This window comes from Vicugna pacos, chromosome 7 (genome assembly GCF_048564905.1).
Source record: "Vicugna pacos chromosome 7, VicPac4, whole genome shotgun sequence".
Lineage (NCBI taxonomy): Eukaryota > Metazoa > Chordata > Mammalia > Artiodactyla > Camelidae > Vicugna > Vicugna pacos.
In genome coordinates this window covers 11236973-11798528 of record NC_132993.1, presented here as the reverse complement: position 1 = coordinate 11798528, position 561556 = coordinate 11236973, and the positions used below count along the sequence as shown (strand labels likewise).

General features: G+C 43.0%; 12 protein-coding genes, 8 long non-coding RNA genes and 1 pseudogene across 41 annotated transcripts; 11 read left to right on the top strand and 10 right to left on the bottom strand.

The window, feature by feature from the left end:
• Positions 1-93433: 93433 nt before the first annotated feature.
• On the bottom strand, positions 93434-94405 carry LOC102529325 (14-3-3 protein beta/alpha-like). The gene has a single exon (XM_072965394.1). The coding sequence runs from the start codon at positions 94270-94272 to the stop codon at positions 93532-93534; it is 741 nt and encodes a 246-aa protein (XP_072821495.1). The 5' UTR covers positions 94273-94405; the 3' UTR covers positions 93434-93531.
• Positions 94406-196178: 101773 nt separating this feature from the next.
• TMEM178B (transmembrane protein 178B) lies at positions 196179-225725 on the top strand. Its single transcript, XM_072964328.1, has 5 exons — positions 196179-196270; positions 196713-196850; positions 224020-224145; positions 224777-224867; positions 225391-225725. Exons 2-4 carry the CDS (start codon positions 196724-196726, stop codon positions 224779-224781), a joined length of 258 nt encoding a protein of 85 aa, XP_072820429.1. The 5' UTR covers positions 196179-196270; positions 196713-196723; the 3' UTR covers positions 224782-224867; positions 225391-225725.
• Positions 208092-214020, bottom strand: LOC140697300 (uncharacterized). Its single transcript, XR_012074204.1, has 5 exons — positions 213654-214020; positions 212627-212750; positions 212470-212526; positions 210650-210834; positions 208092-208650 (listed from the first exon to the last, which is right to left on the bottom strand). It is a non-coding gene; the product is annotated as an uncharacterized lncRNA (long non-coding RNA).
• Positions 225726-232411: 6686 nt separating the features above from the next.
• Positions 232412-234767, bottom strand: LOC140697527 (uncharacterized). Its single transcript, XR_012074662.1, has 4 exons — positions 234686-234767; positions 234492-234561; positions 233502-233610; positions 232412-232719 (listed from the first exon to the last, which is right to left on the bottom strand). It is a non-coding gene; the product is annotated as an uncharacterized lncRNA (long non-coding RNA).
• Positions 234768-236197: 1430 nt separating this feature from the next.
• On the top strand, positions 236198-258389 carry LOC140697294 (uncharacterized). Of its 2 annotated transcripts, XR_012074186.1 has the most exons (7): positions 236198-236259; positions 237800-237858; positions 238670-238748; positions 242120-242202; positions 247230-247388; positions 258042-258176; positions 258267-258389. It is a non-coding gene; the product is annotated as an uncharacterized lncRNA (long non-coding RNA). The 2 variants fall into 2 exon arrangements; XR_012074187.1 differs by lacking the exon at positions 237800-237858 and having other exon boundaries at positions 236198-236242.
• On the bottom strand, positions 249060-267374 carry LOC140697293 (uncharacterized). 5 transcript variants are annotated; one of them, XR_012074185.1, is made up of 5 exons: positions 267127-267374; positions 261773-261877; positions 253639-253848; positions 253203-253314; positions 249060-249205 (listed from the first exon to the last, which is right to left on the bottom strand). It is a non-coding gene; the product is annotated as an uncharacterized lncRNA (long non-coding RNA). The 5 variants fall into 5 exon arrangements; XR_012074183.1 differs by having other exon boundaries at positions 253203-253848; XR_012074184.1 differs by lacking the exon at positions 249060-249205 and having other exon boundaries at positions 253063-253314.
• Positions 260545-356155, top strand: AGK (acylglycerol kinase). 6 transcript variants are annotated; one of them, XM_072964320.1, is made up of 19 exons: positions 260545-260654; positions 281812-281932; positions 282969-283048; positions 283305-283542; positions 288421-288538; positions 307341-307380; positions 310192-310271; positions 315679-315754; positions 321104-321196; positions 323005-323037; positions 324317-324411; positions 328486-328555; positions 339010-339089; positions 341799-341856; positions 346102-346249; positions 346912-347009; positions 351867-351937; positions 353862-353946; positions 354991-356155. In XM_072964320.1, the coding sequence occupies exons 5-19, from the start codon at positions 288438-288440 to the stop codon at positions 355126-355128; spliced, it is 1266 nt and encodes a 421-aa protein (XP_072820421.1). In that variant the 5' UTR covers positions 260545-260654; positions 281812-281932; positions 282969-283048; positions 283305-283542; positions 288421-288437; the 3' UTR covers positions 355129-356155. The 6 variants fall into 6 exon arrangements, with proteins under 6 accessions (XP_072820421.1, XP_072820425.1, XP_072820424.1 ...); XM_072964324.1 differs by lacking the exons at positions 281812-281932; positions 282969-283048; positions 283305-283542 and having other exon boundaries at positions 260636-260654; XM_072964323.1 differs by lacking the exons at positions 260545-260654; positions 281812-281932; positions 282969-283048; positions 283305-283542 and adding an exon at positions 283563-283580.
• On the bottom strand, positions 308882-310202 carry LOC140697296 (uncharacterized). Its single transcript, XR_012074189.1, has 2 exons — positions 309944-310202; positions 308882-309489 (listed from the first exon to the last, which is right to left on the bottom strand). It is a non-coding gene; the product is annotated as an uncharacterized lncRNA (long non-coding RNA).
• On the bottom strand, positions 352681-355401 carry LOC140697295 (uncharacterized). The gene is made up of 3 exons (XR_012074188.1): positions 355264-355401; positions 354046-354218; positions 352681-352887 (listed from the first exon to the last, which is right to left on the bottom strand). It is a non-coding gene; the product is annotated as an uncharacterized lncRNA (long non-coding RNA).
• A 4752-nt stretch (positions 356156-360907) lies between the features above and the next one.
• DENND11 (DENN domain containing 11) lies at positions 360908-397275 on the bottom strand. The gene is made up of 9 exons (XM_072964319.1): positions 396899-397275; positions 383798-383897; positions 382683-382841; positions 372972-373125; positions 367546-367684; positions 366388-366519; positions 366057-366207; positions 365431-365499; positions 360908-363783 (listed from the first exon to the last, which is right to left on the bottom strand). The coding sequence occupies exons 1-9, from the start codon at positions 397167-397169 to the stop codon at positions 363588-363590; spliced, it is 1371 nt and encodes a 456-aa protein (XP_072820420.1). The 5' UTR covers positions 397170-397275; the 3' UTR covers positions 360908-363587.
• An 11256-nt stretch (positions 397276-408531) lies between these two features.
• On the top strand, positions 408532-430247 carry WEE2 (WEE2 oocyte meiosis inhibiting kinase). Of its 4 annotated transcripts, none has more exons than XM_072965393.1 (12): positions 408532-408870; positions 413490-413686; positions 415468-415519; positions 417348-417520; positions 418688-418809; positions 423838-423984; positions 424621-424728; positions 424857-424942; positions 425690-425860; positions 427515-427657; positions 429141-429787; positions 430093-430247. In XM_072965393.1, exons 1-11 carry the CDS (start codon positions 408532-408534, stop codon positions 429295-429297), a joined length of 1695 nt encoding a protein of 564 aa, XP_072821494.1. In that variant the 3' UTR covers positions 429298-429787; positions 430093-430247. The 4 variants fall into 4 exon arrangements, with proteins under 4 accessions (XP_072821494.1, XP_072821491.1, XP_072821492.1 ...); XM_072965390.1 differs by lacking the exon at positions 408532-408870 and adding an exon at positions 412692-412760; XM_072965392.1 differs by lacking the exon at positions 408532-408870 and adding an exon at positions 412715-412789.
• Positions 424065-434539, bottom strand: LOC140697526 (uncharacterized). The gene is made up of 3 exons (XR_012074661.1): positions 434459-434539; positions 427507-427649; positions 424065-424160 (listed from the first exon to the last, which is right to left on the bottom strand). It is a non-coding gene; the product is annotated as an uncharacterized lncRNA (long non-coding RNA).
• A 176-nt stretch (positions 434540-434715) lies between these two features.
• SSBP1 (single stranded DNA binding protein 1) lies at positions 434716-450646 on the top strand. Of its 9 annotated transcripts, none has more exons than XM_072964315.1 (8): positions 434766-434959; positions 435425-435491; positions 437535-437595; positions 438241-438381; positions 438587-438680; positions 440185-440273; positions 443744-443817; positions 450513-450646. In XM_072964315.1, exons 2-7 carry the CDS (start codon positions 435468-435470, stop codon positions 443785-443787), a joined length of 453 nt encoding a protein of 150 aa, XP_072820416.1. In that variant the 5' UTR covers positions 434766-434959; positions 435425-435467; the 3' UTR covers positions 443788-443817; positions 450513-450646. The 9 variants fall into 9 exon arrangements, with proteins under 9 accessions (XP_072820419.1, XP_072820417.1, XP_072820416.1 ...); XM_072964314.1 differs by having other exon boundaries at positions 450458-450646; XM_031674560.2 differs by having other exon boundaries at positions 450351-450646.
• Positions 450647-459190: 8544 nt separating this feature from the next.
• On the top strand, positions 459191-460265 carry TAS2R3 (taste 2 receptor member 3). The gene has a single exon (XM_031674556.2). It carries the CDS (start codon positions 459191-459193, stop codon positions 460139-460141), a length of 951 nt encoding a protein of 316 aa, XP_031530416.1. The 3' UTR covers positions 460142-460265.
• Positions 460266-468978: 8713 nt separating this feature from the next.
• Positions 468979-469866, top strand: TAS2R4 (taste 2 receptor member 4). Its single transcript, XM_072965389.1, has one exon. The coding sequence runs from the start codon at positions 468979-468981 to the stop codon at positions 469864-469866; it is 888 nt and encodes a 295-aa protein (XP_072821490.1).
• Positions 469867-477892: 8026 nt separating this feature from the next.
• On the top strand, positions 477893-478786 carry TAS2R5 (taste 2 receptor member 5). Its single transcript, XM_015244205.3, is given in 1 exon segment — positions 477893-478786. A coding segment is annotated over 1 exon segment (894 nt).
• Positions 478787-489547: 10761 nt separating this feature from the next.
• PRSS37 (serine protease 37) lies at positions 489548-494662 on the bottom strand. The gene is made up of 6 exons (XM_072965387.1): positions 494629-494662; positions 494170-494284; positions 492611-492752; positions 491079-491332; positions 490360-490496; positions 489548-489797 (listed from the first exon to the last, which is right to left on the bottom strand). Exons 2-6 carry the CDS (start codon positions 494201-494203, stop codon positions 489657-489659), a joined length of 708 nt encoding a protein of 235 aa, XP_072821488.1. The 5' UTR covers positions 494204-494284; positions 494629-494662; the 3' UTR covers positions 489548-489656.
• Positions 494663-500424: 5762 nt separating this feature from the next.
• LOC102541144 (serine protease 58-like) lies at positions 500425-508657 on the top strand (annotated as a pseudogene).
• Positions 508658-533672: 25015 nt separating this feature from the next.
• On the top strand, positions 533673-534614 carry OR9A4 (olfactory receptor family 9 subfamily A member 4). The gene is given in 4 exon segments (XM_072965386.1): positions 533673-534247; positions 534249-534531; positions 534533-534555; positions 534557-534614. Coding segments are annotated over 4 exon segments (939 nt in total).
• A 137-nt stretch (positions 534615-534751) lies between these two features.
• LOC140697301 (uncharacterized) lies at positions 534752-556644 on the top strand. The gene is made up of 3 exons (XR_012074205.1): positions 534752-534837; positions 536452-536501; positions 556540-556644. It is a non-coding gene; the product is annotated as an uncharacterized lncRNA (long non-coding RNA).
• On the bottom strand, positions 540712-551103 carry CLEC5A (C-type lectin domain containing 5A). Its single transcript, XM_072964330.1, has 7 exons — positions 550978-551103; positions 550383-550481; positions 549577-549623; positions 549459-549471; positions 547123-547259; positions 543792-543898; positions 540712-542653 (listed from the first exon to the last, which is right to left on the bottom strand). Exons 2-7 carry the CDS (start codon positions 550459-550461, stop codon positions 542539-542541), a joined length of 498 nt encoding a protein of 165 aa, XP_072820431.1. The 5' UTR covers positions 550462-550481; positions 550978-551103; the 3' UTR covers positions 540712-542538.
• Positions 556645-561556: the final 4912 nt, after the last annotated feature.

The following is a 561556-nucleotide window of genomic DNA, read 5'->3' as shown; positions in this document are numbered from 1 at the left end:
CACTACTCCTCAGCCACCATCCCCCGGAACCTCACTTTCAACATCACCAAGACCATCCGCCAGGATGAGTGGCACGCCCTGCGTAAGTACACCTGGGTTTCTTTCTTTGGCTGTGACCCTTCGAGGGCATGGAGGCTGGATGCCTACCAACAACTCGGTCCGGGCAGACATATGGACTTCCCTTGAGGCCTGTGGACAGTCTCAGAACATGATGGCAGTTCCTTAAAGTGTCCATGTCTAGGGGTCAGAATTGCTTCTGTTGTTTTTGATTGCTTTGTAGATTTTGAGGCATTTGCTTCTACAATCAGAGCAAAACACGACTGTCAGTTAGACTGTCATGAGTGATCTTACTTTGTCACCCTGATAGGCATTTAAGATTTCACCTACCTGACTGAACCAACTCCCCGCCTCAGCTCCAGCATGTCTCCAAGTTGCTTGGGGTATTATCGTGGCAACGTACTAATCCCTCGGGTCACGTTGTCCTTTGTGATGGTTGCAGCTGTATCGCATTGGGAATTTGCATCTGGGTGGGATCTCTAAGGGGTAGGGTCTGGTCCTCAACTTATGAGTTTCTGTTTCCCCTAGAAAAATAGACTTTGGGATCCAGGTTCTCATGTGATTTCTCAACAAAGATCAGAATATCTGCCTCCATTGGTTTAGGGAAATTTTTAGTCAGGGATCCTCAGAGACTTACATTATGATGAGACTGTGACTTAATGAGCAAACAGAGTTGGTTGGCTATTTTTACCTTTCTGCTCCACGGGGATCCACCTCCTGGTCTGTATCAGGAAAGCTCTCCTTTGTTGCTGGCACAGTTCTTCAGGTGAACACAGTCTCACTGTCAGTAAGCTGCGTGCTGCTTCTGGTGCACTTGTCATTTCTTCCCTATTCCAGCTTTTTCTGCATAATATCACAAGGTTAAGTTTCAGTTCACATTTATATGTGAAGAAGGCTCTCTTGTTTGTTCCTTGATAACAAGGATCCTGTACTTGGTCAACTTTGAATATGGTCAAAAACATCTTTTTGTTGCCTAGTTATCTTTTGCATGCATGGGGCCCACTAGGTACGTTCTACTTTTGGTTTGGTTTTAATCAAACAACTAGAGCTGGAGGTGGGGGCGGGGTGAGAGGCAAGTAAAATTAAACAGAGCAACCGTCCATTGGTTTCAGAAATAAGATTGTAAATAGGTGTCTGGATGAGTTACTAAATGCCACTGGCCCAAACTGATATAGAGCAGGTGTGAGCAGAGGGGAAGGCTTTAACGAAATTGTTCCCCCTACGAGCTTTATCACTGCTGGAGACACGAGCCAGAGCATGGGGACAGAGAGCTGATGCCCATTATTCATCCTCGTGGGCTGGACGTTGAGCTAAGCATGCCACACACTTATTTAATTTTAATGTGAGATTTGCTTTAGGGACACTAGTAGTCAGGGTTATTAATTTCCTTTTTGGAGGGAGACAAGATAGGAGTCAAATATATAAATCCCTGACAATAAGGGTTTATTTTCCACATTGCATTGGTCCAGCATGGTTACTCGATAGACACCTGCAATGGGTGTTTAAGGTATGTGACAAGCCTGGTTGAATAACCACTTAAATGTAACTTAAGCTGTAGGGGTCATGACAGAATCCAAGAAGGAAGAATTTGTTGGCATTGTGGCTTCAGTTCTCATTCACTCAGTTCAACCAGCGTTACCAAGTTTTTCTGTGTACCAGGCACTTGGTGGCTGCTGAGGCCAGAGGGAGCTCTTTCAAAGAGCTCATATCTGGAGGTGGAGGAGGGTGGAGGGGAGTGGTGAGATACATTCACAAAGCAAATAATTACAAGGCAATGTGCTAATTACAATATAGTATAATTGCCTCAAGCAATTAAGATGGTTTAGGAAAAATTTTCAGCAAGAAGGAGAATTATTGTAGTGTAAATTGCACAGATGTGCTTCAAGGGAAACCTGGTAGAACTCTTTAGTGTGTACGCACCGTAGATCATCTGGAATTCAGACAGATCCCCCATTGCGGCATCACTGAAAATAGGTTACATGATGTTAGCAAAGATAGACAGGAGGCTAATGCTCAGCTTTGTGGATCTTTGAGCCCAGGGTCTTCTGGGTTCTTGTTCTGAAACTGTAGGGCCCTTAGGTTCTGCAAAATCTTATGCGATGGTGAATGGGAGTGTGAATAGGTCTATTTTTAATTGATAAAAACCATCTGAGCGGCTGATACACACAAAAGTTTTGGGCACCCTGTGTTGGGTGAAGTCGGGGCTCCCCTTTGGTGAGTGATTCATCTACCTATTTCACACAGTGGCCTAATAGCCTATGAAGCAGGCAGGGAACGTTGGCCATTTCTGATATCAATGATAGCTATCTTTAGCCAGAGGGCAGGTGAGCACATGTCACATCTGAAGCTGGTGCTAAGTGTAATTGGTAACGCTGGCACGATGGGGAAGCGCTGTAAATGTCAATTTTAATTTTCAAAGGTCAGGTATTGATGACATTAGGTGGGAAGTGGGCACATAAACCCCCTTTAAAATAAAGTAGAATCTGTCAAAGATTAGCAAACACCTATGATCAAGCTTTGTGGGGGAAAAAACCAGACTCTGATTTCTTTACTTATTTGAGAGTCCTCTACTCTTCAGTACTGTCAGTGGGATCAAATAAATTCGTTTAATACTAGGTTGGTTATCGCTTTATAATTTCACTATAATACCTTACATGTTGAAATTTTTCTCAGTCAGTAATTTTTGCAGAAGCAAGAAATTTGATTTTTTTCCCCCCTGAAATAACTGCTGGCAAATATTCTGGACTTTGGTTAAACTTAGGTTATACATACATTTTTCATGAGGAGTTTGCATGTGGTCATCACCCACCATTGTGGAAAACATCTTTTTTCCAAACGGAAAAACACCATTTGGTTTAAAACTACGCTGTGGATTTTGAACAGTTAATCCCACTGATGGGAGGCTTAACTGTCTGGCTGAGAGCTCATTCACCTTATGGTCACCTGAGTAGCAGGTGAAAGTGTAAAATTATCTGTGAGTCACTAGGTTAACAAATCCAAGTGTAAAGAGATAATAACCATCACTCTGGGAAGTAAAGTCCAGAGAATCAAACGTGTACATAGTATGTGTGTGTGTTTGGGGTGGTCTCTGTGCATGAAGTTTGAATGCTGAGTTGTCTGGGTGATTTGGAGAAAGGTTGTCAGTCTGTCTTGGATGGTGATTGCCGATGAGGTGTCTCATATACATTTCTCTTTCCCACCCTGGCAAGGGCTCCCCCTGAGAAGGCAGAACTCCTTCAGGAGTCGGGATGGTGCCCTCAATCCACCCATGCCTGGCTGTCTGCCTGGGGCAGCCCACCTTGCCTTCCGACCCGTCTGCTGCCTCCCACTAGGCCCCAGTGACCCCGAGTGGTGTTGGTCCAGCCTCCCTGGACCCTGGGGATGTACTGCAGTCCTGACCTGGGTCCTCCTGCTGCCTGCAGGGCTGGAGCAGGACAGGCAGGTGTCACGGGGCCAGCGAGGATGGATGGCAGCTACAGGAGATGAGCTTGGCTGGTGCCCCCTTCCAGTGTGTTGTCTGCTTTACTGCTGGAAATAGGACAGAGTCAGATCATCAGTGGTCAGGGGACGCAGGCTGGCAAGGTGGTGGCATCTTCAATGGTGCCACTTCCTCCTCTCATTAGAACACAGCCCCACAGGCTTTTCATGCTCTGAGGTCCAGGCCGGGTTGCTGTGCTCGTTGGGAGAATTCTGTGTCCTCGTGTGAGCTCCAGGAGCCCCGGGGCCATCCCCAATAGCTGTGCCTTTGTTCTCCCTGCCACTGGTGTCCCTTTGGAATGTCCCTAGAGCACAGCCTGGGGCTTGGACACTGTCGGTGGCCAGGCAAGGGGAGGTTGGGGGAGGAGAGCCTGGGTGGCCCATGATAGGGTTGGGCGGCGGGGCTGAGGCAGCAGGGTCTGGGAGAAGGACATTGCTGAGACGTGGATGCTTCCACGAGGAGGAGCTGGCACCGACTGGACCTGTGCTGAGGCTACACTGGTGACCCCGGGAGGCTGGTGGGGGCCACTGCGGAGGGTCTGCCTGGGGGCTGCAGGGCAGGTGACCCCAGAAGGAATGCGAAGGGTGGCCCTTTCCCACCCCTGATCTCCCGCCCTGCCTGTCGGGGACTCTGGACAGCTGCTGCTGAGATGCCCTCAGGGTTTGAGCCCTGAGACTCCGGAGTCCTGTGAGCTGAGGTTTTCTCATTCTGCCTGGCATTTTCAAGATGGAGGTTTCTGCTCACGGTTGATGGCCCCTGGCATGGGGATCAGGGGCTGGGACTCCACTTTCCAGCAGTTAGATCCTCTCCGTTACCTCTCAGGAGGCCAAGAGCCAAGAAAGCTAGGGTTTTTTTGTTTTTGTTTTTGTTTTGTTTTGTTTTAAAGCTCCCTTCTGTCAAGACAAAAGGTTGTCTGATTAGCTTGGAAGGTCCCAGGGCACGTTTCCAGCTGGCCAGTGAGGGAGAGATGGGTGACCCTCCCCATCCCAACATCCCTGCTCCCCTCCCCATCGTCCTGAGGCCTCAGCCCCCCAACCGCAATGACACACAAACACACACTCACACGGTAGCCCTGCAAAGTGAAATCAGAATCAATACGTACGCAGTTAAAGAGGGAGGGAGAGGGCATTTGAGGAGGGAGGGAAGGGAGACAGACAGACAGAGGTGGAGACTTTGTGGAGGAGCAAGGACGTCACAGTGGATGTGTTGCTAAGAGCGAGAAGAAATAAAAATTCAGAACTGCCTAGTCTAATGGAGACACCTGGATGACACACTGAGATCCCTGACCCTGAAGCTCCTGACTGCTCACTGTGGGGGCCTGTAGGTGAGTTCAGTCTTGGGGGACCAGCCCCCACCCAGGCTGTGTACAGTGAGAAGTCCAGCCTGTCTGCTGCTCTGGTGGGGATCTTGGTGCCGAACTCTGATCTTAACTCTGCTTGGCCAAGCCCTAGACTCTCCCACATTTCTTCCACATCCTCTCCTCTTTCCAGAATTAGTACATCCTGCCCCTGAACCCTGGTCTCCCTGGTGTTCTCTAAGACTCCCTGCAGTCACTCTCGGGTGCTGCCCACCTCTTGAACCCCAAGCTGCTCTTGCCCCTCCCCGCTGGTGTTGGTCTTCTGGCCTTGGGCTTGTGTTGGCTCCTTGCCCAATGGTGCTTGTCTTTTCCAGTCCTGATGGACTGTCCTGGCAGTTCTGGACCAGCCCGCTTATCTACCCTCTAGACTTTACTCCTGTTCAGACCTCTGGCCTCACAGCCCAGGAGCTGCTGAGGTTTCTGGTCCCTCACTCCCCAGCCATCCCTGCTTATGACAAGACGAGTGTGGTAGACCAAAGAACTTGGGGTAAAAATAACAGTAATTATAACAACAGTAACTCCCTCTTTGTTCATATCAGCTGTGATGCTCCTTGGAGGGTGGCTCAGGGTTTCCTCCTAGGAGCACAGTCGACAGTGTTCTGACTTCTTTGCTGATGGGGCAACCAAGCCAGGGAGGAGGAGGCTGCCTAGAGGTCCCATTTTGGCCCAGGAAGATTCTGAGTCTTAGAATCCAGGTCTGAACTCCAGTGAACTCCCTCCAGCTATTTTTTTTTCTTTCTGTTTTTGGCTGATGTTATGTAAAACAGCCTAATGAGGTAAACATCCCAGGCATTAGAAGCTTAGGTCCCCTGCAGGGTCAGCTATTTTCCTTCCCCCGCATCTGCCTCGGAGCCCAGCCAGTGTGAGGTTCTCACTGTGTGCAGTCTGTTGTGAGCTGCCACTTACTTGCAAGACTGGCCTCTATGGGGGTCATCGCCAGCAAGAAACCATCCCCAGAACTGTAGAAGCCTGGGAGCACAGAAACTCAACCAACAGAGCATCCCCATATGTTGCTTGTGTTCTAAAGTTTTTGCTTTTTGCAACCCATTCCATGACTCTCTGCCCTCACCCAGGGAACATTGTAAACCTTTTGGGACAGACACAGCCTGCAGCCCAGACACTGTCCCCGTGCCTGTCCTCCGAGAGCTCCTGTGGTATTTCTGCAGCAGGCCAGGCAGAGAACACACACCCCTTGATGTAGTATCATACCTACACCTGCCCTTGCAGCACGAGCTCATGCCAAGACTCCTTTCCTTCCCAGCTTTCCCTGCTTGTCAAAGCTTCCCTCTCCTCTGTCCCATGCCCTCAGGTTTCTGCTAAACAGCAGGTTTACTGCTTTGATTAACTTGTTTGAGCTGAGATGTTAAGAGCGAGAAGAAATAAAATTCAGTTTACCTGTCCTGATAGCATTGTCATTTTTCAGAAGGAATGATAGTGAGGTGATTAAAGGTAGTGTGGAGATAATTTAAAGTCATAATACATATGCAGCTGTTGGTCCCACCTACTTAGATGGTGGCCTGGTGAGGGGGCCAGTGATGGAAATGGAATGGACAAGAGGAAGGGTTTATTTTTGAGGTGGCCTCCAGAGTAGGGAAACGAGGGGGCCTGGAGTAAGGGGTGGGGTGGAGTAGAGTACAACCTGTTTTGTTAAAGATATCCACGTACTGAAACAAATCTGAGAACCACTGTGCTGGTGTAATTGCGGTCTTCAGCCACAATTCCTCTGAATATGCAGGTTCAATTTTGTGCTGGGAATTAGTTGGAAGTCTGGCCTAGAGGCATTCCCTCAGCTTCTACAGATTGGAAGTTGTTTTCTTCCAGCTGAGCATTCTGATCCGGACACCATAAAGGAGACCTGGGTGCAATCCCACTGGTATCCTTCATCCATTTGTTCATTTATTCATTCAATATTCATGGAGTGTTCCGTGGGAACTCCGTATTAGGTGCTGGAAGAGATATTAAAAGGTATCCTGCTTTCCAAATTGGATGATATATTTCCAGGTGCCAACTAGGCAAGAGATCAAACTGCTTGTTGCTTAATGTTTATTGACTACCCGCAGAGTGCAGGCTAATGCAGCTGACACGCACACATCATGGGTCCTGACCTCCACACACTTAAATCGGCAAGAACCCATTGTGGGGGAGATAAAAGCAAAACCTAAGGCAAAACTACCATATCCCAGAGGCATGGCCTGTTTTTTTTTAGAGCAAGGGAAAAATGGACATGGTGTAGAATCTGTCTCTTCTTGGCCCTCTAGCAGAAACTGTCCCAGCTTTACGTGCTGAAAAGGAAGCTCAATATGGCAGGTGATTCGTCTTTCCAGCAGTTAAGACGTAGCAGAGCTCACTGCCCAGGCGAGCTGCAGCGGTGAGGAGGAAGAACATGACGAGGAGCTGAGTGTTCCAGTGAACAGGGACAGCTCAGCAATGGAGAATCTGGGTTGGATGAGACACGGATGTCTCAACAATAGACACTTGCTATCAAGGCAGTGAGCCAGCACGTATGCATACAGTAAGTGCTACTGTGGGGTTTCAGGACTACATGATCCAGCAGGGAGGAGGCTTGGCCAGAGGAAGGCAGGCCCCACTTCTATAAGTAATCTGGAGCGTTAGGGAATTACAGTGAGACATAGAGAACAGTGGCTATGAAAGGAGCCCAGTTTTAAGGTCGGGGTACTACACCTGAACAAGATGGGAGATGCCATGTGAACAAGATGGGAGACCATTTTAGTCAGAGCACCAGTCTCAGATGGTGATCAGGATTGGTCTTGGGCTTGGGGATAAGGCTGCTTCCGAAGATAATAGAACGATGGGGAGGGAAGGAGAGAGGCATCTATGAACCAGACTCGCTTAACAGAAAACATGATCAAGGCCTACGTTGTGTGGTAAAGGTCCTATCAGAGTCTAGACCAGAAGCATCCATTGGACCAGGAGCATCAGGATCATCTGGGAGCTTGTTAGAAACACAAATTCTTGGGCCTCAGCCCAAACCTACTGAATCCTAATCTCTATGAGGGGGGCAGGAATCTGTGTGACTCTTAACACATTAAAGTTCGAGAACTCTTGGTGTGGAGGGCATTGGTGGGGGCTGTAGTGAGGGCTCAGGGAGGAGAGAGCATGGTTGGGCTTTGGATGAGAACTGGGGGAGGGGATATTGCATTTAGCACAGCCTTTCACACAGATGCAGGACTTTTATTTGTGTGCTGTGCATGAACTGTTTCTATTTGGTTATAGCTCTGGTAATTTGTTTTTTTCTCCATGTTTCTTTTTGTTAATTGAATAATGAAAGAGGTGAGGTGTATTCACTTTTTTTTTTTTGCATTATGTGCGTTATCTGGGAGCATCCTCCTGTGATCTAGCCTGAAATCTCTATCTTGCATCTGCACTGGTCTCCATTCAGAAACAGACTTCAGGGGACATTGGGTTGAGTTCCAGCTCTGTCACTCTCTAGGTATATGATCCTGGGCAAACTGTGTAAGTGTTTTAAACCCAGTACCCTCATTTGTAAAAAGGAGGTAATCATACTTGTCTTGAGAGTTATTATAAAGTTTAAATTAAATACATTGATTTATGTGAAATCAGTCAGTAACTCTGTAAAAGGCTGGTACCGAACAGCGTTAGATGCTGCTGTTATTATCGGATCACAGAGTGGAACATGGGGGAAAGTCTCTGAAACGATATTTTGTGGACTCAGGGGCTTTTCTGTTCAACTCTCTGCAGCCGCTGCAGGTGAGTGTACCACGCATGTAGCTGTGTGTGTCGGTGGGCCTGCTGGGAGTTTGCTTCTGCAGAGGTGTGCGTGATGAGAGCTGGCATCAGGTGTTTCCGGTGTGAGAGTAGAAAGTGTCTGAGAGTATTATGCTGAGTGGCAACAGTGTGGCGTATTGTGAAAGGAATTTCAGAGCAGAAAATCATCAGTGTTGGGGATGTTCAGTGGCAGCAGATGCAGCCCTCTGATTTATCTGTTGTGTCCAATAAGAATGCGGTTTAGACAGTAACAAGAGTCTCTAACAGAAGATTTACATACTAAGTGTCTTGAAAGTAACATTTTTAGAGCTTTGAAGATAAATGCGCTGTGAGTACATTTGTATTGGAATTGTCAAGGGGAGTATGGAAGTAACTCTCCCCTAATGGTTGTAGCCCAGCCCTGCCTTCCAAGAAGGATGCAGTTTCCAGTAGGTACTCTGATCAGATCCTCTCCTATTCCTGAAGTGAAAATACACACCCCCAAAGATGATGTTGTGAGAGTGTTGGAGGTATAGGGAAAAGAGGGTCCAAGAAGAGGATAGGAGATGCTGTTAGGGTCAAGGGGGAGCCATGGGGTGTTGATATTCCTGTTCTGAGGGAAAATGAACTCCCTTTTCAACTCAGTGCCCACTATGGGCCATGGGGGTGGGGGTGGTGCTGGCTGTGGTTGTGGTTTCTGTGTTACGAACCGAGAAGGACAAAGAATTGCAGGGATATCAAATTGGCCTTGGAGGTAGTTTGCAACCTACCAGTCAGGAGAGACGGGACTATAGCTCTGCCTGGTCTGAGTCCCTTTGGGAGGTGGACCTAGAATCCAGGCCATTGTAAATGCAAAATTCACACTCTTTCCTCACTCCCAGGATCCCCACCTACATCTTAGGACACAAGCTTACTTTCTCTTCTTCCCTCTCTGCCTGTTTTCCCAAATAGGCTACTCCCCCCTCCCCATTGTCCCAAAGGACAGCCCTAATTTATCCTCCACCACTCCTCCCCCACCAGCAGCTACTTGCCCTCCATCCCATTGTCTAAAGTAATGAAGATTCCTCTGCCCCTGAGCAACCAGGCTAGCCACCCCCTCCATCCAAGAGCTCTAGTGTTCAAAACAAATGAAAGAAGGCTATTTATTTTCCACTTCTTTGTTTTCCTTTTTCATTTAATTACTAGTATCACAACAGGATTTTTTTTTCTATTGCTTTTCATTGCAAATGTATAGTATTTCATCTACATTTTGAGTTAAACAGGCTTTTGTGGACTAGCCTAGAAACCCAATCATCATTTATAACAGATATGACTTCTCTGGAAATGGGGTCTGAATTCTTAATAACTGACTTACAAATGAGCTTTTAGAATGGAGCTCATTTCAAAGCAGGAGACAGTGTCTTCTACTTTCTAAGCAATTTGCCTCTGAATGGTCTTGCTGTCTCCCCTCTTTCTATATCTCTTGCTAGGCTGGATCCCCCAAACTAGACACCCTCAACAGGATGAGAGCTCAGACTACCCTGTCCCTTATTCGTAGCCCATAACCAGCAGTTGATGCAAAGTTAATTCATGCCCCATGATGTGCACTGTGTAGGCTTAGCTGAAATCCAAAAACCCAACCACGAGACATCAAGCATCCTTGGTGTGGGTATCATTCAGTCTCAGGCCCCACCTCTCAGTTCACATCGGTAAAATGAGGCTAATTCCGTAACATTTCCCTGAGGGTCTTTGCTTGGGCACTTGGCACCAAATTAGAAATGAGCAGTCAGAGGTGTGTGTATGTGTATGTGTGTGGGGTACCTTCTGAGGCTTAGAGGCTGCTGAACAGGGGAACCGGGGTGTGGAGGTGATGCCAAATGGGACCAATACAGCATTTGTATTCCTCATGCCACCGCATCCCACCACCTCATTCCTGGATCTTCTAGATGCTGCACAGTTGCCAAGGAAACCAGGAAAAGGAACTGTTACAAAAACTGCCTCCTCTCCAAACTCCTGGGCACGCCCTCTTCCGGGTGAGGATAGAAGAGAAGGAAGAGTGAGTTCCTTCAGGCTGGGGTGGAGGGGCAACGCCGACACCCAGCCAGCACCCCCCACCCGAGTCTGATTTTGTCCGTGTGCTGCATCAACATTACATTCTGCTGCCCTCCCCACCATCCACATTGCTATCAGCTCCTGCTCCAAAGGGATCTTTTCATTTCCTGGAGGTAAAGAGCACTTCTCCACATCAAAAAGAGGAGGGACCTCTGGTTTATGGTTAAGGTTTAAAATCCAGCTGCTGTTTAGCTTGGCAGAGCTAACAGAAATGTGCACTAAAAACAGTTACTAACTCGGCTCCATTTCCTCGTTAAACTGAAGGAGAAGAGCTGGGATCCTCAGTGTTTACAGGTCAGAGCTTTGCAGCTCTGGTTAACAAGGAACTGTCCTTGGTCATTTTTGGAATGACCGGGCAGGACTTTCATGCCCAGTTGAGGGCCTGCGGTGTGCACAGCATTTGAACTGGGCTGAGAAAGAGGGGCCTTCAGGGGGTCTGCAGCCACAGGAGAACAGAGAGTAGTGACATCAGCTTGACACAGCGGGGGACGCAGGCAAATAGGATGTTATTAGCTGCATCCACGGCAGGAAAAAGCCATCTCAGCCCAGGAGAATGGGGCAGGAAAAGTGGCATCGAAATGGGCCTAAAATACTTCACTTGTTAAATTTATTGAGCTCCTACCATTTACCAGGAACTGTTTGAGGAAAGAGACAGCAATTCCTGCCCTCATGGAGCTTGCCTTCTTGTGGGATAATAACTACCACTTATTGAAAGCTTAACGTGGGCCATTGGCTGTGCTACATCCCTGACATGCATTATTTCACTTAAACCTCAATTATCTTACAAGGAGCATATTTATTATGTCTGACTGATGAGGAAATCGAAGCTTTCAGAAGTTAAATAACTCGAGGTAGAGCCACGGGTTAGGAGCGTTATGACTTTATGATATCTAAGGAGATTCATCCGTCAGCTGCGTATGGGACAGATGGTGATGGGTAGAGTCTGGACTCTGAGGAGCCTTCTGTGACATTCCAGGCCGGAGATCACAGTGGTCTGGACTAGAGTGTCAGCGGTGGATTATGTGAGACTCAACACAGTGAGGAAGTGGGGCCACCTGCTAAGTGGGTGTGCTTGCATAAGCACTTTACGGGGGAGGGCTGAGATTCTGAGGTGTGTGGACAAGGTCTGAATGAGCTGGTCTCCAGCTCATTCCCTTCAGGGACGTGGCAACGGCCAGGAGCACCGGTGACTGTCTTTATCTTAGAGCAGCTTTGTTAGTGCTGACTATGGGCGTGGGATATGGAAAGTCAGCTTTTCTTGAAGTCAGCTTTTCTTTCATTAACTATATATTGTTAAGCTTATATTTCTCTTTCTGCACATAGAAATAAAGTATATTCATTACATCTAAAGCTAATTCAACTTTGGCATCTGATAAATGCATGAATTGTGTATCTCTTTGATCCTCAAGTCTCAAAGCTAACAACAATTTTCTTTCTGTTATTAAATAAGATCTCTTTAATCATGCTCATTAATCTATAAAAATTAGTTTTCACATATATGTGTATATAATATTTGAATAAATTTAAATATACCAAGCTCTTCAAAACTATTCTTGAGAATAGAATTGTCAAAGGCAACACAATTTGCAAGTTCACCAATTACTCATGAATTCAGATTTGAGAAGTTAGATTTTCTTCAGTCTTCTGATTTTTAAACTAGCTTCTTACCTAGGAATCATGAAGGGGGGTGGAAATCAATAAGGAGCTATTACTTACTCTCAGAAGAGGGGTTCTTCTGCACTACCCGATTGGAGCTGTGAATAAATAATTCAACGTGATCCCAGGATCTTTTTTCCTTTCCTGAGGTTGAGCTTATTAAAATTGCATGGCCAAAGGATACTAGTGAGGGAATGACTGCCACCTTCCATCTCAGCTGTCAGAACCTCCAACACAGTCTCATAACAACCTCAGCCCTCTCTCTGGGGACAGTGAGCTGCCATCAGCTGGGGATGACCCACAGGTGAATGAAGAAGGTGAGGGAGGAAGAGCCAAGTGTCTCCCCCATGCAGTAGTTTCTGTCCATTCCCTGGGCAGCCATGTTGGTGGTGTGTGGAAATGGGATGCTGTCTCCATGCTCCCTATTGATCAACTTAGTCATCATCGTCGGCCTCCTCATTAAGTATTTAGAGTCCACTGTGCTCTAGGTAAGTGCTGAGCAGCCGGCACCCTTTTAGAGGCCTTTCAAGACTATCTAATTCATCTCCTTCAGTGAGATGGAATCTCTAGAGAAAGCATCTAAACTAAAGAGTCAATTGATTACAGTCAGTGCTGTTTTTTTTGGAGGGGGGGATTTGATTACATTACTAAAGATTTTTTGAAGTAATTTTTGAAAATACTGTGGTTCATTTGAAGCATTTTTTCCCCCAGGGGTCAATATATAACATTCCTAGGACCAGCTAGAATTCAACTTGGAGGCTGAAAATGCTGGGAACTAAATGAGACTTTTAAAATACTGTAGACGCAGATCAGATTTGTTTCAGAGTTGTCAGGGAGATTGAAACCTAACGTTAAATCTGATTAATCTTGAAAGGAGGGAGGAAATCTGAAACAGACATTGTCACCAAGTGCTATTCTGGCAGCAAGCATTTGCCCACCTTCTGAATCAATCTTTCCCCCTAACCATCCACCTCAATCCCAATTCCCTTTTTTTCCTCATTAGATTAATGTTTTCCTCTCCTCCTTCTCTCTTTTTTCTGTCAGCTTATTTCATTTCTCCTGGTTAACAAAATAAAACATGATTATTATAGAAAAAATTGACAGGAAAGTGTAAAAGGGCAGAAAAACATCATCTAGAATTCTACCACCAATAGATAAATTACTGTTGTGGCTTATATCCTTTTGCATTTTTTCCCATGGTGTAAATCATACTTTATGTATAATTTTTATCCCAAGCTTTATTTATAATTATGTCATAAGCATTTCCCCATGACATCAAAACTCTCCATAAACACAATTTTAATGGCATCATAATATTCTATCATGTGGATATTCATAATTTACTTAATCTTCCCTCTAAAGTTAAATGTTTGTGTTGTGCTAGTTTTGGACTGTTATGATAATGTTGTAATGATAACCCTTGTGCATAAGTCTTTAACCATGTATTTGATAATTTGTGAGGGTAAATTCCTAAAACAGGGATTATTGGCTCAAAAGATACATATACTTTTTTTTCCAGGTTCTTGATTTACAATGCCAAATTTCTTCCCAGAAAAGCTGAACTAGTTTCATCTTACCTAGTTTCACCTCCATTGACAATTCTTTTCTTCACTCAAGTATATGCTAATTTGAAAGACGAAAAGGAGTTACTCATTTCTGAGATTGCCATTACTATGATTACGAGGCAGCTTGAAGTAGAAGAAATGATTATTAGCCATTTGTGTTTCTCCTTTCTCAGGTTTTCTCTTTATTTGCTTTGTCTTTACTTTCCGTTTACTTTACTTTCCCATCTCAAATGATGTTCAGTCTGTGTGTCACTTGACCAAGGACGACTCCTCTTGTCCCCTACTCCCACCCCCCTTTAATCCTTTGCTGCCTCTTAGATTTCCTTCTGAGAGCTACTAGGCTGACAACCCCTGGATTTGAGTTACCAAGCCCTAACAGGGGTTCAGAAAATGAAGCCCAGTAGCTACTTAAACGAGTTCAGGAACATTTTGGACCTGATGGCTCTTGGAGTTGGTTAATACTTTGGGAAACTCCAAGAGGAATGAGACATTGTCTTGCTTACATCTGTGTGTCTGGCTCCTGGAACAGAGCTGGTACCTACAGAAGGCAAGGTCCTCGATGCCTACTTGTTGAGTGAATGGGCAAAGCCTTGTCAAGTTTCCAGTTTCGCTGCAGTGATTTGGCTTTCCTGATCTACAGCTCTGTCCCTGATCTCAAGAAAAGAACAAAGGGGCTGCCAAGAGGTTTGAAATTAATTTACATTTTGCAACTTTTACAAAAATGTAATTAGATTCCTTCTCTAGAGGTACTCCATGAATGTGATCAATGATTGCCATTGCTCAGTATGTAGCTTTAAAAAATTGCTGATGCTTCATAAAAATAAACACTTGCCTTGTAGAATAATTCTGCACCCAGTACTAGCCATTTCTTTGTTTCCTTCTTGTATGAGACATGGTACCCCTGCAGCATTCCCATTTAGAGAGAGAAGCTAGGCTTGCTCCCTGGAGGTTGGAAGGGCCCCCTCAGTCATACGTGCCAGGAGGAAGGCCGATGATACTGGCTCGCATCATCAGGCAGATCTCCCACGCTGGCTAAGCAGCGCTTCAGATAATTGAGCACAAGATCTAGTCAGCATTGCTTTTGCCATACAACTTAACTCTTTTTAATTAAAGTAGAAGTGTAAGTATGAATTAGGCACCAATTAACCTGAGTAAACTTAGGGGAGCAACTTCCCTCCTTCATCCTCCTATAACTTTGATTCTTCCTTCTCTTGTCAGAAAGCTTTCCCTAGCTGTGGTGTTTGTGGGTCTCCACCATCCTGCCTTTAGCATCAGGCAATCACGTGCCCATCAGGGACCCTGAGCCTCCCCTCCAAGGCCCCTGGGGATACACCAGTCAGACCCGAAACCCAGGAAGCAAGAGACTGGTCATGGAGACATCACCACCCCATTGAGAAAAGCTTGAGAAGGTCATCTGAGTACAGCTGGTGAGCTGCCCTCTCTAAGAACCAGGGGGAAATAGAGGATGTCAGTTCCTTGAGTCGTAAGGTTCTTCTGAGACTTGGAGCAGATGGAGGGAGAGTGTATTGGGTTGCATGTGGTAATCCTGGAGGAGTCTGTCAATCCTGAGATTAGGTCTTATGTTCCATCCTCCTCTCTCCAAGGGGGTTTGGGTGTCCCTCCTGTGTATCTCTCTCAGCACACTTTTTACTTTCTATGATGATCATTTACTGTAGTGCTTGTCTACCCTAGAGCAAGGAACATGTCTTATTCACCTTTTAATCCCAGGGTCTAGTATGATGTCTGGCACATAGTAGGCATGAAAACATCTTTAATCAAGAGATGTTAAAGAGTGTGAGAGCGGAGTTGTTAGGAGCAGGGCTAGCCTAGTTCATGATGATGCTGACTTAGAATTGTTGAAAGTAGAATTTATATTGCTCTCAGCCGAGTGAGCTCTGTTCTGAGCAAGAATTTTCTCCATTTTTCATATTTACTCTGGAAACCTTTCTCCAAGTGACAGTCCCCCATGCCCCTTTCTCCAAAATGGCAGAAGAGGTTCCTATACGTCTCAGCACAGACAGACGCTGCGAGCTAGACTAGGGGTGTTATAACTTGCACATCCCACTGGGGTATGTGTTCTGCCAGGAAAGAGCTTTAGCCGCTGGTTACACAGTTGCTTCCAGGGAGCTCAGTGTTTGGAAAGTCCAGAGCCCTCTGACTTGTATCTTTGCTTGTCAGCAGGGTATTGAGAATTCCATGCATCCCTGGGAGTTCTCCCTCAAATACTGCTTTTTCCTTTTGAAAAACTGGCAGCACCTTGTTCAACTTCTTTGACTTCATTGTGCCTCTGTCTCTATCTCATGAAATAGTTTCCAGGGCAAAATTTCCAATTTGTGGTCCCAGGACCACAGGCACTGGAATCACCAGAGTGGGCTTACAAAATACCAGATTCTGGTCCTGCCAGTTCAAACTACTGAATCAAAATTGTAAGCAGGGCCCAGGAATCTGCATTTTAACAAATACTGATGATTATTCCTACGTGCTAGCTAAAGTTGGATAACTCCTGCTGTAGGACATGGAGAGTTGGTCTCCCTGGGAGGGGTGGTCCTGAAAGATTTCCAGTCCAGATGGCACCAAGGGATGGTAACTTCTCCCTGTCTATAGCTTGTCTCTTGCTGATCCATAGTTATATATAGAGCCTGTGAGATGCACTGTTGAGGTTAAAGTATGAATAAGATTCTATCTCTGTCCTATATAGTGTTAAATTTAAGATGCCTATATTCATACATAAATCACTTTCATCAAAGGCTTACTGGGGCAAATCAAATACCATAAAAGATGGGGAGAAGGGGAGATCTTTTTACTGAAGTTAGGATGATCTGGTGAAAGTTTTATGGGAAGTAGGATTCAAATTGGACCTTGAAAGAGTGGCTTGGATTTCCCAGGCAGATGTGGGAAACAAAGACTTTCTAGACTGATGGAGCCGCTTGGGCAAAGTTCTGGAGACGAGGAGGATGCTGGGATGTCCGAGCAGTGGGAGGAGTTCCATGTGACTAAAATGGAGAATGCACGAGGCTTAATGATTAATGGGAGAAGAGACTGAAGTGAGGTTAAGACTGGGTACATCAAGACTCTCTTCTGTTTGCCCAGGGTAGCCTTGAAACATTTTCTAGTGGGACCAGATGAGATCATGTCCTCTAGGTACAAAATCTGGTCCAGAGATTTGCATGACCATTGTATTTCCCCACATTTGGGTAATAAAGTCCTTATTCCCTTTGTGTCATCTCATACTCCATGCCCTCAAAAGAGTTCTAGGCCATCTGCTCTCTGTTCTCCAGGGCAAAGCCAAGCTTTGGTGAGAGAGCAGAGGACAGACAGAGAAGAGAAACAGTTTGGTCAGTTCTGCATTGTCTGTGCTACTGGACAGACGTGGGAGGTGAATAATCCACAACAGTGGGTGATACCAGAGATATTTGCATTTGGCTTTGCAACGCACGATGTGGTTGCTGGCAGCAGGAGCAGCAGATTTACCCTTCTAATTAGGCAAATATTCAAATGAGCTGGCACTCCCTGAACACCTGCCACCAAATTGCAAGGCCCTGTCAAAGAAATCTTATGATCAATTTTCATTTTAATATGAATTATTTACATTAATATTAGGTCGAATATTCTGGAGCATTAGCCTTAAGAGATCCCTGTCATCTTGGCTTCTACGGCAAATGGGCTCCCAGCAGCGCATCTTTACTCGTCATTGATTTTTAATGAAGCTGGGAATAACCTCTACCCAGTTCAGAATTGTTGAATCAAAGTTTCTGATTTATTGTGGTAAGGAATGTGTTACTATATTGATAATAGTTTCCTGGTTGGTGTAGAATTCTTGCTCAAATAAGGATTTCTCTGTGTTGCAGTGTACACAGTAGGCTTGGAAAAGGTATTCATGGTTCTAATTCCCTTTTGAACTTTAATTCCAGTAAAGTACAGTCAGATGTAAATGATGGAATGTACTCTAAGCCCATATGTAGACAGAACAGAATTTATAACCATCAGTAAAAGCATTCATCTTTCACTTATTAATCTCATCACGGAATTTTATAGCTAGAAACAACATTTGAGATCATCTAATCAAACTTTATCATTTTAGTGATGAAGCGTAGAGAAAATTAAGGCTGTTGAGGATGTAGTAGTGAAAGTGGGTTTGTGGGGTACAGGCTAGCCAAGGATAAAAAGAAAAGTGAACTGATACCAAAACCAAACCCAACCCAACCCTAAAAGCACTCTGAGGATAATGCCAGGTTGATCGTCTACACGTATTTTAGTCACCATACTTTTTAGGGGTCCATGATGGAGAGGGTACTTCTACTTGTTCCTTAACAATTATTCATTGAGCCTCAAGAAATTGTCAGGCACCCTTTGAAGTCCTGAGGGTACACTCATGAACAAAGCAGGTGTGGTCCTTGCCCTTTGGATCTCACATCCCCCCCAAACACACGGTGCTTTTCTGCTGGCTTCAGGCCTGTCTTAGACCCAACACAGCCTTCCAGGTCCTGGGTGTGTGATGTTCCTTAAGCTTGTCTGCTGTTTGGTTTTCTAATGAGAGCAAACAGAAGAGCCCAAGAGGGATTTCTTCCTCTCTGTTTAATCACCAGCTAGAGTTGAACTGGATAAGAGTGAGAGAAACAGACCAGAGCTGCAGTGATGTTCTCTGATTCCAGCTTCTAAATGTTCTCTGAGAGGCTAGCCAAGCAAACGTCCTGACCCAGAGGTCCCTGTGAATGTCTTGGGGTGAGGGGGACAGGATGCAGGGAGCTTGGATCTCAGGAAGGGTTTGTGTTGAGGGAGAGGGGAAATGGAAGGTTTCCCCAGCGTCTCTGACTAAACCACTCCCAAGTTTGAGGAGTTACAGAGATTAGGTGAAGGGGAGCAGACAAAAGGGAAGAAAGGGAAAAGCGAGGGGAAGGCAGGTGTGTGAGTGTGTGTATGGCGGTGGTGATGGGGTTATCGGAGCCCCAGAGAGGAGTCACAAAAGCCCGGAGCAGTACTTCTTTCTCCCCCTGGGCACAGACGTTACTGTGGGAGAGGAGGCAGGCACTGGGGCATCGTATCCATGTCTTGCACACATGTTGGAAAAAGATAATAGAGCCAAGCCAGCTGCCTGGAGTTTGCATCTTTCCTAAGGTACAGAAGATTATTTAAAAGGAATTGTCTCTGTTCTTCCTCAAAGAACAATTGCAGTGTATCGGATGGGTGAGGAGCTAGAATAAAGTCATCCAGTGTGAGGGAAGGCTTGGGAAAGAAACTGACTGGAGATGTGATGTCTTGAGAGTGGGAATAGTTAATGAGAAAACTATTGAAACAGAAAAAGTAGGTAAATATTTATCTGATGCCCTGTTGGGGGAAAGATTTTCTAAGCTTAAGGAAAATCACAGAGGAAAAGACTGATAGGTTTGTCTACAATTCAAATTAAAAACTGTACAGGCCAAAAACTAATAAAAAATTACAAGGCAAAAAAACTGGGGAAATACTTGCAACAAACACAATAGACAAAGCATTAACTTTCTTAAAACAGTAAGAAGCCATGAAAATAGGTTCAGAGCCCAATAAATAAATGCATGAAGGATTTGACCGGGTTGCACAAGAGAAGCCCGCATTTCTAATAAACATGAAAAGTGTTCAGTTTCACCCAGTCATCTGAGATGCCAATTAATATAGAAATAGCATATCCTTTTTTTTCTGTAACAAAATTAGAGACTCTCATTCATTGTTGGTGTGTTAGAGGGAGATTAAACCGATAAAATCTTACTTGAAATACATTTGGCCGTATTTATCAAAAGCCTTAGCATGTTCATACCCTAGGACTAAGTAATTTCATTGAAGGGCTGATATCCTAAAGAAACAATCTGAAAAACACATAAAGTTCTATGTTCAAATTGTTCATTGCTAAAAACCAGTAATGATCTTAATGCTCAAAAAGGAGGGTGAGAGTTAAATTATGGCTCAGTCACGTCGTAGATGATGCTGTAACCGTTAAGTGGGATGTTTGTACTGAATTTTGTGCAGACATGAAGAAACGCTTCCATATGAATGTTAATTGGAAAAAGCAAGATGCAAAATTGTAAGTAGATTATCTTTCCAATTAGAATATTATAAGGAAATAATTACTCATCTGCAAGGAAAGGGGCTCTAAGGAGAGAAACGAAAATGTTAACAGTGGTTCTCTCCAGCTGGTGGGATTATGAGTGATTTTTTAAAAAGAGATTTTTTTTTTGGTATTTATTCCTATAAGCTTGCACGATTCATTGACATAAAACAATAACAATAGCAAGAAAACCACATCCTTTATTTGGAAAGTAAGAACAGGAGTTGGTAAATAGCTGAGCTGGGGAAGTGAAGACACACAAACCAGGGAGCTGAGTCATCAAGTCACGTAGCTGGTCCCCAGGGTCGGAGGCTGGGAGTGGGGCAGGGTGTAGATGGAGGTGAGTCCTAACCAGAAGCCCAGGAACAGATCCGAGTCTGGACTGGAAAGGCCCTACTTCTCTCCGGAGACAAAGGAGGCAGCTCAGGGCTGTCAGTGTTATAACCTCCAGGGCTTGGGAAAAGAGGCCACCAGGCAGCCCCTGGAAGACTGTCGCCCGTGCTCACCTAGTCTGACTTGGGGTGTAATAAAAGGTCATACTTGTGATATGTCTCGACAGTGTGAAACCTGCATCCTGAGATTCTCCAAACTAGAAAAAATACCTGTGCTGTAGAACTGAAGTGTCATGGACCAGGTAGGGAGGTGACATTGCAGAAAAAGAGAAAACATGCCCAGACTGGAACCTGGAAGGGCTGTCACTGGGGGGAGGGAGCACCCTCTTTATGATGGTAGCAGTAAGTCAACCCTGCCAGGTTGCAGCAGAAGATGGCTGGGCAGCCCCCGGGTTTGTGGCTTACCTGACCTGGCCGCTGTTTGTACCAGTGGAGGCCTGTGTTCCCCTACAGCTGCCTGAGACCCACAGCGCACAAGGCTGTATGGTGAGGGGTGCAGTTTGTAGTCAGGGAACACGGCAAAATTCATTTGTCCCCTTGGAATAGCTGAAGCCTACATGTCTGGACTTCTTAACAAAAGGCTCTAAGTAGGTGACATCACCAGCTATATGTGTAGCTTAGCTCTTGGGTATCAGGATGTCTTTTCTTTGCCTAAAAAAGCAGACTGACAGATGTTTCCCAGTAATTGCTACAACTGAGCGAGCCAGTGGGAGCCAGTCAGAGCTCTGTTTTCTTGTGTAACTGACCTAAATATCTTGACTTCGTTCCCGAGCCCAACTGCATGTACATGTGTGTGCACGCAATGCCCTTTTGCCATATGTTTTCTTCACATCTGGGTGTATCTTAAGTGGGTTATTTGGGAAGCAGACTCTCTTAGTTCAGGCTGCTGTGTCAAAAATATGATAGACCAGGAGGCTTAAACAACGGATATTTATTTTCTCGGTTTTGGAGGCTGGAAGTCTAAGATCAAGATGCCTATAGGTCTGGTCTGGTGAGGACGCAGACCACTTCCTGGTTTGCAGATGGCTGTCTTTTTGCGATGTCTTCACATGGTGGAGGGTAGAGAGAGGAAGCAATCTCTCTATTTAGGGTTGTTTTTTTTAAATGGCTTTTTTAAAAAGTACTAGGGACTGAACCCAGGACCTCGTGCATGCTAAGCATGCATTCTACCACTGAGCTATACCCACCTGGAAACAATCTCTCTAGTGTCTTTGCTTGTAAGCTCTAATGCCACCACGAAGGCTCCATCCTCATGACGTAATTACCTTCCACAGGCCCCATCTCCAAATACCATCACATTGAGGGTTAGGATTTCAGCATATGAATTTGGGGAGTACACAATTATTCAGTCTAGAATATAGACCTTGAGAGTGAGCTTTGCCTGCAGAGTTTATTGGAAAATGCCCTGTGAGAGAGGGTGAGAAGGAGACAGGATGAGGCAGAAAAAACCACTGGGTGGTGGCAGAGTTGCAGCAAAGGCCTCAGCTGATCACACAGGGGACTCTGGAGCTGGGATAGCCTTTGAGAGTGTCCTGAATTGAGGCAAGGAGCTGGCCTCCACATTGACCTGTCACCGGGAGCAGGCTGTTGTTTGGAAAGGGTCTAACCTTGGGGGAGGTGTCTCCCTTTGGCCAAGGGCAATTCCTAGGGAGCCTCAGCGGCAGGCCTCGGCAGGTAAAGAAGCACCTTAGTGCCTCAGGGGGACCACAGCATCCACTACAGGGGGCAGTGAGAGTCTCAGAACACCTGCATTCTGAAAACTCTTCACACTTGGGCCCATTTATGGTGGTTGCCAACAACAGAATAGCTTTCTTGACGGTGGACTTGGTGAACAGGTCTTGGTTCTGTTCCAGAATCCATCGACCTCATCACCTATATGAGTGAATGTGGGCCATTCCCCCCACCCCAGCTTTTAGAGAGTTAAATTTGGTCACTTTAGAACAGCATTGTCCAATAGAGATATCATATGAGCCATGGATTTAAAAATTTTTAATAGCCACTTTTTTTAAAAAATGAAAAAAAGAAACAGGTGAAATTAACCTTAATAATATAGTCTATTTAACATAATACAGTCAAATTTTTATTTCAACATATAATCTGTTTTTTAAAAAGTTTAAATAAGTTCTTTAAAAATTTTTGGTGCTAGGTCTTTGAAATCCAGTGTGTTTTGTAATCTCCATTTGGACCAGCTAGATTTCAAGTGCTCAGTAGCCATGTGTGGCTAGTGGCTACTCTATTAGACAGCTTTAGAATGTAATTTCTTTGTGCTATAAATTCCAGCTCCCTCCCCGATTAATAAAGTGAAGGTTTTTTTTAGGAAGCTAGTAATTCAAATTCATCACCATTAATATTCAAAAATATGTACAAAGCACAGGATTGGATCTGTTTTGTGTGTGTTGTACTAAAAAGGCTGTATCTTCCTTCTATGAAATATGTCCTGGGTAATTTGATAGGGATTGCATTAAATCTGTAGCTTGCCTTGGGCAGTGTGACCATGTATCTTCCTTCTAGAAGTCTCTAGGCTCTGTCACAGTGTTTACTGGTTCTAAATCTGCACGGTTAGTCTCCAGCACAGGGTCCCCTGGACTCCAGGGCAAGTTTCATGAGATGGTATTGTTTATGATTAACTGGAAACAATAATAACAACAACAAACTAACAACAACCCGAACCTAATAATACCAGCATCAGTCCCTTAAAGAGCCCGAAGAAACTGGGATGTTGGGCTATGAAAGTAGGAGACACTCTTCTCTCTCCTGTGGGTGAGGACACTTTCTACTTTCCTAAAGTAGAAAGTTTATGATTTTCTCTGTTGCAAATGAGGACAAGAATTACTGTGAGCAGAAATTTTACTCTTAAGAATCTTTTCGGGCAAAACTTTTTAATCGATTGGATTGCATTTTCTTCCCAAAGAGAACACTCTCCGAAGTGAATTAGATTTACGTTTCTCTGTCTTTAGCGAACACCAGGATGGACTCTCTAGCTGCAGGCATGTGGCCTTGGGAACCATCTTGATGGTATTTACATAAAGCTGATTGCTTCCTCACCTTCCACGGCTCCAAGTTTGCTTGTGTTCCTTATTCACAGCTCTGTTTTCTCCTCCTCCTGTGACTTGCTACCTGCCAGTTTCGGGAAATTTCTCTGAAAGATGAGTGCTGGCAATGCTGCACTTGGACTTTCTGCCCTGGGTCTCCTCTGGGCAGGAAGCCCACGGAAGCCCTCTCTGTGAGGTCGGAACGTTGTCACTTCCTCCCGCATCCCTTTTTGATCCAAAGAGGGTTCCTGACTCCCCTGGCTCATCTCATTCCAGGAATCCACATGGCAGATTATTTAGAATTTATCTGACGTGTCAACTCTCAAACTCCAGCAGGATTTGGGGACATGTGGTGATGCTGGTTTCCATCAGACCTCTTGTAAAATAGCTTTGCCTTACTTCCTTCAGAGCAGTGCTGTCCAACAGAACCACGATGTGGGCCACAGACCTAATTAAAAAATTTCCAGTGACCACCTTAAAAAAAGTGAAAAGAAACAGGTGGCATTCAATTTAATACTGCATTTTATTTAACCCTACAAATCCAAAATATTCTCATTTCAATATCTCATCAATGTACAAAATTATTAGTGAGATATTTCACATCCTTTATTTTAATACTAAGTCTTCAAAATCTGGTGAGAATTTTACTCTTAGAACACATCTGAATTTGGGTGGTAAATTTTCACCAGAAATACTTTGATCTGTATATAGAGTTAATAAAGTTTACAAAGGAAAATGTGGATTCACATATTCAAGCTTTTCCAAACATAAAAGTTTTTCAATAACTAAATTAAGTATCCTCCATCAGTTTTCTTGAATATTCACATCCATATTAATAAAGCTGGCTTGATTAATTAATTAATTAATTAATTAATTAATTAACAAAGGATGAATCTATTTGACTTTGAGGAAGAGTGAAAAGTAGTGCTAGCAATATGTTTAATGTGTTAATATTACTTTCGTTTTTAAATTTAAGCATAAGTTTAATTAAATTATGTCAAATTAAAAATCTCACTTTCTCAATTGAGGTAGCCACAGTTCAGATGCTCAATAGCCACATGTGGCTACTTTAGAATACTTTAAAGTACTGTTGAATTGAGAAGAACCAAATATAAACAGAACTCTATAGTAGTGACTTTTCCACAGTGTATCTCCATGTAGCTATTTTCAAGTTTTTTGGTTTTGTTTTGTTTTAAACGTGTGTGTGTGTCTTCATTAACTGCCTTTCTGACTCTTTATCTGCAGTTATAACTGCTGTTTTCCTCTGCCTTTTAATTGCTTTGGATTTTGTTTCCTGCCTTTCTGGTTTCATTTGCCACTTACCCTCCATTTAGATTTTTTGACTTCCTCTTTCTCCTCCGTTTATATCTGACTTTCTTCATGAAGTAGTCACAAAATTTGTATTTTTTAAAAATAGATTTTATTTTTTAGAGCAGCTTTAGGATCCCAGAAACACTGAGTGGGAGGTACAAAGATTTCCCGAGTACCTCATCCGCCTACACATGCGTAATCTCCCCCATTATAAACATCCCCTCTAGAGCAGTATACTTGTTAGACCCAGTGAACCTACACGGACACATCATTATCACCCGAAGCCCTAGTTGACCTTATGCTCACTCTCGGTGTTGGACATGCTATGAGTTTGGCCAAATATCTAACACCTTGTATCCGTCATTGCGCTATCATACAGCATATTTTCACTACCCTGAAGGTCCGCTGTGTTCCACCTATTTTGTTTTTTTAATTGTTCTTTTTTGTATTCAGTAATTTTGAATTCCGATTAAAAAAGGAAGACAGTTTAGATTTTTCACTCACTCCAAAATAAAATTTAAGCAAACCTAAACAACCAGACTCCTGTGACCCTTGATTGATTTCCTTTTGCTGAGGGTCACTGGCTAACAAAGGGGAAAAGAACCCCTGCTGGGAGCTCCATCTGAGGCCCGCTGGGCGTTCTGTGTTGGATTTTGCTGGGATGGCCACTTGTTTTTTGGGTCTGACCCCAACAATTAACTTCTGTTTTGAGATTTAAAAGAACACAGAAGTCTCTTGGCTCTTCTGTTCTTGCAAGGGGCGGAGGGAGGTCAGCTTTGCTTTGTGGGATTATAGTTGCCATGGGAAGCAGTAAAAAGTGTCTTAGCCAAGGATGCGAGATGTTTATGAAGCTGAGGGAAAAGTCAGCTGGGGCTGAGTGTTGTCATGGGATGAGGCCTGGAGGGAGAGAGGGCAGGGGGAACGGAGGCAGGGCCTCAGGTAACTTGGACCTGTAGATGTGTGACCTTGGGCGAGTCACTCTCCTCCTCGGACCTCAGCTTTCTTCCTCATTGTCAAATTCAGCGGCACTAGTGTGGTTCCTCCAATGTACGGGACCACGAGTCCAGACCCACTTTTCAGAGCTCTCTTGTTCCTACAGCCAGGCAGGCACCCAGTTACAGAACTGAGAAGTGGTTAAACCTAGGAGTTACATTATGAAAAGCAGTGAGGGGAAGGAAGAAAATAGGAGCTAATGTATTTACATGTTCCATTTTCACTCCCCAGATAACTCAAGTCTTTGTGAGCTGTTTTTGCATGACCCATCAAGACCCAAACGTGTAACCCACCAGTAGGTGACCACACATCCACATCCCCCAGATGCTATGACCTGGCACTCTGAGCTTTCCTCTACACCTGGCAGAAGAGGCCAGCCGGGGCCGTGGATGTCTTGGGAGCATTTCGCGTAGTTCGGTCTTACTCAGTGTGCCAAGTGTTTACTGAGTATCTACTTGTTTTTAAGCCTATGTTTTGATGCTCATATTTTGTGCTGGGCCCTGGAATAAGCATTTTATAATGACCAGCTCATTCACTTATGTGGTAGGACAGGCAGATTCTTAAAAAAAAATTCACAAACACAGTGCCTGTCATTTGGAAGCTCATAGAATACTTGGAAGTAAATAATATATCTGCACGAAACAGTTGAGAGTCCAAGGCACTGTTTTATTAAGTGTGCAAGTGATAATATTGTCAACAAGTGCTTCAGACATTTAAAGAAGGGAGAGGTTAAGTTAGGACTGAAATTGAGTCATGACAGCCGTTCTCACGGGATACGTGGAGAGAAGGAAGATGCTTTTTTGAGTAGGAATAATAAGGGTTAAGATTTTAGTTATGGTTGACTGTGAGGTATATAGGAAATACAAGAGGCACATGTGAGTAGCTGTTGAACAAACAGCTGAGTGGCTTCAGGCTTCTGAGTCTGGGTGAGGGACATAGTCAGGCTATTGGAGCATGAAGGTATAGTGACCGTGGTTTCTGTTTGGGGCAAGAAGAGTTTGCGATGACATGTCCAGTGGGAGATGCTCATGGCCACCTGAACAGGGGTGTAGCTGAAAAACCAAGCGAAGGATGCAGATTTGCAAGTAATGGAATGGAAGTGATAGTGAAGCCATAAGATGGAATTTATTTCCTAAACAAAGCGGGAGAGCAAAGGCCAGAGTTGTGCAAAGGGCATGAAGTTTGCACCTGGGGGAAGAAGGGGTCAGCAAAGAGCACAGGGAAGGGATGACCAGAGTAGGGGAGGGAAACAAGAGGCATCATGTGGAGGGGTCAAGGCATGAGAAGGGTTCCTGGTGGGGCCACCTTGCCACCTGAGACCCACGGAAAGGCCAGAGGCAGCACCCAGGAGGCTTCTGGATACCACAAAGAAAGGACTTTATGGAAAAAGGTTTGTTCATTTTATGCTTGGAGATAATTTTGCTCAGACACCTGGGTGTTAAATGATTGTTATGGAGAGCTGAGTCTTCTTTCGAGTACATTTATGCAATAGAAAAACAACAAAAAAGTCTCTGAGAGCCTATTGAGTTTATAGCATGGAGAGGAATCACTGAGATCTCAGAACTGTCTCCCTCCCCTTCTGAAAATCCTCTTCTGCAAACTCTGTTGTGTCTGCAAATAGTGCTGGGCTGTTCTCACTTGTCCCCCACTCGGAGGCAGCCACGCTGCACTCATAAGCCAGCTCCCCTGACAGAGCCCCGCGTTATCTGGGGAAGTCTATAGATTTCAGCTGAAATCGAGGCAAGAAAATCAGCATGCTATGAGTAGATCTGCTTCCAAACATTCCCTAAATCCGCGTTCTTTTCGTGGTGTACGTTGTCCAGTGAATTTCATTATGGTGCAAGACTGAAACGTTGTCACATGGAATGAGATGTAAATCCACTTCTAGGATGTAAACAAGTACCATTTGGATCTCATTCCAGAACCACCATCAGACTGGAAAAAGGTTTGGAGGTAGGGATGGAAATGTAGAGTTTGGGAAATGATGTTTTTTTTTCCCTGAATTCTGATTAAACCCGTAACTTCTGGCGCCCATCTAGCTTAGATTCGGGACAGCTTATGTGTTGTTTAAATTTGTCTCTGAAGGAGCTGATTCTGATTAGGAATCAGATTTCTATCAGGTTCTAGACATCTAAGGAAGAATGGCAGGAGCTTTTGTCCAGTTTTGTTGATAGTTCGCTCTAATGGAGCCATGCTTATTTGAGTTCAAATCAGGTCATATTATCAAGTATTTATTTATTCCCTGCATAAAACTGAATGGAAAAATACTTACAGGTTAGTGCCCCCTTTTCTCTACGTTGATACAAGTGCCAAATGTTTCATTCATGATTTCAGCCAGTATTTATTGGGTCCAGTTTACCAGGCAGGGTGTTTTTGAGACCACAGAAGCATATTTGGAGTGGTATTCATTCTCCAGGAGCTTATAACCCAGTGGAGAGACCGGAATATCTCCAATAAAAGGATTTTAAAATAATTTGGCTAAATATATAAAGTATTTTGTGGTACAGGCTGTGTGCTCAGGAGTTCAAAGGACATTAAGTAGTATTAAGTGATGCAGTAACCAGGGTCAGCTTCTGGGAGGAGGTGGAGTCATGAACTGAAAGGATCCTGATGGACGGTAGGGTTAAAACTGGAGGTACGAGTTGAGACTGGAAAACAGCCTGAGCACGCACAAAGGTAGAGAGGCTCGGTGGAGGCGGAGAATTTGTGTTGCAGAGAAACAAAGGATGAAAGTGGCTAAACTGACTGCAGTGAGGTTACAGAAGGCCCGCAGCGCCAGACTTACCATTGCTGTGCTCCGGAGGGACATGGGAGCAGTGCGGGTTCCTAGTAAGAGAGCGACATCGTGGTGAGAATGTCCTGTCACCGCTAACACTCTCCTCCATTACAAGCATTATCTTTTATAGCACTTATCACTCTCCGAATTAAACATCTGTTTATCTGTTTACTTCTTTATTGCTCTTCTGTTCCACCCGAATGTGAGCACCAAGGGTCAGGGGCCTGCCTGTCTGACCACACGTGACCCTTCCTAGCGTCGAGAACAGTGCCTGGCAGGGTCGCCGTATCTCTGTCTGTGTCTGTATCATCTCTGCCTCTACTTTTACTCTCTCTGGAGAAAGGCACACTCACAAAAGTGTGTACAATTTTATGCTTTTGTACATCACCCCAGACCCACAAAGGACCCTGTGACCAAGTTAAGATTATACATTGTGTTCAAGGAGTTTGCGTTCAGCCAGCTCAATGCTACATCCGTGACATCTCCCTCTGTCACCAAGGGAAGGGGTTTCCTTTGGGCCTCTCAGTCTTTTTGCCAGTAGGGAGAGGGAAGGAGGGTGGGTGGCATGCTTTATTCATCTCTGTACCTCCAGCAGAGGATGCAATGGAACAGTGAATGAGAGAGGACTTCCAGCAGCTTCTTCAAGAAGCAGGAGTAGTTAGTACCAAGATGTCTCCGGGATATGATTGCCAGGTAAAATATAGGAGGCCAAGTTAAAACTGAATTTTAGAAAACAGTGAATAATTTTTTTTAGTAAAACTGTGTACTTATACTAAGTATAAGTATAGAAGTATGTCCCCATTATTTCCTGAGACATACTGTACTAAAAAGTTATTCATTATTTATCTGATATTCAAATTTAACTGGATGTCTCGTTTTTTCCACTAAATCTGGTAATCCTAATCAGGATCTAGGCGCTGTCACCCCCAAAGGCACCATCACATCTACTCATACGGTCCTCTGTTCATACATATAGGACCTGTCTATTCCTTCCCTTCTGTTCAAGGCTACTTCCATAGCACCCTGGAAATTATTTCTTAAATCACACCTGTTTTGTTACGTGCACAGAGCTGGGATCCTCCTTACTGTGAATTTCTAGCTTCCTGCTGAGATTTCTGAGCTGCAGATAATAAGGGGTTGTTGGATATAGTGGTTCCTTTCAGAAGAGAGTAGAGAGCTGGTCTAGCCGAGAAGGGCAGGAGCAGGGCTGATGGTGGAATGGCAGAAGAGTGCCCAGTTCAGGGAGGATGCTAGCTGATGCTGAAGCGTTAACAGCTGGCCTTCACATGGGAAACACAGAAAACAAGCTCAGCCAAGGGTGGGGTTGTTTGGGAAAATGAAAGGAGGCTCCCACTTGGAGCCTTTCCTGCTGTGAATGGGAAGTCCATCTGCCATCCTGACAGTTGATGGTATGATTTCATCTCTTCCCTAGAGATGCTTTTCAGAATCGCAGAATTTTAAAAGCAAATTGTATGTGGTTCTATTGAACCTGAGACTCACTTCCACCTAATCTCATTGTAATAACTCAGAAGCAAACTCTCGTGGAGATTATTCATTCAACATAGGTGTTATTCTCTGTAAGGAAACAGATTTTAAATGTACAGAGCCAAAGTAGTAGAGATGAATTCATTTGAAAGAAAAAAAAACTTTCAAAAGGCAAGATTTTGGGGTGGAAATTGGCAATAATAATAACAATAAAAACAACAGCGACAACTACTACTGTTTGCGCAACTTCTACTTGAGCAACGACTGCCTGGCAGTTTATACTGAATTTATGCATTGCTGCCAAGTCTCTCAAACCCTCTGCAAGGAGGCTGTTATTAATTAACGCAGTTTGACGTCCGTGGAAATCGGGTCTCACAGAGTCGCAGGGCCAGTGAGTGGTGCACCGAGGGCTGGAGCCCAGGTGTTGCTGACTCCAAGCCCGAGCTGCCTTGGCACCACCTCACCAGCCCTGGAGCCCAGCATGTGTGGCACTGGGGACACTCATGGGAGGAAGGAACTACGTTCGAGGGATTGTGAATGTCAAGTCCACAAACTCTCAAGCAAGGGAGAAATTCTGACTTGAATAAGGGCACAGGGTGGCAGAATAATTGGAGAAGTCTCGGAATTTGGAAGGTGCTTCAGAGTTCTTCAGGGCCTGCAGAACCACTCCCAGGTCTCACAGGTAGGGTCTGGGCCACCACCATCTCAGCCTTCCGATGGAACCCAGTCTGTCATCTGTGTGATGCAGGATCTCAGTGAACCTCTTGGACCAGTGTTCCTGATTCCTATTCTGATGCCCAGGCTCAGGCCGTCAGGTTACACACAGGATGCTCAGTTACATCTGAATTTCAGATCAACAACAGACATGTTTTCAGTACAAGTATGTCCCACACAATGTTTGAGACATACCTAGACTAAAAACCGATTTGCTGTTTACCTGAAATTTGAATGTAACTGGGCATTCTGAGTTTTAATTTGCTTCTCCTGGTATCACTAGCCCAGGCTCCTGCCTCCTTTTGGGACAGGTTTCTGATCTGCTTGCTTTTCCTCTTCTGCCCGAACCCTGTCTGTAGAGCTTCAGGTCACTTTTACAGCACTCAAGCATTAATTTATTGAATCTTCATACTAACCCTATGAGTAAGTACTATTAGCATTCCATGTTGTAGGTGAGAAAATTGAAGTACAGAGAGGTTAAGTAACATGTTCGAAGTCACACAGCTAGTGAGAGGCGGAGCATTTAAACTGGGCAGTCTGGCTCCGGAATCAGTGTTCTTTTTCACTACGTTGTACCCCCTCTTACGCAACTGGAATAGAACCAGAAGGAAAGAAAGCACGGTGGAGTAGAGAGAACCGTTCAGTTCCTGGAGCTCAGAGGAAAGAGCAGGGATGGAGTGTCTGCTGTCCTCATGGGGACAGAGCAGTGCTCCGTGCCCACCTTCTCTCATCCTCCTGAGGCCCCCTGACATTTTCACAGTCCACCTCTCTGCAGCCAGCCAGAGGATCCCACCGAGCACCGGGCCACACGCGGCCCTCCCACCCCCTCCCTAAGATGCACTAAATCAGTTTCTCTTTTCCACCACCTTTAACCATCTTCACCCTGCCCATCACACCCCGGGGGTCCCAGTAAGCCTTTTTTCCACATCAGACAGGACCAAATGGGCCTCATCTCACTGCAGTCTTTCTTTCTGAAAACACTTAACTCCATTTCTTGTCTTTGCTCCCTTCCCACCTGGCAGTACGGGGGACGTTTCTCCTAACTCCAGGCTGTGGGAAAGGAAGACCCCCTTTACAGACCTTTACTTTGCATACGAGTTGTTGTTTCCCTAATGGATCAGTTAGACTCAGTTTACCAACAACACAGTTCAGCTTCAGCCATCTCCCTTAGGCGTCTCCCACTGGCCATGAAACTGCGCTGGCCCTGAGGATGCAGTGATGGGTAGGAGGTTCTGAAGAGGCTTATGGTCTAACTGATATAGGAACCCCTCAATCCCTAGTCTCTTTGCCAGAAAATTCTATGCCAGAGGCAAAAACAAACAAGCAAGCAAACAAAAACACCCCACAGGAATCATAGAGATGCATTTAAAAATGACAGATAGAGGGGCCTGGACAGGGCATGTGGACAGATGTCCAGGGAAACACATAATATGTGCATCTGGGAATGGGCCAGAGGGAGATGATCCCAAGATGCTACTGGACCGGGTTAGGGGAGCAGAAGAGGGTGAAGGAAGAGCAGGGCTCTCTCATAGCTCCTGGAGTTATGCAGCTGGAGACCTTTCAATGAACATTTATTGACAAGACCTACTTGGTGCATGATGTGGAGTTGCCAGTAACTACGTAGCTTGCAAGGTTACTGCATAAGTAAAAATTATTAACACGTTAAGCCATAATTACTAAGTAAAATAATGGCAGTAATAACTGGTTCGCAAACTTAGAAAACAAAATTAGAGCGTTTATGACCCCAGGTATAATTTACTTTGTCTACCCCGATTTGTAATTAACTGTTTGTTACAATGTGTCCCCGCCCACGGTCCTCTGTCCAAGGTACGTAGGCTCTCATTTCTTTAACTTATCAGTAGACTTGGCCCTAAAATGACAACTTTTTCTCAGGCTGCTCCCTCCTGGGCTTCTCATCTGAAAATGTCAGCGCGGCATCCTGGCACTCACAGGAGGGGCCGCGTGTTTTACTGTTCCTATGGTGCCAGGGAAGTCACTTCTTTTTGAAATTTCAGTCAACCTGATGCTTCTTTTATCATTCAGTTCTTTATTTTTCTCTTAGGAGGAAGGACTTTATTCAAGATTTCTATTTGCTTCAAGCTTAAAAAAATGAAATTCTACTATTTACTGGTGTTCTTTTTCAAACTGCTTTGAGATAATAGGAAAAAGATTTTGTCAAGTTCTAGAACTGACATTACTAGAGGTAGCTGACGAGACGGAGGAGAGGGCTCAGATGTGAGCCTGTGGGCCTGTAGGATCCTCTCCCTGCTCAGTGGACCCGGGGGCAGGCACCAGCCCAAGACGGGAAGGATGCCGAGTGGTGGGGACTCTCATAGCAGGAAAGGCTAGTCTGTAATGCTGAGGCCTGGACTTCCAGTGCCCCCAGGTGGGTGTTGGAGCCCTCTCTCCCACATGCACAGCTGCAGAGGTACTGGACCCCAAGATGCCTCATCTTCCAATATCGCCCACGTTTGCTGTTCTCAGAAGGCAGCCACATGAAATTGTCAACCTTCAATAATCCAAAGGGAAACTAGTCAAAATGTGAGAGTGGCTCTGGTAGGAAAGTTGAGAATCAAGAGATGAGAATTTCTGGGGCCCATATTTCTGTTCCTGTGGATTTGAACTCTGGATTTTGGAGTTAGTAAACAGACTGTTTCACAGATTGAAGGGTCCAACTTTAAAACTCTGGGATAGACATAGTAGCTAATGTGTTTCCTACTAATGCTACACATCTCCCAGATGTGTTTAGCCTCTGCATCCGTGTAACTCATGGGTTAGAGTCACAGGATGTAAAAACTACAAGAGACATAGAGATGGTCTAGTTCAGTTCCCTTCCTGGAAGTCTGACTGTGCTGAAGGGTATTCAAAGTCACAAAGCCGGTGGAGACACAGCCTGAACTGAGTCTTCTGACCCTCAGTCTAGGTTCTTCAGTAGTTTTGCTCCTTTGGCCCCCATTTCATTCTCCATGCCCTCGGAGGCTGACCTCGAGGGACTGCATTACCTGGGCCCCTTGACTCTCTGCTTTCATCTCGGTTTGGTCAAGGGGAGGCATGGCCAGAACGCCAGGAGGCCAGAGGACGGAGGTGGCGGTCTCCAGGAGCAGCACACCATGCCCTCTGGATCCTTCAGCGCCACAGAGCTGTGCTCCTTTAAGGCCCAGTTCCCGCCCAGGAGCCCCCTTCACTGCTCTGGCTCTTCCCAGCCTCATAGTTCCTGCCCCTTGTCCCTCTGGTGGAGGGGCAATGATAGCTTCCCCCCGGTGGCCAATCCCTGGGTGCTTCACTGACGCTTAAGTTCTGCACCAAACTGTGCTAGGTTCCTTCCTCAGACTCTTCAGTTGAGCCCTTTTGAGTATGCTGGCCGTACCCTGTGGGGGTCCTGATGGTTCCAGGAGCTTCCCTCCTCCCTAGGCTCTTGGGTCTTAAATCAGCAGCCCCAGCAGCTCGAGGATTCTGCTCTTTTTCTTTTTTTAAAATGTATTTTGAAAATTGAAGCACCGTCAGTTATGATGTGTCAATTTCTGGTGTACAGCACAATGTCCCAGTCATGCATATACATACATATATTCGTTTTCATATTCTTTTTCATTAAAAGTTATTACAAGATATTGAACATAGTTCCCTGTGCTATACAGCAGGAACTTTTTTAAAATCTATTTTTGTATATAGTAGCTAACATTTGCAAATCTCAAACTCCTGAATTTATCCCTTCCCACCCCCTTTCTCTGGTAACCATAAGATTGTTTACTATGTCTGCAAGTCTGTTCCTTTTTTTTTTTTAGGTTCCACATATCAGTGATATCATATGTTATTTTTCTTTCTCTTTCTGACTCACTTCACTTAGAATGACAATCTCTAGGTCCATCTGTGTTGCTGCAAATGACATTATTTCATTCTTTTTTTATGCCTGAGTAGTATTCCATTGTATAAATATACCACAGCTTCTCTATCCAGTCATCTGTCTGTGGATGCTTTAGACTGCTTCCACGTCTTGGCTATTGTATATAGTGCTGCTATGAACATTGGGGTGCCTGTATTTTTTTGAATTAGAGTTTCCTCCAGATTTATAGCCAGAAGTGGGATTGCCGGATCATATGGTAAGTCTATTTTTAGTTTTTTTGAGGAATCTCCATACTGCTTTCCATAATGGCTGCTCCAAACTACATTCCCACCAACAGTGTAGGAGGGTTCCCTTTTCTCCACAGCCTCTCCAGCGTTTATCGTTTGTGGATCTTTGATTGTTGGCCACTCTGACTGGTGTGAGGTGATACCTCATTACATTTTCATCCCCTGGGGCAGGTATATCTGGGGTTTACACAATATCTGTGCTCTGGAAACTGCATTAAGTTTCACATGTATTGGTTGAGCTCCTATTTTTCTATACCACTGTCATTTCAGATATACATTTTCCCTTTATTTTTGAATAATCTACAATGAGTAGTGGCTCCTAAGCCTGGGACTTACAATCCTACCACTAACGGAACAGAGGGGCCTCCTCCAAGAAAATAAAGCCTACATTTGTATCTCAGGGCAAAGGCTTATTTTGCACATGATTTCAGGAGCATAACGTCAGCTTCTGCCTGTGTTTTTCTCAGTTTTCCCTGCTCTTGTCAGGGTCTCTGCCAATGAGATCAGGGCCCCAGAGGCAGGGCTGGGACACTGTAGCCAATTCTTCTTCATTCTGAGAGAAGAGGGTGAAGGAAGGTGATGTGAGGAGCTGCTTAATGCAAGGCCAGAGTCCAGGCTTGAAGAAACTGGGATACTTTGCTTGTTGCTGCTTTTGATAAGACCTTGGGATTGTTGGAGAGTTTGGTCACAGGAAAAAGCAGAAGAGTAGCGACCAGAAACAGCGGCTTCCAAACCTTTGCTTTCCTAAACAAACAGCTCCCCCTCCTCAAACAGCAACATTGGCTCACCACCCAATCTTACTGTTCATGCAGTGGAGGGAAACTCAGGTCCCAGCAGCTGGACGGTTGGAATGAAAGTGTTGCCTCATCCAAAAGTGTCCATTTCACTGGAAGATTTGGAGTGAAGTGTTATGTAGATGATAAGTAATTTTAAAAACTTATTTTCAAATTAATAAACACATATAATAAAAAGTAGAATATGAAACTCAGAAAAACTACTTCATAGTTTTTTACCTAAAACTATGAGATACAGAGAAATTCTTCCTTTACTCTGGCCACTTTGGGGCACTCCTAGAGGTAGGACTTCATTCTCTGGAGTATTTTCATTGAAAAGTTACAGAAATTCTATAGAGATTAGGCTTAAAACAGTTAATAAAAGATAATATAGGCTTTATGATAAGAAAGCTTTAAGAGGTATTAAATTTAAAAGAAGATTATTCATCATAATATAAGTGATAATCCAAGTTCAGCCTTAGTCACTGAAAAGAATTGAGACTTCTCAATGCAGATATATTCCTGTACTTAAAAAGAAACCCAAGCTTAATGAACACCTTCCTTGTAGTCAAAAACTGAGAGTTCACAGAAATAGACTCATGGACGTAGAAAACTGTGGTTGCCAGAGGGGAATGGGGTGGAGGGGTAGATTAGGAATTTTGGATTAACAGATACAGATTACTATATATAAAATAAATGGCAAGGACCTACTGTACAGCACAGGAAACAATATTCAGTTTCTTGTAATTAGCAATAATGGAAAAGAAACTGAAAAAATGTATATGTATGTATGTATGTATATATATAACTGAATCGTTTTGCTGTACACCTGAAACTAACATTGGAAATCGATTACATTTCAATAAAAAAAGAATAAAAAAGAATTAAAGCTTACAAAACTGGTGGAGTTCAAAAACTGACTTCTGCATAATTGTTTTGTTTGGTGCACAGAGTTTTTTTGTTTTTTTTTTAATGGATGTACTGGAAATTGAACCCAGGACCTTGAGCATGGTCAGCGTGCCCTCTGCTCCTGAGCTATTACCCTGCCCGCCAGGAGGCACAGAGTTTCTAAAATTCAATTTGATTGCCTCATTTGTGAGGGGAAGGGGCGGATGTGCTCTCTTCTGTCAGCCACAGCCCCACTATTCTCTATTGCCTTAAATTGGGCAACCTCATTTGTTCCTGTTTGTTGATTGTCTCCTAAAGGCTCCCCTTGAATTGATCACATTCTAAGCGAAGGCCAGGGTAAAGTGGGGACAGAAGTTAGAATCTTTCTCTGCAAGAAAAGAGGGCATTGCGCTATGAGGAGAACTTTTGGGTGGCTGGGAATGGGATAGACTAGGCACAGAAATTTTAGATGTAGAGGATGGTCCCAAGTACAGAAATTGTTCATCATATTTGATCCCATGACTAGCAAACCAGCAAGACTAAAACCCAGCAAGTAGTTGAGAACAGTGAGTGATCGTGATCTTCATCATAACTCCTAGAGTCTGGGCTCTTGCCCTGCTCCAGGTCCTCTGTCAGGTGTTTCCATCCTTCTCATGATCCTGGGAAACAGGACAAGGACCAGGTGGTGGGAAGGTGGAGTCCAGTGCTGGAATTCCCAAAGAGGGAGTGTGTGCTAGGTTTGTCACATACTTTCAATGTATACACCTTGATGGGTTTGGAAATAAGTATACACCTGTGAAACCATTACCACGATATAAACTGTAAACCTATCCATCACCTCCAACAGTTTCCTCCCACTTTCTTATTTATTATCTCGTGATAAGAACACTGGACATAAGATCTACCCGCTTACCAAGTTTTTAAGTATACAATACATTATTGCAAACTACAGGGACTATGCTGTCCAGTACATCTCTAGGACTTATTCACTTGTACAACTGAAACTTTACGCTCTTGAATACCTCCCTCCTTCTCCTCCCCCAGCCCCTGGAAGCCCACATTCCATCTCTGTTGCTACCATCTCTCAGACTTGGACCTATCTCTTCCATCATCTGGTGATAGGAGAAGTTACCATTTAGCACAGCTCTTAGACCTAGAAGAATCTTGCTGGGCTATTATTTCGAGCCCTGGATTCCAAGAAATTAAAATCCACTGTCCAAAAGGCAGCTCAGTCCAGGAAAAAAAAACCCGTAGACATGTAGAATGATAGGGTAAATAGGACCTTAGAGGTCATTCAGTTTCTTCTCCTAAACTACAGAGGAGCTGTCTGCTGTACTGAGGGGTCCTCCAAGGAGGGAAGATAGCAATGCCAACATGACAACCTGTGGGCAAGCCAGGGCTGCTGGCACCATGCCAGAGACCCTGGGCCATCTTTTAAAAAGTGGCCTCACCTGGTGAAGCCATTTGAGTTGCAGATTTCTCTTTGGACTCAGCAAATGTCCACTTGTTCAAGCTCTGCTTTTGAGTGGAGTCTATAGAAAATCAGGTTTGGTGCTCTCTCTCTCCCTCTGCTGGCTCTCGAGGCTGATTCCCTGAAACTGACATAGATATTTGGGCAATGAAATGACTTCAAATAAAATGGAGGCATGTATGTGGGTTGCTTTAGAAACAAGGCAGAAAGCTACATTTTTTTTTTCTCAAACAGGCAAAACTAATCCAATGGAAACTTGAAAAAAAATATATTTGCAACCCTCCCATCCCCCATCACCTCCCGGTTTCTCTTGGCTACACACAATGGCCAAGCAAAAATGGAAAACTTGAAAAAAAAAAACAGTTGACAGCATTTCTATGATTCAGCTGGCAATTTGCTACGGTATCCAGGGAGACAGCTTCTCACATACATTAGCATAATGTGAAATGGCAGCTAGAACCAGAATTTACTGTCTAAGCAACTCAGCCTGAATAGCCGTTGACAACAATGCAATTTAAAGGAAATCCAAATATTAGGCTTAAGTGACTGATACAGCTCTGAAACCTCTTCATTTTAAACATACAGGGTCCGGTTTGTTCCCTCATTTTTACTCCCCACGCTTGGGGCAGATGGCTGGGACTCAAGGTTAAGAAAGAAAGAGATTGTGGCTAGTTGAGATCCAATATAGCATTCAGCCAGCCTCAGCTCACTCCAGTCCTGTTATCACTGAAGTACATTTTCTTTCCCTCCTGATTTTTGTGAGATTTTCTCATTTCCATTGGTATCCAAATGCTGACATTTTTCTTCCCTGTATCTTTCCCATTGAGCCTTGACATCGGAATGTATCTCCTTGCTCTCCAGTTATCTGGACACCAGACCAGTGCAGATAGCAGTACAGCCTTGAAAAGTGTTTTGTTTCTCAGCAGGTGGGCCCTGTGAGCCTGGGGAAGACAAATCCTAAGGGGTGTGATTGCTGAGGGTTCAGAGGTTGTCGTGGCTGGCCCTCTTACTGGCCTCTGGCGTCCTTGAGCATTCCTCTGGCTCCTCTTTTCTCTTCCTTTGTCTATAAAATTTCCTCCCTTGAGTTGAGGATCAAGCCTAGTGAAATGGAGACTGTGACATTTTTCAGACGGATGAGACACATGGACACAGGTGGCAGTTTCCCAGGTCCCATCTTCCAGATGACGCCCCTTCTAATCTACCTCCAATCTACCACCTCTGTGACTACTTACGCCAGCCTTAGTCCCCAAAACCCCAGAGGCAGGACCTCACCCATGTTGTTGTGTTCAGGTCAGAGGACAGAGAGAGGGCTGAGGGATCCATCTGTGCACTTACACTCAGAGAGTGTGTGTCGTCAAGACCGCACAAGGAAGCGCACGTGGACGCAGAGTACCGATTTTAGGCCTTGAAGCTCTCCTTCTGAGGACAGGGAGTGACACAAGGATGTGGTTTTTCAGTTCCTAGAGATGTCCCTAGTGCACAGGGAACCTGGCTGCCCCTCTGCAGGGATGTTTCCAACGGCCTCTGTAGTGTTAGAGAAACTGCAATATTTTGAGGAAGTATAATCCCAGGGCAGCACTGGGTGAGGGGAAAGGCAAAAGAAAGCAAATGGAAAGAGGTGCTTCACTGAGCTAAAAAGAACTTCACAAGAAAATACAGCTGATTGCTCAGTCCCCGAGGACAGCTTCCAGACAAACCACGCCAGACCATCACTCCTTGGGACCTGGTGCCTGCATTCGCTTACTTGGAGTCTGCAAACCACCCTGCTTCATAGCACTGGGTCCTGAGGCTCGGGACACCCAACAGTGGGGCTTCGGGAGGAGGCTCGGGGCTAGTAAGGCCGCCACACATGCCGTGGTCCAGGGCCCGACCGGCAGTACCTGCTGTCCAGCTTGAGGGATAACCAGGGAGGTCCACCCAGCCTCAGTGTCCATCCTGTAGGCATCCTGTAGGCATGGTTGACTGATCACACGGTTGATTTCAATCTCCAGCCCCTCCCGAGGCTGAGCGATACCACGTGACCCAAAGCCCCAACTCTGTCTCAATGTCATACTACCCGGCATGACTGTAGGCCCCAGGCAGACAGACACTTCTATCAGGTGTTACATCCAAGGGCTTAGAGATTTACCTCCCAGAAGCCCACAGCGAAGGCCAAACCTGTCTTTGGGTGAGGTTGATTCTTTCCTACACAACCTGTCTTTAATGCTGAACCAGCTGCGGAAATCTGCTCAGTTAAGGCCGGGTGTTCTGAGTCTTTATGAGGCAATTGGCCAGAGTGAAGATGGAGGTGAAAGAACCACCAATGAGGGAGTGGATGAGGGGGAAAAACTGTATTTGGAAAGGCAGAGGGGCTGCTGTGAAGACCTGAATCGCAATTTTATGTTTGAGTGGGAGACGTGAAACCCAATGGATTTGTGAAATACTGTTTTAGGTTGTGATTTATTCTTTGATTTTGTCCACTAGGGGTGTGTTAAGCCAAGGATAAATATATCTTAACCTTCAGGGGTGAGAGCTGGTTTTCCCAAAAAGGCAAGATGAATTGGGGTCCATGGTTAGAAATTATTTGCTGTGGAGTCAACAGAGGCATTGTTTTCTCTGCACATCCATTCAGGCAGTAGAGATATCTTGGGGCATAGGATGAAATGGGCTATGTTTTGTAAATATGTCAATAGTAATGACTATTATAATTATACACAATAATGACTACCATTTATAGAGTGCTTCTAAAGTGCCAAGCACTGTTAAATTATTTACCAACATTATCATATTTAATTATTTGAACATCACGATGGGGTGGGTATTATCTGAGTTTTATAAATGTGAAAATTGAACCTTTGCGTGGTACTTTAAGCTAAGCTAATTAGCTCAAAGGCTCACAGGTGACAGAGTTAAGATTCAAACCCAGGTCTTCCTGACATCAGGATCTATACTTAACCTGCTACCAGTCCTTATGATGGACATGGTTAACATGGCCTGTGGGGTAGAGAGAAGCCTCTGGTTTACTGGTTTGGTATTGAATGTATTTATTTCCAAAGTGGCTTGAAAAGACTAAGTGTCTGCTAAGACCGAGGCTGGGTTCACCAGGACCTCAGGTTTCTACACAAAAGGCTTTGGAAGGGCCAAGGTGATGGGGTGGTGTTGGGGAACAACCGGGTTTCATGGCTTCACGACAGTGGTGCGGACTTAACCTCAGACTCAGCTCCCAGGATGGGGCGGCATGTTCAGGCCTGTTCATTTACACCAGGGAGGCAGTGTAGGGATATGGCTAGGGTGGGATTTACAGATTAAGAATACAAAATGGAGGTGGGAATAGAAAGTGTTGGAATTCTCCAAGTTCAGGGCAGGGAAGGGTGATTCATTTATTGTTTTATTGCCAACATCCAGCACAGTGCATGGCACCCTAAGGAAGTTGAATGAATGTCTGTTGAATAAATGAATGAGCAGATATGTGAGGTAGTTAGATGGGGCACCTCTCTTCTTGGGATTGGGTTGGATGAAGGAGGAAGAAACGGGGTCAGCTTTTCTGCCGCTTTGGGTGTTTTTAAAAGGTTCCCAAATACTTTCTTTGTTTTTAATTTAAAAAAAATTAAAATTTTTTTGTACACGGAGGTACGGGGGATTGAACCCTGGACCTCATGCATGCTAAGCATGTGCCCTACTACTGAGCCATTACCCTCCCCCTCCAGATACTTGCAAAATAAGGCTTGACATTGCTGTGGCTCTTTCTGGTTTTAAGGTACTTTTATGTATATTATTTTATTTGATCCTCACAACTTCCTTGGAGTTAGGTTTTATTGTGTTCATTTTATATAAAGGAGGGGCACACTTGAGGTTTGCACAGGTTAAATGACTTGCTGAAGGCTACATAACTCATAAAAGACCAAGAAATTGTGACCCCAAATTCAGTGCTCTTCCTAGGACTCCAGAGATGGTGGTAGGTGCAGGTTATAATGGTGTTCCTTTCAAAGTGCATTATTGTAACAGATCTGGTTTCTCCAGCTAATGATTCTTTGCTAGTTGGACTAGAGCTCACATCCATGTACTGGGCCTAGATATGGCCTGGCTGAGGGGTTAGGGTCCCCATGAGCTTGCCCTGTGGAAGCCTGAGGTTCCCCCTCTTTGAATTCCTCCTGCTCCATGATCCAGCCCATCTTGGAGCACGATCAGGGCTTCCGAAGGCAGAGACCTTAATCAAAGAGGCTGCTTGGGGGATAAATGAGATAATGTCTCCTAAAGACTCTCAAGTTTCTTGAGAAAAATATTGAAACTTGGAACGCCAAATGGTGCTACAGCTTTGGGCAGCCCCCTTCTTTTTTTCTCTGAAACAACTTCTTATTGAAGTATAGTTGATTTACAATGGTGTGTTAGTTTCAGGTGTATAAAAAGCAATTCAATTATATACTTTTTTCAGATTTTTTTCCATTATAGGTTATTATAAGATATTGAATTTAGTTCACAGTGCCACACAGTAGGTCCTTATTGTTGATCTAGTTTATTTATAGTAGTGTGCATCCGTTAATCCCAAAATCCTGATTTATCCCTCCCCCTACTTTCCCCTTTGGTACCCATAAATTTGTTTTCTATGTCTGTGAGTCTGTTTCTGTTTTATAAATAAGTTCATTTGTGTCATTTTTTAAAGATTACACATATAAGTGATATCGTATGATATTTGTCTTTCTCTGTCTGACTTACTTCATTTAGTATGATAATCTCTTGGCCGACCCATATTGCTGCAAATGGCAGCATTTCACCGTTTTTTTTTTATGACTGAGTAATGTTCCTGTGTGTGTATGTATATGTGTGTGTGTGTGTGTGTGTGTGTGTACACCACATCTTCTTAAACCAATCATCTATTGATGGGCATTTAGGTTGTTTCCATGTCTTGGCTGTTGTAAATAGTGCTGCTATGGACATTGGGGTGCACGTATCTTTTTGAACTAGCGTTTTTGTCTTTTCTGGATGTGTATATATCAATTTTCTATATATGTATCTCCATAAGTGGGATTGCTAGATTAGATGGTAACTCTGTTTTCAGTTTTTTTTAAGGAACTTCCATGCTGTTCTCCATAGTACAGCAGCTCCTCTTCTGATAAGACTTCTGATAAGGGTAACAGCCTATGGGGGAGGGTCATTTCATTGATCTTTCTTCTGAGACAGCCTAGAACTATGATCAGTAACTGTTATCCTCATTGGCAGAGGGCATAGCTGAGAGTGAATACCTCAATCTAATGACCCTGGGACACTGAGTAGAGAGAGAGAAGCCCAGTTTCTGCCATCTATCAGTCTCTGTTAATAACTCAGAATTCTAGTCGCAGCTGCTTTCTCAGCAAATGCTGTACACGTGGAGCTATTAGTTCTCGAAAACCCTGTATCAACAGTGTTCCTGGTAGATCCGGCTCTCCACCCTCCCTATCCCAGGAGGAGCAGCTGAGTGGATATTCCTGCTGGCTTTCGGCTTAGGCAAGGCTGAGCGAATCTCCTAGGGGACTGGGGGGCCGCCTCTGGAGGTTCGGAGGAACTCTCCCACACCTCCTGTTACGTTCACCCACAAGCCATGGCAACTTCTAGTTTCAGGGACCCTGGATGAATTGTGTGGCACTAAGACATCAAAAGGTGATTATTGTTTACAGGACATTCTTCAGAAATATTGCAGTTCTGTCCACGGTTCCTCAAGATGTTGTTAATTACTTGGGAAAATTTGTCTACAAACTGAATAGGAGAGGCGACTCAGACCCAAGGTTTGGGTCATGTTCAATGGTTTTCCTGCCCTTGGAGCTTCCTGAAAGTGTGGCTAGTCCTGACTCTTCTCTTTCCTAAAACTGCCCGTGTAGCCTGCCTCTTATTGCACTGAAACCAGGCGATGCTCCCAGAGGCTGCGTCCATGGCCAGGGTAAGAGCAGTGGGACCCGAGGTGTGCTGCCTGTCCTTTCCTGCTACCTGAGGAGGCTGGGCCGGAATGTGACGTCAGAAAGACTCCTCCCCTGACAGCTGATCTCGAGCTAAAGAGTGGTTGACTCGGGGAAAGTAGCCAAGGAGGGAAACTCTACAACCTTAGTCATTTGCCCTGATTTCTGGACCCTCTACTTCTATGCTTCCAGGTTTTTCCTGTCTCTCCTAAGGAGAGGTTCGGTAATTTGTTAAATTCCTTCATACTAAATGGTAGGGTCTTAGTGAGTTACTCTCATCTAAAGTACAGGTTTTACTTTTTAACTGAAAAGAGAGGATCTCACATAACTCAAAACAAGGATGGTGGGTTTTGAGACTTCAGTGATGGAGATGTTGGAGAGTTACCCTCATCACCACCTCCCCTTGGCCTCCTCTTTCTCCATCTTAGGTTGGTCCTGGCTTCACGCTGACATCCTCCAGGGCACAGGTGTAGATGTGGGCCTCCCTGGTTAATATACTGACATCAAGCATCAGGCTGAAAACCAAGTGATGTCTGCAGAGACTCCAGAGGCATTCCAGAGCCCAGAGGCAGGTCTTCTGTGCTGCAGGTTGGCTGGCATTCCAGGGCCCAGAGGCAGGTCTTCTGTGCTGCAGGTTGGCTGGCTTCAGCCACGCCGAGTCGCACTGCTCTCTGGGCTTTGCTGGCTTTCCTGCTCCAGCATCTGGGATATCCTCATCCTTTATTCATGCTGTGTTCTTGTCTGGGTCATGCTTTTCTTTAAGGGCCTCTTCGGGGCTGTGCTGGCCTGATGTCTACTCCTCAACCTGTAACTGGGGGAGGGAGAGTAAAGGAGGAGCTGGGCTGACTATCATTTCACCCACAAAATCTAGCTGGTGGCTGTGCTTAGTAAATGCTCAACAAATATCCTCAAATTTCACTGTGGAAGTCAACATTGGAGCTAATAAGGGAGTACGAGGCTTATTATGCCCAGCCTGGGGTGCGGTATCCTGTGCCACTGTGGTTATGTAGAGCTACCGAATTATACTGGGGCCCATATTTCTCACTGGTCATCAGTAAGACATGCAGTGACTGTCTTGACATTCGCGGTAGGATGGATTCCCCCAGATATATATTTATGTCTTTTGATTAAAGAGCTGTGGGCCCTGAAGTAATTGTAAGTCTTTAGAATTTAGTAGCAGAAGTAAAGACCCTTGGGGAAACAACTGGTTCAACTTCTGATTTTTGTATGGTCAGTCCACAGCTCTGGGGAGTACCTGCTTCAATCTGAGATACTCTAATGGGCAGACAAGCTCTGGGGAGTACCTGGTTCAAGCTAGATGGTCAGGTGGGCAGTCTACAGCTCTGGGAAGAGGAGACCCCAGGACGATAAGAAACTGACATTCAGGAATTTTCTTTGAGTACATTCTCTTTTGATCCTAAAATTTTATGCAACTTGGCAACTTAAATATTCAACGACATTTTAACATCATTTCTGTTTGTCAGATATGTTCACCGGAAGTCATTTCACTACTTTCAATGATTTTGTTGTTGTTGCTGTTTTTACCGTTCTTCCTGAAAGCATCATTTCTAATTAATATAAGAGGTTTTTCAAAAAACACTATGATTCCAGTTGAAGCTTAATCAAAATGATGCAAAGAAAGATAAATTTTCTTCATAAGCCTCCTAAAACCCCAAGCCATCGCTCTTGCTGGCCTTTGCTGCTAAGTCTTATCTTGTCCTTAGTACCATGTCATTCTACCTCTAGTATCTGAGAAGAAAATGCCCTCACACTTGGCCACTCAGCTAGCCAGGCAGCCCAGATTTTCACTGAAAGAATTAGCCTCATCAGTCCCTCCCATGCCTTCCAGAACTTCCTGGTTCTATTACTATACACTCTGCTGGACCAGCATCATTGTAGGTCTTGGCAGTAGCCCATAGGCAGCCACTTTGGAGATTGGCTTGTTCCTGAGTGCTGTAAGTCAGGGGTCAAAAAGACTCCCCCTCGGGACTTTGAAGGGATGATTGACTGCGTCCTCAGTTGGTCTGTTGCCCCAGTAACAGGAATCTCTACCCTTGCAAAGGTGGTCCTGGATGAGGCAAATCCCACCCCTCTGTCGACTGCTGTACCCAGGTTCCAGGAAGTGTCGGTCCTGTATCCCTGGGTCTCCTGGGAAGCTGGGCTTGGGGAGGAGGTATGCTTCAGAATCTCTCCTTGCTCCCCAGCCTTCTAGCAATTACTGTCGTTTGTCACTGCCTTCAGGAACTCTTGTTTCCTGTGGTTTCCTGAGCCGGAGGATCACAGGGCACCATTCTCAGCTATTTCCCTGCGTGAGTTTCCTTCTGACATTCCTTTTATGAGGTTTTTTTAAGAGTGTAAGTGGTTTGGGAGTGGGGCAAAGGTGAATGGACTCCGCTTGTAGAAGCCAACACTAGGGGGCCCCAGTGCAGGGGAAGAGTCTGATGCATTGACTGTGACCCTTTTCCTGAGTCATTCCTTTGGGTTCATTTTCATGATAGACACCATGGAGCTCCACCACTCAGTTCCTGTCTCTGGCTGTAAGTTACTGTTGCACACAAGGACTCTCCATCATTGATCTTGGCTCCAGCATAGAGCTCAAACCCAGGGGTACCTGTGTTCTTTTATGACCTTGAAAGTTTAACAACAGTTAACGTGTACTGAGGGTGTCTCTCTGTTCTGTGTGCTTCTGCTAAGTGCTTCATTTGCATGATCTCCTCGACTCTTCGTGGCAATCCTGGCAGCTAGGTTTCTCTAGGATCCCCCTTTCACAATGCAAAATGGAGGCTCAAGAGAGGCCAAGCAACTTGCCCAAGATCACACAGCTCATTTCAGGATTTAACTTGCTCTCCCACTGGGTAGGACTGCCCTGTTCTACTTCCCCTTCCTGTCCTTGTACATGTTGTCCCCTTGCTCAGACCTCCTTCTTGCCATGCTTTAGTGCCCAGCTCAACACCTGGCCCCTCTGTGGACGCTCCCGACAGAGTGAGCTCTTCTCTGGCCTCCTGTAACTCGTGTAGCTCAAACTACTTATCATTCACCGACCTTGTGCTATAGTTCATCTTTATGTCTCTGATCTCTAATTGGGTGGCACCTTTTCACAAGACAATTCCTAGAGCATTTCACTTCTCCTGCAGTGATCGCCGTACATTCCCACATAGTGCACGTTCAGCAAATCCTGGTTGTTGGTTATATTTGACTTTGGGCCCTTGCCTGTGAAGGCAAGAATGCGTTTTGCTGAACTGATGTTGTGCAGCACAATTTGAGGATTTTACTGACATAATTCACTACCCCCATCTTGTATAAGTAATTTACTTTGAAAACAAAGAAGCAATAATATATAACTATTTCTATGAAATGATTTATTGCCAACAAGAAAAATAGTTTAAACCTGCTCAAGTCAAATCTATAAATAACATTCAGTATCAACTCTGCCGTCTCACGGGAAAAAACACAATTCCCATTTTGGAACCTAATTTTGGGTCACTCCACCAGATGTCCTGAGGGCCCCCTGTGCTGGGGATTACATCATCGGGCACAACCTCTTTTCTGCCCCAAAAGTCTGGGGTTCCAAGAGCTCCCCTCCACCCACCCACTAGAGGCTCCCCTTGCTACCTCACCCTGAGCAGTATGTGTACCTACCTTTACAAGATGTGACTTGTGGACATGGTAACAGCAGCTTGTATTTAAAAAAAAAATCCCACAAAACTACAGAAATAATCTTCTCATACCTTCATGGTCCCTGGGATATAATGAGAGAGTGAGAAATTGAGACATTTTTGTAGAGATATTAGGGTACAAATAAATGAAGAGACTGATCTAAGAAGTGATTAAAAAACCAGAACATAACACATCATTCTCCATACTGGTAATTATTAGCCGTCTAAACAGACACTATTGCAACAGACTGACCATTAATTACAACTGGAGAGAGACTGCCTTTGTTTTCATGCTCTCTTTTGCACCAGTTATACGCATTATGCAGATCTGCCGGAAGTTTCTGTGTCCAGTACCGTCCCAGGAACTGGGAAGGCTCCCCAGAAGTCCCTGTCCAAGTGATAAGCCTCTCCTAAAAGAAGACAAAGTCAAAGTGGTATCTGAATAAGTAAAGACACATGTGGCTGAAATCTTTACTCACACGTGCAGTGGGCATCCTGATGACTCTGTTGTAACAGAATGTTGACCGGTTGACTAGTTTGCCGTGAGACACTCCACTTGTCTTCAGGAGCTTCAGATGAAAGGGGACAGACTGATATTCAGCCTCTCCAATTAAATAGCTGGGGACAGTCGGTCCTGGAAACCCTGCGAGGTAAGGACTGGAATGCCATCTTCACCTTCCAGAGGAGGTGCTTGTGGGTGGGTTCCATTGAAAGATTGTTGGTACTTGAAAGTGGGATAAAGGAGTTGTCAACCTCCCTGTTTAGCTTGATTTTCCTTGCCTGTAACGTGAGTTGCTCCATCAAGGCCCCTTCCACATATAAGAATCTATAATTTCTAGAGGGGAGGGTATAGCTTAAGTGGTAGAGTGTGTGCTAGCATGAATGAAGATCTGGGTTCAATCCTCAGTACTTCCATTAAAAAAACAGTAACAATTAAAATAAATAAACCTAGTCCCCCCCCTTTTTAATTTAAAAAAGTTAAAGACTTTATGATTTCTTTAATTGCATTAGAAGATTCTTGGGGAAACTGTGATACGTAAAGAGTGCACAGCAAGCACTTCTTACATACAAACTTACAAGAGTTCATTATCGTGCCATCAGTGGCAGAGTGTGTCTCAAGGCCTTTGCCTGGCATGTGTGGAAACAGCATTACTGCCAAGAACAATTCTTTGTGAAATTCTGGAGGCATCTCCCTGGACAATAGGTGTGTTTATGGAAAGTTGCACGTTAGCCACATATGGGCACATCAACTCATATTTTAAATCCACTAAAAGGGGCTTTTATAAAAATCTGTGACAAACCGTTGTGTAGTGAGAATCCCATTTTTAAAGTAAATGATGATTCTTCCTCTGGTTTGTGATCTGAATGATCACAGATTTGCTCCAGATATTTTCCCCACATGAGGGACTGCACTAGAAATAAGGGAGCATGGGGGAAAGGCAGTGGGTCAGGGCTGATGGGCGCAGTGAGGTTTGAGAAGGCAGTGATGGGGCCTGGGGAGAGCGCTTGTCGTTTGTAGAGAACAGAGTATGTCTGGACATAAGCAGACTGCTTTGGGGGCATTTGGTGGGTCCTGTGGAGACAGGTAAGAGTCAGAGCTGGAAACACGTGGGGAAGAAGGGGACCGTTGGAAGAAGTCTTCTGTGCTACCCTTGGGACTTAAATGGGATTCATCAGGAGTTGAGAGTCCTGGGGGATACTAGGATACAAGCGGGGCTTAATGAACCAACACGTATTTATCAAATACCTGCTGAGGGTCGCCATGCGGAACAGTTACACTTACCTCTTATATAAAAGTAAGATGCTATCTCAAGGACCTTAACCTCTAGTTGGAGAGATAAGATATATGAAGAGTCAGATTAGAATCAAAGATGCTGACTCACAGAAATAAATACCACTGGGCTCAATGTAAAAGATCTGCTCTTGGATTTAAATACCAATGAAGAAATTCAGAATTAGGACTGTCTAAGAATTTTCATTGACGCCAGCCTCAGCAGTATGAGTCAGCAGTACGAAATGGCTGCCAGAAAGCAGATAGAGTCTCAAGCTTCGTGAATAAAGGCTTTGTGCCGGGGCAGGGGGGCCCAGGGGCCTTGACACTCTGCACAGCAAAGCCCAGCTGGCGCCTGGCACACAGCTCTGGGCATGACATTTTAAGAGGCACATGAGAATATTGCATTGTCTCTTGGGGGACATGGCCAGGAACATGAAGGGGCAAGAAATCATGTCGAATGAAGAACAGTTCATCCTTTCATTTCTGGAGCGTCTGCGATGTAACTGGCCCCATGGAATACGCTAGGGATGCAGATGAACGCTTGTCATCCTTGAAAACGCTCAGTGGGGTCTAGCTAGTTGGGAGAAGAAAGGATCTAGTGGTGAAACTTAAACGCAACTGGGTAGAAGGAAAGTTCCAAAGGGAAAGATGAGGGCCAAAGAGTGGACATTAGAGGACTGGGCCCCAAATTAGGAGAAATCTGGGTAACAACAGGAGCCAGTGAGCGCTTTCACTTCATCTGTACAATAACCTCGTGATGAGAATTAAGTGAAATTACGTGAGACTTGAGTGATTTGTAACCAGAAAACATCTTAAGGTTGAGATACTGTTGTTTGTGTCAAGAGGGCTGATGGCTCATTGCAGGAAGGTCCTTGCCTTGGGTTAGTTGGGCCAGAGAACAACCAAGGTGAGTGACCCAGAAATGCTTTTCTGCAGACTGGGGCTGGTCTGTGAGGCAGTTTTCCCTGGTCCAAAGCAAAATGGAAAATCGAAAGCAGAAGGAGTCAGAGGAAGAGGAGGCCACAGCAGCCCATCGTAAACTTCATTTACTTATTTGGGGATTATGTCTTTCAGGTGGTTTTCATTTTTCTTTACTAGAAGGATGACTTTTCTTTTTTTCTTTTTTCTTTTTTAAATTTAAGTACGGTCAGTTACAATGTGTCAATTTCTAGTGTACTGCATAATGTCCCAGTCATGCACATACATACATCTATTCATTGCCATATTCTTTTTCATTAAAGGTTATTACAAGACATTGAATATAGTTCCCTGTGCTGTACAGAAGAAATTTGTTTTTTTAAAATCTATTTTTGTATATAGTGGCTAACATTTGCAAATCTCAAACTCCCAAATTTATCCCTTCCCATCCCCTTTCCCCCAGTAACCATAAGATTGTTTACTATGTCTGCGAGTCTATTTCTGTTTTGTAGATGAGTTCATTAGTATCTTTTTTTTTAGATTCCACATATGAGTGATATACGATATTTTTCTCTCTTTCTGGCTTACTTAGAATGGCAATCTCTAGATCCATATTGCTGCAAATGGCATTATTTTATTCTTTTTTATGGCTGAGTAGTATTCCATTGTATAAATATACCACAACTTCTTTATCCAGTCATCTGTCGATGGACATTTAGGTTGTTTCCATGTCTTGGCTATTATTGCATTTAGTGCAGGAGAATGACTTTTCTTTTGTGATAGAATGATACTGATTGATTGTACTATGTTTTTAAAAAATTGTTACCTAGCAAAATAATAAATTGGCACTCTTTCTGGGGAGGTTTTACGGGTCTGGGAAATTTTTAAAACTGGGAAACACTGTCCGATTCTCTCTGACTCGACGGCTGTCACTAATGTCATGAGTTGTAGTAGTAAGTGCTAAATTCACGGTCTGCGCAGCAAATGCTGTGGAAATTGATAGAAAAAAGAGATAACTGCTTTTATCCTAGGCAACAGAGGATGTGCTCTTAAAATGGCAGTAGCTAATTTAGGAGCTAGACTCAGAGGTATGCACTCCCAGCGGGAGGGTGACCTCAGGCAGGGGACTGGCCAGAAAGGAGTACAGTGGCTTAAGGTAGGTTCCACCCATAAATCCTGAGTCTCACTGATGTGACCCAATTTACTGAACATAATGGGGGTGCCCTTGGGGAAGCCGGCAGTGAGCAAATAGTTGAGTGTTTCTCAGATCACCCTCTCTATAGCCGTTGGAAGATTCCCATTGTAAACCTCGACAGTTTTGTAAGTTCTCGTCCAATACAGTTGTCAGATCCTGGCAGGCAAAACCTTCAAACGGAGTTCATTTCCTGCTTGATGACCTTGTGTCATATGCCTGGCTCTTTGGGTTGTTGAAAAGAGTCACAGAAACCCAACTTGAGTGAACTTGGTCACATGTACATTTCTGATGGCTTGGGAGGTGGGGGAGGGGAGGGAGCGAGGGCCAGGCCTTGCCCACCCATCTTCCTGGGCTCATCCCCAAAGAGAGGGACTCCATATGGCCTGGCCTGAGTCAGAAGTCCATCCTTCCACCTGGAACCCTTGAGTGTAACCCCAATGAAGGGGTGCCAGCTGTCCTGAGATCTGTGCTGTACATTTGAGTGGGGGTGAGGAGATAGGAACGTCCCCCATTGCAGGGTCAGTGCTGTTTCCAGAACCAGGGAAGGGGCTGGTCTGGCCAACCATCAGTTGTCCACGAGCCCATGTTTGGGGAAGCTCTCTGTATGGGAAGCATGCATACTGTGGACTGTGGACTCTCTGCTGGCTTAGGCTAGTAATTAAAGCCTGATTTTTTTTTCTTTTCTTTTCCATTAACGAGTTGAGAGGAAACAATCCTGGCTGTTGCAGACACAAGCAGCTCAGAGGCAGGGCTGTGTCTCTGAGTACCACTCACAAAACTCTATTTCCTAGGGCAGTTTTCTTTAGCTTGGAGTTGCTTTCCAGAAAACATGCATTTAAATTCTGCTCAATTTTCTTCCCTAGTCAAGATTCTGATTGCCCATTCTGGGGTGGGGCCTGAAATTGGCCTTTGTGCTCAGAACCTGGGTCTCAGGTGGCCGTCGCAGATGATCTACTGACTGCACTCAGAGGACGCGTCTCTGGGTGTTTTTCTGCTTCCCGGCCCAGCATCCTGGTCTTCCCTTCAGACTGTTAATATTTTGAAAACAAATGGTTAACTGTACAAATGCACTATTTCAGGGACTGTCGAAATGAATGCTTTTTGCAAAGTGAAGCATAATCCTTTGATGGTGGAGCCCACTGTTTTGTTCCTTCTCTGCCCTCTCCCGGGGAAGGGATATTGTGGTTTGTCAAGGCTCTGTGAAGGGCTTTTTTTTTTCCTTTTTTCTTTGGATTCAAGGCCTGTGTTACTGCGGGAGCCTGTGATAACTCCAGCTATTAGTATTACTTTAAGTCTCAGTTTTAAAATAGCTGCAGGGCTGCACCTGGAATAAAAATGAATTAAAAAGAAAATCACTGAGTGGAATTTAAATAGCGCCTCAGGGAGAGGCTTGTTCTTCTGATGCCATCAGTTAGACCCACAAGATATTTTTTTTTTTCTTCTTGAAAGCTTCCCAGAACGCCACTCACGTGAGCAGGCACAGGGATTTTGTCATCTTTTTTTCTTCTGGGTTTAAAAATATCACATTAAAGGAATAGTTATCTGTCTTCTCTAGTCATTTATCAGGTTAACTGCTGACATGTAGCATCTGCCTGTGAGAGACCAGGGAATGCAGTCCAGGAAGACATGGCTCCTGCCTCAAGGAGCTTTCTGGAGAAGGGAAGCCCGAAGTGCAAATGAACCCTGGGAATGTGGACTCCCCGGGTTCCGGTGTGCTTTGTGTCCCAAGGGAGGAGGAACACAGGACCCTTTCCCCTGGGGAGCCACCTTGGAGCTGAATCTTCTGCAAGGAGGCGGAGTTTGCGGTGGGGGGAGGGAACGGGCATTTCCAACAGAAGGAACAGCGTCTGTGCAGAGGGAAGGGCATGGCCCTGTGGAGATGTATGGAGAGATGCGAGAGGTCTGGCAGATCAAGAGGGGACTTGTGTGCTCCAGGGAATTGAACAGAGGTGATTTTGTAGGTGAAAAAAAATTAAGCACGAGAGTGATGTGATAGGATTTGCTTTCTTGAATGAGCATTTCTTAACTGGAGTAGAGATTGTGTTGAAGGGTGGGTGTGGGGTTGATGCTGGAGATCAGGAAACTTATTTGGGAGCCATAGCAGTGGTCTGAGTGAGCAATGAGAAAGGTTTGAGGTTGGCCAGGGCACTGGGGATGAAGAACTGATAGAAAGAAGAGATGTGGGGAAGATACAACAGAGCAAGAGGTCCTCTAGACTAAGAAGGAGTGAAACCAGGTGCCAGACTCTAGAGATGGAAATGGTGGTAAGGCTTGAAGAGTGCCCGTGGGCTTGGCAATTGTGGGGCCTCTATAACCCTGGCCTTGAAAACAGCAGCTTAAAAGCTTCAGTTGGGGGAGAGAAGAATGGAGGGAGAGAAACAGATCCCAGTGGGTTCAAGAGAGGGTGGAGAGGAAGAAGCAAAGACAGTATTTAACCATGAAGAATAAATCGTAAAATTAAGTCACCTGCCTGTGATCCCTGGGGGTTTCCTTTTTAAATCTCCTTTGCTCATTATTTTCGTTCCAAATTCCTGAGGATGAAAGGCAACCCTGAAGATGCGATGCCTGGTAAATCTGGAATAGGGGTGAATAACTGGGAAATTCGTTAGTTATTGCTCTATTTAGAATTCTGTTACAGAGTCCAAATGGTAGTTTACAATACCAATTTAAGCCTTCTTGGAGAAGTGGTATTGACATAGCATGACTCCCTGGAGAGGAGTGCTAGCGAAATTCAAACATACTTGTGAATGTAAATTCAAGCCCATACAGGACTGTAATCAAGGCACAGCCTATTAAATAAATGAACACTTGAAGATGCAGGAATGGCAGACGGCAGATAATCCAAAAACGTTCTCCTTGTTCATTCTTCCTTCCCAACCGCGTGGGGATGAGAAAGGAGGGGAGGGAATAATCATGAAGAACTCCAAAAATAGGTTAAATTATTAAATACTCAAATGGTGCCAGACCCTGTGCTAAGTATAGTTCATGAACTATCTCCTTCAGACTATCTCATTGAATATTTCCTACCACTGATGAGGGAGGGACTCATTATCTCCATTTTGGCACCAAGGCACTGGGAGGCCAAGTAGTCACGGCTGGTGAAGTGGGTGTCGTGAACCCTATCGTGGGCTGACTGATCGTGTAAGAAGAGACAGTCAGGCTTGGATTCAGCTCCTCACCATTATAGTGCGCTGGCTCCCAGCTTCTTTATCAGCAAAAGGTGGAGGCTGATTCATTTACTGCCAAAATGATCTTTTCCTAGAAAATCCAAACAACTTCTTCCACCTGTGGTTGCTTTTGCCCCTGGCCCCAGGAGTCCAACACGTGCTGGTAGCTAAAGGTGGGGGTGACCAGTGGGAATGGATGTAATCACACCGCCCTCACTGGGGAAGCAGAGGTGAATTTCAGAGCAGAAATACCTGCTTCCTGGTTGCCTGGCCCTGTGAGGTGCACCAGAGGGCGATGGGCATCCCAGCTACAGTCTCCCTCTCCTTAAAGATTTTCCATCCTGTCTCCTGCCACCAAGGGTACCATTTCCCCTGGATGGACTCTGAGCTGCTATTTTGTTATTGAGTTATAGTCATTTTACAATGTCGTGTCAAATTCCAGTGTAGAGCACAGTTTTTCAGTGAGCTGCTATTAATATTACATGTGTCTGGGAATCTTTTTCTTATTCACTCTTTAATTTTTATCTTTCATTTTTAACATGCCTTATTGCCAAGACAGTGTCTGAAGCATTCACTGAAATCCTCCATATCCTTCCTGAAGTAACCCAGACATGAACTCTTTGCCATTCTGCTTCTCAGAATGCAGGCTTTCTTACAAATGTCACTGGGGTGAAGGATTGTTTGGCGATTGGTTAATGCATGTTTACTTGTTTTTCAAAAAGATTTTGTCTGAGACCAGATGATCTTGGTCTTGGGAAATTTCCAGTGCCGGATCCTCTTTCTAAGTATGAAAGGACTTTATCTGGAATGCCCAAGAATGGTCCCAAGTGTTGAGCTAGAGGGACCTATGAAAAGATGGTAGTTGTTGATCTGCTGAAGACAGGATAACAACTCAGCAGAAGTGTGCTTTGGGGCAGGGTCCCACTTCCTTAGCTGAACTGTGTAAGAGCGACTGGCACACAGCTGCTGCTGCTGCTGCTTGTTGAGGCTTGCTGTGCTAGGCACTGTGCGAAGTGCTTATGCAGCGATGGTCCCATTTCATCCTCACAACAGGGGAACAGCACCAAGGCTTAAGGTCCTATGGCCTGTAAAGCTCAGCTACTGGTCATCACCGTGACATGGGATTTGAGAGTTGCACTTTCCTCCAGAGGTTAGAGATGTTTAATTCCCTCTTAACGCTCTTACCTAGGTATTTCCACGACTTGATCGAAACCCTCCTTCAGTTTACATTTTTAGCCTTTACTGCCTCTCCATGTCACCCATCTTGTTATTATTGTTAGTCATTTCTTTCTCACTGCCCGAAATTTGTCTGCTTTAAGATTCAAGGGATGATGCTTTGGTCTGGCATTCTGGAATTTGGTTTGAGTGCATTTTTCTCCTCTCCAAGACTGTTTGAAAACTCGGACAGTTGTCTCCTCCTAACATTTTTATTTGTCTTGCAGACTCCTAATTTATTCAATTCATCCCTCTGAGGGAGACTTTTCTGTTTTTGATGATTTTAGCTGCCCTTCTCTAGACCTTTTCTGATTCCATTATATCTTTACCAAGAATTGAAAGTGAAAGTGGTATTTATCATAGAATGCCATGATCTTATTCCAAGGTGTCTTAGGACATAACAATATAAGGCATAATATGGGGCAAGATTATGAATAACTTTGCTAAGTGTGGTAGAGGAATGACCACCAAATACCACTGTCTGTTCAAATCCAGGATGAAAGGTGGACCAGATGGACTGCTGGCCCTGAGGGTTTGGACTGGTCAGTATTATCTCAAGGATGTCCAAGGTGATTGGAAACAGCGTAAACAGAGGGGCCACGTGACTACACATGGGGATTCAGTTGGGAGCCATGTGGGTTAGGAATAGTTCAGAAAGCAGAGTCCTAAGATCAATCCAGGACAATAGATGACAACAGAGGTAAGGGTGATGGGCTTATATTTGGGGGGTCTGACTGTGAGATGAATGGTCGAGCTTTCCGGACTGGGCAAGTACCTGTTAAACCTTTCTTTGAGGTGGTACGATGACTTAGATGAGTCAGCTGAAGATCACCATTGATTCAGTTCAGGTGGCCTTGGCAGTGACACAAAGCTTCCCAGGCCCTTTCTCAGCTTGAGTCATTGGTTGTCCACACGGGCCTGCCCAAACTCGGGGAGAATCATGCTTGCTTCTGGTCCGATGAAGAAGCAGAGCCCTGGACAGACCAGCATAGAGGATGTGGGACCCTGAGCTGCCACTCAGAAGAAGAATGTGGAAAGTTCCCCAAAGTTTTTTTTGTTTTAAATAATATTCAGCTTGTCTTGGAGTTAATCTGTACTAAATGTTGCTTGAAATAATCAGGCCAACATTTGGGGGCTGAGAATACTTTCATGGTACTGGGACTTTTGTTTTAACAAAGTTTAATTTGAATTACAAATAATCATGGAACATAGAGTTAAAGGAATTCTTGGAGGTGTTACAAGTTAGATTATATTACACGTAACTGCAAGAAAGCCCTTGACGTCTTTGTTTTTTGCAATTACGTCCTGTCCCCTTTACAAGAACTCTTAGGCTCTCTTTGGGGTCTAGTCTCAGGAATAATTGTGCTTTTCTTTATTTTTTCCCTCCATTTAATTTCCACAATAATTCTTTGAGGTACATAAAATTATTCTAGTTTTATAGCTGAACAAACAAAAACTCAAATTGTTCAACAGATTTGGCCAAGCAAACAAAGCTGTAAGTAGACAAAGTGAGATTTAACTTAAGTCTGTCAAACTCCAGAACTCTTCAAAGTTAGTTTCTAATACAAAATGCTGACGTCCTTAATGAAGAAATGCAAGCCATGGAAGGTGTGTCTTTTATAACCTGTAATAACTGACCTCTTAGCATTTCTCTTACTTACTACCACTGTGATTATCTCAAGAGAGTCATAATTCTCTTAACTTAGATTATTAAGATATTTTTTCATGCCCTGCACAGTTGTCTCTCCTGCACAGCCTCCCTCCCCTCCATGAGTGTGAATAAGTGCTAAAATGTTATTTATTGTGCTTCTTTTCTTTATTTCTTTCAGTCTTTCTATCTTTCTGCCCTCCTCTGCCCATCCCGCTTTCCTTTCCCTATTTTTCCTGCTTCTTTGTTAAATTTCCTAGGTGGTGTGAAATGAATTATCCATTAGCTTTCTCTGTTACTGACCCCCGCTAGAGCGCGGAGAGCCAAATTAGTGTCTGTCTTTAGCAAGTGAATAGAATTCGCTTTAACAAATGGGTAGAAGTCTCTGCCCCACATTTTAGTATTAGTCTTAAGTAGGGCTCCATTTTTAGGTCTCTCCTCTCCTTTGTTTTTTCTGTTTTCTTTCTCATATATCTGTAACTTTTAGTATCTTGGTAGATTTTTGATGTCCTTTTAATCAACCTTCAGTCCTTTGTGGAATGAGACAGGGCGTAAGTAAATGAGTATGAGTCTAGTCACCTCTCTTCCTCAAAAGATGGACATGAAGTTCCCTTGCCTGATTTCTGAATCTTGGTGGCTTCAGGAATCAACGCATTTTCTTTTAAATACTCACAAGCCACCAGTTGCATAATTCGTTCCGTTTTGGGAATCAGTTTGGGGCTCCTGAGGGAGTGCCTTCCTTCTCCCCCGCCCCATCTTGACAACGTGTGCTCCTTGCCAGTCAACTGGAGTCTCTTTGAAAACTTCCCCAGATACAGACCCATGAGTCGCATCTTCAGTTCTGGGCCTGAAGAGTTGAACTCATTTAAGGAGACTGACTGCTCTCTTGTTATCTTCTCACTCACTCTGGCTTCCCTCATTGCTCTATGATGTTTGCTTTACCTTCCTCACTTCCAGGATCATTTCCTTAAGGAAACACAAACAGAATAGGAATCTGGCCTTCTTTTTGCCATCTGTGAGCACTAAGTTATCTTCCCTGAGCAGTGGATTCATCTTTCCCTGGTTGTTTTCCCCCAAACACAGCTCAAAAGCTCTCTTAAAAATTATCTAGCACCTTTGGAGCCCTGAGCCCTGCTAACATACCCCAGGCCCCTGACGTAGAACGCGTGCATCCCATGGTTGGGGCCCTTCCTTCCCACATTTGTCCCTGCCTCTTCAGGGCTCGGCGGACAGACATCTCACTCTTTATCTTCCCTTGGATGGTTGGTGATTATTCAGCTGAAATTTTACCTTTCATAATCTTTCTTGTGTGAAGGGTTGACTTGGTTAGACTATCTCACCATGGAATTCTCCCTTTTTCCTAACCACTAACATTTCCATCTCACTTTTTCTGAAGTCCAGGCGCCTCCTGGGGACCAGACCCTGCCCTGTCTTTTAGTCCTTGTCTATTGCAGCTGTAGTTTTGCCCATTGGCTCCTTACCTTCTGCCTACAAAGATAAGCAGAGCTTCCTTGTCCAGAAAACAAGAGGGGAAAAATACTTAAAATGAAAGTGAAGAGAAAAAGACAAGAAGAAAGAAACCATCTTTGATTTTCCTATCTCCTCCAGTGACTGTCTTAGTTCTCTCCTTCCTTTTAAGTTTGTGCCCACATCCCTTGACAGTCCTGCCTTCCCATCATTTGCTCTCCATCCACTCCTTAGTCCTTTGCAGACTGACATCTGGCCTCCTGGTGTCTTTGAAGCTACGAGCTCCAGTGAGGTTCTTCCGAGGAACTGCCCCTACCCAGGAGTGACCAGCAGGCGTCACATAAACGTCCTGTCCCTTGCTGCACGCTGGCCGACGTGATTTCTTGGCTCATTCCTCCTTCCTTCCTTCCTCCCCCACCTTGTGTCCTGTCCCCACCACCTCTTCTGACCTGGCTCCTGACCTCGCTGTCCTCCGACCTGTCTATCCTCACCTCCCCCAGCTGACCGGCAGGCTCTTGTCCCTCCAGGCTAACAGTCTGCCTATCTTTCTGGTTTTGTTTTTGTCTCTTTCCCAATTAGGCTCAGTGCATCTACAGCCAATCCTGAAAAAGTCTTCTGAGTGGGCCTGACCCCCAGGATCTTCCCTCCCATGACTGTCCCCTCCTTGCTTAAAAATCTTCAACTCCTTATTTTAAGGACTAAGTCTGGAGTCTTTAGTCATCACCTCTGGTTGCAGCTCCCATGCCTTTCCCAGGCATGGAGGAGAGGGCAGTGGGGCTGAGAGCGCAGGTGTCTGTGTGCCAGTCCTGGCTCTCCCTCTCCCATCGTCCTAGAAGCTCAGGACCTTATGCAGGTTACTTGGAGTCCACAGTATCCAGCTACAGGTTTGTGGAGGTGCCTATGTAACAGCGATCAGCTCAGCACCTGGCACATAGTGAAATGTCAGCCACTGCCATCATCATGGACTTCGGGTGCAGTTCTGGAAGCCAGCAATCTGGTTTGAGTTAAAAGAATGCATCGGGGTGCCAGGCTTTCATGGACCCCAACACAAGGAGGGCAGCCTGCCCCAGGAGGGATCAGGACAGGGCTGAACAAGGCAGAGGGCTCATCCTCGCCGTTTTTCAATCCTTGTCGGTTTCACTCTCCTTCTTTGGACTCTACTGTCCCACCTTTTTTTTTTTTTTTTCCCTCTCTTAGGAACAGATGGTCTCCCCAGAGCTCCTGAGTTTCTGCACCTATAAAGCAGCCAACCAGCAGAGAATCCAAATTACAAATTCCTGGGAGAAAGCATATGTTTGGTTCAGCTTTTGTCACGTGTTCAGCCCAGCCCAAACAGCTGTGGTGCGAAGGTGTGCATGGTAACTGAGAACAGGGATGTTGCAGGGGCCTCTGAGGGCGGAGGCAGTTCTCTGGGAAGATGGGTGTGGCTTACTGAACCCCTAAAAGGCACACGCTACTTTCTGTCTTCAGTCTCGTTTCTCTCTATGTCGCTAAAGGAACTTTCCACTGGACCACACTCAATACCAAAGACGTGTATATTCACATTCTAATTCCTAATCCACGCCCAGGCGTGGAAGGTGTGTTTCTCCCTCAAACACCCACTCTTGTATCCTTTATCTAGGCCATCACCTTCCATATAAGTCAGCTCAAGTCGGATTTCTGTAGTGGACTTTTTCTGACCTCCTCATCCTCCCCACCAGATACTCTTCCTTCCTCGAACCTGGCCCTAGTGCTCCTCCCTTGTCACTGATAGAATGCCCTGTATATTATTTATCGTCTGAAAAACTGGAAGCTCTCAGAAGGCAGGAGCCAAACTTGATTTCTGTTCAGAGGTGCTGACTGTGAGTGAGGACCATGTCCACCTGTGCCGAGCATCCCCTTCCCAAGCTGTTCCAAGTCCTGAGATAAAGTGGTCATCTAGGAGATTCCTGCCACTTACACGTTGCCAGCTGGTTCCTCCCTGATGGTCAGAACTGTGTCAAGAATAGCAGTTTCCCTAACTGCTTTCTCTTCCTTTGTAGAGATTAAATTGTCAGCATGACGAGGCAGGACTCTGTTTGATGTTCTGCATGTAATAGAGTTGGACTACCCGAGATACCAGGATTCTGGAGATCACTGCTGTAGCTCGATTCTGAGAAAGTTTTTGTCATCTCTATTGGGAAAAGTGTTATTTGTGGCCCGCATCCAGATAAGTGGTCTCTACTTGATTACCTCAACCAAAATGTCTTCTGGTCATTTCTCCTATTTTAGGAGACCCTCTGGGAAATCCTTTTATGATCTTGAGGCCTTCTGACATCACTATGTGACAGATTTTCCTTTCTTATGTGAAGCAGCTGGAATTAACAGACGGTGCCTGTTGTCTGTCATTCTTAACTAGTTTAAACCAAGATGTGGGCCCCCTTTACTAGTGGAGAATCTGGGCAGTGCCCCAAGGAGTGAGACCCACAGTGGTTGCCTATAAAACTCTCTTTGCTGGGTAATCACACTGGCTTCTGTCTTTGTTTCTATCAGAAATTGTACCAATCAGTGTCTAGAATGAGGTAAGAAACCTGACATCAAGGGCTCACAGTTCAGGTCCCAAGGGAACATCTTACTCTCTGTAAGAGTAAGGTCCCCCAGTCACCAAGCTAGCAGCAAGCGCCCAGTGCCCCGAATTGTGGAGGTAATGAAGAGTCTCACCTTCAGTTAGTGGGAAATTTAGGGGCAGTACCACTGTTGGGCCAAGCTTCCTCTTTGGGGTGTTGAAATTTTCACCTAATTACAGGGAGAAAAAAATCTGCATTGTCCAACCCGCAGTGGAACAGCTGCCATCTTGACATCCTTTTGTCTTCACCTACATGTCCTCCCTTGGAATCTACACCCTGGTTTGTGTATCTCATAGACACTTTTTTTTCCAAATATCAAAACGCTGTCTGCACTTTTTCCTTTTATGATTGACTCTCTGTCATTTCATCTCAGATACACATTTTAGAAAGGCAACACGTCTCTGCTTGTTCTGTCATTTTACAAACAGCCACCCTGTGCCTCTCGATAGGGAGCCTCGAAGAGCCGCACTGTACCTTTCCCCCCTGGGGCTCTAATGAGCTTCCTTCCATCTATGCAAGAACTTACCTCAGTGTTCTGCAGAGCAGAGGACACTGCTCTTATTTGGACGATTCAGACCATTCCTGCCTGTGGAACATAGTTGCAAGGTTATTGGATTTCTCCTCCTTCCCTTGATCTACTGTGTCATATTCTCTGACATTATTTCCTCTTATCTTTGGTTTTATTCTAATTTCTCAGAAATATCTTTTCACTGTCATCTTGCCATCTTGTCTAGGAGGCCTTTATCTTGCCTAATGAGCCAGACTGTAGAGAATCATTCCTCAAGCGCCTTTCATCTTGGGGAGCAGACGAAGGAGCTCGCCCCTGCAAGCTCGTGTCCTTGGGCAGCAGAACAAGAGCACAGCCTGCACATTCCCCAGAGGTCACCCACTGGGGGCCCGTGGTCTTGCATCACTGATGGACCGATATCCTTCCAGGCTTCTTCCCTGTATTTTTCCTTTAAATATTCCCCTGCCTCCTCAAGTTTGCTATCAGATCTTCATCTTATTGACTTCTCTGGCCACTGTGCTGGGGGAAAGTTGAGCCTGAAAAACTAAGATTGCCAGGGTCCTGGCAAAAGGGTCCCATGAAACCAAAATATTACAGGGATCTGCATGTCTACCTCAGTCCCAGAAATTGTTTTATTTTTGAAGGCAAGTCTAGGGAGAGTGCAGATCACTCTTACCTGGTGAATAGGACTTATATGGCATTTGGGGGTGAATCAAGTGAATCAAGCTTGAAATGGCCTCAGACAGCCCAGACTGAAGCCATCCCCTCAGCCAACCTGACTTTGGTCATGGCCCATCTTGTTGGACCACTGGGACCACGGGAGGAGGACTGACCTGGGCTGCTCTGCTTTCTCCAGGCTGCCCTGTGAGCATCTTCCAGGTGTTTACTGGTTTCTGGCACCTTCTCCTCCCCACCCCGGGGGCCTGAAGCTCACTAGGACCTTATGGTCTTTGGCAACACTTTCATTTAGAACAATTTCCTTTGCTGTTGAGACTGCCAGCTGTACTGTACTGCCGTGGATTTTTGGTTTGTTTTCCTGGCAAAAAAATTAACCTTTGGGGATGGAAGTACTAAGGAGCTTTGATACTACAACTGCATCTGCCACCCCATCATTATGAGGGTGACGTGTGATGGCGGGAAAGGGGGATTGCACGCAGTGGAAATGGAAAGGAAGGAAAGAGGACGAGATTGTGGGCAGAGGCAGGTGGGTCGGCTCTACTGGATGCAGTCTTGCTAAACATTCACCAAGAACTGCGTGCTGTTGTTTTGCATAATAGTCAATGCAGGTTCTCTTTGTGTCTCTTTAATTTGCTATTGGGGGAGCAAAGGAGGGAGTTTTATTGGTTAACATCGGAAAGGTCTCATGTATAACGCTTGTCAAGGTTACCTACTTGTGGCTAGCACCATGCCTGGCATGCGGAGAGTGAAGAGAAGATCTTTATGAATCCCAGTCATAGAGAGATCTCATGTTTTCCATCACAAATGTCAGAAATCCAAACGGCTTTGGATTGAGGTTGGTGAGGCTGTCATGTAGTTCTTCCTTTCTTGATCTTTGATTTGGAAGGGAGCAAAGGTGAGCACCTCTAGTTCTTCTGTTTGACATTTCCACCCTCTGAACTTCCGAGGTCAACAGAAGGAGGCTGTGTATGGTGATGGGAAGGACAGAGAATTTGGATTAGGAACCCTGGGTGTGAGTCCTGAATTTGCCTCTTGGTAGTTGAGAGATCTTGGGCAAGTTTGTTTCTCTCTATCAACTGGGTAATGGTTCTTGCCCACCCCCAGGGTGCTATAAAGATCAAAGAATGCTATAGAGAGGGATGATCAGGAAACTGCAAAAGTGATTTACAAAATTAATCGCAATGATTAAATAATAAAGGTGTAGTTTCAGGTCCTTAGTCCCCCTCCCAGCCCTGCTGACCTCTACTACTTGAACCCAGGAAAGGGAACGTGGTCTTTCTGAAGACTTATTCCAAGGCACAGGATCTCAGCCCCAAAGTAAGAAGCAGCAGGAGATGTTCCTTCTCTGACGGCCTCTAGTGCGTGCAGGCCTGGCTGGCACACGGCCAGGTCCTCGTGTATAAACACGTTTAACGGAAGGAAAGAAAGAGGCAGTTGAGAAATGAACAAACCAGACTGCACAGAAACAAACAGGTGGATACAGAGAACAGAGTAGTGGTTATGAGAGGGGACGGGGTGGGCTAAATGAGTAAAGGGGTCCAACTGTATGGTGATGGATGGAAAGTCAATTTTTGGTGGTGAGCAGGCTGTAGTGTATAGAGAAATAGAAATATAATGTTGACACATATAATGTTATAAACTGATGTTACCTCAATAAAAAATAAAGGTAAAAAAAAGAAGGAAAGAAAAGGAAACGAAAGAGACCAACTCAGGCTCAGTAAGGGCATTCTCTTCTCTCCTGTTTCCAAATACCGTTGCCCAATGAAATACTTTGTAAGTGGCGAGAGCCAGCTGAGTGGGGCATTGCTTCCCTGCAGACCCTGCGCCCTCGGCTCCCAGCCTGAGCCGGCAGAGACCAGCTTGGCTTCCCAGGGGGCAGAGGCTTCCAAACCCCTTTCCCACTGGAGATCAGACTCCTTCGGAGGATGTGGAGAAGAGAACCGAAGAAGAGAGATCCTGAACTTGATTCATTGTATCCTCATTCCCTCCTGTAGGGAATTACAGAGAACGTCTTGAGAAGCCCCCGCCCTCCCCACTTTTGACTTGCTCTAAATCCTGGTGAGTGTGCCCTCACCAGGCTCACGCCGGTCACCTCTGAACAGACATCACTCCGACATGGGCCTTTTTCCATCTAATCCAATTTGATGGCACTTTGCTTGCACATATAATTTTGCAGTTTTAAGACCTCTAGAGAGAGGGACTGTTTGGGGCCTGCTGTCCTTGACACGTGACATGGTGAGGAGTCCCACTGGGGCCTGGGGGAGCTGCCTGCCTGGGAGCCTGCTTCGGAGGTGATGGGTGTCTGCGCCTGCAGACTTGCTTTGCTCTTTATGTGAATGAAAAGGCATCCAGATTCCAGAAATCTAAGAAGAGGGAATGAGGGAGAATGGGGGTTGGGGGAGGTCTTGGGTCTTTGTGGAGTGACTCTTGGGTAGCCCCCCAGCACAGTTAGGGGGATTAGAGTCAAGTATTCAGTTTGGGAAGGTGCAGAGCGGTGGGAAAAGAGGACCTGTAGAGCTGCACGGTGAGCAAACTGGGTGTGTAGCCCGGAGCCTCGATCCCACACGTGCCACCCACTGTCTCACGTCTCCTGGCTTGTCTGGGCAGTAGCGGTGGCTGCGCTTGCTGTGATGCCCCCGAAGAGGACGTCTGGTCTCTTTTTTCATGACTACATTTAGCTCAGGGTCTGGCAGGTCCCAGAAGCTCAAGGATTATGATGAGGCACTAAGAAGAGGCAGAAAAAGGAGGTACCTGGTGAGCTGTGGCTGGGGAGTGGGGAGTGTTTTCTTAGCAAACAGACTTGGCCTTGCCTTTGGTTTCTGCAGGGGGCCAATTCCTCTGCTCACTCGCTTTATCTCGTGTCAAGAGAGGCAATTCACAGAGCACGCGGCCAAGAGCAGGGAATGAAATCAGAGTGGGTATTTTGGCTGCCAAACCAGAGGCAGGCGGAGGAGAAGAGAGGGAATACTAGCTCAGAAGAGCGGCTAACCTTTGTCCCACATTTCCAGAAGCCTGAAGATGGGCCAGCCGCAGCCCTGTCACCATTAACCTCCTGATGCTAATGGTGGCTGGTTTGCATTCCCGTTAACCTTTCCTGGCTGGGCGTCTGCAACTGACAGCAGTGTGCACACGTCTCCTCTAGTTGAGGTTTCCAAAGACACAGGAGAAAAAAAAAAAAAAGAAAGGCAGCAAAACCCTGAACGTTTGTCCTGGAGCCGAAGGGGAGGGCGTGCTTTTAGCTCGCCTTTAAGGGTAAGGAGCTTGGGAAAGAGGATTAATCCTTTTATGCACCGATGTAACATTTATTGGCGTGCCAAGCACAGCCCTACGCTGAAGATGCAGAGATGGAAAAAAAAAAAGGTTCCTGCTGTCAGGAAGCCTGGCCCAGAGTGGGGATGATAAGGGAGCCAGCTCCCTGATGGCACCCAGATCCGTTTCAGTAGAATCTTCAGGACCTGGGCTTCTGGCAGACTTCTTTTTTTAAACTTCTTATTTTGAGATCATTTCAGAGTCACAGAAAGAGCCTGACGCCCTCCACTCAGTTTTCCCCGTTGGTAACATCTCTCACTGCTGTAGTACAATCTGGCAGACTTTGAAGTATGTGTAAGTGTGTTTTCTCTGGGCTGCCTCCCACCTCCTCTTTCCTTTTCTTCTTTTAAGTAGATCTTCCTTATCTCACCCCCACAGCCTTGTCATGCTACAGGGTCTCTCCAGTGATGAAGCAAAGTCATTTAATTAGTCAACGAGTTCCTATTATGTCGGTGACTGGCATGCTTGGAGCACTGTTCTGGGGAGCGGGAGCTGTCAACGGGACCTGACCGCTTCTCTACATTTGCTTGTACATTACAGTGCATCACTAGGGGAGTTGAGAATTACTGGCTTAAAAAAATAGTAACTGATACTGTTATGATGATCTTTGCCTTGGGCTTCATATGTATTGCTGTATCTTAGCCTCAAAACAAGTGTGTGAAGTAGGTCCCTAACAGATGGAAAGCTTAAGGGACACAACTGCTAAGTAAAAGAGGCAAAATTCTCCACCTCTGAAACTCCCGCTCTCAACTCGCATTTAACAAAGGAATGAGCTGATACCAGTGGAATTTCAGGAGTCCAGGGAACATGGAGCAACGTCAGAGGACAGGGAACCTCTCGTGCTCCTCAGAGCACATGGCACAGTCCTCTCCCTTTCTTTGAAACCAAAGGCTGGGACTGGCTATCTTTTTGAACCTTGGCTTGAGTAAGAATTCTAAAAGGGCAGTAAGGCAGTAAGGCGAGATCTACGGTCATAATATGTGCAGACTAAAATTGGGTAGAATTTTCCAGGAGTTGATTTTTAAGCTTCTTGAATTAATATCAATCTGTCTCCAGTAGTTCTTATCTCACTAATTTGGAATTTAGGTCATCGGACTAGGGATTGGGATGAAATGAGCTTTTCTCATCCTATTGGAGGGAAAGGCTCTGAAACCAGTAAATACGGTGAAAAGAGAACCAGTTCCTTAGAAGCACTTGAGCAGCACCCACTGGCAGATGTGTAATCCACACAGCAATTTCAAGAGTCTTATGCAGTTAGTTAGTGTCCCGTGAAGGTCAGTGAGAGTGGCTGGATGATCCGGTGGCTTGGTGGCAGGACTACAGTTAAGAAAGATATCGAGAGAGAACTCATTGTCTGGGTCAGGACACTGACCCCTATGCCAGCCTCTTCCCAGTCCACCTGGCTTGCATGCATCCATTACAGGAATATGTGGGCTCTTGTCTGCAGGAGACAGGAGTAAGAACCTGTTTCTGGGAGTGGTGGGTGAGAGAGGTATCATTGGAAAAGACCTATTTGGGGGAAGAAGGGGAACTAGGGGAGGGGCTAGGATGGTGTTTCAGAGAAGGGGGCTTACTGATGGCTTTTTTCTCTTAGAGAGCAAGCCGGTTTCTTTCCAGTCTGACATCTGGGCATTTACATTTCCTGTTCTATTGATGTTTTCCCAGAATGTCACTGCACCCCACGCAGTTCAGGAAGCAGAGCAGAAGTGCCACCTTCCAGAAGCCCAAGCTTCTTTCTGGGATCTTTGGGGTCCTTCCTTCCTAGCTTCCTGGATTCCTTCTCCTCTGTGCTCTCTAACTCCCTACTTGAAGAAGGATTGGAAGACTCCACCTGGTCTCCCTTCGATTCTCTGCTGAAGGCAGGGGGAGGTATCCTCTCTCCTGTCCCTTTTCTTGGCCACATACTTGGAGATTGGAAATCTGGACTTTTGGTGACAGCTCTGTGTGGTCTTTTGTTTGTTTTTAAATTTAGTGTCAACACTGGACAGATTTCACATGAAAATCACAGACCATAATTCCTCCTGGAGCAATTAGGAGGACCCAGGTGGTGACTGTTCCCCTTTAGGATGCACTTTCTCTTGTTGATCAGGGTCCTACAACCTGTACTTCTGTTGCTGCCATTGTCCACCTCACCTGGCAGCATCAGAGGCTGCCACCTCTGTCATAAACCAGTGGAACAGCAAATGGTCTCATTTACTTCTGTTCAGCTACTCTTGGGGCATATCCTCAGGGGACTCATGTGTCCTTGATGGAGCAGTGGTGGTCCACAGTAAGAAAGCCTGTTGCATTTGGCAGAGCTCAGCATGGGACAGAGAGATGAGAAACAGTGAGGGAGGAAGGGCCACCCACCTGGTCCACTGAAAACAGTCCAGGAGCCTTCATGCCTTACCCCACCTTGTCTCTGATGGGCTGTTAGAAGAGACTGAGGACTTCGTCTCCTTCTCTCCAGGAGCTTGGACACATTCTCCTTCTTTTTCTGTCTGTTAGTTTCTTGGATCCCTCACCATTTGGGGCTCATTCCAATGCCAGATGCTAGGTGACAACCTGCAAATTATGGGGAAAAGCTCTTATCCCTAACATTCACCAGGTGGTTGACCTGTGCAGGATGGCAGAGCTCAGTGCTCTGTCCTTGTTGGCGTTCCCCACTCCCTCACCCCTTCCATCCCTCACCAGACCCCACTGCCATCCTTCTTTCTTCTTTTCTCTTCCTCTGTCCATCTCTATTTACCTTTCTCCTTTATTTTTTCCCAACCCACAATTGTTTTACATTTCTACGTTTCTAGAAAATTCCTCAGCTGTTCCTATCACTTCTCTTGACTAAGCCCCCTTCCCTGTCTCTCTTCAGCTCCATTCTACTCTCCCAGGTTGTGCCAGGTGCATCCCAAATGCAGAAGACCCTTCACTGTGCTCATGAAATGCCTGGCTCCACATTCCTCCTTCTTTCGCGGCACTGACTCTAAAATCTGGGCTCATTTGAGCAAATGCTCAACAACCCAGGAAGTGAGCTTATACCTGAAAGATCTGGCAGTATTTGGAGGAAATTGGGATTTAATTAGTGTTTCCTTTTATGCCGCTGTCAATATGCCTCTGTTACATTTATGGGGTTGTGTGGGTATCCTTTGGTGGCTAATTACATGAAATTTCTCCTCTTTGTTAAACTCTAATAAACATGCACAATATATAAAGTTGAAACTGGCTCTGTTGCCAGAAGTAAGAGTCTTAATTTGAATAGGGATGTATTTTTCTTCTCTTCAAGGAGATGGTAGTTTCATGTATTCGTGTTTCACTGATGGGTGGGTGATAGTTGTGATTTTTTTTTCTCTTATAAGAGATGATAATGATTCATCGAGACCAGCAACACTTTCTCTTCTTTTTGTTTAGGTCCAGAAAGGTTGCAATGAAAAAAAAAACAATAGCAAATGGGAACTTATATTTAGATTGTTCCTGTTGTGCTTAGTTTTGCAGCCGCCAGCTCAGTGTGGTTATTGTACCAAGGGCAATGTTTCGTAGGTGTGTGGAAAGGTTGGGAACAACTCCACTCCTTGCCGAGTGGGAAGTGTTGGCCCCTTCTCCCCAGGGGCCTGTGGCACCTCTGTGTGTCCCCAGATGTCCCCCAAACCCAGCTGCCACTGAGTCGGCTGGAAGCACCAGCCTAGAAAGTGAATTCGAGGGTGTGCCGGAGGGGCCTGAGCCAAACAAAAACATCTCCGTTGGTACTGAAACGACTCTGGAACTCTCCAGTGTCACTTTTTCAGATGCAGAAACTGAGGCCAGGTGTGGTTAGAGGTCATGGCAGGCATGTTTCCTGGCGACTGAGGGGAGAGGAAAACGGGGAGTTGTTCAAAGTCCAGAGTTGCAGCTGGGGAAGATGAAGAGGTCCTGAAGATGGATGGTGGTAATGGTTGCACAACACAAATGTACGTCATGCTGAACTGTATACTTAAAAATGGTTAAATGTTACATGTATTTTACCGCCGTGAAGACAAAGTTTCATAACTGCGAGCCATTCATGTAAAAACACAAAAATGCAGGTGAATAGATATTTTAAATGTGCTATATACATACCATGGAATAGCCTTCAAAAAAGAAGGAAATTCTGACACACGCAACATCGACGAACCTCAACAACATTATGGCAAGTGAAATAAGCCAGTCCCGAAAGGACAAGCACCGTATGACTCCACTTAGGGGAGGTGCCTCAAGTAGTCAAACTCATAGAGACAGAAAGGAGACTAGCGGGAGCCGGTGCAGGGGGAGGGGAGAACGGGGAGTTAGTGTTTCATGGGTTTCATGTTTCAGTTGGGAAGATGAAAAAAGTTCTGGAGACGGGTAGGCGTGATGGTTACCCAACAACATGAATTGTTGTGTGTACATCATGCCACTGAACTGTACAATTAAAAGTGATCAAGGTGGGGAGGATATAGCTCAAGTGGCTTAGCATGCATCGGTCCTGGGTTCAATCCCCAGACTCCCTCTAAACATAAATAAATAAATCTAATTACCTCCCCTCCAAAAAATTAAATAAAAATTTTAAAAATGATTTAAATAGTAAAGTTTTTATATATTTCAATACACACACACACACACAGATGCATGCATGCGTGTCCTGGAAAGCTGCAAGGCACCAACGAAGCTCCTCACCTGTGGTCCCAGCCCAGCGCTCCTTCCATCAGTGCTAACTTCGTCTCTGGGAATACTGTATAAATAAGAACCAGGGAAGATTCTGTCCTGACAGATGCCCACTATTACCAGGTGGCAGAGAGCAAAAGGCAGCCTGATAGAGACTTGACCTCTGGGCATGGAAGACGCAAACACAAATGCCAGCTTGGAAAGGGGATGAATGATTTAAACAGTCTGAGGGAAAGAAAATGCTATTAGTGCTAGCTTGGCTTACTGAGAAGGGTTCATTAATTCACATATAGGAGTTCCATGGGAAGAAATGTTGCCCTAATTATGTCTTGGGTAATTTGGCCATTTAAATGGCTAACCAATTTGCAACTAGGTTCTTCCTCGAGGTATCACATCTTTATTTAGTGCCGCTCCCTAAGGAGCCAGGCTGCTCCTCGGATGTGGGCAGCGTGGTGGAGATGTAAGCTTGTCTTTGCCGGTTGTTACCCCTCCTCCCCTTCAGTCATGTGACCTTGTAGCTCTCCTGTGCAATTGGAAATGTGTCGAGCTAGAATTATCACCTATGTTAGCAGGATTCTTGTAGCCTCCAGAAGGTACAAGGCCAACTACCATTTTTGCAGCATCTTCCATGAGTAGCTGTGATGGGTAAGGACCAGACAACTGTACTTCAATTAAGGGGAGATTCAGAACCCATCCAAGTCCAATTCTTGTGCGATGCCTGCTGGGGGAGTTTGGTCCATAGCAACAGCCAGTGCTCTGCCGTCCGGGCAGGACGCATCCTCCAGAGACGGCCTCCCCATACCTGATGAGCTGTGTATCTGGACCTTGCTGGGAGCATCACCCTCAACTGTGACTGACAGTTAAGCTCTAGGGGGCGTTTGCTGATAGTTTCCCAAGGGATGCAAGACATGTCACCAGTCTTTGGTGAACAGAGAGCTTCTTGATCAATGCTTTTAGTTTTTGCTACCACCAACTCCTAACACCTCATGGGGGCAAAGATACTGAAAGCTTGAGGGTGAGAAAATGTGATGTTCTTACACATAGTAGGTGCTGCATATATTTGGTCTATTGAAATTAATAGGGTTGAGTTCACATTCTAGATTCCTGGGCTGCCTCCTCCCTTCTAGTTAAATGGGTAGATGAGCCCAACCGTATCTGGAAGAATGAAGATGCTAAGGGTGAGCGAGAGGTAAAATCCTCTTTCACTTTCTCATCAGTTTTCAGTAATTACCTGTGCTCCTTGGGAAAGATCAGTGGAGGGGCCTTTATGGAGGGATACCCTTTGCTTGAGGGGAAGGAGAGGATGGATACATCTTTGTGACTGTCTTCATAATACACATGGTATCTGAAGTTACAGGTTCGTGCTGTGAGTAGCAGGAAGGAAATTCCATATCTAGACGAGGTGCTCCAATATGTTAATGACTATGTCTTTCTTAATTAGCTTAGAAAAATCAAACATTATTAGTATAATTCATTCTTGCAAGTTTATTAGTATGGCCAGCTCTAACTAGGAAGAGGTTAGTGCCAGAAGTACATGGGGTGTGTGTCCATGACCTTGAGAGGTTTTTTTTTTGTTTCTGGTCTCTCTCATTTCCTTAATTCAGCCTGTTCCAGTCACCTCACCTTCCTCCATAACTCTCTTCTTACACTCTTCTCTCTTTGTTCCATCCCTCTGTTTAAAAAAGAAAATAACAGTGACTCCAGGTCCCAGTCTTTCCAAAGTAAATCATATTCATGCCTGTGTCATCCTTTTTAGCTTCCAAGCCATAGATCAGCTTCTGCCTCTTCCAGGAAGCCTTTCTTGACTTCTTCAATCCACACTGATGCCACCTGCTCTTTTTTAAGCCTCTGCAGAACACCTGGCCCGCACCACACAGTTCAGCACTCAGTTATATTCCGGCGAGTTAGTGCTCGTTGTTTACTGGGTCTTGTCTCCCAGGTGAATTGTGGCCTTCTTGAGGGTGGTGGCCCCATTTTATTTTGTTTCTTTGACCCAGCAGCTCTTCACATCATTTTGAACATACGAAACACATATCTATGTTCTTTTTGATATTGATTGATTGGTTAAATAGCGGGAAATTGGGGATGCTGGTACCATTTTATATCTACTTTGTTCTAAAAATAATGTTTGGACTGTAGCCTGCTAAACCTAACTATTGAAAGCATATTTTTCTCCATTTAAGAGGGCAACTTTTTTAAAGGTAGGATGGATTCATCTAGCAAGTATTAACTCTTACTTTTGTAATGTACAATTCCTATAAGGATATGTTTTTAGCAGTTTGTCAAAGATGCTAATCCATGTCTAGGACCCAGGTACCCCAGGTAGTAGAGGAGGGCTCCCTCAAAGGGGATTCTGACCCTGGCACACTCACTCACTCATGGGGCCTCTTAAATCCCTTCCTCCTGTGGTTCCCCATCTTTCAGCCCCTGCCCCCAGCCCAACAGGAGGCTCGCATCAGGCAGACTGTCAGAACACTCTGGTGCTAGAATCCAGCATTTCAGAGGCAGTGCTGGGTTGCAGGGCCCCTGAACAAAGGAACACGATCGTGGGGCACTCACTCGTGTTCTTTCTTGACCCTCTTCATAAGGATGCAGATTAGCCTTCCTGGAAAATGGGTTAAATAGGAACTATGAAAACACGTGCTCTCAATCTCTTCTTTGTTATCCAGGAAGCCACCCCATTTTCAGTACATGGTGGCTGGGAAAACTATTCCGGGCACTGGGCTAAGGGTGTTCTATACATTGCTTACTTAACCCACATGTTGAATGTAACCCTAGCAGGGTCTTGATGTTTGTGCATATTGATGAGAATATAGGACCTGCATATCATGAATGATCAATGAGTATTTGCTGAGTGGATGAATGCAAGTGAGGAGGTTGTGATTATCTTTGCTGTTAATAACTCTGTAGGACAGATGTTTTGTATAGAGCACTTTTTACTTGTATTTTACTGAGTCTTTGTGACATTCTGTGATAGAGATCCAGTTTGTATCCTCATTTGAGGATGAAGAAACAGGGGACAGAAGGGTAAATAAATGGCCCCAAATCACACAGCAGGTTAATGACAAGGGCAGAACAAAGACTCAAAATCAAATCCTCTGCTTTGCTGTACACCTGAGACTAACACCATACTATGTATCAATTGTACTTCAATAAAAAACCTCCGATTCTCTGATTTTGAAATCCATGCTCTTTCTACCTGCCTGTTAAGAAACAGAACTCCATCTTGAAGAAATAATTCTAACCTTTCAGACTTTTAGTCCAGATGATCAGGTGAGACAAATCTAGTTTGTAACAGGTGGGGCTAAGAGAGAGAGGGAGAAAATTGCAAATGTATTTTTAAACCATTTTTTAAACAAGCAGAGCCCTTTTTCCAACATGTTTTTATGTGGGACCTCAAGATAAAAAGCAGATAAATGTGAAGTTGCTCTGGCTAAAGGTGGGGCCCCACCGTCTCCTTATCACCCTAAAGCAGTTGGCAGAGAACACTATGAAATCCATGCACCCAACTTCCTTATTTTAAAGATGTCAAAACTGAGTCCCAAAGAGGCTGTGCAACCTGCCCAGAGCTGGGTAATGAGCTGGGGGCACGGAGGAGTGAGGACCACGTTCCCTGAATGCATAACCTCCGTTGTAATCGGCCACCCTGTCATATATCCATCCTGTGTTGTAACATTACAGATCAACCCAAAGTGCGAAAGTAGAACAAACATGGTGTAAAGACATCCTGATTATCAAGCACTCTGGGGGAGGACTAAGGAAACAGATCGAGTTCATTTTATAGAGGAAAGACATTCAGAATATCAGCTTAAAAGAGGAGAGGCTTTATTTTTGCCGACAGGAAGAGTAAAGCACTTCAACTCACATTTTATTTTTTATGATTATAACAATAATGTTTTCATTATAAAATAACTTGGAAAATTCAGAAAAAATTAAAGAAGAAAATGAAAATTACCTGCAACAAAGAGATCCCCAACTAAGAGCTACCCAAAGCTTTGCATGGTATATTTTCTCCCATTATTTTTCCTGTATATAATGCATCTATACGTAAGTGGATCAGGTTGTTTTTACATCCTGTTTACTTCCTGCGTTTTGCTCTTTGACGTTATAGCATGTGCGTTTTCCATTCTCACCAGTAGATTATTGGAAATATGATTTGAAACATCCCTTTCATTACACATGTAATATATATTCATTGTAGATACTGGGTAAATGTAGATAAGCATTAAGAAGAAAATAAAAATCACTGATAATCCCAGTAGCAGAAATGACTTGCTAGCAGTTTGGTGAATATTTTCTGGTCTTTATATTACATTTACTCATATATAGACATTCTTAATATACTCATGGCTACACTACACATACTTAATATTTTCCAATGTGGTGAATCAGGGATAGATACCAATTTTATCTTCTTTCATTCTTTTATGATAAACTAAAAATATTTACTGATTATTTTTATGTGAATTGCCTGTCCATATCTTGTCCTTTTTCATAGAATTATTGTTGATTTGTAAATGTTCTTTATAGATTAAAGATATTTATCTTTTTTCTTTTTGCATCTATGTGAAAATATTGAGTATATAGCTTAAAAGTCTATAATTTAATTGTTCAGTCTTCTAAAGTGTATGAAGTCACAAGTTTTTGCTACTATAAATAATGCTACTCTTAATATATTTGCATATAGATCATATTTGTGTCATTTCTTTGGGACTGATTCAGAGAAATGGGATTATCGGGGCACTACCCACAGAAGTGAGCACGTACCTATTTCTCTAAATTCTTAGTGTAACTGAGTATTATCTTTAAGGAGCTGTTTGATTTAATAAGCAAAAGAAGACTTTTATTTTAGTTTTAAATTATTTGACTATTAGAAAGGGCTTTTTCATATTTTATTATCTATTTGTGTCTTAGCTGTTATTTGTCCATTTGAGCCGTTACTGGTTTATTAATAGATTTATTATGTTTTAAACATGTAAATTAAGGATATTAACATTATGGTGTTTGCTACAAATTGTTTCTCACTTTGTCCCATGAGTTTTTATTTTTATCATTGATTTGATTTGCTCTTTTAGATTATGTGGTCAAATCTGCTCAATTATTTCTTTGTGATTTTCTACCATTTGTTTTATGCTTACAGAAGTACTTCCTTTTGGTTATTTTTCTGGTTTGATTTTGTTCATTTAGCTTTAAAATCCATAGGTAGGATACCTTCACGTGTCATCCGTCTGAGGTGGGAGAGTTATGAAAAGACTCTAAGGGAGAATGAGGACCAGGTTTGATGAGTTATCAGAAGGCATCTTGAACTGGCAGAGATTCTGAATGAAGGGGAGGTGGGGTTAACGCACATGGAGCTGAGATTTCAGAGGGAGAAGAAAGGCTATGACACCGGGTGTTCAGGGTCAAGTTTAGTCCTCAAAAGATGTACAGATTCTTACAGTTGAAATGCAATCTAAAACCGAGGTTAAGAGAAAGACAGACACAACCACAAAGAGAGGACACGCTCCGTTTTTTTTTTAAATGGTCAATTCATTTTTTAATTTTAAAGTGGAAGTACTGGGGATTGAACCTAGGACCTCATGCATGCTGAACATGCACTCTACCACTGAGCTATTTCCCTCCCCTACAACATACTTATTCTTGATGGTGGAGATTTGATGGCTTTGAGTAGGGATTAGTAAGTTGAAAAACTAACATTGTTCTAGCTAAGATCACCAAGGACTTCACAGTTGTCAAATCTCTTCCTTTCTTGCTTACCATTTCTGAAGCTTTCGACATTGTGTGAGTTTCCTCTTTCTCGAAGCACCAGATCCCTCTGGTTCTGTGGCACCATCCTCTCCTGATTTTTTTCTCCCCCTCAGTTGGGGGCTTCTCTCTCTTCTTCCATCCCTGTCTCAAGGTTGAGCCCTGCATCCTTGATAAACTCTCCCAGGTGACCCTACTTATCCCCACCCCTTCAGTTACCATCCACATGCCAATGACCCTGCCCCTCAATTTGTATCTCCAACCTGGACCTTTCTTCTGAATTGGGGTGAATATATTTACTTATTGGTTGGATTTTTATTGTAAATTCAGCCTGGTCCAAACTTAAAGCATCTTCCCTTCTCTGCCTCCTCCCCTTCCCCAAACCTAACTTGCTCTTCCTCCAGGATTCCCCATCTTAGTGAGTAGGTTTCTCTTACCAAGGTGCTTATAAGCCCTGCTTTCTGAAGAAAAGGTTAGAAGAAATGGACTTACATCTGTGTGAGAAACTTGGAGGAAACCTGAAGATACTCCTGTGGCTGAGAATGAGTAAGTACTGAGAAGTGTCCCAAGGAAAGCTGAAGTAGGAGAGAAAACATTCTGTTCTTTGCATTGGGAAATAAAGCCCTAGATATTTTAAAAGCTCTCAGAGGTTGTATGGGAGACAAGAGTTTCTGAGCATTCCTCCAGAATGAGAATTTTTGAAGTAAATCTCCCCAGTCTTCAGCTTGCCGATTCCATCTCCAAAGGTCGCACATTCCAAAACAGTTGCTAAATTTGCTTCTACAATTTGCATTCATAAAAAGATGCACCTGCAGATCATGGAGGATAACAACTAAGCAGTAGAATTTAAATCCTCTCCTGGTGGTCCAGGTTTTGTGGCAAATGCAGTTCCTAAGGCAGGTGGAAGCCTTTTAAAGGAAAACATTTCAAAGATCTCAGCTGAGCAGAATTAGCTCTTTATTGGCTTTTTGTTTTTATTAAAAGACACAACAGATTGATCAGAAGGGGGTCATTTCTTCTTAGACAAGCATTTTAAAGCTCCAAGCAATGGATGTCCAAATCTTTGAGGGAGAAGACAAAGTCAAGTATTAATTTTTATCCATATGGAGGCTTTGGAAAGAGGGAGGAAGGTATTGCTCAGTGGTAGTGTGTGCTTAGCAAGTACAAGGTCCTGGTTCAATCCCCAGTACCTCCATTTAAAATAAATAAACCTAATTACCTCCACCCACACCCCCCCAAAAAAACCCAAATTTTTCTCTGAAGGCTTTGCAGTCATTTTTTAAAACAAGAAAATCAGAAGAAGTAAAGCAGCATGGTACCACTCGAACATTTGATTGAGTGGGAAAGAAGGTTTTCAGTTGCTAATGCATTTAAGAGAAGACTTTGCCATGACTTCTTTTCCTGTCCTCACCATGCTTTTTTTTGGAAACCACCAAGCTCATCAAAAAGAGAAATTTTCTTTTCACTGCTCTCCAGGTTGGTGAGGTCACTCATGCTCCCGGCTCATCTGGAAAGTCAGGCTCATCTTGTCCATGTGCCTCCTGCCTTATCCCGTGTGATCCGTCTCGGTCTGCTCGATAGAACTGAATCCTTCCCAGGACACTGTCACTCACAACTGCATCATCAACCTTCCTGAAGATGCCCCCATGCCTCGGCTCATTTGTGGATAAGAACCACAGCCATTTTCTTTCAAGGAGACTTTTTGGATCTTTAGTAGGACTAATAGAGTAATTCATCTACAATTGCAAAAGAACGTTCTATGCCCCCAGATGGTTTGGGCTCCAAATGCTGTCTGACCTTTGCTGAAATGCCTTCATTCTGGGGATTTCAGCTGCCCTCCATAGATAAAAATGTTGCTACTAAGCTCACTTGGCATTTGACAGTCTGAAAGCAGAATATAACTGGCTTTCAGTGGACAAATGCAGGCATTCTGGACATATTTTTGTGCTTTTCTCTTGAAAAGTCTGCAGTTGCACTTTCTGTATTATTGATATGTGGCTTTGGAGGGAGGGTCTAATTTCCGAAAGACGGAGAGGCACGCTTTGCTTAGGAACCCCCTGATGAGACAAGGAAATCAGTGAGTGCAGAAATCACTGATTTAAATCCAGTTCCTGATAGGGAGCAGATAGGAACTGGTTAGAGTTTCCACTGAATGACACTAGCGGGATCTGAGAGCAATGAGGTGAAAACAAACCAAGCAAAAAGTTTGGGATGCCTGTGGTGCAGTCGTTTCAGCTCCGCCTCAGTTCGGTATCACCACCACCTGCTATGTCTTTCATTTGGTTGCAACAGCCGTAGCTTCTCCACCTGGCAACCCAGGAGATCCCTTCTCTCATTCCTTCTTGGAAATGTTTAACCCCTGCCAGCTGGAATCAGCATCACAGGGAAGAAAGAGCGACCTGGTGGCTTCTGCTCTCAGAATGACAGGTTTCGGGGCTGCACCTTGCGCATCGTTGGTGTCAGGGGATAGTTTTTTTCCTGCAGGATCCTTGGCAGAGAGGAGGCAGGCTTTTCGCTCTCAGGATGTCTCTCCTCTCATGATGAGAGGAAAGGGTTCCTCCTGACGGGGCAGGGATGGGACTCTTGGGGAGCTGTGCTGCTGTCTGCACACATTACTATCTTGCATTCACTGCTGTGTTTGTGATTGTCAGCAACCATGTAGTTACTCATATCAGCCGTCTTCTTCCACCACATACCCATGTCCATTCTCTGTGTGTCCCAGCTCCTTGTGATCTAGCTTCTGGCCTCTCCAGTCTACTGGGATGGTACTGTCTGAGGAGCCAGTTGGCTCAGGTCCTGGGTCCTTTTCTTGGGCATCTTCCTCCTCAACGTTGCTTGATGCTGCCCCGGCGGCCACACCACAATCTGATCTTGCTTTCCCTTCTACTGCTGTAACTGCTCCTTCTTTGTCTCCATCAATGGCTCTCATATCTCCACACGTTTCTTCGATGTTTACTCTGTTCTTCAGTGCTCACCATCCTTTCTCTGAGGTCTCAGTCGCCCTAATGGCCAAGTTGCCTGCTCTATTCAGATACTCCCTGTATGCCCTCATCTCCAAGCCATTTCATGGCATTATTATCTCAGCAGAATATGGACCAGGTGCTTACTGGCCATTTCTACCCATGTATCACATTACTTCAGATTCAGTCTGCTTAAAACCCATCCAATCATACTCCACCCACATTTGAGTCTTCTTCCTAATATTCCTCAACTGTGAAAACCAAGGCCCATTCTTTTGCTGTTGTCTTTAATTTTTTTTAAATTGAAGTATACTTGATTTACAATGTCATGTTAGTTTTAGGTGTATAGCAAAGTACAAAGTGATTCAGTTATATATGTGTGTGTGTATATATATGTATATTCCTTTTCAGTTTCTTTTCCATTATAGGTCTTTACAAGATATTGAATATAGTTCCGTGTGCTATATAGTAGGTCCTTATTATCTGTTTTATATATAGCAGTGTGTCCATGTTAACCCCAAACTTCTAATTTATCTCTCCACTCACTTTCCCCTTTTGTAACCATTATTTGTTTTCTATGTCTGTGATTTTATTTCTGTTTTGTAAATAAATTAATTTGTATCATATATTTTTTAGATTCCACATATAAGTAATGTCATATGATATTTGTCTTTCTCTGTCTGGCTTACTTCACTTAATATGATAATCTGTGAGTCCATCCACATTGCTGCAAATGGCATTATTAAATTATTTTTTATACCAAGACCCATTTAAAAATATTTATTATTATATTATTTAACTATTTTAATTTGGTGGGGTAGGAAGAGGTAATTAGGTTTATTTTAGAGGAGGTACTGGGGATTGAACCCAGGACCTTGTGCATGCTAAGTATTCACCCTACCACTTGAGCTATACCCTCCCCTGCAAGGCTCATTCTTGATACTTGGTTTTGTTTAGGGGCATGTATCCAATCACTTGCCAAGGCCTGATAGTTTTTTCTGAATGTCCTTCCAGTCAGTTCCTTCCATGTCCTTTGCTACTTATGTTACTTATGCTACTACTGAAGTTTTGTTGTTGCCTGGGAGCTGATCTCCTTGTCACTGGTCTGTGCCTAGTCGATTCTCTACCCCTCTGCCAGATGAATCTCCTGAAAACACTGCTTTCCTGCATCCCATCCTCTCTGCAAACACTTCACCATTATGAGCATTCTGAAGTCTGCAATCTATAGGCTGTCACCGAGGAACTCCCAATTCCGGCCAGTGTGAATCCACACCTCCAGCCAGTGGGGTACCCAGAACATGCCAAGGGCATCCCTGCCCCACACGCATACTTGTGCTGGCTTCTGCACTTAGAATGCCTTCTCACTCTCCTTTCCTGGTTTGCAGATCTTACCCCTTCTTCAAGGTCTGGATTAGGATTGCTATTCTCATGAGACTTCCTGTAAATATTTGAGCCTTAAGGACCCCAATCTCCAACATCTAAACAATGATGCTCAGCCCTTATCTTACATTTAATCACCAACTGCTTTGGGTATCTTTTTGCATTGCTTTCTTTTACGGATATTTAATTTTTATTTTTGGATTGATTTTTTTCTTTTCATTTGCATGTTTTATGGCACTAACACAATTATAAGCTTCTTGAAGGCATGAGCTATATATTTTTTCCATGTGCCCCTGTGTTATCTGATACCAAGCTTGGCAGGTAGGAGTTACTTGGCACTTGAGAGCAGAATGAGATTTAAGGTTATCTGGGACTTTTACTTTATTTTAATCAAGGAAATCTATTTTTAAATAACTATTTTTTTCCTCTAGAAGATCATTTATTGACCTGTTCATCCCTCCCACCTTTCCATCAAAATGTAAAAATAAAATTTTACTCATTGAAAAAAAGTGTTCTGTTTATTGTTTGTGAGCTTGATTATGTATGATTGACAGCTGAGACGTACTAATACGCTCCTGGTTTTTAACGACATGTTGTTGGTTCATCTTCCCTGATGAGTCTGTGTGAGCGATGCTCAGGGTGGAATCTTGCTGAAGGTCACATGTTTGAACCCCAGAGACAGGAGGAAATAGCAACACTGCACGCAGAGGCTGCCAAACCTAATTCAGGCACCACTTGGCCTTGATGGCTTTTGTGTTAAAGGATATTAAAGAAAAGAGAGATTGGCTGGCTGGTGCGGCTGAACCTGTGGTGTTCAGCTTGGCAAATCCAGAAACTCGATTCAGTGGTTCATCTCATTCTCTGCGAGGGGAACTGATGTTAACCAGACCTGAAAACACTGGTTGTAAAATCAGCATTCTAATATGTTAATTTGTAATTGAGCATTTTGGGGATTGATGTGTTTATATCCATTTTCTAGGGTGACTTGGAAGGTCTGAAGGCATCTAGGCAACCTAGTTCTAAATCAGAGTTAATTGATGATTATGGGGAATCAGAGCAGTGGTTTTGCAGGAGTCTTGAACTCCAGGAAGGCTTGGAGAACTGCCTCTGGACAGTTCTGTGTGTGTGTGTGTGTGCCTATACTTACACATACACACACAAACATTCCCCCCATCACGCATCTTGCCATTTACAAGTTTTTATTGAGCATCTACTAAGTGCTTGATTCAATGGGCTGAAGACACAGGCACTCTTCCTACTTTTCTGGAGTTCATAGGCAGAGATCCTTCAGTCCGTATTGAGTAAGTGACATCAAAGTCATTCATCAGCTCTTTTTTCCCCCCTAACTCCCTGCAGATGATCATTCCCTTTGGGTCTTAAAAATCATTTCTGAAGTTGATGTATTTATGAAACTGGTTAATATAATCAATTTCATGTAACTTTATTCTTGAAAGTGACATTTTCTAACCTTCCCTCTAGATCTGAATGACACTTTTCTTGGGGTGGGTAGACCCATGCATATCCAAATACCCCAGGAACAGGAATGAGGAGCTCTGGGTGGGCGTTTGCCACTATCCCTCAATCCTGCCTTTGGTGCCGAATAAACTTGTTCATCTTAGGTGCATCTGAAAAGTTTTGTTGGAAGTTGGTTTTCTGAAGCTCTTGTGAGGCAGTCTGTGGCCAAGGTGGGCAGTAGCAGTTTTGGTTTTTCCCCTTGGCTGCTTTGGGAAATGCTATCGTATTTAAAAGCAGCATCGAGGAGCACAGCTGTTACTGGAGCTGCCTACAGGGAGGGGATTTTTTCCTTCCCTCCTGAGGAGGAGTGGGAGGTTGTCCTCTGAGTAGGAAACAAGAGATGATGGGGTTTCATGCTGGAGTAGAGAAAAGCCCTACGTGGATATAATCATACCTTTTCTGCTTTGCCCACTTGGCTACAGGTGTGTTAGTGAGAATGGGAGACCCTTTCTATCTAACGAGGAGGCAAAAAGCGCAGACGAAGGCTGTGTCTTTAACTAGTGTGAACAGCTAAAGCAGGTGGTATGGGCACCAGAATGGAGGAAAAACTGCTGGTACCTATGAGACACAGGGGAACTCTGAATGCCAAGATGACCTTTCATCCTGGAGCAGAAATTCTCAGGATGTCTGTCCAGGAGTGATCAGATGCCAAGATAAAGAGTCTCTGTGTGATTTGGGATGATGTGTTTTAATCAGGCTTTTGGCACAAAACTGACTGGGAACTCCAGAGCCATAACTCAGTCCCAGAAGTTATTTCATTCCAAGATATGATTCAGAGTGAGTTAAAAGGGGCATTTTACCAGAGTCTAGGGATAAGACTAAAGTTGTCTGTGTGAGCCAACAGTTAAGGATTAGTGGTAAACTATGTGGACAAAGAATGTCATCTGCCATATCAGTAAACAAAGGATGTTTCAGCCATCAAGCCATCAGCTACTGAAGCCACCCCCGCCCCCAACAGTGTGCCCTAAAGGGATTCAGGATGGAGAAAAATAGGATACAAGCCCTAAATCTAAGGAATGATTTCAGTGATCCCAGACTCTTGCATCTTCCCATACTTGGAGAGGCTGAATTCATTCATTTGAGATGTCTGGTTTTCTTTAATTAACAGTAATCTTTTGATATTCCAACTACCTGGAGGTTTTTTGTTTGTTTTTTGCAAAAACTCCTGTATATCCTGACTCCTTCCTTACCTTTTAGGAATAACCCCTCAGAACTATTTGAGAGACTGTTTTCTGGGCTTAAGTCTTCAGTATGTCCACTGGATAAAACATAATTCTTGACTTTTAGGTTGTGCTTTTTTTTTTTTGGTTGACAGTATTAAATTTCACTTGTATATTGAGCAACTTAAAAAACAGTAACTGTGAGGGTTGAATGGGGTTGTCAAAAGCTGCAGAATGTAACTATTGCTAACATCCACAAGTGCAAAATGTCAGCATTTATCTACTGTCCATATTTTCAAAAAAATTATTAGATTTTGGCTTTTAAAAAGAGGTTAGGGATTTGGGAGGGAGGATAGACTTATTTTAAATTTAGTTAGAACATCTCTTACTGAATATGCTTTCTCAGACTTTCTGGTTAGGACTGCAGTATGATCACAACCTGGAGTGGTATGGGGTGCCCATCCATCTTTCTGTCAATCCATCTGTCCATTCATCCATCCAGTGACAATTCATTGAGCCTACAATATGGCATTCCCTATGTGAATAATATACAAATGTTCTGAATATTGAGTATATAAACATAAAATATGATGATGGTTGACCATCCTTTCTTATAGTCCATTTTGAGGATGGGAATGGGGCTAAAACATCAGTAATTGGATATTTCAACATTTAAAAGCTTTGATATCCATATATTCAAGTTGGCTTGAATTAATTTTGTAAAGGGAAAAATATGTGGCTTGATTCAGAAAACCATTCAAGTTTTTCTTTGGCCTTCATTTCTTTGAATAAATGCTTTGTCTGATTTTTAAACATTTTCACTCGGAGTAGGGCAGACATCATGTGTCACTCAAGGGGAAATAGAAATGTATTGGGGACTAAAATGTGTCTCTTCTCTTCAAACCTGCTCCAAGTTGCCCGGTTGTTTTACAACTAAACCGGAGCCCACCCTTCAAAAGCTTGTACAAGACATCTGGAACTTTGCTTCTATAAGTCTGCTGATTCACAGCTCATCTTGATCTTACAATATCTGTTACCTTATAGAGAACAACACACCAGCTCTGCCACATGTGCTAAGAATAATACTGTCAAATATTGTTAAACTGCTAGAAATCAACTTTTGGAAGTGGGCTAAATGAGTGTGTATTTCCCATGCTGTCTTAATTCAGTTAAAGAGATCTTTTTTTAAACCATATGTGCCATAAATGCTTACCTTGGATCCAAGCTTGAATATGAGATACTGTGCCAAAAAATAAATGAACAATTTTTACCAAGTTTTAAGCAATTTCAAAAAAAAAAAGGTGACTGAGATGGTTGGAGAGAATTGTCAAATACTGCAAAATGTGATTCTTACTGATCTCCAGAAAATAAAATGCAAAGCCAAAGGCTTAGAAATAGCATAAAATTGGGGAGTGAGGGGTAAAGCTCAAGTGTTAGAGCACCTGCTTAATATACACAAGATCCTGGGTTCAATCCCCAGTATCTCCTCCAAATGGAAATAAATGAATAAACCTACAAACAAACAAACAGAGTAGTAAAAAAAAAAAAAAGAAAGAAACAGCATAAAATCAAGAGATCTGGCAATCCTAGTAGACCACTGCATTTAGAACAAGAACATAGGAGAGTCACTCTAGAAATAATTTGGCTTTTGTGCACCTGTCCCCTAAATGTAGTGGTTCCCATTAGGTTTTCTTTAGGAAGAGTCCCATTGACAGACTGACAGCCTTTCCTCTGAAGCTTCTAAGTCTTTTGTAACAATGAGTTTGGGCCCACAGACAGAAGACTCAGGTGTTCCCTCTAGTCCTCAAAAGGCTTATGAGCGTCACAATTGTAGTATTTTTGACCACTTGATTAGCCTTTCGTACTTTGGTAGTTTGAACTTATTTGCTTGGTCTTGTCAAGAAAAGGGGGGAATTAGGCAGTTTTGATGGTGAAGAGATCTAATGGAGAGGCCATCTTCTGAAGAATGGGATGAAAGAATTATCTTTCTGATTGTGTCAATGTGTTTGTCTTCTCACTGTAAGGATTAAGAGCAATGGGCTTTAAAGCCCATTTAATGACTACTTGGGTTAGAATCTATGCATTTCCACTTAACTAGCTGCGTGACCTTAAGCAAATTTCTTAGTATCCCCGTGCCTCAGTTTTTTCTCAGTTGCCCAGTGGGGAATCTAACAAAACTGACTCTTACAAGATTGGTGTGAGGCCAAAAGGTACTAAGGGGCTCAGCGCACAGTGAGCATTCAGCACATGTTGGCTCTTACATTGGCTAAGGAATCTCTGTCAGACATACAGATTTGAGCTGGAAGGGTTGTGATGACTTCTGTGACTGGAAGAGGAGAAACATAGACTTTTGAACCTTGTGAGAGGTCAAAGGGTTGTGCCTCTCTTCAGTCCTCAGTGGCCAGCTCATCCCACCCTGGTTCCCCAGACTCCTGTCTCCTGGAGACCACACACCTGGAGCCTCAGGTCACTCTCAGTCCTGAGTGAATTCTGGAATCCTTTACTTACTTCTTCAGCTGTGTATGCATTCGCCTGCCCATTTAGCATGTTGCGGCCATAACATTTGTTAAATATTCTGACTTTTACTTATATTTAAATCCACAAATCTATGACAGAGATTTTCTCAGTGTCATCTCCATTTCCACGGAAAGGAAACCAAAGCATAGAGAGGTTAAGTAACTTGTTCAAGGTCACACAGCCAGTAAGTAGAAGAGATTTGGACCTGGGAAATCTGAGTCCAACTCCTGCTCTTAATCTCCAAGCTGCAGCCGTCTGTCTGTGAGTCAGCCAAAGAACTGGCTTTTTTTGGGGGGGTGGGGGGAGGCTTCCAGAGTTGGAGATGCTTTTTCTATTTGCTTCCCACTTTAGCTCACTTGGATTCCCTCAGAGTCCTTAATTGAGAATAAACCACATCACGGTCATTGGTGATATCTCGTCCCAGGCACAGGCTTCTTAAGAAAAAGAAGTCCTCTATAGACTCCTCTATATAGAGAAAGGAACTTCTGGCCATTAAGAGCACATGGAAAGCCTGTGCCATTGTCTGCATGAAGCTCAGCATTTAGAGGCGTCGAAGACCAAGTCTGCAGCCCTGAGTATCTCCAGACCACCTGGCCATCAGCATGGTGATGACTGTTCTCCACCATCCTATACAATTGGTCAGCCACTTCCATTATGCCAGTGGCCTGCCTCAAAGCCATTTGCCCCATAGTCTTGGGCATCTCTGTCCTCATGTTGAAGATGCCACCTGTATGAACAGTGACACCTCATTGACCCCCATGGCAAGTGACGTTTGTTGGATGTACAACCATGCTGTGCTGGTCACTGAGGCCCAGAGGACCAAGATGAAGCTTTACAAGGAAGCCATGCCAGGGAGAGGGACACAGAAAGGAGGCAGTGGTCATTACTTGGGGCCCATAGCCACACCCTCAGCCTTCCTTTCCTTCCCAGTGTGCCGCAAGCCCTTGAAAGTGGCTTTAAGGGCTCAGTGCTGGTTCCATTCCTTGTGATTTTGCTCTAGGCTTGACTAGAGCACAGAAGACAGGAGCTCGCTCACACTTGCTACTTGCCACTGGGCAGAACAGTCTTCCGGCCAGAGCACAGGTTCTCAGCCCTGACTGCCATTGGGATCACCTGAAGAGCTTTTAAAGAGGACTGATGCCTGGGCCCCATCTGGAGCTTCTGATTTACTTGTCTGGGTCCTTTTAAAAGCCGCTCCCCAGGGGCGTCTCACATGCAGGCAGGAATGGAGAAGCCTGGGGCCCGGATCTCAGCCCTCACTCTAGGATCCCAGGGGCTTGGATTTAAGCCAAGGCAGAAGCCATTTCCCACTGATGGGAGGCGGCCGGGGCTCATCACTGGTATGGCCAGCATCCATTTGTGGAGTTCCTGAATTGTGCAAGTGCTCTCTGCTTTGTGCTGGGAAACAGAGAGGCTGAAATCAAATTAGAAATGTCCAGACTGGCTGGGAATCTGAAATGATCTGAGGCCCAGGCCCAGCCTGTCTCATCCATCTTATGTCTCCTCCCTACCTGCCCAACAAGACATGTGATTATTCATGTTGTTCTTAATGATAATGACAAACAACAATGCCAAGGACCATCTCCTCAGTGTCAATTAGAAGTACTCGAAGACTGCCTTTGTGGGAGTCAGGGGTCAGAAAGCTTCCTGGAGGAAGGGGGTTTTATGCAGGTCTAGAAGGAAGGGGCATTCAAGGCATGGCTGTGAGGAGCATAGAAGCACGGAGGTGGGATGTGTATGGGGAGTCGGCAAACTGAGTTACCCACATCTGCCTGCAACGAGGCCGGCAGGTGAGGGTGGGTGGCCAGGTAAGAGACTTCTGTTGTGAGGACCCTGCTTTCTCACAAAATATTAGTGAGCTAGACTTATTTTATCATCTCCTTTTATGTGCTTTTGTTGTAAAGGAGGGACATAGATCTTCCTTTGGAACTCTGAAGAGCATGCTGGCAAATAGCTCCTGGAGGATTGGATTGAAATGGTTTGCAGGCTGCTCTTTATGGGATGTTAAGTCTAGCCAGGCTCTTCGCAGGTAGCTAACCCTCAGTATATGTTAAAAGAGAAGACTCTCTTTAAAAAATTCTTTAAAAGCTGCTCATTGTAGAAAATCCAATGCATAAAGAACAAAGAAATCCAAAAATCTCCTTCAATTCTTCTACCATGATGGATTGAACTCTTTCTCCTTTTTCTGTCTTTCTTATCCCTCTCTCTATCATCAGCCTATCAACAAAATAGATACACAAATGGAGTTTTTTAATAATCATAGGTGACACATGCACATAATACATAATATTTTACACCATGATAATACCATACCTACTGTTTTACAGTCTTCCTGTTTGACTTAATATGTTGTGGCAATCCTTTCACATTAATGAGTAAGTTCCACATCATTATTTTAAGGGCTGCATGGTGTATCTTTCCATGGTTGCATCGTGATCTAATCGATTTCATGTTCATAGGCCTTAAAGCCATTTCTAATTTTTTTTCCAATTCCATTTGGTTTTTAACTTGTAATTAACAGTTGGAGTGCCCATGACTGTTTTTTTTGGAGTCCCTATATTCAACAAATATTATATTGAGTGCCATATACTATACTCGGCACTAGAGCAGTGATTCATCTATAAACAGAAGGGACAAAATCCTTGCCTTTATGGAGTGTACATTCTATTGTGAGACATGGGTGATGAACAAGATAAATAAATAAAATGATGAGATATGCTGGGTAAAGTGCTAAGCAGAAAAAAAAATAGTGTGAAAAGAGATATGAAACATCATGGTAGGAACTTGAATTGAGATTTTGAGAAGTGTTGTCAGGAAAGGCCTCACAGTGAGATGGGGACTATTTGGAATAGAGACATGAGGGAGCCAGCCATGGTAATATCAGGGGAAGAGCATTCCAGACAGGAGGACCAGCAAGTGCAAAGGCCGTGAGGCTTCGAGGTGCAGGGATGTTCAAGAAACTCCCTGGAGGCCATGAACTGGTAATGGAGTGAATGAGGGAGAGCTTAGTGGGAGATATGTGACATCATTTGGGGCTCTTGGTTTCTAGAAGGGAAGTCGTTGGAGAGTTGATCAGAGGAGTGATGGGATACGAGGTATATTTTAATAGGCTGTAGCCTGAAGGCAGGGCAAAATCAAAGGCAGAGAGACAAAAGTGAGAGTATTTAAATGCTCCGGGTTGCGGATGGTGGTGGCTTGGATTAACGTGGTGCAGGGAGTGGTGAGAAGTGCTGGGACTTTGGATGTACTTTGACCCAACCGAATTGGCTGGCAGATCTGATGTGGAGAGTGAGAGCAAGAGAGGAGTGAAGGAGATGATTTTAGGGTTTTCACCCTGAGGAACTGAAGAATGGCATGGCCAGTAACTGAGGATGATGGGGATAAATGCTCCTGTTGGTGAGGGAGAGGGTGGGGGGGTATCGGAGCTGAGTCTTAGACTTAGTGTCATTCTAGATGCAGTCTGCCTTGAACAAGTTCTTTTTACAGCGGTGCCTTATTTAAGTAAGGCACAGGTCGGCTCCCTCACGATTTTGAGAAATGCAGCTGTTAGATTTTTAAGGGACTTCCTCATCACAGTATTGAAAAAGGGGATAACGTCCCTTTAAAGAATCATCCACCACTTTTTGGTGTGTGGATTTGGAAGCGCACATCTTGTTTTAGCCATAAATCTTTTACCATAGATTATATTTTGGGTCATTATTTCTGTGTATTTTTAAAAAACTCCATCCATTTGCATAAAAACAGTGCCTTTTGTTTCTGAATCGATGATTAGCTCTTAGCCGTATCCGGGTTTGAAGTCGTAATCCTCTCTGTGTGACAGCGTAGTGGTTGCTCTTGGAAATGATTAGGATGTCATAATTGGTTTAGGATTCCAGATGGGGGATAAGTGAGAGGGGCAGGTGATCATTTTCTCAGAAACAAAAAATTCCTGCCTCCTCCCCATCCTCTCAGTGATAAGAGAGGGAGGCCGTGGAAAATGCACGATCTATAAATAGCACTGCTTCTAAGGAGGCTGCTTTCCTAAAGGTCTCATTAGGCATCAGCAATTAATGGCCCTAATTTAACTGTGCTATATTGTGAAGATGCCAGAAAGAAACCTGAACTTGTATCCTATGGCATAGATGCAGGTAAAATGCCTGAGAGCACTCTAAGTGGGTTTCTATAAATCTCAAGTCATTTTCCCAGATTATGAAAGCATTCTGAGGAAGACACCTTTCCTTGTGTCTCTGTGTTAACTCTCCATTGTTGACAATAGCTAACACGATGCTGTGCTTTGTCTGCCTTCCCAGGCACTGTCTACCTGCTGTGAGTGCATCCCCGGGAGGGACCCCCAGAGATCAAAGAACTGTGTTTGCTGCTTGACCTCAGGCAGACCAGTGGGGGTACCTCAATCTGAGTTGGTTCTTGTAGGGATCAGGCTTATGGTCTGACCTCATTAAGATCATACTAGAGCCTTCTAAACTGACAGGGCCCAAAGAAGGTGAAAAAAGTCTGAACTTCTTGGGAAGGCCACAGAAAATCTTTTTCTATATGCTAGATCCATGTTCCCAGGATTAGAAAAAGACAGAAGAACCCCCTTCCCCATTTTCCTCGAGTGAATTATGATTAAACCCAGCAGCTTTTCCACCTGGGATAGTCTGGATTCGGATAGACGGCTTTGGTTAGTTACAGAAGGCTGCTCTGGGAAAAATGTCTGCTCCTCTAGGGAGCTCGGTCATCGATGGTCAGAAATATAAAGCCCTGTGGTGGGTTCAGTCCTGGGGATGGCTGAGGGCTTCTCCATCTTTTTAGGTCAAAGATGCCTTTGATAAGACAGCGAAAACAGCAGACCACTGCACAAACTCTCACATACACCCAGCATTACTAATGGAGTAAAGTCATATAATTCCTAACATCTGTTTGTGAACACTCCTATTTTTGTAATAATCAGTCATTTTTTTATTTGACAAATATTTATTGAGCACCTATCATGCACTCAGCACTGTTCTAGGCACTAAGAATATAGCTGTGAGCAAAGGAATCGCATATTTATCTTTATCTATTAACAGTGGTTAGAAATCTCCTGGGTAGAAACTCAGGTAATCTCCTTTTCCTCTCATTTTCCTAAACCAAACATGCATTACTTGTTCTAGAGAAACATAATAAAAGAGATAAAAGTCATGGTTCATTTCTTGAGAATAATAAACAATGACAAATGTTCCTTTGGAAGCAGCAGTGATTTTAAATAATCTGTATTTCATCAGTCATGATATGACAGACGTATCCTGATAAATAAAGGTCCAGGTATAGGCCAGACACATTATTTATTGTCAGTCTACAGCTTCTGCTTGTGATGCCTATGGGTAGATGCTGTGCAGTAACTTAAGATCTCTTGGGAGTCAAATATCCCTAGGTTAGGAATGGTTCCTGCAGACCAGGGCTTGACAAAATTGGCTGCAGACCAAATCTCATGTTGTAGATAAAGTTTTATTTTTTTATTTTTTATTTCTATATATATAGTTAAATTGGAAGTACAATCAGTTACAATGTGTTAATTTCTGGTGTACAGCACAGTGTCCCATTCATGAATATACATACATGTATTCGTTTTCATATTATTTTTCATTAAAGGTTATTACAAGATATTGAATATAGTTCTCTGTGCTATATAGAAGAAACTTGCTTTTTAAAATCTATTTTTATATATAGTGGCTAACATTTGCAAATCTCAAACTCCCAAATTTATCCCTTCCCACCCTTTCCCCAGTAACCATAAGAGTGTTTACTATGTCTGCGAGTCTGTTTCTGTTTTGTAGATGAGTTCATTAGTGTCTTTTTTTTTTCTGTTTTTAGAGCCCACATATGAGTGATATCATATGGTATTTTTCTTTCACTGTCTGACTTACTTCACTTAGAATGATGATCTCTAGGTCCATCCATGTTCCTGCAAATGGCATAAGTAAAGTTTTATTGGAACACACCCATGCCCATCATTTGCATATTGTCTATGGCCGTTTTTCACACTATAAGGGCAGTGTTGACTAGTTATGACAGACACCATTTGTTTGACCCACAAAACCTAAAACCTTTACTTTCTAGCCCTTTACTAGAAAGTTCTCAGGTCGTTCCCTAGACTAGCGCTGTCCTGTAGCACTTTATGCAGTGACAGAAAGGGCCTGTATCAGAGCTGTTCAGTACACTGCCACTAGCCACGTGGGTCTGTTGAGCCCTTGGAATGTGGCTCGTGTGACTGAGGAAATGACATTCTACTTCAATGGAATTAAATTTACATTTGAATTTAAGTAGCCACAAGTACCTACGGACTACTGAATTGAACACTGCCACTCTAGACCAAACAGTGAGGTTCATGGTTTACATGAGGGTTAACTCCTGGTGTTATATATCCTGTGGGTTTTGGAAGATGTATAATGTACGGATTCAAATCCTTTTTGTGGAGGTGAGGAGGGGAAGTAGCACAAGGTATGTAACCCAAACATTCGCCTTTAATTTCTATATAAAATTCACAAGGACCTGAAGGATCCTAAATTAGCTTTGAGGATGGGAGCCAGGAAGGGAGGTTGAGGATGATGGAGAAGGTGTTGAAAGGAGAGAGAAGAGGGTAAAGAAAAAGATGTATTTCCTTTACTATTTTGATGCTTCCTCTTTCCCTACTGGAAGCTGAAGGTGGGCAGGTAGGCAGATGTGAATGTGAGCTTCGTACACTCGGGCACCCTCCCTCCATCATGGGCATCCATGATCAGGAAGGATAGGATCCCAGTTTCCTGCTCATTTCAGATGATTCCGAGAGACAATTGGACCTGATAGAGAGCAGTGCTGGCTATGCAAACAGGCAGCCTAATTTTCCCCGGGAGACACACGTTCCCAGAGATGTTACCTGTTGTAGCTGCAGCTCACGGAGCTCTTGTTTCCAAACTGATTGCATGTGCAGTGCAACTGACCCTACAAAATGCTGAAAGGCTGTGAACTTTGTTCTTTGAACTTGGCCTCTTCCAATTAGTCTGTGTAGCCCAAGGTTAAGATTTGCTGTTTGCAAATCTTATAATGTGACTTCAGGATGATATCCCCATCTTAGGCAACATGCTTTGATATTTTGGTCTTTCAAAGAAAGCTATATTTATTTTATATGAAGTCTCAGATATTGGTGATGATCTTATACCCCAAACCTCCAACTCCCCCGCCCCACCCTGATGTCTAATCATTACTGCACAAACTGGAAGGGCATTTTAAGAATCTCAGTGTCTTTCAGGGAATGATCTTAAATTACATTTTATCACCACCACAGATCCTGGTGGTTTATTACTTGGTTTTTAATGCATTTTGCAGTTGAAATGAGGAATAGAGAAAATAAGAACAGCATAGGATATGGAAGATGTGGTCTGTAAAATGGGGAGAAGTTAACCTGCAGTAAACATCATGGAGTTTTTATGAGGCTTATATATCCTAAATTATGACATAATCAGGGCATCATCTAAAAATGTAAAGTAATTTCAGGGGTATCTTCTATTAAAGTTCTAGTTGAAAACTATTTCTTTTTTTTTTTTTACAATTCTTTTTTTTTTTTTTATCGCACTAAGGGATATATATGGAGGGTACAGAGTGACACTGAATAGATCACGAAGCACAACAGACATTAGTTCTCTCCCTCCCCAGCATCTCCTTCGTCTCCCTGGTTTTCCGACGTCCACAGAGTGAGATTGTCCCTAAGCAACTGCATGATCAAGGTGCTGTCTTTGTAAGACTCTTCATTCAGTGTATCCAATTCCGCAATTGCTTCATCAAATGCCGTTTTTGCCAGGCTGCAAGCCTTTTCAGGAGAGTTTAGAATCTCATAGTAAAAGACGGAGAAATTAAGTGCCAGGCCCAGTCGAATTGGGTGTGTAGGCTGCATTTCTTTCTTACTAATTTCAAAGGCTTCCTGATAAGCCTGCTGAGAGTTCGACACAGTGGTTTGTTTATTGTCTCCAGATACCACCTCAGAAAGATATCTAAAATAATCTCCTTTCATTTTCAAGTAGAACACCTTACTTTCTGGTTGTGTAGCACTGGGAATAAGGTATTTGTCCAACAGCTCCAGAACATCATTGCAGATGTCCTGCAGCTCAGCCTCGATCTTCTCCCGGTCCTCTTTGCCCATCTGCTGCTGCTTCTCGTTCCTCTCCGTCTTCTGCTCAGTGCTGGAGATGACACGCCAGGAAGAAGGGCGGGCGCCGACCACGTTCTTGCAGGCGACGGAGAGCAGGTTCCTCTCTTCGTTGGAGAGCTCGGGCCCCTGCTCCGTGACCGCCTTCATGGCCGCAGCCATGTCATCATAGCGCTCAGCCTGCTCGGCGAGTTTGGCTTTCTGTACCAGTTCACTTTTATCCATGGTCATTCCCGTGGGAGGACTGAAGGGGGCAAAGACGCTGTGAGCGGGGCTCCGAGCGCGGTGACCGCTTCCTTCCCAAGCCCACTCCTCTGGCAGCGGCGGCGGCGGCGGCTGCAGTGGCGGCGGCTCCACTTCCGCTCCCGAAAACTATTTCTAGGCCAGCACCACACCCATATAAAGTAGAGTGTGTGTAATTCAGCATGGTCACTAAATTTTTTTTTTAATTTTTAAAATATATATATATATATATATTTTATTGAAGTATAGTTGATCTACAATGTGTTAATTTCAGGGGGGTGCAGCAAAGTGCAAAGTGATTCAGTTTGTTTGTTTGTTTATATTCTTTTTCAGATTATTTCCATTATAGGTTATTACGAGCTATTGAAGACAGTTCCCTGTGCTATGGAGTCGGTCCTTGTTGTTTATCTGTTTTATATACAGTAGTGTGTATCTGCTATCCCGAACTCCTAATTTATCCCTCCTCCCTTCCTTTCCCCTTTGGTAATCATAAGTTTGTTTTCTAGGTCTATGAGTCTGTTACTGTTTTGTAAGTAAGTTCATTTGTATCTTTTTTTTAAGATTCCACACAGAAGTGATATCGTATGGTATTTATCTTTCTCTGTCTGACTTAACTTCACACTGAGTGAGTGCTAAGAACCCCTTAGGGAGACGCTGAGTCAAGCCGTCTCTGTCTGGCTTCCTCGTGCTTTCTGGGCCCCAGATCCTGAGTTCTCCGTAGCACTGGGAGTGTTTATGCAGCTTGGGAAGTGGAAAACTGAGCCTTCAAGCAGGACCAGATAACTGTGTATCTTACCTTCGGACCTCATGTCATTCGTCAGTGTGTTGTATGACCTTCAGTTGCTCACTCATTTCTGTTTCACAAGAGGAGAAGGAAGGAGTGAGGTCACTCCTGAAGGAGAAGGTAGGTCTTTTCCTTTCTGGTCATTACTTTTCTTCTGGAGGTGTAGGCACTGTTACTGTAGTGGTGGAGAGAAACATCTGTTTGGGATTCTGTCCAAACTTCACACAAGTGATATCTTGTATCTGATACCTTTTTAGATGGGAGGAATCTGAAAAGTGACTGTGAGATATAGCATCTGCTGATAGGAAGAGAAACAAATGGCATTCTTCCCACCTCCCTCCCCCCGGTGAAGGCTGGAAGCTGAGAGAGGGAGTTCCAAGTCCATAAAAGCCACCATGATGTGGTGGGAAGAGCTCTGGCCTGGGAGATGAGGCACCTGGGACAGCGAGCGTGTGACTGGCCGCTCAGGGTCTCCGGGTCTAGACCAGTCATAAAAGGAGAGGTGATCCTGCGTCCTGCGAGTCCTAACATCCTGGCTTCTAACTGGTTCTGTCTTTACCCTTCCCTGTATCCCATTGCAACACCTGGCGTACAGTTTTTGTTCTGCTCCAGAGAAGACGTTGAAGCTGTTGTGAATCTTCTGTAATGTGGGCCAAGGAGACTGCCCGTTGTCATTTGCCGTCCCTAAATTGAAAGATCCAGGCTGAAGATGCCTTTCATTTTGTTTTCCTCTAACAAATCCTAGGCTCATTGACCTTCAGAGGTCTCTGAAGACCAGCTAGTATAAGATCAGCTCTATTTCCAAGTCTTTCTTTCTACAGATGAGGCTCAGAGACTTTTTGTACCTCTCTCAAGGGGGACTTAAGAGATTAGTTGTTAGAATCAGGTCTCATGACTCTCAGATCATTTTTATAAGCTGTGCTTCCTCCCTGGTTGGCCCTCTTTAGATATTATGTCCCCCCAAATCTATGCTGTCTTTAGGTTTTATTGCCTTTGTGCCCTTAGAGTCAACCCCCAAGTCTTGGAATGTGAAGGCTGGGCACTTGAGGCATTAACACTGGGTACCCTAAATTACATATGCAGCATCTTCTCACTGTCCTCCGACCAGTTCAACCTGAGATGTCTAGCAAGAGCTTGTATGGAGTTTTGTTAAAACCTGTCATGGTAAAATGAATGAAGCACACCCCTCCAACTGTCCCTGCACCCCGACCAGGAGCTCAGATGTGGAACAGTGTCTTTGTGGGCAGAATCTCAGGCACCCACCCATGTGAGGCAGGAGGAGGAAGTCTGGGGCTCTGGCAGGCCTGGCCGCCATGGTCACCACCCTCGTTGCCAATTTCCTCCCGTGAGTGAGTAGCAGATTCTACAAGCCGGCAGACAGCCTGTTGAAACGCTGTATCAAATCATCATCCTTTTGTCCTGATGCTTATCTGATCAGCAGAACTGCCTTTTATTCAGGAGATAAAGCTTTTCTGTCATTGCAGCATATTCAGGTAAAGTCATTTGTTCTTAGTGTTTTTGTTCAAAGGAGTTGAAAAACAAGTTGTACCAGACTGCTAGTACATCGACTATTCTGCAGAACATTCTCTAACAGCCATTGCAGATGTGTTGGGGGAAGGGAATCATCCCGTGGCCCAGAAACACTTACCAAGGATCCCTTTATACCAGTTGCACCATCTGTTCTTCCCTACTAATTCAACAAGTATCAAGTGACCTGCTGTCATCAGGGAGCTGATAAAGGGACAGCAAATAAAATAGGAGATGCGATGCCCAGCTCAGACAGTGTTAGAAACAATCTGGTTTCAGGGAACTCAAATTCACACAAAGAAAGCAACTTTTCAGAAAGTATTCTAATGTCAGGTTTACTAATACAGTGTACATAGAATCAGTGGCAGCGAACATGCTTATTGAGGCCCACAGCTGAGAGATCCACAAGGACCATGACTGCACAGCAAAGAGTAGATGGACTGAGCTCATTGAAAAGGTCATGGCAAGCCTGAGGAACTTAGAATTTATCCTGGGGTCAGTAGGACCCCATCAAAGGGCTTTTTATTGGAGTGTGCCACGATTAGATTCTTCATTTAGAAAAATCCACCCTCTGGGTGGAGAATGATATAAGGGCAAGTGGATATTGACACAGAGGGAAATAAAGGTGTAGATAAAAAGCTATTGATGGATTTGAGGGAAAGTCTCCAATGGGAAGCCATTGGAGGGTTTTGAGAAGAAGAATGACATGATCTGACTTATGCTTTAATAGAATCACTCTGGGTCCTGGGTTGACTATATTGGATATGGAAAGAGGATGGTAGCAAAGGGACCAGCTATTGCAATAACCTAGACAAGGCATCATAGACTTTGACAGGAAAGTAGCAGTGGAGGTTTTGACAGGCAGTTTAATTTGTCTTGTAATCTGTCTTAATTCTGAAGGTTGAACCAGCAGGATTTCCTGATAGAATGGAGGTTAGATGTGAGAGAAAGAAAAGCCAAGGATAACTCCAAGACTTTTTGACCTGAGCCACTGAAAGGTTGAATTGCCATCAACTGAGATGGGAAAGACAGAAGAAGAAGTTAGATTTATGGGGGAAGTGTTGGATGTGTTAATACATCCAAGTAGAGATATCAAGTAGGCAAGTGGATTGTAAGTCTTGAGTTCAATGTGAGGTAGAGACTGGAGACATAAATTTGGGAGTGTCTGGCATATAGATGGTATTTAGAGCCGTAGACTAGATGATATCACCAAGGCAGTAAATGTAAGTAGAAAAGAGAAGGTTGAAATGACTCCTGGGGCCCTCCAAAGTTGAGAGGTCAAGTAGATGAGGAAGAAACAGCAAAGTAGATGGAAAAGCTGTGACCAGTGAGTTAGTAGGAACCTTGGAAGCCTGTGAATAAAGCCTTGAAGGGGAGGAAATGACGAACATGACAGATGCTGTTGACAGGTCAAACAAAAAGAGGAGTGATGAGTTTCCATTGGATTTAAGCAGCATGAGGTGCAATGGAGTGCTTGATAAAAACAGTTTTGGGGAAATGGAGGGAGAAAAATATCTAATTGGACTGGTTTCAGGAGAGAATGAAATTAGAGTGACTAAAGATACTTCTTTTGAAGAATTTTGCTATAAAGGGAGGGAGAGAAAGGGGGAGGATGAGTTGGAAGTAGAAGTGAGATCAAGGAAGTCACTGGTACCTTTCATGGAGACAGTTCAGGGGGTGATGCTATGGGGGAAGAGGACATTGAGTGTCTGTTTGCTCATCCTTAAAAAACAGTGAGTGCTTTGGGCCAGTTGAGGCATGGCCTCAAGGGCCAGTGACAGACCTCAGGATTCTCTCGGTGATGTCCTTGTTTGTGCCCGTTCCTATTTCACGACTCTAATCCATTTGTTGTCTTAATCAGGACCTCCTATTGCTCCTTTTGGAACATTGCACCATGAGACTGTGTCCTCTGAATGGGCTTTTCCCTAGGTTCTCAGGACTGGTACCCACACCCCTTGAGAGAGGGGATGACCTCCTGGCTGTGACTCTACATCTGATCTTCACATCTGTCATTCCAAGTCAGTCTAACCGGACTCATGGTTCTGAATAATCTTGTGTTGCTGCCCAAGATCCAAGACGCTCTTCAAAATCTTTATGCATAGTTTTGTTTCTTAATACATAATTCAGGTACCCATTATTCAGATTCACATTCCAAATATTTTTAATCTTCCATTCTTCTGATTGTCTAAAAACTACATTATGTTGTGAAAAAATTAGAACATACCCATAGCCAAAAAGAACAAAAACCCCATAGGCCCACCACTCTGATCTAGAAGCTGTTACCATCACGTGGTTCACACACAGACCGATACATGCACATATGAACACACATTCCATTGGCGCGTTCTGTTCACTCAGACCAGTGATCAACGTGACCCCCATGACCCACAGGAATGGTTACCCCTTCCATCCCTGTGCCTTTATTCTCTTCCTTCTCTTTGCACAAGTTCTCTGCCTCTTTCACCCCTCACTCCTCTCGGGGACACATCAGTGATTTGGAGATTCACATGCCTGTCACAGGATTGTCCACGAAGTTTTCAAGCATGTCTCAAACATTCTTTTCAAATTACAAGCAACAGTGTGTACATGTTGGGGAGGAGGGTGATGCTTGACTTTGCCCAGAGAAATCCAAGCATGAGATGCAGATCAGTCTGTCTCCTGCCTGCAGTTCTGTCGTTCCCCATAGGGGAAACTGTCTGTTTTCCTATCTGTCTCACCTGGAATGTGCAAAATGTGTCAGGTTTCTCTTGTGCTTCCTCGTCTTGTAGTGGTTGTTGTGGATTAAATTCCATGCTAACCAGCCTAAGTGCTTCATTCATCATTTTGAGAATGGATATGCTTTGGTGCTTTGCTGCTCACCTCCTCCCGGTTTTAGTAGGTTGCAGGGGTCTCCTTGGTGAGAACCAAAGAGAACGTGGCTGAAGAACTGTCTCCATCTGTTTTGAATCCACCATTTTAATGAAATTGCAGGAGTCTTGTTTTCCTCCTGGGATCAAACCATTTTATTGAGGGGCTTTGGGGAAAGGTCAAAGGGCTGTGAGGACAATGAGATTTGATGTTCTCAGCCCAGCTGGGATCTCCCTGGCTTAACAGTTGCTCAAAAGCCCATGTCTTTACTATCATATCCACTCTACCTCACCCCTCAGCTGCTCCTAGAGGGTGAGCACTCCCTAGGGGTGGCCCAGAATTAACACCTACTTTTTCCAGGTCCCAGTGGCACTCAGCTCTAAAGCTCTTTGATGTTGGAAACACCATTGAACATAAACATTGGTGTGGCTCAATCACATGTTAGTGGGTGGGCCTGAGCCAGGCTGGGACCCTTATGACTCACGTGGGAATTGACGTGTCCATTTCTACCCTCTCTGCCTTCCCAGCCAACCCCTTGCCGCTGCCAGGTACAACTACTTTGGGTCAGTTATTCCCTTTCTGGTCTCAGCAATGTCTTATTTGGCTTTTCTGCCTGTGAACCACATGTACCCACACAATCATTAGCAAGTGTGGGAATTGTTGTTAGGAACTGCATATTTACTGTACGCCCACAAAGTTTTAGGTGCTGTGCAGAATACGATTACCAGGGGATTGCTTTTGTCTACGATGCCAAAGGAAGTTATTTAGCATTTGAGAGAAATGCTCACATGACAGATGGGGCTCCTGACCACATTGGGTTGGAGCCGGATAGAGGCTGGGCCATGGCCTTGTCAGCTGAGCTGGGTCGGGGGTGGACATCCTCCCAGGGCCTGAAAAAGAGGTGAGGTGGAGGAGGACCCATGCCCAGGGGGAAAAGGCCAACAGAGGTGAGGAAGCCAGTCTCCAAAACTGTCCAGCATTTGTTCATCTTAACTCCACGCAGCCCTAGGCCAGAAACTAGGACAGATTTCCTGAGCTTTTCTGGCAATGTGTGGGCCTTCCTGAGGACTGGTTTAATGTTCAACATAGGATTTCACTCAGACTGATGTGTGTTGGAGTCCCAGCTCAGCAACTTATTTGTAAGTGACATAACATCTCTGAGCCTCTATTTCCTCATCTGAAAAATGGGCATAATAATTCCTCCATGCAGGCTTCTTATTGTGCAGCTTAGAAATAAAGTATATCAAGAGGCTGGTGCCATGTTTGGCCTACAAAGGTGTTTCACATGTGCTAGCTCGTATCATCATTGTGCTTGTTGCTGTGGTCAGTTCTAGATTGTATGCTTTGTCTCACGTCCTCAGAACCTGAAGAAGGTGAATACCTGGGAGCCGTTACCCCAGGCAGAGTTCAAAAGAAGATGCACAACCTAATTTCTTGGAAATGGGGAAAAGATTTGTTGTATTTGAGCATGCAAAAATCTGTTGATGCAAGTAGAGAAGAAAGCCATGGAAAAAAGGGAGAAGCATTTTGAAATATTCACCAGGAAAAAAAATCACTAGTTACACCTGTGGCTGCCCTTCCTTCCCGCTGCCCCACGTGGTGGTCACCACCACACAGACCCTGCTCTTTACAGATCAATGGTGAGAAGCCCTGGGAAATGCATGCAGTTGGCATTCCAGCCACGTGTATGCCGTGTCCTATAGAAGGAGAGCACTTGATGCAGGTAATTAAAAGTGTCAGCTCCTTATCCAGGAGAGGGTTCTATTAAATTATGTAAATATTTTTGCAAGTTGGAACTCTGAAGAAGACTTATTGATCTGTGGCGAGCTGCCAGGCAGCTGGTAAAGATTTGGAAAATTGTTCTCAATCCAAGGCAGGTCCTAGGAGGGGTAGGAAGGCAAACAGTCTGGAGGCTCTTTTGTTTCACCTTTATCTTTGCCTCCCGTGAGGAGCCTCAGTCTCTCCCAGGGCTGCTGAATCAATAGCAGAGAGTGACATGAACTGCTTGGTTAGTGCAGCCTCGGTGATTCTGACACGAGCCATACCGGCAGGGCTGTGCAGGGGGCAGCCTGGATAAGGGAGGGGAAATTGATGTCGGGAGTGAGAGTCTGATCCAGCTGGAAGGGACAGGCGGCACTCTTGGGAGGTGGGTGGAGGGGATGATGCTTCCTCGACTCTCAGCTCAGTCCTGTCCCCTAAGAGCTGCTGAGTGGGCACCCTGCCAGGGTCCATATCTACCTTTCCTCCTCTCTCCTGCCTCAGCCCCCGGCTCTGCCCTGATGGTGCCGGGAGTGGTGTGGCTGACTGATACATGTAGTCAGTTGGATCTTGAGCACAGAGATGTAGAGATGAGGAGGGGAGGACTGGTGTGACCAGGAGACCTTCCCTTATGGTTTTGGTTCTGTACAACTGAAGAGGCACCCTGAGGAGGAGTCAAGGGTGACAGCTGAGAGGGCTGCCTGAATGCTGGGCACTCCTCGAACTCCTGCTAGCTAAATTAGAACTACTTGTTTCCTATTTATGGTCTCTCTCATCTGCTGTCTTCTTCATGGCAGTATTCCCTGTTCTTAGAACACTTCCTAGCCCATAGTAGGTGCTCAGTAAATATTTATTGAATCGATGAGTGGTTCCTTCCTTCCTTGTCAATTTAGTTCTCCCAGGAAGATCCCCAGGGCTGAAGCAGAGGATGGGGTAGAGGAAGGGCTGTTCTAGTGCTTGGGGCTTTCGGAAAATCCTATTGACCCTGTGTGCCGAGGAACGCAGTGGGGACCGCTCCAGGACCTGGAGTCCAGGTGCCTTCTGTCATATGGAAACCACTGGCAGCTGGGCTGTAGGGCAGAAGGAGCAACTAGAAACAAAGGGACAGATGGTCAAGGAAGGGTGAAAGGTCAGAAGCAGATAACATACACGATGCCTGCAACTGATCCTTCCTCTGTCTCCCGCCCCAGCCTCCCGCCCCGTGTGCCCAGCACCTCCCCACTTCCCTCTCCTCTCAAGTCCTCTCACCGATGGTCCTGGCGTGTTGCGGGGGCTGGCATGGGCTGTTGCAGATTCTTGGGCTCCCTTAACTCTCTTTCTTCCCGCTGCCTGGCACTTTGCAGATTTATGGCTCATTTGGACCTTTAGTGGTTATGGAAGAATGGGAGAAAGGAACCCATTTGCTGTTAGTAACTTCTGTTGGGTGAGAGAAGCCCATGGGCATAGTCATAATACCGTGTGTGGTTTGGGATTGCTATTTTTTTTTTCTATCTAAAATGCCCATTACCTCACCTCTCCCTGGTTAGTATAACATGGTAGGGACTGTCTGCATTACAGTTGTGTTTGGAGCAGACACATGGTCATTCAGGTGAGCAATCTGACTAAGATATCAGAGAGAGGGCTGAAAAGATGGTGTCTGGGTGCATGTGTGTCTGAGGTGATTCTGAGGCCATGTTCTTAAATTTGAGGAAACTTGCTAGTTTTCCTTCCAGTGTCTCTGCGAAAAGAGAGCCCCCGCTCTGTGCTTGAAGTTTCATTCTCTGCAGGGAGCCGTTACTTTGCTGTTTAAAGAAGGCTTTATGCTTTGCAGCTTTAGATCATTTCACATGATGAAACACCATCTCACTACTGACAATTGTAATTTAAAATGTTTGACGGTCTTTTCAACTGAAAAAGAGTAATCATCACTTGTCACAGGCAGACTTAGAGAGTCACGGTTACCAGGCCAACTGGGAGAATCTCTCTGGCTTCTCCTGGAAGAATCAATTCTTCACAGGGGCCGACACTACTCATTTTCTCCTCTTCCTCATCCTCACTGTCTTTTCACCACCTCAGATGTTCTCTGCCTTCTGATCCTATCATTACCATCACTATCACTGTCACCATCACCATCATCATTACCATCACCACCATCATCACCACCACCATCATTACCACCCACGCACAACTTGCATTCTGTTCTTAGGTTCCCATGTCTGCCTCCATTTCCTCATCTGTTAAAAACTGGAAATCTGAATCCTGGGCTGCTGGTTTCACTGGAAAGAACAGGCAGTAGAAAGTGTTGGGCTTTGGAGAGACCCTGGCGAAGAGGAGGATGTTTGTTGAATGACTGAATCCTGGGTCCATTACTGTCATTGGGTGGCCTTGGGCACTTATTTAACTGTTGTGGGTCTCTATTTTCTCAAGTATCAGATGAGACTAGTAATTCCTAGATGTTTGGGCTGTTGTGAGTTTTGAAGCCAATGTGACAAAGTTCCTAACACAAGGGTTGGCTTAGTTAATCTCATTTTTATCATGAGGATATTATCTGTAGGACAGTGTATTTGAAAAATAATGTAAATTGTGTAAATGCCTGGTTTTACTACTCATCCTCTCTTGCTCAATGAACCACATATTATAAAGCTTTTACTACCATTGCTTCTGCCATCACCACCATCCCCTCTGCCCCATCCCCCTCACCACCTCCACTATCATTGTTATCACCACCACAAACACCACCACCACTAGAATCAGCAACAGGAAACTCATCGCACTTACTTACCAAGTACTGTTATAAGTGCTTTGCATGTATCTACTCAAATCTTACAAAAATTCTATGAAGTATTCAAATATCATTAGCTTCATTTCTGATATTATTACCGTCATTAGAGATGACAGATCTGTCTCAGAGATATGCAGTAATTTGCCCAAGGTCACTGAGTTAATAAAAGTGGTGATGGAGCCTCTGTTCAGTCTATGCTTTTGGCTACATCTTTCAGGTTATTTATGCATGTGCTTTTATATCTGTCTGTGTGTCCATGGATATATGTGTTTTTATCTAGGTCAGTACATACTTTGTCATTTTGACATTGTGGAGGTCATGGTGGCCTTATTAAAGACTTTGGGTTCATTGCAAACAACAGAGGTAGGAAATATTCAAGAGATACCTAGCAGATACCATTAGACGGTTTGGTATTTTTAAAAGCAAGGTTATTTTTGAAAATCTCTGATAGAAATTAATTAGAGTAAGAAAGGTATAAGAAAGGGGAAGGAAAGTAGAATTTTGATCACGATGCAGTTAAAACCTTCACTAATAACCTTATTTTGTTTAAAAGTGATTATAATCAGTGGAGAAATGCTGTAAATTAGTCAATTATATAATTGAGCTTTCTCTCAACCTTTCCATTTACTCTCTCCCAGCTTTGTTTTCTTCTCTGGAAATCAAAGAAATATATAAAAGTAGTCTTGGGGGTTTCAGGTTGGAGGGCACTCTTATTCTGGCCAGAAACATCTCAATAAGACAGTCAACAATGAAAACACCTGGCAGCCTAGAGCACCTGCCCTCTATTTGACCTTGGATGGTGACTGAAGGAAGATAGGGGTCATGTCTGTTTTCTTACATAGTTTAGGACAAAAGAAAAAGAAATCTCCTTTTTCAGTGATTCCAGGTGTCACATTGCCCGTGAGGCCTGACCTGCTGAGCCTTGTGAGTGAGTTCGTGACGTTTGATATGGTCCGGAGTTGCAGGGAGAGCGGTGACTGAACTCTCACCCTGGCCAGCTGCAAGCCTCGTGGCTGTGGTCTGCGGTGTGTGCAGAGGGTGACAGGGCTGCCTCGACTCACTCTACCTCTCATAGCTGTCGAATCCAGTCCAATCCTGGCTGGTCAGGGGTGACATCTCTACATAAAAAGTCACTTTATTTTGTATTTTAGAACTAGGTCCTCGGAAGCGTGTTTGCTTTGGGTGCACTTCTTGTCCATCACAAATAGTTGTGTACTGGGGAGTTTAATGGTAGGAAACTGGTGCTATCTATTAAACTATAAATATAGGGACTTTCATGGGAGGTGTCAGGGAGTATGTGAGTGTGTTGGGGGTGGGGCCTTGGTTGTGACTTTAACACGTAGGTGGGCGTTGTAACCCCCTGAGGGGTTAAGTTTCTTCATACCCAGGTTGTGCAAGGCTCTAGCAACGCCCTTGGGGCCATCTTCCTTCTCTGTGCCTCTCTTTGCACTGGTCCTTCCAAAGAAGTGGTCTGAAGCCCATAAAGAATCATTTCAGCAACAGACAACCTCACACACTCATGATGGATAACGTAGCAGTCCCTGGTTAAACTCAGTAGACACATCTGGAGAATAAGAACGTGTCCCAGGCCCGCAGTGGGGCACCCAGAGCCATGCAGGCGAGAGGGGTTGGAGTAGTGATAGCTCAGGAAACCAGCTAAGGGAAGTACAGATTTCAGAAGACAGGCTGTAAGAGATCGGAAAACCAAGATTGCACTTCAGCAAGAGAGCTAGTAAAAGCAGTTAAAATTAGCAAAGGAGATTTTAAAAAAATTTTATTTATATTTATTTGGGGGGAGGTGAGAGGCAATTAGGTTTATTATTGTTTGTTTATTTATTTAACAGAGGAACTGGGGAATGAACCCAGGACCTTGTGCATGCTAAGCAAGCACTCTAGCAAAGGAGTTTTTTTTGAAATAAAGAGTTTGTAAAGTTGAAGCTGCAAACACAAAATCAAGTAGAAAAGCAAGGGCATTCACATACCTCACAAAAGGAAATTTGAACACTAAAGCAAATTCTCTCCTCATCTTGCTACATCTCACCCTTGTGGCAGAAACTAGTCCTTGATGCTGTAAGTGTTGGGGCAGACACCTGATGGAGAGCACCTGCCTGAAGACGGGGAGGATGGAGGCAGAGAGACAGAAGCAGGCAGAAACTGCCTTTGAGTGGACAGACCAGTCTGCAAAACAGTTGCTGTCAGCCTGGCTTGAAATCAAAGAGCCGGACATTTAATGGCACAAGAGGATTTAGAGCAAATTGGAAAAGGTCATTTTGTCGAAGTCTTGGAGTAAGACCAGGATCAAATGAAAATGTGATGATTGTTAGGTGTTGTTTGATGAGAGTGGTACTGTGGTAGACAAAATAATTGCCCCTGAGATGTCTACATCTTAATCTCTGAAACCTGTGAGTATGTCACCTTCATGGCAAAGGGACTTGGTTGATGTGATTTAGTTCAGAATCTTGAGATGGGGGAGTATTCTGGATTACTCAGGTGGGCCCAATATAAACACGAGGATCCTTATTAAAAGGAGGCAGCAGGGCTGGAGTCAGAGAGAAGTTTAAAGATGCTGTACTGTTGGCTTTGAAGTGAGAAGAAAAGGCCATGAACCAAGGAATACAGGTGGCTTCTAGAATCTGGAAAAGGCAAGGAAACAGATTCTTCCCCTAGAGCCCCCAGAGGGAGCATGGTCCTGTCAACACCTTGATTTTGGTCTAGTGAAACCCATTTTGAACTTCTGACCTACACAACTGTAAGATACTACGTTTATTCATTTAAAGCCGCTAACTTTGTGGTAATTTATTATAGTGGCAATAGAAACGAATACAGGTACCAATTTCTTCTGGGAGATGTCTTTTGAAAGCTTGCTCTAGAATCTTCATCTCTAATTCCTGTTATTATAATTTGGGGTGTATAGCTGTATTGATAACATTTAAATCAGGATTTACGTTGTCAAAAGGAGTAAAATCATGTTTATTTCAATCTTCGTGAAAACTCATCAAAAGATGCTGTGTGCTTCTCAGAGGACCCTGATTGTAGCCATATCACCACCTGTTGGCAGTACAGTGTTTAATTCAGGAAAAACATGGAAGGAAAACACAAGACAGGTCGGGAGCATGGCAACAGGAAAACACGAAAGTTACGAAGCAAAAGCAAATATCATGCCTTGACATGAAATGGTACCTAATAGATTGGCGGGTCATTGATGGATTTTATAAATATTGCATGAGTCTGGAGCACTTTGAGAAAATAGTCTCTTTCTTGGTGCATGCAGAATAGGTTATTTTTTTCCCTGCAAGATCATTTAATACCCCTTTTTCCCCCCAATATTATACGATTATGTAGCCATATGTTCTCAAATATGTGGCTACATATGAAACTCATTGCTGCCCCCCTCCAAATCAGAAACAAAGGCAAGCTCTCAAAAATCACTTGCAGCCAAAATATTGAGTGAGATCAAAGCACAGAAACACATCTACACACCATCACAACAAATCCACATGTAAAAGTCGATGAGAAGAAAATGAATCTACTTTCTTCCTCAGCCCACAGCAGGTTTTGACCCTGTTTGGAGTTATCTGTGCACAAGCTGGAGAGAGGGGTGCCAACTGCTTGCTGGTTGTTGTTGCTATGGAAACTGGCAGAGACAAAAGGCCACAAAAATGAAGGAATGAGATGACATCTAAGGACTAAAGAACAAAACAAAATGGGGTCTTCTTTTTTCTTTTTTTTATTCTTAATTTTTATTGAAATGTAGTTGATTTACAATGTCAGTTTCAGGTGTACAGCAAAGTGATTTAGCTATACATATATATATATATATATATATATATATATATATATATATATATATATATATATCAAAATGGGGTTTTCTTTCTTTCCCTCGCCCTTTTTTGCTACATTAATGTATTAAATGCTGTGATTCAAGAGGCCAGAGGTGTGGGGAGGGAAATAAGAAGCAGGACAAAGGACAAGGTTTTGCCTTCTGTCTTGTGACTTGTTTTAACTGCATCATCCAATTAAGGTTTTTCTCTTTAATGGCCCATCATTTTCCTCTCCTACAAAAGAAAAGAACCCCCCAGACATCTGAAGGTTATATGCAAAGCTCTCATTTCTCTCTAAGGAAGGAAGTGTTACTATTTCAGCTCAGATGAGGAAAGTCTTTCTAACCAGTGGGCTACCCGCCTGCCTACTGATTGGGGTGCTTTCCTCTCTAGAGGTCAAGGAGTGGCTGATGCAGAGACTGAGAGGTGGACTGAATGACCACCAAGGTGCCTGCCGACTCTTGTGTCTAGTGATTCAGGGATTTGTCATTTCAGTCATTCGCCTTATGGGAAATGGGACTGAGTTTCAAATGTATCTCTTTTCTTATCTAGGAAAAAAAATAAGATTGCAGGGCTCCTGTCTTGAAAAGCCCCAGAGATCTCCCATTGCCTTTTCCCTAGCCCCACTCCACCTTGATCTTGGAAACTTCCTACACTTTGGGATTGTGGTGCCTTTTTGCCACTTCAGAAATTAGTCTTGACTTCTCCAGTGTCTTCTGGTAGAAATTTACGAATTGCATAAGAAAATACAACTGAAAATCAAACAATAGTTGAGTAAAAGAGGAATAGATCTTCAGATGTCATTGGTTCCAACCCTTCTACTGTTAGTTGAGTGCCATTAAGCAGGTATTTCTCAACTATCATCCAAGGACCACCTAAGTCAGGATAGGTGGAATCCTGTGTTAAACGCATATTCAGAGAATTCATATTCATGGAGTCCCTTCTCAGACCTCCTAAAGTGAGGAATCTCTTGAAATAGGCCCAAGGAATTTGCTCATTTTACACTCATTTTATCCTTAAGTTCCCCTTTCCAGCCCAGGTCTTCCTGACAATCCTCAGGGCAGCCAGAGAGTCTGGGAGGGTGCTCACGTAGCTGGTCACTTAGCTCCCTGGTTGATAAGGAGTCTCTTTTGGGTAAGTTTAAGCAGATGCTTGTTTCTCGGACAGAGAGAAGAGCGAGCTCAGTATCCGTTTAAAACAAGACTATTTTCACATACGGACGACTCAATCCGTCCTGGTTTTTTCCATTTGAGTGTCTGCAGTCGGTGAGGTGTGAAAACGCCCTGACCTCTCTATCTCACATCGTGTCCGTCTCCAGTTTCTCTCAGCGTGATTGACTCTTCTGCCCAGCCTAGTAGGTTCTGCATGCCATGGGCTGGTTATACACACCGTCTGTCCCGATGGAATGCCAGCTTCCTGTCATCATTTGCTTTGTCATTACTCACATTGAGCCACACATTCTGTACCACTGGTTCTCAAACTTTAGCTGCATCAGATTTGCCTGGAAGGCTTGTTAAAACACAGGCTGCTGGGCCTGCGCCCAGGGATTTCTGCTTCCATAGGTATGGGGTGAAGCCTGAGAATGAGCATCTCTAACAAGTGATGCTCAGTGATGCCCAGGTGATGCTGATGCTGCTGGTCCAGGGACCACACTTTCAGAACCACTACCCTATCCTTTACCCACAGCACTGGACCATGTAGGCCCTCTGAGGAGTCTGATTAACTCCTGTCCCACTAACCCCACATATTGCATCTGACAAGGCCGTGCGCAATAAATACGTGTTGTGCTGAACTGGACAAATGAAACGAGATACCTCTCTGACCTCAGACTAGTCCTTGGATTCTAACTGAGTTTCCAAAGCTAGAAGGCCTCCCGGAGGGGCCTGGTTGGCACTCCCCAAATCCGGCTGGGGCCCGTTGTTGGACTCATCTGTGCCCACAGAATCTAAGACCAGATTCATGCCAGGGCTGATGACCTTCCCACAGCTGCCCAGCTCAGAACCAGGCTTGATGTCATTCACAGCTGTGATGGGAAAACTTCCTTAAGCTTCTGTGCTCCGGCTTGTTCTTTAGAAACAACTGTGGGGCCAGCTGCCCAAGCCCCCGGACTCCTGGCATGTCCCAGAATGTCTGTGGCCTTGGCCTTTGCCTCCCAAACCTCCTTGGGAACAGAGTAACACTACGGATTCACAGTGCAGAGGACAAGATAGTTCGAATTGTAGTAAGTCTGAAAATACAGTATATTGACCCCTCACTATATGCTGGTCTAAAATTCTGTTCTCTGGTGTTCGTGTACAGTGACATTGCCTAGTAATGAACATATCAACAGCTGTGGCAGTGAGCTTGGATCAGCTCATTGAGCCTTCTATGCAGTCAAGTTCTTACGAGTCTCGTTTCACAGAACCCTGAGGCTAGAGTGGTTAAGTAACTTACCTGTGGTCACTAGAGGTGGAGGCACCAGTCCTCAGGTCTCTCCGACTTTGAAGCCTGAGCTCTGAACCCCTGGCTCTGTGGCCCTTCAGTCACCAAACTTCAGATGGTGTTTTAAAGGACCCAACTTATATTGAATTCTCTTCTGTAAAGAAGGGTTATGGTAAGTTTCCAGCATATTTTAGAAGTTTTTTGACTTAAAAAATTTTAATGTGATTTTAAAACTTTTTTAAACCATGGATTTTTAAGTCAAATAACTCTTAGAAGGAAGGCTAAAGTATAAAACCAATAAAGATGTACCTGGAAGGCCCAGCACTCCTCCCTCTCAGACCCCTAGACATTCATGGGTCAGTTTGGAAACCACTGGCGAGAGTAAAGATGGCAGAACATTGGAAATCAGAAGACCTGGCTTTTAGCTGCGACTCTGTCACCAGCTGTGAGACCTGGTACAAGTCAGCAAGCTCTCCAGGACCCAGTGGTCGTGGTTGTAAAGTCACAGAGATGGACAAGCGTCCTGCCCACCTCTGATTGTGGCCCATTAGCTGATTAATGAACTTGAATGAATGGTTATAAAAATATAATAAGGAAATAAGCTTTACTTTTTATGAGGAGATTAAAGCTAGTCATAATTAATACACTGCTTACAAAAAAGAGATTGGAAAGAAATCATGTCCTAAAGTACAAGTTTGCAAATATACTCTTATTTATATCAGTAGTGTCTTAGGATCCCCTTTCCCCACCCTTTTTCCATTTATAGATAGAAGACAGCTATATTTCAACCTAACCCAGGTCCAATTGGCACAAATTCGTTCTCAATAGTACCTGAATTAGTAACAGTTGATTATCAAAATCTCCCACATTCACAAATATATTTACAGAGAGAGTAGATAATTCTGTGATATAAATCTTTAAACCCAAATGTCAATGATGTGGGTAGTAAAGATTTTTCAGAGAGATGCTGGAGAAGTAGGATGTTGCCTTCCACCTTAATTTTGTTTTCTGTCCTCACCATTCCCGCGCTGGTTCTCTTCCCTTGACAAGTTCCACTGAAGATGACACTGTTACCGTGAGTGATGGAGTTATCTCAGTGTAAGCTGTGGTGTGTGCCTCAGGTCCTGTTATCCTTCCATAGTCAAGTATTAGGTGATTTTGTCCTGATCCTCACTAGATAATGGCTTAGTATGGATGGTTAGTGTTTCACAGAAAAGGCAGCAGGTGCTTTGACATGGTCAGGAAATTAATATTTATCTTGCAAAGAAAAGAGAAAAGCTGAAGAGATTGGTTTAATTAATTATTAAATCAAATCATAAGTGATTATTTAAAATACCCTTCCTGATTGTATTGTACTAACCACTACTTTCACCAGCAGATGAGCGTTTTTAAATTTTAAGGAAGTTCTTAGCCAAATGAGACCTGCAATTTGGTTATCCTGTCAAAGTGATAAGAAACTCACTTTGGTTTGTGGCATGTGGTCCAGCTTTTACACGTTTATTTATCTTAGTCAAAAGTACTCTTTACAAAAATAGGTGATACGGAAAACAGTAAATCATGCTGTAGAAAGTCAGGTTGAGAAATACCAAAAACAAAAAGACCTAGGACAATTTGGCATCCTTTTCAATAATTCTTGGGTGTTATCCAACCCTGGTATTATCACCATACTTCCTTCTTTCCGAATTTATGTAAAATGTCACCTGGAAGATCAGTCCTTCTCAGGACAGTACCCATCTCCAGGGCTTGAGTCCAGCTTTGTATAAGGCAGCTAGTTTACCAGCACCTTATGAGTAGGAAACACATGTCATTCTTTGTATTCCTTTCCTCACTCCGGCCACCCTAGATACAGGCTGTGAATATCTCTCTGTACACATGCACAGATAGAATTTTTTTTCTTTTAGAAAGTAAATTCCCATTACAAAGTAAATTCCTCATAAAGACAAGAGTGGTGTTTGCTGCCCCATAAGGAATCTTCTAGACTAGGTTCTACCTAGGTTTTCCATGAATTTAAATGCAGTATAGCAGAGGGTCATGCTACTCCAGATTGCTTCTAAAGTTAGGGTGTAAAGCGGAAACCCCTTTGGGCAGTGCCACATTGGAGATCAGCACACAGCTTCCCAGGGCACCCAGCAGAGCCTGCTTTCCCTTCAGCCCCAGAAGAGACTACCGCTTGCTCAGCTGAACATAAACTGGCATAATTAGTTTGTGTCGAGAAGCCACATTGTGCAAAAATACTTCTGATTAAGGACCAGCATCACACTTTGTGCAGCAAGATGCTCAGATCTGAGCGATCCCAGGTTACGGGATGTCTCCAGGGCCAGCAGCTTTCCAGCCCTAGTCCAGTTCACCTCCTCACGTTCTTTGCATGGAGTCTTGGCACAAGTACCAGCTCTCTCTCAGTCTCCACCTCTCCTTCTCTCCTCTGTCTTCTCCCTCTTTCCCCTTCCTATCCCTCTCCCCTCACCCTTTACTGACTGCCCACCCACTACTCCACCACCCTGCCAACAGTGAAATGTATGCATGATGAATGCAACCTCAAGAGAGAATACCCTGACAATCTCGCTCTGTCGCAGTTGTTACCCAGGAAAGATGATTTCACAAACAGCTTCTGTCATAAAACCTTTCAAAATGTAGTTTCCAAAGGTCCCCATCTAATTACCACAGCACTTTGGAAAACAACATTCATGCTAGTTGGAGGAGAAAAGGATTTAAAAAGATGTTGCCGCATTTAGCAACAAGCAAACATAGTCTGTTGTATCCTCATGAGATTTTTTGTTAACCAAGTCTTTTTATTTTATTTCATTTTGTTTTTCATCTTAGCCATTGTGGGTTGTTTTATCTATTTCTTATTTTTAAATTTAAATTTAAATTTTGTTTCTAAATTTTGAAATTGTTTTGTTGATATCACAAAATCAGTGAATCAAAGCTTCTCCTGTAATAAAGCCCAAACTGTGTAAAGGTTTCCTACAAACACATCTGAAGAGGTTATGCATTGTGTTTACGTGTGTATCAGATGGGCTGTGTGCACATAGTTTGTTAAAGGATGCTGGACTCTTCCGGGGATGGGCAGGGCCGTGAGGGGGCTGTGAAGGAGAGGCATCCTGACTGGGGAGTCAAGTGTTGGAAGATAGACAGCTTTCTGGAAGGAGGAGACCATCTCTGGGCCATCTTGGCAAACTGCACTTTAGGGAGGGAACAGCCTGAAATTAGTTAATCTAATTTAGACTGTGAGAAAAATGCAGCCATTTCAAGAAGAGTGTGGATAATTTCAGGCTGAAAGCAAATTTTAACTGACAAGAATATCTCCAGCCTAGTTAAGCTAATGAAACCTTAACTAGGTTACAAAGAAATCAGAATATGAGAGTTTGAAAGGAATCTGTGAAGAAAAGGAGCAATTTCAGATAATGTGTCTTACTTTGGGTGGAAGGCTGATTCTGTCTGAAAAAGAATAGCTTTAGCCTAGTTAGGATAATGAAACCTTAACTGGGTTACAAAGCTATCAGGGCATGAGTGAGTGGAACTGACACCTAGGAACTTGTCAGAGTCCTGTTAGGAGGGTGACAGGCGGAGTTCGTGACAGGGTTCAGTGGGTGGGGTACCATTGACTGACAGACCATGCTACGTTTCTGAATGACTGGCAGGCGGCGGACAAAGGAAAAAGGGCCACAAGTAATAATTTGGATATGTTTTATAATTTTTCCATCAGACTCTTCTTATTCACTTTATTTCATTGGTAATCAATGTTATTGGGTTCAGAGATGATAAACAATTTAGCTTTTATTTATAAACTGGAAGTTCTATATTTTTAAAGTACTTTTGATTTATATTTTTTCTGTGTATCTACTTTGCTCAGATTTTTGGATTGCCAAAAATACCACATATTTTTAAGAATAATTACTCGTGGGGCTTATCTCAACTTCTGTTTGGTGAACCTGCATCTGTGGATAGAACAAATACGTGATGGCTAGCCCTAAAAGCAGTCATCTCGCAGGAGAAGCTAGACAGGAAAGGGACCAAGACGCACGTTAAAAACCGAGACAGACAGGGTCACATGTAGACATTTAACATAAATATTTTGAGCTCTTACTGTGTCCTGGGCACTGTAGGAGGTATTTGGTTTATGATATTGTGCAAAATGGACAAAGATCCCTGCCCTTGTGGAACTTACCTTCCAGTGTTGCGAAACAGACAAGTGATAAACAAAACAGGTTTTGTAGGTTAATTATCTGCTGTGTCAGAAGGTGTACAATGCTGTGGAACAAAGGAAAGATATAGTAGGGTAAGGGTATAGGAGTGCTGAGTGTGTGGGGGTGGGGGTCAGGAGGTGTATTAAGCCTTGCTGGTGGCCCCAGTCAGCATTTACTGAGAACCCATCATTCTCAGAGCCCTGAGGAAGAGCTTGTTTATCAGTCCATCCATCCATCCATTCATCCAATGAAATTTATTGGGTGCCTGGCACTATACTGGGCTTGAAGAAACAGAGATAAATAAGACATGGCTCCTACTTTCAAGATGTCACAGTGAAAAAAAGAAGAGGAGAAAACCAATGATTACACAACAGTGCTTAGCCTACTAGTGTCCCTTCATTCAGGTTCTGCTTGGGTCCTCCCTCAGTGAGACCTTCTATGATCATCTCATCTAAAAGATCCTCCTCAATGCCTTTCTGTTCCCTGACCATGCTTTATTTTACTTTATGGCATGTCTCACTCCTGGCATTTGTATTTTATTCTCCCCTACTAGAATGTAAGCTCTGAAAAGAGGCATGTTTTGTTCGTTGCTGTATCCTTATTGCCCAGAATAAGACCTGATACCTAGAAGATGCTTAATAAGATTTGTTGAATGAATGAATAAAGTGCTATAAAAGAGGGATATATTAAGTATGGAGTTGCTGACCTTGTATCTCCTAATAAAGTAGTGAGTAGAAAAAGCAATATTAACATAGGATCCCCTGAAAACAGTGTAAGGGAAGATTAAAAATAATGTTATTATAGTAAGAAAATATATTTCTCACCAGTTTAAGATTTTTTTTAATTACAAAATATTTCAAACAGAAGAGTACATAAAATATCCATATACACCTTTTACATGAGTTTTTGTTTTATTTCACAGACACACACACACACACACACACAATACACATATACTTCCTTGAAGGTTTTATAATGCTTCAGTCCCAAGGCTCAAAATAGTAATGTTTAGTAACAAACAGGCCCTGGTCACTTGAAGACTGCAGAGATCTTGTTCATCCCTCAAAGGACTTCCCCTACTTCCAGCAGTAGTGAAACCATACTTGGGCACCCCTGCAACATAGGACCTGTGTACTCTCTGGCATCCTTTTGAGCAAATCTTATCACCATATGGATGACAGATGGAGTGGTGTACAGCAGGGAGTGCTATTACTGGTGTGACAACCAGGACTCTGTGTCTCTGGAGCTTTCTTAAAGCAGGGAACCAAGGAAAAGTATCTTACATGTTCTTTTTACAAAGATAGTCTATATCCACAGCTTTTGCTACAAATAATCCCTAAACTTTTGTGACTTAGAGCAACAACTATTTATTTAACTCACAAGTTTCTGGGTTGGCAGTGTGGGCTGGGCTCAGCTGGGCAGTTTTTCTGGTCTCTAGGAGCTCTCTCTGGTATCTGCAGTCAGCTGAGGTTGGCTGAGGGCCAGCTGAACTAGAATGGCTTCCACTGCATTGTCCGGTCCAGCATGGCTTCCTTCAACTGGAGTAGCTGGTTTCTGTTCCATGGGATTTCCCACCCTCCAACAGGCCAGCCTCATCTCGTTCAAGTGGTGGCTGGGCAGGGTTCTTAGAGGAAGCAGCAGTGTGAAAGTACAAGGTCACTTCTGCTGGATTCTGTTGCTCAAAGTAAGTCACATGGTCAGTCCAGATTGAAGGAGAGTGGGAAGACAAACTCCACCCCTTGATAGGAGGAGCTTCAAAGTAGCATTTCAAGGAATGGGGATACAGGGAGGAGAATAGAATTATTGTTGCCATTTTTATAGAGAATCTGCCCAGATTCTGACATCATTTCACCATTTTATTTCAGCCTTGGATATCTGCTTTACTTCTCCTTCTCATGTCATTTTTTTAATATGAAAAATTTCCTAATTTTATGACCTTTTGAACACCTCCTATCCTCAGAGCCCTGAACCAACTATTCCTGGAATTAGGAAGAAAGGACACAAATAATCAGCTTTGTCCCACCTTCAGGGTGCTACTACAGAGGCAAATAAGAAACTTGAGAATAACATGGCTTCACGAAATTTGCTGAATCCCCCAAATGTGCCAGCTTTGTCATGAGAAAAGAAAGAACCAAGGATGAATATGATACAGCCCCTGCTCTTAAGGCATTCACAGTTGTTTTCAAATCATTATGCATTGTTTCTGGTAGCTCACTCTCCCTTGTCCCCATTTAAACACAAAGTCCTATGGATTTTACTTTTACATGCCTCCTGGAATCATCCCTTCCACCACCACCTCAATTCAATCCTCTTCATCTGTTGCCATGACTACAACACAACCTTCTTGCTGGTCTCCCTGCCTCAATTCCTCCTTCTCTGCCAAGCTTGATTAAGTCTACACTGCTGCCAGAATGTCCTCGAAAATGAACATTTGGTCATGTCACTCCCCTGTGAAGATTCTTCCACGGATGCCCCACTGCCTAAAGGCTTTTGGCTAATGACCCTTCCAAGCCATGCAAAGCCCTTTCTGAGCTGGCATCTCATCACAACCACCATCTCACATTTGATTCTTGAGCAAAACGGAGCCATTGTTAGTGTCTTGAATACACCAGTCTTTCTCAAATCTTTTGCCTTAACGTACATTGTTCCTTTTGACAGGGACAACCTGTCTCTTGCCTGTCTGTCTAAGGGTTTTAAATTTCTTTGAGGGCAGGCTATTCTCAAAAAGATACCAACATTATTTAGAAGCTGTATATGAAAGTCAAAACATACGGTATTGCTGCTGTCTCTAATGACTTCAGGCTTCTCTTCCTACTTCAAGTGTAAGCCTCATTGCTCCTCTCCTGTTAGAATCATACTGCATTATTACTGCCGCTTCTCCTTATTCTTGCTTTGTTTATTATCTGAAACCTCCTTTAAGACAGCAGCCCGTTCTTTTCAACTTTTTGCAATCTAGCAATTAGCACTTAATAAATATTAATCAAATGAATAAAACTAAACCAGAATGAAGTGGGAAATACTAGGTTCATTTAAATTATATTGATGGTCAGGCAGCCAGAGTGTCATATACTGATCTCTGGACTTGGTGCCAGAAGATGTTGCTTTGCTGCTTAATAGCCTTTGACCTTGAGGCAGCCTCATTCCTTCTTTGAAGTCTCAGTTTCCTCATTAGCTAAACAAGAATAAACCCACCCTTTCTGTGTCATAGTGTTAGAAGGATCAAATGAGAGAATGAAATGTGAGCATCTAATGATTTGCAGGCAAAACTGAGAACTAGCCCTAATCCTTGGGCACACTTTAAGGAGTCTGTGGTCTTTCCCCACTGCCTTGCTCCACAGTTTACAGTCCATGACTTGGAAAGACTCTGGTGGGCAAAGCACTATATATGCTTTGAGTATTAATATATGCTATATTTTGAGTTAAATACAACCTTCTAAGCCCTGTAGTTTTGTTTTGTTTTGTTTTCTTCTTGTAGAAAAAGCTATCCTCAAAGAACCATTAAAGAATTTATGGTATCACAGAAATAGGCTATGTTCAGTGGAAATGTTTTTGGTGCTGCGGTGGTTATATTATACAAAGTAAGCCCTCTTCCACTTCCTGCCATGACTCTAGAACTTCAAATTTGGTATGACATACAGTTCTGACAAAATAAGGAAGCAACCTACTAATCTCAGTATAGTACAGAAAAATGAGAATTTCGTGTGTGTGTGTGTGTGTGTGTGTGTGAAGGGTAGGGGGAGAAGGAATATGCAGATGCATACATATGTGCTTGAGAGTTAAATTATTTTCATATAGGGGAGGTTTCTTATATTCTTTGGTATACCCTTCCTACCTATTCACCCGCTTCCCTCCATTATTAACCTCCAAAATCAAACCTTTTTAAGCCTTGATGGGCCTGTTGTAGCAACTCATCTTTATGCCCCACCCTTTCTACCTCGTTTCATTTTGGTAGTTTCTGTGATTCTCACTTATACACCCCCTCCACTTCCGTTTCTACATCCTTTATTTATTCCTGAGCCATTGCCATTTGCAAACTCCTTCTGAGACATTTTGCTGAGTTTCTCCATCTCTCGTCTCTTCAGGATTCCAGGTCTTCTTTCTTCTTCAACCTTTTTGTGAACCGATCATGAATATCCTTACAAGTTTAAGAGATACTAGCTGCTCTCTATTTAAGATGAATTTTTTACCCTTTGAGTTTTTGTTGTTGCTTTTTGTTTTACTTAGAAGAAACAAAGTTATGCATGTTAATGAAAAAAATTTACTAAAAGCAGCCAGACCAAGTAAACAGCTTCCTCAACCAGCCTCTGCTGTTGTGATGAAAAGGGTGGGAGTGACGAAGAACTGTTTATTGGGAAGGCAAAGATAGCACCAGGGTGAATACTGATCATTTTTTCAGTTTTATTGAAGGGAATCAAATGTTCTTGCTAATTATTGTCAGGGCTATGGCTGCTGTTCAGACTTGGTGACTAACTTGGGAAATAAAGGGAGTAAAAGGGATGGGCAACCTGAGGACAAAAACATAATCATGGCCAGACAGGTTATGAGCCTTAGAGAAGCATGGGGGCCCCCAAAGACTCCTGACAATCCCTTCATCAGCTATGCGCCTGACATGAACTGAGAAAGATCCAGAACAGGTGACGATTGTTGATTCTCTTAAAAAGGGAACGAATCGATAGTAAAAATTTCAGGACCTTTTAATTCTTAGTGGGGTAGACTGAATATGTGCTGGATAAAAAGGGCAAGGTAGAGCCGGGTAAGCCTAGATAGGCCTTCCACACAGGCTTAAGTTCCTTTTAGAGTAAAGGCTGTATAGGGAGGATCATGCCGATGGCTGAGCTGTCCAAGCTTCTGACCTGCCTCTGTGTTAGGTGATCTCTATACATGGATCTTATTCTCTGACATTCTGCCTAAGAAATTAACTACTTTGAACCTTGCTACCCTTGGTAATATGACTGTACCCATCTGCTCCTTCAGCTTCTTCTCTGAGTCCTAAAATCACTCTCTGCCTGTTTCCCCATAAATTTGATATTTTGTGATCCATAAAATACACCTTAAATCAACAACTGGAGCATGGGTTTTTAGTGCTCAGTACCTGAAGCTGGCGTGTGTGGTGAAATACAGATATGCAATCACTGTGGATTGTGCCATAATTTGTTTTAATCGTTACAGAGGAAAGGGAAAAAAACTGATTCATCAGAACAAAGGTGGATTCTTAAAGGAGAGAAATACTACAATATTGGTTCAGAACCCAGCTGTCTCCAACGTTATCTTCTGCATCAAATGATATCTTCAGATGAAGGTTCTATTGTCTTCCCTAATGTCAACCTTAAAGGTTAAGTGCCTCAAGCTCTCCTCTCGTAAGAGCCATTTATAACTAAAATTGACAAGTTTGTCCAAACCCTTTTTGAATCTTTTCATATTTTCATTCAGTACAATCTGCTGAAATAATGAAGTACACATCTTTATAAGACTTGTTGTAACTTTGCCTTTTTTTGTCCTAAGCTCACTGTACTCGTGTTTCTTCTGCTTCCAGCTCACCCATCTTCATGTATGTAGACGTGGAACGTAAGTTGGTGTACCTCCATTATTCATTATGTGATAAGCATTGGTCTTATTATTTCTCAGCCCTTGCTGTTATGGTAGGGATACTAAGCTTTGGGTTCCCAAACCCCCAAAGAGCCTGTGGGAAATTTCCTGTGGTTCCTGAACTTGGATGGGAAAAATTGCATCTTCATTTTCACTAATATCTAATTGAATTTTTTTTTTCCATCGCAATTTATTTCCATCGCAAATACCACCAGTAGATATCACAGATATTTTTATATCGTTATAATTGTTGCAGATATAGAGAAATATCACTAATGTTCATCACTGCTTTGATGTAGTTGTAGTTATTAGAACAACCATCAGACCTTTACTTATTGTGTTAATAAAGAATCTTGTATATTACTATATCACCAATGTGCTTTTTAAAATATCTTGAAAACTAGAGAATATCATAATTGGTTTTCTTAGTAATGTGTGGTGTATTCTAGTTCATACATTTTAAAACAATCTCCTGCAAGGTCTCAGTAGACTGCTAAGATGTCCAAGGCACAAAAAAGATGAAGAATCCCTGTTTTACAAACAAAAAAATTGTTATGCTTTATGAAATTTTATCTTGGTGCAGCAGCTCATACGTCCTGGAAACCACTTTAACTGCCCTTATCTGGAACTCCAGTTCTATTATATATTTCTTAAGGACAGAATTGGACATAGCATGCAAGAAACTGAAATGTTATGGTTTACACAAAGGAAAGATAAACCTTTCTGCCCCATTTCAAATGTGTATTTTGATGATGATCAACATTTTATCAACCTTGGTTCTTAGGACCACACTGGCCAGGTATCCTCAGGAAACCATTCTTTCTTAACTGTTATTCAGTATTTCCTTCCGCATGAGAAGTTTGGATTATTTATACGGCAGTGCATCACCTTGTTAACTTGCCTTCATTAAGATCCAGGTTTCACTTTTTTTTTTTTTTTTTTTTTTTTTGCTAATTGCACAGGTTTGTAAGAGTTACCTGTATCTTTTTTCAGTAGCTTGAGTCTTTTCTCCCCACACCAGTTTGGTGCCATCTGGGAGACACACCCATGTCCTTTCTTCTAAACATTGTTTTAAAAGATGCTAAGCAGCAGTGGTCAGGTGTTTATCTTTGAGAAATAAGTTCTTCATATTTTACTTCTCTATACGGAGATACTTTTTAAATACTCTGTTCTCTAAACAGCTCTTTATATATGAACCCCAACCTTGCCATATCTCCTCAATTCCATCACAATTCATTCAATAAATTGAAAAAACATTGAATGGAGAAGTTCTTATTAATGATGAAATTCTGTTCCTCTTTATTTAGATTCCTTCTTTTCTCAAAGAATTCTAACAAGGAGGCAGAAGTAAGTTTTCTCTTATCTGAACCTTGTTACTTTCTCATTAATAGGGAATGCTAGATTTCAGTACCATCTATTAAAAATGAATTTTTAATAAATATTAGATCTCTGGGAGATGGAGTTTAGACATATCATCAATGGATGTGGAATTGTGATTTTCAAGAGCTTTATTAGTCACTAAGAGTCATTCCCAGAGGTTCAGTCTTTCACACACACGTGCACTCTCACCTCTTTTATGTACACCTGCGCAGTTTATAGTTACCATAACTGACTCAGAGCGACCGGCTGTTTTTAATAAAATAGGTGCTACATTTGGCATTGAATGGAACGGTCACAAGAAATTCTATTTGGGAGACTGTTTTGTACAGAATCCAGGAATCTTGCACTAGTATCGTTTGTTTTCTTAAAGCCTTTTTACTCAGTGTTATATTGATGTTCTGTTTCCTTCCTGCCTTTCCAAAGTACAGCTGGTCTTAGTGAGATGCACTTACCAGTTCTGCCTCAGGGTACAGCTCACCAGCTTCATGGCCTCTTTGCAATTGGATCTGGCATAACTAACACTCTGGATGGTATTGTTGAAGTTATGTATTGAATTTCTCTTCACCATTTTCTTATAGTAACTGCCATGCTCTTATCCAGCCTCTCAAATTCACTCTATCCCAACCTGTGCTCCTAATTGAACCACTGTCATTAACTCGATTGTTAGCTTATTCTATACATAATGACTATAAACAATAGTGATGATAACCTCTTCTTTCAAGGATTACTGAGACTATTTGGCTCACAGTGGCTTGTATCTTCTCATTATAGGCTCCACCAGCCATTTCCTCAGATCCACCTTGGAGTTCTTATGACTAGGGGGTGCATTGTTAGTAAAGCAGTCTTTAGAATGGGTGGCCATTTATATGAGTAGGTTGGATATTTTGGCCAATTTCATTCTTAAATGCCTTCAGAATTCTTGGGTGCTTGCCATCTCATTCTGAAAATTAACCTATTTATTTTGTAAACTTAGCTTGTGGCATACTTTGCCTGTTATAATAGCCATATGACCATCCCTTCCCTGCTAACAGAACGCAGGTTCTGTTCACACAGGGATAAGGAGGGGAAGGTAGATTCCTCAGACAGCCTTGGAGGACGCATCATGACTGATGCGAGCCAGTCGTGGTAATCTCACTCTGCTCCGACAGATACTCCCTTGCCAGCTTCCCATGCATCTAAGGGTGTCTGTGGGACTTTTATAACTAATAAGAGGAAAAGACAAGTCTTCTGGAAAAGATTTGATTCCAAATAAAAGGCTAGATTTTCATTAGAGACAAACCTTTTTTCCTCTGCCTCCTCCTTCCTGCTTGGCATGCCAGCATGCAGGCACGATGTCTGCAGTGGCTGTAGCTGTCCTGCAAGCATGATGGAATGGTCAAAAGAAGCACAAAATGTTGGCCCAGCATCCTCACAGTTTTGAGCCCCTGCACTAACTCTGTAACAACCCATTTCCAGAACTAGTGTGATGTGGGATAATTAAACACTTCAACTTCTCCTAAGTCAGATTTTCTGTTTCTTGCAGCCAAATGCATTCATAACTAATTTGGACTTAAAATACAGTGTTTTGACTCCCTTTTACATCTGGGACTTAGTTTAGGTTCTGGATTTTAGATGTGCTTACCATTAAGAATCCCGTATTTTAGGACATTTGGGAGCAAAATATCATCTAATCCTCCTTGGGGGAAGGGAAAAAAATGACAATTTGGTGATGCTTTGGAGTTCCAAGGAGAGCATTAATCACTGTAGGTAATTTGGCAAAAAAAAAAAAAAAAAAGCTGGGGGGAGCTCAAACAAAGGAGACAGTGAGTGGAGCTTCCTAGGCAGAGAAGAGAAAAGGTTAAAAAGACATTAAGCCAGGCAGGATGTGATGCCTCTTGCAGACACTTTCCTGGGTAGTGTGCCAGAGTAAGGGGCTATTTGAAGCGGGGAATATGGTATAGGTGTCTTGACACCAGGTAGATCCAAGACATCGCCCTGCCACTGGCTGGTCGTGTGACACGGCGACCTCTCTGCTCCTCACTCCTCTACCTGGGATGTGGCAGGGATGGGCACTACAGGCTCATCCCTCTAGGTTTTAAGGGAAGGAAGCAGGGAGCAGATGAACAACCCAATCACAGTGCCAAGTCACTCGGAGAATGCACAGTCTTCCCGGGTGTCTGGGGGGGATTGGCTCCAGGACCTCCCCTGGATGACAAAATTCATGGAAGTGCAAGTCCCTTAGTCTTCCCGCTGAATCTGCAGATTCTGCATCCACGGATTCAACCAACCTGATCTACAGTTGATTGGATCTGCAGATACAGAACCCACAGATAAGGAGGGCCGGCTGTACTGGAAAACCAATTCTGTTTTTAAACTGGAAAAATCTGTAGTTTCTCTATATCCATGGCACGTTTGAGGCCAAGGAAAACAAGAACAAAGGACTTGAGTTGAGCCTGCAGGACTGTCCCAGAGGTCTCGACTTGGTAAGAAGTGCACATACTTTACATGTTTAAAAAGTTGGTTGCCAGTTTTTAAAAATCAGGACATTTTGCATACAAATTCATGTTTCTAGCCAAAAGAAGACATTTTGGCAACATTAGGCCTGCGTTTCTGCCTGCCATTCTGGTTGGAGCAGGGGAACCATTGTCCCATCGCGTCTTTTCTAGCTCAACATTGTCACCTCCTCTTTATGGTCTCCATGACCCTGAGGCTGAGTGTTAGTTTATTGTCACTCTTGCGATGCTTTTTACCCCTCATAATAGAGACTGTCCCTCTCCAGAGTGGGAAAATAAAAGAATAGATAGAGTAGGCTGTGTGTTTCTTACACCCGGCCCACTTCATCATTAAAATTAGATGCCTACCAACACCTGTAGGCCTTGGAATTTGCAAACCCAACTGTAACTGTCGAGAGACTGCAAATGGAAATTGGTCTTGATGACACTTTCGAACGAATCCTTCTTGGAGAAGGGAAGGTGAGGAGGTTGATTATTCTTACAAGGCAAAGCACCGTTAGTGCAGGGCCATGGCTGAATTAAATCAGCTTTCCAAGCCCCTTTGATGCAAGACAACTAGTCTGACAAATGCCATTGCTAATTAGGGCACCAACTTGCGGGAGGGAACCCACTATCTGGTGATCACAATTAGTGCTTTTCAATAGGCCCCACAAATTAAGACATGACGTGCAATCTTAGCCTGGGTGGCAGCAATAGGGCAGGGGGCTTTCTCACCAGGGCCATTTGCTGGGACAAAAATCACAATTCTGGTGCAAGGAAGTAAATACAGGACACTGTAGTCATGCCAAGTGGATCTTTTTTGGCTTTGGAATGTACAGACAAGTAGCCTGCAGCCCTTATGCTCCAGGATAAACCCTGGCCCCTCGGCACCTATGAAACTCCTGGTTTCCTCTTCGATTCTCTCATAAGCGTGAAAGCTTAGTGCATGTACAGTATTACAAAAGACCTGTTAATTAAGCAGACTATTAATTTGTCTGCTAAAATTGCTTCCCCGAATAGGGAGGTCTAGATTATTTTATGCTCAAAGTGTCACGTTGAAGAACACATCAGGACCCGTGGATGCAGGCAGGTGGTTCTCGGGATCGGGGAGTATTCTGTTGGGCGTATGGTGATTTGAGGTCAGCATGGTAACTTTGCTGATGTTCTGAGTGAAGGACTGGCTGAGGGTCTGGCTTCTGGACCCTGATGAGTTGGTACAGCATCTCTGAGTCCCCCGCCTCCGCTGGGCAGAGAGGCTTTGAGCAGTTTGAAAGTTACAGGAGGTGGGAAGGAAATCACCCACGCTGAATTCTTCCCTCCTCAACAAATGCCCAGCAGGCAGCTCTCGCCATCCAGACCAGGCAGCTTTCTGCCTGGCCATCTGGAGAAACCTTGGTGAAGTCAAACCCGCAGCTGACAAAAAGGGACATTTTTTGAGCAGACAGAACAAGGGCTGGGATGGTGGAAGTGAGCCTGTCCTCCAGGGACAAAGCAGGCCATGAGTCCCCATGCCAGTGGGTTCTGGAGAGAATTTAGAGACAAGATCGCCGCAGAAGTCTCCGGGGCCTAGAACAGAGTAGCTCATTAACGCTTGGAAAAGGGTGAGCAAATCTTACCGTGAGTCAGAATATTGCGACTCATGAGTGGGGCCAGCATGACACCCTCGGGGGTTGCCTTTGGGGAGTTAGTAAACAGCTAGGAAATTCCTTTAGGATCTTGGCGTTGGGAGCCCGATTGTTTAGAGCAAGATACACTGCACATCCTTCTCCCGAGTCTGTTGTGTGCATCTTTTGGCTTGTCAGTTACTCAAGACATCATAACTCAGTCCACAAAGTGTTTCCACGCATGGCCTCAGAGGACCCTCCAAATAACCCCTTGGAGTTGACAGGAGGGTTGTGAATTGTCAAGACGGGGAACTGAAGACCAGTGAAGTCATGGCCAAGGTCAGCCTAATAAGTGGGAGACCAGAACTCACACCCGACTCTGATTTCCTGGCTACTTCCTCTGCACAAGGCGGAATGCTTTCCCAAGATGAGCTTCTTTATGTGTTGCTAAGAATTTTCTCTCCTCTCCCTTCCTTATGTGCAGTGGTGGGAAAAAGAGATCTCTGTGGAAGTTAGATCTCTTTTAGTTGCTCATTTGAAATCAGGTGCTGTTCTGAATAAAGGTAAGCCTAGGACTTGGAGGGGTCAGCAGGGGTCAGCCGACCTGTGGCATTTAAAGGGTAAGGGCTCCATGAACTACCTCGACTCCCCTGGATGTCTTTTTATGTTTTCATCACCCATGAGTGAGTGAATCTGAATCATTTCAGATCTGGTTATAGCTTTATGTCTTCTGGAATTAATGGATTTATGTGCTTTCTGCCTAAAACAAACGTGACTTCTTTGGATTTGTCTTCTAATTCTTTCAAATCTTACATCACAAAGTGAGCAACTCCCGTTTCCTATCTTAAAATAATTTCCAAGGGGTAACCATCTTGGTGCAGTTAGAGTCATTTGCTTGTGCTGTTCTTCTGGGCTGGGCCCCTTGAAAAGCGGTTACCTCTTCCATGTGAGAACCGATTAAATGGTTGGACCAGGGATCGCGTCCTGAGGTGTCTACTCCACAGACCAGGCCGATAATCCAAGAGCATGAAGTGGGCTGAGTGTAAGAAAAGCAGCACCACGCGAGAGAATGTAGCAGGCAGCTGGCACGTGGCACCTGTGTGGGATGCTGGGGGTGGGGTGGGGACTGAGGATAACACACACGGTCACTTCTTAGCTTCAGCTCGATGATGCCATGTAAGGATATGTAGGCCTAATGTTGCCAGATCTGATTTTTCCAATAAAAGCTGGAAATCAAGATTTGAAGGTAATGTCTCTTGACATTTGGATGTCATACCTCATTAAAATTTTTTTTCACTTTGTGGACTAAACAAAACACATCTGTGGCCCAGGGATGGTGCCAAGGACTGACTTGTGGAGACTGGAGCCCCTCTCTCAGAATCCCCATCACTCCCCACTTCTCTGATGTGGGCATTTGGCATTTTCTCAGTAAAACCGTGGGTCAGTGCAGCTTTGAGAATCTCCCCTCTTTCCAGCCAGAATGTTGCCTTCATATCCCTGCCATAGACATTCTGGGTCCAAACTGGCCCCTATGATGTAAGTTAAAGATGAAGTAGGGGTGTGACCTTGGCAAAGATAAAGGACAGTTTCTTCATTTGTAAAATGAAGCAGTCAAGCTTGGACGCCCCCCAGGAGCTCCGATCTGATGGAAGGGTATTGGGCCTTTTGGATTAAGGCTCCTGGATTCAAAACTGGTTCCTTAATAGCTGTAGAAATCAGGGCCTATTTCCCTAACCTCTCTAAGTCTCTGTCTATAAAATGGGGATAATGACAATCCCTGGACTTGCAAGGATGTTTTTGGTTAGAGGAAATGTTTATAAAGTTCTGGGCACAGAGTGCTAAAGAAATGTCACCATGTTTCTATTTTACCCCAAAGGTTTACAGGAGTAATATGAGATTTTTACTCAGTGACAACTGAGGTCACTAACCAACAAAATGGAATTTGCTGGGGAGAAGGGTCAAGAGAGGCCGGAAGAGTTTTTGGTGCGAGGGTGACACTAGCGCTATGTGATGAGACCTCGGTGAACCGAGCGGGGGAAAAGAGGAGTGGCCCAGCCAGTGTGGTCACGGTGGAGGGGCTGCCGGTGGCAGGATAAGCATCCCTGAAGAGCACTGGGGAGTCCTGGGCGTGAAGCCGGGGGGCTGGGTTTGCAGTCACACCCCACAGCTGGGGCAGTTTCCTAGGGCTGTGGAAGAAAGTCCCCTAGACTGGTGGCTTAAAACAAGGGATTGGTTCTCTCGCAGTTCTGGAGGCTAGATGTCCCAAATCAAGGCATTGGCAGGGCTGGGCTCTTTCTCCAGCGCCTGGTGGTTAGCGGGACTCCTGGGGTTGAAGCTGCATCACCCCAATCTCTGCATCTGTTGCCATGTGGCCGTCTTCTCTTTGTGTGTTCAGATGACATTCTCCTTTCTGAGTGTGTCTGTCTCTGTGTCTTCTTTTCTTATAAAGCTACCAGTCACATTGGATTAAAGGCCCAGCCTACTCAAGGCTCGCCTCACCTTATATGTCAATTACATCTGCAAAGACCCTGTTTCATATTTCCAAATACGGTCACATTCACAGGAACCAGGGATTAGGATTTTAACATATCTTTTTAGAGGACACAGTTCAACCCACAGCAGTGAATGGGCCAATCATTTAACCCTCAGAATGTCTCTTCCCTCTGTCAAACAGAGACCCATCCGCCTCGCCTATCTCCCGGGGCTGTTTAGGAGATCAAATGCAATAATGCTGGGGGAAGCCTTTCTGTAAAGCATAAGCACTTTATAACAGTCGAGTATTTTGTTATCACCCTGGAAGGGATGTGATAAGGTCAGAGATGATGATTGTTGAGCGCGCACGTTCCTCTGGAGCTATCATAAAAATAAAAGCTTGTAGTATTTATTATTAATAACCTGTGTGCTGGATCCCTGGAGGCCTGGGAGCCCGCTGATGGAATCCTTTGACACGCTTCTCATTTTTATTTCTGATCACCCCTCCAGTTCCTGCACACACTGTGAAGGTGTGTTCACGAGTTCCAGCTCAAGAGGGAAATGGCTGTACTGTTTCCCCCTTTGCCCTGCCAACAAAAACTCCACACAAGGATCATGACAAATTTATCTCCAGGTGGTTGGCTCATCAAATCCATGCTGACTCCATGACTTGATTGCATATTACCCAGAGGGACCTATTTCCTTGTGTTTAGGACCTATTTGTTTCTGAGGATGTAACAAACTGCACATCTGATGAGCTCAGAGGTGATTTGTTTTGGAGGAGAGAAGAGGGCTCAGATTTCTTGGCATTTCAACCCCTCCGTTGTCCTGACTACACACTCCTGGGTGACCTTAGGTTTCTGTTTATCCTCTTTATGCCACTGTTTTATTTGGTTTCCACTGCTTTTCTGTTACCCTCTCTTCCTTCTTCATATTTTCCTCCCCATTTCTCTCATTTTTCCTTCTCTTTTCCTCCTTTGCTTCTACTCCCTTTCCAGAACGTAGACTCTCTCTCCTCCCACTCACTTCCTTGTCTTTATTGGACTAGGTGAGATCCTTGGCTAACCTCTGCTTTATTTCCATTCTAGAGACCCCTCAGATGGTCCAGCCCATAATATACCCTGCCACTCTCCTATGACCGTTTATAATCTGTTTTATGGACCTTAAAACTATTCAGTCTTCTTGCTCCCAGGAGGGGGTGGCTCATACTGAGTTGAATCCAAAGGGGTTTGCAGGAGAGGCTAATTCTTTGTGGACAGCTGCGTATTTACGCTCCTTTTTGGTTTTGGTTTGGTGGTTGGTTTGTGCTGCTGACTCTGGGCCTCACTCTTGGGAAGGGCCACACAGCGGTGGAGGAGGGCAGAGCAAAGGCTTTCAGCCCCTGCACAGCCCCCAGCCCCGCACCGTGGACGGGGGAGAGAGGAGGGAAGACACTTGGTCCCGTCGTGCCTTTGACAGCTTGCACTGCTCTACAGCCAGTTATTTATAAGAGGACAAGAAGGCTCTCCAGTCGGCCACCCAGCAATTACTTTTTGAGCTCCTCTTAGGGACCGGGCATCATTGTTGTGTGCGAGGAGCGTAATGTTAGGTAAAACCATCTCTTCAAACCAGAAGATCTTATTGGTCAACACAGACTGTTACAGAAATGATGTATAATGACAAGCCATGCGCAGCACTAACCTGGACTCTAATGTGACCTCATATGGTGGGAGGTGGAGGGGAGGGGAGGAAGGCTTTTCTTGAGCTGAGACCTGAAGGATGTACAGGCTTAACTGGGGGAAGTGGTGGGAGTAAGACAGAGAGTGAGGGGCAGAGATGATGGGGCTCTGGGCAGAGGAAACCATTAATGCAAAAGCCCTCAGGGCAGGTAGACCTTGGAGCACCTGAAAATCTAAAAACCAGCAGGACCAGGGAGCAGGGGAGCATGAGGGCTGAATGGCCCAAGACCAGGGGAGAGATGGGGGCAGGGGCCCTGTTAATTCTGGAAAAACAGAGGAATGTTGAAAAATATAAAAAGGAAAATCTCATCTGTGTCATACTATCTTTCACATATTTTAAACTTTTTTGAACTGGAACATGCATACAATAAAGTGCATAAGTGTACTTATTTTAAGTGTGTATCTCATTGAATTTTTACACAAATAGACTGTGCTTATAAACTTGTGATCTTGTTTTTAATGTAACTTCATATCACAAAAATTTTATGCTGTGAAAAGTATGTCGAGAATATGATGCATAAAGACTGAGTTCCGTTCTGTCATCGGGGGCATTGTAATTCCTCCATGGGTCAGTGTGTCCATGTGTCCCTGGTTGTGCGTAGCTAACTACCTTCATAACGATGCTAGAGGTAAAAAGTATATGAATATCAGTGAGCTCTTGAGACGCGTTGCAAGATCACAGAAAGATTAATTTCACTCGGGGATTTCCAGCAGAGTGGGGAGCATTCCTGAATCCCCTCTGCATGGCTGTCTCCTCCACCTGGCTCTCTCACAAGAGGAGCCCGCTGCCTGTGCTTTGTTCCCCTACAGCTGAGTCTGAACAAAGAAAAATCCTCAAGTCAGGGAACATCCCTGAGTGTTTGATATGACAGGGAAGACCCCCATTTCCTTTGAGGTGGGAAAGCCTAACCTGCAAGGCCGTGGGCCCTTCCTGGAGATGGGGCTGATCCCAGGAATAATGTCGGGGGACTCTTCTCACTCTCCTTCCTACTTTCCTGGTCCTTCTAACAGGTTTCTGAGCTAGAAAGGGGTAAACATCTTTGCAGCTTCAACTTGGCTTCTCAATTGTTGTGCCTCTGCTATTTTCTTCCCCAGCGGACCTACTCATTCCCCATAAGGTACAGATATTCAGGATTTGTTTCTTGAACCAATGAAGAAAGATTTAATTTCTTAAAGTGACACTGCCTGGAAAGTCCCCCCCCCCTTTTTTTTTTAACGCGCGCGTGCGTGTGCATGTATGTGAAGGGGAGAGAGAGCAGCTATCCCCACAGAGAATGTGCAGTTCTGTTGGCCTCTCTGGCATTGACTTTCTCTCACAGCAGCCACTCCTTGCAGGGTTTCTGGGCTTCTCCAGCTGTTTAAAATGGCTGACCTCCTGTTTACTTCCTTGTTTGGATATAGGAGCAAAATGGAAAATTCAAAGGAAGGTGTTTTGTTGCTTCCCTGGGCTCGAATGCTGAGCAGGGAAGCACTTCCACCCGTGTTACTAATGGAGCTTGCTCTCTGCAGACTGGCTCTGAGCCCAGGTTTATGGAAATTCACTTCAGACAAATACATTCTGCCACTTTCTCTCTCGGGAACCAACATGGCAGAATCCCAGTGGGTCATTCCATCTGTCCCCTGGAGCCAGGATTACTTCCTACCTCATTCCAAAACAGCTTTTTCAACATGACTTTTAAGTAAAGCATAAAATAAAAATATGCCAGCCAGTGGAGAAATAGTCTACTGGTTGAGAAGGCTCGTGGAGTCACAGCTTGGAGAAAAACAAACAACGAAAACAATATAAAAGCAAAAGCAACGAACAAATCTCTGCTTATTTTGTCCCTCTTCCTCCCAGCACAAGGCAGACCCAGACCCCAGTCATCCCAAATAGGAGTGGATTCTCTGTGGGTTTTGCACTCCCAAGCCCAAGGGATGTGCAGTAGGCGCTGCCCCAGGTAGGAATGTCCTGGGACCAGATGGAGCTATGAGGGGACCCCCCACACACATATTACTAAACCTCAAAGATGGAAGGAGCAGTAGCAGGAGTGGCAGGAGCAAGAAAAAGAAAGATCCAGTCTTAGGCTATCAAGAGTCACGGCCAAGAGACCCAAGAAAAGGGAGTGAAGATCTAGGACTTCAGCCGGCCAGCAGCTCAGAAAGTGATGGCGGTGAGTGAGGGATGCATATCTGGGGCTCTGTTTTAGCAGATGGGAGAGGCTTTGTCAAGTGGGACATGACTCATCTGGGCTTGTATTCCAAATGACCAACTCTGGAATTTTGAGAAACAGGAGCAAAATGTATAATAGCACATGACCTCTGTCCTCAAGGAGCTTTTGATCCAGTTAAGGAGACAAATACAAGTGGTCACGTAAAATAATATGTGATAAAGTCTCCCGTGGTGGGTAACAGACAGGAAGTTCTTTTTGTGCTCAGCACAAGGAGAAACTAGTTTAGGCTAAAATAGTTGAGAAGGATTTCCTGGCGAGAGAGAGAATTTATGCTAAGTCTTGGAGGGTGAATGAGATTTGGACAAGAAGCGAGAAAAAGGCATTTAAGACTCTGGCTCTGTGACATTTGCGAATGTTTAGTAAGGGTCGTTTTTGCCAGGCTGGCCCCTTAGAAGCTGGTTAATAACCTCCCAAGTATTAGGGAAAAAGAGCCCTCCTCTCTGCACAGGGTAAATGGAGGAGATGTGTGCATCTGTCTCCAGTTGGGCAAGGGCATCTGCTACTTGGCCACCAGGAGCCACTCTCGGTCACGTGGCTCAGAAACATGGTGGTTCTATGGGTAGGGATAGCCAGTGGCTTGTGCGGCCAGCTCTTGTTTTCTCCCACATAGGCAGATCTATGAGCAAAATGGAATTGTAGCGGACAGAAGTTACTACGTAAGCATGGAATAAGAATAAGCAGGGCTAGATGGAAAGGGGTTATAATGACACCAGGCTTAAACAAATGAGCCATGTCCATCTCTCAGACACCTCTAGTCTCTTTGGTGAGACCAATATACACGAGACCAGAATGTTCAAGATCTGAAGGCTGTGACCCCTGGCATCCATCTCAGCATTAGAGGTAGACTTGCCAGTGGGGCCAGAATACCCAGTGTCCCCTGGCTAAGAGGACCTCAGCCCATCTGCCCACCTATACGATCAGCTTCCCCCCTACCACCTAAAGCCAGTCCCTGTCCCCCCCAAGATCCCATCTCCTCTTGATGCCTCACAGTGCTGCTCCACCAGTCCCCCCACTTCTCTAGTCTTTTTTCTTACTCTCCACTCCATAGATCTCAGCAGCGTGCAAATATTTGTTACTTTTCTCATTAAAAAAAAAAATCTCTTCTTGAACACATTTTCACCCACCAGCTAGTTCCCTACATCGTTCCTCCGTTTTGCAGCAAAGCTTGGAAAAGTTGTCCGATTCCTCTCCTTCCTGTCTCTCTGAAACTCACTCTAATCTGGTTTTCACCACCTATGAGGTGCTCCGGAGCTTGGGTGGCCCTTCAGAGAAGACCCAGTTGAGACTGAGGGACCAGGTCATTCGTTTACCCCTTCGTTGACCTAATGATACAGGCTGCCCCCAGGGAAGTTGGGGCGAGCCCAGCTGTAAGCCTTCAGCAGCCAAGAGTCCCACCAGCTGGGGAAACACAGGCTTGGTCCTGAAAGGCAAGCTGGACGGTGTACCAGAGAGACCACTTCAGGGCTGCTTTCTGTCTTCCCCCTGAGTCCGGAGGTGGGGGCTTGAAAGTATGGAAACCCCTGCTCAGCAGTCAGAATGTGAACCTCTGGTTGTGCCACTAAGTTCCTCCTATGGGCAGACGTTTAGTTATGCATCTAACCCATGCCTATGGGACGGGCCTTCACAGACAAGGAGGAAAATGGCCGAGATGTTGAAAGGACCCTCCTCTCTTCCCACTTTACTCCTCATGGAGTGGCTCTGAGGAGGAAGTAGGGCCCACCCTGCCGCTGATGAGATGGGAAGCCCTGAGCTGGGTCACCAGGATGAGCTGCATCCCTTTCCAGTATTTTTGATGGGAAGCCCAGGGCGATAAACACCCGAGTACCTCCTTAGCTGCCTCATGGTGGTACTTAAGTGGTGCTCAATCCACACTTCTTGACTGAAAATCAGCATTCGCATGGGACACCCCCCAGCAGGCCTCTGTGGCTCTAAGGGGAGAGCCTATGGCTTCTCTTAGATACCGCCTGGGGCTCCAGGGTGCCAGACACCCGTTTGGCTAACCACTCCTCAAAGTATTACCTATATCGGCTCACACACAGGTGTATGCAGTGTAGACAGCACTCCTTAACTCTCCTCTGCATGCAGTCTTCTCGCACCTTCTTTGCTGTGTGCAACGTAGTGGAGAGAAGGCTAAGTACACAAGTGGGTGAGAGAAAGTGACTCTTTCAGGGAGGGAGTGGGCTGGGTGGATGTAGTATGAGAAAGACTCCAATAGTGCAGGTCACATGCATCTCCTGGAAGTCTCTCCCCTTTGTATAACTGCCACTTCCAAAGCAATCTTGAACGTGTCACCTCGTGTGACAATTCCTTAAGCATTCGTGGGATTTCCTTTCCCAAACCAGCAACTGGTCACTGGATTTTACTCTGGTGTTTACTTTTCCAGGCCATTTTCTCTGAGTGATGGTCTATGCATCTCTGGCATTTGAACGAAATTTGTGAAAATTTAATCTGATAGGCTAGATCATTACCAGAGACCTTCCACTCCTAAGATTCCACGAATGTCAAATGCAATGAGGCAGCACATCAGCTGCATTTACAAAATCCCAGGGTGCGTAACACCTTCTGCGTCCTACTCAGTATTCTCTTTGTATTTGTCTTAAGATATATGTCCCCGCGTCCCATGTCTGGGATTTGAGAATTTATCTTCCTATTGCCGTATGTTTCTTTTTCATAATTTAACACATCCTTGGATGCTGACAGAGGTTTCCCCTTCTGGATTTTGCATAGTTGATGGACAGGTACCACCTCACTTTATATATTGGATGATGAGTATTACTATTTGCTTTCATTTGCTCCTTTATATCATTTAAATGTTGTTCCACTCGCTCTGATTTTAATAATTAACATGAGTAAATTTTGCCTGTGACTGTATAACCTTGGTAGAGTCTGACGTAATGGAAAGGTCTTGGTGTGGCCCATATTTGAAACTGCTTGCAGCCTGAAGATACTGGCCTCATCATTTCAGGGTCATTGGATGTGTCATGTGAATTGCAAAAAGTAAACCCTTCCATGACATCCGTCTTGATTGCACCTGCATAGAGGTTGTCAAAGTTGGAGCCTTATTTTTAAATGAAAAAGATGAGGAGTTAAAAATATAGTAGAAACCTTTTATGATGCTGATTTTAGCAGACAGGACTAACGGCTGTGTTAGAAGCAAACTGTATTACATCCTATTTCTTATTACAGTAGGTAATAGTTATGTTCCAGGGGAAATAATTTGACTCCAGGAGTTCTTCCACCATTTTCTCTTAAGGAAGCCACAAGGAAATGAAGCCCCTGTTACTCTTTATAATTCTTGGTTATTGGAGGCTGTATTCTTGTAGTATATTTAGGAGGTCATGGTTATTGTAATATATTTAGAAATGTCCATGTTGATGGGTCTATAAGAACTTAATATACTGCCATATTAATTAGAAAGTCAGGGTATGGTTTCACTTAAAGGGAGAGATCATTCTTGGGGAAGAGGCCAGATTCCTAGACATAAAAGAGAGAGGCCAAGCTTCAGGCGAGCATCAAAAGGGGATATCCCTCTAGGTCTTAAGCCTGGAGGAGTTCAGATGGGACCAACCACATGAAGTAGCCAGGAGCTAGCAGCCCAGGGACAAAGGCAAGGTGACGCTGAAGTTCTTCTCTGGGCACCTTTCTTAATCTTTGTCAGCTGAAGCATCTTCTATTTGATATTTGTAATACTCTCAGCATTTATCTCCCCGTGTACTTCCTTAATGCTTAGTAAAAATCTTTTAAATGCTTCAGCCAGCATTTCTCCTGTCTTTTCTGCAGGAACTATATTTAAGGGTAACCATATAGACCCAGATGAGTAGGGAATGTTCTACTTTGTGGAAGAAAGTCAGCTAATAATAATAGAAAGAATTTAAAAGACGACTTCATGAATCCCAATGAAATTATTGATTCAGGCAGGCAAGCATTATTAATTAGTATGAAAATCACTGGATACTTAACTCTTAGGGAAAAGGATATTTGCTATACTGCCAAAATTACATTGACTACACAGATTACTTTCTGGTCTCAAGAGGAAAACATAATTGTACAAGACAAAGAAAAGATTATCATCACCCTAATCTGATAAGCAATCATAATATCACTCATGATGTAACCGCCTGATGTTTTGTTTCTTTTGATGTAACTGAGCACAACTACACAACATCACTTAAAATGTTTTCTAGGGGAAAAAAATGTTTCACATTAACCCATCAAGCTTTTCAATAGATAGTTCAGTTTCTAGCAAATACAGGAGATAGAGGAACAAGTTAAGCATCACCAGAAGGGAATAATTACACAAATCCAGAGGCCGGGACATTCTGTAGGACCACTGTCTTCACAAATCAGAGTTAATAGGGGAAACTTTCTAGGTTTAAAAATATTTAAAGGATATAACAATTAGATGCAGTCATCCTGGGCTGGGTACCAGTTTGAACAAAGAAATTGTAAAGACATTTGGGGGGAAATTTGAATATGTTTAAAAGTATTAGATGATATAAAAGCTTGATGAAGTAGAAAACAAGAAATTATTGACAAAAAAAATGGCTTCAGGACAGTATGTACTGTGAGATCACACACTAATAAATATGTATGTACCTATGTGTTTTAGAAACAGAATCAGAAAGAGAATATGCCCTAAGATAGTATCAGGTAATTTCTGGGTGGTAGAAATGTGATATTTTCAGTTTTTTACTTCTGTATATTTTGTGATTTTTTTTTTATAATGCAAAGGGGCTGTTTGTCATTTTAAGAAATCACCATAAAGAAAACATATCAAAAAGGAATTAATATTTCATTTTGTATGAAGATCTATTGATTCTTCTAGAACTTTATATTTTAAATCATCTTTTTATTTTGGAGCAGTTTTAGATTTAGAGAAAAGTTGCAAAGATAACACAGAGTTCCTGTATATCCTTCCCTCATTTCCTCTAATGCTAACAGTTTACATTATCATGGTTCATTTGTCAAAGCTAAGAAATAAACAGTAGTGCCTGACTACTAACTCAGCTCTAGACTTGATTCAGATTTCTCCACTTCTGCAAATGTCCTTTATCTGCTCCAGTAGCCATGTTGCGTTTAATTATCATCTCTCTTCTGGTCTGTGCTTGTTTCTCAGTCTTTTGTTGCTTTTCATGACCTTGACAGTTTAGAAGACTATTGCTCAGGAATTTTGTAGAATGTCCCTCATTCTGGATTTGGCTGATGTGTTAGACTGGGGCTATGGCTCTGAGAAAGAATTCCAGAGAGGTGAGATGCCTGCCCGCCTTATTACATTATGTGAGGGATGCATGATATCAACATGGCTTACTATGGGTGAAGTTAACATTCATCACTTGGTTAAGGTAGTGACTAAAAGGTCTCTCCACTATTTTTTACTTTTCTTAACAATAAATTAAAAGTACTTATTATTTCTTAAGGTTACTATTTTTCCCTTTCTGTAGTCTGTCCCTAGAAGTGAGTCACTGAGTCCAGCCCACATATTTTTTTCTTTAATTTTACTTTTTATTGAAGTGTAGTTGATTTGCAATGTTAGTTTCAGGTGTACAGCGAAGTGATTCAGTTATACATACATATATATTTTCTTTTCAGATTCTTTTCCATTATATATTATTACAAGAATTGAATATATTTCCCTCTGCTATATAGTAGGTCCTTGTTATTTATCCATTTTATATATAGTAATGTGTGCCTGTTAATCCCAAACTCCTAATTTATCCCTCCCCTGCCCTTTTTCCTTTGGTAACCATAGTTTGTTTTCTGTGTCCATGAGTCTATTTTTGGTTTGTAAATAGAATTTGTATCATTTTTCTTAAGAGTACACATATAAGTGATATCATATAATATTTGTCTTTCTCTCTGACTTACTTCACTTAATATGATAATCTCTAGATCACTCCATGTTGCTGCAAATGGCATTATTTCATTCTTTTTATGCCTGAGTAATATTCCATTGTATATATACCATGTCTTCTTAATCCAGGCATCCATCGATGCCTATATGTTTTTGATTTTAACAAAATTCTGCTCTGTTTTGACCCCCCCAAGAAAACAACAACAACAACTGAGGGCACTAGTTAATTTTAGCTGAGCTGTGGGGGAACTTATTTTTGCTCAATTTTGAAAGAGCATTATTGGATAATAACACACACTAGGGGCACAGCATGGGTGGAGCTGGTAATGAAATGTAGGGACCCTGAGGGAAAAGTGATACTCAGGGGCAGAGACAGGGTTGCTTGGTCAGCCACTGCTCCTCCACATTGTCCTTGGACCAACCTGGAGGTTTGTCTTCCCACGCTCGACTTGAAAAAAACCTGGATTTCAAGCGATCAGAGAGGTGGTCTTCCCCTACAGAAGCTACTTTTGATTTCCATGGGTCTTTCATTGATACTGGAGAACAGGTAACAGGAGAATGGAAGGGATGGTACCGAGAGTCAAAAACAATTGCCAGCCAAACTCTCTTCCCTGATGGACATCCCTTCACATTTTGGTGTGTAGAGTGAGAAGGACCCCAGGCATACAGTGTAAGAGTCTCTCCCATTTGTGTAACTGCTGCTTTCAAAGTGTTACTCACACTTTCTTTTTTATAGTTTTTCCCTTTTTTTTCCTGTCTTATTGAGAAATAATTGGCATACATCACTGTATAGATTTAAGGCATCCAACACGATGGTTTGACTTCCGTACTGTGAAACGATTCTCACAGTAGGTTCAGCCAACATTCATCATCTCATATAGATACAATATACAGGAAGGAAAGAAGAAAAAAAGAAACAAAATTTCTCCTTGTGATGAGAACTCTTAGGATTTACTCTCTTAACAACTTTTCTATGTATCAGACAGCAGTGCTAACCACAGTCATTATGTCATACATTCCATCCCTAGTACTTATTTCTTACAACTGGAACTTTGTACAGCTTCTTGATTATGACTGTCATTATATAAGAAATGAAGGTTTCTGTTCCAGCTAACAATGGAAATATTCTTGGGAGATTTTGATCAAATTGGGGGATTATTCAGGTGTATTATGATTCCACCAGAAAATTCTTTTACGTTTGGAGAATTTGGAAACGGATGTAAATTTACAGAATTTCACACTGGATATCTTTTTCTATCCACCTATTCATACTACTCTAGATGGACTAAGAAGTTACTTAGCACTCTGCCCCCCACCCGTAAAGGTAAATTTGAAAATAAATTTAGTTGCATATTAAAGCACATATTTCAATGACAAAATGTTTAGGCCTAGATGTATATTTTGGGAACTAGTAGATTAAAGTCTTCATACATTTGTACTAATCACCCCAATAGCCTAGAACTGATTGTAGTTCTGCAGTGGTTAATGGGGTGGGGCATTGAAAAATTAGTTATATCAGTATTTATTGGCTGTGCACAAAAGTCTGGACATAAGAAATATCTGAACATTTCAGATTGATAGCCATCCCTTCTAGCAGTAAAAACCCCACTGTTGTTATTTTTGTAGTTGCCATGTGGGCCTGTGTATATGTTTTGGAGGGAGAATTCTATGCCTTTCTACAAGCAAATATTCATTGATAGCATTTCTTATCCTGATCCTTAAGATAATTATTCACATAAATTGTAATCATCCCCGGCTATATTCGATCATTGCACTGTAAGTGAAGTCGTCTCAGCACATTAATCTCGCTGCATTTTAGAGGCAGGGTATCATCTCTGAAAAGAATTCATGCCTTTCTGTCTGTCTGGAAATTTCAGACTCAGATACTTACCGAGAAGTCAGACCTGCAACTGGCATTACGGAGGTTAGTATTGTGGGTGCTGAGCCCCTGGATAGATCCATCACTGTCTCCCCACCCCTTGTCCCCCATAACTCAACACAGTCCACACCTTACCTGCATGCACAGCATACTTCTTTTGTATACTTGCTTCCCATAATATTGCAGGGAGTGAGGTAAGGTGTTCTGAAGTGTTCTGGATCCCAGAAGTCAGGGCAAAGGTAGCATCAATGTGACTGTAATCTTTACATGTAATTCCATGTAATTCAGTGATGTGTGCCTCCCACCCCCACCCCACCCCATCTGAGTCTTGTAGTCAATTTAGCAACGGCTTATCCTGATTTTCGTCTTGTGGCCTTGTTCGCATTTCTTAAATTCTTCTAGATCCTTAAGCCGGGTAACAGACAATTCCCGTCGCCTGTTCTGAATAAAGCTGTAGACTCCTTCCCTGTAGTTGTAGAGGAAGTAATTTCCATTTGATTTTCCTGTGCCACACTTAGTCTGTCAGAGAGCTAAGTGTTGTGTGAAAATTCTCCTTCCCAGGAAGAAGCAACTTTCATGTTTCATATTTCTTCCTTTTCTTTCCTCCTCTCTATGAATTATTACTTGAAAATGCTATTTCTATTTTCCTTACTTATTTCCAGATATCCCTCAAGCGTTTCCTCATTAGAGACATAATGGGTCTCAGATACATTTAAGTGAATTAAGAAAATGAGGGCCTTCAGAGCCAACATTCCATACATTAAAAAAAAAAATCTAGCTTCTTTGGGGTTCGGGTTATGAGGGCGGGTTGACAGGTGTGGGGGAGGGGCTTTCATGTCTCAGGACAGTGATGATTCAGACTCCTCTCTTTTGTCCACAAACATAATGCATTTTCTTTTGTAATGGAGGGCAGCTGAATGTATTTACACTCTACTACTCTGCCTGGGCTGGAACTTCTTCCGTTTCTAATACAGAGAGTAAGCCTCAGGCTTTCATTTATTCATTCTAGATTTACATCTCCAGCCCTCTTTCCCTCGCTGAGTTCCAGAGTCAGATGCCTTCTGCTATCTAACTGATGTCGAATTGACGTCTCCACCCCACATCTAAGACTCATGTCAACCTTCACATGCCCTGACGGACCTGGACTCTCTTCCCCTTCCTCTGCCTCGCCCATCACAAGAATGGCACCACCGTCCACCCTATTGCTCAAATTACACTTGATTCCTCTCTCCCCAGTCCCACCCCTAGTCCATCTACTGGCTCTAGTCTCCAATTCATCTTGAACTAATTGACAACTCCCAATCCAGGCTACCATGACCCCTCACTTGATCTGTTCCAATAGCCTTCTCCATAGGGACATCTGGTCTACCTCCATCTACAAATTCTCTTCCTGTCATTTCTTCTCCATGTAGCAGCCAAAGTGGCCTTTTAAAACAAAAATCATATCACTTCCCTGTGCAAAAGTGTCTGACATATTCCTATTGCACTTAGATCAATACCAAATCCTTCATTAGAAACCACTGGTCACTACATGCCTTGGTTGCTGCCTGTCTTTCAACTTCCTTTGGGCCAGGTACCACTTCAGTCACTGGGATTCTGTGTAGTACCAAAGTCTGCTCTCTTGCAGTTGACAGCCTGGTGGGATTTTTAAGGGATAAGTCTCAAGACCTTTGGGTATCTACCAACTTGTGAATATCACTACATTATTAAAAATTCCCCCATAAATTACAGCCTTTGCACTGGCTGGAACACTCATAAATTATATTTTCTAATTTCCCTAGTCCCTGTAAGTGAACTTGTTTATTTCACGTGTCTGATCTGCTGCCAAATTCAGCATTCCACTTTTTATTTTATATAAAATACCACTTGCTAAGACCTATCCTCATTACCAGCATTAGCCGTTGGCTTCCTTTAATGGACAATTTTTTCACAAGAAGGGCAGTTTAAAAAAAAAATCACGTTATAAGTGTTAATGCATGTGTAACAACAAAGAGAAAGCAGCAGTAATACATTGAGTTGGGAATGCCAGGTAGTGGACTAGCCTTTCTCACTAGCTAAATGATTCAGCCCCACAAACCAACCTTACAATTCAAAGTTGTGCCTCAGCAGTGGTGAGCTCCCCTGTGCCTCTGGAGTCTCTTGGGAAATGGAGAAGTCACAGCAACATCTGCCCACAGGAATCCACAGCTGCCCCCTTGCTTACCTTAGTTACCTTTCAGGTATCCTTATCACCACTGTCTCAGCCTTTCGCTCCTACTCCCCTTGGAAACTTGGGAACTTGGAAAACATACTCCTGGTTCTGCCCCAGGCTTGTGTTATTGCTTGAGTCAGGGCGGGAGGCTGCAGTCCAGCCTACATTCCTTGGTTACCGCTGATGCCCTCACTAGGCTTGACTTCACACTGGCATTGAACCACTGCTCTTGGGATTGCTTTTATTTTTAACACGTAAAGGAAACTATTCACTGGCAGAGTTACTCATCTTTCTATATGTGCGGGTGTGTGTGTGTGTGTGTTTTGGTAATTTCCCCCAGCTTTACTCAGATATAATTGATGAATAAAATTGTAAGATATTTAAGGTGTACAACATGATGATGCATATACATTGTGAGAGGAATCCCTCCATTGAGTTAATTAACACATCTATCACCTCACATACTTACCTTTTTGTGTGTGAGAACATTTACGTTCTAATCCCTTAGCAAATTTCAATTGTATGGTATGTTGTTATCAACTGTAGTCACCATGTTATACATTAGATTTTCATAACTTATTCAGCTTGTAACTGAAAGTTTGTAACTTTTAACCATCTCTCCCCATTCCCCCTGCCCCAGCCATTGATAACTACTTCTAAGAGTTGGATTTTTTTTTTCACATTTTACATCTAAGTGATACCATGTGGTATTTTCTTTCTCTGTCTGACTTACTTCACTTAGCATAATGTCCTCCAAATTCATTCATGTTATTGCAAATAGCAGGTTTCCTTCTTTTTAAAAATATGTGTGTGTGTGTGTGTGTGTGTACCACATTTCTTTATTGATTTATCCATCATTGGCCAGGTGAATATAGATATTTCTTGGAAATAGTGATTCCATTTCCTTTGGCTATGTACCCAAAAATGGAATTGTTGGATCCCACAGTGGTTCTTTTTTCATTTCTTAAAGACCCCCCATACTGTTTTCCATAGTGGCTGCACCAATTTACATTCCCACCAACCGTGCGTAAGAGTTCCCTTTGTTCCATAGCCTCACCAGCATTTGTTATCTGTCTTTTTGATAATAGACATCAAAGGTGTCTATTTGTGAGGTGTCAGCTCATTGTGTTTTTGATTTGCATTTCTCTGATGACTAGTGTTACAGTGTACCCTTTCATGTAACTGTAGATATCTGTGTGTCTTCTTTGGAAAAATGTCTATTTAAGTCCTTTGACCATTAAAAGAAATTGGGTTATGTTTATTTTCTATTGAGTTGTATGCTTATATGTTTTGAAATATGTTCTTACCACCTTCTGTAGGTCAGGTTTACTTGAGATCTCATTGATCATCTAGTATTTTAATAATCTATGTGGTGTGGAGGTCCATCATACATAATTAGTCTACTTATTACCCCTTGTGGAGCACGCTGGTATGCTTACATTGTTCTTGCTACATTTCTTTGCTCCCAGATAAACCAAAATTTCTAAGTCTGTTATGCATCCCTGAATTCAAAATTAAACCCAAAGCATTCTTTATTCCAAGTGACTGTCCTAACTTAAATGTATATGGGTCTTCAAAAATGTTCCCCAACTCTTCACCAAAAAGAGATTCCTTTCCCTACTTTTCATATTTTTCAATATAAATCTCATGATCCTGCTCCTGGATGTTTTAAGGTCCTTAATTATGCTAGTTTTTTGGCACATGCAATATGTCCATCCCCGAAATAGGAGACTCTTGCACGACCAGTCCTTAATACTGAACCAGATCCCTTGAGCTTGGTCTGCATAATTATGGTCCCTACCATCAGATGGCCTTTTCTGGGGCATCCTCACGGGTAGTCTGAATTCATGTGAGCAAAATTTAGCATTAGCAGAGATATTCCACTCAACTCAGCCATTTGTACTTTTAATATAAAGATTTACATTTTAAAAATACAGAAATGCATTACATATAACCTTGAACTCCATTTGCAAGTAACTCTTACCTTAGAGTAAGTAGGGGAAAAAGACTCCTAAGTTCCAAAAACAGAACATTAGTACTTACTTAACTGTTAGTGAACAGTGTTTCAAATAATCCTTTCTGTTATGAGGTCAACCACACATTGTTATCCAGCCCTGCCTATCTTGCTTATTTTCAGCCATATATCAAGGCATAAATCCTACTTACATTATTAGAACTTTTTCTGTTATTCCCTGGCCACCTATGGTTCTTAATTATCCCTAACCTAGGTGAGTCTAGGAACAGCTTTTATCAGTTCCTCAGCCTCACTCCCATCTCTGCAAGAGCAACTCCCTGACAAATTAGAGGATGGATGGACACCGCCGTCTGCCAAATGCAAAAACAGAACAACAACAATAGAAAAACTCTTGCAGCTCCTAGTTTGGCCTCACCTGGGCTTTGCTGTATTACAAAGAGATCAGACTCTTCTTCTGGGGATTCTTTTTGAACTCATTATGTGACACAATGACGAGGTTTTCTTTGAGACTCCGGACTTCCCACAACATCCCTCTCCCTTTCAGCATCCATTCATCACAAGGACCAGAAACCTTGAGCGCCTTGGGCAGGTGGCCTCTCAAAGACTTGGACAGGGGTTTTGAGGGGCTGAAGTGGTTTTGAAATTTTGCTCTTATCTTCCAGGCTTTGAGTTGTCATGGATATAATTAGTTCTCTCTGTTTCATCCCTTGGCTCCCTTCCCTCCTGGGTCATGACTTGATTAAAAATATTATCTACTTATTGGTGGCATTCTAGTACAAAGAGCCATTTGAGAATTTTGCAAAAACTTCAGCACTATTCCCTGGACTCTGAAGTACGAGAGAAGTCAAAAGCATTAGAGGCCACTCTCAGGAACATTGCTCTTCCATGAATCTAATATCACGTGACTTTTGCCCTCCATGGAGCTACCTATTACTTTATTTTATGAAAGTCTTATATTTTGGAATTTAACCACTCTTGGGGGTGGGGCAGGGAGTCAAAAATAATTTCAAACTATTATAAAAACTATGGGTCTTCTTTCCAAATAATGTGATTTATGCACATACCCATGTGCACCATTGGCCGGTCCTTTGTTTGCAAGCAATGGAAATCAAGTTTGGCTAACATAAACAAAAGTGAAGGGTGCTAGGGTAGCTCATGGAATTGAGTAAGAGAGAAGCATCCTAGATAAGAGCAGGGCAGGAACCTGAGCGGTCTCAGGGTTCTTTTTCCTGCCTCAGCTCCAATAACCCCTGGTGTCTGTATCTGCCCCAAATTTCAAAATCCCAGAAAAGTGAAGTTAATTGTCCTAGCTTCAGTCAGATCAGTCAGCTGTACCAGGAGGGCAGGATGCTCACTGGGACTCACTTTGTGTAGTGTGAGGCCATTCCCAGCAATGGGGAAATCAATGTAAGCTAGGCAGCCATGTCTCCTACAATCTAAACTCTCATGCCATTTCAAGGCATTGCTTTGGAGGAAGATAAAACCAGTTTCGACAGAGTTCATAGAACCTCAGAATATTAGCATGGAAGGAACCTTAGATAATACTCACACTGTCTTACTGAGCATTTGCTAAGTGTCAGGCATTAGGCTAACCACTTTACCTGTACCATTTCCTTTTATTTCTATAGTAACTCCTTTCAACAAGTACGTGTTAACTGTTGTTCTACAGATAAGGCAACTGAGACACTCAGCTTAGAAAAAGACAGTTTGAAATCCCCTAAGCTTTCCATCAATGGTCCTCATAACTTATTACAGTCAGGGCAGGAAATTCTCCTCCTGCTTCTCAATTCCTAGAGATCCAAATTTTATGTCTAGTTAAATAGGTCAGAGGTAAGTTACAGAATGACGTTTGTCCCTGCCTAAAATGGACTTGGTGGCAGATGAGTCCCTTCCCAGGCCCATCTTTTCTTACACCATTGTCAGCTAGGACTTTGAAGAGGTTTTCACGAAGAGAAGCTATACTTAGCAGACCCCTTTTTAATAAAGGGAAATGTTAAGCCTTCACGTATTCACCCATTTCTGCCAGCCAGAGGCGTGGACTCCCTCTGCCCGCCCACCACCTCCTGCTGCGTCTCCCTGTGGCCTGACACTTGTCTCCCATCACCACACGGCTCACCCACAACTGTTCCGTTTCTGGGCCTCTCATCCACCCACTCTTGCTCTGTTATTCTGTCACACAACCCCAAACTCCTGCATATTCTCCACCCACCCCTCCGCGGTCATCCTACTGGCCCCTCCGTTCTAGAAGAAGCCCATTTTCTCGCCTCGACCCTCACCTATTGTCTGAAACCTGCCTTCTTCCACTTACCTGTTGTGATTTGCAGAAGGTGCTCAGCCACACTCCCTGTTTGCTTTTCATTGGCTGACTCCCTGGGCTTGTGTGCTTTCATGGCAATAAGGCTCTGTTCATGGAAGCATTTGGGTACATCTAGATGACTGTCTAGGACATTTCTGCTAGTGAAGCAGCTTTCCTTACTCATATAATATTATGACAGCTAAAGTGTCTGTCACGTAATGATAAAAGTTCCTGGAAGGCAGCAGGAAGCAACTCAGGTGTGTCTCTGGCTCCTCTGGACCCAGTACAATGCCAAGTTCACAAGAGGCATGCAATAAGAACTTGCCCTGAATTGTCTCCATCATATCAGTTAGGCTTCCAGTAGAGATGTTTGCCTAAGATAAACGGTAGGCATGCCTTTCCACTTTACAGAGGGTGGCACTAAGCTGACCACCTGGTTTGCTGTGAGTGCAACTGTGAACTCCCTGAAGATTGAGCCACTTTTCTTGAGGTGAAAACCCTTCTCATTACCTGAATTGACTCACGCTGAATTCTTCTAAACAACGAGGAAGGAGGTTCATTATTTCTTCCTCCTGAGGTTGTTGTGTTCCCTCCTCCTAAGCCCCTTCCTGCCAATCAGAAGGATCCTGCTGTGATAACCAAAACCTGATCCTAGGAACGGTTGAGGAGTTAGTTAAAAAGGACTCGAGTAATAACCATTTCAGGTAGGTGTTAACTTTTCCTCATGGCATCCTGGTCGGCGAGCGATAGTTTTCACATGCCCGACTCCACTGCAGTTCTGAAGCTTTGCAGCGCTGGACGTTTTATACAGTTTCAAGCTGATTTAGGTAGGAGTCAACAAGACTTCCACTCATTTCCAAGGAGCTACACAAACAAACAAACAGTGGGCAAAAATCAAACACTCTGGTTTCCTGGAAGTTCTATCAAGAATTGCAGATGTTTTCATTGGTACAGCCATTGTGGAAAACAGTATGGAGGGTCCTCAAAAACTTAAAAATAGAACTAACTACCTTGTGGTTCAGCAAATCCCACTGCTGGGCATATGTCCAAAGGAAATGATATCAGTATCTCAGAGAGATGTCTCTACGCCACGTTCACTGCAGCGTTGTTCATGATAGCCAAGATACGGAAACAACCTAAACGTCTGTTGAAAGGTGTATAGATAAAGGAAATGCTCAATGGGCTATATTGTTCAGCCTTGAAAAAGGAGATTCTGCCGTTTGTGACAACATGGATAAACCAGGAAGACTTCATGCAAAGCGAAATAAGCCAGAGACAGAAAGACAAATACTGTCTGATCTGACTTATAGGTGGAATCTAAAAATGTCAAACTCATGAAACACAGAGTAGGATGGTGGTTACCAGGACTGGGGAAAGGGGGAGATGGGGAGATGGGGGTCAAGTGATACAAATTTTTATTTGTGTGCAAGATAAATAGGTTCCGGAGACAATGTACAACCGTGTGACTACAGTGACGATATTATAGACCTGAAATTGCTAAAAGGGTAGATCTTAAATGTTCTCACCACAAACAAAAAGGGTAACTATGTGAGGTGATGGATATGTTCGTTAGCTTGATTGTGATGGATATTTCACAATGTGTATCAAATTATCAAGTTGTGCCTTAAGTATAGTTGACAATTAAAAATCATCTATCAATTATCACTCAAAAAAGTTGGAAAAAGTGTTTATATTTGAGATGGTAAGTAGAATAGCAGCCTATGCATTTACTGACACTATGTATCGGATATTTTATACACATTAAATCTTTCTTCTCCTTTCTGAAACAAACAAATGGAAAGAAAACCCCAGAATTGCAGATGTTTTGTATACACCATTTCTGCAGATGCATCTACATTATTGTCCTGGGATAGTCCAAAGGCTCACCGGTGGTACCCTTACTCCTGGCAGCAGTGAGGATTCAGTACATCTCTCTAGGCTTCAGAGTCCAGCTGAGTCCAGCATGGTGTCAGCACACCTGGATCAACAGGGTCTAGGAACTGGCCTTCTTGGGTTTCTTCCCTCTGGCAGAAACAAACTCTTGCTCTGAACTCCAGTTAGCAGGAACATGCCAGCAAGTTTATCACATTACCCTGATGCTACTACTCTTATTAGGTCCAGGAGGTATAAATAGAAAATTTGCAGTAAAAAACAGTGGCTCTTCTGGGTTCTCCTCTGTCAGTGACATGGATAATGTATAACATCAAAGGGAAAGAGTATCTGTTTCTCTGTTCCCACCTTGCCTTAATGAGTAAGTCGTATCTGCCCTCCTAATAGCCCCCTCTGGAGCCATGGAGTGGTCTCTCCAGTAAATTGGTTTTGAAACTGGGTCCTATTCACACCTGGACTTCGTTTGTATAGTCTAATGGAAAAAGGAGGGTGCTCTGTACACAACCTCAGTAAAACAAAGCAAAATGAAACAGTAGTGAGAGCTGTTCTGTATTCGCCACTTAGAGCTTGGGGTGATTGGCAAGTGTGGGAGGTCCTGATGTTCCTAGGCTCTTAAGATCTCTGATTAGCCAGTAAGAACACACCAATTATACCAGCTGTTGCTAGGCAGCACCATGCTGCCAAAGTCATCAATAGAGTCAAAATCCCATTGACTTTCAAAACTGTCCTTGGTCACCGTCAAAGACATTAACTCTTGAGAGCTGTCTGAAGGAATCCGAACGGAGAAAATTGTGTGGGGTCTACAGTTTTACAGAAAACCTTCGGTCTGAACAAGTCATTCAGAGACTTGGGGGAGAAAGGAGTTTTCCAGAGTCCTCCGTCTTTTAGCAGGGTGCCTGGTGTGAGCACCTTAATGATCTGCCCTGGATCTTTAGAAAATAGCGAGAGATTCTGCTTTTCCTTTCCAAGATACAGCTGCTTTGGGAGCTGAGCAGTAGCTGACAGGAGGTGGTTTTTGGGGACCAAGTTCATGGCTGGAAACTTCTTGTCCTAGGCCCAAGCAGTTACTACTAAGGGACATTTTAGCTTCTCACAGAGAAATACTTCAAGCACCCAAGTCTATTTCCTTTCAAGTTAAAATTCCCTTCAAACGAAGAAGAGAAAAATAATCATTTAGGCTGAAAGGAGAGAATGGGAGGGGACAAGCCAAAATTATCGCTTCTCTCTCTGCCACCTTCCTCCTTTCTTTGCTCGGTTTTGGGGCAATATCTCTCCTTGAGTGTCCGGAAGCGGTCACGTGTTGTTCTTGATCACATGCCTCTGGCTTTAAGCCACAGCAGCACACTTTGCTGTTACGAACAAGTTTAGGCGGTTTCTGTCCTCAAGTGACAAATTTTTGCTTGTTTATTTGTGTTTTTATGTATTACATCCTATTTTGCAAAAATACTTTACTGTGGTTTTGGAGGGGGGTCAACTCCCACTCAGAATCAAGTGATTTTTACTTTGAAGGGAAATTAGAGCTCTCTGACTGCCTCTCTCCATCTCCAGAGGGGCCGGCCTCATCCCCAGCTCTGGCACGGGGCCGGCAGGTATCCTAGTGGGGTTTTAAGGACACACATTAACATATTATGATTTGAATTACCTTGTTTTTGGGTTTTCAAAGCCAGAAACCCTCAAATTGCCTGGCCCACCCTGAGATGACATTTGGTTGGAAATTTTATATTCAACTTGAAATCGAGGGTAGGGATCATAATTTCCCAGCTCTGACCTTTAACTCTCAACCCCATGTTACCCGTAGCCTATCTAATGTGCATGTTTCCTTGAAAGAAAATTTACGCTCTGGGGCCTCTGCACAGACTCTCAAATGAATGAGACACAGTTACTCAGCCTTGGCCAGGATCTGAGCATTGCTCTTGTATTTATGAGCAAACAAATATTTATGGAGACTACAGACAAGATGTAGCAGGAATTAGAGGAGGACAGGATCGTGCTGGTCAGAATTTGGAAGCGTCTTAAAAAGAAGATGCCATCTTTTTTCTAAAGATGGGAGTGTGACTTCCAGAATAGATAGGATTTGACTGAGGGAAAAGGAGAGAGTTCATATGGCAAGACTAGCGAGAGGAAGGGCGCAAAGCGGCCGGATGGTGTGGGGTGTATGCAGGGCCCTGGCTGAGCCGGGAGCACTCGGCAGAGCTGGCCGGCCTTGAACGCCAAGCTGAGGCAGCTCACTGTGAGTGTGCCTAGTTTGTTTCTTATACCTCTTTATTATGAGGCTTTTTTTATTGTGGTAAAAGATACATAACATAAAGTTCACTGTTTTAACCATTTTTGTTTGTCGCATTCAGGATTCACATTGCTATAGCCATCACCCCCACCCATCTCCAGAGCTTTTTCATCTTCTCAACTGAAACTCTCCACCTATTAAACACTAACCCGTTTCCTCCGCCCCCGGGAGCTGGGTCCTACTTTCTGTTGCTGTTCTAGGTATCCCGGGTAAGTGGACTCATACAGTGTTTGTTGTTTTGTGGTTGTCTGATTTCACTTAGCACCCTGTCCTCAAGGTTCAGCTGTGGTGAAGCATGTGTCAGAATCTCCTTCCTTCTTAAGGCTGAATAACAACCTGCTGTGTGAATATACCACGTTCGTTTATCCGCTCCTCTGTCTGAGGACATTTGGCTTGCTTCTACCTTTGGGCTATTATGAATAATGCTGCTGTGGGCATGGGTGTACAAATCTCTGTTCAAGTCCCCACTGTCACTTCTTCTGGATACACACCCAGAAGTGGGATAGCTGGATCATACTGGAATTCCGTGTTTAAGTTTTTGAGGAAACTGCGTACCATTTTTATTATGAAAAATTTAAAACATGAACAAAAGTTGAAACAAAGAGGCAATAAACACTCATATACTAACCTCTCAAATTCAAAACAAAAGTCTCCAACTGCCTGGCCCAAGAATACCATTTGATTAGAGATGTTTTATACAGTTTGGGATTTTTTTAAAATTGAAATGTGGTAAGTTACAATGTGTCAATTTCTGGTGTACAGCATAATGTCCCAGTCATACATATAAATACATATATTCATTTTCACATTCTTTTTTGTTGAAGGTTATTACAAGATACTGAATTTAGTTCCCTATGCTATACAGAAGAAATTTGTTTTTTTTTATTTATTTTTATATGTAGTGGTTAGCATTTGCAAATCTCAAACTCCCAAATTTATCCCTTCCCACCCGCTTTCCCCCGGTAACCATAGATTGTTTACTATGTCTGCAAGTCTGTTTCTGTTTTGTAGATGAATTCATTAGTGTCCTCTTTTCTCTTTTCTTTTTAGATTCCACATATGAGTGATATCATATGGCATTTTTCTTTCTCTTTCTGGCTTATTTCACTTAGAATGACGATCTCTAGGTCCATCCATGTTGCTACAAATGGCATTAGTTTATTCTTTTTATATCGCTGAGTAGTATTCCATTGTGTGAGTGTACATATATATATATATATGTACACACACACATCTTCTTTATCCAGTCATCTGTGGATGTACATTTAGGTTGCTTCCATGTCTTGGGTATTATATATAGTGCTGCTATGAACACTGGGGTGCATGTATCTTTTTGAATTAAGAGTTCCCTCTGGACATATGCCCAGGAGTTTGGGATTGAGAGGCAAAGATCATAATTGCCTAGTTTTAGCCTTTAGCTTTCTATCCCATATCAGACATAAACTTCTGATTCTTATTTCCTTGAAAGGAAATTAGTATTCTTGTATTCCTGAAAGGAATAGAAACATTCATAGGTCACAATCCAAATCTAACAAATGCTAACATTTTGCCATATTTACTCCATCTTTCTCTCTTTGTCTACCTATCAGAAATGTTTTATTTTTAGTGAACTGTCCCAGTGTAAATTGCAGATTTCATGGCCCTAAACACCCCAGGGCACTTAGATATCCACACTGTCATCATCACGTTCAACAAAATGAACAATAATTTCCTAACATCACCCATGCCGAGTTCATAGTCTCATGTCCACAGCTGTCTCCCAGATGTCTTTTGTGGTTGAATTTCTTATTCCAAACCAGAATCCAGTAACCAGTGGTCATTTGTGGCAGGCTTTGGCTTTGTCCAGCAGATGGAGAGGACACACTGGAGGTCTTGAGCAGGAAGAGAAAAGATCAAAAGTGAAATCTGGTGTTGTAGACAGCAGCATTTTTTTTTTTTCTGGGCCCCTCAGGGCCATTATCTAACTCTTGGGAGTGGCTTTAAGAGATTAAAGAATGAATTCCCCAGACTTCCGGGCAAGATGGCAGAGTAGCAGGATGCTTGTAAGTCACCCTCTCCCACAAATACACCAAGACCCACATCTACAGACCCACTCAGCCAACCAGAGCACCCGCGGAACTCCAACAGATCATCACCCTCTTCAAAAGATAAAGACGCCAAAAATCTGAGAACTTGCTCCACAAAGACAAACAAGCAGCTGGGTCTTGGCTCGGAGCAGGGATGAGGCTGCCCCTCGGTCTTCCCCGAGCCCACCCGCGGAGCGCGACCAGGGCGGAGCGCCGACCGGGGCGGAGCGCCGGCGCAGAGCGCGCAGCCGCACAGAGCAGCGGAGCTACCGGCAGCGAAGGTAGAGGGAGAGCGGGCCCCCCTCCCCCCGCCTTTCGGGCAGGAACACAGTCCCTGACCGAGGTGCTGGGAGGGGGCACAACCCGCCCTCCTGCCTGGCCAGTCTGCAACATCTGACTGCGGCATCCGGAGGGGCAGTGACCCGCCCGCCCGCAGCAGAGGAGAGCCATATCTGACCCCGTGTTAGGAGGAGGCGCGATCTGCTTGCCGACAGGTGCTGGGAGCAGCACAGAAGAAGGCGCCAACGGAGGGCCTATGAAAACAAGCTGAGCTTCCAAAACAGGACGAAGACAGAAGGACATCACATTAAAAGCGCACACACTCCAGGAGAACACCGACAACCCCCCCCCTTTTTTTTTGTTTTTTTTTTTAATCTGTTTTTACCTGTTCTATTTTCAATTACTCTCTTAATTTTTACTTCTTAATTCATTTCTCTTGGGTTTTGATGTCCTGTTATTGATTAGACACAGGCTTCAAACACATATATTCATCTCCCCACCCCCCCCTTTTTTTAAAGGTTTTAAAAGGATGTCTCCACCCGATTAATACTGTGCTTCAACCCGCTCTTCAGTTATTCATTATACATTGTTTTCAAACCCTCTTTCTCCCTTCTTTTAAAAATCTTTCTCTCTCTCTCTTATTTTTTCTTTTTTTCTTTTTTCTTTTTTTTCCTAAGTTGTATTCCTAAATAGGCATTAGATAGATAAAATCCTTAAGATCCAAAATAGACAACTGATACTCCATAAACCACAGTGCCAGAGAGGTATGAGCAAGATGAAGAAGCAGAGAAACCATTCCCAATTAAAAGAACAAGAGGAATCCCCTGAAAGAAAGATCAATGAAATAGACATCGATAGCCTACTAGATCAAGATTTCAAAAAAGGAGTGATCAAATTGCTGAAGGAATTAAAAGAGATAGTGTTTAGAGATATAAAATACGTCAAAAATGAAATTGAAGCTATAAAAAAGAGCCAAGTAGAATGGGTAAACTCATTGACAGAGATGAGGAATGATCTAAAAGCTGTGCAAAGCCGACTAGTTAATGCAGAGGAACGAATTAGTGATCTAGAAGACAGGGCAACAGAAAGCACCCATTCAGAAGAACTACAAGATAAGCAAATAAAAAATAATGATAATAGCATAAGGGACCTATGGGATAATATAAAGTGCCCCAATCTTCGCATAATAGGGGTCCCAGAAGGGGAAGAAGGATCAAAGGGAATTGAAAAGGTTTTTGAAGAAATCATGACTGAAAACTTCCCAAACTTAAAGAAGGAATCAGATATCCAAGTACAGGAAGCTCAGAGGGTCCCAAACAGGAAGAACCCAAATAGACCCACACCAAGACATATCATAATCAAGATGGCTAGAGTCAAGGATAAAGAAATGATTCTAAAGGCAGCAAGAGAAAAGCAAAGAGTGAACTACAAGGGAACCCCCATAAGGCTCTCAGCTGATTTCTCTACACAAACACTACAGGCCAGAAGGGAGTGGCAAGATATATTCAAAGCCCTGAATGAAAAAAAGATGCAGCCTAGGATACTTTATCCAGCAAGGCTATCCTTTAGGATAGAAGGAGAAATAAAGAGTTTCACAGACAAAAAAAAAGCTGCAGGAGTTTAGCAACACTAAACCCATGCTAAAAGAAATATTGAAAGGGCTATTCTAAATAGAAAAGCAGCAGGATGCTACAGAAATGAGAAACGTACAACTGGAAAGGTGATAACTCATGAATTACAAATAAAGAAAACACAAAATTACAAAAGAAGACATACAAATCACTGAGAGTGGGAGAGGGAGGCAGGGAAATATAGAATTTTTTTTTCTTTCTTTTTTTAAATTTTTTTAACAGTAGGATGGGTTTGAGATCATGTTATTATCAGTTTATTAAAAACAGGTATAGGTTAATAGATTTACAAAAAAGGGTAACCACAAGTCAAAAATTTACAAGGGAGTCACAAAAATTAAATAAAATCCATGATAATACAAAGGAAAATTACCAAACCACAAAAGGAAGAAGAAAGGAACAAAGAGGATATACCAATTCAACTGCAAAGATAAGTTCAAAATGGCAATAAACACACATCTATCATTAATTACTGTAAATGTTAATGGACTAAATGCTCCAGTCAAAAGACATAGAGTGGCAGAGTGGATAATAAAGCAAGAACCTTCAATATGCTGCCTACAAGAGACCCACTTTAGGGAGAAGGACACATATAGATTGAGAGTGAAAGGATGGAAAAGGATATTCCATGCAAATGGAAAAGCCAAAAAAGCAGGTGTTGCAGTACTGATTTCAGACAAAATAGACTTTAAAACAAAGGCCATAAAGAAAGATAAAGAAGGACATTTTATAATGATTAAAGGAGTGATACAAGATGAAGATATTACACTCGTTAATATATATGCACCCAATATAGGAGCACCTAAGTACATACAAGAATTACTAACAGAGATAAAGGGGGATATTGATGGGAATACAATCATAGTTGGAGATTTTAACACTGCATTAACATCACTAGACAGATCTTCCAGACAGAAAATAAACAAGGCAACAGAGAAATTAAATACTACAATAGAAAAACTAGATTTGGTGGATATTTTCAGAGCTTTACACCCCCCAAAAATAGAATATACATTCTTTTCAAGTGCACATGGAACATTTTCCAGGATCGATCATGTACTTGGACACAAAAGAAACCTCAACAATTTTAAGAAGATAGAAATTATCTCAAGCATCTTTACTGACCACAATGCCATGAAACTGGAAATCAACAACAGAGAAACAAAGGAGAAAAAAAGAAAAGCATGGAGATTAAACAATATGTTATTGAAAAAACAATGGATCAATGAGGAAATCAAAGCTGAAATTAAAAAATACCTTGAGACAAATGATAATGAAAGCACAACCACTCAAAACCTATGGGACACAGCAAAGGCAGTGCTAAGAGGGAAGTTGATAGCGATACAGGCCTTCCTCAAAAAAGAAGAACAATCTCAAATAAACAAGTTAACCCACCACCTAAATCAATTAGAAAAAGAAGAACAAAAAGCCCCAAAAAGCAGCAGAAGGAAGGAAATAATAAAGATCAGAGAGGAATTAAATACAATAGAGATTAACAAGACCATAGAAAAAATCAACCAAACCAAAAGCTGGTTTTTTGAAAAAGTAAATAAAATCGACAAACCTCTGGCCAAACTCACAAAGAAGAAAAAAGAGAGAGCACAAATTAGCAAAATAAGAAAGGAAAATGGAGAAATTACAACAAACAAAATAGAAATACAGAATATCATACAAGAATATTATGAAAAACTATATGGAACCAAACTGGATAACCTACAGGAGATGGACAAGTTTCTGGAAACATACTGTCCACCAAAACTGAATCAAGAAGAAACTGAACACTTGAACAATCCGATCACTAGAAAGGAAATAGAAATAGCAATTAAAAACCTCCCTACAAATAAAAGTCCAGGACCGGACGGCTTCACCGGGGAATTCTACCAAACATACAAAGAAGAACTCAAACCAGTCCTTCTCAAACTCTTCCAGACGATTGAAAAGGAGGGAATACTCCCAAACTCATTCTATGAAGCCACCATCAGCCTGATACCAAAACCAGGCAAAGACACTACAAAAAAAGAGAATTATAGGCCAATATCACTGATGAACATAGACGCCAAAATCCTCACCAAAATTTTAGCAAATAGAATCCAACAACACATAAAAAAGATTATACATCATGACCAAGTGGGGTTCATCCCAGGGACACAAGGCTGGTTCAACATACGCACATCAATCAATGTAATACATCACATCAACAAGAGAAAGGACAAAAACCACATGATCATCTCAATCGATGCAGAAAAAGCATTTGATAAAATTCAACACCCATTTATGATAAAAACTCTCGCCAAAGTGGGTATAGAGGGAACATATCTCAACATAATAAAAGCTATATATGACAAACCTATAGCCAGCATAGTTCTCAACGGTGAAAAACTCAAAAGCTTCCCACTAAAATCTGGGACAAGACAAGGATGCCCACTATCACCACTCCTATTCAATATAGTCCTGGAAGTCCTAGCCACAGCAATCAGGCAAGAGAAAGAAATAAAAGGGATCCAAATTGGAAAAGAAGAGGTAAAAGTGTCATTATATGCTGACGACATGTTACTATATAATAGAAAACCCTAAAAGGTCCACAAAAAAGCTACTAGAGCTGATCGAAGAATTCAGCAAGGTAGCAGGTTACAAAATTAATGTTCAAAAATCAGTTGCCTTTCTTTACACTAACGATAAATCAACAGAAAAAGAAAGTAAAGAAACAATCCCCTTTAAAATAGCACCCAAAGTAATAAAATATCTGGGAATAAATCTAACCAAGGAGGCGAAAGAATTATACACAGAAAACTATAAACCATTGATGAAGGAAATTAAAGAAGACTTTAAAACATGGAAAGATATTCCATGCTCTTGGATTGGAAGAATCAATATTGTTAAAATGGTCACACTGCCCAAGGCAATCTACAGATTTAATGCAATCCCTATCCAATTACCCAGGACATATTACACAGAACTAGAACAAATCATAATAAAATTTATATGGAACCATCAAAGACCTAGAATTGCTAAAGCATTACTGAAGAGAAAGAAAGAGGCTAGAGGAATAACTCTCCCAGACTTCAGACAATACTATAGAGCTACAGTCATCAAGACAGGATGGTATTGGTACCAAAACAGACATATAGACCAATGGAACAGAATAGAGAGCCCAGAAATGAACCCACAAACTTTTGGTCAACTAATCTTCGACAAAGGAGGCAAGAATATACAATGGAATAAAGACAGTCTCTTCAGCAAATGGTGTTGGGAAAACTGGACAGCAGCATGTAAAACAATGAAGCTAGAACACACCCTTACACCATATACAAAAATCAACTCAAAATGGATTAAAGACTTAAACATAAGACAAGATACAATAAACCTCCTAGAGGAAAACATAGGCAAAACATTATCTGACATACATTTCAAAAATTTTCTCCTAGAAGAAATAAAAGCAAGAATAAACAAATGGGACCTAATGAAACTTACAAGCTTCTGCACAGCAAAGGAAACCAGAAATAAAACAAGAAGAAAACCTACGGAATGGGAGAAAATTTTTGCAAGTGAAACCGACAAAGGCTTGATCTCCAAAATATATAAGCAGCTCATACGACTCAATAAGAAAAAAATAAACAACCCAATCCAAAAATGGGCAGAAGACCTAAACAAGCAATTCTCCAAGGAAGACATACAAATGATCAATAAGCACATGAAAAAATGCTCAATATCACTAATTATCAGAGAAATGCAAATCCAAACTACAATGAGGTATCACCTCACACCAGTCAGAATGGCCGTCATTCAAAAATCCACAAATGACAAATGCTGGAGAGGCTGTGGAGAAAGGGGAACCCTCCTACACTGCTGGTGGGAATGCAGTTTGGTGCAGTCACTATGGAAAACAGTGTGGAGATTCCTCAAAAGACTAGGAATAGACTTACCATATGACCCAGGAATCCCACTCCTGGGCTTGTACCCAGAAGGAAATCTACTTCAGGATGACACCTGCACCCCAATGTTCATAGCAGCACTATTTACAATAGCCAAAACATGGAAACAACCTAAATGTCCATCAACAGGTGACTGGATAAAGAAGAGGTGGTATATTTATACAATGGAATACTACTCAGCCATAAAAACCGACAACATAATGCCATTTGCAGCAACATGGATGCTCCTAGAGAATGTCATTCTAAGTGAAGTAAGCCAGAAAGAGAAAAAAAAATACCATATGAGATCGCTCATTTGTGGAATCTAAAAAACAAAAACAAACAAACAAATAAAAACAAAGCATAAATACAGGACAGAAATAGACTCATGGACAGAGAATACAGACTTGTGGTTACCGGGGTGGGGGGTGGGGTAGAGGGTGGGAAGGGATAGACTGGGGTTTCAAAACTGTAGAATAGATAAACAAGATTACACTGTATAGCACAGGGAAATATACACAAAATGTTATGATAAATCACAGAGAAAAAAATGTGACAATGAGTGTGTATAAGTCCATGAGTGACTGAAAAATTGTGCTGAACACTGGAATTTGACACAACACTGTAAAATGATTATGAATTAATAAAAAATGTTAAAAAAAAGAAAAAAGAAAAAAAAAGAGTGAATTCCCTGCTCTGGAGCAAACCAGATACAGGTTCTAATGGGGCTCACATCTGGCATCTACTCTTGCCAAACTTTCAACAGATCTGAAAAAATGACTTACAGTCGGTCATTACCAAGCTACCAGAAGTTCTGCACACACCGTTTCCAAGCACTGTTACTTAAGGTAAATAACCCTCCAGTTTCAGTGCTTTGAGCCTGTGCATTTATGGTATTTACATACCGGGAATTCACAAAATGTATGATAACTCATTTTCTCCTCTTTTATAAAGAGGGCTTATTGTTGGGGAAGGATGCTGTGCTGGGTGCTCCAGAGGGTTTCTCTCCCCCAGGGTAACTCAGTCTTGATCCTTCTTTCCCTCCCTCTATCTTTAGGGAACCATGAAACCAAGAATTCCTAAATCCTTCATCTGTTACCAAGTCAGCAGGATATTTACTGAGAGACAACTCTTTACTCAGCAGTGAGGAGGAGTCAAAGCACTTGAAACTAGGAGAATGAGAACTAATAGAAGCATAATAATGACAAAATCAGTGCTTTCAGCCTGGAGTGTAGAGTGTAGCAAATGTTTGGTTCAAGGAGGAAGGAAGGAACCGGAGGAACTTCCAGGAAAAGACAGAAGTTGCAGGTCTTGAAGGGTTTAGGGGGTGTGGCTAAGAGGTCATGAGAAGAGAACAGGTTCATCCCGTCTGCCTTATGGGGTCAGAGTTCAGTCCCAGCCCCGCCTCACCTTCTTCATGCCAACCCCTCCCATCTCCTGACTGGACGGACATGCCAGCAGCTGCTGGTACTCCCAAGAGCAGGGTTCCTGAGACATATTTTTATCAGCAGCTCCTGCAAAGATGCTCTCATGGTCTCAAGAAGACTGTCATTTTCTTCCTGCTGGTTTTCCTGCACGTGGTTATCATAGACCACACCCACGCTTCTCTTATGGGCACCAGGTGTGGGTTTGGAGGAGGCGAACTAAACAAGTGACTTTCAGGTGTGCACCACTCCATTCGGGGGCATTAGCATCATGATCTGCTTTCCCCCTTGATTTAGGAGGAATTTATTAGCCTAAAATTTTTTCTTTTCCTCTTTAGACAAAGGGATGGCTTCATTCTTTGGCGCTTACCCTCTATTACTTCGATTGATGTTCTTTTTTACCTTCTAAAGACTGACACGTTGAAAAAAATGCCTCTTTTTGTCCCAATATGTCATCAGCGAGCTCTGTTACTTGACCTCTCCTTGACTCGTGGTTGCATTTCTGGGGGACTTTGTTTGAAGTTGGATTCCATGCAATTTAGCCAAGGGTTTTCTCTCTAATGACCACAGTGGCATCCTCTGTGCCTTCCAGAAAACCCCAGAAAGACTGGACAGAAAGCAGCTCCACGGTGGTTGGCCCACAGCCTGACGGTTGATGATCTTGGTACATTTTTCCCGAGCTTTCAGGATGGACATGGGTTGGGCTTTTCGGTGAGGAAATGGGTGTGATGACAAGAACTTAGGCTTTGGGCACAAGAGAGTTTGGTTTAGATGTGGTCCCCCCACATCCTAGTTACATAGGCCTCATGCACCGTAGGTACCCTCCCGTCTGCCATGCCAGGAAGCTCAGGAGTCCGGTATAGTTTGAATCCCACCTCTGCCACTTGCTGTGTGGACTTGGGCAAGATATCTGTTCTTCTGAGCCTCCATTTCCTGATCAGTAATAATACCTACTTCAAGAGTTGCTCAGGGGATTATAAATGCCTCACCCTCCACAATGTCTGATGAAAAAGCCGAATCACGGCCCCCATGTAGAATAATAATATCATAGTACCTCTGTCCCAGGGATACAGTCTATGACACAGCTGTTATTTTCTACCAATGCCAGTATTAATGTAGATCTATGGTATTTCGAGCAAATTCTGTCATTTTCCATTTTCCATCTATGCCTGGTTCATGTACCTACTCTCAGATTCTAAGACACAGAGGAAGCAAATTGCATAGTGGATGTATTTATATATACTCTCAGCCATATTGCACCCTGTGCCTCCTTCACCTCTTGACTCTGGATGCCTCCCAGCGTGCTAGCCCATTTTTAAGTTCTTATGCCATGTTTTAAATTTTGAGCTCCTCACAAATTCTGGACCCACCTGTGATACTTTTGACCTGTCATTATCTTCTCTTTGTCTACCCACAATCCCCGGCTGTCTCTCACACCCAGTGTGTCTCCCTCACTCCCCCTTCCTATCGCCTAAGCTGCCCCCACCTCTATGACCTACTTGTATCTGATAACTCTGATTCTGGTTCCTTAGTTTAGTTAGGTTTCCAGAGAAACCTGACTACAGATACACTCCAGAAGACTCTGCAGAAGGAATTCCACAGACGCATGGAACAGTTATTAAGAATTTAGCTGCACACACATACAGCGTTGCACAACTTCCCAGGCTTTGTCGTTTTGATCCTCATAACAAGCTTAGAGCTTGAGCAGGGCTGGTCTGTTATTCCTGTGTTAGGACAAGGAAGCCAAAGCCCAGAGCCAGAGTTCCCCAAAGCCTGTCTGTTTGTGTTGGTACCAGAGACAGACCAGTGACTTCTAGTTGGGTGTTTGGTTCACAGTGCTCAGCCCCCAGCTTCCTCAGTAAATGGAAAAGAGCACTGTGTATTTACTCTGCTTATTTATACATATGTGGCTTCCTCTATCAGGGGATTGGGAGAAGAGGACGCAGGTGGGGGTGCGGAATGGGTGGGAACCGGAGAGCTATAATTAATTCTTTCTCCCACACAAACCACTGAAATACCACATATAAGAAACAGCATCACCCGCAAAATGCCATGATTACGCAGCATTGCTTCACATTTGGGAGGAAACAGGGGAAGGCGTGCTAATTAACAGGTGGAGATGGAATGTTTACAACATACTATTACTGGTAATGGAATTATCGTCACCCTCCTAATTATAATGGAGATCCGGACTCCTCCCCATGAGGCATCTGGCCGTGCTTTGTGCAAGAGGATGAAGTGAGAGGCTTGGGGGCCTTGAGGGGCCTTGATACCCTCCGCCCCCATTGCCAGGAGGGGGAGCGAAGGCAGCAGCAAGGGTGGAGGAGGAGTGGCTCATTACACCAGGGAGGAAGTAACGCTGCCAGCATCCCTCACCTGTTCCTCATCCCAAGTTCTTCCTGGTCGTCTTGTGTGCCTCACTGCCCAGGAGTTTGCTACCTAAATTTCAAAGGAGACAGGGGGTCTGTTTCAAAAGATCAGAAGAGGCAAGTGGTGGAACGTTCCACACTTTTGCCTCCTTGACCCCACCTACCACCCTCCAGCCTGTTACTCAGATGCATCCCTTGATCCCTCAACTGCCCTCTCAATAGGGAAGTCCCTGGTCCTGCTGCCTTTGAAGATGCAAGATGCAACAGTCTAGAGATCCAGGATGAGATCCAGGATGAGAATGGAGACCAGGATGGCTTCTGTCTGGGCTTCTCACGTGACAGAGAAGAAAACCGCCTTAGAAAGATGAAGTGACAGAGGGGGCCATTCAGGGTTTCACCAACACTCAGGCTGATCACTGCCTTCGCCCTCCCTTCATCACACCTGTATCTGTTCAGAGGCAAGAGGCCATTCCAGATGTGGCCTTAAAGACGAGGAGAGAGATGAGGCTCAGGGTACAGGATTTTTGTTTGTTTGTTTGTTTTGTTTTTTAACACTGAGGGTTGGGATGTCTCTTCCAAGTCACTTAGCAGTCTCCTGGAAGTCCACATGAAACTAAGAGGAAGATCATAAAGAAGGTCACTGTCACAGAGTAAAAATGAGGGATGAAGTGCTGATGGAGCTAGGAAAAAAGCACTTCAGTGGTCCCTGCAATTTAGGTGCTATTGAAGTTCCTCCATCAGTTCAGTGTGGGGATAATAACACCCTAAGACATTTGTGATTGTTGTTGTTCATGGGAGAAAAAGAGTCAAGAGGACAAAGTGTCACCCGAGTTAAACTTACTTTCTTGGTCCCAGGAACATCAGTGAGTAGGGTAAAAGAGGGTGTGGGAATCCTTTCGGCACTGCCACCAGCATCACGCCAAGAAGACCGTATGTCAGTTTCCCTTCATCGAAGGTTGAGGGTTGCAAGAAAGATGAACTTCAATTGGTGTTGACCATAATGTGATCATGGCATTTCTCTCTTCAAAATCGTAGTGATTAACTGTTTCATTCAGCTTCTTTCCCTTAGAAATAGTGCAGTGAGGAAAAAAAAAAGTAAGGTTCCTCTCTCAAATAGTTGTTGGACCACCTTTAACATTGAGTCCTGAGGGCACTTGTACCATGAAGATCCTTCTGTTGGGCAGGTTATTCCAGGAATAACATCACTTCTCTGAGTCTGACCCCTCCTGCAAGCCCTAAAACAGACAGACCTGATATGGAATTGATGGTCTCCAACTTAGAATGAGCCATGTTCCACATTTTCCCTGCAATATGGCGATTTGGAACTCAGAACACATTTTCTGATAGAAACCATACTATCAACAGTAGGCAGGTTTCCAAGCCCATGAGTAAAAGCCCAGCTGTAACTGAACTGGGAGTTGGGAGCCCTGGGTTTTAGTTTAGCACTGTCACTAGCTGCCTCCGTGACCGCGGGCCAGTCATTTAGTCACTGCACCTGATTTTCTCACTTGAAAACTGATTATCTTTCTACATTGAGTAATACAGAATTTAATCACCATGACAAATCCTTGCATGAGAAGTTATAGTTCTCATTTCTAATTTGCAATCCCAGGAATGAATCTGCCCAGTCAGGGACAGGAGCAGAGGTGACCGACCCCGTGCCTTCCAGCAGCTCTTGGGCAAGTGGGACTCAGATGGGAAAGAACTGACTCTACCGGGGGCTGAGTCAGGGTCAATGGCTGGGTCAGGAGATTGGGGGTGGGGGGTGGGTAGTTGAGAGGTCACTAAGGCAAGATTGGAGGAGGTGTGCCACAGTGTATACAGGTGGACTTTCTAACACAATGGGGACTCAGTAAGGAGCCTTTGATGGGGGCTAAGGGTGGTATCAAAGACCAACTTTAGGATATTTGATACCTCTGCTTGGCTTTTATAGCCTAAAACTTTGCAGCAACTCTTGGAGTCCAGCTAGAGGGGAAAATTTAAGTTCTAGATCCACATTTTGAAAAAGAGGAGCCCTCTTCACACCTGTGGCCTCTGGAAAGTCTTTGTCATCCAGGTACATTGAGGCTGAAGGGACCCCTGGTTTTGCTACACTACTTGGGGAGCAGCTGTGACCCAGTCCCTGTGCTGGGAAGCCTGGGAACACCCCAAGGAGGTGCAGGAGCTAACATATGGGGAGCTGTCCTGCCCAGCCTCCCTCTCCTCACCCCTGCTTCTCTGCCTCCCCCCATGCCTCTTCCCTACTGCAGCAGGGTTTCTTTTCTCCCCAAGGCTTGAAGCCTCAGACACCAGTGTGGGTCTTTTCACTGGGCCATCTGCAAGAGCACGTGGGAGGCAAATTAGACTGTTAGGCAGGGAGCAGAAAATATTATTTGCTAGAATGGTTTGATGGAGAATCCCGTGCTTTCTGGAAGCAGCTGGAGGTGCTGGAGGGGGCTTCAGCGAGCTGTGTCCTAACGGCCCCTGGTGTGAGCTCCTGAGCTGGCAGGTGAGGCAGGCATCTCCCATCCATCCCGCTCTGTGTACAGATGAGGCATCTGAGACCCAGAGAGGTGAACCGAGATCACAAAACGAGGAGGCGACAGAGGCAGGAAATGGCTCCACTCCTTGTCATTGTTGAAGCCCCTTCTCCATTTCCCGAGAAGGGGCATTGAGGAAAGAGGTCCAAAAGGGCATTTTCATCAGTAGGAAAGCACACCCACTCCCCAGTCATCCCAAATTAGCGAGCATCAAGCTGTAATCAGTGTTCAGTGACTCTGCGGTCAGCACAGGTTCGGCACCTGTTTGCTTTCTTTTCTTTTTTCTTTTTTCTTTTGGGAAGGTTTGCTATCCATGCAAATTCTGACCAGATTTATCTCCCGTTCCTGACTTCCTCCCCCCCCCCCCTTTTTTTTTCTTATCTTCAGGGGCCTACCATGCAGCCCTACTCGGGCTGGGCCTCTGTCTCCAATCCAGCCCTGGCCAGTGTAAGTATTCTCCTAATCACTCCTGGATTCCGGCCGCAGCTTTCTAACTAGACCCCTAGACCTCAGTCTGTCTGTGACTTGGGCGGCACCACACTCGATTGCCAGAATAAGCATTTGGGGAACGCAATGGGAAGTACGGGATGTGATGGAATCAATCACCTTTTAACGTATTAGCTGACACGTGGTCCAAGCAGAACCATGATAAGAACTCAGGCCTTCTGACTCCTCTTTCTAGGTTATAGTAACAAATGTTTCCTATAATCCCAAATGTCCTAGGACGATAATTGTTCCTTAACTGGGTTTGCTAGACACCCCCGAGCCTCTACCCAAGAGATTAGTTTCACACCTGTTTCCAAGTACATGTCTTTGTTGTTTCTTGGAAGATGGTTTTGAGATGTCATTTGTTAGCATTCTTTGCCTGCATATTGAACCCCTTTAAAGTGAGAGTCATTTGACTTTCCGACTGCTAAATCATCAGGGGCATGTCTACATCTCAATGAATTCTTTTCTTCTGCTGGCCCCAGGGATTTTCTATTTTACTTTCCTTTTTAAAGTGGTGTCTTACTTTGGGTCTTGGGACTTTCATTGCCCCTTCTTGCCTTGCTGTATATGAAAATAAATACACAGGTATTCTCCACTTGAAAAGAAAACTCAGTGGGCAATGAAATACATATTCAGGAACTTTGAAAACAGCAAACTCTGTTTTGAGAATCTGGGAACACGAAGATGAACTTATGCGGATATCTGTTTCCAAGGATCCCACGGTCAAGTGGAAGCTACAGGCATGGACACAGATAATTATAACATGACATACCACTGGTAGGGGTTCTCTTGGTAGCAGGTCTCCCTGATACATGGGGAGTTCTAAAGTTTTGGACCGAGCTCGGTAGAGTTCACTGCTTATATTTTTTTATCTTTTGTGTATCTATTCACCAGGTGACAAGGACAGAAATATGGGCCAAATAACTCAGACTGAGTTTCAGAAGCACAGAGAGGTCTCTATATCCTCTCCCTACCTTTCCTTCAGTTCCCTCTGCCCTGAAGTCCCAGAAGCCTTCGCCCCTGGCTTGTTCTCTCAAGCGTCTGCATTTTTCTGCCTTATCCCACTGCTTCAGCTTGGGCTCTGAGACGTACATGTCGCCTTAGCTTGGATCGGTTTTGCCTTTCCTTTTCCAAGTCTGTTTCATCTTTCCTAGAACCTCCTTTCTCCTCTTCTTTCTTCCAAGCTGGGAAATACACCCACCCAGTCCCAGAATAGCGTCTTTTAGCCATACTCTTGTTTAAGGCAGCTGGCGGCTTTACATCGGAGCTAAGTTTCATGCGGTTCTGAGAAAAGATATTTAAGTTTTCTTGTAAAGCCAGGGCCTCCATAACACTCTCACAAAGGAGGTTGCAGCCGCTCTACCTGGACTGGGGCAGGGGGTGGTTAAAGAGGACTCCAGGAGCACGTAGGCTTTGAGCAGGGCTAGAGCAGGGAAGGTATTCTTCGTACAGAGGGTCACTGGTGGGAGACACAGAAGCACAGAGTAGGGAAGGACAATGACACATCCCGTCTTTGCCTCTGGCCTGTCCTCTCTGCCCCCAGATGAAATGGTGACCAGTTGTCCTAATGTCCTACTTTCCTTCTTTTACTCTCTGAAACCTTTTTTAATGGCCTGAGGACCACTTCCTACTGAAAGACTCCCTAGAAGCACTATTAGGGGCAACAAGAGTGTGAACTGGTGACCATTAACACAATCCAAGTCTCAGATGGGTAACTGATTAACTAGGGTAGCTACAGACTGGGATCCCAGCACTCCCAATTCTATCCAGTGCCAAAGAATAATTTTTAAAAAGTCAAAGGCCTGACTCCCATACAAAATAGAATGGACTTGTCTCAAAACTTTATCCAACTTATTAATTACTCGGGGAACCAGTAAGACAGTGAAGCTGATTCAAAGACCATTGAAAGGCAGGGGGTTTTACTTTCCATAGGGAAAGGCATTTAAAATTTCCTAGAATAAGAAATACGATTGTTAGGTTAGATACAAAACTGGTTCTGAACCACAGGGCAATAACCAGTAGGCACAGGGCTTATCTTTTCTCCAGGCTGGAAATCATTTGTGTCTCTACAGGACGCTATTCATTTGCATTACTCTGGGCTAGAATCATTTGCTGTGCTATCAGTTTTCAAAAAGTTCACATCTAACCTGAGAGTTGTAAATATCCTAGTCAATAGCAAATAGCAAGTCAAACCGAGGCACGCATTTCTAAAAGCTCCGGGCAGCCAGCTGGACACTCCCTGCACCTAAAAGAACCCACAGTAAATCCTTTGCAGCATTTCCAAATCCTGGACAGTTTTTTTCTAATCCCAGGAAAAATGGCTTTAGGAACAGCCTCAGAATAGTTTTGCTCTTTTTGTCCTTCATGAATAACAACAGCAGACACGTATTGAGCATCTTCAATGTGGAAGGTGTTCTGCTGCGCCAGAGTAGTTCCAAAAGCGAAGGGTGAGTCCCGCCCAGCAGGACTTCACTAAACTCCCAGGCGGCACCAGGAAGGGTTAAAAAGAGGAGCGGCACAGACCCTCGATGTTACTACGTTCTGGAGAGAGAAAAGTTCATTCTGGCGTGAAAGGGCAAGGAGGCTTCTCGAGGAAGCTCGCTGGTGCCCGTGGGTTGAGCTCACCTGGTTTCCCCTCTTCGGGCGCGTGGGAGTCTGCCCGTCTGCACGCGTGGGTGTGGGTACCTGTCTCTGCGTGTTCTGCAGAGCGCGGAGCCGGGGCTCTACAGCGATTCATTTCCTCGCTCCCTCCCCGTGCCTGTCATTAATGACGACAACGTTTCTCTTGTCCTGTTGGAACTGCATTGTGCTGGAGATCAGATGCTGTGCTGTGTCTACTCAGTGCCGCGCTGCCGCTCGCCTCCGGTGCCCAAAGACAAACCCGGACCAGGACGCGGGACAGGAGAGCCGCAAGAGCCGGGCAGAGTAAACGTGGCCTGGAGATAGGCCAACAGATGTGGAGTGAGCTAGAGGACAGACTGGAGGAGACATGTCACAGCCTCGGCTACTTTGGGGCTGTAATTAACCGAGCTCCAACCAACCTGTTAGTACAGGCACTTAGCCGAGCAACTGCAAATCTGGGGAGGGCTGTGGGTCAGAAGCAAAAGAAGTAGAACCAAGAAACAAAGATATTTACTTTCCTTTGTTTTTCATTTAACTCCCATAAGGAAGAACCTACCACCTTTGGCAGAATCCTGTCCAGTGCTGTTTCGTGAGTCATAGCAAGGCAGGCTCCAAATGGGGGCATAGATGTTCTTCTCCACGTGGCTGGTATAAATCGCATTTACCCTGGGCTTGTGGCCGTTTGAGAGTGGCCTGAATCCTCATGCAAGTGTGCCACCCCCGGTGTTATCTAGGCCACTGTTGGCCAATAGAAATAGAGTAGGAACCACATGCATAATTTTTCATTTTCTAGTTGCCACGTAAAAAAAAAATCTAAAATCAAAGAGGTGAAATTAATTTTAATAGTATAGCTTATTTAACTCAATAAATCCAAAATGTCATTTCTACATGTAATCAAAATACAAAATATTAGTAAGATAATTCACACTAATCTTTTCTTTGTACTTGATGGCACATCTCCATTTAGACTAGTCATGTTCAAGGGCTCAGTGGCCACATGTGGCTCAAGGCAACTGTTCTGGACAGCACAAACTCGGGCAGGGCAACCTCGGTGCTTATAACCTGTGACATCAGAGCTATGTTTCCGTTGGTCTTTAGAGTGAGCTTAAAAAACTAATTTTAAGCATGTGTAAGTAAAATTCTGATATGTGCTACAACATGGATGAAACTTGAAGACATTTTGCTAAGTGAAATCACCCAATACAAGAAGATAAATATTGTATGATCCCAACTTAGATGTGGTAACCTAGAGTAATCAAATTCACAGAGACAGAAAGTAGAATGGTGCTTGCCAGGGGCTCAGGGATGGGGAATTGGGAGTTACTGCTTAATGGATTCAGAATTTCTGTATGGGATGATGGAAAAGTTCTGGAAATGGATCATTGTAATGGTTGGACAATAATGTGAATGCACTTAATGCCACAGAACTGTACACTTAAAAATGGTTCTAATGGTAAATTTCATGTTTATTTTATTTACTGCAATAAATAAGAGGGGGCATGTCTGGATTGGCCTGCTGGTCCCAGGAGAGGAGGAGGGACACATGGAGCAGAGCCACACCAGAGCTCGCCCCAGGCACCTGAGAACAGCAGAACCTCCCAGCTGAGCCCAGTCCAGATTAGAGCTGATGTCCAGCTGATAACTCTTTCTTTAAGCACTTCCCCACCCCCAAAAAGAATGTGTAAATGCTTCAGGTCTCAAAAGTCTGTATGTTTGCTTTTCTAAAATATATGGCCTTATCTAAGCTCCCCTCTTTGCTTTAAGAAGCTGAACTACTTTTTTGAGTCAAGTATCTCTCTCCTTAGAGAGAGAAGGACGTTCTGACATGCATGTCCACTACTCTGAACACCGCTCTGACCACATCCAACACGCCAAGGGCAAGACTATGGGTGAAGTTCCCCTTTGCAGCCTCCCCTGCAGCACGTGGGCATGCGGTGCTTCGGGCCTTTCCAACCATACTTCTTTCCTCCCCCATCAGCACAGACTTTCCTATGTGGCCTGCCCTGGGTGGCTGCTCCCTGCTCATTCCTTACAATGGAAACTAACATGTTTCTATGACTTCCCCAGTCCCACTGGTGTACTTGAGCACAGCCAGATCTGGAGGCCTGGAGTCCTAACCCTATGAAGGGAATTTGGACACAGATACTGAAGCTCCTCTGACAGTCTGGTGTCATGGGACAATGCAAGGCCTTTGGGCACCTTGCATTGGCCCATGGGTGGCTGGACACCTGGTGTCCACACCAGGCTGGGCTCGGGCAGCGCCATTGATTACATGTCCCTGGAACAGAGGAGGTACCTCATCATCATGGAGGGCCTTCCTCAGGTCCAGAGACAAGAGCATGGTCATCTGTCCAACTTACCTTGACTTTACCTGACCTTGACTATGGGGCCCATTTCCCCAATGGTAGAATGAGAAAAACACACTCCCCATCTATCTTGCAGGCTGAGGACCAAATGAACTAAGTTGCATAAAAGTGCTTTAATGCAGGTGGTGAGGGTTAATCTTGTTATTATCCTTCCACTTCTCCCTACCCCATCCACAAACTAAAACCCTGACTCTGGAGGAGCTGGATTCCTTCACCAGGGCATGTACCCACCCCTTTGCCCAGAGGGACCAGCTCCCCGGATCTCCCGGCCCACCCTCCTGGGGCCTGAGGTCCAGCCTAAAGGAGGAGGCCTGTGCTGGGACGGTGGCATCCAGGCTCCTCCTCCCACTGCCATGGAAACCTCTGGGCCTCTTTGGAGAGGGGACTGGGCTTCCTGGTGTCGGGAAGCAGCTGTGACAGGCTCTAGGGACAGATTTCCATTTTAATGGATGTGTCAGGGCGTCAGAATGTCTATGTTGCATTCAGGCCTCATTAAAATGGAAGCCCACTGCCACAGGGTACAGAGGAGGTGTGCTGCATTATTTATTGGTGTTTTTTAAAAATCTGCTTTCCTAAAACTGGGCTGTTCAGGTTCAAATGGCAGATAAAATTGCCACCCACCTCTCTCTACCCTGTCATTTTCCAGCTCACATCTGTTCACTGCGCATTGTATGTTAAATGTTACGTTACCAGAGTGTCAGAAGCCCTGAGCCGTACCGTCTGAAATCTTACTTGTCTAGCTTCCTGGCAACTTGTAGCGGTTGTTTCTGCCCCTTCCTTTTCCCTCCAGGTCCCTGGTTCTGGTTTCCACCTCTACATTCTGGCCTCTTCTCCAGTTTGTGCCCCGCAAAGCCACTGCCCTAAGCTACTGGGAAATTTCTACAGCCCTCCATTCACTGCCTTGTTCCCTGCCTTCTGTCTTGACCCTCTACATGACCCAGCCCTAATCCTATGCCCAGATTCCACCAGAGTGGAATGTGAAAATGAGAACCTCATCCACCACTCATGAGTCCTAGCAGAACAAAACAACTGTTAATTCAACCCCGCCTCACCTGGAGGTCTGGGTCTCAGTGTATTCAGATTATTCATCATTGCACTGGTGTCTTTACACAAGCGCTGTATAGATACCCTGGGTCAAAAGGACTGTCTTTCCATAACTTTGATTAACTCCTAGGAGAACAGAGATTAGCTGAAATGTATGTAGTGTGTTAAAGTTTTTGCTTAATAAGATGCATTGTATGCTAATTAGGATGAGAGAGAAGCAGTTTGTGTGGGAAGACATGGAAATTGTTGGGTTTTATTATTTTTTTTTAATACTGGTCCTTCAAATGTCGTTTAAGATAAAAATCCTCTAATGAACTCCACATGACTCAAATTCAGAAACTGAAGTAGGATTTTGCTATAATTTGTACATTTCTAGAATTCACACCCCCAGGCTGCACAGACTAGAAATTAAATGGAATTGAGAGTCAAATTCTCTACAACGAAACATCCAAGAAAACGAAGCATTTTGAAGGGAGCCGAGGAAGGAGGGACCATGATTCTATCATGTCCAGTTCCTTGGTTCTCTAAGCCAGAGGTTGGCAAACTGTGGCTTATGGCCCAAATCCAGCCCCACCTCATTGGCCTGCATGTCAGCTACTGTGCCTTTGTGCTTCAGCGGCAGAGTTGAGTGGCAGCGACAACAAAGACCCCATAGCCTGCAAATCCTAAACTATTTACTGTCCGGCCCTTTAAGGAAAAAGTTTGCTGAGCCCTGCCCTAAGCTATTGTACGGTCTGTGGATGAACTTCTTGGTAGAGGTGATCCCTGAAATATTCAAACTGAAGGTTTTGAAAGGCTGCTTTGCTTGATGTCTGAACCAACCATATGAAACGAAAACCAAAGAAACAGTACTCTATAGTCTGGAGCAGAAAAATTATACCATCCAGGATCACATAATCAGAAGATGGCATTGACTACAATTGTTCTTTCTAGATTGTTTACCACCCGATGGTCCCTTATTTTATGCTGTTCCCCTCAGGAATGAAAATTGCACCACTAACAGCAGCAATAGCGCGTTCGTAGCAGAATCCCCAACATTTTTGAATGCTTATAGTACACTTTGGCTATCTTACCTATATTCAGACAGCCCTGGCTCGTGACTGGTAGTAACAACCCCTTTTTACAGACAAGGAAACTTCTACAGAAAGAGTAAGTGACTGCTCCATGTCACACACTTGCAGGCATTGGAACTAGGAAAAACCTAAGCTTGATGCCCAGACCAGCGTCATACCCACCACTCTTTTCTTAGTGTTCATTGAAATGGGATTTTATCTGAATTTCACAGAATCATAGAATTTCAGAGCTGAAGCACGTTGGTACTCACCCAGTCCAGCACATCTCATTTTGTCAGTAGGAATGCACCTTTATAGGAGGCTTTAAAGTTGAGGAAGCACATTCACATCAATTCTCTTACTTGCTCACACCAACCCCATGAGGTAGGCAGGTCTCCTTTTCAGAATAAGAGCAGAGGACCAGAGGGGACACAAGTCGCACAGTAAGAGCCAGGACTGGGCCTGGTCCCTGAGTTCATTATATTTCCAAAAGTCTACATGACCTGCAGATCCATTCACTTGACTTGTTCCGAAGTCACCTAGCTAGTTGTTGGCTGTGCCAGTGCTGGAACGGGATTGAAAATCCAGTGATCCCAGACCGTCCGGGCAAGACAGGGAAGCTAAGAAAGAAAGTCTGATCCCCTCCCCAGGGGAGGATGGAGCAACTCTGAGGCCACCAGAGGCTCCAGGTAGCAGGTGGCTAGTGACAGCTATGTATCCATTCAATCCACATTTATTGAATATGGTGTATCAAGCATTGAATTAGAGCAGTGGTTCCCAAACTGGGTGGCTTGTTAAAACAGAGACTCCATTCAGTAAGTCTAGGGTAGGACCTGGGAATTTGCGTTTCTAACAGGGTTCCAGGCTGGTGAGGCTGCACCTGGGGCCACACTTAGAGAACCACTGGACTTGAGGCTGGAGACACAGTGGTTGGTGGCTGAAGTTCCTGCCCTCGATGGAGCACACATGTGAGACTGGAGAGTAAAGGAATGAGTCTCGGCGGGGAAAGGGGGTTGTGAGGAAAGACACCATCACAACACAGTGTTGGAAGAGCTATAGCAGGGGTCCCTATGGGAGGTGCAGGGAGCAGAGGAAAGAAGCCAACTCAGTCTGGCTAGGCACAGGGGGCTTTGCGGAGGAGGTGGCCCAGTGCGCTCTGGAGGCATTTCACCAAGGGGTGGGTGAAAAGGCCCAGGGTGAGGAGAACAGGAGGCCAGAGAGCCCGGGATGAGCTGGGAGTCCCCTGTTCATCAGTATGAAAGGTGCAGTCCAGAGTAAGAGATGGCAGAGGATGGGGGCTGGGACTGGAGGAGATGAAGCTGGAGAGGGAAGTGAGAGCCAGGTCACAAAAGGCCTTGCCTGGTGCGTGGAGGAGCTGGGATGTCATTCTAAAGGCACTGGGAGCCACTGAAGGATTTCAGGCTGTGAAATGGCAAGATCAGATGTGCAGTGGATCAGGCCACCACGCAGTACTTCCAGGAGCGCTGACTAAGAGCCTATGAGAGATGGGGCAAAGCCACTGCAGAGAAGAGGGGAGAGAAACTCTTCTCAGACACATTAATTGGGATCCTTGATAACTCCTTTTTAGCGCTTTTTTTTGTTGTTTTTGTTTTTGTTTTTGTTTTAAAATCATAAGATAGCTATTGAATGTCTCGGGATGGAAGACAAAATGTTTGTTTTGATTCCATTTTGCTGTGTGACCTCAGACGAGTTACTTAACCTCTCTGTGCAGCTGTGTCCGCATCTGTGAAATAAGGATGATGGTGGGTTGTTGTGAGGATTATATGATAGTGTAAGTACAATGCCTCCAGGTACACAGGTATGTTGTAAGTGCCCCACGCAGGTTTGGTATTTTTATTAATTTATCTGAGTTAGTATTTTCTGCTATCCTAGGAGAGATAAGGTTGGATATTTCTGTTTCATCTCTGGTCTCTGTAATTAGCCTGTTTTCTTCAAGAAAGAGAACAAGAGTCTCTCCAGTACACAGACGTAAGTGCTTGTCCTCTTGGACTGTCTTTGTCTTTTTTTTTTTCCCCTAAAAAGTAATTTCATGGCTCGTGCACTTGACAATCCATCAGGAAAGCAGGAGAGCAGGCCTTCTCTATCAGGCAGATGATCGCCCCTGCTGGGCGCTCATTGGCAAATCACAGCTCTGTTAATTAACACAATGTGGGATTCAAGCTCGCAGCTCCTTTCAAATTTGCCGTTTCTCCCTTGGGGTTTGAGTTGTGGCCTCTCTCCTCTTCTGAGCCCTGGGGACATGGGTGGCTCAGGGCCGTCCCTTTGTCCTTGCTCTGCCGTCCTGGGCCCAGCAGTCACCTGCCTCTTCTATACTCATCTGTCTTGTGCATCTTGTTCTGCTGCTTCCTTCTTACCCCAGCATCACTCACATCATCTTCAAATTTTCCCAGTTTCTTCCCAGTGTAAAAAGGGGTTTATGTTTCTATTCGGAGCACTTTGCTTTGACTTGGCATGCCTTCCTGGGCTTCAGCACAGTGCCTGGTCTGTGTAATGAGCCTCTCTCTGCACCACAGCTGACAGCCTGGAGTAGCGCTGCTTTGCTAATGTAGATACAACCAATTCCACCAAATGAACCCCCCGAGCAGATGCGTTCACAAGTCAGGTCTCCAGCTCTGTTTGTTATCACTCTTGCTCCTTCCCTTAAGACCGTATCCTTGGGTGTTTTCTTTTCCTTTTTTTTTTTTTTTAATAAACCAGGGCTAGTTATGAATTGTAATAATCCACCCATACACTCTGGCCTGCGACCAGTCACCAGAGACCTAGACATAGCCGACTCAGGAGGGGAGGCGACTTGTAAAGTCCTCAGCAGAGCCAGGTCCAGATCTCCTGACCTCTTTTTTGATATTAGCTCTGAAAGAGCTTTGAGAAGTGAGGAGGGCTGTGCAATCTGTTGTCATGGTCGCTACACCTATCATATTAAATATGAACAACCATGGCCACTGAACTGTACCCTTAAAAATGGTTAAGATGGTAAAGTTTATCTTACGTATATTTTGCCACAGTTTTTTAAAAAAAGGCATGAAATCCCGATGCAAGCTACAATGTGGATGGAACTTGAAAACATTATGCTAAGTAAAAGAAGCCAGACACAAAGGGACAGGCATTGTGTGATTCCATATATGTGAGTTTCCTAGGGTCATCAAATTCATAGAGACAGAAAGTAGAAGGTGGTTGCCAGGGGCAGGGAGAAGGGAATAAGGGGGATTTTGTGTTTTCTGGGTGCAGAGTTTCTGTCGGGCAGATGAAAAAATTCTGGAGATGGATGGTGGTGATGGTTGCACAACAACGTGAATGTACTTAATACCACCAAATTGTACACTTAAAAACAGCTTAAATGGTAAATTTCATGTTATGGATAAACACAGTTTTAATAGGTCGGGGAGGGAACCACCATGAAAATATTTTTTTAAGTTTTTTTTTAAACTCATACATATATTTTCTTTTTGGGGGGGCGGGGAGGGAGGTAATTAGGTTTATTTATGTATTTATGTTTAGAGAAGGTACTGGGGATTGAACCCAGGACCTCGTGCATGCTAAGCATGTGTTCTACTACTTGAGGTATACCCTGCCTCCTAAACAGTTTTAAGGCACAAAATGAACATTTGTAGGAAAACAAAAATATAAAAATAACTTTTTTGAAAGCCTCTTTTATTGATTCCAAGTCACTTTCTCACTTTTGGGACATAAAAATGTATTATGGATAATTTGAGTTGTTCGCAAAATTATCGTATTTGGTGTATTCAATTGAAAGTATAACTCAGACGACTTACCCATTTATTCAGTGCATTTATGGAGTCTGTGTGGGAGGCACATTGCTCAGCACCAAATAAAACAATGGTGCAAACTCACTAATCGAATTTAATGTAAAATGGTCCACATTTTTCTTTCACATAGCTCGACAGGCTGCTGAACTTACGGGATCTAGCATCTCTTGGCTCCTGTGGGTTTTACTGCTGAGTCTCCTTTAAGTCACTGCAGAGACGCAGGCCCAGATTGTCTTTGCTGAGCGGCTTTTGTTATAAAGAGACAAGGGAATGAAATGTAGGGGAAGCCATATCCTTAGCTCCACACTTTCCCTGGGTCCCAGGGCTTCCAAGCTGGGGCTCCGTGGAAACTGTGACTCCCTGGTTTTGGATTTCAGGCTGAGCTTGAGTGACCTGTCCTTTCTACATGGCCCTCACATCCCTGTATCTCCAAAGAGGATCTGATTGAGTCCGCTTGTCATTTTTTCAGTAGGAAATGACCCCCGTTGGGCAGGGTGTCCCTCTGAGTCATCTCCAAAGCATAAGGTTGTCATGACAATTAAATGATGTAATAAATGCAAAGTTTTTAGAACAGTGCTTTATTTGGCACATAGTAAATGGCAGAAATATGCTGTCATTATTCTGAAGCAAGGCACGGTGTCAGACCCTAAGGATGAGCGTGGGGGAGGCCAAGACTAGGTATAAAATCCAACCAACGTTTGGATGCTCTGCATCAGCCTCATTCAGATTTCCAGCGAGCTGCTCTAAACATGTCCTGGGCCTTCGACTGGAGGCGAGTGCAGACACAGCCGGATCTTCTCTTCTAGTTCTGCTTCACGGGCTCAGGAGATTTGCAGCAGGGCGAGTTGGTTGACAACAACATTCGTGCTGTTGATTGACAAAAACAAAACTTTCACTTAACTTACACATTTAACTTTTGGAAAATGTTGGGGTTTATTTTATGTGAGCCATCGTCAAAAGAGCATTTGGACAGATTCAGATGACGGAAGGGAAAGAAAACACTTTGCCAGTGATGTGGAGTGTTCAGGGAACTCCGAGTTAAGCTCAGCCACTGCCCAGTTCCCCGAAGAGCTCACTTTCATGGAGCATCTAATACGTGTCATAAATGGCCCCCTCAAACCGTCATGTTCTGAAGGAGGCACTGTTATCAACCCCATTTTACAGATGGGGAAACTGAGGCTGAGAGAGACCCTCAAAGTCACGTGGCTGACAAGAGCCAGTGCTTAAACCCAGGCAGACTGACACCAGACTCTTCTGAGTCTCCCGTACAACATTTCGACTTTTCATTGAAAAGCATCACTGTAATTGGTGAATTCTTTTGCTCTTCTTTAGAGCTTCAGAAGAATGCGCAGCTTCATAATGTCACAGAGAAGCACAGATGGTAGCACTCTACTGCCGTGTCACGATGATCTTTCACATTACAAAAATTGTCAGTGGGTCAACCAAGAAGATTCTCTGAGCACTTTCTCTGTGCCAAGCATGGTGCCAACTTCAAAACAGTTTTTTGCTGCCCCCATCCTCTGTCTGACATTCAGGATTTTACAGCTGATACCCTCCTCAAGGCACATATACATTTCTTATTTCTACTTGTCTACAGAAAGCTGATTTCATTTCACAGTGTTTTTCCCGCCCCGGTCACAGCATGTGTCCATCAGTCTGTAATCATTTCAAGTCACACTGGCACTGCTTTCAGAGATTCCTGTGTATGTTCTGCTTCTTGAAAAAGGCTCACTGAGAGATTGTTTAGTGCACAAATGCAGAATAGTCTTAAGAATTGGAAAAACTTAGTAAATAAAATGATGACTTCTACTAGTAGGCATTGTCAGTGGTGGACAGAGATGCTACAGAAAAAAAAAAAAAACACTTGGTTCTTTTGCAAGACCTCGGTTCCTTGGCCTGGCATCCTTGGGTCATCCTGCCTGTAGGGAAAGTCATGGAGAGTATTCAGTGGGCAGCTGCTCTCAGTATTTGAGTCAGAGGCTGTTGATGAGGAAGCCTTTGCGACTGGGCTGTGGAAACCAAATGCCTGCACGGCGCGGGGAGCGGGGAGATGCAGGAGGGAGGACAGTTTCTGGCTAGAGATGCTGAAACAGCCGCTTGAACGTCCGCTATCCCTATACGCCTCATCTAAGCCCAAGGACCTTTGTTTGTTGCTGTATTTGTTTTTGAATCATGCTTTGAATATCTTCCTCTTCGATTTTAAATCAGCCCTTGCCTATTATTGAGAATTTGGAAACCACAGAAAAGGATAATGAAGAATGTAAAAATCAACTGTAATCTTCTTCCCACACGATTAACCTTTTGGTGTATTTTCTTTGGGTCTTTTTTCCCTTGCTTATTATTATTATTATCACTTGGGTTTAAAGCTAATCATTATTATTATATGTCCGGGGGCAGACAGAATATACCGTTTCATATCTTGCTTTTTTCAACATCATTTAATTTCTTCAAAAACATCATTTTTATGGCTGTATAATAGCCCCTGTTCTGAGTATACCATAATTTATTTAACTATTTCCTGATTATTGGAATAGTTTCGGTTGTTTTCAGTTTTCACAGTGGGGTTTCTAATGTCTACAATAGACTCCTTACATAGAAGGATATGTTTGGTCAGCTTATATAACATTCAAAAATTAATACTACACTAGAGAATATCTGCAAATGACTGTTATTTCTCAAACTAATTTACTATCTAGAAATATGGAAATTCCGATATAGAAAGCTCGTGCCTGGCTTTTATCTCCATCTATCCCTACACACCCACAAACACACTAAGCTACTATAAATTTGTATTTATATACTTAGTAATGGCATCTCCTTAACATAAACATCATTTAACTTTGACAATTAAACGATCCCTGCAGAGTGCTCAAAGTTGGGTAAATTACACGGGTGTGTTATTATTTATTTTAGTTCTTGCTGCAAATCAAGTTAAATTGATCACTTACGTGTCCTAAGAAGGCGAGCGTACCTTCTGCCTAAGTTTCAGGAGGACTTTCCGAAGGGTTCAGAGACGGGCTGAGCTGGATGCGTCAGGTCTGGACACGTAGACACGGAGCAGGTGCTTCCCTCCCGCAGGAGGAAAGGGGAGAGTCTAGGGGAGCAGCGGGCGGTCTCGGAGGCAGAGTAGCCGTCCACGTGGCCGCAGCACAGAGGGTGTGAAGGTGAGAAGAGGGAAAAGAGATTGTGCTGGTGATGAGGGTCAGATACAAAGAGTATGAGACTTGGCCTTCGGATGCACTTAACTCCGAGAGACGGTGGGAAGCAATACAAGGTTTTGAGCACGGAGGTGAGAGAGTGAGGTTTGCTTTCGAAGAATTACTCTGGCTGCAGAGCATGAAGCGGGTTGGAGCAGAGAAATCCCAGGAGGAAGGACTCTGGGGAGCCCTTCAGCAAGTAGGGAAAAAACTGGTGCTTACTGGGCTCAATTAAGGGCCAGATGCTGTGCACGCATCTTATGTAAATTCTCTCATTTTATCGCCTGTCCTTAGAAATGGGGAAGTTGAGGTTTGCTGAAGGGCCAAAGGTCACGGGGCCAGAAGGCACAGAGCCAGATATTATCCCTAATAATGAATTTCAGCCTCATCTGACTGCACCAGGGGTGAGGTAAGGAGGACCAGGCAGAGGCAGTGGGGGTGGAGAGGAAGGAGTCACACGTCCATTGTCGTGGAAACGAAATCAGGGGAATTTGGCAACTGGTCAGAAATGAAGGGGGCCAAAAGGGAGGGGGATTCAAAGTGTCACTGAGGGGTGGGGGACAGATGGTCATGAGGACAGTGATGCCGTTGGCATCAGTAGAGGAGAAGGGAGTTGAGAGTGGAGATAAGAAATTGGGTGTGAAAGGTTCAGAATTAGAAGTGCAGGGAGACCACCCTTGTCAAGATGTCCAGAAGGCCCAGGAGAGAGGTCTGCACCTCGATGTAGCGTTACTAGACATCAGAGTAGAGGACATTTAGTTCCCATTTATGTAGGTTACAAATATATTTAAATGCAGCCTAAGTACCATTTAATATAAATGCAGATAAACTTTCACTTTTCAGTAAAGAGGAATATTTGCTGAGTCATAAATTTCCAGAACCAGAGGAGGCAGGTTTCAACCTCCTCCCAGTTCCAAAGCCTTGAGTCTTCTTGCCCTGTGTTCTCTGGCGCTGAGCCTTCTAAGCAGGCAAGACAATGAGTTCTGTGTTTTTAACCTGCACAGACCATCTAGGTGACCCTGCCAGTAGAGTCAAGTTCATTCTATTCACGGACCCGTGAGTTCCAGCCCAGGGTCTCGGAATGTTCCCCGCCACCGCTGCATCCAAATCCTCCAAGCACAAAAGGCCCTGACTCTTTAGCCCTTTTCCAATGCCACAGATGGTGTCCCCAGAAGGCAGACATGAATCTTGAACTTGAGAACTGTTCTGTGCCCCTGGGCGGGAGGACCCAGGACGCGCAGAGACCTGATGAACTGGTGTGAGCTCCACTTGGCCACCATTCCTTTCGAAGTCATGAGAGGAGGAGAAAAGGATGAATATCCGTATAGAAACATCTTGCCTTAAAGATTTTATCCATCACACTTAAAAAAATCCATGATCCATTTATTATTATCTTTTTCTAACTCAGGTAAATCAAACACACTAGTTCCCTTGGAAGAAACAAACAAAAAGTTTTTACCCAGTTTTTCCTGTTTGGTTGTGGGTTTTCACCAATCTGCCAATGACCTTGGCCTCATTAACGTGCCCCTGGCTGGAACAGGTGTGGATAGACTGCCTCAGAACAAAGACAGCATCAAGGGCGGAGCAGAGGGGTGCACATGGGGCCGAAGGGGTGGACTTGCTCGTCTTTTCTAGAACCAGACTCAAAGTGCATAACAAGCATTTACTTAACAAAAGACCGAGCAGCCGAACATGGGCAAAATTCAAAAGTGACTGACTGCACGTGAAGCATGAAAAGTGTTTCCAGTCACGTGAGACACGTCAAGCATAGAAAGCAAACCGTACATAATGGGAAACATTTGCAAACAGAAAAGTGAAGCCATCAGGCATCGCTTCTCAACAAAACAAGTAGAGAAGGCTTTCCCATCAACCGGCTCTAAGTGAGCTGTGTGCTGTCAACAGTGCCTGGCACGTCGTGAGTGACGAATACATGTCAGCTCCTCTCGCCCTTGAGAGCTGATCTTCGGGGAGACACCAGGGCTCCGACTCATTCGGTTGCCTGCTGAATGGACTGGGCTCACTCATTCCTTTGTTCTGTGGGGATTTCGGGCTCCTACTATGTATTAGGTGCACAGATAATATAATACTATGAATCAGATTCACTGCGTATTAGAGATACAGGGAAGAAGTCATGCCGCCTCACTTTCCAAGTGATTGAATGAGCGCACAAAACATGGCAGACAGTATAGAGAAGACCCAAGGTTTTCTGGACCAGTGACCTTGACCGAAGGGCTGGAGCCTTACCTGTCTTTGTAGAACAACACCTGGAGGGGAGATGGAGTTCTGCAGATGAGGAACAACTAGATGAGTTAGTGAAGGTGCCCTAAGCAGGAGGCCCAGCCCACGGGGTCCAGCACGGAGCTGGAGACTTCCTACAGAATGCGTGATTCTGGGCAGAAGTACTCGAGACAGGTTTCAGAGACGACGGGGCTCTGGGCTGAGCCCTGCTGGGCTTTGAAAGAGGGAAGGTGTGCCCCCCTGCATACTCATCCACTTTCTAACCCCGCTCCCTCCTACCTACCAGGCGTTGCCCTCTGGCTTCTCTCTCAGACTTTCAAATCGCCCCTCCCACTGCGCCCGCACGTGTGGGCGTCCGCGTCCGCAGGTGTCTATTTCTAGCCCTTACTTTCCGAGTACTTTCCTGGCACTTCCTTTGTGCCAGCCTCCGAGTGAGGTGAAAATATCATCTTCATAACAATCTTTGAGGTGGGCGCTGTTGTTATCCCTGCTCACAGATGGGGAAACCGAGGCACAGAGCGGTGAAGATCCCATGGCCAGTCAGGGGTAGCTGTGGACTTCCAGCCCAGGTGGTCTGACCCCCAGGGTTTGCCCCCACCAAGCTCTGTTGCCCACGTTTGTCAGGTGGAACCAGGGACTTAACCTGTGTTCGTGTGTGGGTCTACTTTTTTGATTTGGACAGGACTCGGAGCACTTGAAAGGATGCCACCTCTGGTATCTTTGGGTTCATCCTCTCTGCTACTTCTTTCTTCTCTGCATAGAAGTACACTCAGGCTTTGCATAGCTTTGGAAAGGAAAAGTCCCCTTCACTCTATGTTCTATCCTGTCTCTCCGTTTGCCTCCTCTTCTCTAGAGCCAGGCTAAGTGAAAGCAAAGTATCCAACTGGCCTTCCCTCCCACTCATTCCTAGTAACTTCGTGAGGTTCACTTCCACTCAAGAAGTCTTTCCCCAGGTCACGAGGGACCGCCCAGCTATTAATCTAGTGAGCTCCGACTGGAGGAGACCACACCGACCTTAGGAACACTGTGCTCCTCTGGCTGGCCCGACGCCCAGCACCCAGTCGGCGCTCAGCCCCCCTTTGCTGACTGTTAGGACGTGAGCTCTTCTTCCATCTCAGCAGCGTCAGCCATCACTGCAGCCCTGTCTTCCTGCCCCTCCCATGATGTCCCTCACCTGGATTTTGCCCTGCCCTTGTGGGCCCTCCATTCTCATTCTTCTCTCCCTCTTCTCATCCCTTCAGTACTGGTGTTCACATTCTGTCCTTGGCCTTCTTTCCTTCTCATTGTTACACACGTCCCCTGGGAGGGCAGGCATCCAAGTCCTATAGCTTTAACTCCATGGTTCTCAGGTCATTATGCCAAACTTGAATCTCTTTCCCACTAGACCCGTCCGGCCAGTGCCAGAGTGGACATCTCTGGTTCGATGTCCTTTCAGCACTTAACAGACTGAACACCCTCCCTTCTCTTGAAAGACTGGCTCTTCCCATTCCTCCTTCCACCCCCACCTCCAAAAAATAAATAAAAAGAAAAGTAAATGCAAACAGAGAAGTGACACTCTCTGCTTCTTCTTTTACTCTGTATCTGGGTCCATGATATCATCATTTCCCCCTTCATCCAAGACGGAGACCTGGGAGTCATCGGCGACATGTCCCCCTCCCTTATCTTTCGCACTCAATCCGTCACCAATTCCTATCAATTCTACTGCTTTTTTCCCCTAAGTTCTAACAGAACTTAGTTGGTTATAGCAAGTACATCTTTGTTTCCAAAGCATCACCAAGACTTATCCTGTGGCTCTAAGTCAGCATGTTACACTAATAATTGTGAAGAAAAAAATGCTATACAGGATTGTATAGAATATACCATCTTCCTGTTGTTCCTCAAATATGAGAAGCAGATTCCTGCCTCAGTGCTTCTGCTTCTGTTGCTTCCTCTTCCTGGAAGGCTTTCCCCCCAGATACCCGCTCATCCGTTCTCTCACTCCCTCGGGTGTCTGCTTGAAGGTCACTTAATTAAGAGAGCGCTTATAACCTCCCTATACTAATTAGTAACTCCCCCGCTTCCACCCTATTCCATTGCATCCCCCGACCCACTTTATTTTTCTTTAGAGCATGTATCACCACCTTTCATGTTGTGACGTATGGGTATATGAGTACCATTAGCCTCTCTTCCAGGAAGGTACCCTTCATGAAGTCAGGGGCTCCGTTTCATTGTAGCACATAACTGCTGCTTGATAAACATGCAGTGAATGGATAGATGAATATAAGTTGACCCCAAAGAGGGAGTTTCTGTTTATGAATTGTTTTCAAGTGGAGGCTAGGATATAATTTTAGTTTCCTTCTACAGAGGCCCTTTTCTTGGCAAAATCTTTCTTTGAATGAGCTTTAACCGTCTGCCAAAGAAGCCAGGGTCGCAGATAGCCTCCAAAGACAAATCAGAAGAGCCACAGAGGAAGGCACAAGGGGAAAGGAGAGGTCAGCCGGGTCCACTCACTGACTGCCGATCACTAGCAAGCATCCCCTTAACAGGGGAGAGAACCAGAGTGAGGGGAAGGAAGCACTGACCCCGAGGAGGCAGCAGCCCTGCCGTCTCACACACATGACTCCCAGCCTTGTGGGAGGTGTACAGCCTCCCTTGATTTATGTTACCTACTTGATTTATGACCGTTTAGCACTTCTCAAAAATGGCTCCATGATATAGTAGTAGTGTTTTAGTAACATGTTCATTATTTTTGAATTGTGCTCCATCACTTGAGCTAAAGACAAGCTGGTATATTGCAAAAAAATGGGGCTGAAAATCGCAACTACTAAAGCAGAACCATCTGGTCTACCCCTAGACCTCCAGGCAGGAAAAGGATTATTATCCTCATTTTAGAAAGGAGAGGAACACTGAAATTACATGACTTACCTACAGTGCTAGAACTAACTGCAAGAATCAAAGGCCAGATCTCCTGTTCCCCAGAGCAGTGCTCCCCCACTACTCCATGGTCCTTACCACTCCAAAGCCTTTTTTTTTTTTTCTGCCACACTGCCTATTCCTGCCATCCCATGCACATGGGTTTTGGAAAACCTTTCTGCTTAAATGTGGACAGAGGTAAGCACACACTTCTTAGGCCCTTTCATGATCATATTTCTAAATTAGAAAACAGAATTTGCCAGGATTACAAATTTGAAGATTTGGGGAAGGGCCAGGGAGGGGGAGAAATTATCTATCTTGTATTTCCCACACTGTTTGTAATGACTGGCGTACCCTGAAGCTGCTAAGTACACATTATTAGCTGATACCAGTGCCGGCTGGGCCCATTGTGTTTGTTCCTCTGCCTTGTAGCCTCCCAGTGAACATAAATGATCACTGGCATTTGTGATGGCACTTCACAGTTTACAAAGGCTGTCACAGATCCCACTTGATCAATGACTCTAGGAGGCTGTAAAGCACAGTGATTAAAAGCCTGGGTTCTGGAGTCTCCTACTTCCAAGCTGCCTGACTTGGGGCAAGTTACTTATTATCTCATCAGTAAAAGGAGAATTAGAAGCTCATCAATTTGTGGGGAAGATTAAATGTGATCATGTAGAGAAAGTGCTTCAGGACATGCCTGGCACGTGAAAAAGGCTAGCTGTATTAGCATCATCATCATCATCATTCTTGTTTCAGATATGACTTGCGTAAGGTCACTTATGACCAATTTATTGAAAAGGCTGCATCTGCAACTTAATTTTTTTCTCTTTTTGGCCCATTCTGTCTGGTCTCCTGTTCCTAGTTGACATCTCTGAGAGATCCCATAGTTTCTTTGGGTACCCTTCAGGTATTAGTAAACTAGGAAACTTTCATTTGTAGATATCAAAACTGGAGTCAGATCTAGTATCAGACTGGCAGTCTTGGATTTAGTCTAAATTGTCTCCCTTCTCCAAAGCGTGGCTTGACTTTTGGAAAACTGCAGTGAGAGAGAAGGTCTGTTCTGCTGCTTCTTGAGCATCGTAACACCTGCTTGTCTTTAGCCCTACTCTGTCTGCTTCCTCTAGGGTTGGAGGAGCAGGGGATGGAGGGGAGAAGGACCAGTAAAGGGCCATGGGGTCTAGTCTGCCTGGTGGGTTGCTCTCTGTTAGTGCCCTGCGTGTGGCAGGGCCCACGTGCCACTCTGTCTCTCACAGGGCCCCTTTGTGATTCCTTTGGAAAAGCTTCTCAGTGAGTGACCACACGTCATTGTTTCGTGATGTGGGCAGTGCCCCTTCCAGCTGACTTCCTATTCCGTCCCCAGCCCCCATTTTTGATGCTACCCCCTCCAATGGAGACTCAGTTGGAGTCCTCACACCCTACCAGGCAAAGCTCTTGGGTAGCGTCTTTTCAAGGAACTTTTAGTCTTCATTGGCATCCACTTGGCCCATGGAGAAAGCACAGCATCCTTCCCCAACTAGACTGAGTGCAAAGCTTTGTCTTTGTTCTGCTGCTGCGGGCAGCCCTTACCAGCCTCTTATCTCATTTTTTTAGGCCACATGTCGGTACTGCATCCTGTAAACTCTAGGAGACCTGTGTGCGTTCTCCAAATGGTTCTCTCAAGGGTCGTTTTCTTGGCTTGAGGAGGTGGTGCTGATAGTGACAGTGGAGAAGCTTCCAAGGGAAGCAGGAGAAACACACAGCCCACTGCTGACTCTTACTTCTGAGGACCTTCGCACATCAATCTCTCCTTCCTCACCTCCTATTAAACTGAAGCTGGAGAAGGCTCTGCAATTTGCCAAACCCTCATAGCAAGTTCTGCATGATGTCTGACCCCTCTCCTTAGAAATCTTGTCCATTGAAATATAATGCAAACCACATTCCAATTTAAAATTTTCTCTTAGCTGCATTAACTATGTAAAAAGAAACAGAGAACATTAATTTTAGTAATAAATTTTCTCTAATCCAGTATATACAAATACTGTCACATTGACATGTAAGCAATATAAAAATTATTGAGTTACTTTATGAAAACTCATACCAAGTCTTCAACAACTGGTTTGTATTTTACACTCACACGTCTCAGTTCAGGTCCTTGATGGCAGATTCAAGTACTCAACACCTACACGTGGCCAGGGGCTGCCATATGGCCAACACAGCTCTAGTTACGGAGGGAGCAGGGGCTGGTCGTCTGTTGTTCTCAGCTCCATTTGTTGTTTTCTGTGTATTGTTCTGAGCTTCAGAACTAAGAGTTCGGTGTGACCTGTCCAATGCACTCCAGCCAGCATGTGGAGAACCGGGACTCAAATGCAGGTCTTCACACATCATCACGTTCAGTGTTTGTTTCTACAGCATCGTTTTGTTCAAACAGAAATTGCTATGCTTGTTCATAGGAACCTCATTAGTTGAAGGGACATTTGGGGTAAGAAAGTTGCTATAGAGACATTCATGTGAGTCATTTGAAGTTCTGGGGTATCTGTGAAGTCCCTAAAGCTTGGGATGTAGTCAGAGGGCACGTACTGAGGGAACCCACGCACCTGCCTGGAAGAATCACGTGCAGAGAGAATGGCAGCAGTGGGCAGTGACTTCTTCGAGCCCCATTGCCGGCAATCAACCCGTGCTGACCGGAGCTGGAGCTGCCCTCCCGCGGCAGGGGTTTCCACAGTACGAGCTGTTGGCTAAGGAAGAGCATAGCAGGTCTTCAGCATGCACTGTTAAAAAGAGAAAGGAACTAGTAAGTGGCAGTGTGTCTTTAAGAAGGGCGTACTCGTGAGAAGGACTCTGTGGCCAGGCCTGAGATCACCGTTCTCTACCAGCTAAGTTTGCCTCGTGATTTCTATTTAGAACTTTAAAAAACAATAAAGCTCACCTCTCCCAGAGAACTCAAAGTATGACCCTTCAAGTAACACACTCTCATTGTGGAAAAGAACAAACAAAACCCCAAATATCTCCATGCAGGAAGGTTCCCTGTTAGCACTTGGTGGACTTCTTTCTCGGTTTTCCTAACCAAGTGAGTGTGACATGCTTGGGTGAACATAGGTACGACTGTAGCCTGGGGGGTCGTATGAAATATGTAGGCTTGAGCATGACTTTTCATTTAATATTCTGTTATGAACTTTCCCCTTGTCAGTGACATTCTTCAAAAGAGTCATTTAAAAAGCTGGATAATATTCCATTACATTTTACTGCATGTCAAATTCTCTTCCAGGATTTGATGTGGTGTGCAATCTGGAAAGGACTGAGGCAGACTGAGGCCCTTTCCCAGGCCTGCCTCTTACTGGCTGTGTGACCTTGATCGACTGAAATGACAGTGTCTCAGCTTCTAAGTCTACACAGTGAGAAAAACAGACTCTCCCGTATAGAACCACAGGGAGGCTTGATGGGCATGTCCTGTGTAAATGCTCAGCACTGCCCGAGTGTAGTAAATGCACAATAAATATCCATTCCCATTTATCATCCTCTTCCCCAGGGCTTTCAAACTCTTTGCCATCAACCAAATTCTTTGCCTGCAGCATTTTTCTGGAAAGCGTAGCCCTGTCTAAGGTGCCCATGTGTCTTCTGTTTGCTTTGTGGGGACTATGGGAGCATATTATTGCCAAAACACCCTGATTTCTTTCCTCCACACTCAGAGCAGCTGTCAGTGACACGGGATATGGAGGAGGAGAAATGGGAGCTTCTCTGGGGTGGAACAGAGGTTGTACTGGTCTAGCTCATTACTCCCCGGAGGAAGACCCCTGGGGAGACAGAAACCGGCCCCAAGTGGGTTTACTCAGGTGTATCTGGTTGGCAGAGCTGCAGTTTCTGCCTTAGCAGTGTGGCCGCAGGGAGAGGGGAGTCATTCTTGAGGTTTTTTTTTTTTTTTTTTTTGGTTTGGGACTCTGCCTCTTGGTTCTGGGTTTTTTCCCCACTTCTTTCTTTCTTCCAGGCACTTGCTTTTGCTGCTGACCTAGCTTTCTTTCATCAGGCGAGTACAAATTTTGCAATTTGCCTTCCCTTGTTTTGACAATGGATGTGATTTTTACATGGCAGCATCGCATAATGTCCCTATTTATGGCGGCTCTCTAATCCGGAGGTAGGGTTGAGGAGCAGGAAGCTTCGAGCCCATCTTCTGACCCAGAAACCACTTCTTATTTCTACAGCATCTCCCTTCCCCTACGATCTCTTCCTGACTTGGGGGTGGGGGTAGGTGCAGCACAGAAAGGTCTGTTGGGTTCGTAATCTGTGAGATATCCTATGTGCTCATTAAACTTTACAGTAAGGAGCCCCCACGTTGCATGGCTCTGTGCAATCTGGAATCTGAACTCGTGTTGCTATTTCCTTTGTGTAGAACAATAAAAAGCTATGTGGAATTGTTAAGCCATAGTTAATGCTGCTTTTTAAAAATAAGATTGGAGGAGAGAGAAATTGGCTCCAAGTCACAATGACATTTGAGTCACTGAAGTGGGTTGAATTGGGGAAGCACATCCTCCTCACCCTGCTTTAGTCCATGGTGCACACAGTTTTAGTAATCGTTACAGGATGGAATGGTGATCTCACTTAGAAAACATTTATTGAGCACCTGCTTGTGTCAGCCAGTGCACTGGGGACAAGGAAGACAAACCGGTGTGACCACAGCCCCTGAACAAGGTCACATTTGTTGGAGGGAGGGAGACATAAATAATGGCAGTAAGACGTGGTAAGTGCTAGAGAACTGATATCAACCAAGTGCTACAGGGGCCTTAGGCACTGGACACTGGTGTCTATTAAAAGTAACTTGGCAGCCTCCCAGACACTTACTTTTTAGGGAAGTTTTAAGGAGGATGAGAAGCTCGCCAGGTGGAACGTGTGGGCAGCCATGTTGGCAGACAGCACAGCACCATCAAGGAAGGAGGGAGCAAAGTGCCAGGCCGCTCGGGAACTGCAGTTTGTCGTGGCTGGGGCACGGGGGGGCTTGGAGGGTGGAGGCGCAGGGGTGGGCGGAGGGCACTTTCTCATGGAAACCTGAGAACGATCTTATTTTCGCGTCAAAACAATTTCTTAAATATAACTACATTACGATGCTGAACCAGCTGACACTCTGGAAGAAATCTATAGGCAAACACTTTTAATCACATATGCAAAGAAGACGTCAACATAGGTTCACAGTCCAGACTTGTGAGCTACGTCTCTCTTTCAGCATTAGTAACCAGATCGCTGAAGAGTCATTGTCTTGCTTTGTCTCCCTTCCTTCTGGATCAGTACATGCTCACTGCAAGAGCCCAGGTTTCAAGCAGCCTCTAGGCCCCCGGCACCCCTGCTGTTAGCTGCCGTGGCCACCAGCTGTTTGGGTCCCCTGAGGATAGGAAGCATCAACACTTCAGGGTGGATGCATCTCAGTGTTAACAAATAGAAACACAAAGCCTTCGCCCCAAGCCTCTCCTGGTACCTGAGAGGTGTAAGAACAGATTCCAGAAGCCTGTTCCCTCTGGGTGCCAAATCCTTAATTAGGGGCTAACTGCAACACGTTGACCAGCTCTTGGATGCTCCTGTACAGCACATGCCAGAGATGTGGTGCATGGGAAAAAAGGGAGAGAACCTGTTTAATTTAAGTGACTTCCATTTCTATGTACACTTATATAGCTCTAGCTTTGTGCCAGATACTATTCTAAGCAGTTGATACATATTAACTTATTTAAGCCTCTTAATAACCCTTTGGAAGAGGTATTGTCATAACCTCCACTTATAGATGCAGAAACTGAGATCCAGAGAGGTGGACTTACTTGCTCAAGTTCACACAGCCAGTACTGGCAGAGCCAGGATTTGAACCGGGGCAGCCTGGGTCCCAGAATTCATGCTTCCATCGCCATCTGTTGAGTCTCTATATGGTTACACAGAATCAAAACCTCCGCTTCCTTCAGAGATGGTTGCTGTGCAGCAGTTGGTTCCTGGAATATTCCTTTTCCTTTGAATCAGCGTGTCCTGAGTTGATCCCACAGCCAGCACGTTCATGGCCCACTCTCTCTCTCCACTTCTTACTTTCCAGACTGACCCCTTGGGGCAAAAACACTGAGTTCTGCCCTCACCACCTGGCTCTGCCTTCCCACTCTTGTGACCTTGAACCCCAAGGGGCTGTTTAATTCATGAATGCACATCCAGCTCCCAGGGCAGCTGATAGTCTTCCACCCTTGTAGCCAAGGCAGTGTGTTCCTGTCACGCAGACGTGCCCTGTGTGGCCAGAGGGGAGGACCTCAGGTCATGCAAAGCTCTTGACCCTGGGACCGTTAAAACAGCGTCCTCCCTTTCTGGCTCCTATCTTTCCCGGCACGGCAGGGTCTCACACGCACTTACACTCACCATTTCTGCTTTTCCAATGAGGAGAAAAATTCCAATCCTCATCAGTTATTTTGTGCAAGGTCTTTAAAGAGCAAATAGAAAGATATTCAGAGCCCATGTATATTTTCCTTCTCTAAGTGGTGTTTATTTAAATGCAGATATCCTGGTTTTCCCGTGTAGAGTTGCAAGCAATACCTTTCCATTTAAATGTTAATAGGAGTGTAAACTTCAAAATCAAAATTCTTCCGGGAGGGAGAACTGCTTTTTCTGGTTCTATTGAATGGTTCTCCTTGCCTTCCCTCCCCCACCATCCCCAATCACCAACCTCCTTCTCCTGCTACTTTCTGCTGGGCTGAACTAAATTTTGTTTCTAAAATGTTTAGAATGCACCTTTCTCATTTTGGATATTAGAACATCAAACATGAAGGTCCTGGATTACAGATAAAGGACTCAGACCCAGCGTGATTCATGAGAAGATCTTCCTTTATCTCAGCCGTTGCCTGTGGAGTCCAGTTCACCATTCTGGGTTCTTTCTAACGGGATTATTGTTTGGCCAACCCTGCGTCATATTTTAACAAGGCTTCAGATAGGTGTCAGGTTTTCCCCTTTCTTTCCATTCTTTCTTCCTCCCTCAGTCCTTCTCTCCCCTCCCTCACTCCCTCTCTTTCTTCTTTCCTTTCCTTCTTTTCACAAAAAGGCAGGAAGAGATGGGGAAAGAAGTAACAGTTGACCCTTGAACAACACAGGTTTGATCCTCAGGGGTACACTTACTCGTGGGTGTTTTTCAAGAGTGCACACTGCAGTAGTACAAGATCTGCAGTTGACTGAATCCACGGATGCAGAACCACAGATTCAGAGAAACAGAGTGTAGAGAGGGCTGGCTGTAAGTTATTAGTGGATTTTCCACTGTGCTGACGGTAGGCACCCCAACCTCTGCATTGCTCAAGCATCAGCTGTATAAACTATGTTAATTTCTGGGTACAAAGTCCTGCTGTGGGCACAGTGAATGATCACAAAGAGTGAAAAAGGCAGTTTCTTACTCCCGAAGAAATAAAACACACATAGGGTGACGCAGATGGACAGGAAAGGGGCCATTTGTAGATGGGTCATTCCATAGGCAGAGTGGCCTTTGGGATTGTCTCAAATGCAAACAAAAAGCAGCAAAGATTTAAAGATAATGGAAATAATATCTAATGCCTTAAAACCAAATATGGCAAGTGTAATAACCTTTCTAAGGACCTCATGGACCGAATTTTATGTGTGAATGTGGTATCTGGCTTTATCTTCCTTTTATTTCTTTATTTTCTCTTTCCTTCATTTCCTTATTTTTATCCTGTTGTACTGTGTGTATTTTGTAAGACTCCTAAATCTTTGGAACAGGATGAGACTATTAATCCATAAATTAGAATTGATTTTATAATTTAAATTTATAATATAAATTTCAATGATTTTGACTCTGTTATTATTGGGTATTATTTTAGTCCTTCAGGTAGTTCTTTTCAATAGTGTCCTGTTCTTATTTCATGAAGGCAAACTATGTTTCTTCTTTTATCTCTTGGGGATATTAATAATACTTTTTTAAATTTATTTTTTATTTAGTATACAATTTTTAAAGATTACTTTCCATTTATGGTTATTACAAAATATTGGCTGTATTCCCTATGTTGTACAATACATTCTTAAGCCTATCTTATACCCAGTAGTTTGTACCTTTCACCCCCACCCCTCTATTGCCCCTCCCCACCTCTCCCCACCTCTCCCCACTGGTAACCGCTAGTTTGTTCTCCATATTTGTAAGTCAGCTTCTTTTTTGCTATATTCACTACCTTGTTGTATTTTTTAGATTCCACATATAGGTGAGATCATATGGTATTTGTCTTTCTCCATCTGGCTTATTTCACTTCGCATAATGCCTTCCAGGTGCATCCATGTTGTTGGAAATGGCAAAATTTTCTTCTTTTTTATGGCCGAGTAATAGTCCATTATATATATATATATATATATATATATATATATATATATATATATATATATATATAAAATATATATATATATATACCACATCTTCTTTATCCAGTCATCCATTGATGGACACTTAGGTTGCTTCCATATTTTGGCAATTGTAAATAATGTTGCTATGAACATTGGGGTGCATGTATCTTTTCTAATTAATATTTTTGGTTTTCTTCAGACATATACCCAGAAGTGGAATTGCTGGGTCATATGGTAGTTCTATTTTTAGCTTTTCGAGGAAACGCCATACTGTTTTCCATAGTGGCTGCCCCAATTACATTCCCACCGACAGTATGCAAGTGTTCCCTTTTCTCTACATCCTCACCAACATTTGTCATCTGTGTTCTTTTTGATGATGGCCATTCTGACAGGTGTGAGGTGATATCTCGTTGTGGTTTTGATATGCATTTTCCAATAATAATTATTAATTTTTTTTCTTTTCGCTGCAGTTTGTTTCTTCAAGTTTTTTCTCCCAGGGCATAGCTTTTCTCAGCTATCTGGGGATGCTCATGTTTACAAGTGGACTGCTGAAAGCTGCCTGGAAGCACTGAGTTGCGAGTGGGCTTGTCAATGGGGAGCTTCACTTTAGAGTGGCCAGAGGGGCTGCTTCTGCCCCCGCCCCCACCAAAGTGACAGTGTGTCTAGGTATTTTCTTTTGTGCTGGTCATCACCAGAAAGGCCTCTCCCTGCTTCCAGGCTAGAGGGCAAAGTTTTGGCAGTCAGCTTCTGGGAGCCGGGCAGAAGAGGGTGGGCATCTTAACGGTAAACATTCAACATTTTGTATGTGCACAGAGACTCACCCCATGTCTAACAACCCTCAGCTGTACAGGCCACCCTCACCTGTGCTTGTTGACCCCCACTCCACCCTGGGGGGTGGGGTAAAGGGGTGTCCCCTGGAGGTATGGAGCCAGTGAAGGGGTGAAGGGATTGAGGGTTTTAGTTCTATCTCAAACAACTTGTACCAAATCCTTGTTTTATCTCTCTCCCCTCTGCTTAACTTCCTGATCCAAAGGTGGTTGTTGATGCCAGCTCGTGAGCCTGTTGGGGGTTCAGTAGGATGGTTTGCAGCTTCTCCCCTGCTGGCTCTAGTCTTGGCCCTTTAGGTCTGCTGAGTTAACTTCACTGTCCATCTGCTTTGCAGCTTCCAATCTTCTGTTTCTGTCATCTCCTTTCCTAGTTTCCCGCATCCTTGTCAATTTCTGCCTTTAGAAAATATCTTGTACTCTAACACCGGCTTTATTTGGGAGGAAGAAATGCTGGATGCATTTGTTCCATCTGCCATGATGACCCAGTAGGTCTTTAATTACATTATTAATTTTATTTTCCCACACAACTCAATAACCCACCTCACTCTTTTTTAGCTCACTGGTGTGAGACTACTTGTCAATAAATTATTTAGCTTTTTAAAATCTGGCTTTCCTTCACTGTAAAATAGGAACAGTTCTTGTCCTACCTACAGGTTGTTGCTACAGCTGCCCTGAATTATACATGGGTCTGAGGACAACATAACCAACTGTACCTGCATGGCTGTAGCAAAATTAGGCCCATAGGGTGATGGTGAATATCCTCCTGGGTCAGTGAAAATACTCAGGCCTGACCTCTGGTTTCCATCCTTCTTTCCAGAGCAGTGACTTAGCAGGACCCTCAGCTGTGTTGACAAAGCCTCTGGGAGACAGAAGAGTGTACCTAATCTGTGTTGGAGGCAGAGCCCCTCCCTGATCTGGAACATGGATATTATCTGTCTCAGAACTTCTGGAAGTGGACTTACTCTCTCCATTTCCTTTTCTGCCTTTTGTTATGTTTGTCTTCTAAGTAAAACACTTTGCCTTCCTCCTCCAGCAATAATAGCCTTCTGTCTTTTAATGATTTGTGTTTCCCTTTTCCTGCCCAGCCCACTTTTCCATCCCTGGCCCAAGTACATACACCTGATGTGACGCGTTATCCATTCAGTCCCCCAGGCGGTACTTTTGCTCCCATGGGTCTGCAGAGCGCAGGGACTAGTACCGGCCTTCCAATGAGGAAGGCCAAGTGCGGCAGAAGGGACGCCATGGCTTCAGCAGGGTTGTCCTCTCCAGTGCTGCCGGAGAGGCCAAGGTTTTTCCTAGAAGCCCGCCAGGTACTAAAAAGGGAAGAATCTCCTGACCTGTTCAAGGGGATATAAACCTCCTTTAGACTGAAAATACCCTGGCCTCTGTCTTCCCATGCCCTCCACCTCCTTGCCCTTGACCACAGTGGAGAGTGAACTAAGCATCCTTAGCAAAGAGGATCCCATTTCCCGGAATCAGTCCAAATGGATTCAGGAGGGGACCTTTTTCCACCAAGGAGGCAGCTCGGAGCTGGCTCCCTGTAGTCTGCTGTGGTGACAAAGGAAGAAGGGGCTATGGGACTAAGGCTGGGGCAGTGGGGAGATGGGGGGCCAGGACAACCACCGGCTGTTGAAAGAGAAGTGGTGCCAGCCCCACTGGTAGGAATGTTCCTCCCTTATTTCACACTGGCTGCAGATGCTGGAGCAGGGAGCCCGCTCAGGAAGCCTGGCGCACATTTGAGCACTGGCACCCAAGGCTCTCAACAAAGTTTCCTCTGACCCGTTTGGTGGTCTGAGCACAGTACGGCATGGTAATCAGGCATCCTTGGCAGTTCACGGAAATGACTCTAGAGGGTATTACTGCTACTTGGCTGGGGCAGGCTTTCCCGGGTCAGCATGGGTGGGGAGGACCAAGGAGAACTCAGCAGGCACTTGCTCACGGCTCTCCGTGGATTTCTGCCTCTGTGACCAGCCCTGTCCTGCCTCCTGTCAGACCCCTCTTCATCAGGGGGAGGCCCAGATACTGTTCTGCTTTGCCCTACCCCCACCCTCAACCATCTTCCTCCTGGAGGGCAGGAAGGGGCTGCCAGCATCTGATCTTCAGTGTCAGGACAAGGAGTGTTGGCCACATCCATCTGCTGAGGGGAGAGGGCGGGAGGTCCCAAGCCAGACTGTGCCAGGGATCCTCCGTGTGCTCTGCGGATGGGGTAACTGGAGTGAGAGAGGCATCCAGGGGATGCGATGCCTTGTGAGGTGCTCCCCACAGACACCTGGGTGTTTGTTTCCTGGGGATGAGAAGAAACCATCTCAGCTTGCGTGATGGGGGGGATGGCGGTTGATGTAGTTGGCTGTCAGGTGCACCCCCCACCCCCACCACCTCACACTTTGCCCAAGAGAGGGGAGTGCCCATGGGGTCTCCAGGCTGCTCTGCAATCCCCACTGCCCCCCCGCCCAGGGAAAGGCCCAGGCAAATGGCTTCACTCCTATTTGGAGCCCCGTTGGGGTGTTACCCAGGAGGAAGTAAGGAGGCCAGATGCCAGGGAAGGAGTGTGAGGTGGGTGGGTGGGGGGTGCACCAGAGGGCATGGGGGGAGCTGGGAGGAAACCAAACCCAGCAAGACGCTGAGTGAGCCTGACTGAGACATGGCAGCAGCTCTGCCCTCTCCTGTCTGCTAACAATACCGCCTTTCTAGACCGCCCTCCTCCTCCCGGTGCCCGTGCCAGGCCTCATCTGGCAGGGTCAGCAAGGCGAGGAACAGAGAAGGGCCTGATCCGGAAGGCTGGGCTGAGCTGAGGGGGCGGGCCTGTGGGCTCAGTCTGAGAACAGGGAGTGTGGCTCCCACCCTGCAACCCCACAGGCAAGGAAGGCTGAGCCCCTGGGGGCTGGCTTGGAAGGAGAGGAACAGAAGCTGCCAGAAGCTTCCTCCTTATTCCTGACCTCCTGGGAGACCAGAAAAGCCTGGAGGGAAGGGACAGAATTCTTGGCAGGTGCAGGCAGACTGCCAAGACCCTGCCCAGTAATAAGGGTTCTTATCTCCCTGAGAGGTGAGTGATGCTGGGAAAGGACCTGGTAGTTGCACAGATCTGGGTCTGATGCCCTGTCCTACCAGCAGTAGCTGTACGGCTTTCAGCAAGTTGCTCCATTTTTCAGACAGGGGTGAAGACAGTACCTGTCTTAGAAGGCTGAGGGAGATGCTTGGGAAGGTGGTGCTGCACCCGGCATGACGGAGATACAGAAGAAATGACAACTGTTCTGATAATGATCTCTTCCTGTGCTCATGGACCAGGCTGTCTCGGCGTGTGTTTGCGCCTAAGGATGCAGTCACCATCAGGGGCTCCGTCCTCTGCAAAGGAAACTCCTTTATGCCAACCTGTCTGTAAAGGACAGGTTACCTTCCCACCCCCTCCTCCTCGCCCAGGGCTGGGGTGCACCCGACCCTGAGTTCTGGGCTCTGATGCTAACTGTTGCCCGCCTGCTCTCCCGCAGACCTGCGCAGGATGACGGCCGGCTTCATGGGCATGGCGGTGGCCATCATCCTCTTCGGCTGGATCATCGGTGTGCTGGGCTGCTGCTGGGACCGAGGCCTTATGCAGTACGTGGCAGGGCTTCTCTTCCTCATGGGAGGTAAGCCTTGGGGGCCGGCGGGATGGAGGACTGGTTACTGGGATTCCAAGAGGACTGCTGGTGGGCACGGCGATGAAGGCCCAGGCCCAGTGGGGCTCTTTCATTCAGTCATTCAGCAAACATTTTTTGACTTCCTCTTAGCCGCTCACCACTGCTCTCCTTACCCTTGGGGATCTGACCACCTGGTGTGGGAGGGACTGTGGGGATGGCATTGAGAGAGGGGTCAGATGTGGGGGCAGCGTGAACCCAGGAGGTACTTGGGGATTTCATACACATACTGTTCTTGGGGGTGGGAGGCAGGTGCTATCTGGGCAGTTTCCCCTGCAAAAGCCTTTGAATGCTGCTCCTGTTTCCAAATGAGGCTCTAAAAGTGGTAGGACCGTCTCTCACGTCTGTCTCCCTTGCCCTATGTTACTGCTGTGGCTGTAGAACCAATCCAGTCCTTATGAAGGGTTGTATATAAGGAGGATTATGTAGCTTTGAGGGATTGGGTTCCAGTCCATGGGAAGTGAAAGTTTATCCATAATCCACATGTGCCTTTTTTCTCCCAGAAGAGCTAAAATGTGCTTTTTGGTCTCCTGATTTGAGTCTCAGTCCAAAGCTGAAGCTAACCATCGGTTTGCCCAAGCCTGTCCACTCCCCAGAGGGAGGTGGATGGGTGAGGGGTCGCGTGGAGCTGGAAAGAGGGGGAATTGGGCTTGGACAGAGGGAAGTAGAAATATATATGGGAGAAAAGGAAAGTGACTCTTGCACATGGAAACCAATGTCAGATGTTAGATACCAAGTGCGCACACCCAGCTCAGGTCTGTTTTGTGTACTGTCTGACTCCGGGTCTCTGAGCAGGGGCAGGAGGTGGAGGAGTGGGTCCAGCTAGAGAAAGGAGGCGGCTATCCTTCTAGGTGTGTGGAGTACAGAGGGATCTGGGGGCCGGTGAGCTGTGGGTTAGGAGAGGAGGAAGGGAATTGCAGGCTTCAACTCGGCGCCTGACTGTTTACCCTGATTCCCCCAAAGCACAGGCATCCTGTGCCTCCCAAATTCTCTTCCATCAGAGTCAGAGCTGCCTCCCTGTGGGTCCCACACCTGCCTTAGGGCAGAGGCTGGGGAGGGAGGGGCATGGGTGGGAGTGGTGATCCCCCCCCCTCATTCTGATCTCCCACTGAGACAGGGGCCTGGGTGTCACGCTCACTGAAGCCAGGAGTCATGCTTGGCCCGTGAGTTCTTTACTTTGTTTTAGCAACACACATCCTTCCTGATGCCACCTTCCTGTCAAAATCTCCCGTGGAATCCGAAATGTGAAAAGATAAAAGTGGAGTGGCTCTGTCTGCAGTGAGCATTCTCTTGAAGCCTCTTTTGGTCATACAGAGACAGGCTGCAGTAAAACGGGGCTTTTCTAAGCTCTAGAGGGTCCTCCCAGGAATCCGAGGAAAGCTGAGCAAACAGGCCTGAGGCAGAGCAGGAATCCCAGAGCCCTGGGAGCTGACGGGGTTTCATCTCCGCCTCTTCCGAGGCGAAGTGGCTCCCTACGCGGTTCCCTCTCTGCAGGCTGGACCCTCAGCTCACATCCTGCCCAGGCGCTAAGCCTCCAGCACCTTCAGCTCCGACAGCCTCCGGAGAAAGAGAGCGTGTGACGGGCCCACCGGTGGTTCCAGGCCGGGCCACGCACCACGGTGACTGGCTGGGGTCACCGGGATGCCTTCCACTCACCTGAGACCTCGGGCGGGAACTCCCGTGGAGGGGGCGTGGGGGCAGACAGTGAGGGGCAGGAGGGGGCCTGGAGCCCTGCCCCCCAGTTACCTAGGGCTCCAGGGATGCCTGTCTGAAAGTCCCTGGGCTGGACTGAGCATCTGAGGCCCCTGCCCACAGGGTGTGTGCGTGAGGGTGTTGCTTAACTTTTGCCTGATTGGTAATCCTTAAACACCACACAGTGGAATCATCTGCAGAGGTTTAAAAAGTGCTGATGCTGGGGTCTCATCCCAGACTGATCCGGGCTGAATTTCTGGGGGCGACCCTGATGTCCAGTAAGGGGCGAGAGCTGGGGGAACAGAAGAGATTGCTTCAGTGCGGAGCTAGGAAGGGAGCAGGCTCCACGCAGGAGCTGTGCTCTCCCCATCCCTGCTCAGCACAGGGGCGGCGGAGAGGTCGGGTGTCAACCCGGAAATGGTGCCTTGCCCTGGGGAACCCTGCGCGTCCACAAGAGACATTTCAACACCAGCCCCTCCCAGAACCCATCCAGTTCCTGCCCTCCAGGTGTCAACCTTCTAGGGTTGACCTGTCTAAGAGCTTGGAGAGTCAGCTACCTGTGACAGCCACCTTGTGAACATGACAAAGCAACCAGTCTCTCAAACTGTAGACAAAAAGGCCCTATGGCCTTAGCTTTCACCCAGATTGGCATCACAGGCACCTATAACTGGGTACAGACTAGTGCCCAAGGGGTTAGATTGGGTGACCAGGGAGAACAGGTGGTTGGGACTGTGTTCTGGAGCTCGCCAGGCCTGGGGGTGGTGAGCAGGTGGAAGAGGAGGGGTTGGCAGGAGTGGAAAAGGTCAGTTTAAAGTCAGGAGTCTGAAGGTGGAATTGCAGTTGACTTTAGATGAAATGACCAGGGCCAAAATAAAAACAGAAGAGTCCTATCCACAACCTCTCCTCTGTTCCCACGTGAAGGGAGGTGGCCCACCCTGGGTGCTGCTCTCTCCCAGATTTAACTATTTCCCAGGTTAAAGAGAGGGCACCCCCATACCTCCTGAGATGACTAGCAACAAATTGTTCAATTAACGCTCAACTCAGAGGAAGCCATTCGTTAAGTGTGGCAGCTCTACTGGGCCAGGAAGCTAGGAGGTGGGGATGGGTGTAGGATCCAGTTTGGCAGGGCCTCCAGGGGAGAATCTGGCCCAGACTGGCACACCACCATTCTCGTGCCAGCAACTGCCACAAACAAGATGAAATCATCAGTGGGATTCAGAACCACAGGAACAGGATGACATGGAGCGGGGGAGACAGCGTGGCAGGGAGCATGTGACTGCTGCTTGTAATTCACCCACTGGGTGAACCTCTGAGCCACCTCATGGACACAGTCCACAAGATGAGTGTGAACATCCAATCCATGCCCTACTCCATCAGCACCCCTCTCCCACATCCTCCCCCACTCTTGGAAGGCATCTGTCATCTCTGCCATGAGCTTTTGTCTAGGCTAATGCTGGAGCCTCCTATCCAGAATCTGGTACCCAGCAATCAGTCCATCACACAGCAGTTGGTGTAATATTTTTAAAACTGAAAAGCAGATATTCATTCATCCACTAACAATGCTCCAAAAGCTTACACTTGAACTTAAAATCCAAATTCCTTACCCTTCTTTAGAAGCTGTCTTAGTGAGCTTGGGCTGCTATACAAAATACAGAGATTGGGTGGCTTATAAAGAACAGAAACTTATTTCTCACTGTTCTGGAGGCTTGGAGGTTCGAGATCAGGACATTGGCAGATTCACTGTCTGGTGAGAACCTGCTTTCTGGTTCAGAGTTGGCACCTTCTCGTGTGTTCTCATGTGGCAGGAGGGGCAAGGGACCTCTCTGGGGCCTCTTTTATAAGGTCATTAATGCCATTTGCGAGGGCACCACCATCGTGACCTAATCACCTCCCAAAGGAGGTGATTATCTTAGGGGTTGGCATTTCAGCATATGAATTTGGGGGCACATGTTCAGGCCATAGTGGAAGCCCCATGTAATCGGGCTCATTCTACCTCCCTCATCTCCTTTCCTGTTCTTTCTTCTGTACTCACATCACTCCAGCCACACCAGTCACACCAGCTGCCTCTCTCTTGGAACAGGCATAATTCCACTTCAAGGCCCTGGAGCTGCTTGCTCTCTTTGCCCGCAGTGCTTTCCCTGCCAATGCCTCATGACTGGCTCCTCTTAGATTTAGATTTCAAATGAATAGTCCCCCTCAGAGAAGGCTTCCTTGGCCACCCAGTTGAATGAAGCCACTCAGTCACGCTCTGCATTTTAATTGATTTAATTTTCTGCAGCATACCCACTACTTTATGGAATGTTTATTGTTATGTTTTGGTTTTGGTTGATTTTTTTTTTTTAGCAGCTTATAACAAACATTTGTTTTCTCACAGTTTCCATGAATCAGAATTCCAGGCAACTGGGTTCTCTGTGCTATCTGCTCAGGGTCTCACAAAACTGCAGTCAAGGTATCAGCCAGGGCTGGGGTCTCATCTGAGGCCAGGGTCCTCTTCCAGTTTCATGAAGCTGTTGGCAGAATTCGTCTCCTGCAGCTGTAGGTCTCGTGGATGCTGGTTTTGGCGAAGCCAGCAGGAGAGCCTCTGACTTCTTCCATCTCTGACCTTCAGATTCTTTATTTTTTAATAGACTTTACTTTTTTTTTTAGAACAGTTTTAGGTTTACAGAAAAATTGAGCAGATAGTACAGAGAATTCCCAAATTACCTTTTATCCCTGCACACAGTTTTCCCTATTATTAACATTTACATCAGTAGATTTATTACAATTAACAAATTTTGGTACATAATTATTAACTGATGTCTATAGTTATTTAGATTCTAGGTTTGACCTGATGTTCCTTTTCTGTTCCTGGGTCCCATCCAAGATCCCCCATTACGTTTAGTTGTCATGTCTCTTTGGGCTCCTCTTGGCTGTGACAGTTTCTTAGACTCTCCCTGCTTTTAATGACCTTGACCGTTGAGTACTTGAGGCGTACTGGTCATCTATATCGTTAAGGTGCTGCTCAGTTGGAACTTGTCTCATACTTTTCTCATGATCTGGCTGGGTTATGGGCTTGGCGGAGAAAGCTCACACAAGTAAAGGACCATTTTCATCACTCTTTTCGAGGGTATATACTATCACCATGATTTATGACTGTCAAGATTGCTCCTGATCACCTGGCTGGAGTAGTGTGTGTCAGGTTTCTGTACTGTCAAGTTACTCTTTCCACCCTCGCCGCCCCTCCCCTTTCCATACTGTCTACTTTGGAAGGAAGTCACTAGACACAGGCCATACCTTAGAAGTCAGGGGTTATGTTTCTCCCCCTTTAGGGTGGAGTAACTACCTAAGTTATTTGGAATTCTTCTGCATGGGAGATCTGTCTCTTGTTCCCTTTTTATTAATTTATTCAATTATTTATTTATGTCCATGTGGACTCATGAATATTTATTTTAGACTTTGGGTTATAATACAATACTGTATTTTATTGTCCAGTTGTTCCAGCTTTGGCCATTGGGAGCTCTTTCCATTGGACCCTGGGACCCTTTGGCACACTCCTATTAGTGTGGGATTTTGTTTTTGCCCTTTTGTGAGTATGTCCTTAGTTTTTGGCACAACCGGGTACTCTGGGCTCATCTTGTATATTTCCTGCCCCGGTCTTAGAACTGGCCATTTCTCCGAGGAGCCTGGTTCCTTGTACTGGAGAATGGTATTGGAAACCAAGATCTGGGCACTAGGTGTCTGCAGTGTTTTATTAACATTCTGTATTTGCTCATCACCTCCCACTCCCCGCCTCCCACCACCGACATAGATGTAGCTTCCTGAGCCCCAGAACCTTGTCTGGCTTGTTCTCCGAGGTACCCCCTATGTCTGAAACAGTGTCTGCAACAGTGTCTGGAGTCTCCAATGTCTGTGAAATGCATGTATCAGAAAAGGGAATTATGTGCAGCAGAGAAGGTGTTTTGTTTTTTTCCTGACAGAGCAGCAGTCCTTCAAGAAATGAGCCTATCTTATCTTCTGCTCCTGGTCTGACCTTCTCTTCTGTAGGGTTCCTGACTCTCTGTTTTTATTTGAACATTCCTGGGGTCTGTCTCAACTTCCTTTTGGAAGGAGGGTATGAAGTATACATGAATTCACAGCGAACTTTGTATCTTTAATTTGGACTCCCAGAGTCTTAGCGCTGAAAGGGGCCTTGGAGACCTTCCAGTCCCACCTTCTTGTGTTTCTGGATATGAGTAGTTATGTCAGTTGTCCTAGGTCACCCACCCTAGTGGCAAACATGAGACCAGAGCCCAGCCTGTGACACCAGCCTGGGTACTTCCAGCCCATCCTGCTGCCTCTGCTTTCATCCCCCCGTGTTGGAGATATCAGGACCCCTTGTGCCACACACACGTCTCCCGATGCTGGCACGACTCCAGTTCTGTGCTTCTAAGCAGGAGCCACTCCCAGAATCTTGCTCCACACCCTTTCTGTTCCTCCCTCCTCAAAGCACACAGGGGCATATGGAGGAGATGGTGGCCAGATGAGGACACAGGTGATAATGGGAAAAGGAAGTCATTTAAAGGTCCTTTTCCTCCCACCTGTGATCAGTGTAACCTTTTCCGCCTTTCCAGTCAGACAGGAGAGTGAAGAGAATGCCCCAGAGCGGCTCAGACTATCCAGTTTGAGTGATTGCAGTAATTTGCAAGCCAGTGATGCCAAATGGCTCCCCTCTCCACCAGGCTCATCACTGAGCAGTTCAGCTGTGCAGTGAACCCCCAGGCACCCCTCGTCTGATAGACAAAGACCTTGATAAAGCCCCAGCAATTCTGAAAATGTTTGAGTCTAAGATGAAAAATCCAAGGCTTAGATGTCTTGACTGAATGACTGTTTCTTTCGGGCAGCAAAGTGCTTTTAGGGATGCTCTGAGGTAGAGCAACATCCAGTCTTCTCCATCAGCCTCTCCCCACTGTCCTTCTGAGCTCCGCTGTCCTTACAACTCAGAAACACGGCCGGGACTGCGTCTCTGTAAGTCCAGCAAGCACTACGCCTCAAAACTCGTGATTCGTGGGTGAGAGAAAGGCAACCGTGTGAGTTAGATACTGTTCTGGGGAAGGGGTGTAAATTCAGTGAGGCAATGGCTTACCATGATGCACGCTTATGAGAAACCCTCAATAAACAGTAGTTGTTACTATTGTATATAAATGGTGGTAAAGTGGTAGTCAGTGTCATATGTGTACCCTAAGTAAAGCCCATTCTAATAGGCAGAGGAGTCTCTATAATCTCTCATGACCAAAGGAGGGCGTAACACCCATCTACGTACCCTGCTAAACGGCTTTTATAGTTTCATGTGAGAGTTCACTACATCATCACGGCTCTCCTCTTGACCTTTTGTCTTACAGCCTTTCTTTCAAAATCCTAAGCAGAGGTTCACAGACTACTTCCTACCTTGAAACATGTCTTGCCCTTTGGAAGGTGCATATTTGAATATTTATTAGCATTTTATAATTACAATCAAAACAAAGACATTTGGGGGAGGAGATGCATTGTCAGGAGGATTAGGAAATAACATGCACGCTTGCCTAACGTGGACCCAGGGGCCAGGACAGATCACTCTAGGGCCAGGCTAAGACGGAGCAGACCCTGGAAGGAGGCGGAAAGGGAGGATGGTTGCTGAAGGCATTTAGGAGAGCAGTTTGGGAAGAACCAACTCTCGTGCCTCTTGGATGTTCCTACCCACACTGGCCCATGAGCCATCCTCCATTCCCTGCCACCCAAGTGGGTCTCAAAGTCCTTGTCCAGGAAGTAGAATCATCCAACTAAAAGGGAGAGTCATGGGTTTATCGTGGAGGACTAGTCCAGGACCAAAGCAGTCTTGGGCTAGCCATGTGGCGTGGGGAAAGTTACTAACCACCTTTCAGGCATTGCTTCAATTTTTCTCACCTGTAAAACAGGGCTAATCATAGTACCGACTTGAAGCATAGTTGTGAAAATTATAATAGACTTAACTCATGTACAAAGTATAGAGTTAACACATGTAAAGTTGTTCTAACCCTGGCACTGTCCTCACTAAGTTTCTAGATGTTGTTATTTTTCACTACTGAGATACTTCTTTTTTTAAACAACCACCTTCAGGATGCTTTTCTTTAAGCAGCCCCGTACCATTGCTGCCGACACGACGCAAAGGCACACACGCCGAGGAATGATGAAGATGAAATTGCTTGAACAAATACTGTTTCTGTGGCTGTTCACCACCCTACTCAGTTATTCATTCATATAATAAATATTAATTGCTTATTATGAGCCAGACACTGTTTAAGCAGTGGGCTACAGTGGGAAGTAAGATAAAGTCCTCATGAAGCTTACATTCTAGCTGGAGAAACAGACAAGAAACAAGTATCCATGAATGCATGATCCGAGGTCAGGTGATGAGAACTATGAGGAAAAAATTAGGCTGGAGGGAAAATAGAGAGTCGTGGGGGCATCGTAGTGGATGAGGGGCCAGTGGGTGGGCACAAGTCCTCTCAGAAGTGGCGACAGTGAACAGAAGCTTGAGTTAAGGGCGGTAGTGAGCCGCGGCAAGACTTGGGACAGGTCGATCTCTGCAAAAAGAACAGCAACTTCAGAGGATGTGGGACAGGAATGAGCTTGTTAGGTCTGAAAAAGTTGAGCAAGAGGACGGTGGTGACAGGAGCAGAGTGAGATGGAGAGATCCCCAAAGCTGGGCAGATCATGGAGGGCCTTGGAGGCTGTGGTCTGGGTTTGATTGATTCTGCCTGCCCTCTCTCTCTTTTGCAGATTGCTCTGGGCTTCTCCCCTGGGTGATCATTTGATACTGTGTGACTTTCATCAGTGGTCTGGCTTCCCCCTGGGGTACCTATAGCTAGGGCTTCTTCAGCCTGCCATGGCCAGTTCCAGTGAGGCGGGGCATGGTCTCTATGCCTGGGTGGCCAGGTCAGGGTAGGGGGACAGTCATACGCCCCCTGACGGTGTTGCACTGCTGCACACCAGTAGCATCCTTCACCTCCAACCAGGACCAGCAACGTAATTTGTGGAGCCCAGTGTAAAATGAAAACTTGGGACCCCTTATTCAAACATGATTAAGAATTTCAAGGCAGCGACAGCAGAACATTAAAGCAACATACAGCTGCTCAGGTCTCGTGCCAAAATCCAGCTCTCTCTCCGGCACTGTCCCACACCCAGACTCCCAGATCCTGGAACACCACAGCCTTGACTGCAAGGGCTCCCAATGAGCTTAATAAATCAGACCTTTGCTCTATTCAGCACGCAGCTCCCCTTCTCCCTAACCCAGGCCGAGTCTGCTGTGCTTAAAAATCACCCTTCGTCTTTGTTGCCGAATCATCACACAGAACACGTGTTCCCCTTTCCTTAGATCAAAAGCTGGCTCCCCAGACACTGCCAACACAGCCCGCTGAGTTTACTGCTTACTGTGATTAGGAAGAGCAGCGCCTTGCAAAACTGGCAGGGTCCCAGGGGGGAAAGTCAGGTCAGAATTGAGTGAGAATTGGGAGCTTGGTTCAAGGCCTTTATTTCAATGCAGGTATTTGATAAAGATTGAGTGAGAATACTGATAATGTCCAGGATTGGTGGAAAGAGCAGGACTGAGAAAATCTTAGAGCCCGCGCTGTCTATTGATACTTTAAATGGGAGAGTTGGTGGCTCTTTCTGGAAGTTCTTGTAATGCAGTGAAACCACTGATGTGGGCAGGACAGACCTGGAAGTGCAAAGGCGAGCAGGGAATAGCAAAGTTAGGCCACTAGGGACAGTAAGGCGTGGCTGCGGCTCAGTGTCTAGGCTGAGCAGGGTGGGTGGTTCAGGGTCCTACGCAGGATGAGTGAGTTCGCCAGAGTCCTGGTGCGTTTCTGGCTGGCCAGCCTCCACCAGCACAGACATGCTCAGACATAAGCCAGACTCAGGCAGAGACCCTGACACCCTGAGCTCTCCTCCTGTTATGGTAACAAAACCTTGTCTTTCCTGGCTTAGCAACATCACATCCCTGCCCTGAACTGGGCAGTGGACTGTCAGGAAGAATGGGATGGGGAGGGCAGGCAGCAGAAGAGGGAGAGGGCAGTGTAGCTGGAAGACCGTCTCCATTACTGGGGTGGTGGCTGAGAAAAAACAGATGTCTCCAGCAGCCTTTTCAATGGATACAGAAAGGCCCAGAATATGATGGTGACTCCATAGCTTGATTACCATGGAAACTTAGGTAATTTCTAAAGCAACTTCAAAAGCTCCCTGTGGCTCTTCTAGGATCTTCTTACAGAGGTATGCAAGCTTCAGAGAAAGGGTTCTTGTCTGGCTAGCTCCTGCCTCTTGGAACAAGTTAGAAATCAAAGGAAAATGCTCATTCCTGAAGAAAACGGAGAGACTCCTCCTACTGGGCTTCAGAGCTGCTCCCGGGAAGCAATTAAGAGGGAGGAGCTGGTAGACGTGAGGAGGAATTTCCTCTCTCCTGTTCTGGGTGCAGAGAGGGGTTTGAGGACAGGTGAGAATTGGCATCAGAAATAACCACACCCAAGGAAGGGGTGGGGGTTCCACTGTCAAGAGGCTCCTTGTCACCCTCAGCACTTGGATGGCAGGATGCACTGTGTGTTCAGGGATTGAAGCCGGAGAACCAGACAGCAGGGAAAACAGCCCGGACCAGGCACAAGGGTCCCCGTGAGAGGCTGAGATGGCATTGCCAGCAGGCGAGTTGGAGTGTGCACATGGGAGTGAGAGCCCCAGCTCCCTCTAGAGTGGATTTGGAGAAGTGGCCCAGATCAAAGAGCAAGACAGCAGGGGAGCAGGGCCAGGCAGCCCCCACAAGGCACAGTCAAGCACACCTTTGGGCCCAGGCAGCCTTCCTGCACCTCACTGTGGGTGGTGCCCCCTGTGGGTGGAGGTGGGAGGAATTAGCAAGCCGCAGCTCTTCGCTGTCTTCGCTCTGCGGGGGGCTGATGGTGCCGGCCTTGAAGGCCTAGAGGGTGCCAGTGGGAGAATGGCTATGCAGAGACCTGAAAGCCTTACACTGGGGAGGGTTTATGAAGACAGCCCTGAGGTGTAAACAAATTCTGCTCTGGTGGACAAGCCTCTTCCTCCTGGCAGAGCTTGGGTTGTTGGGACAGGTGGGGAATGACTTGCATTTTATCTTCAGGTTTAAGATTGTTAGAGAATGAGGGCCTGGGTAAAGGTGTTCTACCTCTCTGACATTCTGGAAGCCTCCTGATTTAAAATATACTTTCCTCTTATCAGATCATGTCTCATACCGTGTGTCTTAGTTTGGGGTTTGGAAAATATACTGATCCTATCTGTAGAAGTCATTATAATATCAAGAATGCTCAGGCTGATGGCTGAGAAAGAGGAGAGCCCATCCCACTTTGGTGAGCTGTTAGAATCTGCCCAATATTTATCATTCATTAACTAAACAGCCAGTTAAGTACCTGTAAGAAGAACTAGGTATTGTGGAGGACAAAATAAAAGAAAACTCATCCTTGACTTGGAGTTGCCCACAGTCTTAGAGGAGAGTCAGCTACCCAGACCAATTAGTGTGATAAATGAGCCGATTTCCTTTTAATGCCTGACACCTTTAAAATGCAAAATATTTAAAACAAAAGAATCCTGTGTCTTCTCATTGGTGAAGATGAGGGTGTCTTCAATCCACCTGTCTACCATTCTTGGGGAAGGAAGGGGCTGGTCACCCAAAAAGGATAAAAAGGGGTCAATTATGATTCAGGTGACTATTTTTAGTTCCAAATTTTTAGAGCTCCAGAGGGAAGGGAAGGTCTCATCTGACCTTCAAACCCCCCAAGGAGGCAGACGGAAGAGGCAGAGGGGAAGGTAAGAGCTCACATTTCGGAGCATCAGTGCTGTGTCAATGGTGGATGCTATTCAAACGTTGCTTCCCTTCATGTTCCAGCAGTCCTTAAGGTCGTCCTTACCACCCTGATTTTGTAGATAATGGACTGGACCCAGAGAACAATGAAACAAGCTCAGAATAATGCAGTTATGCAAATGGTGGACCCTTAAACTAAGGTCTGCAGAGTAATGTCCCCTCTTCTCTGTTCCTGGAACCAGCAGCGGAAAAGCAAAGGGAGATACTGGCCACCTGGGGTAAAGAAGTAGACGTGAGAATGGAACCAGAAGGCAGACACAGGCTTACCCACCAGCTTCCATTTGTATCCATAGGCCAGAGGGGTCCTCTTCTGTCCCCACCAGCATGGGGCTGTTAGAGCATGGGGTTCGTTTGGGGCAGGGTAGGAGGGAGAAAGGCAGAAAGACACAATGGGGATCACGTCTGCTCCAAGAATTTCAGCTCAGATCTATTTGACTCTGAAGCCTGGGTTTTTAATGACCATCCAGTACCCTCTCCCAAGTAGTACTAATTTGTTGATGTATTTATGATCCTCAAGCAGCTCATGACCTGAAGGAGTAAGAGATGACCTCAGACACACACATGCCATCATAGTAGATCAAGGGCGTTGTTCTTGGGGTGGCAGAAAAGATGAGGCCTATTCTGTTCAAGGAATATTTCCTGCAGAAATAGGCAAATGAGCTTCTTTGGCTGAGGACCTTACTTTTTCATGTGCTCTGAGACAAACGATAAAGCTTGCAACTCATGGAACAAAAAGAAAAATCCTTACTTGTTACCCCTTCACCTCTTAAAGGCAGTTTTTTAATTTCATTTTTTGGGGGTTAAGGGGTGGAGGTAATTAGATTGATTGATTGGTTGATCGATTGATTTTGACGGGGGTACTGGGGATTGAACCCAGGACCTCAAGTATGCTAAGCACCCACTCTACCACTGAGCTCTACCCTCTCCCCGACTTTGCCTCTTGAAGTCTGGGTTCTGTTCCTGCGTGTCATGGAAGCTGCTTTCTTGGAGACCTTACTCCTGGCTGCTCCGCTTGTCACCTGTCCTTGAACCTCCTCTTTCTGAGCTCGCTTGGATTTACCTCTCTCCATCTTTCCTGACACTTTCAGCTCATTTTCCTTTTCTCTGTGCCTTTCTGTTTTCTTCGCTCTTTGCTCCACCTGTAAATGTGGTCTTCAACACTCTTCTTTTTCCCTACAAACACGTCCCCTTGTCAACACTTACGTTCACAATGATGATTATCTCTGCACGGATGAGTCTGGAGCCCTTGCCTGGAACAGTCTTCTCTGAGCTCCAGCCTCATGTTTTTAACGGTTCATAAGACATCTCCCCCTTCTAGAACCTCAAGCATGCCTTGAATTAGACTTGTCCTTTGTCTACATACATCATACATGTGCTTTATGTTTTTTGCACATGGGCTAAACGTCTGTTTGACTGTAGACACCTGGTAAATGTCAGCGACCATCCTTCCCCTTCCCCCAGTGAAGTCTCTTCTTGACTCCCTCAGCACTTGTGTCTGTCAGTCACCTCTGAGTCATTTTTCACTTTTCTGGTTTCTCCTCATACCTTTCCATCAATTATCAACTTCTGCCTGCATTTCCTTTACAGTACTCTTTGTGGCCCATTTATTCGTTTCCATTGCCCTGAGCACCACATGGGCCTCCATTACTATCGTAGTCGCTGGGGAGTCCCTGAGCCCTTGGTGGAACTCTCTGTCCCACCACCCAGTTGCCCGTCTCTGAGCCTCCATTTTCTCATCTGTAAAACTGAGGTAGTGCTGCCTACGCAGTAGGGTTCCCGTGCGGGTGAAATGAGATAATACGCAGGAAAGCATCTTGCCAAGGATATGCCTTCTATACATGCCAATTTCCCTCCTTTGCACTAAGATCATTCTTTACACCATACTGCCTTTCTAAAATACACTTATTACCACGTCATTTCTCTGATGAAAAATATTCTGTGGTTCCATGTTGCTCGTAAAGGCCAGTGTCCCCAGCCTGGAACTTCATGTTGGCCACCATCTTGTCTTCAGCTGCACATCCTGTGTTCCCCTTAGACCACCTGTCACTATCTGCCTCCAGGCCACCTTTCTCTGCCTATTGAAGCCCTCTGCTTTCCTCGTGCCTGAGCCGACAGCCAGCATCTTCCAGAAATCTGTTTGAATCAGCTTAACTAATACCATACAACTCCTCCGAACTCGGAACTCCCTTTGTACCATTTTGATGGCACTTACCTTATTATGTAAGTATCTTGGAGAACAGGTATCTCATTCATTTCCTGTCTCCTCTCTGGGTCACAGCCTCTCTCGTGGCAGGAGGCTTCCTCCTTGTTGGCTGCTCCACTTGTCAATTTGCTCCTCTTTATTTTAAACCTTAATATGGTATCTGGTAACTTGGACTTGTTGGACTTGGGTCCTTCCTGCAAAAGTAACATAAATTAAAGTCAATACTTTCCTCCTCCAACGGTCTTCCAAATATTTGAAGACATCTCCCTTGCACTTGTTAATTATCTGCTTCACAAACTAAATCAACTCGATAAACATTGATTGGGTGCCTGTGGTGTGCCAACACCCAGGACACACGTGGTCTCTGTCCTCAAGGGTCACTCAGGCAGAGTGATGGTGCCATAATGGAGGGGACTGTGGGTGTACAGACAGGGAGCCCCTCTCTGCTGGGGACTCAGCCTCCCAGAGGAGCTAAGGCTTGAGGCTGGAGGGGGAGTTCAATAACCTTGCCCTGTTCTTCTTGTTGCCCCTCAAAGGGCTTTTAATGTCCATTTATCAAACGAAACTGCTCCTAGACTCAGAGTTGGCCGCTCTTCAGAAGCAGTATGCCAAGTCTTTATTTACTCATTCTAGTTGAGGATTTCACATGTCATTAATACATTTCCGTTTTTATACCTCTCTATGGAACTAAACTCTGTTGTGAATGAAGCAAAAAAATCCCTTTCATCTTTCAAAAAATGCTTAAGCAGCTTTATGTCAAGTTAGAATATAGATTCAGTCTGATATTGACCCCTCCATTTTGGCCGTAGGCAGGAAGGAATGCCAATAGTTGTGTCCTTCCCACTGCCCTGTTAGCAAAACCTCGGAATCACTTCTTAATTCCCAGGCTACAATTTATTTTAGATAATAATTAATTAGAATACCCGCTCCAGCTCAGCTCTTAACATTTTCATACAAGTTCTTTTGAAATCACATTTCCCAGAAGCCTCTGGGTCACAGCCTTTTGGGGTCCCTGAGTTGGTTCAGCCAAGGGAAATGGGATGGCGTTCTCTTTGGATCTCAGCATTCCCGCCTGGACCCGTAAAGTAGGAAACTTCTCTCCTCTCTTTAGAAGGGTAGCAAGTCCACCTTTGAAGGCTCTGCTTCCTAATGGAGAAGAGGTGACTGACTTCTCTGATTGGTGAGGCTGGGAGATGAGGCCAAACTTGTGGGACCCAGCAGCATCTGGGGCCTCTGCCTTCACTTGCTTTCCCAGGGGCCAGCATTCCCAGGGTCAAGGCCCGAAACCCAGGCTGATTTTTCTGTCTTATTCTGGCCCGTGGGTGAATGTGTCTGCTCTGCAGACCCAAACGTTCCCTTAGGGAAACCATCCTAAAATGTCAGCTTGGGAAAAGTGTTGCTGAGCTTGTCTGTGGCCAGGGGCCAAGCCAGGGCGGCCACACTTGCCTTAGTAGTAATAGAGCTGGTGTTTTCTGTGCTGTCTACCTCCTTTCTGGGCCACTCCTCTCATCAGAATTTGAACTCAGAAAATGAAGAGGGGTGAGTAATTATCACTCCCCCCAAAGCTCCAAGTCAAAGGTGGAGCTAAAAGGGTTGCTAGGTAGCGGCCTATTCAGGAGCTAGTGGGGCTGGGGGGAGGAGCCGTGGGATGGACTGGGGTCTGCTGACCACCAGCTTGCTCCGTCCACTGGGTGTGGTTTCCGGCCTCATGGGAAACTACAGAGAGTCTTATTGAAAGAGAGTTAATGCTCTGATCTTGATTCCTTTTCTTTTTCAACCACTCCATCCCACCTCTCATAGAAAACTCAAGTCCCTCCCCAGGACATTACCCTTCTGCCCATCAGAAGTGAAGTAATGTACAGGTGGTGACAGGTTCTCCGAGTTCTCTGAAAAACAGCAGCAAGATTTTATTATGAGACCGAGGGGCACCCAGAACCTACCCAGGACTGCATTTGATAACAATAGGGCCTCTTCACCCAGTCTCACCTTCTAGTTGATAAACCTTATTTAAACAGCATTGTGTGTAGGGTCCTGTTGGGAAGAAAAGAGCTTCTTTGTGTACACGGCTTACAGTCCAGCTCCAGGGACAATACACATGCACATGAGATAGCTGTAATGAGAGAAAATGTAACAAGTGGTTAAAGTGTGGATTTGAATCCTGGCTTCCGTACCTAGCAGCTGTGTGATCTTGGGCCATTTACTTACCCTCTCTGTGTCTTACTTTCCTCATCTAAACCTCACAAGGTTGCTTTAAGATGTAAAGAGCTAATATTTGTAAAGCACTTGGAACAATGCCTATCATAATATAAATAGGACACATAAGTCTTTGATCCATATAAAACTACCTGTGTGTTCAGCGACTCAGTGGTGAGGTGACAATGTGCAAAAATCACTTGGGTACAGGTTTTTATCTCCAAGAAAGGCCAGGCCAAGCTGACAAATGTGCCAGGCATATGGAAACATAAACCAAGCCAGGTGGCAGGCTCACCTGACCTTCTGGCTACCACCCCAAGCCTCTTCCTCTACTAATTAACATGGCATTGGCTTGGATCAGATAGGGCAGAAGCCAGTGAGATTTCTTTCAGGAGCCAGTTCCTTCCAGACACTTAAACAGCTGGGTCCCAATCCTTCCACATTTAGAATCAAGGCAATTTAGAGCTGAGCCTCATATGCACACTGATATCGAATAATGACACCTCATGGTCTCATTCATGAGGCCTTCTGTGCATGTCACGAGGTGAGAAGCAGTATCTTCTCTCCAGGTGGCTCATGTTTGACAAAATAAGTGACAGCAAGTCCTAGAACAATTCAGAGAGAATGGCACCTTTTTGCCCCAATACCTAGAGTCACGGGATCATTTAATTGGAAGTATCTTAGAGATCTGGTCCTACCCCCGGCATTTTATGGTTGAGGGGATCACAGCCAAGAGTGATGAGATGATTTGCCCATTTCATGGGGAAAAAAATGGAATCAGAACCTGGGGATTTTCTGATTGTTGCTAGAGTTCTCTTACCTCTAAGCTGCATCTCCGTCAGTAGCAGCTGTCCTACCAGAAGCTGGTCCAGCCTGACTTGGTGGAGCCTCTGGGCTGGGAGAGCTTTCTGATGACCAAAACAGGAGTTCACACATGACGATGGATCTACTTGTACGGGGCTTCTTGGTGGCTCTGGGGGGCGGCATGCCTTTCTCTGCAGGATCCTCGTATGCCACTTAGAAAGATGGAATGAGTTGAGCAGTCAGAGAGCTGTGGCATCAGAGATGGTCTGCAGGAGGTTTTATGTCACTTCAAGCATTGTCCCCACCAAGAAATCCATGGCAAGACTGCCCTCTTCCCTAGAGGGTCTCCAAGTTTGCTCCATGGACCGTTGCTGTCCACCAGAAAGAGCTGGCCTGGACAGAGAAGGAGAGAAAAGAGAAGCAGTGGTGGGAAGATGGGCTGCTCTAAGTGGCCTTACACTTGGAAGCTCACTGTTCACAGCTTGGGAATGTTCCTTTCTGCACAGCTGTAGATGCCACCTTCAGTTTAGTTAAGAAGCCAGTTGGATCCCACTAATTCTCAGCTCTGAACCAAGGCCCAGATGGATAGGAAGCTGCAAGGATTTGCATTGAGAAAAATGTGATACTGCACTCTTGGTTCATTTTCTCTCTAGAACTCTCTTTCTGGCCTGATTTGGAAAGCTCATAGCCCACCACAGATTACCAACCTCAGATCTTCCCAACTTTTCATTGCTTGAAGCAGGAAATAGCCAAGGCCAGGTGGGCAAACGTGGACTGTTTCCCCTGTAGGATATTTCTTGTTAATGGGGGCAATGGAAGCAAGTATAATGGCTAGTTCTCCGATGTTTCTGCCATCAAGTAGATTGAGCTTGACAGCAAAATCAAATATTTAGTCTGTTCCTTACACTTTGGCACCTTCAGCAAATTATTTAATTTGGGATTACTATATAAATTATATAACTTATGTGGTGTATATGTATTAACACATATACCTATAGGGTTTGCATATATACATGTAATCTCACAGCAACCTCAAGAGGCACAGAAGATACAAAACCAGAGGCTTGGCTGGAGTGCCTGTGCCTGGGTTAACCATTGTGATCACAGAATGGCTTCCCCAGGAGGAAGACAGATGGTGATGTTTTAACAAAAGAAGCAAGAAGGGAAAGTGTACTGTGTAGACTAAAACCCACAAAATTAGAGCTCTCACAGTCCACTATGTAGTAGGTGTGTAATACAGGAGTATGGGGTGGCTGTAAATGCCACCTCCACGTTCCAGAGGAACCAGGGTCACAGCCTCCGCAGCACTTATAAAAGGTCCCTGACTCCTGTCACATGTGATTCCCAAGCCTTCTCAAAAGGCTGGTTCCTTTTACCAATCCTGGTTGAGCCACAGGCCTTACAAGCTCCTTCCAGGTTCCGTGGTTCAGCTTCCAACAAAGCCAGAGAGCGCAGAGTCCTGGTCTCTGCTGAGAGTAAGTGCTGGCCGGTTTGGTGCTTGTCTTGTGATGGGGCGGGGAGCGAGCGGAGCGGGTGATGGAGGTGAAAGCCACAGGCACAATTTTTCTTGTCCCCCAGAACAATTTTTCTTCACCCTCCCTTACGGCTTTCCATTTCTAATATCATACCTTACATATAGAAAGCAATTTTAACTTCTTCAAACCTTTTCATGTTTATTATTATCGTTCTTCAAAATAATCCTGCAGAGAGGGTATTATTCTGATGCTGCATTTCTGTAAAAATAAAAATGCTTTCTGAAACGCCAGGTGCCCACTGAAACACAAAGTCGGTAGGCACGTAAGTGTGTAAGTACACGTGTTCACACACACACACATACGCACACCCCTCAGCAACCACAAAATGACTTAGGAGAAAGGAGGATGTGGGCGCCAGCCCTGGTATCTCCTTCATTCCTTTCTGGGTTTCAAAGTCCGTATTTTCACTTAAAAGCTTCAGAGCCTAGAAATCCATGTCCTCCAGTGATACGGCTCGACTGCGCGGCACTGTGTATCATACAGGAAACACTGCTGTTATACCAGTTCTGGAGAAAATTACAGTCTAGCTGAACACAAACTAAAAGAGAGAACAAGAGAAGGTTCCTGTAACTAATTGTCAGGTTGCCTGTTCCCGATCATAAAAGTTCTAGGGATTTTGAAAAAAATGTGGATTATCTCGTACTGGGAATACTTCGGCTTCTTGGGAGGCTCGGGGCTTGCACTGGTCAGAAAGGATAGCTTCCGGGATCGCTCCAGGGACGCCGTGCAGGCTGGGTGGAGGAAGCCAAAGGCAGAGCCCATCCAGGAGGCTGCACAGCGGCCTCTGACCTTAGTAAATTCCCTCACAGCAGAGCACTTCAAACCCACCAATGCCCTCTTCCATTTGCTCAGCCCTTTAGCTGTTTCCCCAAGTTTGAAAAGGCTCTGTCTTGGGGCCACTGATCTTATGATCATACCTAACGTGCACCCAGAAGAGTAACTGCATTGATGGGACTGAGTGGGAGTAAGTGTAGATGCATCAGTGAGAGAGATTCAATGGAGAAAAATCCACATCGTAGATAGCCAGCAGCTAGTGTTTTGTGCAGCTGTGTTAAGATGCCTGTTTCAGCTGCAGTGTGGCCATGAAGTCTGGAAACATGTATTGTAATGTTATGTTAATAAGCCAGTTATTATGTAGTCACCAGTTACATCAGATTGCTAAGGCTGCCGAAACAAAGTGCCACATTCCAGGGGGCTCAAACAAGAGAAACTCGTTTTTTCACGTCTGCAGAGGCCAAGGTCAAGGTGTCGGTTGGGCTGTTTCCTCCGGGGCCTCTCTCCTGGGGCCGTAGATGGCCTCCCTCTTGTTACCTCTTCACGTGGTCATCCCTCTGCACACACAGCTGTCTTTCTGTATGTCCTGATCTCCGCTTCTTATAAAAACGGAATGGATTAGGGCTTACTCTGAGCCTCATTTTAACTTCATTAGCTCTTTAACAGCCCAATCTCCAAATAACAGTCACATTCGGAAACACTGAGGGGTGAGGGCTTCAACGCAGGGATTTTACGAGGACACAATTCAGTCCATGACCCCTGTGTTTCCAAATTTGGCGGCCACCCTGTAGATATGTAAAAACCAAGGGAAAAGACTCTGTGGTCTATGAGAGAAATATGGAAGCTCCTTAGAGCCGATGCCAACCTGTATGAACTGGCCAGTCCGTTTCATCACTTGAGTCAGGGACGTCGCATTACTGTGGCATAATCATGCCTGGACGTGGACTAGCCTGACTGTAGGCAGATGCAGCCTCGGGCATATAAACGCTGCTTGACTGGGGGGCGGGGGTGGCATTCATGCAATGACCCTGCCTAGAGCGCTTGCAGAGAATGATGGATGATTTTGTCCAAACTCAGAACCCCATCCCTGGCAGTGTGTCCTCCTCTGGAGCCTGTCACCACCCCTTGCCTCATCCCAGTGAACCCCTAAGGCACCTTGGATGCAAAACCCCACGTGGCCTGCCTGTTGCCTGCCGCTGATGCAATGGTGTATAATTCAGCAGTAATTTATATTCCATGCAGGTCTGAGCAAAGCTGTAAAGCGCTCTCGAGAGCTAAATGCTGCTGAGGCATTTAATCTAAGCAAAGGAAGCCTTTGTATATATCAGCTTCCTAGGCTGCGGACGCTGCTGTCGGAGGAGGAGGGACCCTTTTTCTGTTTGCTGATTTTTACAGCTTCAAAGATCAGAGAGGGGCGGAGGGCAGTGTGTCTTAGGGAGGACTGGAGCTGTTACCTGACCTCCCTGACACGCACGTCCACAAGGGCACGTCTGCAGAGACAGCTCTGCGTCAACCTGTTGGGCTGGGGTCAGGACAGAGACCCTCTGGCCACGGTAACATCAAGGCATCCTGCGAGGGTTAAGGACACACCGATGTTGTTCCTTAATCCCAAGAGCAGAAAATGTCACAGAGATGGATTTCTGGCCCTAGAAAGCTGCAGAAGTTACCCTCCTGTAGTGAGGTTTGGAAACAAGTTGGTCACAGAAGGCAGAGCTATTTGGGAAAATTTTGCCCGTGCACACAATACGTGATCGCCCTGGGTTCCCAGTAGAACCTTTGCGAGGCCGTCCGTTTCCTAGGCGATGGCTTCTTGAATTAGTAAGAGCATTTCTGCTGCCTTGCCCGGGGCCTCAGTTTCGATGCTGTTTCTCCACAGGGTCCGTGGCTGCGACGTTACTGCCGTGGCTTCCCCGACAGTCCCTAAAGGGAGTGGAGACACATGTTCTCCCCTCCCTTGCCTGTGGACACTAATACAGCAGGAGGCCCCATCTCCCCATTTCCCCATCTCGTCCACCTCCCGTACCAGCAGCCGCTGCTGAGAAGTGGGCTGAGCCGGGCATTAACACTGGGACCCTGAACACCAGCTTAAAATTACCTTGGTAATTAACCTTTCAGGTGGTACCAGGATAGAACCATTTTAGAGGTTGCTGATTAAGTGTTTCCTGGTGACATTTTCAGGGCTGCAAAAGAATGAACTGCCCCCAAACAAGGCTCTCCTGGCCTGGCATTTCCTAGCATGACAGCATATCTGGGGATTCAAGTTTCTGTGCTTCCACTAGGTGAAGGCATTGCGTTTTCTTTAACTTACAGGCAAGGTTTCATTAATGTAGCGCTTGCAGTATCACCGATCGGCCCTGGAGTGGAGAGCAGGAGGGGACCTGTAGGAAGGGTGATTGATGTGTCCCAGTTAGCCCAGGTCTTTCTAGTTTTAGGACGAAAAGTCACACATTCCAGGGACAAGACCTCCACCCCTGCCAACTCCCCGGCAAACTGGGAAAGTTGATCACCCTACTAGGGAAGCAAGACTTTGAAAGAAAAAAAAGAAACATAAGGGAGTTGGAGATTATGGGGGAAGTACTGGAAATCTGTGTGTCGCCGGGAAATACCATGAATTTGCCATGTCCCCAGGGGATTGGGACACATAGTGACATAATATGTGACATCATGTAATATTGCATAATCATGTGAATGAACTGTGTGCTAGTTCAAGTCAGAGGAGAGGGTGAAGTTGTCAACAAGAGTGCGGAATGTGGGGTGAAAGGAGGACTGGGGAGCCCCAAGTCTGAAAAGACAAAGGAGGAGACCGAGACACCTAGGGACAGGGGGACCAAGCTTGGATCGAGTGGCAGCTTGGAAACTTAGGGAGGAGATCCACAAGCAAGAGGCAGTTGTCAAACATCCAAGGAACTAAAACCAGGGAGAAAACTAGAATCTACTATTTGGCAACCAGAGAAACAGTAATTAGAGATGGCAGCCACGCAAAGGAGGCGGGTGAGGATGCTGTCTTTGGTGTTGGAACGAGGACTGGCAGTCTGCGCCTGGAGGCAATTTCCTCTCACCCCCACTCAAGTCTCAGCTGTGCCCTGAGTGGAGGGGGTGGGGCACCCCTGGGGTGCTCCACCAATCCTGGAGCATCTCACGGCCCTGTCCCCTTCCAACCGGGTGCTGACAGGTCACACAGGCAGGAGTAGCCAGGGCCAGGCCAGATGACATCATGGGTGTCATTCCTGAGAGGGCTCTAGGTGAGGATGGTCATCAAAGGAAGCAGGTGCTGCATTGGAATCAGAAGGAAGCATTTATGTTTACACAGTTGGTTCCAGCCCTTGGCTGTGCCTTCCCGCTCCCAGGTGGAGTGTGCGAATGGGGGCACTAGCGGGGTCTGGAGAAAGCGGTTCCCTCTTTGCCAGCAGGTCTCGTTAGCACCAGCTCTCAGGCTGTGGCTATGTGTGGTGGTGCTGTCTCATCTAACAGGATTTCCTGAGCTCTGAGTCCATACGCGTGAGAGTCCTGGCACAGAGAGGTAGTTAGATTTCCTTTCTCCTTCTAATCAGCTGCAGCTGACGGCCTGGGGCTGGCTGCCCTGAGAGCTGGGCTGCGTAGGAGACCGAAGCCCCTTCCAGGACCAGCAGGAATGAGAGTTGAGATTGATGAGCTCTTTCTGCCAAAGGTATAGCTATTGAACTTTGCTCTCCAAAGTATAGTTCCTGAAATGACGCACCTGATGGTCCCCTTGTGAATGGACAAGGCCAGTGTGTCTCAGAAATGTTTAGATCACTGGAATCCTTTCTTCAGATGAAATTTCACAAGGAAACAGATCAAAGTAGGGCTGTTCTGGCCAGAGAGGAGAGAGCGCTGGGAGTCTCTTCTATTCCCTCTTCCTTTCCCAGCAGCAGCTCCTGAGGCACCTCTGTGGAACATGATTTGAAAACCACTGGAGAAGGGACAACTTCAGAGAGGGTAAGGAAGGATCTCTCTGAGAGGATAGTGCTTGAATTGAGATCCCAGAAGATCGCAAGAAGAAGGCCATTTTAGATAAGGGGATGAAGAGCAAGTGCAAAGGCCCTGGGGTGACTAAAAGCTTGGCTTAATTTAGAGACCTAGGACACCGGGGCACTGAGACTGAAGGAGGGATGCTCTTCAGGCCAGGTGAGGACCCTCTTCTGTTTATTGCCTGCAGAAATCCTGCTAATTTTTCAAGACCCCACTTCCCTTGGGAAACCTTCCCTGGCCTAATATAATTGTCTCTTAACCATTTACTTCTGAGTATTATTTTTTCTTTTTCTAAAGATGACTAGGTATGGGAGGGAACTTATGCTTGTCTGCTCCAGCTCCCTGATCTTACAGATGAGGGGACCAAAGGTTCAGAGCTGATTCTAAACTCCGATCTCTTAATCCCCAGTCTGGTTCTATTTTCACTTCATCCTCGGCTTTTCGTTTATGTATATCTTCTATCCCCAGCTAGATTATGAGATATTTTTTCATCTTTTTATTTTAGATTTAATTAAAAATTCTTGAGAAGAGTGATCATATCTTATTCTCCTTTTTATCCCCCTAACACCTAGCATAATGCTTGGCACAAACATAGATGTTCAGCAAATATTTGCTGATTGGCTGCTCTGCACACCCGGGAGCCCGCTGCCACGGGAATGTCCTCCTGCGTCCGCCCCATCACAGTTAACCTGCCTCCCCCCGACCTGGCATCACTTAGATCTGACATCTGTGCTACCGCGGTCCCTACTTCCCTAGCCAGCGGTACACCTGACATTTCTCACAGCCAGCTCTGGGCACAGAGCAGAGCCTTGCTCCAAAGGGAAGGGCTTGGGTAATTCTTTTCACTTAATTGCTACACTGTGACTATGATTAGGCTTGGAGCCTGATTGGAGTTAAGCTCAAGCCCCAAGCAGTGGGAGGACGTATTAAGAAGCTGTGACTGTGCCTTATTGCATTTGCCTTCCTTGGATCCCGTCTATTCCATCAATAAGCGCTCTCCAGAAATAAAATGATCGATTCTAAAGACCTGGCCCCAGAGGCCACTGCTGCTTCTGGTGGAGAAACGAGGGCTGGCCTCATACTTGCCCAAAGTATCACTGTGCTTTGGGTGACTGGAAACAGACTGCAATCCCCAGTGCTGGAATATCTATTACTGCCCTTTAATTGAGGCCTGTTGTCCAGCAGAGGCATTTAGAATCTGTCTTAGTTCCCCAGAGAAGCCCAGCGAGTTGGTGGTGGCAGCTGGAGTGGGGGGAGTTCTGTACCCCACCCTCCCCAGTTAGTTGACAATTAGACAGAAAACTGGGTCAGGCAGGGTCCTTGCTCACTGGTGTCCCTTATCTCCCCCACTCTCTGGGACTCCGTCAACATCTTTCGAAGCACATCATTCTTTCATGGTCCGAACAGCAATGGCAACATGTGATTCATTCTGTCTGTTTACTGAGGATCTACCCCGTGCCTGCCTGCGTCCGTTTCTAGGGAACTCACATTTCCAACTTTGAATTTGTAAGTGCAGAAGCACATAAAAATGTGAATCCTTGCCCCTGATGGAAAAGAGTAAAGTCTGTGGGAACTGACAGAGCCTCTTCCTCTCTGCCTTCTTTGTCACGTGGGATTTCCTAATAGGTTGCCCAGATGACGTGCTTAAAGGGCCATCTTACGTGAGAGTCCTCGGGTCTGTTTTCCCATCAGTGGGAATACTGACAAGAGCTAATAAACCACAGAAATTTTAAGAGTTTCGAAAAGTCAGAGAACAACTGAAAGGAAGTTAAGGCCAGGAAGATACTGCAATTAACTCCATTGACACAACATAACAATAAGATGTATGTATTATCAACCACCAGTAATTAGGACCATATGGTAATTAACTAATTAGGTCTTGATTTATCAACCACATCCTTTGTGTCCTGTCCCCTTGGCTTGCAGAACACACCGTTGAAATAGTGTCTATCAAGCTCTTTCAACTACTGGCAGCTTGGGAAGATCAAAACTTCCTTAAGGTCAGCCTTCTCTCCTAGAACAAATCACTAGACTTCATCAGGACAGAGAACTGTGTGATGGAAAGAAATGTCTCCATTTTTTAAAGTATCTTATGCAGATACAGTTTATGTAAAGCCTTTGGGTGACCTCAGTCACAGCCAGAGCTTTGATTTATAAGATGATGGCTCAGTCCACAGCTCTAGCTCAGAATTCTCTACCAGGCTCCAGACCCATGGTACCAAGTGCCTTCCATCCCAAGGGCGGCTCAGATTTGAACTCAGCACACATGACACACGCACACTCTCTTCCTGTCCTAAATCTAAATTTTCGTAAGTGATATCATTGCACATCCAGGTTTCCAAACCAGAAATTGAAAGCCTACTTGAGGCACAAGCAGGCCAGCTCTGATTTGATGGAATTTGGATTCTTTGAAACTGGTGTCAAAAAGAAGCTTTCTTTCGGTCTGACACTCCCAGGACATCACTCTTCTTGGCCAGACCCACAGGCTGCCTCCTCTCCTCTGGCCCCCCTCTGCTTCTTCCCTCACCTGGATCTGTGTCTCAAGAAAGAACCTCTGCCCTTAGACAAGGTCTTACCTGGCTGATGAACAGAAATCATCTGAAGAGCTTTTAAAGAGGAAAGATTCCCATCCTCTCCCACAAGATTCTGATTCAAAAAGTCTGGGATGAGACCTAACCCACCCTGTGTATCTTCTGAGAATTCTGTCTGAACCCCAGTGCACAGCATGAGGGCCCCAGGGTGCTTTGCAACTCCTCCAAGTTTGGGAACACTCTTCTCCCAAGTAATGATGGTGTCACATGAGTTGGTACATGACAGTGGTCACTGCACACACACGTGTATGCATAAGCACGTACATGCACACACATAAACCCACACGCACGTGTACGCACACAAGCTCACCACACACACAATTTTATTGATGCGGCAGTGGTGCCCAGGTCACCCCTGCTGCATTGCTTTCAGTTGCCTCTCCCAGAACTCATTCCCTAAGCAGTCAGTCCCGCCCTGCTCTCTCCTCGCCAGCCCCCTCCTCCCTTCTCCCTGTGACCAAAGCAGGCACCTAACTGGTCGCCCTACCTCTCCACTATCTTCTGATTTAGGGTCTTTGGAAATGCAGATCACAGCCACCAAAGTGTCTGGACCCCTGTAGGCGCTAACTTCTCCCCCACCCAGCCTTCCCAAGCTGTAAGTACTTCTTCTGGTTGTTGCTTACATCTCTGCAGCGACGGAAGAAACATAAGACATGGCAAACATTGAGAAACGCTCTTGGGCTTGGAATTCTACACTGTTTGATAACATTCCATCTCTTATGACCACCTTTTCGTTGCAAGTTCCTATGAGCAATATTTTTTTTAAGGAGCATCATTAAATACGTTTGTGAAATATCTCAGAGGGCTGGGTTGGACAAGTTACTTTATGTTACTGTGAATTGTGAATCTTCATGGGTGAGACATTACATACAGAGCTCAGGGTGTTTTGACTCTGCTGCCACATTGTGAAGAGTTATCTCCTAGGCTCAGTGTTCATGGAAAGCTCTTTGGGAAATGTTGTCTTACTGGAAAAGGGAAAAAGCTTCCCAAATATGGATGACTTGTTGGTAAATGGATTAATGGAAAACCCAGTATCATAGAGGACATTGTATATAGGAAAGAAAAGAATAAATATGTTTTCCTCTTTAAAGGAGTAGCAACAGCGGGTGTTTTCTGTGTCTCCAAAGAAAGACAATGAATTTTAAATGCATTAGAAAAATGAACTGAAGGTTCTTCTGCCTGACTTCACCCTACACCAACTGTAACTTGATACATTTTTAGTATTTTCCCAAAGGAGAGACTTCCCAAGTTTGTTCAAGACTGGGCAGTTATTGGAGCACGAGGAAGCCTTGAACCCTGGATACTATTCCCATCTCCATGAATATTTCCAAATAGTGATCTTGTTAGCAGGTTACTCTTACCTGGATCTCCTCAGTTTTCCTACTCAAGAAAATGGATGATGTAATAAACCTCACTTCTCTCTTTCTCTCTGCCTCTCCTCTTCCCTCTCCTTCCCTGTTACCCCATCCCTGTTTCTTCCCTTCTCCTCCAGGAACCTTCTGCATCATTTCACTGTGCACCTGTGTGGCTGGGATCAACTTTGAGCTGTCACGCTACCCACGCTACCTGTACGGACTCCCCGATGACATCAGCCACGGCTACGGCTGGTCCATGTTCTGTGCATGGGGGGGCCTGGGCCTCACGCTAATCTCGGGATTCTTCTGTACCTTGGCCCCTTCTGTCCAACCTGTCCCGAGGACCAACTGCCCAAAATCCAGACCCGAGAATGGGACAGTGTGCTAAAAAAAACAAACTCATACACACACACACATATATATATATAAATATATATATATAATATACATATATACAACAAAACTAAATCAACATGATGCCAGTGCCAAGGTCGAGTTGAGTTGGCTCAGGCACCCGCATCTCGTCTGGACTTTGTGTCATCTCATCACCGAGATGGGGAAGGCGTGCCCATCCTGTGGCTCTTCCATCAATTCTTAACTTTTGGCTCCCTGGTTTCTGGAAGACAGAGTGAACATCCCCATTCGAGGTCGTGTCCTGATTCCCGTCACTCACAAGGATGGGGTGGTGGGCTGGGAAGGGACGGTGCCTGGGGTCCAAAGCGGCACAGGTGTCGAGAAGGAAGTACCATCCACTGGGCCAACAGGAGGGGACACCACCCCATCACCGATCATCTCACCGAGAAACCCCGCCCTTAGTTCATAGAGTGAAACCAGATCTTTGAGGCCATTCACAGAACCACTTCTCCTGCTCGTCCTGTTCTGATTTCCTTCCAGCCTGACCAGTGACACACAAGGAGTGGAAGAGAAAACACACCGAGAAGGACGTTTCCTCTTCGCTGCCAAACTTTCGGACCAAGTTTCAGAGGTGGGAAGGGGGAGAACACAACGTGCTGAGAGGCAAGACCCGCATCACTAACAGGACGCTTCAGTGGATGCTCAGAAAACCCAGTCTTACCTTCCAGCTGCCTTACACCCAGTTAAACAAGAGGCTGCCCTGCCCCAAACCCCACTTCCCAGGCAGATTGGAGCCTTGGAGTCACGCTGTGATGTGTGTGTGTGTGTGTGTGTGATGTGTGTATGTGTGCGTGTGTGTGTGTGACTACTTTGAGTGGTTTCCTTTTTTCTTTTCACCTTTTAAAATGGAAATATTACATTATGACTGTTGTCTATTATTTGTGGTGGTTCCACGGCCCAGGACGGAGGCCCCGAGACCTAGGATGCACCATAAGGGGCAGGCCTCCATGGGTGCTGGCTCTGCAGCTTCAATCCCTGGAGTGTGAGTGTGTGTGTGTGTGTGTGTGTGTGTGTGTGTGTGTGTGGTGGGTGTGTGGTGGGTGTTTTCTGAGTGGGGTTTTATCATTTGTGTTGCATTTTTCTGTTATTTTTAGTGCAGCTGAAATTCCCAGAGGGCAGAACCAAGAACAAAACCACTGGGCAGGGGACCCTGTGGTTCTTCACATCACAGCTCTGGGACACCACGGGATTTAGTCCTCTAATTTTGGAAGTTGGAGACACAGCTGGGCCCACAAGCCATGAGCGAAGAGGGACCACCGTGCAGGAGGGAGAAGGGATGTTATCTCTGTTGCTGTTGTCAAGTACGTATACTGAACAAGACCTTTCACTTCCCATCACGGAAGCTGTCCTTTGTCACTGGACATCCACCCCTCTCCTGGGGTGACCTCTGTACAGACGAATGGAAAAAGGGTCACACGCAGAGAGCGCCTCCTTGTCTCATGGGCTCCCGTTTGTATGATATCGTGTACATTCACAGAGAACTCTTGACTCTTTCCAGCCTCCTTTCCCTCTTGATATTCAAGGCCATGAATCCCAAAAGAGCCGTCTTGGCGGCTAGCACCCCAACAGAGGTGGCGCCAGTCTGGCCCAGTGTCTCGGGCTCAGTGGAGCCAATTGGCACAGCAGGTGTTGGCGAGCTCTGGAGTCAGCCAGAGGGTGGTGAAGGCTGCGGGGACAGGAGTCTGCCAGAAGGAGCAGGCAGGAGCAGTTGGCGGTCACCTCAGTGACCCTTCAGGGGCTGGGCAGTCCTGGGGAGGCAAAGAGAGACCTCCCCAAGCTGCACCGCCATGGGTCAACCGTGTAGCCGGGAATGCAGTTGCTCCATGGCTGAATCTGCTCTGGGAACTCTGCCACTCACTCAGCAGCCTTCCTTCCCGACCGTGGCCTCGGTTTCATCGACTTGCCTTCTAGCCCGTCTCCCCTCCAGTTCCTGCCTTTTCTCATCTCCCAACCATTTCCCTTCTCCCTCTCCCATCCACCAGGCTACAAGTCCCGCCTCTCTCCCCCTCTGCTCTTTTTGACTGTGTGTGTGTGTGTGTGTGTGTGTGTGTGTGTGTGTGCGCGCGTGCGCGCAGTTCACATCCGGATAGAACATCTGATGTGCGTGGATAGGTCTGAGTGTGGGTCTCTGTATGCGTGTATCTCTCTGGTGCATTTTGTGTACATTTGTGTTAATAGGTATCTGGATGCAGATGTGAGTGTACAATTCAAGACTTCCTTGCTCGCGACACAGGCCAGCTTCTGCAGAAGTGCTCCCGTGTGAGTGCCCTGTGAGTGGGTGTGCCGGGGGATGGCTGGTGAGGAAATGCTGCTAGCTTCTACTTGCCTAAGGATTATTTTTAAAGCAAAGGATTTATTCTATGAGGACGGAGATAACTTTCAGGAAAACCCAGTTTTGCAATTGTCTCGGGAATTTTTTTAAAAGTTTTTCTTTTTAAAGTTAGGTTTCCCCCTTCAGGGGAAGGACGTGAGGAAAAGTGAGGAGAAGTATCTCAGTCTCAGAGGCCCTTGTCTTCCTTCCAAGTACCCTGACTGCCCTCCGACCAGCATCGAGAGGTGAGCGTCCACGAGCATCTGTTTGGGGCAGAGAGTTTGTGACCTGATCCAGGTTTCAGCTGTTTCCCAGTTGTAGGAAAATAGGGAAAGGAATTCCAAATAGGGCAATTTGCTATCAATCATTTAAACTTTTCTTAAGTAACTTTTCTTAAATAACCAGTACGTCTCACCTCACCGACCTATTATTTATACCCTCTTTTTTCATCCTGTGCTTTCCATAAATAGATCATCCACTCTCTTCAGCTATTAATCTTTGTAGCAGACCTTTAACACAGCCTGCTGCATCCCTTTGAAATGTTCCTGAAATGTTAGTGGGACTTCTAGGAAAGAAGGAAACCACCTGGGCTCAGTTCATCAGCAGCAGAGCCGGAGCTTGGAGCTGCTTTTCTGATTGTGGGGCCAGGCAGTTACAGACACACACTCCGGGTCTGATCCTGCTCGGGGCCAGTCAAAGCCCAGCCACACGGCCGGGATGACAAGTCCTGGCTGGCAGGAGAACGGCTCTAGCATGGGGGCTTGACCCCAGATGAAGACATGCCACTCGAGGCTGTTACTGAAGCTTTCGTGCCGTGAGGGGTGAAGAAGACGAAAGAGACAGAGGAGAAGGGAGGAGGCTCAACCTGTGAGCCAGTTTGGGTCAGACTCTGCTAACCCCAGATCAGAGCAGAACCCAACCTTCTGACGAGATCTAGGGTCAGCAGCCTCACCCACCAGCCCCTACACTCCCCCCTCCGCCAGGTCAAGTTCAAATTTCCTACAGATGTGAAGGCAAGATCTAGGACCATGTACGTGTTTCCAGCTTCATGCAAGTCGACCTTGAGCACGGGGCCTATTTCAGTTTTTATTTCCTCCCTTGCCCTATGGCCCTGGGGATTCAGGGAAGGGACGTATCTGCCTGGAAAGAGGTCCTATTTGTTTCTCTCTCTGTCTTGAGGGTTTTGGCTGCTTTTTCTGGTTTTTTTTTTTTTTTTCCCTCTCCCTCTACTCACTTCCACTTTCCCTCTACATCAGCTTTGGTCAATTCAGATAGTTAAGCAATTTGTCTTTCGCGAGGCTCATACACTCCCAGCAGCCCCCTTCTTTGTCTGTTGTAGCTGTAAGTTTCATACGGAGTTCTGTGATTTCCTTGGCATCAGAGCATAAAAAAATTTAAAATATATCTGTTTCAGCTTCAGTCCTTCTATAGGCCCCAGCCTTTCAGCAACTGCACCCTTTCAATTTCAGGGATCACAAAGTCACAATAACTCAAAGACTCAGTGACTCCACCAAATCAAGACAAAGCCTTCTTCTGTCCATGTTTATATGCAGCACCCTGGGTCCTGGTGCCCTTTTGGTGACTTCTCTTGTTGGGAGTGAGTGTTTTCACCTAGTGACACTTGCCTTTCCTTCAGTAAGGGAAGAAGACACTCTGAGTCTCTGAGCCCCATGTCTTAATATTTATCCGCAGTCATGATGAGAGGTCTAAAATGAAAGAGCCGTGTGTCATTGTCCTGAGTTAGTGGGAGGATGTACTGCTTAGGTCTCCAGAGCTGCCCACCTGAGTCAGACTCAGAATAATGGAATCAAGTACATCACCCAGGGGCGTTTAGAATTGACTCTGTCTTCGCTTGGTTTATTCTGAGAGTGTTTATTAACTTATTTTCAAGTATCTGGGGGAATGGAGGAGGAAAAAGTACACTCTGGTCATCTTTGGTGTGATTTGCATGGGATGTTTGGTCGATTTGTGTAGCTAAAGTGAAGCTACTTTTCTGAAAACATCCTCTCTGCTCTAGGGACCAACCCTTCCAGTGGACACATCCGACCCTTTACAGGGACATCTGATGAGTCAGAGTGAGAGTGATTTCACCACAGGGAGAAATAGTTGGTGCATAACAGCCGGGCTGGCCTCTGGGCTATCTTCCAGCTGGTGTACAACAGAGGAAGGGGACAGATTTCTAAACAATCCACCTGACTTGATGGACACAAAAGATTCTGGTGTCCCTCAGTGCAGTCATCTTGGTGGGCTGTGTTTGCCCTCTTTCCATCTGATGCCTCAATGGTGCAAAATGTTTCTTAAACATTATTATTAGTTCTTAGACTACATTATTATTGGCTGAATTTTTTCCCCCGCAGAATAATACATGCTCATTGTAGACAACTGGAAAAATAAAATACAAAAGGAGTATTCCTTTTAGAGTAGAAGACTCTTCATAATCCCATTGCCCTGAAGCATCATAATGGTCATAGCCCCAGTACTTCCCGTGTCAGTGGTTGTCTCTGGATTGGCAGCTGGGACCAGGGATGCAGTCCACGACCACAGAACCACGCTGGTCTGCGTGGAGTTGACCTTCTGTTCCCAGCAGCAGGAGCACAGGACTCTGCTGGGCCCCCAGAGGTAGCAAACAGGCCTTGGAAGAGGCTCAATGTCAGAGCTTAGGGGCAGGATAGAACAGAGCTAAAAGATTCCTACTTTGGGATTTCTTTTTTCTTTTTTTTTCTTGTTTTTCTCTTTCTTTCTTTCTTTCTTTCTTTCTTTCTTTCTTTCTTTCTTTCTTTCTTTCTTTCTTTCTTTCCTTCTTCCTTCCTTCCTTCCTTCCTTCCTTCCTTCCTTCCTTTCTTTCTTTCTTTCTTTCTTTCTTTCTTTCTTTCTTTCTTTCTTTCTTTCTTTCTTTCTTTCTTCCTTCCTTCCTTCCTTCCTTCCTTCCTTCCTTCCTTCCTTCCTTCCTTTTGAGTGCCATCTCAATTTAATTACAGGTGTAAGAGTACTGAAGCCAGAGTAACTCACTAATTAAGCTACACTCGCATACCACAGTTACTGTAAATTTCATTTCCACTCTGCACTAAAATGATTTGTGACTCTGGGCACTGTGTATTCTCCATACTTGAACTTCCTCATTCACAAAATGAGGATAGTGATAACACTTTACCTCATGGTATATTAAGGGTGACAAAGAAATTGCAAAGCGATTTGCAAACATGAAGTGTCGTATAACTTATGCACTGGTCAGAGTGTCCTGCAGCAGCCAAGCCCCTACTGAATGGGGTTCCTCCATGCAGTGTCTGTGCCTCGCTGCAGAAAAGCTAATCTAGAGTGAGAAGTCATCTTGGCCACTGAACAGGACTGTAATCTGCAGTTGAAGCAAGTGGATTTTATGCTATCATTCAGGTTCGTCAGAGAAGTCAGCTCCTTAATTTACCCATTCTCAGGCTTGCTTCCTTCTGGCCAAAGCCAATTTTGCAAAGAGCACCCTTTATCCCCTCTTATCATTCCCAGAGGTGATGGAATGAATAAACCATATGGGGCAAATAGCATATACGAGCTAAAACACTTAACTATTAACCAAGGCACATGGTCGATGCCTTAGCTATTTATTTATTTCTTTTACTATCCTCTTAACATCATTTCTCGCTGTACGTGCCCAAGTGGTGGAAGCAAATCAGATTCTGAAACGTTTTAGTGGTCTTTTAAGTTTAAGAGGGGAATGAGTTTCGAGGAGATAGGGTCTTCTTTCTCTTGTCAGTTGGTGAAGCAGACGGCTTCATCAAAAGCATGTGTGTTCTTATAGGGAGTCCTTTGGATGATGCATTCGCTAGGAGATGTTCTGAGCATGAGCCTGTGCAGGGAAAAAGCTGAATCCTAGGTTCTAAACAAGAAAAGAATGCACTTCCCAGAGAGTCTGCCCATGTTCTGCTTTGCAGGGGGTCACCTTCGTCTTATGGTGAGACCTTCTCTAAGGGAAATCCGAGTCATTGCTCCCTAGACGGTGGGAGCCCAGCCAGAAAAGGGGAACCACCCAACCACAGGGGGGCGTTTGTTCACTCTTGAGAAACAGAAAACTGGGGGTAAGCATGGGGGTTGCACGGTAGTAACTCAAACCTGGCCTTGCTTTGATGGACACCAGCTTCAGCAATGACAACTCCTTCTCTTCACTTCCAAGGACTGAGTATTGCTCCCTGGTGAACTCCCTCTGTCCTCCCCTGGCTACATGTTTCCTCTCCTTTCCGGGTCGCCTCTAGACCCTTTCGAGCCTGAATGTATCCGTGTGTCTGTGTCGTTGTGCCGGTGATGATGCTTTTCACCTGAAGAGCTTTCCCTCACTCATCCTCATCTCCCTTTCCCGTCTCCACCCATGGTGTGACTGTTTAGCTATTCAAGACTATGTAAAAATGTACAGATAAAAGTGGAAGCTGAAAATAAGGGGGAGGGAATTGAGACTAAACGATGCATTGATGTAGCCCTCAGTTTTCTGAGGACTTATGCGAACTGCCCTAAAATCCCGGCTCTGGGTGGGATTTGAAGAGAGGGAAGCCGTTGGCGCAGGAGTTTTTTTCTGGTTGTTTCTCTGACAGTCACGAGTGTCTGCTTGGAACTCTCTGTTTAAAAAGGGTTTTGCCTTTAAAGTAAAATGTGTTTTCCAAAAAGTGAAAGCACGTCATCTAAGTGTGAAGCGTGAAGGTAATCACAAAGGTCGGCTCGGCTCGGAGACCTGCTCATGGGGTGGTCTTGGTAGTTTTGCAGCATGGCTCACTCAGAGCCTCGGGGGATCTTGTTACCTCACCATCTCTCTGCATCCTCTCAGCCAAATGGGGGGGCGGGGGGGGCAGTTCCTGGGGCTCCTGGGGCACCAAGTCTCCTTGGCCTTTCTGCTGCTATTTTTAGAGAGGCTTCGAGCCCTGGCTGGTGTGTACTTACTGCAGGAGGTGCATTTGAAGAGTTCCTCCATGCTAACTCTCGCCCCACTCTTTCACTCCTCGGAAAGTAACCTCAAGCTAACAGCCAGTTTGTGCTCAGAGTCCAAAGCCTTTTATCTACCTTTTCATTCTCAGATGCCTTTTCCACCCACTTTGATGATCTTATTTTACTATCGTTACTGACAGAGCTTTGTGGCGCTGGGATAGGAGAAAGTATCAGAGGAGATGCTGTGTGTGAATTATTCTGTAATCTGTGACTTGCTCTACAAACCTGGCTTGTGCTGTCAGAAGCAGGGAGTCTGGCTAAGGGATTCTACCAAATTGGAATGAAGAAAGCATGGGGTGGGGGTGGGGGGGTGCGAGGGTAGAGGCAGTGAGCAGCAGATGTAGGTTGGCAATGGAGGTGAGATAAAGAAACCTTTTGGAAGGGGAAATGGGAGAATCACAGGGCATCCTCAGCACCGCAGCAGAGAAGGCTCCCCCAAAGGCAGGGCACCAATAAGAGAAAGTAAGAAAGAGGAACAGGTATAGGTAATCCTATAGTGCAAAGAGCTGCCTCTCCCGAGGACTAAGACTAGTTACCCGGGGGGTGGGGCGTGGGGCATTCAGACCAAGTTTGGCCAGTGGCCTAACCCCTCCTCCTCCATGGCACCTCAGTCCACACCTTTCTCCTTTCTGCTGGTCCACAGTGATCATCTCTGGGCTCAGCTTCAGGAGGGTAATTTGAATCAGTGGTGTCCCACAGAGCTATAATGCAAGCCGCATATGCAATGTTAAATATCCTAGTAGCCCCATTTTTAAAAGTCCAAAGAAACAGGGGAGATTTGTTTTAGTATCTATGTTAACCCAACATGTCAAAAATATTATCATTTCAACATGGAATCAATATAAAAATTACTCAGATTTTTTTTTTAATGAAGTCTTCGAAATCAAATGTGAATTTTCCTCTTTTAAAACATCTCAATTTGGCCCAGCCACATTTCCAGTGCTCAGTAACCACATACAGGCACTGGCTGCCATATAGAACAGCAAAGATTTAGATTCTTCATTAGGAGATGGAATGGGACCCACCCCCGCCATGAGTCACTCAGGTCTCACAGCTGATGGAAGTTAGAGGTTGGTGTCGGCCCCAAGTAGGTAGCACAGGACTGATGTCCAAGTTGCCGTCCTGGCCTCTGGAAGTTGTGCATCACCTGCTTAGAGGAGAGAACCACTGCTTGTCAAATACACGTCAGCTTGCCCCAGAGGGTCAGTGCTGCCCCTGGGCAGGGCCCCAGTGACCTGTCAAAGTTCTGGAGGCCAAAGCAGGTCACTTTCTTCAACTATGGGGACCCCAGTTTATCCCTTAACTAGACTCCCTTTATCTTAAGAGCAGAGAGAGGGGCAGATGGTCCATCTCTTTGTCAAGAATGATGATCTCTACCACCTCTTGTCCCTAGTCCAGTCACCTGCAAATGGCATCTCACCAATATTTGGAACTGTTTTCTCAATCCCTTACTTTCCCTAAATGCTAGAAGGGGATATGCTGGAAAGAACGGTGACCACAGGCAGACTGGGTCTCCTAGGAGGTGGCAGTGACAAGCTCTGCCCCTTACACTGGGCCTCAGTCCTCGATTGCCCTCCTCTCCGCTCTGCCCAGAGACCTTCTTTAGATTTGAAGAAGCCTCTTTGGGTGGAGAGAGGTGGGGAGTGGAGACAAGGAGCAAGATCTTAGTGCAGAGAACAGAATAAAATTCAAGCAAGCAACCCCTGGGCATTCTCAGAGCATTTCAGAGAGCCAATACGACAGGGTTTGTTTCATTTAAAATAGCATGTTCTGAGCCCTGTGTCACTGAGCTGAAGATTTTTTTTTGAGCTGATTTGGTGAGTATGTTTTATATATGGTCATTAGATGGGAACTGTAGCCAACAAGATTCTCAAGCACCTGGAGAGTTTATGGTCCACCAGGTCATTGCTCAGTCAATATAAATTTATTTACCTTTAATTTGCATAGTGCTTTCTGATTGGTTAGACGAGGAGTGATGTGTATTGCAGGATTCCAACACCGCCTCTGCCCTCGGAGGTAGCAATTCCTATGGTTATTGGTGCTAAAAATAAGATTAAATATTATGTTAATTTGTTCTGATCCGATGTGAATAAATGTGTTGTTTAATCTTAACAAGAATGCTACATCTTTTCAGATCTATTGTACTGTCTGTTCCTTCTCATAATTAATTAATTACAGGAAAGGTGATCCAAACCAGATCTTGAAACTACTGTGCTATTCTGAGAGGTGAATTTCACAGGGAAGGGGGTGGGATGAAAAGGGAAATTGCCAGGTTCCTGTGACTTGGCCAGGACTGAGGAAGCAGAGAGCATTTGGGGACTTTACTGACACTGACTGCATCTTGCAATTTTCTATTTCAAATTGGCAGAAATATTGTATTTCCATCGGTTGAAGAAAAAAAAAGTGTCTGGTAAATAATTAAATGACTTGTTCATGGAAAAAAATAAAAATAAATAATCTGTCAGTTGTGGAATGTAAACTGATTAAACAATTAAATAAAGAAGATCATGTTGTGTGTTTTAAGCCATGGTGTCTGCTTGGGGAAGAGGGGTAGACACTGCAATATTTGTTGGAGAATAATATTTTTCCCACAGGTTTTGTATAGAAAAACAATGGAACAACTTTTATGTAGATAACGGACTGGAAACTCATCCTGAAGGAAATAGTAACTATTTCAAGTGTGTGTAAGCCAAGGGTACATGCTTTTTGAGTTAGGGGCGGGGGAATGGAGAGGGACTCAGAAGAGAAAAACAAGAAACTATTGTTCTTTTTCTCCTGGTGTTGGCATTCGTAACTTTTTTTTTCTTTAAAGGCTTTAAAAGATGCTGAAATTAATGGTTATATTCTAACCCCACAACCTACTTCTTAGCTATCAGGAAGGAGAGACATTTCTTTCACACTCTTCATCATCTCTGTCCCCACCTTAGAATCCCAGTTCCTTTCCACCCCTGTGCCTTTGGAAGGTTCTTGGATCACGCCCAGGGAAGGACATCTAGGGGAAAAGGGAAGGTGGTGGAAGGGTGGCATTTTTTAAAGGATACTGTCAATCAGCGTCTTTTAAGCCAAAGAAACAGTCTCTGTCTGGCATCAGTGGAAAAGTCATCTACTGGAAAGACCTGGGTAGCTGGAAGCCTGCAGGGCAGGCAGGAAGAAGTGAGCAGCCAGGCAGCCAGAAGCACACCCCAGTGCAGCCTGGACTCTGCACCACAGCTGGCCGGTCACTGTTGTTGCCCTGGAGACCGTTTGTCACTGCGCCATCACCAGGATGAATCGCCAGGTCCCCACTTCTTTCAGTCGGAGGCCCAGCATCAGAACACCAGGTGAGTGCACCGTCTGAGGGGGCCAGGGAAACAGGTTTAGAGCCCTTAGCTTCTCTCTTGGGTGGTGAGCTCTGCCTCCCACCAAGATTCATAGAGCAGACAGTTCCCCAAGCACAGGAAGAGGCAGAGATGCTGGGCAGTCGGAAAGGGGAAACATCCATTAGAGGTGGGCCACCTGCGTAAGAGGAAGGATTCCCTGAACAGGAGGCATGTTGCTGCATCTCTGTGGGGTACATCTGAATGGTATCGAGTGGGTCTGTGTATGATCTTCATGACGGTGACTGGCGTTGTGGCTGGTAGCCTCTGTTGAAAGATGTGCACTGTGTTAGGCATTGTACAAGAAGACCTGCATAGAGCTGGTCCGAAATAGGGGCACTAATATAATCGGTATCTGGTGAGTTTCATCCAACACTGCTAAACAGTTCTCTGCTTCTCAGAGGATGCTGATTAGATATCCTACAATTCCTCAGTTCTGACACTGTCTGCCTGGAGATAGTGTCAAATCCCACAGGTTAAGGCTCAGTCCCCACTTTAGACACTAATCAAAAGTCCAGGTTATCATCTGCGCTTCTGACTGACTGACTATAAATTGGAGGTTCCCACGACACCTCCTTGGGTTCAATTAATTTGCTAGAGCAGCTCATAAAACTCAGGATAACTTACTAAAACTCAGGTTGCTTACTAGATTAATGGATTATTATAAAAGGATATAAATCAGGAACAGAGAGTTGGGAGAGATGCAAGGTATGGGGAAAGAGGCACCGAGCTTCCACACCCACGCCAGGTACACCACTCCCCGAATCTCCACGTGTTCACCAACCGCAAACTTTTCCAGACCCCATCCTTTGGGGTCCTTATGGAGGCTTCATTCATAGGTATGAGTAATTAAATCACTGGCCATTGGTGATTGAACTTGATCTCCAGCCCCTCCCCCCTTCCCGGAGGCTGGGGGACAGGACTGAGAGTTCCAACCATCTAATCACCTTGTTGATTCCTTTAACAACCAGCAACCACTCCCTGCCCCCCACCCTTAGTGACTTTCCAAACCGTATTAACATAAACTCAAGTGTGGTTGAAAGAGTGTTGTGAATAGCAACTCACCCCTTCCACCTTTATGGAGCTGGAGCTGTTTCAGGATTTCAGAAACTGATGACAAAAGTCTAAATATGAGAACAAAGAAGCTCCTATTGCTCCTTTTGCTTAGGAGATTTCAGAAGTTTTAGGAGCTCAATGCCAGAAACAATGGTGAAGTCCACGTATATGTTTCTCATGGTAAATAATAACATCACGAATGGAATTTTTTTTCAAAGCCATCTTGGAAGAAACGAAAATAAACAGTAAAACATTTCAAAAGTAAGTGCAGGTCAAAGGTAAGTGCCCTACAGCATGGATGAGGGGAAGTTTAACTTGAGGAAATGGGAAACCAGAATCCTAATGGTCCCCTCTCTTCGTTGGTAGTAATGTCCTTTAGAAGAGAGAAAGAATGGAAGCATCTTAAGAGATGAGCAAGTCCTTTCAGCCCAAGTACCTTCAAGGGAAAAAGGTCCTGCTGCAGCCAGGGAGGTGGTGAGGAGGGCTGGGAGGATGCTCCCAGCAGGTCCCAGGAGTTTGTCCTGCAGTGAGGGGTGGGTGGAGTCACTAGCATCTATGTGAGGTGTAACACCCAGCTGCCCTGTAGACAGCCTGGGATGAACCACAAAGAGAGAAACAGTCTGGTTCTCCTTTTTCCAACAAAGAAGCACAACTTTGATCTCTGTGTCTGTGATGAATTATGCAGCCCACTAGGTGTGCGGGAAACGCACCTGCTTCCCCTCATCTTATCACCTGTGCCTCCAGACACAAGAATCCCCACCGTGAGAGCTGTTAAATAATTGGAGAAGGGTAGCACCGGGAACTGTGATCAAGTCCCTCCAGTACCCAGGGTGTCCATGGAGGGGTGCCTCCTCCAGGAAGCCCTCCTTTCCTGAGTGCCCATCTGCTCCGTGCTCTTCCCCCAGCCCCATGCATCATGCTTTGTCTCTCTCATGGCGTTTACCACTTCCGGAGGAAATGAGTGTTTTCCTCAGGACCTCCTCGGGGCCTGGGTTGTCTTGAGGAGAGGGCTGCTGACTTACTCATCTTCATATTCCAATGACTGGCCGTGCCTGGTGGGTAATAAGTGCTCAGTAAACACTACCGATCTGAATCCAATTAAAGTCTTTCCTCATCCAGTCACTCGAGTTGGTCCTTAATGCTGGTTTTAGATTCTTCTTTACCTAAGTGTTATGGGGGTCCTCAAGACCACCCTCAGAGTCAGTGATTTTCTAGAAGGATGGACAGAACTCGGAAAAGCTACTAAACTCACAGTTACAGTTTATTACACTGAAAGGATATGGGTTGAAATCAGCAGAGGTAGAAGGCAGGTTGGACAGAGTTCCGGAGACACTGGACACAGCTTCCTCTTGTCTTCTCCCGGTGGATTTGTGCAGACAGTGCTTAATTCTCCCACCAGTGCTGTGTGACCGCAGAAGTCTGGCCAGCCAGGGAAGCTCACAGAGCCTTAGTGTCCAGGGACTTGGCGGAGGTAGTCAGGTAGGGGTGGAGCACCCATATAGGTGCCTTAGTTACCCAGCCTCCAGAGGTCAAATAAGGTCTCCACCAGAGATCACATTGTTAGCATAAATCACCTAGCACGGCCCAAGGTAAACAGGTAAACAAAGACACTCTGATCAGGCAGATATTCCAAGGGCATAGAGTTCTCTCCCAGGAGCCAGTCAAAGGCCACATCTTTCTTTGGAACGTGCAGAGTTTGGGCAACCCAGCCCTCCCAAGCCCTTACTATGTACTAAGCTGTGTAGTAAGTGAAATTTAAAAACAAAAAACAAAAACGTAGTTTCTCTCCATGTTGACACTCCTCCCCTGGTGTTCTAGCTTTCTTCCCTTTCCCCGGGACCCTTTAAAGACAAGCCTGGCCCTGGCCTCCTTCGCAGGTAATTTGCTAAAGTTCTTTGTCCAGTGATCCCCTCTCCACCCCCGCTTCTTCTCAAACAGCTCCAAGTGCCCTTCGCGAGAGGCTGGTGTTGGGCTGCGGTTGGGGGGAAGGAGTGCAGGTGCCTGAGTCTGTCTGCAAGCAGATCTGCATTCAGCTTTCCATGTACAAGTTGTGTCCCTACATGTATGTGAGCGGGTTTCCAACACCTGCCACCCAGACTGCTTTAGAAACGAGAGTTGCCCCACACGAGAGAGCCTGGCCCAGAACCGTTACTCAGTGCCTGTCAGCCACCCTCCACCCTGTATGCACAATTTGTCCTCTTCCACTGTTAAGCAAGCTCTAAACCTTACCCTCCTAAGAAGTGTGTCTGAACTGAAACCTGCCCAGTTTTAGAGTCCCACAGGTACCCTGCTCACTCACCACACCAAAGGCTCAGTGGACACACTGGCAATTTAAATGCAAACTCACATTTATTATACTCAACCATTCTTTGGTCAGTGCAACTACCCTGTGAAGATGTACAGCTCTGTGTAACCAAATCATGGTTGGAAATACTTTTAATTCCCTTTGCAGAGCTCTTCCTTTTCTAGGAGTGAGAGAAATGCTCTAGAACCTTACTTCTCAACTGTGGTCCAGGGTCCAGCATCATCCCCATCACCGGGGATCTTGCTTGACAGGATTCTCAGAGCCACTGAATCAGAATCTGCATTTTAACATGATCTCTAGCTGACTTGTATGTACTAATCTGGAAGGTTAGCTATGTAATTTGGAAATTTGTTTCAACACTTCTGCTACTGTCTTTTATCTAGGATCAAGATCACAGGAGGATTTCAAAGAACAATGAAAAAAATCCATCCCAGTCTGAGGTTTCAAAGCCAATCGGAACAGGTATTATTTTTAACTCGCACGCCAAGAAGGATCCCTTCTGCTGGCTCCGACTCTGGTTTTTAGGGTGACCACTGGGAGAACAAGGCCAAGTAATTGGGTTTGCTTTCTCCCAATGAGCAGGTTTTAACTCTCGATAAACAGGTGCCCCGGAGCAGGGGTGCATGAGACCACAGCCACTGTGGAAGAGCAGATGTGGGTGGCCCTCGGGGGAAGAGTTTGCTCTCGCCCCTCCCTGAAAAAGTCTAGACCACGAAACAAAGTAGATCTGAAGTGAGGGGGCTGGGAAGCCCTTCACCCTAATGTCCCTTCTTTTGTGTTTTTATGTGAGCTAGATAGCAAAGCATTAGTTCATGACAGTATAACTTACTGGTTATAAGCATGAACTCTGGGGTCAGACTGCTTGAGTTCAAGTTTGGCACCACCTCGTAGTGGTATAAACCTGGGCAAGATATTTACCCTTTCCATGCCTCACTTTCCCCCTCAGTAACTGAGGATGGTAACAATAACACCTATCTTGTAGGGCTGTTGTGAGGATAAAGTGGGTTAATACTTGTCATGTCCTTAAAACAGCGCTTGGCATATACTAGCTGCTAAATACAGATTTATTATTCAATAATTCAAACTTTAAATGGCGTATGCAAAGTCCCACACCAAGGAGACATGATCCGAAGGTGTGACTCTGGGACTCAATCTTAGAGCAGAGCCTTTGTAAAGAATGGTAGTGGACAAGGACGTTCTGCAGGGCATCACTGTGAAGTTGAGGGTGGTTCTAGCTGCCTGGAGGCAACGGAAGGCTTGTCTCCAGGAGCATCTGTTGGCAGCGCCGGCCGTAGCCTGACCCTTCCCACGCCAGGGTGTGCTGCGCCACTAACTGGGCTGCAGCCCCTACAGCGGCGACGTCCGCAGTTCTACCTCCTGCTCGGTATCTGGGACTGCGACAACCCCTCTGTCGTCTCTGCGTCTCCATCTCTCTATTGCCTGCAGGCAGGATAAAGCGCCCTGCCTTGGGAGCCCCCTGCCTCGCACTGATGAGGTGGAGATGATGTGAAAAGAGCTTTCCATGTGCCTTCAGCAGCATTCTTGTCACTGAGGTTTGAAACCAGGGGGGTTCCCTTTTTGGGGGAGGGTCATCCTTAGCTTTTCCTCCCATATTGCCCTAAACTGTTCTAAATTTTGGCATTGTGCCACATAAGACTGAAGAACTCATTTCTTTTTCTTTTTAAAAAATAAACAATTTTTAGAACATGTTTAGACTTACAGAAAAATTTCAAAGATAGTATAGAGAATTCCCACGGACCTGACAGTTCCCACTTCACTAACATGTTCCACTGCGGTGGGATATTTGGTACAATTAATGAGCTGACATCGATTCCTTATTGTTAATGAAAGCCCACCCTTGATTCAGATTTCCTTAGCTTTTACCTAATGTCCTTTTTGTGGTCCAGGGTCTCATCCAGGATGCCGGGATGCCGCATCACATTCAGTTGTCGTGTCTCCTCAGGCTCCTCTTGGCTAGGACAGCATCTTAGACTTGGCTTGTTTTTGATGACCTTGACAGTTTTTTAAAAAATTGTTTTATTTATTTTCTTGGCCGGGGGAGGTAATTAAGTTTGCATATTTGGTTTTGGAGGAGGTACGGGGGATTGAACCCAGGACCTTGTGCATGCTAAGCAGGCGCTCTACCACTTGAGCTACACCCTCCTGCCGACCTTGACAGTTTTGAGGCATACTAGTCAGGTATTTTGTAGACTCTTTCTCCAGTGGGATTCATCTGATGTTTTTCTGATGATTGGACTGGGATTAGGGGTTTTTAGGAGGAAGACCCCAGAGGAAAATTGCCATTTTCTTCACATCAAGGGTACATACTATCAACGTGATTTATCACTTCTTGATGTTGACCTTGAGCACCTGGCTGAGGTCATGTGTGGCAGGTTTCTCTACTCTGAAGTTTGCTCCCTCTCCCCCTTTCCATACTGTGCTCTTTGAGAAGAAGTCACTATATGGAGCCCACGCTTGAGGAGTGGGGAAATATGCTCCCCGACCCCGAAGAGCTGATTTTTTTCCTGGCCTCTGATCTACAGGAAAAACAAAACAAAAATACTATTTATAACTAAGGCCAATTAATTTTATTGTTAGTATATATTCCACTCACCTAACTTTAAAAATTAAACAGTTGAAACTGCTTGAGTAAATACAGTAAATAAAAATTCAGTTTCACAGATCAGCTCCCAAAGAGGCAATAACCATTTTTCTCAAATTTTAGAGTGCACAGAATAATTTGGAGGGGATGATTGTTTTTTGAAGCACAGTCAATTACAGTGTGCCAATCTCTGACATACAACACAATGTCCCAGTCATGCATATACATACATACATTTGTTTTCATATTTTTTCCATTAAAGGTTATTACAAGATATTGAACATATTCCACTGTGATATACAGAAGAAACTTTTTAAAAAAATCTAGTTTTATATGTAGTGGCTAACATTTGTAAATCTCAAACTCCCAAATTTATCCCCTCCCATCCCCTTACCCCGGCAACCGTAAGATTGTTTACTAAGTCTGCAAGTCTGTTTCTGTTTTGGAGATGAGGTCACAGTGTCCTTTTTTTTTTTTAGATTCCACATATGAGTGATACCATATGGTATTTTTCTTTCTCTTTTGGCTTACTTCACTTAGAATGATGATCTCTAGGCCCATCCATGTTGCTGGAAATGGCATTATTTTATTCTTTGTTATGGCAGAGTAATATTCCATTGTATAAATATGCCACAACTTCTTTATGCAGTCCCCTGTCAATGGACATTTAGCTTGGTTCCATGTCTTGGCTATTGTATATAGTGCTACTATGAACATTAGGGTGCATGTATCTTTTTGCACTAGAGTTCTGGAGGGACTTGTTTCTGAGCACATATTTTGTATCAGGCACAGTCTTGGGTCACAGAGACAGAGAGGTGAACAAAACAGGTGGACATTTTTCCCCTCAGGGAGCTTACGTTGTAGTGCGGGCAGGAGGAGACAGATGATAAAATAAAGAGTAATCAATATGGTGATGAGTTATTTGGAGAAAAATAAATCAGGGAGTGGGAATGGAAGTGCTAGAGGGTGTGATTTTTAAATGGGGTGAGAAGATAAGGATGTGGAAACAATTTGCATTCCAGAGATACAGGTACAGTTGTCCCTGGGTCAGATTTTAGGAAACACAAGGTAGACGGAGGAAGAATGGAAGAGCAACAGAATCTGTTGTTAAGTTGAATAGTCAACGCAACTTTATTCTACCACGTTGTTTACACAACTGTGGGATTCAAAATAAGATTTTCATCATGCTTTGAGACTGATGAGCCAACATTCACATTTTATCTCTCCATAGCCTAATTTCTTAGTGAGAGTTGATCCCACCAAGTGAAATGGAGATTCCTTGGATCCCTTCAGCCCTGAGAATAAACTACTGAGGTGAGCATTCAAAGGTATTTTTGAATGGAGTTCACATACCTGGCACCATACATCCCAGACCAACAAGGGTCTTCACCCCTGTATTATAACATACGGTTTTCCATCTATGACAATGTGACTCCATTGTTGTGCCCTTTGGGGGTTCATAAATCACTTTAGTGATTTAAAAGATTTTAAGACCGCTCTAAAATTTTACACATAGTCATCAGTTGCCTTACGAGGATCTTGTTCACAAGAATTATCTCTTCTTTTAGAAGAAAAAGGAAACATTTCAAAAGATGTAAAAATATCAGAATTCAGCCAAGACCAAGAAGCTTTTTTTTTGCTCCATGTTCCCCTTGCCCCCAGTGGAATCTTTGAAGTTCGTTTTCTTAATCCCTCTAACAGTCTCTAAATTCCTTGGGTGTTTAACACCATAATTGCTGGTTTTAATAACCTGGTAAGTGTCCTAAAATTGTGGGCCTTAAAAGATAATCATCTCTGAGGTTCATAGACTAGAACAGTAATGGGTCGGGAACAAAAATAAAATCAACTTTGATCATCTGTATCTACAAGGTGAGAATCCCCAAAAGGTACTGTATAATATGCAAAGTAGTTCTTATTAAGTCCGAACCAAAATGGTCATAAAGACAAAATGGCCTTCAGAAAATACTCTAGCTATCCAAGCTTGAGAATCTGGTTTCAAGTCCCTAGAGGTCTGCCTTTTAATATAACTTTCAAACGTTGAAGGATTGAGCTTCGTCTACACTAAAATTAGGACTAAGCGAAAATAAAACCTAGCCTTAGCTATTCTGAAGGCCAAGTGTGGATTCCTCTTACTGAGAATTGCATATCCTGGCATATGCATTCTCATCTAAAATAACCCATTTCCTCTGATATTGAACACTTTTCTGAAACAAAAATACACAATTGCTTTTAACCATCTTAGAGGAAAAAAAATGTTGATATGCCATTTTATTTGCGCTAAGAACTTCAATTTAAAAAGAGGATTTTACCTTTGAGAAGTGACTTTCATTGAGGAACATGCGAAATGCAAAGCAAAACAAAACAAACAAGTGAGAAGGAAGAGGAGATAAGGATTAGGAGGGCATCGATGGTATCCCACCACCCAATGAAGATAATCACCAATGGCATGTGACATCTTTTCTTCCTAGCTGTCATTTGCTAAAATCATGGTACACGTGCTGGTTACACAGCACAAGTGACATATACCAGCTTATCCAAATCAGAAGCTCGCTCTTCCTTGCACTGAAGTTTCATCCTTCAATCCTTCATCATTTTCCTGCTTCAGCATCAAAATGTTTTGACTTGAAATGAGGCCGGACTTCAAGCACCAGCATCCAGACTTGATCTGGAAACCTGTCTTGGTTTTGAGTCCGGCACATTGCCTTCAAGTACACAACAGTGATGCTCTGCTTTTCATTTTGCCCCTTATTTTAATCCCTTAATAATTAGCACAAGGGTTCTGCCAATTGCTAAGCTGCTGTTTGGCTTCTTCTCCATAATTTAATGGATTTCCTTATAAGAACTATCAGAACTTAAAGTGTTATTTTACTTGCTGTTAGCCTTTTGAAGGATTATGTTCAGAATATTCTGTTGTGGTCTGTTATAGCCCTCATTTCTCTTCCCTTCCTCTAGTCTCTCTCCTCCTCTCCCTCTTCCTACTTCTTCTCCCCTTCTCTCTCTCCACACACACACACTGTTGAGTCAAACTAGCAAGCCTGAATATATAGCTGAAAGATAGGAAAAAGCAGTTGAGAAAAGCAGCTTGAGTGTAGGGACTGGATGTGGTCTTGCAGTTTCTGCATATTTTTGTACAAAATAAACTATAAGGTAAACAACGCCCTCTAGATTTGTGCAGTGCACAACCTAGACAACATTCACAGTGGCCCACTGGTGCAGTATCAAGGCTGAGTCCCAACGACAGTTGAGGTGTAGCATGTAGAAAGCAGGGCTGGTGCTTGCCTATTTGTGTAGGGGCCCCTAGAAACGTGGTAATGTCCACATGGGTGTCATTGTTGGGTTGCCTGGAAGCAAACTGCTGTTGCCTATTAGGGAGCATTTGCTTTAGTGAAGAGGGGCCTCCCAGGTCGTATGATTTGCAGACTCTGTCTCTGAAGAATCAGCTCAGGTCCCCTCCTGCCTTCCCAACCTCCATACTAGCTCTGGGGGCTTAGACTAGTCTCTTAATCTGACATAGAAACAGTGCTGGTTTACCAACTGTTATGAGTTGAACTGTATTCCCCTAAAAGATGTTGAAGTCCTAACCCCCAGTACCTGTGACCTTATTTGGAAACAGTGTTTGCGGGATGATCAAGATGAAGTCATTAGGATGGTCCCCTAGTCCAGTATGACTGGTGCCCTTATAAAAGGAAATGTGGACATAGAGACACCCACACAGGGAGAACAGCACATGAAGACAAAGACACAAGCCAAGGAAGGCTGCTCGCCGAGGAAGGTTATTCATCTGCAAGCCAGGGAACAACAAAGATTGCCAGCACATCACCAGGAGCTAGGGGAGAGGGCAGGAACCGACTCTCCCCCACAGCCTTCAGAGGACACCAGCCCTGCCAGCACCTTGATCTTTGACTTCTAGCTCAAGAACTGAGAGAAGATGCACTTCTGTTCTTTGAACCACCTAATTTGTAGACCTTTGTTACAGCAGCCCTAGCCAAGTCACAGTCCTACTGAGGGTCAGAGAAGCACAGTGGACATAGACTCTCACTTTCCAATGACATCCTTGTCATTTCAAGGGAGCTCTACCTTCCTTAGAGATGGTTCTTTTAACCCCCAACACATCAGCTTAAATTTATCCCTTTCTGCAGCAGCTCCCATATATTGTCTTTGCTAGGACCTGGGCATCATGCCAAGCAAGCCCTTTAATGTGTTCTTTCGTTCACGCCTCACCCTGACACTAGGTGGGCAGCATCGCCATTCACCATTTTTGCAGGTGAAAAAAATGGGCCCAGAGAGGTTAGGTGACATTCCCGAGGCTCACACTGCTGGTGAGTAGCAAACCTGAGATTCAAAACCCAGATCCAAAACTCATATTCTTAATGACTGCAGTGCCATTTAGCTTTCTTTCTTTCTGTCCTGTAGCTTGTATCTCCAAAGCCCTCTGACATCCTTAAATTCACCTTTCACTTCTCCCTTTAGATTCCTGCCATACGTACAAATCTTCTTCCTATTTTGTTACAGATTCATATTTTAATTGAGTTGAGGGAAAACACCCCCAGTGCTCATCCCGTGATCATTTTACTTGACTGGAAACAGGCTGCTTGGTTTGGAGTTTTTAATGACCAAAAACATTAGCCTTCCAATTTTTGAGCCTTTCCTGTGTACCTGCATCATTAGTGATCAGTTTACATTAATCATCTCATTCAATCTTTATAAGAACTCTCAAAAAAAACAGAACTCTCATTGTCCATATATGAGTTTGGGCAATTTGCAAGGGCTCTTGGCGGTGGGTGTCAGGACGTGACTACAAATCCTGCCTCTTCACTGCTTTATTTTATTGTGTATTGTGTGTTTCCTACTAAACGGATAAACAAAGCATGAAAGAACGTACAACCTGGGTCCTGTTTTAGGGAAGCATCATGTATTCTCTCCTGGACCCCATCTTCTCTCACCTGGATCACCCCAATAACCTACATAGGGGTCCACTTCCCTCCTCCCTGGTGCCCTCCCATCTGGTCTGTACCCGGCTGTCATACTGAACTTAAAACACACATCTGATCACACCACTGTCAGGTGGAAACCCATTCAGTGGCTTGCTGTAGAACTAAGAATATCTAATCACTTGCTATGGCCTCCAAAGCCATGTTTCAACTGATCTTCTCTATTGATTGCCATCTGCCTAACTTCCACACTAATCTGAAGCCATGCTGGTCTAATTCCAGTTCCTCCAGTAATGTCCAGGTGTCCCTGCCTCTCCAGCCTCCCAGGAGGTTCCCCTGCTGAGCACAGTCTCTGCCTCTTTCCTTCACTCCCACCCTTCCTTCAGGTCTTGGCTTACATGGCATCTCTTCAAAAAGGTCCTCCCTGACCATCGAATCCAAAGTAATCTTAGTACTGCTTTTGCTGCATCTCTTTTAAGTTTTAGTACCTGCACTCCCATGTTTGAGGCAGCACTGTTCACAATAGCCACCACGTGGACACAACCCAAGGGTCCATCGAAAGAAGAATGAATAAAGAAAAATATGCTATGAGTATACTAAGGAATACTATTCAGTCTGAAAAAAGAAGGAAATCCTGCCACATGCAATAGCATGAATGGACCTGGAGAACAATTTGTTAAATGAATAAGCCAGGCACAGGGAAAATGCTGTATGATTCCACTTACAGGAAGTATCTAGAATAATCAAACTCACAGAAGCAGGGATGGTAGCCAAGGCCTAGAGGGTGGGGGAAACGGGGGGGGGGCTGTCATTCAATGCGTATGAAGTTTCAGTTTCGCTAGAGATCTATTGTAAGACAAAGTGCCTGTAGTTAACCATATGGAAGTGTGCCCTTCAGAACAAAGCAACTTTGTTAAGAGGGTGGATCTTATGTTAAGTGTTCTTACCACACACACAAAAGGGACACAAGGAGATTCTGGGAGGTGGTGGTGACGTCTGTTATCTTAATTGGGGTGATGGTGTCACAGGTGCATGCGTATGTCCAAACCCTCAAATCGTACGTGTTAAATACATACAGCTCTTTGTAGGTCAATTCTCCAATAAAACTGTTAAAAAGAACACTAGGGGAAGCTTGGTGTATGTAAGAGCTCAACTCTTCTGCCTGAATATATTTCAAAATAAAAAATTTGAAAAATAAAAACAAACCGACAAAAAGCTAGTCCTCCCCTCTCAGCCCCGCCCTCAGACCCCTGCTTTGTGTGGTGGTTTTTGTGTCTTGTTTTTCACCGCTGCACGTTTATTCTAATTTCCAATTATTTTGTTTGTCTGCCCGCTTGTGTTTTCAGTCTCCTCTGCTAAACACTTTAAGTTCCAAGAGGACAGAGACTAGGTCTGTCTTTAATTTTGCAGCCCCAGAGCCCGACAGGATGCCAGACGCACAGTAAGGCACGCGATGGTGCATGGAGAGCGAATGAGTGAAAGAAGGGAGGCCCGGTGTGTGCGCTGGATAGGAACCAGATGGCCATAGGTCCTCAAGGCAAGTCTCCATAATAGGACCTCGGAAAGGAGGTAGGGAGCGGGCAGAAAGGAAAATGGGAATGCGAATAAACTCTCTTTGTCCCCTCTAATTTTGCTCACTTTTCATGGTTTCTGGAAACAATGAGCAAATAAACTGTCTGATATTCCAGCTTTGCTGCCCCACCGCCCTCTCCCCCTCTCCTCCCTGACCGCCTTTCTCATTCCTCTCTCTCCAGTCACCAGTGGGAGGAGGTCATTCAAATCTCAACCTCCCACCGGTGCTTAGAAAATGTTTTCTCTTTCCCTCCGTCTTGGATCCCTGTTCTCAGTTCCCCGCATTTCCCCTCATACAAAGGGTCTTGTGCTGCAGTGGGAGAAATAGAGTGGAGGGGAGGGGAATTGCCAAGTAACAGCTTTGCCTGTTATCTGGTTGCCAAGGCAATTGTGCATCTTCATTGTGTTGCTCTGATCAGTCCTGGGGAGCTGAGGACAGTGGTCCTGCACTGGCCACAGAATCCACCTGAGTCCTCCCAAGCGCATCTATGTGAGGACCCCCCAGCCCAGCTCCCCCGTATGCAACCTCTGTCTCCCTCCCTGACCTGTCGGGGAGCACCAGACTCTCACCTACACTCCTCCAACAGCGGAGTGGCTTGTCAGAGTCCTCTGTACATTTCAGGGAAGCAGGCACCACACCTTCCCGTGTGGGCATTTGTGTTCCGATGAAGGACAGAGATTGTGTCCTGCAGACATTCAAATAGCAGAAATCCCACCTCTTCAAACCCTAAGCACTGTTATCTTCAAGACACAAAAGGTGTCCATCTGCCCCTCATCCCTCCCAAGCTGTTCTTCTGCTAAGGGATCCCACTCGTTGAGAAAATAAAGACACACAGCTTTCCTGGCAGCTGCGACCCACCTGCTGGGGAAGTGGTTCTCCCTTCTGTCTTTACCAAACCACGATGTGAAATACAGGTTCTTCTTTTGTTCATTTCTCCTTCCCTCGCTTTACACCACACCGCGTGCTCCAACACCCCTCCCCCGTGCCCCAGTACCTACACAGAGCAAGGGAAAGGAATGTGCAATGGTCTTTTTAAAAAAGGCTTTCAAGAGTTTTCAGCAATATTTTCAATTTCTGGTCAATATGTGTCTTTATTTGACTCTTTCCCCTTCCTTCTCCTTATCTCCTACGTCTTATAGAGAATTGTCCTTTGGAAGAGAAATCAAATTGCTGTTAATAGGAATTTCAAAGGGGAAACTGCTAGGAGTGATTGAGGACCAGCTGGAGGCCCTCATTTTTCTAATCACAAATTTATGGTACTTTATAATTTATATATGCGTGTTTTATCTCACTGGGTGATAGAGTCCCCCATGGCATCGCTTGACTTTCAGATCCATTGACAAATCTATCTTCTGTCTCCTTTTCCCCCTGCCCTATTTCCCGACTCCTAAGACCATGAGAATATTTTTAAGGAAAATCTGTGGATTTAAAAAAAAACACTGTATTACAATATGTAATTTGTGCTCTAAAATGAAAGCAGCTCCTCTCTCTACTTCATTTTGGTAAAAGTACTTACCTGCCAAGAGGAAAAGATAAGGCTCCCCCTACCCTAACGTATCTCGTTCACAGGGACAAGAGTAGACAGGTTTTTAACTTTTAGGTATTTAGCAGACATTTATTGATCTGGTTACTATTAATAGAGAAGTTAGAACTTGAGTCTAGTTTCAATTAATGCAGTGTTTTGTTGTTGTTTGTTGTTGTTTTCCTGGTTCCTTTCCTTGAATCATCAGCATCATCTGAAAGTGCTTAGATTCACTGGTGTTTTCCAGCCGCCAAAGTTTCTGAAAGAGCCAGTGGGAGTCAGGAGAATTACCTAAAGTCACCCAAGGAGAGAGGGACAAATCTCAGACTTGAACTCAGTTCTCCTGGCCCTCAGTATTGGCTTTTCTGACATTTAAAAATCAGGCTTAAATCGTTTTGTGAGGCATTTGGGAATTTGAACACTGACTGGATTGTTCATGTCTATTCCAAAAATTATCGTTTATTATTTTAGGTGTAACAGTAATGTGAGCATATATTTTTAAAAAGCACTTCCATTTTGGAGGTAGACACTGAAACAGTTACGGATGAAACGATAAGATGTCTGGGATTTGCTTCAAAATAATACAGGAGGTGGGGAATTGGAAGGGGTCTAGAGAAACAGGATGGGTCATGAGTTGATCATTGGTGCTAGGTGGTAGGTGTATAGGGTCATTACATTCTTTCCTCTACTTTTGTATATGTCTGTAATTTCCCATAATAAAAGTTTGAAAATTAAATAATAAAAATTGAAACATGTTTTACCCACAAACCCTTCCCAGACAAATAACAGAGTGTAAGATTCTATTTGGGTGTTTACATCCACAGTTTTTTGCTGGGAAACAACCTATTAAGTCTCAGAATAGTTTGTAGACCAGACCTCAGGATAGAGAGAAGAGCTAAAGATTCAGCCACAAATAGGTCACTGTTGAGGGAAGCCAAGAATCCCCTGGAAATGCAGGGAGCGTGTCACTGAGTTGCCAAAAATAAGCCTGGATTCTGGCAGATGTCCCCTCTGAGAAAAGCACAACGGTGCTCTCATCTTCAGAGGAGTCAGCACCCAAGGACCCCCAAAACAGGACCAACAGCGCTTTGTTGGAGAGTCAGAGAATAACAAAAGAGATTGTTAATTCCTTCACCCTCATGCCTGTGGTCCTGTCTTCTCAGAAGGAATCCGTCTTGGGTGCCGTTAGTGGGTGGGTAAGCCAGTGGAGGCACTTTAGAGGACAATCTGACAGTATCAAATTGTAAAAATATTTGAAACAATTCTCTTTCTGGGAATTTTCCTGCAGCTACATTCATGTATAGGTATTTATAGAAGGCTACTCATTGTAGCATTGTTTGCTACAGTGAAAATCATAAACACATGGACATTCATTCTTAGAAAATGGCAAAAGTGAACGTGGCCGTAGAGTGGAATCTCATACAGCCACCAATGTGATCAAGGTCGATCTTGGTTGATCTTGGTGTGCCAGTACAGAAAGACGTACAAGATAATGTGTTAAGTGAAAAACATCAGACATGTGGTTTAATCCTATAGAGACCAACAATTTCTGGAAGGTGTGTGGACTTGTCCTTGGACACAGTTCAGGCTCATGCTGAGCTAGGGGAAGGAACTGACAGAGCTGAGGATAATCCATCCCAGGTCTGTCTGATCACAAAGCCAGTGCCCCCGACCATTCATGGCCTCCTGATGTGGACACACTTGATCTTCTGCAGGTCAGGTGGCATGTGCTTGAGGACTAGGCCACTTTCTGCCATGCTCCCTACTTCCTTGGTCCCTGGGCCCTGGCACCAGAAAGAGCAAGCAGAGCCCACGTTCTTATGGAGAAGCAAGGACCACCTGGCCCACAGCATCCACCACTGGGGACTTGGCTTCTCGAGTTCTCCCACTGCAGTTGGGATGCAGTGGCCTTTCATTCATTTATTTATTTTCCGAGGATTTCTTTGGGAATGAGATGGGGGAAAACCAGCACAAGAACTTTTCTACTTGCAGTCTTTGGCCTGCAAGACCTTAGTATATGATACCTACAAGAGTCTTTCTCTTTTGTGGGTCTCTCTTTTTCTTTTCTTCTTCTTCCCCTCCCCCCAGGGGAGATTAAATGAAACTTAAAATCTCTGTAGAAGGGCAAAGAAGACATGAATTGTTTTAAAGATATCACCACCTTTCTCCAAAGTACGGAAGTACTGCATATGTCTAAAAGCAGAAGAATTTTTTGTTTCTAACTTCTAGAAGTCAACATGGACTCTCTGAGGTTAACCTATCTGTTCCATCCCGCTCTGTGTGCTGTTATCTACAGCACCGCACATGCAGAGGTGGTGGCAGTGGGGCAGACTCTCGCAGCCATTCGCTGAAGACTGAGTGAGAAAAGCTTTCACATACAGGCTGAAAACAAGTCAGGAATTAGGCAGAGGCTGCAAGGCTGATGTGGTCAGCGTGTGGTTCCAGCAACGAGCCTGAGTCTGCTCACCCACTTTGCTCTTGAAGTCCCTGTCACCAGCATGTGGAAGTGGTAATTTACTTGGTAAGAGCTCTGCACAGGCAAAGACGCCATCTTTATGTTTAAATTTAGAAAGAAATTTTTTAAGTGGTTTATTTAAAAAATTTTTTTAATTAAATTTAAAAAAAGTTTTTGATGAAGTATAGTTGACTTACAATGTGTTAGTTTGTGGTGTACAGCAAAGTGATTCAGTTTTATATATATTTATTTATTCTTTTTCATTATATGTTATTGCAAGATACTGAACATAGTTCCCCGTGCTATACAGTAGGTCCTTGTTGTTTATCTATTTTATATATTGTAGTTTGTATCTGCTAATCCAAAACTCCTAATTTATCCCTCCCTACCCTTCCCTTTCCCCTTTGGTAACCATAAGTTTGTTGTCTATGTCTGTGAGTCTGTTTCTGTTTTGTAAAAAAGTTCATTTGTCTCATTTTTTCGATTCCACATATAAGTGATATCATGATATTTGCCTTTCTCTTTCTGATTTATTTCACTTATGATAATGTCTAGGTCCAAACGTGTTGCTGCAAATGGCATCATTTTATTCCTTTTAAGGCTGAGTAGTATTCCATTGTTTAAATATACCTCATCTTCTTTATCCAATCAGTTGATGGACATTTATGTTGCTTCCATGTCTTGGCTATTTAAGTAATGCTGCTATGAACATTCTGGTGCATGTACCTTTCTGAATTAGAGTTTTCTCTGGATACATGCCCAGGAGTGGGATTGCTGAATCATATAGTACCTCCACTTTTAGTTTTGTAAGGAGCCTCCATACTGTTTTTCCTAGTGGCTGCACCAAACTACATTCCCATCAACAGTGTAGGAGGGTTCCCTTTTTTCCACACTCTCTCCAGGGTTTATTGTTTGTGGACTTTTTAATGATGACCATTCTGACCGGTGTGAGGTGATACCTCATTGTAGTTTTGATTTGCATTTCTCCGATAATTAGCAATATTGAGCATCTTCTCATGTGCCTGTCGGCCATCTGTATGTCTGTAAAGAAGTCATCTTTAATCAATAAAAACTGATTATGCTAGCCCTGTAAGTCTTTGCAGAGAGAGACCTCAGGGAAGGGATCTTAACCTTGACTGGAAAGAGAGAAGGCAGAATTGGCTTCTTAAATTTTGTGCTGAGAGGCCAGCAGGTTGGAGGGAAATTTCTAGCTGAGACAATTCCCCTCCTTGTCTCTCTTTCCTCCTACCTGCTCAAGCCATCACGCAATGCGCGGAATCAGAATAATGGTTGGTTTCAGCAATCCAGATTCCTTAATTTTTACTCTAAGTAATGATTTCCTGTCACTCCGCCCCAACCTCTCCCCACTATGGCTCTCACATTTCAAAGTGTGACAAACTGGGCATCATATTCGATAGAGATCTGACTCATGTCGATTGTAGCCTAATGATTGCTTCCTGGGCTTTGCCTGTCATCCTTCTATAAATACATCCCAGTATCACTTTGGCTCTTCAGCAGTATCACTCCGTTGTTGCATGCCTCCATCTGTGGTCAGCCGTGACCTCCCGGGTCTCTTTGTCTTACACCTGCGCCCAATCAGTCCTCGCCAGCCCTGTTTTTCCATTATTGGCTTCTCTGTCTCTAAATTTACCACCTTCCTCCTTCCCACTCTTGGAAAATGTGGCATGAAATAAGCAGAAGCCAGAACTATTCGAAGTCTGCTCTCTTTCCCTCTTGTCTAGGAAGAAAAAACATCTTTGAATTGGAAAGAGCAGAAATAAAGGGTAACAGAGAAACTACAACTCATCTACCAAAGGGGCAGCAGCATCTTACCCGGACAGGAGCCCTGAGCTGAGAAGCTCTGGGTTCAGAGGCCGGCACCATTGTTTGTAGCTGTGTGACCTTGGGCAAGTCATTGAAGCTCGCCGAACTTCAGTTTCCTTACCTATAAAAGGAAGCGGTTTGACTACTTTATCTCTAAGTTTTCTTTTAAACCCCCAAACTTTAATACTCTATCATAAAATGAATCTGTTATTGGGTCACTTTTTGAAAATGTCTGACCTTTTGGAGTTCCAGAGTCAGGTGGAGAAGATAAAGCCTGGTCTAATGCTCTAAATCTTAAGATATTTGATTGATCTCATTGCTTGACACACTATGGAACGAGAACATAGATGTCGCCCACCTAATCCCAAAGCTTACTGAAGTTCTGAACAAGGATTGTAGCAGTACAATGGAAACTCCTTCTCTCATCAGGAGGCTCTCCTGTTACCTCTTGGTTTTGGCACCTTCTGCTCATGAGAGCAACCTGAGGTCTTATCAGGGAAGGAGTGAGCCTGCCCTGTGGCCTTCATCTCTAATTCTGACATCTTTTTCCTGGAAGATCTTCCACATTCTTGTGACAATCAGCTTGGCCTCTTGATACTGGAGACATCATTCATGGCCTTCATATGTTCAGCAGCAAAAGATCAGAAGCCTGAAACTAACATAATATTGTAAATCAACCATAGTTAAAATTGAAAAAAAAAAAGATCAGAAGAATACCAGCATGTATAGATTCTTCATGTTAACTAGGGCAAAGATATGAAGTGTCCTGAGTTCAGGATGAGTGACTTCTCACCAGGTGGCTGTGTTTAATGGTTGAAGATGTTCAGGTGACAAAGTCCTGATTTATTGCCTCATCTTGTGGCACTGGGCAAAAATCAGAAGGGCTAATGATCTATCTGTTTGACTGAAGACCCTTGCCACTTTAAAGTGTAGGATAGTTCCCCATGCTTATTAAAACCACCCTCCACAAGGTTTGTTTTCAAGTCTAAATAACTTTGTCCTAAGATGCATTAAAGAACTTGGACTCTGAGCTTATAGTTACAGTAGTAATTTTTGAGGAATCATGGAAGATTGGATAAGCCATCAGATGAGATGCCAGTCATGGAAAGTCAGCTCAGTATCAATGCCAGGCCACAGTTAGTCTAAGTTAGATTTACTTAAAAGGGGCAGGGGATTGTAAGACTTAGAAAAGAGTGTCATTGGCAATGGGCCCAGTATATGCATACTAAGAAGTTGTGCTATACGAGCTGTGTTTTATTTATTTTAATGAATTATTTGGTTTGCAAATTTAGATAAAGTATGTATGTACTTTAGAAAACCTTTTAAAAATGTCACCCTTAAGATCCTTGTGGATAAGATGTCTGGCAGTATTTTGGAGTGCATTTTTCTTTTTTTTTGTTTTCACTTTAAATGTGGAGTGCATTTTTCAGCATATGGTTGATTTACCCATAAATTTCATGAATGGTTGTGTGTTAGCATAGGAGGGGATGGTTACTATTGGTACTTTTCTCCCAGTCCCAATCCTGTCAATATTGTTTTCAAAGAGTGGGATAAAAACAGAAAAGATACACATGTCAAATTTACCAGTGACCTGAAGCCAGGAAGGATTGCTAATGTAGTCACCCACTGCATCAAATTCCCAGTGATTTTGATTGGACTTAACCTGGAGCCAAAACCAAAAAATATAAAGTCCTACATTTGGGGCTCCAGATCAATTGCATATCTGCATAATGTGAGAGCTGCAGTGTGGCAGAAATCCACTTGAAAACATCTTGGCATTTCAGCTGACCATAAGCATAATGTGATGTAGCTTTAAAAATAAGCCAACGCAGTCTTTATTTTCTCTTACCAGAAGTGAAATGTCCAGGTACAACGTATTTTTTTCTCCCTGTAAATTGTGCTGGTCCAAGCTGTGGTGAATTGTGTTCACTTTTGACCTTTACAATTTTAAGAATCACTGAATTAGGCTGTGTGTGTATAGGAGAGCGTCTGGGGTGAGAAAATACGATATTCATAACAGATGAACAAATGTGGAGTTTCTTTTTATTATTATTCAACCAAAATTTTTTGATCATCAATTATGGGCCAGGCACTATGATGGACTTTGGAAATGCAGAGATACACAAGACATGGTGCCCAGGTAATAACGTAGCTGGAGAATCAGGAAGGGAAACCCCACACGGCATAGAAAGGAAGTGCTATCGAGTGGAACTAGGGGAGCGCGGGTAAGGAGCGCTGATGGAGAGGATCAGGAACTGGATTGGGGAAGCTCAGAGGACGTGAACTTGGAGAACCACAGCCTTTTAAAGTTGGAGGAAACCTTTTGTCTTATGCATATAAAATGGAGGGATGGCTTCTTCTCAAAAGTCCTTTGGCTCTAAAACTCTTTGGGGTGATAGAACTCTTCTGAGCCTTGGTCCTGTACTACAGGGTACAAGGTAGCTAGTTGCAGTCTTCGAGTTAGAATTCTAGGACCATGTGGTCCTCCTGAATTTCATCCAATTGTCTTTCCTGTGGGCCAATTTCCTCCCAATTGCTAAACCTTATTTAGCATGATTTTCTCCCAATTGCTAAACCTTATCTAGCATGATTTTCTGCTAGAATTCAGCTGGCCCACCAAATTTAGTATTGCCTGACAATTTGACAGCCACATATTCACTTCCTTTGTCTAGATCACAAAGCCCACGACCAGAATAGATCCACCCTCAACCCAGAGCAGGTGGCTCACCACTAGGTATGTCCCAGGCTACTCTCCAAGGATTCGTGCCAAGGACAGGATGGATGTGGAAAGACCTCAGGCTTGTGATTGAGAGAAAGAATAAGCTTGACTGGAAATTCAATTACACTGAGAAGAGGCAGCCTTGAAATTAAATTACAACACTGCTCTCAATGAAATAAGTGTATATGCCTTTGACCCATGGTGAAAATAGAGGAAAGAGAAAGAATAAAAAGGTAACTTCCATAATCCATTATCTTGAAGTCATCTGTGTCCTACTGCTTGTGTGGCAGGAGAAGCAGTTATTGACTGGGCATCAAGGTCTGAATTTGCATATAGAAGGCTTGCTTTTATAGGGTCTATTTTTCTATGCTGAGAGGGTGACTCTCCTTGAAGGTGGGGGTGGGCTCTCATGGGTAGATCATCCCCCATGATGCTTCTATGCTGTCATCATCAGCTCCATCAGGAACCTTGGGGTACCCAGAGCCCCTACTAACAATATGAATCTCCTAGAATCCAGAGGATTCTCTCCATATTCTATGGTCTTCTCTTTATCCACATCAGCTGGTGTTTTTGCTATGGATATAAATGAAATCATCAATACTATTTGCAATGGTTAATTTTATGTGTCAACTTAGGTAGGCCAAGGGACCCAGATATTTGATCAAACATCAGTTTGGATGTTGCTGTGAACATATTTGTTTTAGACAAGATTAACATTTAAATCAGTAGATTCTGAATAAAACAAATTACCTGCTGTAAAATGGGTGAGCCGCATCTAATCAGTTGAAGGCCTTAAGAGAAATGAGAGTCAGGTCGTCAAAAAGAAGACAGAATCCTACCTTTAATCACCTTTGGTCTTGAGCTGCAATATCAACCCTTCCTGAGTCTTCAACCTGACAGCCTAACCTGCAGATTGTGGACTTGCCAGCCTCTACAATCATGTGAGTCAATTCCTTAAAATAACTCTCTCTCTCTCTCTCTCTGTCTCTCTTTCTCTCCTAGTAGGCTATATATAATTCTTATTGGTTCTAGTTCTCTGGAGAACCCTGACTAATACACTCTTGGAACTGGATAACCAGAAGTTCAAGCCTGCCTCACTTTTTCCCTTGACCCCAGAAACAACCTCAGCCCTTACTTGTCAAAGGAAAATCAGGCTCCAGACATGAACTACTTCCACTTTCCACTCTTATACCCAAGAAATTACTTGGGCTTGTGTGTGCCCCCACCTCCTACCTTTAAACTAAGACACGCTGACCCTTTTCCTATTCTGGGTTAGATCTTCCACCTGTGCTCTTGACCGGAACCTTTCTCTTCTTCCCCGACCTGGGACCTTGGTCCATCTATCAGCACGTCTCCCCAGTACTTACAGACATCCATCTCCTTCCCCAGTATCTAAAGCTGTGTTCTAATGTCTTCCAAGTTTCACAAAAGAAGGCAAAACATCTCCTTGAATCTCAACAGGCACCTTATCTCTCTCCATCCCTTCACAGCCGAGCTCCTCAATGCTGTTTTTCCACAATGTTACCTCCCATTCACTCTTCATCTGCTACATTCTGCCTTTCATCACTCACCGTGCCACTAAATCCACTCCACCCAAGACACCAGTGGTCCCTTTGTGAAGTAAATCTTTGTAATGTTAAGCCACTAAGATTTGAGGGCTTACCAGTTATAATAGCAGTGGAGTCCCTTACCCAGTTCCACCAGTCCACAGTAGTGCTACAGTGGTCATCATTTTCAAACGACGATCTTCAAACAGATAAGTGACTCTCCCAAGATCACAACTGGTAAGTGCTAGGGTCAGGATTCAGATGTAAGTCATTCAGCCCCAGAACCCATGCTGGCAACCAGCAGTTCTTTCCTATAGAGCGTTGTGAGGATTAAAGGAGATTACGCAGACACACTGCTAGCACATGACTGATGCCTGGTCAAGGGCAGCTCAAGGCAGCATTGTTACTGTTCATGATTTTGACAAGTGTCCCGTGAGCCTTCACTGACTTCCCTCCACCTCCACCTTCCACCTTCCTCCTGTCCCACCCCATGCTGACCCTGACTCACCCCCTCTGTGTGTCTCTGACAACCTGTAATGAATGCATTTGCTAGCTTTCTGCCCTTTTTTTGTGCGATTACAGGTGTCTATGCGGTTCCACGTAAAGCTGGGGCAGTGGATGCGTTTTCCGTGGGATGCGTCTGATGGTGCTGCAGGAAAGTTACGGGTCTGTCCTGGTTCAGGTGTTTCTCGCCAGCTGGAAAGAACCTCTTCATAGGTACGCGAATCACATTGGAGGAGGAATCAAAATTGGGGGAGTAGCTAAGACGCTAGAAGACAAAACTGAGACTCCAAATGTTCTTAACAGGCTGGAACAATGAGCCGAAGCCAAGAAGAAATTTAATAGAGAAAAACAAATGGCAGAACCTCAAAGGAAAAGCACCTGAAAGGTCATTGACGGAGCCTTTGATTAAATCCTTGGCTGGCTGGATTTCCTCCCTCCTGGCTTTTACTATTCTAGTCACACATGTTTCTATCTGATTCTCTCTGGATGTGTGAAGAAATTACCGTATCTATTTAAAAATCTTGTTAAATTCCAATTAAATGGACTGGGCTAGCTTAGATTTTTAAACCCCAAGCTCTTAAAGCAGATGTGTCAGAAGCAGACTTGTATCTAATCCTGAGTGTGTGATCTTGGCTTCGGAAAGTGTTTAGTGGATAAGATTCAGAGGTGTGTGTTATTGACCAGGACTGATGGGGAAACCACTGTGAATGTTCTGATGGGGAAGCCACTGTGAATCTACCGTCTGACTGGCCATTTTGTTTGTGTCACCCAAAGAGAAGGGCCACCGAAAGGGCAAATATGTATTCTTCTAGTAAACTAGGAGGCAGGTAATTAGGATCAATTGACTAGTTTTCTATACAAGAGAAATATTAGTAGGTTTGACAACTGGTGAAGTTGCTAAAGCCTAAAACCTCCAAAATGTTAAAACTTTGAATTTAAGAGATTCAAGGTAACATATATATATATTCATATGTATATTATGTATCATAGTGATTCAGTCATATATATATACATGAAACTAATACAACATTGTAAATCAACCATACTTCAGTAAAAAATAATTTTTTTTAAAAGATTCAAGGTAAACTAGTTCCATTCAAGTCTAGGGGAAAACAAAAGGTTAGGTTAAGTAATGAGTGGCAATGTGATCTCTAGTAATTAAGACAATCTGTCTTAAATCGTGATAGGCTTCAGAGTCGCTAGGAACACATTAAAATGCAGATTCTCTGGTTCTGCCCTGGGCAGGAGAAGGCCTGGGAACCTGCATCCTACCAAGATTCGAAAATGGTTCGTATGCACATGTGAGCCTCTGGATGAGAAAGAAAATATTGAGACATTCCTATTTCCTTATAGAAAGAGAGGATTCGCTTCTAAACTTCTAAAGAATGTTTATTTATAAGATAGAACCCAGCTGGGACTTGCCAACTCTAGAGCCTGCTGATCAGTACTGGTCCAGGTCAAGTGGAACATTCAGAGTAGGCCAGGGTTGCCAAGGCCAGGGCTGCTGCTAAGGGAACTTTCTCATGTAGTTGTTCCAGAAAGCAGGCTAAAGAGTCATTAACATAGCTGAACTGGAGTGAAGGGAGGGCCAGGGGACCCTAGGAGCCAGGACAGGAGGAAACAGAGCAAGAACTGAAAAGAAGAACAGATTGTAAGAAGGGAACACAGGAAGTGCTTGGTAGTCCCGGGCAGCTCAGAGAACCAACAAGGCTTAATTCTGAAGCCATGGAGAGGCAGGTGGGAGAAAGAGGAGCCAGTCATCACTTTCCCCCAAACCTAGCTGAAAGGACTCAAAATCGGGGTGATGACTGAGGTCCCTGGAGGTGGCACTAACCCAGGCGGAGACAGAGTGATGCAAGATTGCATGGTTACCACCACTGTTCGGATGTAACTGAAGGGGTGACGTGGCTTTCCTGTGTGGCTCATAGGCTCAACTTTATTTCTTTAAACCATCTATATCAGCTGTTCCTTTCTGTTACTTAAACAGCCGTAAAGTAAATCGTGCATTTTGACAGGCTTGGGTGGAGTTTGGCAGTGAGGAGTCTTGGTGGAAATAGAAGAAATTTCCCCAAGGTGCTTGAAGAAGGCTTCCTTCCTTTGGGGTGACCTTGGGAATACCCTCTTAGTGAGTGCGCTGTAGACTCAGTAACACCCACAAGAAGTCTCAGGTGTGGCCCAGAAGGAAGGAAAGCAAGAGAGAGGAAACGCAAAACAGAAAACAAAAGGAAAGAGAGAAAAACAAAAACAAAATGGAAGCAGAGCTGATGGAGTGGAAGAGCGAACCGGCCCGTGAGGGCGGCCGTAGGTTGCCCAGCTGTGGGAAATTGCCCTGAGGGGCGCTGCCGTGCCCACCTGTGCCTGGAGTTGATTTCCACCCCCCCCCCGCCCCGAACTGGCTCCCTCTCCTGCGCACGCTCTGTCCGCTAACAGCCAGCAGTAAGGAAAAATGTGGCTGAGCAGAAGACGGAGGCCAACATTCAGAGAAGAAACTCTGAAAGGGGCCAGTTTGCTCCTTTATGGCTGATTCTGTGGCTGCTGCTCCTCGGGCCGGCAGCCCCCTCGCTCTCGCCCCACCTCGCACTCCTTGGCTTCAAGCCCCAAACTTGGGATTCTCCCGAAGAGCGGTACAAAGTCCGGGAGGCAGCCTGCGCTCCTGGCGAGAAGCGGCCGAGTGCGCCCAGGTGCGGCCAGGTAAGGCTCAGGCGCGGGCCGCTCGGACGGGTGGAGCCAGCCTCGCCCCTGTTGTCCCTTGGTGGGCGAGTGTGTCTGTTCCAAACTGAGACTGAGAAGTGGGAGCTTTGAGTGTCTTCAGGAGGTCAACTTCTAGCTGCCGAGCCCAAAGGGGTTACTTGTTCTTTCCTGCAGTGGCAGCTTTCCCCCTCCCTCTCTTGCGTCTCTGCCCTCCCTCAGTTCCATCCCTCGCTGCCCCTTCACCTTCACCTCCCCCAGCTTCCTGCTTCCCGCTTCCAGGTGGGAGATGCGAGCAGGTTCTGCTCCCAGTGGGGTTGCTGGGGCTCCGAGACGCCCAATGCGCTGCGCCGCTACCATGGTAACAGCTCCGCTCGGTTCCCAGGCTGCAGCCTCCGGGTCTCTTAAAGGCGCTCTTCCCTCTTTCTGCCTGCATTTCCCTCTCTTCTGGCTCCCCACCTCTTACCTCTCTGGAGTCGGCGCCCTCTTGGTAGTTGGCACCCCCACATCCTCCACCCCTTTCTCCTGTGCTGACTTTCAGCTTTGGCTTCCCTTCCTCCCTCTCCTGTACTGGTTTTTATCTCCACTGTTTACCGTTCCCCATCCCTTACAGAGCCCTTTCCCCTCCCTTTCTCTGCCTTTTTCCTTTTGGAATTACTTTCCTCAGCTACCTCTCTAGCCTTGGGTAGCATGTGACAGCAGGAAAGCCTGGCCACTGAGGAATTAGGAAGAGCTCCTAGAAATAAGTAAATTTAGGACACACTTCATTGACATACTAAACAGAGCACATGTGACAGACTTGGTCCTTTCTGATGAGTAAGGTGGATAGTGCTCTAGATAAGTTGTTGGGGGAACTTCACGGTTGACTGCACTTTGAGTCAGCATGGTTTGGTTCTCAGCTTTGCCGATTCAGAAACCTGATCTTTTTGGTTCACTGGGATCAAGCATGCATTGCAAAGTAGAGTCACACAATTACATTCATAAGAGAATAAGAACAAAACCAAAGTACCAATGTATTCGTCACTAAGACAACAACATTTTGCGTCAGAGACAGGATAGATGCTCGCCAATCCTGTTTCTTCTTCCTGGGTATGTAAGGAGACGAGATTACCCATCCTCACCTGCTGTTAGGTGGAAGTGGGTGATAGAGCTTCCAGTGCTGGAAGTGAAGGACTCTGCCTTGGAGGAGACACACTGTGGAAGGATCTGGGATCCTGAGTCACCACCTGAAAGAGTAACACCAGGATAGATGCTTGACTCACGCAGGACTGGGATGTGGGCAGGAAATGAACTTTCCATGTGTTCAGACACCGAGCTTTAGAGATTATTTACTTTGTAAGGTAGCATCAGTATATCTTTCTCTGTGAAAAGCAACTTGTTCCCGCTGTTGCAAATACTCCCTTCCTCCTACCAGGGCACAGGAGGAACCTCGTCCTCATAAGCTTGCATGGTGATCTTTTGGAGCAAAGTCTTCAGAGACAGTTTATTTAGATCTGCGTTGCAACTTAAGCTTTTCTGCCTTTGCTTAGGAGGTGCTGGAAAGGAATTGATGGAGATAAGGTGGGGGAGGCATGAAAAAGGTCATTCTCCAAGCATAGGACATTTCCTTATCACCTGTTCATCTTTTGATTTGGGTGTAGGGAGGGAAGTAGCATGAGAACCAAAAAGACATGGAAGCCACGCAGAAGTGTGGGGGGAGGATGCAAGTGCTTAGATGTAAAGCCATCCTGCAGGGTCCTGCCAAGGCAGAGAAGACTGTGGGCTGGCCAGGAGGGAACTGGCCAGAACTGTGGATCAGGTAGGCAAGATTTAGGTTCCTAGTGCACATACCCTGCTGCCTAATCCACATCTCCACTTGGATGTCTTCCCCTGGAGGTCTTCCAAATACAGCAGGTCCCAAACTGCTCCTCCCTAACTCACCCTATCTTGGGGAAATATCTCTTCTAGTCTCCCATTTTCTCAGGCCAGAGACCACAGAGTTACTCTTAACTCCTCTCTTGCCCACCTCCTGTCCATCGGCCAATGCTGTACGCTCTTCCTTCAGGACAAATCAAGAAATCAGCTACCTCTTACCATGCGGCTGCTGCCACCCTGGGCCAAGCTGCCATCATCTCTTGCCCACATTATTGCAAAGGCTTCCTAACCGATCTCCCTGCTTCCATCCTTGCTCCCCTGCTATCCCTTCTCCCCACCGCAGTCCTAATATTTTTATTTAAAAGTGGAGATCAGATCATGTTGTTTAAACTCTCCAAATGCTCGCCATCATGCTGAAAATAAAACTGCTTGGGGCCCCACCTCCTCTCTCATTTCATCCCCTCTCCTTCCCTCCTCTCGGTCAGTGCCCTGCCCACACCCCCTGGCTTGCCCCGGAGGTCACCTACAGACAATGCCTTCTGCTCCAAAGGCCTTTTTGCATATGCCTGGAGGAGAATATGGCCTCAGGGGCAGCTTTCAGAGCCACCTTCAGCAATGAGCAGGATTTGGAGAAATACCCAGCTTCCTGATGGGTCCGTGGGCAGCTCTGAGGCACGTTCCAAATATTCTTTCAGACGTCGCCAGCAGGATCAAGCCTCCATTGCCCACAGTGGCCGCCCGCTCGTTAACGTCCCAATTGTTAGTTTTCCTTCCTTCCCTCTGTCTCTTCCCTGTTCTCTCTTGGTGCTTCCTAAGATCACCTCCAGAAGAAACCACTTGCACCCAAACCCTTGTCTCAGGGGGTATGCAGACTAAGATACCTCTCACTCCATCCCAGCCACACTGGCTTCCTGTTTCTAGAACATTTCAGACACCCCACTACCTCAGAGCCTTTGCATCTTCTGTTCCTTCTGCCTAGAATACGCTTTCCCTTGAGTCCTTCAGGTCTCTGCTCAAATATTGTTTTCTCTGACTTATGTTCAAAAGTTGACAACCTGACCCCCGTGAATCCTCTATCCCTTTTCTCTGCTTGCTTGCTTGCTTCTTTTTTTTTTTTTATTATATCAATGGCTAACAGATTCATTGCATGTTAACTTGTTTATTTATTGACCGTCTACCCCCAGCAAAAGATAAACTTCTTGAGAAGAGGGACTTAGTCTGTTCTGGTCTGTCGTGGCTGTATCCCCAGCCAGTGTCAAGAGTGGTGCCTGGCAAACGGGAGGTGTTTAGGAAATGTTTGCCGAATAAGTAGATACAGAGATAAATTACAGGGAGAAAGGAAAGGAAAGGATATTTTTAACAGTAGTCCCGACATACGACTTGGCTTTAATGCTCTTTATTGGCAATTGCTCAGAGTCACCCAGATGGGACTGTTGCCATCGTATAAGACAGATCTTGGGGCAGATTCAGTTTCCAATTTTCTATGAAAGAATTTGAGGCTTTCCCCAAACCAAATGAAGAGAGTTAATTTCACGTGTATCGCTGCTCCCTGACTTTTGTTATCTGAAGTATTTCAGATCCTAATTATAGCCATCGTTTACAAATTCTTTTAATTTAGAAAACCCCCCCCCCCCCGAAAACAGCAGACTTGTACTGCTGTGCAGCTTAACATGCCTCTGTTGGGCAGGAAACATTCAGACTCTGCATTTCCTTGGATAGGTGCGACCCTACCAAATAGGTGTAAGAAAAAAACATGGAATATAGTTCCCAAATTTGTCCTCTCCAGGTTTGAGGGGTCAGCCAGAACTCACTTCCTCATCATCTCTTGGTTTTCCTGGGACACCATCCCCATGGTGTGATCTGGGTTTCACCTCCCTTTTATGTCATCCTTCTGGTCCCCACTTAAATGTCACCTCTCAGAGGAAACTTCCCTGAACACCATCTAACGTAGGAAGCTCTGAGTGGAGATTCTCTTCCGTAGTTTGCTATTCTTTGCCTTGGTGCCTAATATCATTACCCACAGACACAGATTTATTTCTTGCCATCTCCTTAATGTTATCTCCCTTCGTAGACTGTAAGCTCCCTGAGGGCAGGACCATGTCTGTTTTGTCACGACTGCATGCACAGTACATGACGCACAACACACACTCCATTAATACCTGAAGGATGTGGGAATGGAAGAGCCCGTGCAGGAAGGGAGACGGGACCAGGGAGCCGGGTGGCCATGGGCTCAAGGTCGGCTCATCGGCCAAGCTCAGGACCCAGGCTTCCTGCCTCCTGCTCGAAGCCGTTATCACCTCGCTGACAGGCAGGGTCATCCCAGAAAGCAGAAGGGGGAAAATAAAAATGAGGCACAGGAGGGTAGAACAGAGAATCTAGGCTCTTTTAGCCGCCGCTATCCCTTATTTCTTGCTGGAGTACTGGCACCTTTAAAAGCCTTGACTGTCCTCCCCAACCTCCCCACTCAATCACAAACCATAGTGCCTAGGAAAAAAAGGGGCTGGAAATCAATGTGCTAATTCTTTCCCCGGCTCAGGAGCAACTCCTGCAGCTTCCCTGACTGGTCACAGAATGAAGCTCTCCAGGCCTCCAAGCTTGACTCCAGGGCCTGGAATATACCCACCTTCCCCACGCCCAAACCCTCCCCAGCCTGGAGAAGATGAAAGAGGAAGGCCCAGGACTGCCCAGCCTTCCCAGCTCCACTTCTCCATCTGCTGCCTCTCATCTCTCACCCCATCAACTCTCTTTCCTCTCGGCCCTCACTGTCTCTGTCCCACTCACCTCGCCCATGGCCCATAAAGTTTTCTGTTCACAATTCATCTCTTGAGCCTCCTCATTTTTAGATGTGTAGGGAAGGGAAAGGGGAAGGGTGAGCTATTATCTGCATGTAGATGATTGGGTTGAGAACAGAATCCTGTTTTGAAAATATTAAAGATGACTTGTTTTCATTTCTCCTTTAAAATCATATTACTTTCAACAATCCCCCTCCAAGTCTGAGGCACAGAGTTTACAGAGGGAGGAAGAAGGTGAGTAGAGCTAAGAAGTGACCGATTACCTTTGGGTATCAAATCTCACTACCTTGACCTCTTGGTCATGAGCTAGGTCTTGAAAGCCAGGCTTTATGGAAAGAGAAGAGGGATTTCTAAATTTGCAACACTAGTAAGTATTTTTAAAAACAGTAGTCAAAAATACCAACGGAATTTTAGGATATTATTTATAGATTAATAATCTTTGTGTGGGGCTATTTCATTCAGAGTCTCCATGATGAGTGTATTAAGACATGCCTGGGTATTGAATGTTAAGATATGATTTTCTTCAGCTGATATCACTTCCCTACTAAATCACTCATCCAGTCGGTGACTCATACAATCCATTCCAGCATGCTCTGCTACTTGTTAGGAGATTTTTATTTAATTTAAGCATTTTCATTATTGCAGATTTGTATTGTGCGTGGTTCAGTTCTGAGTCTTGGGCAATTGTTCTAATAAGGTTGCTAGTCAGAGGCTGCAGATAAAGAACAGCGATTCAGTAATTAAAAGGCAACCAAGAGTGCAATCTGTGGAGTAGCAAAAAAATCAGATCTGAAACTGCAGGAAGATGGGCTAAAAGCCAAAACTATTAATGCCCAATATGATCATTTCTGGTGATGAACTGATAGGAGTTGGGGTCCCAGTGTTACAAAGGGGATTTGCAAGATAATGAGACCCACAGTGTTAGACAGGACGATCCTGATTTTCTGCATCTTATGCTGTCTCCTCTCAGAATTCCCTTTTTAATACTTTCAAGGTTTTATTAGACCAGGTTCTAGTTCTTCATCTTCCGATTTATTCCTTCACCTTCCTTCACCTACTATCATTCCTACTTTTTGCATGGCTTTCCATCCTCAGAAAAAGTCAGAGTTTTGAGATCAAGGACCTGGTCTTTTTCTTTTTTGCACATCTTTTAAATATCTTTTAGAATTGCCTGCTCATCGTGGCTTCCATCACCCTAGTTCAAGGTATAGTTTCCTGCTTTGCCTCCTGTGGGCTCCTGGTCTCCCTGCATCTACCCTCACCCCACCTGACCCCCACCCCATCTTACAAAGTCTCTACAGAGCAGCCAGACTAATCCTGTTGTTACACAAATCCGATCCCATCATCCCTGCCCTTAAAATCGATTGCCCTTACTCCAGACTCCTCAACCAATGTGTCCTGAAAGGCCCTGCCTGCTTTGACTCTGGCCTGCCCCACCAGGCTCTTGCAGAATCTCTCTCCTTGTTCTCTGAGCTCCACCTTTCAGATCCTAAAGCCCATCGTGCTCCTGTCAACCTCAGGGCCTTTGCATACACTATTTGCTTCTGCCTGGGGAATGGCCACCAGTCAGTCCCTCAGGTCCCCACCTCAGCACCACTTCCTCAGACCAGCCCTCCAGGTAATCCCAGCCTAGGTGAGGGATGTTCCTGTTTGTTCCTAGTGACCTATATTTGTCCTTCCTTGTACTTAACACAGTTGTGAAATTTGATTCACGTAATTCATGTATCCCTTCAACTTTACTGAGTGCATAGTGTGTGTCCATATTAGTTTGCTAGGGCTGTCATAAACAAAGTTCCACAGACTGGGTGTCTTAAATCATGGACACTTACCTTCTCACAGTTCTGAAGGCTGGAAATCAGAAATTAAAATGCTGGCTGGTTTGGTTTCTCCTAAGTCCTTGCTCCTTGGCTTGCAGATGGTCGCCTTCTTGCTGCGTCCTCACAAGGCCTTTCCTCTGGGTGCGGATGTGTCTCTATGATAATCTCTTCTTCTTACAAGGAAACCAGTCATATTGGACTAGGGCCCCGTCCTTACGGCCTCGTTTAGCCTTAATTACCTCTTTAAAGACCTGTTATGGGCTGAATGTGTGTGTTCCCCCAAGATTCATATGTTGCAATCTAATTCCCACTGTGATGGTGTTTGGAGGTGGGGCCTTTGTGAGGCCATTAGGTCATAACAATAGAGCTTTCATGACGGGATTAATACCCTCGTAAGAAGAGAAGGGAGAGCTGGCAAGTTCTCTTTTTGCCATGTGAGGATACAAGGAGAGGTCATCGGTATGCAGCTCAGAAGAGAACCCAACCACAGTGGTGCCCTGATCTCAGACTCCCAGCCTCCAGAACTGCGAGAAATGAATTTCTGGTGGTATATAAACCACGCAGTCTATGGCATTTTCCTGCAGCAGCCTGAGCCCCAACAAGACCCCGTCTCCAAATTCAGTCACTTTAGGGGTTAGGGTTTCAACATCAGGCACAGGCTCCCATTGGAACCTGCAGGGCACAACCCTTCTCTGCCTCTTCCAGCTTCTGGTTTGCCAGCCATCCTTGGCTTTCCTTGGCTTGTGGATGCATCTGTCCGATGTCTGCCTCTGTCGTCACAGGGCATCCTCCGCTCGTGTGACTGTATCTTCCTGGGGGCGCTCCATTTCCTGTGCATCTTCCTCTGCTCTTCCTAGGACACTGGTCATATTAGCTGTTCCACAACCTTGGGGTACAAGAATGGTCACCTCTCTCTTGTTCTTCTAATTAACTGCTTGTGGGTCTAAATGACTACATATCTGGGCCATTTCTATTCCAGTATGACCTTATCTTAACTAATTAGATCTACAAAACCCCTATTCCCAAACAAGCTTTCATTCTGAGATTCTGGGGGTTAGGACAACACATCTTTTAGAGGACACAACGCAACCCATAACAAGGGTCCTGGGACAGATCTGAGGAACAGTAACGTCAGAGGTCAGATGTGAAGACATTAACCTCACGATACCTGTCTTTTCCACTGCGTCTGTGCTCCTATTAACATGCCTGTCTTTCCCTTCGGAAGGCGAGACCCATAAAGACAAGGGCTGCCCCTCTCTTGTTCACCACTGGCCCCCCACCACCATCAGTGGGTAACAAATGTGGAACTAAGTTATTTTTACTGTAAGTTGCTAAACCACAGTTTTCACTTCTTAAAGGGAAAATTCAAATTTCCAGAGGAATTTCACCAAAGATCTGTTAACTTTCCAGGTTGGCTTTCCCCTTTCTGGCCACACCGACACTTACTCAGCTTTCACTCACATTCCTGAGGCTGGATAGCACTTAGTGCAATAGAGACGGCCACCCCACGAGAGTCACAAACACCATGCTTCTATCTTACCCTCTTTGCCATGGTCATTTTAGGACATCCCCAGTCTACCTGAGTCTTTTTGCAAAGGCATCTTTCCAGATTACACCCAATAGTGCAATTGTTGTGAGCTGTTCCTCAACCTCGGGGTGTGAAAATGGTACCTCTCTCTTGTTCTTCTAATTAACTGCTCGTGGGTCTAAATGACTGCTTATCTGAAAGCAGGTGACTCTCTTGCGAACCTTCACCTCCCCCCCCCCCCACGTCCAGGGATACGGGAGGTTTATACAGTCTCAAGAGGAGCCAGTAGGTCTCAGTACCCAAGAGGAGAGACAAGTTCTCGCCTCTGACTTCTTCTGCGGTTGACTCTCATTACCACAAGGGGTCGCTGTTGAAGACGTGTTCTGAGCCATCTGACAGCTGATGTTGATTTGCTCAGAACTATGCCTCTTACAAGGCTCAGCCCCCATCACAAGCCGCTGCGGGTCCTTACGGAGAACAGTCAGACATCCTCAAGTTTTTTATTCTATAGAAATGTCCCCAGCCTCTTCCAGCTGGTCTCTGCTCTCATTCTTGCTCTAATGATTTATCCTAGAAGTGGAGAGGAAGCAAAGATTCCAAGACTTCGGAGGAAAGAATTGGTGGTAGAGGTGAGAGAAGGTGCATTTAAGATGCTCGTTTATGCGTGAAATCTGTGTATGAAATCATGCCTAACAGCCATGGAGTGAAGTCTTGTGTTATAATTTGTGGTGTATATCTCTACCAAATTGGGCTCACCCAGAACCTTGGGAGAAAAAAGAATAATCACCAGAGAATGTGGAGGGCTTGTTACCAACTTCCCTGTTTGCAAGTGTCTAAAATAGAGAAAAGAGCTATGGATCTGGAATAAGATTTGGCTTCCCGTCCTCTTTCTGCACTATATTAGCTACATGAACTTGAGAAGTTGCTTGATTTCTTTGACTTCATTGCCCAAATCTGTCAGCTCAGGACGATACCATTCTTTTTCATCTTATGGTGCTCTTATGAGAATCAAATGGGTTGATCTGGAAACTGTAAAGCACTGTATAAATACGAGGTATTTCCCAACAGGTTTTTTAAAAACATTAATAGATTTTATTTTCTGAGCAGTTTTAGGCTTACAGAGATTGAGCAGTAAGTACGGAGTTCCCATATACCCCCTCACCCTCCTCTGCAGTTTCCTCTATTATTAAATTCTGGCATCATTTGTTACAACTGATGAGGCAATGTTGGAACATTATTATGAACTGAAGTCCTTAGTTTATAAAAGGATTCATCCCTTGTGTTGCACGTTCTATGGGCTTTGACAAATGTTTAATGACATATATCCACTGCTACAGCATCAAATGGTTTCACTGCCTTACAAATCCCCTGTGCTCCACCTGTTCCTCCCCTGTCTCCCCACAGCTCCGGCAACCACTGATCTTTTCACTGTCTCCATAGCTGTGCCTTTCCAGATATCGTAGAGTTGGACTCATACAGCGTGTGGCTTCCAAATTGGCTTCTTTCATTTAGTCATATGTATTTAAAGTGGCTCCATGTCTTTACCTTCCTTGAAAGCTCTTTTTGGTGTTGAGTAATATTCCAGTATAAATGTATTCACAGCAGACATTTTATTTAAAATGAAAGACTGAAGACTGCATTGTGTTAAGAGTTAATTACATATCCAGAGCTCCATTAAAGAGGAAAAAAAAAAAAGACACAAAGGGCAGCTCAATATGGGCGTGCGGTGGGCAGAGAACTTGCATTTCCTGTCTTGTTGCCTTGGTGCAGATGGTGTGTGTAGGAGGAGGGAGGCATTATGGGATGGTTGTAAATATAAGGACCACAATGTTTCCCTTCTTCTCCCTCCTGGAAACACAGCTCAGCTGCCAGCAACTTGGTCCCCTAAGTATAGGGCATGATGCACAGTACCTGGACTTGGTGCTGACAGCAGACTAAGAAAAAAACGCTAATGACTTACATCTCAAACCACATTACTCCTCGCCGTAGGCAGGACACATAAGAGCATGCAATAAATGTTCGAATGAATGGCTGAGGAAACAGGCTAGGCCCCAGATTAGGGGACTAAGGGAAGCTCCAGGAAGGAGGCAGAAAATCCAGTCATTCGCGATCTTGTTATAAGACACTGGAGATACTACTGCCAAGCCCAAGATCCCCTTTGCAAATTGCTGAGCACTGCAGAGGGACTGTTTGCATCAGATTCGAGCCAAGACATTCCGGAGATCTCTGACAGTGAAGGAAGTAGCAGCCTGGTGCCAGCAATGGACCCAGAGGGAAATAGTAGCTTGTGTGCCCGGTTAGCCCAGGGCTCCTTCTACAGCCGGATCTTCAGCGCCACCTAGTGGTGAACTCTTCAGGCTGGTTGCGCTACCAAAGCAACCGCTCAAGGAGGGCCTCATGCCCTGGTTTAAAGCTGGAAGGATTAGAGCCTTCCTCCCAAGGTTCAAGATAAGAGACTAGGTGGAAATAATGAATAAATTGAGAGCTTTAGAATTAACGTCAGAGAATTTTTAAGTCACAGATCTTAATCTCAGCAATTACATACACAATTAGTAGCGGGATTTTGTATTTGCACTTACCGCTCTGTGGCTTGGGATAGTGAGCAATTTTGGACGATGAGGCCAAGATGAAAAGTTAAACTGTGCAAAGAAATGCAGAACTGAGAAGTAGAAAAGAGAATCTGATCCAGCCCCTACCTCCAGACAGAGGAAGGGTCATTTCCAGGTCACAATTAAAGCAAGCAGGGCCCCATTAAAAGCCCGATGTCAAATGCCCGGCAAAGGAAGCGAGGACCCTGGTTGGGTAACGTGTTGCTTTCCTTTTGCTGTGCTGCGTCACCTTTTCTTCGACATTTGCCACGTTTTGCTACAGTTGCATTGTATTCTCCTACCATTGGGCCAGTCTGCTTTATTCTATTCTAGTCTCACAAACGGTTCTCTTAAAGGCTTAGTCACTCTGCAACTCAAGCAGGAACTAGAATTGCTGAGAATTTTAGTAATGCAGATGGCAGTTTATCACATTTGTTACATACATTAAATATCTTAATGTAATGTCAGCTCTTATCTCCTTTGTCTGTTACAAAATTTTAAGTCTGTCTCTATATATAATACTTTTAATCTAATTAATGCAGTTCACAAGGGATTTTTAAAATCTGCGTTTTCCTTCTGTCATTCATCGATTTTAAATAACCACCTGCAATGACACAACTAAACAGAAGAGCTGGGTTTCCTGTCTCAAAGTTGAGAAGTACAGCTGCCATGAGACTTGACTCCACCAAAGTCAAAGTTGAGAAGTCTGTTTTATTCACAACTTAACATAAAACACTGTATACAATGCCATCTATTTGAAAATTTGTATGCTCAATTGTATTTCAAAGGTTCTGTTGAATTTAATATAAATACACATGTTTAGCTTAGTGATCCCCAGGCTCATGGAATTACTGTTTTGTTGTTGTCATTGCTTGGTGGTATATGTGTATAACTATGAACTTTCCGCTGACACAGTACTCTATAAAACACACCATGAGAAAGGCCAGTCTGGAAGATAATGTGCTGGAGAGTCTTACTGAAGAGACCTGGGCTTGAGAGAGTGTTTTGAACTGAATGAGGTTTCAGTCTTTCAAAATAGTCCTTGGGCATAAAACAAAAATGGAAAAAACTTCTAAAAGGAAACACAGGAGAAAATCTTAATGATCTTGAGTTAAAGAAAACTTAACAAAACAAATGGTCTTAAGCAGGACATATAGATGTGAATTATAAAAGAAAAAAAAATCAACAAATTGTACTTCACCAGAATCTGAAGCTTTTGCTTTTCAAAAGACACAGTTATGAAAAGGACTGGGAGAAATATTTGCAAAGCATACTTGAAAAAATTTTTATATCTAACCTATGTAAAGAACTCTCAAAATTCAATAAGAAGACAAATCACCCAATATTTCAAAATAAGCAAAGCGTTTGAACAGGTGCTTCACCAAAGAAGATACACTATAGACGACAAGGTCTATCAGGGTGTCGACAACTTAAAAACTGACATACCAAGTGTTGGTGAGGATGTGCAGCCACTGGAGCGCTCATCCACTGCTCGTGGAAGTGTGAAATGGTACAAGCACTTTGGAAGATAGTTTGGTAGTTTCTTAAAAAGTTAAACAGACACTTACCATACAATCCAGCCATTACTTTTCTAGATATTTACCGCAAAGAAATAAAAACATAAACATATGTCCACCCAAAGACTTGTACACAAATGTGGAATGCAGCTTTATTCATAATAACCAACAATTTGAAACAACCTAAATGTCCATCAGCAGGTGAATGGATGAGTTAAGTGCAGTAAATCCAGACAGTGGGCTGCTACTCACCATAAGGGGAACAAACTACTGATAGACCCAGCAACATAGATGAACCTTAAAGACACTGTATTGAGAGAAGGAAGCCAGAGACTGAGGCTACCGACTGTATGATTTCACTTATATGGAACTCTCAGAGACAAATACGATTTACAGTGGCAGAAAGCAAAGCAGTGATTGCCTGGGGCTGGGGTGGATTCAGGGAGCTTGTGAAAATTGACTGAGAAGGGCAAGAAAACACTTTGGTTGTGATGGAAATGCTGTATATTTTCACTGTGGCCATTACAAGAATGTCTCTATTTATCAAAATTCACAAATCTGTACTCTTAAAATGGGTGCATCTCATTATAAGTGAATTGTATGTCAAAATTGATTTAAAAATTATGGTGGGGAATGCAAGATCAGAAAGGGGTTGGTTTTGGTTTATTTCCATGTTGACGTGGATAAATTTCGAGTAGGTTTATATGCTAAGAGGGGAAGACAGTGGAGATGGAGAGAGAAAATACTGGAGGAGGAGGGTTGACTGGTGAGGCAGTTTTCTCAAAGCGAGGAAGAAGGGGGCGCCACATAAGGGCTTTGAGTGGGAGGAGGAACACTGCTCCCCACAGCCTGCAGTGGAGGATGGCGGTGTGTGGTATTACGTTTGAGCCAACAGGTGTGTAATTTTGTACGTGGAAGGGCAGAAAGTTGAGGAAGTTCATGGTTCCTGCAACCCTAAAATAGTATTTATTTTGTGCCAGGCACTATACGTATGGGTATTCTGTAGGAAAAAGAGTAACATTGTCACCGCCCTCGTAGAATTTAAAACATCATGGTAGGGGTGGGGTCAGGCATTAATGCAGTGACAAAATGGTATTTGTATTACAGATACAACTGTGAAATATACAATTACAGATTATTATGAATTCCATGAAGGCAAGGGAGCTATGGGAGAGTGTAACAGGAGGAACCTAAATTAGGGGAATGACTCCAGGAAGGTCTCTGGGCTGAAGGGACCATTCAGCTGAGAGGAGGAAGGTGATTGGGAGTGAGTTAGATGATGAGTGAATGGACCAGCCTCATTGAAGACCTTGAAGTTGAAAAGATTTTGGTACATTTTGATACAGAAAAATAATTAAAGGGAAAGTTGAAGAGATTAATATACAAATGAAACCACAAAAAGCTCCTACAAAATAAATACAGCGGAACTTCTGATCATTTGACAGATGGTTCTCCAGGAGGATGAGTAAGATTCAACTACAGACCGTTCAAGAAGGTTCTTTTTGCTCATTTTTCAAATGTCAAAACATATCGTAAACCAAGTACAAAGGCAAAGAAACCATGAAAATATTTGCAACGAATAAAGGATTAACATTCTTACTCTATAAAGAAAGTGTAACAAATCAATGAGAAAAAATTAAAATATCAGTAGAATCTGGTTACTCTAATATCATCGTTCTAAGATGATTTGATACTTTCATCGTTTAGATAAGGTTATAGAATTTTAAAAGCAAAAATAAACATAGAAAGCAAGTTGTGAAGATATAAAAATCAAGTAAAAGACAAGCAAATATTTTACGGAAGAGAAACTTTAAAAGGCTAAATAGATGAAAAGGCCTTGTTTTACTCTTTATCAAATATAAGTTAAAAACAGGTAAAATACTATCTGCCCAGCAGTTAAATAAGTAGAAATTGAGGGAAAAAAATTACTCACTGCTGCTTAGGGGAATAATATCCTATACAGATAGTGAGAATATAAATTGGTTATAAGCTTTTAATAAAACAGTTTGGGATGCAACAATGACTATAAGTATGTTCATGTATAACTGAAAAATTGTGTTTTACACTGGAAATCGACACATTGTAAACTGACTATAACTCAATAAAATAAAATTAAAAAAAAACAGTTTGGGAATATATATCTGAAACCTCAAATATATTTTCCTTGATTCCAGTGTTTAAAATTAACCCTAAGGATATAGATCATAAATGACTTCAAAGATCTTCATTTTTTTGTTGTTAAAATCTTGAAGCCCAATCTTTCGACAATGAAGGGATAAACAGTGATGTATCTAAATATTGAAATATTGTACATTAATTGAAAATAATTTTTCAAAAAATACTATGATCTGTAGACCACCTGGAACCATGTGGCCATAATTATAGTGAACAGATCTTTGACAAAAGAGCAAAGGCAATACAGTGGAGCAAAGACAGTCTCTTCAACAAATAGTACTGGAAAAACTGGAAATCCACTTAAAAAGTGAATTTAGACACAGACCTTACACTTGTCACGTAAATTAACTCAGTGGATCAGAGAACTAAATGTAAAATATGAAACTATAAAACTTCTGGAAGATAGTCTGGATGACCTGTGGGTATGGTGATACTTTTTTAGATACAACACCAGACATGACCCATGAAAGAAGAAAAAAATGATAAAATGGCCTTCATTAAAATGAAAAAACTGCTTTGCAAAAGACAACATCAAGAGAATTAGAAGACAAGCCACAAACTGGGAGAAACGCAAGAGACACATCTGGAAAGGGACTGCTATCCAAATATAAAAGAACTCTTAAAACTCAACAATAAGGAAACAAATAACCTGGTTTTTAAATGGGCCAAAACCCTTAACAGACACATCACCAAAAATGATTCACAGTTGGCAAATAAGCCTATGAAAATCTACCCCACATCACATTATCAGAGAAATGCAAATAACACTGAGATACCACGACACGCCTATTAGAATGGCCAAAATCTGGAACACCAACAACACGAAATGCTGGCAAGGATATGGAATAGCAGGAATGCATCATTCCTGCTGGTGGAAATGCAGAACGGTACATCCATTTTGGAAGGCAGTTTGGTGGTTTTTAACAACACCAAACATACACTTACCATATGACCCAGCAATCACGCTTCTTGGTATTTACCCAAAGGAGCTGAAAATTTATGTCCACACAAAAACCTACACATGGATGTGTGTAGCAGCTTTATTCATAATTGCTACAGCTTGGAAGCAACCAAATGACCTCTAGTGGGTGAGTGGATAAATAAACGGTAGTACATCCAGACAATGGAATATTATTCAGCGCTAAAAGGAAACGAACTGTCAAGCCATGAAAAGACATGGACGAAACATAAGTGCATATTACAAAGGGAAAGAAGCTGATCTGAAAAGGCTACATATTGTATAACTCCAATTATGTGACACTCTGGAAAAGGCAGAACTATGGAGACAGTAAAAAGACCAATGGTTTCTGGGGTGGGGTGGGAGAGAGATGAGGAGGCAGAGCACAGAGGATTTTTAGGGCATTGAAATTACTCAGAATTATATTTTAATAATGGATATACATCCTTCTACTTTTGTCTAAGCCCATAGAGTGTATAAAACCAAGAGTAAAACCTAAGATAACTATGGACTTCGGGTGATGGTGATGTATTCATACAGGCTCATATTTGGTTTTAAAAAAAAAAAAAAGCACCATTCTGGTGAGTGATACTGATGATGGGGAAGGTTATGCAAGTACAGGGGCAGGAGGACATACGGGAAATCCCTGTACCTTCCTCTCAATATTGTTATAAACCTAAAACTGCTCTAAAAAAATCTTTAAAAGAAAACCTACTTAAAAGTCATTAAAGATAGAATTCCCCACTTCTTGTTCCAGAATACTTGGAAATTGGGTTACTCTGGGAGACAGGGTTTTGCAAAACAATAGTGGAGCTCTTGCTGGATGCACTCAACACAGACCTCATCTTTGTCCCTTCTCACTCCTATATGAAACAGGCAACTGGAAAGTGCCAGCCAGGGCCCAGATGTCATCAGGAGAGGAGGCAGCAAAGGATGAGAAGGAGACGCATTATCAAAAGAGGTCACATTCAGGCAAAGGCAGGACCCATAGAGATCATGGGTGAGAACAGGCATTGCAGAGGGTTCTTATAAAAATCCCATGATAAAACATGGAAGAAACCTGCTGGTTTCTTGAAAGGCCTCATTTACATGTTTCCAATCTGTTCATAGTAGAGGTGGTGGATATTAAAGGTCACAACAAGGAAGAGATTTTAAGCATAAATACCACAAGGACTCCACTTCATACTTTTCTTAGAGGAAACAAAGTAGTCTCTAGAAGGACCTGTGTGCATAAAATACGTAAGCGAATGAAAATAAGCGTTAAGAGTCTGCACATAATTTTCTATGACAGAAGTTTTGCTGGAGGAGCATCTATTCCCACAGGCAGATTTCATCTGAGATGCTTTGTATAAGGCTGTTCATGGTAATTTGAGTGTTATATCATTTTTTCTGAAGACATGACTCTATATTATTGTTAATTATCTATAGCAAATGAGCACGCCCAGTCCAGGGTCCACAGGAATGGTTGGAGAATGATTTTAGGAACAATAAAAAGTTGCCCACACTATTGATGTCAGCTAGTTCCTTTCTGCTGTCTATCTTCATCTGTTTTCCCCTTAAAAGTTCGACATCCTCTTTTTTAAAACATTGTCCTCACTGTGTCTCCTACCCATTAGGAGTGTGTGGCTTGCAGTTTATCAAGTCAGTGCTCTTGGCTTCAAGGACCAGAAAACCCTGACTCTAACTGGCTTAGATGATAATGGAATTTATTTAACGTTATAGGATGTTTGAGTTTGAGCAAACTCTGGGCACCGTACAACTGTTCGCCTTGATGACGTGATCAAAGACCCGGGTTCTTTTCATCTCTTCCCTCTCATCCTCTGTGGGTTGACTTTGCCTGGGAGCTGGTTCCCTCTGTGGCTGATCAACAGTTGTAACGGTTTCAGGTATATTATGTACACATGTGATCCTATCTAAGGGAAAAAGTGGGACCATCGCTTTCCTTTTTTGAAAACAGCATTATGGAGATACACCTCATAAACCATATAATTCTTTCATTTAAAGCTTATCATCTGGTGGGTTTTAGTATATTCATAGAATTGTGTGACCATCACCACAACCAATTTTTAGAAAGTATCTTCCTCCAAAAGAAACCTCATACCCACCAGCAGTCATTTCCTATTTCTCCCCAACCATCCCCAACCCCAGCCTAAGGCAACCTCTAATCCACTTTCTATGTCTTTGCCACCTGGATGTTTCATATAGATGGAATCATACACTGTGTGATCTTTGGCAGACTGGCTCATTTCACGTAGCATAGTATTTTTAAGGCCCATCACCATAGCTGTCTTGAATGCCCCCTCTTAAAGGAGAACGAAAACTTTCCTGAAGGCTCTCAGCAGGCTCCCCACTAAGACTCTGGTCTAAGGTGAGTCACACAGTCAGTCCCTAATCCAAGCCCTAGCAATGGAAGAGGAACTGGTGCGAGTGCCATAAGCTGCTGGTAACCACCTCTCGGCAACAGGAATGGGGTCATCCAGTTGCCTGCAGAGCTGTCACAGGCAGGCAGGGGCTGTGAAAGTGAAGGGTGGATCCCTGAACAAAATTCGGTTCCCTTTAGGAAAGAAGAATGGGGGGAATGGGTGATGGATCATGAAAGAAAGTGGAAAGTATACGCCACACTTAGTACAATGTAATAATTACACGTGGAGCCAAGAATCAGTGATGAAAGAGGCTATACTTACCTTGGGTTTATTTATTCTCTTGTTCTTCCTCTCTTCCTGGCTTTTTGTTCTGCATCTGTAAGTTTCAGACTCTAAGACACCACGGAGGCTCTGTTACTGTAGGTTCCCCGCTGCCCCTGTCTCAAGCTGCTCTATATACCATCCCTGCGATGTATTCTACCACCAGGCTTAGCTAAGCTGACCGAGTGGCAAAGGCAGGGGGAAGTAACTGAGTAGTGAGAGCCACACGGCGCCATCTATCCAGGTAATCATCAGACCGAATTTAGCATGCCACCTTTGCTGTTCTAGCTTTCTGTGGTTGATGTATGTAACTGGGGAGGAGTTTCCAAGTATGAGAATACTATACATATGCATGAATATCTGTATATGTTTATGTTGTCAGTGAACAAAAAATTAAAATGTGGGGCCACCTTAAACCTTGGTTCTATCTGCCTTGGTTCAGTCTCACGTTCTCTCCCACTCTTCCACAGCCAGGAGGGTTCCGACTGGGGGCGGAATTACTCCTTTTTGAGCCATCATGGCACTTGTCTGCTGGTTTCCTTGTACCCTGCTTCTAGACAGAGATCATTTCCCTTCAACATTCTTAATGACTGATTTTGAGCCAAGAGAAAGTCCCTTTGGGATTGGTTCTGGACCAATGGGAAGTTACTGGGTTTTAGGACAATCTGTCTTATTGGGAAAACCCTACAGATACGGAGAAGTAAGACTCTCTCAGTATAAGGGGCTGTTAGATATTAGTCAGCACTTTCCTTCCATGCCCTTGGGGGAACATGATTTCATTTTATAGGTAACTGAGTTCAGATTTTCAGTGTAGCATATTTCTTTTTTTTTTAAATTGAAGTATAATTGATTTACAATGTGTTAGTTTCTGGTATACAGCATAGTGATTCAGTTATACATGCCTATGTTCTTTTTCATATTCTTTTTCATTATAGGTTGTTACAAGATATTGAATGTAGTTCCCTGTGCTGTACAGTAGGACCTTGTTGTTTATCTATTTTATATGTAGTAATTTGTATCTGTTAATCCCAAACTCCTAATTTATCCTTCTCCCCACTTCCCCTTTAGTAAACATAAGTTTGTTTTCTATGTCTGTGAGTCTATTTCTGTTTTGTAAATAAGTTTATTTGTATTTTTTTAGGTTCCATATATAAGTGATATCATATGATATTTGTCTTTCTCTAACTTACTTCATGTTGTATGATAATCTCTAGGTCCATCCATATTGCTGCAAATAACATTATTTCATTCTTTTTTATGGCTGAGTAATGTTCCATTGTATTTAATACCACATCTTCTTTATCCAGTCATCTGTCAATGGACATTTTGGTTGCTTCCATGTTTTGGCTATTGTAAATAGTGCTGCTATGAACATTGGGGTGTATGTATCTTTTCAAATTAGAGTTTCTCTGGATATATGCTCAGGAGTGGGATTAATGGATCATACAGTAACTCTATTTTTAGTTTTTTAAGGAACCCCCTTACTGTTTTCCCAATATGTAGCATATTTCAGTATGTAGCAAGTGTGGCAGTGTGTTAAGTGTGAGAGAGACACAGATCCCTGTCCTTGACAGGGCAGAATGTCCTTCTTCAAAGATCCCAGGCAAGAGCTGGAGAGCAAGGAGAATTCCACGTGGCTGCTAAGAATTAATTTTCTGCTCGTTGGGAGCCTCACTCATTTGTTAGCAATACTGAACAAAGAACATGGGAAAGGGAGAGCATAAGCCATGCCCTTGTCTCTGGCTGTGCACATCAGGGTATCTCTTTGACCTTGTCTAATCTCAGTGTGCCACTGAGCCTCAGGACTGTGCCCAAGGGGCTGCTCCAGGCCAGAGTCACCTTCTCTGGAATTAGAGATGCTCATCATGGACCGCAGAGGAAGCTTTTCAAGACTCTCCCTGACTAGGAGAGGACCAGGCTCCAGTCCTGGGCTAGCAGAAGGGCTTGCAGCTGCCTAAGCCACAGGGTCAGATCTCTGCGGGGCTGCAGGAAACCATGCAAGACTGGCTAGCAGTTGAGCCTGATTGTTTTGGGATCTGTGTACATCCTAGCAAAATAGAGTTTGGAAGACAGTAGAGTCGGTGTAGGTCTCCCAAAACCCCAACTTATCAGCTACCTACAGGGGTGCATACAGAGGTTCCTCCGTTACCTCTGATATTCCTATTTGACCTATAAAAATACATGATTAATGGCTGAAGTGAGTGGTGCAGACTGAAAACATCATGTTGTGGGGGGAGGGTATAGCTCAGTGGTAGATTGCATGCTTAGCATGCACGAGGTCCTGGGTTCAATCCCCAGTGCCTCCATTAAAAATAAATAAATAAGTAAACCTAATCCCCACCCCCCCAGGAAAAAAGACAACAAAAAGATAGAAGGAAAACATCATGTTGTTCAAGAAAGGAGTAGACGAACAAGAGTGTAGCTATCAGGAAGGCTTCAAAAAGGATGCGATTTGGACGGGCAGAGAGAAGGAATGGCGCCGCAGGTCTGCACTGGGAATGCGTGAGGGATTACACAGATGGCCCTATGCAAACAAAATGGCAGACAGAAAAATAATTTAGTTTTCATATTGATTCACTGAAAGTTTTGAAATATCAACATGTCCCAGGCTGGATTTTCCAGGAGGCATATTCTAAGACAGGGTGTATTCATTTCCTATTGTTGCTGTAACAAATCACCACAAACTTAGTAGCTTAAAGCAACACACACTTATTATCTTACAGTTCTGAAGGCTGGAAACCTAGAATAGGTCTGTAGGGTTGTGTGCTTTCTGGCTTTAGAGGAGAATTTATCTTCTTACTTTTTCCAGATTCTGGAGATTGCCTACATTTCTTGGCTTGTGTTCCCTTCCATCTTCACAGTAGAGCAGCATCTCTCTCTGATCTCCAGGCTCCTTCTTAGAAGAACCCTTGTGATTACACTGGGTCCACCTGGATAATCCAGGCTACTCTTCCTATCTCAAGGTCCTTAACTTAAACACATCTGCCAAGTATTCATAGGTTCTGGGGGCGGACATGGACATCTTTGGGTGGGTAGTCATTATTTTGTCTAGCACACAGTGTTTCATGTTCAGAATCAACACCTGCAAATAAGGAGAGGAGAAAGCAGGATCCAGCAGAGGGGGAAGCTGAGCTGTGATGCAGCCTGACAGCCGCAGCTGATTCTGAGGGGACCTCTGGGGCTAGAATAACTGGTCAGAGGTGTCTTATTTTGGGAGTAAGTGAGCAAGCTTTTGTATTTCCCCTAGATCAGTCATTGGATGTGGGCCACCTCCAGAAGGGTGTGATGCTGGTCAAGATGGCTCACTACACGGAGGCTGTCTGCTCATAGAGATCCCAGCAGCTAAGACCACAGGTCTTTCCTTGAAGGTGGGTGCAGGTGGCACATCTGCATGTCCACCACTCAGTCCTGGTCATGATGCCTGCAAAGAGCCTTTGAGAAGTTTCCGTGCTTTAGTGTCATTTGTGACCTTACCAGTGACATGTTTAAGATGTGACTTCCACTGTCTTCCCCCACAGGGTAGGGGTGGGGTGGGTGGGGCTTAACTTCTGTAAAACACTGATAGTCTTTAACTAATTGATTTATAACTGTCCCTCTAGAAAGCATATAAAGGGGCAATCATTGTCTTAACCAAAGTGGCCCAGTTTCCAGCACAGAAATATTACTGGTATGAATTACATAACTTTAAACATAAATGAGATGTTTCAATAAAGCTTTAAAATGTCAGTAAATACATGTGTCATGTAATGGGTACAGTTAATTCCTCAGAGATGAATGTACAACTCACTCCTGTTTTGATGTAGATCTTTTCCCATTTGCAGGTGACCTATCTGAGCCTTGTAACCTGTTGCTCCTGCTTATACAAACATGCAATATAAGGAGGGAACAGAAAAGGGCTCTTTCAGAGACATACCATGCCTCCACCATTGCTACACTCCCCTCTTTGGCAAATGTCATCCTGAGGCTTTATTTTTGGGAGATGTCTTATTTTCTCTAGTCTGATAATCCAGATGGAAGCCTGGGAGATGTTTCCAGAGTTCTCTGCTGGGAACACAACAGGCTGACACCAGCGTCTCCATTCACTGCCACCCTGGCCACAATGAATTAAAGCCTTCATATTAAAGAAATAAAGTGAAGGAACTAACAAACATTTCCAGATGGCCCCGTGAACGCTCCTCAGTTAGTCCTGAGTGAGGCCGGCTGTGAGGCGCATGGCCCTCCACGTGCCCTTGCTCCCCCTCCCTGGAGGGGCTGCCTCCCCCCTAGGCTGCTTTTTCTCCCTGGTGGTAGAGGCCTCGCACCCTTCTTCATAGGCGCTCTGGGCATCTGCCTTGTGATGCCTGATCTTTTCAACGGTGCACGGCTCCAACTCAAATAAAACCAGAGGTTTCCCTTTTCCCACAGCTCAGCTCCATCCCGATGCTACCCTCCGGTGAGACCCTCACTCACACCCTCGGCCCAGAGCTTTGGGAACGTCATTCGCTGTGAGTTTTAAACAGGGTAACCAACACCTCCTCCCAGCCCTGGTTCTCCTTCTCGCCTTCAGGTTCCAGATTAACTGCCCCTCACTCAGAGAGGCCTAATGAGACTGCCTAATTAAAACAGTTCTCCCCGACTTCGCTCCGTTTTTATCACCCGTTCCGTCTTCTTCGAGGCACTTAGCACTATCTAAAACTGCCCTTTTCATTTAGTTATTTCCCGATGTAGTGCCAGGTCCTAAAACAGCGTTTGCCTTGGTAGGCTTCGGTAAAATATTGTTGAGCGGCAGAGGGATGGAGGGTAAGAATGAACGGAGGAGTAACGAGCGCTCAAAAATGGAAGGCACGCCCCCGCGGCGGCCCCTGCAGACCGCACCCTCCTTGCGCGCCAGGAACCCGCCGCGGAACCCGAGAGCGGCGGCAGCGGTTTCCCGTCAACGGACCCGGGACTCTTAAGAGAGCACACAGGAAAGGCCGGGCTGCGAGCGGGACCTGCCGTGGTGAGTGCGGCGGGGCCGGAACGGGGCCTGGGGCGCCGGTGCGGGCCCGGCCGGGAGTGGAGGGCCTCGGGGCGGGGGGCGCAGCCGGGGGGACCAGGGCTCGGGGGTCGCCGTCGGGACCCGGGTGCCAGCGGAGGGTGGGAGCAGGGCCCGGCGGAGCGGCGCGGGGAGGACTCCGTGCGGATGGCGGGATGCCTGTCGTCACTGCGGGAGCCAGCTGTCCTGGTTCTGGTTCCAGAGGTGTCACTAACCTGTGTGACCCTTACTCTTCTTTTGTGGTGGTGGTGGGGAATTCAGCTTACTCATTTGCGAAATAGGGCGAATGGTTTCTGATCGATTGATGGGTTGGTCCATTCATTCCAGGTGCTTTCCTGGGTTCCGTTTGCTAGAGATGCATGAACAGAACCAAAGTCTAGTGAGAAAAGCCCCACCTTACGGTGAGGAGGGTCGAATAAAATCAGAATTTGGGAGTTCTTGGGGGGAAACACGCATTTCAGATGAGAGATGTTTCTTTGAACATATAAAATTTAATTTCTGACTGATGCTGGGGAATAAGAATTCTGCTGGGTACTTAGAAGGCATATACGTAGGTAGCTAATATATTGCATATTGTGATGACGACTTAAATACAGAAAAATTTACAAAGTGCATTAACACGCCTTAGTTGTGAACTTTACAGCCAAATAAGTTAATCAGAGCAGGTGGCGCACCTTCATTTTGCTAACGAGGAAAGTGCATTCACAACACTATCAGATGTGAGCTTTACAGCCAAATGAGTTAATCAGAACAGGTGTGTCCTCTAATGGGAAACGAGAGACAGGTTAAATGACTTAACCACACTCACTGCCAGTAAGCGACAAAACTAGGACTAGAATCTAGGCCTCAAGACCCTTGGCCCAGTGCTGTTTCCATTACACTAGGTTGTGTGTGCGTTTCCATGTTTTATAATACACGGACCCACTCATTTGTGACGAAAGGAATTCCAGTTGATCGTGGATGACCTTAAAACAGACTGTGATTGACTCTTACATTGTTCTCTCACTTCTTTCCTTGCCTTGGATGTTTTATCTGCACTCCAACTTGACCTCCTTCACACTAATGAGTCTCAAATCTACATCTTCTATCAAGACAATTTCCCCTGGCTTCAGACTGCCAAGTCCAGACGTCCACTGGTCGTTTCCACTTGGATGCCCCGCAAGGTGTCTCAGACTTTGTATCTCCTACAGCACACACAACACCTTTCTTCACAAACCTACACTCCAAATCTAATGATTGAGATCATTATTCAGTAAGTTGCCCAAGTCCAAACCTGGCTTGGTTCCTCTTCTCTCACCTTCTACAATCAATTGCTGCCAAATTCTATTTTCTAACGATCTCCCAAATCCATCCTCTATCTGTGTTGCTCCTTCCTTCATTTATGTGCCTAGAGATTATGGTAGTAACTTCCTACTGGCTCTCTATAGCTTTAAGCTCAGCTTCTTCCAACCCATTTTCCATTCTGCTACAAAGTGATCTTTTCTACAGTCCAGATGTGATCCTATCACTCACTTGCTTAAATCCATTCAAGGTTTTTCATCATATTCAATGTAACATCCAAAGTCTTTAGCGCAGATTCAAGGTCCTTCCTGATCTTTCCTGGACCTCCCCCACCATCTCCTCCCTTTTAACCACTGTTTTCCAAGTGTGGTGCTGACCTCCATTGGAAGCATGAGAGTACTCGTTAAAGATGAAAATGACAACCCAATTAGAACAACTCAGAATCTCAGGGGTAATGCCCAAGAATCTGCATTGTAAACAAATTCTCTGCGTTTTAACCAGTTTTACACTATAGTTTGAGAGTTCTTGTTCTAGATACTCTTCCATATTTACTTGGCTCTTTGTACCTGGCTACCCACCTATATTTCCCTGAACATACCTTGCTATCTCTTAGGCCTTTGTGCCCTTCAGTCTCTTCAGCTTTTCACTGGGAAACTCCTCCTCTTTTAAGACCCAGTATAAATGTCATGCCTTCTGGGACAACTTCCCCCACCATGGACCACCGTGTCATCTCCAGTCTACATTAGGTCATTCTTGTGGCTTCTCACAGAGCCATGACTTACCCCTCAACAGTCTTCCCACTGTATTGCAATCGTAAATTGTGTCATTGTATTGTAACTGTGGGTTTAACTGTTGTGAGCACTTGAGAATAGAGACTTGTACTTCTCTGCCTAGCACCCAGCTCAGAGGCTAGCATGTAGGTGTTTATTAAAGAACTGTTGAATGAACAAGTGCTTTAGTGCCAGATGGAGAGGCGTCTGATTATCACATGTGCCTTTGGGTTCCTCTGTGTGCCATCCTGGACTGTGACCCTGATTCATAGGAAGGTGGGCTCCCTGGCACTGGCTTCATTGTTGCTGGTGATAAGGATGTTTCTCGCCCTTAGAGGAATTTTAACCAATGATGATTTTAAAGAAAAAATTATGTAGTGACGCTTGTTAAAGAATGCTAAGGCCGACTGTATTCATGGGTGGGGAGAGGCATCTGGGTGGATGTAGTGACCACTATAGGTGGTCTTAAAGTCGGGGAAGGCAATTGGAACTCTGACTCCAACGAGGACAAGAGGGGTTTTGTAGTCAAGGAGCAGGGTGGGCGTCAGTGGATGGAAATTTTCGGAGAGGAAATATCAGGGGTGAGGGGGATTCTTGTTAGGCTAACTCAGAATTCTTGCTGAAGACAGACCAGAGTGATAAGATACCCAGGGTGGTCAGATACCAAGGGTGGGGGATTTTCACTAAACTAACCTAGCAGGATTCTTGCTCAAACTGGATTCTACAAGGACCAAGGAGGGAGCCCAAGGTTGGGCCTAGTCCAGCAGAGCCCAGAGGAGCCTGATGAAACTTAGGTCAGGAAGACAGTCTTTGTGGTTAAAAGGAGTAATAAAAGAACTAGAATCTTCAGTGAAAGCAACTTCTTTGTTTTTCTTGGTCTGTTTACTTCATATATACATAGTTATAAAAATTTTCTGTTGTATGTATCTGTGTAGAAAATACATTTATTTTGAAAATTTAGAAAACTACATTGCAAATCATAAATGTCACCCATTATCCATAATCAGGAGGGAACTACTTAAAATTTTTTGTTATTTCTGTTGGGTTTTTTTTTTTTTTTGATTTATATTCTTGGCTTTTTAAACCTTGCTCATTTGGCTTAACAGTATATTTTTAGTTTTTCTGCATCAGCAAAAATTCTTAGTGAAAAAAAAATTTAATGTACAGGATGGGGTAAGTTTTCCTTGACCCTCTTAAGGTTTCTAGCTGAGTCTGGAAATTAAACGCACAAAGACCAATGAACAGGAGGAAAGCATACAAGTTTATTTAATGTAAGTTTTTTGTGACACGGGAAACGTCATAAAACAAGGAAGCTCCAAGGAAACAGACCTGAGTATTTTATGCTGGGTTTGATGAAGAGTGGATGGTGGTGCAGGAGTGTGTTAGAGTAAAGAACGGGAGGTAATTGTAAGAAATGGGGAATTTAGTGAGGCCTGTGTACTAGGATTTTTCCCTTTGTCTTTGGAGATGGGCTGATCTTTCCCTCTGCGTATAGGGCAGGCCCCTCTCACAAGAGGCTTTTGATCTGTTTCAGGGAAGAAGGGCGAGGTGGGGAGGTGGACAGAGTGACCTTCCTGCGTCTGCTGTTTTCCCAAACTCCTTCAGCTTAAAACAGTCACTATGCTGAGGTGCTGTGTTTTGGGGTAGCATGTCCTGAACCGCATTACAGTCAATAGTCACTTATCGAATGGCTATTATGAGCCAGATCTTATTTTAAACACAGGGATACAGCAATGACCAGAACAAAGTCCTTTTCCTCATGGAATTTACATTCCAGTGGGATAAGTTAATAAACAAATTAGCACCTAAGGATCATCAAATGGTGAAATAAATGCTATGAAGAAAAATAAACAGAAACAGTATATATGGTCACTTTTGTTTTTGAGTAAAGTTATGCCAATTTACCTTCCTTATAGGAGTGTGTGAATGTCCATCTCATTTTATTTGGTCTTCTGTGAATGTGATCATTAAAAAATTTTGTTGATTTTATAGATGAAGGGTGATAGTTCTTTGTAATTTGCATGTCTTTGGTTACTCAGGAAGCTGAACATTTTTACAGAGCTACCTGCATCTCCTCTATTTATTTACATTGAAGTATAGTTGACTCACCATGTTGTGTTACTTTCTGGTGTTCAGCATAGTGATTCAGTTATGTATATATATATATACTTTTCCATATTCTTTTCCATTATAAGTTATTACAAAAAATTGAATGTAGTTCCCGTGCGATACAGTAGGACCTTGTTGTTTATTTTATATATAGTAGTTTGTATCTGCTAAGGCATTCCCTCTTCGTTGAGTTTTCTGTGAATATTCTCTTCTATTGAGGGCCTCATGTTTTCTTCTGTTTTGAATAATCCCTTTATATTACTAATTGGATTACTGATTTGATGATATATATTTTATATATAACTGATAAGCAGATTCTCAGACAGTGGTATCGTGACTGTAAGGAGAAAGGAAAGATAGGTAGTGTAGAATTCCCTTTCTCTTTTCCTCCTCGTCCCCCTTCCTTCTAATACGATGAAGAAAAATGATGAGAGAAGAGAAAGTGTAGTTTAGGTGGAAAGAAGTGAAGACAAAAAAGGTCGGTGGGCAAGTGGGAAGATGAAGATGATGTAACCAGGAGGGAGAGGTGGGGAGAGGCCGGAGAAGCGGTAATGAAGAAAAGGTGTGAGGAAGGAAAACATGGAGAGGAGGAAAGACGATAAGACAGAGTCATAGGGACTCTCTCCACGATTCCCTTGAATAATTATATTTTTCTTTGCTTTTTCTGCCTCTGCTAACCTAGCAAATCCCTAAGAGAAGATGACTGTGTTCTTTAAAACACTTCGAAATCACTGGAAGAAAACTACAGCTGGGCTCTGCCTGCTGACCTGGGGAGGCCACTGGCTCTATGGAAAACACTGGTAAATACCTGACAGCCCCCACCGCACCCTGCCGTCCCTTCCACAACGAAGTAGTCCAGAGGGGCCTAGGGTTAAAATCTTGTTGAGCTGTGCTTGTCTCTGTAGAACATTGTGGTGTACAAGGAAAGTAAACGTTGAAACCTCAAAGACAAAGGCTTCCTCTTGTAACCAGTTCGGGACGATTGGAATTGTACAGAGCTATTAACACTCACAGTGGACACAGATTCCAGCAGTGAGATCAGAACAGGAAGAAACTGAGATCTGCCTAGAAAGAGACAAGTGACCCCCCAAGTTAATAGTAGAGGGGTGGGAACTCCCATGTCTCCAGGGGATTTTAGTGCTTCCATTTCTCACTGTAGTCTCCTGGCCTCTAACAGTGCCCACTGCTGGACACTGAATCTGCTGCCTGCGGCGCCTGTGGCTGTCCTCACTCACTAGCCTCGGTTCATTTAAATGAGACACAGGCTTTCAGACCTTTTGTTTGGATAAGGAATTCCAGGGTATTGTGGGTTTTATTAGCTTTCAGGTCTAGGGGGAGAAGAAAGTGCCCGAGCTCCTCTTCTGGTTTAACGTGGTAATAAGATTTAAATAAACAGTTTTTGTATAAAAATTATATGAATTATTAAGAGAGCCAATCAAATTGCAGTCTTCTGGGGATTCAGGGCTGCATCTTAAATATATAGTAACATTCTCTGAAATCCAGGTGTTTTCAGTGACTGCTTTGTTAAACAGAAAACAGAACAGGCTGTATAATGGAAGTCTCCCTGTTGGGAAGGAGATTCTCACGGGTACTTCTGTGAACGCTCTCCGTTCACCACCGTCAGAGATGATGGATGGTGAGCAAGGGGTCTAGCTTATGCTGCTGAGAGGAAGATGGAACAGTCCCCTCTTTTCTGAGTATTGTCAAGACTAAGCACTTGAATTCCGTTAGCTAGCATATAAAGAGTAGATCTATGAATCTTAAAATTTTAATACATGAAAAAGAGAAGGGCAGAGGAAATGTTCTAACAAATTGTGTGTGGAGCATATAAGGTTTGTCTCTTCTTCCCCTTTCTAACTCCACTTGAGCCCTCAAGGCTCCTTATACTTCCTGCCAAGGTGGGAACTAAGATTTCCTTTGCAGGAGCACACGGTCCAGGCCACAGCTAGCTCAGTGTGGGAGAACCTCCCACCCACTGAGCATTATTGCTCTTGCTACTGCTAGGTAAAGATTTGAGGAAATAACTGTGTCCCCTGTTCAGGATATCTTTAAGGTACCATAATGATTTCTTGCCAGTATAGTCTTGAGACTTTAAAAAAGGTCCATTCAGTCTCCAGCATCTTGGAGGCCTCATTCTCAGTTGGATCTGAAACAGGTTGAAGGTGAAGTGCAGTAGGAGCCTGGAGGCATCATTTGGGTGTGTCTCTGCCCTTGACATTCAAGGTTACTGCTCAGAATGCAGCCCCCATTGTCCTGCCTGGCTTTCTTTTCTCAAACTTCTCTCCTGCATGCTCTAGTGCTATTTAGCCTCTCCCCTCTCCTTTTCTTAAAATTATGATCAAAAACACTAATAGAAAATTTACCTCCTTAACCATTTTTAAGTGTAGTGTTAAGTGCATTCATATTGTTGTGCTGCAGAGCTCTAGAACTTTTTCATCTTGCAAAACTGAAACTCTGTACCCATTGAACACAACTCCTAGTTTCCTCCTCCCTCCAGCCCCTGACAACCACCATTCGACTTTCCGTTTCTCTAAGTTTGACTACTTTAGCTACTTCATATGAGTGGACTCATGCAGGTTTTGTCTTTTGTGATTGGCTTAGCATGGTGCCTTTAAGGTTCATTGATGTTGTAGCAAATGTCAGAATTTCCTTTATTACGGCTAAATCATATTCCATTGTATGTATATATCAGATTTTCCTTATCCATTTATCTGCTGGTGGATATTTGTGTTGTGTTGACAAAAATTCAATTAACTATCAAGTTAAGAAAAAACAGAATTTCATTCGAGCCAAATCGAGGATTATAATCCAGGAAGCAGATTCTTAGAAAGCTCTAAAGCTCTTAGAACTGTTCCGCCTGTATGTGTACATAGTCATATACATTTTGAGACAAAGGATCGTATATCAAAATGACATACTGACATTTTACATAAAGTTCGCCAAGGGTACGTAGTCCAGGTGAGCACGTACAAAGTGAGCAGCAAGTCACTGTGACCCCCTACAGAGCTGGGGAAAAACACGATGCTTTTAAGAACTTACATTGCTAGCATCAGAAGAAAGACAAAAAATGATCTTTCTGGTTGAGCAGGCATCCTGTCCTCCGGTTAATATGTAATGTGGATGCACATTAGGGAAGGAGGCTCACGCAAACGCAGAGAACTTTTTGTTTAATTTGTTTAATTGTGCTGCCTGTACAATGCAGTCGGCCGGCAGAATTTTCTTTCTAAAAGAGAACTCTGATGATGTCACTCTCCTACTGACAACCTGTAAATGCCTCTCAGTGCCTAGAGGAAGAAGACCCGATCCTTAGCCTGGTTTAAGAGGCCCTTCGTGATCCTGCCCTGTCTTCCTCTCCAGCCTGGTTCTGATTCCTTTTCACCTTCCCTCCATAAGCCTTGAATTCTACCCTTATGTTCCAGAAGTATCTAGAAAAAGACCTGTTGCCTGTTGTCCCTCTGTCTCCCTTTGCTTGTGTTCTTCCCTCCCTCGGAACCCTTCTGCTCTTCTTCACCTGGGCAGCAGCTCAAAAAATGTGTCACAAAGCGATAGTAAGCAATCGTGGCATTTTTAGAGTAAGAGGAAAGAAAAACAACATGTATTTAATAATTACTCCATACCTGGTGCTAGGCTAGTCATTTCCCTGTACATATATGGTCTCATTTACTCCTCAAAATAGACCTGTGAGAGAGGTAATATGATTTCCATATATACGTAAGGAAATTGAGGCTCAGAGAAATAGTAACTTATCTACGGTCATATGGCTGCTTATTGGTGAAACTGGGATTTGGACCGAGGTTAATGATCCTCTAAATCCCATGTGCTTTCTTTGCTGCCGATGACTTTGAAGAGCAATGCTCACTTCAATATATGAGTTCTGCCGCATTTATTAAATGACACTACCCTTTAAATGCCTTTCATAAGGCTTTATTAGAACGGTCCTGTTATGTTCCCATTTCATTTTTAACTGCTCAGATGGAATAAAGCTCTTTTATTAAATAGACAGAACAAATTTATTAGCATTTAGTAGAAACTAGTGGTGAAAACTGAACACACGGCCCAGGGACAAAGGCCCTTATTTCGGAACCTCCTGGGGGCTCTTGGTCGTTCCTTCGTGTTCTCAGTGCTTCTCGTGGGCCTTTGCTCACATTCTCGTCTGACTCCCCTCCTCCCGTTCTCTCTTCTGCTCTCCTTTCCCTTTCACTCGGCCTTTCACTTTTCCTCCTTTTTTTTTTTTTAGCTTCCTTACCTATTTGCCATATATAAATGAGTACGTTTATTTTTCCTGCATTCTATGAAAATTTTCAAACATACAGCAAACTTGAAAGAATTTTACAGCAAACACCTTCCTACCTACTACTTGGATTCTAGGTTTTACTCTGTTGCTTCATCATGTATCTATCTACCTGTCCGTCCTTCTGTCAGTCTTCCTTTTTGATGCATTTCAAAGTAATTTGTCGCTATCAGTATACTGCCACCTAAATACCTGAACGTGCATGTCAGTATTGAGAGTTCAAGATTTGTTTATATTGTTTTTTCCTTTACTGTGAAATTTACATACAACAAAATATACAAATCTTAAGTGTATGTTCACTGAGTCTTGTCAGATGCATGCACCTGTGTAACCCAGACTCCTAGCAAGACAGAGCACGCTGCCATCCCTCATGTTTCCCTCATGTCCCTTCACTGTCAATCCCTGTCCCCTACACCTTGTGGCAACCATTGTTCTGATTTTTTTTCCCACCGTAGATTCATTTTTTTTTCACTTCTAAAATTTATATAAATGGAATCATATAGTATAAACTGTATTCTTTTTTGTAAGGCTCCTTTCTCTTAGCATAATGGCTTTGGGATTTGTCCATATTGTTGTATTTATCTGTAGTCCATTTCTTTTTATTGCTAAGTAGTATTCTAGAAGATACCCATACAGTAATTATTATTATTTTATACTTACAGAATTTTGGATTCCTTGTTCTTGATTTCCAAGACCAGTGAACGTAATATTTTACATTTCTCATTTTTAAAAGCAAGAAAATTGTTGTGTTACATGTATTTGACTTTTTCTTTCCTTTGAAAGGAAAATAGTGTCTCTTGGTATAGGAGTCACATGCCAGTAATAGTAATTGGCTGTATTTCAGTGTTGATTTTAAGATTTTAATAACTACTATGGTTTAGTAGAGTAAATTATAGTTTACTTTTAAGGGAAAAAGGTGGATTTTTTTGGCATCAGATTTGGAAAAAATGCATATATTGATTTATTCTATCTGCCCCATTTTTTGTTGTGGTCTTTAATTTGTCTTTTGACACAGATATTATTTATTTGCAGGCATTATTCCATTGTTACTGTGTTTATAAGTTTTCTTCTCCATTGGAAATTCCTCTCCTTTTTTCCTCTCCCTACCCCTCAGTTTCAAGGAAAAGAACTTGTGATGTCTTTCTTTGCATAATTTCCCCCACAGCAGGTTTCAGTAGTTGACAGGAGCAGCAGGGACTGCTCTCAGGACTCGGGAAGAGCAATTGAAGAGAAGGAAATGACCCTCTTTACTGAAAGTAAAGAGAATTTAAGTATTGCTCATTCCTCTTCAACTGCTCTTCCCAAGCTTTCTGGGTTCCCTGGGGGAGATTGCGTTCCACGTTGTTCAGTCCATCATGACAGCAGTTACCTGCCATGGTCCCTCTCTCATTCCGAGCCCTTTCAGTAGCAAAGAGCCTGCTAACAGAAAGTACCATAAGAAAGGAGGCAGACAGAACTACCACTTCTAACGGTGTGAACTTGGGCTCTCAAAGCCTTAGGTTCATCTGTAAAGTGGGGATAATAACAGTACCTTGTTAGATCAATGAGGGATCAAGTTCAAGGACTATAAAGCTCTCAGCATAGTGACTGGCTGATAGCAGGGTTCAATACATGCTAGTAATTGAATAAATTTGGTGTGACATATACTTAGTACTTTGGGAGCTAAAACGAATTACTGCTGGTAACTGGGCAATGAGTGGTTGGAGAGAGACAGCCAGTGGGGAAGGAAGACAAGGATCTGCCAGATGGTGTGTTGAGATCTCAGCCTTTTATTTATTTCACCTTCCACGTGGAACAGGACAGCTTGGAAAAGTATAGTTTTAAGAGTGACAGAACATAACCATCAAAGAGGCAGGGTGTGAGTTGTTAAAAGGCGCAAGCCACGCCTGAACCTTTGCCCATCTGATTGGAGCTCAGATTGTTCCCTTCATCTCTGGGGACCTGTCCTTTCTTGTCCTGACCCTGGTCCCTCTCCCTGGGGTTTGGGCTGGTGAGTCCTGCCACGGCTTCTCAGCGAACCCTTGTGGTCCAGCGGTTATCAGTGGCTCTGCTCTGGCTTAGCGCTGGCCCCTGGTTCTCAGCTTCGGCCTTGGGCTCCGTGCTTTGGGCACCAATTCTCCTGCCCGCGTTGGCCTGTGACCCAGGTCTCCCTTCTGTTTATTTCTGTGGAGCTTCTAGCCTCGCAGCCATAACCTGGTACTTTCTTGGAGGTTTTTATCCCACAAACACTATGCATCCTTCAACATGAAACTTGCAAAGCAAAAGTGACACTATAGCAGTGGTCCTGGGCAGTGTGTCCCTAGGTTTTTATTAATACTGGAGTTTTTTCCCTTTGAGCATAGGAACATTTCATCCTGATACTATATATTCGTTTTGATTACTATACTCTAAGCATTGGTGGGAGCCCAGCTTTCGAGTTCTGTGGTCAAAACAATTGCTTAGAAGTAAAAATGGTTATGAGTTGACCTGAGGGGTGTGTTCAGTGTTACACAGTTTTATTGAGAACTTAGTAGGAATAATGTTGGTCATCAGACACTTAATCAGTGCTTGCCAGGTGTCAGACACAGTTCTAAGCACTTTACAGTTATTTTATTTTCCTAACAACTGTTATGAGATGGTTATGCCTCTCATAATAGTGTGAGGTTAATAGCCAAATATAGATGAAGAAACTGAGGAACAGAAAGATTAAGTGATTTGCCCAAGGTCACACAGTAAGTGTCACAGCCACGATTCAAAACCAGGTCTTCCTCTCAACCTCTAAGAATGGCTCCCGTGTCTTAGGTAGCACGAGAGAGAGAGGACGAACTACAAACTGAGCTTGTCTCACACCTTAAGCCCCACGTGGCAAGATGGTGTTAGAATCTTGTGTTTCACACCTGGGCTTCCTTCCGAGTCCTTTGGGTCTGGGTTCGAGCCTTGCCTTTGTCCTTGCCGATGTGTGACTTTGGGCGAGTTCTTCAGGTGTGCTCAACTTGACTTTTCTTCCTGCTCACGATATCTCACTTAAATGAGAAGATCACAGTTCTGGCACGTTAAAAAGAGCAGCTGCTTTTATATGGATGAATAAGGTACTCCAAGCTCTGTCCTGTCTGAGTGGTACAAAGTAAATGTTAGGCGTGGGATTACTTACAATTTTATTGTTATGGAAATTTTAAATATATAAAAATTCAGATAGTATAATGAATCCCTATGTATCATCTCTCAGCTTCAACAAATATCAGCATTTGACTAATCACATTTCATCTCTCCTCTGCTTTTTTTTTTCACCTGGAGCATTTTAAAGCAAATCCTAGATATATCTCATGTCATTTTACTTGTAAATACTTTAGTACCTTATGTCTAATAATTAAAGAATTAAAAAAAATCATAATGCCTTTAACATGAACCTTACAAAACTAAAAATCTTTTGTGTCGTCTAATACTTAGTCTGTGTTTATATTTTGCCTATTGACCCCAAATTCTGTTTTATGGTTTTGCTCAAGTCAATATCGAAATGAGTTTCACACGTTGCATTTGATGTCTATCTCTTAAACCTCATAAACTCTAGTCCCCTCCTCCTTTTATAGTATTTGTTTTAGAAACCAGGCACGTCTACATTTGCCCTGTGGAATTTTTCATACTCTAGATTTGGTGGTTCAGTGCTGTGCAGAGCCCTCTTGGAGCCTGAGGCAAAAAGAAAAATTAGCAATACTGATTCAGTCTTTAAAACTCTGATATTGTGTTCATCATGGATCTTTTGCATTCATTTTGATTTTTTAAACATATTGTCTTAAAATATTTATCTCCAGCCCTGTGTTTTTTGGCACTCCCTTAAGTTTTGCACCGAGGCCAGTGGGGCCTGACTCTGGTCATTCTCGTCCCGGCCACGCGCTGTTTAACTTGGTCCTCTGTCTCACCTATGTCCTGTAAACTGGTGACTAGGTCTGGATTCTAGAGCTTTGTGAGTCAAAGTGTGAGCTGTGCTCCCGCAGCACAGATCACTCCTGGGAGCTTACCACAAATGCAGAATCCGAGGCCCCAACCTAGATGCACTGAGTCCGAATCTACATTTTACCCAGATACCCAGGGGATGTGTGTACATTAACCTTTGAGGAGCACTGCTCTGGGGGACATCATTTGAATCACATTTTGTTTTTTTACTGTGGATTTCTTACTGTATCACATTGGGAAGTATGTGGTGTCTGTCCTGTTTGGGGGGATGTTAAGATTGATCAGTGGGTTCAGATGTGGTGAGCCTGATCCACGCATTAGAAAGTGGAGAATGATTGCTTCTGAGAGTTCACTAGAGCAGTGCGGCTAAAAGGAGGGTGACTAGATGGATTTGAATGTAAACTTGCACTCACCAGCTCTGTGACCCTGGATAAGATCTCTGTCTGTAAACTGGGGATCGTGGTGTGCCCATCTCATTGGGTTGTCGTGCAGATTTTTAGGGCCTGGCACAAAGAAAGCTCTCCATCAGAGACAGTGCTGCCCTTCCTCCTTTCCTTCCCCATAGGAGAAAGCATCAGAACAAAGATGTCTTTTGAGTTGGGCCTGTGGAGTGGGTGGGATGGTGTTCTAGGGGATATTAGTGACTTGAGCAGAAAATGGATGTGCACAGTGTATTTTTGGTGAGTGGCGAAGAATGTGACTTCACCGCAGAGTTGCATTTTTTCAGTAGAACAGGGGGAAACCAGAGTATGGAAGGCTTTGACTTAAGCAGTTGGTAGTATGTGGTGAGCAGTGAGGTCTCGGTGAAGCTGTTCAAGGAGAGGAGGATGTTGTGAACGTGGTGGCATTTAGGAAGTTTAGTCTGGCTCCCTGCGTAAGAGACGTCGGATGAAGAAAAACGTGGAGGTTCGGAGGGTGTTTCAGTAGTTTACATAGAAGGTAGGAAAGGCTGGGATCTGAGTGGTGGTATTAGGGGTGGAAACACAAATGGGCAGGTATGAAGCTGTGGGAGTGAGTCATGCCTGAGCACGGCCGCTCTAGCAGGCAGACCTCTGTTTGGTTTGGGTTTTGCTGCTCACTGGCCGTGTCAAGTTACTTAATTGACTTAACCTCTGAACCTCAGTTTCCTAATTGTTGTAATGGTGACAGTGAAGTCGGTTGAGCAGGATAGTTGTTAAGGATTAAATGAGATGGTGCATATCAAGGGCCTGGTACTGTGTCCAGTACCTGCTAGCTGTAATTATTACTAAATGACTGGGTGTTTGGTTGAAGGAGGGGAAGGCAGGAGAAATCATTTTTCAGCTTCAAGTATAGGATAACTGGTGATGCAGAAAGAGGAAAGTGGCCAGGGAGAATTGGTTTAAGGAGGATGTATTATATTCCCTTTTAGATGTGTTGAAGCAGTTTGAGACCCTGACAGCACGTCCAGGGGGAAATGTGTTAGATACCAGGAGTAAATTATGCAGGAGCCACACTTGACCAGACCTGTGCTATTTCTTTTGGCAGAGCTTATGGCTCCCCAGTAATGTGTTCAGCTTTATTTCTCAGTGTCTCTGGGGTTTCTGACGAAGCAGATGTTTTACTTGGATATCCGTTCACATTAGCGTCTGGCTTTGCAGTCAGTGGTCCAGGGCCCGACTGGTTCAGCAGTGGCAGAACCCTTCCCCCTCATGGCCTTTCCTCATTCCAGATTTTGTTGCAATTTGAAGCAAGCAGTTTGTTTTTCTTTTTAGCCATTTCAAGGTTCCTTTCTCTCTGAGCACAAGCTGATGCTGAAGTTTGGGGTATTAATAGCTGCTATTTAAAGAAGCTCATTTATGGGCAATTAAGTAACTTGCCTGTCACCCCAGCTTTGAGAGGGAATAGGAGAACCTTTTTTTTTTAAGCACAATGAAGTTTAATTATTTTGCCTTTTCATTTATTTCTTTGTCATATTATTTAGAAAGTAGATTTTTTTTCTTTTAAAACATCTATATTATTTATTTTGCTTCCTTCCTGTATGTTTATTGGTGGGAGGTGGGGGAGGGAAGGACTGAGATTTGAGGGCATAGGTACGTTTAAGTTATATTTTGTTTTGTTGACTTTACATAAGTTTTAGGGATATTTATAGCAGTGGTTTTAGTTGCTCCAAGCACTGCAGAGAATGATCATAGCTGATGCTCAAACTAACCCCTCTCTAGGGAGTAACTGACATCTCAGATATTTCATGTCCTGGAACAGCACAAGTACTGACAATAGTAGCTGCTAATTTATGTGTTTATAGGTCAGAAGTTATCCTGGTCTGTCCTGAATCCCGGAGCCCGAAGTAAATAACCACTTTATGCATGTGATTTGTACAGAACACGTTGTTAGGCAGGAGGAAGATAGGAAAGGACGCTCTCTTCCTGTGCTTTCTTCTTGAATACCTGTCATAATTTCTGTGTGATCTCTTTTCTGTCTTTTCTTTTGCTACGGAAATAGGTGTGAGGAGCTTGTATATAATTGACATTCAATATGTGTATATATGCCAGTACCTAGTGGTTGATAGAACAGAAAGAACTAGTATTTTGGTTGCCTAGTGAAGTTAATGTTTCACTGTGTATGAGGAAAAGTATGTGGCTTAGAATGTATAGAATGTTGAAACTGGCATGTTGGGTGAAAATGAATGGGTGGAAAAAAGAGCAGAATGTGGAAGAAGTAAATGAACCATAAGAGAATGTCAGGATGCTGAGGAGAATTAGGTCGGGGTAGAAATAGTTGCAGGAGTGGCTGGTGGTAGCAGCTCAAAGAACGATGCCTTTCAGCAGCAGCCAAAGTCTGCACTTGAGCCTGACCTAGCAGCCAGCCCGCCAGCCCGCCAGCCCGCAGAGCTCAGCTCCTGTGAGTATTAGGACGGCAGAGTAGGAAATCAGTATTTTATGGAAAGCCGAGGCTAGAGTAAGAGGGTGAAAATAGAATCATTTCATGTTCTAAGAGGAGGAAGAGAGAAGATTCAGCCTTCTGCCGCTTCTATTTCTCTCGGTCAACAGAAGCGGGGAATATACTGCAGAACCCATTTCCATCTCTCTGGGTGATGAAAAGTTCTACAGAACAGACCAGAATGGTCAGTTTATTATGTGAGAGGAGCCTTCAGGGGATGCCGTTTTCATTAAGTACTTTTCTGTCCTCAATTGGAGAAGGAACAAGTTGTGTGGAGAAAATCCAAGAAATCAGAAGGAGCTTGAAATATTTACAAGTAGTGGCTTGTTCCATGTAAGTACATGTAAATATAGACAGAATGGCTGGGAACAGATAAGAGCAGAAGAAGGTGTGTTTGGATTTCTGTATTCAGAGAGTGAGAAGGAAAGAAGAAACTCAGCTGGGGCTCCGTGCAGCTGCTGGCTGTTCTTACAGATGGGGCCTTCCTGTTGAGGGCAGAGATCAGGTCTTTGACTGGCTATTAAGTGTGAATTAATGAATAAAGAAAGAGTGGGGTTAGATGTAGTTGGACTTTTTCCTAAGCCTACTGGCAGATGATAGTCACTACAGCGATAAATCGTGACTCAAGGTGACCATAGTGAAGGCGTATGCCTGCATTTGTGATGAAGCAGTGGCCAGAGCTTTCTTGCCTGCTTTTCGTGTCATTTGGGAATGTCCTTAGAGAACAGAGTGGAAGCAGAGTATTAAGAGAAAAAATGCTGTGTTGAGAATGAGAAGGCTTAAGTTCTAGTGCTCAGTCTTTGCGTCTCTTCTCTCTTAATGGTAGGCAGATCCCCAGGCTGGAATTTCTCAGACTAGATCAGTTGGTTATTTTTTAGGAGCTCAAGGGAGATGGCGCTGTTGAAGGATTCCCTGTGTAAGTGAACATACCAGGATCGTGTTTAGGGGTTTAGAGAAACGGGATTAGAACTACATGTGCTCCTTGGGGAGGGGTGTGTATCTCACTGCCCAAATGAGAAATCGCTGCTGCAGTGAACTTTGCTGCTCACGAGACATTGTGATGTTGTTGGATTGATGGGGATCCGGCTGTGTGGGGGGAGGTCAAAAAGCACTGGGCTAGTTAATTTCTAAGGCCTTGCCCAGCCTTAAAAATGTAAATTGCAGGGAATGGAACTTGGGCTTGGGCGCCTTATGAAAGGCATTTTGCTTACCAGGTTTCTGTAGGGCTTTAACACTTTGACGAAGAAATAAAGATAGTAAAAACGGGGATTGTAGATTTGGAAATTGGTGTAAATATTCAGGAAGCCGTGGTTAAATAGGGGCATACTTATTTATATCTCTGGGGTAAATCACACACCTTATGTACTAGACGGGGTAAGTCGTATTTTGGCAGAGGCCCCCCTAGGAGGACTGACTTTACTGAAGACAAGATACTGCAGTCCCTTTTGCATGAGCTTGTTCCTCAGAAAAGATGTTTTCTCTGGACTTTTCATTTCAGTGCTGACTTACTCATTCTTGCAAACTATGGACTTGACAACTCCCTCCCTTCCTCCTTCCCTCCTTTTCTGTTTTCACAAATACAGTCTTGGGAAAATGTTCTTGGCTTGCTTTTATTATTATTAAAAATGTTGACTGTTGCATTGTTAAATACACCACCAAGTAAAGAAAGCTACCCAGAAGGTACCATTTGACCTCAGCATTCCTGAACGCACGTTTGGTCTACTTCTGCTAGTCCAGAAGGGAGCCGTACACTTGTCCTTTACATTTGCTAATGGGCTTTGTTAACTTTTTTTTTAAATTTTTTTTCCCTTAACAGAGGCACTGGATATTGAACCCATAACCTTATGCATGGCCAAGCACGCACTCTACCACTGAGCTATAACCCCCACCCTCAACTTTTTTTTGTTATTTTTGCTAAACTTCCCACCATCAGCAACAGAGGTGATGGAGTTTATGCCTGTGTTGGATGGAACAGGCATTAGTGGAATTGATTACCTTTGTGACCCTCATTTTCTCTCCTCTCTGGTGCTCTAAGGGGCACTGAAATGAAGACTGTCACCACTTAATACATGGTTATCAACAGGATTTCTTCCTGACCCTTTTATTCTTTCATGACGTTCTTTATCTCTTTGTGCTGGAGAGAGATAAGAAGATACAAATTTCCTAAGTAGCAGGTAGCACATCATGGGAGACCTGGAGAGCAGGAGGAGATACCGTACTTGGTTACATGGGAAGAACAGACCAGAGGGCCCTAAAATCCTTTTAAAAATCATTACTGTTTTCATTGTTCTCTAGGGGTTTCTAACCAACACACTACCCGTTCTCTTCTATCCAAATGAACATTCTTCAGGCCCCAAAGATCAAGCATTGTTCTTTAGGGGCTGCATTGCTTCCTGCTAGGTCATGCGCCTTTCTCTAGGGCAGAGATAGCACTGTCCCGCGTGTGGCAGAAGCTCTCCTGGGCAGAGACAGTCAGCACTGTCCCGCGTGTGGCAGGGGCTCACTGCGGCAGCCGGTGCCTGCTTCGGTGGGCTGTGTAGTTTGAAGAAGCTCTCCCTCCCCTCCTGCGCACCAGTCAGTTCTCTCAGGTTCATTTTCATCTTTGCTTCCATTTCCACTCAACCCCTGCTGGCAGCCAGGGGGTACCACCACTGCAATATAATCATTCATTATTCTAGGAGGCTTAGATAAGTTGAAGTCGTTGGTAGAAACATCCAAACTTGATATCTGTTTTGTGTAAAGCAAAAAACTCCGTTTGTATGCACCAAGGGAAAAGCTGGTGGTAGAAATTGCTGTACAATTTGCCTCTAGACTATAGTGGGAAATATCTTTTTTTGGGAAATAGGATGGATCAGTGTGATTTTTCTCTCCATGTAGAGTTGTTATTGAAATAACAACTTATCTTATTTTGCAGTCCTAAAGTAATAAATAAAACATTTATGGCCCAGAATAAATTGAGAGCATCCCATTTCCTGAGGTAGCAGGCATGTTCTTATTCTTTTAAAGCCTCAGGCAGCGTGACATCAGCAAATTTTTTTCATTTTCTAATCCAGAAGCTTCTAAATTCTTTCTGTCAAACAACCCACATTTTTACATTCAGTACTTCAGGGACCCTTTTGGATATGACTGCATTTTGTAGCACCTCTTTTAAATTGTGTTGAACTTGAGTTCTCTCAGGAGACAGCATGAGGCAGTGGAAAGAGCATGGGCTTGGCATGTATATATGGTACCTATTTTTCTTTTTTTTCTGGTAACAGGGTCTTTGGTTCACATTCTGATTCTTGACCCATTAGCAGTCTGAAATTTCTTTGACACCAAATTCAGCCACTGGGACAGTTCCTGTGGTGCTTCCTGCTGTACCAAAAGTTGCTCCTCACTTAGCCTTTTTAGAAGGTAGTAGTTCGATTACCCTCTCCCCCAAATATACGCACGCGCACACACACATTCTTGGTGTCTTCCTGATCCAGTGAAGTTCCCACGGCGCTGTTGGGAGTTCTCCCTCCTCACCTGTGTTGAACCGCAGTGGGTCCTCCTGTTGCCCTGTGGTGGGAAAGACACTGAAGCAGCATCCCAGGTGATCTCTTGATTCGAGAATGCCAGGTACCCCTACGAAGAGTAACCTTCAGTTTAACCTCCAGGACAAAGTCTGCTTGTCTGAGCGCAGTGAGTCAGTCTCTCCTGTTCAAACATTTGCCACTTACTTATTTAACGGTTATTTATTGAGTATCTTTTATCTGTACGAGCCTGTGCTGTGGAAGAGAAGACGGTGAATTATCCATGACTCCAAGACGCTTAGAAAGATAGGACAAGCAGTGTTGTGTGTGGTGGGGTAAGGGCGTGCGTGGTATTGCTAGGCCTTCTATTTTTTTTTTTAAGGGTGAGAGGATAAAATGATCAAGTCCTCAGAGGGGAAAAGTAAAGTTCATGGTGTTTTTTAGGAGCAGCAAAACATGCAGCTTGTCTAGAGCAGAGGCAGCATCAAGGGTGTGATGGGAGATAAGGAAAAGGGTGCTTAACTTTTCCTCACTAATCCACCGCATTTCTCTCTGGCTTTCAAATGAGGCGCAGTCTCAGTTTCTTGAGATTCACTTGGTGTTCTCTGTCAAGTGCCCCAGAGCGCCGGGTCTCTTGTCCTGCTGCTGCTGCTTTCACAGTGAATCTTATCCCCTCTGGTCACTCCCATTGCCTTGCGTGTCTTTAGTCGAGATGACTGCCTGCTGTTCCAGATGTGTATTTTCAGCTGTCCCCTGGCTGCTTCTGCCTGGACTCTCCACTGCCATCTCAGATTGGCTGATCCAAGACGACTCAGCCTCCTCTCTCCTCAGCCTGTGTCCCCGACTGCCGTCCATCCCTGTGAACGGTACCGCCTTCCACTCCCTGCCACCAGAAGGCTCAGGCAGAAATGCTGGCACCATCTGTGAGCCGTCCCTTCCCTTAAATTCCCACAAGCCGGGCCTAACACTTACCTCCTAAATATCTGCTGAATCTGCCTTTTCTCCGTCCTCACTGCCGCCATCCTGGTTCTAGTCCTCATCACCGCTGACCTCCATTCCTGAAGAACCCTCTCTGGTCTCCCTGGATTCAGTCTTACCTTTGACCTTTGCCTTCTTGAAGCTGCAACCAGAAGAGCCCTTCTACCCTGTTAAGTCCAGCCCATTTTAAAACTCATTAACGGTTTCTTGTGTCCCTCAGGATAAAATCCAAATTCCTTAAATAGGTGGAAAGGCTCTTGGTGGCCTAGCCGGTACCCTGCCCCGCCCCGCAGGCTGCTGCAGCTGTCCTGATTGCTTTCGTTTCCTGCCTTGGTTGTCACCTCTCACTTGCAAGCTCTTCACCTGCTCTTTCCTCAGCTTACATTCTCCTCCTAATTTTTGCCTAGCTACCTTCATTTCTCCCCTAGATCTCAAATTCGGCGTCACTTCCCATAAGAAGTCTTCTCTAATTCCTTCTAGACTAACTTAAATACCCCTCTTCTGTGTCCCTTTTGTGGAGCTTGTAAAAGTCAAACCACCTTGAGGTTGCCTGTCAGATTGTCTTTCTTCCTTTCTAAACTGTAAACTTCATGAGGACGGGGGGTGTTGGGCTATTCACCAGTATATCATAGACACCGAGCACAGTGCCTGGCATATTATTTATCAGGAAACGCGTCCTTTACGATGTCACTGATATTTACCAAGAGCCGTTCTTTGTCACTGGATCCCAAACTTCTTTAGGTCAGGATCTAATCTTGTTCATGGTCCTGTACTCGGCATTTTATGTTCAACAGATTTGTTCCACCGATTACTTTTGGGAGCTTTATTGCACCTGAACTTATGCAAAACATTATGTGAATGTAAATTTTCAAAATTATAATACATGAGACTAGGAAGAAATTTGATAGATGTAATAAATGTGCTATAAAGTATACATCCGAAGGAGTGTTGCCCATTCAGTATTGTCTGAAATTAGGAAGAAAAAGCATTTACTGTGGGGTTAGGTTGGTATGAGTTTGAAACCCAGCTCTAGCACTTAATAACACTGTAATCTTGGGCAAGTCAGTTTCTTTCTCTGAGCCTCAACTTCCTCATCTGTAAAATGAGAGTATAAAGCCTGCCTTGCAAGGTTGTTACAAAGATGAAAGGTTTGTGAAAACAACTGCAGAGTATCTGGCATGAGGTAGTTGCTCTGTGAATTTTAAGTTATTTTCTTTTTTATTCCAGCAATGCTGACATGACAGAAAACATTTTTGGAATTTCTTTTTTGAAATAGTTTTCAGAGCTTGCTGTAGACCATCAGAATATGTCAGTGGCAGAAGCATTTTCTTCTTTGAGGATATCGTTGATTTTTAGGAACGGTTTGGTTCAGAGAGCATGATCCAGTTGGTTAATACCATTTTTGATATTTAAAAAAATGAGGTGTGATTATAATGAGGATTTCTTTTGTCGTTTCTAAATCGGTACTCTCTTGGCTTTCTCACAGGTGGCTGTGACAGCATACGTATTCCATTTGGCACATTAAAATCCAGGGAATTGACTATCAGAAAAATCTTCTGATTTTGAATAACATGCTGATAAATCAAGCAGTATTAGTGGGCTCAAGAGAGCTGAGATCTTTAAGGATAGACTTAATCACACGTTAACCATCAAAATTTTACCTCTAGCAAAAAAGAATTTAGGAAAAAGTGATCCAAGGTGCTACCCATATGCTTGTATGTTTGGGGCTATGCTCTTTTCTGTTTTCTTTGGGTCCACAGGCATCAGTGTGACGCAAGTGCAGGAAGGAAGGTGGTGTTTCCTAATGACCCAGAGGAGCCTGGCACCTTCAGAGGCCTGTCGGTAGTGGAAGGAGGAGCTGGCCGGGGGAAATGGGCACGGATGTAGAGACAGGCACTCAGCTTTTATGGAAGCATATATTTGTGCAGGATAATCCGCATTGTGGCTTTGTAAGATAAGAGATTGGAGGCACAGGTCATTCTGTCCACGGGAAAAACAAGTGGTTGGAGGAAGGCAGTCATGTGAGGCTGGAAGTAGTAACCTCAGGGCAGTCTGGGAGCTAAACTGAGGACTAACCCAGTCCAGGGGAACCCAGTGACAATGCTCGGTGACTCCAAGGAACTGAGTTTTATTTTATGCTCTAGTGGTTACTGAGGCCTCCGTAATTTACCTCATCACTGGATAGAAGGTCCTGGGTGTGAGGCATCCGGTCAGCTCTAAAGGGTCATTGACATGTTAATTATTTAAAAATATTTTACTGGTTTGTACCCTGAATTTACCTTATCTTGTGTGTGTGTGTGTGTGTGTATCTTGTTGATGTTGGAATAATTCTCAGAGAGCAGTTGGTGGAGAGGCGTGGGAAGAGATGAGCAAACGTGAATCTTTGTGACTCTCGGGTGGAGGAGAGGCGAGGAGCTTGTAGGATCCCTTTGGCCACACGGTAGGAGTGGGGCCGTGTCATTCAAGCAAGGGGACTGAGCCTGACAGTAAAGGCGCCTCGTGGGCTAGACGTCTCGGGTGAGGGTGCCCCTGCAGACTTCCTAATAGAACAGCACGTGCTTTCGCAGTACTGGTGTCGTTATAATTTTAATGGGACATTGTCATTGCTCTTCAGGTGGGCCGCACAGATACTTCCCCTTAGATAGTGCTTTTATTGAAGGTGACAGCTCTGTGAAATCCAGGGGTCGTCCTCCAGCCTGGCTGTGGAAGGACAATCTCTAGTCTTGGACTGCAACTTTGGCAAAAAAGCAAAACATTGTTTAATTTTTTAGTCCAAACTTCAATATCAAAATTAGATTTGAATTAGTGGAAAAATGCAAAATTCAAAGCCTTTGATGTTATGAGAAGGGTCTAGACACAAAATTTAAGTGAAATAACCCTTTTCTCCTTTTCATTCTTTTCTATAAATTGTTTATGGGTCATGTTTTCTGGGTACTTGTTTTCTTAACTGTTGCTAACCAGCTTGAAGGTTTGATCTTAGCAGCGCCAGCAGCATGCATTAGAATAGCCTCACAAGGAGAAGGTTCTGGAACCTGTAGGCAGTCAGCCATTTCAAGTGCTCTTAAGGAGTAAGTGGCACAAACACATTTTAGAAAGCTTTATGCTAAATAGACGAACATATCCTGATAGAACATTTTCACTTTTGCATCCAAAATTTTGCCTCCTGCCCAGACTTTCCATTTATGATCTAACTGAGCATCTGACTATGATATCAAAGAAAATAAGAGCTTTAGATAAAGCACTAGCAGGAGCGACTACACATCACATTTATTTCTGGCAAATGACCTGAGTAATTTCTCTTGGATAAGAAAAATGCAGGGTATGTGCATTAGTTCTCTATTGCTGCCCTGACAAATTGCCACCGACTCAGTGGTTTAACACAACACAAATTTATTATCTTACAGTTCTGTGGGTTAGTGGGACAACACAGGTCTCACTGGGCTAAAATCAAGGTGTCAGCAAGGACAGGATTCCTTCTGGAGGCCCTGGGGAGAACCCACTTGCTTGCCTTAACAGTTCGTAGAGGGTACTAACATTCCTTAACTTATGGCCTCCTTCCATCTTCAGAGCCAGCAAGGTTGAATCTTTCTGACCGTCCTTGCATGGGTCGTATTTGCTACTGAAGTTTCTCTGCTGTTAAGGACCCCTGTGATTCATTTGGTCCACCTGCATAATCCAGGGCTATCTCTCTGTCTCCAGACTTAATCACATCTGTAGAATCCCTTTTGCCGCCACGAGGTGACGTTCTCAGGTTCTGGAGATTAGGATGTGGACATCTCAGGGGGAGGGGGGTTATTCTGCCTCCCATCATATGGAAACAGTTAACCCAGGATTACATTCGGAGACATTATTTTTCCAATGTGCCCATGATTTGTGACAGATCTTTAGGAAACTTTCACTGGAGTATTTTATAGGGAAGTGTTATACATATTTTTAAAATGACGACTATTTGTTTGGCTCTTAACCTACTTAATAAAGCTAATGTTCATTCTCTTTTGTTTACTTTGCTAGTGATAACCTCCTAAGGAGAGCAGCCTGTCAAGAAGCTCAGGTAATGCCGTTTCATGTGAAACAATGAAAACCCGCCTTATCTCCACTGTGCAGAGACTCGGGCTGTTCCAGGGGACTCGCACAGCGCCCTGCATCAGTGCAGTTTGGCTATTTTTCCCCCCACTATCAGGGGATGAATCAGGCGGAGAGCCAACTCTGAATAGAAGTTGAGGAAGTTAGCCATCTGGTGAAGAGCAGTTCTAACGCCCACCCCTTTCGACTTGTTTGCTTTTGGATTAATCCTAAGAACACATGGCTGGACTGATGGGAGCTCTGGGAGCTCTGGTGGTTGTCCCTGAAGATCTGGCTAAACCCCGAATCACCCCTAATCCGGACAACCCCCAAGGATATCAGTTCAGAGCAGGTGTTACCTCTCAAAGTCAAATCTTCTTAAAACTATTGATTCATGTTTTCAAAGCCGGTCTCTTTAGTGCAGTTGATTCATACCCTGTGCGTTAATCTCAGTCCCACGATATTGCACTTAAATATTCATACATCTAGTCATATTAGTTACAGTAGAATTGTAAATCCTTTCAAGTTCAAAGCCACATTTTTGTTCTTCCCTCCCCTCCAAATGTGTACATTATACCTTGCAGATGAATTGACATGACTGAGTTGCCTTATTGTTATATGTCATTTAAGCTTATGTCAGAAATACCAGAGAAGAAACGTGAAATGAAAAATGACCAAGGCATGATGAATTAGTAAGAGAGATGGGTGGCAGACCTCATGTTTGTTTCTGAGATGTTTTTCTGGATGACAATGACAACAGTTACTATTAACAAATTCCTCTCTTCGGTGATCCTCTAACTGTTCTAAATCTGTGTTTTAAGAATTTGATTACTTTTTTGATTTGTTTTAATCCCATGTGGCTCTAAGATGTTCTGGAAATCAACTCAAATAAATGTTAATGTTAAATTTGAGGTGATCTTTACCCCAAGCTAATTTTCCATGAACAACTGGAAAATCCTCTGGAGAGGGGATTGAAGGAAAAGTGGTCAGTGTTACTCCCTTTCTTGTGCAAAGTGAATGCCTCCACCTGTTCTGAATTCCATCTCCTCTTACTGTTTCAGGGACTCTGTTCCTTGAGTTACTTCCTTTCTTGCATTCATTTACCTCTTCCCGCAGTTCTCATTCTCCACTTCCCAGTGCGCACTTAGCTCCTTCCAGCTGGAGAAAGGGAGTTACTTCATCCTTATAGCCTCCTGCCTCTAGTCACTTTTCCTGTCTGTGTCCTTCCCTTTTCAGTCTAAATTCTTGAAAGAATATGATTTTTTTTAAATCTCACATAAACTCACCTCATTGTAATCTCATAAAAACTCCTTAATCGACTGTCAACCCGAGACCTGAGTTGCAGGTGGGAGGGAATTCTGGAGGCTAAGCACCCAGGACCAGGAGGAATAAGCTGGAGCTGGAGGTCTGGAATCTGCCAAGTTAATGAAATCATTTCTGGCTGAATTCCAGAAATAACATGGCTAGGAAAAGAACAAATTACAATATATAGAGATTTGGGAGCAAGATGTTAAGGTCTAACTCAGTAAGATTGAAAGCAGAGTAGAAACAATGTACCAGAAACTTTTTACAAAGAAATGGTACATCCTTCTGGAGTCTTCAGAAATAGAAGTGTTTTTAAAGCAAGAAATAGTGGTGAGAAAGGGATCCCAGTGGACTGTCGGGAGAGGGTAGAGTTGGAGTCACTTAAGAAAAATCTTGGTATAACTTTCATTCTTCTCCTCTCTTTACTCTGTGCTTCTGTACTTGAGTGCTGCCTTCTTGGCCCAGACCTGCTCCTCATCACCAGAGTTGAAATTTTGCTTTCTTCAGTGTTTTCCTATTCTCATTCTTTTTGTTGACCATCTTCTTCAATCCAGGTGGAACAGCAGTAGCTCCCATTATTTCTCCCGACATCTAGTCCTCTGTGCATCTTCACTCTGCCTCATCCTTTATCTGCTCTTTAGAGCTGATGGAGTCAAAGTTTGGGTTCTGGAGTTAGAGAGAGATAAATTCTAGGCTTGTAATTTATTAATGCTTTGACTTTGAATGACTTCATCTTTCTGAATCTTGGCTTTCTCAGCGATCAAAATGGGACTGTTGAATACCTCCTTGATTTCTGTGAACCAAGAATAATATGTGTGGAAGCGGCAAATACTAGGTGCTTAGTAAATATTAATTACACTTCTTTTCCTGTATCATTTGATGCTGTTTAGTTATACAAGATTGCGGAGAAGAGGCAAATAGAATATTAGATTGATTTTTCACATGTATAAAAATGTGAATATTAATTGGTAACACAAAGATCCTTCATGAATAAGCTTTAGTGATAAGTTGAAGGAAAAAAGATTATATTCTGCAAACTAAAGACAAATTAAACTTCCCTTGTGACAGAATATGGCCTTACTGGTTATAATAAACCTAGCCATGGGGTTGGGGGGTATAGCTCCATGGTAGAGCACCTGCTTGGCATGCATGAGGTCCAGGGTTCAATCCCCAGTGCTTCTGTTAAGGGGGGAAAAAAAGAAAACAACAACCTGGCCAGATCTTAGGAGAAAAGAAAAGTTACTTACCTTTAATATATGAACGAAGCAGGCTTTCTACTACAATACAAATTTCAGCTTATTTTCATTAAATAATGGAGCATTTTATGTAGTTGTTTATGGTGGTGGTGCCAATATGAAATCATGAAAGAACATTGTTTCCACAGAGGTAGACACTATATGTGCTGGAAGTAAATTCTTTTGGAATGAGAGAATATATGTGATCACTAACTCAATAAAAGGACATTCACTTAAAACTTGTCTTTTTTCTGTTTTAGGTGTTTGGAAATCAACTTATTCCGCCCAATGCACAAGTGAAGAAAGCAACCGTCTTTCTCAATCCTGCGGCTTGCAAAGGGTAGTTCAGTTTGTGATTTGTTATATATTCGGCTTTTCTAAGGGGAAAAGAGTCACAGAGTATCAGGCAGCTGGTTGGATTGTTTAAAATTGGCAGAACTAGGTTCAGTCCTCTTGTTGCAATAAGATTCGATTACAGTATAGAAATAACGGTTAATGGGCTAAAACTGTAAAGCTAACTGGTGCTTAGCCGACTTGTCTAACTGAAGTTTAATAAGTATTTCAGAATTAACACTCTCAACTCAGTCTTACCTGCTTGGTGGTAGCCCCCTTGGGAACAGATTCTGCTGCCGTGATGTAAATTATGAGGTCATCTCTGTGACAGGGTGGCGGAGAGCACTGTGGCCTTGTGAAGTCAGAAACATTCCTTCCCAAAAGAGTTAACGGTGAGCTCGGTCTTGGAGGCCAGTCGAGGGAGAACACTCAGTCTTCCCGACTGAGGAAATGGCCCGTGGGGCTGGGGCCTGGAGACAGGAGCCCCTCCTAGGTCCCTCCTATGTCCCAGGACAGAATGTGAACTGGTCTGGCCGGCCTGGAGGGTCAGTGAGGGAATCGTGAGACTTGAGATGTGAAGAAAGGTTGGGACCTTGGTTGATAGTCACATGTCCATGTTCGGGCATTGTAACAAATGTACTACACTGGGGCAGGAGGGGAGGCTGTGGGGGTGTGTGTGTGTGTCTAGGGGGGAAGGGCGTATGTGAGAACTCTGTTTTCCACTCATTTTTACTGTAAGCCTAAAAATTGCTCTAAAAAGTAAAGTCTTAATTTTTAAAAAGTGCCATAAGCAAAAAAAAAATTTTTTTACATTGTTAGGAAAGGGAAATAAAAAGACTTTGATGGTTTTAAGAACTCATTTAAAATTTAAAGTTATTTTTTAAAAATAGTAAGAGTGAAAGGATGGAGGGGGAGAAAAAAGTGATACCTTTTATTCTACCTAATGATCAGGATGATTCTTTTTGTCTTTTCTGAGGATCAGAAAATTAATAAATTTGTGTTAGATTGGATTCTATAAGCTCTAAGTAAAATAATGTTAAGAAAATAAGAACAATGGAATAGTTGGGACCAGCTTCTAAGTGAATAACGTTCATATTGTCTGGAGAGAAACACAGGGGCTCTGAAATAAGTTCCTCTAGTCATTTCTAGGGAGGTAGTGAGTGTGGTTTCACAGATAAGAGGACTAGTCACACCTTATTTCTTTTTAATTCAGCAGTTTAAAATATTTTCCTACTGATTGTCTAAATTGGCTCCATCACTCTACCTAATTGAATTGTATTTGCCCACCATTGTTGGAGCCACTTCCTTCCCCCATAAACATACCAGTCATCTGCCTATTGATCATTCTTGTTTAAAGCCAACACTGGAGGGGGGAGGGAAGTAGCTCAGTGGTAGAGTGCATGCTTAGCATGTATTAGGTCCTGGGCTCAAAGCCTGTACCTCCATTGAAAAAAAAAAGTAAAAAAAAAAAAAAACCAACACTGAACAATACCAACAACCAAACAGGCTCTAATACAACACAATCCAAATACCCAAGACAACCAAACAGTCCCTGGTGGCCTGTGGCAGAAGCTAGCAGAGAATTGGGTTTAGGTCTCAGTTTGAAGCACCTGGTCTGTGCCCTCTTTTCTGCTCTGTGATACTGTGGGAGTTGCTTAACTTCTTAAATCCTCAATTTACTCATCTGTAAAATGGGAAAAGAAATAGCACATACCTTATCAAAATTACCATTTAGTCCTTGAGGATTAAATGAGATAATGCCCATAAAGTGTTGAGCATTCTTTCCATTTCATCGTTAGCACTCGATCAAGGAAGTGTAAGCTGCCGTTGCTGTCACCACTGACCTGTGGGCTAGGTTCACAGCGTGCTTTCCTGGCTCCCTACCCTGGCCCCCTCCTCCTCCCTACTTTATGCAGCTGTTCTAGGTCCTGTTCCTTTAGAGACCTAGTAAGTTAGTAACTTGCTAATTCTGATGAAATAAATGGCAGTTTGTTGACGCTATAATCAGTCATTTTGAGTTCCTACTTCTAGGAGATATTTTAGATTCTGTTTACACTTTTACATGTAAGTATATTTGCATTTTTAAAGGTAGGTTCTTGTTTAAAAGTATACTTGTGTCTACAAGCAGAAGGCAAGTCTTTCTTTCTAAAGTCATCGTCCCCTTTAACAAGGTGAATCCCTGCCTGCTTCTGGGAAGCAGCCACTCTGAAACTCTCCAGCATCTTTTTAAAAAGATTTCACTATTTGTACTGTTTCTGTCATCTTGGCTCTGTTCTGGCACATAATTTATAATTTATCATGTAGCTATTTCATTATGTAGTACTGGTTTAAAACTACATAAGAGCTTAAGGAAATAAGATAACTGTATTTAGCGTTAATAAATAATACATTAAGGAGTAATTCTTTTTTCAGTGTGCGTGAACCTGGAAATTGCTGTAAGTATAGAAAGTTTTTATTTAACTCTGGTGCTATCTCACCCTTAATTATATAATAAATAATATATTTCTTACTGGTAACACTTGTTTTTCAATATTTTATATGGAACATTAGAAGGAAAAAATGTCTTCACTTCCCTTTTAGAGATTTTTGTACCCATGGCATCACATAAAGATGTGAATAAACCTCAAGTATTCAGATTTTTTTTAAATTGAAGTATAGTTGATTTACACTATTGTGTTAGTTTCAGGTGTACAGCAAAGTGATTCAGTTATATAAATATATATATTTTTAGATCTTTTTCCGTGTTAGGTTATTACAAGATATTGAATATAGTTTCCTGTACTATACAGTAAATCCTTATTTTAAAAATCTATTTTGTGTGTATTAGTGTATATCTGTTAATCCCATACTCCTAATTTATCCCTTCCTCCTTTGGTAACCGTAAGTTTGTTTTTATGTCAGTGAGTCAGCTTCTGTTTTGCAAATAAATTCATTTGTAGTTTTTAGATTCCACATGTAGGTGATATATAATATTTTACTTTTTCTAACTTACTTCAGTTAGTATGATCATTTCTAGGTCCGTCCAGATTGTTGCAAATGGCATTGTTTCGTTCTTTTTTATGGCTGAGTAATAGTGCAGTGTGTGTGTGTGTGTGTGTGTGTGTACATATGTACCACATCTTCTTTATCCATTCATCTGTTGGTGGACATTTAGTTTTGCTTCCATGTCTTGGCTATTGTAAATAGTGCTGTTATGAACATTGGGGTGCATGTATCTTTTCAAATTAGAGTTTTCTCTGGGTATATGCCCAGGAGTGGGATTGCTGGATCATTTGGTAAGTCTATTTTTAGTTGTTTAAGGAATCTCCATACTGTTCTCCATAGTGGCTGCACCAATTTACATTCCCACCACCTTTTTCTCCACACCTTCTCCAGCACTTATTATTTGTAGACTTTTTGATGATGGTTGTTCTGACCAGTTTGAGGTGATCCCTCGTTGTAGTTTTGTAAACCTTATTTCTTTAACTCAGAGGAGCTTACAGACTTGTAAGTGATTAATATAGCCGATTGAGACTTCTCCAGAATTTTGCTTCTCAGAGATGTATCTGTTCCACTTCCAGCTGATCCTTCCTTATCAACCTAGTAATGAAAGCAACCCTGCAAGGAGAAATGTTTTTACAATGTCACTAGCTCAGCCTTTTATTGTTGGGTTAAGCCCCAGAAATGGTGAGCTGGAAAAAAAGAAATTTCCATTTATTCTTTCACATCTATTCTAAGAAGCATTCAAAGCAATCGAAGAGGGAAAGGGTATTTGTTTAATTTGCTTATTATATGCTTACATAGGCCCTTGGCTCCAAGTATTCTTTTGTGAAAATTTGCTCAAGCTTCTCAATTGCTGTTTTAATTCATAATAAGAAATGTTTTGTGTTTTGTGTGCCATTTGGTAGTTATTTCTTTTTAAAGTGTTGAACTTGGTCTATGAATATGTATGTTCCTCATTTGCTACTTTTTAATCTCTTTTTAGAATAAACTGTTCTTAAGAAAGTCAAAGCATGCGTCACTGATTAAAAAATAATCTTTCTGAAAGAGGACTGGGTCAATGTGGATGTAAAAGTTTGATGTTGACTGTTTTGAAAGTACTAGTTTTTGTTCATTTTTTTCTGATGTGATAGTTGAAAATATTTGGGTGAAAGACAAGTCAGCTGATTGGTACACTGAACATTTATTCAACTTTGAGACCACGCCATTGGGGACTTTTTGAGACTTCTGCATCCCATGATTCTCCAGCTGTGTTTTTGAATCTTGTCTGAACTGGACCAGGGTCACTACCAGAATGATGTATGATACTTTTAAAACACACAAACTCTTCTAAGAGCAGTTTAGCTATTTCTGCTATTATAAGATACCACAGTTGTCTCATTTCCTTTTCCTCAGAATATACGTGTCTACATTTGGGGTAGGTTTATTCATTCATTCATTCATTCATATGTGCATTAATTCATCAGGTACTTACTAAGTCCCTTCTGAGTATGCCAGTCTGACTCCTAGAGGCTGGGGACTCAAGGATTAATAAGGTTTGGTGTGTCTTTTTGAAATGATTCCAGTCTAGTCCTGAAGCCTGCCTTGGAAATCACTAATCATCATAGAATGCGAAAGTCCCTAAGGGAGGTGTGTACAAAGCACTGGGGCTACCCACAGAAGGGCATGGCTGGGAGTTTCGGACAAGGTGCTGATTATCTTATAGTTAGATTAGGTAATTTCGAACTTTTTCCTTTCTCAGCAGAAATTCTGCCTTATTGAAAAAGAATTTTGTTCTTTCTCTAGGGATTTCACTACAGGTTTGAAACTCGAGAAATGGAGATAACCCTAGTACTTGAAATTGTTAAAAATGACATATCTCTCCTCCAAAGCTTGTGTCCATTGAGTTAGAATGAAGCAATATTCTCTGTGGTTCAATCTGTTCTTTTGGATCATATGAAAAATGTTAGACTAAATACACTCTCAGTCCACCACTGGAGTATAAATACGTTCCAAGAGAACTGTGTTGCTCTTGAGTTACAGGTGTTTTTGTCTGCCTTGTCATGTTGTTGCCCCAGCTCTTATGCTTGTCCAGCACACAGTAGCAGTTCAATAAATGCTTGTTGAATGAATCAGACACTGTTGCCTGAGTGAAGCCATATGTGGTGTACGCTGTTCCTCTAGAGGAACTAGATTGTGAACTGTAAGCATCCCAAATGGATCAAGGTATTGTGTTAGCTGAGGGGTAAACTCCTGAAGGCCCCAGAGTGACAGAGTCCACGTTCCTATCCTTAGAAATGCATTACTCATTGTTAGACTTCCTGTACTTGAACAAATACAGGGAACCGAGTCCTATAGGCTGTTTCTTGTTTTATTCTAGAGAAGATGGTTGAGCTTTTTATTTTTCCTCTTGAGAACTCTTATTAAAATATTTGTACTTTTTCCTTTGTTTACAGCAAAGCCAGGACTCTATTTGAAAAAAATGCTGCCCCGATTTTACACTTATCTGGCATGGATGTGACTGTCGTTAAGGTGAGAACTGCTCTAGAGTGTTGGTTTTATCCAAGCTTCCACTCCTTATGACATAGCCTTTTCTCTTGACATCTTAGCAAAAGTCACTTATCTCTTAAGAAAACAAGAACAGAGAAATCCTTGTTCTGATAATTAGTCAAATAATTTTGTTTTTTTCCAAGCATTGTCAGCTTTTCATTGCTAGAATAGGATTAGATGGAGGCATGAACTTGGTTCCTTTCATCTGAAAGGACTGTGGAAATGTCGTCTCTCGGAAGATGAAAGTTGTCACAGCTGTAAGAATTCTTTTCCTGAATATAAAAAAAACCTTCAAGTTTGAGTAATTTGATTTCTTGGTAGTTCCACGGACAGGTGAACATTTTCTCTCTGGTGGGGAATTATCTCTGGTGAGGACTTTTAAGTGGTAAGGCTTTAGAGTTTTCGAGATTTGGGTAAGAAGAAAAGGGGACAAAAATAAGTGAGAGAGATTGTGAGAAGATGCCTCATGATTGCACTTTGTTGACTTTTAAGTGCTGTGTATGTGGTGTGTGTATAGCTGTGCATATTTGGTGAAAACCACTCTGTTACCGTGCTTGTAAGTCTGTGGTTTACCTATTTTTAACATTACACACTTAAATCACAGAGGTTGAAGAGTTATTAGTCCGATTTACTATGTCCTGTTGAACTCTTTTCTTCAACTTGTCTGAGATGCGATCTTCCAGTTGTCTGCCTCCAGGGGAGGGAGAAAGGGGAAGAAAACTAACGTTTATTTCAGGTCCTGTAGTGCGTGTTGCAGACTCTATGTATGAGAGATCTTAGAATGGGTGTTTAAGACTGACATTATTTATTCCTGCAAAGTCCAAACCATCTGGGCCTGGAACTAGCTGAAGGGATTTGTTTTTTTGTATATTAAATTTCTTTAATGGCTATAGAAGTATTCAAGTTCTATTTCTTCTTTAATTTTCATAAGGTAAATTTTTTAAAGGAATTTCTTCATTTCATCTAAAGTTTTCAAATTAATTGGCATCGAGTTTTTCATAATGTCCTCTTCTTTTAAATTTCTGTAACATCTGTAATATCTCATTTTCATGCTTGGTATTATTTATTGCTTTTATGTGCTGTCTTTTGTTTTTTCTCCCAGTCTATATGAGAGGTGCATCAATTTGATTAATCCTTGCCAAGAACCATTTTTTGGCTTGTGGATCCTTTTATTTATGTTTATTTCATTAATTTTTTGTCTGTCTGTCTTGTTTCTTTCATTCTACTTTCTTTGGATGTTTTTCTGCTGTTCTTTTCTGACATTTTATCTTGGATGTTTATGTCATTAATTTTCACTCTGCTGCTTCAGCTGCATCCTAGAAGTTTTGATATACAATGTTTTCATTATCACTCATTTCTAAATATTTTCTAATTTTCATCATGATTTTTGTTTAACCAATGAGTTATTTAGGCATTTTCATAATGTCCAGATCTGAAGTTTTCCCACATCTTTTTGTTAATGATTTCTGATTTAATTGTATTACGATCAAAGAATATAGTCTATATAATTCCAGTATTTTAAAGTTTATTGAGACTTATTTTATGGCCTAGTGTGTGGTTTGTTTTCAGAAATGTTTTCTGTATGCCTAAAAAGAATACGTATCAATTTTTGGGTACCATGTTTTGTACATGTCCATGAAGTCAAATCTGTTAATTGAGTGGCTCAAATCATATGTCCTTGCTGATTTTTTTTCTTCTTTTTAGACTATAGATTGTCCAGGAAGAAGTGTTAAAAATATCCCAATATAATTTTGGATTTGTCTGTTTCTCTCTGTAATTTTATCCACTTTTTAAAAATATTTTGAGACTGTATCAGTAGATTCAGTCAAATTTCAGCTCATTTCATTTTTCTCACATTTTGACCCTGTCTATTAGATTGTTGCATCTAGAGTTACTTCTGTACTCGTTATCTCTCGCTCCACAATAAACTGCCTTGACAACCGTTTTAATGTTTAGGATTCTGTTGGTCAGCAGTCTGTGTTCAGAGCCATTCCTGTGCTGGTCTCACCTGAGGTCCTCAGTGGCATGTCTTTTCATGGCTTGATAGCTCTTTTATTTCCTTTTATCACTGAATAATATTCCATTGTGTAGATGGACAACAGTTTATTTATCCATTTACTTATTGAAGGACATCTTGGTTGCTTCCAATTTTGTAGTTATGAATAAAGCTTCTGCAGACATTCACATGTAGGGTTTTGTGCGGAAGAACTTCCTCAGCTCATTTAGGTGAACACCTAGGAGTGTGGCTGCTGTATTGTATGGTAAGAGTATACTTAGCTTTGTAAGAAACTGCCAGACTGCTCTCCAAAAGTGGCTGTACCATTTTGCATTCCCACCAGCAATGAGGGAGATTTTCTGTTGTTCCACATCCTCATCAGCATTTGGCATTCTCAGTGTTTTGGGTTTTTAGCCATTCTAATAGGTATATAGTGGTTTCTCATTGTCTTAAGTTGCAGTTCCCTAATAACATATAACACTGAGCATTTTTTCTTCTGCTTATTTTCCATCCGTATATTTTCTATGGTGAGGTGTCTGTTCAGATCTTTGCTGTCTTAACTGGGTGTTTCTTGTATGTCCTCTTATTTTTTAGTCTAGAGTTTTTTAAATACAAGTTCTTTATCAGATATGTGTTTTGCAAATATTTTCTCTTTTAAAGCAGTCTTTTAATTTTCTTAACAGTATTTTGAAAGAGAAGAAGTTTTTAATTTTAAGGAAGTCCAACTTACTAATTTTTTCTTTTGTGAATCTTGCTTTGGTGATTTGTCTAAAAACTCATTACCAAACCCAGGATCACCTAGAGCCTCTCCTGCGTTATTTTCTTGAAGTTTTATAGGTTTTTACTTGACCTTTAGGTCTCTGATCCATTTTGAGGTAATTTTTGTGAAAGGTGTAAGGTTAGATTTTCTGCATCATTAGGCCATGCTTTTTTATCCTTCCTCTTTGGTGCATTTGAAATTTTCCTCTTAAGATCAGAGCCTCAAATATGTCACCTCTGTTAACATAATCTTTTAAATTACCATCTGTTAAATCTGTCAGTGTCGTTTTCAATTTTGGTTCTTTCATTCATGTACTTATATTTATTAGTTTTTCTTACAAATATTTATTGAGTGCCTACTACAAGGTAAACTCTGTTCTAGGTATTGGAGACACAGTCTGAACAAAAATTTTCCCTGTCTGTTCTCAGAGCTTCCATTTCAATTGTGAAAGGAAGAGATGCAGATAAGAAACATTTGCAAAATAAATGTACAGTTTGTTAGATGGTGATGAGTGCCAAGAAGAAAAATAAGTCAGGCTAAGGAGAACAAGAGTCATGGGGCTGTTAGTTTAGTTCAGAAGGTGAGGAAGTCCGGGTTGATAAGATGACCTTTGAGCAGAGACCTGGCGGAAATGAGTGAGTCATGCAGGTGAGCAAGGAAGAGAATCCAGGCTGAGCACATTGCGTGTTCAGAGGCTCTGCAGAGGTGTGTACTTGGGTGTTGAGGAAGAGTAAGGAGGCCAGTGTGGTTAGAGTAGAATGAGCAAGGGGAGACCGGGAGAGGATGAGGTTGGAGAAGTCACAGGGGCAAGATTGTCAGGTTTGTATCATTTACATATTCAGTAAATTACCTTTCCTCTCCATTGTTGATAAAGTGTTGTGTGGGAGAAGGCTGGATGGAAAGCCCTAAAGAAACGTTATCAGGAAGCTACCTACAATTTGATGTCACTCCACTGAGCATCTTACTTTGAGCATAAACATTCAATTGGTAGTCAGTTCACCCAATTATATTCTAGTGTATTGTTTCCACATTTCTCCACCTTGTCCCCAAGGATATATCGAAATAGCTTGCCAAGTGCCGTGCTGAAGACCTGATAGAATGTCTGTTTGGATTCCCAGATCTTCTGATCTACTAATTTGTCAAAGATGAGGATAGTCTGAAATACCTCCTTCTTAGCGAACCCTTCCTGATTACTTATCTTCTTAGCGAACCCAGTGATCACCTATTTCAGGCTGTTCACAAACCATCCTTTTAACCAGGATTGACATACGTTCTTTTTTTTCAAATGAAGTATTTGGATCGATTGAGCTCAATCACCAGGGGCCTATGATTTAATCAGCCGTGTGTGCACAATGAAACTAACATAAAACCCCAGGAAGACAGGTTTTGCAGATCTTCCAGGTTTGGGAACACAGGAAGATCTGGGGAGAGGTGATGTGCCCAGTGAGGGCATGGAAACCCCTGCCCCTTCTTCCCACATACCTTGCCCCATGTACTTCTTCAACTGGCTCTTCATCTGAATCCTTTATAATAAACTGATAAATGTATATCAAAAAGTATAGTTGTAAAGCCAGTCATTTCATTGTTTAGAATAAAAGTTGAACCACTCATCAGAAGATTAAGTGGTATTAGTCTAGGGGCTTAGGTTTTGTCTGTGTTAAGTGTGGCTGAATAGCTCAGGTGCTTTAGCCCTTCTGAATTCCATCTTTACTTTTCCCTGTTAATGTGTCTAGTATAGTGTCAGCTGGAGAGAGTATGTCCTTACTTTAGTATTAGTTACATGTGTTAAAATTCAATGCTTGGGTTTAGAGGTGGTGGCTTAAATGGTTCATTTAAGTCCACATGTGTATCTGAGATGAAGTATTTGCAGTAAATTTAGTGAGGCTTAGGTACTGTCTTGTGACTGCCTTGAGTCATGCCTATATTTATGTACAATCATAGAAAAACCGTAATCACCTTTTATTTCGTACAGTGCCAGTTAAGAACAGGTGCCTGGCTAGTAGCTTTTCATACTGCTTTACAACAGTATTATGAGGAAGCTCTTATCTGCTCCCCGCAGTACATGTAATTTCACTGATAAGGAAATTAAGATCCTGAGCGTTTAAGGCCACTCAGCTAAAAAGTAGCAGAGTTGGGATTTAGTCTGGGTCTGTTGGGTTCCCAAATCTGTGCTCTTTTCACTACATCTGCTTCTCCTTATTTGCGTATACACTTGACTTCCTGCTTTCAGATGGAAGTCATTGGGTAAATGATGTGATCGAATCTGCACTGGACCTGAAATGAGTCCCCTGACTAGCTAATTGTATAACTGAGACAAATTACTAGGTAAGTTTTGTTTTTAAAGTAAGGGGCTGACTACATGGTTTCTGAGGTCCCTTCCAGCTCTACAAATATAAATCTGTAAAAATGATACATAGCTTCTTTGGTAACTATTTAATTTTTCATGTATATGAATTATGTAGAATTTAAGGAAAGATTCAATGTAAAACTTTAAGGAAAATATCCCATATTTTTAGACCTTTGACCTTGTGGCCCTGGGATGATAAATTTACCAAAGGCTCCTTTTGTATTGCAGACAGATTATGAGGGCCAAGCCAAGAAACTCCTGGAGCTGATGGAGAACACAGATGTGATCATTGTTGCTGGAGGAGATGGGACATTGCAAGAGGTAATGGCCGCTTTCTGTTTGAAACCATTTTGAAGGTGAGGAAAGCAGAAATTAGATCTTGGAGCAGTGGCAGAAAGGGGTTATAATTTAAGGAAATTACTTCTTTGTAATCCGTTCTTTTAGGATTGTTTCTGAAACATGTATAGCACTCCATTTTTTTCACTCACTTTTATTTCACTGCTTTGTATAAATTCTTTACCCAGCACTTAGAAGGGTTTTCATTTATCAAATTTAAGTTTGATAAAACTGAAAAAAGCAAGATACAGAAGGGTGCTGGGAGTGATATGCTTTTTATATTTTGAGGACTCTTAGGAAGTAGCCCACTTTGTTTTGGAATCATAGCTTCAATCATGGGAAGGTTTCTTATAAAATAAACTTAAAGATTCCCTTTAAAAAAAATGCATCTCTTCATTCTCACATCATTTCCATCCCCTGCAATGTTATCTCCTAAAGGTGCATTTAGAGGCAGAGGTCTACATGTTCAGATATAGCATCTGCCTTTGCTCTACTATTCCATTCCCTTAATGCTTACTTTGGTCCAATAAGGACAGTAAGTATGTTGCCCTGGAAATGCTCTGCTTTTCCAGGACAATAGACTAGAACCTTTATTATTTATTGGGAACCCCTAGAGCCCAGTGCAAGTGCCTCTCCTACTCAGTCCCTCTATCCCTTGTCCCATAATTCACATCCGTGCCTCGTTTCTGGTTGTCGTCTGCCTCTCTTTGGTGGTTTCATCAGGGATCAGACAGCAGACAGGGTACTGTTCTGTGTTTGACTTAGCAACTACGTGAGCCTTAGAAAGCTGCTCCTTTTTTTAAAAAAAAAAAAAACTTTATTAAAAATAAATAAATAAATAGAGGTACTGGGGATTGAACCCAGGACCTGGTCCGTGTTAATCATGTGCCCTGCCACTGAGCTGTGCCTACCCACCTTAGTAAGCTTCTTTTCAAAAGACTGTGCTGATGATCCTGTAGTTGCTTTTATGACTTTGAAGTGTGAAGCATACGGATAGCATGCCAACAAAGAGCGAAGTGGACCTCATACAACCCCATTTAATCCTGACATTCAGAGAGACAGGAGGTGAAGGGGAAAGGCTGGCGTCAGCCTTGACTTTACAAAAGTTTTAAGAAAGATACCGAATTGTGTATCTGGTATAATCTGGTCATAAGAATATGCCCTGATTAATTGGAGGGAAATATACCAAAATATAAACAACTGCTTAGTGATGGTTATCTTGGGTGGTGGGGTTATGAGAAAATATTTTTTCTTCAGGTATTTTTCACAGTTTTTACAAGACATGTGTATTATAGTTTAAAACTAAAAAATAAATTATGTAAAAGTTCAAATTAAAAATGTCTCTTTATAGGGGGAATACAGTCTCCTTTGTCTTTATGTTCTTCAAAAAGGAACATTTATTGAGAGCTGACTTCCCTCTGAGTGCATTTTACCTCTGTGTGTGCTTCACAGTGGCACGCTGGGGCCTTTTGTATAATTGATGCGTGCATCACATTTATACCCATCTTATAGACCTTAAAACATAATTTTACTAATATAATGTGGAGGTTTTATAATTATTTTATCTTAGTCTTGATAGCACTATTGATCCTAGGTCAAGTACAAAATCTAATTTAGCTCTGATCTTATTGAATACTATGTGTTTTAAGAGCCAATACATTTTTTGACATAGTTTCTAGGAAGAAAACAGGAACAAGTTTGAGGTCCATGAAAATTGAATCCAATTCTTTTATGATAAAGGAAATACAAGTTGTTTAGTTGTTTTTTTTTTTTTTTTTTTTTACCATGTATAGGTTATTACTGGAGTTCTTCGAAGAGCAGATGAGGTGAGCTTTAAAATAAGAGTAATTGCACTTTGGTTTTTACCTTTCTATTCTTTTTAATCTCTCTTCACTTCTTTCTTTTCCCCTTTCTCACCATTGTAAGGTGGGCACAAGTTATGCTGCCTCGGATTTTAGAAAATAAAGTACTTCTGCCTCTGTCATGTGACACTTTCATTAACCCATGGTGGACTTTGGGAATCCAGAGTATCCAATGGCTTTTACCAAGAGTTGTTTAAAATATAAAATCACCTGTAGAATCTTTTCTTCAAAAGATTCCTTCATGAAAAAATTGTGGGATATTCATGTATTGGAAACCTTACGACAGTTAAAATGAGTGAACTAAGTTTACAAATACCTACATTGTTGAATCTGAACAAATATTCTATTAAAACAGGCAGGTTGCCAAAGTAAGTTACGCATTTCTACAAAGTTTTAAAGTTCAGAAAACGAAGATACTGTTAGTGGATGCCTAAACTATGTAGTGCAGGAGTAACAGTGGGCATGGAAAGGAGCCCCACCTACCTCGGGGTGATGCTCTCCGCTGGGAAGGGGGACAGGAGACTCGGATGAGATGGGACTTCCATTGTATTGCATCATTTTATTTCTTCAAACATCTGAAGCAAATTGAATCTGGGTCTTGGGTACATTAGTATTTGTGAGGTTATTCTGCCCACTTTTCTACAGTGATTTAAAGTATTTTATAAATAACGACAAGAAAGAACCTTCCCAGTCCCTTTGGAATAGTAGATTTGAGCTCAAAATAATCTTTAGGGACCTTAGAGTATCTATTGATTTGTGGCATTTAATTAAATTATCTGCTATGCCGTTCTTCTGCTCCTTGAACTTGCTTATTCTCTTAGCCTTGGTTGTACTTGAGATAGTTTATAAAGCACTTTCGCCCGTCATCAGACACTGCACAAATGCTAGACATTTTTAGCTGAATTTTATCTGCAACTTTTCCAGGTAGTGTGACAGCACAATACAGCTTTTGTAACAATCATGCAAATGCATCTAATATCTAAGACCCTCACTTTCTTTACCAAATTTCTTTCAACCAGTTGCTGTTAATGAATACCCAAATATTTTTTCCAAAATTTGAAGTTATGTTGTTTTCATGAACTGCCTTGTTCTAGAAACGACTTACTTGGTCTAGGGGTGTGGGGAGGAAAACAGGGGAGCAGGCCTGGGGTCAGTTACTTTGTCCAAGTGCACGCACCTGTGCCTCTCTGTTCAGTCTCATTTTCTGACCTAATAATAAAACTTCCCTCTGTTTTTCCCCCAGGCTACCTTCAGTAAGATTCCCATTGGATTTATCCCACTGGGCCAGACCAGTAGTTTGAGTCATACACTCTTTGCCGAAAGTGGAAACAAAGTCCAGTAGGTTGTCAATGTGGGATGGTCACATTTGTGGGTGGGCAAGCCTGGGAATGGAAAATTCACGTGTGTGATATAATTTTTTTTTGAGTTTTGGTAACCTGAGACTTCAGATCATTAAGAGAAGATCAGAGTTCAAGCTTACGGTTGATGGGGCAGTTTCCCTGTGGGTTGTGGGATCCTGGTGCTCTAATGTTAAGCCCCCAGGTCAGATATGGAGATGAACGCCGATGTCCTTTTGTCACTTAAGAAGATAGCATCGCTGATCCAAACTTTTTGTACGCTTCTATGTTGTGAGATCCTCTGGTGAAGACAGATTTGCAGGGATCATTTGTTTGCTTTAAGTCTGCATGATGACAAATAGCAAGTCCCCGGTGAAGACTGAGCCAGCAACCTTGGCTTCATTACCTTGATAATATAAGTGGCTAAAACAAGCAAATATAGTTACATCCTTTAGGGAGTGCCTAAAGTGGAATGCAGTATGGATAAAGCAGACAGAGAAAGTAGTGTAGCCCTGACATCTAAGTGAAGTCGCTGTGAGCCCAACAGTGTCCTCTGGAGTCAGGCAGATTGTTATCACTGTTCCTTTCTCTCTAAAGCATTATTTAAACAAAGATCTAGTCTTCCAAGAAGATGGGAATCTTGAATTTGAGTCCTGGCTTCGACCATGACCAAGAGTATAATCTAATGTAATGTTGGGCAAACATTTTCAGGCTCTTGTTGTCAGTTGCCTGATCTTTAACATAAGCTTTGTAACACATTGTGGGAGGTCAGTAAGTAATATTTGTTGAATGAATTAATTGTAATCTTCTCAAGATATTTCTGGTTATAACCTTGTAAAATCAATAACAATAATAATACTCGGGTGATTCTCTGTTTTAGATTTTTTTTCCTGCTTTTGGATTTTTATTTTAAATTGACATATAATTGATCATACAACATTATATTAGTTTCAGCTGTACAACACAATGAGTCGATATTTGTATCCCACCACAATATGTACAATTAACATCTGTCACTATACACAGTTACAGAATTTTTTTCCCTTGTGATGAGAACTTTTAATACACACTCCCTTAAAAACTTACAAACATGCTGTACAGTGTGATTCAGTTTAGTCGCCATGCTATACATTCCATCTTCATGACTTATTTATTTTATGACTTTTGACTTCCTTCATCCTTTTTACCTACCTCCCACACCCCACCTCAGACAACTGCCTATCTGTTCTCTGTATCATCTATGAACTTGATTTTTTTTTAAAGATTCCACATATAGGTGAGATCATATGGTATTTGTTTTTCTCTGTCTGACTTATTTCACTTAGCATAATGCCCTCAAGGTCCATTTGTGTGGTCACATATGGCAAGATTCATTCTTTTTTATTGCTGAATAATATTCCTGTGTGTGTGTGTGTGTGTGTGTGTGTACACCACAATTTCTTTATCTATTCATCTGTTGATGGACACTTAAGATTATTTCCGCATCTTGGCTATTGCAAATAATGCTTCAATGAACATGCATATATATTTCAAGTAAGTGTTTTCGTTTTCTTTGCATAAATACCCAGAAGTGGAATTGCTGGATCATATGTATGGTGGTTCTATTTTCAGTTCTTTAAAGAATCTCCATACTGTTTTCCATAGTGACTGCACCAATTTACATTCCCACCAACAGTGTATGAGGGTTCCCTTTTCTCTACATCCTCACCAACACTTGTTACTTCTTATCTTTTGGATAATAGCCATTCTAACAGGTGTGAGGTGATATTGTGGTTTTGATTTGCATTTCCTTGCTGGTTAGTGATACTGGGCATCTTTTCATGCACCTGTTGGGTATCTGTATGTCTTCTTTGGAAAAATATCTATTCAGATCATCTTCCCCTTGATTGTTATTGTTTTTAATTGAGTTGTATGTGTTCATTATATATTTTGGGTATTAACCACTTACCAAATACATGATTTGCAAATATTTTCTCCCATTCAGTAGGTTGCCTTTTCATTTAACTGATGGTTTCCTTTGCTGTACAGAAGCTTTTTTGTATAATTTAACCCAGCTTATTTTTTTATTTTTACTTTTGGTGTCAGATTCAGAAAACATTGCCAAGACATGTCCAGATGCTTACCTTCTGTGTTTTCTTTTAGGAATTTTATGGTTTCAGATCTTATTACATTCATGTCTTTAATCCATTTTGAGTTAACCTTTGTGTATGGTGTAAGGTAGGGATCTGGTGTCATTCTTTGGCATGTGACTGTTCAGTTCTGCTTTGGGATTTTGAATAGTCTGGTTTTGTGGATGTATTTTTGCTCTTGTAATATTAGGAGTCATCTTGTATCTTTTAACAATTCAGTTAAAAAAAATAAAAGCCTTGATCTATATATCAAACACTAGGCATAAATGTAGACATATATTAGGCCTTCACTAAAACATCTCCCATGTGTCAGGCCTTAATCTCATGGGGAACATTCAGCTCTTTACCAATCATCCTAAAGCCCAAGGTGGCATTTCAGTTTATTGAATTTTTTCCCTTTTAGAATTTCTGAGGGGAAATAGGCGCGACAAACAATGAATTACTCAAACATTTTTGCTTCTCTGAGACACATCCTATCTGGCTTGGGTCTTGATTACTTTAGATTGCTAGTCTTTCCCTCATGTCAGTATCGCTTATTTAAACTGCTTGCCAGCATGACCAGATAGGTCACTGGTGCAGAGGTGGGCCATGTCCCTTGGAGCACCCCTCACCTTTCCAAAAGCCAGGGTATGTGCATGTGGCCACCCTCAGGGTCTCTGATAGCCTTCAGTTTTTTAGGGAGGTGATTCTCCCTGTAGTTCAGCTAATGTTGTTGCTACTTCTATTTATAATTTAAAGATTTGTGAAACTTAATTTATAAGCATGCCCCAGGGCTCTTAGGTAATTAAGTAAGTCTGCCCTGGGTTTAGAATGTTGTAGACCTCTTAACATGGCAGATGCCTGAGGCTATTTAAAAGAACAAGGCTTTGCTTTTTGCATTGCTGTCAAATTTTGTTGTACCATAATTACTACAGAAGGAAAAAGAATTTTGAATTTGGAATGTTGCAGATAAATAATCCTAAAAAATAGCTGTTCCGTGCTGCAGTGCTGTTTTATTTAGAACTTTAAATTATTGCTCGAAAATGATAAATTTAAGATTGCATTTTAACTGTCTTGTACCAAGCAATTTTGAAAAAGAATTAATATAAAAAGACATTTTCAATTGGAACTTTTTTTTTTTAAGGACAGTTTCTCAAAAGCACCTTCTTAAACCTCTTAATGTGCTGGATAGTACTCAAAGCAAGTACAGTGCTTTAGGATTCTTTCTAATAGCTTCCTTCAAAATTAATATATTCATATCAAATTAATCTAAGCTGGTGATCATGCTTCTTGCTTTCTCTTAAATTGAGTCTCATTTTTTAAACCGCTGCCTACTTCCCAGATAGCATCTGTATTGAAGGGAAAAATGGGATTAAAAAATGTTGATAGAGAAATATAAGAAAGTAAAATAGGCTGTTTCTTAAGTTTCAGCTTGCTTACTAGGGAATCCAGCGTGTAATCCGAACATTTGACTTAATGTATATATTTTCGGGATTTATTATATTTTGCTAAGACAAGTCCAACAAGTCCTGTCCTTTACCTAGCCTTTAGGTTATTAGAGTAAAAAGGAATAATGATTTTTGGAGTGCTGGACTCTTACAGTGAATGGAAGATGTTATATTATTATTTATTTAAGTATTGTATTTTCCAGTGCTAAGAGTCAGGCACAGTGTAGAGACTCAGTCAATGTGAAGTAAATGAATGACTGGTGCCTTGTATAAACTTCTCTTTGCCAAAGCCTTCTCTTTGAATCCGCATCCGAGCCTTCCGCTACATTTGTAGCAGTCATTCTTTATACTCCCTCGTTCTGCTTTCTTGGAGTATTTTGAAGGAGTATGTCTTTTTCCTGAGCAAGCCATTAGTATTCTGGGCAGGAATGTGGTTGTGTATGTGTGTGTGTTTCTGTCTTGAGGGGAGGGGCTGCTTAATTTTCACAACGTGACCATTTCCTTCTTGTTATCTTCTAGGCGTATTACAGACGCTACACTTGCCGTTGTGAAAGGAGAGACCATTCCACTCGATGTCTTGCAGATCAAGGTAAGGCCTTTTCTTGAGTTCAAAAAAATTAGCAAAGTAAGACACACGTATTAAAGAAGAGTAAAATGTAATAGTTCAAATGGGATTATAATGAAAACAACAGTCTCTTTTATTCGCTTTCCTATCCGAAGTATAAGTCCCCAAAGAAAATAATTTTACCTGTTTATTCTAGTTATCTAATCAGTATGCTTATGAGACTACTTTTTAAAATTGTGATTTAAAAAACCCCACAAAACATAAAATTTACCATCGTAACTAGTTTTAGCTGTGTAATTCAGTAGTGTTAAGTGTATGATACTACTTTTTGATTAGTCAGTTATAGACCTTATCCCTTTGTTATGCATAAGGAGTGCTTTATATCACTTCTCAACATAATTGTATCACAATTTTTAGTTCCTCTGTTGATTACCTTTGGACCACAAGTAATTTCTCTCCTATGGTTGTTCTGAGCAGTGAAAGAGCACTTAGGACAGTGCCTGATTTCTTCTTCCCTGTTTATATGGTGGTCACCTCTTTATCCCATGCTCTGCCAAAGTCAGAGTCGAAACCTTTCTCATGTCCCATCTGTCCTTTGGCAGGCCTTGTCTTTGAAATTCAGGTTACTTAGTTGTCTTGCAATCTCAGCTCTCTGATGGGCTTAAGACAAATTATGATTTTGTAGATTATCTGGCTTTTTCTCATTTTTAGCATGGGAATAATGTTCTTTGTTGCTTCCTACATCCTAGAGAGGAGCAGACTACTCATTTTTCTATTATGTTGTCTAACATTTTCTTACTGATTTGCAGGTGAACTCATGAATTATTTTAGAAATATGTTTGTTGGCTATGCCCACTGAAGGGGATTAGAAGTAATGACACCCAAGAGCAGAGAGCATACCTGACCCAGATTTTGGCCTCTAAATACCATCCCCTAATACAACTTACTAGGATTCTGGGGAGAGATTACTTTCAGAGGCAGGGCATGGATGAGGCAAAGAACTACTTAAAAACTGATGGAGACAACACAAAAAGACGTAGGAGCCAGCCTGATGGTATCCTACCGGCCAATTCTGGGACAGTTTGAATATCAAAAAGAATAATGCTAATAGATTATAATACATTAAATAAAAATGATGAATCTATTAATCTACAGTTATATTACAGAAGAATTGTCAGCTTCTAAATGTATAAGATATGACAGGATTAGACAATTACCATTTTGTAATCACTAGTGAAATAATTCAGGCAGGGATCATCAATGGATGCTAAACCCATTGAATAAAAGGTTGTTGAGAAACAAATATCCACACAGTCTCAAATTATCCCAGGTTACTAACTAATTACAAAGGGAAAAAATATACCTTTATAGTAGAGAAATCTAGCATACACCACCTTAGTCAAGTGATTAGATGGACAATATCTGCCTCCTAATGTTATATATTGAGACGGATGCAGCATTGTCTATGTGGTTTTCTGCCCAAAACGTTAATCTTAACCTAACTGAATCTAGGTATGAGAAAACAAATCCAAGTTGGAGGACTTTCTAAAAGCAACCACTGATTTGGCTTCTTCAAAAATGTCAGTGTCATGAAATCTTAAAGAAGATAGTCTGTTCAAGATTACGGGAAACTAAAGAAATATCATAATTAAATCCAATATGAGATCCTGGATTGGAAAAATGAAAGATAAGGACACCACAAAAGCTACCAGAGATACTTTAATATAGATGATATATTATATATTATATGCCAATGTTAGATTTCTTGAGAGTGATGATGGTGTTATGGTTATGTTTGTGTATGTCATTGTTCTCAGGAGATACAATACTGAAATATTAAGAGTGAAAGTTCATGAAGTCTGCAGTTTATTTGCAGATGATTTAACAATACTAGAAACATATACACACACAGATAAAACTAATATGAAGAAATGTTGGCATGGTGAATCTGGGTGAGAGGTATAAATGGTGTTCATTGTGCATATAAAAAGGTTTTTGGTTTGACATCTTAACTAAAATTAAAATTTTGGAAGGAAGAAGACCCAGTAGCCATTCCTGATTCTTGGCCAGAATCTTCTCTCAAAAAGAGTTTAATTCCTAGGGAAAAGATAGTCTCACTTGAATAGCTATTCCTTCTTCATCTAAATTCTGTCATTCCCCCACCTGCCGCCCCAGGAAAGGCAGATTTCTAAGAAGGCTGAGCCATAAAGCCAGATAATCCTATAAACAGTGGATCCCACATACTTTACTCAGATTTGGCCTTAAAATGTACCAGCTACATTCAGGTTGTCCTCCAATGGCTATGCACATTTTGTATTTATGCAAGTTTCCTAATACCTGTGAAAGAAGGGTCCACACTGGGTCGTGATTCCAAACTTCAATCCTAAAATGTTGCTCTTAGTTGTACAGCATTTGCTACCTGCGTGCTGATGATTGGTGAGCCATGAGCTTGCAGCCCATTTCCCTTTGCTCTTTATGCAGTGGTATCTGGACCCGACCGTGAGTGACCTCATTGGTCAGGATAAGAGTGATACAACTTGCAGTTGATTCGTTAGCATATAATAAAGCTAAATCGTTCTCACAAAATGTGCTTTCAAGAAATGTCAGCGTAGGAAAGATAGTACAGATCAGCATCCGTGAAGATGGTATTTTTAAAAATTGTTACCAAAGGAGTGAATCAGGGTATTTCTTAATAACAATGATTTACTGCTTCTTATTTATGTGTGAGAAGTAATATGTTCCAGAGTAATTAAGTTTTAACTGGAAATTCTTGACTGTGCTTGTATTTAAATGTCTCTTGTCTTCTTTATCTTTTCCTTTCAAATACACTGATTTTATGAGTTGATGAAACCAGTATCAAATGTATCACAGGCTCTGTAAATTGATAGCATATCTCAGGAAGCAGAAAACTTTAAAATCAATTCCTGGAAAACATAGTACAATGGCGTCTGTGTAGTTTCTCAGGCACCCAGCTAGGCTGAATTTGTCTTCTCTTTTTTCCTTATTTCTGGAAATTGCTTTCAGAATATGATGAAAAGCGTTACACATGAAGTCCGATACCAGATTCCTCTTCTTTTAAAAAACGAACTAAACCACAATTGAACATGTCACTGAAGAGTCTCCAAAGATAAAAGAAGTAGCCCTTGGAAGCTATAATAGTGCTTTATATCTGCATTTTCCGCTGGAAGTTCCCATCTCCTTAGGACCTCTGACTCAGTGAGGAAGGCAAGATGTGTATTAGTATCTTCATTTGACAGATTTTTAAAAAGAGTTATCTGGTCATATGGCTAGTTGTGCTGGAGGCAGAAGTAGAATCTAGATTTTCCATCTCAAGGTCCATTGCTTTTTCCTTCACTTTTCCAGGTGGGATCACTCTTGGCTTAGCCCATGATCTTTAAGGAGCATTCTTCCCATGAGACACCTACAATGCCTAGAACTTGATTTTAAAGTAACTACGGTAAAGATGTATGGCATTCTTTCTAGTTCTTTCCTTTTGATCTTTCTGTTGGACTGAGACCCTGCCAACCCAGAACTACATGAGGCTAGGGCAGGTGGTGAGAAGTGAGAATCTGTCTTTTTCTCCTGTCTGTCATTCCTGGCTAATGACACGGCTTCTTCTGTTAAAGCCCCGACTCGGATCCTTCTCTTACGAGGAGGCTTAGATCTGCTGTAGAGCTCCTTCTGCCTTGTGTCTCTCTCCATCTAGAATCCCTCAGAACTCCTGGATTAGGCAGCTGTCTAGTTGACAGGAATTGGTTTCTTTTCACCTTTCCTTAATTTTTTTGGGTTTTTTTTAAATTGAAGTACAGTCAGTTACAATGTGTCAATTTCTGGTGTACAGCACAATGTCCCAGTCATGCACATACATACATATGTTTCTTTTCATATTCTTTTTTTTAAAGTACTTTTTAAAAAACATTTTTTATTGATTAATCATTTTACAATGTTGTGTCGAATTCCAGTGTAGAGCACAATTTTTCAGTTATACATGAACATATATATATTCATTGTCACTTCTTTTTTCTCTGTGAGCTACCATAAGATCTTGTATACATTTCCCGTGCTATACAGTATAATGTTGTTTATCTGTTCTACAATTTTGAAATCCCGTCTATCCCTTCCCCCCTTCTGCCCCCTTGGCAACCACCAAGTTTGTATTCTATGTCTATGAGTCTGTTTCTGTTTTGTATTTATGCTTTTTGTTTGTTTTTGATTTTTTTTTTTAGATTCCATATATGAGCAATCTCATATGGTATTTTTCTTTCTCTTTCTGGCTTACTTCACTTAGAATGACATTCTCCAGGAGCATCCATGTTGCTGCAAATGGCGTTATGTTGTCAGTTTTTATGGCTGAGTAGTATTCCATTGTATAAATATACCACATCTTCTTTACCCAATCATCCGTTGATGGACATAGATGCAGAAAAAGCATTTGATAAAATTCAACACCCATTTATGATAAAAGCTCTCACCAAAGTGGGTATAGAGGGAATATATCTCAACATAATAAAAGCTATATATGACGACCTACAGCCAGCATAGTACTCAACAGTGAAGAACTCAAAAGCTTCCCACTAAAATCTGGGACAAGACAAGGATGCCCACTATCACCACTCCTATTCAACATAGTCTTGGAAGCCCTAGTCATATTCTTTTTCATTAAAGGTTATTACAAGATATTGAACATAGTTCCCTGTGCTATACAGCTGAAACTTTTAAAAAAAATCTATTTTTATATATAGTGGCTAACATTTGTAAATCTCGAACTCCCAGATTTATCCCTTCCCACCCCCTTTCCCCAGTAACCATAAGATTGTTTACAAATTCTTTTTAGATTCCACATATGTGAGATATATGGTATTTTTCTTTCTCTTTCTGGCTTACTTCACTTAGAATGACAGTCTCCAGGTCCATCCATGTTGCTGCAAATGGCATTATTTTATTCTTTGTTATGGCAGAGTAGTATTCCATTGTATAAATATGCTACAACTTCTTTATCCAGTCATCTGTTGGTGGACATTCAGGTTGCTTCCGTGTCTTGACTATTGTATATAGTGCTGCTATGAACATTGGGGTGCATGTATCTTGTTCCTTAAGTTTTGTTCCAATCAGCTCTTTCCGTTATTTTCCTCTGCAAACCATCAGGCCACTTACCCACAGGGATTTACTCTTTCCAGGGGTATCTCTGACTTAGGGCAGACTCATCACCTTTGCGGTTAAGATCTGTCTGTGTGCCTGTTTCTGTATCTGTTTGTGTGTTCTGACCTCTCCGTCTCATAATCTGATGTGTGCCCAGACCTTCATTGGGCTAAGATGTAGTGGTGCTTTATCCGTTGCCTTATACGCTTTCCATCCAACCTTGCTTACTTCCCTGTGCTTGTGACCAGTCTCTCCGCTACTGACCCTCAGGCCTCTTCTCAATCCCAAGGGCTCTGTGCCCACCTGCTTCTCTGAAACTTCCCACTCTTCTCTTCACACTCATTTCCAGTTGTCGAGAGCCATTCCTGTCCCTTTGCTAGGATGTAGCACCCCAATTCAGTGGGACCTTAAGGTTACGAGACTTCTTAGTTCTAAAGTTCTTCCCCCAACATGAAGAAAGAGAAAACAGCCCTAGAGCACCAGTCAGGAAATCTTGAGTACTTATCCCAGCACTCTTTCCCTACACTACATGCTTTAGAACAGCCTTTCCCCAAGGAGTATTACTTTGGCAAGATGTCTTCCCAGAGAAGGGTTGCACAGTTAACAACTCGGGAAACTTGCATATTGATTTCTCCTTTTGGAAATTTACAATGTATACTGACATATTAAAGACTCCAAGAAGAACCGCAGTAAACATAACTTGTTTCAAACCAAATAAGTTTGGTATTTCCCACCTTATTTCAACACGGAATCTTCTAGCATCATCATCATCATTATCACTATTAGATATAAAACTTATTAACATCTTAAGAAACATTTGGGAAATGTTCCTGTAGATATGGCAGACCATTCACATAGTGTTGTTTCTCTCCTTTAGACTAGAACACTCTTTCTTCACTTGTTTCTTTTCTTTCTCTCCACTTCTCTCCCCAGCCTCCCAAACCTAGGTACTTTATTTTTTCTTCTTTCATTTTTAGGGAGGACTGGGGAAATCACTATGGTATATACTTACTATTACAATACAGTGTCTTTCCTCCATGGACCTGGTCTCTCTCTCTTTTTAATTAGCATGCATCTTCCCTAACCCAATGCTGTATGATTCAGCCTTGTTCACTCTTCGGTACTATATAGTGCTTAGCTCACTGTTGGGAACCTCCTAGGTAGATCTTCAAAAATTATAATGAATAAATAAAAGAATGAATCCAGGATTTATATAGCTATCAATGTAGATATAGACATACACACACATATATGCATATATATGTATATGCTGGAAAAAAAAATATAGTTAAATTACATTGAAAATTCCTCCCACCCCCCTACCCACTCCCTCTGTCAACGACCAGTCTGTTCTCTGTATTATCTGTGAGCTTGTGGGGGTTTTTTTTGTTTGTTTGTTTTTTGGTAAATTTGTTGTTCTTTTTAGATTCCATGTATTAGGGAAATGTCTTTGTCTTTCTCTGACTTACTGTCTTTCTCTGACTTATTTCACTTAGCATAATGCCCTCAAGGTCCATCTATGTTGTCACAAATGGCAAGATTTTGTTCTTTTTTATGGCTGGATAATATTCCTTGTGTGTGCGTGCATGCGTGTGTGTGTGTGTGTGTGTAGCACAATTTCTTTATCCTTTCATCTATTGACGGACTCTTAGGTTGTTTCCATATCTTTGCAGTTGTTAATAATGCTACAATGAATATGGGGGTGCATATATCTTTTGAGTTAGTGTTTTTGTTTTCTTTGGGTAAATACCTAGAAATGGAATTGCTGGATCATATGGTAGTTCTATTTTTAAGTTTTTGAGGAAGCTCCATACTGTTTTCCATAATGGCTGCAGCAATATACATTCCCACCAACAGTGCATGAGGGTTCTTTTCTCCATGTCCTTGCCAGCACTTGTTATTTCTAGTCCTTTTGATAATAGCCTTTCTAACAGGTGTGATGTTTTATCTCATTGTGGTTTTGTTTGCCTTTCTCTGATGATTGATGATGCTGGGCATCTTTTCATGTTGCTGTTGGCCTCAGTATGTCTTCTTTGGAAAAATGTCTATTCCTATCCTCTGCCTATTTTACAAGAGGATTTTTTTTTCTATTGAGTTGTATATGTCCTTTATATATATGTTGGATATTAATCCCTTATCAGGTATATGATTTACAAATATTTTCTCCCGTTTATTGGGTTGCCTTTTCATTTTGTTGATGGTTTCCTTCCTTTACTGTACAGAAACGTTTAGTATGATGTAGCCCCATTTATTTATTTTTGCTTTTGTTGTTTTGCTTTTGGTGTCAGATTGAAAAATGATGGCCAAGATTTAAGTTAGGAAGGTCACCCCCTATGTCTTCTTCTAGGAGTTTTATTGTTTCAGGTCTTACATTCAAGTCTTTGATCCATTTTGAGTTAATCTTTGTATGATGTAAAATAATGGTCCAGTTTCATTCTTTTGCATGTTTTCCTAGCACCATTTATTGGAGAGACACCTTTCTCCATTGTGTATTCTTGCTCCTCTGTCATAGATTAATTGACCATACATGTATGAATTTATTTCTGTAATCTATTCTGTTCCATAGAGTTATGTGTCTATTTTTATGCTGATACCATCTAGTTTTAATTAATATAGCTTTGCAATATATTTGAAATCAGGGAGTGTGACACCTCTGGCTTTGTTCCTCTTTCTCAGGTTGCTTTGGCTATTTGGATTTTTTTTGTGGTTCCATACAAATTTTAGAATTATTTGTTCTAGTTCTTTGAAAAATGCCATTGAAATTTTGAATGCATTGAATCTGTAATGAGTAATAAGGACATTTGAACATCATTAATTCTTCCAGTCCAGGAGTATAGACTATCTTCCCATTTATTTGTGTCATTTTCAATTTCTTTTATTAATGTCCTATAGTTTTCAATATACAGATCCTCCATGTCCTTCATTAAATTTACGCCTAGGTATTTTATTCCTTTTGATGCAATTGTAAATGGGATTGCTTTCTTTCTCTTTCTGATACTTTGTTATTAGAGTAGAGAAATGACACAGATTTTTGTGTATTGATTTTGTATCTTGCAACTTTACTGAATTTATTGGTTCTATCATGTCATCTGTAAATAGTGATAGTTTTGCTTCTTCCTTCCCACTTTGGATGCCTTTTATTTCTTTTTCTTGCCTAATTGCTCTGGCTAAGACTTCCAATACTATGTTGAATAAAAATGATGAGAGCGGGCACTCTTGTCTTTCTTGCTCATGATCTTAGAGGAAAGGCTTTCAGCTTTTACCATTGAGTGTGATGTTAGCTGTGATCTTGTCATGTATGGCCTTTATTATGTTGACGTATGTTCCACCTCTACGCATTTTGCTGAGAATTTTTATCATAAATCAGTGTTGAATTTTGTCACGTACTTTTTCTGCATCTAGTGAGATGATCATATGATTTCTCCTGTATTTTGTTAATGTGGCATTCACATTGACTAATTTGAGGATGTTGACCCATCCCTGCATCCCTGGAATAAGTCCTAGATGATTTATGGTGTATTATCCTTTAAATGTATGGTTAAATTTGGTTTGCTTATATTTCATTGGGAATTTTTTCACCTATTTTCATCAAGAATGTTGACCTTTAATTTTCTTTTCTTGTATTACCCTTGTATGATTTTGATATCAGAGTAATGCTGGCCTCATAAAATCAACTTTTGGGGGGTGGGGGTAGAATTTGAGAAGGATTTGTATTAATTCTCCTCTGAATATTTGGTAAAATTCACTAATGAAACTGTCTGGCCCTGGACTTCTGTTTGTTGAGAGGTTTTTATTACTGATTCAGTATCTTTGCTAGTAATCAGTCTGTTCAGATTTTACCTTATTCTTTAAAATTGATGGTTTGTCTTAAAACTTCTGTTGTGTGTTCCCTGACCCTCCATCTCCTTTGCTCCCCACTCATTATACAGTTGCACTTGCTCTGTGGTTTCATGATACTTGATACATAGCTCTGTTCTATGAACCTACTGCATTGTGTTGTCATTGTCTGTGCCTGTGTACCCCCCATATACCTTGAGCTCTTTGAGGGCAGGCATTTTTTATCGCTATTTCCTCATATGTAATATATATCCATTAATGATGGTTCATGAAAAACATGAATGAATGAATGAGTGAATGATCAGCTTAGTATAGTTAGGATGGCTTGAACTGTGCTGTCCTTCACGGTATCCACTTGGCACCCAGGAGACTAACACGTCATTGCTGTGCCTGCCAGTCGTGAGTTGCCTCACCGTCCCCTCTTTGCGCTACCATTTCTCCCTAGTTCCCATTTCCCTTGCTTAAGCAGGTTCAGAGAGCAGAAAAGCAAATCTCCTTCAACAGATACACAAGCAAGGAATGAGAGGCCAGTGTCCTTTACATGCAGACTGGCTCTATTTGTTTGCGATTCTGCTAGAAAACCCTCACTGTTCCAGTGTGGTGGGAACAGGAGTGAAAGTGGGATTGAAGGAAGACTGAGAGGGGATCGCTACCTCTCTTAAGACTTAAACACTTTCTCTAGGCCAGCAACTTACAGTGCAAAGGATTCTCCTCCAGTTCCTAATCTTCTGCTTAGACTGGTTGTGATGGTGGCATGGTAGAAACTGAACTGGCTGTGTGCCTCTGTAGTGATTGCTGTGGGGTTGTCTAGCATTTGGCAGCTCTCTTTAGAATGCGCGGGTACCCTTTCAGAATCCTGGTGTGCACATTTTCATATAGGAAAGTCTGTTATGGAGGATAAACTCTTAGAGGCAGTGGCTCTATTCTGTGTTTTCTATATATTGCCAAACTCACTGATTTATTAGAATCTCACTGATTATAATATGCAGTATTTGGCCATAAAGCATTGGACTAAATCCACATCACTTTTATTCCGACTTGTTATGACAGATATCTGGCTGTATTTTCAGATATTCAGGTGAAACATTCTGGAGTACATACCAAGATTCTGGTCTTCCTTGACAGCTCTTGGCCCTCCAAAGAGAATTCAGGCTTAAATTATCTTTGTCTTGGACAAACGTGAGAGAGAGAAGAAATTCCAGCTGACCCAACTAATTGGTCCAAGAATCAGCATAATGATTACAGTCTGATGTTAGATAATATGTTTTCATGCCAGCAGATTCATGAGGCCTAATACATAAAAATTTGTTTCATTTTACAGTACAGTTAATTCAAGTACTTTCACTCAGCACTCACAGAGTTAATTAAACTTTGAATCTCCCTTTTAGAATTTTGGTTTGATGAAATGAAAAGTAGGCCATGAACATCTGCTGGTTACTTATCAGCAGAGAGTTCCAAGTGAATTGTCATTATTAATTTAACTAAATGTATTTAATTTCCAGGGTGAAAAGGAACAGCCTGTGTTTGCCCTGACTGGCCTTCGATGGGGATCCTTCCGAGATGCCGGCGACACAGTTAGCAAGTAAAGGGTCATTCTCTTAATGTGTGGTGATTTTCAAACATTTTCTTAGTCTACCCCTGTCTTTGACATTTTAATATATAGTGATCTGGGAATAAATGTGATGGACCTGGAGGTGGAGTTATGTATGAATAATAGAGGTAGAGGTTTAAATCTTATGTGCAGAAAGGTTGGGGAAAGTTCCAGTTTCCTCCACACTAGCTTGGTGGTAGCTAAAGTGGAGCAGAGTGCACCCCTCTTTCTGACATATCTGAGCGTGGGTTAGGCCAAGCTGGGCCGAAGGGGGTCTGGGAGGCCTCTCCGCCTGCAGCCTGCTTAGCTGGGTACCAGGTGAAAGGCACCGCTGGGCCACAGCATCGTGGAGCTTTTACATCCCTGGTTGGAAGACTCCCCCTGAGAGATGTTCTTTCTGAAGGCCCAGCAGATCCACAGACCCCGGGCTGCCTCTTTCAGAGGAGGAAGAAAGGCAGATGCCTGGCTCTGGTGTCTGATGGAAGAAACAGGCCTGTGGAGGAGGTAATTAGAGGGCCACTGCTGGCTTTTTGTGGGAATGGGCTTAGTTTTGGAGAATTCATTGTGTAAAATAAAACGTCTGGCTTGGAAAGAGTGTGTGTCCTGTGCCCTGTGATGCAGAGAGGTTGTGCAGGCAGAGGCTTCCTGAGGCAGGACTGAAGGAGACACGGCGTGAGGTTCACTTCCTCTCTGGTGGGCATTATTTTTTTCTGCACCTTTTCTTGAAAACGGGCTTGCAATTTGAGTATAGTTTAAATAAATTGTGGTTGATTGCACACACAGCTTTTATCAAGAAACCCCTCTTTGACTTTGTAGGCATTCCTGCCACATTTTCTTTACAGAAATTTCTGTTACTGGTGTCACTCTGTTCTTCCTGCTAACGAGGTCCCTGACAGTAGCGCTGTCCAAAGAGAGAGATTTCTGTGTTATGGCTCACACTGCTTTCTTTACTATGTCACAGCTTTTCTTTATAAGTGTGCCACGATTATCTTGATTGCACAAGTCATCTTGTGTCTGCTGTGTAATCTCAAGCAGCAACACTTTACCAAGAGGGGTTATGTAGTTCCCCTGATAGTCTGGTGAGAGCAGATTGCTCTCCAAACGTGTTAAGCACCCGTTTAGGAATGGGTCAGTCTTTTTAGGAATATGATAACACATGCCCGTATTTCGACTGATTTCTAAACAGTGAATTTTAACGTTCTGGTGCTGGTTACCTAATACCTGGATGCGGACCATCCGCTGAGTCACTCCATGTGTTATGGGAGGAACAGTCTGGATGCAGGAAACCACTTCCTGGCTGGCCTTAGGAAGGCTGCGAGCCACGGTATCAGAATTTGCTGTGGACAGCGGTGAAGGGAGCTGCAGGCAGTTTAGAAATGAAACTGCCTTGGCTGGGGTGTGTTTCTGACTGGCTGTTTGGGGAAAGAAGTAAGTCATTAAGTAACCTGTCAAAACACAAAAATAAAAACATCAGATAATCTAGGCCTCATTAACAGCATCACGGTACTTCCCTGAATTGTACAGTGGTTCTGCACTGCTCACTGCAGACCCACACTCCTTGTTCTGGCTCCTTAACCCGTCACCTCCCCCCACCCCCCAATTACGTAGTCGTGTGTCTTTACTTTAAAGCTTCTGCTCTGGCTCTTACTCTCAGTGTTTCCTGGACTTTGGCTGTGCCTCCTGCCTGCAGTGACTCCCTCCCCTCTTCCGTGTATCTAAGTCCAACCCTTGTTTCTGGGTTTCAGACCCTCACTCTGTCCTTGTGTCATTCATTACAAACCAGCGTGGCTGCTCCACTGATTTTAGGCCCTTAATGATTTCTTGTCCCTTCTTGCCTCTCCTTACCAATAAATAGTGATCAATTTATACCATGTCATGTAAACATATAGTTGTTTGTTGTTTTCTATTACTTTTTTGGGTCTTATTTCCTCACATTAGAAGCCCTCAAAGGCAAGAATTTTATACTCTTTGTATTGCTTCTGTTTCCTCCATTCACACAGTAGGTGCTAAATAAATGCATATTGCTCTGAATCAAATAGAAGGCAGATAAGATGGGCTAGTAGGTGACAGAGTTATGTCTTAAGAGAGAAATCTTCTTTATGCCACTTTTCTAATTCCAGTGAGGCATCATTTTCTCTCTGTAGCTTTATGTGTTGAGCCACATGAAGCAGACCCTCTGTGTTTCCAGATTTAACATTTGCCATTTTCAAGCTGTGTAACACGAGTAATGTGAAATTATGCTGATTTACAGATTTTAATTGTCTGTTTGTGTGTGAGAGAGAACGTGGTGCACAGGATCTGGCCATTTAGCTCCTGAGTCAGAGCACCCAGCATCTGTGCTCTTGCAGCTTTATCATTCTCCACTCACTCAGAATGTGTACTCAACTGTATTCGATGGTGGAAAGTACATATCACAGTGATACCTGTGGATTCAGAGTGCATCAGGGAACCTCGGATTATATATCCCTTGTAAACTGCAAGGCTCCATCTGCTGTATAACTAATTCCGTACTGTTTGCCATGGCATTCAAATGCAGATTAAAAACTTACTCTAATACTTTTTTATGCTGACCCAGTCTCCAAGCCTCCAGAGCCGACACACTCAGTAGCGGTGTAACTCTAATGTATTATCTGAATGGTGTCTAGGACATTGATCATTCTTTTAATATTCTAATTCGATTTTTATCTTGATCTTTCTCAGGTACTGGTATCTGGGGCCTCTAAAAACCAAAGCAGCCCACTTTTTCAGCACTCTTAAGGTAAATGCAGTTTACAATGTAGAAATTTGCCTTCTGTTATTTTGTTGTTATTCTGTGATATATGTATTTGGACGTTTTAAAAATTGCTTGCTACAGATGTATATGGCATGCTCCAGTACTAAAATGAGGCATAGTTCCTTAACTTATAAATGCAGAAAGCATTCCTATTCTGATACCTCTCATCTGCCAACTTATGCTCTGCATTACCAAGCCCATATGTGATTCCATTTTAATATTTCACTCCCCTTTGCCTTTTCAGTGACTCACTCTTACCAGACAAACCTTGAACACAATGACCAATATCTCATTAATTATTTGCAAGTGTGTCTATATTAGTATCTGAAAATGAATTGAAGATTTGTATCTCGATACATCTAATCATACAGGCTCGTATATAATATAGTGGGTTTTAAGCTGTGTTTTGTGCTCCAAACTGTGTTTTTGGTGTTTTTTTGTTTTCAAACAAGCCAAATAGGGGTAGTGGTTGCTGTACGGGACAACCCAGATACAGAACAGTCCCATCATCAGAGAAAGTTCTCTCCGGCAATGCTGCTGGACTTTACAATGAAGAGTATTGGCAGAGGGAAAAGCCCAACCATGTATATAAATGCGAATGCTAACAGAAAAGTCATACCTACCTGTGTACTAGATACTGTGTTCAACTTTTATGCAAATCAAGCTAGTATATTTACAGTTTGGCTGGCCAATCTGAAAACTGACAGGTAAAGTTTGAATGTAGTAAAAAGTTAGGTTCTAATATTAATATTCAGAGTATCAAGTGTTTTTCTAATTATAAAAGTAATAGATGTCCATCGCAAAACATTTGGAAAACAGCTCCCTTTCCCTTCTGAATAAATTCCACTTGGATGAAAGAAATGTTAAAAAAAAAAAAAAAAAGGACCATTAAAGTACTAGGGGTAACCAATCTACATGATTATTAAAATGAACCTGGAATGGGGAACAAGGACTTCCTACACCTCAGGCTAATTGTGTTAGTAAAATGCATTATTGCTGTGGCTTGAAGGAATAATTTCATTGTTGGAGTATTGAGTGCATTTAAGAAGAAACAGAGTAACTGCGTATTTAAGTTGTAGAACCTGGGAGAATATAAACAATTACCGCATATCTATTGTGTGACAAACCCCACTATATATTTGGAATACAAAATCAAATAAGACAGGTTTCCTGCCCTCAAGAGGTATTCATGTGTTGGGGAGTGAGGTCCAAGTAAATCAGCAGTTCGGCAGGTGCATTGAGAGAAACACGGAATCAGATGGGAGCAGAGGGGAGAGGCATTAACTCTGACTGAAAGTCAGTAATGTTGGCCAGGGAGGGTGACACTTTTGCTAAATTTTGAAATTACATACAGGACTAGATAAAGGTCGTTCCGTGCAGAGAGACCAGGGTGTGTGGAGTCAACAGCAGCGTGACATGGTCTTTAATCATGGCCCGCGCAGCAGAATGGCAGGAGGGAGGGTTTGAGGTCAGGGCCGCTTATGTCAGGTTTTGATGTGGGATCTGGCTTTTCTCATTAAAGTGCTGGGGAGCTTTTGAGTCTGAAGCAGGGGAGTGACACGAGCAGATCTGCATTTTAGAAAAATTGTTTGGTACCAGGGTGTACAAGAGAATGGCCGTGGGTAATTAAAGGCAACAGCGTCTGCTAGCGGATTGTTTAAGTCATCCAGGTGAGAAGCGATGAGGTACAGACCAGGGGGTCACAGTGAATATTGACAACAGAGGATGGATAAAGAGGTGGAATCCTTAAAAGTTGGAAGGAGAGCATAGGATTCCCAGATTTCTCATTTGAGGGCCTGGAGTTTGGGAACTAGAGTTTTTCATTAATACTGGTAATATTAGAGTATGATCAAGTTTGTGAAGAAAGGTAAAATTTACAACTTGGCATGTATGAAGGTGAACCTACTGGTGGTACAGACAAATGGAGATAAAGTTGTGACTTAGGTCTGGAATCCAGCAGAGAGATCTAGGCTAAAGAAATAGATGTAAATGTCCTAAGTGTATGAGTTGTATTGAGCTATGGGTTTGATGAAGTTACTATTGAGAAAAGATGACCAGGAATAATAATCATTTAAAGAGCAAGAAGTGATGACTAGGACCTGCTAAGAGAGAAACTAGGAGAAAGTGCTGACATAGAAGCCAACGGAAAAGAGAATTTCAAGAAGAAAGTGAGATTTCACGAAGCAACAGCAAAGAGTGTAAATAAAGACAGGAAAGTAAGTATCCATTGAATTTGGCAACCTCTGAAGATTTGGTAACTTCTGAAGAGGTGAGGCTGGTGCCTTATTGAAGAGAGTTCAGGAGTAAGTGAGAGGTAAAGAAGTGGAGGCAGCAGAGCCACTCCATCAAGAAGCTTGACTTTGAAGGGAAGGCAATAAAAGGCAAAAGCTAGTGAGAAATATGGGGTCAGCAGAGAGGGTTTTTTTTTTTTTCCCAATTGTTGAGATATCCATGTCTTTATCCCCTCAGACAAAAGTAAAAAAGGGAGGAGGTGAGACAAAAGACACAAAGAACATGACTGAATTGGCCAATGCCATGAGTGACTGGAAGGGTCTGGGATCCAGAGTCCTGGCTTAGCCTTGGACAGGCGAAGGGCCACCTTCTTCCTTGAGACAGGAGAGAAATAAAGGAGAGGTCCAGATGGAAACAGATTTACGAAGAGCCGAGGCAGTTCTCACTGACGTCCTGATAGTCTCGCTGAAGTGTAGCAGGCACGGTGGTCTTTTGAAAACAAGGTGGGCGGCGGTGCCAGTGGTGATGGTGTAGGGGATTTTGAAGGTAGATGAAAATAGGGAGGTTTAGAAGGATTATCAAGGGGCATCGAAGACCTTAGACCAAGAATTTGTTGTGACCTGGATATGCTCGGCTGGGTGATTGCTTTTCCCTGTATCAGTATTCAGCAGGAGTATTTTATTTCCCCTCTAGTAATACTGAGCCATGATGTAGAAGTACAGGCAGGATTGATCCAGAATTGGAGCCTTTCAGGGCACGTATTATGGAAGAGTGAAAACACAAGATGGCCAAGAGCAATGAAAAAGAGTGAAGTAGAGTAACCCACTGTTCATTTGGTTGGCACTGAGAGTGGAGTGGTCAGAGACTCGGGTTCTCAATGTGTGTGGTTAGGATCTTCCAAGGCCCCCGAATCACACCCTTCTCTTCCTCCTCTGAGATGGAACCAAGTTATGAAAAGAAATGCAGGAGCAAGACAGATGGAAATCAACATACCAGCTTTATAAAAGCCAGCAGTGAAGGACACAGCTTGATACATGGACACAACCCGATTTCCTAGTACTCCAGATTGAATCCATCCAGCTTCACTGCGTGAAGAAGCAGTGGCTGTGTGAGTCTGCAGGACGACCACTTTCAGAGAGAAGACAAGGAGTTGGGTCTTTCTGGGCTTGGGGAGGAGTAAGTGATGGAGTGAGAGAAGTCAGAATTGTTCCTCTTTTTAATTCACCACATGGAAACTTGAGAACAGAGGAGTAGTTCACCTTAAGAGCCACTGGGCACAAAAGAATCAACCAGAAGAATATGGGAAGTGATAGATGGTAGGACATCAGGGCTTAAGATTTCTAAGACAGAGTAGTTCCAGGTAGCAGTAAGCAGGATGCGGCCATGGGCATGGGTGGCTGTGGCAGGTTGGAGGTGATGTCAAGGGCTGAGAGGCTAGTGTGTTACTTTAGTTATCCCTGCGGACACTGATGGGCCCCAGGGTAGCACTGGACCTGAGGTGCCAGGAAGCAGAAGGCAAATCTAGTGTGTGAGAATGATGATCTTTGAAGCAGGAATGAGAAGCCTTGGGCTGGATTTTGAGGCTGGACTAAAATCTGGCCTCTGAGTGGAATGTGATTCCAGAAGTGAAGAAGGTGCTTGATGCAACTGGATTTCATCAGTTTCATGTTTGTGTCACCATCTCTGACCAGAGATAAACGTATCATGGGGTGACTCTGCTCATTTGTAGGGAGATTTTCCTGAACAAGTAGAAGCAGTGGTTGATTGTTGGCCCCTTTTAATCTCTTCTGCTCTACGTCACTGGGCTCATGGTTTCAAGATAGGCCTTTAAGAGGAAAAGAAAGTTGGAGGCGTGCACACTCCAAATTAGACATCATTTCATCCAGTGAGAGGAGATTACTGGTTAGTTTTCTAGCAGGTGTGGGTAGAACATGATCCTTCGTAGAGGGCACTCTAGGAGTTTGCATGGTAAAAGTTTTTCTCTCCTCACATTGAAAGGAGTGGCCTCAGACGCATCAAGCCTCGATCTCATACACGGGACCTACAGAGAGACCCCCCAGTGGAGCAGAAGAGACCCCTCCACGGCCCTCCCTGTACCGGAGAATATTACGAAGGCTCGTGTCATACTGGGCACAACCGCAGGACGGTGAGTGGCGGGGGGATGAAGGCGGGAAACCCCTGGCAGTTCAGGCTCTCCTAGAGCAGGGGAGGCCCTTCGAGGGTCACTGAATTCAGCCTTCCGTGCACCACGGCGCAGGGCCCAAACCAGCACAGTGTCCCATGAATGGGAACAGCCTGCGTCATTTGTAGCAGTGTGTTCCTCTTTCTGTCACTGACCTTTATACTATTGCGGCTGCTTTTGTAGTGGTGTCTGAGGCTTAGAGATTCCGTTTTGTGCCTGGCTCTTTTTTTTTTTTTTAACATTTTTTATTGATTTATAATCATTTTACAATGTTGTGTCAAATTCCAGTGTTCACAATTTTTCAGTCATTCATGGACATATACACACTCATTGTCACATTTTTTCCTCTGTGATTTATCATAACATTTTGTGTATATTTCCCTGTGCTATACAGTGTAATCTTGTTTATCTATTCTACAATTTTGAAATCCCAGTCTATCCCTTCCCACCCTCTACCCCTCTGATAATGTGCCTGGCTCTTTATCCCATGTATGAGAATATGAAATAAAGAAAACTTAGGCGGGGAGACAGCAGAAGGGCTAGGGAGACCATCTGAGCAGCCGGCCATTGGTGGTTGTGCTGAAATGTTAATGGAAAAAACTGGTCTGAATCGAATGTGTTCACAGCCGTTTCCCGAGAGGGGAGCCCAGAGGTCTGGAAGGAAGTGCAGCTGTCCACCCTTGAACTGTCCATCACGACCCGGAACAGTCAGCTTGACCTGACAGTAAGTGGGCTTTTTTTCTTTTATTAGAAAAGTATTTGACTGGAAAGAGTGACAAAGGCTACGGACTCTTCTACTAACTTGGCGTTTTTATTTTCACCCTGTGGGGATAGAGGGGAAAGGATCAGGAACAGGAGGATGTGGTGCCTTTGACACATAACAGCAGTGAGAAGAAACAGCCGAGTGAAGTGGCCTAAAAACTGAAGGGGCTCTGATCAAGTATTCTGGGACAGTGGTTAGTAACGGTCACCACGCTTTGTGTCTTCAGAGAACTGAGGACAAAAGGCCTTTAGAAATGGGGTTAACCTACTCACTCCCACTTGTCACAAGAATAAAAAACTGTGGTACTTTTACTTGAGTTAAATATCCATTACTTTTTTGATTATATTAAATATGTAGATTTAGGTCTCCGGGAGAAAAAACTATATATATATACATCTATATTTATGCAGATGTATATGTGTACAAACATCTATATCTCTATTTACATATATATTGAGTCCAGTCTATTGACATGCGCGGTCCAATATGGTGGCCACTAGCCACATATGCCTATTTAAATTAATTAGAAATAAAATTTAAAACTCATTTCTTCTGCCGTATTTCAAGTGCTCAGTCACCATACGTGGCTGGTAGCCACCATACTGGAAAGCACAAATATAAAACATTTCCATTAGTGCAGACAGTTCTACTGGATGGTGCTGCTATAGACAATATGCTAAAAAATTTCTGAAATACAGCTGAGGTTGGCAAACTCGTCTGCCACCTGTTTCAGTATAGCCTGCAAGCTAAGGATTGATTTTACATTTTTAAATGGTTGGCAGAAAGTCAAAGGAAGAATTCTATTTTGTGATATGTGAAAAGTATATGAAATTCAAGTTTCAGTATCCGTAAGTAAGGTCTTATTGGAACAGAGCTATATTCATTCACATACATATTGTCTGTGGCCACTTTTGTGCCGCAGTGGCAGAGCCGAGTCGTGACAGACACTGAATGGCCCCAAAACCTAAAACATTTACTCTCTGATCATTCACAGTAAAGGTTTACTGACCCCTGGTCTACAGAAAACCGTAGTAGTTTATATTGAGAATGCCGATGGAGAAGTTGTCCTTAACCGTGAGCTAATTACTGTGTTCAGCGTTTATGCAAATCAAAGTAGTATGTTCACAGTTGACCTAGTCAGTCTGAAAACTGGCACATGGAATTGAAGGTAGCGACAGAGGCATGAATGTGGGAGACAGATGCCGTGAGAAGTCTGATTCCACTTTTATTATGGGATGGTTCCTGTGCAGTAAACTATACGTATTTTGGCTATGCAATTTGATAAATTTTGACAGATGTATATACCAGTGAAACCACCACCACAATCAAGATAGCTGACATTTCCATCACTCCCCAAGAGGTGCACATTTCAAATTCTCTATTTATCCCTTCCCATCCGCTTTACCCTCTGGTAACCATAAGTTTATTCTCTATGTCTGTGAGTCCATTTCTGGTTTGTAGATAAGTTCATTTGTGTCCTTTTTTTAGATATCACATATAAGCGATATCATATGGTATTTTTCTTTCTGACTTAGTTCACTTTGAATGACAATCTTCAGATCCATCCATGTTGCTGCAAATGGTATTATTTTATTCTTTTTTTGGCTGAGTAGTATTCCATTGTATATATATATATATATACCACATCTTTATCCAGTCATCTGTCGATGGACATTTGGGTTGTTTCCATGTCTTGGCTGTTGTAAATAGTGCTGCTATGAACATTGGGGCGCATGTGTCTTTTCGAATTATATTTTCCTCCAAATATATGCCCAGGAGTGGGATTGTTGGATCATATGGTAAGTCTGTTTTTAGTGTTTTGAGGAACCTCCATACTGTCCTCCATGGTGGCTACACCAATTTACATTCCCACCAACAGTGTAGGAAGGTTCCTTTTTCTCTACACCCTCTCCAGCATTTATCGTTTGTGGATGTTTTAATGGTGGCCATTCTGACTGGTGTAAGGTTATATCTCATTGTAGTTTTGATTTGCATTTCTCTAACAATTAGTAATGTTGAGCATCTTTTCATGTGCTTGTTGGCCATCTGGATGTCTTTGGAGAGATGTCTGTTTAGGTCTTCTGCCCATTTTTTGATTGGGTTGCTTTTTTTTTTTTTATGTTAAGCTGTATTAGCTGTTTGTATATTTTGGAAATTAGTCCCTTGTCAGTAGCATCATTTGCAAATATTGTCTCCCATTCTGTAGGTTGTCTTTTCATCTTGTTGATGGTATCCTTAGCTGTGCAAAAGCTTTTGTTTAATTGGATCCCATTTGTTTATTTTTGCTTTTATTTCCATTACTCTAGGAGCTGATTCAAAAAAAATATTGCTGTGATTTATGTAAAAGAGTGTACTGTGTCTGTTTTCCTCTAGGAGTTTTATAGTATCTGGTCTTACATTTAGGTCTTTAATCCATTTTGAGTTTGTTTTTGTATATAATGTTAGAGAACATTCTAATTTCAGTCTTTTATGGGTAGCTACAGTAAACTTGTAGGATAATCAGTAAAAAATGGGCAAAGGGCAAATACAGAAATTCATAGTCACATAATTAGTGAAGTATATTCATTAATATAAACATTGGGCAAAGAACAAAAATAGAAATTCACCAAAGAAATAAACATGAAAAAAATTCACTTGTACTTACTACAAGCTAGGCACAGTCCTAAAAATTTTAGTGTCAGCTCATGCAGTTCCCCATAACTAATGAGGCAGATACAACTTTTATCTGAACTTCATAGGTAAGGAAACAGAAAAGTGCTCAATATGAAAGGAACACAAATGAAAACAGTAAATACTGAACTGTCGTAGATGAAAAGCATGCTAGTGTTTAGTGTTGGTGTGGATGGGACAATGGGCAGTCAGGTGTTTCTGACAGGAAGGGAGATGAGAACGCCCTTTCTCCATGGCATTTCGGCAGACTATGTGAAGCATCTGAAGTATAAGTATACCCTTGGCCCTATTAAGCATATCTCTAGAAATTTATCCTACAGAAATAATCAAATGATACAAAATGTAGACAATCCCTTATTTCTTACATAATGGAATTCTGAAAATGTTGATGAAAGTGCGTGTATTAAGGTTAAAAAATAAATTGTTAAAAAGAGGAATTTAAAAAAGATAAGATGTCTAATTATACGGTTCCTTTATACCCAGTCTCTGATGATAGGTATTTCCAGTGTTTTTGTTCATGTTCTTTAACCTTGTTCTTTGCTCCAATGATTGAATACCAGTGAATGGATGGAGTTCAGTGAGTGTGTGATTGTAGCTGAAGATTAGCCACATTCAGACGCCGAGAGCTTTTTATCTTTGTGCCAATTATAAAAGTATATGATACTGTGCTTCTTATCACTGGGAGCAGCACATTCATTTTTCTCTTTTTCCAAACCTCTTTGTAAAAATAAAAGCAAATGCAATAAAATATTCAAAGATAATGAAGCTACCATGTAAAAGCTCAAGATGTTCATTTATCATTTTTTAAAAAGTCCATTCACAGTCTGAAAGAGGCTTGAGGGATGTGGAATGTGTGAAAATTAGGGTCTCTTGTAGAGCTATGTTGTTTTTATAATAGCAAAATGTGCAAAAAAATAATCAGGTGACTGATTAAATGCATCTTGATACATGTATTTAAAATGTTCTCTCTATATTGACATGGAAGGATGTTCATCATATATTGTTAAATGAAAAACCGGGTTGAAATGATTTGCATCAGTGATTCCATATTTATTTAAAAAAAGAAATACTCCCACCTATAACTGAGTTTTGTGAATGGTGGAGCTGCGGCTCCCGATTTTATATTCTTTCCATATAGAAAGCCAGGTGTCCAAGCACCATTTATTGAAGTGTCCACACCCCACCGCCCCCTCCCCCACTGATCTGCAGGGAACGTCTGTGAAACGTCCAGTATCTGAATGCATGGAGATGTTTGTTTCTGGTCTCTATTCCATTGCTCTGTTTTTCTATACTCGTACTGTGCTTCTCTTAATATGGTTTTATGATAAGTCCCTCTGTGTTTTTCTTCTTAAAGAGTCTCTTGGCTGTTCTTGGCTCTCTGATTTCTATAAATCTTTGAGAATGTTATTAAGTTCCACATAAAAATCTGTTATAATATTGATCAGGATTACATTGAACTGTAGACCAATTTGAGGAAAAATGACATTTCTACAATATTGACTCATATCATGAACATGGCATGTGTCTTCATTTATTTAGGTTTTTAATGTCTTTCAATGAAGTTTTACAGTTTATCTGTAACATTTTGTCTTTTGCTGGGTAGGTTCCTGGTTATCTTAATTTTTGATACTATTGTAAGTAAGTAGATCTTAAAATGTCATTTTTTAAACTATCTGATTTAGTAGATGGACAGGTAAGTGGTTTTTTATATTGATGCTGCATCAGCCATCTAACTAAATTCTAAGTTTATGGGTTTCTTTGGATTTTCTATAGATTCAATCAAATCAACTGCAAACAGTACAGTTGATTTTTTTCCTTTCAAATACTAATCTTATCTTCTAATCTTTTAACTTATCTTACCGCTTTGACTAGGACCTCGGGACAGTGTTGGAAGGAAGTAGTGATGGCAAGTGTCCTTGTTTTATTCCTGATTTAGAAAAGCTTTACTGCTTCTTTCTTGAGTTTGATGGGGTCTTTTTTTAGATACCCTTTATCAGGAGGACTGAAAATATTCAGGATTAGGTCACTGAAAGTCAAGTCCCCTCTATAATACACACCCCAGCCACAAACCTCCAGGGCAGAAGGATGACAACAGGCTGCATCAGGCAAAATTCAGAGCATTAACATTAGTCTTCCTAACCTTTCTAGAGCAAAGAAGACTTCATGAACATCTGCATGGAGCCCAACACCGTCAGCAAAGGAGACTTCATCACTATAGGGTGAGTGGGCTGGGGTGTGTAGTAAAGCACTGAGGCTTTACGCAGTCTGTACTCTGGTCAGACCTGACCAGAGTGCCCATGAAGTCCAAGACAGATCCAGCCAGGGGCCTGTCTGGTTTGGGAACCACAGCATTCTTTCATTTGGGTTGACATGTGTGGTGCACCTCTCCTACCTTGGCTTTTCCTGTTCAGTTTGGGGAGATCAGAGTGTGGGAGCAATCTTTGCCTTTTGACTAAAATGACAGAATTCAGTGTAGCATAGTATAGTGTCCAGAATTTTGGCTTCAGGGTCAGAACCGCTGGGTACAAATCTTGATTCTGCCACTTACTGGCCTCATGACTTTGATGATTTCTCGACCTTCTCTGAATCCTTTCCCCTGTATACAGTATGGAGTAATACTGTCACCTCTGTCTCAGGACTGGTTCTGAGTCTCGAGTGAGGGACTGCGTAGGAAGTCTTTCTCATTGTGAAGCACTTCACAGCATCAGCTACGATTCACGTCAGTCCACCTTGCCCTCTTCCGAGGGCATTAATGAAAAACCTGAAAAGGAATTAAGTACCTTGGACACTTTCCAGGCTTTTTCTCCCTTTTCCACTACAAAATACCTTGCCAAGTCCTGATTTGTTAAGCTCTACCTCTGCCAGAGTTTGATTGGTTAAGAATGTTCTCAACACTCCACCAGTCTCTAGAGCATCTGAGGAGGCTGCGTGTTACCATGCCAACTGGGGACCTGCGCGGCCATCTTTCTGAGCTTTGTCTCGGAGCTCCCTCTCGTGCCCAGCTGGGGATTAGCCATTTCTGCTGCGGCGGCCAGGTCTCCATGGCTACTCCACTCTGCACCCGCTCCCGCAGCACAAGGTCTCTCACCAGCTTGTGTCGTTCTTGCCTTTGGTACGGTCTTCAGCTGCTGCCTAGCTGGTTCTGCAGCCCTCGTTTTACTTGCTGTATCTGTAATAGAAGGGAAAAAGCCTTTCTTCTCCTAGAAAGCGCCCAGAAGCCACACTCTGTCTTGAGAGTCTGGCCAGTGGGACCAGCTATGTTTGAATCTCCTTCAGAATACCGGCATCCAAAAATAAGAAAAACCGATTCCACTGCTTAAATTAGATGAAGTCATTCTGTTCTGCATGGTTGCTGTCATCATCTTTCAGCAGCAGCAATAACAGGGTTTCCTTTGGTCTCCACGGGAAGTGAAATCAAGTAATGTCTGTTTCTGATTAGAACGCTATCAGGTTGCTTTAGAAAACTGATGACGTTTCAGATGTTAAAGAGTTACTGTTGTTAATGATAAAGACTGGACGAGTTTACCTGGATTAGCTTTCATCCCTTTCCCTCTGACTGTGACTAGCTCAGAAGGGCACATGTGCATGAGGTTGTACGTGTGTGTGTCTCTGTGTCTTACTCCCAAGCCGCCTAGTCAGGGTAAAGGTGGAGCATGCTAAATAGACTGTTTACATCAATCTAGAGAATCATCAGGAAACTGCTAAGATTAGTTGTTCATATAAACATCTAGTTTAAATTAGAATAAAATTTTTCTCCCAGTAATAGATTCACAAGAAGTACCAAATAGCAAAAGTTTAGTACTTTTTTCTAAAGAATTTCATTTCATTCCAATTTTTTAATTTGGGTTTCTTAAATAGCCCAGGAATTAGGTACACATGGAACTGTTTAAAAATTCAGAACAATTAAGAGAAAATCAGTCTTAACTTTATGCACAGTTTTCTACAGTAAATAAGTCTCAGTCTAGAACGTGTCCCAAGGCTAAGCAAGAATAACTGTGGGAAAAGTTACTCACAGACCCCCTGGGTCAACAGGTCGTGAGTCCATCTGTTTAATCTCATCAAAAGACAGAACTTGCTACATTCTCGCAGTCGAATCTAGGTGCCAGCACGGGTTTCCCAGCTTTGTTTTTCCTGTCCCAACAGAAGTAAGAAGGTGAGAGACCCCAGGCTGCGTGCTGACGGCACCGAGTGTCTCCGGGCCAGCCGCTGCACGCTGCTGCTTCCAGAGGTAAGCGGGGCTTAGCTGTCCCACAGCTCTGAGTCACTTCCTGGTCTGCCTGCCTTTTCCCCCTCCTTCCTTCCTATTAACAGAACCCCTTTTAGGTACCTTGTACGTGCCGAGCGCTGTGCCAGGCTCTGGGTTAGATTAAGGGAGGCCTGGAAAGGTGATAGAAGCCCCTCCGAGTCACGGATTTAGGGCTGGGCTCCTAGACTTCTGGTGCTGTCAAGCCAAGCTTCTGTCGAGTGATCGATCTGTAGGTCTCCTGAGCTTTTGTTTTTCTGAATGTAAATTAATGCAGATGGTTACTATAACAACGCATGGTGTTAACAGTGGATTCCAGTTTCACTTTAAGAAGCATCTGGAAGCAGTTTTCAGGATGGTTCTAAATTTTTCTGTACTGTGAAATGCCACGCTTAGTAGAATGACCTATGTGGGAAAAAAGTTACTACAGATTGCCTCTGGAGGTTCGTGGCTATTTTACTATGGTATTCAAAAAGGACTGCAGGTAAAACAAGGTGTCCCCACAGTGGGTGGTCCCATAGTTTCAATATAGCAAATGTTGAATTAAATGCATGAGCTATGGAAGGGTTTTACAGAATGTGTAATATTAGTATATATATAACCCTATACCTTAGGTATAAAGCCAGGCAAGTCCTAAAGCGCCACCATAAAAATAATGCGTGGCCTCCCGAAGAGAACTGGCTGTCTTTCTCGCTTTCCATTTGAGAAAGGTTAGGGCTGAGAAGGACAAACGCGTGTTATATGAATTCCTGAAAGATTCGTGATACGACCCTGACCTTCAATAAGCATTTGAAAATTATAACCTTGTTTCATAAGGCCCAAAATAAATCCCCAAAGGAGAGGGGGCCCCCTTGAAAGAAACCTTTTTGAGGGATAGTAGACTTGGGCTGTTTCCATCAGCACCACGCCCGACCCTTAAAAGTCCTCTGAGGGGAGGAGGTTTTTCAGAACGACCGGCCCTGGGGCTGCGGTGCCGGCGGATCCCAGCGGCCATGGGTGGGGCTGTTCTGAAGAGTCTCCTCCCCACAGGGAACGGGGGGCTCCTTTAGCATCGACAGCGAGGAGTACGAGGCGATGCCGGTGGACGTGAAGCTGCTCCCCAGGAAACTGCAGTTCTTCTGTGACCCGCGCAAGAGAGAAGAGATGCTCCAGGGCGCAGCCCAGTGAGCGGGCGGGAGATGGGCGCCCGGCACCTCACTCCAGGCCCCCCGGGACCAAAAGGGACCAGAGAGCCCCGTCCCCGCCGAGTGGTCAGGGGCCCTGCGGGCGTTTTCATGGCAAGTACCCCTCTGCCCTTCTCACCGAGCTTCCCAGCAGCGCATGCTTTGACTCTGGTGCGACCTCGGGCCCTCCTAGATGTGCTGGCTCCAGCGAGTTCCCCCACGCACCGGACAGAAAAGGGCTAGACCTCGTGGTCTCCCCCGGCGGCAGGCGCGCCCCCGCGCCGGGCTCTGCGGCCGTCCTCGCCGACCCGGGACGGGCCGCTGCCCGCCGCCTCGTCCTGCTTCTGGGCTTCTCCATGGTGCTGCTGCTTTGTGGGCTCCGAGTCACATCCGGCGTGTTTCAGTTCTCTCCTTCACCAAAAAACGTATGTGAGGTGTTTCCCTCTTCAGCCATGGCTGAAATACTGTCAAATACTAGTGCTCCCCCCTCCCCCCCACTGAATTGTTGGTTTGCATGAGAACCACCTGGGACGACTGACTTGGGGCCCAACCCAAATCCAGTAACTCAGTCGGGGCCGGGGAATCTGCATTTTAAAAGGCAGCCACTCTTCCTGGGTGCTGCTTCCACGAGGGCCCCCAAACCTACCTGGACACACAGCCGTGTAATGCAGCGGCCCACACGCTCTCCCGCTCGTGTGCTTCACATCCTGTGCCCCCACGCTCATAAGCTGACAGCTAACATTTTTCATGGGAAGTTAGAGTTGCCAAAGTATATACTTTCTGGTGTCATGTAAATATTGATATTTTAAAATAAAACTGTTACATCACTCTTTTAAACATATTCAGCGTAACTGAAATACACAGCAGTCTGACACTCATCATCCATTTACAAAAATAAATGAGTAAGTTGTTTAGTAGTTGAAAATGTCTTTTCCTCCTATGTATATTTCCATACCACTTTCAGCAAAGAATGCGATCATCTGTTTTTCTGCTTGAAAGTTTTTTTGTCATTCAGCCTATCTTCTTGCCAACAAAAATACAACTTTTTTAGTTTTTCAGTTGTTAACTCAGTATGGAATAAATATTATCAGCTATCAAAAGACAACTGATGAATATTATATTATAAATTTTTGATAATTAAAAGTTAACATTTTATTAGAATGCTCTTTATCCTAATGAGTTCATTTACCGAAAAACACATGTTGTTTATAGCTAACAAAAGACAACATTACATATGTAAACACAGAAATAAGCAGATGGGCTAGAAAAAATTCTGCTGTAACAATGTCACGCAGTTCTCTGAATTCCTTCCAAACTGCATATTCAGTGATTGTTTAGCTTAACTGTTGAGTAGATCCTCCTTCCGTTTGCTGAAAGCAGAGAACTAGGAACTACCTGCCTTGCTAAGGATGTGTTTGTTAGTGTAATCATTTATGGCTGGTGCCCTGAGGCAGATCAGTTTTCGGACAGAGCATATACCCACACCGACGAACCGTCCAGGGAGTGAAGACCAATGCTTGAAGGATTATAAATGTAGCAGCTATGAAAAGACTGTGACTGCAATACTGGTAAAATAACGCTTACCTGTTTACCTCTGTGTTCTTCAGAGCGGCGTTAAAAGCTATGCTTTTGCTAACAAAACAAACCCAAAACCAAACACAGGTGGGTCCAAACATGCAAGGAGCACCCACTCCATTCTGCCCTTGGAGGGGGGAGGGGATGCTGTGGGGTAAGAAAACACAGCTTCTACATGAACCAAGGGTGTCTGGCTTATCTGGTTCTATAACAGAGTATAAAGGACCAGCACAGAATCTTGGCTACCAGCATACGTTTATCGAGTGATTCTAATCTTTCCATAGAAATGATGGCACATACAATTGGGGAAGGGTATTGAATTCAGATTAATATTTCTATTCATTTTTAAATATAAAAATGTCCAAGTTCAAATTGTTTTTTTGATTCAGACTATTTCCTGACAACACGGTTGCCTTACCATCTGTCGCCTTGTTCTTTCCATTGTCCTCCATGTAAGTCCACGTAAAGGATGTTTAACGCAGCTGTGAGACCCTCTTCGGCCAGACCTGGAATGTGGAGTGAGTCCCCCACTGCTGTTTAGTACAAATCTTTAATCAGACTAATTCTGCTCAAAACCCCAGAGCATCTCTATCAAAAACAGAGCAGAAGTTTTACATTAACTTCAGTTTAGTTGAAAGCTTTCTGCTTAACCCCACACCGATCTGTACGCACGGTTATTACTGTGTGTAGCGCTTTACACGTGCAGCTCTGTTCTCACAGTCCTAGGATGTAGGTAATACGTGATACGTAATTTTGAAGGTAGGAACCTGGCTTGGAACAGAGCTAACAATGTTAGGGATTGACTCTATGCTTCCTTTAAGTAACTCCCCAGAAGGTTCAAAATAAAACCCGTGTGTGTGTGTCAGTAGATAATGCAAACTTCAATAGGAGGATGTGAAACTAAAAGGCTTTGGTCTCTGGGGGGTTCCTCCTCCAGAAGTTGTCTGATGTGACTGAGGGCGAACGGTCCTGGCTTTCCTGGATGGCAGGGTTATGCCCGGCCTGGGTTTCCATTACCTGGAAGAAGGGCTGGATAAACAGGGCCACCAGGAGCGCAGGCCCCAGCTCTGCGGCGTCCTCCGTCGTCGCTGTAAGTGACGTCGGCGTTCAGGGCTGTGGGTTCCGCCCTGCCCTGGGCTGTCGCTCCTTCCTACCACAGACCACATTTCTTGGACAAGGTGAAGGATGGGAGCACACATGTTCATGTTAAAATGTGAATTTTAATTGTAAAAACTGTTTTCTGTAAATAAAGTTGTATCAGCCTCTCTGCAGACAACTTGGTTCAGATATATACAGATATGATATACACAGACGCTGTTTGTACCACAGAACAAGGTCAGGTCAAGACACATTTACTCTCCAGGATGAACCCCCAGCTTTCTTCAGGCCTTTAAGTGATTGGCGTTGAAGAGAGAGAAAAACATATGGAGCTGCTGTGTATTTAGGGAGAAATTTATCACCTGCCTTCCTAACTTCATACTATGAGGTAAAGACTTAAACCAAAGACTGATTCTGTTTCTCTTATTGCTGTAACTCTGAACACTGGGGCATCGATCAAAATAGGGGTTTGACATCGAAGGCGACAGGGAGGCTCTATGCTGATCCTAGCTGGAAGACAGAGCAGAACTGTTTCCAAGGCTTACAACTGCTTTTTCACCTAAGGTTTATTTCTCAGACCTATAAAAAATGTAGCCAACAGGCTCGGGGGAAATAAAGGAGGTTAGTTTTGTGCTCCTCTGCTCTGCACCCCACAACCTCCTGCCCAGGCTGCTCAAAGCATAAGGCTCTCTCCTTCCCTCCCTGGACTTCCAGCTACACCGAGACTTGTTTCCTCAAGCTGCCGCCAGAATTTTTTTTAGACTTTTAGTTTTGCTTGGTTTGGCCAAAGGAAGGAGTTTTCACTCCCATGTCAACGATGTACGTTAATAACCAGCTAATTCAGTGGCCTGTGTGGGGATTCTTCACTTTGTGGGGCATCTCTGGCTGGTTCAGAGCACCACACCCCACCTCCGCACCCCCCAGCTGTCCTCAAAGCAAAGTCAGTGGACCAGTAGACTCAACAGGCATTCTACAGCAAGCAGAGGTCACTCATACCTCTCCTCCTATGGTAATTAAATACACTTTCTGACTTTACATGCCATTCTCTCTAAAAGCCCATACTGAGCCGAGCTTCTAGAAGAAACGCTCAAGACATGAAAGCAGGGCCTTACCTCTCCATCGCCATTTCTCTGTACAGCCCTAGAAAATTCTTAGTTCCTTTCTGAATGTGCAGTTTCATCCAGCTGCCCCTGTATTCTAGCTCCAAAGTGAGTTAAAGTGCAAGTTACAAAGCTACCTCTGACCGCCTCCCTCCCCCACCCCCAGTGAAGAGGCCTAATGATCAGCACGGTCACATTTGCTTCCTTTTGTATGAGAGTCTTCCTTAAGCTCGGTGACCGGCTGTGTGTCATCCTCCCTGGGACTGTCCATTTTGTCCCCTAAGGAGTGCTGTTCGATTTCACAGGACAGTCCTTATTCACTCTTCAAAACATTTAAATCATAAAACTTTCACGAGGTCTCGGTTGCTTCCAAATTACAATACTTCCCATTTATTCTAGGATGATAGTTTTGAAATCTCCTTCCATTTCAACATCTGTATACTCAATTCATCATATAGTAATATTGATATAAAAATAAACTTCCATTTCTTATAAGAAAAACATTGACTTAATTCACAGTTAGCCTTTTCCCACAACACTCAGCCCTCCAGTAGCTCCTGGGAACAGAGGTATATTAGTAATACAAATGGAATATTACAAATCCATGACCTGGGAGTAAAAGGAGCTCTTAACTCCTTCTCTTCCCCTACCTGAATCAGAAAGGGGTTTTCCTGAAATGAGAGGGGACGGACTGGCCGCTGGGGTAAGACTGCCCCCGGGTCTGCAGGATCCTCACCGCAGGGCCCAAGTGTAACAGCAGGGAAAGACCCGAGGACCAGCCTCCTCAGATTCCGAGCCCCGCAGCGAGGACCCTAAAAGGGAGATGAAAGCCTGTGTGTGACACCTTGGTCCCTGTGTTAACTTTCTTGCCTGTTAAAGAACTGTCATCACACGAAGGCAAGTTCACCATCCAGCTGAACATTGTCTAACTGTCTTCAGCAGTGCCCTCCCCCTCCTTTACCTCTGCAAGTGCGATCTGTTGGGACTGGAGAAAGCACCTCAATCCGTTCCCTGGCCTCTGCAGTTTCATTTAAAAAAAGAAAGGATAAAAGAAACCCAGTCCCTGAGGTCCCTGCCTCCTCCTGGAGGGTGGCAGTATTACCATTAAAAGGTTAATTCATCACTGCCCTTCACAAAAGGTTCCCCAAAGGCCTCAGTTTAAAGCTGAATAATCTCATCTTTTTATTGTGTTTGAAGGGCTTCCAGTGTATCAAGACCAATAGCAAGTCCATCCTCATAAGCACCAGAATCAAAAACAGGGATTCACCTATAATTTCATGTCGCTTTACCTTCTAGCTAAAATACCACACAGATGAATGAATACTCACATGCGGTTCTTAGAGCTACCTGCACCCTGTGCTGCACCTGCATTTCCCATCTTGATTTTCACCAGGGACAAAAGCAAGGTCAGTTATAGATGCAGATCCCTATGCTAAACTATTTCTAGCAGACTGTCAATGAATTCAGCTTCCCTTCCCCAGCCAAATGTTAGAAGAGATGCCGTGACGGATGACGGATCTGGGAGGCACGGGCCTTCTCATTCACAGCAAGCACAGGGCCCCAGCTGGGACAGTGACGTCGGAAAGGATCTACACCAGCCTGAGTGCTTCATGCTTAACAAAAGCCAAAGCTAACTCTAAACAACTAATTGGCCCATACTTTTTGGTCTGGTAAAAGGTAAGTCCTACTATTTCTGACTCCTGAAGCATCTTAATCCACAGGCCAACTAGACCTTGCCCTCAAGGCTGAATATCACCATTGGCCAAGCCTGCAAACTTGAGAAACCCATCTTACCAGACATAAATAAACCCCAAGCCTGGATTCGAGGCCCCGCAAGGACTCCTGCCACCTAGAATTTCTTCTAACTTGATTCAAGGTTGAGCCAGCAGTCCCCGTGTCCCAGGTTAGCAATGTGTCCAGGTTAGTACGTGGCTCACAGCATGGTGTTAAATCAGGCTTCAAGGTCCCAGAAGCCAGCTGGGGCAGGGGAGGGCGGAGGTCTGAGAGTCGAGAGGCGCAGACGACCACCCTCAGTCAATGCACCACACCCGAGGTCCCCAACCCTGCTCCAGAAGGCCAGTGGTGGTAACCCCTGCCCCTACAGAGAACAGGGAAGGCCGTTCACCACCGTCTCCCACACAAAAGCAGGTGGTTTCCCAGAAAATATCTCAACAGTGACAGAAAATCAGGCCTGTGTGGCTTCAAGCTTCTGCTGTCACCGTGCAGGGACTCCTGCCTGGCACGTCACTAACGAATTGCCCTTTCAGAGACCTGGCAGCGAGTGAGGCTGGGCTGTGCTGCTTACCCGAGAGATGAGGGAGAACGCAGCAGGGTGGGAGCCTTCAGAAGGTGACCTCGGAAGTAAGAGGCCCCGAGCTCCATCCCAGGCAAGAACCCCTCAGGGGGTGACAGGGATGCAGGTAACTACGGGCATGTCAATCAGCCAGGCAGAGGCAGTGTGGCACCAGCCTCCTGGCCCCACGAGGAAGCTGGCAAGGTCCTCTTCAAGCACTCCCGGGAGGGAGGGGGGTAGTTCTGCTCTCGGGTCAGCTGAGCTCAGGCTGCGTATGACCTCAGACGTGGCACTGCCCCAGGGGTAAGTCCTCTCAGGGGCACCCCACCCCAGCCCGCTGCACGAGCATCGCAGGGCTGGGGGAGATGCACAGAGACACCAGACGGACGGCTGCCTAGAACATCATGGAGTTGAAAGGAGCCCAGAACCCCGGGTCCACCATCCAAAGGGAAATACAGGAACCTTATTTTCATCCCATTACCTTTGCACCAGCACCTCTGAGCTTGGAGCTACAGCACCATAGAACAGACATGTTTGCGTGCAGAACGCCCCTGGAGCAGAAGTGCTTAAAAGAGTATTCCGCCAACAAATTCCCCAACTCCACAGAATGTGTCTGCCTGTGTCCTCCAAGAGAATCTGACCTCTCCTCTCACTCCCACCCCTGCTTCTGGCCCCTGACACCCCCCCCCTTTAGAAAACCTTGAACCTTTGGGTACCACTAAAAGTAACCTTTACTTGACCCAAGTTAGAAAGGACGCTCCTTTTCCAGGGGCAAGAGGAGACGGTCGCTCTTCGAGGAAAAAGGCAGTGAAGCTTCAGCTTCTAAACACAGACTTTTTTTTTCTTTTGTAAACATATATATTACTGAAATGATGGCTAAACCCACAGAGGAGAAAAATGTACTGTACAGTTTACATTTCAATGCCCAAACTTATTTATATATTTACATAAAAGATGCTACCTTGATTAATCAATGTCTGTTTGCATTTCCACATGTGAATTTCTCTAGTCTTGAACTTCCTATTAAGGAGCTAAAGTGAAAATATTTTGGAATCAAGCAATAAGCCCTATAAAGCTGTTTTTGAGATAAGAATTATGATGCATCCATTTGAGGGTTATTTCTCTCTGCTGTGTACATCAGCTTGGCTGGAACTTGGTCCCAGACACGAATCCACTGATGGCTATTCCAATAACAGAGCCAGGCAGGAAGGGTGGAGGGGAAGAAATTATTTGTCACCAGCAGCCCGGTATCCCAAGTCAAAAATCCTAAACTGGTCCAAAAAACTAAACTCTTGCTCAGAGGAGGCAGCTTCTCTGGCTAACAAACTGTCACTGCCTCCCGTAAGCTGGCATCCACTGAACGCCCCAAAGAGAACAGGCAGGGGCCGACAGGAGCTGTCCCAGGTCAGAACATTCCAGAGGAAAGCAGGGAACCCCATCACCCACACTTGGGGTTCCTGGCCACTTTCCTGGCTGAAGGCACTGTCACATCTGCTCTCTAACAAACCTGTTACATCTCTGGTCCCAATTACTGAGCTCAAGGAATGTCATCTCTGCTAAAGACAAGTGCGTCTGTGAGGGCTCAATATTGTACACAGTCTGGCTGACACCTCCCCACAGGACCCTGCCAGCCCATCCCGAGAGGAGGGGAATCAGAGAAAGAGGACTAGTACATGAATGGCCACCATGAACTTACTCTGAGAAAGGTTTCAAGGCTGCATTTTACAATTTTAGTTTTCAGCTGACTGAAGCAACCTCTCTCCCTGTCATCTGTCCTGAGAGAAGCTCATACTTGGTGTCAGAAACATCCTTTGTCCCACTTTGAAATCTACTCACGTGAACAGAGAAAACAGAGATTTACCCTAAGTAACAGGAAAAGGGATTCAATATCAAGACTAGACTCCCAGCACTGATAAAAACCTTCAAAGGCCATCTGGTGTAGCTGCTGCTTCGGGCAGACTGACATCCAAGGCCATGCTGGACAGACAGTTGTCTCATTCTCGAATTCACCCAGGGACAAAGACCACAGAGACTTTCTGAACAGTCCCTCCCAGCTGTTTCCAGAGCTCAGCCCGCTCCTGGTGACACTCGGCCTTTGCCACATCTCCTCAAGTCACTCAACAAAAAGATGAGAGAATCTACCTTGAGAACGCCTAAGACCAAACCAGGCGGCAGCTCTGAAAGTGGCAGCTCCCAACGACCTACCAAAGCAGGACACAAAGCCAGGGCGCGCTCATCTTACCTCTAGGGAGGAAGGGAAGAGAGGAGATGCAAAGATGACATTTGTTGGAAGTACAAACAATATTCCTCTGTGTCAACTTAATGAAAAAAATCAGGCCATCGGGAGCCTGGGTACACTTCCCACGTGACAGTGGCTCACAGTCCGGCTCACGCCTCCTACGGGCAGCAAGGGTTGTCAATGACCAACATAACATCAATGCCGTATGCCTCCAGCAGGTCCATAAGAAAGCTCCGATCTCCCTGGGGGTCCAGACCCATGCCCCGGGCATGCTCGGCCGTCAGCGTTTTGTCTTGACTGGCGGACACCTCCAACAGAGTCTGAAATATCCGGTTGTTCTGCTCGAGGAAAAACCTGCATTTGCAAGACAAGACATGGGGAAGGGAGAGCAGAAGAGAAAAAAAGCTCACCCAGTAACCTGCACGTGGGGACCCAAACTACACTCTTTTGTTTGATATGCCTTTAAATGGTTTCCAAAGTCTGACACATCTTTTAGAAGAAGAAAACAGGAAGTTAAGGAGTTATTAAAGTGCTACTAAGGTCAGCAAAGTACTGGCATTAGCCATGGTGTGATTAACAAAATCTCCGAGTAAGGGATGGCCTGACTGCCAAAAACATACTTTCCTCTTAAGAGGGAGGTTACCAGGGGTTTAAGCACAGCTTTAGGGAGAGGGCCCCACATGTTGTGTTCCTCTCTTTCTGCTCCATCAGAAAGGGAAGAGAAAGAATTAAAAAAAAAAAACAAAACCAAAAAAACTGACCATGCAGTTCAGAGGTCAAGACCTAATGTGAGAAGCTGAAATCCACTTTCGAAGCCCTGGACGGGCAATCAGAGCCAGAGGCAGGCTCTGAAATGGCTCTCCAGCCCCTGAGCCTTCCACACAGAAGAGCTGGAGCTCAGAGAGCTGGGGCGGGCAGGGGGTGGGCTGAAGCCAGCCATGCCTGAGCGGGGAGTAAAGAAAGGGGAGTCAGGCTGGAGGTACCCCTAGTGCCACAGCTCACCGTTATCCGTGGGTATGTGTGTTCCTTTGCTTTTTTGTTTGAGTTATGCACAGAACATGCTTTGAACGTCAGTGACCCACAGTGCTGTATGAATGTATGAGCCGTGTTCAGAAGAGGCATTAACTGCCTAGACTTTTCAGCTGTGTTGCACAGAGCACAGGGCCCAGTGCCCCCGGCCGCTCTGAGCGCTCAGGAGTACCAGGCTCAGGAGTACCAGGCCGGAGAGGAAGAAGCCAATGTGTCAAAGCTCGATCAGACTGCTGGCTCTGTGCTCAGTTCCCAGACATTTTTACATCTAAACAGCATGAATGCGTAACAAAGTACACTCTTTTAGAATCAAAGTCCTGTGTCTTTGTGGAACTGTCCACATTAAGTTTTCAATCTCAAAGCCAGAAACAGTGCTAACTGCAAGTGCTCTTTCCCTGCCCCCACCCCAGTACGTGGGGTGGGCAGGCCAGACAGGCAGCGAGGAGGAGCGCTTCTAGTCCAATTCCAGTTCTGTTCTCATCACCGAGCACTATTTCACACAGCGGCTTATGAATGGAATCAGTGCTGGGGGGTATTAAGACCATGGCTCCTGCCCACATTTTGGGGGGAGAGGAATTTTATTAGATTCAAGAGTTAAATTTTCTGATGAGCCTGCCATACTCAGCACAAGGAACCACACTATTCAAAGGAAGCAATGGGTGGGGAGTCCCTGAATCCCCAGCGACAGACAGAGATCCCGGGTGGTGGTCATGTGGCTGGAAATGTTCAAAGGAAGACAAATGCCAGGACTCCCATTTTCTCTTAATGATCCTTCCCTGATGTTTAACTCTCCTGGGTCCCCCCTAATGGTATTTCAGGGCTCAGGTGGGCTGTGTGTGGAGCCCAGCTCTAAGTGCCCTTGGCGGCAATAAAGGACATCCTTGGACTGCAGCCGGGAACAGGGGAGGGGTCCAGGCCTGGGACGCGAAGGGATCCTCAGGGAGGCCCACGACTGCCGCCGGGATGACTTACAGCACAAAGAGGTCCTCTTCACAAGGGTTATAATCTCCTTCTACTTCCTGGGAATACAGCAGCATCTGCCTGTGGGGAGGAGGTCACCATCAGAGTCTGATGGGGCTATAGCGACCCCAGCCAGAGGCTAGGTCACTGGCCAAGCAGCTGCACGGGCCACCACCTCCCCAGAAGGAGGCTGGCCCAGAGCTACACCCCTCAACCCCCACCCTCTGCTCCCTGCCCTGTCCAGAGGCAGGGATAGAAGGGGCCGGAGAGGAAGAAGCCAGGCTTGGAGTCAGGGGCAGATTCCACCCCTGTGTGATCCCAGGCAGGTGGACACCTTTCCTAATTATCCATAATATCGGGATGAAGTGATGATGCCACTGATGTTACTGCTGATACCAACATGCTTCCTCGGGCTTCACAGATTCGAGAGGCTGCCAGAAGGAGGTCGCCCCATGCAGCCGGCTGCCCTCCCGTCAGGGCAGTGTGTGCTGGGAGCCCGGCTGCGCTTCGCCCCTCCAGCTCCCAGCAGACGGGCAGAAATGCTCAGAGGACAGAGAAGGGGTGGAGGGCGGGCTTGAGGGGCACCCCGTCCCCCCACCCCGCGCTCTGGGCGCGCCGCCCAGGCCCCGGGGCTCTACCTCTGCTCGTTCAGCCGTCGGAACTTCTCCCTGTCCGCGCTGTTGATCTTCAGCAGCGGCTGCAGGTGGTCGTGGTGCGTCCGCACGTTCTGGTTGTCCACGTAGACGTCGTACAGCTCCCGCTTCTCCTCGAAGATCTTCTCCGTGGTGCCTGCGGGCCCTGGGGATCAGGAGGCGGGACCGCGGAGGGCGGCCCCGGGGGGAACCACCCCGACCCGGCCGGGGAACCCGGGGACCGGGGGGCCAGGGAGGGGGGCCCCCGGCGGAGCTGGCCCTGGCAGGCGTTCGGGGCAGAGATGCGCGCGCAGGATGGGGAGGGCCCCGTACTCACAGGCCACATAGGACAGCTCTACCTCCAGGCTCTCGATGTCGGCCACGTTCACGTAGAAGAAAGGCTTGGACTCGGGAACGGTGCCCCCGATACCGGGCAGAGAGACGTTGGCCAGGCAGCAGCAGCAGTACACTGCGGGCACAGGGCAGGTAAGGGGGGCCTGGGCCCCTGCAGCCGCCTCCCCCGAGCCTGCTGGCCACGTCCCTGAACGCTCGGCCTCCACCCGCGTGGCCTCCGCCGATACTGCTGGGGGCAGGGCTTCGTGCTGACCTGGCACCCTGAGGAGAGCGGGGGTGGAGGGGCACGCCTTTCAGGCCCCGCAGCAGAAACCAGATCTCAAGGTCACGCCACCAAGGTCAAATCCAACGGGGACACGTTTTAGCCTTCGTCCCACGAGGTCTTGCTTAGGAATTAGCTACCTGTGACCTTGCTGGCTGCCACCCTCGCATCTTCTGACCGTGTCCCTCAGCCTCCTCTGCCCTCCTCCTTTATCGGTTCACCTCCTGGGCCTGCGTCTTCAACGCTGGCACGTCCCTCCCCACTCACTCTCCCCAGGTGATGCCACCCACCCCACGGCTGTCCGCACAGTTTCTGTGCCACCCTCAGCTCTGTATCTCTGGCCTGGCTTGTCCCCCAAGGTCCTGACCCAACTACACCAGTGCCTAGTGTCCCTCTCGAGAAGGCCTTACAGCAGCACACAACTGTCATGTCAAAAGTTACGTGTCATAACCCCCCGCCACCTGCTCCTCCTCAGTGCCCCACCTGGCGGCCCCACCATGCTTGTCATGTCATCTTAGACTCTTCCTCCGTTACCTCACACACATCCGAACCTTACAACCCACTCAGACACCAAAGTTTGTCAGGTTTCACTCTTAAGTATCACTCGAATCCATCTTCTCTGCCTTAATCCAGACCCTTATCTCTCACCGGACTACTGATTTGTCACCCAATACATCTTATGTATTACCAGAGTCCACATTTAAAAATACAGATCCAACCATGTCACTCCTGGGCTTAAAACCTGTGCACTTCCGCTCCCCCCACCCCCCAGACCCCAAACGGCTCAATCTCTTCTGACCTCGGTCAACCATGGAAAGACTCAGGCAGTTTCTTTTGCAGAGAACCTGGGAAGAGCCCCTGACTTTGGCTTCTAGTTACCTCTATAGCATACGACGCCCACAGGAGGGGGAGAAAATATCAAAATGCGCTTTCGAAGTAAGGCAAATTTCCAAAGGATGAGGATCTGCTCTCCAAAGAACTTAATAAACTGAGACATGCAGCCAGCTGGGTGTGTGATCTGAGAAAATGAAAACCGGGTGGGGGGCAGGGAGGGAGGAAGAGCTTATTAGAAATATTGCAAAAAATATTCAGTACAGGTATGTGCTAATCCCCCCCCCAAAAAAAACCCCTAAGATATATAATCAGATAGATACAATAAGGGACGGTTACCTCTACATAAAATGGTATTTTTCACTTAGAAAGTCTTATGTTGAACTAGAACGCTATGGTTCAACAGCTCCCCCGATACTCTGACATTTGAGTGTAGGGATAATGAACTACCTTCCCTGGGGAAGGGGTGCAGAGGCAGCAGAGCTGGACGTAACCTGTGAAGATCTCTCAGGTGACAGGCACCCCAGTGAGAACTCCCACTCCAAACATGACTGATTACCGGAAGGAAGAAAGGGTGAGCCAACAGTCCCAGGTGAGATCCCAGAAGTCCTGGGACCCCACTCCTGTCTGCACAGGTCACACAGGCAGGAAGACCCCCTAGGCCACTGGCACAACTGCACTGAACTCCACCCACACCTCCTCTTAGGGCAGGACGCGAGGCACCCCCAACCCCTGGGGGCCGCCTCCCCGGAGCCCAGAGCCAAGGTGGATCCCGGGGGTTAGAGCACAGCTCGGAGCCGGGGAGGGCCAGAGCCAGCCCTACTCTGCCAGTCACTAACAGGGGGGCCTGGGGAGAGTCAACCAGAGTTTCTCGTTCACTTTCCTTATCTGTAAAATGGGGAGACCCCCACATCCCTCACATGGCTGGAAGGACCATTTGTGAAAATTTTATGGAGCACGTAGCACGTGGGAAGAGCCCACGTGCAGCGGCCATGACTGTCGCTGACAGGACGCAAGGCTTCAAGCCAGGCGCTTGGTGAGCGCTGGGGAAGGTGACCTCCATGATCAAGCGTCAGAAGTCCTAGGGCTCTTCACCCTCCCAGATGCAGGAGAAAGCACCAAGGCCGCCTGCTGGGTGTGACACCTGGCAGCGCTCCAGGGTACCCGCCACCCATGCCCTCTGGACCCCCTGGGGGAGCTTCCCTTCCTGGGCACCAGCACTATCCCTTCGCCCCAGGCCTGCAGGAGGGCTGCCCTCGCCGAGAGCCCTGTCTGCCCTCTGCCTACTTCCTCTGCCACCATGTCCCACGTCTCCAGGAGACGCAGCGAGCCATCTGGTCACTGCCTCCAATCACACCTCTCCCGAAATCCTCGCCTCCCCTGGTTCCCTCCCTTCTTCTGATTGTTCCACCTCAGCCTCTGGCTTCTACCCGCCAACCAGACAGAATGGAGCCAAAGCTTCTTCCTCTCAGCACACCCTCTGCTTCTCCTCGTGCCTGAAATGTGTGCTTCTACTGCACAAAGGCCTTCAGGGTTTTGTCCAAATGTGTCCTGGGCCCTAGCATCCTAGAATAAATCACCAATCCTTCTTCTGATCTTATATATTTATTCCTTTGTTCACGGAAGCAGGTGTGCATCCTTGCGAGAACTATTCCTCACGAGCTCACTCTGCACCAAGCCCCGTGCTAAGCAGTCTCGTTCCAACAGTGAACCAAAGGCCAGGTCCTGCCCTCGTACAGTTTACAGGCTAGTGGGAGATGCAGGGATGCAGGCACTCGCGCCCCAGCCTGGTGAGAGCCGTGATAGGAGGAGGGCAAGGGCTGCAGGAGCATGTGCAAAGGCCCAGAGACAGGAGAACACAAGTCGCTTCCTGGGAAATGCCAGTGGCCAGGGAGCTAGACAGGGGCCTGGGCTGCGTGGAGAGCAGCCCCACGAGGGCAAAAACTTCCTCTGTCCAAGTGCACGGCATTCCTCCTGCTTTCACTTCAATTCATTTTCCTTTTCTCAGCCTTGTTCCGCTGCAGCTTTTACAGACAACTTTCTTTTCTTGACTTGCACAGTTCCTACCTTTATGTTTTCCCTCCGACTTTTCATGTCAGGTCCTCTCTCCTCTTCTTACTCCCTGACTACTGCTGGCAGGCCCCTGGGGTTCTCACTTCCTCCCTCACCTTTCACCCATATCCCCCTGGGAGTCCATCCACTCCTGGGGCTCAGCCCCTCATCTCTGTCTCTCTCCCCCTCTCCCTCTTCCCTAGGGGAGCATTCACCAGCCGTGGCTGGGCCTCTCAGAGAGGCCGCCTCCTGCCCTCTTCCCACTGCCCGGGTTTTATTTATTTTTCCCTCTGCAACAGTCTTAGGTCTGACCTCTACTTTATAAGCTTTAAAAAAAAATTTCTTTATACGTGTTCACTATGTAAAAAATTCATTAAACAGTATATGTATAATTTTTCAACTGGTTGATACAAATGTTTTATCTCAATAGGAAGGTTACATAAAAATTTCTTTGTACCTACATGTACGTGATAGTCCACGAATGCCCAGTGGGATCCTGTCACACATACCGCATTTTCAGTGCTGCATTTTCCCCCAGTCCCTTCCTTTTTTACACATATAAGCCTTGTCCCTCCAGACCTACCTCAGCCCCAGGTGATAACATATGTACTAATAGCCTCGATCACCCCATCCACGTTCTTCCGTGTTCATGTGTATATGCGGATATATCTGCATCCATGTGTAGAGCTCTACCCAAGGCAGTGATTACTTTACAGAAGTGGGATCACAGCATACATAGTTTTCTGCACTTTGCTTTTCTCACACAAAAATACTTCCTGGTAGAGCCTTCATGTCAACTGCTTATGCTCTAATTTGTTATTCGTCATCCCTGGATAATATATGGTTCAGTCTAATTTTCCACCACTCTGAACAATGTTGAATTAAACATGCTTAAACAGATGTCATGACACTCTGGTAGTTTAAAGATACAGGACGGATCCTAAGGAGTGAGCTGGATCAAAGGGTACATGTCTTTTTCATTTTAGTAAACACTAACAAATTGTTTATTTTTTAAAGACCATTCATATTTCTATCTGTAAATCTACTAAGGTATCCTTTCCCCTGCGTCTCCTAGGGTTTCACATGTCTGTTAATGAGCTGCCCTCCATAAGGCAAAAAACAGAAGTCAGTTTTACTTTTTCTACTTTGGTCCTCCATCCTGGCCTCTTGGGGAGAGGGATCTAGGGACACCCAAGTCAAATGCTGGTCACCTTCCTGTGGGTTTGCAGGTACCAGCAGCAATTTGACTCAGAAGGAAAAAAGGGAATAGAGGAGTGAAGAGAAAGAAAAGAAGTTTTGATCCATTCAGGCCCAGAATTGTCTTAAGGAGCCTCTGATCGTTTCTTAATTACTGCCTCTCAGCTCATGCAGTGGAGATCTTAAGACTACATTTCCCAGACTCCTATGCCAGCGGGCCGCCTGCTAGGTTCTTCCGACGGGAGGTGATGACTGGAGATTAGAAGGCAGGAGGAAGCTTCTAGCTTTGATTTCTAGCTCCTGTTGGGATTTCTCCAGCAGCAGAGGACACCTCAGATTCCAGCCCCCAGCTTTTCCTGGCAGCCCCGGCTCTGGCTGAGCCCCACCCCCAAAGTAGGTCGGGCATCTCCAGGTGCATAGCCCCTCCCTAAGCAGTCTGAGCACCAGCTGGTCAGGGCCCCTCCTCCAAGCTCCTGTAGTTTTTTCCCTCTTTGTTACTCCAGCCCCAGGAGCCCATGGCAGGCAGCATCTAAGCCCCCAGTGAACCCCACCTATCGGTATTTACAGTATCCCCTCATCTTCTTGAGTAACTTGCTTTTGGCCACCAGACTGTGGCAACGTTGCACGGCTGCCACTTCCAGTTAGGTACAAAGGATTATGACTTCCATCTTGCCCACAGCCTTTCCAACTTACTGGCTTTGATGAAGCAAGTCACCATGTTGGAGAGGCCCACTGAGGGCAACAGACAGGAGCAAGGTGCTCAGTCCAACAGCCCTCCAGGAACTCTACCTTCCCAACAACTACATGAGCTCAGAAATGGACACTTTCCCAGTCAAACCTTCAGATAAGACCTCAACCCTGGCTGACACCTCAACTGCAGTCTCGTGAGAGACCATGAAGCAGAGGACCCAGCTGAGCCATGCTTGGATCCCTGACTCACAGGAACTCTGAGATAACAAATATGTACTGTTTTCAACCATTAATTTGGGGGTGATGTGTGATGTGGCGACTAATTTAGGGTAGTAGCCACTGTTGTAATTATTAGTGTTCAGGTTATCCTGTTATCTTTCTGTGCCCTCAGTTTTCTGATTCTTGTATTACCAATTCCCTGTATTGAATTAGTCTGAGATCTCAGAGTTTGTGTTTTCCTAACAAGACCCTACCTGGGACTTATTCAGGTTCAAATGCCGGTCTAGTATTTAAGATTTTCTACAACCTATTTTTCCACTCTTTTCTCTTCTGGCCAGCTGACATCAAGTTCAATCCCAGTCAAACTAGTCTGCTCACCTCCCTGAACCTGCCCTGTGCTTTCTCACACCCACACCCCAACAAGGGCAATGGGTGGGGTCGGGAGGGAGCACTGGCCTTGGCACCAGGCCTGTGTTCACATCCTGGCTCTGTCTCCTATTAGCGGTAAGGCCTTAAGTAAGTTCCTGAACCTTTGTAAACCTCAACTAGTTTATCTGTCAAAAAGGAATTTAAAAAAAAAATCTACTTTAAAGAGAGCTGCAACAGGTGTTGATAAACAGCTGGCGGAAGGCTCAGCTCACAGCCCCGACTGCCGCGCACACCTTCCCTCAGTCTAGGGTGAACATCCTTCACTTCTCCCCTCGCCAAACACTTCAGGGACCAACTCCTGTTTGAAGATGCCTTCCCAGAGTTCTCGCTTAAACTCATGACATAATTTCTCTACCAGGGAGCCCCAGGTTTCTACTGAAGTATCTTGTGACCCCCTGCGGGGGAGGCGAGGGGAGGGGGAGGAAGGAGCAGCTTCAGGCTCACTGCCACCTTCGTCCCCTCCTGACACCTAACCCTCGGCTGGGTGTTCTGTTAATGGTAAACAAACATATTCTAATACAAAGTACTTCAGATAAAATGCACAGTGGATCAATACCAAAATATCCTAACTAAGAAATGTCATAACTGCTCAGATGTCTGACTTTCAACTTTGTGAAGTGATCAGTAGAGCCAAATCCACCTGGCTCCCCCTTAGGCGTCCGCCACGGCTGGCCTATCAGCACGGCTGTGCACCATGATTACAGAAGTGTCTTTCTAGAAGGCATATTGTTCAAGACAACTTGCCTTATGTTTTAAAAGAGCCCAAGTGCTCACGTGACAATCCTGTTCTCTCAAAAGCAGAGTCTAGGCATGAGCGCAAGACATAATTTCCTCATTTGTTAAAATAATAACAACTACTGTCCCAGACCCGAGTCCAGCTGACCCACCTTCATCTCGGGGTACATGTACCGGTGGATGGAAGGCAGCCAGCAGACAGGGGGCAGGCTGCCGCCTCTCCCGGGGCCAGCGTGCAGCACCCCCTTCTTGTCCTCGTAGAAGGCGGCCAGGTGCGAGTAATGTCCCGGCGTCTCCAGCTGGTGCCTGCACGACATCCATGACACACATGCACAATGAGGATGGCTCTGCCCCCAAGGGCAATGACACGGATGGGCAAAGGCCTGATAAACTAAAAGACCCCTTTTCAGGTTGCCTAGCACGCCTCCGTCCGTGTTACACAAGCTCCTTAGGAAAAGCTCAAACGCGGAGTCTGATACTCCCTGAAGGCGCCGTGGGCACACTCCCCTTCTCACGGGAAACAGGAGGAGTTAACAGACTATAACTAATGCCCATTGTTTCTGAGCGAAGGGTGCCAATGATTGTGTGCTGCTTCCCAGAGAAAGGCTGTTGGCTGTGAGAGAGACGGGGTAACTTGGAAGGCCACACATTTCCTGCTTAATGCTGCTCTTTGTTTAGAAAGCATGCCTGCCTTCCTGCTTTGCTTTTATAAACAGGGAAGAAGAACCATACCCCTTAATGTCTCAAATAATGGAGAACAACCGTCACTGGGTATCACTAAGGACTCATCATTTCTGCATCAAGTAATAAAGTCATTAAAAAGCTCAGTCTTTTTCTCCCACCCCGACCCCGCTCGGGTGACACAGACTTGGCTGTGAGTCATCCTGTCAACTGACTCCCAAACCAAGAAAGCAGTACTGAGACCCTGGACCATTTGGACAAGGGAGCATCCTGACTTCAAGTCAAGCACGGGAGGCCTGTGGGTACCATTTGACATAATATTTAATAGGAATGTAACAGGTTGAATTTAAAATCAAGTCATTAGGGTGAGCCAGAGTCCAGTATGACTGCGGTCCTTACAAAAAGGGGGAATTTGGACACCCAGACACACACACGAGAGCACCACATGAAGAAGAAGGCAGCGATCAGAGTGCTGCACCTACAAGCCGAGGAACCCCAAAGACGGACAGAAGCTAGGAGAGAGGCAAGAAAAGAGCCTCATCTAAGAGCCCTCGGAAGAAACCAACCACGCTGACACCTTGATTTCAGACTTCCAGCCTCCAGGACTGTGCGACAATACATCTCTGTTGTTCTCAGTCCCCAGTTTTTGGTACTTTGGCACAGCAGCCCTAGGAAACTAATACAGAGAGAAATAAAAGGCCCTGGAATGATTTTAATTTTCTTAGAATCCTAAAGAAATCCTTAGAAAGTAAAGCAGAAAAAGGGCCTCTCACTGTCTGTGACACATTTCAGACCCTCTCCAAACACGAGGTTCCTTCCTGTCTAGTGTATCGTGCAGTCTGGGCAGGCACACAGTGGGGGCTCGGAAAGAGTGAGCAAAGGGGAGAAGAGAGCTTTGGGCAAATTTACACTTTAAAAAGGAAAAACAACAATATCAAGTACACTCCAAAAAATGATTACTAAAGTAAACTTCTCTCTGAGCGACAGCTCTCTAATGTGGGGCTCCTATACCTTCTGTTTTAAGCTTTGCCCAAAGAGGCAGTCGTGTGATGCAATAATAAATGACTCGGGGGGTGTGCTCTCATAATCATTTCTTTCACTCTAACAAACGTTCACATGTGCGATGGAAAGTCCACGGGGCGAAGCCGTGTTTGATTACTCTGAGAAGATGGCAGGCTTCAGCTGTCCTTCAGGGCTAGGTGCCAAGGTGATGGAAGTCTGACTACTAGAAAGTAACACAAAGACAATTAAGTTCCAAGGTGTTTTCATGACGACCTAATTTCCTTACAAAGAACAGTGGGAGTCATTTTATTATATGTTTAATACTGTATTTTCTGTGATAAACTGGGCTGTATTTTCTAGGCTCATTGTTTGTTGATTTGCTGCTCAATTGACTGTCTTACCTGTTTGACTACATTAAACTCTGTACTTGAGCCAAGATTCTAAAGAAGAGCTCACTACGAAGTTACAGTCTCTCACACGAAAAGCTAGTGTCAGGATCCTGTCCTCTGCCAGCCCGAGGTACTAGTGACTGATGCAACAGAACAAGGCGATAACAGGGAATACAGAACAGGAACACAGAGATAAATACAAACTGGCAGTTCCCGGAGAAATGTTAGACAACCATTGAATGGAAACCTCAAAATTTAAACACACTGTAGATTTTGCAGTAAACAAGATTGATGATCAAACTGTAACACCAAGATAAACCAAAAGGTACTGAAACGGGGCTGAGAGTGCTGGAAGACAAGCTGGACTTCAAAGACGATGCAGAAGGACCTTCCTGGTGATCTTATCTACGCGGATGCACAGATGAAGGAACGCAGGCCCAGTGGCTATGGCGACTGATCAGGAGATATGACACTGTGAAAACAGAGTAACTTGCACAGTATGTGCTAGTGATCGGAAGCCGCCGGCTTTGGGCCAGATCAAGGATCCCCTGAAGGACCAGAGACACCAGGGTGCCCCTTAAGCCCACAGCCCCTTCAAGGATACAACAGAAGCTATGTGACCATGCAGATGCCCACTACACCTAACCCTGCCTTGCCCTGCCACGCCGGGCACAGATGCACCCAGTGTGAGCATCAGAGACACCTCTGCACGGCAACTAGACTTCATGACCCTCGCGTACTCACTACTGGTCTGAACCAGTCTGTCTCCTGGCCGTGCAAGTACAGAAAAACACGCATTTCCATTTAGCTGGGGTGGGTACAACATGGTGCCACCTTTCTGAAGAGTCACGTGCAATTTGTATCAAACTGTCCATTGTATGTCCTCCAACCCAATGATCCCATTTCTAGGACCAAGGCCTACAGATCTGTATATGGATATGATCATTCACCCATAAGGACACTCATGTTAACAGCAGTGAAAAGAAACAACCTAAATGTTCATAGCAGCACTATTTACAATAGCCAAGACATGGAAACAGCCTAAATGTCCATCAACAGATGACTGGATAAAGAAGAGGTGGTGTATTTATACAATGGAATACCATTCAGCCATAAAAATGACAACATAACACCATTTACAGCAACATGGATGTCCCTGGAGAATATCATTCTAAGTGAAGGAAGCCAGAAAGAGAAAGAAAAATACCATATGGGATCACTCATATGTGGAATCTTAAAAAAAAAAAACCAAAAACCACATAAATACGAAACAAAAACAGACTCATAGACATAGAATACAAACTTGTGGTTGCCAAGGGGGAGGTGGGTGTGGGTGGGAAGGGATAGACAGGGAGTTCAAAGTTTGTAGATACTGACAGGCATATGTAGAATAGATAAACAAGATTATATTGCATAGCAGAGGGAAACATACACAAGATCTTATGGTAGCTCACAGAGAAAAATGTGACAATGAATATACACATGTTCATGTATAACTGAAAAATTGTGCTCTACACTGGAATTTGACACAACATTGTAAAATGACTGCAACTCAATAAAAAAAAAAAAAAAAGAAACAATCTAAAAGCCCCGTGACAGTGGAGCAGTTAAATAAACTGAGACACGTCTATATAGCGAAGTGCTGTGAAACCACCAAAATGGTGCCGAGGACTATTATGCATGATGTATCCAAAGCTCTACTGAATGACCTCAAAATTCTTTTTTTTTTTAAATTAATGTGCACATGCATATTTATACATGGGGAAGAAACCAGAAGGATATGAATGTTAACAGCAGATATGTCTGGCTTGTGGGATCATGTTCTTTTTTTTCTCCTTTGAGCTTTTGCCTGTTTTCCAGTTTTCTCCAATAAGTTTGTGTTCATTTTATACTTAGTCTTTTTAAACTTTTCAATATGGAAAATTTCAAACATACACAAAAAGTAGGAAGAAGAGAACAGTAGACCCCATGATCCATCATTTTGTTTCAACAAGGATCAATATTTTATCAAAGTGGTTACCTCTGTACTCTATTCCCTGCCCCATACCCCTCCAGTCTTTTTCCTGAAATATTTTAAAGCAAATCCCTTATAACATTTTACCTGTAAGTACTTCAGTATGCATTTCTAACTAATAAAGCCTATTTAAAAAATAACGTAACCACATACCAGTATCTCACCTAACAAAACTAGTAATGATGCCTTAATACAAACATATACCCAGTCCACACTCAGATACCAGCTGTCCCCCAAAATGTTATTTTGCATTTGGTTGTTTGAATCATGCTCTAAGCAAGGTCAAAACTGTGACTGTGTGTTGTAAAATCCCTTTTGTTCTCTAACATTCCCTCCTCCTGTCTCTCATTAATTTTTTTAAAAATATAAGGTAGTTCTCCAGTATCTTCTGATTAATAAGAAACAGTCATAGAAAAGACTCTCTAAATGGAGAGATACTGAAGCCAAAAGCTGTGGATGAAATACTAAGAAATAAGTTTAGGATATTGTAAGTGAGGGTAAATAGAAAACACATATCCAGTGTTTTCAAAAAAATCAAGTCTAGTTAATTTATACAAACGTCATTGCTGCAGTCAAGTAGTAATTAACCCAGCCTCGCCCTGGGCTGACGTCACTGGCCTCCTCCGCTCCCTCATGCTTTCTCGTGCAAGTCCTTCTCCCATGTTACCCTGAGCTCTCTTCCATCACCAAGCTGGAAAACTTTTCAGGCTGTGACTCAAAATCTAGAAGCCATAAAAAATTACTGAATTCAACAAAGAAGGACATCTGCAGACAAAAAGTAACATTAAAAGACAAATGACAAAGTAGAAAAATATCTTCCATTTCTATCACAAAGAGCCATTCTCCCTAATATACAAAGAACTCCTAGAAATTAGTAGGAAAAGGCCAACCATCAAAAAGCAATGTAGTCAAGGCCAGAAACAGTTTACAGAAGAGGAAATCTCAATGACTCAACATATAAAAAGGAGCTCATACTCACTCCTAAGGAAAATGCAAATTAAATTGATGCTCCTGCACTGCGTTTTCCTCATTAGGACACCAAAAATCCCAAAGTTTTATTTTCGTGTTGGCAGTGCTGTGAGGAAACCGCACGCTCCTCATTATTGCTGGGCCTGCGAAATGGTAAGATCTGTCTGTAAAGCAATTTGACAGTATCTATTAAAATTACACCAATTCTTTTTTGAACCACCAATTCCATTTCTAGAAATTTAATGCACACATATACTACTCATGTGTGAAGTGATGCTTGCTCACACATACTATTCAGCGCAGCATTGTAACAGCACAGGACCAGAAACAACCAAATGTCTAGGAGACGTGTGATAAACCAAGCCGTAACCTTTCATACAGAGCATGTAACACAACGGAAGGAAACAGTGAAGAAGCTCTCCAGGTACTGATATGAGACCTCGCAGCTATACTGTCGAATGAAAAAAGCAAGGTGCAAAGCAACACATATAAAATGCTACTTTTTGTATGAAAAGGGGGGAAATAAGAACATACACCTGTATCCGCATATACACATACGCAAGCTTCGGAAAGGTACACGGGAAATTTACAGTGATTGCCGGGATTACTGGATGGATGTGGGAACCGGGTGAAGACTCTCCACGTGATGCCAGTGGTTGAGACTGCCACTCCCTTCTTCCCTTAGTAACAGAACCTTCCAAATTTTAGCTGGTCACATGGTCACCCAATTAAAAGACCACACACAGTTCCCAGACTTTCTTGCTGCTAGGTGTGGCTGGTAACTAAGAATTGGCCAATGAAATGTGGGCAGAAGCGATGTGTTCCATTTCTGGGATTCCTATGTTTTTCCCCTCCCTGCATGCTAGAACATGACCTGGTAATGGTGAATCAGCCTTTACCACATGGGTGAGTACAATACTCTAAGAGAGGGTAGCACACAAAACTGGAAGACCTGGGCCCCAGAATGACCCACTGGAACAAAGCCATCTACCACGCAGGACGGCTTCTCTCCCTCTGGGACCGCCATGCTAGAAAGCCTACACTTCTAACTCATTTGTGTCACTGTACTCTGGGTCTCTCTCTCTCTCTCCTTTAAACAGCAGCTTAGCCTGGACTCGCACTAAAGCAGAAAATGATACCTAGGGATGAGTTACCACAGTATCAAAAACCACACTGTAGCATTGGCTTCCGCGCTAGTAAGAGAAGATGGTAAGAAAAATAGATGCTGCAGACAAGCAGGCTGGTAACCTTTGTTATAACTGTAGCGAAAATTCTGATAGATCTTCAATGACTTGGAAGAAAAGCCCTGTGTCATCTGGACTTGTAACTTTAGGGGAAACAGTAAGAAACGGTACTGAGAGTTCCTTGATGTTTTTTTTTTTACATTTTTTATTGATTCATAATCATTTTACAGTGTTGTGTCAAATTCCAGTGTTCAGCACAATTTTTCAGTCATTCATGGACATATACCCACTCATTGTCACATTTTTTTCTCTGTGATTTATCATAACATTTTGTGTATATTTCCCTGTGCTGTACAGTGTAATCTTGTTTATCTATTCTACAATTTTGAAATCCCAGTCTATCCCTTCCCACCCTCCACCCCGCTGGTAACCACAAGTCTGTATTCTCTGTCCATGAGTCTATTTCTGTCCTGTATTTATATTTGTTTTTGTTTGTTTTTGTTTTTTAGATTCCACATATGAGCGATCTCATATGGTATTTTTCTTTCTCTTTCTGGCTTACTTCACTTAGAATGACATTCTCTAGGAGCATCCATGTTGCTGCAAATGGCATTATGTTGTCGGTTTTTATGGCTGAGTAGTATTCCATTGTATAAATATACCACATCTTCTTTATCCAGTCACCTGTTGATGGACATTTAGGCTGTTTCCATGTTTTGGCTATTGTAAATAGTGCTGCTATGAACATTGGGGTGCAGGTGTCATCCTGAAGTAGATTTCCTTCTGGGTACAAGCCCAGGAGTGGGATTCCTGGGTCATATGGTAAGTCTATTCCTAGTCTTTTGAGGAATCTCCACACTGTTTTCCATAGTGGCTGCACCAAACTGCATTCCCACCAGCAGTGATGTTTTGAATGAGCTACTTATAAGATACGAAAGAATTGGCTAGTTCGCAAGCAGAAATGGAAGGAAACACTGCGTAAGAGTATGTGTTCTGAGTTCCACAATATAAAAATTGAGACTCCAAACATTTTGGACCCCATAGGACGGGAAAAGCCAGTTTCTCTGTACCCAAAGAGCAGGAGAGAAGAATTTCTCTCAAAGCCTTTGTGAAAGTCTCCATTTAAATATTCTTGGCCAGACATGGGAGTCAGCCCATTTAAAAAGATCAGACTTAGGGCTCCGCCTTAAGGTAGGCGTTGCCATTAAAATGAGGGAAAGAGAGAAATGAGAACAGAGACCAGTAACTAGTCTACCATCTACTGATTTAAAAAATAAGATCCAGGAGAGATTTTTGGCAGTGGATATTCTTACCCGATACTGACTGGAAACAAACAGATGAAAAGCCTAGTTAGTTTTTGAGGACTCCGTATTTGTCATATGCTTGGCCTAAAACAGCCTGTGACTTCTCAACACTTCAAGTCACTAGACCTCCAAACCTACACCAGCAGGAAACACGTTCTAAAGCTATGCATCTTTCTCCAATGCCCACTTCTCAAGTGGTTGTGGCAGGAAATGGTTAGAGAACCCCCTGGACGGCAAAGCCAGGAGCCACGGAGGAAAACGGACAAGGGGATTCCAGTGAGCAGAACCAAGGGGTGGCCAAGAGCACACTGCCCTGTGAGGACAAGCCGGGCTCTGCCATCCCTGCTCGGCGGAATTTCACTACTGTTATGGACTAATGGCTGCTTGTGTTTCTCATTCTTCTTTTTCAAATAGGCGTTTGTATTATGCCTTCCATGTGGCATTTGGGAGGTGAGGAGTGGAGGACTTGACTGTTCTTTCATAACTTTTCAGGATGAGAAGAACCATGTCCTGACTGCCTCGTATCACACAGAAACCCTGGGTTTTAGACCAGCAGCACTGACGAGATGAGACTCTGTCGTCTCTCTAGGGGTGGGGGGACTGTCCTCTGTGTGTGGGAAGAAGGGTGCACTCAGATACCGAGGTCACCAGGGGGGCAAAGGGAAGCAGAGGCTGCTCATTTTTTCCCATAATCATTCTTCTCTTCTTCCTGTTTGTAACAAGAGCCCCAAATTTTAACTGGTCACCAGGTGGCCCAACTAGAGACTACCTTTCCCAGTGTCCTTTGCTGTTAGGTGAGTCTTTGTTATTGAGAACTTGACAATGGAATGCGCGATGTGATGTAGGCAACTTCCAGGTCTTTCCCTCCTCCCTGTGGGCTGGAATGCAGACGCAGTAGCCGTGAGCAGCTTTGAACAGGTGAGAACACAAACATCTCTCTTAGGATATGGTAGATTATGAAGAGAGAAGCGTGGGCCCTGAATGACTGTAGGAACAGCAGGCTACCCACTCTGGCCATCTGCCTACTTCTAGACCACTACATGGGAAAGAATCTTCTGTCTTATTTGAACCATTGTATTTTGGGGCGTCTGTTATCACACATTTAGCCAGGACTCTATACCTGGCTACATATAACACCTCCTTATAATTTTTGGCTTTTGAACCATGAGAATGTATTGCCTACTTGGGAAATTAATTTTTCAAAAGGAGTAATGATTTTCTAAAAATGTCAAGATCCCAATAAGATTTTTTTTTAAAAAAACTCAATATTACTTCTGAGACACAAAACTAAGGAAATATTTCAAATACAGAAAAATATATATCACAGCTCCAAAATGCAGAGAAGCAGTTGAAAAAAATCAGAAAGATGCTTTATGCTCAACCATAGGGAATAATCAAGTAATCTTATGCGACAGCTCTAGCATTATAGAGCTATTAACATAATCATCAAAATGAAAAATACGGAGGGCAGTGGAGAGAAAATATATGCATAACTGGTGTCCCTGAAGAAGGAAATATGCAGAAAGAAAGGTTCCTGAAATTAAAAATAAGTCATATCTATAGATCAAAAGGGACAAACCATCCCAGAAAAAACAGTTCAGAAACATCACCGATAAAGAATCTATAGGGATCTGAACAGAAGAGACTTCTCTGAAATAAGCAATATCAGAAGACAGCAGAGCAGTGGCATCCTGAGAGGAAGAAAGATTCCAGAACCTTCTATATCCTATACTTTTAAAAAGTACACATATCAGCACCAAAAGAGGCAAATGTGCTAAAATTTTACAGGGATCAGGGATAGATTTCTCTCTTAAAATCTGAAATAAAGTTAGATTACTCATATGATGAAAAAATAATTAATAATGGTTTTGCTGCTTCTGTTAAAAATTCCCTTCCTATTTTCCCAATAATAAAACTCCTATACTTTTTAAAGTATAGGATAAAATTTGCCCAAAATAACAAATGACTGGGCTTTAAAAAGCTGAGAGTTGATTTGCCTACCCAGGGCAAGGAGGGCATTATTGTGGCTAAAGTAAGCGAAGACCACCTACATGGCAACAAATTAATTAAACAAAATGGATGACAATGTTAATATAAACTGAAAGCAAAATCTACCCCAGCTTCTACTCCAGTATGAAGAATCATTATTGCAGGATGCTGGCTGAGACATGAAAACCACAACCTGAGGTGTGAAAATGGCCTTGGATGTTCTTGGAAAGGTGTCTGTGGTTTGGGCGCAAAACCTCTACCCGCGAGGGCTCACCACGTCCGCACCAGCTGGCAGACCCCGGCTCCCCACCCAGGTATGTACGCCACGTACCGAACTTGGTTCTCCAGGAAGTGCATGTACCGGTAAAGCAAGGTGTAGGAGGGGGAGAGGATGCCCACGGACTTCATCCGCGCGCCACGCTCCAGCTCGCTTTCCACAGGCATGTTGGCGAAGCAGGCCAGGCCGAAGAAGGGCCCTTTCCGGAAATAGCTGAAATAGACCAAATATGGATTGTGGTTGAGAATCAGAGAGAGAGGAGGAGTTTGTTTTATTTTGTTTTCTTGAGATGGAGTCCCAAACAAAAGACACAACTGTGTCCAGGGCTCTACCTGAGAAAGCTAGCCTGAAAGAAACCTTTTTTAGAATCTTAGGGGACCAGTTAGCCGAAGCCACTCAACCGTCCAGATGAGACAACCAAGGCGAAAAGAAACCGAGGACCTCGCCAAGGTCATCCTGCTGGAGCCAGGACTCCACCTCTGCCAAGCCTGCTGCTTGATTGCTGGAGACCATGGATCCAGGCCTTCTCTCCTGCACAACTGACAACTGGGAGGGGGAGGGTCTTCTGTTTTATTAGCATAAACCATGTTGATTCTTTCTTCACTTCCTGAGTCTCTGACGTATTTAAAAGAGCATTTGACCAGAGCTGTCACTTCATTTCCTTCCCCTTTCTCACACTTGTGTCTGTCACTGTCTCAGCCCAGTGAGAAGATTAAAGCTACTCCAAGATCCTTATGTTCTTTCTCTTTGCTCCTCCCAAGACTCTTAATTACACAGGACTAGAAACTGGCCTTACTTAAAGCTGGAACAGTTTTAGCACATAAATGTCTTAAGTTAGCCCAAATGGAACTGAAACTCTATTCTTTCATTAAAGCTAAACCTCAAACAAGGTCCAATCATCTCTCAGAAAAGGAGAGAACCTCTGTGGCAAGAGTTCTTAATATTTTCAGGTCATGAAACCCACTGAGAACCTAGCAAAAGCTTGGAAACTTGCCTAAAAACTGATATAAAATTATACAGAAACCTGTATATACGTTTTCAGGACATTTACACCACCTCCTGAAGATGCCCTGATCAGGGCCCGTGTGCTCTGAGGAAAGTGTGGCGGGGGTGGGGTGGGGCAGGGGGAGGAAGTAGTACAGAGAAGACGTGCATTCAGAAGTACTTACATGAAATCAGACTGAATTTTATGGGACCCACTGGCCATAGATTTGAACTCAACGCCTTCAAGGTCAATATCTTGAGGTAAGCACCATTCTACCATGTTTCCTGTGGGGAGAGAGGATACACACTGAAAGAAACAGAATCATTCAAAGAAAAGGGCTTAGTGCAGGGCTGAGTACAGTGGCTTCCCAGGAAATGTACTGATGACCTCCAGGACTGCGCAGGCAGCTCGCCCAGTCCATCACCCATGTGCCGGCAGAGTTCCCGAGTCATCCCGAGGGCCAGGAGATGGGCACTGAAGGCACCTCCAATCTCTGTCTTCAGGTGAACACTGACCTTGGGTCTGCCACTCCGCATGGCCACCTCCAAATCTCTTCCCCACAGCCTCACTTGTAAGTGCATGTTTTTACCCTCTACCCCCCATTTCCTCTCACAGTCTCTCCTTAATCCAGTGAGAACTTACTTCCATCTTGCCTCTCTACGGCCACTAATGATTTTGACGAACCCCAAACTCTATTTATTTTAATTCGCATTTTCATTGATCTCTTTGTGGCATTTGATAATTCCTCAAAAACTTCTCCTCTTTTCCCTTGATTCCCATGTTAGAAGACTATCTGGGTTGTTTCCCTTCTTCTGTGATCAGTGCAGCTCTGCTTCCTTTCTTAACTCTTTCCTCTCTTTCCTCAAATCAGGCCCTTCTCCAAGGTCCAGACACCAGTTCTTTGCTTCTAGAATTCCCTGACCTCAAACAGACTAGAGTCCAGGGACTGATAAAGAGATCAACAAGGAGACTAGTGATCACAGCTCTGGGCAGTAAATTCTATGACAGACAGTAACATTGGATTTTAGAAATTTTGGAACGTAGCAATGACAGGCATCCATCAGACTGAGGGAATCAGAGAATTTCATAATAGCAGTGTTTCCCACAGGCTTGAGACAACACTATAGAATATGCTTTATTGTTTTCTTGCATGTTCAAAAATTTTCCAAATAAAAATGCTAACTTATTTGTGAGATTTCACTTTAGAATGAATTTCTCATCAACACCTAAAACCCTAATTTCCTAGGCATCAGAAACACCATCAATAATCCCAGACAACAATGCTTTCAGGTGATTGTTTGGGGCAGAGAGGTACTGCATATCCAGTCTACATGTACGCGGTCCAGTCTCCCAACAGAGCAGACATCAGAGGGGATCAGCCTATCCTGTATCCAGCAGCCTAAGGCACTTTCAAGTAGTTTATTTTCAAGAGAAGAATCATGAATCCAAACAACTAATCAATGAGCTAAAACAAAAAGCATGAAGAAAGGAATGAAGATTTTGCTAAAACAGAAAAATTAAACCAATGTTGCCTTCGTCAGAGTTAAAGACAAGAAAAAGACTGCTGCACTCTGAATGAGAGGTGGACCTGGGGCTAAAGGTCTTAGCATCCAGGTCTACTGTCTCCATAGTCCAGTGGCTTTCTGCCTGTGTTGTGCATCAGAACACTCAGGAAACTTAAAAAGGTGCTGGGACCCACCCCAAACCTATAGGGTCATGATCCGTGCCACGTGCATGCTTCTGCTAATGAGCCTGCTGTGTACGTGGTCCTCACCCTTCATGATGGCAACAGATGGTGACCTAGGAAAGGGACAGCTTGGGATGGAGCTGCAATGGCCCTTAGGTAGATGCTGTCCTCCTCTCACTCACTTAACCTGCTTCTTCCAGGATCTGCTGCCTTGTTTCTTCCCATGCAGTGGGAACCCACCTGAGGTTCAAAAGCTCTCACTCAGTTCCTTTCCTCTAAGCCAACCTGTCCAAAACTACTCAATGACTTGTTAAAACTTTAATTTACCTAAACTTTGTGCTGAAGGATAAGTTCAGAAAACAGCACAAGTCATAACTAATAGTGCACAATGAGTTTTCCCAGCGTGAACATACCTGTGTAAGCAGAACCCACATCAAGAAGCAGAACACTGTCAGCACAACAGAAGCCTCTCTTGAGTCCAGTCTGAGTTGTCAACCTTCTCTCAACGGTAACTATTATCCTGACTTCTAACACCATAAATTAGCTCTGCTGTTTTTGAAATTTCTATAAATGCAATCATAGTTTGTATTCTTTTGTGTCCGTTGTTTTAAATTTTTTTTTTTAATGGAGATACTGGGGATTGAACCCAGGACCTCATGCATACTAAGCATGCGCACTCCCCCTGAGCTATATGCCCCCCCCACCCCGTGTTTGCCTTCTTCAATATTTTTTGCCATGTGTGGTGACTTCCTAACATGTGACCTGGCTCGGCTGAACCACGTTTCTCAGAATTCCCTTTCTTGCACATTTTCAGTTGAGACAAGAGAGAAGTGAAGCAGTAGCCATGCTATGTTTATGTCGGAAGGTCAGTGCAGGGGCATCAGGGAGCTTGTGGCCATAGCTGCTTATCCGCAGGCTTGTCACACTTGGGGGAAGGTAGCCAGCTCTGCTGACGCCGGATCCTTCCCCTGGATCTTCTTTCAGCCTCCCTGACCCGCACCGCAGGTGTGTGCTTAGTTCCATAACGAAGGTCATCAGCTGCATCAGGTCAGGACACCCCATCGTGAGAAGTGGAGGCAGCGGCAGACTGACCTGGGTTCCCGTCCACCCTCGAGTTCCAGTTTGATCTCCTTTTTTCCAGCTGCACTCTATTCTTCATAACCACCTGCTCAAGAGACTTCAAGCTCCACCATCAGTCACAAAGACAACAGCCTTTCAGAGACTGTCCAACCAGCTCCCAGAGTTGCACAAGATCCAAGCCCTGCAATAAGTCCCTTTATTTCTCCCCCAGTGGTTCTGCTTCCCTGATTAAACCTTGACATTGACTGACGCCATATGCACACACTTCTGCTGACTCCATCCGTAGGAGTGGAACTGCTGTAAAAACCTTTGCATCCCTGCAAATTAAAGAAACTTCAATAATTCCCAAAGCAGGGTTTGCCAAAGCTGAGATGACTAGGGCTTCTGCAAAACCCCAAAATTTTTCAGAACGGATTTTGGCCAAACAATCTTTGTTTAGGTTCAACAAGACAGCCACGTTCCTTTACTGCAGACCTTCTCAGAGCCTTTCATGTTACTCTGCATTATGAATCTCTGTGAGATCAATACCATGCTTGATGTTTCCAAAAGTATTTGGCCAATAAACCTACTTTTAAGAAGCATCTTAAAGGCCTAATTTTATAGAAGGCTTTTTTTTTTTTAAGAAATACTAGTATATCAGGGGCTGCATGTTGACCCTGAGTGCCACTCTTCCTTTCTTATAGGAATAGAACCTCCTATTCTTAGCTTGGCACCTGACCTTCCAAATGACAACTATGTTTCTCCGTACCTTCCTGCATACAGGTAAGGATACCTGAGTAAGTTCTGGTCAGTGGGATGCGGACAGAGTGACGTGTGTAGTTTCCAAATTGTGTCTTAAAGGGAAGGAATATGCTGCCCCTTCTTCCATCCTGCTGCCTGGCATGGGGATGTGGTGGCAAGTCATCCTGAGTCATCCAGGTGAGGGCATCAGCCTGGGTATTATGGAAGGGATGATAGAGTGATGGCCAACATGAGTCTAGGGCCCTTGAGTACCCCGGGGATCTGAGCCAGCATTCCAGCCCTAGGCCAGCTAGCTCCTGACTGTTACATGAAAAAGAAATACACACCTATCTTGATCAAACCACTGTTAATTTGGGTCTCTGACAGTCACAGCCACACATATGTCTTATTAAATATGGCTGACCAGCAGAATCAAGTCCCCAGTTCCTCAGCCTGATTCTCAAAGCTTCTTATTCCTCTGTGCCTGGCCAGTCCTCATGGCATAGAAACTGAAAGGATCGGGTGCAGTGAAGGCCATCCCGAGAGTCACATTCTTCACGTTTAGATGGATGCAAGCCCCCTGCAGTTGGGAAGAAAAGTCCATCAGGGTCAGGCTGGCAAATCATAGAATGGACCGCAGGCTCTGGAACACCACTCTGGGAACAGTTCTTTATCCCACAGGAAGAACGTTTCTGCTGACACACTCCTTGAACGAAAGGAAGGGAGATAAAGCTGCCGTGGCCGTCATCCCAGCCTAATATAAGCATCATCTTAGATGTCTGTCTCCCCAGGAGACTGAGCTTCTTAATGGCAGGAACTTCGCGTGTTTATCTTCACATCCCAACATAGCCCAATGCTCAGCACAGGACAGGATGGACAGTAAAAACAAAACAAAAACCCCACTTTATTGAGGATGGGCATGTTTTTTAAAAGCCATGATATTGTGATTATGTAGAAAAATGTCCTTTTTCTTAGGAGGTTTACACTTAAGTACTTAAGAGTGAAGTCATATCAACATTTACTCTCAAATGGCTGAGGAAAAAAGTTTATACCTGTATATAGTGAGTTCTGATGCAATGCCTGCTGAATTTGTGTCACAACAATTGATATGTTAAAAACAACGTGAGCATAGGGAATCTGACTTCAGCTTATGCTATAGATTCAATGCAACAAAATCCTAACAAGCTATTTGTGGATACTGACAAGTTAATTCTAAAGTTCATATGGAAAGGCAAAAAAGCCAAAATTAGCCAACACAATACCAAAGAGAACAGATATCACCTGATTCTAAGGCTCACTATAGAGCTATAGTAAGCAAGACAGTGTGGTACTGGCAAAAGGTTAGACAAATAGATCAGTGGAACAGAATAGAGAGCCCAGAAATAGACCCACATAGATACAGTCAACTGATCTTTGCCAAAGGAGCTAACGTAATAAATACAATGCGGGAAAAGATAGTCTTTTCAACAAGTGTCAAAACAACTGGACATCCACATGCAAGAAAAAAAAATCAATCTAGATGCAGACCTTATACTTTCCACAAAAATTAACTGTATGAACAGTATACCTAAATGTAAAATACAAAATCATAAAACTTCTAGAAGATAACACAGGAGAAAAATCGAGGTGACCTTGGATTTAGCAGTGAGTTTTGAGATACAACACCAAAAGCATGATCCATGAAGGAAAAACTGGAAAGTTGTACTTCATTAAAATTAAAACCTTCTAATCTGTGAAAGACAGTTAAGAGAATAAGAAGACGAGTCACAGACTGGGCCCAAAAATTTGCAGAAACATATCTGATCAAGGCTTATATCCAAAATACACAAAGAACTCTTAAAACTCAACATTAAGAAATCAAACAACCCAATTTTTAAAATGGACAAAAGACCTAAACAGACATCTCACCAAAGAAGACATACAGATGGCAAATGTGCATGCTCCATATCACACGCCATCAAGGAAATGAAAATCAAGATGGCGAGATACCACTAGCACATCTATCAGAATGATCAAAATCCAAAACACCGAAAACACCAAATGCTGACGAGGATGAGGAGCAACAGGAAACCTCGGCCACTGCTGGTGGGAGTGCAAAATGGTACAGTCGCTTTACATTCTTACCATACAATCCTGCAGTCATGCTCCTGCATATTCATCCAATGAGTTGAAAACTTAGGTCCATGCAAAAGCCTACACATGAATGTTCACAGCAGCTTTATTTCTCATTGCCCAAAGCTGGAAGCAACCAAGATGTCCCTCAAAAGGTGAATGGATTTAAAAAACCTGGGATATCTGTATAGTGAAACACTGTTCGGCAATAAAAAGAAATGAGCTGCCAAGCCACGAGAAGACACGGACGAAACTTTGATGCACATCGCTAAGTGAAAGAAGCCAGTCTGAAAAGGCGATATCCTGTGTAACTCCAACCCTGTGACATTCTGGAAAAGGAATAACTATAGATAATAAAAAAAACATCAGGGGTAAGGATGGATGAACAGGTGGAGCACAGAGGATTTTTAGGATAATAAAACTATTCTGAATGATATTGTTATGGTAGACATACAACATTGTGTGTTTTTAAACCTGTAGAATATACAACACAAAGAGTGAACTTTAATGTAAACCATAAACTTTGGTTAATAATAATGTATAAATATTGGTTCATCTGTTATAAGAAATATACCACACTAATACAAGATGTTTATAAGAGAAGTACCTGGGGAAGAGGGGTATATAGGAACTCTGTATTTTGTGCTCAGTTTTTCTGTAAACTTGAAATTGCTTAAAAAAAAAAAAAACCCCAAAACCAAAAAACCACAACACCAATTTATTAATTGAAGAAAAAAGCTAACAGATGAGTTAATTTTCCTAGGGGTAATAATGACATTATGGTTATGTTGGAAAATGGCCTTATTTTTATTTCGATCTCAAGATTCACAATGGGATGGAGCGTCCCCCACACCAGCATCTGCCTGTTACCTCGGTTCCCCGTGTGTGTTACGAGCCATACTTGTCTCCTCCAGTGTTTGCACCTTCCATCCTATGTCACAAAGCCCTCTTCTACTGCTTCACAGTAACTCACAGGCTCCAACACCCACCTTCATAGGCAAGCCTCGGGTCTTTTTTAAGGTAGAGTGCCGTATTTTGAGTATTGATGTATTTCTTAACTATTAACTTGTGTACAACTGTCCTCCCATTTTTATTCTGTTCCGGTCTTTTTTAAATGTGCCACTGACAAAGGTTTTGAGTGTTGTGCCCCTCACCCCATTTTCCCCATAAGCCCTGTGATTTTTGCTGCATGATTTGCATGGCACAGTGGTTTTTAGGAATGCATATTTCACATTAGAGTGGAACTGACTTTAATGAGGATAAAGCAAATAGGGCAACATGTCAACAAACGGGGAGTGAAGGATACAATGATTTTCACTGTATTATTCTTTCAACTTTTCTGAGGTTTAAAAAAGTGTCAACCTACAAATTGAGGAACATAACTGAAATAAGAGAGATGTGAAAAAACATATGCTAAGCATCAAGGACTTTGCAAAAGCAAAAAAAAAAAAAATAGCTGAGTCAGAGTGTTAAATTGGGGGATGAAGAAGCTTGAGGGCCAAAGGTCATCCTTTAACAGAAACACCCACTATTCTCAAAAACTGGAAACCAGTTTATATATGAAACTTGTAGAGTTTATGGGAAAATGATTTTGCAAAAAGAGTCATCTTTGCAGTGAGCCATTTAGTGCTCAAAACACCTCACGCAGAATGAGCCTGTCCCAGGCTCAGGCTTTCCACTTAGAGCTATTCGGTTTTCCAAATATCCTCACTGCACTTGAGGAACCGGGCCAGGGAGTGGGGGCCTGGAAGGATGGAACAGAAGGGCTCATCCCAGGCAGGCAGTCAAAGGCAGGAGTCAACACTGACAAGCACCTGATTTCCCGACCTGCTCTCCTTCCACCTCCCCGCTCACCCCGGGCAGATCGCAGGTACCTACAGGCCTTGCGAGCCTCCAGCTGTGAAGACAACTTACGAGGGATGGACATGACCACACGAGGAGCAAATGCAGCGATGTGCTTGGTACACATTCAGCCAGTCACTCGGTAAATACTGGTAGGCTGTGACTTGGCAGCACAGTGCCAGATGCGGGGCTGGTGCAAAGAACTTGGACTAATGGCTTGTTGGGTTGGCGGCTCAGTCGCCCAGGGAAGCCGAGGCCATGCTGAGCCTGGCCGTGGATGCAAAGACCCTCTGAGCCTGCGGCCCTGTGTGGAGGGGCTCCCAGAGCCACTGTTTTATAAGCTCCTCCATTGGGCGAGATGTGCTCTGTCCTATCTGCATCTGGGGCTGCCTCTGTCTTCTACTTCTGTTGAAATGTGAAATGACCGTATTTGGAGTTCGTCAACCACCACATCTCTCGGGAGAACAGACATTAGCTACTACCACTGCTGCCTGTTAGAAAGCTCATCTTAGAACATTTGAAGCAAAGAAAGCAATGATCTTGAACCAAAACAGTTTCTTTCTAAATGGGAAATACGTGACTTTCCTTCCTCTTTTTCTCCCTCCTTGTTGGGTGGTTCCCAATCAAGTATTTCCTCCTGAAGTCCTTATTTCATAAGCAGTGGCTGTCTCAGCTCAAGGTCCTGTCACAGCTCCTCTGACCTCAAGAGTGGAGCTCTGTACCCGTTCTTCCCTCTCCCAACATGTGCCTTGATTTTGTACCCTTTCCATCAGCTTCTGCCCATCAGCATACACACGTGCCCTAATTCCAGGCGGGAAGTAAAAAGGAATCCTGACTCAGGAATAAAGGCAAAAATCCAGGAGTATCTGTGGTCCCCACTTCTGTATGGAGCCACCAAATCCCAGAGATGGAAGAAACCTCAAAAGCTTACATGGTTCAGACTCTAATGCCAGACAAGTCAACAGCCCATATTACTTGACTCTGAGTCTTAAATAGTTTTAAAGAGTGTTAACACCACCTAGAATGAGAGCATATCCAAAGCATAGCAAGGAAGAGTCAGTACAAAGAAACCTGAGGCAGGAAGAAGTTAATCCTGGTGATTTCGAGGCAGCCATATGCCCATCGTGGCTGAATTCCAATGCATTAATTTTGCATGGAAAAAACTTTCCATTTCATGGGCCCCCGTATCATCTTACACCAGGCAGTGTAGAAGGCAGTCCAGGCTTGCCTCTGAGCAATACCTCTCTCTGCTCTGTGCCCCTGTTTTCCTCATCATTACAGCAAAGACCTTTGAAAGGATCAGACAGTTCCTGGTCCACCGTGGGCACCCAGGAAGTGGTGGGTGTTACCAATTCACAGTCCTACCCGACTCTCCATAGACTTTCAAGAGAAAACACAGAATTCACAACAGATGGCCACAAACTGACTTCTCCCTGAAAACCACAAGCAGGTGAATCACTAACAGCCTGGGAGAGACTTTGCCAACGTGAGAATTAGTGACATTAACCACAAGTGTATTCCATTGACATCTGATAGAAACTACAGAGAAAGGACATGGCAGCGTTAATCATCCTAAGAGACGGTCTGGTCTCGGCCATCAGAACTGGCCTTCTCTTTGCCTCCTTGAGCTGGCCATTCCTAGGACTGCTCTTTGCATCTCAAAATTATGTTCCAAATTTTCCATTCTCATTCTACTTTGTCACTTTCCCACCGGTGGCTAGTGCCATGTATTATTTGCACGAGTCAGATGACCCGGGCAGCGCTCCAAGTTATGCCTCAGACGCCACACCTACCCCTATCTCACTGAGCCTCCACGTCTCCATTGTTTAAAAGAAAATGCTTGTATTCTGTTGACTATACCGAGAATATGTGGGGGTTAAAATTAGTGTATGTGAGTGATTTTAAGTACTACACTTATTTGATACAGACACAGAAGCATTCAGATGCACTGCATTACATAGGAGTTTAGGTGTAATTTAGCCACTGGCTTGAGGTTAAGGGAGGAACAGGTAATTCATCCCCAATCAGGAATAACAAAGGAAAAAGAGACATCTTATAAACTTCAGCCGGTTTTCCTCCGCTCAGCCATCCCCTCTCCCCTCCTAAGCCATCCCAACACAAACACAAACACACAAAGCACAGCAATTTCCCCTGCACACCCAGAAAATAAGTGTGCAGAAAACGCAGCTGTTGAAAGTGAATCTCCCATAAAGAGTGCAGTGAGGCAGTCACAGGTGTCACATGGCAAAGGTCCAAAGCTCTCTCTGCCTCAGGCCCACACCCCAGTCATCAGTCCCATGGTGGGATGGCTACGTTACCTTCACAGAGTGGGGTGGGGGCGTGGGCTGATTTCCAAGTGTGACAATACCTTTCCCCTAATTAGGCAAAGAAAAGGAAGAAAATTTGACTAGGAACCCAAAGAATGGAATCAAAATTAAAACCCAAAGCTCTACATAATGGGCTGAACACAACGAAAAAGCAATATTCTGGCTGCCAACCTCTCCCACCCGGCTCGCAAAGTGGGCATCTGGGCCTGGTTTCAATAGCAGCTTTGTAGCCCAGATGGCCAGCACCACCATCCCAGGGACTCCCTGCTCCGCGGTGTCAGTGCGTGAGTGAAAGGGAGAGGAGGGAGTGTGTGTGCGTGTGCGTGTGTGTGTGTGTGAGAAAGAGATAGAAAGCCTCTACCTCGCTTGAACTTGAAGCCCCTAGTCCTCACATCAACTGTAGAAGCAACAACCATGATTTTCAAACCATGAGTCCAATGAAAATAATATTCTTTATTGCATTTACCCCTTCTCTGATTCTTCCTGCAGGTGCTCAACCCAAAACTTGTGTCCTGGAGTACAGAAGAATTACTCCTGTATTCCCATACACCAGTCTGAGAACCACTGAGCACATTCCTGCCCGCGTGCATGTAACAAGGACCCGCTCCCCCCTTACATCCCCTCTCAGCACACAGACCACTCACACCTGACAGAGGAACGGCAGCTGCGGGTTCTCTCCTCCCCCCACCCCGTCTCTTGACCTCTCGCAGGCACCAATTTGGGAACATGCCAACACTTACCTACACCACGTGGGAAGATGAGTGAAATACCCAGGGCCTGGGCAGGAAGGGGCTGGGGAGGTGTGGGGAGAAGTGGGGGAGGTCCTAGGGATGGACACTGAGGACGAAGCAGGGAGAGTCACGGGCACAGACAGCAGCAGTAGAAACCCTAGACAACTCCTCCCACAGGAGAACTTCTGAGACAGGTTCTGATTTTGGTAAAGCAGCCAGTATTCACTTTACTACTTTGGGGGTCATAGGCTAAGGAGGGGCAAAAGCCTTGGGGGATCAAGATTACACAGTAACCCACAACACACCTGCCTCAGTGGCAGAGTGAGGAAGACACTGGACTAAAACCGGGAGACGTAAGTCTGGCCCCAGTGATGTCTCCCACTCACTGGACTTCCGAGGGCCACATCGCACCTCTCCAGACCATGACTTCCTCACCCCTCACACACAGGACACACCATGAGCTCTCTGAGGCCCAGGGGACGCCAGTAGCATGCATACATTCATTCATTCCCTCCTCTACTTTTAGGAGATACACCATCTAATTTTTACTTGATATAGGTACTATCAGCCTATTTTTATAGGAAGCAAAGTGCCATTTTAAACTGGGAAGATGACAAAAGAGATAAACAAGTTACAGGCAGGAACAACAGCTTTTCGAAAAACAAACCCATCAACCTAAGTTAAAAACACACACATTCTCTCTCCCTCTAACCCCAAACCCCCACTTCCCAACCTTCCCACTCCGTGCACACAGCAAGGATGAAAAGTTAGGGGGCAGAGGTTCAGGTGGTGTAGTAAACTAAAAAGTCAACCAGACTGAGTCAAGTATTTATTGACTAGTTAATATTTCCAAATTTCTTAATCATCCTTGGTCTGTTTGCTCAGGTATAAAGTGGGCATAAATGATCATCAAATTACAGCGTGCTGATGAGAGTTAAATGAAATCCCATTATAATAAAATGCCTGCACAAAGCAAGTGTTCAAGTGTCAGTTATATCCTTTCTTTCCACACTAACATTCATCAGAAAACCACGATAAACACACCTTTGTGTGCATGCATCACACGCACACACAAATACTCTATACCTACATACCCACAAAATCATGCCCACCAGCTGTGACTGACAAGGCGGGGGAGGGTCCCAGCTCTGCGGTGCTTTTCAGTTTTATCAACACCATCTGTGGTTAGTGTAGAATTTACTTTCCTTCTTTCCCTCTCCAGTCCCTACCACAGGAAGGACCACTGCTAAATCAGACCCCGCTAGTGCTCCCTCTGCATTTCTTCTAGTTACTCTGAAACACTTCCCCAAAGGAATCGCATGCTCACATCTCCTCACCTGTAGGTGATGGAGGAGGGCATAAAGAATATTATTAGTTACAAAGTAGTATCTGTTTTTGTCCAGTAACAAAGGTTACTTTGGTTAAAAAAGAACAGTAATTTTTCAAACTAGTGGTATCTGAGAGTCCCAGTCCTACGTGAGTCAACCAGTGTATGTGATTCCATTAAAAAAAGAAAAAAAAGGACTAGAATGCCAGTATGCACTTCACGTAGAAGGGACAAGGACCATTTCATGAAACTTTTGTTTCAGTTACATACGTATGCATGTGAGTGAACTGACAGTGGCGTAAAATTAATTTCATATGGTGGATCACAGTCAAAAAACTTTGAAAGCCATTGGGATGGGACCAAGGGACAGACAGGAGTCAGAAAGGCCTAGTCCCCCCCACAGCTGTCACTACTTCTTCCTGGGTCTTGCTGGTTTCATAACCCTGCCTGGAAAGCTATCTCCTGCCATCCCAAGATCCCCACCCCCCATTCCATCACACCCTGCTTCCATCAGTTCCTCAGGACTTCTCCAGTGCATCCTCGGAGGACCAGGAAGATAAAGAAGCTGGTGGTCCCCCCACCCCGAATGGAAACTCCACCTTTCAGCAACTCCAGTGGAGTTAGGACAGAAAGATGCAACTCGGTTTTCTTAACTCCTATAACCATGACTACAGCTCTCCTCCCTCCAATCCTGAGAGCAGAGCCCTTCCACGACCACTTGCCGCTTTCTGAGGGCGGTGTTTACTCATTCACTTTTGAACCCCCATTAAGTCTCTCACCACTAAAACGCACACTTCCTTACTCCGTGGTTAGGGCTAAAGACTGTGTGGGATAACCTTTTAATGCTCCACACATACCAGGAAGAGCCTACCTGAGGCCTCTCCTTTAATCGGTCTCCAGCTTAATCCCCCAGTGTCATCCCTTAACGCTCCAGGCATTAATTCCTCAAAACAATGCTGTCAGAGAAAGTGAACTTGGCCCCGCTCATAAAGTTACCCGGCAGGGAGGGGTGGAGAGCGAGGGTGGGAAGCAGAGAACCTGGGACGCTTAGGACGACCCGTTTCAGAAGGAATTCACCTGGGAGGCGTTCCTCCCCAGAAAACGGAAAAGCTTTTAACCCAGCAAGAAAAGAAAACCAAAGCCACCGTGCCTGTGGTCACCAACAGATCCTCTACCACCAGAGAAGTGGAGACGCGACTGTGGGGACTGGGGCGCGGACTGGGTATCTGCTGAGAAGCAGCCGCACGGAAAGCAGAGGGGGTCAGGGGGCGCAGGGAACAAAGCCCCTCGCCCCGCGCGCGGACCTCGCCGAGGCATCCTGCTCGTACGAAGGGGAGCCCCGCAGGCGGGGAGGGGGCGCAGGTGTGCGGGTGCGCGCGCAGCGAGCCCCTCCCCCGCCGCCCCCAAAGTCGAGTCGGGGGCGACCCTCTCCCGCCCCCGGGCCCCGAGCGGCTCTCACCAGAGCGGGGATCGAAAGTGACCACGAACACGGCCACCACCTGGTCCTCCTCCACGTCGCCCAGCTCCAGGCGCCCGGGCTGCAGCAGCACCTCGGAGGGACCCAGCGCCTCGGGCTCCCGCCTCCCCGGCGGCTCCACGGCCGCCCGGCCGCCCCCGCCGCCGCCGCCCCAGCCCCGGCCTCCGGCCTGCGGGTCCGGGGCCCGCGGTGGGGAGGCGGCGGGGCCCTCGGCCCAGCGCAGCAGCGGCGCCGCGTCTCCCCGCTCCACCATGGCGAGCCGAGGCGAGGAGGAGCCGCGGGCGGCGAGGGGCGGGCGCAGGGGCGGGCTGCGGGAACTCCCCTCGCCGGGCCTCCGCGCTCACGCCGCGCCTCCGCCGCGCCGGGCCCGCACCTGCCCCGAGCCGCCCCGCCCCGCCCCGGGCCGGCCGCCCTCCTCCTCGCGAGGCTGTCGGATCCCGCCGGAGACGGCGTCCTCCCTCCCGGCTTCGCTGGGCTGCGTGCCTGGTTTGCGATGGCACAGCTGCGCCGATGTGCTCGGGTGACACGGGCGCGCAGCCCCTTGGAGCTGTCTACCTGTGCCTTCTCACCTAGGATTCCGTGCGATGCAGCACCTTGAACTGTTATACGCCACCATTATTTTGAAAGTCCCTGGTCGTTTGGACCGTGACAGATACGTGTTACGTAACCCTGGATGTGTGGCCAGAGCTACCGCTGCGCTAGGAGCGAGGCAGAAGAGGGGAACCCCGGCCGCCGGGGTTGTTTGCTCTTGGGATGGGTGGCCTGACCGCCTGAGGCTGTGCGCTTTGGTGTGCGGCCAGGATTAGTTGTGCGTGTATCACCCAGTCGGGGTGCCCTTGAATGAGCTGGATAGTGCCTGGCCCTGGCCTTCCTGGACCCTGCCTGGGACTCCCCATCCATGACAGTGACTAAGTCTTTACAGAGAGTGGTGGACGGTCACTTACTTGCCCTTGGGGGATGGGGGGAAGGTTGAACTAAATATAGACATGATGAAAGCATCCCTTTTCTTTAGGGTAAAATGCTGCATAGATTCTTTATTGTTATATCATAGATTTTTGTCTGGAAGCAGCAGCCTTGGGCAATCTTTGATGATCTCCTTGGGAAGAGGGTTAAGTCATATTATCATCGCCTGTCTGGCACACAGACATGACCCTTCATCAACACCCCCCGGGTCACACCCAGCACATAAATCCACTGGGTCCTTCTGAGGGCAGGCAAACCCCCGGCCTTCCTGAACCTTGGAGGAACTGGTTGTCTGAACAAGTCTCTCTCCTCACCTGGTTATTCCTATTTCTTTTTCCCACCTCTTCTGATGACTTAACCACCAGATTTACCTCCAAGGGGTGAGACATTCAAAATGTTATTTCTAAATATAAAATGGGAGTTTACAGAAAACCCTTAATCTATTTTCAAAGCTATCAGCTTTAAGTCTGACTTTCCTTTCTCTTCTGGGACTTCCTTTTCCTTATCTTTTGTGTGAATCCCCCACCCCACCTAGTTTAATACCCTCAAGCTCTATACATACCAGGAAATAAACTGAAAATCTCCATCCCAATTTTCTATATAAACAGAAGACCAAAATGTCCAAACTAAACCTAGTGCCTTTTCCAATCTTCATGTAAGCATGTGTTCTAGGTCACCAACCATCCATCTTCAGACCCTAGTGCCTTGCATAATGGGGGCTCAACAAGTATTTGTCAACTAAGCGTATGAATAAAAGTGGATGCTTGTGCCTCTATACAACTGGCCCCTCCTGTCAGGCTTAGCCTAGCATCTTGCTCAGAGTGGGGACTCAGAAACTGTCAGTGATGGTGATGACACCCTGCTTAGCACGCATTCACAGTCTGAAAGAGGCTCTGTACCTGACCATCAAGTTTATCTTCTCTGGGTCTGCTGAATTTCACAAGATCATAGGAAGGGAACAAACTGAACTAAGCTGTTAGAATAGAACTGGTGGAAAGTGAGTGCGAACGGCAAGACAGAACAAGGCCAGTCACATTCAGAGATCCTAGGAATAATGCTCCATTTTTAAATGAGTTTCCTTAGAATCCCATATGCCTAAATTTTAAATAAATTTATTTTATTTTTTCAAATACTGACTATATCTACATTATGTAAAATGTTATATAAAATAGATCTACATTATATAAATATCTTGGCAATATATAAAATACAATGTACATAAAATACATTATATAAAAGCATTTTTGATCTATCATCTCACCACTGAGCTGGCCGCTGTTACAATTTTGCTTAGCTAATTTCCTCAATTCTAGGATGCAAAATTTCTCACTTGTTAGCATAGCTATGGCTACTCATACCTGCTGCCGGCCCCCCAGAAGTCCAAGTATCACAGGGGAGATTTGTGTCTGCTTTTGTCAGCCATCTGGAGGCACCACCAATCCGAGACCACTCAGTCAAATTCCGTGCTGGAGGTTCTCTGGACCACTGGTACTGTGAATTCAAAATGCAGGCTAGGGCGAACCCTGCCTTACAGGTCAAATTCTTAGGCAAGATTTTTTTTTCTTCTCTCCACCCGATGACACAATTGAGACAAGCAAGCTTTCTTGCCTGGCGCTCTCTGCGTGGGAGGTTTACTTGATGCAGTTATGTAGGGGTATCGTGTTCGACTCCCTGTCATGGGCATTTTTTATTCTTAATAGCATGTAAAAATAACGGTATACCTTAAAATAAATGACAGATTTAGATGTTTTTCTTTTCAATGTTTACATGGTGAAATCATTCTGTATATCATTTTTTTTTACTGAAGTACAATTACAATGTGTCAATCTCTTGTGTACAGCACAACGTCCCAGTCATGCATATACATACATATATTCATTTTCATATTTGTTTCTTTAAAGGTTATCACAGATATTGAACATAGCTCCCTGTGCTATACAAAAGAAACTTTTCTTAAAAGTCAATTTTTACATATAGTGGCCAACATTTGTAAATCTCAAACCCCTAGGTGTATCTCCTCCCATCCCCGCCCCCCAGTAACCATAAGATTGTTTACTAATTCTGCGAGGCTGCTTGTTTTGTAGATGAGTTCAGTGTCCTTTTTTTTTAGATTCCACATAATGTCTGTATATCAGTTTTGTATTCTTTTTCCCCCTTAATATCAGACCATGAACATTCTGCCGTTCTATTAGAAGCTTTTTATATGCATCATTTTAATGGTTACCCTTGTATGTGTGCTTGAATATTTACTTAACCATTCTCATTGCTGGACAATCAAATCCCTCCCTTTTTTTTGCTATACCTAAATTTCACTCTGAAATAATGCTGGGTACCTATTCTATGCCAAGTCCTGCTGTGAAGAAGACAGACATCCTTTGCATCAGGCCTACAGCCTAGCAGGGATGGCAGCTTATCAGGCAAGAAATGAAATCTAGGATGAGGGGTGACAGGCAGGACAGGTACCATCTGACAAGTAACCGTGCTAACTTACGACAGACTGTGGGAGGTGGCAATACTGGGTTAAGGGGTATTCATGTCTCGTTTGTGCTGCCGAATTGTTGATTCACAAGTGTACAAAGGCATCGAATTCATTTCCCTCTTGTCCCAGTAAGGCAGTGCCATTTAAGATCTTTTTTTGCCAATTTGTCAGATGACCATGGCATTTTGTTTTAAGTTAGTGTTTGGTGACTGAATCTTAATCATGGTTTCAAAATACATGTTGTGATTTGTGGTTCCTCTTCAGAGCCCTGTCTGCTCATGATCACATCCTCTGGGCTCTTCATGCTCTTGCTGCCAATTTGCATGAGTCCTCTATGCAGTAAGAATATTAATCTTTTGTCTGGCATCATTTGTGTTAATATTATTTCCAATCTACTGCAGCGTTTCAAGGCTGCCTAAGTGCTTTATGAAATATAGAAGTTCTAAATTTTATGTAGTCAGACTTACCAATTCCTTTTGTGATTTCTTATGTTGCCTTGACATTTAGAAAATTGGTCCCCACCCCAAAATTTGATCAACAATCATTTTATTTTCTTCTAGTTATTAATAGGTTGATTTTCCACATTTGATCTCTTAATCTATTCAATGTTTATATTGATATGTGATATGAGGTGAGACTAAAATTTTTTATTGTATAGTTAACCAATAATTACTAGACCACTTATTGAATAGTTCATTCACTTCCTCTGATTTATAATTTCCCTTTAAACTATAATATTAAATTACTGATATTTACTAATCTATGCATTCTTCACCGCTGACCTCCCTATTCTTACACTGGTACCACATTAATTATATATACATTTAAATATATAATACACACACACACACACACATATACACATACATACAATTTTAAGTTTTATTTCTAGGAGAGGTAGTCTTCTGTCTTTACTCTTTTTTTAATCTTCAGCTATTTCTTTGGCAATTACTTTTCCATATGAAATTTAAAATCATTTTGTCCAGTTTCAAAAAAGTATGGGATTTTTTTTTCATTTCAAACTGCATGAGAATTACAGTTGACCCCTAAACAACACAGGTTGGACCTGCATAAGTCCACTTATACATGGATTTTTTTCAGTAGTGACTACTACGGTACTTTACCATCAGTGATTGATTGAAAGCACAGATGTGAAACCATGGATACAGAGGAAGCCCAGATACAGAGGGCAGGCTCTAAGCTACATGTGGATTTTACACTGCACAGAGGGATTGTTCAAGGGTCATCTGTGCATATTTACTAGAGAAGAATCAACATCTTTACATAACTAAGCCATGTGTTCTCTCCGTCAGGAACAGTTTTCCATCCATGTAAGGAATAGGTTACCCGACCTCCATGATCAGTCTGCATAATTAGTTGACCAGGGCAGATACTAGTGGTCCAGACCGGAGTCCAGATTGTGGGACTCACTGAGGTGTAACAGAGTGAAGTTTAGAATGTGAATCGAGGAGATGAAGGAAATAATCTTCCTAGTGGTCTAAGGAATAGCTACACCCTTTTCTGTCCCATGAACTTAAGTCCCACACCCCGATACTGAGGAGCCAGGGCAACCAGAGACATCCTGCAGTATCAGATCTCTTCCAGACTCTGGGTTCTGTAACATTCATTTTCTACATTAGACCACACACTATGATGTCAACCCTGTCTGCACTGATATTTCCCTTCACTCCCAAATCGTTCTGCGCTGCAGGCACTTGTTGGTGTGATTCAAGTTGAAAGCACGGTAAGGCACAGACCACAGAGGCTGAGCTCAAGTCAAACCAGAAATGGTGGAGGGATACACAAAATGGAATATATATTCAAAATTACTAAGTTACCTAAAGTCAACACATCCCTCCGTTTTAGGCCTCTGAAATTTGCAAGAGTTGAAAATGAAGCATTTCAAACCTCATAAAAGATACTCACTCTGCAGTAGTGTCCGTCACGAGGATACACAGGATGCAGAGCGTGTGTCTTGATTCACAGCACCGATTGCTGGCCAAGCCCTATTCCAGGTAATGGAAATAGAGCATGAAGCAAGTCCCTGTCCTTATGGAATTTAGATTCTGTTGGGGGTGGTGTAGGGGAGACAATTTTAAAAAACAAGCCATTAAATATATAATATACGATGTAGTAGTAAGTGCTGTGAAGAAACAGGGTACGGGACCAGAGAACAGGGGATGGGGTGTCGGGGAAAACCTCTCCATAAATGACCTTGAGCAGACATCTGGAGGAAGCGATGGGGTGAGTGAGACACGTGGGGACAGATTTTGTCATCTGGAGGAGCAGTGAGGAGACTTGAGCAGAATGTGTGTGGTGGGATGGGGGGTCAGGGCAGCGGGAGACAGCAGGAGTCAGACAAGTTGCAGGGTGGATCCTGTGGCCCCGTGGGCCTCGGTACAGGGGCTGGCTCTGTATTCTGGGTGAAATGGGAGGCCCAGGGGAATCTGAGTGCAGGATTCTTTTAAGAGGATCCCCTTCGCTGCTGAGTGAAGAACAGAAGGCAATTGAGGCCGAGGGGAAAGCAGGGGATGCCAGTAGGAGGAGGCTGATAGAATTAAAAGAACTTCTCCTGATTGGATGCACAGTTGCAGAGAAAGACAGTAGTCGATGATTACTCACAGATTTTTTTTGGCATGTTTCCATTTACAGAGAAACGAAAAAATTATGTGAGGAGTAAGTTTGGTAGGAAAGACCAGGCGTTTGGTTTCGGATGTGTTAAGATTGAGGTGCCTACTAGGCAACCAGAGGGAGATTTGATTGGGCAGCTGCAAATGTGAAGTTCAAGAGAGAGATCTGTGTTGTAGATAGAAATTCGAAGGTCGCAGCTTACAGATAGGGTTTAAAGCTACGGGCTTGGATGCTATTCCAAGGTAGTGAGTGTACACAGAGAAAAGTTTGGGGGACAGAGCTCAGGGACCTCCAGAGTTCAGGGGTCAGGAGATGAAGATGAGTGAGCAAAGTGGTTCATGCACTTTCTACACAGGTTTTTAAACTATATATACAAATATATATATATATATATAAACAAATATTAACATATTCAATATAAATATTGAATAAATATGTACTTATTCATTTACTTGATAACATTTTAGGCATTATTTGGAACATTTTAATAAGTAGATATCTGTGGCAAAGATTAAATAATCAAACTGCATGTAGGATGTATAATGAGCCTCAATTCCCTTCCCCTCCAAACCCCCGTCCCCACTCTCTCCTGAGAGACAACCATTTTGACAGTTTCTGTCTTTCATTTCTGGTGGTTACCTTCTGTGGAAGAGCTTTAGTACCTAATGACACTTCAAAAAATCATTACACATTTGCTTGGCTTAGATTTCTGAAGGTAAAACTGCAGTGTGGAGATCCTGTAATTGGATCAGAAGTGTAAAGAGATGACTGAGAAGGTCTGACCAAGTTCCTAGGGACTTCCTGGGCCCCTACCTTACAGCAGAGAGAGGTAGTGAGCCAAGGTTGAGACACGACAGAGCCAGCTCTTAGAATGAGTCTTTTCCATCCCTATAATTTCTGTCCATTAAAGCGGTGTGTGTGTGTGTGTGTGTGTGTGTGTGTGTGTGTGTGTGTCAGAGAGACAGAGGCAGAGATCTCATCTCTGTGGCTGCAGGGCTGGCCTTGGATGAGCTCATGTAGGTGACCATCACCTGCTCTAATTTTAGAGAATCTTGGAATGGGCAAATGCCACATATATTCTCCCAGCTGTGGCTAATAGAGAATAGATCAGACTAATGAGTCTGTATCATTTTAAAATATCTGCTCCTTAGAGTACATCTGGGCAGTACATGATGGGCAGTACATCAGCCATCTCTAAGTTACTAGGATGTCAGGTTAGAACTCTGTTCCTGTTCTAAGAAGAATCCTGTCTTACGAGTGGACAAGTAGTGTATTTCAATTATAACAGCTACTTTGAATATCCTCGAGTTCTAGCATATGGGCAACTTTGGCAAGTGAAGCAATTCATTAGAATCTGATTTATTCATTACATAGTTTCATAGTAGATTTCGAGTTAATAAACTACTGTAAGGATTTCTAGTAATGGCACCAAAGTGTCGATGGGTGAAAGGGCATGTTATCAGTGATCTGCTTTAAAATTCTCCAGCACCCACCACCTTCAAGAAAGTTGCAGATAGAAGTGAAACAAGGTTGTAAAACTGCCCCACATTTTTGAGGCTTGGTTATACGTACATCAGGACTCATTACACTCTATTTTCTCTACTTTTGGCGCGTTTGAACATTTCCACAAGAAAAAGCAAAACAAGAAGAAAACTATTAATGCTAGACTCATAGAATTTAAAATGACCTCTAGGCTTTATCTTACCTGGACCACAATCTTTCCTTGGAATTCTGCTGGCAACACTACGCGTTACATACAGAATTGTTAGTGATTACTGTTAATGATTGACATAGTTATCACTAGATTCACTGGGACTGATAGGTGCTGCTTCTGTGTACTCTGTAGGCGGGGAAAGGAGATCAAGAGAAGGTCTCCTTCACAGCTCCTGGCTTTGCTGACCATCCTTGTCATGGGAAGAGAGCTGCTGGGAGTCAGGAGCACGTGAGACCGCTGCTGGGATGGGTGGACGCCCAGGGCAGCTGCACCAATCCTCAGTCTGTCACGGCTGCTGGCGGATCTGTCCAGGGAGCTGGATAATACACATTGATAATGAACGTGTTCTGCTTTTCTCTAAGTTATTGCAAACTTCCCCCTGCAGGGTTGAAAAACACATCTGGTGTGATGAGACTGAGCAAGATAAGGACCAGGAAGGAAGACAGTGGGGCTGAGGTAGGCAGGGACCTTAGAGGTATCCCTGCTGAGTCCTCTCGTTCCCTCAGGGACCCTGAGAACCCTGACTGCTGTGTTGCAGCCTCTACAGGGCCCATTCCAGTGAAAAAGGCCAACTTGTCTTCTTCACCACCCCAGAGCTCCCTCAAGTTCGTCTCTGGTCTTCAGAGTCCAGGCCCAACAGGCTGAGGCCCAGAGAGGTGCTTTCAGCCTAAGCCCACTTTAAGTCTTCACCTCCTGTCCTGGAATCTGCCAGCTTCCCAGAAAGCCTCACAGTGAAAATGTCCACTTCTTGGGGAAGGATAGCTCACGTGGTAGAGCGCATGCTTCCCATGCACGAGGTCCTGGGTTCAATCCCCAGCACCTCCTCTAAAAATAAAATAAAATAAATAAAACTAATTACCTCCTTCCCCCAAAAAAACACCAAAAAAAAAATTTTAAATGTCCATTTCTTACTTGGGAAACCAGACCCCCCAATGGTTCCAAATGGGGCAGTCCCATCAAATATACCATCGTCCAACATCAGTTTTTTTATTGTCTGGAATGACTCAGTCTTAATTCGGTCTTCAATAAATAACGTGGTCGAGCTTCACTTTGGCTTGTTCAAGTATTTTTTAATATGTCTCCCTCCTGACCAAGGGGACAATCAGGCTAGCATGTGCCTCCCTGGAGCGACAGACTCCCAAACAAATATCTCATGTTCCATGCCCTTAGCCTTACTTTTTCAGAGGAACAGTGTACCTCAAAGGTAAATCCAAGCTTCTACCTCTTGCAAATCCAATTTGAATTAGATGTTCCTGCTTCTGTTCTTCCCATCAGTGTTTCGAAGGCCTCAGAACTGAGGTTTGGTCAGAGTGGAACTCGGAGCCTGGGAGCTTTCTCATCACTCAGCTATGTCTGCAGGAGGAGAGCTTCCCCTAGGCACACAGTATGGGGAACTCAGCCCTGAGATGCAAAGCTGGCTTCCTCTCTGCATATCTTACTCCTGAGAACGTGACTTTCCCATTGTGCAGAAATCCCTGTTACAATAAGAAAAAGATTCAAACCTTAAAACAAGTCAAATACTGAATATTTAAAAAAAATTGAGATATATTAATTTTATTTTCCCAAGTCCATTTAAAAACAATTTATGGAACCAAAATGTGCTCTGCATTAAAGGGAAAATCCGTCCCCTTTTCTCCTTATTGCTACAGATTACTTGAGTTCCCCTTTGACATCTCATCTCAACTATGACGGAAGCTTTCTACCTGGGATGGACGCCCGTGGTGTTAACTAACACACACTGAAGCAAGGATGAAATCTTTTACATTTCTGTGCACCTCCAGGGATCCCCCTGGGCCATTAGAATCAGCAACTGTTCAATTCTCAGTATTTTATTTTCCAAATCGGGAGTATTCTTTTTGTACTTGTTACTATGCCTTTCTTGTTCTGAAATCTTAGCCACAATCGTCCACAGAGACAATACATGGAAGGTGAGCAGTGCAAGTTTCTGACAGAATTACTGCTGACAGCGTGAGATCTAAGCCATCACGATGGCATAGCTGCAGCCCGGGCAAACAGCACAGTCAGAAATAAAGGTAACTGAGAATCCCAGCAAGGCAGAGAGGAGAGGCAGGGCTTGATGGTAAAAACCAACCTACTCTACCTGGGCAGCAGCCAACACCCCTGTGGCCTGCCTGCAGCAGGCTCTGGATACATTCAGTGTTTCGGGTTAGTTCCACCCTGCTTGAGGGCAGAGCCGGCCTCCAGCTGGCCTGGAGAGGCGGGAATGACTAGCCACGGCCTGAGAGGGAAAAAACTGATCAACACCGAGGCTGTAGTGAAGGAATTCTATCACACAGCCTGCTGATTTGTAAATAAGAGACTCACTCCAGGATCTCAGTTAACAGGAATTCCTTTACTGGCCTCCTTTCCCTGTTGAAAACTGTTTCCCTCGGCCCCCGTGGGATGCGGAACCTCAGAGAGGTGAGCGGTGAGCTACGGCGTGCCAGGAGCAGTGCCTCACTGTTGAGTGATTTGGAAAGTCTGCGTGGAGAGAGGGAATGGGGAAGGCCAAAGGAAGGACTGGGCGGTGTACGTGCCTACGAAAAGCTGGAGCGCGAGGAGGTGTTTCGCTGCAAACATACGTTCACATCCCCCCAGTTAGTTTGCGCTTGGATTAACCTCACGAGTTCAGGCTGGAAATGGGAAAGGAGTGACAGAGGAGGAAGGAGCCGAAGGATGGGTGAGGAGAGAGAAAATGGAAGGCAGGGGACAGGCAATGGGCAACCAGACTAGCAAGAGAGGGAAACTCAGGTCGCTTGTCAGGAGCAAACTCACCCTCAGCGCCTCTCTGGCTTTAGGGCCACGTTTGTTCTGTAGATAGTTCGTCACATCCGGTGCCTCCAGAGTCGCCCCTGAGGGCACGAGGGGCTTGGGTACATCATTTTCCTTTTCCATGGATCGCCTCTCATGTGGTTTCTCCTACAAAGTGGTATTGATGGCTTTTTTTTTTTTAATTTAAAGAGTAGTTTTTAAACCTTCCCACAGGGAACTGAGAAACTGGAAAATGTATGTGAAATAGATCTAAACAGTAAGAGAAACGTATTTCACAAAATAAGGCATTTGGGGCCAAAGTAATTGCCATTTTCAAGTGATACATATCACTTCCTTGTGTTGCTGATCTTTCTACCTTTCTTCTTTTCAGCGTAAAACTGTATCCCATTCCCGAAAAGCTTTAACTGCTAATACCTGGGGGTGGGCGGAGGGTGCCTGAATTAGGAAAAGCGTGCCTGGTGAAGGTCTCAGGTGTGTCTCCATTAGGGCGATGCACTGCAGCCAAGACGTGTCCGGTGCTCTTGAAGGATCATTACGATACGCAGGTGATGCTGAATTCCAATGACCGCTGCTAGCCACTGGCTGAGGGGGTGGGAAGTGGAGGCGAGGAGAGGGCGAGGTTTCTGAGTGGTAGGTGTAAAAGGGTGAAAAAAATTTCTCTCCAATAATGAGCCTGTTCCCAGCGTGGCTAATGTGTATTTTTAAAGCCACACTAAATTAATGAGTCCAGCTGTCTCACTAGTAGTTTGTAGCACGTGGGTTCAGGGAGACTGCAGGACATCCAGAAGAGTTCTATACATAAATTGGATTTAATGGCCCAAGAGTTACTGGAGCTTTCTTTAATCGGAATGGAAATAAGAGAAAGCTGGGATCTTCCGGATATGCGCTACTTAAGTGAGAAAACCAGGGTGTGTCTCCACCTAGCTGCTAGCTGGCAGGAGAAAAGCCAGGCTGACATTGCCTGCTTACCTGCTCTTCTCCTCCTGACGTCGGCTGCTCTCCCCTGTTCCCTTCCGACAGGCCTTCTTGCCTGTGTTGTAAAACTCTCTGGCTGAGATGGGGGATAACGGTGATAACCAAGAACCAAAGCAGAAATTAAACTTTTCCTGTTGTGAAGAACAGCATGAGAACCAAGGGCAGAAGGAAGCACAGGAGAGCGAGGGGGCCCAGAGCCAAACCCCAGAGAGGCCTCAAGTTCAGGATTCAGATGCAAAGGTGACACCTCCCCGGACCCCCGGTAGTCACGTATGTGACCTCAACACACCTCGGGAAAAACACGAGAGTCCAGATCAGGGGTTGAGGACGCCAGTGTCACATTCCCGCACACGTCCTGAGACACCAGCCCCGCCAGACAAGAGCAAGCCGCCACCCTGCGAGAGTCCCTTCACTCCCAAAGTAAGTACCCTGTCGGGGAAGAGGGAGCAGGTCTCCGAGGCCTGTGTTCCTCCAGTTCAGTGACGGAGAACGAGGACGCAGGCCTTTTGTGTGGAGGAGAGATTTGTTTCATGGGATGAACATAGCTTCAATGATCTGCTTATTGGTGAAAATGAAGATGAGTTTAAGGTTACTAGAAATCAGAATTAAAGGTCTTGCCAACTGTTTCCTCAAAACCATTGGTGTGGGCCCCAGATACATTTTGGGTGGGGTAAAAGCCCCCAGTTAAAGAATATTTGTACTGGAAGACATAGTGAGACCTACAGTCCAACCTGTGTGCTCTACCTAGGAGAAAACCAAGGTCTTGGGAGAGAAACTGGCATGTCCCTCAGCCAATGGTGGAGAAAGGACTAGAAACATGATCTTTTAGGCTTAGTCTCTTGTTCTTTCCATTACGCCAACTGGTTCTATTTTTATGTTATTATTTACTAGTATTTCTGAATATAAGACTGTTCACATTCACTGTTTGAACATATTTCTCTCTTTGCTGCTGCTCTTTCCAGGAGGAAGTCCTCTCCTGTCCTTGGTCTAGTGAGGCACAATCTCTTTCCTTACATGTGAGCGAAGAGGTAATTTGTTGACTCTACTTTATAAGCCAAGGATGGCCAACAGGCAAAGGGCCCAAGTAAGCATATTCCTGTGGTCTTGCTGTGATTGCTTTCCTACTATATCATTCATGTTATGAAAGTCAGGGTTGGGGCAGGGTTACCTCTGATAGACCAGTGCTGTGATGTGTGAATCTCAGAACTGGAATCAGCTCTGCTTTCTGCTGGCTCAGCTTGAGGTACTTCAGATCATCACAATAACATCTGTGCTTCTGATTGCAGCCCAGGCACTGTCAGCAGGTCTCTTTTGGACCTGCTGAGTATGGGCACCACATCTACAGGAAATATTAAGCTTCTTGTCTGAATTACAGACAAACTACTTTTTAATATGTTCATGTGGCCATCTGTGTGTTTTTCAATGGTCCTAGTAAGCAATCAATGATTCATTTATTTTTTGAGAGCACAAAGCAGTCTCTGGGAGAGGAGATGTGCCTATGGACACTATGTGATAAGTGCTTCAAGATGGCCAGAGTTCTCAGGGTGGACTGCTTCTCAGTGGGGTGATCAGGAAAGAAATGATGGTGAAGGAAGCATCTGAAGGGCAATGAAAGTTGGTATAGTTTTAATATATGGAAATAAGGGGGCACATGGGCTCAGAGAATGTGGTTCTGAGCAAGAGTACATAGGCAAGAAAACATGGCGTGGCATGTATATTTCATCCACCCATTTCAAACCTGACAGCTTGATATGCTAGCAGAAGTTCTGCTGACAAATCATTTACTCCTGCAGAGAGCACCTACAAAATGAATAAAGATAAACAACAATAAAGTTCCAATCAGCTATGCTAGAGGAGTGGTAGAGCATGATGAGAAATAATTGGGAAATGAGTCTTAAGATATCTGAGAAGACTTTCTAAAGAAAGTAATGTTTGAGAGTCAGTCTTATAGGATGAATTGGAGTTTGCCAGGCAAAGAAGAAAGGAATGAGAACTCAAGGTCAAGGGAAAAGCACCTACCAAGTTATGGAGGGGAAGGATCATGCCACACTTATGTTATTCGGAGTGGTGGGGGTCTGTCTGTAAGAGAGTGCAGGTAGTGAGGCCAAAGTAGGGAGGCAAGAGCTCGATTGAGCTTTTGTCCTGAAAGTGTGGACAGAATCATTAAATCATTTTGATCAGAGTCATTTTTGAAAAATCATGACCTTCATGTGAGAGATGGAATGGAGTGGGAGAGGTCATGGAGGCAGGGCAGTAGTTCTCACAGATCTGCTGAGAAGAGAGAAGGGCCTGAACGAATGGTGGGCAGTGACAAGGTGAGAGATGTTTAGGAGTTGGTAACTGACTTGATGGATGGGTTCAGGGAAGAGGCAGGATCTAGCGTGCTATGAGGCTTCCTGCTTGTCTGAGTAGATGGTACCTTGAGTCAAGGTAGGTGACATTAGAGGTGGTACAGGTTTGGAGAAAGAGATGTGGTGTAGATCATTGGAGAAATGGTCCTTCAGTGAGGAAAACAACCAAAGTTGGAGATCTGTATTTGGATACAACCAGCATTTACGAAGTTGTTGAAGTACATGTATAAGCTCCTGTAGCCTGAGAGCCAGAGTGAGAAGAGAAGCGGTCCAAGGTAGGAATCCTGGAAATGCCAAAATTTGAGGGAGAGAAAGAGAACAGAGCTTGGGAGGGTAACTGGAAATAAAACTGGGAAGGTACACATTTTATGAATAATGTAGTTTGGATCAGGGTCAAAGGAGAGAGACCAGGGCCATGATAATTGATGATGTTATGCTAGAGACAAGGATGCAGAGGAAAGGAGGACTAGTTTAGTTCAGCCTCACCCAAAGGATAGGACCAGAAATGATGTGAAATGGCTCTAAGTCATCATAGGGATCTCCTAGCAGGATTATCTAGAGATAGAAGAGCTTCCTTAGAGGGCACTAAGGCACCCGTGGCTAAGTCATTGAACGCTAGTTGCTGACCACTAGGTAGGAATATTGTAGCAGGGGATTCAAGCATCACGGGACTAATTGTACCAACTGGGCCAGTCTTTCCCAGTCCCTATGATGTTGTGAGAGGTTGCCACCTTCTCCTCTCATCATCTTCGGAAGTCAAGGAGCTATTCCCCAAATTTTCTATCTTTCTGTTAATCATCTATGATAGAGCAGTGACTTAGAGAATTAGCCACCCTCTCTGGAACACATTTATATTCTCAATCTGGTCATCTTTCCAGCAACTGTCAATCTGTTTTACTTCCAGGCAGAACTTTCTTTCATAAATCTTGTTGCAAACTATGTTCTTATAGATTTCAAAAAGATTGCTTATAATTCTATCATTCTGGCAATAAAATCCGTATCAATATAATATCTGTCATTATATTGTAAGTGGAGCTCACAAAATCGATCAGTCTTCTTATTTACAGATTGGTAATTCTGATATTGTTTGTCCTGATAGGAATACTTTTCCTTCCTCTTACCTGAAAATTTACTAGGCCATCTTTGTTGTCCTTGAACTATGGCAGTTGGAACCAGGTGGGGCTGCCCCACTGTTTCATATGTGACAGATGCATTTCACTTTCCATATGATAATCAGCATCACAAAAAAACTGCTTCAGAAAATACTTTACTATAATTCTAAATACATTTACTGAATCACATTGACAACTGAGAAATATTATGTAGTATAGTTTTACTTTTTTTGAGTTCAACCCTTAATGATATACTTACATTGAGTTTAAGGTACTCAACCCTTACAATAAACTTATGGGAAAATTGTGTGTCACGGATGATTTTGTCCGATGACAGCCCCAAGGCCATTTACCCTTTGAACTCTGAGACATATGTAAAACCCTTGTCAAAATTCTCAACTGTGTCAGTGACATATTTTTCTTCACTTAAGAAAATGTTAGGTTACTATGTGCACTGTATAGCTTCATTTCTGTTTCTATCATTTAGTGAGTATAGTAAGTTCTTTGTAGCTTCACATTCTTTAATTACATTTTTATGTAGTGAATCATGTTGTAATCTAGCTTCTGCACTCAGACATCGTGGGCAGAGATGATCAAAACAGCAGAATTCTTTTAGAAAGAGCCTCACAGGACAATGACTATACAATGAGGTTACATCACGGCTTCTGTGTCTACGACTCTTGAAAATCTATAACACAGCTGTTCCTCTGGCCTCCGACACTTAGGTCATAATAGCATTCTGCTGTCTCATCGGAATTCTTTGTCTCTGATTTCTCCCCTCTGTCATTTGATTTAGTTCTGGTTAGGTTTCAGGCCTATGTTCTCTTACTGTACCCCACGTGGAGTGGTAAGTCCTGCACACTTTCCTATTTATTGGTATGTAAGTTTCAGCTACTGCAAAGCTTTGCATCTTAAGGGCTTAGAGTACTACTTTTAAGTCTTTTTACCCCACTTCGTGGAGCTCTTCTCAGCTGGTGCTACATTTTGAGTGGAATTGGAAACTTCCTCCATGTTTAGATAGTCTATGAAATCTTTCCCTTACAAAGTTTATTTCTGAAACGTCAATGAACTGCTAACTAATGGACTGTGTATTCCTTAAGAGCTGAATTCACTTCTGCCATCTTCAGCATCTAGCCCAGCACCTGCCACTTACTAGGCATCAAGCAAGTACTTGGGTAAATAACTGAGGGGAAATTAAAGTAGACATTCTGAGAACAAAAGGACCAGATCTTTTTAATTTTTCTAAGCTTAAATGTTGTCTTTAAGAAGTTTAGAGGTAGGACTAGAATTGGTGGTTTCATAGCTGGCTAGGTACTAGAATTGACCAGGGGAAGGGGGTGGAGCTTAACAAAAGTACAGATTCCTGAATTAAAATATCTAGAGGTAGACTAAAAATCTGTATTTTTCCTAGGAGGACCACTTACGACGCAGCTAGTTTGCACTGAACCTGATAACCTCGAAGGGCCCTTTCAGCAATAGCGTTCTTTGGCTCAAATATTAACTAGCTAACTAATACAGAACATTTTTTTTTTTAAGCTAACTCCATCCTGATTTGCCTTTTGTCATCCTCATTCAGGGCCAGGTGAGCCAGCCGGTGATTTCTTCAACAGGGAAGCTCCCCTCCCGAAGCTCTAAGCATTTGAGGCTCACACCTGGTCCCTTCACGGATGAGATGACCTCACTGGCTCTGGTCAACATTAATCCCTTCACCCCGGAGTCCTACAGAAAACAATTCCTTAAATCCAATGGCAAGAGGAAAGCCCGAGGCGATGTGTAAGTGTACTGTGGCTATGGTTTTTGAGAACTAGTCTTACAATGGTCAAGTGGAAGGGAGAGAGTTGAAGATCAGGAACAAGAACTCTCTTTGAAGGAAACTGACATCATGTTGATATATTCCCTCCTTCCTGAACGGCAGTGTTGACTTTAACCTGCTCTGTCACAGAGACCCCAACATCTTTTCACTTTGAAGTATATGTAAAATGCCTTCTCTATGAAGGAACAGGGCAGAGGAAGCAGCAGATCTGACTTTAATTAAGAAGTTGAACGGGCTATGGAATTGCATTCAAGGGGGCCCCTCTGGGTAATACAAGGCTAGCAGTTGGGGAAGGTGTAGTTCACACTTCAGAGAGTATATTGCTTTTTTGGGGGGGGGTATTTTGCTATTTTGAGTCTAGTTGTATGACTGGTGATGAGCGCAACAGAGTAAGGATTTGAACTTCTCTGCAGGTGATGGAAGGTTGGCTGAAGAGAAAAAGAGTATTGCTTTCAGAGGTGCTAAAAAATGTACAACCAACCACACTCGTCCACAGAGGCCACTAAATGGCAGAAATTGCCTAAATAAGGGGTGTGCCAAAAAAAAAAAAGGGCTGTGCCGATTACTCAGATGTTTCTGTACTGTATCTTCAATGCGGCTTTTTTTTTTTTTATAGAAGTGCCTCTAAAATGGGCCAGTCATGTATGCTCATATGCATTTAGTAAATACATGCTCAGCTAATAATCTAAGTGTCTGTGGAACACTTAATGTGGTTAAGTTGTTTCTTTTGGAATCAATGACTATGTATTGATCAGCCTTGTGGCTAGAGTGGGTTTTCTCAATATTACTTCCTGGATCTTATGTAAACAGGACTTCAGCACAAGGACACTGGTCTACTTTTGTTACTGAGTATTCCACTGGTTTTAGCTTTTTAGGATTCTCTGAAAACCATCAGAATTAATGGCTTCACTTCTCACTGAAGCTAGCAGGGAAAGACTGCTGATACGAATTCCTGGCCATGAAAGCGAAGACACTTTTGTAAAACCACTTCCTGATTCTGAGAGGGTATTTTTCCCTTCTCATTTGCTGTGTTGTTGTTCTTTTATAATGTATTAGAACATAGTATTGAATTTCAGCCACAAGTATCTTGCATCAATTTATTTGCATGAGTGTAGCAGCCTCCATTTGCTACTTCTTTCTCCAGAAGAAAAGTCTGGCTGGCTGATCTAGAAACTGAAATCTTGCCTTAAAGATCCAGAGTGCAACCTCTCATGCCAAAGAGGATGCCTGTCCGAGACTTCGGTTTGTTGAGATGTAATTAAAAACACCTTCTCCAGGATTAGAGCACATTCTGCTATGCATACAGTCTGCCTCTAAACCTAAGCCGGGCCAGGCTCTGGGGGATGCGGGTTTCGGGGTGGCGGTGAGAGCCCTGATGTTTTCACATATGTTCTGTACGCTCTCTTGCCTCCATGTTTCAGCATATGTTGTTCTATTTGCCTGAAACCTGTTCTTTTCCCTTAGCTGGTTCCTACCCATTCTTGGAATCTTGGCTTACATATCCTCTCTTTTGGGAAAGGCTTTTACTCTTGAAATAATTAATTGGATGCTGGCTATGGTATCCCTTGGACCTTGTTTTTATTCTGTCCTGAGTTCTTATATTGAACATCTCTGCTGATCCTTGTCCCCAAATATAAATTGAAGAGGGGAAGGAATTATTTACTTGTACAGCCCCCAAACCTGGCTAGTTCAGGCTCGATAAGTGCTAATCATACATTGATACCACTTTTCTTTTTTCAAGTGAGGAAGCTGGTCCAGAAGAAGGCAAGGTAGAACAAGGGCTGCCTGCCAAGGTGAGCACAGTTCTTTGGCTCAGCTGTCATTACATAGTCATTTCATCCTGGTCCTTCCCTCCCTCCCTCCCTTCTCCCCCCTTCCCTCCCCCACAGCCTCCAGCACACTTGTAGTAAACATGCTTGCAGATGAATTCACCTGGACTCTCATCAGGGTCTACATTCTTAGCTAGTTGGTACTTTACAGACAGTGTCTAATATGCGTATTGCTGAATCATCTCCTTGGAGTATTCTTAAATTAAAAGCTACTGCTTCTATCTTTGATCTGGGGGAAAATTCTGTACTCCTGGGGTACTTCTCAGTGAAGGGAAAATCAAGATATTTAAGGTCCAAAAATTAAAAAAAAAAACCCAAAGTGAGAAATCTGGCATAAAGCCAGTGGTTAATATGTAAAATTTTAGCTCTTAAATGTGCCAGTGTCTATTGATTTTTACAATGGTCACAATCTTTGACCGAGGATCCCTCATTTATCATCTGAACTAAGAAAATAAAGCTGTAAACAGTACCACCAGAGATGTGTGTTGCAGTCTTAACTGTACTAGGAAAAAAAAAGGGGGGGGAGTAGTCAATATCCAATAATAGAAGAACAGCCAAGTAAACTATAAAGTCAGTGGGATATTAAGTTGCCATGAAGATGTTTGGACATAGGCATGTTTTCATGACATTACAGTATTCGGTGCACACCGGGGAGGGGTGGGGGGGAGGGGGAGCAATGTGTATGGTGAGCTGGCTCACGTGGTGTCTGAGACGAGGATGCCCCACCCGAACCTTCAGGCCTCTGATCAGAAGTGTGGATTCCTCATGGGAAATAATTAGGTTTGTCTGATCCTACAGCATTATTTTTTCAAAAATAATCTCACTGTTAGAGGAGATGGAGACAGGGCTGTTAGCTGTAGCAAATCCAGATGTGAAAGAAACAGATCTTGAGACTGGAGAAGAGCAAGGCAAATTATAGATCTTGTTGATGAAGACTGATTGGAATTGGCTGTTGAAAATGAAGAGCTAGCAAGAGTTAAGACTTTTTAAACCCTTAGATGAAAAAAATTCTTGCTAATGGGGACATTAGGAACAGAAGATTTCAGAGACAAATCAGGTTGGCTTGAGACTCATATAAATCTACGGTGATTTTTGTTATTACAGCTACCATTTACTGATAATATATGTATTTGTAATGTATATAATTCTCATGTAATATCTGAAAGGACCCTGAGGCATAGTTGCTATGATCCGCATCTTACAAATGAAAAAACTGATAAAGGAGGTCAGTGATTTGCTTGAGTTATTTACTAGCAGAGCAACGAGTGATGTTGCTAGTTGGCCAGTAGGGGGAGTGGGAGCATACATTCTGATACAAGAATTTGACAGTTTTGCTCTCCGGACTTGCTTCTGGGGAAAGCAAGCTGAACATAGTATGTTTATTCAACTTGATAAAAAAAACAGTAGCAGCCAGACTGTGAGACAAGTAGATGAGAGTCAAAGCTAGATGTTCTGTCTCTCTCTTTTTTTAAACATCCTCCCCAGGAGCTCACCCACCCCTTTAGCAGAGGACAGTAGCGCTGGCTGTGAATAGATATGTCATTTCTAGGAACACATAGGAAAGAAGAGTACAGATTTGTATGGAAGGTTATAGAAAGCACAGAAAAGGTAGTCAGAAACTCGGGGTTGGGGGGTCTTGCTACCATGAATACTGAGACAGACAGAATCCAGTGGATTTGCCTCAAAAGTCTTTTTGAAAACTTAGAGAAATTTAGGAATATAATATGCCTTAATTTTATTGCTCAACATATGTTAGGAAGAATTTTTTTAACTTTTCATTCAAATATTTCAGAGATGTGTTCTTCGAGAAACCAACATGGCTTCCCGCTATGAAAAAGAATTCTTGGAGGTAGAAAAAATTGGGGTTGGGGAATTTGGCACAGTCTACAAGTGCATAAAGAGGCTGGATGGATGTGTTTATGCAATAAAACGCTCCACGAAACCTTTTGCAGGATTATCAGATGAGTGAGTATCTTTGAAATGTACTAGAAGTACCACTTGGGTCTGTCAAAATATTTTGAAAAACAGCACTGATGCCACTAAAAACACACCACTTGCTACTTTTTATGAAATCACCTCCCCTCAGTGTATGTTGGCTCACACTCATAACCCTTCTGAATTGTCCAAATCAGAGATAAGCTATTTCCTGAAATATACCATGAGCATTTGGAATCGTGTTGTGGGTTTGTTTGTTTTTTGCAGTTCTTGTGGCTTTAACTACTGGTCTTACTGCTTTTTTTAAATGAATAGATTTATGGGATGATCTTCTGGTGCCTGTTTAGTTCACCAGAAATATTGCCAAGTAGGAAGTTAACTCATTGGTAATCTCTACTTTGTATCAACAGTGAATTCAATTGCCAAGTTTCAAAGACTACAAGCTAGGAAAACGGAACAAATTTAAATTTCATTCCTAGAACTAATTGTTCAAAAGTTCTTCCTTTTCACAAGGAAAACAAATATTTTCAGATTTGGCCAATGCTTTTTATGAATTCTGGGGACATAACACTACAATGCTGAATCTGAAATTCGACTTCGGAATGCTTCATTTTTATACTGAAATTGATCAAGGACTATATTTTGCCTTTTTGGTGTTGGGTTTCCTGTTCTATGACTGTCTCTTCCCAAGACTGTTCCTGTGAGTACGTCCTATTGACCAAGTTTAGTACTGACTAACGACCATGTAGCCTTCACAGGGAAGGTAGGGGGCCCATCAGGATATACACAGTCGAGCCTATGGTAGTTCTTTTGTCAAGCCCATCAAGATTTTTAGATCGTAATCAGTGAAAATAAGAACCAAAGCTGCCGAGGTAGTTTTCACAAAGACTCTCTTTCCACATGCCATGTTCAATCCAAAAACCACGGACTGTGGTCCACGATGACCAAGGTTCTGGTCTTAGGTCTACTATCACCAGCTTGACTTTGGGCCAGTCACTGCACTTTCTAAACCCTTCATCCTTGCCACCTCATCATACTGAGGAGTTACAAAGTTAAATGAGAGAAGATAGTAAGCAAGCAATGAGCACGCGATAAACATTCTGCCATTGTTATTAATGCCTCACATCTTGTCTCTGAGAAAGCACTTGTATGTATGTTACCCTGCCTCATCTTCCTCAATGCTTTCCTGTCTCTTAGGAATTTGGCTTTGCACGAAGTGTATGCGCACGCGGTGCTTGGGCATCACCCCCACGTGGTACGTTACTACTCTGCGTGGGCAGAAGATGACCACATGATCATTCAGAATGAATACTGCAATGGTAAGTGTGTGGGCTAGTATCTACAGAGAGGGAGATGAACTTTTTAAGTCTTCAGGAAAAAAAAAATCTTTGCCTCTGTCTTGTAGTTTATGCCAAGTGTAGCAGAGTCATACCTAAAGGTCTGTACTCTTTGTTTTGCTTGGAAGCAGAGAGCTAGAGAAAATAAACTGAGTTGAAAAGGAATTTTAGGTTTATGGTATTACATATTTTCTTCAAAGGTCATGTGTAGCTGATACAGAGAAGCTCTCATTTCCTTCACACTTTGATTAATACTTAGATAACTTTTCCCCTAGTGGTTTGAATGGTAAAGATTCTTTTACCATTGACTAGGTATTCTAAAAGATGTAAGCCATAGTCCCTACCATTTTGGGGGAGGTGGTGGTAAACTTATATAGCCAACTTTTGATTAATTTTCAAGTGGATTCTTGCATTTGAGGATTGTTCATGCTTCTTGCTGCTTCTTACCTTTGAGTTTTGACTGTTCTCACCAGAGTAAGGGCATGAGGTGTGGTGCTGAGACTGAAACTTAGTGACCTCAGATATATTCTTATAGGTCCTTCAGGACTGTACATAACTAGCAAAACCTTTTTCTGGGCTACTTGAATCATAAAGAGTGGTCCGTTGGATTAACATATTTCTAATACATGATTAATGCTTCTAATCTATGATTAAGGGGTGACACAACAATCGTTATATATTGTTATCCTTAGAAATATTTTTCATCAAAATGTTCAGTGGTAAAGTAGAAAAGTGCTACCTAATTGAATAGAAACTTACCATCATTTTAGGATGCTTCCATATTTGTCCATGGTGATACTGGATAATGGCATTCCTTCTGCCCCTCACCCCAACAAAGACGCCCACCCTGAGTTTCTGCAATAGAACAGTCAGTCTTTGGGTCAGTTTAGTAGCCACCAGAGAGCCCTGAGTATGTACGTCCAGTCTGGCTTTTGAGAACCGCAATCAGTGGCAAAGCTTCCTCATTGTATGTACTATTAATTTTACAAGTAGGTAAGGTAATAACATTATGAAGTGCTAGAAACACAGAAAACATAGAAACATGTCCTACAAAGTAACGATTTGGCATCTCCCTTATTGTTTCCTTGTAGGCTGATTTTCTGATAGCCTTACCTGTGAACCTTGTGAGTTTTTTTCTTTAATAAGCTTACCCCAATCTTCTATAGTTTCTTTGGGATAAAAAAAAATGGACCCTTTCCTTCTACTTGGTGATTGAGAGGTTGAGACTTTATCTTCTCTTCTTAATTTCCTTTTATCATAATCTGAGACTCCCTTTTCTTTTTTTTTCTTCCCTCTCTCTATAAAGAAGATTGGTTTTATTTCCATGACATTCAGCTACTAACAAGGATTATATCAAATTAAAAAATTAAAAAAGCAAAACATTAATATTTACCTGTGGGCTATATAAATTTTAATTGGGGCAATGTAAAAGTTTCAAATTTTCATAAGGAATGAGACGAAGTGATCTATTACAAATCATCTAATTCTTTCCAACATTTGAATACCTTCTATAGGCTCAACACTATTAAGCTCTAGGGTGAGAAATACTGCAGAGTGAGCTTTATTCCATTGGCTCTGTTACAATGAACACACAAGGGACAATCTGATGCAAAGCCAGATGCTCCAACTACGGATTAAAAAGCATTCAGAGAGGATGTATGTGAGCAAGAGGCAGCACAGTGGTGGGAAGGGCCTGGGCTTCTAAGACAGGCACGCCTGGGTTCAAGCCCAGCTCTGTCACATACTGGTTGTAGGATCACTGGGATGTCACCTAATCTCACTGAGTAAAGAGACAGTAATATTTACTTAAGGGAGTGGTTGGAGAGTTAGGAACAATCTGTGCCAAATGCTAGCACAGTGTCAATTCTCATTACACAGTAAGAACTCGGCACTACTTGCTATTAGCGCAGCCCAAGGAAATCTCATAAAGCAGGTAAGACTTGAATGAGAACTTACGGAAGAATTACGAGAGTTTAGGGAAGAAGAGGGGGCGATCTAGTTGTTTTATATAGATGGGGGGATAGCGTGCAGGGTAAAAGCATGGTATTGGGGATGGGTCTGGCCTAGCAGGTGGTAAGCAGACTAACAGAACTGAGATGATTCAGAAGAAATAGGGTCAGCGAGGTAAAGTGTGCGAAGACGAGAGTGGGCCTTGAAAGCCAGGCAGAGGATTCTGGACTAGATGTGATAGATGATGGGGAATCATTGTCTGTTCATCACGGTGGTCCACTAATTTCACTTGATATTTTGCCAATTAAAATGTAACAGTGATTTATCAAAATCTGATTCACATACATTCAACCTTTCAAATGTGAACTGATCACGGAAAATAAAGCACGCCCTCATACTTTGTAGTTACGGATAATCCACGTTGAGACTTTGCCTGGTGGCTCTAAGAATAATAAGCCCGACGTATCTGTAAGATAACAGAGCGGCCAGTGCCTCATTCCTTCTACTCCCTGCCCTCTGCGTCCCCTCCCTCTGCTCTTTCTCACCTCTTCATCCTTATGCCCTGTTTCTCCACACCTACCCTTACCCCTCAGCCTCCAGCCTCTCAAAGCAGTCAGGCTGGAACATGTACAGTGATAGTTTTAACTCTGATTGTAAGTCAGATGACTTAGATAACTTAGATGATAACTCTTAGAGACTGGCAGTCATCTGATTTCCCTTCCTGTCCCTCCTGAGCCCTCAGCCAATCAAGAGTTCCCTCCTCCTCCACCTCCCTAGCCAAGGTTCCCTACAGTCACCTCTGGGTCAGCCTCAGAAATCTGAAGGTTTTCCAGTAGTAGGTTGAGTCTGCCACAACCGGGATTCTAACTGATTCAGGATTGGGTGATTAATCTCTCCCTAAAGGCAGGATTTCCTTGTGACATCTTTGCCACTGAGGTTTTATGGAGCAGATTCCCCTAGAATGTGGTTCTCACATTTGTTTAAATGATGGGACATCCAGAAGCCGGTATCCTCTGGAACACCATGATGCTGGTTATATTTTTCCACAAAATAAGTGCAACTTCACTAGCAGAAAAATAGGCTTCTGTTGTTGGTAGCAACATAAAATCCAGATTGTGAGAAGACAAATACATGAACAAAAGACCCTGTTGAATTGTTGGTGTTGTTTTTGTATTTTATTGTCAGAAGACCTCTACTATTTATTTGTTCTAGTATCTGTCGGTCCTCATGAGGAGACAGGAAAACATAGACATATTTTTCTTAAGTTTTTTTTCCTCCTGCTAAGTGGGGCAAGTACCTTTTCTTTAGTCTAAAGGAAGGAATCCAGCAGTGTATCTCACCAAGATGGTTTGAGGAGAGCTGCCCGGGAGCAGGCCTTCCTCCTAAAGCACCGTGCTGGCAATGACAGGAGCCGTCTGCAGGTGGTACCCTGGGTGATGGAGCGAAGGCTCCAGTGCAGCTGGGTGAGATGAGAAGGGATGGAGTTTACAGTTCATTCAGTATTGCCGGGTCTATAAACACACACTTCCTTGTTAATACGACTTAGTAACGAACAGTTAAGTATGCTCTTCCTAAGAGTGTTTGGACAGTTGGCTTTACCTCTAGCAAAATAAGGATATTCTAATACAGTTGTATAAAGGGGTCCTTTTCAGTGACTTCTACTGTTGTTACTTGGCTAACTTTAATATTACCTACAGAGTCTAAGTAATTAAAAGTGCTGTTAGCATTGGTCTAGCTTTGCTTACTAATACCTGTCGCCCTTTAGGGGATTAGAAATACCTCTGCTTATAATCTAAAGGAACATACTGAAGGGCTCCTAAGTACCTCAGGATGCTTCTTCCTTTCCATACCTTTCTCAGGCTTTCTTCTCCCTCTGTTGCCAGGATAGCCATTCAGTTGAGAAAGTACTTATTACATGCCAGACCTTGGGAAAGTAAAGATCAGCGAGCTGCAGGCCCTGGCTTAAAGGGACACCCGGGCTAGTGGGGACACGGGGGCCTTGATGCAGCCTCCTCTTTCCTTGTCACACCTCATAACCTCATCTGCAAACTTAAGTTTCAGTGTGACTTCATTTTTAACAAGCTCAAACACACTTTCTTTACTTACTCTTTTTTCTAACCAGTCATCTATAAAACATAAATTCTTTCCTAAGAAGTTTCCCAGGGGGAAAAAAAAACCCTTTAGTTTAGTCCTTTTTGTATTAAGGGGATGAATTCTCCTTTCTGAACTTATTTTAACATGGAAGATCAACATTTAAATTCTGTTTTACATAAGATACTTTAAAATCTGGATTTCCTTGAAAATCCCATCATTAGATCCGACTGTTCTGTTACATGAAGGATAGAGTTAAGGGCTTTATAACTGACAGGGAGACCCAGGACTCTATAGTTTGACAGAATAGGCTGCTAGTAAGTGCTAATTAATGAAATAACAGGTTCAAAAGCATTCCAATACCTTAGGACAGGGGCATCTAAGATCGGGCAGTCAGATGAGCCCAGGCCTTAACTTTTTATCGATAATGATGATAAGTATTTGTTGTATAAACTCTGTGGCTCAAATAGGGGTTAGGTACTGAGGTTTTCATATTTTCTTTGGGTCAGCAATCATTATGTGTTCTCATTTCATGATATATATTTTAATGGATTGAACTTGGAATCAATTACATTAAAATTACTAATGGCCTATAATTACTACCTTGACACTGACACAGAATTGTTCATCAACACCACAGTAGCTATAAGACCAGGCCTGACTGGCCTTCTGGTTAATAACTAGGTAGAACTTGAAAAATGTTAGCTGGGGCACACTCAAGGCGATAGGACCACATATAGACCTAGGAAATGATGTTTTCTCTTCCTCCTTAAAGGCCCTGTAATTCTGCTTTCCAACATGTCTCTGGTATAGACGGGGAAGATGTTATGATCTGCACTGACACTGAAGTGGCCTTGTTGGACTGAGGTCATTCATGAGGAATTCACTGTATATTTACTATGCTTTCATCTACAAGATTCATAGCTCTTCTCTCATTCTAGGGGGCTACTCCCTGTTGTTGTTTCCCAGGTGGGAGCTTACAGGCTGCGATATCTGAGAACGCAAAGTCTGGTAATCATTTCCAAGAGCCAAAACTCAAGGACATCCTTCTGCAGATCTCCCTTGGGCTTAAGTACATCCACAGCTCCGGCATGGTGCACCTGGACATCAAACCGAGTCAGTATAGCTCTCCTCTGCTCCTCTGGCCGTATTTGGTTCTTCCCCTATCGTTGTCAGAATCTGTGCCCGTGTATCTGTCAACTGTCAAAGATGCTGTTTGCTGGTAGAATCCCTTTCATCAATTCCTCTCTGCACCAATTTCAAACAGCTTTAAGCATTCCCCCTCCCTGAGCCTAGGGGACAGAGAGAGAAAAAACTTCCAGATGGTGAAGCCAAAGTATGAAAACAAGTACTTAATTTACTGCAGAGACAACGTGACAGCATACTGGCTACATCCTGACTGTTTACAACCAGTGCTGTATTCTTTCTAACTCAGCACTGATCAAAGTGAACAGAAATGAATGGTTTTGGCACTCATTAATGTGAAGCACAAGGAAATGTTGTTACTATTTTGTTTTGGCTTATTTTTGGGGGGGGTATATTTGAGGGTTAAGTTTGACTTAAATATATATTATCAATCACTGAGCTGTTGAGAAGTGTGAGAGAGTTCATGGGAGAAAAGAAACGTTGGTAGTCTTGTTACAATGCACACAGGAAAGGAGGGTGGCTGAAATATAATTTACAGAAAAGAATCTCTGGGGTGAAAAAACTTAGGAATCATTACTTAGGATAATTCTGTATTTTTTTCCCCAGGCAACATCTTCATTTGTCACAAGATGCAGAGCGACTCTCCTGTAGTCCCAGAAGAGATAGAAAATGAAGCTGACTGGTTTCTCTCGGCCAATGTGATGTATAAAATTGGTGAGTCTGTCCTGTAACCTGACTGATATACTACTATGCTCTAAATTTATGCTGATAACCCTGCTCCATTTATTCCAGTTTAAAGAAAGACATGCTTTTAAAGACCTCTGTTTCTTTTCTTTTTTCAGGTGACTTGGGGCATGTGACATCAATAAGCACACCCAAGGTGGAGGAGGGAGACAGTCGCTTCCTGGCTAACGAGATTTTGCAAGAGGTACAAATTAGGGAAACGGAGGGTATTTTATAATCCATTAACCCTTTGATTCTGAAATGAAAGTTGACAGTGCAACAAATTAGATGTATATATTTATAATTTAAATTTATACTATCCTTTTTCCTATTCAGAATGGAAATCAAAGATAGGAGAGAAATTTACCCAAAAAAGCACGAGAAAAGCTGGCTTAATCAATATTTGTATTGTTTTTTGTAAAGGTCCTTTACTGTTTCCAGTATTTCTTGGAATTCCTAAATTTATGGATTTCCTAGTCAGAAGGAAGCCTTTGTTGGTCCAACCCATCTTTATCATACTACTATCCTTTTGACAGAACCACCAGCTCTGGTCACTTGAAATGACCTTTAGTTATTGCTCACCTTCTAAGATGGTGAAGTCTGGCCAAGGAAGGATGTAACTTTCTATAGGGTGATAGTCAGGGAAAAAAGAAGCCTTTCCTTTGTGTGATCAGCCAATCTATGCATCAGGCCTCTTTAAGCCTGACAGAGCAGAATGGTGCTAAGATTCTGCCTCAGGTATCTCAGGGCACAGCAGTGCAAATCGGGTGGGTTTATGCTCTGACCCCCATCTTCTCTAGAAATAGACCCCTCACCACAGCAGACAGGACCTTGCTCATCGTGTCTGTTTAAACTCATACGCATTCAAATGAACCTCTGTTACCAGCTGTATTTTAGTCTAGACTCACTTCATTTGGCCAACTAACTGGCCTTCCTGCCTTCTGTTTTGAAGAATTATCAGCACCTTCCCAAAGCAGACATATTTGCCCTGGGATTGACCATTGCAGTGGCTGCGGGAGCAGAGTCATTACCCACCAATGGCGCCGAGTGGCATCACATCCGTGAGGGTAACCTTCCCGACATGCCTCAGGAGCTCTCCGAAGAATTTCACAATCTACTCAAGGTGGTATCTCTTATGAGATGAAGAGAAGATGGAAATAACTATTTCTTTAAGTGTAATGGCAAGAGGCGGAGAAAAGGAAATGGGGAGATTGGCAGTGCCACTGACAGAAGGGAAAAAGACTCATAAGCAGGGAGCCCAGAAAAACAGGACAGATTAAAGCTTCTCTAGGAAACTTGAGGATATCATGAAATCCTGTTGTTAGAGTTTAAAAATCCTGTTACTTTTTTTCCTTTATCCTTTCTAACAACCCTGTGAAGAAAGCAAGACTCAGAGCAGTTCCTTGACTTGTATTTCACTTTTGATAACTGATTAACTCCAAAATTAAACCCATTCTTTATGTCCTATTTCAGGGTTTTAACTATTATCAATGGTAATGGTGGTAATGCTCAAAAAATTGAATTTTGAGTATTATAGGGGAAATATAAGCTACTCTATGGATGGAGAACTGACAATACCACCAGTCATTTGCAGCTACTGGAAGAAAGGCATAATGTTAATTTAGGAATCTGTGTGTTACTTGTACTTAATAACCTAAGATGCATAGGGACAAGGAAATGAAGGTATTATGTTGAAACAAAGAGAGGTACAAAAATGCCTACACTACGGAGAAGCCTAGAATTATACCAGAGAAACAAAATGTATATGCAAGACTTACTTCATGGCTTAAGGAACAGGACTGGTTAGAATCCCTAAAACAGCCTTAGAAATATCTCCTCTCTTGGAGATTAAACTTGAGTTTCACTGTTTACCTGAAAACTTCAAATTTAGTTCCACACTTGTACTTCTTCCTCACTTCTGCTTTCCTGAAAGAAGGCAGACCCTTCATCACAGTGGTCCTTTGTTCACAGTCTAATCACCTATTTCTGTGTGTAAACTGCTCTTAGATTTAGTTGATATTTACAGACTACCTCAGTGCTGGCCCTGTGCTAGGTAATATGTATATGTTAACTCATTTAATTCTCCCCTCAGTCCAGGAGGTAGATGTTGCTATCCTAAATACCAGGAAACTTGAGTTTCAGCAAAGTTAAGTGACTTGGTCAAGGCTACATAGTAAGTAGTGGGGCTGGCTCTGAACATTGGTCCCCAAATGGAAGGGTCAGTGTCTTCTTCATTATTTGATACTGCTAATTGCTATACATAATTAGGTATTTGTTAAAAACTGCATTCCTATCATTTTAGGTTGCAGATCTCCTCTACCTGAAGATAGATGCTGTAGGAATACTGTCTTGGTGGGATATCCTTAAGTAAAGTGAAAAATGAGGAAGTTATGGTGGAAAGTGAGCTGAACTAGGAGCTGGGTACCTGGGGTGTAGGTCTGGATCCTGTCAATAACTTGGACAAGCCACTTTTTATCTTAGGGCCTCAGTTTCTTCCTGTTTAAAATGAAGGCATTAGACTAGTTAATCATTCAACTAGCTCTAAAATATGATACTGAAAGACAGGTCAAAGGTATGGATGACTGATGCTACCAGACAGGGGTGATATTCCCATCCCAGGTGGAGCTAAGTTTTCATTTATTTCTTCCCTTTGCACAAAGGAGAAGCAGAGTTTCACAAAATCCACCAGCAGAAGTGGGGTTGGAGTTGGCTTGGGTGGGGAGATGTTTTCCAACAGTGAAGCTTCTCTTTTCTCCCTTTTGGGCTTACCTCAACAGAACATGATCCACCCCGATCCGGAGGAGAGACCTTCTGCAGCGGCTCTGGCCAAAAGTCGAGTTCTCTGCCCCTCCCTGGGGAAAACGGAAGAGCTTCAGCAGCAGCTGAACTTGGAAAAGTTCAAGACAGCCTCCCTGGAAAGGTAGATGTTGGGTGTTGGAATTGAGGAAGAATCTATCTGTGTACTGCTCATAGTGAGTGACACGCCTGGTCTGGTGTGTCTTCTCTATGGATTCAAGTGGAATCCAACATTATAACATATACCTCTGCCCACAAAGAGCTAGCAGCATTGGGCCCTTTGTAACCAGGGGCTGGAGGCTTTATGACTAGACTGCTTGAGAGAGAAAATTCCAGTTAATGCAAGTGCATTCAAGGAAATAAAACTAGTTAAGAAAACTTAGCAGGATTCTTAGTGACAACAGGTATGTAAGTAACTGGTAGATGATCACCCAATAGAAGATAACCATGGTTAAGGGGGGAAGGGACCTCTTAGAAATCCATTAAACATTGGGGGCAGGCAGACAGTTTGTCTTGGCACAGGTTTAGAGAAAAAGGCCTTTTTCCAAGCCAAAGGAAACAGTCCTATTACTTACTCAAGTAAGCTTGTATTTATGTGTGCATTTATTTACTAATGGATTCCTTCATTTAACGTAATGGGAATTAATTAGACAGGGTGGATTTGGTATAAAGGTCAGGCAGTGATGTTTGAGCAGGGTTCTGAAGGCATATTAAAGTAATTACTACTTACACTGTGCACTTTTGAAAATACAAAAGGAGATGAAAAAATAGTCCTTGCCTAAAATAAGCTTAGAAGTCCAGCTTCTTCTTGGATGCACGTCCAGCTTAGGGTGTGAGCCTGAAAGGTCCCTCCAGTGATTTCTTGGCAATGAGTTGTGGAGACTCTGTGCATCTAGTCAGGTAATTTTGCCTAACAAGCAACTTAATATTTTTTGGCTCTAGTTTTGCTAATAAATAAAATACAAATACTTATATATGTTGAGACAGGAATATAAGTATTCCTTAAGGTGTGGTGTGGGCATTCTGTGAATGCCACCAGCCATCACCAGCAGTAAGCACACATCATAGAGACGGGGGAGACACCTTCTCGAAACTGTCTGGACCAGGAGTTGGCAAACTTTTCTATGAAGACCCAGATAGTAAACATTTTACCCTTCATGGATCATATGATCTTTGCTGCAATTACCTAACTCCGCTGCAGTGATGGGAAAGCAGCCATAGACAATATATAAATGACTGGGAATGGCTGAGTTCCAGTAAGACCATATTTACAAAAACAGGTGGCAGGTCAGATGTGATCCATGGGCTTTGCTTTGTGGACCCTGGTAGCTTTCACATAGAGCCTGCTGAGTTGTTCCTTTATCATTTTTTTTTTAAATTTTAAAGACAATCAGTAGGGTTCAGGAAACTGAACCTTCCCTGTGCTGTGGCACCTGTGTGCCAGCCATTTTTTAAGATAATCAGAGGAGCTAAGATTCTATTCTGTGTATAGCTCAGGCTTATTTCTATAAATAACTGAAAAAGAGAAAAATCTATGTTAGTTTGGATCATAAATACCATCTCTAATTTAGGCCAAGTAACCTATGTTTTCTCTCTCTTGCTGCCAGGGAACTGAAGGAAGCCCAGCAGGCCCAGTCCCCCAAGGAAGGCCACAGTGTCCCTGGGTCCTCTGCGACCCCCACAGTATCGAGAAGCAGCAAGCGCCTGGTGGGAGGAAAGAGTGCCAAGTCCTCAAGCTTCACCTGGGGGCAGTCTTCCCCATAAGATCTCCTTTCACAGCAACTCACCTTTTACCTTAGAATTTCCAGAATTCCTGAAGTACATACTGACCCTGTCAATCTTCCTCTTATAAATGGAGAGACTAACCAACTGGAGTACCCAAAGATCTCAAAAGCCACTCCTAGTTTTGCATTTACAGCCAAGATCCTACAGCTGTTAAGGCTTCCTAGCGGCAGTGGTCCCAGGTACAATAATTGGCAGCCATTTCTCTTCTCTCTCGTTATATTGCTGACACCACCTGTCAACAGTTGGTTCACTTCTCACATCTGTCGATGCACAACGGGAAAGCACGGGCCTCTGGACTGAAGGGAGACAAGGAAGCAGCCCCCGGAGCAGGCTGTGGACTAAGAGGATGCCTGCCTACCCACCAAAGATCCCAGGGACCCTCCCTGCGAATAGAAACAAGTTTGATTTTGCTTTGAGTTGAGGTAACAGCTTATAAGAAATGGGCCTGGATTTCACGAGTGCATCCCAGGTAACATGATTTTTATTCCTCAAAGAATTCTCAGCCACTTTGAGCAAGTAGTTTTCCTACTGTATTCCCTGAGTGGAGACAATCCCTTTCTCTGACATTGTATTTATTAAGTAAATGACTTCAGCATTATGTAGGGTGGGTAGAAATAAGACTCTAAAAAACCTGAGACTTCTGAGCTGCCTATTAACTTTTGGAACCAGAACACTGGGTAGAGAGTTTGAGGGAAATCTGATGCGGTTTGTTCTCCCTCAGTCTATTTGCCTTGATCCTCTTGCAACTGTTAATGACTGTTTTTTACTTTCCAGGGGTCACCAATTTCTCCTCGATTTTTATCAGAAGTTGGCTTTGCTTCCTGTGACTTTTTAAAAATCATGTTTTATCAAAATCATTTTCTCTGCACATATTTTTTAAAGGATTAGAATGTTTGTAAATAAAGGTTTTTATCTTGTCCAAAGCCAAATATGAGTGGCACTCTTCTTTGTAAATATGTAACTAACAATGAATGAGAAATTTATGTTGGAAACCATTTCATGAGCACAGAGGAGAGGGAATTTTCAGGCTAACAGGTCTTGGCTTTAAGGCCCACCTACACGGCTATGATATAAAATAACACTGGTCACAAAAGCATTTGAGAACTTCTAGTTGTGTCACATGCATAATGTTAGCCTCTTAATGGCTGGTAGGCTTTTTTGCTCCCTTATTTTCTTCTTTTCCCTTAATTTTTAAAAGCAAATTAAAAGTTAAAAAAATTGAATAAACCATCATATCATTCTTCTGTTTTGGAGCAGCCATTTCTTCCATGCAATTAAGTGGTGTGTAGTGCTCTGTATTGCCTATTGGCATTTTAAAAAACTTGTCTTCATTCAGGTTTTAAAATTGATTTCTCTCTCTCCCCTCCGATCACAAGCCATGTGCCTTGCAATACAGAGCAGGGTCCAGCACACTTTGTGATTGATTGATTGATTTTTGCGGGGGCTAATTAGGTATTTATTTATATGGAGGTACTGGGGATTGAACCCAGGACCTTGTGCATGCTACATACGCACTCTATCATTGAGATACACCCTCCCCTCTTGTGATCTATAAACAGGTGTATCATTAAGAGTATGCAATGCATAGACCAGAATTCGATGGTTATAGTTGTCTTCTCAGGCATTGACACCTATTAGAGTCTATGACCCTTTTTCTACCATGTTCCTTGAAGCCTACTCTGGCACCTGAATGGACCTGGTGCCAGACTATTGGTTTCTCTCCATTTCTCTCTGCTGGGCTCCATGGTAGCAGGAAGCCACCAAAAGTGCAGGTAGCTGCTTAGACACTAAATGTGAGAGGGGCTGAGTCTTCACTGGGCTCGGGATTTAACCCATTCCATTTCAGTTGCAAGTTTATCCCCTTGCCTCGGTAAGAAGCTCCATCCTCCGTCATGAAGTTCTGTTTCTGAGCTGAGATCACAAGATAACCAAGGATCTAACTATTAAATATCAAACTATGGAATATGAACATCATTGAGCTGATAACCTTAAGGATGTTAAATTTACATACTTTAGGAAATAAATACGTTGCATTTTTATAGATGTACCTTAAACATGATCGCTGACATTAAGCTGCCAATAGATAATCATGAGTTAAAGAAGTCATAAAGAAATACTACTGTGCTTTACTAAGCTCTAACATATCTACCAATTTATGGAAGCTATTTACCTAAAGCTGTAGAAAGATGAACGTTGAAAGATAAATCTCAACATTTCAGCCTGAACAATTAGGCTTTTTAAAAAATATATGAACCATAATGTCAATCCTAAATTGCATAAAAATTGTCAGGTTGATTTTTTTTTAATTTAACAGAAAATGAAGAGTAACAATGGAGTAACTAGAGTAACTACGGAGTATTGCTAATGCTGTTTCTCAATCAATGTAAAATAGATGCTAGTAATCAGCTTAGGTAACAAGTACCATAATTTTCCAACAGTTATTATGAGGCTTGAGGAAAAACTGATTTAAAAGCAAAGTGAGAACTTGATTGAAATATCTAAAAAATGTCAAAACTGTCCATTTCTTATCTGCATAAAAGCACTGCCAAACCTGTCTCTACCACTTGATGCCTATAACTGAGACTTTTTTAATTTAGAGGGGAAAAAAAGGCAAGGACAAAGATAACTTTGTGGCCATGTCTCTTTCTCAGAGAGCTTTGCAGAGGACGAAAGCCCTGAATTATTCCACTATTGCCAAAGGCAGTGGTTGCTGATTAAAGCCATGGTGCTTTCACCACTTCTCAGCATTGAAAAGGCCCTTTCTGGGTCCATGGATGAACTACAGAAAGTTTATGATAATGTTAAAGTGTGTGTGCAGGTATATACCCACGATGGAGAGGTTTCAGAATTTCTTAACCAAAATGCAAACTGTAGACTCGTGAAAGGGGTATGTTTAATACAAAAATACATTTCAGCTACTCTTCCAGGTCCTTGATTTTTTTTTTTTTTAATTCCCTAATTCAGGCCTATTTGAGTATACTTCTGGGTTCTATTTCTTTGTTCTGGCCTGTGGCCTGGGCCCTTCACAGGCCTGCTCTTGTTTTAAAGCTTATTGCTAATTGGATATTCACGACAAGGTCCCTGTTCTCTAAGAGCTGACAATCAGTGGGGAGACAGAGGCACCTTCATGGACATTTAAAGAAAGTGAAATGTGAGAACAAGGAAGGACGACTTGAATACAGAAATTTGTTAAGTATGGGGAGAGGACAGTGAGAGCAGAGCAACCTTGAAGTGTCTGTCCATGTTGGGAAGGAGGATCTATCTGACAGCAGAAGAAAATGCTTTAACTCTGTTCTTCCATGACACTGTATATTTTAAAATTTTATACATTTTATAATTATTTTTTATTTTTATTTTTTGGGTGGGGGGGTAATTAGGTTTGTTTGTTTGTTTGTTTATTTATTTAACGGAGGCACTGGGGATTGAACCCAGGACCTTGTGCATGTTAAGCACATGCTCTACCACCAAGCCATACCCTTCCCTCTAAAATTTTATATGTTTTAATATGCTTTTCTTTGTCAAAACTGCACTTGCTATGTTCTACAGACAACAGTCTAAGGAGAATGTGTATTGGTAATTCCTGTATGAGAGAGAATTCAGATTATCCCAGATTTTCCATCAAGATGTCATTTATAAAGTTATAAGAGTTTGTCCAACGTGTGTCTATGTTTAATTTGCATGGTGTTTTCTGCTTTTTTTTTTTTCTGACAATCTTCCCCACAATCTTTACCCCAAAGTATTTGTGGATGGAAAGAAAGAGGGAGAGATCTGTGACATAATGAAGAAAGAACTTTTTAGGACCAAGTGACTGGATATGGATGAATGGATGTAGGTGACCAGGGAGAAGTTTCAAAGATGATTCCAAAGGTCAGATCTGGGAGAACCTTGATACCACTAAAACAAACAAGAAGCTTAGAAGGGGGACACCTGGCTTTGAAGGAAAGGATGAATTTGGTTTTTCACTTTACTCAACAGCTCAAATGGAAGTAGGATTTTTAAATGGGAAATCATCAGAGGAAATCATGACATAGGAACATGATGGAATATGGGATGATTAATACTTGTGCAAAGCCTGAAGGCAGTATAACATGGTATGTTTCCAGGACTAAATACCTTGAAGGTGGAAGTAAAGTGGAGGTAAGTGTCTAGAAATTTACCAACTAGTAACTCACACTTTTAAGAGTGGGTTAAGGTGTGTGTTGGAAACCACATTAAGTAGTTCGTATTTTTTCCTTTTAGGGCAAGAATACGGCATTGAAAGGCTTTAAGTAGGGTCTGGATGAGGAGATTTGCTTGTTAGCATGATTTGGAGGGTACCTTCCTTTTCTAGAAGCTGGACAGTGCCAGGGCCAGGTGATGGGGAAGCCTGGGGAGGCACCTTCTGGCCTGTATTCTGCAATCTGTGGGGGCTCCATTCCCCTCCTCCAATCAGGGTCAGGATTAGGGTGAATGAGGCAAAATTTAAGAGATGCCAAGAAACCCAGTAATCAAGATTAATGATATGTTTGTTAATACAATATTTTTAAAATATTAAAATTAATTTTAAAAAATCCCCAATGAACAAATTATCAGATTCTAAATAAAGACAAGATCAGTAAGCTGATTGCCACTTCCTCAGGAAATTATTTAAGATTGCCACTTCCTCAGGAAATATTTGGAATATTTAAAAATCTCATCAATCAGTTTACTTCCATTAAAGCCAGGAAGGTAAAATTATAATCCTGTTTTTGGTATAAGAAATTTAAACTTAAAACAATGTGAGTTTTAATATATATAATTTTCAAATATTCAATATTTCTTTAATGTTCTGGGAAAATTTTTTAAATATATAAAAACATGTATATAGTGGCGCACGTTTTTCCTGGTGCCTCACAATCCAATCTGGCTCAGACACTGTATTTAATAAAAATTTTCATGTTTTATTCACGGGTTTTTTTTTTTTTTGCCTTAACACTTACTTTTAAAAATATTGCATTAAAATATTTGATTTCCAATTTTTTGATGACTCTTAAATTTTGCGCTTTCAGCTCTTTCCCTACCCCTTTTTCTGTGAATTTGTTTTGTTTTTTAATTCTTGCTTTTGGAGACCTGAACCTTTCTGTTTTTTCCCAGAGGCAGAGCTATCCTGTGTTTCGCCTACCTCGTCGCGTCCAGGGCCGGGCTGGGAACCTCTCCAAACACTAACTTCATTTCGTAAGAAACTTAAATCAGGTCAACTCACCGCTTGGCGGCGTCAACCCACTCGCTCCCTCCGGAAGGAAGCTCCCGGAACTACCGCGTTAAGGGGATGTGTTTCCCGCGGTGCCTGCCGGCGCGTTTCTACGACGCACGCCACGGACTTTCCGGTGCCTCCTTCCTCTCGCGAGCCTTGAGTCCCGGTTGCTCCCGGAAGTGATTCCTGCCTGGAGGCTGTCCGGGCCGAGCGTCAGGTCCGGAAGGTAGGGCGTGTGGACGGAAGGCGCTAGTGTTGTGTTCGGTGTGCGTACGGCCTTGCGTGGGTCGGGAGGTGGTGCTGTGTCGTGTCTGGCTTTTTTCTTCTTACTCGCGCTGAGGACTCCGCGATTCCACCCCATCTTCCAGGCGCTTTACGTTGTTGGTCGTGAGCGTCACCTTTGAGAAAGGGCGCCCGCACCTCTCGGCGGTGAGGTGGAGAAGCCCAGGGATCTCCTAGGTCCTTGCTAACGGGGATGGAGGCAGTAATTTTTGCAGCAGCACGTTGCAGATATAAGTCCTTGATAACATTCTAGTATTTACTGAGCCGTTACTATGTCTTAGGAACTGTTTTAAGAGTATTGGATGTAACAGTGAATAAATCAGGCAGAAATTTTCGCCCGAGGGGAACTTGCATTTTAATTAAATTTGAAAAGACAAAGGAGTGGAAATTGAAATAGAATCAGAATGGGTTGGAGGAAATGGAAGTTAAGGGGAATAAAAAGACAGGTGCGAGGACTTTTTTGGGAAGGGGAGGAAATCTTCATTAAATGTGCAGGGATGTTGATATGGTCGCAAGGTACATTGCATAGAAGTCATGAGTGCAGTTAAGAATTTAGGATTTAGTGAATTTGTGCTCTTGCTACAGGATTTAATTTATCTCTTTTTTCTTCAGGGAAAGACTAAAGATTAGATTGTAAGAAAAGAATATAGAAGCCATGTTTCGAAGACCTGTATTACAGGTAATCAGTTTTCCATGTTAGTGTTGCGATGTGTTATTACCAGCCATAGTGATCAAATTTCTTTAGGCTTTTGCTTGCAGAGGCAAAGAACATTTGAGCCCACCCATGTTATTTGATATGGAGGACTGGGAACAGATTTTGCTTGTATAAATAATGTTAACTAAAACAAAACGAAACTTTTCTAGTTTGTTAACGAATATGGTGGGAGTCATTACTTTTTATTCTTTAAGTTTTTAAACTTTTTAATTGAAGTATAGTCAGTTACAGTGTGTCAGTGGTCTGGTGTACAGCACAGGGAGTCAGTCCGTTCTCTTAACATGTGTCACTTGGATTTATATCAGCAAGAAAGCATTTAAAGTCTTTATTAATCTAAAGACTATGAGAGTCATTGTTCCAGCATTTTAAAAATAAGGCATGTGGTTCCTTTTCTGACCACCTACCTCCTAGGGTTGTCAACCTACCTCCCCCAACCTCCACCATTTCCCAATTCTGAGGAGAGCAGGTGAAGTCTTAACATCACCACAAATTTACTATGTCCCAAATTCCTTCTCATTTCACCCAGTTTGACTCCTTACTTAATCTCTTCAGTCACTCCAGCCAGCCTTGAGTTGGCGTAGATCCCTTTTTCCTCACCACACTTGGGCACCAAGTTCTATAGAGTCTCCTTTATAATACCTCTCTTACTCCTTATCCTGTTAAGAATAAAGAAGAATCAATTCTTCTGTAAAACCTGTTCTCGTCTCCACCACTCTGCTGTAGAATTTAGCTTGTATTCTTTGATCCCTACTTTAACCTATATGTACTTTAAAATATATATATATTTAACATGTTGAAATGTAAAACATGGTAAAGTTACTTCTGTATTAATACACAATACTACAGTGTTAAGTTATCTTTAAAACCAGATATAAAAGTTAAAACTTTAATTTAAAAAATAATCTCAGTTTCATAATTCTTTCCTTATTTTTCCTTCTCCATGAGGTCTTGATATTGTGTGCCTGCAATGAGACAAATTATTCTATGAAACTTATGAGTTCTGGCTCATCTGAGCACTCAGATCAATACATTTCTAGAATCGTGACACAAGTAGTAGTTAGCAGTTTTGATTCTTTAACATATTGTAACTCACATTATTATTTTCTTACACACCCTCTGCCCCGAAACATAATGATAGGATTCCATAGCCAAAAGTACTCCTCGAATGAGTATTCTTTTAATTGGTAGATGTCTACTTTATATTAACAGTGCTACCTCTTGACACATACTTCTCTGATGTAATGGTTAGTTCTCTGAGCCTCGTGATGTTCCCATTGATGTGTACTCACGTCTTGGTGGTAGCAGTATGTCTTTAAGGGGCAGCAGAGGGAAGTGGGAGAGGCAGCCACTTTGGTGTTAGATGGTCCTGGGTTCTAGGCATGACTTGCCATTTATTTCCTGTGCTATTTTGAGGAAGTTACTGCATCTCTCTGAACTTTATTTTTCCCATGTATGAAGTGGGGATAATTTTACATAGTTCATAGATTTATCTGAGGATTAATTAATAAGAAGTAAAGCACTTAGCTGGCATTCAGTAATGATATCTGTTATTACCGTCTAGTGACTACCTTTCTCTGACAAGCTGATTTGGACAGTCATATCTTTGTACTTTATCAAAGAACCATATTTATTTAGCATAGACTTTTTTGTTTGGTGTACGAAAAGCATGAATTTTTTTCCAGCATGTATTTGATGTTACCTTTTGGCTGCGGACACGGAAGCACCATAGTCAGGAGGACTGCCATGAAAGAAACTGGAGAGGACTGTAAACTAACTCTCTTGGGAATACTCTCTAGTCCTTCCTTTGGACCTGTGGGTTTCTGCAGGAGGCTGCCCTTAAGGGTTGGCGTGGTCCTTCGGGCATTGTGATGGGCCCGGCTCTCATCTTCTGTAGATGTATGCTATAGGAGCTGCTGACCGGATGGTGACAAGATGTGAATGGACCTTCTGTTTGCATTTGCCTTTCCCCCAAAATTAAAGCCATTTTACTCATTTGTTCCACTTCAGGTACTTCATCAATGCATAAGACACGAGTCTGAAACAGCTAGCAGTTTGATTCTTGAGAGATGTAAGTAGTAGCTGATTTCCAAGTTTAAAGCGTATTATTTATAGCAATGTGCTAATGTTCTGCGATGTGCTGCAGAAGGGGTACACTGTCAGTCATCGTGCTTTGGGCTCATATTTGCCTCTCTGATCTTGGTCTTGCCCTGTTAGGCTGCAGGAGCCTTATGTGAATCGGGCCCTTCTTCCCTCATCAGTCAGTTGTCTGTTTCCTGCCAAAGAATTTCCTTGAGTTCTGTTTGGTTATCGAGGTCTTCCAAGGTTATGTGCTATTTGGCTGAAGTAGTGAATGTTTGTGAAAGCTGCTGTTTCACAGAAATACTTGTATTTATAAAGATTTTCAGATCTCAGATTTGTTCTTTTAACCATACAGACAGCTAAAAAAATTTTTAAGGTATTTTAAAGAAGAATTTATGATAAAAGAGCTTAATATTTATTTTGTGGAGCTACTTCCTCTATGAATTTTTTCTCCTTTCTTGCCAGCCCTCTTTCCTCCCTCCCAGCCACCCTTTATTCACCCTTTCAACTTACTTCCTGACCTTCTAGAACTTGGGTTTGCTTCATGCTGAGATTGAAGTTGGAATAGCGCTTGTAGCGGTTCCTCTCCCAGATGTTTCTCTCTCTCTGACTTTATCCACACGTTGCATTTCAGCTCTGAACCGTGTGCAGTTACTTGGTCGAGTAGGTCAGGACCCAGTCATGAGACAGGTGGAAGGAAAAAACCCAGTCACGATATTTTCTCTAGCAACGAATGAGATGTGGCGGTCAGGGGAAAATGAAACATACCAAGTGGGTGAGTATGAAAGACTGGAGTTTTAATTTTATCCACAATAAATAGGTATTATTTATTATCAATAATGTAATTAGAGATAAGCTGCTTTTAGAAAGGCTCTTCTCTAATTCTGTTTTGTTCTCTTGGAAATTGTGGCACTGGTTTTACTGGACGTGTCATTTGCATTTGTCTTTTGCCTTTGTAACCATGTTTCCTGTTCTTTGAGATTTAGGTGATGTCAGTCAGAAGACAACATGGCACAGAATTTCAGTATTCCGACCAGGCCTCAGAGATGTGGCTTATCAATATGTGAAAAAGGGGTAAGTTGAGAAAGGAAGGATCTTACAGATTGGTTTAATAAACTGGTGACAGGTGTTGTCATGGAATGTGTAACTCCTTTACGTCGTACCACTAATTACTCCCTATTAACTCAAGAGGTATTTATTCAGTAACTAATACTACATGTGTAGCTCATTGCCGTATGTGACTGATTTAAAGGTTTTAACATGGTTTAGCCTTTTAAGAACTTACAGTTTAGGGCAAATAAGATGTGTACTTAAATAGAAGCCGATGAGATAAGAGTGTACTGAGCGCCATGCGAGCAGGTACAGTAGCGCTTTTAGGAGTTCCCACCCTGGCCAGGGCAGGGGTCCCGACGGCAGGCGTCTTCCCTCCTGGCACCCACATGGTGTCTTCACAGAGGATCTGGAATGTCTGCAGCCTGACACGGTGAGGCATTATGGTAATATTCATAGCAGTTATTTTATATTTGATGATTTTGTATAGGCTTAGTGGGTCCCTTTTGGAATGCTTGGATTGATCGTGTAAAAAGTGTCTATCCCAGACCCACAGGACAAGAGGGGGTGTGTTTAACAGCAGTTGTACTTACAGTTAGTATATTTAGAAATGCATTTGTTTTATAGAAATAAAACATTTTATAAAAAATAGTTCAGCACTAACTAAAATTTCTGTTTTTTTCAATAACCGCATTCTTTTTCTTCATGTGTACCTGCGCTGGGGTTTATATATATGTGTATAATATGTGCATATTATGGAAGTATGAACACATAGAGGAAATCTCAAGAACACTGTCTATATACAAATTCACCTACTGATTGTTGAATTTGTATATGTGTTCCCTTTGGCACCCATTTTACCAGTTTTCTGTACTTTCTATATTGTACATTTTTAGTGGTGTTAGACTCTGAAAATTGACACTATTGTCATTTTCTACCCTTTAAAATCAGAGTTATGGCTGTCTTCTAGTTCAGCCTTCTAGACAGTGCAGAAGGAGTCTTAGTAATTAACTCTGAGTGAAATAATAAGCTGAAAACTTGTATTTTGAATTTTAATAATCTAAGTCCTTTGCAAGTAAGTTAATGAACTTCACTGCAGAAAAGAATTGAAAAATAAGTGAAAATCAACAAATCAGAGAATCCAAAATCACAGGTGAAGGAAAACGACACGTTGGAAATCAATCATGGAGACTTAAAGGATGCCACTGGTTTGCTCTTCATTTTCATGGTGTTAAGGTTGCCTTTTTTTTTTCCTTCCTTAAGATTTTGAAAAATTTCTTTTTTTTTTACACTTCCATAAGCTCAAGGATGAAAGCATTCTCCCTTTTTCCTAAATATGCCAAGTCTGTGTGTACATTCTGCTTCAGTGCTCTTAATTCTGAACTTTGAGAAGTGGTAGCAAAAATGAGGTTATGTATGATTAGCTATTTCATCCTTAGTGTGTACTCATTACCCTCTCTGACCGGCCTCTCTCCTGTAAAGCATATTAGAATCTCAGACCAAAACTTGTAAATTTTCTTTATTTCAGGTCTCGAATTTACGTGGAAGGAAAGGTAGACTATGGTGAATATACGGATAAAAATAACGTGAGGCGACAAGCAACAACAATTATAGCTGGTGAGACTCTTGTGATAGTAGCTGTTGTTTTTCTCTTTCCTCCTTTCCTTTAGAAGCTTGGCTGTGTTAGAAGTAACTTCACCTGATGCTGTGAGTACTGCTGCTAGTGAGATGTAAGGCAGCTCACCAGGAGAATTCTGGGTGTGGTTTGTGGACTCACTGCAAGCTTCTCCGTTTACCTCTTCCTTCAGAAAATGATCTCTGGGCTCACGGTTTTAGTTCTCAAGTAACTTTATTTTGAGTTATAAATTGAACTGTTTATGCCAGTACTTCTTATTGGAGTTAGAAAACCTTTACTCTCATGCCTTTGAAGGGCATCATCTAAACAGGGAGAGAAGCACATGCCGGGCAGAGCCATACTAACGTGAGGGCATGAGACATTTGTGTAGGTGTATTCGCAACCTGTTTGGTACCTAACGTGATGATTTTGGGTCAAATTCCTATTCTCATGAAACAAAATATGAAACAACATAGGAAAGATGGACACACAAAGCTTAAAGGAGGCTAAGAAGATGTCCTCTAAAGCAGCTTTCAAACTTTTCTGAAAGTTCTATAAGAATTCTGAAACAGTATACCCCTTTGGACTTGTTTGAGTTGACATTAAAAATTGTTTTCAATATAAAATTGTTTCTCTTAAATGTATTAATGGATCTAAATACTGTGGCATTTGATATCCATTATCATTAAAAAAAAATAACTGAACAGACTCTTCAACATTTGGAAATTTACATTATTCCCTTTATGCTGCACTTGTTTTTCAATTCCATTTTTTCCTCAGAAGTTTATTTAATATAATGTACTGTGTAGTGAAGACTCTTTTGTTATTAATTCTATTATAGGTAACAAAAATAGATGTATAGACATTTTTAAGTATTTTTTAAAACTTTGTGACAGTAAGACTGTAAATGGTGTGTTTCTTCTTGATTGAGTTACTATTACCCTATTACCCAGATGTTTTTAGACATAATTGACCAAAACAACTTTAATGTATAGATATACAAACTAAAATTTTATTGAAAATGCATCTTTTAATTAGATGGATGATGCATTTTTTACCTTTTGGATAAATTGCTTAAGTAAGACAGTTTGTAAGCATTCATTCTGTTCCCTTGTTTTTTTATGGATATAAACGCTGAGAAACCTTGTTTTGATAAATAAGTCGATTTTGAATGAAAGATTTTATTATAGTAATATCTCAATATTTATGAACTTCTGAGATATACCAACATTAGATATCACTTAAAAATTAATTTTTTTATTATGGAAAGTGTCAGCTTACACAAAAGGAGAGAGAAGAGTTAAAAAAAAAAAAAAACACAGCTTCAACAGTTATGAACAGATGGCCAATACTGTTTCGTCTATGCTCTAGCCCACTTTTCCTCTACCTGGATTAGTTTGAAGTAAATCACAGACATTATATTGTATCATTCATAAATATTTCAGTAGGTGTCTCTGAAGACATGGGTTCCTTTTTAAAACATAACCGTAGTGCTAGTATCACACCTAATATTAAGAAATTATTGTTAAATTTTTTTTACCAGATGTCACGTGTTGAAATTTCCTTGATTACCTCATAAATACAAGTCCATGCATGATATTACATGGTTTATATATATCTTAAGTCTCTTTTTTTAAACAAGTGAATTTTCTCACAATTCTAGAGGCTAAAAGTCTGAGAACCAAAGTCTACTAAATGATAGATTTTTTCCTTTTACCTTTCTTACTTGTTCCTCTTGCTCTAGAGTTCATGTCTTAACTACTCTGCCATACTGATAAATTATAATTTGTTACAAATAATAATAATTTATTTTTTATGCTTTCTTTGATGAAAGTGTATTAATTTTGAAAATCAACATAGGTGTCTTCTACTCTCAGTATTAGACCTTAGACAAGGTTCCTTCCGACCAATTTGCTTTCAGAAGTCATGAGTATCTTGACTGTAAGTCACTTCTTGCCTGCTCTGTTCTTCCTTGGGTCATGTCTGCAGAGGTGTCTACCTGTTTAGAAATGTTTTTCCAGACCTATATGTGGTATAGAACTACACCAGTGATTTCAGCAGTGGAAGACCAAGCTTTCCAATAAAATAATTGACATTTTAAAATCTCTATTGATCATGTTTTAATGAAGCATTTAACACTTCTGTATTCCACTCTAAATCTAATAGGCGGGCAGACTTTGGATTGTGCAAATTGTTGTAAACCAGGCCAAATAGAAACATTTCAAATTATCTGTCTTTTTTTCCCCTTGTCACCAGTATTCATGAGCATGGATGCTTAAACAATTAACATAGGTTTATGGCTATTAGTAAAATCAAACAGGTCTTTAGTGACATTGGAATTGAAGGCAGTAGAGTTTAATTTGGCTGATCTGTTTCATAGGTCATATTTTTTCTCCTAGGGATAATGTCTGTAACTTAAAAATAACCACCAGTGGATGGCACTCTTGCCTTTATACAGTATTGTTAATTCTGATAGTATCTCCTGAAATAACCATTCTGTGCCAAAATATTCTAGTTTTAAAGGACTATAGTCATGAATAGATACTCCATCATTGTATAATAACCATTTTTTGAATAATTCTGAAGTGACATGAAACTAGATCTTTCAGTGTTATGTGGGAGGTACCATTTCTTTGCCTTTGCTTGTCCGAGACTAACTCTTTCTGAACAACATTTTAAGAGCATTCTCTCATGTTCTTGGATAAAAATGTTTTCTCTAATATTGATTAGTAAAAATTTTCCTAAGAAAGAATATATAAAACTCATTCTGTTTTGAAATTTAAAAATAAAATGTGTTCTACATGGGGGGAAGGTATAGCTCAAGCAGTAGAGTGTATGCTTAGCATGCATGAGGTCCTGGGTTCAATCCCCAGTGCTTCTTCTAATAAAAAAAATAAATAAACAAACAAACAAACAAACAAACCTAATTACCTCTCCCACCAAAAAAAATTTAAAAAATAAAAATAAACAAAAAAAACCTTTTAGTTAAAAAAATGTGTTCTATATGAGTGTTTAGACTTAAAAACAAGTAAATCTATCTTTGCCGACAGGGCGGTGTGGTGAGCCCTGCCCTTCCTCCACCCTCCGTGTGGAATGCGATGCCTTGGTCCTCTTCTGCGTGAGGATGTGCTCCCTGGTTTAGTGGCCTCACAATTTGCGACTAGCTCTTTTGTAGGAAGTTATTGCTGAGAAGACTTTAACTGTTTTGGGGAAAGATAGGAAATATCCCATCTCTTCTCCCCAAGGTCTGAATTGTTGATGAACAGTCGAAGCTCAGCTTGGAGCTTGGTTATGCCTACTGTCCTAATCTCTCAAGAGTAGCAAGAAACACAGCAAGAACGTGGCACTTTGAGAATTTGTCTAAAATCCTTGCAGTGAATAGCACTGAAATATGTCTGTGGTAGAGAGGAGTGGTGACGTGAGTTGGGGAAGGAGTTCTGAAAATAACATTTATACTTTGGCTTCTTTACAGATAACATTATATTTCTGAGTGACCAGACAAAAGAGAAGGAGTAGAACGGACGATTCTTCTTTGGCCATTGTTTGGTACAGTCTCATTTCCAAATCATGATAGTCTTTATAGTTTCTAAGGACACAAATTAAAGTATTCTTTCTATAAAAAGAGTGATAATATCTTGCCTGTCGCTCCTCCTCCCCTTTTAGTGTCATAAACCTAGTAGCGCCTGTGTGTGATGGTATTCAGTATTTGTTTATTTTTCAAGGGATGGTTTCTGTGTGCAGGTGTGCAAACTAGTGAACCTTCAGGTTCATCCATGTTGTGGCAAAGGGATGAATGTCCTCCGGGAAGACCCCTTGTTTTTGTGCACACTTCTATTGTAGTATGGACTCAGCCACTCAGTAGTTATTGAGCATCATTATATGTCAGACGTTTAGGCCACGGTCATAAATACTGATTTCCTTATCTTGCCTTAGACTGTGAGACAAGGATTGCATCTTCTTTGTATACCTGCGTCTTAACCAGTGCTTGGCACAGAATAGGCAATAAATGTCGACACATGAATGATCCTAGTGGGATATTAAGCTTTAGCCCAAATTAAAGGGCATTGCTGAACAGTGGTTAGTATCTAACCTACATAGCTTCAGGACTATTTTTGGACAATTTCACTAGCATCATATATGAACTAGAGTTCTCTAGCAGTACAGACTTACAGGGTAACTAGGGATGAAATAGCTCATCTCCAGGGGATGACTCAGGGCTCTGGCTTCACTGTTTTCTATCTTTCTAAACTCCTGTTCTCTCTACCTGTTTAGTCTCACCCAGAACTCAGGGGATCCCCTGAATAACCTCTGACTCTTGTTTCCCTAGAACCTCGGGTGTGAAACTTTCTTTTTACTTTTCTACATGGTCTCTGTTTTTTTTTAATTGAAGTATAGTCAGTTTACGATATTGTGTCAATTTCTGGCATACAGCACAAAACTTCAGTCATATAGGAACATACATATATTTGTTTTCAAATTCTTTTTTACCATAAATTACTACTAGATATTGAATATAGTTCCCTGTGCTATACAGTATAAACTTGTTGTTTATCTATTTTATGTACATTAGTCAGTATCTGTAAATCTAGAACTCCCAATCTATCCCTTCCCGCCCCCTTCTCCCCCAAGTAACCATAAGTTTGCTATGTCTGTGAGTCTGTTTCCGTTTTGTAAATAACTTCGTTTTTTTGTTGTTGTTGTTTTTTAGATTCCACATATAAGTGATATCATATGGTATTTTTCTTTCTTTTTCTGGCTTACTTCACTTAGAATGACATTCTCCAAGTCCATCCATGTTGCTGCCAATGGCATTATTTTATTCTTTTTTATGGCTGAGTAGTATTCCATTGTATAAATATGCCACAGCTTCTTTATCCAGTCATCTGTCGATGGACATTTAGGTGGTTTCTGTTTTTCTACATGGTCTCTTGATGTATATATTGTGTACACACAGTTATCTTTATTTTAAGATTCTGGACGTTACAGAGAACTAGTAATTTACTAATAAAGATTACATAAAGTAACTCAGTTTGAAGTTTGCATCAGCCCCTCACAGATCTGCATGCTAGTTTGCTGCAGCTTTTCAGCGGCTGGCTGCTGCCGGGCTGGTTGTCCAGTTCAGGTTGTATTGGTTGATGTTCTGTCTGGGCCACTCTAGCTTCAGCTTTGCCTCTGGTCCAGCCTGGTTGCACCCTGGGCTTCATGTCCTCTCCCCCTCTGCCTGAGACTGTGGTGCTAACTGCAGCTTAGATTGTGCTGGACTTGAACAGGTTCAGAATTCACATGCTATGTTGTGGACCTCTGACTTCGCCCAGGAACAGTAGAAATTTAATTGCCATTTTCTCGTATCAGCCATCTTCATTTATTTATTTTTAAATTTCAATTTTAGTTAATTTTTACAGCCATCTTTTTACCCTGGAAACTGGGATCATTAATTAGCATATTAACTATTAATATTAAATATTAATAAATATTAAATAATATTAATATTATTAAATAATATTAACATTAAAACTGTCTGGTAATATAATCCTTACTCATTTATGCTACGTTCCTAAAGCAAAATTGTAGAGTAGATAAAATTTATCTTTTGGGCAGCTTTTAATTTATTTCCTCAACAAAGCTACTTTTATACTCCTTGAAAGTTTTATGCTTTGGGAACGTGATATGATGAACAAAAAAATAGCTTACTGACAAACCCCCTGAGTCCTGGCCTCAGGGGCAGAAAAGTGTGTCCTGTAACATCCCTGTCAGCTGGAGAAGGCTTGGAATGTCCTGAGGCTGAGACAGCAGAGTGTTTGGAGTCAGGTGTTCGGTGCTGAGGCTTCAGCATCGTGTGACACTGCAGACCCCAGGTCCACCACCAGGCAGGCCGTGGGAGCGGAAGCTCTGCCCTGCCCACCCAGGCAGCCCCGTCTGCTGAGAGTTTCTCCTGTTCCCAGGCTGGTCTCAGAGTAGACGTGTGGGATCTGACAGCAGTAACAGACCGAGGGGTCTTCTAGTCCAAGTTTTGTGTCCTGCATTTCCTTCTTCATGTTGTTACTTATCAGGGAATGTACCTGCAGAAAACTGCTCTGTGGCTTTGGTTTTGGGATTCTGTGTTAAATAGAAAGATAAGTAGGATACAGCAAAATGTGGGAGAAAAGTATCAAACAGCATGTGTGGTGTTATCCCATTTTTGAAAAAGAAGTAATTGACATAAGTATATTCTTAGAAAAGTCTGGAGGGAGAAAAGTCAAAATGTTGTGATGCTCTCTGAATGGGGGAGATTATGTGTGATTTTCTTTATTTCTTTACACTTTTGTATATATATATTTTTAAAGCATTGAGCGTGTGTTTTATAATAAGAAAAAGTAAATAAAGCTGTTTACATTTTGGGGGAAAAAAACTTTCCATTATTTCCAAGCAAGGCTTGTTCTGTTCATTCACCTTCAGCTAGTACTGCTTCACGTACTAGAGGTGAGCAAGACCTTTCGTGTGTTTTCCGCGTCACCTGTGTCTTCATCTCATGCTTAGATGCTTCATTGATCTCCTTTTTCTCTGGTACACACCCAGAGCAGTTGAGTTTAAAGACCAACCCACGTGTGAAATCCACTGTTTACTGCGAGTATAGCTCTCAAAGAGTCATCCATTTCTTAAAAATCACATCACTGATTAATCCAGAGACATCCCAAAGCACCAAAGACCTGTTTCTGTGACTGTTTTGGGGACTACTTGCCATTGCCAACTGAGTTACAGCCTAACCTTTGCAGCTCATTTAGGGGGAATTAATGGTAGTTTCTCTTTGTTCCCAGAAGATACCACGCAGCTCCTGAAGGCAGGGTTGTCTTCTGTGCTTATCCAGCTCAGCCTAGCACAGGGACATTTTAGGGCTTCATAAATGCTTGTTGTTCAGTTGGATCCCACTGAAACATTGACATGAGATCGAGGGCAGGACCACTTATTTTGCTGTCAGGGATTGCATTATACGCCCTGAGACTGGTGGGAGTAACAGCAAGCAACTCACTGTAGAAAATGAGGGGGTAATGCCAAGGTTAGTGAGTTATGGGGAAACACCTTACAAGGTAACAGTCGTTCTGTTAGTGGGGGACATTGTGTGCTTACTGCCTGCCAGGCCCTGAGCTAAGGGCTTTTTATCATTGTCTCATTTAACTGTTACCCTAAAAAGAAGGTAGCAGTGTCTCCACTTCACAGGTGAGGAAAGCTAAAACTGAGAGGTTAAGAAACGTGTCAGAGTCACACAGCCTTTCAGAGGCACACCTGGGTTTGAGCTTGGGTGTGTGAAGTGTGCATTTTGCTTCCTGCTCGCTGCCTGCTTCCCGCTGCCCCATTGGCTGTACATAACCAGGACCCGCAGCGCTGACTTCTGACCAGGCCCCAGGCAAGGTGCACCTGAATCACACCAGGAGTTTAACACGTAATAGGTCTTGGTTGGGGGCAGAATTGCGAGCGAGCCAGAAATACCTGTATCTCTTTATTCCTTCTGATTCTCAGTCTCATGATCCCATAGGAAAATAAGTCACAGTTAATTTCTTTACATATTTCTCTTCCTTTTTACCAAGCAGTGTCTCTTTACTGGTTAAAATAAGTTCAGAGTGTCTGCTCCTTTCATTGTTTCCTACTACAGTGTTTTGCCTTCTACTGAGATTGAAATTGAAATGGATTATTCAAGAATTTGTCAGGCTCAGTTTTTAGAGAGAAAGGCTTTCGACAGGTGTCAACAGCATTGAAGCCCCATCTCAAAATGACTATACTCTGCCCCTGTGCTAGTCCCATAGTCTGATAGGATGGTGTGTAGCTCACTTTTTCGGCTGTCAGAATCATGCATCCACAATTTTGAAATTTTTCTTTTTGTCTCTTTGCTCTTCATTAGCTCTCTGCCACGCATTGGACCCCAGGGTCCTGTTTGTCCATATAGATGTATATCTTGACTTTTTTTAGTTTTTCTGCTACACCTGTCATTTGAAATCCAAGGTGGTCTATCATAATAGTTCCATTAATGCTGTGCAGTTAGAAAGCCTGAGTTTGAACCTCTGCTTCACTCACCAGCTGGGTGAACCCTGGTAAGTTTCTTAACTTTTCCTGCCTTGGATTTTTGTTGTTTTGTTTTCCTGTGACTAAAACAAGGATGATAATAGTCCTACTGTTATAGGCCTGCTGTGGAGAACACAATAAATAACACATGTAACGTACTTGGCGCACAGTAACTGAACCGAGCGTCAGGACATACTGGCTGCTGGTAACTGGTTTTGCAGTTATTTTGAGCAAGGTGCATCAGGCTTTCAGTCATCACGGGGTACTTAGGAGGACACACTAATTTTAGTTAATTGTACTTCACCTTTTTGCTGTTGTTTTATAAATCTCTGTGGATTGCTGAGCACCTATTTCACTTTGGATGTGTCTTTTTGGTTTGTTGTTAATCTTCTGTGGCTGTTTATAATTAACCGGGGCATCTTTTTAAACTCAGAAGTCACTTGAGCACCTGTTGTATGCCATGCACCCGCACAGCCTGGCTAGAGGGGTGAATATAGCAGGACTCCTGCACTGAGGAACTTGCAGTGTAGGATCGGGGTTGGGCGGGGAAGATAAAATCAGGAGCCTGTGTAGTCAAGCGTGATGTGGTGTGAGGAACACTGGTGATGGTAGAAACGAAGTCCTGTGGGGCACAGAAGAGGACAGTAAGGTTAGCAGAGTTAACAGGTGAACAAAGGTCCAGAAACTTAAAAGTATATGAAGCAATCAGAGATAAGATGTGGTTTGAAAAGTGGTTTGAGGCTAGAGCAGAAAGGGCACTGAAGGCTTGCAGAGGACTTGGGCAGTGGGGAGCTATGGAAGGTTTTAAACAGGGACATCTCATCAGAATTGTGCTTTAGAAAGATCAGTGAGGACAGGTGGTTAGAGGGGGGAGAGCCCAGAGTTAGTTAAGAAGCTACTGAGTAAGCCTAGAAAGGTTGGTGGGGTGGGGGGTGGGAGGTGACATAAGGGGTGTTTAGGGTTCACATTGGTTCATTCATTGTGTACCAGTTACATGCTGGAGCTTGTGCTGGGCTCTGGGCGGGAGAGGCTGAGAACACATGGCTCCTGTCCAGGGTCTGGTGGTGGCAGAACGGGGGTCGGTAAGAGGAGAGGCAGTGAGAAGCTGATGTCGAAGCCCCTGCTGGCAGCTGCGCAGGTGGTGCTACCTTATTTCTGAAGCTCAGCAACATGGCTGTGGCAGCAGATGTGAGAAGAGGGAAGATAATGAGTTTAGTTTTGAAAATAGTTGAATTGTAGACTTTTCTAGCTTCTGTTTGGGAGGGTGGAGGTTAATGAGTCTGGAGCTCAGAAGAGAAGTTGAGGCAAGAGTGACTTCTTTCTTCTGCCAAACACATTGTAAGCAGATTTTTGTGAGATAACTTCCCAGTGTTGCCAGGATTCCAGCTTCCTGTTGTGGAATACCTTACTGTGGGAAAGATTTCCAGTTGCCTACCTGTTTCACGATGTCCCTGGGATTTGTTTTAATCACAGGCGGTATGATGACTGCCTCTGAAAGAAGAGTTTATCACTTACAGTTCTTCACACGGGCAGGCACCAGGGTGGGTCAGGAGGAATGAGAGAAAAGTGGGTCAGAGCTTTTGTTGTTTTTGTGGGGAAAGAACAGATAAGACAGGACAGGAAAGCTGAACAAATACAGGATTAAGCAGTATGAATACTTTTCAGCAGCAGTGGGCAGTAGGGGTGGTTCTGAGTTGTCAGGTGCCCTGGCGCTGGGGTGATTTCAGGCAGAGGACTAGTATCCTGCAGGAGCCTGATGAAAGGAGGCTAATGAGGGGTGTGAACTCAGGATTGCTTGGTTTGCATATCAGAGGCATGCTCTTGGGCAAATCCTTCACTGCTTCTAGGAGTTAGCTAATATTTGGGGGGATGGGTGGGGGCAGTCCTTCCCAGGGTCTGCCAGGCCCCGAGATGTCAGAGCATTGTAAAACATGGTTAATAGACCACCCGCTAGCCATTATCCCTTCTACATTTATAGAACCCATGTTTTTGTGAAGGTGACAGTGTGCACAGCTAAAATACTGCATTCCTGTTCTCCTTTGCAGTTAAGAGTTGCTAGGGGAATATAGCAGAAGTCATTTGGTGGTGTTCCCAGGAAAGTTTCTTAAATGAGCTAACTCTGTTGGGAGACTCATCTTGTGTTCATCTCCAGACCCTCATCTGGCTTTTTCTTGTCTGAAATGTGGACATTATGGCTGAATCTCCAGATGAGACGATCTTCAGGGTGGAGGATGGAAGAAGCTGGGATCTGTGATGACCATGGAACCGGATACCAGTCCTGGACAGTCTACCTCTGGACCTCTTTTGGAGACACAAATAAACCTCTGCCTTGTTTAAGCCACTTACTTGTGCTTTGCAGTTAAACCTAATCCTTAACTCATTCATTCATTCTTACCTTTAACTCCATGTACATGATCAACTCATCACTCTTCCTTTTCTCTTGCATGACCTTCCACTGCAAGGAGAAGTGCAGTCTCACCTCTGCCCCCACAGTCCTTCAGGCTTTTAACTTAATGTCTCATTCTAAATTTGGGGAGGGGATTGGACCATGACATACACAAAACCATAGCAACTGACCTTAGAAAGAGTGAATATAAGCATGCTTTCTTACCAAATATATATTGTTTAATTTTGTTTGAAGTCTCTATCGAGGACCTTCATTAACAGCCTCCTGTAAAATAAAGGAGCATTCAAGTTCAGAACAGAAGTACTGCCCTTAGGCTTCCCTTGGCAGGATGGCAGACTAGATAATCCGGAGTGAGGGGATTCCCTGCAGGAAAATAACCGGATCCTAAGTATAACATAGTTTTTATTGCATTTTTGGATGTCTTAATTGGAGTTGCTATAACAAAATACTATTAGGTAATACTAGGTAACTGAAATATTTTCTCACCATTCTGGAGGCTGAAAGTGTGAAGATCAGGGTACCAGCATGGTTTCTTGTGAGGCCTGTGTCCCTGGCTTGTAAGTGGCCACCGTGTCACTGAACTCACATGATTTCTTATTTGTGAGTGCTGGCAGAAGGTGAGCTTCCTGGTGTTCCTTATGAGGAACTAGTTCTGTTGTTTCAGCACATTTAGGGAGGCAAAGAAAAACTATTAAAATTGGAAAGGAAGAAAGTTACAAATGCTGTGATCACATAGACGATACAAAATCTATGGATGAGTAATTAAGAATGTACAAAAGTCAACTGCAAACAACAGCAAAGAAAATATTTTCAAAAGATGCCATGTACAAGAGCATCAGAAGTTGAAAGGTGTCTCCAGATGTGTGGTCCCAATGGAGGACATCATAAAACTTACTGAAATACATTAAAAGAAGACTTAAATACTTTTGTACACCATGTTTATTTATTGAAAGCATCAAAGAAAGCATCAAAGTGTAAAGATGTCAACCCTCTCCAAGTTGCTGTTACAGGTCAAAACAAAAATTCCCAGAAGTGTTGTAGGGCAACTGAACAAGTTGATCCTAAAGATGTATTGTTGAGCAAAGGTCCAAGAACAGGCAACATGCTCCTGAAGACTTGCTCTGCTAGTTGGCAAGACAGTTTTGTTTTTTGTTTTTGGTTTTGGTTTTTTGTAAAGTAAAGCTATAGTGATAAATGAAGTGTACTGTGGATGCAGGAATAAACAGGGAACAGTGATATAGAATGGAGAACCCAGAAATATATGATGAAAGTGGCATTATATAGATCACTGGGTAAAGTATAGATTATTCAATAAATGATGCTAGGAAAATGTCATCCATATAGAAAACAATGAAATTGGATCTCTACCTCATACCTTATGCAGAAGTCAATTCCTGGTTACTTAAAGAGTGAAAGGCAAAACTTTAAAAAAAATTGGACGAAAATATAGGACAATTGGTTTATAATTTGAGGGGCATGGAAGTTTTTTTTTTAAAAGAAAAACTTGAACACAGAAAAGGGTGATAAATATAACTCTTAAAAATAACCTTTTTTAAACCAAAGTTACCATAAAGGAAGCAAAATGACAAGTCACAAACTGGGAGAGAAGATATTTGAAATAATGTAGTTTAAATATAATCTACAATAAGTAAAGGCCTACAAAGCATGAAGAATATGACCTAGAATATATGCAAACCCACAAGGCAATAAAAAATGACAGCTTAGAAGAAAAGTGGTCGAAGACACAAGCATTTCACAGAGAAGGAAATAGAAATAATCCATTATTATGTGAAAAAGTTGTCAACCTCGATAATCAAGGAAGTGCAAATCAGAAACTACAGTGAACTTCCATTTTAAGACCTCCATGCTAGCAAATTTCAACATATTTGATAGATCAGAGTGTGAAGGAGGATGTTGTAGACCAATGGAAACTTACTAATGGGGAAGTGTAAATTGGCACCCCGTTTTGAGAAAGCATGACATGAACCTGAAATGTTGAAATTTCACCTAGTTATTCCACCTTTAAGGTACGTTCTAAGGAACTCTTGTCCATGTGGCCCAAGAAACATCCGAAACTGTAGCAACAGTGTACCTAATAGTACCTTAACAGTGTACCTTAATAGTACAAAAACAACCCCAAGGTTCACCCACAGGGAATGGATAAATAAATGCTTACACAGTGGGTTATTACACAGCTGGATAAATGAATTGTAGTTATCCTTTAACAGGATAACTTATAAACATGTATCCATATCAGACTGCAGTGGGTATTTGTATACCATGTTATTTTTATAAAGGTTAAAGTCAAACAAATATACAGCATTTTTATGGATAGACACCTATGTGATAAAACTATTCAGAAAAGAAAGGAATGATAAATACAGAATTCAAGATGAGTTTACATAGGAAGCTGGGGGAAGGCACCAGGGATAGGGCGGAGAAGCAGCACACAGACAGGTGCCATGGTACTGCTGGTGATGTTCTGCTTCTCAAGTTGGGTAGTGGAATTATGGCTGCTTATTTTGTTTCCTTTATAATTTACATATATATTGCGTGTATTTTTATATGTATTAAATATTACATTAAATAAATTGAAGTTTCCATAAAAAAAATCCTAAGTATGGGTAATGTATACAGTAATGTATACTTACATAAATAAAGGGCAGTGACCTTATTAACATCAATGACAGTAATAGCTAACATTTGAAAAACACTCCTGCATTTTACATTTTTATAGGCATTGTCTTATTTGATAACTATAACAACTCTGAAATAGGTACTATTATTGTGCCTGTTTTACAGATGCACAAACTGAGGTTTAGGGAGATTAACTTGCCTAAGGTCACATAAGTAATGAACAGTGGCATTCAGATTGGAATCCAGGCCTGATTCCAGAACCCAGGTCCTTAAACCATTGATTAATATTGACTCTCTGGGACCTCTTCATTTTATTTATTTCCAACCTGAGAGTCAGAAAGATCAAGAAATTTGCCTAATGTCACATAATTAGCTTAAAGCATTGCTAAGACGAAGATGCAAGTATCCTAGGTTACTGTCTTCTAGGGTTGTTTGAATTTACCATAGTGTCACATCATTACTTGATAAAATGTGTTACACAGGTAAATGAGAAGTAATGTCAAAGGCAGAGAATGGGACCCAGAGGGTGCTCAATAAAACACCTGTTGGTTTGAGGTGCATCGTGTGATTTGAGAGTTTTATAGGGATCATCAGGAGCCAGAGACTATGAAACAGTGTGATACAAGAGGACAGGGATCTGAGATCTTGTCCCTGACCTACTAGTACTGCTCAAAAAACAAGCAGCTCTACAATGAAGACATAAAAGTGGCCAATAAGCACATGAAAAAATGCTCAATATTGCTAATTATCAGAGAAATGCAAATCAAAACTACAATGAGGTCATTACCTCACACCAGTCAGAATGGACATCATTCAAAAGTCCACAAACAATAAATGCTGGAGAGGGTGTGGAGAAAAGGGAACCCTCCTACACTGTGGAGGGAATGTCCTTTGGTGCACCCATTATGGAAAACAGTATGGAGATTCCTCAAAGGACTAAAAATAGATTTACTGTATGACCCAGTAGTCCCACTCCTGGCCATATATCCAGAGAGAACTTTAATTCAGAAAGATAGATGCACCTCAGTGTTCATAGCAGCACTATTTGTAACAGCCAAGACATGGAAACAATCTAAATGTCCATCAACAGATGACTGGATAAAGAACCTGTGGTATATTTATACAATGGAATACTACTCAGCCATAAAAAAGAATAAAATAATACCATTTGCAGCAACATGGATGGACTTGGAGAACGTCATTCTAAGTGAAGTAAGCCAGAAAGAGAAAGCAAAATAACATAATATCACTTATATGTGGAATCTTAAAAAAAAAAAAAGACAAATGAAGTTATTTACAAAACAGAAATGGACTCACAGACATAGAAAACAAACTTATGGTTACCAGGGGGAGAAGGGGGTGGGAAGGGATAAATTGGGAGTTCAAGGTTTGCAGATACTAATGTACATAAAATAGATAAACAAGTTTATACTGTATAGCACAGGGAACTATATTCAATTTCTTATAGTAACTTGTGGAAAAGAATATGAAAACGAATATATGTATGTTCCTGTATGACTGAAGCATTGTGCTGTACACCAGAAATTGACACAACATTGTAAACTGTCAATAAAAATATATTTTTTAAAATAGTGTCTCAAATAGTATCTCCTCTTTCAGTTCTGTGACTCTTCTAGGCAAAATTTGGCTCCTCTGTGCAAACACATTTATTTTGTCTCTCTTAGCATTGATCACATTGTTATATTTCCTTGTAGATATGTCTCTCTTGCTTACTAGTCCATGATTTTCTGCACCTAATACAGTGCCTATCACATAGTAGGTGCTCAAGAAATGTCATTGAATAAATGGCAGTACAGAAATAAGATTTAACTTCTAATTCATTTATTTTCCATTATTTTCCCTAAAATCCAACAATATTAAAAATGAATCCAAAACTTGAGCTAAAAACAGAAATCAAACTTCTAGCAAATTTATTTATTCACTATCTATCTGTTAAGGTTCTACTATGTTCCAGGACTGAGCTTAGGGCTGGAATATTCAGTGAGTAAAACACGAAAAGGAGGCATTATTAATAATTGCTTGGAGTGGCAGGCACATAACCGTTCGTGATTGTCCTGAACAAACTGGAAAATGTGAGCACTCTCGTAGGAAAATGTATACTGCAAAGAGGAGAGTTGTCTGAAAACAACCCTAGGAATTCAATCTAGGTTGCCTGGACAACACGTTATCTGGGAAAAGAGGGTTCCTTTCACTTACGTGAAGCGCTCAGGTGTTTCACATAAGCTCAGTTCCCACAGAATTGGTGGCCTTCTAACACCAGGGACTAGAACATCTGAGGTCCTCAGGTGTTGGTCAGCTGGCCTTCCCAGTCAATTCCTGTAATATAGCTAGCATCCCAAATCCAGACTTTCTGGCATTAAGCAGACTATTTATTTTCCTACTGACAAAGTTGCTTTCACACTTTCATTATGGAAAGTGAGACCACTAGAAGATGAGGTGTCTCCATTGACATGCAGATGTACACTGCTAACCTAACAGTGCCCAGGTCCCTCCGTGTAATCACAGGAGGATGAGGAGGAGCCCTGCTTTTGTTTCTGTTGTTGGTAAAAGTTTTCTCTTACTCCAGTAAAGCCTGTTTCTTTACTCAGACCGCAGGATATTGTAATATTTATCTTAAATCCTGGTGCATGCAGGAGGATCTGCAGAAGAGATTCTCAGTGATAGAATGTCAGGAGCTTGTATTTTGTTGTAGTTGCACTGGGAAGCCATTGAAATCTTTTAAGTAGTGGAGTGAGATGACCTAACTTACCTTTTAAGAAGATCATTCTTGTGTCTGTATGGAGGGTGTATTATGGGGGAAAAGATTAGAAGTGGAGAAATGAGTCAGGAGGCTATTGAGCAGTTCAGGTGAGAGATCACGGTAGCTTAGACCAGGTTGGAGGCAGTGAAAATGGAAAATCATCCATGTTAGCCACATTCAGAACGTATTTATGCATATATGGTATGAAGGTGGGCCTTCAGGATTCTGAGGAGATGCTCACTTACTTAGAATTACTGCTTGCCATTGTGCGTTCTCCAGGTGAGAACTGTAAAGGAACCTAGAAGGCTACACTCCACTTCTCATTTTATATATATATTGCTGATCTCTCTTGTGTACACCTGACTGTGCTGATTTCCTTCTGTGTTCTTCAGATCAGTGAACTTGATTGGTATAATGGATATTAGTTATGATTTGTCTTGACTTCAAGTCCATCTGAGTGTACTGCTGACGTTCATCAACACAGTCGTCATGCCCAGTAGTATCAGAAGCAGGAATGATGCAAAGACCTGGACCATGATGTCTAAATCCCTGGGGAGAAAGTGCCAGAATAAGGAAGGGGAGGGAGATGATATTAGAATGCCTTGCTGATCTGCTGACATGTGTTTTGAAGTTTATTCTCTCAGCTTACTCTCTTCAGGCTCTCCCAACTGAAAACTCTCAGCTGCTGTCAGGAGATCCCCTCCACATAGGGCTCACTCTCTCTGAGTGGTATCGTGGGTTGGTGCCCCACCGTTCCTAGTCTTTTATGATTTCCCTGTGCTCTGTCCATCATTTTGTAAATAATCCCTTTTTTAAACTCTTCTAGAATTACCTGGTTTTGTCAATTGTTTCCTGCCAAAGCCCTGACTGATATACTTATTTTGATCTTTTACTCAAAAGGATGGTTAAGAGCAAGTGCATGTTCTCTAAGCAGGCTTCCCAGATGTCTGCAGCCTGGGATGCTGCAATACCGCAGCTCTAGTACTGATCCCGCCAACAAACCATATTTAAAGCTGCAGGCTTTATAGAATTGAACTTGGAGTATATGTGGTTGTTTGATGGACTACGGTCAACATGCATTTTGGAAGCAGCCATTATTAATGGTGTGTTATAGTATGATAGCTTTAGTATTTATGTTAAGGAATGGGGGTGGTTATAACTACGGGCTCATGATTCTTACCACTGGCACCTGATGGAATAATAGCAATGATAATGATGATATACAACAAATTCTTTTGGGAAATTGAACTCTGGTCATCGGCTAATGTGGTGTACATGGAAACACACTGTCCTGGGAAAGCATCAACACATGAAAAAAAATTTCAGTTAACTCTAAATTGTTCAATTACAACTTGAAGAAAGGTACAGATTCTATTTTTGGAAGGGGTAAAAATAGGGCTAGTAAAACAGTATGATCAAACATGAAATGATATGTGAAATGCATCCTGATATGTTGTGTATTCTAAACTTTTTTTGTTACTGATAACTGATACATGGGTAGAGGAATCTTATTATTGTATTTCTTCTTATGAGGGGATGTAAAGGTGTGATAACCACAAAAATCTGAATGTGTAGAACTGAGGCCATGAGAAAAAGACTGAACAGGCATGGTGGTAGGTTGCAGGATCAGCCCTACAACTGGTGTAAAGTTCTGTTACGGGACTTACAGAGATAGCTGGGAACTGGCCTTATTCTAATTCTGAAGCACGGAGTTAAGGAAGCGTTTGGGCCAGGTTGTTAAGTTAGCCTGAACAAGCTGAGGGTGGTTAAGGAGGACTGTGTTTATGCTTGCGTTTACTCTGCAGTGCTCTGCTACATACATACGAGACTGATGAGGCTCACCTGGCCCAGGTGACTGGCTCCTTGGCGTGTAACCCTCAGTCTGTTATTGGATAATGTTGAACTCTCTGCTTTGATTCTTGATGAAATTGATTTTTTTCCTCCATCCTTCAGATCAGTGTTTTCAAACTATTTTTAACAACTCATTAGCAGGTTGTGATATCAAGTTTGTGATATGTAAGCAGCAATGAAAAAAAAAAGAATAGGATAGAAAATCAGAGTGCCATATGTGTAGAAAGGGGAAACGTGGTTTTGTGAAAACTTGGCTTTCCCAATATAGTATGTATAAATGATATACATATATTTAGCCTGTGACATATTTATATACACATACTTATGTTTTATACATATGTATATACATAATATATGTATAAAATATTACTGTTGGTTGTGGTCAAAATTTGTAAAGCACTATTTTACATTTTAAAACCTTTGGTTGATGGATGGTGTCTGTGTGTGATTTCTGTCAGCCTGATCTTTCATTGATTGACATATCGATACAGTGGTCATGCCCTCTGAAAAAGTCATGCTTTGAATAGCTTATATGCTATAGTTCACTATTGTTATCATGTAAATATTCAGGTAGTTAAGAATTTCCGATGCTGTGGCTCACTAGGAAAGAACTTGTAGCCCCTCATGTAAGGCATTCTCTAAGAGGCACACCTTTTAACTCTAGTCCGAGACCATTGGTACTGAACTTTTCCTGTTTTATGAACTTAAACCTCCTCCTAGGATGACTTTGGTAGTGCCTTATGGTGGAATTCTGGTATTTCCCCCTTTCTGTATGTGTCCCTGAGGCCTCCTTCCTGAGGAATAAGACTTCTCACTCTTCTGAGTGATTCTCTGTGACCCTTTGGTGACACGCCTTTTTGCTCTGAGTGGCTCAAAATCCTACTTACTGCCTTTGAAACTGTGTCCAAATCCTCCATCTTCTTGGTGACTCAGATCTCTTCCTTCTCTGTGTGACACTGGACACTACTCTATTTGCATTTTCGCAAAGAGCTTCTGAGCTTAGCTCATAGATGGAACGTGACAGTCCACATGATTTCTGAAGAGGACAGATTAGCCCGAAAGAGCCAGGGAGGGTTCAGTGAACTTTGCTCTATGATAGACAAAATTGGGCTGAGTCAAGAGACAGGTACAGAGAAGCAGCAGGTAGCAGTGATTCAGAGAAGTCTCACATCAGCAAGAGATTGTTCATCAACAGAAGGAGCGAAGATCAGGTCCTCCTACTTGCTGACATGCTGGGGTGCACCGACTGGGGCTTTCTGGTTCTGACTGCCAGTGAGTTCGTCCTGGGAATGCTGGGCAATGGCTTCATAGGGCTAGTCAATGGCAGCAGCTGGTTCAAGAGCAAGAGAATCTCTTTGTCCGACTTCATCATCACTAACCTGGCTCTCTCTAGGATTGTTCTGCTGGGGACTCTCTTGGTTGATGGTGTTTTAATGGTGTTCTCTTCCAAACTACATGATGAAGGGATAGTAATGCAGATGATTGATATTTTCTGGACGTTTACAAACCATCTGAGCATTTGGCTTTCCACGTGTCTCAGTGTCTTCTACTGCCTGAAAGTCGCCAGTTTCTCCCACCCTGCATTCCTCTGGCTCAAGTGGAGAGTTTCCAGGGTGGTCGTGTGGATGCTGATGAGCACCCTGCTCCTAGCGTGCAGCAGCACCGTGTCTCTGGTCCATGAATTTAAGATCTATTCTGTTCTCAGTGGAATTGATGGAACAGGAAATATGACTGAGCAGGTTTTAAAGAAGAGAAACGAATACAAACTGATCCATGTTTTGGGGACTCTGTGGAACCTCCTTCCCCTAACTGTGTCTCTAGCCTCCTACTTTCTGCTCATCCTCTCCCTGGGAAGGCATACACGGCAGATGCAGCAGAACTGTACCGGCTCCAGGGATCCAAGTACTGAGGCCCACAAGAGGGCCATCAAAATCATCCTCTCCTTCCTCTTTCTCTTCCTACTTTACTTTCTTTCCTTTTTAATTTTATCATCTAGTTATTTCCTACCAGCAACTAAAATGATTAAGATGATTGGAGAAGTGATTACAATGTTATATCCTGCTGGCCACTCATATATTCTCATTCTGGGAAACAGCAAGCTGAAGCAGACGTTTATGGAGATGCTCTGGTGTGGGCATGGTCATCTGAAGCCTGGATCCAAGGGCCCCTTTTCTCCATAGGGTGGTAGAGGGCATAGGAGGGAGCCCAGGGGTCCTTCGACCTGGTTCAAGGTTACAGGGCTCTTCCTGACCCCCCTGTTGCACCTGTTCTGTAACATCAATAGAAGAGACATTACTGCGTCACCCTGCCCCACCTGGGGACGCTTCTCGTAGCCTCTCTTTGTATGGTCATTTTGGAGAAGGTAAAATAGTCTTTGGAAGATGTCAGTATGGTAAAACCCTCCCTATGTAGACATGGAGTTGTATTTTAATAGCTATCAGCTCAACCTAACGAGCTGAGGACTAGCTTTAACTTCAGGTTTATACAGACAGCGATCAGGTGATGTAAATAAAACAGTGTAGCAAACATGAGGGAAAGAGCAAAAGCATTGCAGTCCCACAGACTTGGGTTTGAATTCTGATTGTGTCCATTTTCTAGACTTTTTGGCCTTAGGTGAGTTACTTTAATTACCCGTTTGATCCTCTCTTCCCCCATTTTAAGATGCAGACTGTGGTATTGACCTCACAGGGTCTGAGAGATTCATGAGACAATGGATGTCAACATTTCGGAACAGTGTAAGTGCTCAGTGGGTGAAGCTGTTACTGTAACTGACAGTGGATTTCTGCAGCAGCAGCAACCCCCACAAGACACCAGTTTCCACCAACCCGTTGTGTCATGACAACAGCAGTGGAGTGAAAACCAAGGCCCTTGGATACTAGGCTCCAGTCCAGTCTGGTGGTGAAGTTATTTTGCTTTAATTTCAGGCAGTAATCCTTTGCATTCCTTTATTATTTTGCTAAGGTAAATCTTCAAGTAATTTTTTATTTTTTAGATTGGACAAAAGTCTAAGAAGTTTTTTAAATTAACCAAGATACATATTTGTAAAATTTCATAGTTTTATTAAGAAATAAGCAGTTTTTATAAGTGTAACCACTTTTATTTTAATAAAATTGTGTGGACTTTGATTTCGCTCCTGTCACTGAACAGTGCTGACAAGTTAGGACATTATGGCTTGAGACCTCAAACTTGTAAACATATTTAGGGCACATGACAGTTCTGAATCTGGACTTCTGTCGCTAATGGGCTCTCAGATATAAAGTTTTGTGGCTATGAATGTGTCCTGGTTCACATCCTGACCCTGAACTGGGTGACCCTGGGGAACTTTCTTAACGTCTCTCTATTTCACTTTCCTCACTTATAAAATGGGAATAGTAACAGTATTTTTGGGATAGAGTGGTTGGAAGGAATGAGTGAGTTAACATATGAAAAATGCTTTGAGTCCCCCATGGAGTAAATAATAAATACTATTTATTTAATAATAAATGCTATTATTATTGTTGTTGTTATTGTTTTGTGAAAGGGGATACATGTTGACATAGCATGAAGGATCACCACATTACTTGGCAGTTGTTCATATGTAACCATAAATTAATTTTTGGATTGTTCTGAGATTTATATATTCATTTCCAAAATTATAGGAATAAAATGTCTTTTGGTCTGCATTGTTTACTTTCAGATTGGACCCTCTTGGAGCTGCTATGAAAATTCCTAATTCTGGCATAACTTAAAACTCCGTTTCAAAAAGGTATCTGTTGAAACATAAAAGAATGATTTAATAGTCATTCATAATTCACTAAAATAGAAGGATTCTGAAATGAGTGCTTCTGTGATTAATAAAAATCTGTGCTGCTTTTCAGCACAGAGAAGTCTACATATGGAAATCCCTACTCTCTCAATTGGCATCTGCTGTTTACCCCAAACCCTGCTCTTGAATTCATCCTCACCCACTCTTGAATACTTGTTGCTACTTTCTGTCACTTTGGTAACTTCTCTGCCTAGCTCTGACCTTCTAGTTCTTCAGCCCTTACCTGAATTCCTGATTCTGCCTTCTGCCTTAGGTGTGGGGATTTTCCTCCCTTTTAATTGAACATGACACTTTACTAGAGATCTTGGCTTGACTGATGTTTGTTTCTTGGTGCCTTTGGCTAACTTCTGAAGGATTCCTCCCTTCCATTTCTGCCATGGCTCCATCAGCTCCTACCCTGACCTAGCAGACTCAAATGTGATGCCGTGAACTTGCTGAAGTTACCACCATTGTTCATTCCACCGGAGCCTGGAGTGTGGGTGGAAATACAGGATTCCCTGAGTGGGAGTCTGTAGTGGCAGTCCAGGTGGTTGAGTGCGAAGTTTCCTTCCCAGAGAGTAAATGAAATAAAATTCATGGGCGTGGCATCCCCAGCTCCTCCCCTGTTTTCTCTTTCCTCTTTCAGAGAAATTTAGAGGTGACTCCTGAAAAATCTCCAACTTTGTTACATGACTTCAGCAATGTGTGGAGTGCCCTTAGCCAGAGTTTAGGGTAGGAGTAAGGATGTGGGTTGAGTAGTGGGTGAGGTGCTGAGGAAAGGAGTCTTACTTTTTGCTAGAGGCACACTGAAGGGAACTTTGGCTGTTTGGGAGAGACTATGGTCTTCTGAATCCACCAAGGGAAATACTTAATCTGCCAGATCCTCCCTGAGTTCTAGGCCATGGGGAAGAATTACTTAATGCCTCACCCCCATTTTTGAGAAATCCTGGAAGGGGTCTTTTTTTTTTTTTTTTTTTTTTGCTTTCAGTTAGTTAACTGGTTGCTAAATACCGTGAGACTTTTAAATCTAGTTGTTTCACGCACAGAGGAGCAGAGCATGGTTTTCCCCCACTATGACCAGCTTCCTTTGGGTCAAAGTATGGGGACGAGAATTATTCCTACATTTGGAGTCCAGTTATATGCTAGATCTTGTTCCTGTGGCCACGTGTCTCCTCCAAGCACATCAGTCCTTTGGTGTGTTGCTGGGGGCTTTAACGCAAGTCAACACATGAGTCAACATACTGTCCACTTATGACAGTAGCTCATGAGACCTTCCACGTTTCCATCAAGGGCCCCTGTGTTCTATGTCTCATGGTACTACTTCTCATTTTTGGTACTCTGGCCTCTTGGGCTGAGTTCATAGATCCTGACACTTAATGAGATTGAACTGTAGTTTGGGTCCAGGAAGATTCTAAGTGAAACAAATAAATAAACAACAACCCTCCCCACCAAAAAAAAAAAAAAACACAAAAATTACATTCCAACATTTCTCAGTTTCAGTGCTTACCATTGCTCATTATTTTGTACAGTATTTCTGCCATTTTCCAACTGTTGATGGACAGGGCTATCTAGAGGATCTTTTAAGTTGGGTTTGTGATTCTCTTGATTTGGGATAAGCAGAAAGGAAAGTCAGTGTTACTTGTTCATGTTCTGCAGGAGGTTCTGCTTTAAGAAAGCAAAAGTGACCTTATAAACAGCAACTACTGCTGCTGCTTGTACGTTACTTTCTGGTATTTCTACATTTTGTTGGACTAGAAGAATGTACAATGTAGGGGCTAAGAATGTTAGTTCTGGAATTACACATTTGGGTTCAAATCCTGACAACCGCCCCCCTCCCAGGCCCTTATTAGATGCATGATCTTTGGCAAGTTACCAAACCTCCTCGGACTTCAGTTTCCGATACTATAAAATAGGCATACTTGGCAGGATCGGTGTGAGGACCACATGTGTGCAAGGTGTTTTAGCAACTACAGCATAGTCAATGCACAGCAAATGTTCGCTGTTGATATTCTAACCTGTCAAGGGTTGAGCCTGCAGTAGGTGCCTCTTGGAGTCCTACTCTGATAACATGAAGCCCATGAAGCTTGTGTTGCTTGTGGTAATAAGAGGACATGATATAAGGGGAAGTCTACTCTCCCCAGCCCCCAGGGGGTGGTGGGGAGGAGAAGGGCAGAAAGGAAAGGGACTGCAAGCAGGGAAGGCGAGAGTCTTGGTCTTCCTCCTTTCTGAGGACTGGTTGAAAGCTCCCTGTTTGAGGTCCATGGGAGCAAAGCATAGGCAGGCAGGGCGGGCAGCAACCAAGGGACAAGGACCTCTTCCTGGAAGCCCAGGGAGACAAGGACACTGAGGGAGAGGACGTGACACTTCTCTGCCGTCGTGGGGTACAGTTCATCTCAGCCCTTCCCAGTGCCCACCTGGACCCTAATTAAAGGGGAGAAGCATGGCTGGCGGGGGATGTCGCAGATGTTTTTATTTTTCCATCTACAGAAACTGAACATTTTTCTGAAGATACTCTTTGCATTATCCCGTTGGATTAAACACTTCCCCTGACCACAGGCGGAGGCTCAGGAGAAAATCTGTCTTACTTGTAGATAAAATTAAGAACATAATTTTTTTTCTCCACACATCTGAGTTTACAGAGTGAGTAAATTTGTTGACCACACTACAATTAAATTGTCACTGTAATTTGGTGGAGCTGGCCAGATGACCAGAACACTTCCAGGTTAACCCTGGAAAATATATTTTCAGAAGTTCGTGAGTGGAGTTTCTTGAAGTATTCTGTCTAGGCTGGCTGTCTGCCTGTTGCCAAATAACGTCCTCACAGCCCCAGAGCGGGATGATTTCTGAGGTTTTCTTGGTTGCTCGGGTTTGTACCGTTGCTGCCCAGCTGGCAGATCTCTTTGCGGAAGGGGTGGGTTCTGGATAGTTGCCAGATGCTCCTGTAATGTTTCAGGAATAAATACATTTCTTACTCCATTTTGATTCTGGCTTATCTTGATTCCAGTTCGTTCATGCACACCACAGACATTTTTTTTTAACACTCATTCTGCATAAAATACTGTAGTAGATCAGTTCTTATTCTCTAAAACATCCCATCTGATGGACAATAAAGACACGGAAATGAGTATTTATTTCATCTCTACATCATTGAAACAGATGCTTCAGATATGATGAAGGAATCATCTTATCACCAGAGGGTTCCGGCACAGGTGATCTTCGTCTCTGGCTCCCTTTTGCGGCAGCCATGAAAACGCACTGCTCACTTTTCCCGCTGTGGGGAGTGAAACTTACTGAGGGCTCCTCGCCTCCTGCAGGCTGCTGTCAGCCGGTGCTGGAGCACTGGGGAGTATTAAGGTAAGCGTCTTCTGCTGGGACATGGTACTCTTCCAATAGGCAATTTTGGCCCAAGAACTCTCCATCAGCTTTTTTGGAACTGTGCTGTACTCTAGGATTCTTCCTACCCAATTCTTTTTCTTTCTCCCTCCCTTTTTATAGATATCAGACCTACAGTGCTGTCTGAATACTCTATTCACCTTCTCTTGCTCCCTGCCACCTAAAATTTCTTGCCTATCTAATTCTATTTCAGACTATGCTTCTTGTCTCACTGAAAGACAAGTGTTTTTGTTTTTTTTCTCACTTGCACTAGAATTTTGGAGATCATCCCAGATTCTTCCTTTTCCTTTAGTTTCAATATTCATTGGGTCACTAGATTCCTTTGGTTGTACTCAAATATTTTCTTTCAAATGTCCCCCAGTCTCTATTTCTACTTTTTTCAACCCACCAGAGTGACTGTAACAGAATCCTAACCAGTTTCCTGTTTCCAGTTTCATCCCCTTCCCGCAGAGCATTTCCATGTTACTTGCATCGTGTTCTTCATGCAGTGAAAATACAATCACGGTGCTCCTCTCTTAAAGTCCTGCAGTGACTCTCGATTGCTCTACATGAAGTTCAGATGCCGTAGCTTGCAGCACGAAGCCATTCGTTATTTGACCCCCTATTTTCCTGTCTGGTTTCATCTTCCTACTCCTTACTTTTTCCAAAGAACCTTCTACTTTGGTTCCCAAATATGCCAAACTCTTCTAGCTGCTACACTTTTGTGTAAGCTGCTTTCTTTGCCTAGAATTCCCTTTCTTACTCATCAGCTTTGTTACCTCCCCATAGCCTTCAAGACCTGAGTCCTCCAGGAAACTTTCTCTGACTCTCTCAGATAAAGTTAAGGACTTACTCTGTGTGTTTTCCTAAAGTGTTAGATCAAATTACTGTAATGGTTATGTCCAAAATCTGTACCTATTCTGGCATAGATACTTCATGATCTGTCTCTTATTTCTTTCCAGTTTTCTCACCACTTCTTCTCCTTGCATCGCTCCATTCTTCTGTTTCCTGAACCTACCACACTTTTTGTCACCTCTGAGTCTTCACATAGAGTTCTCCCCGCTGTTTCCAATATCCTTCTCCCTCCCACCCTAGACCTTTTTCTTGGACAACGCCTTTGCATCCTCAGGAGTTAATTTATATGTCTCCTTGACAAAGCCTTTCCTGAAGCCCCAAGGCTGGGTTAAATGCCCCTCCTGAACACTCCTACTGTACCCTTTGCTTTTCCTTATTATAGTACCCAATACAATGATCTAACTGTCTGTCTCTCCCACTATTCTGTATGCTCTTTGAAGGCAGAGTGTGCTGTGGGTGATTCTTTGTTTCCCCAGCTCCTAACATATATGTGACTGGCTGATAACAATTATAGAATAAATGAACTGATGAGGGGCGCCTAGGTTACTGGAAAGACTCAGTCTCAGAAAGACCTCCCAACTTAGCCACCGATTTTCTGTGATACCTGGCAGTCCCATACTTCTTTCGTCTTCATTTTCCTCATCTGTAAGGAAGAATAACCAGATCTCTCTCCGAGAACTATTTTAAAGACTAACTGAGATTTATGATGCCCAGTGCACTGCTGGGGACATAATACGTGCTCAGAAAAGCTGAAGAAATCCAAATTTCCTTCTTTCTTCCTCCTAGACAACATTGGTACTTTTAAAAAAACAATTCAAAGTTTGTTAATTCTCATTTATTCATGACTGATTTTATCCTTCAGAGCCTTCATCAGATAAAGTAAGTCATTCTTTTGCTTTGACTGTTTGCCCTAAAACTTGCCCTACAGATCTATCTGCCAGGCAGCAGAGTTTGGACTCATGGCTGCAGTGCATCCACCAGTGGGTCTTCTTGGGCTCCAATAAATAGTCAGACTTATAAGACTATCTCAGGCCACTCTGTGTACTCAGATGGATATAGTTAAGGATCCAGTTCACCAGCAGAGAAGTGTCAGGCCTTCTTTTGCAGAGTCCTTGCTGCCAGTTATAACAGTTCAGGTGCAAGGAGAGGAGATCCACATTTGGGTAAGGATGGAGCTGCCCTAAAATAAAAGCTTCATGTCCCAAAAGAGCCAATTTCTCTTGTAATAATTTCAGAGATACACCTTCCAGGATTAAACCAAAGGATACACACGTAAGAGTTATCTGCCACATTCGAGGGAGCAGGAGGTCTCCATAAGATACTTATGTTTAACTGAAGGTGAGATTCTCATGCAGAGGGAGAAAGGATTTTGTTGACACTTTTCCCATAATGACCCTTTCAGAAATAACTTCAGACAGAAGCAGCTTACTCACTAATCATGCTTGCCAACATGATCACATCTGAATTATAGTACCTCCTGCTACCAAGAACCCAACAATCTTGTATATCACACTCTGAATGGGATCTGTTACTGTCCAATACTGGCTTTTCCCCTCTTTGGGGGAACATTTAATTCTTATATCTTACTCCATATTGCTTATTCTATGTAACTGTGGTATTTGTAATGTTTCAAGTTAATTACTCTAATTCAGTAATCTATTTTATAGATAGTTAAGTGGAAATATGTGCTATGATATAATCTTTCTTTTAATCGTTGCCTTGCTTGTTCACTCCGTGTTGCCTGTTTGATCTGGCCATGCCTCTGTCGATGCCCATTAGTTTTGTACAGAAAACTAGGCTCTGGATCAGGGAATTCCTCCAGGTTGTCTTCCTATCATCTGTCTTAACGAGCCTCATGAATTTACTTTCCTTTTCTGGCCCTGGTCATCTTCCTGTCTTACCCCCTTCTTTTTATCTGTTCCTGTTTGGATTTGGTAGTAGGACTTTGTGTGGGTCACCTGGATGCCGTTTTGTAGCCTGTATGTGGTTGCATCCAGGCCTGCACCTTGACTTCACTCAACTGTTAGAGGAGTTACGAGGCACCACACTCTTGCACTCACTCATGGTCTTTGAAAATGTAACTTACCAGGTATACTGTGCCCTTTACCATCTAAGAAACTACAGAGAAATCAGGCAATGATATGCCTGTCTATTAGGCACACAAAACTATAACTAAAGCATTACTGTGTATCTAGTACCAGAGTACTTTGATTGCCAGTTAACTGCCTGAGAGAAAATAGCCAAGTGTGATCTAAGCATAAACTCAGATCTAAAAAGAAAAAACGTGGATGAGCTGACATTTCTTTTCCAAGCAGAAGCAGATCACAGCAAATAACTATGGCACAAATCTATGTAAATGGTTAGGAGAGAATGCAAAGTAGAGGAGTCATCGTGAAAGGATGGCATTAGTTGAAAAAGGCTTTCTCCAGGAGTTCTTGAACTTGGTCTATTAGGTAACTGTAAATCACAGTAGATGCTAAGGGATGAAAGAGTAACATTGACATGGCCAGCATGACAGATGGAGGAAATGGTTGCAACATCAACAGATTGGAGGGGAGAGAGAAGTTGGATCTGGGTGATCCATGGGTGTGTGGGTGGGGTGGGTAGGAGTGAGGCATGGGAACTCCCACCATATACTTAGGTATGAAGAAAAGCTGCATTCATGGGGAAACAGTGAAGGAAAAAATGCTGGACTGGAACTCTTATCATTGGACTTGAAGTTCTTGGAGCGTGCCGTAATTCCTCCTTCTATCTCTCCTTCTCTTGGAGAAGTAGACTCCCAGGTTCACCTCGGCTGTTTTAATTTGGCATTTCTAAGAAAAACAGGATATGCGTGAAGAAATAGTAATGCAATCCTTGGAAGATTTGCATCTCAGTAAAAGCAGCTGGCTCTTGAGCCACTAATGCTCATTTGCCACACTGGGGAAAATTAAAAAAGGAAATGTCCTTCCTGGCTTGCTACTGGTGCCTACTTAGACATTTAGTATTCCTCTTCAATGTGTAAAGATGCGTCAGGCGTTCTTTTTTTCTTCTCTTATTATCTCAGCAGTTGTGACTTCTGTTGGAGTCATTGCAAATCTGTTCATTGCAGTGACCAATTACAAGAATTGGGTCAAAAGCCACAAGATCTCCTCTTCTGATAGAATCCTGTTCAGCTTGGGCATCACCCGAGTTCTCATCCTGGGACTGAGTACTGTTTTCTCCATCTTTTCAAGTATTCGAAGGTCAGTCTCCCCATCCGCTTATTTCCTGTTGTGTTGGTTGTTTTTGGACTCTAATAGTCTTTGGTTTGTAACCTTGCTCAACGCCTTGTACTGTGTGAAGATTACTAACTACCAACACCCAATTTTTCTCCTGCTGAAACGAAATCTCTCCCCCAAAATGCCCAGGCTGCTGCTGGCCTGTGTGCTGATTTCTGCCTTTACCGCACTCCTGCATGTTGTGCTCCGAGAAGCATCACGCTCTCTGGAATTGGTGACCGGGAGAAATGGCACCGTTTGTGACATCAATGAGGAAATCTTCCTTTTGGTGAGCCCTTGGCTCTTGAGCTCATGTCTGCAGTTCTCCCTTAATGTGACTTCTGCTTCCTTGTTAATAAATTCCTTGAGGAGACACATCCAGAAGATGCAGAGAAGTGCCACTGCTCTTTGGACTCCCCAGACCGAGGCTCATGTGGGTGCTATGAAGCTGATGATCTGTTTCCTCATACTCTACGTTCCATATTCAGTTGCTTCCCTGCTCCATTATCTCCCTTCTGTAGCGAGTGATTTGAGACTCAAGTCCATTTATATTATTATTTCCACCTTTTACCCTCCAGCACATTCTGTTCTCATTATTCTCACACATCCTAAACTGAAAACAAAAGCAAAGAAGATTCTTCACTTCAATAAATAGAGGAGTTTCGATAATAGATGGTGGCTGGAGTCACCTCATCCAGAGCAGGATTTTCTTCGTTAGCAGCTTTCCCAGTGGTCTGAGGAATTCATTTTTTGTAATTGCTAATCTGACTTCCTAGGCCTTCAAGTACCTGTATTTCAGTGTATGTGTATATATATATATATATATATATATATATAGCTAATATTTTTAAATTAGGCACTTTCTCTGAGGAACTTGTTTAGGGTCATTGCTTATCATGTATTTTGCATGGGTGTTGCATTCCTGGATAATGGAAATCACCATGTTGTTCTACTGGCTTCTGAAGTATAATGAGAAGTTCTCCCAGTTCAAGCAGTGCATTAAGGTTCATATCTTTAGTTAAATTGTTGAGGTTTAGCTGAGGAACCCTGGGAAAGGGCTCAGCAATAGATAAATGGTCATTGGGAACCGCTACACTGGCTTAAAGCGTAGCAAGAGGTGCAAAGAACAAAGGAGAAAAGGAAAGTGTCAGAGAAGAGAGGAAAGAGAAACAACAAAAGAACTAGGTGTACATTGTGGCAGATGTACAGAAAAAATGTCCTCAGCTTTCTGAGTGACAGTAACTGACCTTTTACTACCGGGAAACTCTCGGGCTGAATTTTGGGATTTGTACTGGAAAGAATGGAAGGGCCAGAGTTGATGAGTGGAGGGAAGTCACTAGTATTAAAGAAGCCCAGTCCAGGATGGTTTCAAGGATCTTAAAATCCAGGGAGCTAGTCTAAGGTCAAAAGCAAGTGCCAAATAGTGAAATTAGCACAATCTGAATGCGACTTTACCCAAGATTGTGCCCTATCATATCATACGGAATTCAGTGGAAAGTCAAGAGGAGTCATTGGACTGGTGGTGGGGACATCTGACTTTTGGTGAATTTGTGTCATCTCTGCACGAATTTATGCACTGAATTTTATGGGCACTGCATCATTCTCCAGGAGATTGCTGGCTTGTTTGTTTGTTTAATTAAAACAGCAGGACTATGGCTACAGAGGAACAGAAATCTGAAGGCAGAATATTGATGTTCTGAAATGGAAATTGGGGAATGATAATTTATGTAGTTTTTTGGTACTTATAGGATATGTAATATTTACACATCTCAAAATAAATAATCTTATTAAAATAACATTCTCTTTATTAAAAAAGAAAAAACCCTGAGAAATCTCCCGATTTTACAAATTACTTGATTTTCCCCATTTCAGCCATCAGAATCTTGACTACAATATTCAGTAAAGATTACCCAAACCAATATTTTGTGCTACAAAACCTGGAGGTATTCCTCATGTCAGATTCTGAAGATTAAGAGAGTGATTAAATGTACACCGTGACATAAGAACTTTGAATGAGTAGCAGAAACCCTCATGGGTCCCCAGTATATGTTCTCTTGCCCCTCTCTTACATAGTTATAGAATTTTTAGCCACCCAGAATTTTGGCAGCTTATTACGTTTTATAGCTTTCTCATAAATAGGTGTTATCAAGTGATCAATTTCTGTGAATATAGTATGAGCAGAAGTCATGTGTATAATTTCTAGGTGGCACGTATAGAACAGGTATATGCCTTCCATTCCTTTCTCCTCTTCCTCTTCCTATGGGCTGGAATGTCAATGTAATGATTGACCATCTTGGACCATGCAGATGAGGTGACAGTTACTCATCCTAGAGTTGGCTGTTGAGTTTCTGCTGCACCAACTCTGAACTGCTTACACATTCAGCCCAGGACTGTTCATGAAAAATTAACATCTCCATTGTTTCAGACACTGGTTTTGTGTTTCTATTGCCTTCCTCAAATAACTTATGCTATACCATAAAGATGTGCAATATTGTATATCTTTATGATGAAGCAGTATGTAGTTATTTACCATCGTCTAGTCAAAGAACATTTTATATGACCTGAGAAAATAGTTATAATATACTACTAAGTGAAATAAAAATAAAAACACGTGTATGCAGTATGATGCAAATTTTTTGTAAAAAAAATATATATGCAAAGAATATTTAAAAATGGCAATTAACTTTGGGTGGAAGGTTTTGAGTAATTTTTTCTTCACATCACCTAAATTTTACTTAAACAAATGTGACTAGGTTTCCCTGATCATTGTTACCAGCTTTCTGCTGATGAGCCATTTTCAGTTGTTTCAGCTGTCAAAAAAGGAAAAAAAAAAACAGACAAACAAAAACACTGACAAAAGAAAGAAGGGATTAAGAGGAAGAAGACAGTAGTCTTTTAAAGCATGAATCGAATGTAACTTTTAAGATAGCCTCAGATGCCAGGGTCTTCCGGTAAAACTGAAGCTTACTGAAGGTGTTTAAAATAAGTTTCCTGATAATGTTCTTTTTTTATAAGTTAAAGCTGGGATGGACCCTCTAGCCTAGCCCACTGCTTCTCAGGGAGGGCTGGAGAGGTTGGGACTTTCTTTCAAATTTTGTATACCCTGCCTCCCATTCTTCCTGGGGGTGGGAGTAGAAGAGGAGAGTGGTGGTTTGACAGACCTCTAAGGACTTGGATAACTGGCCCATGGCCAGTTTTATTCCTTGAGGGAGAAAAAGGTGAAAAGAAGCTCCATGAATGTATGAAAATTTGCCTGGCATGGAAATTAACAACAAATAAGAGACAGGAGTTAAAGGAGGTCAGGGAGGGGCTGGAGGGTAAGGACAACAGCGGGAGGAGGGGCACAGACTGCAGGCCATCCTCCCCACGTGGGTGAGGTGGGTGTCAGGTCAGTCTGCTGGGGGAGCGCCAGTGGTAACTTCATGTCAGAACAGCTAGATTGTTCCCCGGATTATGGCTGTGGGGTGTGTGTATAGGTCTGGGAAAAGGTATGACTATAACTCTGAGTAAGTAGAAGGAGCGTGAGGTCCTGGGTGATGGCTCGATATGTGTGCAGCTTGCTTGCAAATGAGGTGCCTAAACACAGGTACATACTTGATTTGTTTGATGATTTTTCTTACCTATTTTAAATACAGGAAAATTATTTATCTCAATTTTGCTGCTTTCATAGTTGGGAGAATGACTATATAATGATCTGAATTCAGGTATCTCAAGAGAAGAAATAATTAAATACATTGATATTACTCAGAAAATCTCTCTAACGCCTACCTATCCCTCTGTATCTTTGACTTCTCTGTGTTTTTAAAGGCCTGTGGTAATCAGTCTCCTATCTTTGCTCGTGCTTTCCTTTAGAAATTCTGGAATTTTACAGAGCTGATCACCTTCCTTTAGAAGCAGCAGCGCAGTTCGTGTATTTCTAGACTGCGGATGACCGCAGACCTCACATGCTCTCCTACTTTATTGACAGGAGTGATTATGGAGAGAAATCCCCAAGGAAGGAAAGAACACTAACATTAATTTCTAGGCACCAGGCTAGGTAATTTCATACGTCCTTTTATCCTCACAGTAGCCCAGTGAGGTAAACAGTATTACCGTAATTTTTATAAAGAGGAACCAGGAGCTCTGAGAGGGTAATCGACTGGTCTAAGGACACAGCTACTAACTGGCTGAGTTGGGAAGCAAACCCAAATTTGTGTTTGAAGCGCATTACCTTTCTATGACTGGCCACAAGTTCCCCTATTTAAATTCCCCTTATAAGGAGCTAGTCATGATCTTTTGTTCCATTGAGAGCTGGAACCAGCATGAACCTGCGGGCGCTTTGCTTTGGATGAGCAGATATTCAGAAAGCCCTGTCTGCCCACTCTGTTGCTTGGCTCTTTTCTGAGCATGATCTTTCAGTGTTGGGGGAAAACCTCGGTCTCCTAAGTCTCCTCTGGAAAAGCACAATTCTCAAACTGCTAAAAGTGTAATTTTCATGCAAACAGCTTTATTCAACTGAGTTTTATATAACTTTTCAAAAATAAAGTTTTAATTTTTTGTCTTATTTTGTTTTATAGAAAAGTTGCAAACAGAGTACAGAGTTCCCATAATCCCCTCTCTCAGCTTTCCTGATGCTAATGCCTCACATAACCTGGTATATTTGCTACAACTAAGAAACTAGCATTTATGCATTAACTAGTAACAAAACTACAGACTGTATTCAAATTTAACCAGTTTCCCCACACATACTCTTCTATTCCTGGATCGAATCCAGGATATCACATTGCATTTAGTCGTCAGGTAGTTTTAGTCTCCTCTGATTTGTGATGTTTCTCCATCCTTCTTTGTTTTCCATGACCTTGACAGCTTGGATGATGACTGTCCAGGCATTAATCTAGCTTTGTCTGTTTTTCCCACAGGCAGGCTGGGGTTGTGGGCCCTTGGGGAAGAGTGCAAGAGATGTGAAGTACCTTTCTCACACCACGTCACGTCAGGGTGCGTGATGTCATCATGACCTGCCTTTGGTCATGCTAACCTGTTTTGCTCGGTTAAGGTGGTTATCTGCCAGGTTTCTCCACTCACTGTCTGGTTACTCTGGTTCCCTTTCCAGACATTCTTGATTAGAATAAGTCTCTAAGTCCAGCTCCCTCTCAAGGAACGGGGAATTAAGCCTTGCTTCCCAGAGGGTCTCCCAAATCTTGTCTGCTGTCCTTACTTCTCTTCCCATATTTTCATATTTATGGAAGTAGCGGAACACAGCTCCTGCTCTGTCAGTCCCTACGTCCCCTCACTGCCATTCACTTTCCCCCCCAGCCATGCTGCTGGTACTTATGCTCTTCCTCAAAGACTGTGATCCTTGCTGCATGCAGGCCATGGAGGGTGTAGTTTGGCACCTCCCTCCAGATACCTGAGTTTTGGTACCCAAGAGAAGGTACTGACCCAGTGAGCAAGAACTCCACCCCATCATGAGGTGGTGGGAAAAGAAGTTGGGGAGATGATGAATGTATGTGTACTGGTAATTGTTGTTCCTGTTACACATGCTTATCAACAATGTGCTTAATTTGCTCAATTTCTGAATTTCTCCACTCATACAGTGCATTAAGAGAAGAATTAATTTGCTCAGGTTAACAGCTGCTACAGAAGAGTTTCCTCCCTCAGTGCCTTCCAGTGGCAATGTAGGCACAGTTCTGGGAAGCACTGAAAAAGGCCGTGTGCAGGAAAACAAAATGTTTGCGTCCCTGAGATGTGTCTGCTGTAGACTAGGAGTTGGAGCTGTGCTTAGTCTTGCAACTTGGAGGGGGAGGGTGTTTTGGGGGGAAAATGTCAGACCTGAGACTTTGAAACCAGAGTCCCTTAGCTGCTGCTTCCTCACTCACATGGCTTTTATGCCCTGGCTGGTCTGTCTGCCATCACGTCCAACTCTTCCCCTTTCTGAGCCCACCACGATCTTGTCTCTGAGACGCTCACAGCTGCCTACACTTCTCTCTTCTCTCATGATGGTCCTGAGGAATCAGACTTGCTGGAGAATTCTGTGGAAGGTGGCCTGTGCTTGGAGGTCCTAGAGGCCGTGACATGGGAGAGAGATCTAGTCGTCCTTACTCTAGATAACTGCCAACAGTGAAATTAGTTTACTGTAAAATTAAGTAAAGTTAATTAAATTTTTGTTCTCAATTCTTCTCCTCATTTCTTCCTTGATTTTGAAATAAAATGAGACGGTAACAGGACAAACAGAATAGAAACCTGAGCTGTTGCTCTCTAAGCAATGCAAAGTGCATTATTTTAATAAACTCCAGAATTCAAAACTGAGTTTTCATGTTTTGCATGGAAAGTATCACGTTTTTCTAAATGACTGCAGATAATCCAGTTTTCTTCACCAGTACCCTATGTCTCCCTGATAAAATGAAGTAGAAAATAGCTATAATTTTGAAATAAAGTGTGTTTAAACAAAAAAGGTGAATTTATGCATTAATTGTTATGTAATTTTTGGGGAATTTTTCTTATTAGAATTAATTAATTATCTCAATTCTTTATGTGGTTTAGCTTTCTTAACACCACTCATAAAGTGATCTATCAGGAAACCATCCTATTTTTCTGTGGGTTTTTTTTTTCCTTTGAGGTTAAACTAGGCATCCTGGATACACATCAGTTGGCCACTGCTCTTTGCACGAAGTCCCACTGCCCAGGACCTCGAGTGCTACAAGGTGGGAGAGAAGGGCAGTTGTGTCCGCTACCAGTCACCATGGAAACCGGAAACCTTGCTCCTAGAGAGGTTCATGCCTCGTTCAAGCTTTCTGGCCTGTGGCAGCTGTGGCCTTCCCTCTGCCTCTCCACAGCTGCAGCCAGAGCTCCCAGGCACCAGGTCTCACAGCTGGGTGAGGATGACATGCAGTGTGTGCCCCTGGAAGCAGGACGTGGACAGTGCACGCTGCCTGGCACACGATGAGCGCTCTGTAAGTCGTATCTAAATGAGTAGATATCTAGTCCTGCATCCATACATTATTAGTAGGGTGACTGGGGCCCAGGGATGTTGGCCTCCCTGTAGCTTCATGGAGGGCCCGAGGCAGCGCCGCGCCCAGACTCTGGGGCTTCTGACCTCTGATACAACTCTCTTTCCACTGCACCCACGCTGCCTTCCTGAGAAGCTCGCTGGCCTTTTTCCTTTCTATTTCAATTCTTCTTCCTCCTCGTTTCCTCATTGTTGTTTCTAGCCTGGCTTGAACACTGTACTGGTTTTCTATTTTATGTGTAGCAAGACAAACTTAGCAGCTTACAACCACATTTATCTATCTTGTCACAGCTTCTGTGGGTCAAGACTTCTGGCACAGCCTAGGTGGGCCCTCTGTGCAGGGTCTCACCAGTTGCAATTAAGATGTTGGCTAAAAAAAAAAAAAAAAAAAAGATGTTGGCTGGGCAGTGTTCTTGCTGGAACTCAAGGTGCTCTTCCAAGATCACTGGTTGTTGGCAGGATTCAGTTCCTTGCAGTTGTAGGACCAAGGTCCCATTTTCTTGCTGGCTGTCAGCTGGAGGGGCAATCTTAACATTCAGAGGCCTCCCACAGTTTTTCACCACGTGACTCACAACACAGCAGCTGGATTCTTCAAGGCCAGCAGGAGGGCCAAGTCCCTCTTCCAAGACATTAACTGGTTAAGTTAGGCCAACATAGGATAATCTCCCATTTGATGAACTGAGACTCAACTGATTTGTGACCTTAATCACATCTGCAAAAATGCTTTATCTTTGCCCTATAACATAACCTAATCACAAGAGTACCATCCCCTGTTATTCACAGTCCCACCCCGCTCCAGGATTATTCAGGGTGTATACACCAAGGGGTGGGAATCTTGGGGGCCGTCTTAGAAATTCAGCCTCCCACAAATGCATGTGCCTTGGGCTGGTCCCAAGGAAGCTGGAATCTGGACAGTAAATGAAGCACTTTCCCTATATTTCTTCATAACTGAGCTAGTCTTTTTCACTTCTTTGAGCTCATCTCCTTCCTCTAAGACCTTGATGTGAGATAGATGCTAAGTCAAGAGCATGTGGGCAATTGGTCATGAAGGACAGATGACATCAAAAGTCCTGATTAACAGTAATAGCTCCTCTATCTGACCTCTTGTATTTTTTACAATTTGGCACTTAAATATAATATGTTTTGGTTTCCTGATTGTTATCTTTCCCCAAACTTCCCCCACTTCTGTCTTTAATAATGAAGTATATTTTAAATTTCTGATTTATTCAGCTTTCAAGTGTATATGTTCAAAGTTTTTTTTTTTATGAAAAGAAAGTTTCTTTTTTATTCATATGAGCTCACAGCTGGCACTGTATAGAAGCTGAGAATGTTTTGATCTGGTCTTTCTCATTAAGAGATCTTATTATATTATGTGTTGGTATCTAGATGTTAGCCCATGACCCTTGAGAGGGAGAGTTTATACCTGTGGTACTGTTTCAGATCTCTGAGTCTAGGATCAGGGCTCATTCAGAGTCCATGCATGTGGATGCAAATACAGAGGGGTTCTAACTTCTCTCTGTTCCTGGTCACAGCCTTTCAGTCTCTGCTTGAGGACAGGTTACAGAAGGGCAAGACCAAAGGCAAATTTTGTGATGTGAAAGTTTGTCGGGAGTGAGTGTGGTATCACCTTCAGGGAATCTGAAACTTAGCCACCATACACATTTACCAGCACTGAAGCAGTGAGAGACCCCCCAGGATGCTGACTGCCGTCCTAGGACTGCTGGTGCTGGTGGCAGTAGCTGAATCTCTCACTGGCCTGGTTGGAAGTGGAGTCCTTGTGGTCTGGCATTTTGGGGAATGGGTCAGAAAACTCGAGGGGTCCTCATATAACCCCATTGTCCTGGGCCCGACTGTCTGCTGATTTCTCCTGCAGTGCTTGATTGTGGTGGACTTAAGTCTGTTTCTGCTTTTCCAGGGCAGCCATTGGCTTCACTGTCTCAGTGTCTTCTGGGTCCTGATAAGCCAGGCCAGCCTGTGGTTTGCCACTTTCCTCAGTATCTTCTACTGTAGGAAGATCACAGCCTTTGAACACCCTATCTACTTGTGGCTGAAGCAGAGGGCCTGTTGTCTGAGTCGCCGGTGCCTTCTGGTGTACCGCAGTTTGTTACTTACATTCCACGGTGGCTTAGAGCTCTGCCATTCTTCCAAAGGAAACAGCAGCGTTTTATTCCCCCTTTCAGACTGGCACCATGTGTATACATTACAGTTCAGTGCAGGAAGTGTGTTGCCTTTCATGATGTTTCTTATTTCCTCTGGGATGCCGATGGCCTCTTTGTGTAGACACCACAGGAAGATGAAGGTCCACACAGCCAGCAGGAGAGTTCTTCAGGCCACGGCTCACATCACTGTGCTGAAGTCCTTGGGCTGTTTCCTCATACTTTACATAGTTTACTTCGTGGCCATCCCCTTCTCCATCACCTCCAAGTCTTTTCCTGCTAATTTCACCACTCTCTTCATCTCTGAGACACTCGTGGCTGCCTACATTTCTCTCCATTCTGTCATCTGGATCACGGGAAATCCCAGGTTGAAGCAGACTTGCCAGAGAATCCTGTGGAAGACAGTGTATGCTAGGAGATCCTGGGGCCTGTGATCTGGAGAGAAAGGAGTGGTCAGGAGACTCTTTTGAGATGCTCTTTTGATAGCTCTCCATAAGGGAGCTGACTTGTATATCTTTAAAATTTTTCCTTCTTTGACACCAAATCAAAGATGGCAATAGGAAATACAGAATAAAGATCAGTACTGTTTCTCTCTTGGTAATGCAAAGTACATTATTTTAATGTATTGTAGAAATCCAGGCTGGGGCTTTATGTTTGGTAAAAGAGGTGTTATGTTCTGTTTACATACAGCAAATAATTCATTTCTTTTAAAATTGCATATATAAGTTGGGTTTTTCCTATTGCACGAAACAGAGATTAAGAACAATTAATATAATGATTATTAATTTTTATGAAATTTGACCTGTCCATTAATATTAGTCATTTTAGATAAACTTACAGAAAGTATCAAATAATTTTCTTATTTTTCTTCTGTAGTAGGTCTAGTTATCTAATTGAAAAACAAAACAAAACATCCTTTTATTTCTGGAAGCTTCTTTGAGCCCTAGACTTGCCTTTCAGGATAAAAGTTAGTTGGCTGCCGTGATGGGTATTCAGCTCCGATGCCCAGGACCTAGGGTGGGGCAAGATGGGAGTGAGGGGCACTTGCTTCGGCTCCCCTAAAGAACACTTTTCCCTGAAAAGGCCAAGCCTCGTTTTCTTAGGTCATTCAGCCATCCTTTGTCTCTCCACAGCCTCAAGTCAGCGTTTGGGCATGTTGGGTCTTTGAGTTGCAGGCAGATTTCATAGAATGTCAAATCCATGGCAGCAGGAAATGTGTCTGGTTTTATTTTTTCCTAGGTTCCTGCTGCCTAGAATCTTACATAGCCCACAACAAACACTTAATAAATATTTTCTAAATGATTGATTAGCTGTGTTAACCAGTCACATTATTCCTTTGCTATCTTTTAAAGAAATTGAAGCCCTCCCAGGGTTTCATAGGGAGCCTGTGGCAGTGCTGGGACCAGGACTGAGTTTCCCGACTCCTGGTTCAGGGCTGTTTCCTTTAAATCACACTGCTTTCCTAAAGAGCTGGCTTTGCCTTTCCTGCCTCTGAATCTCACCCCTCTTTCTACATATTTTCTTCGCCTTCTTTTTAAGCTTGCTTGAACACATTTCCTTTGGTTCCGTTCTGAAGGATCTGTAATCCAAAGGCCAATACTTGATATACTTAAAGTGTTTTTTCATTGCTTACTAATCATGCTAACCTACTTTCATTAACATGTTCTCCCTAACACATGTCTTTTCCTTACGCAAAGCAGTTCACGTGTGGATGTTAGGCATCGTTCAAGGGAGAGCTAGCTCTGCTGATGTCACTGAGTTGTGTGAGGTCGAGCACCATCTTTGTCTTCTGGAAATGATGATATTCATCCTTTTCAAGTAGACAGATGCTTCTCTTTGGTTACATTTTTTAACAGTAGAATGAATTTTCTGTCACCCCATGTCAATTTTTATACAGATGTCTGTTGTGACCAATTGTTACAATGATGTTAATAATCTAACATCTGTATTGGGCTTTACATTATATCAGGTATTCTTATATATGGCCCATTATCTCATTTGATGTTTAATAGCAACTCTGTGAAGTTAGTAGTTCCACCCCCATTTTATAGATGATAAAACAAATGCTGGAGTGATGATTTTCTCAAGATTATAAACTAGTAAACAATGCAGATAAAACAGTCCCGAATTTTTGGACTCCAAGTATTGTGCTTTTTCCAGTAAACCTTAAGTTCTTCTTATTTATACTTCTAAGACTTCATGCTGGGATTAGCCTGTGAAATGCTCAAGTTTATGAATATTTTTAAATAGGTGAAATAAGCAACTAATCTTAAGTTTGGTTTTGATAGGATGCCTGGGAGCCAAGATCCAAAATCATGCCTGGATGAAGTTTCTGTGATTTGCTTTTCTTAGGGACAAAACACTTGCATTTCCCCCATCACCTTTTGAGGTTGAATTTCCTTCCTTTTCTGTATGTGATTTAGCTCATGATGGATATGAGGCTACTTTGTGTTTTAGCCAAGAAAACAAATCTGGAGGCAAATATGTACTCTTGAATTGAATCTTGTGTAATTAAATCTTTTATAGTTTGCATATTCAGAGCTGCAGCTGGATCCATGCTTATGTGCGTTAAGTGTGTGTGTGTGTGTGTGTGTGTGTGTGTAGGTAGGTAGGTATTACTAGCGTTCCTTTCTTTTATGGGGTATGATCTGTGATGGTACAGCCTAGAGGAGGACTAAAAAAGATTTACACAGAACAGAAAGGTAGAAAATGAACAGCAGCATTTCCCATTCCATTCCACTCCCCATTAGTAGTCCCACTGTCCGGATGTAGTCACGTTTCACTGTTTGTCTTAGTTCTTCTGGTGGTTACTTTCACAGCTCTAAATAATAAGATTTTGCTTCTCTCACTTGGTTTATCAACTTTAAACTGTAACTTCTGAATCCCATTCATCAAAGTTTAGGGAATCTCACTTAACCCCAAATCCATTCCCCTCTCCTAAATTTGCTTAATTTTTATTTACTTGTCATTCTTCCACTCACTAATTTTATAACTTTAAGTAATATTTTTTTTTTTTTCCTTTGGAGGGGAGAGGTAATTAGGTATTGAGTGAGTGAGTGAGTGAAGGTGCTGGAGATTGAACCCAGAACCTTGGGCTTGCTAGGCATGTGCTCTACCACTAGGCTGTACCCTTCCCCCCAGCCCCATAATATGTTTCTAACTTTACTTTTTTGAACCATAACTTATGACAGTATCACAGAATCTGAATTAGGTAGAAGGAAGAAATTAAGGCCTCAACTATCCTGTACTTTTTCCACATCCCAACTCAGGTATCCAACTCCATATGACTTAAGGAGAAAATAAACTTACTGGAAGGAAATTGGCTGGCTCACAGAATCAATGGAGACTGATCAATACTACAGAAATCCGGAAAGTTAACATCAGAATGAGAACCAAGAGGGTTTAAACAACTGAGAACACAACCAAGTCAACCACTCACATTTCAACTGTCAGCACTGTGTCCTTGACATTGCCACTACCTCTATGAATGTGTCCCTTTGAGTCATAGTGCCAAGGTCCAAAATCCTGGCCAAGAGCCTTTGGGTGGCTGATTCTAGGTCACACACCTGCCCTAGTTGACAGGTTCTGTGGCGAGGAAAAGTCTGATTCCCTTTAGGCTTCTGAAATACGTATTTTAAAATTAGATGGAAGAAAGTACTCAACAATGAGAGTAATCAGCAAATTGAATACAGCTAATGGTGAGTTAATAAACTGGAAGTTCAGCTCAAAGAACTCTCTCAGGAGGTATCAGGAAGCAATAAAAGGATGGAAAATGTAAAAAAAGAAAAAGAAATGGTATATGGCACATAGAAATAACAGGGTAATTATATAACTGGAGTCCCAGGAGGAGATGGAAAAATGAACAAGAAGAATAAAATGTTTGAAAAATTAACAACCAAAAATTGCACTAGATTAAAGAAAGATAAAAAACTAGATTGAAAACTCTCAAAGGGGACCAGCAAGACAGATAAGGTCAGGGGAATCCTTCAAACTTAAGCACATTACAGAGGAATTTAAGAATATCAAAGACAAAAAGGATGTTTACAAAACTTTAAGAGAGAAAGAGCAGATCAAGAATCAGAGTGGCACTTCTCGGCAGAATGCAGAATAACAAATTTTGTATTACACTTTATTCTAGTAAATATTTTCTTATTTTCAAATAGTACCAAGAAGAAAAATTTCAAAATATTTTTCTGGCTAACAACATATTTCATATTGATTATATACAGGGAGTTGGTTATAAAGATAAAGTCTTTGTGGGTTGATGAGCATTGTTAGCAAATTCTGAAATGTTTTATCAAAGACAATCTTGAAACTCTAAAGGATTTTGAAGGAATATGATATCATAATCACAACTGAATTAAGGGAGTCAGCATTGCATATAATTAGAGCTGATTCTAAGTGGGAAAAAGTATCTAGCAAAAATAATTGCCAGTGCTACAAAATTTGGTAGACTAAAGTAAAAGAAATATGAGAAATAGATTTAAAAAATTAAGCATACAGATTGAAGACAAAAGAAAAAAAAACTATCAGGGACAACTTACTCTCAATTGAAGAGGAAACCTTAGCAATATGTGAGCATTTTAAAGAACAAAGCTGAAAACTTTGCTAAGGTGCTTTCCTTTAGTGGGATCTAGTGGAATGGCTTCAAGAACTTCTGCATTCTACATTAAATACACAGTCACATATGAGCCAGCAATTCCTCTCATAGGTACATAGCCAAGAGAAATGAAAATATGTGTCCATATTAAAAGTTGCCAGTGAATGTTCATGGCAACATTGTTCACAGCAGTCGAGAAGTGGAAACAACCCAGATGTCCATCATCTGATGAACAGATACACAAAATATGGTGTGTGTGTGTGTATTCACACATACGTATGCATTTCAATGGAATAGTATTCAGCCATAAAAAGGAAAGAAGCCCTGGCAAAAGCTACAATATAGATGGACTTCAGAACATTATGTTAACTGAAAGAAGCCTGTCACAAAGGCGACATGTTATATGATTTCCTTTATGTGAAAGGCCCAGCGTAGGCAATTCTGTAGAACCAGAGAGTAGATTGGCAGTTTCCAGGTGCTAAAGGACAGAAGTATTGGGTAGTGACTGCTTATGGGTATAGGGTTTTTCTCAGGGTCATGAAAATGTTCTAAAATTAGATAGTGGTGATAATTGCTTATGTTTGTGACTATATGAAAAACCACTGAATTATACACTGATAAAGACATAGTAAAGAAATTAAAGATGTAACTATTGGAAAAGAAGAAATAAAACTGTCATTATTTTAAGAGGCTATGGTTGTCTACATAGAAAATCCCAATAATCTAAAAAACTTTAGGAAATAAGTTAATTTAGAAAGATAGCTATATGAGGTCAATACCCCCAAATTAATGTGTTTCTATGTAGTAGTATGAAACAATTAGTAAACATGGGTTTTTAGAAGACCATTTTTCACAGCCTCTGGTATTCTGTAAAATTCTGGGGACGCTTTAAATAGTACAAGCTTCTGGGTGAAAATTAGTTTTAGATTCTCTATCTTGGCTGCATATGAGAATCACTTTGGCAGGTTACAGAGTGTCCCAAATGCCCAGGTCATGCCCAAGAGCAATTACATCAGAATCTCTGAGATAGGACCAAGGCATTACATCTTTTAAAGCTTCCCAGATGATTCAGAAGTGCAAAGAAGGTTAAAAGGAGTTAAGTATTAATCTCATTGAAGTTTTCCGGATCTGAAATCAATTTAGGTAAGCATAGTATCATGTGAGATGAACTTATCTTGAATATAAGGTAAAAGATTACTTGAAACAATAGATATCAACAATTTAGACCTTCTTTCTTTCGATAAGGTTTTGTAATTCACCACTGGGTATTTCTGAGGAACTAGTGAAAGAACTGGAGGAACATCTGATGACGGCAGCCATCACTCCAAGACCCCTAGCTTTGTAACTTGGCTTTGGGTTTTCCCAGTATCCCCACAGGAGCAGAGCCAATCCAAATCCTTACTCCTGAGATTCACGTCCTAGATGTCCCTGGACGGATCCCTTATTCTCTTCCCTCCTTTTGCCCATTTGTCAGCATCACATTCTGGGTACATGCAGACTCAGGAACCACATTTGCGCACACTTTTTTATTATCACCTGCATAAACACATTCTGCATCGTCACTTCCTCCCCTCTAATAGTAGCCTTTTCACTATTCTCTGTTAATCATGTTATCTCTTGGAGAGCAGACACCACCTCCCAGCCACCTTTCAACTCCATTTTCTGCATTCCAGAGGGGAATTCTTAGAACCTGCTCAAGTTTGGGGGATCCTTGTCAAATGAATCTCAGTATGTACTCTCTTTAAAATGTTATTACCCCCGTACTCCCAATTCCACATTAGTTTATATATATATATATATTTTATATATATATATATATATATATAGCACTTATTTGACATAATACATTTTTAAACTTAACTACTTGTATGCCTCACGAGGACAGGAATCTTTCTGCTTGTTTGTTTTCTTCCTTTATCTTCAGTGTTTAGAATAGCAGGTATTGTTGAATGATTAGTTGGTTATGGGCACAAAAATGAAACCATATCATATATACTATTTTGTAAATGAAATTTTATACTTACAATTTTCATGTCATTGCATATTCTTTTACTGCACCATTTTAAATGATCACACATATTATTGTGTGTGGCAAGACTGTGGGTGCATTTTAAAAAAATAAGCAAGACTCTATAACCCCCCCAACCCCACTAGTTTTTTGCTGTCTACTCTGCTGCAACCAACATCCTTGTAAAACTTCAAAAGTAGAAGTCAGAGAATATGCATAATCCTAAGGTTTATCATAGACATTGCCAAATTTTCATAGCAAATGAAAAGGCACTTCCACCAGAGGTGGGGGGGTCCTCATTTTAAATAGGGTAGTCAGACGAGACTCACTGAGAAAATATTTAAACAAAGATTTTAGGAAGTGAGGGGAGCAGCCATGCAGGATTCTGGGGAAAGTGCAAAAGTTTTGAGGTAAGAAAGTGTCTAACGTGTTCAAGGAAGAGCAAGGAGGCCAGTGTGGCTGGAGTAGAGGGTGCAGTTGGAGATGAGGTCAAAGGGGCAAAGGGGTCTGTAGTTTTTAGAGGCCTTACAGATGAAGGCTTATGTGCAAATGTTATCTTTTATTTTCAGTGAGATGGGGAGCCATTGGAGGGTTTTCAGCAGAGGCAAGTGACAAGACTTGACTTACATTTCCATATATCGCTTTGGTAGTGTTGAATTTAATAAGGCAAAGTAGAAGCCTCAGACGAGTCAGGGTGCTACAGTCCTGCAGGTTTACCTGGAGGTAGCAGTGGAGACAGGAGGAAGTGGTAAATTGTCAAGATGTTTTGAAGGTGGAACTAGCAGAATTTACTTGTAGACTGATGTAAGAGAAGAGAGGAATCAAAAATGATTTCAAAACTTTTGGCCTGGGTAAGTTGCAGGGTCATCAGCTTGCCATCAGCTTATGTGGGCAAGACTGTGGGTGAAGCAGGTTGACCTGGGGGCTAAGACTTGGAGTTCCATTTTGGACATGTTAAGTTTGAGATAAGCTATCAAAGTAGACTGTGAGAGTACGATATATGAGACTGCACGTCAAGGGAAAGTCCAAACTGGAGATAAACATTGGGGAATTGTTTGATTGTATATGGTATTTAAAATCATAAGACTGGTATAGATCACTCAGGAAATTGATATATACGGATAAAAGAAGGCCAAGACTAAAACTTGGGAAACTCTACGTTAAGAGGTTAGAGAGATGCGGTGGAATCAATAAAGGAGACTCGAAAAGAAGTAGCCAATGAGATAGATGGAAAAAAAGGTCATCATGTCCCAGAGGCCAAGTAAGGAAAATGTTTCCAGGAAGAGGGAATGACGTGCTTTTTCAGTTGGTGCTGATATGGTCGGGTAAAGTGAGAGCTGGACTTGATGTTTGGACTTAGAAATATCCAAGTCATGGGTGACTTTAGAAAGAGTAGTTTTAGAGGGAACACTTTGCAAAAGCCAGATGTGAGTTGGATCAAGAGCCTGGGATGGAGAGAAATTGGAGAAAGTGAAAATAGACAACTTTTTCAAGGAGTTTTGCTGTAAACTGTAGGAGAGAAATAGTAGCAGTGGGTAGAGGACATGAAATCTAAATTTTTTTTAAGTGGGATATATAACAATATGGTTTTATGTTGATGAGAATGGTAAGGGGGGTGTGCAGAGAGAGAGACTGAGACAGAGGAACAGAGAACAAAAGAGAAATGATACTGGGGTGATTTTCTTGAACAGAAGAGAAAGGGATGGTAACTAGTGAATAAGTGGCTTTATACGTGAGCTATTAGAACCCGCACGAAAGTTATCAGGAAAGCCTAGGTCAAAAACAAAGTCATTTATTAATAATTTTCCAGCAAGGGAAAACCACTAAGAACAGAACATCAGTGATCTCACAGAAGGGAAGTTACAAAAGATTTTTTAAGGGTTAGCTCTTAGGATTATAAATCGGGTGATCTTTTCTGGGCAAGCTTTTGAAAATGGGCATGGAATAGGGATTGGTCACTTTTAATTGGCTTGGGAGCATAGAGTGGGAGTGGAGGAAACAGGGAACGCTTGCTCAGGGGGTAGAAAGTTTCGGTTACACTAGATGGGAAAGTTCTAGAGATCTGCTGTATGACAGAGTTCCTGTAGTTAACAATATGATATTGTACACTTTAAAATTATTGAGAGGGTAGATCTCATATTAACTGTTCGGTCACAAAAGAAAAAAAAGCAAAAACTAAAGGCCACAGGGCAACTTGGAGAGGTGTCAGGATGTCTCTGTTACCTTGACTGTGGTGATGATATCACATGCAATTGCACATGTGCAATCTCATCAAGTTGCACACGTTCAATATGTGCAGTTATTTCTATATTAATTTGTTATGGACTGAGTGTCTAAAGCCTATGCGCTTTCCTTTTTTCTCTATAATAACTTCCTGTTAGGGAACAGAGATAATGGAACTGTTTCATTTATTTATTTCTTATTGAATTGATCCTAACCCTTTTAGAGACACACCAAGAAGACTTTGCCTTTCAATTCAAGCATATCTCTTTCCTTTCTGTTAGTTACAAAATAAATTCTTAATGGCAAGTAAGTTTTATGACTAGTGCTTTGTGGTTACAAGGTAAACACCGCTGAGTTTTTTTTGTCTACAGTTTCTTTTAATAGTGTTGATGCTATAATATTATCTGATAGTCTTGCTATTCCTTCCTATTCTGGTGCTGCATAATTACCTGAAAACTTAGTGACTTAAAACAGTAATTTATTATTGTCTCTCATGTGTATGTGGGTTAACTAGGCAGAACTATATGGTGTTTGCTCAGAGCTTCTCTGGCAAGTGCAGTCAGATGTTGGCTCCCTGGGGCCCTCCCACTGGCCAGTGACACTGCCTATTGGCTGCATCAGTGGAGCACCTACAATGAGTTCCTCATGAGGCTTGGGTTTCTCCTAGTATGTTAACAGGTTCTAAGAGCAAGCATCCTCAAAGTGCAAAAAGCAAAGCTTTTTGGTGGGGGGTGGGAGGTCTCAAGGAGGTTTGGATGCTATTCTAATAAGTTTAGAATTTATTCTCAGGGCAATTGGGAACCATTGGGGGTTTTTACATCCCATTTTGAAAAGCAGTTCTTTTAGGGGATGTGGATTTAAAAGTTGTATTAGTTTTCTGTGGCTGCTGTAACAAATTACCACAAATATCTTAAATCAAAACGAATTTATTATCTTACAGTGATGTAGATTAGGAGCTCGACAGATTTCACCAGGTTAAAATCAAGGTGTCATCCATATTGCATTCATTTTGGGGGAGAATCTATTTCCTTGCTCATTTTGGTTGTTGGCAGAATTCAGCTCCTTGATATTGTAGGACTAACGTCCCCATTTCCTTGCTCATTGGTGGCTGAGGGGATCGTTTCCAGGTTCTACAGACTGCTCAAATTCCTTGCCTTGTAGCTCTTTTTTTCCCATCCTTCAAAACCTGCAGTGGGGGCGAAGTTTCTCTCTCATGCTTTGAATCTCTGCTGCCTCTTCTGGTGTCACATCTCTCTGGCCAAATATTCTGCCTTCCTCTTCTGAGGGCCCATGTGATTACATTGGTCCCACCCAGACAATATGGGAAAATTTCAAGGTCCATTAACATAATCACATCTGCAAAGCTGCATTTTCCATGTAAAGTCACATGTTCATGGGTTCTGAAGATTAAGGTGTGGACATTTTGAGGGGAGCATTATTCTGCTTAACACAGACACCATTAAAGTATAGATTGTATTTTAAACCTTGGGAGTAGAAAATATTGCCCAAGAATAGTGTGTGATTGTTTCCTGAATGTTCATCTGCTGGGAGATTACTTTACCCTTCCTTGTTCTACATGACACCGTCTCTTGGGAATCCTGAATTCTTCCAAATCTGGGACATCTGGAGAGGTGTTTTACCAAGTTCTCCACCAGAGGACTTGTACCTGCTTTCTTGACCTTGGTAATCCCATGGTCTGTGGCTAAACCAGTTTCTGCCCTTCCTTCACCTCCTCTCAGCCATCTCTACCTCTTAAGCTCTGCTGCTGCCCTGGTACTGGACTCTTCTTGGATCTAGGTGACTTCTTCACCTTGCTCTGGAGCTACCAGGGCCTCCTTTTGGACTTGATTTGTGGTGGTTGTCACTGAAGTTTCTTTTTCACTTACACCCATCCACTAGCTCCCTCCCTGCAGCATGCTGCAATCAGAGTAGCACTGAGGTGAAGCATGACCATTCTGAGAAGAGTTTATTTCAGCATCCAAGATCTTAGCCACAACTATGAGCGTTTCAAGCCCTTTGAATGACAAGAGAGGTAGCAGGAAAATAGAAGCCAACATCTACTTTGAAGCTATGGGCTCACCTGTAGTTTTGAGGCTAAGAGCATGGGACTGAGAATCTGACATTTTGGGGTTCCATTCCAGGCTCTGTCTACCAGCTATAGATAAGTAACCTCTTTTAGTTTCAGTTTTCTCATTTGTACACTGGGAATAAAAGATAACCTAAAAGGCTTGTTAAGAGCATTAAGTGAGATAACGGATGTAACCCACTACTGTGTAGGAAGCGCTCATTTCCTGTTTCGTTCTTGGTGCTTCAGATCATTTTGGGATATGGGTACAGATACAAACAAGACATAGGATACGCGTATGATACGTCCAGATGTTTGTATTTGGACATTTTATTTTGGATTTGGGGAAAATTGTGGTTTGTATCACCAATGGCAGAGTCAGGGGGATGCAGAGGGAACAGCATGGTCTCATTTGTCTTTAGCGATTTTCTCAATCCAGGGTATATACTTGTGAACATCGGTGTAGATGCCCACATCTCCTCCCATGAAGTGTCCGACCTCGATCCCCTGGAGCTTGTCTTTGCAGATGACAGTAGCAACGGCCACCTCCTACCAGGGATCGTGCAGAGAGAGACAGACAGAGACAGAGACAGACACAGAGACAGCTATGGTCAGATTTGCTCCTTACAGGAGCCCTGTAGTCAACTGGGATGAGCCCTGTCTGGAGGTAACATGCTCCTTGTCATGAGAACACTGAATCGGGATGCAGGAAGCTTGAGTCATTTATCTAGCTTTACTGTCACTAGCCTTCTGTGACCTTGAGAAGGTCAGAGAAAACCCTTTCTAGAACTTAAGTATAAAATGAGTAAAAAACTCCATTTATTTGAATTGGTGAAGGCAGTTTCATTGTATGAAAAGTCTGAATTTTTTTTTTAAGCAATACCCATTTTCACTGACAGCCATGTGAATAGGAACCAGGAGTTACTAACTGCGGTACTGCCTGATGCCCATTAACCGACACATTCGTCTGTAAGGAGAGCCCTTTGCTGGAGCCTTATCAAACCTCCAAGAATGATGAGGATGAGGCCTTTCTATTTTTTTAAATATCATGATTAAATAGCTAACTAGACATATATGAGTAAGTGAAGGCTGAATATAGAGAAAAGATTACCCCAAAAAGTCGATTGAGCACTTTCACAAATTTAACACATAAGGAGTTCCTGTGGCTTCTGCCCTGTTCCACCTCCTGGCATTCTGCATCAGACATCACGGGGGCCTCCAGGTTCTGCCTTAAATCAGGGTGTCTGCCTGAGAGAAGACAGGGATAAAAGACCTTCCGTTCACGATTGTTATTTGGCCCTCCAGTCACCACCCTCTATTTCGACTGGTGTTCTTTTTGTGTATGTGTGTCAAGAAAACAATGAGAAAAAGGGAAGAAATGAGCTTGTGCATGGTAATGAGTTAATCCTGAGAATCTTGAAATAGGCTTTATGTCTCTTTAAAAAGTAGGGTCTCAGTTTTACTCTGTGTCCTATCTTGGAGAAATTAGAGGTGTCCTAACTCAAATTCAGGTGTCCTCTACGTGTGCAATGAGCCCGTATGGGAGGGAGGAGCACAGCCTCTTTAATGTGAATTGTGCTCTGACAATCAGGAAGGCTGTGGCCTCTGTGCAGAGGCTGCCAAAAGCCCTGAAGAGGCAGTGGAGCATTAGATACTCTGGGAAAGGAGCAGCTTTGGACTTCTGGGAGGGTCTCTTTTTTGCCTCAGACCACTCATGTAGTATCTCCCTTTGGTCTCCACCCATTCTCCTCCCTTCTCCGCCGTGCAAACATGGGTGCTCCTCTTCAGGGATAACGGATGACCCCGATTTCCTGTGGGAGGTGCACTCACCGATGTTATCTTGGCTCCAGTCCAAACCTGAAATCAGACAGACGGTGCCTGGCTTGACGGCCTTTGTGGCGAGGGGAAGGAGCTGGACTTTGTGGTTGAGGTTGGCGGGCTTAGCCAGCTTAATGAGCATGAGGTCATCCTGGGGGGAACTATGACTGTAGTTCCAGTAGCGGATAATCTGGATCGGGTTCAGTATCTGCTCTGTCCCATCTCTGACTCTGGTCCTGAAATTTCCTAGCATCACTTTCAGATTTCTGCAGGGGTAAGGGGTTGGAAGAAATATCGTCGTCATCAAAGCTGATACTGAATGTTGCAGGGTGCCAGGTACGGTGCCAGGTGCTTCATCTGGATTCGGGATTACCTCATTTACCACTCACAGCAAATCTCTGAGCTGGATTCTATTTTGAATCCCCATTTTCCAGATGAAGTAATGGAGGCACATAAGGGTATTCACCCACGGTCACACAGTTAAGTGGTGGAGCCTTTAACCACTATGTGTTCATCTAATGTCTGTAATGTAGCAGAGAGGAGAAGCATGCAAGTCATAGAAATACTATTTTCCCTCCTCCCTAGCTCTAGCCTGTCCAGCTGGGCACTTCCATTCTGGTGGGGGTGAGAGAATGAGATGACTCGAGTGTTGGCTCTCTCCTGCTGGCATCATCAGAGCTACTGACAACCCTATTTCATCCTACTCTGTACTCCGGAAGGTGGTACATGTGAATGAAATCAATGGGCTTTCTTGTCCTCTGGTGTCTAAGTGGGTTTTGGCCAATAAGAAGCAAGAGAAAGTATTTGGAGGGAGAAGAGTGAGGCTGGAGTATTTGTCCTCCCATCTTCCTTCCAGCAGGGTTGCCACAGATTGCCTGCTGGCTGTTTATTGATTAAAGGTTACAGCTCCTATCAGGCAGTCTCTCCACGCAGAGCTTTCTCTCCCCTGGCCCCTCACCTGCTCTTTATTTCCCCTTCCCGCCTTGTAATCATTCTCTCCCCCCATCCCTTATACTTCTAGGGGTAGTAACTGCACCTTTCTAATACTAAACCTGGGGGGACTGAACTGTTCTTTGTGTTTTCCCTGTAACTAGACCATACCTTTGTTGTAAGTTCTTTTTATAAATTCTCGATCCAATCAAATTTGAATTTACCATCAGTTACCTGCTGGTCCTTAACTGACAAAACACATTCACATGGCCAGTAAAAAACTTGAAAAACCTATGGAAGACTGAGGAGGCATAATACGTAGAGCAGGGCTCCTCGGCAGTGGCACTATTGATGTTTTGGGCTGGATAATTCTCTGTTGTCGGGGGCTGTCCTGTGCATCGTAGGGAATTCAGCCGCATCCTTGCTCTCGCCTCTATTGGCTAGGTAGATGCCATTAGCGCAGCCCTCCCCTCACCCCTCCCTCCAGTGCGACAACCAAAAATATCCTCAGACTTTGCCAGATGTACCCTGAAGGGAAAAGTGCTTCTGTCTGAGAGCCACCAATGCAGAATGAGTACTAGCTGTTTTAGTGGGTGAAGGTGCCCAACACTCACGGTAAGTAGCAGTGAGCAGGGGCCAGCACCCAGCTGCTTTTGATGAGGACACCCACACAGGGGTTGAAGTGGGACTTGAGGTATACCAAATAGGGAGCATGGTCTTCCTTCTGCGCGGATGAGTGAGCGGACAAAAATGTCCCTGAGAAAATAATATACATAAGATGTTCTTAGAACAAATAAGACAGTCAACAACTTCCTAGCTGAAAAGAGATATGCACGATTTTAAAGAAGTAATCAGTTGGCCAGGAAATGTGAAGATGTTTGACATTTTTTTCTAATAAGCATGCAAATCAAAGTGACATACCATTTTAGCATGATTTATAATAAATATCAGAACTATGAATGTCCAATACGATAATGTTGGACATTGAAATGAAAAAGCGCATGAATAAATGGAACATCATATATATTAAAATTGTATTTATAAAGAATATTAAACAGCAAAGGAAATATTGGTAACCTTTCTTTAAGTTAAAAAATAATAAAAATGTACATTTAATCCCTTAATCTGATTGTCTAAAAAAAAGTAAATAAACAAAAATAAACCATTAAAAATAAACATATGAAACGTGGAAGTAAGTTAGGGAATAAATTCAAACAAAGCATTGGCAAGTGTTGACTGGGAGGTGAGATTATGAATGATGTTTATTTTTTCTACTTTTTAGTATTTCCAAATCTTCTAGGATGAACATGCGGTGCTTTTATAAATGAATTATCAAAAAGAAAAAAAAATTAGAGAAGAAAGGAGAGGAAGGCTGATTCTAGTCTCCGAAATAGTGTTCTTGTCTCAGCTGCCCTTGGTTCTTATGCCAGTCCTCCCAAGCCTAGGCCTGGACCTCTGTGTGGTCACACAATTAGAAACCACAAAGGGAAAAAGGTGGTGTATTAATAAGGAGAAGAGATATTGAGCGCTTGTTCTAAGTGCTTTACATGGATTTATTCAATCTTCACAACAGCTCTATAATGTAGATTAGTAATATGCCCACTTTGACTGTAGAAACTGAAGCACAGGTAGATTAGTCAACTTGTCCAAGCTCACAAGGCTAATTTGCGATGCAACCTAGGCAGTCAGGGAGTGGTGGGAAAGGCCTCGCCTGCAAATTCTGCCATCAGAAGAACTTCGTGGTCGTCAGGGAGTGCAGGAGGAAGGGCCCTTGCATTTGACCTTTCGTTCCCACCTTCTCCACTCCCTGCCTTCTGAGTCTGTAAGCTTTTGAAAAAGGGGGGAGATCAGAGGTCTTCTGTCCTTGTGACTACACTGAGACTTATCCACTGTGTGATGGGCCCACATTTTGGAATAACCAGGGTGGAACACTCACTGTTGAGCTTTCTCCAAGGCAGGTGTACACCATAACGTACCCCTTAGCTTAGCACAGGGGGCTCAGCCTGTCTTGAGAGCGTTTGACTGGGGTCTGAGCAGGGAGACCCTTGTTCTGCTCATTCTGCAGTTTTTCTTGCCTCTCTTTTTGCACCTTCTGCACATCCTGCATCTGCCTTACTCCATCCTACATTAGCCTGTTCCTTATAGAACAGAGCAGAAGGTCATGGATACATACCAGCAAGGATACTCAAACAGAAGATAAATTTCATAGCAGTCCAGATCTTTCCCTGTGAGGTGTGGAAGGTCAGAAGAGCATGGACCTCTCAGCTCAGTCTTCTCCTCGGGAACACCTGGGAGAATCGTGGATGTGGTTGGGGATGCGGACATGTGGTGAGGTTGGAAAGAAGCTCTGGGCAAAAACAGGGAGGAAGAAGAGGGCTCCCTACAGACAGATGGAGGCCCTACTGCTTCAGGGAAGGTGGAGAGGGGGGAACTGTGCCTCTATTGGGGTCTCTCAGGAAGGACAAAGAAGCCTAGTTCCTAGACTTCTGGATTCAGGTCCCTCTTTGCTGTCCCTAGAAGTCCATCTGCCTAAAAGTAGTTCAACTGCCTGTGGGAAAGGGAGCTCTAGGCTCAAGACTTATTTCCCCATGGAGTTTCTGAGGCCAGGGCTGTGGAGGACAGGATTCCCCACCTTAGTTCAGGAAGGCAGTGTCCCTTGGTTTACTCTGAACCCCTCGATGGTTACTTATACTTCCCATGAGCCCCTCCCATCTTTATTACACTGGCTTCATCTTTCCCTGTGATCACTATTTCATCATTCAGCCATCATCACCAGCTTGGTCTGGTTGTTGTGATCAGCAGCTTTGAGCTAAGAAAATGTGAAAATAAAAAGCATTCATAGAGCAGTTTTGACAGATGGGGAATGCTTTATATTCTAGATTACATTCGATCTAAGATCTACTGAATGATTGGTGACAATTTAGAAGGCAGGACCTCTAAATGCTATTTACCTCATGAAAAGATTTCTCACCTAATCATAGACTGCCACTGTCATTGGATAATTGGGAGCACACTCTAACAAGAAAAAGAGCAGCGACGCTAATAGCTCACATTCATTGAGCACTTACTGAATCCCAGGCACTGAGCTAATTCTTTACAGGCATTGTTGGTGGAGATTTTATATCAGGTTAGTCTGAGATGTAAAAGTAAACACTTTGTATAATTCCGAACATTCAAAATTTCTTAAACCTATAATCTCATTCCAGTGTCACAACCACCCTGGATAGAGGACAGGGCTGGGGCTGGTATCATCCCCCACCCCAATCTATGGGTGACAGAACTGAAACAAAGAATTTGAATGATTTTCTCAAAATCACACGTGACTGAAAAGACTAGAAGTCGAATCTATGTATGACTGGATGCCCACAACTTTTCAACCACATCCTCCAGACTTCAGCTAATTAACCAGCATCCATGGATCTTGGAAAGCTTTACAGTCCCTCACACAAATTCCCTGAAATGCAGAATGAAAAATTGGCACATACTTTCCTGAACCTCACAACAAACACAGGGGTACGTTGGAAGTTGGGCTGGTTTATGAAATACACTCGAGGTTTGAAGACAAGATGGAGTTGTGGAAGGTTTTCTGTCGTGGGACTGGGCTTAGTTAAAACAGGTAAAACTTTGAGAAAGAGATATGCTTTACTTTCAGGTTGTTTTTCCTAGATCTTTTGGAAAGATTCTGGGCCAGGAAGGGAGTTTGAGGCTGGTTTTGGCGTACGAGGACTAAGAACAGAAAAGCAGATTTTCTGGAGGAGTTGGCGCTGGGAACCACTACCTGTTGATGAGTTTCAAACTGGTGTCTCTAGCCCAGAGCTCTGGTCCCACATATACAACTGCCTCCTGTAAACCACTGTTTGCATCTTTTTTCTGCTCCTGAAATTTAACAAGTCAAAATTAAACTCCTCATTCTTCCAGCCTTTCAAATTCATTCTTCTGCCTGTTTTCCTTAGTTTAGGAGAAAACTCTACCTTCCACTTGTTTAATTTTTCTGTTTTTGCGACCACACAACCCCAAAGTCCATTCTACTTCCTGAAATCTCTTAAATTCATCCATATCTTTCCATTCTCGCTACTGTCACCCTAATCCAAGTCATACTCTTGTCTCGCTTGAACTAATGCATGTGATTTTCTACTGTTGCTCAACTTGACATTCTTCTACTCAGATTTTTTTTCTAAAATGTAGCATCTCTGAACCTCAGTTTCCTTATGTGCAACATGAAAAACATAACTTCTAAGTTTTAAGACATAATTTCTAAGTTTTAAGAACATGTGAAACATCCTAAACCTGTGTTAGAGTGAGTGGAGTTAACCAAGTGAAGTGAGGTGGATTGTTTCAGACAGAGGACCCAGCCAGTGGACTGGAGTGCAGAGGAAGGAAGTGGACTGAGTCATTTGATTTTAGAAATGACCCCGGTCTGGGTGAAGGTCAATGTTTATTCTCTCTCTGGACCCTGGTTACACCATCCCAGCAGGAGGGGAGTGCTGACTCATAATACCTCATTGTGAATAGGTAGGGTGAGGTTAACTTCCCTCCTCAACCACGCTGACATCTTTTGGGTGAAGATGGAGCTCTGTCACATGCCACTTACTGTCACCAAATAGGGGCGGAAGCTCAGCTCCCTCTGGCCCCTGCTCACACCAAAGGGGTGAAGGGAATTGAAGATTTGCATAAACTAGCACATTTCCATATTGAAGGTTTGGGATTGAAACTCAGCTCCCCACTGGGCTCTGCTTTACCAAGGGATGGAAGAAGCAGTGTGCTGACCAGCTCTGCCTTACACAGCCTTGTTCAGTCTCGTTGTTGTCAGATGGTGGTGAAGGCTCAGCAACCTGCTGGGTCCTCGGGACGCAGGGCAGGGCGTGGTGGAGGGAGGGAAGTAGAGCCCTGTTAGTCCAGCCTCGCATCTCCCCCTTTGCCCTCCTTGCCACTGGGTGAGGCTCAGCTTTCCCCTCTGCCCTACGCACACCAGCCTGGTTGGGGATTTGGAGTATTGCCTGCTTCCACTGAGACTGGGGATGGAAGGTTAGCTCCCTGCTCAGCTCTGGTGAAGCCATGGTGGGTGGGCATTTTCCCACTTTTTTTAGAGTGGGTGTTGTCCAAAAGATTTCCTTTCCGTTAGACCACCCTTTCCCCTTTCCCTTAGCTAAGGGGAGCAGGGTTTTGCTTGGAGGTTTTGTTTGTTTGCTTGCTTTTGGCCTTTGCCTGTCGGTGGTTCTGGGTTGCAGGCTGCTCCTGTGCCCTGTCCTGGATCTATGGAGACATAAAAAGTAAATGCAGGGTTATTGCTGCCATGTTTTTCCTAAAGTCCCCAGGTTTCTCGCAGTCCACTGTCTTCTTTTCAACGTTCAGAGTCTGCTTGTTCTGCCTGTTGTACAAGGGTTTTTAGTTGTAAAAGAGAGGAGCTGGGAGGAATGGGGTACTCACTCCATCTTGGATCAACTGGGAGTTGAGCTCTAATGTTTTGAGGGGTAGAAGATGAGAGACCAGTAAAGTAAAAACAATGTGATTTTACACAAGTCAGGGGAATCTATTTCTAAGAGGAGGGAGTAGTTATGTGTTCTGTGTCTGTGAGAAATTAAGATATATCAAAAAAATAAAAAAGAAATTAAGAAAGTTAAAGCTGCAGACACAATGAAGACAGATAGTTGCTTTAGTATGGAGTTAAGATTTGCCCAGCTGAAGTATGACTCAAGGACGTTAGCACAAGGGAGTTCCAAAGAATAATAAAAGCATAGTTCAAATGATGAATAAAGGAATCTAACTTGGGTAGAGAGGGAAGTAGAAACTTCTAGACAGGGTCTGACTGGAAATGGAGAGGAAAAAAAGAGTCAATATGTAAGTTTCCAATGAGCTGTTAGAATCAGTGACTTTGTAAAGCTCTGTTCCAAGTCACAGTACTTTCGGTCCCAGGGCATCAGGGCTTTGGTGGGAAGAAACCTGGACATATGTAGAGTCAATGACCAATATTTAGTTGAGGGGCTCATCCGGGTCCATAACTCAGTTGTAAGTAGGACAGGACCTGTTCTTCAGCTTTCCTTCGAAGTCCCAGTGGCTTGAAAGGACTCTGGGTATCTTGCTGCTAGAGATAAGTTGGAGCTAGTGGTAGTGCAGGCTTAAAAGCTAACAAGAGATGGTCTGGAATCAGGGATACACTGTGGGAGTTAAATAGACTTAGATTTATATCTGTTAATCCCAAATTCCTAATCTATCCATCCTCACCCCTTCCCCTCCTGGTAACCAGTTTGTTTTCTATGTCCGTGAGTCTGTTTCTGGTTTGTAAATAAAATTTGTGTCTTTTAATTTTTTAAGATTCCACATATAAGTGACTTCATATGATATTGTCTTTCTCTGTCTGACTTCACTTAACATGATAATCTCTAGATCCATGCATGTTGCTGCTAATGGCTTTATTTCATTCTTTTTGTATAATTATCCTCCTATAAAAGAACCAAATGTGTGTGTGTAGCTGTATATGTTTTATGTTTTGTTCTGTTTTTTGTTGTTGTTGAAGTATTGTTGACTTACAATATTATATTAGTTTCTGGTGTGCAATGGGGTGATTCAGTTTTTTATATATATATACACATACACACACACACATATATATACATTTTCTTTTTCATGTTCTTTTCCATTGTGGTTTATTGCAGGATGTTGAGTATGGTTCCAACCTGTGCTATACTGTGGGACCTTGTCGTTTATCTATTTTCTATGTAGTAGTTTGTCGCTGTATACGTTTTAAAGAGACATACTATATCCAAATATAGAAGGTAAACACTGAGATTTTGTGCCACCAGTATGTATTTTGCCTATATATTTTCTAAGTAGCATGAATTTAAAGATTAAAAGTCTACTTTACATAATAAAGAAAAAAAGACTTAGATTTATGTACTGGAAGACCTTAGAGTAAGAAGGAATGGCATTACGTATGCCAGTGGTTCTCAGCCTTTTCGAGTGTCAGAACCCCTTTTAGTCTTGAAATCTTTTGAATCTTTTTATGATAATTGTTATTAAAACCTTATGTAATAACAAAAAGGGTGAATTAACTCTACATGTTAAAGCAATTTGTCCTATTATCAAAACAGTGTTTAACTGGATTTCCTGTCCACTCTAGGGAAACAGATCTCACATCCATCTTAACTGCTGCCACGTTAGCACAAGCCACATCACTTCTGGCTAGGTCTGCTTTATTTAAGCCTGTTTCCACTCATGTCTAGTCAGAAGCAAGTGATGTTTAAAAAATAGAATTGGATCATATCACTCCCATACATCAAATTCTTCAAAATATTTCTATTACATTTAGCATAAAATACAAAATTCCTGACTGTGGCTTCGAAGACCTGATTGATGATTCCTGCCTCCCCTCCAGGCTCATTCTAGGCCAATGTTTTCCTTGCTCTCTATGCTTCACTCTCACTGGCTCTTTTCAGATTCCTGAGCACTCCTAGTTCTTTCCCGTTTTTGAGCCTTTGCACATGCAGTTCCTCTCCTGGAAAACTCTTTCCCCTAAACTTATGGCCGTTTTTCCTCATCTTTCATGTCTCATATTATCTGTTGCTTTCCCAGCAAGTTCTTCTTTGCTAACCAGACTAAATTAGATCCTTCATTTACTGCCATTATTTATTCTTTCTTGTAGAACACTGTTACTGTCTCATCACAATTTGTAACTATTCACTCATGTGCCTGCTTATTTGTTTATTGTCTACCTCCCTCATTTAATGAAGACAAAGTCTGCTTTTGCTTGGATACCTCTTTATATTTAACATCCAGTGTATTGCCTGGTACATATAAATATTTAGTAAATTAAAAAAGTAAATGCATGCATATATAGATTTGGAATAAAATACACATGTATGTATACATAATATTAACTTTCAGTCGTCTCATGATGCTTGCTTCACATATGGATCCATAAAACTGTTGCATTAATTTCAGAAACTTCCAGTGGACCCCTGCACACAAAGTGAGCTCTACCCTAATCTCTCATTAATTCATTTGTATAGTACATATGTACTGAGATCCTACTATGTGCTAGGCATTGTGTTCAATGCTGGGGATATTTTATAAATCATTGTTCCTTCACTATTTAATGTGTAGATGAAAAACCCATAGACCCAGAAATATAAATTGACGTAGCAAGAGAAGCCCAAACTGGAACATAGATTTTAAAAATTGATAGTTTCTTATTTTCCTGCCTCCTTTCCTAAACTGGGGAAAGCAGGATATGATCTAACTTGTTGAACCCACTAACAAAATGCCACCAAGAACACACCAGTAATTTTTTCTTTTAATGAGGTTTATTTTGCTTTATGCAGCAGGGAGAACACACTTCAGAGAACCTCAGAAGTGCCCCAGCAAGGGGGAGCTGGAAGGAGTGTCTTATGGGGTTTGAACTTGCGCTGGATAATTCTGAAGATGAAGTTAGATGTGTGGGGTCAGTTCAGAATTAGATGCAGTCAAGAAGAAGCAATTTGGTAACTGGGTACCTCAAAAGTCTTTTTTAGGAGGTAGGAGGATTAATTAGGGCTAGAGCTGTCACTGGTAAAGAAACAGCAATAGTAAAAAGAAGGGTGGTTATCAGTCACTATCTGATGTTAGTTATTTGGGGGGTCATAGAGAGGGTTTGTCTGTCTTTTTCTGAGCTTTATTTTGCACTTTCTTAACATAAAAATAAAAATGTTCTTGAAACTGCATTAGCAAGAAATAACATTTATTGAATACACACATTATATGTCAAACATTCTTCCAAGCTATTTACATACGTTAACACATTTAATCTTCACAACAACCTTAAGAGAGAAGTTCATTTATGATCTCAGTGTACAAATAAGAAAGTGAAGATATAGAGGTTTACATAATTTGTTCAAGTTCATACTAGTAGTGAGGATAGAGCTAGAATTTGAATCCAGGTCCCTATTTCCAGAGAAAAAGTACTGTACTATATTTAAATGCCCATCGGTACAAAGTATTTTCATGCCAGAATTAAAGTGTTAATTTTAAATTTATTTAATTGTCATGGTGACTGGCCTCACAGCAAGCCTGCAGTCCACTAGTAGGAAAAGGTTGCTGTAGAAAAGACTGCATTGCTGTGACTATGGATAGAACCAAGAAGCCTTAAGAGTTTGTGAGATTGGAAATGAGCTAAGCCATTCTGAAAAGCTACAGACAGGGTGAGGAGAAGCAGGGAGGTCCTGCTGAGAAGAAGTACATACATAGGATTTGGAATCAAACTAAAGTCGGAATCCTTGAACCAAGCATCATTCACTAGTTGTGTGGCTTTAACTAAGTTTCCTAATGTTCTTACTCTGTAAAATAATATAAAAATTATCCACCCACTTTTTTTTTCCTGTGAAAATTTAAAAGTTTTCTAAAGTACCTATATCACTTAGTACAGTGTTTGTACAGTATGGAACTCTACTACCACAGGGCAGGCTAGGTGATTAATGTGGTAAATACTTGTATTATCTGACACTGGTGTCTTGAAATCTCCGTAACCACCCCAGGTTCCCTTTACTCAGCGGGATTGTATCCCTTGAGTCTCCTCTTTCTGTGTTCCAGGTGTTATTTCATTTGTTAGTGAAGATACCAAAGGCTTAAGTAGTCTTTTCTACTTATTATACTTGAAATCCAGTAACCAGTCTTGTATGGGGACTCTGATTGCTCCTAAGTGGATGATAACAGCGGCACACTGCTTCTTACCATAAGTGATGGGGAGCAATCTGCTCTGTTAAGGCTTCAACGCTGGGACTCAACACTTCTCATGGAAATTGTGAAAAACCCATGCTGATCAGGAAATCCTAAGAATTTGATGGTGAAGGGGAGGGAGCTCAGCTACCCGGATAAAACCTAACTACATAGCCTTATGTTTAACATGTTCAGAAAGGAAAAAGTAATATGGTATAATATATCTCACATACATAATAAAAATAAACCTGCAAATTGTTCTTAATGGTTTTAAGATTCATCTGAACTTTTGGATTCATCCAAACTTTTATTTTTCATTGCTATATAATATTTCAACGTGAATGTCACACAATTTGGTTCATTCTTCCCTTGACAGATATTTGAGTTATTTCTAGTTTTCTACTGTTTTGAACAGTTACTTTAAACATACTTGTACCATGTACCTTAAAAATATATATCTGTGTAGCAGTTATTCACTGTAGTCTAATAAAGTATCATCCCAGTAGGGAACCCTGAACAGTTTAGATCCTCCCATGTTGTATTCTGAAATAACCACTCTGTATTTCATTGATTTTCTTTTGTTTGGTGATCTCTGAGGCAGGATTCAGAGTTTGGCAATGCAACATGAAGGAGTAGGAAAAGTATTGAAGTGTGGGTGGAAAACTTGTTAAAAATCTGAGAGTTTGAAGTTTAAGCTAAAAGACATTTGAATTTGGAATTGACTGGGAGGCCAAAGATTTAAAGAAGTGGAAGATTCTCTCAAGATATGAGGAGTAAGTTGTGTTTTGCTTGTGTGTTTTGTGTGCATGATGGAGATTTGTAAATGACGTTGAACTCTGGGTGAATTCTCAACTCCAACAATCATTGTCAACAGAAAGTCAAGCTGCAAATATTTATGTTTTAAATCTTAAATTATAAGCCTAGTTAAATCTTTCTAACAACTAGTTTTAATGTTCATGGGTACATTTTATGTAAGTTACTTTTTACAGTATATATGAAAAGATTCATGCTAAGTACAAATTATAGAATGGAGATCAGTTTGGGGAATAGGTTTTTGTGGATTTGTTGATACTTTAAAAGAAAAAGATTTGATTTCTGGGGAATTGGGACCAATTTTCTTATCTAGATTTTAAGACTAGAATGCCCAAAGCAAAAGTATGAAGGAAATTACAATCCTTTTTTAAAGTGATCCGTGAAAACATTGTTACTGGAAATTGAATAGACTTGAGTCCTTGATTCTGGAAAATAAGGATTTGATTGTCAGGCCTATATTAGGTTCTGAACCTTAATGCCATATATTTGTACTTATTAAAATTTTTTTCCATGAAAACTACATTAGTAATATGATCTTCTGGTCTAGTTGGGAGTTGATTTGAAAAATGTGATATTTGCATGGGACTGTTTGAATCTTTGTTTTTTCAGTTTCCCCTCCTGGATAGGATTGAAGCTAGAATTTTCCCTTTTGATAAAGGAATAAAAAGTAAACATGTTATTTGTAAATTAATGATTAGTGCTAGAGAGAAAGTTGAAATACTTAGAATACATTATAAGCCTAATCCTAGGTAGCCATATAAAAATATTGATTTTTAACTGTCTTCTAAACCTGTATTCACATTGGTTTTTCAAGATATTTTAAGTTATATTTTCCCTTTTCAGGGCTGCTTCTATGGCACCGCTTTTTTTTTTTTTTTTTTTTGTAAATTGAGGTGTAATTCACAAAGGGCTGCATTTTTTGATAAGGTTTTTTACAACTATGGTTCATGTTTTACTCTAGTCTTCTAAGAAGGGCCATTTTACTTTTTAGAGTCACTTCTAATGTCATGTGGTATTTAACTTTGGGGACTATTTTGCATATGAATGCTAATTCAGATTTAAGCTTAAGTCATCACTTATCTCTCCATGAATGTTGACAATGGAAGTAGTACCTTTCCTGTAGTTTCAGTTCTTGACTGAAAGGCTGGGGAAAGGAACTTCATTTTCTTTTTTTGCATATATCAGGAAAACAGCTATTGTGTGGTTACCTTGTTGACCTCAGCAGATGAACTGGACTGATAGTGTTAATTCAGATTTAAGAAATTATCTGAATCTGGGTTTGTGTAGATTTGTGATCTACATGTAATATTAACTAGATCAGATAGATTTTACATTTTCATATATGTACATAGGCCCTTCCCACTCATCAACATCCATTAGTTTATGAAACTTGTAAGCTGGCATCGAAACGTTGTAATGCTTTGTTGCACTAGTTTTATAAGCTTTTACAGTGCCATACATGTTATGTTTCAGAGACAAACCAAAGGTTAATTTCTCAAGGTTCTTACTGTTTGCTTTAGCAGCATTTAATGGGAGATCTTTTATATACATTTGTAATAGATGAAAAATAAACCAGATTGCAAATCTTTTTTTTTTTTTTAAATTTTAAAGCAAACCATGTACCAAGTTTTTGGTACAAATTGTGTAGGATAAGTTAAATTTAAATTGCATTCTTTTAACCAGTATGAGTGTGTTATAAGTATAGTTATGTTGAAATAAAGTTTTAAAAAGCAGGGAAAAAAAGATATATATGTATGTATGTCTGTGATATATATTTTGTACATATATGTGTTGATATATGCACATATTGGTTTATATCTCTAAGTATACTTCTTGGTATATAACTAGAGTATGTAATTAGGAGCTGAATTGCTGGTCATAGAGCATGCAAATGTTCACTTTTACATACCCTCCAGCAGTTTATGAGTCCTTCCAACATTGGATATTATCAAACTTCTCAATTTTTTTGCTGATTAAGTGTCAAATATCTTATTATGGTCTGAATTTTATTACCTTTACTAGTAGTGATAATTAGTATCTCCCCCCTTCCCCACCATCCTCCTCCTCTTCCTCCTTCTGACAATAATGTTTCTTTGGGAAAATATTCTTTTATGTCTTTTGAACATTTTGTGTATTAAATTTTTAAAATACTGCTTTGTAGGACTTCTATAAAGGCTCTAGATATTACTCATTTGCTAGTTACATATGTTGAAAATATCTTCTTCCATTCTGTGGTTTGATCTTCTCTTTATGGTGAATTTTGATGAATAAGAGCTCTTAACTTCAATATAATTTAATTAAAACGAGTTATCAGTCTTTATCTGTGATTACTGAGCATTGTGCCTAGTTGAAAATATCTTTTATGACCTCAAGATCAGAGAGATATTCCTTTACACTTACTTCTACAGATTTTAAAGTTTTGATTTTCATATTTAAATTTTACATAATTTGGATTATAATTTTTGTGAATGATGTGAAGTAGGGATCCAATTTCATTTTTTTTAACATTTTTTAAGCTAAAAATCCAAATATCGTTTGTCAGTGGTCCCCTTCTTCCCCAGTGATTTACAGTGCCTACTCTGTCATTTGTCAAAGTTCCATCTGTACGTGGGTCTGTTTCTGGGTTGTTGCTGCTGTTCAGTTGGTTTATTTATTATAGACCACAATGCCTTAATTATTATGCCTTTATCATAATTTGTGATTTCTGATATGGTAGCCCAGCCATCTTATTCTTCATCAGGAATGCTTAGGAATTCTCTTACATAAATTTAAAAATTAGCTTGTCAATTTCTATGAAAACCTCTGTTGGGATTATTTGGAATTGCTTTGACTTTTTATATATTGATATTTTTCTGATATTGATTGTTCCTAGCCATGGATCTGAGATAGCTCTCTATTTATTTATGTTTATCCCTTTGATGCATTTCAAGAGTGTTGTATTATCTGCATACATTTCTCACACATATCTTATTAAATTTGTTCTTAAAGTGCTTTATATTTTTCTATCATATTTTAATTGAAGTACTTGCATACAATTATATTTTCTGTTTATTAGTGATGATGGAAATGCAATTAATATTCAGAAATCGAAGGGAGCATATGTTTGGTGTAGAGGACCAAACAGACTGAGATGATCCAATGAGAAATACTGCAACAGTCAGCAAAGACAACTTGGCCAAAGACAAGTCATCTCCACCTGGAGGCCCAGCAAAATCCTTTGTTCCAAGCAGATAAAATTAAGTATGGTAGTTCTCAGGAACACACAAAAAACAAGACTAAGGAAAGTCCTTATAATCTTTTGTAAATGTGACCCAAAGCAAAGTTTGTCTGAAGGATGCTGCTCTGATGAGCTCTTCTGAACTTGTCAGTCCCTGGGGTTGGCTCAAGAATGCACTTACCAGGCCTATTCCTTTTCTAGTCCTTTAGACTTTATCTTATAAACTCCAAACAAACTGACAAGAACAGACGGAGAGACAGATGGTACTGCTGTCAGGAGGCAAAATAAACTTAGCAGTTGGGAGTGCACCAACAAAATTTATGCTCAGTACCAATTTGTACTTATTTCACTAATGTGGTTGGGGAGATCCCTGAGAGGGAGACTCAGGGGTCTCAGAGGAGTGTTCTTTCTGAACATAGGGTCTTGAGCCATGTTAGTGAGTGGATCTCAGTTGGATTTCAGTGGAACATCCAGGATTTTTGACTACTGTTCTCCTAAAGGACCCTCAGAAAACCCTGTTAATTCAGCAAAGTTTTGATTGAGATGAGTAGAGCATAGTATATTTGGATCCTCCCTAGCTTTAAAATATTTCAACTCTATAAAATGTTATTTATTTCATTTGTACAATCTCCTATTTCCTGTCTCCCCCACAACTCCCAAAAGAGCCTTCCTAACAGAACCTACTACTTTCAGAGAAGCCGTGACTATCTACTCACATGCTTCTTTCAGTTGTTTCTAGATCTTGAATTGGAGCTTCTCCCTGGAAATATGCTAAGATTGGAGACCAAGCTATTGCGTTGTTTAACTCCTGGAGACACCATTCACGCTATAATCTATGTGAATGGAAACCCATTGAATTGTATAGTGGACAACCTACATGACCACATGTGGTGGCTATGCATAAAGGGTCAAATGGACAGAGATGAGAGGAGAAGGTTTAATGGGTCACTATGGAAGGAAACTCTGTGTGTGTGTGTGTGTGTGATTAGCCTTGTGATGTGTGATAGTATCAATCTTTTTTTTCTCCTTCATTTTCCAGAGATCTCCAGGTCATCTTAAATGGTGGTAGCCAGAGTTTTCAAGACTTTACTGGGGAGATTCTGCCTTATGAAAAGATCATTGTTCACCCAAACTTCACTGTTACTTCTCCTAAAAATGATCTTATGCTGATCAAGTTGTCTGTTCCTCTTTACCTTCTTTTCCATCAGCATTTTTCAGTTGCCTACTGTCAAGGCAGAGAATGTTAGAAATTGCCCGGTTTACACCTGCTTAGAGAATAAAGAATCTTTTGGTGAGTGACTGTCAAAAAGAAGAGTTAGCTGCCTCCTTAGATATATTCACATCTTCAGGATCTCTGAGGAACTAGGGGAAGGAATTGGAATGTATTTCTAAGCACATGTGCAAAGCTAGAAAGAGAGCAACAAATTTGGAGCTTCAGAGTGCTTTGGGAATCAAATCTTAAATCAAAGTGTTGCATGTATCTATCACATGGGGCACACATTGCAGAAATCTGGGATTCAGGGACTTATGTTTGAGTTTTGGTTCTGCTATTTATTCTAGGGTTATTGACAAATTCTTTAACTTCTTTGAATCTTAATTTGCAAGTTGATGAAAATTATATTTTTCCTTTATCTATCACCTTACAGCGATATGGTTATCAGTTACAGTGATATGGTTATCAATTACAGCACGATGATAATAGCTACCATTTGTTGAGCACTAATTATGTCCCAGGCACTTAGTATCCTATACATGTCATTTAGTTGTCATCATACATCAAGTAGATAAGTTTTCTTAGGATTAATTATTTTTAAAAAATTATTTATTTTATTATTTTTTGGTGGGGGGAGGTAATTAGGTTTATTTATTTAGTTAGTTTTAGAGGAGGTACTGGGGATTGAAACCAGGACCTTGTGTATGCTAAGCATGTGCTCTACCACTATACTCTCCCGTCTAAGTTTTCTTAGGATTTATATCTTATAAATGAGGAAATGAAGACTTAGGGGGATTAACTAATTGTCCAAGGTCACAAACTTGATGATGGCAGAGCTTGGATTCAGATCTTGTTTGATGTGTGGAGTGTCTTGGTTGGTACCACTCTGTGATGCTGATCATCTTTCAAAGACGATAAGTGAGCAGGAGGATATGTTTAATCCATGCTATATTCCATCAGTTCTTCCTCTGAAGCCCATTTTCACTGAAAAGAGGCCGTGAAGGAGAAAAAGGCAAGATGCCTTATGAAAATGCAAATTGGAATGAAAGTCTCCTTTATTTCTCGTACTTAGGAAATTCAAGAAGTAACCTGTATAATTTTCAGAAAAATTATTGGGTGAAAAAAATTACTGGGTGAAAAGTTTCTTTAAGACATGTTCTGTATAGGAAGCATAGCACAAATCAGAGATAAATGACAGGTAACCTTCTTATCTCATTTGCCTATAAGCTCAACCCTCTTTGCCTTTGTGTCTCCATTACCTCTCATCCTTCATTGAGGGTCTATATTTCGCAGTCAGGCTGAAAGCACAGAGAGTTGAAGAAAGATGACTGTGTCTCACCCACCCTGTGTTAGAGATGAGAGAAATAGATTTTTTAGATTTTTATATCTTCCAGCTACTGTTTTGAAATTTCTGTCTAGGGATGATTGGGAGGTAGGGGTAGTCAGTGCAGCGGCAAGAAGCTTTCACACTATTATATCTGGGGCCCTTTTGCAGGTCAATATACTAGCGTTCATTTTTTTCAAGTGTTAAGGAATTCCCAGACGGGAGGGAAGTTCTGATCCCCTCTGCTCTGTCTGGCAGGCGGTCAGAGCTGCACCAGTCACATGTGGCAGCGAATTACATGGAGTTATATCTGGGCAACCGGATGTATTCTGAGAGATCGTGTTGTTGTCTTCACTGACATCCACAGCTACATGCCATGGATCAAGAACATTATGTCTACAAAATAAGCTGATAGAGAACTCTACTGACACCCTTACATCCCAGCCGATCCATGACAACCACACTGAGTATTTCAGTCTCAGTTTTTCCTAGGATCTAGGCTTGATTGGAGTTTCGAAAGAGATCATTAATGACTCCTGGGTGTTGGCAATCCTCTCGTTTCTCTAACTGCTTCTTTGCTAATCCCCAGCTCATGAGTGAGTGTTTATAACGATGAAAACATGAATGCTGGTCTTAAGAAGTAGAGTTCACCCAGGAAGCTTTTTGGATTCTACCAACTCAGACACTTCTGTTAAAATACTCACTGTTTTATCCTGAGAACACAGAAAACAAGTAGAAATGATGGACAGTAACTATCAGGAGTCTATTTGGGCTAGATGCAACCACATAACTGAATAGTATTTGTCTGAAATGATTTAGCAATTCTTCTAATGACCAAATGTCTCCTGGGTGAATGAGTGTGTGTGTGTGTGTGTGTGTGTGTGTGTGTGTGTATCTATGGGGGTTGTAGTTAATGTTTCCATTGGCTACTTAAAAGATCTATAGAATTCAAATTTTGCTTAGGTTGTCTGAGGCCACTAAAAGGTCAGTATAATTTTTGGATTAAGGATTTCTGTATTTTGAGGTACTGCTGTAATGCATATTACAGATATTGAAGATTTCATGAATGGTAGGGTGGGTTTTTTCCAATACACTTTCCTTCCAGTTCACTGATTTTTTATTCGCTTAAAAATCACACATACTTTCTTAAAGGGGAACAAAGTGATAGAGTTCATGAGGATTTTGCTTGGGAGTGTTCATCCGTGACCCTGAATGTACCTTCTAGGCCATGCAGGGATTCATGGGCACACACTTCCATCCACAAGCACACCCAAAAGACACTTGTTTGTCATTCCAAAAGTGTGTTCTCCACATACGAAGGTTCATTAATCCATGATAGATTAAACTGATTTTGAACCAAAACCTGTTAATTTTCATATAGAATATTGAGCATTCAAGAAATTTCAGAGTATCTGAAATGTAAAATGCCGTTTTGTTTTGTCCAGTGCTCTGAAGTACTGGGATTCATTTGCTCAAACTGCTATACAATTGATATAAATCACTGACTTTCACAAAGCTTCACAAAATCAAAACTGTCCTTCCTTTTGAGACTATTATGGGGACCAGATATAATGTGATGAATGCTCAGTGTGCTTAGGAGGGGTTCAAGAATTGGCCACAGTTAGTAATTTTAACAGTTTCCACGTGTTTCACCCTTTTGTTGACTTAATTCCTACTCCGAGTTGTTGGAGATACTCTCCATCCTTACCCCATATTCCAGATGGTGTATTGTCCTGAGCAAATAGCAGCCTGAACTTTTCATTGGCAGTATCTTCCCAACAACCTACCCATACTTTTGTCCTCACTTTTCCAGTCACACACACCTGACTGCCTTCCTCCGTCTGTGGTTGTTCTAGATTGAATCATGCCCTTTAATTCTAAGCCTTTCTGATTGATTGGGTCATCAATTCTTCAACTATTGGGCATTTTTACTTCTTCATGTCATCTGGATTTGAGTTTTCCTGGTATGAATTCCCTTCTCTCCATCTCATCTCACTCCCTGCTATAAAAAGGAAAGGATAAATCATCCCCTCATCTATCTAATTATCTATCTATCTATCTACCTATCTAAACTATGATTGGACTGTTAATGACTCTACTAATTTTTGGAGAATGTCAGTATCTTTCTAATTATCCTGTCCATTTCTCCTAAACTCAAATCCTGTAGATAATTGATTCCAAAGCCTTTCCTTTCCTATCCCACATTTTAACTTGGTTTACCAGTAACTTCACGAAGCCTGTACTCTGTCTTCTCTCACAAGCACATCCACCTCCCTCTATCCTGACATGCCCATCAATCACTGTTGCATTCCCTTTCTGGTTCCTTTTTCTCATAAGCATGGGTTGGGGCTGATATTCCATGCCCTTCTCTTTAGCTTAAGACCATTGCATTAATGGATCTCTGGTACAAAACAACAGATTGCAGTATGGTAACTGGAGAACACAACACACAATGGGAACATGAAGGCTTGCCCTGTTTGGTCAGGTGGATGGTTCCCCTCTACACCCTCGTTCCCATCTGGTCTCCAACCATCTGATCCAATCATATCTGACCTTCAGCTCAGGAGAGAGATCATTTTTGGGGGGTCTATAGCTTTATTTATAGATTACTTCAAAGATCCTTTCTAAACTTGAGTGTAAATGTTATATATTTGGCTTCTATTTACCCCTAATTTATTCTATTTTTATTTATTCATCTCAGACCTATTCCAGCTTCCTGAAGAGTTCAAAAATCTGATTGTGGGTCTTCATTTCTGATGGTTCCCTCAGTAAACTACTCTAATCTCATCGTGTTTATCGCCACATACTTCTAACATCACATCTTTTCTTCCCCAGTTCACCTCCTTCTTTGGAAATATGTAGGGGATAGATATACAGTGGACTGTGGTTTGATTCTTAGCCTAGAATTGACAAACTATGTGAATTTAGAAAATCATTGGGCTTTGGTTTTTAGTTTCATTTTATATACAAAACAAGAGTTAAACTTGATGCCGTCACTAGTGGACACTGTGACTGCCTCCCCAGCATCCATTCTACCTCTCCTCTGTTATGTCACAGTCATCCTCTAGAGGTGTGTCCTGCTTGTCCTAAGCTTACCAGTGAAGTCCCTGTTTCTGGTTCAGGGGCGGATATATGACACAATTTGTCATATTGAATGTCAACCCCTCTATTTATGTTCAGTGTTGAGATAACCCTGTAAGAGCTATGTTGAGACATTGCTGGGGGCAGTGTGGCATGTATTTGAGAATCAAAATTGCTGCTGTCATTTTGCAACTATCAGGGAAGCTACCTAGGGATGAAGGAATCAAAAAAGAGAATCTTCCAGAAATGTAGCTGAAGTCCCAATAAAAGCATGCCAGAATGTAGGTCTTCTCTCTAGATATTTTTAGTTATCATCTACTAAATTCCTTTCAATGGGTTTAAGTCAGTTTGAGTTGGGCTTTCCGTTGCTATAGTTAAAAACATCTCAAATGACATAGTTTCCAAAATCCCTTCTGTCTCTGCATCAAGCTAGACTTACTGTATGTGAGGTTCTTTCTATTTTTATTCTTATTTTCATGGGATATCTGTGAGGTCATTTTAATGGACACAAATCTGCAACTCATAAGATCTTAACTGCCTCTTTCTTTCCAAAGGCATTGCCAGCCTCCTGGATCATACTGCTGTCACCTTTCCTGGGCTCTTTCCAAGCTGGCTGGAGGCCACAGGAAGCTCTCATGTCCAGAAGCTGATCCTATCCAGGCCAGGTTGCCACACTACTTTAAAACTTGTATGAAAAGCCACACTTTCAGACCTTGCTTTGGGCTTCCTGAGTGATCGTCAAGGGCAAGCTGGTACCATCGCGAATTCTGAATAGTTATCTCCTGGGGCGTGAACCTTGACCAATGAGAAATGAGATGCGGGGTGGGGGAAACCATACAATTAATACCCTGTTCTCTCCCTGCTATGGGCTTCCCTGAGCTATGGTTTTGTCTTTCACATCTTCCTATAGGTTTGCTTCATGTCTCTCCTTGCCTCACTTCTCCTTACTCTTCACCCTTACTTTCCTGGGTTTGTAACTTTCAAATAGTGTCAGTTCTTTAATCCTTGCCTCTGCTTTTAAAAGGACCATCTTTCTGCTAATAAAGCAACAAACAGTTCAGGGTTAGTTTGTTCAAAATTAGTCAGCAGCATCTCTTGGATTTGCATCTGGGGCTCACGACAAGCCAGATTACCATAAATGTTTCTAAATGTTTACTTTTTGGTCTGTACTTTTCTTGTCACAGAACAGTAACAAATAGTTTAGAGACCAGACCCATCCATGGACTACACTTTACATCGTCCTGTTAATACTAGCACGATGAAATCTTCTGAGTCTCAAGTTACATTCTTTTTGCTGTCTTTACCCCATGCCTCCTTCCCACAACATTTGCAGCTAGTGGACTTGAGTGGTTGGGAAGATGTCAGAGGGACTTATATAATCCACTCATTTATGCATTAAGTAATTCACATAACATTGCATTCCTTATTTGGAGACAGAATTAATGCTGTAGGACCCTGGAACATCTCCCAAGAGTTTGGTATGACATTGTGTTTGATGGGAGAAAAATCAGCATTTGTTTCCTAGGCTTTTAGATGTCTGTAGGTATCTAAATCTATCTATATATAATATAGATATATAATATTATAGATATCTATAATATCCATAAATACTTTAGATTATCATTTCACTTAGGCTCTGTCCTGTCTTCCTGAATTGAGGCCCAAAGCTCTACCACTCAAAATACTTTTAAGTTTATTAGACATGAGAGGAAGTTCATTTGTAAGGGAAATAGAAGATGTTAGGGGTTGATATGAAGCTGTATAATCAGATAAATCTAGTTTCAGAAACCAGCCTCACTATTAATTAGCTATGTGTTTGGGGAAAATTATTTAAACCCTTGGAACCTCAGTTTTGTCATTCCAACAAAGAGGGATAATAATAATAATTGTTCACTGTAAGGGCTTAGGCTATGGAGTCAGGCTGCTGGTGTTTGCATCCTGACTCTATAGCCTATTTACAACTAATAAGAATCCTGGGTGTGTTACATAACTTCTATTTCATTTTCCATATCTGTTTTTTTTTTTTCTAGGTTGTTTTATAATATACTAAAACTCCTCACTCTTTATAAACTTATAAGGGAAAAAAAAATCTCCCTGGAGTCTCAGTACCAGGAATTGTTCTGTGTCTCAGAGCAACAGATCTGCTTTTGCCTTTTGGACACTGGCAATCATGTAGAGTGATCATTCTTGGCTGGTGGAAAGTTCCAAACTGAGTTTGCAGCCCACTACTGGCAGGTGGACGGGGACTGGTGTGCTGTGTACACCCCCTGCTTCTGGTTTTATCTTCATTTCCTATTGTATAGTGTCCCCACTTATCCGATGTATTTTCTTATAAGCAATTTTATATTCCTTTTGGGAAGAGGGTATAAATAAATACACAAATACGTAATAATGTTAAGCGCCTCTTACAGAATTATGCCCAACAGATGAGTTCCCTTGGTCTTTGCCTAGTGCTGAGCTTTATTGAGAATATTAGATCTCGGCAGCCTTGCCTGTGTTCAGCACTGATGGAGTGTGGTGAATGGAGCTGTAATAGAACAGCCTCTGTTGAATCCTCCTTCTCCCTTTGCTGCTCGTTTTAAGAAAGAGGTGGGCTCCAGCATGGTTTTGAGGAGGACTGGCCCATTTTGACCTGGGCCGCAATTTTGAGGACACAGTATGTGTATCCTTTGGAATTCAATGAGGGGTGTGGGCAGACCCAGTTCAGATCATACCACTACTTACTCTGAGGCTTAACATTTTATTTGCTGAATTTCAAGGGTGAGATCTGTAAATTTCTGTAACTCTGAGTCTTTGGTCTCTCTTAACACAAGTATGTCATCAGCTTTAATAATCCCATAAGGTAAAAATTCTACATGGTGGCAACTTCTGGTAATTGTGCCAAGTTTCTTTGTGAGAAATAAGGAACCTTGTGGGGGCTGTCAGAATAATATAAGAGAGCTTGTGGTATTCTTTTTTTTTTTTTGATTAAAGAATAGTTGATTTGCAATATTATATGTTTCAGGTGTACAGCATAATGATTCATAGTTTTTAAAGATTATACCTCATTTATAGCTATTATAAAATATTGGCTATATTCCCTGTTCTATACAATATATCCTTGTAGCTTATTTACTTTATATGTAGTTAAAGGTGCCTCTTAATCCTCCACCCTTATCTTCCCTCTTCCCCTTCCCTCTCCCCACTGGTAATCACTAGTTTGTTCTCCATATCTGTGAGTCTGTTTCTTTCTTGTTATATTCACCAGTTTGTTTTATTTTTTAGATTCCACATGTTAGTGATAACAGAACAGTTGTCTTTCTTTGTATGACTTATTTCACTTAGCATAATACCCTCCAGGTCCATCCATGTTGCTGTAAAGGGCAAAATTTCATTCTTTTTTTTGGCTGAGTAGTATTCCATTGTGTATGTGTCTGTGTGTATCTATCTATCTGTCTGTCTGTCTGTCTATCTATCTATCTGTCTATCTACCTACCTCACACCTTCTTTATCTGTTCATCTGTTGATGGACACTTTGGTTGCATCCATATCTTGTCTATTGATATAATGCTGCTCTGAATATTGGGGTGCAGTATCTTTTGGATTAGTGTTTTCATTTTCTTTGAATATATACCCAGGTGTGGAATTGCTGGATCACGTGGCCTTTAGTTTTAGTTTTTTGAGGAATCTACGTATTGTTTTCCACAATGGCTGGAAATTACATTTCTACCAACCATGTACAAAGTTTTCCTTATCTATTAAAACTGAGGTAATACTATTACTACCACATAAATAGTAGTGGATTATAAATTATATAATATATATCTAATTCTTTGAAGAGGGCATAGTATTTAGTAAGATCTCAATAAATATTAGCTACTTTAGTAAAAGAATTGTAGTGGTTGAATGAGATAACCTATATAAAGCATCTGATCCATAATAATATGCTGTAAATTGAAATCATTACTCTCTTTTCTTAGATCCCTAAGAAGCACATTACCTCTTTTTGAAGACCACAATATATGCATACGTATATCAAAGAGCATTTTGGAGTAGGCATAGTTTTTCTAGAAATGAGCACCTGGGGAATTCCTTATTTATTCATATGTTTATTCCTCTTTTAACAAAAACTTAATACATGCAGTGTGTTAGATACTGCAACAGACTCTGTGAAGACCTGAACTAAGAACTCTGAACTAAAAGCCACATAACTGGGATAAAGCATATCCACAAATAGCTGTGGTGCAGTGCTGAACCCTCCAAGTGCTAGAGGAGAGTCACAGAGCACGTGGGAAATTCCAAGGAGGAAGAGATCACATCTGGATGGAAGAACAGGTTACTTGAAAGGGTAATCATTTGAACTAGTCCTTAAAGTATGTGTACAATATTAATAGACATAGATGGGAAGAGAATGTTAGCAGATGGACAGATCTGAAATTAGGCGTCCCATGAAAGTGTGGGTCCTTGCTGTTGGCTGTGTAGGAATTTGAAGCAGAGCCAGAGGGACAAAGTGAATGGCTGTTTTATTGCTCAAAATAGGAAAAGAAAAGAAGGTGATCAAGCAGCAAAAAAGGAAAGAAAGGTGCTTGAGCAAGGAAGAGGCCCTCGAGTGGGGAGCCATCAGTTAAGATGGCCAGTAGAGACAGCTCCAGCTGAGGCTTGGACCATGTGGACTTTTATGGGAGGCTTCTGCCATCATGTCCTTGTTCCTGGTGTGCTGAACCCAATTGCCTTATTTTCTGTCCTTGTATGGGCTTTTCTGGTTGTCGTCATGGCAATCGTCAACTGTCATGGTGCTGGTAGGTGTGTCATTTAGCATGCTAATACGTTATAATGGGCGTATAATGAGAGTCAAGGTCCACTGGAAGTCAAATCCTCCACCATCTTGGGCTGCATTGGTTCTAACCAGTTTTATTTCTTCTTTTTGCATTTGGCTCCTGAGATTTAGATAAGGGTGACCGGTTTCTATTCAAGGGAGGGGCAAGGGTATGATCCTGCAGGCAACAGCCTTAGTAACAAAAAAGGAAAGTTGCTTTTAACCAGAATGCCGGCAATTTGGTGGACCCAGTGTTCCTCCCAAAAAACTATCTCTGAAGATTCTGCTCAGCCACAAACTAGAGGGAAGGTTAAGGAGGCTGCCTGAAGCCTATAACCTATGAAAGAGAAGTAGGGGACAGAAAGGATGAAAGGATTTATATCAGGGAGGGCTCACAGTGTCCTGCTCCCTTTCTAGAAGGCTCTTCAAGAGTTAGAATCAGCATGAACAGGAAAGTCTGAATTCAGAGAGATAGGAACAGCGTTTGGTAAGTAAGCATTTGGTAAACAGTACGTAGTCCAGGATCGGAGTGGTATGGGGTAAGTGAACACAGAAGATTAGCAGACTATAGCTGGAACGGTGGGTTGTGCAGAGTGTGGTAGATAATGATTAGAATAGTTTATTTATTTATTCTCTGCCTCATTGGCTCCTAGGAGGAGAGATTGTCCCTAAGCCCTCCTAACGACTTGCCCTACTTCCTCCCCTACTTCTCCTAATGGAAAGTGGAGGGATCTTTCCACTTGATGAGTTCAGAGACCAAATTCAGCTTATTTTTAACTTTCTATGGCTTCTCTGAGAGCCAACAACCTACAAGAAACCTGGCAACTCCATGCTGTGAGCATGCAGGGCCAGAGAAGGGGTGGGGGGTGGAGGGAAGCCTGCGTTTTTTTTTTTTTTTTCCTCCCTGACTGAGGTTCATTGATCCCGCCCAAGTCTTATATTTCAGCCAACTTTTATTAGTGATAGGCTGCTAAGTATTTACTTCTGTTTACATGTTTATCTCCATCAACCTCTCTTCCTTTTATGTGTGCTCTTTGTCAGGTCATAAGACATAATCCAAAGTATCAATCTCCTATTAATATAGAACAGAATGCACTTTAGTTAAAGCTTATCTCCAAATGCCACAGGGTACCAGGTGGAAATACCTTTACTCCACCCACTTCCTCTGTGAGCATCCATCAAACAGATTGGTCATCAGAGAAAGCAGTTTTGTTCTGTTCTGCCTCAGTCTTCCCAAAAAATCATTTTTGCCAATCTGAGAGATTAGAAATGATATTTCATTGTAATTTTAAGATCAATTTCTCATAATGAGTGAAGTTGAACATCATATGTGTAAGGGCCATTTGTGTATTTTCTCTGAGGACTGTTTATTTATATTTTTGCTTTTTCCCTTTAGGTTTTTGATCCTTTTTCTTGATTTTAAAAGCTTTCCATATATTAAGGAGACTAGCTTTTTAATCTGTGATACAATTTACCAATATTTTCTCCAAATTTGTCTTCTGTCTTCGATTTTACTTAAGGTCAGTTTGATAGGCAAAAGTTAAGCTTTAAAAAATTTTTATGTAGTCAAATTTAGCTATCATTTCTTTTATGCTTCTGGATTTTGTATCATATTAAGAAGATCTTTCCATACTCCCAAATTATAAAGGAAATTTTTCTTTTTGCTTTTTCTTGTTTTCACTTTCAAATCTTACTTTTAGTTTTCGTATCTATTTGGAGTTTACTCTGGAATAAGATGCATGGATAAAATTCACTTAGCATTTATTATATGTCAGAATGAAGCAATTTCTACAAGGATATCTTTGAGTCTTATCAGAGTTTGTAGCTTTTAAAGGATCATCCAGGGCAATTCATTATTCACAAGATATCCTCTACAAAACAGTATTTTGTACTAATGAACACTTATCTAGGAATCAGGAGACTTTGGTCAGTAAACTTGTTTTGCTGGTAAATTACATGTGACCTTGACTTAAGTCATTTTGTTGCTGGTGGATCCGACTGGTGTTCCAGGTTCTTGTCCCGTCCCAGAAAGAATTCAGAGACAAGACTTAGATGTTAAAAAAAGTAAAGTGAGGATTAATTAAAGAGTGGATAGTACACTCTCAAGAGGAGAGCGGGCAGGATCAGGTGAGCGGCTGCCCTGAGTTTCTTTGGCAAGTTAGTTACATAGGGTGTAAAAATGAATGGGCAGAATATTCATTGAGAAGGGAAGGGCTTGGGGTCGTATTTCCTGATTGTCATCCCAACTCCACCTTCCCAAAGGGAGGAGGGATTGTTGTCCTTATTTAGTCTGGATCAGAAGTGTCCTGGCATCCGTGAATGATGGGTACTTCTGACCTACAAGGCTAATTTTATTGAAATGAGGGCATAATGAGCAAAAGGTTATATTAGGACACTGAAAACTCCTGCCTTTTCTGACCTTTCTTTGTTAGTCTCCAGGCCAAAAGGTATGTCCTCTTACAGCCCAAAGATTCCTGCTTTTCTTTCTCTGCCCAGGGACCCCTGGTGCTTATGTATGTTTCCTGCATTTGGCTTGTGCCCCTCCTTTCTGCCCAATTCCTGCTATTTGCTCTATGTCCCCCTTTCTCTGTCATATCTAGCTATCTGTCTGCTCTAACAATTTGACTCATATTAGATATTAGCCACCTTAATCTTCAAAGATTTTCTTAATTTATATGTATTACTTATTGGTCAAAATTAAAATACTCCTTTAGGAGAAAGGCAGCGTTCTTACAATTTATTATGATAGTAATGAGTAACTCAATTGGACCAGAAATTAAAGTATATTGAATGTATGTAGGTTGAACAAAAGTCATACATTTTTGCACCAAACTAATAAAGGCTCTTCATCAGAAAGTTTAAAATAAATGTAAAATTAAAAAGTTTATTGCTATCTCTGTTTATAAGAATAGCAAAGCTTATTAAAGAAAAACTAAAAGATAAAGAAAAAAGAAAACAATAAAGATCACTCATAGCATAAAAAATAGTACAAGAGAAAACATTTAACAAAAACAAAAGAATGTAATCTTGGGAGAGGGAGTTTGTAAACATAACACAAATTCGAAAGAAAAGATTGAAAAATAATACGGTGTCATTCTAAAAAAAAAAAATGGCAAAGCATAATCACAATTAGAAGGGAAACAGCAAACTAAGAACGATATTGTTGCCAAAAGATTGGCCCCTGTCCCAGACGAGCCAAATAACCCAGAGACATGGTCTTGGAGCTTAGAAGAAAAGAGGCAATTTTATTGCTTTGCTGGGCAAAGGGGACTCACAGCAGGCTACTGCCTTGAAAACTGTGAACCCACCTTGGAGATAGGGTTGGGTGGTTATATAGCCAGAGCTCAAACAATAAAGCATCGATAACAATCAACAGAATCATTTTCTCATCAGAAAACTTAGAATGGCGTCATGATGCCTCCAGGCGACCAATTCTATAGAGGCCAGCAGTTAGATCTCTTTATCTCTTAAGCACTCAAGGTGTGGTCTTCTTGGTAATTCAGGCTATTTTGTAAGGTTACAGTCCTGTGACCTTCTCCTTGGAGAAGGACTCAGAGACCAAGCATGATTATTACTTTGAATTACTGGAATAAAGTAGGAACAGTTTAGATCAATAGCTTTAGTTTTAACAATGGGCCTGGAACTGTGAGTAGCAACTGGTCAGTCAGGTCAGTTGACCATTTTAAGGGCGAGCATAAGAATAAGCAATCTGTTAGCCTAAGTGTTGCCGAAAGGTCAGCCCCTGTCCCTGACAAGCCAAATAACCCAGAGACAAGGTCTTGGAGCTTAGAAGAAAAGAGGCAGCTTTATTACTTTGCCAGGCAAAGGGGGCTCACAGCAGGCCAGTGCCTTCAAAACTATAAATCCGTCTTTAGGGTTGGTGCTTAGTGATTATATAGTGAACAAATTGGAGAGTAAAAGGGGATATCAATTAACAAGAGCCTCTGGTGAAGCTTCTTCCTAAATCTTGGCAAGTCTGTCCAGCATCATGGGACCATCTGGTGGTCTGGAGGGTCAGCAGCCTGTGACCTTCTTCATCTGATCAGGCTCATTAGGTGCCACGAGGGACTTCAGAGGGTCTGGTTCCTCTCCTGAGGTTGTTACCCGGTGACTCCTTTTCTAGGGGAATGACTCAGAAGCCAAACATGATTGTAAATTTCAATTGCCAGAGTGAGGTAAAGCAAACAGGAAAGTTAATAACTCTAACTCTAATTGTAACAGTGGGCCTGGGGCTGGGGGCAGTGTCTGGTTAGTCAGATTTGCTGACCATTTTAAAAGCAAACGGCAAGTATAAGGTCAGGAATTAGTTAGCCTAAGCATGGCCATTTTATTATTTCTCCTTCATAAGTGTGGCCATTTGATTAATCCTCCTTCAATATTTCAAATACATATAGAGTAAAAGAGGATATTTATTATATAAAAATCTATTAAAAATCATAAGATAAAAGCCAACAAACTGAAACAGCAGGACCCTGTGGGGTCCTCTCTGGTACAAACGCTTTCTGTGTCCCGGGTTTCTTATTTGTAAGAAAAAGGCTTCATTCAGCCTCTCTGACCTTTCCTGAGTTCCAAAGGGCAGATTCAAACAGTTGCTAATCAAGGAAGGGAGGGAATGCAGAAACGAGGGAGGAAGAGTTAAGAAACAATAATGTAGCCTCAAGGCAGCATCCTGGTTCCTCCTCAAGGAATATACATCACAATATTTTTGAATTCTTCTGCAGGAACTAAGGCCCCCACCCAGGTGGAGGATGGCTACTTCATACTGAACACAAGATTCCTGGAACACCGCCCTCTTACCTTACCACCAACCAATCAGAAGAAAGTCACACACCTTGTGCCCTTACCCCAAGTTTTGCCTATAAAAACTTTTCTCCAAAACCTACCAGAGAGTTTGGGTTTTTCTGAGCACAATCCGCCCTTCCTCCTGGCTTGGCCCTGCGACAAACCTTCCTCTGCTCTGAATTCTGGCATATCGGCTTGTTTCGCCTCACGGTGCGTCAGTTACAGGAAATTTTATTCCATTAGAAAACTAATAGAAAAACAGCAAGTATGTGAGGAGACAGTTTTCAGAGAAATATGTACAAATGATTTTAAAATCAGTGAAAATATACCTAACCTCACTTATACTTAAAGAAAAGCAAAAATATATAATCGAGCCCTTAATACACGCCAGGGACTGAATATAACAGTGAGAAAAAAGAAAACGGAATCTTTCCTGATCTCTCCCCGTGATACGGAGTGAAAGACCAACATTAATCATTAACAGAATGGGTCAGAGGAAGCCTTCCTGAGTAAGTGACCTTTGAGTAGAGGCTGAAGAATATAAAAGTTAACTAAAAAATCTGGATGGGAAGGGAAAAACATTTAAGATAAAGGAAATAGCATGTTCAAAGGCCCAGAGTCAGGCAGAGGAAGCAAAACTTGGTCAATGAGCTGAGAGAAAATCAGGGTATCTGGAGGAGAGAGAGCAAAAGAAGTGGGAGTATGAGATGGGAAAGAAGTGGATGGGGGCCGTATTACCATATAACACTGAAGGGCTTGCTAGGGATAGGAGAGTTACCCTAACAGCAATGAAACGTGTTAGAAGAGTTTTAAGCAGGGGAGTAAGATGTTCCAATTTGGCTTTTAGAAAGGTTACTGACCACCTTATACCTACTGGGATCGCTACCCAGGAAATAAGTGTTGAGAAGGATGTAGAGAAATTGGAAGCCTTGCATACTGTAGATGGGAATGTAAAATGGTGCAACCTATGGGAAACAATATGGTGGTTCTGTTGCCGAAGATCGGCCCCGTCCCTGATGAGCCAAATAACCCAGAGACAAGGTCTTGGAGCTTAGAAGAAAAGAGGCAATTTTATTGCTTTGCTGGGCAAAGGGGGCTCACAGCAGGCTAGTGCCTTCACAACTGTGAACCCACCTTGGGGATAGGGTGGGGTGGTTATATAGCCAGAGCTCAAACAATAAAGCATCGATAACAATCAACAGAATCATTTTCTCATCAGAAAACTTAGAATGGCGTCATGATGCCTCCAGGCGACCAATTCTATAGAGGCCAGCAGTTAGATCTCTTTATCTCTTAAGCACTCAAGGTGTGGTCTTCTTGGTAATTCAGGCTATTTTGTAAGGTTACAGTTCTGTGACCTTCACCTTGGAGAAGGACTCAGAGACCAAACTTGATTATTACTTTGAATTACTGGAATAAAGTAGGAACAGTTTAGATCAATAGCTTTAGTTTTAACAATGGGCCTGGAACTGTGAGTAGCAACTGGTCAGTCAGGTCAGTTGACCGTTTTAAGGGCGAGCATAAGAATAAGCAATCTGTTAGCCTAAGTGCGGCCATTTTATTAATCCTCCTTCAGTTCCTCAAGAAATTAAAAATAGAATTACCATATAATCCAGCAATTCCACTTACGGGTATATGCTCAAAGGAATTGAGAGCAGAGTTTCAAAGATATATTTATACATCCATATTTATAGCAGCATTATTCACAATAGCCAACCAGTAGAAGCAAACCATTTGTCCATTCTGGATGAATGGACAAATGGGATATATATGTACACACGTATATATGTTATATATGAATGTTATTCAGCCTTTAAAATGAAAGAAAATTTGACACATGCTACAACATGGATGAAACTTGAGGATATTATACTAAATTAAATAAGTCCATCACCAAAAGACAAATACTGTATGAGTCCACTTATATGAGAGTAGTCAAATTCATAGAGTAAGAAAGTAGAATTGTGGTTGTCAGGGCCTGGAGGGAGGGGAATCGGGAGTTACCTCATGGGTGCGGAGTATCAGTTCTGCAAGACGAAAAGTGTTCTGGAGATTGGTTGCCCAACATTGTGAATGTGCTTAACAGTACTGAACTGTACATTTAAAAATTATTAAGATGGTACATTTAAGTATATTTTACCACATTAAAAAAAATCATGAAGTTGCTTTGTGCAGAATGAAATGGAAGGAGTTGAAAATGGACATGAGAGACCATTTGAGGAATGTCTGTTAAATTTCAGCCCCTGAATGAAAGTAGAAGACAGTGTTTACCAGCTTTAGAGATCTTACTTTTCCCTGACCCATGATCATTTTTTCCTCTCTCATCCTGGACAGTCTCCTCTCTATATTTGGGAGAGAAACAGGGGACCATGAATTCATTAAGTCAGAGAAAGAATCAGTTATAGACTTAAGAACAATAGGTTCCTTTTTCTAATGATCTGATGTGGCCTTGAATTTAGGATCTAGGATTGAATTAAAGGAATCAAGGCTCTAGGACTGATTTAAGGAAATTGGTTCTGAAAAAGGAGTTCTGAGAGAAAAGATCTTGGTCTATGATCTTTGGATTTCTTCATTTGCCAGCAACCTTCCTTTCACATTCGTGCTCCCCGCCCACCTCTCCCTCACCCCGGGTCTGTTGTCACATGATCCAGCACAGCTGCTTCAAGGCTAACAAGCAGATATTAATTAGCACAGACTTCCTGGATGGCTGTCAGCATGGTTCCATGGGATAAGGACCTCTGGGATGTGTACTTCTTTCCAAGGCAGTCTGCAATTCCTGATTTCTAGGATCTGCACAGTTAACACTGAAATGGAAACATATGCCTGTAGGCTCTGGGAATAGACTCAATATATTTCATTCCAAGAGATTATAAATTGATGCAATTTTTTGGAAGGCAATTTTATAAGAGATTGGAAAATGCAACATAATTTTAAAAATTATACATGTATTTTAAAAGGTATAGAGGCTTGTATGCAAGAATTATATTGCAGTATTGTTGGTAATGATCAAAAATTGAAAACAACTCAGTGTCCATCAGTAAGGAAATGGTTAAACAGTGATTACATATTCATAAGGAGAATATGAAGCAATTATTGAAAAGACAGTAGACCGAGATGTGCTACAATATATTACATGGCAAAAAGGCAAGTTTCAGGACAGTGTATATGATGAAATACTACTTGGAAAAAAGTATATAGTTATATATCCAGTCTATGCATAGATAATTTCTGTATGGATACATGAGAGATTAATAAAAGTATTTAGCTCTCAGATGGAACATCTCTAGAGAGATATTTGATTTTTAACTTTATTTTCCTTTATACAGTTTGAATTTTTGACATGAACTTTTGTTGGTTTTTAATATATCAATAATTATCCAAAAGCAAAGATAAGCATATTTGTCATTTTTGTAATTTTCAGTCCCTGCATTTTGACCCTTCACCCTTTACCTCTCACAGCAACCAGCTCAGGGAGGTGACCCCACAGTTTTTGAAGACCTAAAAGGGAAATGTATGACTGAAAAGCCAGTTGGAATGCATGAATGTTGTTGGACAGACTGGAAGGGGCAGTAGCATTAGCAGACCATGGGGTTGGATAGGTGGCGTATCTTCTATTCTTTCTTACTGAAGTTCCCGTATCTGTGGGCAGAGGATATCTCTGGTAGAGGACGTGCAAAGATCATCTGGGAACTATGGATCTCATGAGGGCTTCAAGATAAAGGGAAAATTTGTTGACAGAAAATTTGGTCCTCCCTCCTTCTCCACCCCACCCTCCCTTCTCTTCCTTGTTTAATACTCCTCATCTCAAGATCTTTTTCTTTTCTCGCTCACTCTCTCTCTTTTTTTTAACTGTGGTAAGTACATATAACATTTACCATTTTAATACCAATTTGCCATCTTAAGTGTAAAATTCAGTACAGTTAATTACATTAATTACTTTCACAATGTTGTGCAATCATTACCACTGTTTTCAAAACTGTTTCATCACACAACAGAAACTACACATTAAGCAATAACTCTCCATTCTTTTCTACCCCCAGCCCCTGGTAACCTCTAATCTATTTTCTGTCTCTGAATTTACCTGTTCTTGTTATTTCGTATAAATGGAATTATACAGTATTTGTCCTTTTTGTTTGACTTATTTCACTTAGCATAATATTTTCAAGTTCATCCATGTTGTAGGCTGTATCAGAACTTCATTCCTTTTTATGGCTCAATAAAATTCCACTGTGTGGATATACCACATTTTGATTATCCATTCACTTGTTGATGGACATTTAGTTTTTTTCCACCTTTTGATTATTGTGACCAATGCTGCAGTGAACATTGGCATACAAATAAGTGTTTGAGTCCCTGTTTTCAATTCTTTTCGGTATATGCCTACAAGTAGAATTTCTGGGTCATATGGCAATCCTATGTTTAACTTTTTAAGAAACTGCTAAATTGTTTTCCACAGCATTTTACATTCCCATCTTTACATTCCCATCAACAATGTATGAAGGTTCCAATTTCTCCATATCCTTGCAAACCCTTGTTATTTTCTCTTTGTTTTTAATTGTAGCCATCCTAGTAGGTGTGAAGTGATTTCTCACTGAGGTTTTGATTTATATTTCCCTAATGACTGGTGGTGTTGAGCATCTTTTCATGTTCCTATTGGCCATTTATATATATCTGCTTTGATGAGATGTCTATTCAAACTTTTGGCCCATTTTTTTGATTGATTTGCTTGTCTCTTTGTGGGTTGAGTTGTAGGAATTCTTTCTATATTCTGGTTAGTAAACTCTTAGCAAATATTTGCAAATCTTTTTGGCCTCTCATGTAAGTTGTCTTTTCACTTTCTTGATTGTATCCTCTGATGAGCAAACATTTTTTATTTTGATGAACTTTAATGTATCTTGTTTTGTTTTCTCATGCTTTTGGTGTCATATCTAAGAATTCACTGTCAAATTCAAGGTTATAAAGAATTACTCCTATGTTTTCTTCTAAGATTTTTATGGTTTAGCTCTTATATTTAGGTCATAGATCCATTTTCAGTTAATTTTTGTAAATGGCATGAGGTAAGGGTCCAACTTGATTCTTTGCCATGTGAAAACCCAGTGTCCCAGCACCACTTATTATAGAAATTATTCTTTCTACATTAATGTTTTTGGCACCCTTGTTGAAAGTCAGTTGACCATATGAGTTTATTTCTGAACTCTCAATTCTATTCTATTGGGCATGCATCTATCCTTTTGCCTGTGCCCCACTGTTTTAATTATTGCAGCTTTGTGGTAAGTTCTGAAATTGAGAGGTATGAGTCCTTCAACATTGTTCTTTTTCAGTATTGTTTTGGCTATTCAGGATCCCTTGCAATTCCATATGAATTTGATGATCAGCTTTCCCATTTCTGCAAAAAAAAGCTGTTGGAATTTTGATAGGGGTTGCTTTGCATCTGTAGGTTACTTTGGCTAGAATTGCCAACTTAATAGTATTATGTCTTTAAATTCATGAACATAGTATGTTACTTCTATTAATTTAGGTCTGTTCATGTCTATGTAAGGAATTTTCAGAATGATCTAGAAAAAGATATGACCATGAACAGCAGTGACACACAACAAACTTTACTGGTCAGTGCTTAGACAGGATTTCCATTACGGGCAAGTCCCTCATAGCATTAATTTGCTCTAGTAGCTTTCTTGTGGATTCTTTGGAATCTATATATAGGTTTTTCTCTTTATAAGATTTTGTCATCTGTATATTTTCTATGTATAGAATTATGCCATCTGTGAATATAGTTTTACTTTTTCTTTTCTAATTTGGATGTCTTTGAGCTCCTTCCTTCCTTCTTTCTCTCCTATCTTCCCTCCCTTTCTTTTACTTTTTCTTTATCTCCTAATTTTTCTCACTAGAACTTCCAGTACAATGTTGAGTAGCAGTAAAGTAGTCATGCTTGTCTTATTCCTGATATTAGTGGAGAAGCTTTCCATTTTTCACCATTGAGTATGATGTTAGCTTTGAGATTTTGTTTTACACGTGTGTGAAAACTTCTTAGCATGTTGAGGAAGTTCCCTTCTGTTCCTAGTTTTCTGTTTTTATCATGAAAGGATGTTGAATTTTATTAAATGCCTTTTCTATATTCAGATGGTGATGTGGTTCTTTTCATTTTATAATGTACTATATTAAAATCTTTGATTTTCTTATGTTGAAACACTTTTGCATTCCTGGAATAAAGACCTCATGATGCTGGTGTATAATCCTTTCAGATGCTGCTGGATTCTGTTTGCTAGTATTTTATTGAAGATTTTTGCATCTATATCATAAAGGATATTAATCTTTTACTCTTCTTTTCTTATGATAGCTTTGCATGGCTTTGGTATCAGGATAATGCTGGCCTTGTAGAATGAATTAAGAAGTTTCCTCTTATCTTTAATTTTTTGAAGGAGTTTGTGAAGGATTGGTGTTAATTCTTCTATAAATGTTTGATAAAATTCACCAGTGACACCATTTGGTTCTGGACTTTTTTGGGGAGATTTTGATTACAAGTTTAATCTCTTTACTTGTTATAGGTTTGTTCAGATTTTCTGTTTTGTAATGAATCACTCTTGGTAGATTATGTGTTTCTAGGAATTTATTTATTTCAGCCAACTTATCCAGTGTGTTGGATACAATTGTTCATAGTGTTTTCTTATAATCATTTTTATTTCTATAAAATAGATAATGATGTCTCCATTTTTTTCTGAGTTTAGTTATTTGAGTCTTTTTTTCTTAGTCAGTCTAGCTGAAGCTTGTCATTTTGTTAATTTTATCAAATAACTAACTTTTGATTTTGTTGATTTGCTCTATTGTTTTTCTATCCTCCTTTTAATTTATTTCTAGTCTAATTTTTATTTCCTTTCTTCTCTTAGTTTAGGATTTAGTTTTCTCATCTTTTTCTAATTCCTTACGGTGTAAAGTTAGGCTATTTGAGATCTTTCTACTTTTTAAAATGTAGTCATTTACAGTTATAAATTTCTCTGCTGCATCACATATGGTATGGTATATTGTGTCGGAGCCAGCCGACAATCGATCAGGTCCAGAAATCTGTGCTGCAGGACTGAGAAAAGAAAGACAAGACTAAAAGGAAGACAAGACTAAAAGCTGGGGGAGAGGGTCTCACTCTAGCCCGCAAGACGCTAGGTCAAGAGTGGACCTCGTGTTTATTTCCAGCAGTTAATTTATATGCTTTTAACCCATAGGCAACAGTATCGTAGGTAACGGATTGTTTTTATGATCTCTTAACAATGTGTACTAAAATCAGTAACTTGTGCATAGTTACATACATCATTATTGTTTATATTTCTCATCAATCAAGACTAACCGTTCCCCATGAGCTAACATTATTGATTACTGTATTGTTCCTCTAGGCTAAGATTTGTGTATTGGTAACTCAGGTAATTGTCGCTAAGATCACTAACTTATGTAACTTGTGTATTGGTAACTCAGGTGATTGTTACTAAGATCACTAACTTGTGTGACCTGTATCTCTCTTTCCAGAAGCCCCTGTTCTTAATAACTCAATGGCATCAGGATGTTTTTCCGACTCCAAATGCACCTGCTGTTTTTCTAACAAAGGGGTGGCGGGACAGAGATTGTCTTTGCTCAGTCAGCCTTAGAGCCTGGCGCCCCGCACTCTGGGAGTTTAGGCCCAGTTTCTGTGCTCGGCAGTCCCAACCTCAGAGCCTGGCGCCCCGCACTCTGGGAGTTTAGGCCCAGTTTCTGTGCTCGGCAGCCCTCAGGTCATGAGTGGCCCCCCGCAATATTGTATTTTTATTTTTATTTATCTCTCAGTATTTCCTACTTTCTTTTTTGACTCATTGGTTAAGTATGTATTGTTTAATTTCTATATATTTATAAATTTTCCAATTTTATTTCTGTTATTGATTTTTAATTTCATTCATTGTAGTCAGAAAATATACTTCATATGATTCCAATCTTTTTAACTTTGTTTAGACTTGTGGCCTAACCTATGACCTATCTTGGAGAATGTTCCATGTGCACTTGAGAAGAATTTGTATTCTGTGTTTGTTGAGTAGAATGAACTATGTCTGTTAGATCTAGTTTATCCTGTTGTTCAAGCTTCTATTTCCTAGTTAATCTTCTGTTTAGATGTTTTGTCTGTTATTTAAAGTGAACATTGAAGTCTCCAACTGTTGTGGTTCTCTCATTCTGTCAATGTTTGCGTCACATATTGTGGGACTTGTTGTTGGAGCAGATATTTTTTATAACTGTTATATTTTCTTGCTCAATTGACCTTTTTAAACATATATTTTGTTTCTTATAACAGTTTTTGGCTTAAAGTCCATTTTGTCTGATATTAGTATAGCCACCCAGCTCTCTTTTGGTTAGTATTTGTATGGAGTGTTTTCTTCATTCTATTCTCTCTCAGCTTATTTGTGTCTTTGGATCTAAAGTGAGTTTCATATAGACGGTATATAATTGGATGATTTTTTAAAACAATTCTGCCAGTCTTTGACTTTCGATTAAAGAGTTTAATCGTTTACATTTAAATTACTGATAAGGAAGGACTTACTTCTGGCATTTTGCTGTTTGTTTTCTATATGTCATTTGTTTTTCTTTCATTTCTTCATTACTCCATTTCCTTCCATTACTTCCTTCTTTATTGTTTAGGTGATTTTTTTTTTTTTATATTGAACTCTTTGATTCCCTTCTTGTTTCCTTTTGTATATATATTTTTATACATTTTAGATATTTAGATATTTTTAGATGTTTTAGACATTTTCTTTCTGGTTACCTTGGGGGTTATATTTAATATCCTAAATTATAACAATATAGTTTGAATTGATGCCAACTTAATTTCAATACAATACAAAAACTCTGTTCTATATAGCATCATTCTCCCTTCCCTTCTTTTATGTTTTTACATCTTTGCACATTATATGTCCAATAAGATAGATTGAATTTTAATTATTTTTATGCATTTATCTTTTAAATTACATAGAAAATAAACGGGAGTTAGAGAAAGACAAAAAATGCAATATAACTGGCTTTACATTAGCCTATGTAGTTGCCTTTAGTAGTGATATTTATACCTTCATAGGGCTTCAAGTTACTGTCTAGTGAGTGACCTTTTATTTCAACACAAAAGACAAAAAAATGCTTTCAGCTTTTGTTTATCTGAGGTTTTCTTCAACTCTCTTTCATTTTTGAAGGAAAGTTTTGCTGGATGCAGAATTTTTGGTTATTTTTTTCCCCTCTAACACTTTAAATATGCCACCTCACTGTCCTCTATGCTACATAATTTTTGATGAAAAATTGATTGTTAATCTCATGAGGAGTCCTTGCATGTGACAAGGTGCTTCTCTCTTACTGTTTTTAGTGTCATCTCTTTGTGTTTGTCTTTTTACTGATTATAACGTGCCTGGATCTCTCTCTGAGTTTATTCTACCTAAAGTAAAAAGTTCAGATCTTGTCAGGTCTTTTATGAACATGCATCTTGCCCTCTACTTGTGTGTGGTCTTCTAAATTCCCCAGTATACAAGGTGCTTTTAAATCCTCTATTTTCTCAAAGAAAATTTCCCCAACTTTCCCTCTGAGGCTTTAGATAGTCTATTGTGTGTCTCAACAATAATCTTCTGCTCCAGGTGGCTGCAGGTTTTTTGTAAGCAAAAACCGGTGTGAGCGATGCCCACTGCTTTTTTAGCCTGAATGAGTTTTGTGTTGGGTGAAACAGACAAGCAGCCACGTTAATCTTTCAGGTAGCCCCTGACAGATGAGAACAGACACGCATAATACTTTGTAAATAAGGTCTGTTCTCCTATCTCTAAAACCAGAGACTAGAGTCCCACACTGAGAACATAGATTGTCATTTTCAAGATTGCTGCTGAGCTGGGGAGAATGTGAACAAAGGTAAATAAAAATACCACCAAGCTTTCCTAACATTTTTAAGTTGCCTTTTTCTTGAATCAGTGTTTCTTTAGTTGCTATAAGTCTTTTTTTTTAATTAAAAAAATTTTTTTAGGAGGGGAGGTGTTTGGTTTATTTATTTATTTTGGGGGGAGGTACCAGGGATTGAACCCAGGACTTCGTGCAAGCTAAGCATGGGCTCTACTTCTTGAGATATACCCTTCCCCCAACTATAAGCCATTGAATGTGTTCCAGAGTTCTTACAGTTAGATCTTCTTGTTTTGTAATGTTTCTCTGGAGGGACAGGAGCTTGGAGCTGCATAGTCCACCATGCTGCTCAGGTCACTTGCCCATCCCTGGTCCGTGGGTTTTCGATGTGTATCTTGGAATTGTTTTTGATGCCTTCTCCTTGGTATCTTAGGCTCTATGAGGTAAATGGAATTAGAGAGAGACACAGAAAAGGACAGGAAGTTGTTTTGAACTGTTTTGTGGTAAAAACAGGACTTGGGACCTGGGAGGAAGACAGTCTGGGTGCTGAGAGACTCTTGACAAGTGAGATTTCAAGTTTGACCATTAAAAAAAAAAACAAAACTTTGAAGAGTTCTAAAATTTGATTAGCCTCAGGAGAGAAGGGCTGAAAGTTTCTCTGGCTTTCCCTTGACTGCATCCCTCGGGTTTCCCTGAACTTGGACAGATTTAGTTCCTCAGTAAGTCTCCCTGGGGACACAGGAAAGAGGAAGAAGGAGGGAGAAAGTCCCCAGGGCACTATCACTACCGGACTTTCCCTAACTGCTGGTGTGAGCGGTTCTCTCCTGCACTGAGAGTGAAGACGGCAGCAGCTTGCTCTGGCCCACGGAGCATGCTCAGCGCTAGTCAGACAGGAGGCAGCCTGGGCCGAGGCCTGGGGAGCCATAGAGCTTTCCAGGCCAGTGCCCTCCTCTGGAAGTGGGTAGCTTTCAGGAGTTCCCCTCTGTGAAGGAGAGAGTAGGAGGGGATCAGGACAGGAAGTTGTGGGCCTGGCTGATGTCTCGAACAAGGACGCCTACAGCCTGAAGGATGGGCTCATCTCCAAACTCCCCTGCACAGCAGAGAACAGATTCAGCCCTTCCCTGGCTCAATGCTGGATGTAGGCACAGCTCCTTGCTATGGTTAGGAGCCTCCTCTCTTTCTTTCTTTTCATTTGGTCCTGGCTAAACAGAAATCGTGGAAGGCAGACTACTGAGTTCTCCCAGCAGAAACTACCTTTCATAAGGGATCTTGAGAGAGGACTGCATGTTGACAGGGTGGTGTTTCAGTGAAGACAGAAGGGTGGTTTGCTTCAAAATTGGCCAAATCCAGGACTAGGTAAGCTTTGTCCATAGATTTTTTTCCCTTTATTGATTGAGTCACTGATCATTCGTTCAAAAATATTCAACAAGTATCAGAAACAGTAAACATGTAGGACAAAATTTCTGCTTTCATTATAAAATAGAGATTGAAAATAAACAAAAAGTAAGCATAATTTTCAATGATGAGAGCTGAGAAGATAAATACATCCTAGTGAGGTGAGAGAAAGCAAAGGGCGGTATGTTCTCTTCAGATGATGAAGGAGGGCTCCCGGAGCTGGGCACTTGAGCAAAGGCATGAAGGAAGTGAGGGATGGAGCCCAGATCCTACGAGTTTCAGGTCCTTGGGTCTACTTCATGTCAGTGACAGCTGAATTACTACTTTTCTATATGATTTTGGAGGAAAAACTTGATTGTAGAAGGAACATTGGCTCTGGGGAGACTTTCTGAACTTTCTGTTAAACTGAGCCTGTGACCACTTATATGTAGGGCCTGGGCTGGACCAAGAGTTCACATCTGGTGGCCTTAACTCCCTGCTGGATCTAGGGTTTTGAGCTGTCATGAAGGCAGGGGATGTTGAAATTGAACCTTTAGTCTGTTGTCTCCCAGTCCCAGCGTGAGGGTCCCAGTAGGAGGTCGATGTGGGATAGGTGGAGAGTGAGGCTGGGAACTCCTCCCGTGCCCTCCTCTACACACTCCTCCTGTGAATCTGGTGATTAGTGGTATCAGAGTCTGGGAGAGAGAGGATTCTGACTGCCTAAGCCCAGGTGCTGGTTAGTCTGCGTTTTATTAGAAGACACATTCACAGAAGAGCAAAGCAAAGCAGACTTTCACTTCCAAGAATAGAGTGGAAGAAAGTGGTAATTCAGCTAGGCAACTAGCTGACCAGAAGACTGAGGAAGACTCTGTCCTTGCCCTCAGTCTCTTACAGAAAATCCTCAAAGCGATTCCTACCTCCATGCCCACAGTGATGCCAATGATGATAGACATGAAGGAGAAGCTTTAAAACGAATATAGTGCAAAGGGACTCTATGTCATGAAAAAGTAAACACAGAACCAGCTCTGGGTAGGACTGGGCAGGAAAACTCTTCTATCCTGGAGCAGACTCAGAGGACAGAATGCATGTGGTGGAGCAGGGAGTTTCATTCCAGATGGAAAGGATGTAGTGGTCAAAAGGAGCACCCTGTTGTCAGGAGGTGGACTGGGTGCCTTTTCAAGACCAGAGTGGGAGGCAGGGTGACCTGTGGATTGAGATGCGGGTCATGCATGCTGGACCGGGGGCTGGCTGTCTCGCCTATGGCATAGCTTTGGTGACTGGGCTCATCTTGGTCAGATTCAGTGTTCTTCATATATCGTGTATATTCTAAAAAAAATAATTAGCCCTGACCATGCTGGGGGAACAGCAGAGCATGAACCCTTCCTGGTCATGTTCTGGAGGCTGTCAATAGGAGGGGAGTCATTTCTCTACCCGGAACTGTTTCCACTTTTTGAGATCAGTGATAGTGTTATCTCTCTTTTGTTCTCTAGATTTCAAAAGGAACAAGCACTCAAAACTAAATGTTGGGGAATTACTCTGGTGCCACTGAATTTTATCTCTTAGGCTTCCCTGGCTCTCAAGAATTACGCCATGTATTGCTAGCTACCTTCATCCTTTTCTACTCAGTGACAGTAATGGGAGACACAGTCACCATTGTGATTGTCTGTGTTGATAAACGTCTGCAGTCCCCCATGTATTTCTTCCTCGGTCACCTCTCTGTCCTAGAGATCCTGATCATATCTGTTGCCGTCCCCTTGATGCTCTGGGGATTGCTGCTCCCTGGGATGCAGGCAATATCTTTGATAGCTTGTGGTGTACAACTATATCGGTACCTTTCTTTGGGTACATTAGAGTTTGCATTACTGGGAGCGATGGCCGTGGACCGTTACGTGGCTGTGTGCAGCCCTTTGAGGTACAACGTCATCATGAACAGCCGCACCTGCAACATTGTGGTGACTGTGTCGTGGGTGTTTGGGTTCCTTTTTGAAATCTGGCCAGTTTATGCCACATTTCAGCTTTCCTACTGCAAATCAAATATGGTAAACAATTTTTTCTGTGGCAGAGGGCAGTTGCTCAAACTGTCCTGCAATGATACTCTTCATAGAGTTTATCCTCTTCTTAATGGCTGTTTTCGTTCTTTTCGGTTCTTTGATCCCTACAATTGTCTCCTACACCTACATCATCTCCACCATCCTTAAGATCCCCTCAGCCTCTGGCCGCAGGAAAGCCTTCTCCACATGTGCCTCCCACTTCACCTGTGTGGTGATCGGCTACGGCAGCTGCTTGTTCCTCTACGTGAAGCCCAGGCAAACCCAGGCAGCCGATTACAACAGGGTTGTTTCCCTGATGGTTTCAGTAGTGGCTCCTTTCCTCAAACCTTTTCATCTTCACCCTCCGAAATGACAGTCATAGAGGCACTTCGAGATGGAGTGAAGCGCTGCTGTCATCTGTTCAGGAACTAGTCTTGCCTTAAGGCATATCACTTCTTAATACCTTCTGGATTCTAGAATGATTTGAAAAGTACTTATCTCTGTGTTGCATCATAATCATCATCAAATAATCTGTGTGCAACAGAAGCCTTTTAAGTTACGGTAGTTTTCCAGAAATTGACACAGCATTGTAAACTGACTATACTTCAATGCAAAAGAATGCAAATTTAAAAGAAGTAAAAGAAAGAGATGATAAGTAAGAATAAGCCCAAATACTAATGTTTATTATGTACATATGTATGGTAGAAGATTTACATTTCAAGTTTTTACTGTCTTATAAGATGATCGCTGCTTTTTTTTTTAAGGTTATGGTATAGTTTTTAACTGTAGCTTTAATGATAGGTTGTTACTTAAAAATTCACTTTATATATGTGTATATACTTTTCTGAAGTTGTGATTCATTTCAAAATAAAACATTTAAAAATTAAATTTAAAATAAAATATGTCATATCTAGATTTTTGAATGGGAAAGGCTAAGAAAAATATTCTCTGACTCCAGAAATGAATGACTACTTGAGTCCAGGTTCTTGAATCATCGTCCTGTAAACTGCCCTGTGTTTTGTGTCCTCTGACAGCGTAAAGCTTCCTGTTTCTTCTGTGGCTCAAACATACTCTCTTGATTTCCTGTCCCAGAGTCCTGTTGCTTTAGTAATTCTCTGCATATTTTCTTGGTGGCAAAGTTTAGAGAATGAACTCACTCCACAGTCTGGACTCGTTTACAGTTGCAGAGGTGACTTTCTAAAATACAGAGACACCTCTAATCTGTGGACTTCCTCAGGGTGTGGGAGGAAGGGCTAAGGAAGGAGGTGTTTTCTCAGCTGATGGCACCCGTGTTGTGCTGCTGCCACAAGGGAGGTGGGGCCGTGGAGCTGCTGTGCCGGGAGCTGGAGTGGCAGAGACAGTGGCCTTGCTGGGTGGCTGGGCTGAGGGGAGTGCAGAGCGTGGGGGCAGAGGCAGCCTCTGTCCCTCTCTCTGCATTTCTCACGTTCTTCAGTCCTTTCAAGGTCACTGATGCCTCATCCCTGTTCCTGTCCCCTTCATTTGTTCATCCTCTCCTGGCCACTTGCCTTCCTGGGTCTCCTTCTGTGGCACCAGGTCTCCAGTTCACTTCTGGGTACTTTTCCTTCCCCCCTCACAACCCCCAACTTCACTGTGTTATTACCCAGCTTTCCACAGAGATGTCCTCGTGTCTCCTTTCCAGCCCTGCCCACCTCACTGTTCCCCTGGTCAGCCGCCCACCCCCACCCTAGTCTCAATCAGTGCTTCCATTTATGTCATTAGCACAACTTTATCCACTGTGGAATTTTTGTCGTAACAAAATACTGATAACTGAATGTGCTATCGATCAACAATGAGTTAAATAACTTGCATTTCATCTGTGTAATGAAATATTACGCAGCTGTAAAAAGATTTAAGAAACTTTCTTTAGTGATTACAGATGATCTCTCAGCTATATTGTTAACTGAGAAAAGCAAAGTACATGGAATTTAGTACTCAGCCTTTCGTGTAAGAAAGGAATAGAGATGAGTACATATTCATGTTTGCTCGTGTCTGCTTGTGGGCGCTTCCTAAGAAACTAATACGTGTAGGATTGCGGTGGTGAGAGTCAGCAGGCAGACTGGGGAAGCGAGCAAGACTTCACTGTATGCCCTTCAATATATTTTTTAAAATTATTTTTGAAACCGTGTGTATGCAATGCCTATGAAAAATAAAATAATTGCATTTCTTGCATGTGTCTTAAGGGATGTAGTAATTCAACCTCTCGCTCTTTTATTTATTTATGTATTTATGTATTTTTTCTCTTATACAGGAATACCTGCTTGTTTATGTATATATATTTCTCTTACCGGAAGATACTTGGTAAGTGGAGTCTCCTGTTAAATCAAAACTTTTGGGGAAATATATCTGGAACTTAACATAAAAGCTGGGAGCTTAAGAAGAAAATTAGGAGATGGAGGCCTGCGTAGATGTGACTATAACTTTCCTTAACCCGAGGTCTAGTTTAGTATATCTGATAAGGATTAAATGCCACTCTTAGAGGGAGAGACGAGGCTGCCCCATTCTGAGGACTCCCGCTCTAACAGTCAGAACTTACCTGTGTGTGAGGTCTACAAGCGGGGGAGACCTATTCACCCCACACGGCACCTGTTTTATCTGTGTGAGGACTAGGAGCCGGAGAGAACTACCCATCCCGAATTCCGCACGCCAGCGCCGTGTACCACTGTAGCTAAACGCTGGGAGGCTTGGTGCCGAAAGTCTCTTACCACCAACTTTCAAAGGAGCAGCTCCCTGCTGTGCTGAGCAATTCTTTCCACTTCTTAGAATTAATTATAGAAATGCTTGGTTTATATGTATGATGCAAATAATAGTAGTGATGTAAGCAACCAGTATCTCATATTATGCATGTCAGGAGCATGTGTCACACCTGGCCCTAAGGACTTTGCTGTTGATTTCACCATTTGACATCCAAGTCCATGCCTGGACCACCAGAATTTCTGGGAAGCTACTCACTATTGGGTGAAATTTGACAGTGGAATAAGAAGCCAGTAGAAACACTTTTCCCTTCTCCCTTCTGAGGAAAGTTGTGAGGCACAGTTTCTGCATCTTCTAAAGTGAGTAGTCCCAGTGATCAAGCAGTTCATTGCGCTTGGTGGCAGCAAGCTTGATCATGCACAGTTTTATTAATTTTACAGCCTTTTTTGCTTCATATCCTTTCTCACTCATGCCTGCTACCATGGACTGTATCCCTAAGGAAGTAATGCTCATGGGCCCTTGGCCCTCTGGGGAACCCAAACTAGGAAATACTGCTTACATCTGGCCCTTCCTTCTTCCTTCTAAACAAAGGAGAATTCATTTAAACCAGAAACCAGCTCCATAGGGTAACTACTATTATCACCGAAGGAACTGTGGCACAGAGACAGGAAGTGACTTTTCCAAGGTCACATAGTCACTATGTAGGGGCCTAGGATCCAAACCTAGGTTGTCTGGCTCCAGAGTTCATCCTCTTAACCAGTATACTAAATAGTCTACACTGCTGAACTGTGCAATGCTAATTGTTCATCTGAACTGCTTGTTATTCATTCTCATATAAGTCCGGACAGTCTAGGTTACGTTGTGGTAACAAACAACCTCAAAAATCTTTGTAGCTCACCACAACAAACATTTATCTTTGTTTCCATTATTTGTCTACTATGGGCCAATTGCCCATCTCCTTTTTGTTGTCTTCATTATAATCCAGGCTGATGAGGCAGCCTCTAACTGGGACTTGGCTGGTCTGGAGATAGTGGGGAAGAGAGTATGGTAAGTTATGGTCAGATGTCATTGGCCAAAGCAAGTGACAAGGCCATGCTTGCTGTCAGCAGAATAGGAAAGGATTCTCCTCCTGCAGAGAGGAGCAGTGAATTTGTGAACTATGTATGATCTATCTAAGTATGATCTACCACAATGCTTAATTTCAGTCCAGAAGTGTAAGATTATATATGTCTGAGGAAAGGTAATATTATATGTAGTAATTTATTGATTGTTATAGTATGTATCTATAATCTTATAATTAATTTTAAAAGGGAAAACATTGGATACAACATTGTTTTCAATATCAAGTATTTAAAAACCCAGTACCAGGGGAAACTGGACAGCCACATGCAATTTTGGACTCTTACCTTATACCATGTACAAAAATTAACTCAAAATAGACCAAAGAACTAGACATAGAGCTAAAACTATAAAACTTGTAGAAGAAAACATAGAGTAAAAGCTTTGTGATGTTAAATTTGTCCATGATTTAATGGAAATGACACAAAAAACATAGATGACAAAAGGAAGAAAGATAAATTGGACTCTGTCAAAATTAAAGTCTTTTGTGCATCAAAGGACACTATCAATAGAATGAAAAAGGCAACCCACAGAATGGGGAAGAATATTTGCAAATCTTATATCTGATAAGAGACTTGAATCTAGAATATAAAGAACACTTGCAACCCAATAATAAAAAGATAAACAACTCAATTTAAAAATGCATGAGGAGCCTCAATAGACATTTCTCCAAGGAAGCTAGACAAATGGCCAATAAGCACATGGGATGCGGGGAGCCGCTCGTGACGGAGGGCTGCCAAGCACAAAACTTGGGCGTAAAACCCCAAAGTGCAGGGCGCCAGGCTCTGAGATTGAGGCTGCCGAGCACAAAGGTTGGGCCTAAACTCCCACAGTGCGGTGCGCCCGGCTCAAAGGTCAATTGAGTCAGAACAATCTCTGTCCCGCCACACCTTTTACTAAAGAATACACCAGGTGCGCCTATGCCTGAGGAAATATCCTTGAGCTACTAAGTCACAAAGGACCTTCAGAGGGAGAGATACAATCGGCACACAAATCAGTAATCTTTTTAGAGAACAATCACCTGAGCTAAATATACACGAGTCACGATGTTAGCCTAGAGGAACAATGTCTTAGCTTATCATCTTGGTTCCAGGAACTCTTAATGTTAGTTTTACAAGAACTGTAAACAATAATGATGTCTGTAACAATATACAAGTTAATGGTTTTAGTACACGCCTTAAAACAATACCTTTGCCTACAGGCAGGAATGTATGAGCTAATGGGTTAAAATCATATAAATTGACTGCAAGAAATAAACTCGTCGTCCACTCTTGACCTAGCGTCTTGCGGGCTAGAGTGAGACCCTCTCAACCCCAACTTGTCTTGTCTTGCTGTCTCTTTGTTACGTCTTTCCTTTTCTCAGTCCTGCAGCACAAGTTTCTGTACCTGATCGATTGTCGGCTGGCTCCGACAATGGGAGAATGCTTTACATCATTAGTTATCAGAGAAATACAAATCAAAACCACAGTGAGATACCACTTCCCACCTAGGAGGATAGCTAGCATCAGAAAGTTAGGTAATAGTAAGTGTTAGCGAGGATACGGAAAAAATTGGATCCCATGTACACCATTGACAGAACGGTACAAAGACCTGAGTTAATCGCATTGAATGGTTATTAAAGGGTTAGGGTTAGGGTTGGGGTAGAGTTAGAAGTTGAGAGAGATTGACTGTGAACTGTGGCTTGAGAAATAGTCAAGAACCCTATGGAGATACAAGCTCTCTGACCCCATTAGCAAAGACTAGCAAAGAACTTGAACTCTGCTGCCTCAGACTCACTGGCTGCTAGTGACGATGGTCTGAAGGGAGCTGGAGGGCCCACTGCGGGAAACTTGGGTCGCTGAATCCTAAATTACAGTCTCCATCGGAGGTGAGGGTAACATGGAGGAGAGCTAAGACTTTTACTGGGTTGTTACTTGGCCTGTGCTGAGGGAAACTCAGGAAGTGAAGTCGGACTAACCAGAAGGCAAAGGCCATGGCTCCTGGAGGTGGGTGGGGGTGGGAGGCAGATTGATAACAGCAGGGAAAATGGGCCAAGGCTGTCTATACTTGATCTTTTTAGTCATCAGTCAGTACCGGTTTGTCAGTGTCTGAGGACAGAGATCAATGACTTCAGTCATGGGACCAGTAGCTCACACAGAGAGGAAGGGTCGTTGTACGTAAGCCAGAGCTGAGGGAAGCATGGTGTTCATGCCCACGGGGCCACAGAATCTGAGCCACCCTCCTCTGACTTGGGCACGTTTTTAGTCCCACATTGTAAATGAATTGGCAGATTCTGAGAAATTGTGTCCTGCCTATGTTTAGCTTCTAGCAAATTAAAGGGCCACTTCTTGGATGAAGATCTCGACTTCAGATCTTCCACAAGGTGCTCCCCGTATTGTTTACTGCTGTTGAGATACGTAGTAGGGGGTCTCATTTAGTGTATACAAGACTTCGGTGAGCCAGGCATTACTGCTCCATGTCAGAGGTACGGAAGTTAAGGCACAGAAAGGGTACGAAACCTATGTGGATTCACACAGCATATTAGATGCAAAGTCAAAATCCTAATCCAATGGCTTATTAAATTTCCACTGCTTTTTAAAAAATATACCCTTGCTGCCCAATAAGGCCACAATTATCTACCCTTCTAAGGACTCAGTAACCTCCCCCAGCCCACCTCCACTCCCCAGCAATGAACTTAAACCTGAATTCACATGCTCCCTCGTGCTCCCCATCTGCAGCCCCCACCCCAGCTCACTGGGCCTCTTTTCAAACTTGTGCAGAAGTACCTCCTCATTTTGGGGAAAATGTGAGCTGTCTACGAGGGCAATCACTCCATGTCTACATTTCCTGACTATAAAAGTCTGTAATTTATTCTGTCATAAAAGAGGAAGTGTGGCAACCTTAGTTCTCCCTTCTTAAAACAGAAGGATCATGGTTTTCTTTTTGTTGGCTGAACTCTGGACCTTACCTTCGCTTCGAATTCTGTTTCTTCTTTTCTTTACCTCAGATGCAGCCTTCCCCCTCCTTCACTGCAGCCCTGTTCTTTGCTGGCACTGGCAGAGAGTTTGTATCTCCATGAGTTCTAATATCATCCCATCATCCGCTCCACTCAAAACAGGAATTATTTCTGTTAGCCTCCTTCGAGCAAGTTCTAACACATAATGTATTATCTCATTTTTAAACATTGCACAAGTGGCTGTGCTAATTAACCAAAAATTATGAAGCCTCAGGATATAGGAACAGAGCTTAGTGTTGTAATAAAATATAAAACTGTCAGCGATTTAATTTGTCATACATATAGTGATATACACAATCATTGTAGTACATTGTTGTTAGACATAAATGGTGAGCAGTTTACTTAGGTGATTATAATTTCCTTTAGTTTTATACAGTCTCCCCTTATGGTTTAATTCTTGTTACTCACAACACACAGGCATCTCTTTTTTCTTTTCCATGCACTGATGTCTTCCTGCAAGGCTGCGGCATTTTGGGTCAGTAGGCTGTTCGCACCTAGCAGCAAAGTCTCTCTAGAACTGCAGGTAGGAATGTGTTGTGACCACTGGGGCCCCAGACACTACTCCAAATTCTTCAAATATACTCAGCAGACATGGTCAGGTAATCAGAATCCATTAAAATGGAGATTTAGGCTAAGATCAAGAAATGGTTTTCTGGGGTGCCTTCAGTACATTGTGGAAGAACACAGATTTGGTTCCCTGAAGCTTGGTCACCCTGGCTGTCAGGCTGACTTCCAAGGGGCCTCCTGGCAGATTCCTGTCCTGCCCAGCGCCCTCTCCATTCCTGTGAGCAGTGTTCTCTCTGCTCCGAGTTCAGCTCTCAAGCCCATTCCCAGGCTTGGCCTCAATTCAGACTGAAAAGGGCCTCTCCTGTCCCTCCCCAGGCAGGGGCGGGGACACGTGAGCAGGGGTCTCTTGGGAACAGAGCTCGGTGAGCTCACCAAGCTACGTGTTAACCTCTTCCACCCTTGCTGTTCTCTAAATAATGTTCACACCCACTCGGTCTGCAGTTTCTCCCTGGGAGCCTGGCCGTGTGCTCTGAGGACAAAACAAACCCTGCCGATTGGTCAGAAGTTCTCAGTTCTATAGAAGCAGACCTCATCTCCAAAAAACTGACCCTGTCTCCTGGAGATGGTTAGTATCCAGTCTCCCAAAGTGGAATATAGATGCTCGTTTCCCCAAACAGGCAAGGACTTCTGCTAGTAGACAGAGGGACAAAGGGACCGTTGACCAGGTGACCTGTGCAGATCCAAAGGCACAGGTGTGGGCCTCCCAGGAAATTAGGTCTTGGAGACTTGCTGGCTCAGAATGAAGAGCTGGCCTCAGTTGTGTGCATGCAGGCGTACTTGTGGGGGGGCTGGTGTTTTAGCCCCTGAGGGTTCGTTAGGGAGCTCTGCCAGTGACCTGTGGATGACTGACAGAATAATTTGATGTTCTGTGCTTCCTGGACCAGTCCCAATTGCCAGTATTCTCTTTGGCTGTCTCCATAAGTATTATTTTTTGTTCTTGTCAGAGGTCACAGAGAGCTACAATCAATTGGAACCCTTCTCACAGATCGAGCGGTAGGGGATGTCACAGGACACAGCATCAAATGTCTTTGTTAGGCCGATAGTCACACAGTTGAAATTCTGAATCTGATTGGTAACACTGTTTGGGAGAAGAAAGCATGATTAAGGCCCACTGTTTCAGCCCTGCCTTTTCCTGGTTCTGGTCCCCTCGCATTATCCCCAAATTCAGCCCTAAAACTGGTGCTTTCCTGTCAACTCTCCTGTGAGCTTTTATGGGCTCACAGTCTTGGATTAACTCACTCTGTGTTTGGTCAGAAACATCTCATGGGTCATCTGTCCCCTTTTCTCCTGGAAATAAGGTTTCAGTGCTCTACATACTATGTTCTCAGCAGGAGGAAAGGGGGGGAGGAGTAGGAAAGAGATTTCTCTTCCTTCCCTAGGCACTAGCTGCCTCCTACCTCTTTTCCTGTCATCCAATCTCTTTAAGTCTGAATGAAAGGAGTCTGGTTTTATGGAAGGTCATAAGTTTGGAGTCAAGTGGATGTAGGATTGAATTGTGACTCTACCACTTCCTGGCTTTGTGATATTCAACACATTTCTACCCTCCCATCCTCAGTCCAACTGCCTGTTAAATGGGGATTAATAAAAGCATACTGCAGGAAACGACATGTGTAAAGTGCTTAGCTAGTGCCTAGCATTTAGCTGACACTGAGTGAATATTAACTTACTCTTCTCTGTGGGAAGCCTGTTGCAACTGACTTGCTTTCTGTCTCACTCAGCATCTTTATACATACATGGGGAATGTCATGTTCTCTACCATTGCTGTGTCCATGGAATGATACATAAGAGATAGCTCTTGGGAGCTGAAGCTCATAACTTTAAGGCAAAGATAAGCTGTTCATAATAACCTTTCTTTAGGTAAATAATCCGTATCTGGGGAACTTGTAAGAACTTAGTAATAAAATGTGCTCTGTGGGTCAGAAGATACTTATGAGATCTATCAAGCATGGTATGTATGTGAATTTGTTTGGATCTTGACCTGAACAAAATAATTTATTGTATGAATACTCCTCTCTACTTAGAAATGTTTGATATTTTCCATAATTATAAAGTTTGCAAAAAATATGTCTCTGGAAATAGATGCATGGGAAGAAAGAAGAACAGAACAAAGAGCCGAGTCTCAGCCTTTGTGCTTTTCCAGCGCAAACCCCAGAATCTCAGATCTGGTCTCTTGAGGCAAACCAAGTTCCCCAGAAAAATGTGGGGTGTTCACGTACTTGCCGTTAAACGGGGAGTTGTTGATCCAACGCCACTTCTTCTCTTTACCTTGGTACATTAAGCCAATAAAATACTTCTCAGCACCAGCTATGTCCTGGAGAAACTTCTAGAAGTTAAAGAATAAGTTAAATGTTCAACAGCAAGTTCTTTTTTGCTGCCTCCTTTGTGCCGATAGGCCCATGATTATATCTGATTCTGGGAAGAAGGCAGGCTGGCAGGGGACTCTGGGGCCGGCTATCACTGGCACTCACCATAAAGCCCAGAGAAGTAATTCTCAGTTCCCACAGAGCAGCAGGGTCACCTGGAGGGCTTGCTAAGACACAGATGTCTGGGCTCTGCCTTAGTAGGTCCAGTGGAGGGGACCACGAACTCACACTCCTAAGCGATTCCCAGGTGATGCTCATGCTCTCTGGGAACCACACTTTGAAAATAAAGGGGACGGGTACTGTATCATCTATAAAAAAGTAGTTTAAAATACATCTTTCTTTGATCTTCTCTGCCCAGGGTTGTTTTCATTGCCAGAAAATTTACATTCCAAATGAGGTTGGATCAAGTGACTTCCTTGAGTACTTGACAAGGAAAAACAGGGAGAATGAAAAGTGTGTTGTTAAAGCGGATAATGCCACGAGAAAGAGTGTTTATTGAGTGTTTCCTAAATTGACGCTAATCCCAGACATCTCAGTTTCCGTATTAAATTAATGCATCACAAATCAGTCCAGCCAGAAGTCTGGGAATCTTCTAGTCTCTCCTGTAGTCTTCACATACCTCCTGTACTCAGTGGATATCCAAGCCACTTGAATGCTTTCTCCATCCCCATGGCTGTTGCCTTTATTCATCCTTTCCTAACGTTCTCCTTCCCTGAAATATCTCATTTCATTCTTTTTAAAAATTAATTTCCAAGTTTACTCATTTAATAAATCCTTTTTGAGTGTCTGTTCTGCGCCGGGCATTGTATGAGGCTGAGGATATAGAAACAAGTTGGTTTCTCCTCAAAGAAGTTATGATCTAAAATGGGTTGGCAGACTATGGCTAGCAGGCCAAATCCAGACTGGAACTCATTTTTGTAAATAAGGTTTTATTGGAACATGTCCATGCCATTTTAAACATAACATCTATCGCTGCTTTTGAGCTCTCATGGTAGGGTTCGTTAGTTGTGACAGAGAACTCATAACCCGAAAAGTGTAAACTATATTATCTGTTTAAAAAAAAAAGTTTGCTGATCCATGGTCTAAAACAGGGGTTCTTAACCCTTCACTCTCTTGCTAGCAGCCAGGGATGGTTTCTAAGGGGATCTATAAAGCCACTGGAATTTTATCGAAAATATTATGCTTCTGTAATATTTCTGGGAAGAGACACATAGATTTCATCACCATTTCTAAAACGTCAGTGATCCCAACATGTTGGATCTAAAAAGATCTAAAAAGATAGTTGGATGAGTTGACCAGCACAGCAGGGCATCCCAGTGCCAGATATGTTCTAGGTATGGCACAGGCAGGAAGGAGGAAGTGATCAGTTCTACATGGAGTTACAGAACGACTGTAGATGAAGTGATACTAGAGATGAGGTTTGGGAGATAGCTGTCGTCAGGCAAGGGCTCGTCAGGACTGGACTTCCTGGAAGAGGGCGCATCAGATCACAGACAGACTGTGGAGCAGGCTGGAGCATTTGGGGAACTACAAGTGTTCAGTGTGGTTGGTGCAGAGGTAGAAGGGAGGTGGGTTGAGAGACAAGACTGGAAAGAAGGCAGAGGCCGGACAATATAAGGCCTTGTATGTCATGCTAGGGAAACTGGACTTTAACTCATTTAAAACGGGACAGACAGCTTAGAGCCTTAGAGATATAATGATGTCAGTTCTGTGGAGGACAGGTAAGATGGGGCAAAACTAGGGGCAAGGGGGGAGTTAGAAGAATTCTGAAGAAATCCAAGGGAGAGCTGAACAATTTGCTGTGGGCATAGCAAGGAAAGAACTTGGTTAGCAACTAATTTAGGAGAGAAGAGAAAAGGCCAAGTCCCAGAAAACTGTCAGTGTTCAATCTTGGGCGACATGACTCCTCACCAGTATTTGGAATACAAGAGAAGGAGCAGTTACAGTGAAATACGCTTGATTCAGTTTTAAACGTGGTGAGTTTGTGGTGCTTTTGAAACATCAGAGTGCAATATGATATACTGTCTGGTCCAAAGAAGGTCACTGGGGGTGCAGACATGAGAGCCATCGGCAAGCCGTTGGTGTGGTGGGTGTTCCCCAGGGCTAGCATGAGTGTCAGTGTAATGCCGAGGATGGCACTTGACATGCGCCAGCACGCAAGGGTTGAGTAGAGGAAAAGAGACCCTCAACTTCCTGCCCCATTCCCTTCTTCTTCTTTTCTTTTCTTCTCTTTTCTGCCCCGTCTTGCTCTTGGTTTTCTACTTGAAGGCATGTTTCCTTCCCGCTTGGGCACTAATCCCTAGAGGAGCTGTGGCGCCCTGATCCCTGCTTTTGTTGGATACCTGTTACCAAGATTCGCAGAAGAGCCTCTTAGAAATTATTCTCAGTCACAGGACCTTTTAGAGGCAGGGTGAAGGCAAAGACAGGAGAGAAGCAGAAGCACTGTGTATAGCACAATGCCTAGCACTCAGCGAATACTTAGGGTCTAAGGAGGGAGAACTATAAACTAAAATAAATTGATTAGAGCATGGGTTTTGGACATTGGGGAACGAGAGATCTCAGTTCAGTTCCATGTGCTGTCATTTAGCAGGTGTCTGACCTTGATCAAATTATTTTTCTGGGCCTTAGTTTTCCTATATATGAAATATGAATAATAGTGCCTATTCAGAATTGTTATGAAGATAAAAGGAGATAATAAAATAAAGCTTTTTCCATAGTGTTAGCTATTTTTATTACCATAATTGTACACTGTCATTTCAAGTCTATGGGCTGGTTCTTTGTTTTTTGTATTACTAATTTTGTTAATTTGCAGCTTCCTTATTTACTAGGCTGACTGGGATCATATCTTAGCCACAGCTCACATCTATGAAGTATTCTGTAGTTTCTAAAAAGCTTTTATGCACCTCAGCTCATGTGGTCATTTCCTTGTACTGCCCCCAGGATGCTGGTTTACTGCTGTGCCTCCTGGGAGAGACCAGAGAGTGTGGATTTCTCTGGCTCACATGAACTTGAGGACACACCTCACTGCTGTTGAGAAGAGTCTCCCACCCCCAGGCTCAGCCAGTCCCCTTTCCATTCTTCACCCCACTTACCCCTGCTCCACAAATCAAATTGTCCCACCGACTCCACCCACTGAGGCTGGTGTAGGGCGGGCTGCTTTTCTGCACCGGTCTAACGCTCTCACCAGTTTCTCGGGCGTGTCGACGATGGCCAAAGTGGATCCTCTTGCTTTGCAGGATTCCACGCTCTTGTTCCAAGGCGATTCCGATATGGACAAGAAATAACATCTTCCTTGATGAAAATACCACCCTCTGGGGCAGGCTAAAGAAATCCAAGAAAAGAGAGTATGAGGTGAATGGTTTGGGTTGTGCACTTTGGAACTGAGTTGTAATAATACAGTGGGACATGGGTTTCTTTATAACAATTATATCAATACAGTCATCCTCAATCCAGGAAGAAATTTCACTCAGTTTAGCCTCAGTTTCCCTGTCTATACCATGAAGGGAATGAATTAGAAGGTCTTTTGGGGCCCATTGAGTAAAAAAGTTTTCATAAGAGAGGTGACAATGGGAGAAGTCTCTAAGAATTCGGTACATAAGAACTTGGAGGTGGAGAGGGGCCATCACCATGCACTTTACCTGTTCTGTAGCTCCCTCTGGGCATGACGCTGACATTATTGCCCCCAAGAATCTGTGGGACTACAATGAAAAGACACCCGAAGGTAGCTGTATGATGAATGTAACACACAAACGTCAGAGCGACTATTCGATCCCTGTGACCACTTGTCTCTGGACAGCGGAGTTGACGAGGGACCCTTGGCCACTCTGTGTTAGAATTTTTTAAGATGTTTTCTTTCTTTGAACCTTCCATCTAACAACTACCCTTATTTGTCATGCCCGACACCCCAGGTCCTATTTTATGTCTTCCTTTGGTGCAGGAGTAGATATGAAATGCCAAGAGAAAGGATAAGCGAAAGGAAGAGAAATAGATGGATTCAGTCCCAGGAGGGAAAGCTCTTGCTTCTGTCTTTTCTGGAACCTTTGACGGTGTTATCCCCAAAGAGCTGCTTGGGGCACCTCCCCTCCAGGCTCCCCACAGCATCTCTGCTGCTCTCCCCATTTCGATGCCCCAAACCCCACGTGAAAACTCAGAATCCTGACGGGCAGCTCTGGACTCTTCTCTCATCAGCACGTATCAGCTCCAAGGATTGGGAACTAGATTCTGGGCTAGCGGCTGGCTATTGGCAGATAAGGAGGCAGGCGAACTTTCCAGAGATTTCCTACGGGCAGAGAAGAGTCCATTTATTTCTTTAAATAGAAAGAGGGGAGTTGATAGGCCTCCGCGAGGCCGCCTTATTTGGGGGAGCACTGGCTCTCGGAGCAGGCGGCTACGGAGGCTTCAGAGGCTGCTCGCTGTTTGTCCGCTGGGGCTGGAGACCAGGGTGTGGTTTACCCAGACCCTAGATCAGCCACTTCCAATTATGTAAATAAAATGTACAAGTCAGCATTCACTTTTTGTTTTCGTTCCCAGTTCAGAGGCTGTTTGTAATATATTGTAACCTGATTTTCATTAGGAACTACTTGGGAATTATAACTGAAAACAGAACTTCATAAATATTTCACGAGCATTTCCTCTATGTGGCTCGCTGTACTGGGTCCTGCAGTTGAAACAAGGATGAAGAAGAAACTATCTTTCTAATAAAGATGTGTATAGTAATAGGTGTCTTAAGAGGAAGAGAGAGAGAGAGAGAGAGAGAGAGAGAGAGAGAGAGGGAGAGGTCCTTGGCAAAGCTTCAAGAGGACGTGGGTTCAATAGGAAAAGCTGTGTCTCACTCATGTCTGTATCCTCCATAGCCTGTGACGTCATGCCGTGCTTTCTAGATGATTGTTGACTGACATCTGTTTTTATTTATCTTCTGTGTTTTATCTAGCGTACTGCTTGGCACACAAAAAGATGCCACATACAGTTTTTGATTTTGTTTTTTTGTGGGACATGGTTTTCTTTATAACAATTTTTTAAGTGACAGAGTTTATAAAGTACTTTCACATTACATTACAGTATTTATATACAAATCATCCTCAGACCCAGGAGAAAAACTGAGGGTCTGAAATTTCACCAAGTCTAGGCTTGGTTTTTCATCTATAAAAGTAAGAGGATTCATTAGAAAATCTTTTTTTCCCCACTGGGCATACTGCGTTTATTTTATTTATTCATTTTCTCCAGGTTTATTGAGATATAATTGTCATTTAACATTGTGTAAGTTTAAAATATACAACGTATGATTTGATACATTGAAGATTTACTCTCTTAGCAACTTTCAAGTGTATAATACAGTATAGTTAACTATAGTCGCCATGCTGTACATCAGATTTTCAGAACTTATTCATCATATAGCAATTAGCAGATCTTTATGAACCCTTCCTGCGAAAGAATTACTGGGGAAAGGACGCTTTGAGAAAAGCCTTTAAGAAAATTCAGCACAAAAGAAGGTGGAGAGGAGATTATTGTCATGCACATTACCTGTTCCATAGCTCTGTGTAGGAACGAGGTTGACATCTGTAGGAATGAGGCTGACATGTGTAGGAACGAGGTTGACATCTGTAGGAATGAGGCTGACATGTGTAGGAACGAGGTTAACATCTGTAGGAACGACGTTGACATTATTTTCGCCAAAAATCTGTGGGACTGCAAAGAAAATCAGCTGTTGGCTCAGCCCCAAAGGTGGCTGCACAATGAATGTAACAGACATCACCATGGGGCGGTGGAGGCTCTGTGACTCTCAACGTGACATGTTGAACTCCCTGAGTCAGGTCAGTGAAGATGTGCACATGTTTTCCATGAATGTATTCACACATCCACATTCATATTTTCTCCCTCCTCTCTTACGTGATAGGAATTGTACCTTTAGATTGGGTCATAAGAAAGCCATCTCTTACCCAAGTGAATCACATTTCCTTCCTCATTTACTTTTCCCTTCTGACTTCTGAAGCTGGAGGAGATTCCACTTGCTGCAATTGCAGTAAAACCCTTTGATATGAGGCTTCTTTTTTCTGAACATTTGGATGAATTAGTTTCTGTTTTACTTAAAGGAAAATTTCTCCCTGGATAAAATCCCATTGCCTTTAATGTAGCTCTTCCCACCACTTACCGTTTGGTTGGACTGGGTCTGTATTTTCAAATTTCAGCGACAACAACAAGCACCAATGAGAACTTCAGCTCAGATTACCCAGCTGATACCCTGGTGGCAAAAGCTTTGTGCAGGGCTCTAACCATCAGACACTGATCTGTCCTACATCTTCCGTGTAGACCAAGGAACGCGGCCCGTTGTGTGTCGGGGAGTGAGAAAGGCATTGTCAGTCGCCCTCTGGTGGAAAGACTTGGCCATTTAATCTTTGTATTCAACCCTGCATTCTGAGGGACCAAAGACCAAGACATGATACTCACAGTAAAGCAGAAATAAGGTCATTCCAACAACTTTAAGCGCCACAACGATAAGTGTCGAGATGATCATGTGCCAGTTCATGATGAAGGAGATGAGGAGGCCTGTGGGCATGAGAGCATAGTATCACCGTTGACAATCGGGGACAAGACTCCTTTCCACCAGGGCACATGACAGACTCTTTCTCAGAGCACCCTTGGGTGGGGCTTGGAAGCCAGGCACGCCATTGACAGGTGCAAGGAGGAGACTCAGCACATGGTTAGAAGACAGGTAGGATCTTGTGCTGGCTGGGAGCCTTTGACCTCGGCAGGCTGCCTCTCTTTTACCATCCTTAGCTCTCGGCCCTGGCCCTGGTCCCATTTGTGACCTCCTAAACTCTGTCTAATGAAACAAGTCCTCTCCTGGACTTTGAGAACCCTTAACCTTGGAAGGACCTTTGCTCTTTCATTTGTAGTCTTGGCTGTACCGACTTCAGTGCTCAGAAGCCTCCTTCTTCAAAAGATTATATCAGGAGTCTGACAGACAGGGCAGGTATCCCTGCGGTCCCAGGCATTGGGGAAGAGCCAACAGTCTGTCCAGAAGGGACAGACACACACTTACCCGTTCTCTCCCTGGAGGGCTGGGCTGGCTTGCAGGTGGGGATCTTCCCAGTGGCCTTATGCTTGGTATGGTGTGGGGAGGCCCCTTCTCCTGAGAATACGCTCCTTCTGCTCAGGCAGTGTCCTTCCTCCCTCACACAGCCTCTGTCTTGTCAGCATCTCTGAGCAAACTCTTGTTCCTGTTCATTGCTCTTGGCACAGGGAGCGGGCGGGGCAAGGAGGGGAAGGGAGCCTGTAGCCTCTTCAAGGGGAAGGTTCCTGCCAGAGGGGTTCTAATTTAAGGGAATGATTTTAGGAGAATTTAGAAAACAAAATACCTCAACACAGACTTACCCTTTCTCTGTATCTGAATCTCCCTGAAATATAGTGGAAAGAAAATATAGTAAAATGTTAACAAATCTGAGTGTAGGATTTCTGGAAATTATTTGTACCTTCCTTAACAATGTTTCTGCAAATCTGAAATTGTCAATATGAACATTTTAAAGAAAGAAATCCATCTGAAGTCACTACTGTTAGCAGGTCTCATGTGTCCACTGGTTCCTTCACTGTCATACAGCTCTGCTCAGTCCCCTTTGTCATGGACCCCCTCCTCTCTGTCCCAACTGCTCACCTTGCAGATTGTATGCCACATGAGAATGGTGACTGTTCAGTCCGTCTTGAACATGGCACTCTGCTGGATACAGGGGGTAGGGTGAGGGTGAACAATACTCAAGTCTTATTATCAAGGAATTTTTATTGCATATTACATTAAAAGCTTTCCTTTTTATTAGGTTTTCCCTACGGTAAAAGCTACATGTGCTCATTAAAAAAAATGGTTAGAAAATATTGGCAAGGAAAATTGAGAAAATAAAAGAAATTTATATAAACTGACACATTTAGCCATAGTCACTGTGAATACTTATAGGTGTATATGCTTTCTAATTAGTAGGTAGGTAAGAAGGTAGATAGATAGATAGATAGATAAGTAATATAGATAGATCCTGGGTCATTTAGAAAAACAGGATCATATTATATATATATTATTTTGTAATCTATGCAGTATGCATTAAACTAGCACCATATTAGAGATAGCCCTCCAAGTCAAAGTGTAGGTTTTGATAATATATTATTACACATACACACATACACTTTGTTCAACAGCTGGGCAACTGTGAGTCTTCTAGTAAAGCATAGTGAGGAAGAACAAAGGCTTAAAGTTAGTCCTGAGCTTGATTCCTGGCTCTGCTGTTTACTAACTTGATGTCTTTGAGTTACTTCATCTCTACAAGCTCATAAATAGGAGAAATGATAGTAAATATCTCAAAGGCTTATTGTGGGAATTAGCAAGAAAATTCTTATAATTTTATTAGCATGATACCTGGCATCTTGACTATAAATTCTTAGTACTCTAGCTATTTTTCTGGCACCCAAGCAGAAGCATCTTTGTACTCACCCTAAATAATTTCCTTAGGCTAGGTGCTCGGAAGTCAGAACTCCTCCCAACCCCCACTCTCTCCATACTGGGAGCCCTCGGAGACCCTCTGTGGTCTCTGGATTATGGGCCCAACTGATAGGAAGCTTAGTAAGAGGAAAGAGTCTACCCTTCTCTCTAGTTTGAAAACTCAGCACCTTTCAGGAGAATTTTGCAGGGCTATGTGCTCGTCTTATGCCCCCTCAGTAGAAACATGACACCAGTATATAGCAGTCCATCATTACATTCTGGGTTATTCAACCTAGACAGCACCTTCTTAAGAGTTTATCTCATGATTCTTTCTCTCAGCTCCTCATTTCTTTTCTGCTTAAATGGAAAAAATACTCTCTCATGTCCCTTTAGAGGGAGGCTGCAAACTGGTGACCCATAGACTGCAGCTATATTTTGTTTGAGTTGTGAAACAGAAAGAAGTCTGAATCAACATTTTGAAGTTTTGGACATTTCAATAGATATCAAGGTATCTAGAAGATCTGACACTAACTACTGAGAGCACCTTCCCGCAGGGCAGTGTAGGGTGGAGCAGGGCTCAGGGCTTACCCGGTCTCTCTCCAGTTGCACCATCTTGCTGGAAGGAATCCAGTCCCCCATCTCGCTGGAAGGAATCCAGTCCCCAGCTATCATCATGACTACACTACTATGATCTTGTCTTAGAGCAAAAGTTGTTCAAAGTCATGCCTCTATTAAAGAGGGAAAACAAAAGGTGGAATGAAGAGTCTACATGTTTCCAGAAGAATGGGACAGAACATCTTTTCTTGCAAAAAGTAAACAGTATTTTATGTATTGAAAATGCAAAATGAGTCTTTGCCAAGAAATAAAACCTGAGACATAATTAGGAAACACATTAAACAACTGCTGCATAGCAAAGAAACATGATGACAGCTCGATTAACTGAGAGAAAGAACTAGAATTTCCACAATTAATTCCTGAATGCAAATGAAATAGCTTTTGCAAATGCTTTTGTGAAAACAGTGGCCCTAAAATCCTTCACACACGATGAATTTCTGAAAGATTGTCTATGGAGTGAAGGAGAAGTTATGTGACTTCAACAGAATCAAACATTCACGAATATATTACAGCTAGAAATACTGTTGCTTAGAATACTGGAGACAGCTGAGAACTTGCTGGAGAGGAATTAAATACTCTGTGGGGTTTTATAACTGCAGCGGATGAAAACAAGGGTATAAATAATAATTCCAAGTAACTAGCGATATTTACTGCTGGTATTGATTGCAAAGCTTATGCAACAAATGAATTTATTAAAATGTCACCCATGATATCTACAACATCAAGAAACAATCTCTGTGTACTAAGAAAAGTAGTAGAAAGTTCAAATTAGTAAGCATGACTGGGGGAAATTCTGTGATGGCATTTTCAAACCACTGTGGCAACATTTCACAATGGCAAAGAACTGCTCATTGCATCACTCATCAGGAAACCTACTGTGCTAAAATATTCAGGGATGTGGTAATTAAAGCTGTATGCCAGACACGCTTGAAAGGTCTGGAACTACAGAAAAACCAGGGCTTTGTGTGAATGGATTCAAGCACGGTGGTGTGTTGTGCTTCATGCGTCTAAGAAACTTAAGAAATTAACAAAAGAACACATACTGAGATTTAAAGTATCCATATTTCATTGACTCTGAGAAACATGTTGTTTTTCACATTATGACATCTCTGGATTTAGGATGTATCATAGTTGATAAGGAAGCACTGTTTAATTGGCAACTTTTATTTTATTTATTTCCATTTTTAAAATTGAGTCATAGTCATTTTACCATGTTGTGTCAATTTCTGGTGTAGAGCACAATTTTTCAGTTATACATGAACATACATATATTAATTGTCACATTTTCTTTTCACTGTGAGCTACCACAAGATCTTGTATATATTTCCCTGTGCTATACAGTATAATCTTGTTTATCTATTCTACATATGCCTGTCAGTATCTACAAATTTCGAACTTTTAATTTCCTTAGTGGTGTGTAAAATAAGAATGTATCTTACAATCGATGCCACTTTATGTTCTTTGAAATCTGATGGTAAGAAAATACTGCAGATTTAAGTCATTAAAGTTTTTAGCTTTGATAAAACAGATTAATCATTCTACAAATATAACTTACCAAAATTGACTCAAGAAATAGAAAACCGGAGGTATCCTTGCTAACAGATGGCCTTAAGATTTTGAAAAGTTGTAAAGCATAGGCTGCAAGAAAAAATTTTTTTTCTTAATGTAGCAATTTCTTCATTAAGATTAAATTTGAAATGACTTTTGAGGAATACTATTCCTTGGCTTTAGAAAACCTTTTGAATTGTCCAGATACACAATTTTAAAAGTAAGACCTGCAAATTTTGTGGCAGTAGCTGGTGCAAATAGTGAATTAACTGCAATGGAGGTATATTAAGACACAGATTTCATCATTTTTGTTCGGTGATAGATACTGTGTGTAATTCTGTGAAAGTTAAATCTCAGAGACCTCCTTTTCAGTGAAGAAATATATTTTTCCTCTATATGTTTTTATAGGATTGTGGCTTATAAACTAGTGGTTTACAAGCTCCAATACCTGTAAGTACTTGACAGTTAATATAATGAGTGAAATTAACCAGATATAAGAAAAACACCTGCTAGAACTATATGGAACTTTATTTTTCCTGAACTGAACATGTAACACAAATGTATGATATTGGAGACAATATTTTAATTTCATTGAAAAAATACAAGTTAAAAATTAGAAATGTTTAATGTTACATGTCTTTGATTTGGAACTAAAAACTTAATACTTTTTCTTCTGTGGATTGTAATTTCAAATTAATATTGTGCATTGAGATGTAAAGTGTAGAATTTATCCCTGAATTCTTTTAACGAGGAGCCATATTTAATTGCATTTTGCCTCATAATGGAAAATAGTTCTTTTGAAGTGTAGATCTTTTAAATATGAATAGAATATCTGTCCAATAATTTTGAAATTGGAGAACATACATTGGAAATTAATCTTTTATTTTATAACCTTAGAAAATTTATTTCATGTCATCTGTTTCATTTATGAAAACTAATTTTGGCATAGAAAGTGAACGATGTTATTTAGTGCTAAATACATATTCCAAAAATCAGACTTTTTATAGGACACAGTGACTCTTAATTATACAGTGGTGTATCTCCATATGAATGCCCCAGGGAAGACATTCAAAGTGCCTAAATGTCATGTACTGTCGAGTCTTTGATGCAGTCTTTTAAAACTATATCATATAGTATTTCAGGTATACAAAAAAGAATAAATAATAATAAAATAAACACCCATTTCCTAATCCAAGAAATGAAACATTGCAGGATAACTGAAACTCCTTTGTACTGCTCACCAATCACACCCTCCTCTTCTACCAGCAGTAACCACTCTCCTGAACTTGTTACTTGTCATTCTTGCACATTTCTTTGTACTTTATCACACACTTACGTAACTCTACATAATAAGTGGTGAGGTCCTGTAGGTATTTAGGGCCTACATAAATGCTGTCATGCTGTATGAGTTGTCCTAAAACCTGCTTTTATCACTCAACACCATGTTTGGGAAGTCATCCATGTTCAGTTCCACGGCTGTGTAGCATACCACTGCATGAATATATCACAATTTATTTACCCATTCATCTATTAATAGACATTTTGGTTTCAAATTTAGTCAGTGTTGACACCATCAGGCATTGTGACCCCAGAACACACATGCGCAACCACTGAACGCACTGTTCACTGACTGACTACGCTATGAGTTTTTGCTCTGTAAGCTCGTATCCTAGAAGCAAAGAGTAATGGGGGGTACTGTACCTGAGTACCTCATATTCAGTCACTGCTCAGAGATCCAAATGGACAATAAAAGATACAAATTAATGAAGTAAAAAACCCCAGGTTTATTACAAGCTAAACTCTGTATAAACAATTGCTCAAATCCATAGAGTGTTTAGATAAGCCTGTAGGCACTCAGGGACCTCCTCCAGGGACCCCATCAGTTATTTCAATAATCAGTCTGAAGCTGGAATGTTTGGGGCTGATACTGAAGTCTTTAAATTTTATAGATGAGTGATTAGGCTTCTTGTGTTTCTTCAGGGACACGTGCATGTGCCTGCGTGCCTCCTGTTATGAAGGTTTCCATTGTCTTTCTGCCCAAACTGGAAGATGCCAGAGAACTCCAATTGTGTCTGCACTTCGGAGGTGCCAGTGAAGTAGGTACACTATGTTATCCCTAGTTCTTTTCCAGTCTCCCCTACCCCTCCTTTTGGCATGGATACCCCTCAGAGACCCACAGAAAGTTTGCTGAATGTTTAGGAAGAGAGATTATCTGGGATGAGAGAGATTTGGGTCATTGTCCCCAAATAATTACTCACAAGCTGTTTATATTTAGGGCCTTCTATATATAGAGAGCTTAGGGTTGACTTTAAAAGCATGATACCATCAGGCAGTATTTAAGTGAATAGTACCAATAATAAATAAACTTGTATTTAAACTTAATCATAAACATGATAAATTAAACATTCCTTGCAAACAAACTAGATCAAGTAGAATCAAATCTATTATGAAAGAGGCCCTAACAATAACCCACTCCTTGGATTTTCCTGTGATTATTCATCTTTTTTGGATTACTAAAGTTAATCCTTCTTTATTTGGATTTCCCATTGAGTCTGAGCTGGGCCATTCTGAGAATAATGCTTGTTTTCTTCTCCTGGTCCACAACTAACTTGAAATGGTTGTATCTTCATTGCGTCTGCTTATGGACTTTCTGGTTCCATTTATGGGTTTTGGATTACTCATTGTATCATAGGTCTTTTGGTTCCAAGTGTAAGTACTTTAATTCAAACAAATTTAGGCAAAAGTGATAGGTATTGGTTCATAACATGTGATAAAGTGTTGTATAAAGAGACCAAAGCAGGGCAAGCATACAGCTAGACCCACGGGACATCAGCAACCAAATGAAACTAGGTCTTGCCTTGTCTCTGCTCATTTCTGCTTGTGCGATGAGATCTGGCAGGAAGCGTAGCCATGACAAGCTGCTGCGTTTCATGTCTTAAATGATTTTGTTAGAAAATCCCAAAGGTAGACATTGGTGGGTCTAGAAAAGACCTATCAAGTATGATCAGGGGCAGGATCATGGTAACCTGCCTGAATGGAGCATGAGGAGGAGCAGAGACCCCTAAGTAGTGGAGATGGTTGTTTTCAGAAGAGAGAAGCTGCCTGGAAGATGCGTGCGTGCACACTCACACACACACACACACACATTTGGCCTATTCCAACCATCCTCGTCACCTCTTGCCTGCTTGCTCCTGCCAGAACTTCATGGCCTCCAACCTTGCCAACACGTTCCCTTTACCTTTACAACCCAATGCAAAATCTACATTTTCCAGACTGGCTTTCTTTTGATGACCACAGGTCTATTTCTAGTTGTTTCCTCTAATCTGAATTTTAGTTCTTCGTTTCCAAGACGCTGCCGGTGTTTTCCAACTAGAGGATGTGATATCAACCCAACTGCATTAAGTTCCAAACCACATTTACCATCTTTCACAAACTCAGTCCAACTTCCTTTCTCAACTTCTTTATTTTTGTTAGTCATTATGTCACATTACAACACACTCACACACTGAGAGCCTCCTTGATTCTTCCTTCTGTCAAACACTGTACAAAGACACGAGTTAATGATGATGGTTTTTTCCAAGAGGTCTGTTGTATCTGTTTCACCTTCTCCATTCCTATTACCCTCATCCTACTCTAAATCAAGTGACTCAGAACCTTTGCCTCCTCCCCTTCAAATCAATATTATAAACCACTGTTAGACAAAATTTTATAAAACCACTGCTATGATCATGCCACTTCCCTATTTAAGGTTGTATTATAACCATTAACGTGAAAAAACCTCAGCTCTTTAGCTTGGCTCTACAGTCTGACCTTGACCTACCTGTACAGAACATACTAGAGGGAAACACACTGAGAAATTTTTACGAAGAAAACTTTAAAGAGGCTCAGCTGAAAGCAAAGACATGTTTTGAATGGCACTTCAGTCCACCTCAGAGCATTCTCACGTGGACTGATTTGGTCTCAGATAGAAGGGTGATCCTGGCAGAGGGCCACCTATACAAAATTCAAGGAGTCTAAGAGACTGAATTACATTAATGCAAAGGACTTAATCAGTGGAGGCATAGTCACAGATGGGCTCCTTGAAGAATTTATTACTAACTGCTTTATTGAAACAAGGGTCAAGATGAGACTAGCAGTGTATGAGTTTGTGTTCAGGAGCATGGTCTAGCCTCAGTCTCAGATGATGGGTAAATTGTGAGAATAAATAATCTCTGATGTCACCACAGGTCAAGAATTCAGTTAGAAATCCAAGCTACAGTCTCATGAAGAATGGGATTGTTGCGAAAATTAAGAATTTAGCTGCAACTCGGTTAAAATTAGACTTCCCCTCTAGGTAAAGGTTAAAGGTCATAGGCAGATTCCCTCCATGGAAATACGCAGGAGGGAAAATCAAAAGATATAAAGAAAATAATACTTTTTAAAAATGTTAAAAATAAGGAAAATAAGACTCCAGGGATCTCACACTAGCCTCCTGCCCCGTTTGTGGTTGGACACCAACCGGTGTCACAAAGGCTTTTGGGGTATAACTTGTAAAATGTAGTGATGGAATGAGGGAGGTAGATGAAAGGGAAGAGGTTGCATCTCTTGGGGGCCTTGTAAACATATCCTGTGATTTTCTGGCAGGGTGAAAGCATGCAGAAGATGCCTGCGGGTTGCTTTCCCTAGGGGAAGTGCTTAGTGCTGGTCCAGAATCACAGGGGTGTGTGAGACTGCTTTTGGGAGAGGATTCCAACCCTCCACCTCTTTTCCTTCTGTTACATTTCCCTTAATCCTGTAAAATAAATTCTTGTTCCATTATCCTGCAGTATTTCTTAAACCAATATTTAACACACATCATTTTGCTTTATATTACACCTAATAATAAATGGATCTATCCTTGCACTAGTTAAAAAGTTTCTTAAGGGCAGTATTCAGAGGACTCATATGAAGAAATAATGGCCTATAATTTCTCAAATGAAAAATATCAACTTAGGGAACCAAGAAAATCAGCAAACTCAGATAGGATAGATGCAAAGAAACTCACAGCTGGGCACATCATGGTCAAATTTCTGAAAAGGAAATTAAACATCTTAAAAACAGCTATAGGAAACAAGCATATCACATGTCTGTTAATCCACTGGTCTGTGCCCTCACTCATTCTCACAGTACCTGAATCAAGAAAAGTAAGCCACTGAAAGATCAAGTGGAACACAAGCATCAGAAGAGACCCTCAGGCAAATTACGGCTTTACTCTCACCAGCAAGAGAGCAGTCTACCACATATAAAGTAAGAATATTGAAAAGCTTCTGCACAGCAAAGGAAATAAACAAACAAAACGAAAAGGCACCCTACCAACTGGGAGAAAATATTTGCAAACTCTTTATCTGGTAAGGGGCTACTATCCAAAATATGCAAGGAACTCATGCAACTAAATATCAAAAAACCAAACAATTGAATTAAAAAATGGGCAGAGAACTTGAATAGACAGTTTTCCAAAGAAGACCTCAGGTGGCCAACAAGTACATGAGATGGTACTCAAAATTACTAAACATTAGGGAAATGCAAATCAAAACCACAATGAGATATTACCTGACACCTGTTAGAATGACTATCATCAAAATGACAAGAGATAAACACAAAGGAAGATATGGAGAAGAAAATGCCTTTGCACACTGTTGGTGGGAACGCACATTGGTGCAGCCACTATGGAAAACAGTATGGAGGTTCCTCAAAAAATTAAAAATAGAACTACCAGATGACCCAGCAATCCTACTTCTTGGTATATATTTTGAATAAAACTTAATCAGAATCTCAAGAAGTTACTCCTATGTTCTCCTATGTTCATTGCAGCATTATTCACAATAGCCAAGATGTGGAAACAACCTAAGTGTCCCTTGATAGATGAATGCATAAGGAAGATGTATGTAGGTGTATATATTAATTATATATATAATATACTATATAATAAATAGAATATTATTCAGCTATGAGAAAGAAGGAAATCATGCCATTTGCCATTTGCAACAATACAGATGAGTGTGGGGGACATAATGCTAAGTGAAATAAGCCAGAGAGAGAAAAAACAAATACTTTATCATCTCACTTACGTTTGAAATCTAAAATCATCAAACTCATAGAATGTAGAATGGTGGTTGCCAGGGGCTGGGGTATGAGAGAAATGGGGAGATGTTGGTCAAAGGGTACAGACTCAGTTATAAGATGAGTAAGTTCCTGGATCTGATGTCCAGCATGGTGGCTGTAGTCAGCAATACTGTATTGTATAATTAGAAGTTGTTAAGAGAGTAGAGATTTAGTGTTCTCACTGTAACTATAACAACAACAACAAATTGGTAATTATGTGAGGTAAAGAATGTGTTAACTAACCTTATTGGGGTAAGCATTTTGCAATATATATGTGTATCAAATCATCACACTGGACACCATAAACTTACAGACATTCTATGTTCATTATATCTCAATAAAGCTGGGGGAAATGCAATATATTGAAATATGCGAGATATGGCAAAAATGTGTTTAGCAGGAAACTTAAAGCTTAAAGTTTTAAATGTTTATATTAGAACAGAGAAAAAAGTTAAAATTAGTGATCTAATTCTCTGTCTTAAGAAGCTAAATCAGGAAGAGAAATCAAACTTAAGACAGTAGAAGGAAGGAAATAATAAATAATAAAAAAAGAAGTAGAAGAAAATAAAAGAAGTAGAGGAAATAAAATGAAACCAAATGCTGATTTCTTTATCAACAAATTGATAAATCTCTAGCTAGAATGATGATTTAAAAAGAGATAACAAAAGTTATCTAAACCGGAAATGAAAGAGGAAATAGCAAAGCAGACACTACAGACATTAAAATGACAATAAAGGGATATTATAATCAAATTTACGGCAATACTTTTACAAACTTAAATGAAATAGACAAATTCCTTTAAAAGCATGACTTATCAAAATAGACACAAAAGAAATAGACAATCTTAATAACACTATATCTATTAAATAAATTATAA

What these genes read in the sequence shown, in the direction of transcription:
- LOC102529325 (XM_072965394.1), bottom strand. Translation starts at nt 94,272, where the DNA reads ATGACCATGGATAAAAGTGAACTGGTACAGAAAGCCAAACTCGCCGAG.
- TMEM178B (XM_072964328.1), top strand. Translation starts at nt 196,724, where the DNA reads ATGACGGCCGGCTTCATGGGCATGGCGGTGGCCATCATCCTCTTCGGC. An exon ending in GCTTCTCTTCCTCATGGGAG is followed by an intron (nt 196,851 to 224,019) that starts GTAAGCCTTGGG and finishes CTTCTCCTCCAG; the next exon opens with GAACCTTCTGCATCATTTCA.
- AGK (XM_072964320.1), top strand. Translation starts at nt 288,438, where the DNA reads ATGACTGTGTTCTTTAAAACACTTCGAAATCACTGGAAGAAAACTACA. An exon ending in CAGCCTGTCAAGAAGCTCAG is followed by an intron (nt 307,381 to 310,191) that starts GTAATGCCGTTT and finishes TTTCTGTTTTAG; the next exon opens with GTGTTTGGAAATCAACTTAT. An exon ending in TTCTTCGAAGAGCAGATGAG is followed by an intron (nt 323,038 to 324,316) that starts GTGAGCTTTAAA and finishes TTTTTCCCCCAG; the next exon opens with GCTACCTTCAGTAAGATTCC.
- DENND11 (XM_072964319.1), bottom strand. Translation starts at nt 397,169, where the DNA reads ATGGTGGAGCGGGGAGACGCGGCGCCGCTGCTGCGCTGGGCCGAGGGC. An exon ending in AGAGCTGTCCTATGTGGCCT is followed by an intron (nt 366,208 to 366,387) that starts GTGAGTACGGGG and finishes CAGGGCCCGCAG; the next exon opens with GCACCACGGAGAAGATCTTC. An exon ending in CGACGGCTGAACGAGCAGAG is followed by an intron (nt 365,500 to 366,056) that starts GTAGAGCCCCGG and finishes TCCTCCCCACAG; the next exon opens with GCAGATGCTGCTGTATTCCC.
- WEE2 (XM_072965393.1), top strand. Translation starts at nt 408,532, where the DNA reads ATGGGGGATAACGGTGATAACCAAGAACCAAAGCAGAAATTAAACTTT. An exon ending in TTTGCAGGATTATCAGATGA is followed by an intron (nt 417,521 to 418,687) that starts GTGAGTATCTTT and finishes CCTGTCTCTTAG; the next exon opens with GAATTTGGCTTTGCACGAAG. An exon ending in GCACCTGGACATCAAACCGA is followed by an intron (nt 423,985 to 424,620) that starts GTCAGTATAGCT and finishes TTTTTTCCCCAG; the next exon opens with GCAACATCTTCATTTGTCAC.
- SSBP1 (XM_072964315.1), top strand. Translation starts at nt 435,468, where the DNA reads ATGTTTCGAAGACCTGTATTACAG. An exon ending in CAGTTTGATTCTTGAGAGAT is followed by an intron (nt 437,596 to 438,240) that starts GTAAGTAGTAGC and finishes GTTGCATTTCAG; the next exon opens with CTCTGAACCGTGTGCAGTTA. An exon ending in AGCAACAACAATTATAGCTG is followed by an intron (nt 440,274 to 443,743) that starts GTGAGACTCTTG and finishes GCTTCTTTACAG; the next exon opens with ATAACATTATATTTCTGAGT.
- TAS2R3 (XM_031674556.2), top strand. Translation starts at nt 459,191, where the DNA reads ATGCTGGGGTGCACCGACTGGGGCTTTCTGGTTCTGACTGCCAGTGAG.
- TAS2R4 (XM_072965389.1), top strand. Translation starts at nt 468,979, where the DNA reads ATGCGTCAGGCGTTCTTTTTTTCTTCTCTTATTATCTCAGCAGTTGTG.
- PRSS37 (XM_072965387.1), bottom strand. Translation starts at nt 494,203, where the DNA reads ATGAAATTTATCTTCTGTTTGAGTATCCTTGCTG. An exon ending in CCTGCTCACTGCTACTTACC is followed by an intron (nt 491,333 to 492,610) that starts GTGAGTGTTGGG and finishes TTACCCCTGCAG; the next exon opens with AAATCTGAAAGTGATGCTAG. An exon ending in CTGGAGCCAAGATAACATCG is followed by an intron (nt 490,497 to 491,078) that starts GTGAGTGCACCT and finishes GTCTTCTCTCAG; the next exon opens with GCAGACACCCTGATTTAAGG.
- CLEC5A (XM_072964330.1), bottom strand. Translation starts at nt 550,461, where the DNA reads ATGAACTGGCACATGATCATCTCGACACTTATCGTTGTGGCGCTTAAA. An exon ending in GACCTTATTTCTGCTTTACT is followed by an intron (nt 549,624 to 550,382) that starts GTGAGTATCATG and finishes TTTTCTTTGCAG; the next exon opens with TCCCACAGATTTTTGGCGAA. An exon ending in TCGACACGCCCGAGAAACTG is followed by an intron (nt 543,899 to 547,122) that starts GTGAGAGCGTTA and finishes TTTAACTTCTAG; the next exon opens with AAGTTTCTCCAGGACATAGC.